The sequence below is a fragment of the Euprymna scolopes genome, chromosome 1, assembly GCF_053919585.1.
Source record: "Euprymna scolopes isolate OS-2025 chromosome 1, ASM5391958v1, whole genome shotgun sequence".
Lineage (NCBI taxonomy): Eukaryota > Metazoa > Mollusca > Cephalopoda > Sepiida > Sepiolidae > Euprymna > Euprymna scolopes.
The window spans coordinates 182,311,356-182,838,852 of NC_136482.1; the positions used below are offsets into that span (position 1 = coordinate 182,311,356).

General features: G+C 33.7%; 5 protein-coding genes and 1 pseudogene across 6 annotated transcripts; 3 read left to right on the forward strand and 3 right to left on the reverse strand.

Moving 5' to 3' along the window:
- Positions 1 to 10,453: 10,453 nt before the first annotated feature.
- Positions 10,454 to 18,761, forward strand: LOC145277937 (protein O-mannosyl-transferase 2-like). The gene has a single exon (XM_080130017.1). It carries the CDS (start codon positions 10,902 to 10,904, stop codon positions 13,506 to 13,508), a length of 2,607 nt encoding a protein of 868 aa, XP_079986143.1. The 5' UTR covers positions 10,454 to 10,901; the 3' UTR covers positions 13,509 to 18,761.
- A 17,936-nt stretch (positions 18,762 to 36,697) lies between these two features.
- Positions 36,698 to 83,640, reverse strand: LOC145277950 (uncharacterized). Its single transcript, XM_080130051.1, has 11 exons — positions 83,505 to 83,640; positions 78,899 to 79,202; positions 73,085 to 73,277; positions 70,425 to 70,882; positions 67,022 to 67,263; positions 63,259 to 63,449; positions 57,524 to 57,700; positions 54,946 to 55,114; positions 50,020 to 50,159; positions 46,232 to 46,652; positions 36,698 to 36,988 (listed from the first exon to the last, which is right to left on the reverse strand). Exons 2-11 carry the CDS (start codon positions 79,162 to 79,164, stop codon positions 36,837 to 36,839), a joined length of 2,409 nt encoding a protein of 802 aa, XP_079986177.1. The 5' UTR covers positions 79,165 to 79,202; positions 83,505 to 83,640; the 3' UTR covers positions 36,698 to 36,836.
- Positions 44,010 to 486,201, forward strand: LOC145277953 (5-taurinomethyluridine-[tRNA] synthase subunit MTO1, mitochondrial-like). 2 transcript variants are annotated; one of them, XM_080130076.1, is made up of 17 exons: positions 44,010 to 44,148; positions 92,079 to 92,387; positions 95,844 to 95,939; positions 99,151 to 99,206; positions 105,122 to 105,293; positions 108,687 to 108,863; positions 111,551 to 111,663; positions 135,309 to 135,421; positions 412,205 to 412,278; positions 418,029 to 418,145; positions 456,112 to 456,242; positions 461,092 to 461,296; positions 465,514 to 465,676; positions 471,463 to 471,581; positions 476,650 to 476,746; positions 481,883 to 481,937; positions 485,924 to 486,201. In XM_080130076.1, the coding sequence occupies exons 2-17, from the start codon at positions 92,165 to 92,167 to the stop codon at positions 486,050 to 486,052; spliced, it is 2,040 nt and encodes a 679-aa protein (XP_079986202.1). In that variant the 5' UTR covers positions 44,010 to 44,148; positions 92,079 to 92,164; the 3' UTR covers positions 486,053 to 486,201. The 2 variants fall into 2 exon arrangements, with proteins under 2 accessions (XP_079986202.1, XP_079986192.1); XM_080130066.1 differs by lacking the exon at positions 44,010 to 44,148 and adding an exon at positions 86,696 to 86,824.
- LOC145277961 (sphingosine 1-phosphate receptor 1-like) lies at positions 218,369 to 219,764 on the reverse strand. The gene has a single exon (XM_080130090.1). It carries the CDS (start codon positions 219,624 to 219,626, stop codon positions 218,508 to 218,510), a length of 1,119 nt encoding a protein of 372 aa, XP_079986216.1. The 5' UTR covers positions 219,627 to 219,764; the 3' UTR covers positions 218,369 to 218,507.
- Positions 477,220 to 477,336, forward strand: LOC145285174 (5S ribosomal RNA; annotated as a pseudogene).
- A 12,515-nt stretch (positions 486,202 to 498,716) lies between the features above and the next one.
- On the reverse strand, positions 498,717 to 511,536 carry LOC145277979 (uncharacterized). The gene is made up of 4 exons (XM_080130119.1): positions 511,341 to 511,536; positions 502,741 to 502,931; positions 501,055 to 501,153; positions 498,717 to 498,889 (listed from the first exon to the last, which is right to left on the reverse strand). Exons 1-4 carry the CDS (start codon positions 511,408 to 511,410, stop codon positions 498,839 to 498,841), a joined length of 411 nt encoding a protein of 136 aa, XP_079986245.1. The 5' UTR covers positions 511,411 to 511,536; the 3' UTR covers positions 498,717 to 498,838.
- Between the last annotated feature and the right edge of the window lie 15,961 nt (positions 511,537 to 527,497).

Here is a 527,497-nt window from a genome sequence, read left to right on the forward strand (position 1 = left end):
GTTCGAATTGAGTTGTCACCCCTTATTTATTAAACATGGTGGATCAAAACATAATGCCTCGCCTCGTCGTAAAATTTTATTTTCTCATTTAAAATAAGGGAATTTTATGATCAATTTATGTGATTTTTGGAATACAGCATCTTCGTTCCATGATGAGTATATATATATATCATGAAGTTGTTTTGTTTTTGTGTTTTTTTTAATATTTTACTGTATTTTTGTTTTGAAAATAAGTTTATTTCTGAATAAGCACCAACATTTTTTCTTCAATGAATAATAATACAAGGTAATCTTTATTAAACGGCAATAATTTGGTTTGGTTTGATCATTTTCATTGATGACACTTGTCAACAACGAATTATTTATTAATTTTTATTCATTGCGGACTATTATTTTCATCTTTTCTGTTCTTCAAAGATGAGAATAATAGTCCGCATTGAATAAAACAATTAATAAATAATACTCGTCTCAATAATGAATTCCAATTAAAATAACAAATTTGTTGTCTGCGTTTTTTTAGCTGATTTAGGATGAATCTGATGTGCTGAATCCAAAAACCAAATTGGTTTTGTTCAATCAGGTGAAGTTTTTGAGCAATGGCGACATGTCGTTTTTTACGTTTGTGTTCACATGTGTGAAGCATTTCAAAAGTTGGTGGGAGTCAAATGCTATGTTTGAATAATTGTTTTGATTGGAAATGATTATTTTAATAACCAGAAGTATTCAGGTCTGTTCAGTTTTGGGTGATTATGTCGAAAATGGATCATTGAAGTAATAAAACCTCGAAATCTTCCAAAATTTTATGCTCAGCATACACAAAGAAGGACTGGCCTGTGCTGGAGGAATTGGCCCCTTGCAAAGAAAGGAACATCATCAACAACCCTCTAGTTGACAGAGACAGATTACTCTTCCAACCGCTACACACCAAGCTTGGCTTAATCAAGCAGTTCATGAAGGCTCTGAACAACGACGGTGACTGCTTCATTTACTTGTGCTAAGCTTTTTCAGGATTGACCATGGAGAAGTTGAAAGCTGGCATCTATGATGATCTTCAGACTCGGCAGCTCATCAGAGATCCAAAGTTTGAAAATTCAATGAATGAAGTGGAACTGGAAGTGCGAAAGGCACTTGTTTTGACAGTGAAGAACTTTCTTGGCAACAATAAAGCCAAAAACTACGCAGAACTTGTCAACAATATACTGACGGATTTCAGAAACCTGGGCTGCAACATTAGCATCAAGATGCACTACCTATTTTCACTTATGAACCGGTTTCCTGAGAACTTGGGTTCAATGAGTGACAAGCAGGAGGCGAGATTCCATCAGGACCTGAAAGAGATAGAGACCAGGTATCTGGGTCGCTGGGATGCAGTTATGGTGGCTGACTATTGTTGGAATCTGAAGAGAGACGTCCCTGCTGCTGAGTATTCCAGAAGTTTGAAGAAATGGAAATTCAAGAACTGAAATTTGAACAATGGTGAAGCAACATGCAATTTACATGTACTGACCTTTATCAATGCTCATCATTCAGTTTACTGTAATCGATCTTTCTCTCAGATAATTAATATATGTTGTTGGCAAAACATTTTTTCTCTTAAAAACATATTTAGGATCATATGTGTTGAGAGAAATCAGCTGATAATGCCACAAAAATGTAATTGATTTTGTCACAAGATTTGATTTTTTTTTTTTTTTTTTTCAAATCAACTTAGCACATGAACCTGACCTGATGGAGAGAAAGTCATGCCATTTCCTGATTCAACAAAAATACCCGAAATCAGTTGTAGAAATCCAGACAACATTCAAAAAATAAAAAAACTATGCCCAGTATTATTCCAATCTATGCGGCCATTTCAATATTCATTAGTTAAACATTGCTAATATCCTAATGTATAGTCGTCTTTCATTCATAGTGAAAAGGGTAACTGTTTTTAATGTAGGAGGATTAACAAGTTCCAAGGGTGCATCGTTTTTTATTCATTTTTTCTTTTTTTGCAAGCTGGGTGTGTGGAGAACATTGCTCCTAAACAACTATATTTTTATTTAAACTTTTAGTTAAAAAAAAAAAACATTAAAAGATTGTATTGTGGCAAGTTTAATAGTACATGTAAAACGGCGAAATGAATAAACAGGAAAAATATAATCCCTATCTTCATAAACAAGTTGAGAAAGAGGTTAGCTAAGAAAAAACGTTAACTCAAGCTTATAATTTTCTACTTAAAGCAGAGGGGCATGAGTTTGATGGTAAAAATCACAGTTTAGTCGCCTGAACATGATGCGATGAAAAGTTGTGTACAAGTAATAATGTTGAAATTCGTAATTGCCAAAGGCACTTCTGCTATTGCATTTTGGGAGTTGTATTGAATGTTTTCTTTTTCCCCTTTTTTATTCAAATGTGATTTTCATCAGATGCACCAAATTTAAAGGCGCAAGAAAATTAGTTTCCATCTTTTGATGTCATGTTGACTGGACATGTTTGAATCGTCTCCAATTCAAGGGATCCTTTTCCACATTATTCTGGCAAAAAGCATATCAGAGACTCATGTTTTCTGTGGCTGAATCCCCAATGTGGGGAGCTTGGATTAATTCCCAAGTTTCCAGTTTTGACATCGATGTGAAAGATGCAAATTATGCATTTCTATCAAGGGAACTTTCCCACTTTATTCTGGCAGAAAACATATCAGAGATTCATGTTTTCTGTGACTGAATTCCCAATGTGGGGAGCTTGAATTAATTCCCAGTTGAGAACTTGCATAAGAAATTACTGATTCAGCACAATTTCTGACATGAACTATATGGAACTTTCTACTTTGTATCGAAGTGTAATTCACTATTCCAAATTTTTGATTTGCCTCCGTCAAGAAGGATGGTTTACTTGGAGAGGTATCTACTAGCCCATCGGCATGCAAAAGCACATCGCTTATGCAAACACAAACAGAATCGAAAAATCTATTCAAGGTAAGTGTTAGTGTTTGTGAATTTCATGACCTTTAGGATCTATCTCCTGTGTGAATTTTCTTCACAAAGAGATTTATTATATTCAACACAACTTCAAAAGTGGAAACTAATTTTCTTGCGCCTTAAATGTTTGAATAACAAAGGAAAAAAAGAAAACGTTCAATACAATTCCCAAAATATAATAGCAAAAGTGCCTTCGACAATTGCGAATTTCAACAATAAATATTGTTTTATCTTGTTTTTATTATTATTATCATTATTGTTAAATACTAGCAGCTGCACACTCAACGCTGAGTTGAACACAAAATCGAGTAGTACACTCAACATGGTCTTACCATCAACACTTACCCTGTGAACTCGGAGTATGGGAAATTCCCATATGCACAAAACAAAATCACTGAAAAAACAAAAATACCCTAAGGGTAAGGATAAGTAAACGTTGGATAAAATGATGGTTAAAATTATTACGAACTTACCAGGACTCGAACCTGGAATTTTTGGATCTGTAGTCAGACGTGTTATCCATCGCAGCACAAGTCCTGTCCATATACCAAAAGATGTTATCGCGACTGTATATAGACAGTGCTAAATTCTGTTGGTACATAACTTTTGCGACAATTGCACGAAACGGCCCAAAACCCCTTATTTCTGGCTTTTTGTGTGACTCGGTGTTGTTTGCTACGAACCATACATAAATAAGGACAATTTAGGGACTCACACCTTTCAGGAAATAAAAGAATTTTTCAATTTGGTGTATCCGTTCGAAAATTTTATTGGTATATATATACACACATAAATGAATAAACATTTAGAATTTTATTAATAGTATATAGATTAGTAAATGAGGAACCATTTCTATTTAGTATTACGTTTGTAGGCTTAAGAAGAACACACTTAAAATGTGTACTTTTGATGAAATAATCACTAACTTCCATTTGTATGGAGACTTCATTATTTTTTTCTAGCGATTATTTCAGCATATGTATACATTTTAATCGTGTTCTTAAAATTAAATAGAAATATTTCCTCATTTACTAATATTTAACAAAAAACAAAACAAACAAGATAAAACAATATTTATTGTATGTACACAATTTTTCATCAGATTATGTTTAAGCCACTAAATTGCGGATTTAGTGAATTTGACTTATTATTATTCTTTAGTTAGCCACTTTCTCAGTTTGTTTATAAAGATGGCAAGTATTTTCCTGCCTAGTTTTCATTTCGCCATGAAACTAGCTACTTTATAACTTGGCCATTTTAATGTTGTTGTTGTTATTTATTATTCTTTATTCAATTATTATATATTTATATTTCTATATACTAAAACATGGTTATAGACAAACTAAGTTATTTCAGAACCATTTAAATAATTTAGGGGATTAAAATAGGAATTAAATAAAGTTATTTTTATTTTTTTTATCAGTAATCTTTCAAATTTCAGAAACTATAAAGATGAAAATTAAACTGTTGAAGGGTTAACAACAAAATTTCATCCAAAGAAGGCCGGCAAAATCTTCGAAATTGTCGTCTGCCAATTTGCAAATGTCACATGACTCAAATCAACCAATAAAATGATGACACAGAAGCACTCCAATATGAACAAAAACATCGTTTGGTCATTATTTTAAAAGGAAATTCAATTAATTTTTGAAACCGTTAAAGAAACAGTTTTACAAAATTTATTTTATCCTAATCTTTTTATGATATAAGAACCATTTTAATAAGGCAATTTAATAAGAAGATCTTATAATAAGGACATTTTAAAAATAAATTCTGGGAAATTATAAAAGCTGGTGCTCTGTCGGTTTGTTTAATCAATATATTAATGAGATAATTAATTCAATTTTTCATTTATAGATTACTTAAAACTTTAAAGAATCAATATACAAGAGTCGTTCTAAAAGTAAAGCCTTCGATTTTTTAAAACTCAAAATGTTGAAGAACTATGAAGACAGAAGTGATACCATTAAAATCAGCGACCTTTTGTGCTCCAAAATTTGATTTGAAATCAAATTATCAAAAATGTTTTTGATGTTCAAAAATAAGCATTATTCTGTAATTTAACTAAAATTTGTTTTGTTGTGACTTTAAATTCAATTCCCACAAGTATTCGAACTTGACAATCATTGCATAATCTCTATAATCGAGTGGCATCTAGCCTTGAAATGGAGATCATTTTCTTAGTAAAAATAAATGTTTCTTGTCCAGCATTCAATCTAATTAAAAATGAAAAAATACTGATAAATTTTTATGATGCACGTACTTATCACAAAACAAAAATCTCATATTTCTAAAATCACATAAATTGATCAAGTAGATTTTTTAATTAAGAAAATCAAATTTTATGAGTAAATAAAAAGGGACTGTCTCTGTCGACATCTTGAAAAATAATAAAGAAGAGCAGATAATCCTACAATAATTACAAACTCGCGAGATCAACCTTGTAATGCTAATGCTTTCACATTAATTGCTTCAAATGGTTTTAAAAAATTTATATTAGGTCCACTTCCACAATTTTCTTTAAAATGATGACTTTTCGACTGTCCTGAATAAAAAAATCTCATTTGAATTTTTCAGAGACAAGTAATTTTCGAGATATAAAGACTTGTATTATGTACTGTAATTCACTGGCCGCCATGTTTGCATGCACGTGTGATAAACAAATTTAGGTAAATTTTTACATTGTCCAACTCACCATTCACATTCGAAAGCCGTTCTTAACATGGGAAGGTTGGGGATGTCTATTCCGAAAACCGTTCTTAACGTGGGGAGGTTGGAGTGTTTATTCAGCAATTTCAATGATAAAAAAATACTTGATCAATAGGTATCTCCACAGCGTTGTGTAAAACGCAAGCATTGTACACATTAATAGCAACATCATCATTTTGTATGTTTGTGTTGTTTTCTATGGATGGGCATTAGCGCTATAATGGTTAATGGAAGTAAGTTTTTGTGGGGGTTGCTATGGATAAAAAACAATAAAGACTTACCTTTTGTAAATCAAATAGATTTTTATTAACGAACTATACAGACGAGAGATAATAAAATTAATTTGAACTTTTGATAGGGTATGCATAAAGGTCCACTCTGCAAAATCTCCAGCTACGATAGGGTGGCATAAATATCTAGGCCACAAAATCTCCAGCTACAGTATAGCTGAAAACGTCTTTTCAATTATTAAATCATTTCTCTCTGATAGGTTCATGAGATTAGTGGTTGATGGGCAAAAATCTGAAGCTCACAGAATTAATGCTGGAGTCCCTCAGGGATCCATCCTGGGTCCAACTCTCTTCCTGATCTACATCAATGATCTCCCAAATTAAACCCTAAGATCATTCCTAGACATTTATGCTGACGACACTACCATCTATGGTAACACTTCAAAGGCCGTAAACAACCAAGTTCTCTCTGATTCTCTCTCCTCTGATCTTGAACATGTGGTGCAACAGGGAAAGAGGTGGCTGGTTACTTTTAATGCATCTAAAACCAAGCTCCTATCTTTACATCATCAATGCTCTGATCCCCGTCTGGCATCAATTGAAATGAATGGCTCTCGTCTTGAGGAGGCTCCATGTTTTGACAAATTTCTGAGCTTAACCTTTACTCCTGATCTGAGATGGAACATGCACATCAAATCCGTTGCCAGGGCTGCTGAGAAAATGGTGGGATCGTTCTACCAGTCCAGTAGATATCTCACTGCTGGTGCAATTCTTTACATGTATAAGAGCCAAGTGCATCCAAGGATGAAGTACTGTTGCCACATCTGGGCAGGAGCTGCTAAAAGCAGCTTATCCTGCCTCGACTGAGTTCAAAATAGACTTTGTAGCTTAGTGGGATGTCCTTTCCTCTTTTTTCTCTTCCCTGGAACCGCTTTCCCAGAGAAGAGATATCGTGAGCCTGTCTCTGTTTTATCGTTATTTTCATGGCAAGTGCTCATCTGAGCTCCAATCTATGCCCCCCCCTGGCCTGACTTTCACTCGTCTAGTTGAAACCACTATCAATAATTTTCCCCACTCTTTATCTGTGCCTAAACCTAAATGTAGATTCCATGAACAAGGTTTCTTTCTTAGAACTGCACGCCTGTGGAATTTTGTTCCGTTTTCCTGCTTTCCAACTGACTACAATATGGTTGTCTTCAAGTCCAATGTGAACAAATTCTGAATGAGCCATCCCCTTAAGTAATCCAATTTACCAAATTTCCACTACTAATGATGACTGATGTGTTCCCTTTGATCACTGTATGCTCATTAACCCTTACCCTCGAGTGACCTCCGGGCCTTGATAAGTGGTGACTCCGTTGTAAAAAAAAAAAACATCTTCTGTTGACACGTATGTATCTAAAGATAATGTTGCTTACAGGCCTCCATACTTTTTTGGAAAAAGGTGCAAAAAAAAAAAGATCACCCTCTATCAATTTAAATAATAAAATCAAAACGAATTTTTTTAGTCTGGTTTTGGATTTGCCATTTTTATTATCTCAAGAGTCATATATTCTATGATATGAATATATTGTTTTTGATTATTGGAAACCTGTTATGAAAAAAAAATCATTATTTAAACTTTTTATCATCACATAATATTTGAATTTAATATCATTTAAAGCTTTTTAAAAATAATTATTTTTTAGAATTCTGTTTTTTTTGTTGTTGTTGTTGTTGTAATTCAAATAATTATATTACCGAGAAAAAAAATATCAAGAAAAAACTTTTTGTTTTTTTTAACATAAAAATATTGATTTTATGTTCAATTGTAAATAAAATTGACAAGTTTATTTACAACTTTAAGGTAAGTGAAATAAATAACGGGATTATATATATATATATATATATATATATATATATATATATATATATATATATATATATATATATATATATATATATATATATAATTTTTTTTTAATTACTTGATCTTTTCAGCTTTAAAAAATGTTGAAATTTTTATCGACCTACATTTATTTTGTTTAGTTTTCGTAACATCAAATAGGGGGGGGGGTAGAACACCTAAAAAATATTCCTCCAACATATTTAACAAAACCTACTTTTATTATGCAAGTTTATTTAATAATGAATAAATATCGAAAAATGCAGGCAAATATGACGATTATCTGAGTTTTGCTAGATTATTAAAAGCGAAATATTTTTTTGCCGCGAGAGGTCCCATGTGCTAACAATCTCTCGTTAACTCATTTTTAATTTTTTAAATTTTTACTTCAAAATTCTAAAATCAATCATTCAGAGAAAAAGTAATCACTAAATAAATTTATTAATCAATTTTATTGAAAACTCCGCTATCGTTTATCAAGAATCTTTTTAATTTCATTTTTTGTTGGTTGCTTTTCGTAGGGAGATATAGTTTTAACCCCCACCCTCTCTAAATTATATTTTAAAAAAAATATTAAAATTTGGGTGTGTATTACTGTACACATAGATTCGAAAAAGTAGTTAAAAAACAAATATATAACAAATAAATGTTATCAAAGGCAAGATAAGTTGGGTTACCCGATAAGTTACTTTTCTACCAAACTGGATATAATTCTCGTGGTTTTATTCAATTTAACATGTTTATTCAGCTCGAAAAACATGCAGTGTTTACCGATGTATTGGAAAATTCAAAATGGCGGCCGACTCTCTCTTAAACACGGTAAGTTCGGGAAAAGGTGTTATAAATAATAAACTAGACAAAATACTGTTAGAAATTCGCTCAATATATATTACCGTGACATAGGTTGACATATATTCGGTGTTTTTATTTTATAGTATTTTGTCTAGTTTATTATTTATAACACATTTTCCTGAACTTACCGTGTTTAAGAGAGAGTCGGCCGCCATTTTGAATTGTCCAATACATCGGTAAACACTGTATGTTTTTCGAGCTGAATAAACATGTTACATTGAATAAAAACACAAAAAATATATCCAGTTTGGTAGGAAAGTAACTTATCTTGCCTTTGATAATATTTATTTGTTATATATTTGGTTTTTTTTTTTGACAACTTTTTCGAATCTATGTGTACAGTAATACAAACCCTAAAATTTATTATTTTCTTTTTAAAACCAAATCTCCCTCAGTAATTTCTTTAATTTTCTATTTTTTAGCGATTATAAAGACTCTTAAGATGTGATATACCGGACATTATTTCTCGTTCTCACGTAACACTCGACATGTTTTTTTGTTTGTTTTCTGTGTTTTTTTTTTCTTTACCGAATAAACGATTCCAAATAAATTAAACAACACACAACATAGTCGGCGAAGTAGAAAAATCGATTTTACCCTTTTATAACAACAGTAAATAAGTAAATTCTTTTTATATTAGTATAAAAAAATATGCGGTCTCGTTTTTGAACATAATAAACGCTTTAAAATAAGTGAAACCACTAAGAACTTAGCCAGTTAGGTAGAAAACGGACACTTAGAAAATCGATTTTATTTAAAAAAAAAAAAAAATTAAACAAGTAAAATTTTTTTTTTTAAATATTATGGGGGGGGGGCTATAGTCTATTTAAAAAAAAAAACAATATCTCCTTCAAGAACGATCATAAAATGTGTTTTCAATCGATATTTATTCAATAAGGGACCAGTTTTCCTACCTAGCGAAAGGGGACGAGTTTTCCCAAGACGAGTTTTCCCGAGACGAGTTTTTCGCTTTTAATTTATTAGTTAATTTTTGCAAAATTTGGCAGGACGACAATAAATGTGGATAATTGATAGAATTATAATTTTAAATAACGCATGAGTGCATTTGATATGAGAGAAAACGAAAACATAACAACAAAAAACTATCATAATTAAAAAACCAAAACAAAAAAGTAACGCTCCCAGTTTTTAATTTTTTTGTTTTGTTTTTTATTATTGTTTTTATGACTCCAAAAAACATCGTTAAAATAAGAGCCAAAAAAATTGTAATTAACTTTGTATGAACATAATAAACGCTTTAAAATAAGTGAAACCACTAAGAACTTAGCCAATTAGGTAGAAAACGGACAATCGATTTTATTTAAAAAAAAAAAAAAAAAAAAAAACATTAAACAAATAAAAATATTTTTTAAAAAATATTATGGGGGGAGGGGCTATAGTCTATTTTAAAAAGCAATATCTCCTTCAAGAAGGATCATAAAATGTGTTTTCAATCGATATTTATTCAATAAGGGACCAGTTTTCCTACCTAGCGAAAGGGGACGAGTTTTCCCGAGACGAGTTTTCCTAAATTCGTACTGTGTCTATAGCTTAAAAAACGTCACTATATAGGAACGTTGTTTTAAAGCGTCGATAATGTTAACACGATTTTTGTCTCGCATTTTCATTATTTTTTTTATTTTTGTATGCTGTAGAAAGTTTTTTTTAAAAATAATAGCAGTTTATTTGAAGCTTCTTCTTTTAAATGGTAAAAAGTTAAGATGATAATATTAAATCAAATTACACTTATATCGTGTTGTTACATATAGGGGGGTTAAAACTGTGGTGCGCGTTGGAGGTACCTACGGATGATGATATCAAATTAAATTACAGTTTGAGTTACACCGTGTTTGTTACATATGGGCGGGGATATGGCCCTTGGAGGTACCTATTGATCAATTTACGTGATTTTTAGAATATGATATATTCGTTCTATGACAAGTACGTACATCATAAAGATTTTTCTATATTTTTTTTTTTTTTTAATCAAATGTAATTTTAAATAAGCACCGAATAAAGGAAAGAAAAGAAAAGGAAAACAAGAAAACAATAAATAAAATAAAACAAAAACAAACATAAAAACAATAAAACTCTCAAACAAATCCAAGGGAGATAATTCACTGCGAACTCTTTAACTTTATGAAAGAACTTAGTTACATTGACGATAGGCGACGCCTTCTTCGTCGTCGTTGGTCGAATTAACTATGACTATTTAACTTTAAAGCTGCGAGTTTTAACGCTTCATTTGTTTATTACAATATACTAATGACGGTACGTAAGACAGGCCGGCATAGACTTTCTGTTGCTTGTACGGCTTCTTCCACCGACGAACTGGCGGAAGGGGGGTCAGCAACAACAAGGGACAACATCGGAGTCAGGATGGCAGCTGCGGAGGATGTGACTGACGAAGATAAGAAAATGAAAGCAGAAAAAAACTCTAGTCAAAATGAACTGTTGTCTCGTCGAGTCAGGGAATGCGTAATGGATTTAAACGAGGAAGAAAAGGGGAAAATTGAAGTGGAGGGCGCCGAGGACGATAACGCTCCATTCTGCGACCATGTAGCCCATCTTACCGCGGACAGGTGCTCGCGCTCGCCTGAAAAACAATTGAAAACGCAAAGAAACGACGAAGAATCGGAAATGGCTACAATATCAACAAGGACCATCACAGGCACAACAGAAATGTCTCCCCGGAAAGAACTCGTAAATATTGATAATTTAACTCCGTCACAAACAGCTGGGAACATAGTTTTGGAATCTCAACCGAAAGTAAAAAAAATCGCTATCATCTCCTTTAGCTCCAGACTGTTTATAGCATGTCTGTGTTTATTAACATTGCTTTCATTGACAAGCAGACTTTATAAAATCGAGCAACCTAGCCACGTGTGTTGGGACGAGACGCATTTTGGTAAAATGGGAAACTGGTACATTCAAAGAGTTTTCTTTTTTGATGTTCACCCACCCCTTGGAAAAATGCTTATTGCAATGTCCGGTGTCTTAACAGGTTACGATGGCAACTTTCCTTTCTCGAAACCGGGTGACGAATTCGAAGCAGACACCAACTACGTTGGCATGAGGATCTTCTGTGCCATTCTCGGTTCGTTAATTGTCCCAATCAGTTTTCTCATCGTCTGGGAATTAACTCATTCCATTGTAGCTTCTCTGTTGGCCGGTATGATAATCCTCTCCGACACGGGAACACTTACTTTGTCACGACACATCCTTTTGGATCCCATATTGTTATTCTTTATTATGATGTCGACATATTGTATTCTTAAGTTTGTATCGCTGCGAGAGAAACCGTTCACGTTTCGATGGTGGTTTTGGCTTGCCTCTACCGGGATTTTTCTTGCTTTTTCCATCGGTGTTAAATTTGTGGGTCTTTTTGTTATTTTACTTGCGGGTTACACAACTGCAAAAGATTTGTGGGACCTTCTTGGTGAAATGTCGATGTCGATCGCCGTGTTTGTGTGCCACTTTGTGGCCCGTGCATTATGTCTGATATGTTTACCTGCTGTCATATACATGTTAATCTTTCATATCCATTTCAAGATCTTAAACAAAAGCGGAAACGGCGACGGTTTTTTCAGTTCAGCCTTTCAATCTCAACTCGTTGGCAACAAACTTTACAACGTGAGCATGCCGGAGAATGTGGCTTATGGCAGTACGATCTCTTTGAAACAGCGGCGAGCTGGCGGAGCCTATTTGCACTCCCATCATCACCTGTATCCGGAAGAACACCCTCCTCGGCAGCAACAGGTTACCACATACAGCCATAAAGACGAGAATAACCTATGGAAAATCAAATACCCGGACAGGGAAACGTCTTTCACGGGGACCCCTCAGATTCTGAAAAGTGGGGATTTGATTCGATTGGAACATACAATGACGCAAAGAAATTTGCACAGTCATCGTGAAATAGCCCCTATTACGCAGAAGCATTACCAGGTGACAGGTTATGGTCAAAATGGAGTCGGTGATGGTAATGATATGTGGATTGTTGAAGTTGTCAGTGCTACAGATAGGACCCCTGTGCAGACTGTACGCAGCAAATTAAGGTTTATTCATTACTACATGCGCTGTGCCCTTCAATCCCATGATAAAAGATTACCTAAGTGGGGTTGGGAACAGCTGGAGGTTACTTGCAACCCGAACACCAAAGATCCGAAAACATTATGGAGCGTGGAGGAAGTCTGGGATTCAAGATTGCCGAATGTGAGCTTTGAAGTGTATTCACCAAACTTTTTGGAAAAATTTCTTGAAAGCCACGTTGTGATGACGCAAGGCAATAGCGGCCTGAAGCCAAGCGAGGGTGAATTAACTTCAAAACCTTGGCAATGGCCTATCGATTTCAGAGGACAGATTTTCTCCGGTAAAGATCATCGTATCTACCTGTTGGGTAATCCTATTATTTTCTGGTCTAATCTTGTTATCGTTGCCCTCTTCATTGCCATCTATGTGACTTATGCTGTGCGTCACCAGCGGAAGAGTATCCATCACGAGCAACTAGCAGCTTTCAATACAAGAACTTTTAATGCTTGTTGGTGGTTGCTGCTTGGTTGGGCTTTGCATTACCTCCCCTTTTGGGGCATGACCCGCGTCCTCTACTTTCATCATTACTTTCCAGCTTTTCTCTACAACGCCATGTTTACGGGAGTCATGTTGGATTTCTTGATCACGCACACCACCCTGAGTTTGCCGGAACACCTGCGTAGTAGTTACTTTCATTGGTGCATGGGAATTTTTTCATCTGGAATTTTCTTCAGTTTTTATTTATTTTCACCACTCAGTTATGGAATGTCGGGACCAGAAGCAGCCAATGAAGCAAGTAAAATGCACAAGTTAAAATGGCTCAACAGCTGGGAGTTTTAATAATCATAAATGAAATACTCAGTTCCTCTATATTAAAAAAAAGAAGGAAAGAAAAATCGTTATGGTGTACGTACCCATGATGAAACGAAAATATCATGTTCCAAAAATTATGTAAATTGATCAAGTAGTTTTATTTTTAAATAAAATCAAATTTTATAAGTAACAGAAGAGTAGCTGCCTTGTCCACCATTTTGAAAACAATCTAAAAAAATAAATCAGAAGTAGATAACTCGGTAATTCAAACGTGAGATTTGTATTGTAATGCTTACGAATTCCCATTAATTGCTTGAAATGATTTTGTTTGTAAAAATAAAACCACTTGATCAGTTTATGTGATTTTTAGAATATATTTTCGTTTCATCACAGGTATGTACATCATACAGATTTTTTTTTTTTTTTTTTTTTTCAAATAAATTGGGGAAATTCTGGACTAGAACCAAATACTCATTTCCCATTTGTATTATTTGGACTACCGTTCTCATCTTGAGTGTTATTTTCACAACGTTTCTGTTGATGTAACCTCTCATCTTCTTCAGGTGTCTCTTGTGAAACTCTGGAATCTACATGGAATTTCGAACAGCACCCTTTATTTAATCCATGGGTGTAGTATGCTTTCATTCTGTGCAGATTCCTGGGTTCGGCAGAGATGTCTGAAGAAGATCAGAGGTTACATCGGTTGATACATTGTTAAAATAAAACTCAAGATGAAAGCAGTTGTGTGAATGATACAAATTAAACTTGCATTTAAAAAATTAAGAATCATTTCTCATGTTAGTAAACGCTGTTATTATGTATTACCTCCCCTTTTCGGATTGAAAAATGTATTATATTAAAGTTATTAAATATGTTAAAATAGGACTTTTTAAAATACGGTCTCAACTAATTCACTTACGTTGTAGGTTTACTATGAATGGATGTGTGCGAGGGGACGTGTATTAGTGGCAATGAAATAATTAAGAATTTGGAGCAGACGTATATGATCCCCCCCCCTCTTACCCTTGCACTTTCTCTAAAATGTTATTCACTTTTTGGGAAAAATTCTTTTTTAAATTATTATCAAGTCAAGCACTAAATATTATATGTATATATATATATATATATATATATATATATATATAAACAAAAAGAAAACCAAGAAAAAAAGTAACTATTCGATTTTAGGAAGGGGGTTCAGTTTTCTATGTAATTTTAATTTACAATGTAATTGTTCGACTTTTAGTTAAATAATTTTGTTTACAAACGCCTTTTTTGAATTTCGAGGAGAGGAAATCATTTTATATCACCAAATCCAAATACATAGCAAAATGAGCAACACTCTCAATAAAGAATTGACCACTAATTTAAAACGAAAATTTGTATAATTTGAGAATTTGGTGTTTTATCAATCTAGTACTGAAGGTTTTTTTTTTTTTTTTTAAGGTAAATTTTTACTAAATGCAATTCAACACTCATCTTTAAAATCATGACTTTTATGTTTTCGTGTATGCTGAAAACGAATATCACAGTCAAATTTAGGTTAGACAAGTAATTTTGAGGATATTAAGACATTTTTTCCAATGTATTAACTAAACAAATTTCAGTGGGCATCACCATTCTTAACATGGGCAAAGGTGTTTTGTAACACGCATGCGTATTAGTGCTTGTTCAGTTGGGGAAAAACATGGTTACCAGTGAAAACATGAAAGATTACATTGGATAATAATGGTCTTAATATCCAGAAAACTACTTGTCCGCTCCAAATTTAAATGCGATATTCGTTTTCAGCATACTCGAAAACCTATAAGGTTGTCAATTTAACGATGAATGTTGGGTTGCAGTTAAAGTAAAAAATACAAAAATGAAATAAACAAATAAAATACAAAAATTTTAGAAGGCGAACACAATCTTTGGAAATAGGAGTTCCATGGCGAATAGTTTCATTCTTATATAGTTAACTGACCCCCTTCAATACCTGCCTCACACTTGAAAATTGAGAAAAAGGAAATATTTTTTAAATTAATAAAATTATATAGATGAGGAAATTTTTTTTTTTTTTTTTTAAATACTGGCTTTATTAAAGTTAAATTTGATTTTTTTTTTTCATAAGATTTACTTCCGGTTTGTCGGGACCATTCTGCTTCATGTTAAATGCCATAAAAAAGTCACTTCTGATTAATATTTGCCAGTTATAAAAAATATTCTGTTGTTATGAAAAACATCCAAATTCGTTTGCATACTTTAAAACTTAAAAACAAATTTTGAAATAATCTTATAACCATTTTGAATATTTAGAAATCCGGATTGGTTATTTAGAATTATCTTGGTCCGTATTTTCACAACTGTTCGGATGATGTAGCCTGAAGTAGGTTGTTTACATCGGTTAAAATGTGAAAATAACCAATATGAGAATAGTAGTGCGAATTAATAATTCAAATAATATTAATCTTATTACGTTTGCAATCTTGAATGTATATTATTATTTATTAACTTGTTACAGTGTTAGAAGCTTTGACCATGTTGAAAAACTATGAATTTATACATTATATATATATATATATATATATATATATATATATATATATATATATATATATTAGTGTTGGGACGATCAATCAGATTCAGGAATCACAAAAATCAGAAATATTGAGGGGGAAAAAATTGTGCCTATTTTCTAATGCTAAAAGTGATTCCGCTAATTATATTTTTTTTATTTTTTTATTTTGTTTAAAACAAAATCTTCCACTACGGGTTGCAATGAAAAAAATGAATAAATATTTATTGATTTTAAACTACCAGTAAAACTAAAATCTGTGGATCCCACTCTCACATAAGTTTATCTTTTGTTTGAGAAAACATGCACATTTAACATGTTTTTATGATGATCATGAAAAATAACAACTTAATAGTTAAATATTTAGAGATTTCTAAAGAATCGGAATCGATAATTTAGTATAAAATTGGTAATTGTATCGGAATCAGGGAAAAATATTAGAATCGTCCCATCTTTAATATATATATATATATATATATATATGAGAGTAAGTTATGAAAATATGCGTGCCGATTAAGTTATATGTAATTTTTTACGGTTCATCCCGTAAGAAATTGTCAGGCTAAAATGCATTTTAGAAAAGTAATTTTAGCCAAAGATGAAATGTGGAAGATGCTGTATAGCTTAATTGCCACATATTTTTTCATAACTTACTACCTAGCTCTAGTGACGTATTGAACACTATTACAGTAAATACTGAAAATCGAAATATAAGTATATCACCTTATAAAATTATGTGAATACATGAAATAATAATTATATACATATGAATAGCATTCCAAAAGTAATGCCTCCTATTTTTATTCTGCCCAAATGGATCAACAGGATTGTAAATGACATTATTATAATGACTGAACTTATACATTCATAACCTGAAAGTTTCATTTCTCTGTTGTGGATATTGACAGTGTGAAATTCTAAAAAAGCAACCCCTGTCATGGACGTGCATCAGAAGCAGAGATGTGTCATTTAATTCCTGGCAAAAGTGCATTAAGAATGGTGGTGACTATTTAGAATGGTGGTGACTATGTAGAAAAATGAATCTGGAGCACAAAAGATTGCTTGTTTTAATGGTACCATTCTCATCTTCATAGCTCTTCAACTTTTTGAGTTTAAAAAAAATATGAGGCTTTACATTTGGAATGACCCTTGTATATGTATATATGTATGCACATATATATATAATATATATATATATATATATATATTTATATATACAGTGACATATATATATATATATATATATATATATATATATATATATATATACAATTACTTATGAGTTGTTTAATGGAACTAAACAGTATTGCATTAATAATAATAATAAAAAAAATGAAAAATCCCATCCCTTCCCTATTTCAAGAATTATTTTAAAAAATAATAACAAAGCAATATTCGTTGATATTTTATTAAAAATTAATTATTAATTAAATATTAAAATATTGTTGCAAATAATCTTTTTCATTATCAAATAAAATTATTTTATTCAATTTTTCTTGACCTATAAGAGACTGTATGTAGGGTGTGTTTTTAAATATTTTAAGATATTTTCATTCATCATTATTTTCAATTAATGAGTAAAAAATAATATCCTTTTCAACCAGATTCTAATTTAGAAAATTATTTTTTCCATATAAAATATAATTTTTCGAAATTTGGTTTCTTTCATCTAGTCATTTTTTTGTTGCTTTAATTTTGACGAAAACACGAATGGACCATATTTAAAGATGTGTCCTTTTAAAATGTGTGCATCTGTGCAGAACTGACAGACAAAGCCTCTTATAAAGATGTTTGTTCGCATCTAAAATAAGATGCATCTTTTTAATCAGCACGGTTAACTATGGAAACGATATTTCAAACAGATTGACAAAAAAACTATTTCTTTAACTGAAGTGTGACAGTTTGACAAAAATGTTATTCTAAACTTAAGTATGTCAAACAGATAAAAGTGCTATTTCAAACTTAAACGTAATAGACTGATGGACATGTTATTTCAAACTTAAGCATGATAGACTGACAAAAATGTTATTTCTAATTTAAGCGTGACAAACAAATGAAAATGTTATTTGAGACTTAAGCGTGACAGACTGACAAGAATGTTATTTTAAACTTAAGCATGACAGACTGACGAAAATGCGATTTCAAACTTTAAGTTTGATAAACTGATGAAGAAAGCTTAAAGATAGAAAAATGGCTAAATTATTTTTTTCAATAAATGATTCCATTTACTGATGACTGTATTACAATTTTCCCTCATGTTTATGCTTCCAGTATTATCTCATGTATAAATTTTCTATGTCGAGTAATTAATGCATAATAACATGATATGACCAATGCTTTAATATTCATATTATCAAGAAAAAAAAAAAAAAAAGGCCATGCAGAAATCATTGTATTTTTACTTATTCTATTTTTGACATCCACATCAAAAGATCTCATCTCTTGAGTCTCCATTTGAACCATTTTCAATATTTTTTTTTTTCTTTAGGAGATTCATTTAATATTAAACAGGTTACAAAGAAACCCTTAAAAAAAAAAAAGAAAAAAAAAAAAACTGTGCTGGCAACAGGTTTTGATTAAAACATAAATGACATTTAAAAAACAACATATTTTCATAAAAAGCTTTGACATAATTTACAAAAAAAAAAAATTTATTGATATTATATTGATTATTTTCCCTTATTATATTTGCTTGAAAAATAAACTGACTATATTAAAATTCATTTTTATTATTTAGTTTGGTGGATTTGAGTTTTTATTCATAGCAATTGCATTGTTCATTCTCTTTCTCTCATGCATACATATCTATCTATCTATCTATCTATCATATATATATATATATATATATATATATATATATATATATATATACACACACACACACACACACAGGTGTTCCAAAATATATATATATATATATATATATATATATATATATACACACACAGGTGTTCCAAAATATATATATATATATATATATACACACAGGTGTTCCAAAAGTCATGGGTACATTATGACATTGAATATCTCAAGAACTATTAAGAATATAAAAATGCATCTGGTATATTCAGAAAGTTTATAATCTCAAGTTTTTCATGAAATGTTCAAAAATGTTCAATGTGAGCACTATCGGTCACACAACACACATCAAGCCGATAGTCCAATTCTTGCCAAACGCGTCCCAGCATTGCGTTGTCAATGGTTACAACAGCTTCTGTTATTTGGGTCTTCAGATCATCCATGTCTCTTGGAATGTGAGGCACATAAACTAGTCCTTCCACACATCCTCACAAAAAAAAACATTACACAGTGTGAGAATTTTTTGCAAAATGCACATTGAAAAAGTGTCCATGATTCAGTCTTTGTAAATTCAAGGACACAAAACGCATTTTCTGGTTGAATGAATGTCATTATTGGATCTGAAAAGAAATGGAACAAATCAATAGGAAAATTACAAAAAACTTAATGCATTTAGCTTTAAAATGGCAACACTTTCATCTTAATGCCATTCATAGTTAAGCAGATGTGAGAACTTGAAATGTGCCCAAGACTTTGGAACACCCTGTGTGTGTGTGTGTGTGTGTATGTGTGTATATATATATATATATATATATATATATATATATATATTAACACACACACACTGCTCCACGTATTTCTAAAGAGATTTTTATTGAACTCATTTTAATGTGTACAAAATCTGTGGAGTTTAGTTTGTGATCTTATGTACTGTCAGGTTGACTTGGTTTCAATGGAGAGTCAGTTGGCCGCAACTTTAGCGGATATTTTCGTCGGATACAATGAATCCGTTTTGTTTAATTATATAATAAAACCCACTGCATATTTCAGATATGTTGATGACAGTTTTGCTGTTTTTCCATTGCAAAGTGAAGCGTTGATATTTTTTGCTAGGTTGAATTCTTTGCATGGAGCTCTAAAGTTCACTATGGAAAGTGACAAGGACAATTTGCTTCCCTTCTTGGATGTTCTTGTCGAACGTTCAGGGGGGGGGGCTTTCTCACTACAATTTATAGGAAGCCGACATTTACTGACCTATATGTGAACTGGTTGTCTTTTGTACTAAAATCACGTAAGGTCGACTTAATTAATACTTTGGTACATAGAGCCCTGTGTGTGTGTGTGTGTGTGTGTGCATTATATACATATATATACATATATATATATATATATATAATGCAAATGTACGCTTTTGCATATATTTTCTACTCTATATGTTTACCAATTTTTTTTTTTGGTTCCCTGACAAAAGGAGGGTGGACCTGTAAATTCACCCTTATCCATTTTTCTGTCTGCACTTTTCTCAATAACTATGCCTTAGAATTTTTTGAAATTTTGCACAAACATTAAACGTGATATGAGTAAAAAAAATAACAGAACGGATTTTCCAGGAAAAACTCTGGTTGTACCCCTAGGAGTGCCTTTTGGGTTAAAATGGCTAAAATGGACACTTTTGTGCTTATTAAAAAAATTGATGCCTTGGATTTTGATAAAACTTTCTGAAAAGTTGTAACTAACTGATTTCTATATAATTTTGTTTGTTTATACTTCACGATAACTCCAGGGGCTTTTTACGGCTAATAAAAACACTGCATTTTTGGGACTAGTTCACCATAATTCTCCAAAGTTTCCTGTATATGTCTATTTAGCAGTTTTGCATGGTGCTGAACTCTAATTTAAATATGTTAAGGTCTTGGAGACTTTTGGGGCTAAATGGGGGAAGAGGGGGGGAGCAAATGATGGACTTAGTCATTTCATTTTTTTGCATGATGCAGAATTCAAATTTACATATGTTAACGCCTAAAACTGCACTGTTTGTTCATTTTCACTAGGATTTGACATTTCCTGGGGACTTTTGGGGCTAAATGAAGTAGGGGTGAACAAATGCTGTCAATAATTTTCCCCACTCTTTATCTGTGCCTAAATCAAAACGTAGATTCGGTGAACAAAGCTTCTTTCTTAGAACTGCATGCCTGTGGAACTCTGCTGCTTGCCTGTTTCCTTCCCGACTTCAATTTGGATGTCTTCAAGTCCAACATAAACAAATTCCTGATGAACTGCCCCCTTAAGTAATGCCACTTTATCAAATCTCCAATAATAACTATCACTACGATACTATCCCATTGATTACTGTACACACAATAACCCTTATCCCTAAGTGGCTTCTGGGCCTTGATAAGTGGTGACCTCCATGTAAAAAAAGAAAAAAAATGCTGAACTTAGCCATATTTTTTAATGCCTCATTCACTGTGCACTTACTTTGGACCATGCATACTTCACTTGTTTTGTTTTTGTTTTTGTTTTTTAAATCAGAAGCTTGATGTTTAAGATATAACAATAGAGCATATATAAAAAATTATATCCAACAATTTTTCTAGATTCTAAAGTCCAAGATCTTCATCTTGCCAAACACTTTTTTCAAAACAAAACTTATTATTACTAACAGGGATGCTCGGCGTAGCCCGGTCATAAAATACGCTTAAATATGATATTTTAATTCATGCAGATTTTGTATATATTATTATAGAGTCAATTTTCTATTTATTATTATATATTATAAAGTTTTGGCTTTGATTTGAAAAACTCACAAGTGTCAGTTTCAACATCTGTCTGCATTACAAAAGCTGTTTCTTCCAAATGATTTTGTAAGCTACAAAACAAATGGTAGCCTGAGGGAGAAAGATCAGGAGAATAGAGTGGATGAGGAATTTTCTCCCAATCAAGTTCTTCAATCTTTTGTGAGGTGATTCTTGCTGTGTTGGGTCATACATTGTCCTGATAAAACATCAGCCCTTTTCGATTCACTAGAGCAACGTCTCCCCCCCCCCTCAAAGCTTGGTTCAAATGCTCTAATTGCTGGCAGTAGATTTGAGTATAAATTGTTGCATTAGATGGTAACAATTCAAAGTGGAATATTTCTAACCAGTTCGGCTGCTGAGTTTCCTCAAAGCCAAAACATATAGCTCTTCAGCATTAGTCATTACTGTTTGAGCTCTCATCACAAACTATGGACACAAAATAAGGAGTTCAGTTTTTTATTGTATTTTGCATTTTCATAATAAATTCTATCCATTTCACATAACTGGTGCCACTCAGGCCGTCTGAAGATACTAGCTTCCTGATCTCAAATACCCCAAACATTGATGTTAATTATTTTTTTTTCTCTTTGCAAAACTCAATCATGTTCTGCAAAGCCACAAACAAAAAATAACAATTTCCCATTACAAAACAACCAAATTAAACCCCATGAATAAATATTTGGAGATAAAAAGAACTTAAAGAAAGCATAAAAACTTTTCCCCAAAAAATTCAGTATTAAATAATCTAAAAAGGGTTGATATTCTATGAAACAAAACAACCAAACCAAACATTTCACATAAATGTTAGATTCACGCATCAAATATGGCTGCAATTTTTCGTTAAAATATTTTGCTTATTTTTGCAATACATCATTAACGACTATAGATAATTTTAAAGCAAAAAAAAAAAACAACAAAAAAAAAAACAATATTTAGAATTGATGAGCATTAACATTTTCGTTTTAAAGTTTTCGACTGAGATTAATTGCTCAACATTTAACTTTTATGTGCACAAGATACTTTTTTTTATTTCCCTCCATAAAAGTTGAATTCACCATTGGACAGTGATGTCTACTTTAGGAGGAAATATTTGTCACTGATTTGTAAAATTCTAAAATCTTTATTACTTTATTATTATGGATGTGTGTGTGGGTAGGTGTGGGCTAAAAAAAATCTCACATTCCAGTTGGGTTAGATTTTTTTGAACCAGAAAAAATGAGTTTGCAAAGCTAGTTAATTCTTTTTTTTTTTTTTTTTTTTTTTTTTTAGTAATTGTTGCAATATTTTTGATATAAGAGGAGACTTATACATATTAGCTACCCACCAAAAACTCTTTGTCTCCAGGACTTGTACAGAAAAGCTACCCATTGGAAACTTTTCTGAAATTAAACATGGCTTTCAATACAAGAATAATAATAAAAAGATAAAATCCAGAATTGGTCTCATTTCCTCACTATACCTCTCTTTCCCTCTCCAGTTTGGTGCTACTGGATCAGGCTGTCTAAAGATATTGGCTTCCTGACCTAAGATGCACCAAACTTTATTGTTATTGTTTTTTTTTTTCCTTTTCCCTTTGTAAAACTCAATCCTCGAAGTCAAAAACAGAAAACAACAATTTTTCTCTAGAAAACAACTGAACTAAACATCATAAATAAATATTTGATGATAAGAACTTGAAGTATAAAATCTTTTTTACAAATTTACTGGATTCAGTATTAAATCTAAAAAGGATTGATATGCCATAAAGCCAAATCTAGAGCCTTGACAAGCAGTTATTCTCAAGTAAAAAAATTTTTTTTAAATCCCTCTCCAGCTATGGGCTAAATAAATAGTATTACTAGTGATGCTATTTCCATTTATTTATAATGAACTGTTCGAATCTTGAAATTTGTAATTAGCTCTGACTCCTAACCCGTTTCGCATAAATATTAGTTTCACTTTGACTGTAAACAGAGAGAAGGAGTGACAGAGCAAGAGTAACAGAAACCATATAAAAACGAGCGATGGATCAAGCAACATAGAATGAGAGAGGGTGAAAATGATAAACAGAGAAATAATATGTGTTACTTGTTAAGCTAATCGCAAATTATTTTTATTAAACAATTATAACAGAATTGCTTTCAAACATAACTTAATGCTAAAACTAAGGAATATTTTATTATATATTTTTGGTGATTAAAATATTTATATAAAAAAATAAACCATATGGAAACAAACATTGATTGGTCCTGGATATGACCTTAAACTATATCCGATGGTGAGGCCCCAGCTTGCGGGCTTTGGGGAGTGTGGAGCCACCCTTTAATTGCCATTGCTCCCAGGTCCACTCTGACTCGGACTGGTAGTACCTGTTAGGGTCCCAACTATGGGTTAAATAGAAACTGACTTTAAAAAAAAAAAACATACTCTATTAAAAAATTGTCTTTCAAAATCACTGGATTTTGCATTAAATAACCTGAAAAGGGTTGATATGCCGTAAAACAAAAACAATCAACCAACAAACGTTGATTAACTCAGGTTTAGTTTTATAATAAAGTGTGTTTTTCATCTAAAAAGGATTATTTTTTTTCACATTTGACAAATAGAAAATAACCTTATGAAAAAGTTTGTAAATTATAGGCTTTATTTTAATCTACATTAGTGGGACCTATGGAAATTCCATGGCGGCATCTTTCATCTGTAATATATTGCTGCTGTGCATTCTGTGGATGTCCAGCGTGAATGGAGACCCCACAATATTATTGTAACCCTTTTGTCAAAACTGTAAAAGTGTTTATTTAATAATCTGGTTAATGTAATGTCAGAATATTTCTGGTTATTACGGTTTATCTCCAATATCCTTATAGGAGTCTGTGACATATTTCCATTGTATGGACATCCAGAATGAAAGGAAACCCCACAATATCATTATACCATCTTTAAACAGAACAGATACTACCCTTGGATCCTAGCCAGAAGACCAAGAAGGTATATTTTAGTTTCACGTACGGCACAAAAGCAACATCATTCTTTTTATTTCATTTTTTGTTTTTTACATTGCATCTTCAATGATTGGGAGATCCTATTTATTAAAAATGAGGATAGAAGGTGATAACATACTACAAACATTAAATTATCATATCTATATACTAATTTAATATTCATAGTATGTTATCACCATCTATCCTCCTTTTTAATAAATAGGATCTCCTGATCGAATAATTTATAATTCGGAAAGCGTGATATACATACGTACATATGTAATTAATATTAATAATAATATTGATATATAGATAATATTCTGCTAGTTCGTTTCTTAGCTAGTCCGTACGCTTTGAAAAAGTCCAAACTGCTTCAAAAAAGGCCAAATTTACAAAATCTGGCAACCCTGGACAAGAATATGACCATGATCTCCATTTTATGTCGAATACTTTTGAATATCATTAAAATATATGATCATTGTTGTAATGGTGTGAGAAAGAAACTTGTAGTAATTTCGACGTGCAGAGGTTTTTCACTGAAGAAAGAAGTCAGCAAAACATTGTTAAAAAAGGGAACATTTGAAAGAAACAGAGCAACAAAAAAAAAAGAATATTGTCTGCCAAGAAGTGCTTGACTGAAGAAGTAAATTAAAAATTGTTTCTCACAATGTGATTTTATTATTTGCATTGAACTATGTAGCACAATATTACTTTCTGAGTATTTATTAGTACTCATTAATTTATCTCATTTTATCTCAGTTTTATATTTAAAATACAATGGACACTTTAAAATACAATGGACATATATTTGCTGTGCGTTATTGTTTTTTTTGTCCCCAAAACCTCATTTTTTGCTAAAAAAATTTCACTTTATCAAATCATATTTGTTAATTCAATATAGTTCTTATTCCGTGGAATTTCCACGGGTCCCGCTAGTTTTTAAAATTATAGGAAAATATGCTTGTGCCTAGCTACACAGCTGAGATTCAAAACATGAACGGCCAGTCACATATGAATGCAAGCAAGCAGTCAAAGTATCTAATTCTCTGCACCAACAGACATCACCACTGATAGTAGAAAGAATTCAAGTGTTATACATCTAGTCCTTCTGTTTACATATTTTTATTACATTTGTTAGAAAACACGAGAAATCTAGTCTTTACATAAGATTATTATTTTACGCTAATGGGAAGATTTCCTCTACTAAACAAGTCAACCTATAGAAAGAGGCATATATATATATATATATATATGATGAGAAATATGGAAATAGTATTCCGACAAAATAGAGAAATAAAAAGGGACAAACCGTATTATGTGTTCATCAATGTTTCGTCTTTATTTCCAGAGGAAGTTTCAAAATAAAGACGAAATGTTGATGAACACATAGTATGGTTTGTTCCTTTTTATTTCTCTCTCTCTCTCTCTCTCTCTCTCTATATATATATATATATATATATATATCAAAAAGATCAAAGAAACGGGCAGGTGGAATTATTAAAATTTCCTTAAGGCCTTATCATCTGACCCTCTAAGAGGAAACGTCAGAATGATAAATTAAAAGCTAAGAATCGAATGAGGAAAGAGGGAAATTGGTTTCAGTTGGAAAACCAGTGAGAGAAAGAAAAAAAAAAAAAAAAAAAAAAAGAATTCTCACTGTTCAGGTGGTTTTAAATCAGTAAATATTTCCAACTGATGTTTCAAAATCTTTTGTCTACACAGGCTAGGTCGAGAGTTATTAATGACTAACGCCTCAATGATATTCACTAGTTTAGTCATTAATAACTCTCGACCTAGCCTGTGTAGACAAAAGATTTTGAAACATTAGTTGGAAATATTTACTGATTTAAAACCACCTGAACAGTGAGAATAGTACCCATGCTAGTATATCTATAAAAGTGAAAGTATGTGTGTCTGTGTACATTTCCCTACACAATATCTCTGTCAATTTTCAGTCTACAGACTCGAAATTTGATATACAGGGTACTGAGATTTGGGAAAATCTTTGTAATCGGTTTTTGGCCAGAAATTTGGCTGTTAAGAGGTCAAAGTTCAACGATTTCACCTTTGAGAACTCTACCAAACTCCTCCGCCAATTTTGGGTCTAAATACTTGAAATTTTAGATATAGGTTCCTTGGACATGGATGTAACTTAATAACTTGATTTGAGCCCAAAACAATAAATGTTAAGGGGTCATAATAGGGGCCAAAGTTTTAATAAATTGGACCTCTGCGGTCTCTACCAAATTACTCAGACAATTTCTGGTCTAAACATTTGAAATTTTACATAAAGGGTATTCAGAGATAGGGCAAGCTTTTTAATCGGTTTGTGTCGAAAATTTGAGGTACTAATATATAAATCTATGTATGTATGTTTGCATATCTGCCTAAAACTTTTGACACAGGCGACGGATTTTCACAACATCAGTATCGTTTTGAAGCTCGACCCTTCAGACGACAAATACCGAAAAATTGGCTAAAAAAATTAATAACTTCACCCTCAACTAGGCACTTTTGTACAACGAGGGGTCGCTTTTTTCGCCGATATTTTCAAAAGTCATCTCTTTTCGATTGTCTAGCTTTAATTTAAACCTTCATCACTTCCGGTTTGACGGTGGTCATAACAGCAAAGACATCACATTTTTTCCCCATTCTTTCCCTCCTTCACAGTACGGGTTCGAGCCTGCCTTCTTACTACCACTTTTTTTTTTTTTTTTTTTTTTTTTTTTTTTGCTCAACACACACCTCCAAACACCCAGGCAACGCCGGGCTGAAATGCTAGTAGATATAATGTTTTTTCCATTTAAATTGCAGAAATCTCTTTTAATAATTTTCCATCTAATATTTATAGTTTATTATTAGTTCATGAAACTGTACAAGGGCCCGACAATATTTTTTGGACACTTTAGTATTCGACTTTCCGATAGAAAAGCATAAACATATAAAGACAATACCTGTAATAAAAATGGAAGAAAATCGATTAGGTAAGGTAAAATATTTAATGTTCATCATTTTTTACAAAACACACGTGACATTATTCTTTGGACAACATTGAAAAACTGTTAATAGTCTGTAATATCACCTTTCTTCTCAATAACTTTTATCAATATCTCTTCATAATGATCAAACATATGCATAATAACATCTCTACGTGTTTCTATTAGTTGTTTTTTGGCATCTAGTATTCGTTCCCATAGTTCAGCCTCTTTCGTTATTCCGGGTCCATCATAGACAAGTTGCGCAAGCATTTCCCAAACATTTTCCATTAAATTTAGACTTGGGCTTTTTACAGGCCATTCCAAAGTAGTCATATTCACTTTAGCCATCCATTCTTTCATGAGTTTTGACACATGGATGCTGCAATTGTCTTGCATCTCTCTTCTTATCCTTGGTAGGGCTTTCTCGTCCAGCAACTGTTTGTAGCTTTCGCTGCTCTGTCATCCTTTCAGCCACTCCAACGATATATTTCCATTAGCAAAGATCATATCCCAAACCATAACTCCTCCTCCTCCTCCTCCTCCTCCTCCTCCTCCCATCTGTCGTTTGTTCAGTACAACAAGCTCACCCCTTCTCGACCAAGTACACCATCCATCGTGCCCATCAAACTTGAAACGCTTCTCATCGGTAAATATAACCTTCTTAAAGTCAACATGCTTTGTTAACTACCTTTCCGCACACTCCAGTCTTGCTCCTTTGTGTTTCTTTGTTAGTGTAATTTTTTTCTTAGCCTTTGCATACTTCCAACCAATCCTATGCAGCGTTCTTTTATTGTTCGGACGTTTAGATCCAATTCACATTTCTCCTTCACTTTTGTTGCTGTAACTTTTTCTCTAGACGTCAAAAGCCGTGTCACAATCCTCTTTATTCTCCTTTCAGACTTCTTGCCAATTGATCTTTTCCGTTCTCTCTTCTTTTTCTGCTCAGAGTTTGTCTTCAGAATGTATTTGACCATTGATTTCGACAGCTTCAAATCCATGGCGTTCCTTCTGATGCTGAGGCCATCTTCCCACTTCTTTCATGCCAAACAAACGACTTCTTTTGAATGCATTTTATTCATTAAACTTAATTGTTTTGCCATTAGAATAGAGCAGATAATTGATTCTAATGATGACAACTAAGTGTACAAGCAGAAAATTTGCATACAGCAACATATACATGAACGTAGCTCTTAATAAAATAGGATTTTTTTGTCATGTCCGAAAAATATTATTGCACAAGTTTTTGCAAAAATTACAAAAAACTAAAATTATCAAAGCCAAACTAAAAAAATTATTACACTAGTAGTGTATTTTCACTCCTCAACTACATACTTACAATATCAAAAGTTTTATTACTAGTAACCACCTTGAAGTACTTTTTTCAAAGTGTCCAAAAAATATTGTCAAGCCCCTGTAGTAGCACAAATTAATAGATTTTTTTCTTTATTGTTTCTATAATATAGCTCTATTTTATTGCTATTGAGCACAGTATTAACAAACACTGCAAACTGCATTTTAATTTTGATAAATTTGAAGAATTCCATTTTATTATGATTATTAGTAGTAGTTCTCACACGGGTTATCATCAGAGATTATTCACTGACTACAACGAATGGTGTTCCCTGGAGTCTGGATGACAACAAGTTTCTCCAGATTTCCAGTACTCTCCTCCTCTTTTCACAACCTTTGCAAATAAATTTGCATTATTTCAACAGTCGTTTGCAATTGATTTCTCACTGGCAATGACCCTTGGTCTTCAATGGAATTTGGGTCATAATAAGCCTCCCCAAGGTCCCAATCCTCTTCGCACTCATCCAGCAGAGGTCTGGTTAGTACTCTCTCTCCTTGGTCTTTCCATCCTCCTTGACCTGTCTTGATTATTTGGTGTGGTGTCAGTTGATGCCAACGCTAGAATTTTTTTTTATTATTATTATTACTATTATTATTATTACTATTATTATTATTATTATTATTATTATCATCATCATCATTATTATTATTATTATTATTATTATTATTACTATTATTATCATTATTATTATTACTATTATTATCATTATTATTATTATTATCATTATTATTATTATTATTATTATCATTATTATTATTATTATTATTATAACATATGTATACACATTCTAAAAACATCAATGAAAAAAGTATTTGAGAAAATTGACTGAATATTTATTTTCAGTTATTGACAGTTTTATTTTATATACTGATGTTGTAAAAACAATGTGCCTTATGTTATAAGTGAAATAAAAGTAAAATAAAAATTATTGTTCATGTCTTAATTTTTTAAATAGAAAATTGCTGTAAATGTTGTTAAAAAAATGCATGAAAAACATTATTCAACATGACCTGTTAATTGCATGACACCAAACATCAAGCCTAATATATGAGAATACTAGCAGGCTGCCTGGTCATAAAATATCCTTAATCCGTTATAATCTGAACTATGATGTAGATAATTAAAGAATATTTATTGCTAATTTTAGTTAGTTTACTATGATTTTAAGACTTTTTCACTATAATATCTTTCATTATGGAGTTAAATAGTTAAACTACCACTGAGAATTTTTGCATTTCATAAACTTACCTTGATTATTATCCATAGTGCATAAAAAAAGTGTGTTTATGACAACAAACGAAATCCTCCACTCTCTGAGACAGATGGGGGCAGGCTGAATGTAAGCAATAGACAGTTGCAATCTGGAGGTATCTGGCATCTACCCAGATACTGAACTAATACGTACAAAGTGTGTTTGAATCAACTCCCACTTTATTTATGCCATTATATTCATTTATTTACGACTGAACGAATTAGTTCAACCAGGTCATAAAGAGTTAAATATGATATTTTAATTCATACAGATTTTGTATTTATTATTATAGAGCTAATTCTTTGTTGATTAGTATATTGTACCCGATATATAGTGATTTCATCAGTTAAAAAAAAAATGGTTTGGGTGCCATCAGCTAGAATTAAAACCTACTGTTTGAGTTATCGACAGATGAGAAAGATTATAAATTAAGCAACTTCAAGCTATGATTATATATTTGCACATGTGCATAAGTAATACATTTTATCAGCTTATTACTCTTGCTAAGGTTAACTTTTAATTTTAATTTTGACCCTTTAGTAGCTATTTTTACTGGCTTAAAACCAAATCGAAATTGTTCCACATGTCCGAATTCCTTATATATCAAGTTTCAAGTCTGTAGACCAAAAATTGAGTTTGATAGAGACAGTTACACATGCACACAGACAAGGTCACACACACACACATATATATATAATTTTTTAATTTTTTATTGAGCCCATAATAAATTTACATTACTGTTTCCATTGGATTTTCACCCCAGGAGATGAGGTAGAGTACCAATTTCATCGGAATTTATATCGAGCACTTTTATCGGGTTTTTTTTTTACCTTATTTCCCTTGAAAAGAAATATATATATATATATATATATATATATATATGTGTACGCTACAACTGTTTAATCCTAAATGCTACGCAATTATGCTCAATGTAGAAAATATGCATAAATAAATTGAGCGTAATAATTAAATGAAATTACTTATTTAATACGAAACCATAAAAATAATTAATGACCATTGGTTTTTCAAAGGAATAGAGAAATTAGTTAACAATCATGAATTTGATTGAGATTGTCGGACTGACTTCCTCATCTTGGTTGTTATCGTCACAACGTTTCGGCCGTTTTGCCCTCCAGCCTTCATCAGGTGTTTTTTATCGAACTGGGAAACAGTTTGTTAGGAGTCTCGAACCCAACCCTTTATTATTATTACGGGGGTACCGTGTTCGGACTCCAGCTAGGCTCTGGGACATAGTTGCTGATTCTCTGTTTTGAATGTTACTTAGTGACATATGGCCGAGTAGTCCTAGACGTTGTATCAAAGTTTACAGTTACCCAAAGGTGCCGAGTTCAATCCTGAACGAAGGCAGTAAAAAGTAAGTCAGTCCGACAATCTCAATCAATGAAAACACTTCATCTCAAAAATACAGAAATTAATTAAATTAACTAACTAATTAAATTAGTTAACAATCATGAAGTTGCTCGCATATCTATTACTGAGTATAGTTAGAAGTTCATTTTAATAGTTTTTAAATAGGAAAAGTAGTTTTTTTAATATCAAAATCAGTGCCGCAAAAAAAAATCAACTTCATAGATATATACACAATATTTGTGTGCCATAATGAGTAGTTCTAAACAAATTAAAGACGATGTTATTGCTAAAGTTCTGTCACTTTCAGTAAGCATAAAATATGGAGGAAATGGTGACTGAAAGAAATTAACAAAGATAATAACAACATAAGTAAAGTTTGCAAAATTTAACTTTACAGAACATCTTTATCTTTATTGTTTTTATTAAATCGTAAGACAGGTTCGGATAAGCTGGTTGTAATTGGTTTGGGCACATCAGGAAGATCCAATATGAAGGTCCACTTTTCTCAGATTGCCAGCGTGAGAACGGTTTACTGAGAGGGTATCAGAAGATGGTGGTCCAGCTGAAAGGTGATGGATGCAGGAACAATTGTAGATTGCATGCTCCATGGTCTCCTCCTCCACGCCACACTTCATATAGATGGTATTGACTGCCTGGGTTGATTTTGGTAGGCCAGTACTTTGATTCATGCACACCATCACCTGCTTTTTTTCTGCTTAGCTCTGTCTCTGCCAGACAGTTAAGCTTCTCCCCTTGGTCACCGTAGACGCATTTGATTCTATCGTGAGATGGCAGGTGATCTCTAGTCATTTATCTTATTGCCGGTTTGGCCAATTCATAATGGTAGTTGATCTCATCCTGGTCTGTAGTGAACCCCTCTTTGGCTTGAACATCAGCTTACTCATTACCGATGATGCTGTAATGGGCAGGATACCAAATGAAGGTTACTCAGATGTTGGAGAAGAGTCAGAGGATTTGCTGCTCGTTATTGTGGATTGAATTGGACAGGTGTAAGGTCTGGAGGTGTTGTAGAACTGATAGGCTGTTGCTGATCACTCTAGCTTTTTGAAGATGCTCCTTCAGCAAGGATAATATTGAGGGCCTTCTTGAGTGTCTTGATCTCTACTTGAAAGGAGGAACACCATCTTCCGATTGGTATGGCGAAAAAGCAGTGAACCTGATTGCATTAACGCTCATTGCTGACCCATCTGTGTAGATAGCAAGGTCGTAGGTATTCCAGCTCTTCTCCAGGGCCCACTTCATGTCTTTGCTGTTGGTAGATATCTAGAATTTCTTACTTATCTGAATTATCTCCCTTTGATTTGTTCTCATCTAACATTAGTGAAAAGTATCTCTTATACAAGAACATGTAATCCTGTTCTATTCACATGCACAATTTAAAATGAGATCTTAGCATCTTTCTGATACATCTTTCAAAGCAAAGAAATCTTCATCCGCATCTTCCTAGGCCCATGCCTTCCCAAACTCTAGCAGATGTTGACTCTGAGTTATGTCTGATAGCAGTAGCATAGACTCTCAGAAGCAAACATTACAAAGTAACATTAATTATTGTTTCCTTATTAAAAAAAAAAATAGCATTCTTTACAAGACACCGTTGTACAAAGTATACAAAATTATCTTTTGCTAAACATACTTGATACTTAATAAGGTATGTTGGGAGAAAATTGGAGACAATCCAGAGTCAAGCATGAATAGGTTAACACATACTTTTTTTTTTATCATTATTTTTAACAGAATTATCTCCCCTGTTGATGCTCTTTTGGGTCTTTAGTTCTCTCTCACTGCAAAAACTGTGACACCAGGATTGGAAAGTGGGATGGGCACTCTAACCTGCAAAAAGTGCCTGGGCAGCCCCGTCAGCATTCGCCGGTGAGGGCACTTCAAGCAATTAGTAATAAACTAACCCCTTCTTAAAGAGAGAAGGCAAAACCTGAGAGGGTGGACCTCCTAGAACTGCACAGAACTTTACATGATTTACAGGATTTTTCATGTTTTGCCTAAGTTGTGGTAAATGAAGTTGAATGTTAATTAAAATTTCATTTGTTCTTATCTGTGGTAATTATAAGGAAAATAACATTTCAAAATATAAATTTCATCAGTTAAAAGTTTGGTCTATACACATATAGCCCCATGCGTTACTCTCAGTTTAGCTTGAAAATTGAATAATGAAAAATTATATAGTATCCAACAGGTTAGGTCGATTTCTGCTAAACCTTAAACTTCACACTTCTGGTTCAATTTTGTTTGACTCACACACAGAAATAGTTGATGGTGGTAGTAGTTATAGTAATCAACAAACTTTAGCATCTATGACAAATACAAGAATGAGGAAATGCAATTGTATTTGTGTTCGCCAATTTTAAATATATATATATATATTATTCAATTTAGGTAAACAAAGTTATCATAAGTCACTACAAGAAATTTACTGTTTCAATCTTAAAAGACATTGTCCAGCAACAAGAGACTTCTTGTCTTATCTTTCATTAAATGACTGACTTCGAATAAGACCAGAGGTCTCTTGTCGCTCGAGGATGGTTTTTAAGATTGAAACAGTACATTTTTTGTAGTGACTTATGGTAATTTTGTTTACCTAAATTGAATAAAATAATATCTTGCTCTTTTTAATTAAGCACTATCAACAAATTCATTGAAATTCAATGGTTTTTACTTTTGGATATTTTTTAACCTGGAATAAAAATAAAAATAAAAGAAATTATATATGATGAAAATCATGGAAATAATATTTTAATTTGATAAAAAAAAAATGAAAAAAGAAAAAACAAAATTATATATACATTAACGTCGTCTTTATTTCAAAACTTTCTTCAGATAATTGCCTAGAACAAATAGCATACAAGTACAATATTTTAAAATATTTGGTGTGTTTGTGATGTGAAAGTTTTTTGTTTTTTTTTCAAACGAAACAGTCATTAGAATTTAAAAAATCTGATGCAATTATGACATAAAAATAATTATTTTGCTCTTTCTTTCAAACAAAAACCATTAAAATTCATGATGCATGGTGCGTTTATGAAATAAGTTTAGCGATCTAATGTGAACCGGTTTGCCAACATTAGTATGCCGTATATTATTGATTTGTGATACAATAGATAAACGAAACCAATAATCTAGATATATTAATGGTTACCAGCCTTTGACAGACTATGGATACCCACGAAGAGTTGCCTGTGTGTGAAATTTTTGTGGCAGGAGGTGCGCAATCTCCAACCACATCTCTCATGAGTCAACATTATTAAATACCAGTGGCAAGTGAAGTGTATGTACAGGACAAACTGGAAACAAATGTCAAGATAAGCGGAGAGCACATACAGCGCCTAGAATTCCCAAATGGTCACTCATCTGGTACTAACCAGGCTCAACGTTGCTTAACTTTGGTGATCTGATGAGAACCGGGGTGTCAACGCAATATATGCCGGTGATAAAACTGATCACAAACTAGTGCTTTGTCACAGAGGTGTTTTATCTCATCCATCCCATTGCTCACAATAATAACTGGGATTAAAATGAATATTTGCTTACTTAACTTTTTTTTTTAATGTTATCCTTTTTTTAAATTTTGTTTGCAATCTGTACATATGTCTACATGAGAGAATATTCATGTTCATTTAATTTTCAACAACAAACAACATCTTTATGTTAACTTGAAACTAAAGTTTAATCAATTTTTCCCCTCAATTTGAAATTATAAACAATAACCAAAATCTACCAATTGGGTGATTGTAGTGGGAAGGGAGGATATATCATGCATCCGCTTGAATTTAATGAAAATGACTTTGACTTGTACCCAGCCAAAAGCTGTGATTGCATTAGAAAATTGAACAGATTGCTATAGAACACATTGGTACGAAAACAATATAATTGTATTAATGCAGAATATAAATCGAATAACGGGATTATGAATCAGGACTATACCCACAGTGTTCGAGACAACTAGAAAAAAAATCTCAACCAGCGATTTCCATGACAAATAACATCCCACCTGGGAGTCCATACTTCAAACTCCTTGGCTTAACATTCACAGACAACATGAAATGGAACAAATACATTGCCAAGTCTGCTGCAAAGAAGGTGGGTTCCCTCTACCGTGTTAGAAAATTACTCACACTAGAGAGTATCCTATATCTTTATAAGGCCACAATTTGCCCATACATAGACTATTGTTGCCACATCTGGACTCATGCATCTACCACTAGTTTTTCATTTTTAAACAAAGTCCAAAAATGAGTCTTGAATCTAATCCACAGGAGTAGCATGCTCTCATTCCATCAGCCATGACCAGGAAGAAGGTTAAGCAATTCACAACTGTATTCTTAGTATTGCCCACAATGAGGATTGAACCTTTATCCTCCAGAGGAGTATCACTTAGGTTTGAATTTCACTTAATACTTTATCCGTTACGCCATGAGCCCTTGCGGTCGATTTTAGTATTTAGCACTCCACGTTCCCTCATTTACCACTCCAGTTGTGTTTGCTACCTATTAAGGTCCTGAAAAAGATTACATTGGCCGAAACGTTGTTTGAAAAGCACTGAAGATGAGAACAGTAATCCAAATAATATAGATTATCAATCCTTATCTCAAAAATTCAAAAACATAACATTAGAATTGTTATTATCATTTAATAATTAGAACACATTACCATGGAACGGCTTCCCTGCAGATTGTAATATAATCATCTACAAATCCAATTTCAACAAATACTTATCAAAAAACGTCCCATAAGTATTCAAACTTAGTTCATTCCATTGACAATTTTAGTACTCTCATAGTGTTCTTCATCTTTCAGCCGGAAATGATTCCATGTTATTAATATTAATCCATAAGTGGCCCTAAGCTTTTATAAGTATTGACTCAGTAGTATAAAAAAGTATTACAAATACCTGGAATACTTGAGCAGGAGTAAGATATTGTTATGATTGCTGACTAAAAGTTAGCATATTAAGTTAGAGAGCTGCTCTAGTTGTTACAAAACGTAATTGAATGATTTTTACAGAAAGGTAAGTCTACTAAACTTACACACACAAAGAAAGAGGCATAATTCGTGCATATAAAAGCAACCATATAAATGCCAATGGACATATCAAATGATGATTGTTCTGTGTGATGATATTAACAGTGAAAATAAACACATTTCAACAAGACATTATGAAATTGTTTTTTTAAATAACAGAAAAAAAAAAGTTTTAAGTTTTCCTCCATTTTATAATGATAACATCTGTGTCAGATTTTTTCCCATAATGCAATTTTACTGTTTACAGTAAATTGAATGAATTTCTAATTCCTTTTCTTGCAAATACATTTTATCACATTGTTTGCAAACAAATGTCAATATTTGTGTCTCGGTTTGAGGAGCATGTGTTCGGCTTGCAAGTTCAGTTTCAAATACTTGAGATTTTCCTACAGTGAAAAAGAAAAAAAATTGAATTAGTAATTATGTATGTTAGTCGTATACAGAAAAAAAAATGATATATATTTTAGATGGCCAGTGATATTACTATTTAAATAATTTTTCTGAATAAATAGCTTTATTTTAATTAAACAAACTATTTTTATTTTCTAAGTGCAAATTCAGCATGAACACGGTATTTGAGATGATTTTTCTCTAATTATTATCTTTAAAGTGAATTTTACGTTTTGACTTGCCATTCTTCTCATCTTTTTTAATCACCTTTCTTCCTTTTTGTTTTGGAATATTGTGTTCGTTTTTTTTTGTATTAATATTAGATCATCTGTAAAGAATATCCAAATAACCCAAAGATAATATTTTTCATATTTGGTTGCGAAACACATGTAAGATGGTAAAGAAAAAAGTACATGCATTCATTAAAATAAAGAATTTTACAAAAATTGTGGGGGAATATGGGCAAAGAACACCGGTTAAGATATACACCAGAGACTTACTTCCCTTACTTACTTACTTACTTACTTACTTACTTACTTACTTACTTACTTACTTATTAAATACCTACAGACACTAGTGTTTCATCCTTTCAGGAATTTGATAAGTGGATAGTCCTTAATTTACTTACACACACACACACACACACACACACACACACCGATATTTTGACAAGGGAAGGTACGTTTTTACTCCTCATGGGAACTATGCCCACTTGAGACAAAGTAGAACTCTAACCACTTCTAAAGTGAGTACCGATTTATTGTTGTTCTATATTGAGATGTTCTTTTATTCTTTATGCTTGTCAATTTGTAATAAATGTGTGTTTATATACTTGTAAACTATTTGTGTTCATTAAGTATTTTTAGTTTCAGTGACTCAATCAACTATGAGATGCCTAATACTTACAACAAAATATACAAAAAATATAATAGTACACTGGTTTCTTCTTTTACTTTTTGGAACAACCATATATATATATATATATATATATATATATATATATATATATATATATATATATATATATATATAATTATGACAGCCCCTTTAAGAAACTTGTTTCGTATCGTTGAGCACTTTCAATTAAATTAAGTCGGTCAGTTTAGCTCTTATGCATAGATCATCGTATAATGATTAGATCACTGTTCTGACGTAAAGAACATTTAAAATAAAAATGTTTAAATTCAACGTTATTTTACGCAGTTAATGGTAGCCGAATGGATACGGTCTTTGCTAATCAAGCCAGAGATGGCTCATGTTGCTCAGTTCGAATCTGTCGACTGGTGTTAATTGTGACACCCTGCACTGAAGATTCTCGAAAGGATAAAACACTAGTGTCTGTAGGTATTTAATAATTATTATAGTAAAAAAATTATATATAATTAAAATTAAAATCTAATAAAAATTATAAAGATGAATATTATCTTTATATTAGAATCCAGATAATAGAAATCTCGGTATACTATATAGAACCATTAAAAGACAAGAAAAATTGACGATGAAAATAAAAATTGAATAAATAGTAATATTTATTAATTCAAACAATGTATTTTCAAAGATAGGTGCTTTTCATTTAGTAAAAATAATGTATCACTAGTTAGCATAAATTTGAAAATATTAAAAAAAAAAAAAGACATTTTTGTGAACTGAAAGGTATTTTCAATAGACTTAAATAAAACAAAACAGTGAAAATAAAAAATAACAATCAATTATCATTAAATTAATCAATGTATATATATATATATATATATATATATATATATATACATATGTATATATATATGTATATATATACATATGTATATATATACATATCTATATATATATACATATGTATATATATATATACATATCTATATATATATATACATATGTATATATATACATATGTATATATATACATATCTATATATATATATATATACATATGTATATATATATACATATGTATATATATACATATATACATATGTATATATATATACATATGTATATATATACATATGTGTATATATATACATATCTATATATATATACATATGTATATATATATATACATATCTATATATATATATATACATATGTATATATATATACATATGTATATATATACATATGTGTATATATATACATATCTATATATATACATATGTATACATATATATATACATATGTATATATATACATATATATATACATATGTATATATATACATATATATATACATATATATATACATATGTATATATATACATATATACATATACATATACATATATATATACATATATATATATACATATACATATATATATACATATATATATACATATATATATATATATATATATATATATATATATATATATATATATATATAAAATAAAAATTACAATTAAATTTACCAAAATGATCCAAGATGGTAAAACTAAAGTATATTATAAATATTAAAGAATTAATATTTATAAAGTAATCTCAACCAGATGTAATAGCTTGATAAAACCAAATAGGAGATAGAGCTTATAATAAGAGCAAACAGTTAATAAAACATGTTTAAAAAAAACACTTTGAAAAAGAGTTAAAAACATATTTAATCTGAAAAGGAAACACTTGATAAGTGGATAGTCCTTAATCCGCGGAGTTTCGAAGAAATACTTTTCTTCTCATCAGAGGGTAGGAATTAGCAAAATGCGGGATCGGATTTTGTATACAAACGTATTTGATGAAACTACAAGTAAGTTTAACATCTTACTGATAACAAAAAGTGAATCAGAGGGAATATGGTGAAGAAAAAGGTGATTACACGTGAATGGATAGTCTGGTGAAAGGTAAATAATCCAATGACGGTAAAATCCAAAGATATAACTCCAAAAAAGTTAATTGAGTTTCCATTTGCACAAGTAAAATCCAAGGAAATCACGTAATTGGAAGATGGTCCCAAATAATCCAAAAGGCCGAAATCCATGGAATAATTCACCAATATGTACAAGATTATAAGACATTAATTGGGGAAGGGAGAAAGGTCACATTATTTTTGTTCGAGAATGAATGTGTCTTAATTGCTTAATAGTCTTATTTACTGGTGAGTCATCACTTATCAAAATCAAAAGTTACTCAAGGTTAAAAGTTAATGAAATCGATAGATTCTCAGTTGAATGATAAATAATATTATGAGAGGATTGAAACTGATTAATGAAATGAACAAGATTTGATTACTTATGGAAACGATTTGTTGGCATTAGATTTGAAAACGACCATGTTGTAATCTATGGAGAAACAGTCCAATGGTAATGTGTTCCATAAGTTTTGCTTATGGAAATTCTGCCAGATGCTAAGCACGTGGAGAAATGAAGGAAACATTTTTTCCATTGTAGTAACAAGGAGGAGTTCTTGTTGTAAATGTCTTACAGAAAGTAAGCAGACATTGGAGCTCAGTTGGGCATCTTCTGTTGAAATAATGACAGAGCAGAAGGAGACTAGCAACGTTTCTTCTGTGAGAAAAGAGTTTTAAGAAAAATTAGATTTCAAAGTGGTTTTTGTACTCTGTCAAGGCTAGAAAAAGTGCTCTGATCAGAATCTCCCCAAATGTGTCAACCATACTCTTGTGCCCACGCGCGTAACCCACTACCAGACCGCCGACCCCCAACATCGTGTGTCGTGGATTTTTCGTTCAACTATTCTTCTTATGGCCGGATCATCATTTTCTCGCTGGCGACTGTCGATGGGAATACACGTGGGTCCACAAAGTAAAAGAATAAAGTAAAACAAACAAGAAAAACACAAACACCAATGTTTCACATAAATTTGACGGTTGGACTTGTGAGTGTGTGTGTGTTCTCCCCGTTCTATCGATGTTATGTTCGTCTGTCAGTTGCAATTCGTCTCTATCTCTGTTTCATAGTCAACTCTAAAAACTGTTCAACCATTGTCGCTATCAGCTTCCATCCGCCGCAAATGGCATCTAGTTGTCAACTGCCTTCTCTGCGTCGGTATCTGAAGTTCCCCCACCCCAACTACCGGAAGCTGTCCTTCCCTGTGTTATCTGTTCTGTAGGTTTCTATTGTCATTGTCAAATCTAAAAGGCTCGATCTAAAAATAGGCCCATTTCAGGTCCACTTTATAGTATCACACTATCATCTAAGGATGGATTGGATTCTTACATATGATCAGGAGACTGATCTAGCCATTTTTCCAGAAACCTAAATCTGGACCATTTGTAAAACGTTGAATATCGAATGCAGCATCAAGTCATGGGAACATGTTTACCGGAAACAACAGTTGGAAATAAGTCGTACACCATCCACTATGACTATACGATCCTTACACCTATGCACTTAGGAAACGGAACCATAAAACCTGACAGTGATATGGGACAGGGAGAAAGAAGCAACCTTTGTAGAAGTTAGTGTTCCCAATGATGCTGGATTAAACAGAGCTGAAAAGGAAAAGATAACGAAATACCAAGGTCTTATGTATGACATGAAAAGAAATTGGAATCTTAGGAAGATCTCTATCATTCCAGTTATTATAGGAGTTACTGGACTCATGCAAAAAATTTTCAAAAACTATCTTGCAAATATACCCGGCAAATCAAGTGCAAGACAGATTCACGCAATCACATATAAAGAGACAGTCAGAATTTTAAAAAGACCTCTCGATTGGAATATGTTTACCAGAAAGAACAGAAATGTCAGACACCATCCACTATTAATATGCAATTCATACAAACGGAACTATTAAACCTGACATAGTGATATGGGATAAGAAGGAGAAAGAAGCAACCTTAGTAGAAGTTAGTGTCCCTAATGATACTGGATTAAACAAAGCTGAGAGGGAAAAATAACAAAATACCAAGGTCTTATATACGACATAAAAAGAAACTGGAATCTTAGGAAGATCTCCATCATTCCAATTATTATAGAAACAATCAAACTCCTGAAAAATAATTTCAAAAATTACCTAGCAAATATACCCAGTGAACCAAGAGAGATACAAACAACTGCACATTAAAGGAACGGTTAGAATCTTGAAAAGATCCCTCGGTTTTAATGTATAAGATAGCAAGTAAATATCTGGCATCCAGTAGGTTTCCTCATCTAGAACAAAATAAGAAAATTGAAAAAAAAAAAGTGTTGGCATTCATTTCTCCAATTTTATTTTTAGAATCGAGTACTCATAGGACGGATCAGATGTAGGTTGCCAACACCCATAGTGAAAATAGAGCAACATCACTGACTAAATTTCAATACAACATGCCAAGCCCACAGTCTATGTATGTGACCACTGTCATCACTTAAGACTTAATGGTGGCTTATAAGAACGTTGATGTCCCCTCAACATAAATACCCTTAGTTAATCTGACAAGCTGCAAAATCCCACTCCTTTACTGTTGAGGTCCCTTAGATATCAGAAAACCTTCTCCCTCTTTCCTGCTAGACTTTGGAATTCCCTTCCTCTTTCCTGCTTTCCCAACTGTACTAAAATGTATAAGTTAAAGACATCTCGCTGCTCAACTCTCTACTTAAAGTATCACAATCGTTTCTTACGATTTTACTTGTTACAATGAATTGAGTAAAAAAAAACAAAACAAAAATGAATAAATAAATAAAAAAGAAAGACGATCAGTAAGAGGATTAGGTTCAGAATAGATTCTGGATGCCTGATTTTGCAGCGAGCGTGAACTTTACTCTTGGAGATGTGAGATCATCCACTCCCTCCAAAAATCTCTCCTTGTCAGACGCTTTCATTGGTTCAGCCATGCCCTTCGCCAACATTTGCCAGTGATGAACGATGGCTATGCATGGACGTTTGGAGCACACTTTGTCATACAAAGATAGTTCCAAAAAAAAAAAAAAGCCTCATATGTGTTTTTAACTCAGAGAGTTGAAGAGATGACCAACTTTTTCTGCTTCAGAATTTATTTTTCTACATAGTCACCACCAGGAATTCAATGATGCATCTCTGCTTCTGATGCATGTCCACGACAGGAGTTGCTTTCTTAGAGCCCCACACCGTCAATATCTGCAACAGAGCGATGAAATTTTCAGGTCATGAATGAATAAGTTCGGTCATCATCACAATGCAATTTGCAATCTCCTTTGATCCATTTGGGTGGAATAAAAATAGGCATTACTTTTGGAACGCCCCTCGTAACTTATTTGTAATATCTAGTAACAGAATGATGTTAAATGCTAACAAGCGATTCTGTTTGATGGTAGGAAGATGTCTAACAAGCAATAAACTAAGTGACCTTGTTTTTTTCTTAATGGGAAGCATAAAATATGTTACAAAAGTAGTGAATGTAGGAATGCATGTATGACATGTTTTTAGGTCAAAGAAATTAATGACAGCCATTTTGTTTTTATGCACCATCATAAAATTTAATTACATTTTTTATTAATTATCCAACAAACCAAACAATGGTCAAGAAACAAATATAAAACAAATGTTTCCAAAGTCAAGATAAGTTACTCTTCTACCTACCCGGGTAAATTTTTGGTGTTTAACTTATTTTAAAGCGTTTATCAAGTTTGAAACGCAAGCAGTGCTGGAGCGCTTAAGTTAAAATAATAACAAAGATGGCAGAAATGAGGTCGTCATGTTTGGAGTCTCAAGAATCGACCAAAACCTGAAAATAAATACTGGTAGAAATCTACCAAATAAATATCCCCATGATATTTATTGGGTGGATTTCTATCAGTATTTTGTTTTTTATTTTTCAGTTTGAGCGATTACCTAGACTCTAAAGATGGCAGCCTTATCTCCGCCATCTTGTTGCCCATTTAACTTAAGTGCTCTGTCCTACTCGCATTTCAAACTTAATAAACGTTTTAAAATAAGTTAAAACACCAAAAATATTATCCAGGTAGGTAGAAGAATAACTTATCTTGCCTTTGGTAACATTTATTTGTTAGATATTTGTTTCTTGACGTTTTTTTTTTCATGAAAAAGACCTTCAAAAACTACCTGGCAAATATACCCGCTGAACCAAGTGCAAAAGAGATTCAAACAATTGCACTCAAAAAAAGGGAAGGTGACGGTTGTCTTATGGTTAACGACACAAACTGATGACCTGGATGTTCCAAGTTCGATTCCAGTTCATTCCACAAAAATCACTTTCACTTAGGATGTTTGCAACCTTCTTGTGGTTCCTTCTGTAAGTACCTTATGTCTTTCATGAAATAATTCTAACTAGAAAAATTATCAGGGAAACCAATGCCAATAATAGAATCTTTAGATTCATATGATATGATGATGACTTAAAGGGACGATTAGAATCTTTAAACATTTCTAAGTTGGAATGCACGAGATAATGGGTGAATGTCAGGCATCCAGTAGGATGCCCCATCCCCAGCTAGAACAAAATGATAAGAAAATTGAAAATAAAAGTGAGAAAAACACATAGGGTAAGAACATAACATGAAACCGCAGCAAAGTGCTATGACTCATCTCTACATACAGATTAGTGTTGGGACGATTAATCAGAATCGGAATTGGGAATTGAAAAAATCGGAACTTTTGTGGATATCAGAATCGAAAGATTTGTGCCTATGACGAAATCCCTGGCGACACCAGATGATCTTGCTTTTCAAATAGAGGAAGAGAAGATGGGAGAGGAAAAACAGATGTTTATGAGATTCCTGTCCACAGGAAAGAGTAAATATTTCAATGAGAGAATAAATAGTGAATATTTCGATGGGAAATAAATAAATATGATAATGAGATTCTAGAGTTGGCAGAAAAAGCAATACAGGGTCGTTTTCTGGTTTAGGTTAGAACAACAATTTAAATTATTAAAGAAACAATTTTTTGTTGAAAGGTACAATGACTTGGGTTCAAAAGGTCTCTTTTGGTGTCTGGGAGGTATTGTCGTTGGGTTCATCTGTTGTATTTTAACTGCCAGATCACCAGCCAGTGATAAGTTAGTTGGACAGATAGATAAATAAATTGAACATAGGGAGAGATATGGTCATGAAAGACGAAGAAGAGAGTAAAGAAAGAGAAAATGAAAATAATAAAATAATGAGTTCACGAGATAAAGAAAAGAATAAGATAAAGAAAAAGAAAGAATAACTCCCAAAAGGCAGAGGGAGGAATTTCTGATTTGATAAAAACGATTGACTTTTTGGAGTTAGGGTCTTTAGTCCAGAGTCGCTTTTGACTGACTAGCATCGAGACGTACACATCGCTCTCACCCCGCCAAGGAAGGGGGGGGGGGCGAAACCTCATAAGAGCTAAGTTGAAAAGCTCTTGTTTTTGGCTGGGAAATTGATTAGTGGAACTTAAGTATGCAACCTACATCATGAAGCTTGAATCAAAGAACTCGACTAAACAAGTGTAAAACGATTTATGAATAATTATTTTGTTTCGTTATATAAAAATGTCCCAGAGTTTTTCCTTGTTCTCGATTGCCGGCCTGAAATGAAGATACAGTTTGTTTCAGAGATCCCTTGACGCCAGATGATGAAAGAGACAGACTGGATCCAGCACAAAGCCAGAGTGACGGCCGAAATCGACAATGTTGCCACATGGACTTAGGGTCATGCACATTTTGCGTGCCCTGAGCAGCAGAAGATATTTTCCAGTGACCAGTGAGAGTCTGATCACCCTTAAGGGGTCCACCACTAGACAAGTAAGAATGTAGTCCCGCTGGGTTGCATCTATGGTCCTGTGAGCTGGGAGCGACGAACACGGCCAGAAGTACATCACAAGTATGCTCCCATGAACCAGGATAGCGACGGATGCGGTCCGGCCCTCGGACGAGAAGAAGAGAGAAGGTATATTATATGCCTATTTTCTGGTGCCAAAAATGATTTCTTTTATTATCTTTTTTTATTTATTTTCTTCGAAACAAAAGCTTCCCACTGCTGGTAGAAATGATAAAGTAATCAATATTTATTGATTTTAAACTACCAGTAAAACTAAAGTGTATATATCACCCCCTTCACACACACACACACACACACACACACACACACACACACACACACACACACAAGTGTGTTTTTATGTTTGAGAAAATATATGAGACATTTAACATGTGTTTTTACAGTAATCGGGAAAAATAACTTTACAATTTAATATATAGAGATTTATGAAGAATCGGAATCAGTAATTGTATCGGCATTGGGAATTTAGTAGGGAATCGGTAATTGTATCAGAATCGGGAAAAGTATTGGAATCGTCCCATCGCTAATACAGACAAATAAATACTTCTTCCATAAATATTATTTTCTTACCTCTTATTCCCCATGAATTATCATTGTGCAATTTCCCCTGCTGTTTCAAGGATATGTAAGTTCTTATGCTAGACTCTTTGGACATTCTTCCGCTTATTGGATCTCTATCTTTTGCAACAAGCTTTTTCCCATGAATTGAATTTGCTGTTTTTGAACGAAATAAAGTAGAATTGTTTTTTGTAGCTGTTGAGCATGAATTGTTTCTGAGACTGGCAGCTGTGGAAACTCGTTCATTCCTTGTTTTTGGAGGGGTTTTCTCAATAGCGTTTGTATTAAAATTTTTCTCTGCATTTTTGGAAAGCAATAGATTTTCGTTTTCGGTGTATCTTTCCTTACTCTCTTCAGATTTCTTCACATGAAGATCTTTGTCTCTGTTTTGAATTGCATCCACATTCCAAAGTGAAACAGGCTTCAAATTTTTCTGCAAAATAATTCAGTCAGAATTATAAATATCCTTAAAAAATACACCAGTCAAGACAAGAATGTGATAAAAACAACACTGTAAGCAGATGCTAAAAGGAAAAATATTTTGTCTACTATTATGGTATACAATCAATTTTAAGTAGCAACTAATTTACTGTTTATTGTAAACAAATATAATTGTTTATCTGATAGATGAAAAAGATAGATTTATGGTGAAATGTTTTTTTAATTCATGTCATATTAGATAATTATTGAAAAAATGTCTCTATTGTAACAGTCTTCCTACATGAAATAAATATTTTGCAAAGAAACTAAAGCTAAAAATAATTCATTATTATAAAATACATGGTTGAAAAAAAAATTGGCTAGACCAAATCAAATATCGATTTGTCAGGTACAATACTATCACTGTTTAATGTAATTTTATGTGTTAGAATAGATATCCAATTTATATAGAAGTAAAATACAGCTGGACCATTACAAGACATTAATATAAAGATGAGAGAAACAATTATTAAAAATCTTATTCCAATCAAAATTATCAGACAAAACATTCAGCCAATTTTATTACGTTTTTTTTTCTTTCAAATTTTCAATATTTTATCTATATAGAAAAATTATTATAAATGAATTTAATGACTCTAGTCAGTTGACTCATCTTCTCTCCAAATCAATTATATGAAGGTGGTTTCAAAAGTAAGGCCTTCTATTTTTTAACTCAAAACCTAAAACGTTGAAGAGCTACAAAGACAGGAGTGGTACCATTAAAACAAGTGACCTTTTGTGCTCCAGAATTAATTTTCCTACATAGTCACGACCATTGTCAATATACTTTTGCCAGTCTCTTTTGACGCCTCGGTTATAAAAAGTTGGAGAGTGCTTTGTCACTCACATTTCATCGACTGATGTTCCTTTCTTTAAGTTCATGTTCACATTTGCAGATTTTCAATATTTCTGTAAATTTTGGAAATCTAATTTATAAAAATCACTGTGTCTGCCTGTCGGCCTTCATATTTTCAAACTCTGTCTCTTCTGAAACTGAAAGTTGCAGAGCGGCACTAGGAACCTCAAATGATTGGATTTTTTTATAAACCGTTCTTTTATGGGTCTTTAGTCGGTTAAAATAGTTTTTAAGGGTCAAAATTAGAAAAAATCGTTGTACATTTTGTACATTCAACTTAATTTATTTTTAATTTTTAATGAGTTCATATGTGTGTCACATTGGTACAGTGGTAACGTCACTATCTTTGAATGTTACAGTTTCGGTTTCGATTCTAACTAATAGCACCCAAATACTTTCTTTTTTACTTTTGAAGTCATGACTCTATAATAATATTTACGAAATGTGGACAAATTAAAATATCATATTTAAGCATATTTTATGCCCGGGCAAAACCGGGCACCTTACCCCTGCTAGTCTAATTTACAAAACTCACTATGTCTGTCTGTCTGTCTGTCTCCATATTTTCAAACTCTATCTCCCACGAAACTAAAAGTTGCAGAGCGGCACTAGGGGCCTCAAATGGTTGCATTTTTTATGGATCATTCTTTTCTGAGTCTTTAGCCGGTTAAAATAGTTTTTAAGGAATCAAAAAAGAGGGTCGAAATTGAAAAAAATCGTTACACATTTTGTACATTCATCTTAGTTTATTTTTAATCAGTTCACATGCATGTCACGTTGGTACAGTGGTAACGTCACCAGCTTTGAATGCTACAGTTTTGCTTTTGGTTTCAATTCTTACTGATGACACCCAAATATTTTTTTTTACTTTTGAAATCACGACTCTATAATAATATATACAAAATCTGGACAGATTAAAATATCCTATTTAAGTGTGTTTTATGCCCAGGCAAAACCGTGCCCCTCCCCGCTAGAATAGCTATATAAATAGAAAATGATGCGTCTGATGGGTAACAAAGTGAAGTGAGGGGACGAAGACATGAATAACATACATAAAGCAGGGGGGTCGGTAGTACCACAGGTAGAGGGGGTAATTCTTCCTATAGAGTTGATAACTGTTGTTCTAGTAAATTATGGGTGCATGTGTGACACCATCAACTCTCTGAACGTTAAGGTCCACATCTACATCTACTTTCTAGACTGTTCATTAGTTGGTTGATCAATCCTACAAGACACAATCTGTCTCTAACTATATCAAAATCCTCACATGTGTCCAACTAGACACTGTCCTGAACCAAACACTGACCTCAATTGTAACTGTCAGAAAGACTGTCGCAAAATTCATGGACACACCAAAAAAACTGCCCACACACTAACTCTAAATATATCTCCGGTCCTTTTGTTCCCATTCAACACCACAACTTAATTTGTCTACCCTTCCTCTCCATTGTTCTACCGATAAACTTATTTCTTCTTCTTTTTTTTGTTATACTTTTTCCTCTTTCCTCCCCCCCCCCTTAATACTTGGAGGGGAGAAAGCAATGTTGATAGTATAACATTTATACCAGTTTAATAGGATGAAACTTTTAAAATGAAGCTCTTGGAATATTAGTAAAAGTTATCAAGACTTACAGCACAATCACATTTACACACCAGTTCTCATCAGATTTTCAAAATTAAGCAATGATGAGACTGGCCCGTACTAGATGGGTGACTATTTGGGAAGGGTAGGCGCTGTATGCATGGTGCCGAATTGTAGAAAGTTCCGAGTCTGGGAGGGCTTTAAAATCATAAGGGAAGACACCCCTAAATCAAGATGGAAAGCAACGGGAAACTACTATCTTTACTTGCCTTCCCGAGATTATCATGGCTCTACAATTTGGAGAACTGTGGTCACCGACACTGTTAAAACAGCAGGGCCGCCACATGCATTATGTTATGGCTGATGTAATCGTCAACCTTCTTTAGGTGCATTAGAACTCTGGAATCTTTACGTTGAATTCATAAATCGATAGTAATAGTTTCTTCCCTTGCACAGCTAGGCTTTAGAATTCCCTTCCTGATACCTGTTTCCCTGACTATACTGATATGCAGAATTTTAAATGTAACATAAACCAACGTCTTCTTAATCTTCCCTAAGCATAGTCCCAAATAGTAGCCCTTACGTTCAAATGGCGATATGACTTGTTTGTGGGTGACTGTGAGTTAGAAAAAAAGAAAAAAGAGATACAGAATTTTAAACAGGACCCTTTATTTAAACCACAAGGGTCGATTGTTCTCGTTCTGTCAGCTATGATCAGGTAAAATATGTTGATCATTATTCATACCAAGAAAAGGAAAATTGAGATGAATTCACTTGTTTTTAGAACCCAAAACCAAATTCTTAACACAAGAGTCATGTATTCTATATTTCCTAAATCAACTGATTTTATTTATTTTGTTATATATTTAAGGGTTTGCTTACCTCATGACTTGGATTCAATTCGTATTTTTCATTCATGGAGAGCGACAACCTTAGGGTGTGATTCTGTTTCTCCAACAACTCAATACGAACAATGTTCGCTTGGATCTGCAATTCCATGTCATGAATCAGATCGCCATTGCCTAAAAAATAGAGAAAAAATAAGTTGAAAGTGTAATCTGCTCCATGGTCGGATCCTCCCCTAGCTGCTGGTACACGGCATAAGCCCCTTTAGTGAGTCTCAATGGGATAACCATAGCTGGGTCTTTAATCTTGCACAACCGGCAAACGCGCTCAGCCTTTTCCAGCCATTCGACCACCGAGGGACCAGTGGGGGAGCCATCGAATTCCGGAATTAATCTGATGTCAAATTTCTCCATACCAAAGCCGAGATAGCTTGTAATCAGAGTTTTTTTTTTCTGTCTGTTTCGATTTACTCAAAAACCGCACACACCTCGTCTTCTCATGTATCGTTCTCTTCTTCCTCTTCTACTTCTTGCTCTTTTTCTTCTTTTTTCTTCTCAGTCGTCAGAAGCGTCGTCTTTGTCTTGACTACGTTTTTCCTTCTGCCTTCTTGCTCACAGTGACCCGTTTTTATGCTAAGCTGAACTCTCGTGTGTGCGAGAGAACACGAGATTTTGCGTGATTACTTGGCAATATTAACCGGCCGCCGCCATCTTGCCATTTTTCTTTGGACGTGCCCGCTTTGCAGAGTGCACACCTCGAGCGTTTGTCAGGTAAGCCCGTCTGTTCGCAATTTATTACACAGAAAGAAATGCTTTAAAAATAATACGCCTCAGGGCTCTACAAACAAATTTATCTTTAGTTGACCTTTGACAACTAAATATTTTCGTTTACTAGCCAAATAGAAAAGTTACTAGCCAAACCCACATGATTTTTAGAATATGACATTTTCCTTCTGTGACGAGTATGTGCATCATAACGATTTTTCTACGTTTTTTTTTTTTAATAAGTGTAATTCTAAATATACAACAAATTTTATGTTCATACTTGAAGGTATAAACATTCTAATTTCTTCAGATATTTTTTAAACAACCTTCATTAAAAAAAAGAGTACATTGTTCCGTTAAACTTTTATTGTTTAAATAATTTCACCTTGTTCGTTTTATTAAAAAAAAAAAAGTTGAAAAGATATTTTTCACTTAGTTGTTAGCTTTTGTCAGTGAAAGAAATACAATCGCCAAAAGATAAGTGTTTCATTATTTCTAGTCACCACTTCGAAAAATCACTTTCAAATGCGACTGTTTCACTCGCAATATAGAGCCCTGCGCATAAATTTTGGTGGACACAGGTGAGCTATTTTCTACTTTCTACAATTTTATTTTGATATTTGGGTTTAGTTTGATTGCTTTGTTTTACAGCATATCAAGCCTTTTCAAGTTATTTGCAATTTGCCATCTTCTCTGATCAATTCGGACGGAATAAAAATAGGAGGCATTACTTTAGGAACCCCCCCCCCCCGTAATTGAATCATGATAATAAATAGCCGAGTCCAATAATTTTGAAAGAAAAAAAAGGTTTTATGATTCAAGTTATTTATATATTTAAATATTTATTCATTGTGTTTGTTTTGGTTGTTTTGTGCAAGAAAATTGTTTTTGGATTTGCAGAACATGATTGAGTTTTGCAAAGAAGGAAAAAAACAATAACATCAACGTTGGTGAATCTGTATTGCCTAAAAAATAGAGAAAATTAAGTTGAAGAAATGCTTAAAAATAATATGCATGAATTTTTGGTGGACACGGGTGACACATTTTCTACTTTCTAGAAATTTGTTTTGATATTTGAGTTTGGTTTGATTGCTTTGTCTTACGGCATATCAACCCTTTTCAGGTTATTTAATGCCGCATCCAGTAATTTTGGTAAAAAAAAAAAAAAAAAGTTTTATATTTAAAGTTGTTTATATCTCTAAATATTTATTCATTGTGTTTGGTTTGGTTTGGTTGTTTTGTAGAGGAAAATTGCTGATTTTGTTTATGGATTTGCAGAACATGATTGAGTTTTACAAAGAAGGAAAAACAAAAAAATAATATCAACATTGATGAAACTCCATTGCCTAAAAAATAGAGAAAATGCTTACGAATAATACACATGAATCTTCAATGGACACAGATGACACATTTTCTACTTTCTAGAATTTTTTTCATAATTTAAAACTCTTTGGATCAATTAAGTGCTTATAGCGACACAGAGAACTGGAGGCTTACTTTAAGACGTCTAAATAAAAAGTATGAAATAACAAACTATCGTTTTTATAGTTTTACAGGAAAATCACGTGTACCTTATGATCCTCACTTGTCGCTCAAAATCCACAGACGCTATTGTAATGTAGTGTCTAGCTCTGCCATCAAATGACCAGGCCTGGACACATATGCATATTGATGTGAGCGTGTCGTCATGGAATGAAATGCACATCTATGCATCATGATCGAAAGGAAGAAGAAAAGAAAAAAGACGCATGTCGATTTGGAAGTTTATGCTTGATAAGCATGCACGTCTCCTCCTACTCTTTCAAAAGCGAGCCGGCTGACCTGTAAGTTCTAGAGATAATTACGGCAACAGGTAGTTGTGTCTAAAGCTAGGCAGTGACTGCTTGTAGCACACTATCCTGCCTTGACAGAGTTACAAAACTGGCTTCGAAACCAAGTAGGTGAAGCCCTTTTTTCTTCCCTACAACCTCTTTTCCACAGAAGAAACATTGTAAGTTTGTCTCTACTCTATCGTTATTCTCATGGGAAGTGCTCGTCTGAGCTTCAATCATGGTCCCCCTCTTGTCAAACTTTCACAAAATACACTCGCCTAGCTACAACCACTATCAACAATTTTCTCCACTCTCCATCTGTGCCTAAATCTAAATCTAAAAGCTTCTTTCCTAGAACTGTCCGCTTGTAGAACTCTGTTCTGCTGGCCTGCTTTCCGACTGACTACAATATAGTCACCTTCAAGTCCAATGTAAACAAGTTCTTATTGAGCCAGCCCCTAAATAATCAAATTATATCCGATTTCTACCACAAACGATTATTACGTTGTTGTCTCAGTGACCACCGTACACTCATTAACCTCTATCCTTGAGTGATTTTCTGACCTTGATAAGTGATAGCTTCCCTGTAAAATTGATTTTTTTGCTAAACTTATGGTATCGTGTTGAAAATACTTCTTGGAGACTTATGTGGGAAACGACAGAAAATAAATAACTTTTTTCTTTCACCTAAAAAGTTTGTGTCAAAGTTTTATTTTCTTGCCGAAGTCTCTAATTACAATGTTTGGTCAATTTTTAAAGTAATAAAAACGTTACATTATAAAAGTAATAACGTTACATTTTAAAATAATAATGACAACGTTACATTTTTAAATTACAATGTTACATTTTAAAAGTAATACCAGCGTTATATTATAAAATTAATGACAGTGTTACATTTTAAAAGTAGTTACATTTTAATAGTAATAACAACGTTATACTATAAAGGACCTGAATACAGTTGACTTTGCTTCATTATTTAATTTATTTTGTTAATGTTTTTAGTTTTATACTAAAAATATCATAAAATGAATTGCTATTTTTTAGTCCCCTAACAAAAGGAGAGTGGACCTGTAAATTCACTCTTATCCGTTCGTCTGTCTGCACTTATCTCAATAAGTACGCCTTGGAATTTTTTAAAATTTGGCACAAACATTAAACATGATATGAGTAAAAAAATAACAGAACCGATTTTCCGGGAAAATCTGGTTGCCATTCTAGGGGTACCTTTCGGGTTAAAATGGATTAAATTGACACTTTTATGCTTATTAGAAAAAAAAAATGATGCCTTGGATTTTATAAAAATTTCTGAAAAGTTGTAACTAACAGATTTCTATATAATTTTGTTTGTCTATACTTCACGATAACTCTTGGGTGTGCCCCAGGGGCTCTTTTAGAGCTAATAAAAATACTCCATTTTTGGGACTATTTTACCATATTTGTCCAAAAATGTTTGTGTATGTCTGTTTAGCAGTTTTGCATGGTGCTGAACTCAAATTTAAATATGTTAAAACCTTGGGGATTTTTGGGGATAAATGGGGGGGGGGTGCAAATGATAGACTTAGTCATTTTTTTTTTTTTTTTTTGCATGGTGCAGAACTCAAATTTACATATATTAAGGCCTAAAACTGCACTGTTTGTTCATTTTCACCAGAATTTGGCGTCCCATGGGGACTTTTGGGGCTAAATGGGGGGATGGTGAATGCTGAACTTAGTCATTTTTTTATGCCTCGTTCACTGTGCACTCACGGGGGACCATGCATGCTTCACTTGTTGTTAATGTTTTTAGTTTTATACTAAAAGCATTATAAAATGAATTGCTATTTTTTTTACTCTTATTCACCCCAAATAAAATATGTCACCAGTTGCGAATGAGAAGACACTATTTAGGATCATGTCTGAAGGGAGATATTTGCATTATATTTAAATTCCAACATGTTAGTGCAATCATAAAAGCAGGAAACAGAAAGGAAATTCCAAAGTTTATCAGTTTAGGAGAAGAAGTTTTTAAAGTAGAAAGCTTTCTAGCATCTAGTGACCACTACATTGAAGGGGTGGGATTTTGCTGTTTGTCGGGTTAGTCAGAGGATTTTACATTGAGGAGGCACAAGTGTTATGAGTTTGTCAGAGCACATGGCATTAAAGTACTTGTAAAACACTCACAGAAGATGCAACACTGCAGCAATGAAACAGGGGTTGGAGCTTGACTGGTAGAGTAGGACCTACTAGATTTGAATTCCTTTTTTAGATCCTGTCAAATAGGGAGAGATTAGTTGTAGGTGCATCAGCCCAGATGTGGTGACAATATTCCATGCATGGCTGAATGGTGGTTTTGTTACATAAAAACGTCATGAAAAAAAAAAAAGAATTATCGAAAACCGATTACTTACACAATGTTTCGTCAAGAACTTGTCCATTCAAATCTGGATATTGGATAAGTAAAGTTTCATTTTCTTTAAGTTTATTTAATTCTTCAGCTTGATTGCTATTTCGAGTTTTCAGTTCTTCCATTAAATTTTCCATTTCTTTTTTTTCGACAGAAAAGAATTTCATCTTTTTCTAAAAATAGAAAACAGCAAATCTAATTAAGTTTATATATAAAAAAAACAAAACAGAAATTCATATGTAAGAACATTTACAACGACCTCTTTAGTTTTCCTAACGTTACATCATAAATATTCTGACGTTTTTTATGGACATTTACTCAAAGATTATCATTTTCTTTAGGAAATGCATGCATAATGGATGCTTACACAGACTATGCAATTAGCCAGCCAAATTAAAATCCTTTCAAATCTATGATATTATGTTTAAAGCCCGTAGTAAGGACAGAATGCAAGAATTATTATTAGCACTAAAAATAGTTTTACATTGTTTTTGTTAAATGTCTCTAGATGAGGAATACATCTAGTCTGGTGGAGTATCCAGCTTTGTGCGTTTACTTGAGATAATATAATTTGAAAAAGGTGCACCATTCCTTGCAAAAACCAGTGTGGATCAGCCATAATGAGATCTTATTTTGGCCACAAATACTCTGTGACTTGGGATATTTACTCAGGGTTTATTTGTAGGGAAAAATATTCTCAGGCCATGTTGTCCTGCCAAATCCCTGTAGAGAGAAACCTTAGACACTCCAGGATAGTGTCTAGTAGGCATTCAAGTTCTCTCCTGTTTAGTAGGTATTCATTTATATGAATATTTTAGTATATGGCTGTATGTATACAGTGAGTCTGTACACTGGCAAAGCACAGTATTTTTTTTTCTGTCATTTTTTTGATGGAGTTTGTGAATTAGTAGATAAAATCAAATCAAATTTATTGTCAGAAAAGTAGCAAATGCAACAAACCATATAGAAGGATAGGTACAAGTTCATATATATATATATATATATATATATATATATATATATATATATATATATATATATTCTTCAGAATCAACTGGTGTGGAAACCTATGATGTTTTACAAGATATTACTGGCAGTAATATTCTATAAGTACTATACCACCTAAATAAGAATTGTTCGATATACAAGATAGAGCAAATAAATCAAATTTTAGTCATTTAATGAATTTAAAAATTTATGACGTGAAATGTTTGAATTTCAAATCAAAAGATTTTTATTATTCTATGTAAGACAAAGAATACATTTGAAATATTCTACTCCTTATCCTATAGAATTTCGATGTCTACCATCTCTTCAGAGGATAAAATATTAGCAAATAGTTATAATGGTTTACACCTTATTTGCTAAAGTCAGTGAGACATGGAAAATCACAATTAAAAGTTGTTTAAGTATTTAAATGTCATAGGGTAAGGGAAGTTAATGAAACAAAAACGATAAAATCCACTATACAAAACCAAACACTACAAACTAGTGATTGAAGATACAAATAGTTTAAAGAATAAAAACCTTCTACAAAATAAGTGGATGCAACATGAATACTATTAAACAACCCGAAAAGGGTTGCTATGCCATAAAACAAAACAACGAAACCAAAAAAAATAATGTTTATAAATACAGGCAGCCTCTTGCCGATCTTCACTTTAGAATGCATGGAAGATTTACATCAAAGCCGTTTCTAAAGTCAGTGTTATTTTTTACAAAGTTTCAATTGATATAACCTCCGACCTTCTTCAGTTGTCTCTTGTTGAACTTGAAAATATGCACGGAATTTTGAACGAAACCTTTTATTTAATCCACGTGGATAGCATGCTCTCTTTCCGTCAACCATGTCTAAGTAAAAATCCTAAGTAATTCGCAATTGTATTTTGAGTATTACAATCATTGAAGATTAAACTCCAGAAGAGTGTAGCTTACAACTGAATTTTACCAAGTGTCTTATCCACTATACCACGGGTCCACAAGGTTGTAAAGTTACACTCTTCTGGAGATTGAAAGTTCTAGCCTTAGTGTGGACAACATTCAAAATACAATTGTGAAATACGTAAGACTTCTACCAAGTCATGGCTGACTGAACGAGAGCATGCTACCCCTGTGGATTTATTATAAAGGATTCTGTTTGAAATTCCATGCAGATTCCCAAGTTTGACAGAAAGATTTTCAAGTTCAACAAAAAGATTCCTGAATTCGATATCTGAAGAAGCTTGGATCTGACATCAACTGAAACGTGAAAATAACGTTCAGGATGAGAACACCAATCCGAATCATCCGATACATCTCACGGGTCCTGGATATGACCTTAAACTACATCTGATGGTGAAGCCCAGCTTGTGGGCTTTGGAGAGTGTGGAGCCACCTCTTAATTGCCATTGCTCCCAGGTTCACTCTGGTCCCAACTATGGGTTAAATAGAAACTGACTTGAAAATAAAAACAAATACACTCTATGAAAAAATTTTTTCTTCAAAATCACTGGATTCAGCATTAAATAACCTGAAAAGGGTTGATATGCCGTAAAACAAAATCAACCGACCAACCAACCAACTAACCAACCAATACATCTTACCTCATCCTCTGCGATTTGTTCTTGTAACTCTCGTTGTGTTTTCTCCAGGTTTTCAATTTGATCCTGGTTTTCATCAAGCGCATCTTGCAGTTCAGCCAATTGATTTTGCAAATCTGTGTTTTCATCATTTAATTTCTCGACATGATCCAACGTGGACTGTTGCTTGAGCTGAATCGACTGGAAGAAACAACACAATAAAAACGATGTAGAAATCAAAGAAGAAATAAATAAATGATTGATCGCCCCTCCCCCACCTCTAAGTGTTGAAAAGTAAAAAAAAAGGAGGGAGGAAGGAGTATAACAAAAGAAGAAGAAACAGGTTTATCAGTAGAACAAAGGCATAGGAAGTTGTTCACTAATACAAAAGAAAGCTGAGGTGGGATTGTTAATCAAGCTGTGGCAGTAAAGGGAACAATAGGACCTGAGATATATTTAGAGTTAGTTTAAGGCCACTTTAAGGAGTGACAATGAGGTTAATGACAGTGATGGTTGATGACAGTTTCCAGTTGGACACATAGAACACAGGTCGTAGCTAAGAGCAGAAGGGAAATGAATTAATGAACTGACTGACAAACATAGCCTCAAGAATAGACAACTACTAAGATACGGACCTTAACATGTAGAGGGTCGATGGTGTTACACACACATCCAGAGTGCAAGTAATATTTACATAATGTGTTGGAGTTTATGTTTTTGTATGTTTTTTTTTTCAATTTTACTTTTATACTTGTGAACATGTGTGCGTCCCACTCGACAGCTGCTAAGGTGAGTGACGATGGCACAGTCAGAAGAGAAGATGAAAGAGAAAAAGATCCCAGAAATAATGTTGGGGTTGACAATGTTGTTTAACGGTGCAACACATGGTCTTATAAACTAAATTCTTTTTCTAAAATTTGAATTTGTAGTACTTATACCTTTTACAAAAAAATCATGATAAGTTTTCTTTTAGAAGTATAGAAGCTTGTGTAAAATCTTTTATGTAATTTGGAGTTAGAATCTGGAGTGACTCTGGCAAAAGAACTATTTTATTGGAAAAAATGTTGCAATAAAAAATCCATAAGAAGGTATACAGCACAGAGATATGCATTAAATAAAACGTACAGGAAATATTTGTTGCAAAACTGATCGTATTCTTGCAGCTTTTTTAAAAGACCAACTATTGATAAACTGTGCCTATTTAATGCAAGAGAGTCCTATGCTCAGTCCATCAAGTCCGAAGTAGAAGAACAGAGGCTTCGTTTCAATGAGTCTTGGCGATTAACAAACAAGGTTCTGAACAGATGTGCATCTTCTATCCCGACCATCATCAACTGGTCTAAGATGATTTCTTCAGCATCTGACAAAACCAAACTCTTTCCAAGAACTTTGCATCAAACTCAACTCTATGCAATCAGGGCCACGTACCTCTCAAATTTCTTCCCAAGATCAAAAATAATCTGAGTGACATCCACATATCTGCTTGTGATATTAACACACTCATCAAGAACCTTGATGCCATCAAGGCAACTTGGTCCTGACAATTTTCCAGTCATAGAACTCAAAAAGCTGCACCCAGAAATAGCACCCATTTTTACAAAGCCACTTAAACGATGCCTAAAAAAGAAATGCTTCCTAACACCTTGTAAAACCTCATTAGTCTACCCAGTATTTAAAAATACTGGAGATTGGTCTTCTGCATCTCAGTACAGACTAATTAATCTTCTATGTGTCATGAGTAGGGCTATGACAACAGCATATTCTTTTCCTTGTTTTGATTCTCGAGTGTATATCCGTTGATATCTTGCATGTTTTTATATAGAGTGATGTGGTTCTTGGTTGATTAAGTGTGTCTAACTGTGTCGGATATATACTCGAGAGTCAAAACAACGGAAAGAATATGCTGTTGTCATAGCTCTAGTCATAAGTAAGTAGCTTCAGCTATGTTAAATAAAGAAATTGTCAGCTACCTTAGCAAAAACAACCTATTCAATGATAAGCAATATGGCTTCCGTCCTAGTTAAAGTACTAACTCTAATTTCACATAGGATTAGTGAATCTATGAATAAGCTTTCCTTTCTAGATCAATAGTCAATATCTTTTTTTCTTGTATCTAAACTCCACCTGTATGTCAAGCTTTTTACGATACTGAAAAATTTCCATTTAAAGAATCCTTATATACTTCTTTGATCTCCTTTTATTTATATATATATATATATATATATATATATATATAAGTTAAGACGATAAGGCGTAAAGTACATTAGAACTTTATTACATTATCAAGTAAATAGAGGAATAAGGGAGAAAACCTCTGTAGGCCATGGCATTTCGAAGCTGAATACTTCTCATCAGAAGAGGAGAAAAAGCTGACATTATACAAAAGTAAAGGCAAAAAGACAACACCGACTTTGAAAACATTCAGACTAGAAATGGAAAAATTTTTGAGATTAGAATTGGAAAAAATTATTTAATAGGGGGCAATATGATGGGATAAAAAGAGAGAAGGGACAGAAAAAGACAATAAATGCTAAAAGAATGCAGAAAACAATATATAAAAAAAATGGAATACTAAAAGAGAATTTTTTTTTAAAATTTATCAAAATATTTTTTTTTTAATTTTAAATCTTTAAAAAAAATTTTTTAAACTTCAGAAAAATTCCCCCCCAAAAAACAAAAAAAACTTACAATAAATTTGTGATAAAAACACTTAAATTATAAAACAGAAATAAGGAAGAACAAACTAAGTACAAAGAATTAGCAGGAGAGTAAGAGCTATAGCTTTGATACATACGTATTCAAAAGACTTTCTTGCATAGTGTACCAACGTCGACTGTTTCTTTTTATCTCAATAAATATACAATAATGGTGATAAGTTTTGCGGTTGACTATATTGCAAGAAATTCTCTTTTTACATTATATCTGCCATTCCTATTTACTTGCCTCTCCACGAGGGCAAAGTTAGACACAAGATCGGTTTTTAATACACAAAAAATCTACCTCCCCACCGAGGAACATTCTAGATTGCTACAAAAATAAAAAAAATTGCTTCAGTCTTGAAGGATTTCTTCTTCATTGATTACGGACAAAACAGATACTATATTTTGATCCCAGCTCGTTTTGTCAGTTTAGCCATATTTGCTTGGGTCTACATTATATGTCTTGGTGAAGATGGTTTGCCACATTGTTTTCTTTTCACAAGAATCTATATATTAATACAGTTGTCCCTTTAACATACGTATGTGTGTCATGGGTTCCAGATTATAAATTATTTGATCGGGAGTTCCTATTTATTAAAAAGGAGGATAGAAGGTGATAACTAGGGCTATGACAAGAGAATATTCGTATCATTGTTTTGACTCTCGAGTATATATCCAACACAGTTAGACACAGTTAATCAATCAAGAAACACATCACTCTATCGAAAAACATATAAGATTTTAACAGTCAAAATAATCAAAAGATATTCTTTTGTCATAGTCCTTATGATAACATACTACGAACATTAAATTATTATATAGAGATGCTAAGTTAATGTTCGAAATATTTTATCACCTGCTATCCTCCTTTTTAATAAATACGATCTCCTGATCACCGAAAACACGATGTAAAAAAAAAAAATTTTTTTTAAATTAAATAAAAAAAAAGTGATGTTTTTAGGTCGTACATGAAACTAAAATATGTTATCACCTGCTATCCTCCTTTTTAATAAATACGATCTCCTGATCACCGAAAACACGATGTAAAAAAAAAAAATTTTTTTTAAATTAAATAAAAAAAAAGTGATGTTTTTAGGTCGTACATGAAACTAAAATATGTTATCACCTGCTATCCTCCTTTTTAATAAATACGATCTCCTGATCACCGAAAACACGATGTAAAAAAAAAAAATTTTTTTTAAATTAAATAAAAAAAAAGTGATGTTTTTAGGTCGTACATGAAACTAAAATATGTTATCACCTGCTATCCTCCTTTTTAATAAATACGATCTCCTGATCACCGAAAACACGATGTAAAAAAAAAAAAAAATATTTTTTAAATTAAATAAAAAAAAAGTGATGTTTTTAGGTCGTACATGAAACTAAAATATGTTATCACCTGCTATCCTCCTTTTTAATAAATAGGATCTCCCGATCACCGAAAACGCAATGTAAAAAAAAAATTAAATAAAGAAATAATGAGGCTTTTGGGCCGTACATGAAACTAAAATATGTCTTCTTGGTCTTCTGGCTAGGATTCAAGGGTAGTAGTCTCAACATTATGGGGTTTCTGTTCGTGTCAGGCACCCGTACAATTGAAATATGTCACAGACTCCTCTAAGGATATTAGAGATAAACCGTAATAACCAGATATTTTCTGACACTACATTAACCAAGTTAATTAAATAAATACTTTTACAGTTTTAACAAAAGAGCTACAATAATATCACAGGGTCTCCATTCACGCTGAACGTCCACAGAATGCCCTGCAGCAATATATTAAATAGGAAAGATGTCACTGTGGAATTTCCACAGGTTCCACTAGTCTAAATATTAATACTGTAGTACTTTAAACGTACATACGTGTGTCACTGTTTGCAGATTATAAATTATTTGGTGGGGAGATCGTATTTATTAAAACGTAGGATAGAAGATGATAATATACTACAAACATTAAATTAGTATAAAGATATGCTAATTAAATTTTTCATTAAATAGATGTGCACAGTAAAAAATATTTTTGCAAAAATTCCCGTTGCATCCCCAGGGGCTCAAAAGAGGTTAAAAATGCCCCCAAATGGCCAAAAATGACACGTTTTGCCTCATTACTTTTGATCCATCCATTAGATTTTTCTGAAACTTGGCCAAAATGTGAAGACCATTGCTCTTAATATAAATCCAGTATGGGGGACCCTGATAAAATTCTGGTTCAGGTCTCCGGGGACTTTGAGTGCTAAAAATGCCCGTTTTTGTGGCTCTTTTTTCATTGTTCTCAACAAAAACTTTATATGTCTGACTATACAGTGGTTTTTCACGATGGTCAACTCAAATATACATGTGTTAAGGCCTAAAACTGCACCGTTATCCATTTAAACTGGGATTCGGCGTCCCCAGTGGCTCAAAAGAGGTAAAAAAATGACCCAAAATGGCCAAAAATGATACTTTTGCCCCATAGCATTTGATCCATCCATTAAATTTTCCTAAAACTTGGCCAAAATGTGGAGGCCATTGTTCTTAATATAAATTCAGTATGGGTGACCTTGGAAAAATTCTGGTTCGCATCCCTCTGGGACTTTTAGGGCTAAAAAAACATGCCTTTGTGGCTCTTTTTTCATATTACTCAAAAACTTAATATGTATGTTTATATAGTGATTTTCTATGGTGCTGAATTCAAATATACATGTCTTAAGGCATGAAACTGCACCGTTTGTCCATTTTCACTGGGATTCGGCATTCCCAAGAGCTCAAAAGGGGTCACAAATGCCCCAAAACATTCCAAAAAAATGACACTTTTTACCCCATAACTTTTGTCTCATCCATTAAACTTTTCTGAAACATCGACGAAAATGTGAAGGCAACGTTGGCCCTTCACACTTCTCACATTCATCATTTCTTCATTATTTTTTGTGGCATCATCATATGCAGAACCAGAGAGGGACCACGCACGTGCGGCTTGTTACATATGAAAGATGCCGCTGTGGAATTTCCACAGGTCCTGCTAGTAATAATAATTCTCCTTCCTAGAACAACATTTGATCTTTTATTCGCGAAAGGACTTACCTCAAAATGTTTTACCATACTTTTGTTTTTTGCTCGTTCTTGGTTTAATTCTTTGTTCCGTTCCAAAACCTTTGCCTCAAAATCTTCCACCTGAATTTTCAGGGTTTCGATCTGTGTTTTTAACTGTTCCACTTGTGATGCCACTTTTATTTCGGCCGTTAACTTTTCTCTTAGCTCTTGAATCTCCATTTCTGTAAACCAACAATACATAGAATCTTGTAAAACTGAAGCTTTTATTTTTTTACAAGGGCGTCACCACTTATCAAGGCCCGGAGGCCACTTGAGGATAAGACTTAATGAATGTAAGGTGGTAGTGTAGTAATCATTAATGGTGTAGATTAGGTAGAATTTGGTTATTTAAGAGGACGGTTCAACAAGAACTTGTTTATATTAGACTTGAAGACTATCATACTGTAGTCTACTGGGAAGCAGACCAATGGAACTGTGTTCCACAGGTGAGTAGTTCTAAGAAAGAAACTGTGCTGCAGAGCAAATATTTCTATTAGAAATAAATCTGTTTCAAAACACTAAAGTTTCAAATAAACCAGTATATTTTTGTATTATTTGGATTAATCGGACGAATGTTATCATCTTGAATATTATTTACACGTTTCGGTCGGTGTAACCTCCGACCTTCTTCAGGTGTATAAGTTTCCATGTTTGATATTGGGAAATGAGGTGGGTTAGTTCTACATTTTCCTTTACCAAAAATGGTCACTTATACGCCTGAAGAAGCTCGACCAAAATGTTGTGCAAATAACACCTAAGATGAGAACATTAGTCCGATTAATCGAAATAATACAAACAATAATCCCTCATCTCAAAAATTCAAAACTGTAAACGAGTTAAGTGTGAACAGAATTTTGTCTGTTTTTGTATGAGCATTAACAAAAGTTTAAGACCATTCTGCTAGAATCAGGTTGTTTTCATTTTTGAAAGTTATTGCACCATATGTTTTTTTTTTGTCTTTATGGATATAGCTCCAGACAAGGCATATGGCCACTTGATGTAAGGAGCTAAACAAAAAAATTCTACTTCAAGGTCAAAAACCAGCTTACGATAAGTGTTAGATAAAATAGATTCTGACCCCCAAAAACAGCAATTCTTTCCTCTTTGTCAGAAACATCGCTCCTGGAATGTGAGGACTAAAGGACAAAATAAGGAAAGCAAGAGTTTTGCATGATTTTATGATATGTCATTGCAGCAACTTTTATCGGCACATAATTTAGAGTCAATGCTTTTTATCATTATTAAATTAGATTCTATTGCAATGCTGATGTGCATTAAGTAAATTTTTGTAAAAACATCTTCAAAAAAGACAAATTCATAAAGATACGAAGTTAAAATCTACAAAAACTCAATATATACCAAAGAAACAGAGCTTTATGCTAAAACTGGAAGAAGTGTTACCGATATCATTACCCACAACATGGCAATGAAAAAGTGGGCATACACAAAGTTTTAATATGAATAATGCAAATGGGGGACATAATAAAATTTTGCACCAAAATATGTTAAAATGTATACCCAAAAAACTTCTAACTTCTAACTGTAAAACTTCTAACTTCTAATTGTAAAACTTCTAATTGTAAAACTTCTAACTGTAAAACTTCTAATTGTAAAACTTCTAACTGTAAAACTTCTAACTGGAAAACTTCTAACTGGAAAACTTCTAACTGGAAAACTTCTAACTGGAAAACTCGTAGAAACAAACAACATACTTAGTTTAACTTAGTTTAACTGCTGTTCAAACAAAAGTTCTTTAGATTTATTGTAAATTGCCGCATAAATATAATAAACTAAGCATAATATATGGCATCATCGTGTTGACACACCATTTCTCACGAGATCACCAAAGTTAAGCAATGATAAGCCTGGCCAGTACCACATGGGTGACCATTTGGTAACGCTAAGCTATATAATATACAATGCAGGATGTAGAAATTTCCAGGTTGGTATCTGGGTAGGCATGTTTAATTCACTGGGAGAGATGCACCCTTGTTCTTCATTGAGACATGCACTAGAAGAAGGAAAACTCTGATGTCAAACCTGAGGTTTACTGTCTGCTCTGTCTTGCGGCAGTCATTGCACAGACAAAGATAAGCAGTTGTACGAAAAGCCTTCATATAAACAAATCATCTGTGTGGATTTCCAAACAATTTAGTTGTTGTGGTGGACCTCATATGCCGAAATCAATGGGAGTATCATCATAGTAAATTAAAAGCACTATTAGAATCATCTCTTGAAAATAAATTACGTTGGTGCATTTGTTTGAATTTAATTTATGATGTTTGGAATTGGTGTTGACGAATCGGAATCAATGAAAATACTTTTGTTTAGAAACGATCGTACACCAAAATATTGTAGATGTTGAATTCATGGAACTGATATAAATAATATATCATAAATTTATTGAGTTCAATTTAATATATATATATATATATATATATATATATATATATATATATATATATATTTAAATTCTGTTTTTCTTTTTTTGTTGCAGACCATCTACTAGTTGGCCAGTTGTGTACAAATCCCAAGAGCGATAGGAGCTTTCTATCATGTTTGAAAGTGACGCAATGTTCAATGAGCGAGATCGGAGATGCAAAGCTTTATAACTAATGCTCTCTACCGATCCAAGTTATGACAGCAGGATCATTGCTAGCACTCTCAAAATGCATTGAGGGATTGCCACAAAGGGTGATGAAAACAAAGTTTTCGGCTATGGTTATAGTCTTTGGTGTGGTTTCAAGTGCAGGCCACATCATGCCACCTCACATCTTCAAAGTCAGCTTGAAAATCAACCCTAAAATATACCTGGATATGCTGAAGAGTATGGTGATCTCCTGGTGCAATCAGGTGACTGCTAGCAAACCTTAACTGTGGTAGCAGGATTCGGCACTGGCTTACAAATCCAAAGAGACCCAGGCTTGTCTTCAAAAAGAGTGTTACGACTTTGTACTCTTCTCTCACTGGTCCAGCTCCTCTCCGGACAGGAATCTGTTGGATTACTTTGGTCATACATTGAGAACATCACCAACATGACCTCCCACAACACCGAAGCCAGCCTGATCACCGCCATCCACCGAACTCCCACCAGTATTTATGGAAAAGTGATGCTCTCAGTTCCATACCTGTATTGTGGTGGTGATTGAGGCTGAAGGTGGCTACATTGAATAGATGTCAGTTCTACTACATAATCAAGTTACCTGAATTGATTTTTTCAATAAAAGTTTTAAAATAAAGAGTTGTTTTCTTTGAGGCGAAACTTTTATTGTTTCACTCTGTACATAAATCTTTTCAGCTAGCGATTTTGGCCACATATTGGCTTATCTTATTAGAAAACAAAAATTTTGTCCTTGACATAGCATCTAATATTTAGTACTTGAGCAAGACATTTTTATATGGATGACAATAAAGTTATGATATTCAAAATGTCTATCCCTTGACATGAATTGTGTTATTTATTAATCAAGCATATTTTCTCATATTATTATTTTTCCTTTTTTTTTTTTTTAATGAAAATCGCTCCAGAGAAGGCATGAAGCCACTTAATCTAATAATTAAAAAAAAATACTATTTTGTAACCAAAAACCAGCCAGCAATAAATCTGAAAACTGACAAGATATATTCCGATGCAGAAAACAGCAATTCTTTCCCTTCTGTCAGAAACATCACTTCTGGAATGTAAGAAGTAAAGGACAAGAAAAGCTAGAGTTACAAGTCAACACGAGATGTATTTTCTTGTTTTATAACTTACCATTACTTTTATTGATATTTTTAACTTTCTTCATCTCATCTTGGCTCCGATTAAATTTCTCCCGAAGATTTTTCAACTGAGATTCTAGATTCTCTTTTTCTTTGTTGATTTCATTCATTGAAATTTGGTGGGAATTTATTGCATCTTCAAGTTTATTCTTCGATTGCTTTTGAAAGGTCTCTTGTGTTTCTCTTTCCAGAAGGATCCGTTTCTCAAGTGTTTTCTTGTCACTTTCTAACTCACTAAAATTATTGAAATAGATAAGCGTAAAAAATTATTAAAATAAATCAACATAAAAAATGTTACAATAAACATTAAAAAATAATGAAATAAATAAACATTAAAAAAATATTAAAATAAATAAGCACAAAAATTATTAAAATAAATTAACTTAAAAATATTAAAACAAAAAACACAAAAAATTATTAAATTGAATAAACATAAAAAATGATTAAAATAAATAAACATAAAAAATTATTAAACTGAATAAATATTAAAAATTATTAAAATAAATAATCATAAAAATATCAAAATAAATAAATCTTAAAAATATTGAAATAAATATTTTTTTTAATTAATAAACATTAAAAAATAATAAAATATATAATAATCAAAAATTATTAAAATAAGTAAACATAAAAAATTATTAAAATGAATAAATATAAAAATTATTCAAATAAATAAACATGAAGGATTATCAAATAAATAAACATAAAAATAATAACAAGAAAAATTGTAATAATTTCGATTTTTCCCTGGTCACCAGAGTTGCAATCTATTGAAACTGTAGTGACCGAGAAAAATAAAAAATATTATTTAAAAAAGGATTTAAAAAAAAAGGACTGCAAATATGAATATTTAAGTTTAGTGCATTTAATTTAAATAATTTTGCTTTAAGACTTACAAGTTATTTGTACAGATGAAGCCAGAATATGTAGTTTGTCTGTGGCATATGATGTGAAGCCATTATAACCAATGCCTAAAGCTTCTAATTATAAATGTATAGATTATTGAAAATTATCCGCAGGTGACTTTGTAGTTTGGTTTTGTGGATATTTAGCACTGATGAGTGCCTTTGTTGAAATACAAATAACAACTTATATAAAGCAAACCATATATATATATATATATATATATATATATATATATATATATATATATATATATATATATATAATTCTTCGTTCATTCAAAGTCGATAAAACCATATTTCTACATTACCAATTTAATTGAAATTTTCAGAAAATCTATCTGTAAAGTCAAGGAATTTTTGCATGTATTTAAAATAATTTAACATTGCGAACTATAAAAATATTAATTAAAATAAAAATATTTTTCGTAGGTCGTTTCTGCGAGACTGCCCGGTTTTATTTCCGGTAACTACCGTTTCAACGACTCTCGAATTACAAGATAAGTAAAAAAAAAAAAGCTACTCATGCAGAGAGTGATCCGTGCTGAAATGATAACGTTATTATTTATGTCACAAAGTTTAAAGGTTTTTAATATAGATCCACAGAATATTGTGATAAGTATTTCAGTGTGAACAGGTATGGTATAATAAATTATGGGGTTTATCTATTTTATTTTTACTTTCACCATATTTTGCTTTGGTTTTGATATCCCCAAATTCGAAGCTATCTCTTTACAACCCTTCCTTTTCATAACCTATCATACTTTCATAAATCAGAGTCCATTTTCTGTAGGCTGTTTTTGAACCCAGTCAACGACGGGTACTTTTGCTAGTATATATATATATATATATATATATATATATATATATATATATATATATATATATATATATACTGTGTCAATCGCTTTATTGCAGATTAGTAAATTATCAATATTTCACTAAATATACCTCACAACAAAATGAAAATTATATTATCAAACGACTCCTTTAAGGTTAGTTATTTTCAAAAATTTTATTCAAATTCATGAGATATTCACGAAGTTATGACATTTTATTCTTTATTGAAGAATTTCCACTGTCCATCGCTTTATTGCTTGTCCCTTAAAATGTTGTTTTAGGGCAAAAATACAATGTCTTATCTTGCGAACTTTACTTTTTATTATATTTTTCTGTCAAAGAATAATAAACAAAAACATATCCTAGGTATAAGCGCCATATAAATTAATTATTTATTGACATACCCACCATTTTTTTAAATAACTTAAAACAACCTTTTGTCCCCTGAGGAAGTCAATTCTTTGATCTTAAAAAGAGTTATGGCTCTAGCAATATCAACTATGTTCCTCCTCAAGGCATCCTTTGAAGTAAATTGCTCTCCCCCCTCATAAACTCCTCTTTTTAATATTGACCAGAGATATCCAATGGGGTTAAGGTCTGAAGAACACAGTGGTCAGGTCATGAGAGTTTCCCAAACGAATTCCATAGATTCAAGGAAGGATGCAGTCACCCCAAGCAGAATGGGATGGTATATTGTCATGTACAAAAATCATCTGAAAGCGACATGACAATGGTAGGTCATCTAGCCATGTCGACAAATGATTATCCAAAAAGGCCGTGTATGCATTGTTGGTAAGCTTTACACCCTCTGGCGCTTGGAATGGTCCAACCAACTTATCCCCAATGATTCCCGGCCAAAACACGATGCCTCCACCTCCTTGTTGGCGATGAACTCTGTAACGGGTTGGAGTTCTGTTCATGTTTCAAACTTTGGTCCATCTATCCGGACCGTCAAGAGTAGCATGGGTCTCATCCCTAAATAGGACCTGTTGGAAATCCATTTTCATGTAATTCTGTGTCCAAGCCATTCGTTTTTCCCTATGTTGGTTGCTCAATGGAGGCATTGGAAGAGGTTTGATGTTACTTACAATCTAATTCAACACATTGTATCGGGCATGCCTGGATCTTGGAGCAATTTCAACTTTTGCAAAAACGAAAGCGCTGTTTGTGTTTTGGTTGACTTCTCTATGAATTTTCCGAATATCACGATCTAAAAGGTTTCTCCTGATGCCCTTATTTTTATCGATTTGGTGTTCAGGTTGTTCAAGAATGTAACCAAGCTTTTTGGATCACATTCCAGCTCCGTGGCTAAATTTTTGATGGACAATCCTTCTACCAGTCCAGCAACTAACTTTGCTTTTCGATAACCTTTAATCGCCTGATTTTTTGGGCATTGTAAGAGATCTGCAATAAAGCGACAGACAGTAAAATTTCTTTTATAATAAATAAAATGGCATAAGTTCGTGAATTTGAATAAAATTTTGGGAAAACCTAAATGACTAAACTTAAAGCAAACCTTTGATGGTACAATTTTCATTCTTTTTGTGACATATATTTAGGGAAATATTGATATTTTACTAATCTACAATAAAGCTTAATAATACTTAATTTTATAAATATAGAGATTTAAATTGGATTAAATTTTTTACTGACCAGCATTTCTTTTCTAATGATTCAACCGAAGCTTTCAATGGCTTGAATGTGTTTTCAAAATATCTTATGATGACAGCAAGGTCCTTATTTTGTTCATCCGTCCATTTCATCACTTCATTTGTTGTCATCCATTCCGAATTTTCATATGTTGACATATAGCGGCAAAGACGACTCGGCAGATTTAGCTCTTGGCATAATTGCATCACAAATTTCCACGTTTGGCGTAAACTTTCTTGCGCCACAGAACATGCCTCACAAGGTAAAAAGGACGTTTCAACAGTTTGCGTTGATTTAATGTATTCATCACGGGACATTAACGTCTTGATGCTGCCATCTGGTGAGAGGCAAAACGTATTAGATTTTGTTTTTTCAGCTGAAGACGGACTTTGAGAATTACAATGGCAAATCTTACATTCTTTTTCTTCCTGTTCAAAAATTAATTGCTCTTTGTTCTTCAGCTGAAAGAAAAAAGATGAAAACAAATTTAAAAAACAGGTCACGTCGGCATCTTCCAGCAGTTTATAGTAAGCTGTCAGAAAAGTAGCTAGAAAAAAGTTGCCATGATCAGTCAATCAGCAGACAATATTTTCATTAATAGGGAAAAATCACTGATAATATTCTTGAAAAAGAAAATTGCTTTTAATATAGTTGTTTCCATGAATAAAAAAATTGTTTTCATTGTTACAAAAAAAAACTCCCAAAAAACTATTTTATTAAAACTTTTCCTGCAAAAAAAACAAAAAACTTAGGTACTTTCTATGAAAAAAAAAAAAATTTGTATCATCATTCTTAGTTTATGCTTAATTTTTTTTTCTGAACTCAAACTCTTAAGCCTAAACCCGAAATTTATACTTGAAAACTTGAAGTCAAGGTCAATCAAAAACACTCCTCCCTCCTAAATTTAAAATGTAAAATGACATCACATTCTATAGAAAAACCGTCAACAAGGACACATTTGTCCATTATAAATCAGCTCTCTCTCTCAGCCCAAATTCTGGATAACAAAAAAAAAAAAAAAACTAAAATACATGTATTTGTAACAAATGTATGATAAGGAAAAATTAATGCTAACTCAGCATCCATTACAAATGACTTCAGGAAAACCAAGAAATGAATATGTCAAACTTTGTTCAACATCTGCTTTTTGAAGTTTCTGACCCACATAGCTAGCTCAGTTGAGCTGGCTTTTTCCAACAAGCTCATCACGTCCTGAACACTAGCTGATCAGGCACAGTGATACAAGCCTGCTTCTATTGCACTCATAACAGAAGCAGCTTTGGATTACCATGCCTGGTTAGCCAATGTTCAGGACGTGGTGTAGTGTTGGAAAGAGCTGGCTTAACCGATCTAGAGTGAATGTTGCAACTATGACCATGACGAAAAAGTTTTCTGCATAGAAGTGTTATGTATACAACTAGTACACCCTGAGCATTCATTTATCTAAAGTTTATCTAAAGAATATAGAAAACAGATAATAGCATTTGCATCATGAAAAACTGATAGAAGCCAGTTTTGAACTCCTGTGTCATCACTGCCAAAGACTAACTTACTACTACCAAAGACTACTTAACTCCAACTATTTCAAACATGCCCTATCACATGATCACATGATATTACTTAGCCAATCAAAGCCTTCAGTATCTCAGATCTTCTTTTCTATCTAACACTTGTTTGACTTCCTTTGTCAAACAGACGCTTGCTAAAGTATACTTATTTTAATCATAGATATGAGTTTGTCAGTTCCTGAAAACACATCGAAACAAGTCAAAAACAAGATTCAGTTGTATTATTTGGATTATTTAGACTACTAGTCTCATCTTGAGTGTAATTTGCACAACGTTTCGGTCGATGTAACCTTCGACCTTCTTCAGGTGCATCTTATTGAACTCAGGTCTGATGGTATAGTGGATAAAGTACTTGGTAAAAATTCAGTTGTAAGTTACATCCTTCTGGAGGTTTGAAGGTTCAATCTTAAGTGTGGGCGACACTCAAAAATACAATTGCAAATTACTTAGGACTTCTATCGAGTCATGCCCGATGGAACAAAAACAAAATCCCACCCCTACAGAGTAGAGATCCCCAGATGACAGAAAGCCTTCTGCTCTAACAGTTTCTTTCCCAGAACTGCTAGACTTTGGAATTCCCTTTCAGGTTGTTGTTTCCCCAACTGTACTGACATGCAGAAGTTCAAGTGTAATGTAAACAAATATCTTGCTGCTCAACTCTTTACATAGTATTCCTGCAATCATGTTCCAGATAGTAGCCCCCTACATCAAAGTGGCACTGTGCTTTGTTTGGGGTGAAAATGCAATAAAAAAAAATGCTACATGATGTATTAAATAAAGAGTTCCATTGAAAATTCCATACAGATTTCTGAGTTTGGCAGAAAGATTTCTGAATTCAAGAAGATACACTTAAAGAAGGTCGGAGATTAAATCAACCAAAAATGTAAAAATAACACTCAAGATAAAACAATAGACCGAATAATCCAAATAATATGAATTACCAATCTCAATCTAAAAAAATTCAGAAACACAAGATTCCATATTTTACTATATTTAAAAAATCAATTTTTTTGTTTGTTTTTTTTTTTTGTTTTTTTAATCGTCTCTTTTAGGAATTATTGTACAAAAAAAATTATTTTCTCAGTAGATTCTTACCTCAGTCACCAGTTGGTTAGCACAAGACTTAAGAATTTTCTGCAAGTTCCAGCCTTGTCTAACAACCAATCCTACAGAATTTCTGCCAGCGCCATTTACAGAAATATCCAAAGGCAGTGGCGTATTTGGTATCTTCATGTTTGTAATAATGGGAATAGTGAATTGGCCAGAAGCATGAAGAAGGTAAACCATCCTGCAAAAAATAGCACAAGCAAAAACCAACATCAAATTTTATAAAAAAAATTTTTTTTTATTTTTATTTATTATTTTGATACTGTACACTCTTTAACATTTATCCTCGAGTTGCCTCTAGGCGTTGATAAGTGGGGACTCCTATGTAAAAAAAGAATATAAAAAAAATAGACTTGTTAGGAAAGTGTAAATTAAAAAAAAAATGTTTGTTTTACTCTTTTTTTACACCAAACAACACATATTGCTACTTGATGTAAGTGACTACTATTTGGGATATTATCTTATAGGAAACTGTAGAGAGTAGTTGAGCAACAAGATGTCTGTTAACATTACATTTAAACTTCTGAAGATTAGTACAGTAATCAAAGCAGAAAATCAGGAGAAAATTTCTAAGTCTGTCAATCTGATAGAAAAATTATTAGAGTAGGAAGCCTTCTGGCATCTATGGATCTCAATAGTGAATGGATGGGATTTTGCTGTTTGTCAGGTTCGAAAGTATATATATATATATATATATATATATATATATATATATATTTTTTTTTTTTTTTTAACTTCAATTTTCACTCCAAACAAGGCACAGTGCCACTTTGAAGTAGGGGGTTACTATCGGGGACATAAGTTGTAGAGAGACTATAAAAGGAGATGAGCAGCAAGATGTCTGTTCACATTACACTTGAACTTCTGCATGTCAGTACAGTTGGGAAAGCAGACTCCTGGAAGGGAGTTCCAAAGTCTAAGCAGTTCTGGGAAGAAACTATTAGAGTAGAAGGCTTTCCTACACCTAGGGATCTCTACTGTGTAGGGATGGAATTTAGCTGCTTATCAAGTTTCTCAGGGGTATTTACGTCAAGGGGGTACAAGTGCTTGTAGTTCATCAGAGCATTCACCATTAAAATACTTGTAGAACAGGCAGAGGGATGCAACATTTTGTCGGTGGGACAGAGGCTGAGGTTAGATGACAGTTCAGGACATATCAGGTTGGCGACTCTCTTTTGAACCCTGTCCAGGAGTGAGAGACTAGTAGCAGATGCACCAGCCCAAGTGTGAAAATAATATTTTATACATGGGTGAATGGTGGCTTTGTAGAGGTACAGGATACTTTCAGGAGTAAGTAGCTTTCTAGCACGGTAGAGAGAAGCTATTTTCTTTGCAGCAGCCTTGGCAATGCTCTCAATGTATCTGTTCCAACTCATGTTCCCTGTGAGTGTTAGGCCGAGGAATTTAAAAGAAGTACTTTCGGAGGAAGCACAAGTGCTATGAGTTCCTCAGAGCACGCTTATTTAAAGTACTTGTAAAACAAGCACAGGAATGCAACATTGTAGCGATGGGACAGATTTTGGAGCATGGTCAATAGTGCGGGACCTATTAAATTATATTTCTAATTTAAAGAAAACGATGGTGAGTTGGAACAGAACGAACTGATAAAGTTGAATCTTTCAGTGGCAGTCAGCATTTCTCATGAAAATCTGTCTTAAAAGAAAACCTGTTTCCAATGATTGACAGATAAAGATGATATTTAATCTTAGGTCAAGCGGCTGACCTATCCAGCACATGTGTGAAATTATTGTTTTGAGTATAAACGACTAGCAGAAAGACTCAACGTTGCCCAGGATTGAATGATGATCAACGAATATTTCACCTTCCCATATTTTATCTTCATCGAAATTGGTGAAACCGTCCATTTTTCAATCAAATTGATTAATTGCCTGCTCTAGTTGGGGACCCATCGTGGTGCATCAAGAGGAAGCTTCATATGCCTCCCTACACTAACTGTGGGTTTTATAAAATTATTTCTTTTATACATAATGGCGTGAATTAAAGTTTAAAATTCAAAAGTCAAGTATCATACTTCAATTGTGCTCTAACAGAAAAATTCATTTTGAATACACCCCTGTCATATCAAAGTACCTACTGCTGATTTTATATGCTGGGACTTTCTGCTTGTGCGGCAATGAAACTTTTCAAACCCATATGTGATATGAGGCTGCATAAGCCATTAACTTTAGTCAAAATCGCCTGCTCTTTCTTTCATCAGATTTTTTTGATTATCGATACTTATCAAAGACATTCCGATACAGAACCTATCTAAGAACACTGCCAGGCACATAAAGTACATTTGTATGAAATTTAAAAAAAAAAAACAAAAAAAACAGACCAGCCGTTTAGGAGTCGATAGGGAACTCTCTCTCTCTCTCTCTCTCTCTCTCTCTCTCTCTCTCTCTCTCTCCTTCTCGTTTAAAATGCACCTCATTTATTTTTTAACAAAAACAAGATAAATAAGCAAAGGTCCGATCGGTGAAAGTTCTTGTGAAGTCATTATGATTAGAATGTTAGATGAAAGTCCTTTGTGGAATTGATAAGATTAAAAGGCAAAATCTTGTGTAAAAATAATGTCCTTATTTTAAGGTTGGTGTTTTAACTGGCGAAGTTTGCATTATTCAAAAGTCCCATGAGGAAAGTAATTTGTTGTTATTAATTAGAAAATGTGCGGAATGGGTGCATGCATGCATAAGTGTGATTTTTCAGTGACCTTGTGGCGTGTGTAATTATGGTTTTGACGGCTTTGACAGTGACGATGTTATGAAAACGAAAGGCATGTTCTCATGTGATGTCAAAGTGAGAAGAAGGGAAGAAAGAATGTTTGATGCGTTTTATACATTTTGGAGCGGCTCCAAAACAAGATTGCTACTGCTGATATTTTGGTTTTTGGAAAAGCGTTAAAAAGACAATCTTCTAAATTTTCTCATTGGTCGCTTGTGTCACGTGATACTGTCGTCAACTACGTCTGACAGAAATATGTTCATTTTACTTTTGTTGTTGTGAGAAAAAGTGTGTGAGCGTAAAATTATGCCGTTGTTAGAAGAACTTATTTTTGTGCAAAATGCACGGGGAAATTGAAATGAATAAACGTTCGTTTATTTGCGCGCGAGCGTGTGTCTGTGTGTAACTGCACAAACTACTGTTTTATAAGCTTTTTTTTCATTTCATGCCAGATCGTTTCTTTTGGAGCTTGAAACGATTTTTTTTGGTGGGAAAATATTTTCAATTCATATGATCGTGTGAAAACTTCTTGCTTTTTAGAGTGATGAAGAAAGTGAATCGCAACAAAGCAGAGAAAGAAAAAGGGTAGCAATTAAAGCCATTTGCTTTTTAGTATTCGTCTGAAGCATATTTTGATGTCACACTGCCATAAAAGAAGTGAACAGGAAAGGAGAAGAAAGAGTAAACTGAAAGAACAAAAAAGGAAAGAAGTAGCGTATTATGCTCTTTCGTCTCGCACATCAATTTCTAATCTACCAAAAATTTCCCTACTTTGTTTGTGAAAAGGTAATTTGATCAACTCAATAATTTGCAGCACTTGTAAGTACTGAATACAAAAATGCAATGAAATAACAGATTGTTTGAGGGCTGATAAGCCGTTTGTTTGTTTTTTTGTTTTTTTTTACATAGGCGTCACCACTTATTAAGGCCGATAGGCCACTCAAGGATAAGGGTTAAAGAGTGTACAGTAGTCAAAAGGACAATATAGTAATCAATAGTAATGGAAGTTCGGTAAATTTGTTAACTTAAGTGGAACGGCTCATCAGAAACTTGTTCACGTTGGACTTGAAGACAACCATATTATAGACAGCTGGAAAGCAGGAAAACGGAAAACAATTCCACAGGCGTGCAGTTCTAAGAAAGAAGCTTTGATCATGGAATCTACGTTTAGGTTTAGGCACAGATAAAGAGTGGGGGGAATTATTGATAGTGTTTTCAGCTAGTCGAGTGTTTCTTGTGAAAGTTTGGCGAGGGGGGACCATAGATTGAAGCTCAGTCGAACACTTTCCATGAAAATAATGATAAAGCTGAGACAAATTCGCAACATCTCTTCTGTGAGATAGCGGTTGCAGCGAAGAGAAAAGGACATCTCCCACCAGGCCACGAAGTCTATTTTAAATCCTATCAAGGCAAGACAAGTCTTTTCTAGCAGCTCCTGCCCATATGTGTATTCAAGAAATGTAAGACAATCGATTAAGGATGAGAATTCCAATGTGGAGAAAGTGTATTTGAAAGTTGAAACTACTGAGTTTACCCAGAAACTTTGTTAACTTGGTGTTACGATTGGAGCACAAAGAAAAGATAGCAAATCTATTGAGGTTGTCAAAGTTTACCTTAATGGTACTATTGGAGCACACAGTGGAGCAGGTACTACTGTGATTGTAAGTGCTAGAAATGGATGAAGGAAGTTTGGGGAACATCTATCACTACAAACAAGCAGAGTGTTATCATTGTTGACAATGGAAGAGTCTACCAGGCGTGTGATGTAAGAAATAAGAGTAAGCCGAACGAACAAAGAAAAGAGGGAGATTATTTTGCTCATCTGGCTCACATATCACATTCTAATTCACCACAAATGAAAATAAAGTCTTTGGGTCAATCTTGACCATAGTTGGCTATTTTACTTATTTATTTATCTATTTATTTTTTTTTTATCTGACTTTCTACCGAGACAATTTTGTGAGGGATTGTAATTTTTTTTTACATGGCTTTTTCCATTGACCACTTTTCACTGGTTACTATACAACATGACTTTTCTTTTCCTAGCCAACATTGCAACATTTTCTTTCAGCTATGGTCTTAACAGTTTCTGCTTAACAATGATATATGCACCAATCCATAATGCAGTTGATGACTTGCAGTGCTCAAGTGCACTGCAATTCATCAAAGATACATGTGCAATGCATAGAATAATGCACATTTGTCAGAGAAATCAACAACAGTGCATTAGTTGTGATATGCATGAGTATGGAGGAAAAACACCATCATCGGTTTAACATCAGTTTTACATGCTGGCATGTGTTGGATGGCTTTTAGTAATTAATTCTCATATTAACGTATCTCTGGCCAAGTCTTTATTTACCCTTCTTTCTCTAAAAGCCATCCTTATGTTTTCCTTGGCCTATCCTTACCAACTATGCTACCTGAACTGTTCTACAGCTGCTGATCAAAGGACTCTTCATCATCATCATCATCATCATCATCATCATCATCATCATCATCATCTCAATTCTTCTTTTCCCCTCCAAATTCTCCTTCTCTCCCCCTCTTAATTCTTCTTTTTCTTTCTCCTCCTTTTTCTCTCTTCCTCCCAATTCTTTTTCTCTCTTCCTCCCAATTCTTCTTCTCTCCCCCCCTTCTCCTAATTCTTCTTCTTCTTCTTCTTCTTCTTCTTCTTCTCTCTCTTTTTCTCTCTCTCTCTTTTCTCCACCTTCATAATTCTTCTTCCCCTCTCATTCTTTTTCTCCTTTCCCTCCCTCCTTTTTCCCACCTCCCTCTTCTTCTTCTTCTTCTTCTTCTTCTTCTTTTTAACATCTGTTGCACGTTACTATCATATTATGAACTGCTTTTAAAAATTGATTTCCAAATTAACTCTGGCCAGTCCTTGATTTATCCTTCTGTCTCTCAAGTCCAGCTTTATTATTTCCTCCCATTTTAGAAATAATTAGGAACGATAAAAAAAAAAAAAAGATCATAACGTTATATGACAAAAAAAAAAAAAGTGTGGGGGGGGCACATAAAAAGAGGGTTAACACAATCAAAAAAATTTTTTTTTTAAAAGCCACTTTTAGTTTTTACCTGTCAATTACGAGTTCGTAAAGCGCCACATGAGCCACTTGCTTGGCATCTTCATCTTGGCTGGAATCTGTGCACGTAACATATTCTGTATACTGCGTGAGTAGTTGGTCAATGTTTACATCGCCTGCAAGTTTGTCTGGGTATTTCCATGATGGACAACTTAGTGGTCCAAGATGAGATACGTATTCAGAAATAACTGATTGCAGGTCATGGACATCTTCCAACAAAGCTTCCATACAAGGCAATGATCCCAAAAGATAGGCCATGAAGACATTAAGGATGGGAGGAAAAAGAGTTCATAAATCTAGAAGAAATAGAAAGAAAATGGAGAACATCTGAAGAAATTAAAATAAAAAGTTTTTGTTTTAGAATATTTTAGATAAGGATTGATAATTTGTATTATTTGTATTATTTTTATTATTTTTTCATTTGTATTATTTTTTTAAATTATTTTTATCATCTATTATTTTATTATTTGTATTATTTGTATTATTTTTATTTTTTAAAATCATTTTTATTATTTGTATTATTTTTATTTTTTTAAATTATTTTTATCATCTATTATTTTATTATTTGTATTATTTTATTATTTGTATTATTTTTATTATTTTTATCATTTTTATTATTTGTATTATTTGTATTATTTGTATTATTTTTATTCTTATTATCTTTATTATTTTTATTATTTTATCATCTATTATTTTTATTATTTTTAATATTTGTATTATTTTTATTATTTTTATTATTTGTACTATTTTTATTTTATTATTATTTGTATTATTTGTATTATTTTTATTATTTTATCATCTATTATTTTTATCATTTTTAATATTTGTATTATTTTTATTATTTTATTATTTGTACTATTTTTATTTTATTATTATTTGTATTATTTGTATTATTTTATTTTATCTTTATTATTTTTATTATTATTATTATTATTTTATTATTTTTACTATTTTTATTATTTTTATTATATTTATTATTTTATTATCTTTATTATTTTTATTATTTGTATTATTTTTATTATATGTATTTCTTTATTATTTTTATTATTTCTATTTTTTAAATTATTCTCATCTAAGGAGAGTAGAAAGTGAACATTGCGTTTACTTTCGGCAGCCCTGTAACTTTTGCTTCTTTTATTTTGTCCTTTAGTCCTCACATTCCATGATGTTTCTGACAAAGAGGGAAGAATTGCTGGGTTTTTTTTTTTGCGTTGGAATATATCCACTTAACGCTTATTAACTAATTTTTTACATTGAAGTAGTTTTTTTTTTTTTGTTTTTTTGTTTTTTTTTTGTTTGTTTTTTAGATCCTTACATGAAGTGGCTTTTTACATGAAAAAATTTGGTTTTTATTTTCACAATGTTTCAGCTAATGTAATCTCTTGAATTCTTTCAAGTGTGTCCTTTTGAACTTGGGAATCTTTATGTCGAACTCGGAAACTTATACAGAATCATGGCACTGTGGTGTGACGATTAAAGGAGTTGATTAACAATTATTTCTAAGTGATAATTCTGAAGGTTGAACGTTCAATCTTCACTACAGGTAATAATAATTATTAGGTTGATTAAGACATTCTTGCAGAATTTTTAATTTTGATTTCAAATGATGTATTTTCAAATAAGTTTTCGTTATAATACCTTTATTTTATATACCATTCTAAAGAGTGTTTTTCGTTCTATGTAATCGTTTTAATTATAATCATTTTAAAACAATGTCATCTTTTGAAAACATTGAATACAAGACGGAAAAGAAAAAGCAAATTCGCACAATTTTCTTATTTCAATTCAAGTTAGGTCGAAAAGCTGCTGAAAAAAACTTGTGATATCAATGAAGTGTTTGAGCCAGCAACCACTACTGAACACACAGCACAATGGTGGTTTAAGAAATGTCGTGGCGGTGACGAGAGTCTTGAAGATGATGAGCATAGTAGTCAGCCATCAGATGTTGACAACGATTAATTAAGAACCTTGGTCCAAGCCAATCCACACACACCTGTTCAAGAACTTGCTTCTGAATTAGACGTAATATATACAATGATTTTCAACCACTTGAGAGATTGGAAAAACAAAAAACTTGATAAATAGGTGCCTCACGAATTGAACGAAAACCAAAAGAAATGGCATTATGAAGTGTCATCTTCTCTTCTTTTACGCAACATTTCTTGACTGGGTTGTGACTTGCGATGAAAAGTGGGTTCTTTACGACAACCGGTGATTTTTTTTTATTTTTTTTTTATTACATTTTCACCCCAAACAAGACACATTGCCACTTTGGTGTAGGGGGCTACTATCAGAGGCAATAGCTACTGGGGCACTATGTTGGGATTTGGGCAGCAAGATGTCGGATCACGTTACACTTGAACTTCTGCATGTCAGTACAGTTAGGGAAGCAGGAACCTGGAATGGAATTCCAGAGTCTAGCGGTTCTGGGGAACAAATTACTGGAGTAGAAAGATCTTTTACATCTAGGGATCTCTACTGTGTGGGGGTGGGATTTAGCTGCCTTTCGGGTTTGTTGAGGGTGTCTACGTCGTGAGGGCACAAGTGTCTGCAGTTCGTCAGAGCATTCACCATTAAAATACTTGTAGAACAGGCAGAGGGATGCAATGTTTCGTCGATGCTCAGTTCAGTGGTTAGTCACCGACAAAGCTCCACAACATTTCCCAAAGTCAGAGTTGCACCAAAAGAAGGTCATGCTGACTGCTTGCTCGTCTGCGACCGGTCTCATCCATTATAGTTTTTTTTAATGCAGACGAAACCATTATGGCGAAGAAGTACTGTCAACAAATGGATGAAATGCATCAGAAACTTCAACAACACCCAGCATTAGTAAACAGAAAAGGCTCAATTCTCCTCCACAACAATGCCCGACTGCACGTTGCTAAACTGATTCTGCAGAACTTGAAGGAATTGGGCTATGAAACTCTGCCTCATCCATCATACTCTCCAGACCTCTCATCCACTGACTACCACTTTTTCAAGCATCTCAACAACTTTCTGCATGATAAATGCTTAAAATTTTTTACCAATATCAAAAACGCCTTCAGCGACTTCATCCCCACCAGAACGCAGGATTTTTACATTATATTACATGAATACATTATATTACATAAATACATTATATTACATAAATACATTATATTACATGAATACATTATATTACATAAATACATTATATTACATGAATACATTATATTACATAAATACATTATATTACATAAATACATTATATTACATAAATACATTATATTATATGAACACACTTGTTTTGCGTTGGCAAAACAAGTGTGTTGCTTTTGATGGTGCTTATTTTGATCAATAAATTTGTGTTTGAGTCGATATATATGTTCATCTGAATTTAAAAGTTAAAAACTACAAGAACTTTCTTGTCAGCCTGATGTATAATAAAACATCCCCATATTAACAGTTCTATCTGATCATGGTTAACGAAACAAGAAAAATCTAATTTAAAGTAAATAAATGGTTCAGTTGAAATAACTGTGTTAGTTTCTGAATTCAACTATTAGATTCAAAAGTTCAAAAATCGGCATCTGAAGAAGGTCAGAGGTTACAGCAGCCCAAAAACGTTGTTAAAATAGCGACCAAGATGAAAATAGTAATTTTCATAATACAATTTAGGAGTTATTCAATTAATTCAACGCTTCTTTCCTCTTTCACCTTTGGTGCATTTGTTTTCTTCTTCTTCTTCTTCTTCTTCTTCTTCTTCTTCTTCTTCTGATGATGATGATGATGATGATGATGATGGCAGAATTGAGCTACTGCTAGTATGTTGGAAAGGGAACAACTGTAATTACTGTGATGATGACGACTGTCATTATTGATGTGGTGGCCGGCCACCACATCACCCCCCCACCGCCTCTCTAGCCCCCCGCCTCCAATGTAAACGGAAGTTTGGTGAAAAATTAAACGGTTCTTCTGCTCGGTGTATGTCCACGTGTTACTTACGGAAAGACGGTAAATTAAACTGCAGAAGAACCTGTTAAAAACTATACAAGTTCTATAATTGAATGCCCCCTCAAAAAAAAAAAAAAAAGAAAAGAAAAAGGAACGAAAAACAAAAATGTTTTTGTAAACCGCTCGTGAAATATTTTTTTATAGATCAGTTAAAAAGCATCAAAAACAACGTAACACAGAAAAATGAACCACATTTTTTTGGTTTTTGAAAACTTTCTTGTTATTTCAAATGTCCGCCAAAAATTCCTCCGCGATGTGACAAGTCACTTTACTACGCGCGTGCGCGCGGACGCATCATGTAAAAATAGCGTAAACGAAGGCGGTGTCGGTGTGATGGAACAAAATAGTGCGACGGTCCATAGGTTAATACCATGCAAACGGTAAATTTGCGACAGGTTTGAATATCAGATTCGTTGTCAGCGACCCCGAAAAACCCTACAAAAACAAATTTTATTAGTCGGTGTTCTGATGTAGTTAAAGTAAACATTTACCGCAATTTTTGAACTACAAATCGAATAATCGCATAGAATTTACGTCTTTTAAATACAGAATTTAAAGATATAAACTAAGAACGTGCGATCACAATTAAAAGTGCTTCAATTTAATAAACAAATAAAACTTACAACAATTGGGTGTATGATGAGGTGGTGTTGGTGTGGCGAGGTTTATAAAATTCCTAATAAATAAACTGGATTCATTTCTTTCTTTACGGTACAAAAAATGTTCCAGGCGCCGATGGCCATTTCATAATTTATGTGTACCTTGGATACGCTTAGCAACCAATCGTGGATCTCAACGGAAGGATGTGTGTGAATGCGTGCACGTGCCAAAAGACGTAAATAATCGTTACCATAGAGGTGAGATGGGTAGGGGAAGAAGAATAAATACAACCGGCAGATTAATTAAATAAGTAAAAAGAAAATAATTTAAACAACTATTATTTTTTACTTTTGTAGACTAAATGCAAGAAAAACAAGGCGGACTTGGACGAGAATCACCTCCGCTCGGCGCTGTATATTAGTGTCCAATCAATAATAATCCGCTGAAAAAATTGCAAAGAAATTGAAAAACAAAAACAAAAAAACAAAAAACAAAAAAAACGAAAGCCGTTCTTAACATGAGGAGGTTGGGGGGGGTGTATTCCGAAAGCCATTCGGAGCGAGGGCGTGATTCTCGTTCAGGTCCGCAAAAAAAAAAATAAAATAAAATAAAAAATAAAAAATAAAAATTAAAAATGAAAAATAATTTAAACAACTTTTACATAAATTTATTTTGAACATAGAAATTTTGGGTCTGTTTTACTATACACGTAGATACGAAAAAGTTATCAAAAACAAATATATAACAAATAAATGTTATCAAAGGCAAGATAAGTTACTTTTCTACCTAACTAGATAAGTTTTTAGTGCTTATATTCAATGCAAAATGTTTATTCGATTTGAAACTCATACAGTGTTCATCGGTATATTTGAAAAAGACAAACGGCGGCGTGCTCACAGTTGAATACGTTAAGTTTGGGGAAATGAGTTTAAACTAAAAAACTTTACAAAATATTGTTAGAAACCCACTCAGTATATGTTACCGTGACAGGCTGATATATATTGTGTGAATTTCTAACAGTATTTTGTATAATTTTTTAGTTTGAACCCATTTTCACAAACTTAACGTATTCAACGGGGGAGACAACTCAAATCGAAGTTGTGAGGGAAAAATCAGCCTTATGTTCAATACAACTGAGTTCCGTAAATGTTCTGTAACGAGCAAACTTTTCTGTATTTTTTTTTCTATTTTAAACTTTTGATTGTCGCCACAAGTACCAATTTGAATAAGCATTATTTTTTTTTTAACTGAACTGAGTTAGTTGAGCATGGGGCACGGTATTTAGTAGATTTAGTCCTGAAATGAAATTGTACATTGGTTTTGAAGTTTATGAATTGTGAACCATAATTAATGGTTCTTACTCGTTATTGTAACGAAATTCGAAAATTGAAATATTGAATTTCAAGTGAAACTAATGGTATCGATTGAATTGTCATGTCACAGTAATGAACATATCCAAAAATTACAAAAAACGAAAAAGTAGAAAATTAGTTACTAATGAAAATAGTTTTCGAAGATCATTAGCGACCCCCTCGCCTCCTCTTCCCCAATGTAAACAGAAAACAGTAAAATCTCCTAAAAATATTAAATGCTATTCTAGTCGGTAAATGTTTGCTCGTTACTTACGGGGGGAAAACAGTTAATTAAACTGCAGAAGCACATGTTAAGCTACACAAGTTCTATAATTGAATACCCCCAAAAAAGAACGAGAAACATCACCTGTTAAACTACACAAGTTCTATAATTGAATCCCCCTCCTCCCAAAAAAGAAAGAAAAACATAAAAATGTTTGGTGCTTATGTTTTTTTGTAAACTGCTCGTGAAAACTTTGGTTTTTAGGTCAATTAAAATGCATTATAAACTACGTAAGACAAAACAAACAAACAAAAAAATGAACCATATATATATTTTAGTAACTTTCTTATTTCAAATGGCCGCTTAAAAAATCCTGCGCGATGTGATGAGTCACTTCATTACGCCCGTTCATGTAAGAAAAGTACTACTGAAGGCGGTGAAATGGCGCAAAATAGTCCCAAAGTCCAAGGGTTAATACCATGCAAACAGTAAATTTGCAACGGGTTTGATTATCAGATTCGTTGTCAGCGACCTCGAATACCCCTAAAAAAAACAAATTAGAGTGGTCGGTGTTCTATTGTACCTATTTACTATGCCTCCCCACGGGACAGAGTTAGACACCAGGGTCGTTTTTTAACGTGGAGAAAAGGTACAAAAATAAAAATTGTCTCAGTCGTGAAGGATTTCTCCTCCACCGAAAGAGAACAAGAAATGGAAGTGCAGCATCTGAAGAACAGATGGTATTTATTTGCTCCCCCGCCGAGCAAATTAGGCACAAGGCCGATTTTTAATGTGAGGAGTGAAGGGGAAATGGGGACCAACTCCCTGGGGAGTAGGGGAGCTGGATAGTGACAATTGGTATGAAGGGTTGCCCCTACATTGACCAAGGTCTTATATGTGGGGTTGCCCCCACATATGGTCTTTGCTTGCAGTATCTGCCGGAACAGATACTACACTTTGATCTTGTACCGAAGGCCAAGGAGCGTAAGGTAATATTTACCGTGTTTTCATTAATAATTAATGTTTTTTACTTTACCATTTTTCGTAATATTTGGATATTTTCATTACTGCGACATGACAATTCAGCAGATATCATTAGTTTCACTTGAAATTCAATATTTGAAGTTTCGAACTTCGCTACAATAACGAAAGAACCAAGAATCAGGAACTTGGCTTTTTAGCCAAAGATCAAAGTGTAGTATCTTATCTTCAGATTGCTGCAATGCTGCAGTGCTGCACTGCTGCTGCACTGCTGCAGTGCTGCACTTCCATTTCTTGTTCTCAGTCAGTGGAGGAGAAATCCTTCACGACTGAGACAATTTTTATTTTTGTTCCTTTTCTCCACATTAAAAAACGACCCTGGTGTCTAACTCTGCCCCGTGGGGAGGCATAGTAAATAGGAACTGTTCTTCCTGCTGTAGTTGCTGCACTTCCATTTCTTGTTCTCTTTCGGTGTAGGATCAGTCCTTCACGACTGAGACAATTTTTTTTATTTTTGTACCTTTTCTCCACGTTAAAAAACGACCCTGGTGTCTAACTCTGTCCTGTGGGGAGGCATAGTAAATAGGTACAATAACGAAAGAACGAAATTAATCACAGTATTTTATTTTAACCTGGAACGATTATTTCAAGGCGATTATTTTGATCCTTCACCGCTTGATCTTGTAAATAACGCATGCCATGCGAAGAAAATGTGCTTTGCTAGACGTTGCTGCTTATTAGTTGTAAATATGCGTTAAAACACCCCCGTGGCTTATATAACCAACAGGTATGTTTTTGAAGACCAATAGTTTTCGAATTAATATTAAACCTTCTTTATTAACAAACATTTTCAAAATTAAATTCCAAATTAAAAGTTGTTTTAATAACATTTTCTTGTTGTTTACATTTTATTGAATTCTGAATTTGATCGTTTTATTTTCATTGAATAATTTTTTGTTTAAATATAATATTAATAATAATGATAAACAATTTCTATCAGCTTATTTTATTTATTTGTTTACATAAAATACCTGGAAAGTGTTAACATTATTGAATGTTTTTTGGCGTTTAGCTGTTCATGTTTCATGTTTGGTAATTGATTGTTTAATCGGTCATATACGGTCGCTTATCATTTATGAATTTTAAACAAGTTTACTTAAAAGCATGTTTTAGTAAAATCAATCAATAAATAAAATCTCATAAAATAGTATAAAAGAGAGTTTTATTTTACATTAACATCCGCCGTTGACCCTAGTTCTCTTATTGAGATACTACTTTTTTAGGCGATTACGTATGCCCACACACTGAGGGTTAACCTCAGTAACTTAAAAAATAAAATTGCACAAAAACGTATTTAGCTGTTAGGTTAAAAAAAAAGGTACTAGTGCACTTATTGATCCTTGCTGAAATAATAACGTTATTATTTTAAAAGCCATTCTTAACATGGGGAGGGGAGGGTGTTTTGTACCTATTCTGTACTTTAACCTTACAATTGAATAAAAAAAAAAAACATAAAACTTTAATTAAACTTGGAAATACGATTTTAAAAATAGCGCGGATCAGTAAGTGCACTAGCACCAAAAAAAAAAAAAAAAAAAAAAAAAAAAAAATGGGGGAGGCTGTTCATCAAAATGCACGCAAATTTCTCCAGTATTATTATTTTTTATTTATTTATTTTTTTTAAATTTTTTATTTATTTATTTATAAAATTTTTTATTTATTTATTTTTATTTATTTATTTAGTTATTTTTTAATGGTAAATTTTTACTTACTTTCCACCTTAATAATCACCTTTAAAAGGACGACTTTTATAAGTTTTCGGATATGCTGAAAACGAATTTAAATTTTCTGCAAACAAATGGCTTTCCGGATATTAAGCAATGTAATTCCTTATGTTATGAGTGGTGGCGCACTGGTGGCCATTGTTGTACATGCAAACGTGCGCATGTTTTAGCGCGCTTATGCATACAACATACGATTTTTTTTTAAATAAAAAAAAATGAAAATTATAGAAATAAAAAAACTGGTCTTTATTTGCACTTTTAAATAAAATTATTTATAAAATGAATTTTTTGTTTTAAATAAAATTTTAACAAATAAAACTCTGAACTTTTGTAGCTGGCATTTCCTCATAAACTCACAAAAGAAAAAGATAGCAAAATGTGTTTTATAGAAAAAAAAAGAATCTTAATAATAAACAAGCCGCATGTGTGGTCCCCCTGTTGTGCTGCATGTGAGATGATGCCACGAAAAATAGTGAAGAAATGATGAATGTTAGAAGTGTGAAGAGCCAACGTTGCCTTCACATTTTTGCCAAGTTTCAGAAAACTCTAATGGATAGGGCAAAAGTTATGGGGTAAAAAGTGTCATTTTTTTTTTTTTTTTTTTTTTTGCAATTTTGGGCATTTGTGACTCCATTTGAGCTCCTGGGAACGCAGAATACCAGTGAAAATGGAAAAACGGTACAGTTTCACGCCTTAAGACATGTATATTTGAATTCAGCACCATAGAAAACCACTATATAGAGATAAATATCAAGTTTTTGAGTAATGTGAAAAAAGAGCTCCAAAAAGGCATGTTTTTTAGCCCTAAAAGTCTCAGAGAGATGCAAACCAGAATTTTGACAGGGTCATCCTTACTGAATTAATATTAAGAACAATGGCCTCCACATTTTGGCAAAATTTTAGGAAAATCTAATGGATTGATCAAATGCTATGGTGCAAAAAGTGTCATTTTTAGCCATTTTGGGGCATTTTTTTACCTCTTTTGAGCCACTGGATACGCAGAATCTCAATGTAAATGGAAAACAGTACAGTTTCAGGCCTTAACACATGGATATTTGAGTTGACCACCGTGAAAAAACACTATATAGTCAGATATATCAATATGAAAAAAGAGAAAAAAAAAAAAAAGGCGTTTTTAGCACTATAAGTCCCGAGAACGCGAACCAGAATTTTGCCAGGGTTACCCATACTGGATTTCTATTAAGAACAATGGGCTCCATATTTTGGCCAAATTTCAGAAAAATTTTATGGATGGATCAAAAGTTATGGGGCAAAACGTGTAATTTTTGGCCATTTTGGGGCATTTTTGACTACTTTTGAGTCCCTGGGGATGCAACGAGAATTTTTGCAAAAAAGATTTAATGAAATACAATTTGTGGCAAAATTTCAGGAAAAACTAACAGAAGCACGGACACCACTGAAAACATAGGTCTCTTTCCGATAAATTGGGGGATCAATAAGAAAACAGTGCTAGTCATGCAGAGGTGAGAAAAAAAAAACAGAAGGGACTATTCTGAGTCCTCACCACTTCTGGAAACAGGCTTGCAGAAAGTCTCAGGAGACTTTACTTGCTTATAACCAGCCATTCTAAGAAAGCCATTGGAAGGTGGCGTGATGAGTCTTTACTAGCTTGAATTAAAGTTTGACAATTGACCTAAAAAAAAAAAGGTCGAAAATGGCCAGCGATAGCTTCCACCAATAAAATTTTATTATATTTTTAAAAAACAAAAATATTGGATGAATTTATATAATTTTTGATGGTCTGCCTTAAAAAACTAACAGGTAAGTACAGTTTTGGACTGTTTTCTTTATTTTCTTTTTACGAGCAGGGGTTAATCTGAAAAATCACTTATCCTGAAAACTTGGCAAAAAGAAGAAGAAAAAACAAATCAAAGGTTAAAAAAAATATATATTTAGAATTTACAGTGGGGAATCAGTTTTGCATATAAATTTAATATAAAATGATCCTTATTTCCTGCCCATTTTAGATTTTAGGGCATTTAACCTCACCCCCACCCTGCTAAATTTTTCAGTGTGCTTGCACGTAATTGTTTAAAAAGATAGTTTCATTTTTTATTTTTTGTGGAGTTATGGAATTCAGCATTTTGACTATTTTTGTCTGATTTTTAAACGGCGACAGGAGAAAATCATAATTTTTTTGTCTGAATTTTGTAGATTTATTTTTTTTCTTAATTTTTTTTTTTTTTTTTTCAAATATTAATGTGTGCAGATTATTTTGCAAATAAATATTAATTTGGTTTCTTGTAACCGCTGTATTTCTTGGTTCATACAGAGAATGTTCTTCTTTTGGGGGGTGGCGTTTCCACTTACTTAGGGTTAGTGGTAGGTTTAAGAGAAAGTATCATATCATATCATCTTCATGTAGCGCATGTATTCAACCGCACTGAACAGGTTTAATTTTCATTCATCATCACACTGTGTGTACATGCCTGATAGACTTTTCTCTTGATCAACAGTGGTAATGTTCTGCTGGTTAGTAATGACAGAATGAATTTATTCCATTCACTCCTCGAAGCGGCCTGATCTAACCTAGCAACTAGTCAAGTTCTAGCAAAAAAAAGAAGCTTACTCTGATTATTTTTATTATTTATTTTGAGATGAGTAATTTATTTATTGCAAACTATCATCCTCATCTTTTAGTTGTTGTTTCACAATGTTTTGGTCAACTATTCCTCTGGCCTTTCTCAGTTGGTAAATTACGATGGGATAGGGATGCAAAGTCTCTTAACTGTATCCTCAGTAATTACTGCCTTATATAGTTATTGTCGTCTCACCATGTCTTTTGGCCAACTAAGCCTCTGGACGGTTTTGGATAGGATTGAAACCGCTATCTTCAGACAATGTTCACTTGAAACCATAGAGATTCAATGCCTCTATCCAATAAATAAATATACTTATTCAGATTGTTCTTCGGTCCTGGATATGACCTTAAACTATATCCGATGGTGAGGCCCCAGCTTGCAGACCTTAGGGAGTGTGGAGCCACCCTTTAATTGCCATTGCTCCCAGGTCCACTCTGACCTGGAGTGGTAGTACCTGTTAGGGTCCCAACTATGGGTTAAATAGAATACGACTTAAAAAACAAATACACTATATTAAAAAATCGTTCTTCAAAATCACCAGATTCGGCATTAAATAACCTGAAAAGGGTTGATATGCCGTAAAACAAAGCAACCAACCAATCAGATTGTTCTTCACGCAAACCCCCTCATCTGTAACTTGTAGATGTTAGAAGTTGATGTCTGAGGGTAATTCGTCTTGCTTCATGGTATTAATTTTTAAAACTAGTAGCGACTGTACTTGATGAGAAATACTGATTGTGTATTCTCATCTCAGCTAATGTGATTGGAATCTCCCAGCCTTGATATTTTCCCAACTAAAGTTAGACAATAGGTGAAGGACAGGTGAAGCGCTCTTAAGCTTTGGTAGGCGATCACTTAGAGATTAGAGCTCTGGCCCTCATCACCCACTGTGTAGGCATTAGGAAGGGCATTTACCTTTTAAAAATTTTGCCTCAAATAAGAAAATTACTTTGAAAACGAACTAGTAGTATTTAATTAGTTTATGGATTGATGAAATATTTTGACTTAAAAATGTTATTTTAGATGAGGATTAATATTTGGATTATTCATGGACTACTGTTCTCATCTTAAATGTTATTTTCACAAGATTTTGGTCAATGGTGTATTTTGTCAAATTGGTGAATCTTTATGACTGGGTGTAAATCCTAAGTAATTCACAACTGTATTTTAAGTGTAACTTGCACTGAAGATTGAACCGTCAACCTCCAGAAGAGTGTAATTTTCACAACTGAATTTTACCAAGTATTTTATCTGTAACGCTATGGATCCTTGTGTATGTAAGGACCCATAATAGAAAAAGTATGAATTACTTGGTCATGGTTGATGGAACAAGAGCATGCTGCCCCAATGGATTAAATAAAAAGCTTTGTTAGAAATTCTGTGCACGTTTCTGAGTCTGACAAGATTGAGCTGAAGTACGTTAAAGATTACATAAACCAAAATGTAAAAATAAAACTCAAGATAAGAACAGTAGGCCGAATAATCCAAGTAATATGAATTAAAAGTGTTACTTTTGTAAATTTTTGGTTTTAATTTATCGAATTAACTTAATCATCATAATTTAAAAAAAAAAAAAAATGTTATTTGAACAATGAAGTTGTGTATCTGATCTATTTGATTTGTTTTTCTGATTTTGATATTTTTTGTGTTTCAGAAGGCCACGATATTGTAGTCAGCTGGGAAGCAGGCCAGCAGAACAGTATTCCACAGGTGGACAGTTCTAGAAAAGAAGCTTTGAGGATGTTTTGTAAAAGAATTGTCAGCTTCCAAACTTATTCGTTAGCCAACCGTTTTTTGAGCTCTTCATCATCATCATCATCATCATCATCATCATCATCATCATCATCTTGTGCTTATGATGTTATTGTAGTCGGAGGAGGGCATGCAGGAACGGAAGCTGCTCATGCCTCTGCTCGTATGGGAGTCAATACACTTCTTATTACCCACAAAATAAACACGATCGGTAAGTTGATTTGGTTTTTTTTAATTTCTTTTCCTTGAGTTCCTATTTTTTTGTGCAAGGGACGCAACTCTTGCGATATTTTTTTTAAGTCTATCCTTTTTTGGTTTAACAAGAAATATTTGCCAGCAGTGCCGTCTTCTATCAGTAGAAAAATGTATGGGACATTATTCATAATTGCATAAATTAAATAACAATTCAAGTAAATAAATCGATACTTCGACTGATTTAAAAAAAGAGAACTTGTTGCTGTTTTGGTGATTTTTGTATGTGCAAAATAAGAAATATACCTTCATTAAGGGATCTCCATAGTAATGCATTGAGATACAAATTTAATTTGTTCCATGATCGCCGACGTATTTTTTTTAAAAATCGTATCTTAGTGCATTCGTACCTCAAGGTCCTACTGTATCTATTGCAATTGCAATTGCCAATGTTTTTTTTTTGTCAGAGAGTCACCACTTATCAAGGCCCAAAGGCCACTTGAGGATAAGGGTTAATGAGTGTAATCTGGTAGTGTAGTAATCTTTGATGGTGTAAGTTGGGTAGAATTTGATTATTTACGGAGACGATTCGAAAAGAACTTGTTTACATTGAACTTGAAGGCTATGATATTGTAATCGGCTGGGAAGCAGGTCGACAGTTCTAGGAAAGGAGCTTTGTACATGGAATCTGCATTTAGATTTAGGCACAGATAGAGAGTGGGGGAAATTGTGGAAAGTGGTTGTAGCTAGTTGAGTGTTTTTTTGTGAAAGTTTAGCAAAGTGGAGGGGGGCATAGATTGGTTGATTGTTCTTACAACTAAGAAAGAAACACAGACAAAAATATGGCAACGACAAAAAAGGGAAGTGACAAGTGTATTGATAATGTACAAGAATAATAGGGAAGGTGTTATTTACTTCCTTCTCATCACAGGGAGATGTGACACAAGGTCAAGAAGGTGAGGGGAATCAAACCAGCACCCTAAAGAAGGACCACTCTGGCCTATTAAAATTGCTTTGGCATCCCTATCGGAATACCACAGTACGGGTGCTTCACATAATGAGCAATAAACTTACTCCACCCGAAAAATGGAAGATAAGGCATAGGAGGGTGGACCTCCTGCACAGGACATCAGCCATTCCTCAGTCAACAGGAAAGATGTCATTTCAAAAATGGCTAATACTCTATTGGTTTTGGAGCCGAGGTAATTCCACAGTTGAGAAGTGGATGGTAAAAAAAAAGGTTGGAAAACACAAGAATGGAACACTATGAAACTAGATTGCAGGATTGTGTCACTGGAAGCTGGATCGAAGGCAAGGCAGGATGACATCATGCAGAGATTGATACAGATGTCCCAGAGGAATAGAGAGATGCCTCAGGTAGATCTATTTTGTATAGCCACTGCCAACGGCCGGGTGTGCAAAAGGATGTTGCCAGATGCAGGAGGTTATTGGTGGAAGAAGCAAGATGAGACTGCCAGAAACTAGAAATGCAAGTGGATGCTGCCAAGAGCTGAAGGTCCAGAAAGGAATCAGCAGGATTTTTTTTTTTTTTTTTTTTTACTTGGAAGTCAACACTTATCAAGGCCTGAAGGCCACTCGAGGATAAGGGTTAATGAATGTAAGTTGATAGTGTAGTAATCGTTAATGGTGTAAATTGGGTAGGATCAACAAGAACTTGTTTACATTGGATTTGAAGTGGTAAGGAATACAGTTTAAACACTTGCAGTTTGTTGAAAAATTTTCAATGAAAAGGGGAGTTGGTCAAATTTTTGTACTTTATGAAAAGTTGTTCTAAAATGGGAGATTCGATTGCTGCTCCTGCTCCTGGGCTTGACAACTGTTCATATTTGGACACTGTGGAAATTCCTGAAACTCCCCCCACTTTCTAGATTGGTAAAAAATCAGCTGACTACATTTCTGAGATGTCACAGATTAAATGACATGATAGTTAATTCTTGACTCACAGAATTATGGTTTACATTAACTGAACTGTTCACTGACTGCATTCACTTAAAGATGAGTCAGTTCTTAAAATTTTGTGTGTTGATTCAGTGTGTATGTGTAGGAGGAAATATGTTGAAAAGTTTTATTCAAGAGTTCTATGAGATAAGCAGAAAGTTATCCACCAGTTTTTTCAAGTTGAAACAGAATGGAAATTATCAGTAATCAATAAGTTTGTGAGTCTGGCTTAAAAAACATAACATGCAGTCGCAGCCGAGATTGAACTCACTACATGAGTTTGTAGTGTAATTCAAATCTTGTCCGTAGCTGAATATTTGATGCTTCGCCAGGGTTATCAAGGGTATTTTTTATTGTGACGTCATCACTAGATGGGTTGCCTATCATGGCTTAAGAGAGGCCTATCTACCCTCGAGAGAAGGATAGACCACACCAGTTTCCCAATCTGGTATTTTACCTCACGGTACATACAGTGCCTCGCCTTCCCAAATGGTGACCCATCTGGTACTGGCCAGGCTCGATCTTGCTTAACTTTGGTGATCTGGTGAGAACTGGTGTGTTAACGTGACTGCCTTTTGTAATTTTTGTTGGATTTGTAAACATGGCACTGCAATAAGACCCTTTCCTTGGATAATTGATCATATCAATCATGTAACAGAGCACAGATGTGTGTATAACAGCAGCAATAGTTGTATGCAAATGACTGAGCCGTGTGCGAGATATACCGGTGAGGAAGAAGGAAAGAAAAAGATTATATATAAAATAGAAAAACGTGGTCAAGGAGGACAGAAAGAGACGTGTTACACACGTGGCCAAGAGCGACAGGAAGATACACATCCTAAACACGATCGGACAAAGACAGAGTACTACATGTTTGACACGGCAGAATCTTGTTGAGCACATTGGAGTACGAGAAGACTTTTGAACAAGAAACAAGGCATGTAAATTGTTCGAATTAAGAGGTTTACTTGTATCAAAGCTTTACGTTGCGAGTGATTTTTCCAAGTGGCAACTAGAAAGAATAAGATGCTTATCTTTTGGCAATTGTGTTTTTTTTTTTCACCAACCAATCTTCCAAAGCTTATTACTGAATGGAAAAATGTTATTTCAACTTTTATTTGTTTTTTAATAAACGAGCAAAGTCAAATTATTTAAACAATAAAAGGTTTAATACAAAAATATTAACTTTTTTTTTTTTTTTTTTTACGAAGGCTGTTTTAAAAATATCTGAAGGAATCTTTACATAAAGTTCAGTGCATATTTAGAATTATATTTATTAAAAAAAATACAAAATAATCTTCATGATATATGTACTCGTCATGGAACAAAGATGTGATATTCCAAAAATCTTGTGGGTTTGGCTGGTAACTTTTCTATTTGACTAGTAAACAAAAATCTTAGGTCATTTAAAGGTAAATTTGTCCGTAGAGCCCTGTATATATAGGAAAAATGCTTTTAGGGGAAACAAATGTTCATTGAATCAGCTTTAGTCTTATATATATTTTTTTTTTTGCAGGTGCAATGTCATGCAACCCATCTTTTGGTGGTATTGGCAAAGGTCATCTCATGAAAGAAGTTGATGCTTTGGATGGACTTTGTGGACGAGCTTGTGGTTGGTTCTCTTTGAAACTTGTTCTTTCTTTTAAATAAAATCAGTTGAATATCAGTATTATAAGCATTTAATTTTTTATCAAAAAGAAGAAAAGAGAAAAAAATGAAGTTCTTTCAGAGCATCATTACTTTTTGACTAAGATTTCTGTCATCTTAATTGTAAGATTTTTTGGTGCAATTACACTATGACAAGGAAATTCAGAAAACGAAAAGAAGCGATTAAAAAAAAAACCAATGTTATTCATTAACTTTCTGTGTCGATTTCAACTAAAAGCAATGATGTCTACTTAATTGGCATGTCAGAAGTATTTAAATGTTATCGCATTATTTAAAAAAAACACGAGTTTTTGATCTTTATTTTAAAAAAAACAGTCACCATATTGCTTTTGGAAAACATGACATAATAACAAGGGAAGTAACTGAGTTATGCTAAAAAACAAGGCAAAACGTACAATGAAAAAATTGGCTATAGTTACACACTATTTATCTCCCTTTGGAATTCTTCAAGTGCGCAGTCGTGAAATATGAGAGCTTTCTTATGTTAAGAATAAGTAGTTTTGTAAACTGGCCTAATCATTGACTCACTGTCTTTAGGTTTTGGTTTCAATCTCGGCTCGAATATATTTTTTTTTTTTTTACTTACAAAAAGTGAACTGTTTAAAAAAAAAACATAATACTTGCAGTTTCTTTCCGTTTTTTACTTCATTTTTTAAAGGTACTTAACATTACGTTTAATACCTACAGTATTTGTGTTTATAATAAATAAGAAATCTGCATTAATTAAAATATAATATTTATGCATATTTTACAACTGGGCAACGCATGCTGGAAGGCCTGCTAGTATATATATAATTCAAAGATTGCAAATAGCAAATAAATCGGTTTTCCAGAGTAAAAATTTCCAGCAAAAACATGATTTGTTACATACATTTCGAGAAAGACCTTTATTAAATGGATCAGCCGAAAACATAAAAAAAACAATGAGAAATTGTCTTAAAACGATGGTGAAATGATAGAGAAAAGATTTCCCAAATCAGACGATTAAACCACCACCCCTCCCCCAAAAGTTCAAGTTTTATGAAAAAGAGCACCTAATTTATCGGGAAAGTAATGATTTCTTATTTTTCAGTTTTTCATTTTTCTGTATAAATAAGCCTTCTGTTTTCAGTAAAACCCTTCTCTACTACTGATTAAGGTTAGTTCTATGGGAGATAGGTTGGTTTTTAGAGATGAGTTTGTATTGTTGTTTTAACTATATGCTTATCCACTATTTCTATATATTAACTATTCTATCATGTCTGAAATTTCATCTCAGGTATTAAACTTTCCTTTATATAACATATATATACCAAGTTAAAGGTATTCAAGAGGGAAAACCCATGACTTAAAACGAGGTTATTAAGAGTGCTCAATAGAAAAGAGCAAAACACAATATTTTTATTTATATAGACAAATATTACATAGTCATTACACTGAACATGCTAATGTTTTGGACAATTGGTTAGCAAGAACCAAAAGTCCTCATCAGGTGATGTAATAGAGCTAATGTACCAATGTTAGGAGAACCAGATGCCTTCATTGGTACATTATAATAGTTATGTAATTATAATAATTATTATAATAATTCATTGCCACATTATAATAATTATATAAATTATAATAATTATAATTGTCCAAAATATTAGCATGTTCAGTGTAGCAACTATGTAATATTTGTCTCTCTCTCTCTCTCTCTCTCTCTCTCTATATATATATATATATATATATATATATATATATATATATATATATATATATATATATATATGAGTATTCTTTTTCATATTCCTATAAACTTTTATTTTTTCAAAAATCTCTTTTCTCTACCGTTTTCAAAAATTGCACTAACCAGCAAAAATAAATTTTTATCTATAGATTCCTTTTGCTAACGTTTTTTCCTCTGAGAAGAGCCTATCTTTGAAACTCCATGGAATAAGGTGTTTTTTCACATTTATCTTCTATTCCTTGTTTTGAATAAAATATTGCAAATTTAATTTTACAATATCATGATGTCTTTTACTTATATATACTAGCATGGGTTCCCGGTGTTGCAAGGTGTGTTGAGCACATAAAAAAAAGTGTTAGTAGGGTTAGTAGGTAGCAGGCTCGAACCAGTGACGCGAAGGCAGAAAAAAAAGTGAAAGAAAACCTGACATGTTACCGCTATGCTATGATGCGACAGGAAGTGAAAAGCATTCAAATTAAGCGATGTCAATCAAAAAGTTGACTTGTACAAATAAGTTAAGAATCATGCAGGCGCAGAAATGAATGTTGGCTGAAGGCCAGTTAAGCTTTCCGCTTTCTGTCGTTTTATTTATTTGTTTCCACCACGATGTTGGGGAAAATCAGCTCCCTACAGAAAGGGGGACCTCTCCAAATGTATAGCAGTTGTCTGTTATGAAGGGTTTCCCCGACATTGATCAAAGCTAATTGCCTTTCTGGATGTCCTGGCCAAGAAGGTTGGCGAACGTGTTCTCTTGGATTAGTTTCGTTTTATTTATACAAAAAAGACAAAGAAACACGTGAAAGGATGGAATAGAGGGATTTTTTAAAAGTCGATCAAAGTAAATGTAGAGATGACATCCGTTCGCAAATCGAAGATATTATAATCTTGGAAGTATAAGGAAATTTTTAAATAAATGTAACCTTGTTGAGAAGCCCGGCGAAAAAAGCCTTTCTTGCGACATACAAAAACGTGGCCATTTTGCATTTTATATATATAGATGTATGAGGAGGATGTTGTAGTTTGCTTGAAGGAATAATTACAATATCGAAAGATTTAAATGATTTTCAATTATAAAGTATTTATTTCCCAACATAATGTGTTGTACCAGGATGGTAATGTCATGTTATGTTCTGAAATTTTCGATGTATACCTCATCTTGAGGAGGAAGAAAAAAAAATATGTGCAATCACTCAGGTGTGTTTATGCCGGAAACCAGAAATAGCAGTTATGCAGTCAGACATATTTGCATGCTTGTCATATTATTTCTTATTTGCGTTAGTTATTGTTGAATATTATTACAACATTTAGCATAAATAATTATGCTGTGTTACACTTATAATTGCTTCACTTATAATTATTTCATATTTATAAACATGTGTATACACATTGTTTTTCCTTTTGTATTGTTATATATATATACATGTATATATATTTTTTTTCTTACTAGATGAAACTGGCATCCAGTATAGAATGCTTAATACAAAGAAAGGACCGGCAGTCTGGGTAAATTTCTACTTTTAAGATTATTATTTAAATCTTTGAATTGTTTTACACTCAAATCTTATTCCCTGTCAAAAATTATGATCAGATAGATGTGCTCATAACCCCCCCCCCTCCCCTCCACCTTCTTCCAGCCTTTGGGTTAGAGATGGCAAAAATGACTCAATGACTCGCATGCCAGTTTTATTCATCTCATACAGATACTCTTGCACACTAGCAACAACCAGGTGAACAGAAACCGATTGCTACTCATCTCTATACATGCATTAAACAGAACAAGGTAAACTAACACACAAGAACAAAGTAAACTAACACACAAGAACAAGGTAAACTAACACACAAGAACAAAGTAAACTAACACACAAGAACAAAGTAAACTAACACACAAGAACAAGGTAAACTAACACACTAGAACAAGGTAAACTAACACACAAGAACAAGGTAAACTAACACACAAGAACAAGATAAACTAACACACAAGAACAAGATAAACTAACACACAAGAACAAGATAAACTAACACACAAGAACAAGATAAACTAACACACAAGAACAAGGTAAACTAACATACAAGAACAAAGTAAACTAACACACAAGAACAAAGTAAACTAACACACAAGAACAAGGTAAACTAACACACAAGAACAAGATAAACTAACACACAAGAACAAGATAAACTAACACACAAGAACAAGATAAACTAACACACAAGAACAAGATAAACTAACACACAAGAACAAGATAAACTAACACACAAGAACAAGATAAACTAACACACAAGAACAAAGTAAACTAACACACAAGAACAAGGTAAACTAACACACAAGAACAAAGTAAACTAACACACAAGAACGAGGTAGACAAACACACAAGAACGAGGTAGACTAACACACAAGAACGAGGTAGACTAACACACAAGAACGAGGTAGACTAACACACAAGAACGAGGTAGACTAACACACAAGAACGAGGTAGACTAACACACAAGAACGAGGTAGACTAACACACAAGAACGAGGTAGACTAACACACAAGAACGAGGTAGACTAACACACAAGAACGAGGTAGACTAACACACAAGAACGAGGTAGACTAACACACAAGAACGAGGTAGACTAACACACAAGAACGAGGTAGACTAACACACAGGAACAAGGTAGACTAACACAAAAGAACAAAATAAACTAACACACAAGAACAAGGTAGACTAACACACAAGAACAAAGTAAACTAACACACAGGAACAAGGTAAACACACATACACAGTGCCATACTGCTAAATACTCGCATATGTATATTACTTACACATGCATATTCACATCATGGACATACACAACTTTTTTCACCAAATATAAATATATAAATAACTGAAAATCCCTTTTCTATTCTTGTCTCTTTGATAAAAATGTTTAGTTACAAAATTTTTCATTTACAAAACTCTGTTTACATTTTAGTTAACACTTACTACCTGGTAACCCTTCTATTCTCTTAATGTTTTATTTATTTCCATTTTGATATGCATGCATACCTGTGTGTGTGTGTGTGTGTGTGTGTGTGTGTGTATATATATATATATATATACATACATATATATATATATATATATATATATATATATAAAGAGCAAACAATTAATAAAACATGTTAAAAACACCTTGAAAAAGATTTAAAAACATATTTAATCTGAAAAGGAAACACTTGATAAGTATATAGTCCTTAATCCACGTAGTTTCGAAGAAATACTTTTCTTCTCATCAGAGGGTAGGAATTAACAAAATGCAGGATCGGATTTTGCATACAAAAGTATTTGATGAAACAGCAAGTAAGTCAAAGATCTTACTTGATAACAAAAAGTGAAGCAGAGGGAATATGGTGAAGAAAAAGGTAGTTACACATGAATAATAGTCTGGTGAAAGGTAAATTATCCAATGACGGTAATTCAAAATATAAATCCAAGAAAGTTAATTGAATTTCCATTCGCACAAATAAAATCCAAGGAAATCACGTAATTGGAAGATGGCCCAAAATAATCGAAAAGGCCGAAATCCATGGAATAAATATGTACAAGGAAAAGGGGAAAATTCCAATAATATTAATAAAAGAAAAATAAGATATGCATTTGACACGGCTGCCGAGACATAATGTAATTAAGAAAGATCAGGGAAGAGAAAAAAAATCAAATGGTGATAGAATTAAATATAAAATAGAAAAGCAAATATCAAAATGACCCAGACAAAATGATGTTAAAAGGCGCAAAAAATATAGGGCAAAAAAAATAGGTCAACTGAAATGTACAGGTTATTACTTAAGAAAATGTCAGCAAGAGTTGTTAAAAGACACTAAATGGAAAAAATAAATAAATGAAATATAAAATAAAAAATACAAAATTTTTTTAAGGTGATAGGATGACCGGTATCTGCAAATTCCGGATAAAGCAAGTATGTAAGTAAATGCATATAGTAAAATATAAGTAAATATACATACAGGATATGAATGTGTGGGTAGATTGATATATTAGATAGATAGGAATATTTAAAGACTAAAACGGATATATATATATATATATATATATATATATATATATATATATATATATATATATATCCTCTCCATTTTGTTCCTTCACTAAAACAATAAATTTTATACCCAAATTACATTAAATGTTGTTGTGGTTTTTGGCTATCATCATAGCTATATCATAGATGCTATCATCCAAAATAGCCTCTACCAAGGCCAGGGACCTCACCAAAGATGTATGTTAACCATTCGACCTTGATGTGTTGTTCTGGAATATTTTTTATTTATTATAAAAACATACTTTTTAAAATTATTCTAAACATTTGATTTGCTAAACACTATTTCTTTATCCATATATTAATAAAGTAATATCATTTTTTGCTACCTCTGTATCTACAGTTTTAGTAGGAAAGTATCTCACACACTTCCTAAATAAATCTTTTACATTCACTGATTATAACATTTCCTAAAGCTTGTTTCATGAAACTATGTTTACATTTCATCCCCATTTACAAATTATTACATTTATTCTGAATAAACTGCTTCTATCAAATATATGCCCCCACAAAGAAGGTAACAAAGAGTTTCACTCTCCTACAATTAAGTTCTCCCACACCACTCAAATTCACCAAGTTATTTCCTTAATAGGTATAATTACTATTAAGTCACCATTTATTATTTCATTTTTTAACTAATACTATTTCCTACATACTAGACTAGATCTCTAAAATAAATAAGAAATGTTCCTAAAATTTGTTTATATTCTACCTGGTATCCTGAATGCATTTGAGGGATATAAAGGAATATCAGAATGGTTTCGTTTGATCAGTCTGACTATTTATATTACTTTTAATTATTCTTCAGAATGATGGATTAAATTACAAAACAACTCCAAGCATAACAAAAAACATTTTTTAAAACAAAACAAAAACCCAAGAATAATTCATCATAACTTATCTGCCCCACATAATAAACACTCATACTTTTGATATATTGACATTAACATATTTCATAAGTGTTTTTAGTTCAGATTTTATATATTGTCATTGTTTCCTCCTGTGTCTTAAAACACGCTCTGCAACATACAAATATCTGTGCATGATGTCGCCAAACTAATCATGAACCTTGATTCCAGTAAAGCAACTGGCCCTGACACCATTCCAATTATAGTGTTGAAAAAGCTTCAACCAGAACTTGCTCTCATGCTTACAAAACTGTTTAAGCATTGTCTTAAGAAGAATTGCTTCTCCACACCTTGGAAAACTTCATTAGTATGCCCTGTCTTTAAGAACTCTGGTGATAAGTCATTTCCCTCTCAGTACAGGCTAATAAGTCTCCTGTGCGTCATGAGTAAGTTGCTGGAATCCATATTAAATAGAGAAGTAGTCAACCACCTCAGCAGAAATAACTTTCTTAGTGACATGCAATATGGTTTCCATTCTGCTAGATCTACAGCAGATGTGCTAACAGTTGTATCTCTTAGGATTAGCGAATCTCTCGATGGAGGCTTCCTTTTTAAGGCAATTGCTCTTGACATATCAAAGGCCTTTGATAGGGTATGGCATAAAGGCCTACTTCACAAGATTTCCAGCTATGGTATAGCTGAAAATGTCTTCTCAATTATTAAATCATTTCTCTCTGATAGGCTCATAAGAGTAGTGGTTGATGGGCAGAAATCGGAAGCTCACAGTATTAATGCTGGAATCCCTCAGAGGTGCATCCTGGGCCCAACTCTTTTCCTGATCTACATCAATGCTCTCCCAAAACACATACTTGGATCATTTGTTGACATTTATGCTGATGACACAGAATGTATGGCAGCACATCAAAGGCGTAAATGACAAAGTTCTCTCTGATTCTTTCTCCTCTGATCTTGAGTGCATGGTACAGTGGGGAAAGAGGTGGCTGGTTACTTTTAATGCATCTAAAACTAAGCTTCTATCTTTACATCATCAATGCTCTGATCCCCATCTGGCATCAATTGAAATGGATGGCGCTCGTCTTTGGGAGGGCTCATGTTTTGACAAGCTTCTGGGTTTGACCTTTACTCCTGATTTGAAATGGAACACGTACATCAAATCTGTTGCCAAGGTCGCTGGAAAAATGGTGGGATCCTTCTACCGTTCTAGTAGATATCTCACTCCTGTTACAATTCTCTATCTATATAAAAGCCAAATACGTCCAAGGATGGAGTACTGTTGCCACATCTAGACAGGATAAGCTGCTAGAAGCAGCTTATCCTGTCTTGACATAGTACAAAATAGATTTCGTAGCTTAGTGGGGAATGCCCTTTTCTCTTCCCTGCAACCTCTTTCCCACAGAAGAGACGTTGCGAGCCTGTCTTTGTTTTATCATTATTTCCATGGCAAGTGCTTGTCTGAGCTCCAATCTCTGCCCCCCCCTCGCCAAACTTTTGTGAAAAACACCCATCTAGCTGAAACCACTGTCAATAATTTTCCCCACTCTTTGACTGTGCCTAAATTAAAACGTAGATTCCATGAACAAAGTTTCTTTCTTAGAACTGCACGCATGTGGAACTCTCTTCCGTTTGCCTGTTTCCCAGCTGACTACAACTTGGTTGTCTTCAAGTCCAACATAAACAAATTCTTAATGAACTGCCCCCTTAAGTAATCCAATTTACCAAATTTCCATTACTAACAATTGCTATAATATTATTCCTATTATCTACTTTTTAATGTCTGAGAAAATGCAATTTTACCCAGTTTTCTGTAAAAATTACTTTTAACTATAAATAACTTTCTACTCAATGATTTTTCATAATTTTTGGATATTTTACTATTTTCGACATGAGAATTAAGTATGTAATATTACTTTTGCGTAAAATGACCAAATTAAAAAAAAAATCGATCTGTCGACTGTATCTTAACAAGTAGCAAAATATATTTTTTACCTAATAGTAATAGTAACATATGGGCACGATAATATTCAGCACATCCAAACATTCCCATAAGAGGCTCTGTCTGGCAGTCAGTTAATCCAACAGTCAATCACACACTAGTGTGAAATGTCATTTTTATTTTTCAATTGAATGGTTTATTTTTATTTTCTGTCTATTAGACAATTATTATACATTTAAATAAATAAATGATGTTCAATTTTTCTTGTCTGTTGCCATTTTGTTTGTGCCGCTCACCAAGATCAGATCACCATCAACTAATCCTCTCCATGTCTTAAGCAGACTATGACATGGCCTTGGAGCATGAACATCACTCAAAAACATGCTTTGAATCATTTCAGATGACTGATGGTGGGTGACGTGGCCACACACCAGTACAAACATTGTTTTGCAACATCTTAGCTGGTATAGCCATGTCACCTGCTACATAAATATTTAAAATCCGTTAACCATAACTAATGTGGAATATTCTATTTCTCTTTTCAGGGCCCCAGGGCTCAGATTGATCGTTCCTTATACAAAGTATATATTCAAAAAGAACTTCTTAATCTCCCTTATTTGACAATAATTGAATCTCCCGTGGAAGATCTGTTATTAAAAGAAGCCACAGAGCCTGACCACAAGTTAATGCAACAAGAGTGTTATGGCGTAATTCTGGGTAAGATCTTTGTTTTCTTTTTTTCATATTTCAAGCTTCTTTAATAATATCCTATGTATGACATTAAACTACAAACAATATTGGTTGGTTGTTTTTGTTTTACGGCATATCAACCTTTTTCAGGTTATTTAATGCCGAATCTAGTTATTTTGAGGAACGATTTTTAATGGAGTATATTTTTTTTTTAAGTCAGATTCTATTTAACCCATAGTTGGGACCCTAACAGGTACTACCACTCCGGGTCAGAGTTGTCCTGGGAGCAGTGGCAATTAAAGGGTGGCTCCACACTCCCCAAGGCCCGCAAGGTGGGGCCTCACCATCGGATATAGTTTTAGGTCATATCCAGGACCGCAATATTGGGGCCCTAATTTGGGAACTTTCCATCTAACATTTATCGTTGACAAGTTTTTGACCTTGAATTAGTCATTTTTTTTTTTTAGCTCCTTACATCAAGTGGCTTCATAAAATAATGTCGAGTCACCCCTTAGTATTGTTCTCAGGTATACTCTGACCTGGAGAAGTGTTAGTACCTGTCAGGCTCTTAGTTGAATTTGTGAGGCCACAAATTTGCCAACTGTAACACCATACAAAGGGCTAAACCCTCCTGAAAATAGGACCACCTGTAGCCCATGGATTGTGATCCATGATGCCTAAGGATAGGATGTTGGTGACTGAGTCTTCTATTTTGGCTCTTACTTTAAGTAAACATGAGATAAAAGAGGTCAATCCAATCAGTCGGTTGGTCACGTCATGCTTAATATCTATAAGTTTATCCACAACCATATTATTCTCATTTTTCCTTTTTATTTTATCCCCAAATAGATGCTAGACTGTACAACAACACTACAGCTTTATTTTAAAACTTTTATTGTGTGACCCAACCAGCCACAAAGGTCGGAGATTGCTCCAGAGGTGGGGTTAAGGAGAGTTGAATTAGAGCTATATTCGAATATTGCCCCATCAGGGGACTAATGAGAGATGAATTAGAGCTTTTTTTTTTTAGGTGGCAATTCCGGGGAATTGCCAGGTGACCCTGCTGATTAGAAAGAGAAACGGCTTGGTCGCTGATGTGAAATACATTTTCCTTAGAGTGGTGATCCTGGGGGTCAAAGCCGAGAGTCAACCGGTCTGTGAGAAATCGTTGATGGGAAATTTTGTTATTAATGGAAAGTTACCTAATTGGTGTGTATGGGTGAGGTGTTTAATTATCCAACCAAGGCAAACTAGATTATGACGTGCTGGACAAGGATTGGTTGGATGAGAAACCCAGGTCTGCTCAGACTTACACCACCCTTCCATTTTATAAAGGACTGCAGAGCAAAGGAAAATCAGTTTAGAGAGAGTTTTTGTCGAGTTTGTGAGTTGAGAGCCCGTGTTGTTGTCCACTGCCCGACATGAAAACACCCGTTCACTGACTGATCGATAAACGAGGAAAATTGGTTGTTAAAAACAAGAAAAAGTTGAGTGACTATCAAGTACAGCCTGAAAGAAGAAAAACAATGTATTTCTCTACCAACTAGGCTGAGAACAATTGATAAATAAGTCAGGTATGAGATTAGTCTAATGGATACCATAATGGACTCTGGCATTGGTTATACAGAAATATTTACTGTGAAAAATACACAGTTAAGTACAAAGCCTCAAAGGGAGTGGAGTGGTGAGAATTATCATTCAAACTTACAATCTAATTTATCTAAAGATGAATTATATTCTTATATTCTTATAATAAAGAATGAATTATATTCCATTATATTCTTAATGAAGTAATATTTGGTTTTGATTTAAAAATTCAGTAAGAAAATGGAATTGTTGTTAGAGGTTAAGCTGTATGGGAAATTATTATGCTATCAACCGAGCTCCAAGGACTATCCCATTCATTCATTTTTAAGACTTTTCCAACACCTCTATATAGATGGCTGGGAAGAATGCCATTATCTAGATGAATTATGAATTTGCTGTAAAAAAACAAAACAAAATAAATGAAGAGAAAAATAATATGCAACCCAGAGCAAATAATGAAGTTGTTCTTTTTAAGTGTTTTCATTCTGTAGACGAAGCAGCTAGCTATATATATATATATATATATATATATATATTTTTTTTTAAATCTCTACAATGTATATTACTGCTGCTACTATCGAGAGATCTCATTGATCCAACTACATATAATGTGATTACTTCTTGCAACAAGATTATAAGGTCAAAGAATCTAGTGGGCTCAAAAATTTCCCATGTAATGTTACAAATGATTTATTAGTGTAGTAACATTACAGCAAAAATAGTTTTCAAATCTTGTTAAATCTATTGTAATCATTTGTTCAAAAACATGGCACCAGTTCTTCTTAGATAACCTAAGTTATGCAACGTTGAGCCTTGTCAGTACCAGATAGGTAACCATTTGGGATGCCTTGGCACTGTACATATTCAGGTAAGCAGGTATATATAATATGTCAGGGAGAAATCTAAATGCAAATTCCATGAACAAAACTTCTTTCCTAGAGTTGCCTGCCTGTGGAACTCTGTTCCGCCGGGCTACTTTCTGGTCGACTACAACATGGCTGTCTTCAAGTTCAAAGTAAACAATTTCTTGTTGAGCCGTCCACTTACATAATCAAATTATACCCAATTTTCACCACTAATGGCTACTATGCTGTTGTACTGGTGACCACCGTTCACTCTTTAACCCTTATCTTCGAGTGGCTTTTGAGCCTTGATAAATGGTGATTGTAAAAAAAAAAAAAAAAAAAAAATGAATGCTTGCACAGTTCTAGGGCACTTTTGGGCAAGATGTAGCATGTGTTATCCTCCCTCTGATATTCTGCAATGTTACCATATAAGGTGTAGATGGAGTTCCTCAGCCATAATGAAAATAATACATCTAGCTCGGCACGCCCTACAGAAGAGACGTCATGAGCTTGTCTCTGGTTTATTGCTATTCTCATGATAAGTGCTTGTCTGAACTCCAATCTATGGTCACCCCTTGCCAAACTTTCACAAAATATACTCAACTAGCTAAACCACTATATATGATTTTCCCCACCAAATTTACATCATTAAGGATTACTTCACTACCACCTTACATTCATTAACCTTTACCCTCGAGTTGACTTCAGGCCTTGATAAGTGGTAACTCTCAAGTAAAAAAAAAAAAGGAAAGTGTGACTTTGTTGGAAAACCAAATCGAATAAAGGGAGCTCATTGGCCCTGTATGACAATCTTCTAGTGATAGTATCACAAAACGAAACACCCACTTCTAATTTGTAATTTGAACTAGCACGGAAGTAGTAAGGCTTAGAAAACTGTCATGCTGGGAGATAGTGAAACATTATGTTCAGAAAAGTATTAATCTATAATTTATGATTCTAATGTCTTGAATGTTTTCATTTTTTACAGACAATGGCCAGAAAGTATTTGGAAAATCAGTTGTTCTCACAACTGGCACTTTTCTACGTGGTTGCATCACAATTGGTTTAGAATCCCGTCCTGCTGGCCGAGTTGGAGACGAACCAGCCATTGGCTTGGCCAAGTCTTTAGAAAATGCTGGTTTTAAAATGGGCAGATTAAAAACAGGTAAAAGCCCCAAAAAAATTATTTTAAATGTTTGTGTTAAGGTATCTGTTTGAGAACAGGTTCATAATACTGATACATCCGTAGACATTTTAATAATTGAAAGTGAATCTGACTCTAAAATTAGTAGAAGCATACAAAAACCATTGAGCACTATGACAAACATTCTGGGGGAAATAGAGCTGACTCAATTCAAGTTATAGGCATATAAAATGATTCATTTTGTAGAGTCCAACTCTCGTTTTCTGCAATAAAATTGGTTGAAATTTTCCTGTCCTGAATAATGATGGTGTTTTCAGCGAAATTTCCTTTTAAGGATAATGTTTTCTAAAAGTAATGTTTTCTGAGAATAGTGCAATATATTCTGAGGATATAAATAATTATCCTACTTATGGAATTATATTTGACCACTTTATTCAGCATTAAATAATCCATAGATGGTTGATATGCCGTAAAATAATACAATTACTACGCTGCTGCTACTACTACTACTACTAATAATAATAATAATGCACGCATTTGCTTCAAACCTATTGATAAGAATTACACTAAACTTGGTATAAAAAGTACTTGGGATTTTCAGTGTAAACAAAATATTTATGATACCTATGGATGTAAAAACCTCTCCATGTAAACTAGATTAATTGGCTAGTTATTTTTATGTAAATATTTATATTTAAATATAGATATGAATGATTCTGAAAAAAATAAATGTATGCATGTGTATATGATTATATATATCTATAAAGATGAAAAAGAAAATGCCTATGACTTTAGATGTTAATTTTCTTTTATAAAAAATTTAAGAAATCTTATAAACATATTTATTTTCTCTTATTTTTAGAGCAATAAACTTGTTATTTTAGCTTATTTTCTGAACTGAGAGAATTTTTTTTCAAGGTAAATAACTCTGTCATTGACTACTGTCGGTGCTATCTAAACATTTGAGGTGATAGTTGGCAAAAATAAATAAAATGTTGATAAAATAAATGATGGCATAATGATAAAGAGCATTTTTGGGGAGGAGCCAAAAGTAGCATTATACCCGACTTTCCTTGTACTCAAATGAAGACTAGTATAGTTTTAACATGTGCTATTATAAACATGGTGACTTCAGAGCATTTTCATTGATTGAGATTGTCGGACTGACTTCCTCATCTTGGTTGTTATCGTCACAACGTTTCGGCCGTTTTGCCCTCCATATGGCCGAGTGGTCCTAGACGTTGTATCAAAGTTTACAGTTACCCAAAGGTGCTGAGTTTAATCCTGAACAAAGGCAGTGAAAAAGTAACATTCAAAACAGAGAATCAGCAACTATGTCCCAGAGCCTAGCTGGAGTCCGAACATGGTACCCCTGTAATAATAATAATGGGTTGGGTTCGAGACTCCTAACAAACGGTTCCCCAGTTCAATACAAAACACCTGATGAAGGCCGGAGGGCAAAACGGCCGAAACGTGACGATAACAACCAAGATGAGGAAGTCAGTCCGACAATCTCAATCAATGAAAACACCTCATCTCAAAAATACAGACAATTACTTCATAGCATTTTATCAATCAGATTTAATCGTAGCTTTGTATCAAAATCTTAGATTCCTTGACTAGAGATTGAACTCATAATATCTACACAGAATTTACTTTACAATAACTCTTAACCAACGTCTTTAACCACTAGGCTATTTTCCCAGTATTACAAGGAAGTTAATGTATAGTTATTATTTACCTTTACTCATATTGCATGTTCTATGCTTATATAGTAATTAAATAATTGCTGTTAATCCTAGTCATTTCTAAATTTGGGATTATCTGCCCCTTTTCTTTCTAATTATTGGTTCCTCTCTATACTTCGCCTGTGTAAAGAGATCACTGTAGCCTAACATATGTATTGAATCTTTGAGTTATCTGCCCTTTAGGTATTATTTATTTTAACCTCATTCCACAGATTATTGGTGACTCCCATAGAATACTAGATCTGAAATATGCGTGCTTGTATAGTTTAATCAAGACATTAAAAAATGAAAATATCGAAAAAGAAAAAAAAAGTTTAAATTGTATGTATCCGTTATGGAATGAAGTTCTCCGGAAAAAAAATTCACTCAATTTCATCAAGTAGTTTTTTTTTTTTTTTTTTTTACAGCGAAAAAACAATTTGTTATGATACCGAGCAGAAGGTTCGATTTTTAGGAAGAAAAGCTAGTATTAAAGATGGAGAGGGAGTGTCGGCGCTTTAACTGGAGTTATCACCCTGTAACGTTTCCAAACTCCAATCAAAAATTAAGAACAAATCCAAGATGTCTGCCTTTAATGTGCTCTCATAAAAACGTGTTTTTTTCACTGTAAAAAAAAACTACTCGATCAAATTAAGTGCAATTTTTTTCGGAGATCTTCAGTTCAAAACGGATACGTACAATATAACCTTTTTTCGATATTTTCATTTTTTAATGTCTTGATTAAACTGTACAAGTACGGAAATATGAATATAATAATATACTAATAATAACTGAGATATGTCAATAACATGTCAAGAGGACTAATGCCTCATCTCAGAAATATTGTCAAACATTTTCATGTCCGTTAAATACTAATTTTTTAAAAAATTCATTCATAATTTTTATGTAACATTAAAAAGAAAAGATGTTAGTAATTTTCTTACTTTAGAATTAACTTTTTTGTAACTTACATTATCACAGGTACACCTCCACGTTTGGATGGTCGAACAATTGATTATAATAAAACTACCGTCCAGTTGGGAGATAACCCACCAAAACCATTTTCTTTCCTCAATGAAAAGGTTTGGCTTAAGGTAAGTGAATTTGAAAAATTTATCTATTTCGGATGAAATAATACAGTCGAAATAAATTAGGCACAAGGTCATTCAAAAGTGTGGGGAGGGGTCTCTATGGTCATCTTTGTCACTTTACGTAAGATTTGTCTATGCTCTTCCTAGCCAGAATCTTCAATCACCATAATACCACATTCACTCCAAGGATCATTCTACTTAAAATTTCCAAATCGATTTTTTTTCTTTTTTTTTTTAAGGTAATTTTGATTATTCTTCAAGTTTTTATTTTATTAAAAGATCTTAATCATCGTATTCGGTTTGACATCTGTTTTACATGTATTGGACAACTTTTAAAAATTGACTTCCAAACTAATTTCATTTATATATACACACTAAACAATGCTTCAAGCAAACTATATTAACCTGTTAAATAATAGTTTTTAAATGTACCCTCACAAGGGTTGGCTAAATATTCAAATTAACCCTCTGTGAATACTTAGAACCAATATTGCTTTCTGTAACATTATAAATATGCAAAAATTAAATGACCAATGTTTTTCAGCGCCATGTTCATTCTTTGAAAATAATATTTCAAGTGTTGGTTGTATCAAATCACACAATTTATAGAAGGATATACAAGCAGTACATGTAGACATGAAAATGTGGGATGATTAGAATATAATTATTGGAAAAGCTTAAGAGGAAAACATATTTTGAAAAATAAAAAACATTTTAATATAATAATTGCAAGAGGCATGCATGATTATAAATTTTGTAAATTCCTCAAGATTAATACATAACATGGAAATGTGTCAAAAAAGACAAACTGGGAGCACAAAACGGGGTGGGATTGGGGTAAGACACTGTTTTAGTAGTAGCCGTGTTTGCAGTTATAAGCAAAAAGAATCAGAAGAAAAGTTTGTCAGAAATTGAAGATGATTAAAAAAAAAAAAAAAATTGATCGCAGTCAAAGAGAAACTGATGATAAGAAAAGAGTATCCTCTCTGAAAAAATTTATTCATTTAAAAAAATTTACATTTATCGAAACAAATTTGGCACAAGGCAATTCAAAAGTGTGGGGACCTCCTTGTCATCACTGTACCTAAGATTTGTTTATGCTCTTCCTCACTAGAATCCTCAATCACCATAATACCACATTCATTCCAACAGTCATCCTACTTAAAATTTCCAAATCGATTTTTTTTTTCTCTTTTTTTTTTTTCAAGGTAAATAACTTTGATTATTCTTCAAGTTTTTATTTTAGTAAAAGATCTTAATCATCATATTCGGTTTGATATCTGTTTTACATGTACTGGACAACTTTTAAAGAATTGACTTCCAAACTAACTTATATCTATCCAGAATTTCATTTATACCTCTTTCTTTCAAATTCCATCTTCATCCAATGTTGTCCTTGTCCTTCCCCGATAAACTGAACCTGCTACCTAAGCTGTTCTACATCTACTAGCCCAAGAACTCTTATAATCCATTCTTTTAATGTGGCCATAGCATCAAAATCTCTTGTTCTAATGCTCTGATGAGCAAGCCCCTTTTCTCTCCAAACTCTTCAATAAATGCCTCACTGAGTCTTGCTTCCTTGATAGCTGGAAAATTGCTTCCATGTTACCATTATTAAAAAGTTTTGGCAAAAGAACTGACTTGCTCAATTGTCTCATCAGTTCTCCTCCTTTCCTTTGTTAAAATTTTTTAGTTGCTAATCAATCAGACACTGGTCCACCACCTCATAAATATTAAATTCTTTCTGACTAACAGCATGGATTTAGACAAGCCTGTTCTACTGCAAATATCTTAACCATCATATCTGAATGTATTTATCATGCATTTGATAAGGCAGGAAAAGCTAGGGCTATAGCCCTTAATATATCCAAAGATTTTGACATGGTCTGGTTTCTCATAAAAATTAAATCATATGGTATTTCTGGATGAATACTTAACACAATCAGATCCTTCCCAGGCAAAAGAAAAATGTAGGTCATAAATCTAAACAACATGATATTAACGCTGGTGTGCCTCAGGGGTTGATCCGTGGGCCTCTATTATTTCTGATATTCATAAATGACCTCCCTGATAAAATTATGTTTGAGATGAGTATATTTGCTGATGACACCACACTCTATAATAGATATGAAGAAAAAAATGTATACATATCCGAGGCAATGGGAGAATCCTTAGAAAACGACCGTCAGTCTGTAATGGAATGAGGCCATAAATGAATGGTAACATCGAATGCTACTAAGACTAAACTCCTTTCCTTTAACAATTATAAAAAAACCTTCTCAACCACCGATTACTATGGCAAATAACACCCTACCTGAGAGTGCAATTTTCAAACTCCTTGGCTTACATTCACAGGGTCCTGGATATGACCTAAAACTATATCCGATGCTGAGGCCCCATCTTGCGGGCTTTGGGGAGTGTGGAGCCACCCTTTAATTGCCATTGCTCCCAGGTCCACTCTGATCCGGAGTGGTAGTACCTGTTAGGGTTCCAACTATGGGTTAAATAGAATCTGACTTAAAAGAAAAATATACTCCATTAAAAATCGTTCCTCAAAATAACTAGATTCAGCATTAAATAACCTGAAAAAGGTTCATATGCCATAAAACAAAAACAACCAACCAACCAACTACATTCACAGGCAACATGAATTGGAACAAATATATTGAGGACACTGCTGGAAAGGTGGACTTTCTTCACCATGCTAGAAAATCATTCACCTGAGAGTATCCTATACCTTCGTAAAGCCACCGTTTGCCCATGTGTACCTATCACTAGTCTCTCACTTTTAGACAGGGTCCAAAAAAGAGTCTCAAGTCTAATAGGTTCCACACTATCAGCCAAGCTCTAACCTCTGTTCCATCGTTACAATGCTGCATCTCTGTGCCTGTTTTACAAGTACTTTAATGGAATGTGCTCTAATGAACTCATAACACTTGTTCCCCCTCAACGTATATACTCTCAACTAACCTGACAAGTGCCTAAATCTCATTCCTTCACTATTGAAGTCTCTAGATGCTGGAAAGCCTTCTACTCTAATAGTTTCTTCCCATGGTCTGCTACATTTTGGAATTCCTTTCCTGTTTTCTGCTTCCCTGACTACTAACACAAAAAAGTACTTATCTCCAAGAAAAGGTATAATCCGAATGCGATGAGTGATCCACAGAAATAAAATATTCAAAAGAAGTCATCGCCCACTTTAGAGCTTTCCAGAATTTTAATAGTTCTTTGATATTCGTGCTAACATGTCCGTTCCTTGATTTGCGGTAAGCATAATTCTTTGAGGTGTTGGCCATTTTTTACTGTGTCAATAAATATATACAGGCATGTTGGCCTTTTATCTTGTGCAATTATCTCCAAGTTGAGTTAATTAGGGTGCGTGGTGAATTTAACAATTTCTTCACCACAGCATAGTTATTTTTTTAATATTTTCTGCTTCATGTGTTTTATTTGCATGCCAATTTTATTTCAAATTACCTCCCTCCTTCACTCTTTATGAAATAGGAAGAACGAATATGAAGAGGGTAAGGGGATAAAGAAATGTGTGATGTGATGAGGGATATGGAGGGTCTGTTTGTCTATACCATTTCCGTTAGTAACGTGTGCATGCTATGAATTCGTTGCTTCCTGAGTGCTATGAATTCGTCGTCGAATAGTGCCACTTTGATGTAAAGGGCTACTATCTGGGATACAATTGCGGGGATACTATGTAGGAAGTTAAGCAGCAAGATCTCTGTTTACATTATACTTGAACTTCTTCATGTCAGTACAGTTGGGGAAGCAGGGACCTTGAAGGGTATGCCAAAGTCTAGCAGTTCTTGGGAAGAAACTATTACAGTAGAAGGGTTTCTGACATCTGGAGACTTCTACTGTGTATGGGTGGGATTTTGTTGCTTTTCGGGTTTGTAGAGGGTATTTACGTCAAGGGGGTACAAGGGCTTGTAATTCATCAGAGCATATACCATTAAAATATTTGTAAAACAGGCAGAGGGATGCAATATTTTGTTGATGGGAGAGAAGCTGAAGCCTAGCTGACAATTCAGGACATCAGGTTGGCAACTCTCTTTTGAATCCTTAATGAGAGACTAGTAGCAGATACATCAGCTCAAATGTGACAACCACTCTAAACATGAGCGAATGGTGGCCTTGTAGAAGTACAGGATACTTTCAGGTGTAAATAACTTTCTAGCATGATAGAGAGAGCCCACGTTCTTTGCAGGAACTGCGGCAATGTCCTCAAGGTATCTGATCCCAATTAATCAGCAATCAAATAAATACCATTGTACTTAGTTCGCTGCACCTTATCATAACAAAGATCCATACATATTTTCAGCCAGATTGACCTAATAGTTTCCAAGATAAAGTGGAATGGGCAGACTGAGAGAAATATAATATAGATTATTATTATTATTATTATTAGGAATTCTCATGCAGGCCATCACCTGGAATCACTCACTAACAATAACCTGTGGTGTTCTATGGAGTCTGAGTGACAAGTCGCCACCTCTCTCTCGATAATCAGCGCAGACAAATTCACTTTTACCATGAATTCAATGGTGCATCTCTGCTTTTGACGCATGTCCATGACAAGAGCTGCTTTCTTAGCATCTCACACCATCAATATCTGTAACAGAGAGATGAAGCTTTCAGGTCATGAATGCATAAGTTCAGTCATCATAACCATGTAATTTTCAATCCTCATCTGATCCATTCAGGTGGAATAAAAAATAGGAGGCCTTATTTTTGAAACATTCCTTCTTAGTATTGTGCATATATGTTTATTTTTAATGTGTGCAGATTCAGCAGTTGTAGACTCTTTGTGGCTTGCGGTATGCCTGGAACATCTGTTTTGGTCTAGGTTTTCCCATGAGTTGGAATGCAAACCGTACTGTTTAAAACATTTCCTCTGCCATAATAGGATCCTTTTTTCCTTTGGACAGCTCACCATGAAGGAGCTGTTTTGGGAGAACTTTTTATAAACTTGAACTATATAATAATACTTTTAATAGTGGATTCATCTTATTTATTTATTTTTTTAAAATCTACATTTGACTCTTGAATCAAACTATTATAGATTGCCATAAAAAAATGGAAAACTGGATTTTTATGGGCATCTTTGTTTTATCTCTGTACACATAATAGAGGGGAAAAATGTCATCATTCTAACTAGCTAACCAATAGGAAACCAAAGAGGCCATACCTATGCAAATATTTCGCACTCACCATTAAAAATTAATACTGCAGCATCTTCTCCATCTAATATATGCATATTTTATCTCCATTCTAAAACAATATATATTTTGCCCTCCTTGCCTCACTCTCAGCTACGTAATCCCACATGGGTAGTAGCAAATATTTTCCCCTTTTTACTTTTACTCCTCCCACAAACCCCGAAATCACCAGTTCTTTTATTCATAGTCATACTTACCTACAAGACACTGACTAACTATTCCATTTACTAAATTCTTTAATTTACGTTGTGCAAAAACTGCAAAATAACGTCCGCTCTCATTTACTTCATAGTTTAGCAGAATGATAGAATGGACAGCAACTAATAATTAGACAAATATCTTAATGTTAGAACCAGTTGTTCTTTGATTAACAGATTACTATTTCTGAACACGGCCAAAATGACTTTCAGTAGTGATTTTGCATGTTAGCCAAAATAAAATCTATTCCATACATATAGTTTACTTTTTTTTCAATGCAAGACAGACCTTCACATTATTCATCAGAAAATAAGATACTGAATTTCTAACACAAAATAGTACGGAAGACCAGAAATGCAGCATTTGATGCCTTTTCTCTATACATATTGTGCATTGCTATTGTTTTTTTATCATTGTCGGCCATGTTTTCATGTTATTTTATTTACACTAAAGGTATTTTTTTTTTTTTTTACATGAAAAAAAATGTTCACACAATCACAAAAAATACAATAAAATTGATAGATTATCATTTACAATAGTTAACGTTTATTGTTTCGGGGAAATGTGTGCGTATTGTGTTTGTTTACGTTTGTTTTTTCCTTTCCTATAATAAAATAAATGTTTGCTCGCACTCAAAATACGATAAAATAAATTATCGTTTATATCCATTTCACCACACTGCTTCGGTGGTAAATGTAGCATTCATACTCTTGTTTACAATATACAAATTTTAATCTATGGAAGACCAACAGTGTACAAAATTAACCATTTATCATTAGAATCTTCATATTTTTCTATTCCAATAACATACAACATATAATATTTCTACTAAGAATACATTTATGAACTTTTTTTTTATTATTTCGTTTATATTTTACTAAACATCCATAAATATATTTGTTTTATAGAAGTTACATTTTTGAGGCAGATTTCATAGATTAAAATTTGTCTACTGTCACTACCACAATGCAGTGTAAATCTGAACTTTTACAGCTTTGGCAATATTTTCCATGTACTCACGTGTATTTTGTTGATTCAAATTTTTTTTTTCTTTCATAATTATCTTTTATTAATAGTAATTTTTAAAAAAAGATTTGCATGCGATTATAACCACTTCTAACCAATTAAAAAAGACATTATTTTCTAGTTTTCAAAAATAAAATTATGCAGTTAATCCATAACATTTTAGTGATTTAACCTGATGCTGCTGTCATCATATTTTCGGTTGCTTATGCCTTTGATTTTCCTTAACTTTGTAAATTGTTCAGTTCTTTCAACTAAACAATTTACAAAATTACCACATCTTCATTCATTTTTTATTACTAAACACAAAAAAAACAGTTCCTTTTTTTTTTTTTTTTTTTTTTTTTGCATAGGCGTCACCACTTATCAAGGCCGATAGGCCACTCAAGGATAAGGGTTAAAGAGTGTACAGTAGCCAAAAGGACAATATAGTAATCGATAGTAATGGAAGTTCGGTAAATTTGTTAACTTAAGTGGAACGGCTCATCAGAAACTTGTTCACGTTGGACTTGAAGACAACCATATTATAGACAGCTGGAAAGCAGGAAAACGGAAGACAATTCCACAGGCATGCAGTTCTAAGAAAGAAGCTATGATCATGGAATCTATGTTTAGGTTTAGGCACAGATAAAGAGTGGGGGGAATTATTGATAATGTTTTCAGCTAGTCTAGTGTTTCTTGTGAAAGTTTGGCGAGGGGGGACCATAGATTGAAGCTCAGTCGAACACTTTCCATGAAAATAACGATAAAGCAGAGACAAACTCGCAACATCTCTTCTGTGAGATAGAGGTTGCAGCAAAGAGAAAAGGACATCTCCCACCAGGCCACAAAGTCTATTTTGAACCCTATCAAGGCAGGACAAGTCCTTTCTAGCAGCTCCTGCCCATATGTGGCAACAGTATTCCATCCTTGGACGTATCTGGCTCTTATATAGATAGAGAATTGCATCAGCAGTGAGATATCTACTGAATCGATATAAGGATCTGACCATTTTTCCAGCGGCCTTGGCAACAGATTTGATGTACGTGTTCCATTTAAGATCAGGAGTAAACGTCAAGCTCAGAAGCCTGTCAAAACTTGAGGCCTCCCCAAGACGAGAGCCGTTCATTTTAATTGATGCCAGATGGGGATCAGAACGTTGATGATGTAAAGATAGAAGCTTGGTTTTAGATGCATTAAAAGTAACCAGCCACTCCTTTCCCCATTGTACAACGTGATCAAGATCAGAGGAGAGAGAATCGGAGAGAACTTGGTCATTTACTGTCTTACATGTGCTACCATAGATGGTAGTGTCGTCAGCAAAAATGTCTACGAATGATGTAAGGATGTGATTTGGAAGATCATTAATGTAGATCAGGAAAAGAGTTGGGTCCAGGATGGACCCCTGAGGGACTCCAGCATTTATACTGTGAGCTTCTGATTTTTGCCCATCAACTACTACTCTTATGAACCTATCAGAGAGAAATGATTTAATAATTGAGAAGACATTTCCAGCTATACCATAGCTGGAGATCTTGTGAAGTAAACCTTTATGCCATACCCTATCAAAGGCCTTTGATATGTCAAGAGCAATTGCCCTAAAAAGGTTACCTCTGTCGAGAGATTTGCTAATCCTATGAGATATAACTGTAAGCACATCTGATGTAGATCTAGCAGAACGGAAACCATATTGTGTGTCACTAAGAAGGTTATTTTTGATGAGATGGTTGATTACTTTAACACAGATTCCAGCAACTTACTCAAGATGCACAGGAGACTTATTGGCCTGTACTGAGAGGGGGATGAATGATCACCTGAATTCTTAAATACAGGGCATACTGATGAGATTTTCCAGGGTGATGGGAAGCAATTCTCCTTAAGGCAACGTTTAAACAGTTTTGTAAGTATGGGTGCTAGTTCTGGTTGAAGTTTTTTGAGTACTATAATTGGAATACCGTCAGGGCCGGTTGCTTTACTGGAATCAAGGTTTTTGATTAGCTTGGCAACATCACATACAGATATTTGTATATCACATAGTGTGTTTTCTGATACAGGAAGAAATATTGGAGGTTGGCGGCCTTGGTCGCAAAGGGTAGAATTGGCTGCAAAGTTCTTGGCAAAGAGTTTGGCTTTGTCTGATGCTGACGAGATTATTTGCCAAAACTGGTAGGAACCAAGCCGCTGCTCAGCTACTTTGGACTTGACGGACTGAGCATACAACTCTCTTGCATTCTTTATTACTTTCTTACAATGGTTGCTGGCAGTCCTGAAAGCGGCTTTAGTTTAAGAAAAGGGAATTGTTTTTTTGTGATAAACGGATACAGATTTTTAAGACTATTCGGTATTTTCACATGACAGTTTACTAAATACCATAGCGTTATTATGATTATTATTAGTCATACTAGGAGTGTTAGTACTATTATTTTACATCAGGTGACCTTAAATGAGCAATGCACACCATAGATGATGGTGGCCACCAATGGCTGACAGTGCTCGACATTTGAAGACAAGTGATATGTCTGCCAATGCCTACCTCTGTCAAGAAGTGACAGTAACCAAAGTCGATTTCATGTCCGTCAGTGACAGTATATACCAGTGCCTTACAGTTGAAGACAGACGATTTCAGTTAGGCGCATTCCAATTGAGGTTGACACTGATTATAGCCGCCAGTTGACTCCACTTGCAAAGGCAGCTCTTGCCCACCAGCGAATGCCAGAACCCACAACCACCACTAATCACCAGTAACCACCACATTTTCCAGGGCCGACAATGTCCCCCACTAACAATTGTAGTTTAATTTGTTTTTTTGGGGCGGATTTTTATTAAATCTGTGCTAGTTTTGTGTCGTACTTCTACCGGGCAACACCAGTAGACAGGTTCTGCTAATGTCTTTATTTAACAATTTCATTGTTTGCTTGAACATGATATTGCTTTGTGCTGAAGATTATTAAAAATAAATATACACAATACAATGAGAAACGTTCCAAAAGTAATGACTCCTATTTTTTATTGTACCAGAATGGATCAGAGGGGATTGCAAATTGCATTGTTATGATGCTTGAACTTATGTATTCATAACCTGAAAGTTTCATCTCTGTAGCAGATATTGACGGTGTGAGATTCTAAGGAAGCAACCCCTGTTATGGATGTTCATCAGAGCAAAGGTGTATCATTGAATTCTTGGCAAAAGTGCATTGAGAGTAGTGGTGACTATGTAGAAAAATAAATTCTGAAACACATTTTAATGATACCATTCCTGTCTTTGTAACTTTTCAACTTTTTTAATCAAATAAAAACTAGGAGGCTTTACTTTTGTAACTACCCTCGTATTTGTTCATACTGAATTTGTAGACCATGATTATATAATATTGATTATGTCATTAATTTTTTATTCTACTGCGTTATATACAGGGTGACCACAAAGTCTGACTACATTATGTAGCCAGACTTTGTGGGCACCGTGTAGATTATGTAGCCAGACTTTGTGGGCACCGTGTAGATTATGTAGCCAGACTTTATGGGCACCCTGTATATATATATATAAAATTATTACTATGATAATTTTTTTAATACCTATGGACATTAATGTTTCATCCTTTCGGGAATCTATCAATGCAGGGAGTTATGATTACAGCTAGTTGGGAGATTCGAACCTGGCCACAAAACCATCTGACTCTATTAGCAAGGAACAAACCACACGGCCAACGTGCCCATAAAGTCTGGCTACATAATCTACATGGTGCCCACAAAGTCGTGCTACATAATGTAGTCAGACTTTGTGGACACCCTGTATATATATAGCAAGTTACATAAATATATGGCAATTAATTTTTTGTGCTTCATCCTTATAGGGAATCGTTAAGCTGAAATGTGTAGCTTAATTGCCATATATTTTCATAACTTACTACTTACTTACATATATAGCACTGTTGTAAGTAAAAACTGAAAATCGGCACATGTGTTTGTATATCCGCTAAAACCTTTTTTCATCCACATCGTACAAACACAAACATGGCATCATTAGAAAGAGCGATCTCTTGGACACATAATATCAAAAAATTGAAAAAAATCCTCAATTATTTCGTGTAGGAATGTCATTTTGTTTGAAGAGAGGAGGGAATCAGATAAAAATCTTGCTTTTGACGCAGTTTGCAAACCGCCACATGTGTGAACCATTGTTACGTTTTTTTCGTTTTAAATGGCTAAATTTGCCCTGTTATAACATTTGTGTTCTCGTGATCTCATCAATAACCCATTCACTAACTAACTTAAGTTATACAAGTTTGCACCCAGCAGGCAGCATTTTTTTCTTTCTTTTTTTTTTTTGCTTACAAAATTTTGCTGATGGCACCCAAGTGTAATTTTTTTTGTTTTATGACGCCCACCTCCCCATTGTCACAATTTTTTTTTAAAATTAAAATATTATATTTAAGCAGATACTATGACCGCACCCCCACACTAATAATCTATAATATAAAAGTGAAAATGTGTGTGTGTTTGTGTGTGTATGTCCGGCAATGGTTTTTTTCGGGGGGGGGGGGCTTGGGGGCGGTTACTCTTTCTTAGGACCTTTTATATGCTACCTATATTATAATATCTAAGATTTACGAAATGAGCTCATGTGTATCTTTAATTTCGGCAACTTTTACACAGTATTTTCAATGCGGGGGGAAAAAACCCCGTCATATCAGACAATTGCTATTCATTTGGAGCTGTTTTCCCCAACATCTTGGTGGGGAAAAAAACAAATACGTAGAAACTGGCTTGCAGCGCGAAAGTTAAGTTGCATTAAATTCACGCACTTGTTATTTAACTTTTTAATTGTTAAATTAAAACGGTTTTCACTTCCTCTCCCATTGTGGCGAGCGGGTAAGATGACAGATTTTTTTTCCTTTTCGAGTCACGGCTTCAGGGTTCGAGCCTACCTTCCTACCAAAACTTGTTTTTCTTTTACACCTCCAAATACCCGGGCAACACTAGACACTCCCCGCTAGTCTATAATATAAATCTCACCTGTCTGTTAGTGTGTGTGTAAATGTATGTATTGTTAAAACTTTCGTCAGCTGCATCAGATAGGGTTAAAACTGGTACCATCTGAAAGAGTGATCCCTTGGATGCATAATATGTAAAAATTAGAAAAAAATATTAATTTTGTGGTGGTCAACTGGACCATTTTTGCAACGCCATTTTTGCAAGTCACGCATATGTAGCAAACTGAAAGTATGTTTAAAAAAGTTGTTTTGAAGGGTCATGACGTCATAAGTCGTCGTGGTCCGATAGGCAAAAGTGTTTGCCAGAAACGGTTTTCCCTTCTTTCGCATTTCAGGTTCGAGCCTGCCTACCACAGCTAATTTTTTTTTTCTGCAATCACCTGGCTACTCGCTTCTATTTTGATTCGTTTATTTTTATTTTAGGGGGGGGGCCAGCACAAAAAAGTGGGGAAGTTGTCACCTACTCCTTTTTTTTTTATTGATTGGGGGGAGGGGAGCGATTCCGTTCTTTTGTGGAGGTTGCCCAATATCCTTAGTATAGCAGCTGTGTCTAAACTGAACTTCATGTCCACTCGGGCAATGCGAGGTATCCATGCTAGTATACATACAACAAACATTTCATATTACTAATAATTGTTTACAATATTTTGTTTTGAATGAAATGAAATTGATCAGCAATATTAAAATTAAACGAGGACAGTACAAAATGGTATGGATAAATTTGATATTTTTTAGACATTAACAAAAAAACCTGTCATATCTTGGCAAATAATTGATGTATTCTAAAATTTCAAACTGCATCTCTTAGAGAATCTCTCTCTTTTTTTTTACTGATGTTTGCCCCAAACAAGGCATATTGCCACTTAGAGGGCTACTATTTGAGGCCATGTTAAAGGGAGATAAGTGAGATGTCGGTTTACATAACATTTAAAATTCTGCAGTCTGTACAGTCAGGGATGCCGGTAGGAAGGAGGCAATTCCAAAATCTAGCTATCACAGGAAAGAGTCTATTAGAGTAGAAGGCTTTCTGATACACACGAAGAGCAAACAAACAGACTATATAAGGTAAGACGATCTGGTTCTATATAAACATTAATGTTGGACAAGAACAATCGAACATAATGGTTTATCATGAACAATTAATTATTTCTTAAATACAATATTCACAAGCTTATTAGAACTTTGTCAGCTCCACACACACATATACGCACAACGAACACTTTCAACATTATACATGTACCTGAACACACGCTCTTTTGTTGTCAACATTATACATGTACCTGAACACACGCTCTTTTGTTCTTTTTCCATTTGTATGTAAATAAATGTATTCTTTGTATATTTTGTAACTCTGTGTTCTGGTTATATTCATTTAAGGTCAGGGTTTTGAATACGTTTATATCTTCTACAGATTGGTAACCTCGATCTCAACTATTGGTGACCCTGACGTGATCTCAACAGGTGCATCGATGGGCCGCAAATGTGATGAGTTCATCCACTAAAATACTTGTAAAACATGCACATGGATGTAACATTGCGGTGATGAGACAGGGGCTAGAGCTTAGTTGACAATGGGTTACCTATTAGATCGGAAACTTGCTGAATATAGCTCATTTGAAGAAGACACTCTAGCTTTGATAGAACATAAACCTGGCCTTCACGGTGTGCTCCAAAAGATTCCTGACTGCCTGTTTAATTTTGGTGATCAGTTCATTATTGGTGTTTTGGATCGTATTGTTAATTTTTTTCTCAATTAAGCAAGTTGGAGGGTGGTCTGTTGTTGGGACTGGCGAAGTTGTGTAAGCTCTTGTATTGGTTTTCTGGAGGTGTGACCTACAGCTGAATCCTGTGTTTACACTTCTGCACTTCTGCAGTCATTCTTTCTACGTGCTACTAGGGATTCCCCTGCATCTAAGTTTCACTAGACTATACTTTAGAAATGCATGGTTTTCTAATCACATAAACGAGGACAGTACAGTATTTTTTTTTTTTTTTAATTTTCAGCATTTATTAAATAAATTAAGAATTTTATAAGGAGATCATTTTTGAAATTTGACTTGATGATTTTAAAAATTACAAATTAAAATGATTTTAATGATTTTAAAATTTTATGAAAAGTTGAAAGTGGATCTCGGGTTTACTTTAAGTGGTCTTGTAACTCTCCCTTCCTTTTTTTTGTCCTTTAATACCATGAGCAATGTTTCTGACAAAGGGGGAAAATTGCAATTTTCTGGGTTGGAATCTATTCATATAACAATGGATAGCTTTTTGAAGTGGTATTTTTTTTTAAGCTCATTACATGAAGTGGCTTCATGCCTTGTCTGAAGTGATTTCTATAAAAAAAGAAAAAAGAATGAAAGTTTGGTGAAATTTAAGTTAATACACATATGCAGTGTCAAAAAATTGATTATCATTGTTTTTCTATGAAATTTCAAGTAAAAAATATAAAAAATAAAGTGGTTCCAGAATGTTGCTGAAATGATCCCTGGATTTTCAACACCCCTTCCCTAACCCAATCATAGAGTTCAAAGGTCGATTATGATGTAATGTTCTTTTTTCTGTTTTTATAAGTAGTGTTGAGACAATTAATCGGAATCGGAGCTTTTTGGGGCATTGGAATCGGAAAAATTTGAGTCTATTTTCTGATGTCAAAATCGATTCCTTAAATTATCTTTTTTATTTGATTTTGGTTTAAGAAACATCTTTCACTGCTTGTAGTAATAATAAAATAATAAATATTTATTGATTTTAAACTACCAGTAAGACTCAAATCTCTTGATCACCCCCCTCAGAAATGTGTGCTTTAGGTTTGATGAAATATAGGCACATATAAGATGTGTTTTTACAGTAATTGGGACAAAATAACACTTTTATAGTTAAATATTTAGAGATTTACAAAGAATCAGAATCAGAGTCGGGAATTTAGTATGGAATCGGGGAAAAATATTGGAATCGTCCCATCACTAATTATAAGAGGATTGAAAATGATGTTTGGAATTTACTATTGGTATTATGTGGATGCTTCGGACTAGTGTTTTCATCTTTATTTCCACAATGTTTCAACTGATGTAATCTCTGACCTTCTTCAGGTGTATCTTGTCGAACTCAAGAATCTTAGTTGAAGTTGGAAATTTGCATTGAATTTCAAATGGAATCTTTTATTTAATCCACGGGGGAGGTGGAGGTACCATGCTCTCGTTTCATCAGTCATTACTGGGTAGAAATAAGTAATTCACAATTGTATTTTGAGTGTCGCTTGAACTCAGGATTGAACCTTCAACTTCCAGAAGAGTGTAACTTACAACTGAATTTTATCAGGTACTTTATCCACTACACCATGGATCCAGAATGAGAGCATACTACTCCCATGGGTTGAATGAAAGGTTTTGTTCGACAATATACACCTGAAGAAGGTCGGAGGTTACATTGACTGGAACATTGTGAAAATAAAATGAGAACAGTAGTCCGATGAATCCAAATAATATGAATAATCAATCCTCATCTCAAAAATTCAGAAAGAGAATGAACTATGATTACTGATGAAGACGGTTCAAGAAAAGTATTTTTTGACATTTGAAGATGACTGTTGTAGTTGGTATGGAAGCTGTCTCATGCTAATGTTTTCTTGCAAAGAATCTTTTCATGGAAATTCTGCCTGGTGCTAGACACATTGAGGAAGAAAGGAAATTTCTTTTCTATTGTGACAGAAGAGGACAAGTTCTTGCTGTGAATGTCAAACAGATTGAAACTCCTTTCATAGAAATAATGAGATAGTAGAGAAAGATTGAGTTTGATAAATGGGATAATTTTGGTCACACGCGCCAAACCTCCATTATAATAAGATTTTAACTCCTTTATTAATTTATTATTTCATGAACAAGTAAGCTTTCTTCTTAGAATTGTTTGAAAACTCTTCAAGCATGACGACTTATCTGTCTACCAGCCGTTTCACAAATAACAAAGATTGTGCCTGTATTTTGGTAAGCCAAACATCTAAGCTGCAAATCATATTCACAGATTTCGTTTTGGTTTTTCTTTTCTCATCAATATTGCTTTGTTCTTAGCAGCCAATCAGAAAATATATTAACCAAGAATCCAGCCAGAATTCATTATTGCGTTTTTGCCTCGAGTGAAACATGGCTTATAAAAGCCAGAGATTACAAAACTAATTTTCTCCACTTTTTATTTAGTTTTTAGATTATGATGATGATGATGATATTAATAATACGAATGATACTACTACTACTAACTGTTTGAAAAACAACATTTGTGTGATCAATATGCTATTTAGCAGTAGTATAATTTTAAGCCTTCTATGACACATTTAGAAATCCATGGTTACTTCATGCAAAATTTAGTACAATTTTTCCTAATAGGTTTGTAGCCTCTAAGTATTAATATTAGTAATAGTACTTATTAGGAATCCTCACACAGGTCATCATTAGAGATTACTCACTAGCAACAACCAGTGGTGTTCCCTGGAATCTGAGCTCAACTTTTTTGATAATCTTTGCTAATAGTTTTGTATTATTGCAACAGCTGCTTGCCATTAATTTCTTGCTGGCAATGACCATTAGCCTTTAGTGGAATTTGGGTGGCAATAAGCCTCCCAAAGGTCTCAGTCCTTTATGCAATCTATCCAGTGGAGGTCTGGTTAGTGCTTTTTCTCCTGGGTCTTTCCATCCTCTTTAAGAGGTTCTAGATATGACCTTAAACTATATCTGATGGTGAGACCCCAGTTTTCGGGCTTTGGGGAGTGTAAAGCCACTCCTTAATTGTCATTGCTCCTAGGTCCACTCTGACCCGGAGTGGTGGTACCTGTTAGGGTCCCAACTATGGGTTAAATAGAAACTGACTTGAAATAAAAATATATTCTATTAAAAACTTTTTCTTCAAAATCACTGGATTGGGAAGGGTTGATATGCCGTAAAACAAAAACAATCAACCAACAATCCATCCTCTTTGAACCAGCTTGACTATTTGGTGTGGTGCTAGTCGATGCGGACACAACAGTTTTTTAGAGGGGGGATAGTTAATTTACAATGTTGAGGTTTCGGTTTTCTTGGTTCCATGTGTTCCTTTACCTTTTTGTTTAACTTTTGTTGCAGTTTCCGTACGGTTGGTTGGCGTTTGTTGCTCATGTGGATCAGTTTCCTCATTTGAAGATTTTCCTGAAGATTTAAGCTATTTTTAGCATTACTGTCTATTGTATAGTCGCCACAACATATGGTAATGCTAAAAAGCAGCTGAAATCTTAAAGAAAACTCACTATTATGTCAAGTGCTCGTCTGAGCTCCAATCTCTGGTCCACCCTCGCCAATCTTTCACGAAAAACACTCGTCTAGCTGAAACCACTGTCAATAATTTTCCCCATTCTTTATCTGTGCCTAAATCGAAACATAGATTCCATGAACAAAGCTTCTTTCTTAGAAGTGCACGCCTGTGGAACTCTCTTCCGTTTGCCTGTTTCCCACCTCACTACAACTTGGATGTTTTCAAGTCCAACATAAACAAATTTCTGATAAACCGCCCCCTTAAGTAAGACACTTTATCAAATCTCCATTACTAACGATTACTATGATATTATCCCATTGATTACTGTACCCGCAATAACCCTTATCCTCGAGTGGCTTCCGGGCCTTGATAAGTGGTGACTAACATGTGTAAAAAAAAAAAAAAAAAAAAAAACTATTATTATTATTATCATTCACTATAAGTTCTGACACAATTATCAATGATTCCTCACTGACAATAATCAGTGATCTTCCCTGGAGGCTGAGTGACAAGTCTCCCTACATTTTCAGTACTCGCCACCTGTTTTGATAACCATTGCAATATTATTATTATTATTTACTCACTAGGACTCTTCACTCATGTCGTTACCAGTGATTGCTCACTAACAAATGGAGTTCCCTGGAGTCTTAATGACAAGACGTCTGCCTAGATTTTCACTAGCCTCTGTTTTTATTTTTTGTTTTGCTCACGACCTTAGTATACATACTGCCGCACATTTTTGTACAATAGTACATAAGATGTTTTATACTGCAGCTTGGCTCTACTACAACCAATAACTCCTGAAGGCCCATATCTATAATTTAGACATCGATTTATTATGACTCACAAAATGATATCAGTCATTTTGTTTGAACACCTAACTAGATAAATAATTTTAAGAAGATGTCCAATTTAATGACAGACAGGGGCCGATACGCAAACAAACCGTAGAGAGGAAGACCCCGAAACAGTGCATATTCTCTCCTGATGACCCGATATTATCTGTAAGAAGAAATACCCCCCAAAACATGACTATATAAAGTTTACGAGAAAGCACCTCCTCAAAAAACTAAGATATGCAATGAAATACTCCCCACAAAAAAAACACCATCCTATAAAAACTTAGATGAGGAAAGTCCTAGAAAGGCGCGTTTTCTCTCTTGAAATTAACTTTATCCGAAATGGATTACTTCACAAGTGAAAACAGCTGATAAACATCATTATATACACGCCCATAAGGTAAGCTGTTTCTTTCAAAACACATCTTGTGTTGTTCGCTTGCTTCATGGTGAGTTTCTGCTACTGTTCCGAAATGATATCAGTCATTTTCTTTGAACACCTAACTAGATAAGTAGTTTTAAGAGGATGTCAAATTTAATGAAAGACAGGATCATATGTGTCATGCTTAAATGATTATTAAAAGTGAAAGTTATAGCAAGAACGTTTACAACAAGAATAAATACAGAACTGCATGACTTAGATGAATAGTGGATAAACAACATTGATTCAGTAACAAGACTGTGATATTATGGACTGCCGCTGCCCTTACACAGTTAAGACTCAAAAGAATGTTAAGGAAATGATTTAAAAAAAGGAAAAAAGACAAGGAAGAAAGATAATGGGAAACAATCTATTGAACTCCCTAGATCAGATGGCACCTTGGCCATTGGGGGTCACTGATCAGTTTCTGAGTAGTTTGATAACAATGGACAAAGAAGAGATGGATTTAATCAGTTTTAGTGACCAGTTGAGAGTAACTAAAGTTTGGACATGTAGGATTTCCTATTGAAAGTAGATATATTGAGGAGTCAGAGCAAATGAGAGTCAGTGAAAATTTGACAGGAGATTGGGGTAGACTCAAGGAGTGAGATGAGATAGAGCACTCTAGTCAAGTAAGCAAACAGGAGCCATACAATGGCTTAAGTTATATTTGAAAAAATGAAACTTATTTAAATGTGAACACTAGCAGTGGGGCCTCAGGGGCACCTACATATCTGCCCATTACCAACAAGTCAATGTTTATTTTTTATATGAGTCTTTTTTAATTGTTATGAATACAGCTTGTAAATTATGTGTACTCTGATCACCAACATAAGAGATAACATGGCTAGAACAAAAAGATGTAAAGAAAACCACTGCGCAAACGTTGGGTCTGACCGGCGTAAAGGATGCATATAATATCTGTGAATAGAATTTCTTTTTGTTTTTATGAGAAAAATCTAAAACATTTTTTAAATTCTTCAATACTAGCAATGGGTGCCTGGCGTTGCCTGGGTGTTTGGAGGTGTATGCTGAGCAAAAAAACCCCCAAAAAACGGTAATATTTTTAAACTTTGACCCCTATTATGACCCCTTAATATTTATTGTTTTGGGCTCAAATCAAGTTATTAAGTTAAATCCATGTCCAAGGAACCAATATCTAAAATGTCAAGTGTTTAGACCCAAAATTGTCGGAGGAGTTTGGTAGAGTTCTCAAAGGTCAAATCGTTGAAATTTGACGCCTTAACAGCAAAATTTCTGGTCGAAATCCGATCACATCGATTTTCCCAAATCTCAGTACCCTGTATATCAAATTTCGAGTCTGTAGACTAAAAATTGACAGAGTTATTGCATAGGGAAATGTATACAGACACACACACACACACAGACATGTTCACTTTTATAGATATATAGATTAAATTAAATAAATAAAACTTATAAGGTGATACTATGGAATTCTCTCGTAAAAAATGTTGGGAAGTAACCTCCTTCCACCCCCCAAATGGAAAAATCATAACAAAAAGAGGAAATAAGTTGATCAGCAGGACAAAGGGATAAAAGGTTAGAAAGACAATGGAGTAGCTGGTTCACTAATGCACAGAAAGGCATTCAAAAATAAGATACTTAATCAGGATGTGGCAGTAACTGAGACAAAGCACCATAGAGGTCAATATAATCGGAGTTAGTTTATAGTTTTAGGTGTGAGAGTGAGTTTTGCAAAAATTTAGGACAGTTTACAGTTTGCAACAGTTGAAGACTGTTTCCAATTAGCGACAGTTGAAAGTAGGTTGTGAGTTGGACCAGATCAAAACAGCTTTAGGAGGCCAAGATGAGCTGATATCAACTGCCGAAAAAGAGGCCTCAGAAGATCACTTATATGTGAAAGTTAGTGTTTAGAGGATCATTTTCCCGCGATGGTATCATGCACATATGGACGGAGAGGCCAACTAATATCTACAGGGTGTGTCAGAGTTTGTGTTTTTTTGTGTTTTGAGTTGTTTTGTTTTTTATGCTTGTTAGCCACTGTGCACCCCTCAACAGCCACCAATGTGAGAGACGATGACATGGCCAGAAGAAAAGATGAAAGAGAACATAAATAGCATTGGGGGGTATATAACACTCAAAATAACAACAGGATAATAAAAAAAAATCTATATATAAATAAAGCAGTAGATGTATGTGTGTCTGTCTGTGTGTAAATATTTTTCTAACAACCAAAGAATATTGTCTGATGAGTTATTTATTAAATCAGATTGAGTTTTTATTTTTTGAATCTGTGTCTTTTCTTAGGAACCATATTTTTACAAACCTGAATTAAATAGCTAATCTATCTATCTATCTATCTATCTATCTATCTTTATATAAAAGGAACTTTGTCTGTGTGTGTGTGTGTGCGTGTGTGTGAGTTCGTTCCATATGTGTTCCAAAACATCTGGGCCGATTTTTTTTTTAAAAATTTCACACAAATGTACTTTATATGCTTGACAGTGTTCTTAGATAGGTTTTGTATCAGAATGTCATTGATAAGTATTGATAATCAAAAAAATCTGATGAAAGCCGGAACAGGCTATTTTGGCTTAAGTTAACGCCTTATACAGCCTAACAGCATAAGTGTATTTGAGAAGTTTTATTATTGTACAAGCAGAATGGCCCAGCATATAAAATCAACAGTAAGTTCTTTGATGACAAAGGCACGTTAAAAATTAATGTTTCTGTCTAGAGCACGATTGAACCATGATACTTGATAATTGCATTTTAAACTTTAATTCAAGCCATTTTATAAAAATGCTTTTATGATATCAACAATAGATTCTCTACAGTGCAATGTAAACTACAATGTATTGTGGACTAAGTAACTGCGAGGAGGGTTGAAAAATGGGCGATTTTACCGATTTTGATGAAAATAAAATCTGAGAGAGTGAAACATTTGTTGATCCTCATTGATTCCTGGGCAACGTCGGGTCTCCCTGCTAGTAATATATAAAAATTAACAAATTAATCTCTTTTACATTTTAACTAATGAGGAAAATATGATTTAGTTTTTGAATAATTTAGTGTGAGAACTGTTTTCAGAATTAATTATGTTTGAACATTGAGATCCTTTGTATATATCATTAATAATCTATATAAATAAAACAGTAGATGTATGTCTGTGCGTCTGTGAAAATATTTAACCGATAAACTCTTAAACTACTAGTCACATAACACTGAAATTAACAAGAAATAGTAATCATACACCAATGATGGTTTATGATGAGTAAAATCTTTGTTTGGATTAATGAATAACGCATACAGACACATATCGGCAAGTTGAAATGCAAATTGTTCATTTCAACTTGCCAACATATTTTTATTTATTTATGCGCATGCCCAAATTCAATCCATTTCTTCAAGTTGTTTAAATCTTTCTTACCTATCTCTCGATATCTACATCGGCAGGAAACGTGGCTGGAGTGCTACATGTCTCGGTTTCAATTCTAGATGATGGCACCCAAGTCATTTTTTTTTTTTAACTTTTGAAATCAGTACTATATATTAGGTACAATATAATATTCAATGAAGAATTGGCTCTGTAGCAATAAATATGAAATCTGCAAGAATTAAAACTTATTTAAAGCCAGGCGCCTCTTACTAGTAAGTAAATAAAAAAAAACAACATGTTTTTTAATTATTTATCCATTTATTTATTGTGGACTATTATCCCCATCTTCTAGTTGTTTCACAACGTTTTGGCCAACTATTCCTCTGGCCTTCATCACGTGATTAACCGCGACAGGATAGGTACATTTTTTTTTAATCAGTCGTATAAGACTAGATTATTTCTAAATGCCATTAATCATCCAAGTTTTATTTTTTTTACCAATAGTTTATTATCTTAGACGTGCTTATTAGTAGCATTAATACAATTTTGCTTCTACCCATTCCTCATGACTCGTTCAGCGTACTAAGAGTGCTTCACATCAAATGTACTAATACAATTCTGCCAAATAGTGTTGGAGGTGGTTATTATTATTATTTACTCACTAGGAGTACTCACACAGGCCATCATCAAAGATTTCTCTTTCAGAACAACTTGTGGATTTCTTTGGAATCTGAGTGACAAGAAGTTTCCCTAAATTTTCAGTAATCTCCACCTCTTTCGATAACTTTTGCAGATGAAATTGTGTTATCGCAACCGCCGCTTACAATTGATTTCTCGTTGGCAGCGACCATTGGTCTTCACTGGAATTTGGACGGCAATAAGCCTCCTGAAAGTCCCAGTCCTCTTTGCATTTAGCCAGCAGAGGTCTTGCTAGTGCTTTTTCTCCTTAGTCTTTCCATCCTCCGTGACCCTCGCTTATTTGATGTGGCGCCAGTTTATGATGACACACAAACACACACCAAAATGGAGTGTGTGAAAGGTAGGCGCACAGGGCAGGGACAGGGGGGGGGGTAACTTAAATTTTTTCATGTGATGTTCCTTTGTGTTTTACACCTGTAGCAGTTTCTACCCGTTACTCGTGTGTGTTAGTTTCTGCATTCAAGGTTTTTCTTTAATATTTCAGACGGTTTCATTATTGTTATCCATTTTATCCTCTTAGTCATCCCTCTGATTCTAATTTCTCCTATTCTTTTTTCAATGCTTTTCGGTATTGTTCCTAGTGCTTCTACAATTAATGGTGTTATTTTGACTTTCGTCATCTTCCATATCCCGTTGAGCTTTTTGACCAATCCGTCTATTTGCTCCGCTTCTCTGTCTCCTTGATCTGTTGTCTGCTGAAACTGACTTTTCCTTCTTGTTAACTAATTATTATTATTATCTTACGTGTGTTTATTATTAGTTAATATTAATAGTTATATAATTTTGCCCCTACCCCTTCTTAATAAAACATCAAGGATGTTTCATGTCAAATTTAATACAAGTCTTCCCAATAGTGTTGGAGCCTATAAGTGATCATTATTGTTATTATTTTTATTAGTAGAAGTCGTGGTGATGGTGGTAGTAGTGACATTAGAAGTATAATAATTTTTACCTTCTCATCACATACTTTACATACCAAGGGCTCTTTATGTTAAACTTGGTGCAATTCTATGAAATAGGTTTGGAATTTATAAGTTGCCAACACGTATGTGACTTGCTCAATAATAATATAGTTTCTATGATTAAATTATGAGTCGTCATTTCTATTTTTTTTTTGTTTTCTTTTTTTTCTTTTTTCTTTTTTACATGATAGTCACCACTTATCAAGGCCCGGAAGCCACTCGGCGATAAGGGTTATTGTGTGTACAGTAATCAATGGGATGCTATCATAGTAATCATTAATAATGGAGATTTGATAATGTGTCTTACTTAAGGGGGCGGTTTATCAGGAATTTGTTTATTCCTGATAAACCGCTTGACTCATATTTGGGTGTCATAGTTATTGTGGGTTTCAATATTATTGTTTTAGACTTAATTGAATCAACATATTTGATCCACATCTTTTTAAGATATAAAGTTTATGAATGAAAATACGAAAATAATCATTCTTTTCATGAGTTACTTTTGGCTTAGAACATTTTTATTTACACCTGATAATTGTAACTATACAATATGAACGTAATACAAGGGGTTAACATTTTTCTATATGAAATGTATATTTAGAATTTAATTGCTATATATAAATCAAAATAATTATCAAATTGATCTGTATGTTTTTTTTTTCTATTCCAGGCTGAAGATCAGCGGCCATGTCATATCACGTATACAAATGAGAAAGTTGCTAAAATCGCTATGGATACTCTGCATTTGAACAGGCATGTCAGGGAAGAAATAACAGGTCCAAGGTTGGTGTTGCATTTTTTATTTTGTTTTAGCATGAAAAAAGAGAAATTGACAAAAAAAAAAAAAAATGTTTATAACAAATCTCAAACTGTAGAAAATATTTTATGTAAATTCATTTTCAGTAAAATGCTAGATAATATGACAATATGGCAACAGTTATAAGAGCTTTGTTATTGAGAGCTTTGAAGGTTAAGATTCAAAACTACTCCTGTATGAGTGAATCTGGATAGTTGATTAACAATTTCCAAAATGTGTTTAAAACTCACTGGATAAAGATGGGTTGTTTGTTGTTGTTGTCGTCTGGATACCAACTCAGTGGATTCAAACGCAGTTATTGAAGATCCCATATAGCACCCTCATTTATTTGGTGCTGTGACCAGGATAGAATATAAAAATAAATAAAAATAAAAATAGAACCAGCAAGACAACTAGAATTCTTTTTTAGGAAATTTGAATATATCAATTTGTAAAACATTTACGTAAAGTAACTTGAAAACAAAAACGATTTTCATCCTATTGTGTATGCAATGAAAATTTAGTATTTAAAATAAATCCATTGCGTACAAAAGTGAAATTACACATCACTCAATAATAAATAAACAACTTTTATGCAAAATTCAACAGATTCTCCTTCTAGGGTGATACAGTGATACTAATGTCCATGAAGGGCTTCTCGCATCAGTTAGATTCTGCGAGAAGTCTTCGCATACTTCCCAGATTGTAATATCTCACATTTGCAAACGGACATTGTCTCTATCTTTGTTTTGATCGAGTTAAACAAAATTCCCACCGTACCGTCGTCTCCAGTGTTTGTTTGTCTTTTTCATAGTAATAAAGCGAAACTTATTGGAACGCAACCATCTGGCCTCCAGGCCGGGTAGTATCTGTTCTGTAATTGGCCTTTGGTCAATGTAGTGGAAATCCTTCATACTGAGACAATTACTATTTATTTGGACACTACCATAGTGCCTCCTTTTTGGGGGAATTAAAAACGTTAAACATTAAAAACGACCTTGTGTGTAATTTGCTTTCGTGAGAGGTTTAAAAGCAATGCTATTTCTCCAAGTCATCTTTTGATTGACTGCAGTAAGATATCACGTTTTCTTTCACTTATTTTTCTGCCTTCACATCACGGGTTCGAACCTGCCTGCCTGCTACCACCTTTTGTTTTTACACCTCCAAACACCCGGGCAACGCCGGGCACCCAGGCTAATATAATATAAATAGTACAATACCAAATATACTACATTTGTCTGATGCTCAATTATATATCTAGAAGTGTAAGCCATGTTTAGTTTCAGAACAGTTTCCGATGGTTCCTTGTTCTACACAAGTCCTGGGAGTGACTGGTTCGCAGTAGACAGAACAGTTTTTGATGGTTCGTTGTTCTACACAAGTCCTGGGAGTAACTGGTTCGCAGTAGACAGAACAGTTTCCGATGGTTCATTGTTCTACACAAGTCCTGGGAGGTGACTGGTTCGCAGTAGACAGTTCACAAGTTGGAATCCACAGAGCAAAAGATTCTCTCTGTGTTGAGACGAAGAAAACATATGCAAAATTGTTACAGAAAGGTTTAATATTTATGGAGCAATTCTGGTTTTTGATTGGTTGGTAGCAGAACGTGAATTAATTCGATTCGTCAGTTCCTAGTAGCATCGTTTATAAATAGAATCTCCCGACTGTGCAGGATTATACCCCATTATGAAATATTGCAACAATATATGTATATGTGTATGTATATGGTTGTATATGCGCAAGTATATATATGTTGTATGTATATGCCAGTATGTATATATGTGTAAGCGTTACTATTAGACTCGTTAAAATACTGATTAATATTATTTTTATTATATATATATATATATATATATATATAACTACTTAATTTACTCACATAAAATTAATATACGAAAGTATAGATTTATGCGTAAACTTTAAGTATTTACTTCAAAAGTGCTCAATACGTAGGTAGAGCTAGTTAGTAATTTATAAAATATATATATATATATATATATATATATATATATAAAGCTGAATGTCTGTGTGTGTGTGTCTGGTCATGAATAGGTTCCTATATGGTTGACTATTTTAAAAAACTGATTACATATAATGATAGAAGATGTATCGAGACACAGGAATGGGTATGTTTGATCTGGCAGAACGGTGGTTCATTAAAATTCTGGGGTCTGCGTTCGCGCCTGGTCCACAAAGTATGGAAATAAGAAATTTAAAAACTAAAAAAAAAACGTTTACAAGTGTTTTTGATATAGATGTCCATAAGAATACTTTGATAATGTTTTAACTTAAATAGGGATGGTATAATAAAATTGTGGGGTCTGCGTTCGCGCATGACCTCCATAGAATGGAAATAGACACAAACTTTAATAAAGACTTTTCATATCTATCTGCGTAAGTATACTTTGATAATTATGTTTCAGTTTGAAGAAATATGGTATAATAAAATTATTGGGTGTTCGTTCACACCTGACCTCCATAGAAGGGAAATATGCCACAAAGTTTAACAAGGTTTTTTAATATAGATCCACAGAATATCGTGATAAGTGTTTCAGTGTGAACAGGTATGGTATAATAAATTCTGGGGTTTATCTATTTTATTTTTACTTTCATCATATTTTGCTTTGGTTTTGATACCCCCAAATTCGAAGCTATCTCTTTACAACCCTTCCTTTTCATAACCTATCATACTTTCATAAATCAGAGTCCATTTTCTGTAGGCTGGTTCTGAACCCAGTGAACGACGGGTACTTTTGCTTGTATATATATATACAATATAAAAATATATATATATATATATATACTAGCATGGCTACCCAACGTTGCTTGGGTTGACATGAAGTTCTGTTTGAAACACACCTGTATACTAATCATTTTCATCATGGGCAACGTGGATAACCCCACAACAAAAATAAAAGAACGGATGAAAACATGTACATGTAATCGCCCAAAAAAAGTATGTGATACCCTCTCCACCAGATATTTCGGCAGAAGGGCTACAAAGAGAAGAAACTATTTTCCAGTTATTGAGCACTGAAAAGACCCCCCTGCAAAGAAAAGATAATTAAAAATAAATCATTACAACTTTTGTTTCAATAAAAATAGCAGATTGCAAAAAAAAAAGAAGAAAAAAAAAAGATCTACCAAAAATTAATTCCAAAAATAATTAAATGACATTTTTCGTCATTTTATATTTCTAATGTAATCCTTCCCTCCCCATCCCCCCAAAAAAATTGAATTTGTCATATTTTGGGGTTCGTTCTGTTTATAAAATTGTTAGGTGAAAGTACAGAATGGTTTCATAAAAATTAAATTTATCGTTATTTTATGTTTCAAATGTAATTCCTGCCCTCCCCCACCACAAAATAAGTAAAAGCTTTTGTATTTGTCATGTTTTTTCCCCCCTCCCTTGATTGCCAAACTTGAAAAAATGTTAGAGATGACATGTCTGGTTGAACGCTTTGTGGCCAAAAAGCAGGTGCTCATTTTACGTTAAATTTATATAGAAAAGTTATCCCTCACGCTAAAATGTTATGTTTTTTTTCAAAATTTCTTCTTTCATATTATTTATAAAGGCTGCTGAAACGTATTAGGCCACAAAAAAACAGGTCTTAATTTTTTGGTCAATGTCAAGTTTCTTTCCAACTCCCCCAAAAATTTTAAAATGATGACTTTTAACGGTTTTCCGTGGTGCTGAAAACGAATATTACGTTTAAATTTATATACGAAAGTGATCCCCCACTTTTTGAAAAAGTAATCTCTATATAAATAAAATGAACTCATTTTTTCCCGTCTGATTTTGACATTAATAGGATTAAAAATCAAGCTATTTCATGCAAATATAATATGCACAAACGGCAGAACAATATCTGAGGTGTGTTATAGGCTTATTATTTCTCAAATTCCTCGATAATCTTAGATTTCTATACTTTTTCTGCTGAGAAGTCACGGCCAAAATCGGTTAAGATCAATGGAAGTGGTAAAATATTTTCTCTCTAATAAATTCCTCCTCCCCCTGCCACCACTTAACACCGTTTGGGGATCGTTCACAAGGAACAGTTGAGAAGAGAACACTGGTTTGGCTTCGTAGTTCTTTCATGTGAAGTTATTTAAAATCACTAAACTAAGCTGCAGTGCTCTGTGGCGTAGTGGTTAGCGTGCTGGACAATTCACATTATATTTTCACGTTCGCGCCGACCTACCGTAGTGGTTTTTTTTTTTTGTTTTTTCCTAAACAACTGGAATGGACTTTTCTTGGTGGCCGAACTGTTAATGTTGCAGATGTTTTTTTTTTTTGTTTTTTTTCACACTTTATTTTCCTACTTTTACTCATGACTCCGGGTTTGATCCTTCCTACTTACCTACCATAACATTTTTTAAAACTCCCCCCCCCCGTCCCGGAAACAAACACTCGGGCAATGCCGGGTACCCCCGCTAGTTTTTCATATTATGAAAACTACTTATCTGCCCTAAATTTAAATGTGATATTCATTTTCAGCACCATCGAAAACCATGAAAAGTTGCCATTTTCAAGTTTTTTGAGGAGTTGGAAAGAAACTTGACATTGAACATTTTTTTTCTAGGGGTTAAACGATGCTGGGTCACGTTGTAAAAATTTAGCATTTTTAATTTAAGATATTAAATAAATTATAGCGAAAATCTGTTTCGCAGGCAGTTTCATTCAATAATTACAAGAAACCCTCTCTACCACCCATAGCAATGGCCAACGACTCTTTATCTGAGAGTCCATCTTTCAAACTCCTTGGCCTAACGTTCACAGGAAACATGAGTTGGAACAATTACATTGAAGGCATTGCCAGGGCCGCTGCAAGAAAGGTAGGCTCTCTCTACCGTGCTAGAAAACTACTAACACCCGAAAGTATCCTGTACCTCTATAAGGCCACCATTCGCCCATGTATGGAGTATTGCTGCCACATCTGGGCTGGTGCATCTGCTACTAGTCTCTCGCTCCTTGACAAGGTTCAAAAGAGAGTCGCAAACCTGATAGGCCCTGAACTGGCATCTAAGCTTCAGCCTCTGTCCCATCGACGAAATGTTGCATCCCTCTGCCTTTTCTACAAGTATTTTAGTGCTGAATGCTCTGACGAACTGCAATCACTTGTGCCCCCACGACGCGAGCACCCTCGACAAACCCGACAGGCTACTAGATCCCACCCCCACACTGTAGAGATCCCTAGATGTAAAAGATCTTTTTACTCCAATAGTTTCTTCCCCAGAACCGCAAGACTCTGGAATTCCATTCCAGGTCCCTGCTTCCCCAACAGTACTGACGTGCAGAAGTTCAAGTGTAACGTGAACCGACACCTTGCTGCCCAAATCCCTACATAGTACCCCAGTAGTTGTTTCCCCTGATAGTAGCCCCCTACACCAAAGTGGCAATTTGCCTTGTTTGGAGTGAAAATGTAATAAAAAAAAAAAAATTAAAAAAAAAAATTAAACACACTTGCTATGGTATAATTATTATAATAAATCCTGGGCAAGACTTATTAAATTTTATAAACAAAAAGAGCAGAGGATGATGGATTTTGTTCACATGTGTCTCTGACTAACTCTGCCCTCGTGAGGAGGCAAGTAAATGAGGACATTAGTTTTAATTATTTTTCTCTAACAAATAAAAAGGTTACTTAAAAATTAAGAATAAGCGAAAAAAAATTTCCTCCAAAATAAAAATAATAATTCAGCTTAGAATTATATTTCGAAATGAAAACAAATATTTAATAACGTGTTCCATTTCAATTAAACTGTCACAGTTATTTCCCCTTTTGGTTTTCTGGTTTTTGGTTTGAAAATAAAACGGTTTCAGATTTCAGATAAAATCAATTAAATCGAATATAACTTGAAATTTAAATAAACTAAATAATTAATTTTTTTTTAATTAGTACAGTTGAAACAAAGCTATTATGTCGAATAAGTAATGTCATTGAAGTAATTATTTAAATAGATTTAATTTAATGTGATATGTAAATGACCGTAACTCAATAATGTAAATGTGGTTTGAAGAATGCTATATATTGAAATAGCGTATACAATATAATGTCTTCTTTGACAGAAGTATCCTAATATGGGCATTAATATTTCTTGACCAGGAGAGATGTACACACATTTGGCCTTTATATTTCTTTGGTCATTGGAAGTTGTACACACACACACACACACAACTACTTTAGAGGTGAGGGTCCACAATAACACCTTAACTTTAATCGTAATTCACGTTAGCTTTTATTTATTTTTTTGAGTTGAATCATATTGTGTCTAATGAATTCACTTCATAAATTCACGTTCTTATTAAAGTGAAAGCCAAAAAAAAAAGTCAGAACTTTAGACAATTCTCCACACAAATTTTGCATAACTCTGTTTTTTTCCTTCTCCACTTGCACATGTCACTCTTTCAAAAATAGATAAATAGATAAATAATAAAAAATAAGAATGTTACTTGTTATCGTGTCAAAAGAAGGAAAAAATCATGCTCACGTGATTACATGTCTTTTAAAAACATTTACATAACCTTTTTATTTTTATTTATATATCTGTCTAAGCTTTTTTGTCAGTGTACTAGAAGGAATTCAGTTGAGTACAACCCTTTCTGCATTTTACATTACAATAGTACAACCCTGAATCCGACAGCGCAATACTACACCATTCAGTACTGTAAAACTGAAACGAAGCTGTTCTGCTTGAAAAGGGCGCCATTTTCTTCTTATTCATATTTATATCGATTCTTTGCTTTAAAAAACTAAAGTAATTACGTGTTTACTATTTTAATATCCCATTTTGCTGTTTCGGATTATTTTACTAAAGTAAGTAAACTTCATTATTTTTCAAAACTGTTTTTGTTTCTTTGTTTTTCGATGTTTTGTCGATATTATTTAGTACGAGTGTTTAGCAGAAAAGCCAACAAATGACTACCCGAAAAAAATATATATACAAGAAATAAATGTTACCATAGTCAATAAAAGTTCAGTTCATGTTTTTTTTTGTTTTGAAATAGTTTTTAATGCTCTTTACTTGAAATAATTTCAGCGAACCGAAATTAAAACGAAATTTGAGGTGATAACTACTTAAATGAATTTTTATATAAACTACACATGCCATAATCGAATATTCCTCAAGCACAAAATAACGGAAAACATTAAAATATGTTTATAAATATTCCTTACGTTGACGGAACTCTCTTAAATTGTTAACATAGAATGCTCAGGTGCCCCTCCTTCAAATTGAAAACGGGGCTCTCCATTTCAAAGTCACTGCCATTTCAATTTTTTTTTTTAAACCGGTTCGTGAATTAAACAAAAAAATTTTTTTTACAAACTACTTAAAAATACAAACCAATGAACTTTTCTACCATAAAAGTAACTTTTATTGACTATAGTAACATTTATTTCTTGTATATTTATATTATATATATAACACTTTCTCTTTGTAAGGAAATATCATTTTGTTGGTCACTCTTGGCTACGAATGGAAACAAAGTTGATATAAAAAATATATTTTCGCGAAAATTATCTTTACTTTCATCATATTTTCCTTAGGGTAAAATTTTTGAGCATCAAAACCTATCTTTTTACAACCCCCTCCTTTTCATAACCTATCATACTTTCATCAATCACAGTCCATTTTCTGTAGGCTGTTTTTGAACCCAGTCAACGACGGGTACTTCTGCTAGTGTATATATATATATATATGTATGGGTGTATAATGTATATATGTATATTTCTGTGTGTGTAATACATACATATGTTAATGTATATGTCTTTGTGCTGCCTTATATGCTCATGTATATTGGTCTCTCTCTCTCTCTCTCTCTATATATATATATATATATATATATATATATATGTGTGTGTGTGTTTGAGCGTGTATGTATGCATATGTGGATCGGTGCATGTGTGTATGCATGTTTGTGTATGTATCTTATATGTACAAGAATAAAAAAGCATTGGAAATGCAAAAGGATATAGGGATGGTATGCCAAAAAGTATACAAACAAGATAGCTATGAATGGCTAGGCACATGGAAATAGAATTGCATCCAAAGTATAGCCCTATAGCTTTTCTCCAATCTTCATCCCGTGCCATCATTACGGTTGTAAAAAGCTATAGGGCTATACTTTGGATGCAATTCTATTTCCATGTGCCTAGCCATTCATAGCTATCTTGTTTGTATACTTTTTGGCATACCATCCCTATATCCTTTTGCATTTCCAATGCTTTTTTATTCTTGTTAATTAGTATTTTTACTTACAGTCTTATTTTTAAACTTACATTCATGATAGTATTGTCTTTTTTAGGAGGTGGCTCATTGCCGCCTCCATTAGTAGCAGGTCACTTCCTGCTGGGTTTTAGGTCTTTGGGTTTTGGGCCTTAGGAGTGCCTCTTGGTCCTCCATCGGTTCTATATTACATAGAGAGTGCTACCGCCTCTCTGATAAAACAGTTAGAGTATTATAAAGTTCTAAAATGTTCATACCTTCACAATTAAATTTTTCTTGGTTCATTCTTTGGCGTTTTGGCAAAGATTTGGCAGTTTTTTATATTTATATTTATAATAGTTTGTGCATGAGGCAGCTTTTTTCCCCTTGGGATCCCTGTTATACCGTGCTTTTGAGTCAGCACGTGAGGCAGCCTTCTTTTTTTCTGGTTCTTTGTTATAAAGAGCACGTGAGGCAGCTTTTTTTCCCTCGGAATCCCTGTTATACCGTGCTTTTGAGTCAGCACGTGAGGCAGCCTTCTTTTTTTCTGGTTCTTTCTTATAAAGAGCACGTGAGGCAGCCTTCTTTTTTTCTGGTTCTTTGTTATAAAGAGCACGTGAGGCAGCTTTTTTCTCCTCAGAATCCCTGTTATACCATGCTTTTGAGTCAGCACATGAGGCAGCCTTCTTTGCCTCAGGATTTGCATGACACTTAATTTTTATTATTTCAGCATTTTTCTGATAGTATTCTTTTTGCTCAGATAATACCTTGACTTTGTTTTTTTCATAGTCTATATTTCTCTGAGCTTTTTTACTACGTGCTGACTTTGGCATTTTTTATTAAATGTAAACATATAACACTTATGTGTATCTTACTATAATATCACTTATCTTATAGCAAGACAACTCTCGTAGAATTGAGATACTGCCCCGTCACCAATAGTTAAAGTGTGGAACGGTATATACACCAATAGTGTAGTTGTTATCTTTATATGAAGTCCTAATCAGTGACAGTGTGAGGTTACTTGGTTAATTTATTGTAGTTTATTTTAGAAAACTTACTTGTTTTTATTAGTAGATTGTGTATAGTAGCCACAATATCTAGTTATTTTTGTGGCTAGGGCTTGGATTTTGATTCTTTTTGGTCAGCTTCCAGTGAGTTCTTAGAAGATGACTTTCTTGCAGTTTCTTTTGCGGTTAATTTAACTTATTTCCTTTGGCGTTTGGTGAGTTCTTAGAAGAACCGGTCTGATCTACTTTTCTTAGCGAGCGAAGAGACTCAGCTGCATTTAACAATGGTTGCTATAGTGTATTTTTACGCATGCATGAGAATTTCAAGTTTCCTCCTTATTTTTCAATAGTTTGACAGTAGTCATGTATCTTTCTGCCAAGAGCGACAGACGTCAGTGTTAGCCGTGATCGTCTAGAGGTTAGGACCCCACGTTGTGGCCGTGCTAACCTAGGTTCGAATCCTGGTCACAGCATTGACATTTTGTACATATTTTACAGTCCAAAATCTGAAGAATTATTTGTTTTTATAACATTGTTTTTTGACGTCGTACTTGCTGATAGGTTACTTTTATAACAATTTTGATCAACTGAGATAAAGATTTTGTGGTTTCATTAACGCTGGTAGGTTACTGTTTAAAGAAAAAACCTTAACGTTCACCTCAAATATTCAGCGTCCAAGAAATATAGGCCACTGGCAAACTGGAACGTCTGTGAGCATCCGGTGTATTATTTGGAGCTGTCCCTTTTGAGAGAAGTTCCGTGTTCGAAGTGGTCTGTCTACATTGGGTATATAGTGTTTAAAACTTGTTATTACACGTAATCTTATTTAATTATGGAGTTAGCTAAAAAGCGATGGGTCACTGCACTTCTCCGTGTAAAGAGCAGTCGATTGATGCTTGAACTGTTGTCAGAGACCGTTCGTACACCGAGATACATCGTCTCAAAAGAAAGAAGAAAGAAGAAGAAAGAAGAACAATTGGCCATTTTTGTACCCTTTTTTTTTTTTGCTCTCTTTTGATATTTTAACCGACGTTCTGACACTCGCTGGATTCGTAAGACGCTTCTCTGTAAGAATATGTGCTTTTTGAAACTTATAAGTTGATTTTAGTTGAGATTTGGATAGTTTTGTTTTGTAGGCGTATATAGGCGTGTACAGGCCATCCCTATATAGAGAGTGCTATCGCCTCTCTGATATATGGAATGCATATACAATGCATATATGTACGTTGCATATATCTGTATAATATGAATATATGGCGCACATGTGGATGGCATATGGAGATGTATGCATATATATCTGTATATGTATGCACACAAATGTTTATGTAGGCTTTACTATTGATCTGTGGTTAAAATATTATCATTTTTATCATTATTATTATTATAACCATTATTATAAATATGGTCATTTTCATTAATACGCACAGGGATGTATCTATTCTGATTCTACATTTAACCTTTTCTGTTCTTGTCAGTGGAGAAGAAATCCATCATGACCAAGACTATTTTTATTTTTTATTTTTGTTCCTATCCAGAGTAACTTTTTTAGGGAGCTGGATTTTCGCCACATTAAAAACCGACCTAACTCTGCCCTCGTGGGGAGACAAGTAAATAGAAACAATAACATCATTAGCAATATCATTATTATAACTATCACCAATGTTATTATTACTTTACTATTATTTTTGCTTCATTATTCTATTATTATTAGGAAAACTATTAATGATATCAATTTTACTGCTCAACTTATTTGTTTTACTTTCTAATCATTTATTAAACATATCAAAATCAACTGTGTCTTTTTTTTTTTTTTTTTTTGGACAATTGAAATGAACACTAATGCGTTGCAAAAGCTTTTTAAAATAAAAAAATTTAAAAAAAAATACATTCTTCTTCCACAAACATTAAAAATAATTCATGTGAACTTTTTTGAACATTGTTTCCAGAAATGAACGCTGCCCAAAATACAAATTTTCAGTTTTTTCAACGTCTTCATTTTAATTTCAATACTTTTTTGTGAACAAGAGTAGAGGCCTGCTTGAAATATAAAAAATAAAATATTAAATACAAAAAAAGCAACATCCTTTTCATGCTTCAAAAAACGCTCATAACCTTGAAATCAATATATATATATATATATATAAATATATATATTCAAAAAAATTCAATATGGCTTAATGGAAAAATATAAAGATAACTACAGCTTCTCTTCCAATTTTCGGATTTTTACAATGTCAAATCACATCTCAATTCCTTTTGACGGATTGATTGTTGTTATTTCTTCTGATGAGTTAAGGGCATAATAGATTCACTGATTGATATAATAATTAAGTGATTGATTTTGCACTACGAAACAGATACTGTCAAGAATTATATAAATCAACTGAATTAAAGGAATAAATTATAAGATGGTCAACATCATGAATTTTGGAATATAACTTTTTGTCATTTATTCTCTATATTGCTCTAATTACATTGAGCTTCTTATATAAGGATTGATATATAATAAGTAAATATATTTCTACAGAAATATATATATATATATATATATATATATAAAATATGGTAAAAAATAAAAGATGTAATATATATATATATATATATATATATATATATATATTTCTGTAGAAATATATTTACTTATTATATAGCAATCCTTATATAAGAAGCTCAATGATTTCAATATATATATACATATATATTGAAATCAATATAGAAAAAGGACAAATTTATACCTACATATATACATATATGTAGGTGATTGTGTTAATTGATTACTTTTTTTTGGAAATACTTGTATGGTTTGAGAGGGCCGAGGTCTGTGTGTTGAATCATTGTATTTATTTTTTGTTGTTGTTGTTAATGGGAAATTAGTCTATTAATATAGATTGTCCAGGTAAATTGAAGTGGCTTGCTAGTGGGGTGGAGGATTTTTGTCTGATTGTTGTTGTATGATTGTTTAAGCGGATTCGGAAAGGTGTCAGAGTTTCTCCAATATACCCTCCATTGTTGCAAATGGAGCAATATATTAGAACTGGGGTTGTTTTAAATGAATGTTAGTTTTGGGTATGTTGAACAGGGGTGTGATATTTTTCTGTGTGCATATAAGACATCACAGTTTATTACATCTGTAATTACTGTGTTGTGTGTCGTGTGCATGTGTTTTCATGAGCGGGTGAGAATGGTTGAAAAATTGGGGAGTTGTTTGCTTGCGTTAATAAGTGGAAGGTTAAATATGGGGTTATTTTTTAAGTTGTTGTAATTTTTTTTTTTAAGGTGTGTTGTGATTTTGTGCATGTGTTAGCCATGGTGGAAAACCATGGGGATACGTTTATTAATGTTGTTTTTGTTTATATTAGAGGAGACGTAATCTATCAATTTTATTAGGTTTTTTTTTATAGTTTGTTTAATATATTTAAGGGGGTATTGATTATTAATGAATTCTTGTATAAGCCTCGTGATATGATGTATGTAGTCTAGGAGATCCTAGCAGATGCGTTTTATTGGTATGCATGAACTGTAAATAATAGATTATTTTAGGTTTAACAGGAGGTTGCTGTAGAAATTGAGGAACGTATGATTGTCGGTGAGTTTAGTATAGAGGGACATAGATATTTTATTGTTATGGGATATGACAGTAACATCTAAGAATGGAATGGAGTTGTATGAGTGTTCCATATATATACAAGGGGCGTGCAATAAGTAATGCCCTTGACCCACTTCCAGTTGTCTGATCTAGCTGAAATTTTGCATGCGCAATGATTTATATCTCTATGGGTTATGTGGCAAATTACAGCTCTGAACTAATTGTGATTTCTGTTTTACAGGTGTTTGAACTGAGTCAGGTGTGAAATGGAGCCTGTTGAATGTCGAGCAGTGATCCGGTTTTTGTATTTGAAAGGATGCACACCACAGGAGACTTTTGATGAAATGAAAGAAACTTATGGTGATAATGCCCCATCATATGACCTTGTAAAACGCTGGCATCGTGAATTCAAACATGGCCGGAAGTCTGTGGAAACAGCCCCCAGACCTAGTTGCTCCCTTCTGCCATTGATGAGGCATCTGTCCGTCAAGTTAAGGCTGCCATTATGGAAGATCGGCGCATTACTATTCGTCAAATAGCCCAAGATGTTAAGATTAGTACAAAATCTGTGGAAACTATCATTCATGACCATTTGCATATGCATAAGGTGTCTGCCAGATGGATTCCCAGGTTGCTCACACCATTCCAGAAGCGAGAACGTGTCGAATGTTCGAAGATGAATTTGGAGATGTGCCAAGAAGATGAGTCAAAGTTTTTCAAAAGACTGATTACACAGGATAAAAACTGGGTCCATCACTATGATCCAGAGACCAAAGCCCAGTCAATGCAGTGGAAGCACTTGGACTCACCACCTCCAAAGTAGGCAAGGGTCTTCTGAAACCAGGACAGAGTAGTGATGACAGATTTCCTGGCAAAGAGTACCACGATTACAGGAGCCTATTATGCATCACTTTTGAGGAAATTAAGGGAAGCTATCAAAATCAAGAGGCGACAAGATCAGCAAAGATACCCTCCTCCTGCAGGACAACGCTCTGGTCCACAACTTGCATGTCGCCAGATCAGAAGCACGGGCGTGTGGTTATGAAATCCTCCCCCATTCTCCCTACTCTCCTGACCTTGCACCCTCTGACTTTTACCTCTTCCCAGCCATGAAGTTGTTTTTGAAAGGAAAGCGTTTCCCAGATGATGCAGCCTTGATTTCTGAAGTCATGCCGTGGGTGGAGGGCCAACCTGGGGTGTTCTACAAAAACGGTCTCCAGAGCTGCATCAAAGGATGGGAGAAATGCATAACTCTGGGTGGTTCCTATGTAGAGAAAGACTAATAACTGTGCCAAGTTTTGTTGCTCTACTGATATGGGAAGTGGGTCAGGGGCATTACTTATTGCACACCCCTCGTATATTGATAGATATATAAAAAAATATATAATATTGATATAGTTTTTACTTTAAAATGTAATTAACTAATTTTATTCGGACAATTTGTATATTAGCATATATAAAGCAGGGGAAAAAAAGTAGTAATTACATCTAAACTAGTGTATACCTTCCGGGAAAAATAATCAAAATATTTATATTTCACCAAAGTTCAAATTCGCTACTTTCTAGATATATTATTAAAATAGTCACATAAAATCATAGAAATACATCAGTAATTTAATTTTTCATATATAAATTATCATTTCTGATGACCTAAATAAAAAATAAGCAGCCACTCTTGACTTTTTTTAATTAAAGAATGGTGAATTTCTTTTTGGATTAATTTCAAATGGTGGGGAAAGTTTGAGTAGATTGCCTGACTTGCTATTATCTTTCCTACTTCCATCAGCATTTGAACTACTTTCTTCTTAAGAGAAAAATGTATCTTATGCGCTAAAGTTTGCATGATAGGGTTGCAGTACATATATTTAATTATATATATATACACACACACACACACATATGTATTTAATTATATATATATATATATATATATATATATATATATATATGAATGGCTACATGTCTGCCTGTCTCCATATTTTCAAACTCTATCTCCTCCGAAACTAAAAGTCTCAGAGTGGCACTAGGGCCCTCAAATGGTTGGGGTTTTTTACTGACCGTTCCCTTATGGGTCTTTAGCCAGTTAAACTTTTTTAATGGGTCAAAATTGAAAAAATCTTTAAACATTTTGTACGTTCATTTTAGTTTATTTTTACTTACTTCATATGTGTGTCACGTTTGTACATTGGTAATGTCACCAGCTTTGAATGCCACAGTTTCGGTTTCGATTCTAGCTGATGGCACATAAATACTTTTGGTTTTTACTTTTGAAATTACGACTCTGTACAAATCTGGACAAATCAAAATATAATATTTAAGCGTATTTTACGCCCTGGCAAAACCCCCGCTCGCTAGTGTAATATATATATATATATATATATATATATATATATATATATATATATATATATATATATTTAAAGTGATTGTTGTGTAGTTCCAACGAGAGATAAAAATGTATATTTAAAAGCGTGTAGCCATCAACAATTGTGGGTTTTTTTAAAGGTTTTCATCATATTTTTATTTTAAAATATTTTTATAACGCGTTTCGAGCTTAGGGTGTGCTCTCTTCAGATGTTTTCGTAAAAAGTTTTTCTTTAAAATGGGAGTTTCAAAAGTTATTTTTACCTCCGCTGATACTAAATGTGTTTTTCAGAGTGATGTGTGGTCTCAGACATTCTGTCTCCAACCGTAAGTGTTCAAAGTGTCCAGTCAAAGTTAGGTTCAAAGAGGGCGCTTTTTGTCCATTTGGTGAAGGTTTTTATGTTTTTTTTAGGGTTTTTTTTTAAAGGCTTTCTTTCCCCATGTATAGCACACTCACACACAATCACACACGCATACATATACATACATGTACATGCACACGCACGCAGGCACACACCCATACACACACGCACATACATAGAAATATACGTAGGGGCATACATATATACATACCCATATATATATATATTAGTGTTGGGATGATTAATCAGAATCGGGAATCTGAAAAATCGGAATGTAGCATTTATATATATATATATATATATATATATATATATATATATATATATATATGTAATGCTACCTGGCATTTTATGGAGCGATAAACAACAACAAAAAAAAACGGGTTTAAAAGTGTATCATATCTACCTTTCCTCATCCCTATACCACTATCCGCCTCCCTCTATCCCATCCAACCCATTCTTCTCTCTTTTTTTAATGTATTCAAAATAATAATAAAAATGTAAGAAATTCACCTGAGCATTCAGGTGTATTTGTTTTAATGTATTCCCTGGCAATTCCAAATTTCTTGTCTTTCTCCTCCCCCTATTGAAACAAATATAAATATAAACAGGAGAAAAAAATATATAATGAAAATTATTTGCTTTTATGCATTCCAGGAAAAGGCCGAGTTTCTCCTATTTAATCTAATAACATCCATATTTGTTTTAATGTAATACCGGGCAACACAGTTTTTATAATCTCTTCCTCCTTAATAGTATAATGAAACTTATATTTGTTTCAATTTATTCCCACTTATATTTGTTTCAATTTATTCCCAAAGCCAAATATTTTTGTCTTGCCATTCTCATTATTACCATCACTACTCCTGGGCAACACTAAGTTTTTTATTTAGTGTACAACAAGATAATGAAATACATTAATATTATCTCAGGCAACACATTTCTTTTCTACTTCTTTCCCTTTCTCTGACAATAATTTGAATAAAAATAATGTTGCTGATGACAATAGTCCTAAGAAAAACGGTAATTCCTGGTGTTTTTTAAAACTTTTCTCAAATTCTTGAGGAATGATCATGATTTGACAATTGTGTTCCAAATTCCATGATAAGATTAAAAACTTATTCTAAATGTCAACTTCCTGATGAATGCTGCTGCTCCAGTATATCCCCAAAAGTGAATACCTATATAATTATAAAACCCTGTGGACCCTCCGACCACCCGTTGCTTGCATCTTGTCTATTAAAAACACTGTTGTCATGGAAACCGGCTTGTATTCAATAAAATTCACATTCTTTTCCACAGTCCAACCATATTGAGTATAAATAAACTTCAGTCGTTGCTTAACTTGTAGACATAGTTTCAATCATGAAACTATGTTTTGTTATGTTTAGTTTCGGTTTCGATTCTAGTTGATGGCACTCAAATCATTTTTTTTTTTTTACTTTTGAAATCATGACTATATATTGGATATAAGATAAAATAGTTGACTCCATAATAATAAACACTAAATAAAAATGTCATATTTAAACATATTTTATGACTGGGCAACGCCAAGCGCCCTTGCTATTATTTTTTTTAATTAAATATCAAGACCGATTAAGAATATACCAACTTTTTCGGTGTGTCTTGTGTGTGTGATTTTTTGTTTTTGTTTTTTAAACTTTTAGGTAAACATACATGCAGATAATTTTATAATAATCTTCTCTCTCTCTCTCTCTCTCTCTCTCTCTATATATATATATATATATATATATATATATATATATATATATATATATATATATATATATATATATATATATCAAACAATTAGGCCTACTATTCAATTTGAACAAGGGGAGCTGGTCCCCCCCCCCCCCTCCCACCAACATCTCGGTAAAATAAAAATAAAAACGGCATTCCCGCAGTAAATGAAATACTATCCCGAAGTCAAACTTGACCTCATTAAGTCATTAAAACGTGCACCTGCAAAATCTAAGTAAAGTTAAATAAATTCAAACATGTTTCCGTTAGCATCCCTCGGTGGCCCAATTGTTAAAACCGTCGCACTCTTATTCACACTTTAATTTCCAACTTTGTCTTTGTCTCAAGGGTTCGGGTTCGATCCTCATACTTACCTACCAAAACGTTTTTTATTTTGACCCCCCCCCCCTCCCGGAGTTTCCACACACACCTCCAAACACCCGGGCAATGCCGGGTACCCCTCGCTAGTTAGTAGATAATAATAGAAGATGAGTATACAAATAAATACACATTGCTCTTTGTTATAGAGTATAGAATTTTAATAAAAAGTTGCATTTATTTTTTATTAATATAAGGTCCAACTTGTATGCTTCTAAAACCACATGCATTCTCTCTCTCTCTCTCTCTCTCTCTCTCTCTCTCTCTCTCTCTCTCTCTCTCTCTCTCTCTCTCTCTCTCATTCTCATACACAATCCAAAGACCTGTTTTCTCACATAATTATTGAGTCTCTTCTACAGGAAATACTCCCCCGAGCCATCTCATTTATATGTCTATATTTATTAATGCATAGGCAATGAAACTATGTAGCTTTATTTAGTTTTCCACAAAGAAAATGAGAAACAAATACTTTATGTTTCACTGATAATTATCCTCGGCATCAGAAAATGGTTTCTTTGAGTGCAAAAAGGATGCAGGAAAAGAAAATCCAGGCCACCAAATTGTTATTAATGACAGTTCTTATTAGTTTCTTTGATCTTCCTCTGTGTGTGTGTGTGTGTACATCAAATGTTGCAAAAGAAGAAAGAAAAAAATTTTTTCACACATTTTATTTACTCTATCCTGCTATTAAATCTCTTGTGTGAAAACAAGAAAAACTGATAACAAAATTCAAGAACGAATCTTGATCAGTAGTCATTACATATACACTAGCTTTTCTGATTCTGTGTTACCCAGGAGTTCCAAGTTGAGGGCTTAGAGATAAATAACTCCAAATATATTAATAGTCCATATTATTTAGAATCTTTGGACTACTGTTCTCATCTTGAGTACTATTTTCACAACGTTTCGGCTGATGTAACCTCCAACTTCAGGTGTATCGTGTTGAACTCGGGAATCTTTCTGTCAAATTCGGAAAATTTTGAACAGAACCCATTATATAATCCATGGAGGTAGCATGCTCTTGTCCCATCAGCCATGACTGGATAGAAGTCCTAAGTAATTCACAATTGTATTTTGAGTGTCGCCTACACTAGAAATTGAAAATTCAATCTGTAGAGGACTTACAACTGAATTTTACCAAATACTTTACCCCACTGGTGAGCCATGTAATCAGTTGAAACTGCTATTTTTATTGTGATATCAGCATTCTCCAGCAAAGGCTAAAAGGGACCTCTTCTCAAAGAGGTAAGACTGAAGACACCAGCCTGGCTTTTTAAGAGTCTCAGTTTTAAGAGTGATCAGGAACTATATAAGGTCGAGGACAGGGGTGGGAGTTTGGGGGCGGTGTCAGCTTCCTAAAGTCTTTACATATCCACATATATGTTAGGAAAATGATAGATATATATATAAGTTAAAGTGACAAGGATGACCATATACTCCTCCACCCCCCCATCCCCAACACTTTTGGAATGGCTTAGTGCCTAATTTATTTTTGTATTTTTCATAAACAAATAAATTTTTCCACGTATATGTTAAACTATAGTATCTCTCTTTATTGTTTCCTTTATTTATTTTATTTAAGGAGTAGACTTTTTTGCCAGCCAGCCTTATAACCTGTTCCTTCCCTGTTAGGCTTTGGAAGGGTTTACCTTTTTAGCTATCCAAAATTTGATGAGATTATTTTTACAGTTTTGAATAATTTTAGGTACTTCTTTTTTTGCTTTATTTTAAATTTATATACAAAACTAATAACCCACACTAAATTCTGAAATAATGGTGGTGGTGGTGGTGGTGGGGGGGGTTCAACACATAATCGCCTAAAAAGAAAAAAAAGAATCTTATTTTGGGAGGGAGTAGGATTTAACTGAAGGTCTTTATCTACAATAGTTTAAGTATAACATTTTCAAATATTCTTTAAAGTTCTCTAGTATGCTTGAAAAAAATATGAAAATGATAGAATGTATTGCCAATATTCCTTAGCGCAAGTATTTTTATCTAAAAATATTTTAACTAGCATGGGTGCCCGGTGTTCCCCGGGTGTTTGGAGGTGTGTTGAGGAAAAAAAAAAAAAGTGGTAGTAGGAAGGTAGGCTCGAACCCGTACTGCGAAGGAGGAAATGGACGTGAAAAAAATGTGATGTCTTTGCTGTTACGACCACTGTCAAACCGGAAGTAACATAGGTTTAAATTAAGACTAGACAATCGAAAAGAGTGGATGACTTTCGAAAATATCGGCGAAAAAAGCGACCCCTCCCTGTAGAAAAGTGTCCAGTTGAGGGTGAAGAAATTAATATTTTTAGCCAATTTTTCGATATTTTTCGTCTGAAGGGTCGAGCTTCAAAACGATACTGATCTTGTGAAAATCCGTCGTAGCTGTCAAAAGTTTCAGGTAAACATGCAAACATACATAGATTTATATATTTGTAGCTAAAATTTTCGACTCAAACCGATTAAAAAGCTTGCCTTATTTCTGAATACCCTTTATGTAAAATTTCAAATGTTTAGACCAGAAATTGTCTGAGTAATTTGGTAGAGACCGCAGAGGTCAAATTTTTTAAAACTTTGACCCCTATTATGACCCCTTAACATTTATTGTTTTGGGATCAAATCAAGTTATTAAGTTAGATCCATGTCCAAAGAACATATATCTAAAATTTCAAGTGTTTATACCAAAAATTTCGGAGGAGTTTGGTAGAGTTCTCAAAAGTCAAATCGTTGAACTTTGACCCCTGAACAGCCAAATTTCTGGCCGAAAACCAATTTCAAAGATTTTCCCAAATCTAACTACCCTGTATATCAAATTTCGAGTCTGTAGACTGAAAATTGACAGAGTTATTGTGTAGGGAAATGTACACAGGCAAACAGACAGACAGACACTTTCACTTTTATAGATATATAGATTTCCTCTAAAAACATAAAAAACCCTATGATTTCAACTTCATAGGAAACATCTTTACATCATTACTGTTAAGAAAACAATACAAAACTAGAAATAAAAAAAATAAATAAATAAATGTTTAGGAGGCAACCTCTTTAATATAGTAATTTTTACTTTCTATAGCATTAATAAAGAATATTTTCCATTCAGCCTTTTTTGGGGCCAATTTTCCTGAAAATTTTGACTTATTTTTATAGTCTGGCAACCCTTTATTACTTCTCTTGTTTAATGTCCAAAACAATATGGCCAACCATTTCTCGCATATCATGAAAATGTGTTTTTATGTAATAATGCAGTAATATTTAACTAATTCTGACATAACAGCTAAATAGATAATTGAATAGATAAAATTGCTTTTAGTTGAAATTGATATAAAATATAAGTAGATTCTATTGGTTTGTAATGAAAATTCGTTTTTTTTTTGTTTTTTTTACTTTTGATTTTTGCTCTAATAATGAAGAAGCATCTGATTTTTTTAATAAAAATACATCTAGCACATCTTCTACTGAATCATTTTCATAGTTTTTTTTTTAATTTATAATAATTTCGCCATCACATGTAAGTACGTAATGTTTTCACCTGAAATGCGTTTGTTTAAAAGATCACCAATGTAAACAAGCAACAGTTATTTATTTATTTTGTTCTGCAGCCACAAAACGTTTTATTTGCAGAAGTTTGCTTTATTTATTTTCGATTATTATTCTTAGATGTTTTTAATGCAATCTGTTTGTTGGGGAGAGGAGGAGTGAAAACGAAGACCAGACGAGACTCCAGTCTACTCTTCGCATTGTTCAGTGAACACAAACAATATTAGATTTCGTATCAAAATAATAAGAAAAGTAAATGTAGCTTCTCCATTCACCAGAAAATGTTTGCTCTAGGTGTGGATTTCTGTGTAAAGTAGCCCCGCCCCATAGTAATATCAATATTTCCTTATGGCCACCCAGAAAGTTTGTTATTCTAAGTGTTATCTTGTAAACCAATTCAAACAGAAAACGAATACAGTTGACAAAAAACTTTCAGTTTACTAATGAAACCTAACAGCTTCTTTCCTTCAATAATTACAAGAAACCTTCTCAACCACTAATAGCTGAAAGTACTTCCTTCAAACTCCTCGGCTTAACGTTTACAGGGAACATGAGTTGGAAGAGATACATTGAGGGAATTGTCAGGGCTGCTGCAAAGAAGGTGGGCTCTCTCTATCGTGCTAGAAAGTTACTTACGCCTGAAAGTATCCTGTACCTCTACAAGGCCACCATTCGCCCATGTATGGAGTATTGTTGTCACATTTGAGTTAGTGCATCTGCTACTAGTCTCTCACTCCTGAATGGAGTTCAAAAGAGAGTCATCAACCTAATAGGCCCTGAACTGTCAGCTAGGCTTCAACCTCTGTCCCATCAACGAAATGTTGGATCCTTCTGCCTGCTTTACAAGTATTTTAATGGTAGGTGCTCTGACGAACTACAAGCCCTTGTGCCTCCTTAACGTAAATATACCTGACAAATCTTTCAAACAGCAAAATCCCACCCTTACACAGTAGAAATCCCCAGCTACTAGAAAGCCTTCTACTCTAATAGTTTCTTCCCCAGAACTTCTAGACTTTGGAATTCCCTTCCGGGTTCCTGCTTCCCTGACTGTACAGACATGCAGAAGTTCAAATGTAATGTAAATAAACATCTTGCTTCTTAATTCTCTACATAGTATCCATGCAATTTATGTCCCAAATAGTATCCCATCATGCCTTGTTTGGGGTGAAAATGCAATTGCAAACAAAAATGCAAAATACAAAGTCAACAGTTATTGGTTTGTTCATTTGAATATGAGGGATGGGTGCTGATTTGCCTAATATATACAGTATCAGACTACGGAATTGATTATGTCAAATTCAACCCTATTGGATCTATGGTGTTATCCACTTGAAAACGTATTGACACTCAGCTGTGGGTAATGGGTAGTGCCTGATTGAGCTTCAGTAGTTTGTGTTTTTCTTTTAAAACATTCACAACAAAAACTCCTTACTACAAAAACTCCTTACTACAAAAAAACAAAACAAAACAAACTTTCCTTTCGTCCTCCATGTGGTTATGTGCGGAATTTCAATGGACAGAGCTCTTTTCCAAAGGCTTCCTATTTGTGGAACACATTTCTGCAGAACTGCTTTCCTGCTGAGCACAACTTGGTTGCTTTTAACTCTAATGTCAACAAATTTTTGTCACAGACCGTCCAATGAGCTATCAAAACAGTCGATATCATTGATTAGTCTTAGTACTCCCACAATGTTCCTCATCTTTTGGTTGCCAAGCTCATTAACCTTTATCCTTTTTTTTTTTTTTTTTTTTTACTCGTTTTCACTCAAAACAAGGCGTATTGCTTCTTGATCGTAAGGGGCTGATATTTGGGTTCATGTGAGGAGTTGAGTAACGAGATGTTTGTTCACATTACATTTTATCTTTTGCATGTCAGTACAGCCAGGAAAGTAGGAAACACAGAGGGAATTCCAAAGTCTAGCAGTTTGAGGGAAGAAACTATTAGAAGGCTTTCCCACATTTAGCTACCACAGCAGTAAAGGGGTGGGATTTTGCTGCTTGTTGAGTTGGTCAGAATATGTACGTCGAAGGGGAACAAGTGCTGTTCGTTCATCAGTGCACATTCCATTAAAATATTTATGAAACAGACACACAGATGTGACATGGCAGCGATGGGACAGAAGTTGGAACTTATTAGATTTCGGACTCTTTTATTGGACCCTGTCTAAGATGGAGAGATTAGTTGTAGAAGCACGTGGGAACAATATTCAATGGTGGCTTTGTAGAGGTATATAGGATACTCTCGGGTGTGAGTAATTTTTTTAGCATCAAGTGGCTTTTGGCCTTGATGTAAAAATAAAACAATAAAAAAGATAACCATAAAAATGATTTTGAGTTTTCTTTTCTTTTTGTCTTTTTTTTTTACAATAGATACTATTTAAAAAATTAAGAGTTAAAAAAAATAATTGAAATCTACGTATGCAAGTTTACCAGTTTGTCAGCAACTTAACGAATAGATTTGAATTTCACATTTTTTTTATGGTAATGCAAAATAAAATTGAATTTTTTTTGTTGTTTTTTGAGGTTCACATTTCACCAGATCGTCAGACGTCTGAAAGATTTTAAATTAACAATCGTCTTGGGTTCTTCAATTTTTTTTTTTTGGGGGGGGGGGGGGCAATGCAAACAAAAATGAAAATATAAATCCTTTTTTTTTTTTTTTTTTTTTTTACTGTTATTATATATCGTATATGTATTAGGTTGAGAAGAAGAATATTACTGAATACAACATTTGCTAACATTTACCCCATGAATGAATATTTGAAGATATTAGGAATTTATCGTTATTTTCATGGTAAGTGCTTATCTAAGCTCCAATCTATGATTCCCCTTTGCTAAACATTCATGAGAAACACTACTCTAGTTGAAAGCACTATCAATAATTTCCCCCACTCTTTATCTGTGCCTAAACCTAAACGTAGATTCCATGAACAAAGTTTCTTTCTAAGAACTGCACACCTGTAGAACTCTCTTCCGTTTACCTGCTTTCCAGCTGATTTACAATATGGTCGTCTTCAAGTCCAACATAAACAAGTTCTTGATGAGCCGTTTCCCTCAAGTAATTCCATTTACCAAATTTACACTTTTAACAATTACTATGATATTGTTCCTTTGATTACTGTACACTTTTGGACCCTTATCCTCGAGTGGTCTCTGGGCCTTGATAAGTCATGATTCCCTTGTAAAAAAAAAAAAAAAAAAAAAAATTATATATAAAACCTTTAACCAAAATAACCAGATTTAACATAATATAAAGAAAGGGTTGATATATGATTAAAAAAAAAAAAAAGAAACTAACTTATTATGCAAGTGCAGAATTCTTTTGCAATTTTCTTCTGTTTATTTTCTGGACAAAATTACTTCCTTTGGCACCAACATAAAGATTTTGGCAGTTTCCATGGGTGAAGGGAGGATAGGAATTGATTTTGGCTCATCTATCCTTAAGGTGAGTTATTGATAGGAAGCTGTCTTTTTTGCATAACGTCATTCTTACGGTGTAACAAGCATAAAATCGTGTTGCATATGATACACTGCGGTGCCATTTATAGAAAACACAGATTTGTTGTCTGCCAAAGCCACTTCTAAATAATGACGTGCGACATAGAATTCTTGGCAGAAATACTAATCCTTTTTCAGACAGCTTATGGACATTCTGAGAGTCAGGCTTCAAGATTTTCTTTTTTGTTATATCAAATTTCTCTTTTTCTTTTTTTTTTTTTTTTTTAAGTATCGGTCAAATTTAATAATTCTTTCACCTTTTTTTTTGGGGGGGGTACCAATTATAGACTTTCTGGTACTTTTACATCTATGTTACTATGCTGAAATAATAACGTTATTATTTACGAAGCCATACTTTACATGGGAAGGGGAGTATGTTTTGTAACTATCACCTAAAAATTTCATAAACAAAAATACCATAAAAATTAAATTTAAATATAATTAAATTTTAAATACTTTAGCAAGGTAACATACATAACTAAGCACCAAATTTCCTTAGATGAAGCAGTTATTGATTCTATCTCCAATGTTAGGATATCTAAGACTGTTATCATACAACGTATGCTATAACAGTATTTATTGAACAAGCTGTAATAAAAGAAACAACAAAATTATGACTACAATAATAAAAGGTCCTGGATATGACCTTAAACTATATCCGATGGTGAGGCGCCAGCTTGCGGGCTTTGGGGAGTGTGGAGCCACCCTTTAATTGCTATTGCTCCCAGGTCCACCCTGAAAAAAAATATTCTCTTAAATATATTTTTCTTCAAAATCACTGGATTCGGCATTAAATGACCTGAAATGGGTTGATATGCCATAAAACAAAAACAACCAACAATAATAAAAAAAAAAAACCCTAAAAGAACTGATATTCAATAAAATGGTTAAAGATTTAATGCTAGTGAGAAGAAGCCGCTCTCCTTTGACACCTTTCCAACCACCAATATCTATGACAAATAACAGCCTACCTGAGAATTTCTTCCTTCAAACTCCTCAGCTTCATGGGCAATATAGATTGGAACAAATACATTGAGGACATTGCAAAGGCTGCTGCAAAGAAGCTGGGTTCCCTCTATTGAGCTAGAAGACTTGTTGCAATATTTTGGACTTGTAATGGGGTAGTTATTTAATTGCCGCCCACATCGGCAATATTTGGCACAAGGCCTGGAAAGTGGAAACCCCACAGGCTCCCCTAAAAGAGGGGCACTCCTGCAATTTTAAAAATTGCCTGAGTAACCCCGCCGGCATTCCCCGGTCAGGGTGCCTCAGGCAGCAAGCAATAAACTTGCCCCACCGGAAAGCCCGGTGACAAGGCCTGGGAGAGTGGACCTCCTAGGTATTACCCAGGCAATGTACCTCAGTCCAACAGGTGCTGGGCCGGTTCCTGGCCCCTCACCTGTTGGGCTGAGTGTCAAGTGACGAATCCTTGACTTGTACTACCCTGTCTCCCTGCAGCTGAAGCCGCTAGGAGACATCCCATCAAAATGGACTTTAATGGGGTATGATCCCACACAATCTGACGATTCTATTTATAAATGATGCTGCTAGGAACTGACGAATCAAATTAATTCACGTTCTGCTACCAACCAATCAGAAACCAGAATTGCTTTATAAATATTAAACCTTTTCTGGAGCAATTTCACATGCTTTTTTTTTTTCCTCCCCTGTCTCGACACAGTAAGAATATTTTGCTCTGTGGAACTGTCTACTGCAAACAAGTCACCTCTCAAGACTTGTTTAAAACAATGAACCATCTGAAACTTTTATGAAACTAAACATGGTTTACACTTCTAGAAGACTACTTACACCTGAGAGTATTCTGTACCTCTACAAGGCCATCATTCGCTTATGCATGGAGTATTGTTGCCACATCAGGGCTGGTGCATCTACGATTAGCTTCTCCCTCTTGGATAGGGTCTGAAAAAGAGTTTTTAATCTAATAGGTCCCACTTTGTCAATTAAGCTCCAACCCCTGTACCATCACCACATTGTTGCATCTCTGTGCCTGTTTTATAAATATTTTAATTGAATGTGCTCTGATGAACTTGTTGCACTTGTACCCCCTTCGATGTACATATCCCCGACAAATCCACTTAGCAACAAAATCTCACCCCTTCACTGTAGGAGTTCCAAAATGCCAGAAAGCTTTCTAATAGTTTTTTCCCTCGAACCGCTAAACTTTGGAATCTCTTACCTGCTACCTGCTTCCCTGACTGTGCTGAGATACAGAAGTTTAAATGTAATGTAAACCAACATCTTAATCTTTCCTAGGTATGGTCCCAATCAAATAGTAGCCCCTTATGTCCAAGTGGCAATATGCCTTGTAAGGTGTGAACGTAAGTAAAAAAAAAAAAAATTAATATTTTTGAATAATTTTGAAGCCACAGAAAAAATACAATGATAAAAGTTTGCTGGCACAATTTCATAAGAAATACGAAGTTCTATTTTTTTTTTTTTTTTTACACGGTGGTCACCGCTTATCAAGGCCCGGAAGCCACTCAGGGATAAGGTTTATTGCAGTACAGTACGTTAGTGTAGAGATTTAATGAAGTGTTTACTTAAGAGGGCGGTTCATTAGGAATTTGTTAACCTTGGACTTGAAGACATCCAAGTTGTAGTCAGGTGGGAAGCATGCAGATAGAACAGAGTTCCACAGGCGTGCAGTTCTAAGAAAGAAGCTTTGTTCATGGAATCCACGTTTTGATTTAGGCACAGATAAAGAGTGGGGGAAATTTTTCACAGTGGATTCAGCTAGATGGGTGTTTTTTGTGAAAGATTGGCGGGGGGGGGGGAATCAGAGATTGGAGTTCAGACGAGCACCTGCCATGGAAATAACGATAAAACAAGGATAGGCTCGCAACGTCTCTTCTGTGGGAGAGAGGTTGCAGGGTAGAGAAAAGGGCATCCCCCACTAAGCCATGAAGTCTATTTTGTACTCAAGGCAGGATAGGCTGTTTTTAGCAACTCCTGCCCAGATATGGCAGCAGTATTCCATCCTTGGATGTACTTGGCTAGATAGAGAATTGCATCAGTAGTGAGATATCTTCTGGAGCGGTAGAAGGCTCCCACCATCTTTCCAGCAACCTTGGCAACAGACTTGATGTACGTGTTCCATTTCAGATCAGGAGTAAAGGACAAACCCAGAAGCTTGTCTATGTGTGTATGTTGTTGAATCACATTCACTCTAGGTGGGCTTGACTGTCTTACTCCGAAGGAGGAAGTGTCATAATAATATTAAATTCACAGGCGGTTCTCGAGTCACCTAAAATGTGTGTATGATGACATAAAATAGAAAGATTTGGTAAATCTAATTTATAAAACTCACTATGTCTGTCTGTCTGTTTCCATATTTTCAAACTATCTCTTCTGAAATTAAAAGTCACAGAGCAGCGCTAAGGGCCTCAAAAGATTGGATTTTCTTCGAACTGTTTTATTTGTCTTTAGCGTGTCACGTTGGTACAGTGGTAACGTCAGCAGCTTTGAATGCTACAGTTTTACTTTCGGTTTCGATTCAAGCTGATGGCACCCAAATACTTTTTTTTTTTACTTTTGAAATCATGACTCTTTACTAATGTATACAAAATCTGGACAAATTAAAATATCATATTTAAGCGTATTTTATAACTGGGCAAAGCCATCCCCCCCTCCCTCGCTAGTTTATAAATATACTGAACTTTTATATAGAAATAAATGTATTTTTATTTGATCGTATAAAAGTTAGCAAGTATAACGTGTGCCTTTTCTAGCCCCCATGATGAAACCATTTCAAATGGTGAAACCAAGTAGCAAGAGAGACAGCTACATCAGGCTTACTCTAAAGTTTGAAAATACGGAGACAGACAGACAGACATAGTGAGTTTTATAAATTAGATTTGTTTGTATAAAATTAACTCCTAAAATAATTCAACAATCATTATGAATTTTGGAACACATCTGCATTAATGTGGTCTATATTTAATTTAGTTTCATGCAATAAAATGGGGTGGCACAGGAGAACGTTGAAATTTTAACAGTAGATGTTAATAAATATTCACCAAATTTCGATTTCTTTGTAATATTTCAAAAGATTTCAGGGGGAGGGGGCATGATATGGACACAACCCACCCACCCTCGACCCCCATTTTAAAAGTTTAATATTTCAGATTTGCGTTGAATTTGATCCATAGGCACAAAATTAAGCAAGATTCCTTTAATTTTAATTTCTTCCTGAGACTCCTTCAGCCATAAAATTAAGACATTTTCTGTGATGTAATGGATTGTAATCAAAATTGGAATAAGGATTCTGTACATAAGGTTTAGTATCATTATATCTTGATTTAAATCTTTGCAAGGAAATATAAAAGTGCTGCAAAATTGTTCTAATGGATGGGGGGGGGTACCCGTTCTTGGATGAGTATTCTTCTAGTTTATATATAGTAGTGATGGGATGGTTGCAATATTTTTCTCGATTCCAATACAATTACCAATTTCATATTAAATTACCGATTCCAATACAATTATCGATTCCGATTCTTTATAAATCTCTAAATATTTAACTACAAAGTTGCTATTTCTTTCACAGATTTCTGTTAAAACACATGTTAAATGTGCGTATATTTTCTCAAATGTGTGTGGTGGGGTGATCTATAGATTTCAGTTTTACTAATAGCTTAAAATCAATAAATATTGATTATTTTTATTATTATTACCAGTAATGGCAGAGTTTGTTTTAAACAAAATCAAATTATAAAAGAAAATATGCACAAATTTTTCTGATTCTGAACCCCCCCCCCCTCAGTTCTGATTTTTCCGATTCCGGATTCCAATTGATCGTCCCAACACTAATATATATATATATATATGTATATATATATATATATATATATATATATATATATATATATATATGTATAAGGAATGAAAAAATATACCAGCGGTGGTTGACGTTATGTTTAAAGAAAAAATAGAAAAAAACCGAATGAAATTATTAAAAAATCAACGTTTCGTCCTTGTTTCAGAGGACATCTTCAGGATAATTGAAATAAAAATGTGAGAAAAGAAAAAGTCATAGATCGTGCGAAAAAAGACAGTTTTTAAATCCAACCCATGTCGGACACATATTCGTCCTTTCCCGACATGGGTTGGATTTAAAAACTGTCTTTTTTCGCACGATCTATGACTTTTTCTTTTCTCACATTTTTATTTCAATTATCCTGAAGATGTCCTCTGAAACAAGGACGAAACGTTGATTTTTTAATAATTTCATTCGGTTTTTTCTATTTTTTCTTTAAACATACATATATATATATATATATATATATATATATATATATATATATATACACACTTTATATTAGTTTTTATGTAAGCAGTAATATGTTGCTACATAGTCATGAGTATATTTCGGTCAGCTACTTACTAGTAACTAGAGACCTCGTCAGGCGATACAGCTTATATGGAAGCAAAGTTGGTTGTTAAAGACAGCAGAGAGCTTCCGCTTTTTTATTTTTTTTTAATCTTTTTAGTGTGTGGATCATCAGAAAAATTGAAAAAATAAAAATGTCTGATCAAACGGAAGCTCTCTGCTGTCTTTAACAACGTTTGTTTAAATGAAAGAATGCTGCTTAAATACACACTATTTATGTGCAAATATATTTATCCAAATATATTTCACCTTTTATTTATACCAATCCTTTAATTTATCAAGCCCAATGTAATTACAGAGCATATAACAAATAAATAACAAAAGTCTATATTCCAAATTTCAAGATGTTGACCATTTTACCATTTATTCCTTTAAGTACTAAGATATGCACAATTCTTGACATTATATATATATATATATATATATATATATATATATATATAATCTCCATATATAATAAAATAGGAAATATTATTACCTTTCGGATAAAAACGTTATAACTTTGCAAACACAAACGCCATGTATAAATTCAATATAGTCAGACTACTACTCTGTTAAGTTTTGTGCGTATTATCATTCATTATCAACTGTTATCATACAATCTTATATTATTTTCAAGAAGAATCATATTAAAAAAATAAGTCATATTAATTGGTGGTAGCACGATTTTTACTTATTAATTATTTACTCCTTTTCCTCTCCCCAACATAACCGGGAACTTTTCTAGATTGGACGATGTTATTAACACAAGCATAGTCCATGTTCAGTTCTTATTCGTACACAGTCAGCATTATTTCTTTCATTTGCAAATGTTAAAATAAGGACTGCTTCCTGCACACCTTACAGACAATTTCATTGGTTGTTTGCATACGTTCATCAGAATAGAGGCATATCGGAATAAGATATTTTCAAACGTTCAACAACAACTTTCACAAAATATGATGACGTCAGACATCAAAACAACACATCTTTGCTTGTTTTCTTTTTTTAAACTACCACGATTTTCTCATACATCCTCTAAGACAAACAACGACTCTTCACCAAAAGCGTACATAATGGTTACTTCATCTATTTGTACGCTTTCTATCTATAAGTACATTTTGTTGACATTAGTAGAGAGAGAGAGAGAGAGAGAGAGAGAGAGAGAGAGAGCTTTCTTTTTTGTTTTTCCTGCTTATTATTTTCTCTGTTATGGTTGACTACTGGCTTACTCTCGTCTGCAAAAAAAAAAAAAAAAAAAAAAAAAGCTACAAACATTGATTTAAGAATGAAAACACTGAAATCTACATCAATAACAAAACACTAAAATACTAAACTTCTTCTTTTGAACATCCTTGTTGCACTTCTTTTTTATTTCTGAACTGAAATTTGAAGCGAAATAAATACATTAGTGAACAAAATATGTGAAACTAAAATATTTCATTTCGTTTCGTTTTTGAATATTTTCACATTTAAGTGTTTTCATTATTGCTTCTGCAGTGATTCATTCTTAGTAAGCAAAAACTCAACCTTGCCTTTCATTTTTGTTTCCAGGACTTCATTTCTTAACGATCACTTCATAAAATTAAAACAAAAACTTGAGTCTAAAAACACAAGAATCATAGCTTTAGGCTTGCTTAATATACTCATTAGTTTTTATTATAGAGTAAAAGATTTGAAAATACATTCACGTTTAGACGAGTTTTATAAATCCCTCAGCAATTTCTTGTAGAATTGAAACAGAAAATGACCATCCTTCATAATAGTAGTTTCTTGTTGAAGACCTTATTCTGTGATGTCAGCAGGTTACGTGACTCATGTGAGGCCTTTTCTATTTACACAGGCCACGGCTGTACTCGCATATTGAGCACTATTGAAGTAAATATCGAAAATCCATACATAAAAATATATCTCCTTATAATTTTTTATGTGGATACATGAAATAATAATAATATATATAGATAATAGCAGGCTTCCTGACGTTGCCCGGTTTTAAAATATGTTTACATATGACATTTTAATTCATGCTGATTTCGTATTTATTATTATAGAGTTATTGTAGTGTACCCAATATATAATAGTGATTTCAAAAGTTAAAAATAAATAAATAAAAATATGACTTGGGTGCCATCAGCTAGAATTGAAACCAAAACATATAGCTCTCCAACATTATTTGTTACGATCTGAGCTAAGTCTATATGCATATAAAAACCTAAAAAATAGCGTTGTCAAAGGTATAAATGTATATTTGTGCATGCATAGAAGTAACACGCTAACTCAACTTCAATCTGCCAAGTTCCAATTTTTTTTTCAATTTTGACCATTTAGCAGCTACTTTTACTGGCTAAAATGCACGGGTTCAAATCCTGTACATATCAAGTTTCAAGTCTGTAGCTCAAAAATTGGCAGAATAGTTTGATAGAGCTCATTCTGCCCACAGACAGACAAAGTCACTCAGGCCTTCCGGCATTGGCCGGTCATAAAATGTGTTTAAATATGGAATTTTAACATCCAGATTTTTAATTTATTATTATAGAGTTATTTCTGTATTGATTATTATAATGTATAGTAATGATCAGAAAAGTTTAAAAAAAAAAAAAAAAAAAAATGACTTGGGTGCGATCAGCTTAAATCAAAACGAAAACATTTAGTGCCTCAGCCTTATTCATTATTGTCTAAGCCAATAAGAGATGAATAAGAAAACAGAAATGAAGCCATTTACTATATAAATGTATATTTGCATATGCGTAGACATAACACGTTTAGTCAACTTATGGCTACCAATTTCAATTTTAAAAAAGATTTTGACCCTTTAGCAGCTATTTTTGCCAGCTGAAAAACAAATCAAATTTGTTCCACAGTTCCAAATCACCTATATATCAAGTATCAAGCCTGTAGACCAAAAATTGACAGAATAGTTAGGTAAAATCAATTCTGCATGCAGACAAAGGTCACCGATATCTATACATATATATATATATATATATATATATATATTTTTACATGGAGGTCACCACTTATCAAGGCCTGGAGGCCACTCAGGGATAAGGGTTATTGCGTGTACAGTAATCAATTAGATAGTATTGTAGTAATCATTAGTATTGGAGATTTGATAGAGTATCTTACTTTGGGGGGGCGGTTTGTAAGGAATTTGTTTATGTTGGACTTGAAGACATCCAAGTTGTAGTCAGGTGGGAAACAGGCAAACGGAAGAGAGTTTCACAGTCGTGCACTTCTGAGAAAGAAGCTCTGCTCATGGAATCTACGTTTGGATTTAGGCACAGATAAAGAGTGGGGAAAATTATTGACAGTGATTTCAGCCAGACGGGTGTTTCTCATGAAAGATTGGCGAGGGGGGGAGCTCAGACGAGCACTTGCCATGGAAATAACGATAAAACAAAGACAGGCTCGCAACGTCTCTTCTGTGGGAGAGAGGCTGCAGGAAAACGAAAAGGGCATCCCCCACTAAGCTACAAAGTCTATTTTGTACTCTGTCAAGGCAGGATAGGCTGTTTTTAGCAGCTCCTGATGTGGCAGCAATACTCCATCCTTGGACGTATTTGGCTTTTATACAGATATAGAATTGCATCAGTAGTGAGATATCTTCTGGAGTGGTAGAAGGATCCCACCATTTTCCCAGCGTCCTTGGCAACAGATCTGATGTACATGTTCCATTTCAGATCAGGAGTAAAGGTCAAACCCAGAGGCTTGTCAAAACATGGAGCCTCCCCAAGACGAGAGCCATCCATTTCAATTGATGCCAGATGGGGATCAGAGCGTTGATGATGTTAAGATAGAAGCTTGGTTTTGGATGCATTAAAAGTGACCAGCCATCTCTTCTCCCACCCCCCCACTGTACCACACGCTTAAGATCAGAGGAGAGAGAATTAGAGAGAACTTTGTCATTTATGGCTTTTGATGTGTTGCCATAGATGGTTATGTCATCAGCATAGATGTCGACGAATAATTTAACTATGTGTTTTGGGAGATCATTGATGTAGATCAGGAAGAGAGTTGGGCCAGGATGGACCCCTGAGGGACTCCAGCATTAATAATGTTTTTTTCTGATTTTTGCCCATCAACCACTACTCTTATGAGCCTATCAGAGAGAAATGATTTAATGATCGAAAAAACATTTCCAGTGATACCGTAGCTGGAAATCTTGTGAAGTAGGCCCTTATGCCATACCTTATCGAAAGCCTTTGATATGTCAAGAGCAATTGCTTTAGAAAGGAAGCCTTTGTCAAGAGATTCACTAATCCTATGAGATTAGCACATCTGCTGTAGATCTTGCGGAGCGCAAACCATATTGCATGTCACTAAGAAGGTTGTTTCTGCTGAGATGGTTGACTACTTCTTTATTTAATATGGATTCCAACAACTTACTCATGACACACAGGAGACTTATTGGTCTGTACTGAGAGGGAGATGACTTTTCACCTGAATTCTTAAATACAGGGCATACTGATGAGGTTTTTCAGGGTGTTGGAAAGTACTTCTCCTTAAGGCAAAGCTTAAAGAGTTTTGTAAGTATGGGGACAAGTTTTGGTTGGAGCTTTTTCAGCACTATAACTGAAATGCCATCAGGGCCAGTTGCTTTACTGGAGTCAAGGTTCTTGATTAGCTTGGCAACCTCACGCACAGATATTTGTATGTTGCATAGCGTGTTGTCTGTTATAGGAGGAAATACTGGAAGTTGATGGCTTTCATCGCATAGGGTAGAATTAGCTGCAATTTCGTTTTTATCTTAACTGATACAATGGAGTGGTCGGAGGATCCAAGATTAGATAGAATGGAACATGAACAAAGCTCAGGGCAAGTTGTGAGGAAAAGGTCTAGAAGGCTTGCATACTGACCGGTAGTATCGGGCACATGGGTGGATTCGTGAACAATCTGGGTGAGGTCATAGGCAGTGGCAAAATCATGACAGAACCTCCTCTCATCATCTGTCTTATTTGAGTGGGTCAGCCATTCCACATTATGGACATTGAAGTCATCGCAAATGTGAATGTTAGCTGAAGGATGAGCAGACAGGATGTGGTCAATTTTCTCAGATATGCTCTTAAGGATAGTAACTCCGCTGTTGTGGGGGCGATAGGGGGCAAATATAAATGCAGTGGTGTAAGCTAGTGCAACCCGGCAGCACATATAAGGTAAATTAGGGTCTTCTCTGGAGATATCCCTACCACATGGAAAGCCATCTTTAATGTAGGCACATATTCTATGCCCATGGCAATCTTGGGGTTCAGATTAAGATGTTAAGTTAAAGTATCCTTTAATTATGAATTCGTCTAAGGAAGTGGTTGGCCAGTTTCACTTAGAAAGAAAATGTCCGGTTTTGTCTCATGTAATTGTGTTTCAACCTCTGGAAGGTTGGAACGTAGACCCCTGATGTTGGAGATCTGGTAGTAGGGGGTCTACGTTGGAGGATGGGGTTCTAGGTTTATTCATGTTTTTTTTTTGGAAATTTGTCATGTTGAGGTTTTGGGATTTGTGGAGCAGGTCGATAGACTTGGTTGGAGCAGGACAGAGAGGGAAAGCAAGAGAGAAAAAGACAATTTTTTTTGTAAGATTTAAGGTAAAGCCGTAACAATTACCCACTAGTATAGTATCGAGAGGCCCTACCAGAAACTACTGTATGGTTCAAAATCCATTCACCAAATAGCAATACAGCAGCCCCGGTATTTTGCACCAGCTGATAGGACAGCTTCCTTAGTGGTTAATCCAAGGTTTGGGTCCCTGACTATCAGGCGAATAATGTCAGCCCAGATGAAACGTTTACCTCCAGAAAAATCATCAGAAAATGTACTGATTTCATACTTATAAGTTCTTATTCATTTTTTTATTTTTGAAGTGTGTCTTACACATGTTTTGCAAGACCACTTAACAATATATATTTGCGTGCATATATATAGCAAAAATAGTAATTAGTAAAAACCTAAAGAAGTTGCTCAATACTGTTGCAGAGCAAATATATATATTTTTTTTATTTTATTACCGTTTTATCTGTTTAGTTACACACGTTTCTGTTACCGAATCGTATTAGTGATCCAGCAACTTTGTCAGACTTGAATAGAAGTGGTTATTATGATTTGGAAAGATGGTATAGGAAGAAGACGAAACGGAAAAAATGGGGGGGGGACCTCAGTTTTGATCTGATAACATTTCAGTTTTAAGATTTAATAAGTAAAATAATATTATTTTATTACCGTTTTATCTGTTTAGTTACACATGTTTCTGTTACTGAATCGTATTAGCGATCCATTAACTATGTCAGACTTGAACAGAAGTAGTTATGATTTGGGAAGACGATGGAAAGAAAAAAAAATATATATATATAAATGGTAGCTTCCTTCAGTCTTAGCAGAATATGGATACCCACTGAAACGGTGCTTGCACATGGAATTTTTATGACAGGAGTTGCGCAATCCACAACCACACCTCTTCTGAGTCAGCATTGTTAAATATCAGTGGTAAGTGGAGGTTCAGGATGACTGGAAACAATGCTGAGATAAGCGGAGAGCACATACAGTACCCAAATGGTCTCTCATTTAACTTCGGTGATCTGACGAGAACCGGTGTGTCAACGCGATTATGCAGTATGTATGTATGTATATATATATATATATATATATATATACTTCAGAATAATTTATTTACCGAACTCATTATATGAACAAAGAAGAAACCAGGGAAGGATGACTACTTCTGAGTGTTACCTTGTGCCGTGAATTACTCAAAATACAGATTGGATCTCATTACCTCACTGCTACTAAAGACCTTCACTTCGAATTTTACCGTGCAATTTGGATGTGAAATTCAATATCCTTTTCATTAACTTCCCTTACTCTATGATATTTAAATGCTTAAAAAACTTTTAATTGTGATTTTCCATGTCTTACTGGTTTTAGCAAATAAGGTGTAAACCATTATAATTCTTTGTTAATATTTTCTCCTCTGAAGAGATGGTAGACATCGAAATCCTATAGGATAAGGAGATATAATATTTCAAATGTATTCTTTGTCTTACATTTAATAATAAATTTTTTTGGATTTGAAATTTAGCCATTTCACGTCATAAATTTTAAATTTATTGAATTACTAAAATTTTATATATATATATATATATATATATATATATATATATAAAATTTTATATATATACACACACATTCTCTAGTTACTAAACACTAGAAGACCGAAACATGCTCATGACTGTGTAGCAACAAATCACTGCTTATGTAAAGACAAATTGAAAATGTAACTAGCTCTACTTCCGTTTTGAGCATTATTGTATTAACCTCGTTATATTTCATTGGTTACCCTACTTTTGAAAAATAGCAATTTCAAACTATACACACACACACACACACACACACACACACACACACACACACACCTTGGTCTTTATTATAGAGTGAAAGATTAGATTAACATGGAAACTTACTAAGTAGCAGATAATTGAAAACATTTTTTCATTAAACGTTTGAATGAAATTATTGCTTAAAATGAGAGATGCCCAAAGAGTCATAATAAGTGTGTGTGTGTCTGGTCTTTTCACCCATATGTGAACGATTCACGTATATAGTTTACATAAGAATACATCAGTGTATACTAACCTCACCTGTGTTGAACAATTGGCAAACTAATTTAGGTAGAACTTTTCTTCTTTTTTTTTTTTTTTTTCTTCTATCAAGGGAATCGGTTGTGCTATAAATAGACAGGGAAACAAAAAAGAAAAAATAATTGAAAGAAAATCTAAAAACATAAAAACAACAACAACAAAAAATCAGTAACAATTCTGGAACAAGAAGAGGAGAATGTTGGTGTTTGTCTTCTGCTTGAAAAGCTCTCTTCACCCCTTTATGGCATTGATGGTATTTTTGGGGGGCTTTTCGGTAGTTGGCACAGTGGTTGGCTGGGTTCATAAATTCCCGGCAGTAGCATTACATGTGCCAGTTCAGGTAGCTTGGCCGTTACTTTGTGAGCAAAACTGGTAATTAGATGTTTACTATTTTCTGAGAATAGATGTTCATATTTAGCATAATGGATATCAAAACAGGCTATGGAATTGGCAAGGTGAGTTTCAAATCCCATCAGATCGACTGTGCTAACTTATACATGGTGCCTTCAATAAGTTTCTAGACTTTTTTAGTATAAGCACTTTTATTGATAATACACACATGAAACTCTAGTCCCCTTTGAAGTAATCTCCTCCGGCTGCAATGCACTTGTACCATTCCAACAACTTGTAGAAGGCCCTATAGAAGTCCTCTTGCGTGAGCATGTCAATGACACTCATCACTGCCTCTTCAGTCTCTTCAATTGTCTCATAACAACAGCCTCCAAGGTTTTCCTTGAGCTTCGGGAATAATCAAAAATCACAGAGAGCAAGGTCAGGACTATTAGGAGGATGAGGAACTGTCTTGATGCCCATCTTGGTCAAATAGTCTTTGACAAGGATGGAGTTGTGAACTGGTACATTCACACAAATCTTTCATATCTTCAATCCCTTGTGAATAATTGTGTGTACAGTCCCCACACTGACATCAAACTGTGCACTTATTGTCTCTATAGATACACGACCGTCCTTATCCATGAAATTCTTTATTTGGCCAATCAACTCTGGTGTTCTGACTTCCTTACTCCTCCTACAGCTCTCATCATCCCTCATAGAGTCTGCCTTCCTTGAATTATTTATGCCACTCAAAAACTGATGCTCGATTCATGCAAGATGGTCCAAAAGCAGTCTGAAGCATTCCATACGTTTTTATGGCATTTTTTTTTTTTCAAATTTAAAACAGAATTTTATTGCATATCATTCTTCTAAAATGTCCTCACATCCAGACTGCAGTTTTGAAATTCACCAGCTTTGACAATCAGGCTTTAGTAGAGTGTATTCTAATTCCTGTTGTAGCTATTCATTTAAACCCCATCTCATAAAATGTATATCAATAACATACTGAATCTTGAAAAGTCTACACTAATTTTAAATTCTTATACAAAAAAAGTCTGGAACTTATTGAAGGTACCTCACATGTATATTAGCAAAGGTATGAACCCCTATCTCTAAACTATGAATAAAAAAAATTCCTTCTTCAATGAATCTCTGGTGTGACAAGATCAGGCCGTCTGAAGATACCGGCTTACTGACCTTAAATGCACCAAACATGTTATTGCTTTTTTTCTTTCCCTTTGCAAAACTCAATCATGTTCTGCATATCCAAAAACAACATATTTCTTCTACAGAACATGCAAACATCACAAACACCATGAATAAATATTTAAAGATATAAAAAAAATGATTAGGCATAAAAGTTCTTTGCCAAAAGTATTTGAGTCATCATTAAAAAAACTCATTCGAAAAGGGTTGATATACCATAAAACAAAACAACCAAACCAAACACCATGAATAAATATTTGAAGATATAAAAATCTTGAAGCATAAATTTTTTTTTCCAAAATTACTGGATTCGGTATTAAAAACTCCAAATGATTGGTATGCCGTAAAACAAAACAACCAAACCAAACACCATGAATAAATATTTGAAGATATAAAAATCTTGAAGCATAAATTTTTTTTTCCAAAATTACTGGATTCGGTATTAAAAACTCCAAATGATTGGTATGCCGTAAAACAAAACAACCAAACCAAACTTCAATGAATTGTTGAAGTATTCTGTATTTGGCGGTATTTCTAAAATGAAGTATTGTTGTTATATAAATTATTGTTGTTCTCATAAAGGTTGCGGAGTCAGAAGATATAATGTCCGACTCTTACAATTCCAAAAATTCTAATCCGACTCCTAGAATTTTATGTCTTCACACTCCAACTCCTTATCTTAAAATCTTCCAATATTCAGACTGCTGTTGATTTATTAGGGATTAAAAACTTTGGGTTTGTATTACAATCCACAGAGGTATGAAAAAAATGGTCAAAAATGAAAAAATATGACAAATTTTATCAAATTACTCTTCTACCTACCTGGAAAAGTTTTTAGTGGTTTTACTCTAGAATGTTTAATCGGTTTTAAAAGCATACAATGTTTATCGACAGGTGCGGACAAGACAAATGAATCTTGATTCATTCACAAATTTTCAGGCATTGAACTCTCTGGCTTTCTTAAGATGCCTTTTTTTTTAAAGAGATATTTTAGAGTGAATTCTATTTGGGGGTTGTGAGTTCAATTCCTTGTGAAAGAACTTAAGAAGAAATTAACTTGAATGATAATATTCAAAGCTTCACGGAAAGAAAACCCTTCAATAAAGTTCAGAAGTCCTGGAAGAATCGTTGTTTGTCATCAGTAAATAGACACAAGTGTTTTAATTCTGATTCCTATATTCCCAAAAAGATCTGATTTTTCCAATTCCCAATTAATTGTCCCAACACTAGTTTGTACCTTTTTCCAATACTGTAGCAGATCCGATCGTATTTGAAACTCGCCTTGATCCCATAGTTCGTTTCACCAAACATTGCACCCCCCTTCTCTTTTTGATGTAGAGAAATTAAAAAAATTTTCTACGTTTTATTCTTATTCATCCCAAACAACGTATATTGCCACTTAGATATAAGGGACTATTATTTGGGACCATGTCTCATGTCTAGGGGAAGTTGAGCACTAAGATGTCTGTTCACATTACATTTAAACCTCTGCATGTTTTTAATCTGACTTATATGTCAGATTAAAAAAAAATATTTTGCTATATTATCATATTTCGCAAGCAACAAAATTATCTTGAATATATCATATCCTTCAGCTAGAACTGAATTTAAGGTCTTGACCTAGATCACAGCATCCTCCAATGTCACCTTTGTATCTATGAGGTTAAGTCGAATTTAGCGTTTCAGGTGTCTCCATTAAATCATTTTCTACTTCTGCCTAAATTTAGGCTCAATGTTACAATTATTGAGGCCCTGTCGGTGGGGCATTAGAATATGCCGACTGCCCCCCTGCAGAGGGTAAAAGTCTCTCAATGGGGGTCCTGGATATGACCTTAAACTATATCCAGTGGTGAGGCTCCAGCTTGTGGGCTTTGGGGAGTGTGGAGCCACCCTTTAATTACCATTGCTCCCAGGTCCACTCTGACCTGGAGTGGTAGTACCTGTTAGGGTCCCAACTATGGGTTGAATAGAAACCGACATGAAAACAACAAATATATTCTATTTAAAAAAATTTTTCTCCAAAATCTTTAGATTCGGCATTAAATAACCCAAAAAGGGTTGATATGCCATAAAACAAAAATAACCAACCAACCAACAATTATTGAAGGTGATATTTTTCATCCTCATCAAGTAAATTCCAAAATATGTTTAAGCTATATCTTACTCCCCTCACCCAAAATGGTTATCTGCCATTACTATGCTATCTATTCAAGAAATGGGTGATCATTAATAATTGATAGTCAAGAAGTTGGTGATCATTCTGTTAAATCTTCTATATATATATATATATATATATATTTATTATCTATATATATAAAAGCCAAACGTCTGTGTGTATGTATGTTTGTTTGTAACGCTAAAACTTTTGAAAGACGGAACCAAACTTGACAAATTTGGTATCATATCGAAGCCCCATCACCCGGATGACAAATATCGAAATTTCACGTCAAACGGACCACTAGAAGTTGGTCAACTGATCAGTTATCTTCGAGGGGGGCCCCAAAAAAACCTGTCATTATCTATATATATAAAAGACAAATGTTTGTTTGTAACGCTAAAACTTGAGATGAAAGATTCCTCTCCCCTAAGAATAAAACATATGTTCAATATCTGCTTTTGTTTTTTCATTGTTTATACGGTCCCGAGCAACGCCGGGTAGCCCTGCTAGTCTATATATATAAAAGCCAAACGTCTGTGTGTATGTATGTATGTTTGTTTGTAACGCTAAAACTTTTGAAAGACGGAACCAAACTTGACAAATTTGGTATCAAATCGAAGCCCTATCACCCGGATGACAAATATCGAAATTTCACGTCAAACGGACCACTAGAAGTTGGTCAACTGATCAGTTATCTTCGAGGGGGGCCCCCAAAAAACCTGTCATTATCTATATATATAAAAGACAAATGTTTGTTTGTAACGCTAAAACTTGAGATGAAAGATTCCTCTCCCCTAAGAATAAAACATATGTTCAATATCTGCTTTTGTTTTTTCATTGTTTATACAGTCCCGAGCAACGCCGGGTAGCCCTGCTAGTCTATAATATAAATCTCACTTGTCTGTTTAAATGTATGTTTGTATGTCTGCCTAAAACTTTTGGCAGAGGTGAAGGATTTTCATGAGATCAGTATCATTTTGAAATTTGGCATCTCAGACAACAAATATCGAAAAAGTGGCTCAAAACATTAATTCTTTCACCTTCAACTGGGCAGTTTTCTACAAGGAGGGGTCGATTTTTTGCAAGTCATTGTATCGGTTGGATTGACTTTTCCTAATTTTAACGTTCCGAACTTCTGTCCGCGTCATTGAGTAGCGGTAAGACGTCATATTTTTTACACCTTCTTTTCCACCTTCGCGTCACGGGTTCGAGCCTGTCTGCCTACTATCATTTTTATTTTTTTTTACTCAACAAACACCTCTAAACACTCGGGCAACGCCGGGCACCCAGGCTAGTTTATATATGAACGTGAACCTTCAGTCCAAAATCTAAATTATATTGTTGTTGTTGTTGTTGTTTTTAATTAACATTTTGTAAATATTTTTCCTAGGTTTTTTACATCTAATCACTTAAAAAAATAATACAATGACATTTTTTACAGGGAAAAAAAAAACTCTTAATTTTAGTTAATTTTATATGGGTGTGTAATGTGAGTCTTAAAGACATGCTTAGATCTGATGACCTCAGAGGAAGATGAAATCTTAACAGTATAGGGAGATGTGTACAGTACAGGAGACTTTGATGGTATGGCCACATGGAAAGAATAGCTAAGAGTTCTTGGATTAGTAGATGTAGAACAGTTGTAACAGGGTCAGTTGAGAAGGGAAGGCCAAGGAAAACATTAGAGGAAGTGATAAGGATGGATTTGAGAGATAGCAGGATAAATAAAGACCTGGCCAGAGATAGGTTAGTGTGGAAGTCAATTTCTAAAAGAAAAAGACATTAAGCTGAATATGTAATGTGGCTGTTACATTTGAACCGTGTCCATTACATTTCAAACCCCTCTCGGAACCCCACGCTGTCCAGTACCTAAAAAGTGAACAAACAAAAAAAAATAAATAAATTCGACTGTTTTTTTATTTTATTTTTTTATTTTTTTTAACAAAAGTCATTTATTACTGTTACTTTCCAAATTATGCCTGGTTCTTTTTTTTTTTTTACTGTTCATTTTGTTTGCCATGACATTAACAAAACCCTGCTGTCTCAACACCAGCTTAAAAGTCTCTCGCCACTACCACAGGGCCACATGTCTATCTCATCCGGTGAGCACTTTGCTTTTCTCTGACCACGTGCTGTCCTTTTTTTCTTTTTCTTGTGATGCAAGCTCATGCACACCTGCTAATTTGCATATGTGCTTTAACGGCTGCTGATAATGATTTCCACATGTGCTCATACACACTCTGTTACAAATAGTTAACACTAATTTTTGGTATTTTGTGAGTTTCTGGCAGTTTCAGAAGGTGGTTCAATCACAATGAATAAATAAATGGCTAGCAAACATCATTTTTGTTATGCCGTCTTCGAAAACATTGCCAGTGTGATTAAATGCCTTGATGCTGCTAATAAACAAATAATAATAGTTAAAAATTCATACAGACCACTGTGCAACATGTAGGCAAAAAAAAAACCCAACTTTTTTTGAAATGGCCATTGTATCTTATTATATACTGATAGGTCCCGTGATGTAACAAGATTTCTTGTTACCTTATATGCAAATGAGATGCTTGCTTGAATAAAAATGGATGCTCATTTAGAGAGGGGGGGGTGAATTTGGAGTTGTGAGCTTTGACAGCAGTGTGGCGAATTTAACCACAAAAAAAATTGTTAGTTGAAAGTACAGAATAATTAATAATTTAGTCTTTAGCCACAGTCAATGAAATAACTTCCAGACAAAAACTGTCTTCTATTTATCAAAGACAATTAAGAAATATTTTTTTTAAAACACTTTCTCTGCAGTAAGAAGTAAGTTTTCCATTACTTTTTTTTTTTAATGGAAATCGCTCAAGACAAAGAATGAAGCCATTGGATGTAGGCGCTAACAAAAACGAAAGATGATTATTGTAAAAACAGATACTACAGTTTGTTCTTAGTCAGTTGTGTTTGTATAAGTTATTATCGGACTCTTCTTGGAAGACTTAAAGGGACTTGTTTGGAGATTACTTTCTAGTAGGGGATGGGAAGGTGGCGGCATTACTGTCTGGCAAGAAGATCAGAAGCAACACAGATTGTGTGTGGTGCGTGCGCGCATATATAGATGTACAGGGAAAGGCAGGTGGACGATTCGGATAACTAGAATGGACTAATAAAAATGAATTAGAAGACAACTCTGCCATGTAATGCTTGTGGCAAAACTCGCATCTGATATATTGGCTCTCGCTGAACAAGCACAAAATCAATTCTTTCACAATGTTTGCTTTCCATGTTCTGCAATTTTCATGCGAGAATACTAAAGAAATATTCTCGACTAAAGAAAAAAGTAATCAAAATACGACATTTTAGTAGACTTATTTCTCACCAGGATGTGTGTGGTTGGCCTACTGAATACTGCCATGAACTGTGGAATAAGATTAGCAGAGATCTATTTTGTGTAACACTAAAGAGAGGCCACATCAGACCTGTAGGGTTGATGTGACGTTTCTTTTAGTTGAAAGTAATTTTTTGTTCCCGGACGATGATCGGGTTGAAAGAATAAAAATTATTATTAATTTTTATTTGTGAATAAATTCTGAGCTAAGTCTGTTGTTGAAATAGCGGCTGCAAGAGTACCTTTGTAGCGAAAAGTTGAATCAAATTCTAGACTTCAAAAGCGAAAAAGAATGCATAAAATATGTTAACCAAAATACACAGGCGTTTGATCTCCAATGGCCGAAATCATAGTGTACAATAGCCGGAGGGGTGGGGATTTCACACCCGCAATTGGCAAAACTATGAGCCAAAAGTTGACCTGGGAATTTGACAAGTTGAAAAGTTGGGTTGTTTTTGAAACACACGCAGTGACTCGGCATTGTGTTTAGCACAAAGAAGAAAAAAAAAAATGAATTGTCCGAAATTTCAAAACAATAAAATAACGTATCGAGAATTGTCATTTGGTGAATCAGGTCGAACGAAAAAAGGGAATTTATGAAATGTTTTTGCTCGGATGGGAAATGTCCGATAAGTTCAAAGCGACAAATGCATTCTTGGTCTTTTGACGTAAACAAAATGTCTGATATAATAAAATGGCCGACGGCCAGAACTGAATTCAAAGATAAACTAAAATCCCTTTGAATTATCAAAGCGAAAGGTGAGATCAATAGATAATTTTAAAACAAATAAAATCGCGTGATTTGCTTTAAGTAAAAGGAAAAATAATTTTCCTGGATAGGGGGAAATTCCATTAGTAAGCCAGGGAGGAGTTAATTAATACAACGTGTAAGTTGGGCGTTAATTAAGGGAGGAGTCAATCCAATTTTGGAAATGGACCAATGAAAAAGGGCCCTGTCGAAGTATAATCAACCAATGAGAAAAGGCCCCGTCGAATTATAATCAAGCAATTTGATTGGTCGATGACGAACATGGGTGCCGTCATCATTCCATAATTGTATTATAAAAGAAATGAAAAATCAGAGATTAAGTCAGTAAGAAGAACCGAGTGAAGTGAAGAGTAGTAAGAGTCGAAGAGAGATAAGTCTCGGCAGAATCACCTCTCTCTCTCTCCCCCTCGCTTGTTGCCTGATAACTCAACGTTTATAACGTGTAGATTACTTAATGAGAATTACGCAAAGTCCGCAATACCGACCAGGTATTTCAACAACAGAAGCTCAGTTGTAAAACTAACTGCTTGCTTGAATTAATTGTCAACTCTATGTATATGCTGTAAATACTTCTTTTATGAATTTCCGAAATATATATTATATTAACTAACCTCCGGAGTTTTGTTGCTGATGTGCATTGATCCGTATATATGTACATTCTTTATTTGCCATTTGTGACACCGTATCCGTCAACGAACACCCAGGATAACTAGACGATCCACGGTAGAACATGCCTTGAGGACCGAACATCCGAGAAGAATCCCCAACGCCTTAACGAAGAACTCACTGGGTGACGCGACGTACTAACGGTTGGCAGACCTGGTTGCCCAGTCGACATATCATAACTGTACCGACCAGGGTGCAGATCATAACTGGGCTGCGATCAGGGGTCGAGGACGTGTAAAGCACACGTCCATAGGTCACATTTGTTTTAGTTATGATTTTTTTTTTTTTTATCAATTAGGTTCCAAGGACCCCCAGAAAATAAGCAAAATGAAAGAGACGAATTCGGGTCTACACCGGTTGACTTTCGAGGTATATGGTGCCTGTAAATAAACAGATAATAAAATTTGAGTTATTTGGTCTTTCATCACATTTCGTCGATTTTTAATATAAGGAAAGATTTATTTTTTTCCGGGGTCCTTAAAGCCTAATGGATCCATTTCTTTTGTTACAGATTTTTAGGGCATCTCCTTTTACAAAAATATTTTCACAGTTTAATCCTTAAAAAAAAAGATTGTATCATTATTTTCATGGCAGGTGCTCGTCATAGCTATGATCCCTCCATGCTAAACTGTCCCAAAAATCACTTGTCTAGCTACAACCGGTATCAACAATTTTCCGCACTCTCTATCTGTGGATGAATCTAAATGCAAGTTTCATAAACAAAACTTCTTTTCTAGAACTGCCTGACTATAGAATTCTGTTTTGCTAGTCTGCTTTCCAGCTGACTATGACATGGTAGCTTTCAAGTCCAATGTAAACAAATTCTTGTTAAGCCATCCCCTTAAATAGTCAATCTTTACCTAATTTCCGTCACTATATATGCATTAACCCTTGTGTGGCTTTTGGGTCTTGATAAATGGTGACTCCCCTGTAAAAAAAAAACATCTACACTATATAACAGATAAAATGCTATTTAATAATCAGTTCAAATTGACAATTTTCTAGAGGTTGAAGGTTCAAATACGATTATAAATTATTTATTATGACTTTTAACCGGTCATGGCATAATCACGGTAACACATCAGTTTTTGTTGGATCAACCAAGTTAAGCAACGTTAAGCCTAGTCAGTAACAGATGGATACCAATTTGAGAATACCAGGCGCTGTATGTAAGAGGATTTCAATACCTAAAAACCTTACATTGTCATCTCCCCAGACCAGGATATACATAAGACTGGGGATCCGTTGAGAATTTAATATTCACATGACACTTCTACTTTTGGAGAAAGCCGGTTCAACCTAGCTACTGGCGTACATTTTTTTTTTTTTTTCTTTACAAAGGAGTCACCATTTATCAAGGCCCAGAAGCCAGTCGAGGATAAGGGTTAATAAGTGTACAGTTGTCAGTAGATAATGTTTTAGTAATTGTTAGTAGTGTAAATTTGGTAAATTGGATTACTTAAGGGGAATGGCTCATCAAGAACTTGTTTGCATTGGACTTGAAGACGACCATGTTATAGTCAGCCGGAAAGCAGGCAAATGGAAGAGAGAACAAGAATAAGCTACTTAATGGTTCAGTTAAAAATTCCTTAAAGATTCCTGAGTTTGACGCTATGCATATGAAGAAATTCTGAGGTTACATTGACCAAAATGTTGTGAGAATGGCACTCAATATGAGAACAGTCCTCCAAATAATACAAATCTGCACTACTCATATAATTGTTACTCATATAGCTGTTAAACTGCTGGGAGGTGATGGTAGCTCAGTGGTTAATGATGCGGGTTGACAACCTGAGTGTCCCAAGTTCTAATCCAGTTTGTTCCACAAAAATTACTTTCACTTAGGATGCTGGCAACCTTCACATGAACTCTCCCGTAAGTACCTGATGTCTTTTTTAGAAATAATTCTGACTAGAAAAATATCAGAGAAACGAATGCCAAAAATAGACTTTTCAGATTCATACGATTCCTAAATTGGATACAACGCACCTGAAAAAAGTCGGAGATTACAACAACTGGAACGTTGTGAGAATAACATCCAAGATGAGAACGACAGGCTGAATACAGTCAAAGAAGCAGGAAACAGGCAAGGAATTCCAAAGTCTAGCAGTCCAAGAGAAGAAAATATCAGAGTAGGAAGTTTTCTGGCATCTGGAGATCTCAACAGTGAAGGGGTTGGATTTTGCTGCTTGTCGGGTTATTATTACAAATTATTTGATATATAATTTTTTTTATTTTTACTTTTTTTTTTTTTTATTAATTCCGGATTTAAAATATCCATCATCAGAGAAAGTGGTTCAAAAAAAAAAAAAAATTTTTAACACTTTATATCTGTTGCATTGGTAACGGACAATGCCGGAAAATAAAATATTGGAACCGGGCAAATATATGACTCGATTATAGAAAAGGTTGTGAATTTTATTAATGATTCCATGGATGGCACCCTGTACGCTATTTAACTGAAGACTTTGAAAATATACTTCATCTTTCGGTATGTAAATCTAGTGCCTAGGTGTATCTAATGCAGTTGCCAGATGTTAATGGGTTGGAATCAAATTTGATAAATGAGAATATGAACCATGTGAGGAATATTTAATTCTGGATTGAGATTGCTAAAAGAATTTCAAATCGAAGATCAAAATAAAAAGACAATTTAAATTCCGATCAAGGAATGAAGGGCGATGTAAATATAAACAGAAGTAAAAACAAATACACAGATAGACAGCCACACACCACCACCCCTACTGACTCAAACTCTCTCGCCTATTAGATTATCATTTTGTAAAATAAATAAACTTTGTTGATTTAACAATTTAACAAGTTGTTGTTGGTTACAAAAACCACGGTCGCCAGAGTGTATACATTTTGTAAAAAGTGCGTCTATAAAAATATATAGACAAAATATAACATATCTTAAACGTAGTTTCAAAGACATTTTGTTTTTTTTTTGTTCTTTTTTTTAATTTCAAATATTATGTTTTTATTTTTTAAACCATGTCCCTTTATGTCAAGTAGTGATTTGTTTTTGTTCCTAATAAGCATCAAACCAGTCTACTCTTGTTCGGTGCCTACGATTGGATATCCGTTACATAACAAATGTGATTTACCTCAACGAATGAAAAATGAAAATTTCTACATTTCAAGAATCGTCTATTTTTCCTTGTGTTGCTCCATTTGTTTGCAATTAATCTATTTTTCTCCAAGAAAAATTAGTCCATAATTACCTACCTTATTCCTCTTCATGACTGGTTATAGCTGATTTCATTCTTGGAAAATTAAATCAATTATTTGAATTAAGCAAAACGACCTTTCTATAAATTGTCTGTGTCTTGGTAATTGTCCAGATAAATTTGTAGTAAAATATTCCACCATAGAAAAACTAAATGATATTCAGCATTGTCTGGGAATGAAAGTTGTCTTTGTGTATATATTATGTCATTATTTCTTTGTCACAACTTCGTCGTTTGAACACTCTGGATTGTCTAATGCCTGCACCCAAATTGTGCATCTATTAGTTACTAGCCTGGTGCCCGGCGTTGCCCAAGTGTTTGGAGGTGTGTGTTGAGCCCCTCAAAAATGTACTAGTAGGCAGGCAGGCTTGAACCCGTACCACGAAGGAGGAAAAGAACATGGAAAAAAACATGATGTCTTTGCCGTTGCATCCATTGCCAAACCGGAAGTGGTGAAGGTTAAAATTAAGGCTAGTCAAATGAAAAGAGGGGATGACTCCTCCTTGTAGAAAAGTGCTCAGTTGAGGGTGAAGGAATTAATGTTTTTAGCCAATTTTTCGATATTTGTCGTCTGAAGGGCCAGCTTCAAAACGATACTGATCTCATGAAAATTCGTTGCCTCTAGCGAAAGTTTTAGGCAGACATACACACATACATAATACATTTAAACAGACAGGTGAGATTTATATTATAGATTGTTATCTTTGTTTCTAGTGGGGGTACCTGGCGTTGCCCGGGTGTTTGGAGGTGTGTGTGGTGTTAAATAAAAAAGAAACCGGGGGGGGGAGGGGGTTAGATCGAACCCGAAGCCCTGAAGCGAAGTTTGAAAATAAAATCGGCCAGCCAGAATGAGTTACTGAAAGATGTTTGAATTTATTTAAGTAAGAACCAAATTGACAGGTGCACGCATGGAATTCGTCAAGCGTTACGACGACGACGTCAATGACCAGGTTTGTTTGTTATAAGCGAGATAAAAAAAGAAAACAATGTTAAAACTTAAGCGGTGTGTGTGTGTGTGGGGGGGGTAATCAAAACATCGAAAAAAACCCCAAAAAAATAACGTAAGGCAAACGAACGATGAAAACAGAAAAACGAACACGTGAAAAATGGCTTAAATAAGCCTGTTTCGATATTAAAATTTAAAATATCGGTGGGTACCCGGGTGTTTTTGAGTGTGTGGTCGGGGGTAGATAAGCAAAGTAAAAAAAAAAAACAGAAAAACGAACGTTACGTGAAAAATGGCTTAAATAACACTGGTTCAATATTTAAATTTAAAAAATCGAAAAAAAAAAAAGACATCTCACACCACGATTCGAACCCAAAACATTTAGATAATGAACCAACGTGTTAAACAACTGAGCTAACACAACGTACATGAAATTTAGTCAGTTTTTGAACTATTTAAAGTAAATCAGGTCATGACGTCATCTGACGCATGCGTAGAACCGGTCGTCATCACGAGAAGACCTTTTTTGTTGACCCCCCTCTGTCGAAAATTGCCAATTTCAGGGTGAAAAAATGAACGTTTTTGGCCAATTTTTCGATATTTTTCAAGTGAAGGATGGAGCTTCAATATGATACCGAGTTTGTGAATTTTTGTTCTGTCTGTCGAAAGTTTTTAGCAGACACACAAACACACATACATACATACAAACATACATACACACATTTTTGCTTTTATATATATAGACTAGCGAGGGGTACCCAGCGTTGCCCGGGTGTTTTTCGGGGTATGTGAAAAAAACCCGAAAATGTGAAAAAAAAAACAGGTGCCCATGAAAAAAAAGAAGCCTTCACAACACGCAGTTGGAAAATAGTAAAGTGTTAAAAAAAAACAGGTGCGCGTTTTTGATTGACGTGACGGCAATAGGTATTCAGCAGTAAGCATTTTGTGCGGGACAGTTTTGAATGAGGTGAATAAATCGGTTTGTTTGTTTTTAAAAACCCGCTCCCTGTTTATTAGGAGGAGCGAAATGAAAGCTACAGTCTGATATGATGAAGTCGACATTGAACAAACGTTACTTAGCTCTCTTGAGACAACTGGCTTTCGGCCTGTGATTAGAGTCGAGTTTCGCTTTTTTTTAATACCGAAAACCAAATGTAACGCGTGCCGATGCGGGAAATGTCGAATAATTAACGTTTGAAAGTCAATAAAATTAAACAGACAGGCGAGCTCCGTGGATAACTCTGAGATATTACAATTTATAGATGGTATAAAACGTTTTAAGAAGTTGTGAACCGAGCAAGCGCTTCTCTGAAAGAAGCCTTTTGTGGACATCGAGGAAAAGCATACATACATGCATACATACATTTTCGCTTTTATATATAGAGATTGTTATCTTATATATAGAGATTGTTATCTTTGTTTCTCCCACTATATATATATATATATTTCTTTTCTTTTTTTTTTAAACTTTTATGCGTTCATTTTTTTTGCAGACTGTTATTCTCATCTTCATAGTTGTTGTCATTTTTACCAAGTTTCGGCCAACTCATTCTCTGGCCTTCTTCAGGTGATTAACTTTGATGGGATAGGAATAGTGAGTTTTGTAACTTATCCCCAGTAATTACTGCCTTCCATAGTTGTTATTATCTCACCACATTTTTGCCAACTAATCCTCTGGCCTTCTTGGGTAGGATTGAAATCTGTGCCACAGTGGATAGAGGTGTTGAGTCTCTGTGGTTTCAGGAGAGCATTGTCTGAAGATACCAAACAGCATTTTATTTTTTTATAAATGCATGCTGTTATTATTCTCTGAAGTATGGACTTTTTGTTGCATCTCATTTTCGCTTTTTATCAAAATATCATCCAAATATGTGATTGTATATTCCACTTCAATTCAAAAGAAAGACGATTAAGTTTTAAAATTCCTTTATTGTCTAGTATTTCAAACGTTCTTCACTAACTTTAACCTGAAGATAAACTTCAGATAAATCCAATTTTGAAAACACTCTACCACTATTTAATTTAGTGAATATATTTTCTGAAGATGATATATATATTTTCTTTCAAACAGTCATTAAACCCAGTTGAAAAGTCGGTGCATACTGTGATCTCTTGGTTTTTCTTTTTTATGTATATTGGGTAACGCCCAATCCAAGTAATCGACTTTTGAAATCATGCCATTTTTCTAATCTTTATAATTTCTTTTTTATTGGGTCTAGTATCAAAAATGGTACTTTTCTTTTGGACTTAAAAGCTGGTTTAACATTTTCTTTTAATTCAAAGTAAGCTTCTATTTTTGTACACAGACCGAATCCTGAAAAAATGTGAGGGATTTCACTTTTTAAATCTGTAATGAATTTTTCTGTTTGCTTCGTCTTATTTTATCAAAATTGTTAATTTTATTACACAAAGAATTAATTGATTATTTCCATAAATTGTACAATACAATCTAGTTTCAACCAAAAAGATTTTATGAATGAGGAAGTATATATACAGAGCTCTACATTGCGAGTGAAACAGTCGCATTTGCGAGTGATTTTTCAAAGAAATAATGAAACATCCTTTGGCAATGGTATTTCTTTCCAAAGCTCATTAATGAGTGAAAAATATCTTATCAACTTTTTTTTTAATAAAGCGAACAAAGTTAAACAATTTCAACAATAAAAGTTTAATAGAGCAATATACTCTCTTTTTTAATGACGGCTGTTTTAAAAAAAATCTGAAGAAATTAGAATGTTTATACCTTCAAGTATCAACATAAAATTTCTAGTATATTTAGAATTACACTAACTAAAAAAATACAGAAAAAACTTTATTATGTACATAATCGTCACAGAACGAAGATGTCATATTCCAAAAATCATGTGGATTTGGCTAGTAACTTTTCTATTTGGCTAGTATACGAAAATATTTTGTTGTCAAAGGTCAACTAAAGATAAATTTGTCCATAGAGCCCTGATATACTTTCAATATTTTTCCCATGAATGAAATGTTACGATTTAATTCTCCTTTGAACTTTAACTTTGTACCTGATAATCTTTTTCGTGTTTGTTAACCGTTTTTTCCAAATTTTGTTACAGAAAGAATTGCTTTATAATTTCCATAAATTGTACAATACAATCTAGTCTAAACCAAAAAGATTTTGTGAATGCGGAAGTATATATTTTTTTGTGTTCGTTAACTGTGGATAACCTGTTCTTTTTTTTTTCCACGTTTCTTTATTACTGATATATCATTTCGTGAATCGAGTAAGAATCCTACAGTCTGCCCATTTATTTTTATTAATACTTTCTGCCTTTACCCTCTTTCATTACGTTATTAGGCAAAACTATGTTCACCTTTGATTGAGACTTTCTTGTTTCTGTTTCAACAGACAATGCAAACTGTTATGGCCTATTTTATCCTTAAAGAAACAGTCTTTTTTATATGCATTCCACCACATGGATTGCATATAATATTTTTTTCTTCATTTGGATTTGACTTTTGTCTTACAGTCCCTATCCATGATTTGCTTTTCTCTTCAATTTGATTATAATTTTTTAATGTTTATTAAATGCTGGTATTTCTCCATTACCTTTTGTAGCATAACATTTTGGTCCTGTTCCATCTTACTAAGAATTTTTTTTTAATTTCTTTATCCTTCAGTGCTGTTAAATGTTAGGCAAAAAGTAAACATTTGAAAATGTCACTCAATAATCCCATTAAATTAAATGCCTCACATTGTGCGTTCACCATACCAGCATGCGTGACAAAATCAAATGCACTCATATTCATTACATCAAAAAGTTGAAGAGCTATGAAGACAGAAGTGGTACCATTAAAACGAGCAACCTTTTGTGCTCCAAAATTTATGCTTCCACATGTCACTACCATTCTTAATGCAGTTTTGCTAGGAATTCAGTGACGCATCTCTGCTTCTGACATATGTTCACGACGGGTTGCTTTCTTAAAGTCTCACACTGTCAATATCTGCAACAGAGAGATGAAACTTTCATGTCATGAATGCATAAGTTGCAATCTCCTTTAATCCATTCGGATAGAATAAAAAATAGGAGGCATTACTTTTGGAACACGCCCTCATATATCACTTATGCTTGCTCTAATGTCTTAATGTAGAAAAATTGATTTTATTATATAGATTCGTGTTACTTTTTAAGTAGTTATTTAGTTTTATTTTTTCTGTGAACCACATATTCATACTATTGAAATAAAAATTTTTCCAAATTTGTATTCAGATATAAATGTTAATGACACAAAGTTTAATTTAGATAGCTCGATAGTGCCATACTAGAGCTATAAATACTTTTATATTATTCTGCTTCATTAAGGTTTAGTTTTTTTTCTGTTTTTTTATTTCAAAGGAGTCACCACTTATTAAGGCCCGGAGGCCACTCAGGGATAAGGGTTAATGAGTGTACAGTAGTCAATGGGACAATATCATAGTAGTCGTTAGTAGTAGAAATTTGGTAAATTGGATTACTTAAGGAGATGGCTCATCAAGAACTTGTTTACATTGGACTTCAAGTTTAATGTAAACAAATCCATATTGTAGTCAGTTGGAAAGCAGGAAAACGGAACAAAGCTAGGAAAGAAGCTTTGTTCATGGAATCTACATTTAGGTTTAGGAACAGATAAAGAGTGGGGGAAATTATTGATAGTGGTTTCAACTAGATGAGTGTTTTTCATGAAAGTTTGGCGAGGGGGGGCCATAGATTGGAGCTGAGACGAGCACTTGCCATGAAAATAATGATAAAGCAGAGATAGGCTTGCAACGTCTCTTCTGTAGAAAAGAGGTTGCAGGGAAGTTTTATTTTATATACAAGCGTAAATTGTTTCATTTACTGATATTTTTATGTATAGAGGCATATATGTTTTAATGGTATAAGAATAATAATAAAAAAAAACATGCATAGAATTGTGTAATAAATAAAACTGAACTTTTTTTTTTAGATGAACGTCTGTTCTTAGTGATTGCAGTATGTTATAAATATATATTAGAATAAAAAATATGCAAAAATGATTAAGCCACAACAGAAGCATTATCTGACGATTGTATCTGTAGGTTGAGATGTAGCTTTAAGAATTATATAAATATTGACGTAAATAATGATGTATCTGCAGGCGATTTAAAAGTTATTTAATTATGTTGGTGTGAGCCCTTTTCCTGTGTTGTCTGATGATAATGGCAGTTTGCTGTTTACTGTAATTATTAGTCCGCCTGCTTGACTCAACCAACAAAAAAGAAGCTAATTAAGAACAAAAATGAAGGGTTTTTTGTTTTTTTTGTTTTTATTGATCAATTGACTTTGCATTGATCCAAGTTTGAGTTGATGACCTTGCTGTTTGAAAACTTGGATCAAGAGAAAATTAATGATGGATGAATTAAACATGTTGATTAAATGTTTGAATATGAATTGAAAAAAATGAAACTAATTCAAAATGAGCTCAACATATCTGCCAATTATTCCCTCTTCCTGCTAAAAATTGGACTGTTTTTATGGCATTCCGAAGTTCGTTTGTTTTCTGAAAAAGCTGATGTCGATATATTTTGTTTTCATGAATATTTTAAGTCTCTAGAAGAACTCTTTATTATATAAAAATGTATAATATAAATATCGACTACATATTACATTTTTTTTTTGTGAAATTTGTCTTTCCTCCTATACAGAGTTGCGGAGTCCGATGGTAAAAGTCCGACTCCGACTCCTAGAATTACTAGGATGCCGACTCCGACTCCTTTAATATCTTCAACTCCGATTCCCGACTCCTTGACCCTATGTGAAAATCTATTTTGCAGATCCATATGCCAGCCTCCCACATCGATTCAGCATGCATTTTATAATTACTTTTCATGTATATCATTTTCGACGTTTAACATTCACTTGCATGATAAATATACTCACATATAAACTCAACCAGCTTTATAGAATAAGTTTAGATAACAAAGGGATAAAAAGTTTACAATTAAATTTTATTATGCTATCAGTTCAAAATAGAATACAATATTTAAGGATAGGGAAACCTCTTTAGGCTATGGCATTTCGAAGCAAAACGCTTTTCATCAGAAGAGGGGGATAAAGACATTATACAGAGAATAATATTTTAAAAGATAATATTGCCTTTATGGAATGAGGATCAAAGGTAAAACAGGAAAAAGCCATAAAGGGCTATAGTAGCATAGATTGATTATTATTGAAATGTCATATACATATATATACATATATATATATCATCATCGGCGGTCACTCGTGTCCGAGTAAGACTGTCCTCCGTTGTGGCTTCTGTGGGTCCTCAGGTGAGCATAGAGCCCAATCCTAGACCCAATTTGTCTTGTGCAATTTGGGCAGATAAAGGTAGTGGTGGTGGGGTGGGGTTGGGTGTGTCTGGTTAATAATCTGTCCTTTCTGTGCTTGCGCCTATCCTCAGCAGCTTTATTTAGGTCACTACTATAAAGCGCAGCACCTTTGTGGACAGCGCTCCTCCATGCCAACCTGCTCCCAGCCACGTCCTCCCATGTCTTAAGGTCCATGTGAAACCGCTTTAGATTTGCTTTGATGTTGTCCTTATACCTCATCTTTTGGCCACCCTGGGCACGCTTTCCCTCAACAAGCTGAGAGTAGAAAATCTGTTTTGGGAGGCGGAGATCCGGCATTCGGACAACATGACCAGTCCATCTGAGCTGGCGTTGAGCAACAGTAGCGGTGATAGTGGGAATGTCAGCCTCACTCAGGACGCTGGTGTTGGTGCGTCGGTCCTTCCAACTAATTCTGAGGATTTTTCGGAGGCATCTTTGGTGGTACGTCTCCAGGGTTTTTACGTGCCTCCTGTATGTGGTCCAGGTCTCCGATCCATAGAGAAGAGTGGGCAGCAAGACAGCTTTATATACCATGATTTTGGTCTTTGCCAGAAGGTCACGGTTCTCAAATACTCTCTTCCTTAGCCTTGAGAAAGCCCCACTGGCACAGCTGAGACGGTGTTGTATTTCATCATCTATGTTGGCTTTTGATGATAGGATGCTGCCTAGGTATGGGAAGTGGTCCACATTTTCCAGTCTAGCGTTGTCAATGGAGATGTTTGGGGGTGAGACTGGAGTACTGTTTGGTGGTGATTGATGGAGGATTTGGGTTTTTTTTATATTAATTGTTAGTCCTAGCTGTTTGTACGCCCTCGTGAAGGCAACCAGTGTACACTGTAGGTCCCCTTCTGAGAGGGCTACAAGGGCGTTATCGTCTGCATACTGTAGCTCCATAATGGATATGGTGTTCGTTCGACCTTTGGCCCTAAATCTGTTGATGTTAAAAAGTCGGCCGTCGGTTCTGTACATAATCCGAACTCCATGGGGAAGATGTTTGTCCGTAAGATGGAGGATAGCAGTAATGAAGATGGAGAACAGGGTTGGGGCAATGACACATCCCTGTTTCACTCCCGTGTCAACCCTGAAGGGCTCTGTTTCATCTCCACTACTACTGAGGACTGTAGCTGACATATTGTCATGCAGCAGTCTCAGTACCCGAATGTACCTCTCTGGGCATCCAAACCTTGCAAGAACCAGCCAAAGGGCTTGACGGTTCACAGAGTCAAAGGCTTTAGTAAGGTCTATAAAAGCCATGTATAATGGTAAATTTTGCTCCCTGCACTTTTCTTGGAGTTGACGAGCAGTGAAGATCATGTCCATCGTGCCTCTATTTGGTCGAAAGCCACTTTGGGACTCGGGAAGGATGGTTTCTGCAAGGGGTGTAAGCCTGTTGGCCAAAACCCGAGCTAGGGCTTTCCCTGTGGTAGAGAGGAGAGAAATGCCCCGGTAGTTCCCACAGTTTGCCTTGTCTCCCTTCTTAAAGATGGAGACAACTAGGGCATCTCTAAGTTGTGCAGGGATTTTCTCTTGTTCCCATATTTTGAGCAGCAGGGCATGGATGTGTCTGAGAAGATCAGGCCCGCCTTTCTTCAGGATTTCTGCTGGGATGCCGTCAGAACCAGCCGCCTTATTGTTTTTCATCTTCCTAATTGCATCCCGCACCTCTTCCAGACTGGGTGGTTCTCCCATGCTCTCAATTATGGGCTGTTGGGGGAGTTTTTCAAGGGCCTCCATCTCTGGAGTGGTGTCCCTGTTCAGAAGATCCTTGTAATGCTCTTTCCATCTATTTGTTATTTCTCCCTTTCCTTTCAGCAGCGTGAGCCCATCCTTAGACCGAAGGGGGGTCAGAGAACGGTAGCTGGGGCCGTATACCACTTTTGTGGCTTCAAAGAATCTTCTGGTGTCCCCAGAGTCAGCAAACTGCTGGATCTCCTGAGCCTTCTTCATCCACCAGATGTTCTTCAGCTTCCTGACTGTCGATTGGACAGCCGCTTTAGCCTTGGCATGGGCAGCTCTTTTAACCTTGCAATTGATGTTATTCTGCCAGGTGATAAAAGTTTGCCTCTTGGTGTCTATAAGCTGTTGGATTTCGGTATCGTTTTCATCGTACCAATCCTGATGTTTCCGCTTTTTCTGCCCTAGGATGCTTATACTGGAGTCCATGATGGCAGAAGACAGCTTGTCCCAGTGCTCTTCAGCGTCATGCGGATACTGCTTGGGCAGGTCCGCACTAAGAGCCGCCTGGAGGTGTTGTTGGTAGGTGATATCGCCCAGCTGCTCGATGTTGAGCTTTGGTCGGCTCTGTCTTTTTTGCATCCTTTGCTTCCGCATTAAATGGATAGACATGATGGAGCGAATAAGACGGTGGTCGGTCCAACAATTGTCTGTACTGGTCATTGCCCTGGTGTTCAGCACATCACAGCGGTCTTTGGCACGGACAATGACATAGTCAATGAGGTGCCTGATTTTACTTCGAGGGTGCATCCATGATGTTTTGAATGCGTTTTTTTGTCGGAAAAGTGTGTTCGTGATGATCAGGTTATGTTCTGAGCACTTTGTCAGTAGGAGTGTACCATTTGAGTTAATGTTCCCAACTCCTTCTCTTCCAAGCGTTCCTCTCCAGTGCTGATGGTCTCGTCCCACTCTAGCATTGAAATCCCCAAGTAGGATAATCTTGTCCCCCTTGGGGGCCCCAGATAAAATGGTGTCAAGGTCAGCATAAAAGGTCTCCTTTATTTCATCATGTGCATCAAGTGTTGGAGCATACGCACTAATCACAGTGGCCATTTGGCTGCCCGCAAGCATCAGGCGCATGGTCATTAGCCGTTCGTTGATGCCAACAGGGGGCTCATTGAGGTGGCGGATGAGGCTGTTCTTTATAGCAAAGCCCACGCCATGGATACGCGGCTCTTCTGCAGGCCTTCCTTTCCAAAAGAAGGTGTACCCGCCTTTCTCCTCCCTCAGCTGCCCGTCGTCAGCCAGTCGGGTTTCAGAGAGCGCAGCTATGTCAATCTGGAACCTCCTTAGCTCTCTTGAGATAATGGCAGTTCTTCTTTCGGGTCGATAACTTGTTTTGTTGTCCATGAGGGTCCTCACATTCCAGGTTCCAAAATATAGGCATAAATTTTCTTTCTTTTTCCGACCGCGTGGTGGTGATCCCTCTGGATGCGGTAGTCCAGACGGGTTTTTTTGAGGCAGGCTATTTTTAGGGGTACCTTTTCTAACCCCCCTCCCCTACTGGGGTGAGCAGAGTGGATCCTAAACAGGGCTGCTCAGTCATGGATGCAACTGCCGAAAAACTCTTTCTGCCTCGGTCCGTGAGGTTAGCGACTGAATCTGGCACCCACCGCCTATGTGCCAGGTTGCAGCTAGGAGCTGCCAGATTACACTGTCCTGCTCCCGTCACCACTTCCTGGTCGCCACAGGACTTTTTCTATCCGGGAATTAAGGGAGAGCTCTCTCTGCCTCAGTCCGGGAGCTTAATGACTAAGACTGTCACAAGACTTTTCCATCCATGATGTAGAGTAGGATGTGTTCCCTTTCGGGAGAACGCCTGCGCGTGATGTCTTTTAACGTGGGGAGACTGATGCGCCTGCAGCCACCACACGGCCCCTTGGCAGAGGAGGGCCTGATACCAATGGCATGGAGAACCACGACGACTGGAGACTCTCTTCTGTTGCAGCCTTCATCCGCCTTCAGTGCCGTTGTGTCATTATTGTCATCATCCGCCGCATCAGCCGTTGAGGTCTTTTGGATCACTCTTTGTCTGGAACCTCCCCTTCAACCTTACCGCCATGGGTGGCCCTACCAGGAGCCTAGGCTCCGGACGGCATCGCTCTCAGGTTCATCGGAACACACAAGGTTCTCCACCACGACAAGGTGGCGATCCAGGGAGAACATACATATATATATATATATACATACATATATACACATATAAATATACATATATACATATACATATACATACATATATACACATATAAATACACACATATATATACACATACATATATATACATATACATACACATATATACATACATATACATATATATATGCATATACATATATATATATACATATATATATGCATATACATATATACATATATATGCATATACATATATATATATATATATATATACTCATGAACAAAAAAAATGGGCCAGGAAAGAAATTTACAATTTATTGCTCAAAAAGCTGCATTACACAAAATGCAATTAAATAATAAACGAAAATGAGTAAAAAATATAAAGAGCAAGATATTTACTTTAATAAAAACTTAGTATGGAATGGAATTGCCCTTAGATCTTTTTAAAAGATCAATTCTTTTTATCATGCTCTCAACCAACTTGGAGCACTGTGAAGAGGAGATGTTATTCCATTCTCTTTGTACTGCTTCCCATAATTTTTCTTTGTTGGAAAAAGTTTTTCTAACTAATGCACGAGATATTATAGCCCAAATATTTTCCATTGGGTTTAAATCTGGGCTTTGGCCAGGCCAAAACATCACATCAATTGAATTATCAGTAAGCCACTTCTTTGTGACTTTTGCTGTGTGTGCAGGGGCATTATCATGTTGAAAAATAATGTAATTGTTCATTTCTAACTTCTGGATGCTTGGTAATAGACCTCTTTCTAATATTTGAGTGTATTCTTTGGCATTAATTGACGCATCACATCTGATAATTTCCCCAACTCCTGCAGCAGAAAAGGTCCCCCATACCATTATTCCTCCGTTTCCATGTTTTACTGTGGTTTTTATGCAATTCGGTGAAAATCTTTCTCCGGATCTTCAGATGCAACGTTCAGGGGCATCACTGGCAAGGCAAAATCTTGATTCGTCCGACCAGAAAACATTTCTAAACCAATCTGCATCTTTCGTACCATAACATGATGCAAATGTCTTTCTGTCGCTGATGTTCTTCTTAGTTAACAAAGGTTTTTTTGCACATCTTTTTGATGAAAATACCATTTCCTTCATCCTTCTGGATATTGTCACTCTAGAAAGAGAATTTCCTTTTGCTGTTTCGAATTGTTTGCTATGGTCAACATAAGTTTTTTGCGATCCTTCAAAACGGTCATTTTAAGCCTGTTATCGTCCTTCATTGTGGATGCTCTGGGGCGACCAGAACCAACTTTCCTGCTCACTGTGCCTTCAATTTCGAACCTTTGCCCAATTCTCTTCACAGCTGAAAGAGATGTTGCCACCTTTTTTTCTTTCAAAATGTCGAAAATCTGCTTGTAAGTCAAATTTGCCTGTCGTAATCCTGCAATTCGGTTTTTAATTTTTTCGTCAAGATGTCGTCTTACTTTTCTTGGACTCATCTTTAATACTAATAATCTGAAAAATACTAAATAACAGCTAATTATTAGCAAACAAGCGATAAAAATTTTTTAAATTGTTTTCTTTCCAATTTCAATCATGGCCCATTTTTTTTGTTCCAATTTTAATCATGGCCCATTTTTTTTGTTCACGAGTGTATATATATATATATAATACACAATGGTATTATTTATGCTCATGATCATTTACCAACCTATCAGCATATTCAAATCTATAATAGCAGAGTTGCACTTCAAGCTATATATTTTCTTTTTCCTTTGTACCCTCTCCTGAAAAAACTCATATGTTATTGCATTTGTCCATTCTCATAAATCTTCTATCACAATATTAGGAAAAAAATCAATCTATAAAAATGTCTTATTTGTAAACATAAAAAATAGGCTTTATTTATAATTATAGAATTGAAAGTTGCAAATAAGAATTTAATAATTTACTCTCAAAAACAAGATGGCTTCAGTGAGCTTCTCTTTCATTGCAGCCCTTTGGTCTGTCCTGATTAGCCTTAGCGCTGAAAACAAACGTTCAACACTCACTTGTATTGGAGGAAGTGCTGCTGCCAACATTGCAGATTCTTTCACTATCGCAGGGTACTGCTTTATAGCTTCATGAACATTTAACTTAGACTTTCTATCTAGTTGTTCTACTTGCTGTAATGCAGCATAAAAGTCTAGCTTGAAATTTGCTAAGGCTTTATTCACTGAAGATAGTGTTTTAGCTGTTTCCTGTAGCTTACGCCGCTTTGACCTTGCTTTATGATCTTCTTGATCCAAAAGCTTTTCAAAATCCTCTTCATCGCAGGTTCCCTCTGAGTCTATGGTTGAAATAGTGCCTGGATCTTCAGTAGATGCCTTTGAATGTAAGCCCGAAATTCTCACAGCAAGATCACAAAGTGCCGATTTCGCTTTATCTTTCTGAGTGTCAGATAACAACACTCTATTCATTGGGTCTACATATACTCCAGCCAATAGGATTTTATTATGAAGCAGTTGTATTTCTCTTTGACGCATTGACTCGCACATTATTCCTGCTCGCAAACCACCATGCCTGGATAAGGAATGTTTTAACATTTTCCATTCTTTCAAGAACATTCCTGGAGTGAGGTCCTCTTCTTGAAGCTTTTTTGTCACTTGAAAAGGAAGCTTAAGAAGGTCTTCCAGTTCTTCAAGTTGAATCCATTGTGCTTCTGAAAAACTGACATCTGGGTTTGCCATATCGATAAGAATAGGCTTCAATTCAACAAGCCGTTTTACCATGTTGTAAGTACTACCCCAGCGAGTTACTTGGTCTAATATGGCTCCTTTTCCAGCTCTTCCTTTAAGAATGTCATCAATCTTCGTTCTTGCTGAAATAGCAACTCTTCTGACTTTTGCTATTAGATAACTGGAATGATACTCTTTAAGAGCATCGTTTACTGCAAGTTGGTGTGTATGAACACAGCAACGCTGGTGTTCAATTTCTGAAATGCAGGCTGCTACATCACCAAATGCATCCAATGAATTTGGTGCCTCCTCAAACCCTTCAAAGAAATTAAGAATCCTCTTGCTTTTCTGTTAAGTCATCCCAGTCAATTGGTTGTTCTTCCTGAATTTCTGCTGCACATTCTTCTGTAACACTAGAATCTTCTCTTTCATTCAGTTTTTTTTACCATACTCAGCATGTTAGACGCATTATCTGTGGCAATGCATAATACATGGTCTTTCTGAATGCCAAAGTCTTGCAACACTTCTTTTACCAATTGCTTTAAGAAGTTACTGGAATGTTGGGCTTCAGTGTCTTTAATGGCCAAGGTTTTAGTCATATTTTTCCCTTAATCCACATACCTAACATAAACAGCAAAATAATTAACACGATGGTGTGTGCATGCATCCATTTTCAAGTATACACACTTATTGCTTAGTTTTCTCTTTAGCTGTTCTTTTTGACTCTCATATTCACCAATTATTAATTTCTTTATGGAATCTCTGTTTAGAGCCACTCCTAATTTTCGTGCCACTTCACCAATCAGTGCTAACACTTCAGGCCGAGAAAAGAATCTCAAGGGAATGCTGGTGAGAACAATAATCTTAACGATGTTCCTTTTGAATTCAGCTGGAGTCATTGAGATTATCACTTTATCACTAACAAAAAAACTTGTAAGAGATGCTGTGGTAGGGTTCTTTTCAGTAATCAAAGTTTTAGATTTTGATGTGGTTGGTGTATTAGATGAGCCGTTGTCTTTCTGTTGAACAAGTTTAAAGATGCTAGGATGGCAGCGCTCCAAATGTCTTTTTAAGTTAGAAGCACGAGTAGGAGCATGGTCTTTGATAGTACCACCACCAGAAGCACTAATTTCAACACCACAAGTTGTTTCTTCATCGTCTCGGGTTGTTATGCACTGACATACATAATGCTTGAAATCACTGGTTAAGTTAAAATGGTCGAATACGGCAGATTTACGTTTTGAAGCCATCTTGTGGGTGCATCAAGTTTTGTAACTAATTTTCAAAATTATATATTTCTGTAAATCTGTCAAATAAAAAAGATGTTTGATTCAAAATGTAAAAATTGTTTGCTTTATTTCAGTAATCAATTTCTGTAAACCTATAAAAACGTAAATAAATACATATGTAGGGTTTTTTAGATTCTTCCACATACCAGTATTAGGGTAGGTTGATTTTAAATCAACTTGCCTAGACTCGGGAAAGTTGTATATTTGGCTCATTCCATGGAAAGTGGTCCAAAATTAAAGAATTTTGAATCCGATATTTTCTCACATTGTAATGTTTTTCTAAACGACAACACCCTAAACTACAAAAAAATAAAATATTTAAATTCTGATCTTTTATGTTGACTGCGCTGAGGCTATAAACATCAGCTATTTATTGAAGTCAGAAAATTTTCAGGCATTCATTTTTACTAATAAATAACATAGAATTATGTTTAACTAGCGAGGGTACCCAGCGCTTCCCGGGTGTTTAGAGGTGGGGGGGAGTAAATCAAAACAAAATGGAAAATAAAGAATATGCGAACGTAATAACCCTGTTTAAATATAACTTTTATTAAATCGGAAAAACAAACAAAACAAAAAAAACAGCGAACATGATGCAGAATAAAGAATAAGAGAACGGAAATGTTTAAATGTTAAAACTTATTTGTAAGAAAAACAAAACAAAAACAAAAATCTAGCATATTTCTATTAACGAAAAATGTGATAAACTACCGAAAATGAAGGAAAAGAAAAATCACTGGGATACACTGTTTCAGCGATAATCAGCTATTTTTGTTTAGATTAGTTAATCATATACAATGTTGTCACATGGTGGCAACACAAATTGATTTATACCCATTTTATTTTGGATAAGATTGTAATTCTGGATCGATCCTGGACTAATCAAATTGCCAAATTCCATTCAGGAACTGGATAACTTTCGGATTACAATCTGATTGTTATCCACAGTGATCTCACTCAAAGACAGACTTTTCATTGATCATGTGTGACGTCACAACCAAAGCAAAAAAAACTGTCCAGACAAGATTTGCAGTGATCCGATAAACCAAAATATCTTGATGAAGTAGAAGCATTGCAGGACAGTACAAAATATGATATATCTAAAAAAATAAGAACAAGACATTATAAAAACTGCTAAATTGTACAACTGGTAAAACCAAACAGGAAAACCATTTAAAAAAAAATTGGGGGGGGGGACTTAAGGAGTCGGAGTCGGATAAAAAATTCCGACTCCAACTCCGACTCCTAGTACATTTAGAAATCCGACTCCGACTCCAGCTAAAACCTCCGACTCCGACTCCGCAACCCTGCTCCTATATATATATATATATATATATATATATATATATATATATATATATTATTTAAAGAAATTATTCACATTGACACATTGGTTCCTGCTGGATCATCAAAGTTAAGCAACATTGAACCTGGTCTGTACTAAATCGGTGACCATTTGGGACTTCTAGGTGCTATATGTGTTCTCTGCTTATCTCGGCATTGTTTCCAGTTGTCCTAGACTTCTCCTTTCCACTGGACTCAAACAGTGCCGATTCAGGAGAGGTGTGGTTGGAAATTGCACAAGCCTTGCCTCACAATTACATGTGCTACTGCCCCTACAGGGGGTATCCTTTGTCTTTCGAGACTGAATGAAGGCATCAATTATGTAAATAACTTATTCAAAACTTACTTTAAAATTCTCCTCAAGTTATTTAAATGAACTTTATTCTCAACTGGCATGGATACCCAGCGTTGCCCGGGTGTGGAGAGGTGGTATAGTAAGGCTATTGAGAAACCTACCTCGTATAAAAATAAAAATAGTAGCGAGTATCCATGTGAGCACAAAAAAAATATATATATTAGCTGCAGTAGCCAGGCTTGAACCTGTAATGCGAAAAAGAAGGAGAAAGTGAAAAAAGCAAATGCCTTAATCATCTGGCCATGGCACATTTGTGACGTCATGGCCTTTTAAATAACGTCTTTAATATGTACGTTGAGATCGGTAGGCGCATGAATTTGCAAAAATATTGATGCTAAAAACTGACCCTTCCTTACAAAATACGGGCCAGTTGACAGTCAAAGAACTTATTTTTTGGGCCAATTTTTTTATATTTGTTGTCCGAGAGATTGCTCTTTCTAACGATACTAATTTTGTCATGGTCCGACATGCCTGTGGAATTTTTTTTGCGAAACATACAAACGTACACACACAAACACATTTTGCCTTTATATATTAGACTAGTGGAGGTACCTGGCGTTGTCCCGGTGTGGAGAGGTGGTGTAGTAAGGAATCAATACAACCAAAAATAAAAAAAAAAAAGAGACGCTGAGTGGAGAGAGGTGTGAAAAAAAAAAAAAAGTTTAAGCGAACGGTAAAATAATTCAGTTTTTGTTTTAAAAGGGCAGAATCCTCAAAATAAGAAGAGAGAAAAAAAGGAGTAGGTAGGCTTGCACCTGTAACGTGAAGGAGGAAAAGATGAAAAAAACAAACTACTTAATCCCCGCGGCCACCATGACATACAACTTCCATGTCATTCAAATTAAGGCTAGTCATTGCAAGCATGTATGATGCAAAAATGGTGGCGAAAAAGTGACCCCTCTTTGTACAAAACTGCCTAGTTGAGTGAGGGTGAAGGAATGAATGTTTGGGGCCAATTTTTCGATATTTGTCGTCTGAAGATATTGGTTTCCTGAGACGCAATGCATCTAACATTGATGCGTTTTGTTTTTCTACTTCCTTTTGCAAAATTAATTATGTTCTGCAAAACCAAAAACAAAAACAACAACCCACCTTTTCCCTCTTTTCAGCCCCCCTTTCTTTTTTATTTCCCCCACTCCCTGCCTGGTTTCCTAACTTGAAATGTACCAAACATTAATACTGTAACCCTTTTCCCTTTCCCATTGCAAAACTCATTCATGTTCTGCAGAGCAGGTGACAAAAACGATAAAATCCACTATAAAACAACCAAACCAAACACTACAAACTATCGATTGAAGGTACAAAGAGCTTGAAGAATAAAAAAAATTCTACAAATAACTGGATTCAACATGAATACTATTTCCAAAATAACTGGATTCGCCATTAAATAACGCAAAAAGAGGTTGATATGCTGTAAAACAAAACAACCAAACCAATGTGTTGGAAAAAATATCAATTCATTTTATTTCAAAGGCAGTATAAAAATAAGCGTACTGAATTTTGAGGTGCTGATTTCAGATATGTTATTCTTTTCAACATATTATTTATGTTTAAAATATATGAGTTAATGAATCCCGCTGATTCACAAAAAATTATACAAGCATGAAAACAGACACACACATGCACACACTACTACTGCTTTATTTATATAGATTATGTTTTTCTCTTTTAATCTAATATATAAAATTATCCTGTGAGATTTGTAAAGTTAGACCTAAATAGCATTTAATCTAGCATATCAAACTTTGATTCTGTCTTGATAATTATAGGATGCTGATTTAGGCATGTATGTTCCAAACCAATTTTTGGTGGATTAATACTTTGACAGGCAGATGATGATATGTCAGCCTGTTTTTGTTTCTTGTTAAATTAACTAATAGGCGGAAGTTGGAGGTGCTAGTCCTTGCTCAGTTATAAAATATGCTTAAATAGTTTTTAATTCATGCAGATTTTGTATTTATTATTACAGAGCTAATTCTCTATTGAATATTATATACAAATAGTATGGATTTCGAAAGATTAAAAAAATGACTATATATACAGTACTGATTTTTTAAAATTTAAAAATGACTTGGGTGCCATCAGCTAGAATCGAAACCAAAACATTTAGTGCTTCAGCGAACTTGACAGATAAGAAAGATTTAAAATTAAACTACTTCAAGTTATGAATGAGTTTGTGCATACGGAAAATTAGAAATAGAAAAATGTTGGCAAGTTGAAATGAACATTTTGCATTTCAACTTGCCGGCATATTTCTGTATGCATTATTCATCCATCCAAACAAAGATTTTACTCGTTATAAACCATCCTTGGTGTATCATTACTATTTCCTGTTAATTTCAGTGTTATGTTATCAGTAGTTTAAGAGTTTATTAGTTAAATATTTACACACACATACATACATACATACATACATACATACATACATGCATGCATGCATACATCTACTGTTTTATTTATATAGTTTATGTCTTCTCAGTAATATTCCCCTCTTTTACTCTAATATATAAAGTTATCATGTGAGATTTTTAAACGTTAGACCTAAATAGCATTTAAACCGACATACCAAACTTTGATTCTGACTTGATAATTTTCAGGTGCTATTGTTGTACGATTTTATTGGCACTATAATAATGTACTTTGTTGGAGTTTATTTATAAAATAATGTAGTCCTGCCCTGGTTATATGGAAACATTTTTCAGTTATGACTGAAAAAAAAAAAAAAATTAGCAGGGGGATAAACTCATATTTTAATAGAATAGTAAAATATAAAAAGAATTGTCTCCCTTTACTACTAGAATGTTATTTCTTTTTCTATATAAGTTTAAAAATGTGCAACCAAATAAAAATTCCAAACTAAAGTAACTTTGTTGCATCTTGAGCAATGCCAGGTAGGTAAAGCTGGTATTGTATGAAGGGCATTCGAAAAGTAATACCTCCTATTCTTTTATTCTGCCCAAATAAATCAGAGGGGGATTGCATATTGCATGATTAAACTTATGCACTCATAACCTGAAAGTTTCATTTCTCTGTTGCAGGTGTTGATCGTGTGACACTCTAAGAAAGCAACCCTTGTCATGGATGTGCATCAGAAGAAGAGATGCGCTATTGAGCTCCTTTATGTATAAAAGATCGAACTGATCAACATTCACCGGCGCCTGTTGACCGCTTACAGAGTCAATGCAGTTGATGATATCACAGTTATGAGATGAATGCCAATTTCAGAAAGTCGACAGAGATGTGATGGACGAAACACCCTCTGAATTTTTATGATTAAGGAATCGTTCATCGCTGGCAAAAGTGCATTGAGAATGGTGGTGACTATGTAGAAAAATAAATTCTTGAACACAGAAGGTCACTCGTTTTAACCCTTTATGACCTGAATTATGATGTAGATTATTAAAAAATATTGTTAATTTTAGTTAGTTTAAAGGGAAATGATACTTTGATTGTCTTCAAATTTGAAAATTTATGAAGTTCAATAGTTAAACTACCACTGAGAACTTTTTACATTTCATAAACTTACCTTATTATCCATAGTGCTTGAAAAAAGCGTGTTTATGACAACAAATGAAATCCTCCACTCTCTGAGACAGATGGCGGCATGCCTAAATTGATGATAGCACAGTTATGAGATGAATGCCAATTTCAGAAAGTCAACACCCTCTGAATTTTTATGATTAAGGAATTGTTCATTACTGGCAAAAGTGCATTGAGTTTCCATTTATGAGTCTTGTTAATGTCGAAATTGGTCTTATTGGGGAACCCAATATGACCATGGAAACATTACAAACTTTTAAAAAATTGGCAGAAGGAGTAGATACTGAGGTTAGCATTAAATATGGTGCAGATCAAACAATACATAGAACACCATTAATTATTACCTCTAATTATGACTCTGATCAGCATGCACAATATGTAGAACGCCAAGTATTTAAGTCTAGGTGCATCTACCCAGATACTGAACTAATACGTACAAGGTGTGCTTGAATCAATTCCTACTTTATTTATGCGGTTATATTTATTTATTTACAACTGAATGAATCAGTTTAATCAGGTCATAAAGGGTTAATGATACTACTCTTATCTTCTATAGTTCTTAAATTTTTCTATTTAATTAAAAAATAGGGTCCCTTAAATATCTGACTAGTTATTTTCTGTAGCAATTCACATTCAAGTAACTTCTAATTTAATTTCAAGCAATTGCGTTCAATTAATGTAATAAACAAATAATACTGTCAATAACTCAATGAAACTTCACAAAAATTTGATTAAATCAAAAAGGAAAAGGACCAGCATGCAACAGTTATTTAAAAAAAATATTATTTCAAACCATTTTGATTTCGTTGTTAAAAGATAAAAAATGGACCTGAGGTTCATTCCAAAAGTAAAGTCTCCTATCTTTTTTTTTTTTTTCAACTCAAAAAGTGGAAAAACTATGAAGACGGGAGTGGTACCCTTAAAATGAACCTCCTTTTGTGCTCCAGAATTTATTTTTCCACATAGTCACCACATTCTCAATGCATTTTTGCTAGGAATTCAATGACACATCTATGCTTCTGACACACGTTCATGACAGGGATTGCTTTCTTAAGAGTCTCACACCATCAATATCTGCAACAGAGAGATGAAACTTTCAGATCGAGAATGTATAAGTTTAGTCATCATAACAATGCAATATACAATCCTTTCTGATTCATTTGGGCGGATTAAAAAATAGGAGGCATTACTTTTGGAACGCCCCCCGTATTTATAAGACTTAAATTTTTACATTTTCTTAAGCCGTCATATAGATTTTATTGCAAAAGCAATTTTTTTATTCCTTCAATGAATTATAATTCCAAAAATGTAAATATTTTTTCACAAGAAAAGGCAAAAAGATTAATAAGTGAAAGAAAAATGGAAGTAGAAAGATTCTCAAGCAACTTAGCTGCGGCTAGTTTGATATGCAGACGCATCCTTTATAGAAAATTAAAGAAAAAGAATGAGTACACAATGTAGTGTCTGATTGGCTAAATGAAAATGTCCACAACCAATGGAATTGCTCACGGCAAGTTTGAAAACCATTTTTTGTTTCAGAAGAAAAGAAAAATAAATATTGTTCCAAAAAAACATGGAAGTCGTCTATCAGAGATGCTTTGAATTGTAAAAGCCAAGATGAAGATGAAGAATAGGTTTTCTGTTGAGTAGTCTATCTATACAAATGTAGTAGTCTATCTGTACAAATGTCAGATTGTAAAAGTTTGCAGACAGAGAGAAAATTCCTTTTCATGCTGGACACAAAAAAAAAAATCATGTGTGGGAATACGGAAAAATTCATTATTTTTATGGAGCAAATCTGGTTTCTGATTGGTTGATAGGAGAACGTGGTTCAATTTGATTGGTCCGTTCCTATTGTCAGTGTCTATAATATCTGTAATCATACCTCATTATATAAAAAATATTGCAACATCTGTTATTTTTAATTAAGAAATTAATCTAATAATCTGCATAGAGATTGTCTCTTGAGAAATCTCTTTTTAAAGAGAAAGGATTATAAAATTGCATCAATCATTTTGTCATTGCTTGAAACTAAACTATATACATTGAAAAAGCGTTTAATTTATTAAATGAATTTTCTGTTAAATCCTCATCATTTGCAAGAAAATCGCTCAAAGCTGAGAGTGTTAAAACATATTTAACAGGATTATTATACAAATACATGCTAAAAGGTGACGTTTTCTTCAGCAGCAGAGAATAGCATTTCCAATTAAAAAAAAATGATATATGAAGAAGAATAAAAATTTAAGAGGCCTAAACTATAAACGGAAAAAAGTGAAACCTGTTTTCACATTTCATTCTCTAAAAAACAAAAAAAAAAATTTTGAATTTAAAGTAATGTTTTATCCATAGCAACCTTTATGAAAAATTGGAGAATTAATTAATCTTATATTTAGAGTTTATTAAAATTTATTTATTTATTAGAAGACTGCCTGGCGTTGCCCGGTCGTAAAATATGTATGGATATTATATTTTAATCTTTACACAAACTGAGACATGTGCATGCGAGTATTGAGTTTTTTCTAAACAGTTTACTTCTTGTAAGTAAAAAAAAAAATGCTCGGGCTGAGATCGAAACAAAAAACCTATAGACAGTGAGTCAAGTATAACAACCATTATTACACGATCTTTAAAAAGTGTTTTCAGATCTACTTATTTTTAAGTTTATGAATCTGTCATGTGAATAATTTATGTATGCGCATTCGTGGAACAGTTAGCAAACAAGCAAAAATCCGACAACCCCTCAGCAGCTGTTTTTTCCAGATGAAAATTGATTAAAAAGTTTTCCACATGTCTGAATATCCTATATACTACATTTCAAGTCTGTAGATCAAAAATCCGTTGAGTATATAGGTTGAGAAGTGTCCTCACACATGCGCATTCTCACTTTTATAGATATAGTAGAAGATATACCTGGTGTTGCCCGGTCATAATGCAGAATTTTTATTTATTAGAAACAGAAATATTGTAGGTATTAAACGTAACGTTAAATTCCTTTAAAAATAAAACAAAAACAAAAGAAACTGAAACATGTGCATGCGAGTATTATGTTTTTTTCTAAACAGTTCAATTCACCTGTAAGTAAAAAAAATTATAGTCAAGCTGAGATCAAAACTAAAGACCGTGAGTCAAGTACGATAACCATTACACCAGCTTGACATGCCTTTCAAAGAGTGTTTTCAAACCAACTCATACTTAACATAAGGAAGCTGCCATATTTTGTGACCACGCATGCACAGTCGTGAAACAGTTGTAAGCAGATAAAAATCCGGTCGCCTCCCACATACCAATTTTTAAATTTTGACCCCTTTGCGGCCCTTCCCCCCTCCCCCAGATGAAAACGGATTAAAAAGTTTTCCACATGTCTGAATATCCTATATACCAAACTTCAAGTCTGTAGATGAAAAATTTGTTGAGTATATAGGTTGAGAAGTGTCATCACACTCACACACACACACAGACATTCTCACTTTTATAGATATATAGATAGAGTAAAATTATTAAATATTTTTATATTTAAAAACAAGTGCAGAGTGTTAAAATATTTTTTGAGAACTAAACTATTCTCACATGTTTACATTATAAAAATATTATACAAACAGGCTGCACATCATTTCATTCCTGTAATTAAAAAAATGTTATGTTTTGAATGAAATTGCATCGAATATCCATTTGTATAGTCAATGTTCTATCATTTCTAGATCTTTTTTTTATAATGGTCTTACCACATATCAAGGCCTGGAGGACACTCAAGGATAAGGGTTAATGTGTGTATTGTAGTCATGGGGACAGTAGCGTAGTAATCGTTTGTGGTGGAAATTTGGTATAATTTGATTATTCAGGAGGATAGTTCAATAAGAACTTGTTTCTGTTGAATTTGAAGATGACAGTATTGTAGTCAGCTGGAAAGCAGACCAGCAGAATAGAGTTCCACAGGCTGGCAGTTCTCATGGAATTCATGTTTAAGTTTAGGCACCAATAGAGAGTGGGGGAAATTATTAATAGTGGTTTTAGCTAGACGAGTGTTTTTTTGTGAAAGATTGGCAAGGGGAAACCATAGATTGGAGTTTAGTCAAACACTTGCCATGAAAATAACAATAGAGTAAAGACAGGCTTGCAACGTCTCTTTTGTGGGAAAAAGCCTGCAAAAACGACAAAAGGGCATCGCCTACTAGATTACGAAGTCTGTTTTGGCATGATAGGGTGCTCTAAGCACCTTCTGCCCAGATGTGGCAATAGTACTCGATGCTAGGATGTACTTGGCTCTTATACAGATAGAGAATTGCATCAGCACGGTTCCAACTCAAATTTCAGGAATTCTTTTGGATCATTTTTGTGAAGGGTTTAAACCATTTTTGATCAGAATTCCTTGGTTTTCTTTCCCAAAATAAAAGTATTTCCCATAAAAATAAAACAATAACAAATAGATTCATTTGTAAACGGCTCATGCACAATGCAGAATGCGCATCAATCCCCAACTTTGGAAAACCGATTCAGTGGAATGACCAATCCAACGAGTAAATGAGTTTGCTGCATAAATCATTCCGATATTGATTTCAACGTGATTTATAGACGCCCAGCAACAATCTGTGTAATCTGAAATATCGAATTAATATTTTATGAATGGCATAAATCATTTATGCATGCGTCACTGCTAGTGTGATATTCCTTTGTTCAGAAACAATTGATACACTCTGAAATGGTTCCTGCAAGACGAAAGAGTTTATAGTGAAGCAAGGTTTGTACAATCCTCAACCCGACTTCTGTTTAAGTTTAGTAACAGGGAGAAATTTAGTAGTACCAAAAGTGTTGCTGGGAGTGGGTGGGGAACAGAGAATCACTATTGTTACTTTGGAGATTTCCATCTCCACAACTATTTGCTCTACCAAGGCTTTTCTTTTTTCTTTTCTTTCTGTCTTTCATACGATGATAAATCAACTAAGTATCGTGGTCACCGTTTGATGCATTGTTAGGAATTAATAGGGATTAATCAGCACAATACTACATTTCCTCGAGAAGTTTTCTTGGAAACTACTGTGCGGATCTGGATGAAATTTTGTATGGATCTTTGTTGAGAGATGCTGATCTTCACAGACTGGAGGTTTTTGATAATTTCTGCCTGCGTCAACATCATGAGTGTTCCCTGGCAACACCTCCAGTCGAATACGGTGGTCCAAGTGTGGTGCCACATCACCTCTCTCCATTGGGCTTTTCTAATGAGATGCTTTCGCTGGGCTGAACACATCCTCTGCTGTCAACAAGGCGATCTTATTATAAGCTATCGATCCGGTTCCTCTTCAGAACTGGAAAAAGTGATGTCACAGCCAGCTTAAGACATGGCTCAGAATGGTTAAGCAAGATACTGAACCGATTCTGGGTCGGGTTAGGGTTAGCTGTTGGACGTCATCACCTTTCAAATACACTAAGACAGTTAAACAAATGTCGCTAAGGTAAAAAAATATCCTGTTAAGTATCTAGGCCGTGTTTTCCAAGAAATTATTTTGACAAAAACGTACGACTTGCATCAAAATGTAAGAAATAACAAAATAATTATCAAATGTGCCATAAGATCATCTGAATGAAAATTATGGATTTAACATTTTCTTTAATGCCTTGGTCGTGTGTACTGATAAATAATTTTGACAAAAGCGAGCACTTGTACGAATGGTAAAATAATTATCAAATGTACTAAAATCTGATTTGAATTGAATTGATATATCTGACACAGAACAAATTTGATAAATAGTCAAAAAGTACATACAATAGAACCCCGGGATACGGTGGTCCTAGGATACGTTTTTGTTTGTTTTTTTTCCAGGTTACAATGTGGAATACAATGTTTTTCCGGCCCCTGGTTACGGTATTTGCCCCACCTTACAGTGTTATTTATAATGTTATTTTCTAGAACTGTCAATAGTATCGATGTTGGCAATGAATCACTCGGCTTGGTCAGTTTTCGTGCAAGATGTGGTGAATTGGAAGGAGTCAGCTTAACCAATCCAGGGTGAATGCCATTTCAAAACAAGACTTTAACCTAAATGATATATATACAATAAATACTACTTTATATATAGAGAAGTGAATGTCTATCATTGACGTTAGAGAACAAAAATACTTTCCTCTTAATCTATATTATATTTCTCTTTATCTGTCTGCTTGTCCATTTCACTTTTCTCAGAAACTATTGGGTCGATCTAGCTAAAATTTTGTTAAGGTGTATGTCATGATAAGATAACTGAATTAAGTAATATGCAATCTGTTCGATGTTGAGTTAGCTATTAATAGCGATTAGTCACCATAATAACACATTTACTCTACAAGTTTTCTCGGAAACTACTGGGCCGATCTGAATGAAATACAGAGCTTTATTATGATAAGGTACAGAGAACTAAGTATTATGGGATTTGTTTGATACACAATTATGGATTAATAAGGATTATTATTTAAATTTCACTTTTTCTCAAAAACAACGAATCTGATCTGTCTGGAATTTTGTGTGGATCTTTTTCATAATAAAGTGCAGCGAACTAAGTATTGTGATATCTCTTCAACTCACAGTTAAGGATTAATAGGGTATTAGTGTTTAATGCAAAAATGAGAACAAATTAAATCATATTCAACCATCAACTTTGCATAAAACACCCATTCTAAGCCAATGGCCTATAACTTTTGCCCGTTTTTAACGGTCTGAAAGAAGTCTACTTATAAAAGGACATTTTTTTTTAGGTTTATGGATTTTTGACATGAGAATATTTTTTAAAATTTTCTTTCTTTCTGTCTTTCATAACATTTTATCAACAGCACCTTTTCACACATTAACTTTTAAACATTTATAATTTTTTCTTCACTGACATTCATGCTTATAACAATACTAGAAGATGTTGCCCGGCATTAAATGTGTTGTTAAATTCCTTAAAAAGAAAAACGGAAAGAAACTGAGACATTGGCATGCAAATATTATGTTTTTTCTAAACAGTTCATTTTTAGTAGGTAATAAAACAAAATACTCGAGCTGAGATTGAAATCAAAGCCTAAAGACAGTGAGTCAAGTACGATAACCATTCAGCCAGCTTGACATGTTCTTTTAAAAAGTGTTTTCAAAGCTACTCATGGGGTATGTTTTTCATAAGCAAAATTGTACCAACCTCAAAAACCTCTCAAAAATAGAAAAAAATCTTTAAAAACACACTTCTTACTTGTTTTGTTAGGTTTGTTAATGTTGAAAATTAAAAAATTAAAATTTTCATAAAATTGATAATAAATTAAAACATTTCCAGAAAAATTGAGTATAATTTTCATTCTTCTTTGTAAAAAAACATGCCGAAATTTACAGTTTTTATCCAAATCGAGTGATTTTTTTTTTTTTTTTGCATAAATTGCAAAATATCGTCAAAAGGGCTAAAGCTCGTATATTAAAGTATATACTTTTTTTAAATCCTTGATTTATGCGCTATCTGATGCAATAAACAGATTTATGTGAAGTTTAGCAGTTTGAAGAATAATTTATCCTGAAATATTTTATGGTTACAAGAAAAATTTTAAGATATTAAAAGATTTCCCCAATTCTTTTTGCAATTATGTATCTTCAAATAGAAAGCATGTGATTTAGAAATAGAGACAATAGTTTTCAAGGATGGTGGTGATGGTGCCGGACAACAAGTTGTGTGGAAATCAAAAAACATGATTGATGCTAAAGAGAATTTGTTTCAGTGGGGGATCACACCACTAAAGTTACTAAAAAGATACCAAAATCGATCAACAGTTACTTTGTGGAAAAATCGCACTCCCAACTCATGTAGAACATTGTGTCCTCTTTTTCTTGTAAGAGAAAAAAGAGGCAGATAAAGACCTTCTCAGTGCTGCCATCACCACAACTGATAAGAGTTGTGCTGAGAGTCTGTGTGCACAATTTGGCAATAAGGCATATAATGTAAAGATAAGAATTCGTAACACCATGAAAAATTTAAAGTTTAAGAAGCACGTGTCAGAAGTAAGTGGTGCAGATTGTATTCTTTGTATCAGTAAACAGACAGACTGGGCAAATCCTGAATTTAATTTCTGATTGATTCCCAATCAATAGATGTGCTGAGGATACTCTGAAGTTGTGAGAAAGTCTAGTTGATGATGATAGTCTGGTTTCTTCTAAAAGTGGTGACTTTAACACCAGGCATGGTGTTGCAGCAAAACCAATTTCTGTATCAGACCAGAAAAGTATTACCAAAACGCATGCCTTCATCAATAGCACTACATGGTTTCTCAAAGTTAGTTATCGTTGCCACATAGACTACCAACAATGGATTAAGAAGTCAGGGCCATTAGGTAACCCAATCTGTGCTTCCAGAAAAAGAGTCCTTGACAAAATTCACAAAGGAACTGGTCTCTATCTTGATGGGTGTAATACTTCTGGCGGAAAAGGTGGGGCATCAAGAAATGTCTCTCAAGGAAGACGGTTTTTTTTCTGATGAGGTTAATGAAACACAGGGATAATTTGTTGCTTTGGCATCGCTAGTTGTCAACAATTCTTTGTGTTGTATCCTCATCAAGACAAGTTAATCTTGATAAGATGAAAATTCTTTGTACAATTAAGAATGTGTGATCATTTTAAAAGGGTGAAGCTGAATCATACTCTACGGACAAATTTATCTTTAGTTGACCTTTGACAACTAAATATTTTCGTTTACTAGCCAAATAGAAAAGTTACTAGCCAAACCCACATGATTTTTAGAATATGACATCTTCGTTCTGTGACGAGTACGTACATCATAAAGATGTTTTTGTATTTTTTTAATAAGTGTAATTCTAAATATACACCGAATTTTATGTTGATACTTGAACGTATAAACATTTGAATTTCCTCAGATGTTTTTTAAACAGCCTTTGTTAAATAAAAAAAAGTATATTGTTTTATTAAACCTTTTATTGTTTAAATAATTTGACTTTGCTAGTTTTATTAAAAAAAAAAGTTGAAAAGATATTTTTCACTCAGTCGTGAGCTTTGCAAGAGTGTCGGTGAAAGAAATACAATCGCCAAAAGATAAGCGTTTCATTATTTCTAGTCGCCACTTTGAAAAATCACTCGAAAATGCGATTGATTCACTCGCAATGTAGAGCCCTGCTCTTCATGGAATATGTCAACATTCAGTCAAGTTGATGGCTATGAATTATCGCTGTGGATTAGTAAACTTGTCAGATGAATGTTTGGAGTCCAACAATAAAGACATCCATAATTATTTGCAATTTCTTTCAAGAAAAACATCATCTATTGAACAGTTAACTGATGTTATGTGTAGACTGCTTTAATGTTCTAATCCTGGTGTTGTGAAGCAGTCCAATCAATTGCATCCTAATAATTATTGCACTGAATGTCGTGCAAATGATCACATTATTAGATCTCATTCAAGGCTTTTCAACCTATCAAAGAAATTTTGTTTCTCTTGTTGAAGATATCTTACTTGATTGATATGTTGTAATATATATATATATATACTATTTCTCTATTCCATTAATAGACTTACAACAAGCGCTGAACAACTGCCAGCGGATCATTTTTCACTAAGATATGGCCAAATATGTAATTTACACTTTTTGGGGGCAAAATCTTGAATTTAGGTTTTTTTGGCCCTAAAACCACCAAAATGTGACATTTCTGAATTTTTTTTTTTTTCTGTATTCGTTTTGCTTAAAAAAAGCCCTCAACTACTATCTGAGGATTTCTCATTGTCTCTATTTCTATAAATCGATGATCTGGGCCCACAGTGCTATTTATTCTTAACATAACGAATCTGTCATGTGAACAATTCATACATGCGCATTCGTGATACAGTTGACACAGATGAAAATCCGATGACCCCCCCACGCACACACACATACCAATTTTTTAATTTTGAGCCCTTTTTTCTGAATAAACACCAATTAAAAAGTTTTCTACATATCTGAATACCATATATACCAAATTTCAAGTCTGTTCGTTGAGTATATTGGTTGAGAAGTGTCCTCTCTCTCTCTCTCCCTCTCTCTCTCTCTCTCTCTCTCTCTCTCTCTCTTACACACACACACACACACACATTCTCACTTTTATAGATATATAGATTTTGACTTGAAATCTTTCGTTTTTGAGTTTAACTGATTATTGGACATTGCCTACATTGGTGAGAGTCCATGAAAAAAATTTCTCAGAGGTTTCTAAATATTTAAACAAATGTTGGTGTCGCTTATTGTAATCCTTCTCTTCATCTTAGTATTGATATTTCTAATGATTTCTTGATAATCTTTATCTTTGTACGCAGTGTGTCACCTAATAAAAAATTGATATCATCAAACATGGCTAAATGAATCAAATTTAAAATATCAAATGTTATATTTCTTTTTGCAAGGACTCGTGGCATAATAGATAAAGTACTTGGTAAAATCCAACTGAAAAGTTAGATGCTTCTGGAGGTTGAAGGTTCAAAATAAAATTGCAAATTATTTAGGACTTCTATCTACTTCTTCTAGCTGATCGAATGAGAGTATGCTAAATAAAGGGTTCTATTTAAAAATCTGTGCAGATTCCCGAGTTTAACAGAAAGATTCCCGAGTTTAACAGAAAGATTCCCGAGTTCAACAGAAAGATTTGCGAGTTCAACAGAAAGATTTGCGAGTTCAACAGAAAGATCTGTGAGTTTAACAGAAAGATTTCTGAGTTTAACAAGATACACCTGAAGATGGTCAGAAGTTAAATCGATCTAAATGCTGTGAAAATAACATTCAAAATGAGAAAAGTAGTCTGAAAAATCCAGATAATATGACAAGATGTTATATATGATCCAATGTGAAAAGATCAATCCAAAGTTACAACCTTTTGAATGTAAAACATGGCATGATTGAAACCAAACTAATACATGGAGATTTATTAAGTTGTTTATTAATTTTATATATTATAATATTACGTTGTTTATTAATATTATATATTATAATATTAAGTTGTTTATTAATATCATATATTATAATATTAAGTTGTTTCATAATTTGCAGTTGAAGTCCATAACTTTGAAACAAGGGGAGGCATTTGAAGTACAAATGAGCGATGAGCACTGTGAATTAGGGGCTAGGTTTATAGGAGCATCATAAGTGGAGAGTGGGCAGCAAAGATGTTTATTAACATTACATTTAAATTTCTGTGTTTTGGCATAACCAATAAAGCAGGGAGTGAATTCTAAAGACTAGAAGTTTGAAGAAAGAAGCCATTGGAGTCGAAAGTGTTCAGGCATCTTGGCATCTCTGCATTGAAGGAGACTGATTTAGCTGTCAGGTTGATGGAGAATAAGTGCAACAAGTTAACTGGAGTACATTCCATTGTAGTACTTGTAAGACTAGAATAGTGATGCAGCATAGGACAAGGGATGAAGCCTATTAGATTATAGACTCTTTTTTGGACTCTGTAATTGGAAGAAACTGGTGGTTGGTGTATCCCAGATGTGACAACCATACTCCATGCATGGATGAATATAAGATATAAGATACTGGTAAATATGAAACGTTTTCTAGCATGGTAGATTGATTAATAATTCCAAAATCAAATTTTTATGTTAAATTAGCAAACTGATGCAATGAATATGAATACATCATATATATATATATATATATATATATATATATATATATATATATATATATCTTGTTGAACCCGGGAACGTTTTTGTCAAATTACTTAGGGTCTCTATCCAGTCATGGCTGATGAAACGAGAGTATGCTACCCCTGTGAAGTAAATAAAAGGTTTTGTTCAAAATTCCATCTAAATTCCTGAGTTTGACAAGAAGCACCTGAAGGTCAGAGGTTACATCAACCGTTACGCTGTAAAAATGAAACTCAAGATGAGAACAGTAGTCTGAAGAATCGAAATAATACAAATAACCAATCCTCATTTCAAAAATTCAGAAACGAATTTGCTGGCGCAGTTTTTTTTATGCTTTTTACAAAACACAATTTTTCAATAGTTTTTCTCTTTATTTATTATTATTTTTTTTTTTTTACATATTTCATGAAATCTTTATTTACAGAGCAAGAACCAAACCAGTTTAGTAGACGTGAAAACCTTACCTATGAGAGAAAGAAAGTGTTGTAGAAGCAGAAAATATTAATTTTTTTTTTTTAGTGGACAATTTACATTAATTACAGGAATGACCATGAGATTTAATTACACAGTGAAAAGATTAAGTCATCTTCAGTTGTCGTGGAAATTATAAACATTTTGGGAGTACTTTGAACGGGACACCATGTTCAATCTACACAAGTAGACCAATGTAATTGCACTGTCCATGTACATTGAATAAAATGCGTGGCTCATAGTTCCAACACGTGTGATCAATTTCAGCATACACCTGAAGATGACTCAAGGATATAATGGCCGAAACGGGGTAATTACAAACAAAATGAGAACACCGGTCTGACTATGAATAATGCAGATAACAATTCCTCATCTAAAAAAATGTCAGCAGAGAAATTCCCCATCTTGACGTGTGAATCTATGATAAACTGTTGTGTGTTTGGTATATTTACAATTAGTTGGAGATTTATATTTCAGTTAATTGTTTCCAAACATCTTTAGAAGACATTTAGTCCGACTGTTGGTTTGTAATGCTTGGGTGTTAAATAACACTTTCGTCACAAAATGTACAGATTGGATGGACGCATCTCATTAGATGTATCCAAACTCCACTATAAGAGATTCTGTTCGTCTGTCTGTCACGTTTAATTATGAAATAGCATTTTGTCATAGAATGTACAGATTTACTGAAGATATCTCATTAGATGCATCCAAGCATCACTAAGAGATTCTGTCTGTCCGTCTGTTTCTCTTAATTGTTAAATAGCATTTTTTGTCACAAAATGTACAGATTTTATGGACGCATCTCATTAGATACATCCAAGCATCACTATAAAAGATTCTGTCCATCCGTCCATCATGCTTACGTTTGAAATAGCATTTTTCTCACAAAATGCACAGATATTCAAACATCTCTAAAAGATGCTCTCTTTTTGGTTGAATTTGTCCGTTTGTAAATCTGCCACATTTAAGTTTGAAATAGTATTTTCATTGCTAAATATGCAAATTGCACGGATTCATCTTAAGCACATCTTTTTTGTTGTTGTTGTTTCTTTTTTTTTATAGATGATACACCTGACAAAACCTGAAGAATATATTGGTCAAAACATAACACGAACATGAACGAGTTGTTGTTGTTGTCCAGTTGTGTAAACACAATTAGAGTATTATTACTTATATTTTTCAAATTAAATATAAGGGTTAAACTCTATATTCAAACTCTCCTGGTATAGATTCCAAAGTCTGTTGATTAATAACAGTGCCAGGTAACGGAGAATCCTCACGCATATGATCATCCATGTAGCCCATGTGAGCCGCTTCGATATCCGACATATCCTGATGTTCAACCTGGGCTTGTTGGTATTGCGACATCAAACATGCAATTGTTTCGAGATCATATTTCTGAAATTTGCCGCAAGTTAGGTATCTGATGAATATGTTAAGGTTTCGATCAAGACACGTGTAAAGGATCGGCTCGATGGCAGACTGTGTCCAAGCAATGAAGCTGAAAGCCTGGTAGACTTTGGGAGATATCTGGAATCTCATATCTATGAGAATTAAGACGAACAATGGATACCAGCAGGCGGCAAAGCTTATAGAGACAATAATGAATAGTTTCGCTCGGTGCAGAGAGTCATCCACCATCGCCCGTACGCTGCTCTCTGAGACCTTTGGAGCATTTGCAAAACAGATTGATGACCGAACTAGCATGGACACTCTATTTGGCTGGTTGGTTTGTATCTCTTTGTAGAGTCTGGAAATGTAATGAGCAATGGCTATCATTGCCATGGTTACGATTGCAATCCACATTGTGTATGCAACATAACTCTCTACCTGTCCGAGAATGAATGAGCAATTGCCAATGTCCGGGTGGAAACCAAAGTATCCCCCAATTAGAGTGGGTCCAAGATGTAATATCAAGCTTCCAATGTACACCATAACAATACCAAACAGGACACAGCAGAGGGTCCCCTTTGAATCGCCCCCGATATTAGTTTCCCCAAAGGTGTACGCCTCGCAGCAAACCATGGCGACCATGTTGAATGTGTAGACAGTCATTATGACAATATAGGTTGCCCCTTGAATATCACAGTTATCAGGCTGTTGTTGGTTGAGTAAGTTGTTAGCAAAAAGGATACAAAAGATGGAACGGAATACATTAAGCAGGCAGGCATGAACAAGAAAAGCGCTGGTCATTCGTCGCATTGCTTTTCGCAGTATGATACAAATCATGACCAAAGAATTGAAAAATAATCCGACGCCGGCAATAAAGTAGAGATAATAGGCTTCGGCATGGCGAGTTGTATTTTCTCCTGCCATTTTTCTTTTTGGATAGAAATCTAAAACTCAAAAACAAAATATTCGTTTAGAACTGGAATTGATGGATTATATTTTAGTCAAACGATTTTTATTTTTTGTTTTCAAGGAAACATTTGGTGTTTTAATGCTTGTATTGATTCATAGACATTTTTTTGTCTTCCTTTTTATAAAAATGATTGATTGAATGGCATTTTTTTATAAAGATAATACTTAAAAATTAGATCTAATATTAATTGAAAATGTGTCACTTTTTTCAATTGGTAACAATATTGTTAATTTGCATTGAAATTTATTTAAAAGAAATTGTAGTCATATATTTTTTATCATAAAAATTATAGGTTTATATTTTTTTATGAAATTGTTTTTATTTTAAATTAAAGTAGTATTTCTTTTTGTGTTGTGTTTGTTCATTAAAAATAATGGATAATTTTTATTGTTATAAAAATATCTGAGGATTTTTTTTTTTTTTTTGAAAATAAAAATATTTTGTTTCTTAACAATTTCTATCCGTTTTTTAAATCAATTTAGAAATTAAAGAAAAATTTGACAGATGAATTTGGAAATGGAATTAGTGTGAAAAGAGGAGAAAAAATGCCTTCTAAATCTTTTTTTTTTTTTTTTTTTTTTAATTATGTGGAGAGTTTTTTTTTTTTTGCTGTTATTTAATTATTTATTTTATTTATTAATTTTAAACATTCTTTTGTTTCTTTATTCTCGTTTCTCTCCTTTAGTTGATTCTCTGTAACTAATTATGAATAATCAGCCAGGAGACATATGCGTGATACTTGGAGCCATTTTGAATGACTGTGAGCCTTTATTCATGACGCGGAACACATATCTGAAAATATATAAAAAAAGAAAAAAATTGCTTCAGTGAACACGTTCTAATAGTTTTCTTTGAAAGTAACTGTAATTTTGCAAAAATACACAATAAAACACCAAGGCACAAAAAATACAATTTTCCAAATTCCTTGCAATTCATTTGCATGAAGCTTGCAAAGAATGTTTTTTGTTGTTGTTATAAATGGGAGTGTTCGCATATCATAACTAATAATCTCTTGCAGAAGAGTATTCCTGAAGATGAATATGTGTGTAGCACATAAATGACAGAAACGTAATGTAAGAAATGAGGATACTCACAATTGACTTGACATAGGCATTTTATTTACAAGGATGCAATGCATAGAATGATACAAATTATATCTGTTACTCTTAGTCTGATACTGAGACAGAATTAATATATCTTCGTCTTCATTTTTTCAGTTTCAAAGTCATCTTTCTGTTAATGCCTGCTAATGTCTATCTCGTCTCGTTCTTGTATCTCCACACAAGAACTCACATAAAGGGAGGAGATAACTCCGCCTGAAACAGAAAATGTGTTAGCTCCCCTTGATCGTTTCTATCATCCTAATAATCTTAAATAAAACTGAAAAAAATGTCTATGGATACGGGAGCAGAATATGGAATCAGCTATAATTTCATTTCTGCACTAATACTGTTAGGAAACTGTATGGCACAATCACGTGACACACCGGTTCTCATCATATCAAGGAAGTTAAGCTATCATGAGCCTGGCCAGTACCAAATGGGTAACCATTTAGGAAGGTTAGGCACTGTATGTTCCATGCCGAGTTGTAGAAATTTCCAGGTTCATATCTGGGAGCGCATTTAATTGACTAGGGATGAGGCATAATTGCTTAACTTCGGTGATCTGGTGAGAACCGGCGTGTCAACGTGATTGTATCATGCACTCCTGAATAAACTTGCCTGGCAGGTAAGCAACAAGGCGGTACTCCACATAATGTTGTACCAGCAACCTGCTGCAAGATACCTTTCTGAACCTGCACATGAAGCTTCCTGAACCTGCAGCAAATAGTGACATCTGAAATGTGGGTGCGACACGAAGTTGCGCCTTGTGAATCACCTAAAACACTTTGTAGCTGGATCTGGAACTGGCTCAATTCTAATGAACAGAAATGTATACTTGTATCTGAATTCTACCAATGACATCGACTGTTAGGAAACGCATGAACCTGCCTCTTCTCTCCAACTACAAGTGAAGAGCAACTAGTCTTCAGTTAATTGCATACAATGTAGTATTTACAGTAGACATTGTGTTTCAACGTTAAATAACCCAAAAGTTTTTAAAGCAGACAAACCAAAACATGTCAACACACTCACTTATTTTCATCATTTATTAAAAACTAGTAGAGTTACCCGGCATTGCCCGGGTTTGATAGGGGATAACACCACATGCAATAATATAGTAAGCACTACACTTTTATATTTGCTATGTTCTGAATTTTATAAAAAAATCTGTCCACTGGTAGATTTATTTTCAAGGGTGGGGGCAAATTAAAATCATCCAAATCTCATTACACTCTCTATAATGTCTACTATGTATGTTCCATATTTCATAAAAATCTGAATCCATGCATTTAATTTCAGAGAAAAGGGGGTGGGGCATCCTATTCTCCTTTGCTTTCCTAAAAAGTAAATCCAACATCGAAGCCTATTAGACTTCGTTTTGTGTCTGTATTCAAAATGTCATTAAAAATTGTGGTAGTTTTTCTTCCTAGCTATGTATAGATGATTATCTTAATGATATATAATTCCCTATCTGTGGAACACGTTCCCACAAGGTTGCTTCCTTGCAGATTACAACGTCATTTTCTATCTAACAAACAGACTAAGAGAAATATAATATAGATATATTTCTCTAAGTCTGTCTGTCTGTCCATTTCACTTTTTCTCAGAAAATACTGAGACAATCTGGCTGAAATTTTGTACAGGCTTTTTATGATAAGGTGCAGTGAACGAAGTATTATGGTATATCTTCAACGCACAGTTAGGAATTAATATGGATTAGTCACAACAATACCGCATTTACTCTAAAAGTTTTCTCGGAAACTACTGGACCAATATGCTTGAAATTTTGTATGGACCTTTGCTATATGCAGTGAAATAAGTATTGTGGTATTCGTTCGATGCACAGGTAGGGATTAATAGGGATCAGTATTTAATGCACAAATAAGAACAAATTAAACAACATTCAACATAAAGCATTCATTCTAACAACTTTCGCCCGTTTTTGATGAGCTACAAAGTCAATAAATATTTGTCATAAACCATAAGTAATCAATTTTTTTGTCATTCCATTCTCCATTTTCAATCTTCTCAAAATATTGTTCATCATTCAAATGACAATCTATTTCATTAATTCTTATCCCCGTAAGGGTTGATAGTGACAACTCAATTTGTAAACAAAATAAATAAGGTATGTGATTATTTTCCAGAAATAAGATGCTCTGCTCTTAAGTTTGGTTTTGATGGAGAGTGGGCGAGAGAGAGAGAAAGGAGGAAGGGCAGAATTAAAAAGCATAAAAATTTAATGGCATGCGACTTCCTCTGAATATAAAATTTTCAACCAAATAAAAAAAATAAAAGAATCGTTTTTAGCATCGGAAAATTAGCACATTTTCTTCCAATTCCAAGATTCCCAGGAGTTTCGATTTTTCCAATTCTGATTAATTGTCCAAACATGTATATCTTGGTCGGGGGGGGGGGGGAGAAGATAATGTTATGACTTTTGCAGTTTTTGCAGGAAGATGTTAAGGTTTTTCTACATACAGCACCTGGTATTGCCAAATGGTCCCTCATCTGGTATTGACTATGCTCAATACTGCTTAACTTCAATAATCTAACGAGATTTAACATGATTACGCTGTATGAGATAATCTATAATACAAATCTCACCTATCTGTTTAAATGTATGTATGTATGTATGTATGTCTTGCAAAAACTTTCGACAGAGGCGACGGATTTTCACGAGATCAGTATCATTTTGAAGCTCGACCCTTCGGACAACAAATATCAAAGAATTCGCCAAAAACATTAATTCCTTCACCCTCAACTGGGCACTTTTCTACAGGGGGGGGTCGCTTTTTTCGCTAATATTTTCGAAAGTCATCCCCTTTTTTTCAATTGACTAGCCATAATTTAAACCTATGTTACTTCTGGTTTAGCGATGGGTGCAACAGCTAACGCGTCATATGTTTTTTTCACTTTCTTTTCCTATGTGATACGGGTTCGAGCCTGCCTACCTAATACCACTTTTTTTCTATTTTTTTTTTTTTTTGCTCAACCAACACCTTTACACACACCTCCACTTTCTTTTCCACCTTCGCGTCACGGGTTTGAGCCTGCCTGCCTGCCTACCTACTACAACTTTTTTAATTGTTTTTTTTTTTTTTTTTTGCTCAACACACACCTACAAACACCCGGGCAACGCCGGGAACCCAGGCTAGTATTGTATAAACTAGAATTCAAAATTTGTTAAATGCGTAATAATAGCAAATAACCTTTCTATTATTTTGTGTATTGAAATCATTCATGTTAACTTCCTGGAGAAAATGTGGAGAAGACAGGGACAACGGTTTCCTGGATCAATATGTTCAAGCCAGTCTTTTCTGAAAATAGCTCAGGTCATATTGATGAGATGCAATCATTGAAAACATCTGTTTGTGCCCCACCCTCAGACCACTGCCCCACTTCCCCCACTCGGTCACCATTCATCCATCCTATCCTATATGTCCACTAATTGTGACACACACAAGAGATCAGACATCCCCTACTTATAATAAAATGTCCCCCACCCCCCTTCATTTTAATCTTCTTTTTCTATCATTTGAAAATTAAAGATGGCAGTAACATTTTTTTTTTTTTTACTCTTTCTCTATTTTTGTTGTTGAATAAAAATCACAATCAGTTCTAATAGCAAATTCATATGAATCAACATGGTACGATTTAATGCAGTTCTGAATTTTTGAGTTGAGGTATGAATGCTTGTGTTATGTTGATTAATTGGACTATTATTCTCATCTTGAGTGTTATTAGCACAACGTTTCGATCGCTGCAAACTACAACCTTCTTGGGGTGTTTAAAACGTGCTTCTTTTTCTCTACTAAGCAAAAGAGGGTTGGCTCTGCATTACAAGAATGGGTTTGACGGTTGGTCTATAGATCATAAAGAAGGTCCAATCTTCAGGAGTCACTAAGATATGTTTTAATGGCTTTCCTATGACTCAATTTTTCAGGATATCTATACTAATTGTTAATATTAGTGAAAAATTATTTTACGAAACAGAGGATCGATACCCATGCATATTTTTCTACCGTGACACGCATATAAAACTGATTAAAAGTTAAAAATAAACTAAGATGAATGTACAAAATGTATGATGATTTTTTAAATTTTAACTCATTTTTGATCACTTAAAAACTATTTTAACCAGCAAAAGACCCATAACAGAACAATCCGTAAAAAATCCAATCATTTGGGGCTCCTAGCACCGCGCTATGACTTTTAGTTTTGGAGGAGATAGAGTTTGAAAATATGGAGACAGTCAGACAGGCATCTAGCCGTTTATATATAAAAGCCAAGTATGTCCAAGGATGGAATACTGTTGCCATATCTGGGCAAGAGCTGCTAAAAACAGCCTATCCTGCCTTGACAGAGACAAAATAGACTTCATGGCTTAGTGGGGGATGCCCTTTTCTCTACCCTGCAACCTCTCTCCCACAGAAGAGACGTTGCGAGCCTATCCTTGTTTTATCGTTATTTCCATGGCAGGTGCTCGTCTGAACTCCAATCTCTGGTCCCCCCCCTCGCCAATCTTTCACGAAAAACACCCGTCTAGCTGAATCCACTGTGGAAAATTTCCCCCACTCTTTATCTGTGCCTAAATCAAAACGCGGATTCCATGAACAAAGCTTCTTTCTTAGAACTGCACGCCTGTGGAACTCTGTTCCGTCTGCCTGCTTCCCACCGGACTACAACTTGGATGTCTTCAAGTCCAACGTTAACAAATTCCTAATGAACCGCCCCCTTAATTAAACACTTCATCAAATCTCCACACTAACGTAATGTACTTGCAATAACCCTTATCCCTGAGTGGCTTCCGGGCCTTGATAAGTGGTGATCACTGTGTAAAAACAATATATATATATATATATATATATATATATATATAACTACTTCATTTACTCACATAAAATTAATATACGAAAGTATAGATTTATGCGTAAACTTTAAGTATTTACTTCAAAAGTGCTCAATATGTAGGTAGAGCTAGTTAGTAGTAATGTATAAAATATATATGGCGATTAAGCTACACTGAATATTCGGCATTTCATCCACTCTAGGATTCCTCAGGCTTATGCGCGAATTCTGTGGTTGTTTATCGTTTTTATATGGTCCTTTTCTATTGAGGATTTAGTTAGCCAATCAGCTTTCTAGTATCCACCGCGCCCCTTCCTATCAGTCAATGGGCATGCATTTTATCGGACAAAGGATTTGTTTTAAAACTAGGTTAGAGTTGTTTTTTGTTTTTTTTGTTAATTTATATATAAATATATATATGTGTACATATATATACATATATGTGTGATCGTTTATGTATATTCATGTTTATTTAATTTATTTATTTGTTTATTTTCTATTGTTTTTGTTAGTTTTAAAACTATTTTGTATCGCTATCCTAGAGTAATATATATATATATATATATATATATATATATATATATATATATATATAAGCAATTCAGTTTAAACTCTTAAAATTAGAAATTACAATTTATTATTCAACAAGGAATGCAAAAACTATATTCTATTCATTTGGATTATTTCATGTGCATCTCTACATCTGACCAATCAGCTATTTCTTTCAATTGTACCATATTTTTCTATTTTACTTCGTCGAGCCTGGACTTCATTTGGAACATCCTTTAACACATATATTTCTGCATTATTATCAACTTTCATACAAATATGACTTTCATAATAATGTACCGTATTTAAAAGGGAATGGAATTTAAATTTCCGTTCCATTTTTTACAACAACTGTAAAGCAGAGCATTCTATGCAAATTTTACCTAACTTAGTGTAATTAATGTTATTTTTATTTAAGTAAAAATGATATTTAGGCTTGGATATAAATTCCTAAACTCCTTTCACACTAAATAATTTAGGTGACTGAAATAGGAATCTAATCGAATCTTTAATTTCCTGAATAGTAAAAAGATGATCCACAATGGTCGATTTGCTGCTAATTTAGGTACGGGCAAAAATAAACGAATTTATTTGTAGGTTTCCGACAATTTTTTGATTGTATTTGAAAGATTAAGGACTAAACTTAATTTCCCAAAGGAAAAAATATTTGTACACGTGAAAAAAAAAAAATGTTATGAAAAATGTTTTCACCACGAGCTTACAAATTCAGCTAAATTTTGATATTGAATTAAATAAAAAAAGAAAACACCTTGTTTGTGCTAAAAATAGCATCGGTAGTGCGAGAAATTCATTTTGTTTCGAGTTATATCGAATCCATTGATACGGACTTTCGTAATGTTCCTGTAAAAATTATTTTTATTTTTTTATTGTTACAAATTACGATTCTTTATTTATATATAAAAAGCAAAAATAAACACATTCTGTGTACATTAAGCGAGACTACCACGACCTGTAGTGGTGAGAGACCAAAAGTTCCTTTTAGTGATGTCACGTGATGGCAGACGGTGATATGTCCCCAAATAAAAAAAAATAGCCATCGGTACAAAGAAAACCACCTATTTATTAAAGAAAAATTAAGCATAACGTTATAATTAAAAAGAAATATATAAAAACACGCATGGGTACAGTAAACATATTATACCAAAATATGGAAGCCATCGGTTCAGTGGTTATTTAGACTACTAATAACGAACGAACCAAGAATTACATTTTTATATATATAGAGATTAATTTATAAATGAGCTCTCACTTATCAAGGCCAAAAGCCACTTAAATATTGGAATAAGACAGTGGTATGAATCAGACATGCTGTGGCTGGTCCCTTCCAATACACCAGCTTAGAATGGAATCTAGAAGGATGCATGGTGTTGCCTTTTTTGTAAAGATTACGATTAGTTGTTTTTAATTCGTTTTCGGCACTGTTAAAATAAATTGTTTTCTGTTCAAGAATAATGCTGTCTACTTTTTTATCTATGGATCAGAGGGACATTCTGTCCGTTTTGAATATGCAGTCAAATGATTCATTGAAAAGGTTATAGATACCCAATTACCCCTCGTCCATTTTTCCCATTATATATTTTTTGTCTAACACTTCTGGCAGAGAATGAATTAATCGATTTAGTCAACATAATCAAACACTTGTGTAAAAAAAATAAAATGAAAGAAAAACTAAAATGAATTATTTGTAATTTGTGCGGTTGGCTTTCAAACAAATATGCAGTAGTGCTAGTTTATTTAGTTAAGGAAGCTATTGATTTGTTTTTAAAGTTAGAAAAAAGGAAAATAAGTAAATAAAAAGTATTTAATTTTCTTTTTCCTATGACATTTTTGTATTTGTTTTGTTTTGTTTTTTGTAAACGTTTTTTTACTGTGATTCACCACAAACAAGGCACAGTGTCATTTGGACGGGAGGGGCACCGATTTGGGAACAAATCTACAGAATCACTGTGTAGGGAGTTGAGCAGCAAGATATCTGTTCACCTCGATGTATGACCAAATGAAATAGTTCAGTGGGTCCAGATCAAGGGAGGAGGGGGGCGAGTAAGAGAAGGGTACAAATTCGTAGTATCTCCTTCCGAAGCCAAGCCTGAGTCTCTTTGGACTTGTGGGCTGGTGCTGAATCTTGCTGCCACACCCAGGGTCTACTAGCAGCCACCTGTTTGCACCACACTCTTCAGCACATCCAGGTACACCTTGCTGTTGACTTTCAAGCCGACTTCAAAGATGTGAGGTGACATGATGTGGGCCTCACTTGAAACCACACAAAATACCATAACTGTGTCTGGAAACTTTGTTTTTATCACCCTGGGCACGTCCCTGTTATTTGTGGCAATCCAGCAATGCATTTTGAGGATGCTGGCAATGGTCCTGTTGTCATAACTTGGATCAGTAGAAAGCATGAATTGTATTGTACAGTGACGCATCTCTGATCTTGCTTGTTGAATATTGTGTCACTTTCAGACATGATAGAAGGCTCCTATCACTCTTGGAATTTGTACACAACTGGTCAACTAGTAGATGATCTGTAACCAAAAAAAAAAAAAAAAGAAAACTGGTTTTCATCAGTTGGAAATGGAATCATGTCGTCTTTTCTATGGCGACAATTTTATCATTCTACCCTGGATATATATATATATATATATATATATATATATATATATATATATATATATAATTTAAAATGGAGGCAGAGAGACCTAGAAGCTCGATGTTTCACGGGCTATCTTAAGGGGGACGGTCAATAATGAGAGGGTTGAATGTTTAGGGCTATATATACTAATAGTAATGTAAATTTAACATTTATATACATATATACAGTTTATGATGGTTGTAAAAAAATTATATAAAAGAAATTAAGAAGGGAGTATTCAAGTTTATTCTGTATCTAAATTGTTTTCATTGATAACAATTTTAAAAGAAAATAAAGTCATATGGGCATGATTACAAAATCCGAAAATTGCAATTTTTTTTTTTTTTTCATTTTGTTGCACCATCTTTTAATTTTTCTTCCTTTTATTGTTTCATTTTATATATATATATGTATATATATATATATATTATTTTATTATAAGTGTATGTACATGAAATAGTAATTGTAGATTGATATATAGATGTTACCGGAAGTGTTAAGCGTTTATATTAAACGGAGTCAATCAAAAAAATGACTTGCAGAAATGTTGTTGCTTTTAAACCTCTACAGTTTTAATACAAGGAACATTCCAAAAGTAATGCCTCCTATTTTTTATTCTGCCTGAATTGATCAGAGAGGATTACAAATTGCATTGTTATGATGACTGACCTGGAAGTTTCATCTCTCTCTTGCAGATATTAACGGTGTCAAAGCAAACCCAGTCATAGATGTGCATCAGAAACAGAAATCTGTCATTGAATTCCTCCATGTAAAAAAAAAAAAAAAAAACCGATCAACATTCACCGGCGGCTGTTGAACGTTTATGAAGCTGATGCAGTTGATATCAGCACAGTTTTGAGATCAGTTCATCGATTTCAGTGTGGCGGCAGAGATGAGAGTGACAAAGTGCACTCTGAACTTTTATGACTAAGGCATTATTCATCACTGGCAAAAGTGCATTGAGAATGATGGTGACTATGTAGAAAATAAATTCTACAGAACGAAAGGTTTCTCGATTTCAATGGTACCATTCCCATCTCCATAGCTCTTCAACGTTTTAGCTTTTGAGATAACAAATAGGAGACCTTACTTTAGAACGACCCTCATAACATATGATCGTAATTGAATATCAGGGTTGTGAATTCAGAGGTTTGGAAAGGATTTTGAGATGAAGTAAGAATTTTAGAAGTCACAGTCAATTTTTTTAATCTCCTGGCATGCTGAAAATATTTGGAAACTTGAAAATAAGCAGTTGGGTATTGTGACATTTTAAGAGTTGGAGTCAAAATTGGATTTTATATTTTCCAACTTTACAGTTATGCTTAATATCTTAGAACTTAGATGCAACTACATCTAAAAATGCTATTTTAAATTGATTGGTTAGTTTGGATGGTTTGTGTTGTGGCCGAAGGAAAAGGTCATAAAGAAAAACTCAAACAGTGGGTTTAGGTAGAAAAGAATATATTGCACAAAAAAGTGAATACAAAGAAAAGGTTCCAACTGTTAGTTGTCTGACGTTTTTGAATTTTTGAGATGAGGATTGCTGATTCGTATTATCTGGATTCATCAGACTACTGTTCTCATCTTCGGTGTTATTTTCACAGCGTTTCAGTCAATGTAACCTCCGACCTTGTTCAGGTGTATCTTGTTGAATTCGGGAATGTTTCTGTCGGATTTGGGAATTTGGATGGAATTTTAAATGGAACCCTTTATTTACTTCATGGGGGTAGCATGCTCTTGTTCTGTCAGCCATGACTGGATAGAGTTTCTAAGTAATTTGAAATTGTATTTTTGGCCACTTGAACCTTCAACCTTCAGGAGAATATCACTTTTACAATTGATTTTTTTCCAAATACTCTAACCACTGCGCCATGGGTCCTTGTCAGTTGTCTGTAGTCTCATATTGCAATAATTCCTCACAAGAATATTAAACTTGGGGTTTTTATAATGATTAGAAGCGTCCATTATAAGTAAACGAGTAAGTCTCTATAATAGTTTAGTTGGTTGTTTTTAATGATATATGATCCTGTTAAATCATTTAAGGTCATGAAAGGTTATTTCTCATAGATTCTTACATGTGTGCTATTTGCAGTAGTATCAAGTTGTATGGGTTTCTTTCTTTTAACATATAGTGGAAGGGATATTTGGGAGGTAAGTAGTTTTGTGTCATACAAACTTTGAAGTCCTATAACTCTCAGGAAATTGAATATACATGAACTTTGTTAAACAGAACCTTCACATTCTTTATTTGCTAATATTTTGTCTGGTTTGTTGATCTTTAAAGGCCATGAGTGTTGAACAATGATGGGTGACTGACATGCTATATGTGTTGGAGCTGCTTCTGCCTTCAGGAGATATATATCAGTTAACGGCCTTGTGCCTAATTTGCTCAGTGGGGAAGCAAATGAATACAAGTTAACTGAAATAGGACCAATTTGTATTTTGTTGAATATTGAAGGAGTTGAATGAGTATGACGTAAGTTATTTCAAATTGAAGCATGACAGACTGGCAAAAATGCTGTTTCAAGCATAAGCACGAACAACCTGGTCTCTGATTAAATGTATTTAAATATAAAATGCAAGGAAAATGTTATTTCAAGTTTAACAAATTGACAGACTGAGCCTCTTTTCGAGCTGTGTGGATGCATCTGTAAAGCCAGTCATAAATGGATGTCCTTGCACAAGGATAGCCTCATTTATCAAAAGGTTTTAAAAGGGAATTCTCCCAAGCATGAAATTAGCCTAGGCATTCAGGCATATAGATCAACATTGTTGCAGCTAATTATAGCTTTACTCACTACTATAGGTTAAGCGGCTATATATATATATATCATTAACGATGTAAGTAACAAAAGGTTGAATAACGAGAACATATATCTTTACGATGTGCCCGTTCAGGCGGCAATGAAAATACTATTTCAAACTGAAAATGGAAAGGCTGATCGACCCTTTTGGACACATCTAAAAATAAAATCTGTTCAGTGACTTTTTTTAAAATTCGCCATTTATCAAAACTCAAAAGTTAATCCAAGATAAGGGTTAGTCCGCAAGAACCCATGGCACAGTGGTTAGAGTACTTTGGAAAATTCAATTGTAAAAGTGACCTTCTTCTGAAGGTTGAAGGTTCGATTCTCAGTGTGGGTAACCAAAAAATACAATTGTGAATTACTTAGGACTTCTATCCAGTCATGGCTGATGGAACAAGAGCATGCTACCTCCATGGATTGAATAAAGGGTTTTGTTTGAAATTCCGTGCAGATTCCTGAGTTCGACAGAAACATTCCTGAGTATGGCTAGATACATCTGAAGAAGGTCGATGATTATATCGACCGAAACGTTGTGAAAATGATACTCAAGGTGAGAACAGTAGTCTGAAGAATCCAAATAATATGAATAATCAATCTTCATCTCAAAAATTCAAAACCATAAGGATCAACGGCAGGTGGATGCTGAAACAATATTGTAAGGATTGGCGACAACTGATCGAGACTGGGAAAAACTTGATTATTTAAAAGGACGGCTCAATAAGAATTTGGTAACATTGAACTTGAAAACAGCCGTTCACCTGGGAAACAGCCAGGCAGTATTGTGTTTCACAGATGTGTAGTTTTTGGAAAGAAACTTTGCTCATGGAAGTTTCGTTTAGTTTTAGGTAGAGAAAGAGAAAGCTAGATGAGTTTTTGCTGTGAATGTTTTACGGGAAGATTGGAGCTCACTCGAGCACCTACCATGAAAATAATAAAGTAGAGAAAGACTAACAAAGATTTTTCTGCGAAAAAGAGGCTGTAAAAACGAGGACATCTACCACTAGATTTCTAAGTCGATTTTGTATTCTGTTACTGTAGTAAAGAATGCCATGCGTAGTACCTCTCCACCTCCATCTTAAGACATATTTGACATGTTACTCATACACGAGGATTGCATCAGGAGTAAGATATCTTCTGGAGCAGTAGAATGATTCAACCCTTTTTCAAGTGACCCTAGCAACAGATTTCATGCAGGTCTTCCACTTCAGGTCTGGAATGAAAGTCAGTCCCAGAAGCTTATCAAAGCAGGGAGTTTCCTCAAGGAGAAAGTAATTCACTTTAACTGGGTCAAAGTGAGGATCAGAGCATTGGTGGTGCAAGGAGAGATGCTTTTAGATGTTGAAAAAGTCATTTCAAATGTGACAGACAGACAGAAGCTATTTTATATAGATGCTCAGGTAATTTAAAAATAAACTTCACTCAATCTAAATGCTTAATGATGAAACCAAAATATTACAGATTGACAGACAAAACCTGTTATTGAAATGCGTGATCACATGTAAAAGTAAAATGGCCTTTTCCCTACAGACTACAACATGGTCGTCTTTGAATTCAATCAATCTTTTCCAGTTATCATTTTCTATCTTTTAATCGTATCTAACTGATAATTTCGTTAATCCTCATCCTTGAGAAGTTTTTTGCCTTGGTAAATATTGACTTATTAGTATATAAGAAAAATAAAATGGCAAAAAATTCTTTTTATCTAGCCTTTATATGAATAAATCCACCATTTTAGTTCCAACTTTGAATTCCTCATCTGCCTTAAAAGTTAAAAAGTACATTTTGGTCCTCGACAAAAAGAGGGTAGACCTGTAAATTCACCCTTGTCCGTTCGCACTTTTCTCGATAACTATGCCTTGGAATTTTTGGAAATTTTGCACAAACATTAAACATGATACGAGTAAAAAAGTAACAGAACGGATTTTCCGGGAAAACTCTGGTTGCCCTATTAGGGGTGCCTTTCGGATTAAAATGGCTAAAATTGACACTTTTATGCTTATTAAAAATAATTGATGCCTTGGATTTTTATAAAACTTTCTGAAAAGTTATAACTAACTGATTTCTATATAATTTTGTTTGTTTATATTTCGCGTTAACTCTTGGGTGTGCCCCAGGAGCTCTTTTAGGGCTAATAAAAACGCGCCATTTTTGGGACTATTTTACCATATTAGTCCAAATTTTCTGTGTATATCTATTTAGCAGTTTTGCATGGTGCTGAACTCAAATTGAAATATATTAAGGCCTCGGGGACTTTTGAAGCTAAATGGGGAGGGACGCAAATGATGGACTTAGTCATTTCTTTTTTCGCATGGTGTAGAATGCAAATTTACATATGTTAAGGCCTAAAACTGCACCGTTTGTTTATTTTCACCAGGATTTGATGTCCCCTGGGGACTTTGGAAGGGGGGGGGGCAAATGCTGAACTTAGTCATTTTTTTTATCCCTCGTTGACTGTGCACTCACGGGGGACCATGCATGCTTCACTTGCTTTATAACAATTGAGAAGAAGCACTCAGACTTTGCAGATGGTAATGGAACAGAAATAGATGCACTACAGAATGAAAAGCTTTATTTGGATAGAAGAGTTTGAGTGACACCTAGGGGTCATGGTTGACCTCAGTAAAACGTAAGTCGGTAAAATCACATGATTACTGGGGTGAGAAAGATTCTCCTTGATCAATTGCACACAATGGAGTTAGGTATAATGAGACAAGTTATCTATCTATTCGTTTCTCTCTCTTTCTCACGTACGTGAATAATTCGTATCTCTGATAAATAAACCTTCTGGTAATGTGTAGACACAGCAACTTTTTTTTTTACAAAGAAGTCACCACTTATCAAAACCCGGAGGCCACTCGAGGATAAGGGTTGATGAGTGTACGGTAGTCAATGAGAAAATGACGCAGTAAGAAAAAAGCTGCCATGTTTATAGAATACGTCTGACAAGTCTTGCAAATGATGTTTATGATAATAATTTCATGCAGATTGAAGAAATAACAAAATTCCAACTTTTCATGAAACTGCCTGACAATTTCAAAATGATTCAACCGAGTGTTAAGCTTCTGTTGATAGCCAATTCTTGGAGATGTAAAATATTTAATTTACCATGCGCATTGAACTGTTATTCACAGCTAATTGATGGTTTTGGATGGAAATGTTAAAAATATGGATTTTGTCGTTCAATATGAAAAAATCTCTTATTTTTATAGTGAAGCAAACTAATGAACAATTACCTTTATCTTTGCTATTATATAAAAGGTGTTTGAGTGTCTGTGAGTTCGTTCCCTATAGACTCCGTAACGATTGCACCGATTCTTATGAAATTTCACACAAATGTACTCTATGTATCTGGCAGTGTTCTTAGATTTTGTATGGAAATGTCTTCAATAAGTATTGATAATCGATAATCCGATGAAAAAAAGGAACAGGTAATTTTGACTAACGTAAACACTGTATACAGTCTAACTCACAAATGGATTTGAGAAGTTTTATTACCACATAAGCAGACAGGCCCAGCATATAAAATCAATAGTAGGTTCTTTGGTATGACAGTGGTGCGTTTGAAGTGAATGTTTCTGTTTAAAGCACAATTTAAACCATGATACTTGACTTTTTCATTTTAGACTCTAATTCAAGCTGTTATATATATAACAAATTTATGAAATCCACAGCAGGTTCTCTACAGTGCAATGTAAGCTACAATGTATTGTGAACCAAGTCACTGCGGGGCAGCATGTAAAGCTTCCTCCTGGTGCACCATGATGGATCCCCAACTAGAGCAGGCAATCAATCGATTTGCTTGAAAAATGGGCGATTTCACTGATTTTAATTACAATAAAAATGTTGCAACATTGGCAATATTTGTTCTGAACAAGAGAGGAAAAAAAAGAAACTAACAAAAAAAAATTGGAATTAATGTATGTAAATAAAACAGATGTATGTATGTATGTGTATCTGAGTGAAAATATTTACCTGATAATATCTTAAACTACAGGTGAGATAACACTGAAATTTACAGGAAATAGTAATCATTAGAGCTATGATTAACCAATAACAAACATAAATAACTATTGCAGGGAGGTGTTGATCTTCACCTACATACAGCACCTGGTATTCCCAAATGGTCACCCATCTAGTATTTGCCAGGCCCAACGGAACTTAACTTGGGTGATCTAATGTGATTATACTAACCAACAACAAACATAGATAACTATTTATTTATATCTATCGACCAGAAAGCTCGTGTTCAAAGGAGATAATTTCCAACAACAGAGATATCATATGATATTATGCTTCCATAATTTGATACCATTTCTTTGACAATGTTTGTTCCATTTAAGATTCATCTGCAGAGTTCTATCTTGAAAAGCAGGGTTTTTACCGTATATTTTTTTTCAGTTTCTAAAAGTAAAAAATTTCAGGATAACATTACGAAAAGGTCATTATTGATGTGTGCAGTGATGGGGATCGCCATAGCATTACCAAATGAGATTAAAAATTAGAGAACCATTCAGGCACCTCTATCTGCGATTCTTCAGAAATATGTTACAGTCGGTAATTTTTATGAGAATTTATTTCATCTGGATTATCTAAAATTCATTCTGTCATTATATCGATAACGCATATCTCTTTGCTAAACTAGAGTATACGTGTGTACGTACGCACATATTACGTGTGTATGTATACGTGTGTATGTACGCACATATAATGTGTGTACGTATACATGTGTGCGTACGCACATATTACGTGTGTACGTATACGTGTGTACGTACGCACGTATACGTGTGTACGTACGCACGTATACCAGTATTAAGCTTTACTCATGTATCAATCATTTTTTAAGTAAATGTATATGTAATATGTAATATATTATTTTATATACATGAAATAGTAATTATATATTTATGTGATACTAGCCTGGGTGCCTGGCGTTGCCCGAGTGTTTAGAGGTGTGTGTTGAGCAAAAAAAAAAAAAAAAAAAAAAGATGGTAGTAGGCAGGCAGGCTCGAACCCATATCGCGAAGGAGGAAAAGAACATGAAAAAAAAAGTGACGTCTTTGCTGTTTCGACCATCGCCAAATCTGAAGTGGCAAAGGTTTAGATGACTTTCGAAAATATTGGTGAAAAAAGCGACCCCCTCTCCTTGTAGAAAAGTGCTTAGTTGAGGGTGAAGGCATTAATGTTTTTAGCCAGTGCTGTTTACATTGGAATCCAAAATTTAAAGGTCCTGGATATGACCTTAAATTATATCCAGTGGTGAGGCCCCAGCTTGCGGGCTTTGGGGAGTGTGGAGCCACCCTTTAATTGCCATCGCTTCCAGGTCCACTCTGACCCGGAATGGTAGTACCTGTTAGGGTCCCAACTATGGGTTAAATAGAAACCGACTTACAAGAAATATATTCTATTAAAAAAAAATTTTTCGAAATCTTTGGATTCGACATTAAATAACCTGAAAAAGGTTGATATGCCGTAAAACAAAAACAACCAACCAACCAACCAACCAACCAAAATTTAAAGGTTGAAGACCAAAAAATTGCAGAATTTATTTTTATTAAATATATTTATTAAAAAATTCTGCACTTGTCTGATCTTTAACTGTTAAATATTGAATTCCAATATCACAATGCTTATGTAAGCAGGGGTTGTCTACTATTTTCGGTATATATCAGAAGTCAATTCCTCTGACTTCTTATAAGCATAAAAGTAAAAATTCTTCCGATTTCCTGTGCAGATAACTTAGGGAAAGATGCTGAGTTGGATGAAATAGATAAATTATTAAAAACGAACAAAACAAGCATATTTTCTGAAAACATGCACCAAGAATTGGCCAAAATCAATGCCAAAACAGATTTGTGCACACAACTTTTGGATAGAAATTCACAATCCTCAATAAAGTCGAGAAAAAAAATATGAATAAAGAAAATATGAAAATCAACTTCTCAAAATTGATTATTCAGTTATTAATTCCGAAACCAAACCAAATGAAGATGGATGAAATGTTTTTTTACAAGGTAGTCATCGCTTATCAAGGCCCGAAGGCCACTCAAGGATAACGGTTAAAGAATGTAAGGTGGTAGTTTAGTAATCGTCAACGGTGTAGATTGGGTAGAATTTGGGTTATTTAAAGGGACAATTCAACAAGAACTTGTTTATATTGGACTTTAAGGCTACCATATTATATTCAGCCAAGAAGCAAGCCAATGGAACAAACAATGTTCCACATACAGGCAGTTCTAGGAAAGAGTTCTTTGACAATGGTTCTTCCATTTAGGATTCATCTGCAGAGTTCTATCTTGAAAAGCAGGATTTTTTACTGTATATTTTTGGTGGCTTTTTCAGTTTCTAAATGTAAAAGATTTCAGAATAACATTACGAAAAGGCCATTATTGATGTGTGCAGTAATGGGGATCACTATAGCATTACCAAATGAGATTAAAAATTAGAGAAGACGGCAACTAGTAATGGATGCATCAGCCCAGATGTAACAACAATACTTCACACATAGGCGAATTGGTGCTTTGTAGAGATATATATTAAAAGAATTCCCAAGATTGGACAAACCATGTAACTGCAGTAATCGGTTTACTTTTAAATTATAAAAAACATCCATACTTTCAATGATTTATCTAAACAGTCAAAAAAAATTAAAGATTAAAAATATATATACATGATATTTTACAAATTTTGTTAGTTTTGGTTTATTTTATTGAAAGAAAAAGCAAGGCTAACAGTTCGACATCCTCCTCTTCTTTTCTCTGCAGATTGATCAAATTAAAAACAAATTCATCAATCTTGAGGATTCATTTATCAAATGTCCCTTTTGTTTCTTCAATTTTGTGTTTTTTTCAATTGATTTTAGTTTCCACGTTCAGATGATGATTTTCATAAAATGCATGGAACTGTAAAATTGTAATTTAGAAAGAAAAATAATTTTTAACAAAAATAATAAAAAAGTGAACTTTTATTCATTAAATCTATGCATTTAGCGATGAAAAGGCAACTTCATATTTCTTAAACATCTTAGATTGATCGACTGAATCTCTTTTAGAGATGTTATGTACATCTAAAATTGCTATTTCAAACAATATTGATTTCAGTTATGTATGAGAAATATTTATATATATCTCTACTATTATATAAAAGTCACTGTGTGTGTGTGTGTGTGTTCCTTCCTTATAGGGCCAACCGTTTCGGAACCTATCTTTTGCAAATTTCACACAAAGCTAACTTATATGTCTGGCAGTGTTCTTAGATATGTTTTGTACAGAAATTCATTCGATGAGTATCGAAAAGCGAAAAAATGCGATCTTAAAAATAGATTTTCTCTCTTATAGATAAAAATAATAATTTTTACAGGGGAATATTTTACGTTACACCGGCCAAGGAAGATAATAAAATCTCAGCAAATCATTTCTTCTTTAAAAAAACTAAAAGAAAAAACAGATTTATCATAATCTGGAGATATAACTTGGTGGTAGAGCATTCGACTACCAATCAAATGATCCCGTGTTCAAGCCTGGGTGTACCTCACCATTTTAATTTAATTTTTTATTTTTTAAGTTCAGTTTACTGTAAATTTTAAATGGCACCTCTTCTATTGTCGTAAATTTTACGATAATAGAAGAGTTGCCATTTAAAATTGACACCAATCATGCCTTCATTTACATATTTTAAAACTAAACATTAATCAGAAGTGACTTTTTTCAGCCAAATGTCAGCTGACATGATATTGTAAACAAACACAGACGGAATTTGAAGAACAACATTATCATTATTATTTTTTAATTAAAAAATTTTTTTTGCGAATTAGTCCAAAGAGCAAATTATTCCTCATAATATATAATAATCAATAGAGGATCACTTTTATAATAATGCATATGCAATCTGCATAAATTAAAATATCATATTTAAGCATTCAACCGGGCAACGCCGAGCTGCCAGCTAGTATATATATATATCTATATATATATATATATATATGTGTGTGTGTGTGTGTGTGTGTTGGGGAGATTAATTGTAATTGAGAATCGAAAAAATCAGAATTTTGGGGGTTATCAGAATCATAAAAACTTGTGCCGATTTTCTAATGTCCAAAACGATTCTTTTTATTGTTTTTATTTCTTTGTTTTTGTTTAAAACTTAATTTTCCATGGCTCATATTAACAATGAAATAATAGATATTTATTGACTTGTAAATATCAGTAAAATTAAAATCTATGAGTCACACCCACAAATGTATTTTTACATTTATAAAAATATATGCACATATGTACATGGGTTTTGCGGTAATCCAACCTCTCTCCTACAAAAAGCAACTCCATATTTAGAAAGTTAAAAAAGAATCCGCATCAGTAATTATATCGGAATCGGGAATTTAGAACGGTATCCCTAACTGTATGAGGACCAGGAAAAATATAGGAATTGTCTTGATGTCACTAATATATATCCCTATATATATAAAATGAACTCATTTTTCCCCTCTGATTTTGAGCTTAATAGGGTTAAAAATCAAGACATTTCATGCAAATGTAATAGCACAAGCTGCAGCACAATATCTGAGATGTGTTATAGGCCTATTACCTGTCCACTTCCTCGATAATCGTAGATTCCTATATTTTTTTCTGCTGAGAGTTCACTGCCAAAATCGGTTAAAATCAATGTGGTAAAATCTTTTCTCTCTAATAAATTCCTCCTTCCCCTGCCACCACTTAACACAGTTGCGGGATCGTTCACAAGAGACAGTTACAAAGGAACACTGGTATGGGTTTTCTTTACTTCGTAGTTGCTTAAAAAAACTGGAATGAAATTTTAATGAATCGAAGGGTTATTTATGCCACTTTTTTTTTGTTTTGTTTTTCGTGGTGTTCTTTTGTTTTTGTTTTTCCGAACACGTCCATCATTTTTTCCCCCTGATTTATACTTTTTGTTTTTCCGATTTCTTTTTTTAAAGAAGTTTTACGTTTGTTTACTGTTTTTTTTGTTTTGTTTTGGTTTTGCCGATCTTTTAAAGAAGTTTAACATCGTTTTTTTTTTTTTTATGTTTAAACAGGGTTATTACTTCGCTTATTCTTTACTTTACCCCCCCCCCTTACACACACCCACCTCCAAACAACCGGGCAACGCCGGGTACCCCCGCTAGTCACATATAATTACTAGTAGAATGTCCGCCCTAGGATAGGTGTAAGGAATATGTATAACATTGTTTTTAATTGTTTTTTTTTCTTCTTTATGGAGACGGGGTGTAGTTAGGGTTAGGACAGTCCTAAATGGCAAAGTTTACAAAAAATATATAATATGCCTAAATGATTTACCATGTTACTTAGAATATATATCCCGTAATTCATAATGAGAATTGGTTCATTGGTTTAGGAGTGAATCCAATATTTAAAGCCTTTCATCCCTTTCCCCCTAACCGGCCTTTCTCTACACTTTCTTCTAATCTACCATCTCTTTCTTTCTTTCTCTATTATGTTTTTCATTCTTTTTCAAATAGCAGTAGGACATTGAATAAAAGAATGAACATTTAAAATCTGTAAAAGACCTGGGCCGATGATGATGCTTCTCTAAAAAAAAAAAAAAAAAAAAAAAAATTGCACCAGAAACATGTATGCACATTTGTAGCCAATAATGTTTGTATAATTGTATAAATAAATAACCATGCTATAATTCGCTCTGCTTGTCATTAAGCACATTTTGATAAACACCAGAGTTTCATTGGATTTATATCTAAGAAGCTACAGCAATACAATCATAAAGTTATAAAATATATACGGCGATTAAGTTACACTGAATATTCCGCGTTTCATCCACTCTAGGATTCTTCAGGCTTATAGATAAGCCTGAAGAATCCTAGAGTGGATGAAACGTGGAATATTCGGTGTAGCTTAATCGCCATATATATTACTAATTAGCTCTACCTACATATTGAGCACTGTTGAAGTAAATACTTAAAGTTTACACAAATTTATACTTTCGTATATTAATTTATGTGAGTAAATGGAGTAGTTATATATATAAAGATCAAACATGGAAAATTTTGTGTAGCTTAATTAGCATATATATTCAAAACGTATTACCTAGCCTTACTCACGTATTGAATACCGTTTAAGTAAATACTGAAATTAAATATATAAAGTTGTATATCAATACGTGAAATTAGAGAGAGAGAGAGAGACTCTACTATGAAATATTATTTTAAACTTAATAAAATAGGATTGAAAACTCAAGCCTGATGGATTGACTAACAAAGAAAGTCTCTCAACAAAAAAGCATACCTAAAACATATCGGCTTCATGTCCATTTTGATGGAAAGATCAATAAACGACCAATCGAAATCCAGATGAGCGATGACAAGTATCCGCCATTAATCTCTTCAGCTGCCGAGACACAATTCATCAGTTGTGGTTTCAAAAGATTTGCATCTATTGGAAAACTATAAGCACAGACAAGTGTAGCATTTATAACGAGACGAGACGAAAAGCCACCAGTGCGTGGAAAAATCACTTTACATCAAAACAAATCACAACTTATACAATCCTGATACATTTGAAATATAAGATTAAAATATAAGATTGCTCTTTCATGAAATGGATTGGAGTATATTTTTTGCCCAAATATTCTTTTAAATATTATATATATGTGTGTGTGTGTGTATGTGTGTGTGTGCGCGTGCGTGCGTGCGTATTTATGTGTGTGTGTGTGCGTATTTATGAGGTGGCTTCAATAAGTTTCCAGACTTCTTTTGTACAGGCATTTAAAATTGTCATAGACTCTTGAAAATTCAGTACATTATTGCTGTACATTTTATGAGATGACTGGCCGATTTTTATGATTTGAGGTTCAAATGAACAGCTACAGCTGGACTTGGAATACACCTTAATACAGCCTGATTGTCACAGCTCGTAAATTTCAAAAATGCAATCTGAACGTGAAGACACTTTAGAAGAATGATATGCAATAAAATGTTACAGAAATGTATGGAATGCTTCAGACTACTTTTGGACCATCTTGCATGAATCAAGCTTCGGTTTTTGAATGGCAGAAAAGATTCAAGGAAGACAAGGGTCTATGAGGGATGATAAGAGGTGTGGGAGGAGTAAGAAAGTCAGAATACTAGATTTGAATGGCCAAATAATAAATTTCATGGATAAGGACTGTTGTGTGTCTATGGAGACAATTAGTGTGCAGTTTGATGTCAGTGTGGGAACTGTACACACAATTATTCATGAGGACCTGAAGATGCAGAAGATTTGCACGAAGTTTGTTCGAAGAGTGCTCAGAGAAGATCAAAAAGAAAGACGTTGTTATTACAGCAGGGAGATGCCCGAGCTGATTAATTCAGATCCAGACCTTGCTCTTCTGACTTTTGGTTATTCCCTAAACTCAAGGAAAATCTTAGAGGCTGTCGTTAAGAGGCAATTGAGGAGATGAAATAAGCTGTGATAAGGCTCACATGCTCACACAGGAAGACTTCTATGGGGTCTTCAATAAGTCGTTGGAACGGTACAAGTGCATTGCAGCCGGAGGAGATTACTTCAAAGGGAGACTAGAGTTTCATGTGTGTACTATCAATAAAAATGACCATATGAAAATGTCTGGAAACTTATTTAAGGTACCTTGTATATAGTTGTGGCAGTTTTTCAACCTTTAAAACTATATTATAAACATTTAATACCAAGTCCTTCTTTGGAAAAGTATTTTTTTGTTAGTGAACTAATCTCTTGCAATCACTGTATTAGTTTGCCCCCAAAATTCATGCTAGTCCTAATACTATGTTAGGGATCATCAGTTGTTTACCACAAAAAAGTGTTTCGGGATTTAAAAACAAAACATTATATTAAATCGTGGCTTCCTGGCAGTGATAATCAAGCACTACTTCCCTTAAGAAAACAAGAACTAAAGCATTCTGGATATCGGATCTACTTTTCTTTTCTTTTTCTTTTTTTTTCTTTTTTTTTCTTTTCTTTTTTTTTTTCTTTTTTTTTTTTTTTTTTTGCTCCAGATTAATTTTGTTAACCTATTCATGTTATTTTTAAAAAATTAATGTCTTCCTTACCTGTGTCATTCGTCTTTGCACCAAAAAAAAAGAAAGTGTTATTTATTGCTGTATTTTTATAGGATTCAAATGAATGCATTATACTATATTTGCTTTCTCGCTCTCCTTCATCAATTGAAATGGTTTTTCAGTGTTAACAATGGAAAAAGTCTCGTCTATTACTAACTTTGCATGATGAAATTGAAGTGCATATTCATTTATATACCACTCAATACACATTGGTCTTTATTATAGGATGCCTGGGAAAAAAGTGAAGAACATAAGAACATCCTGTTTCCAGCCCTGAACCCCAATATTACTATTTTTATTTAGAATATAATGTGATTGCTCTCCAGATAAGAACTTTTGTGAACTTTCTCCAATATTCATTACATAAAAGCAACATCACCTGATGATGCCTCTAGTTGGTTATAATTAGTTGACTGAAACATATTCATAAGTGTGTAGCAATACTTAAATGCCTATGTAAAAATAAATAAAAAGTATATCTTGCTCTACCTTGGTATTGAGAACTCTTGTATAAACCTTTTTAAATTTATTGGATGTTTTACCTCTGAATTATATTATCCTGGAATAATATTTATATATATATATATATATATATATATATATATATATATATATATATATATATATATATTTAAAAGTTACAAATAAAATATAATGAAAAATATTTGTTGTTTATAAATGGCCGGTGTGAACGTAGACTTCCAGATATTATTGTTGTTTTGTTTGAGGGTAGGAAAAAATGGTTCAAAATATTTCATAGAGAGTAACTTTTGCTTAATCCTCAGTGAGTTCTGAAGTTTTATAGTTATCAGTCTCCACATTTTCAGTGTTTTTGTTCACCATGTTATCATAATTACGATGAGGATCTCTGTTATTTTCGTCAGAATTGGAAACATTTTCAAATTTTCACCATTACATAATTTGCGTCTTTTTCACTAGAATTATTCAAGGATTTCACTTTTATTTTGATATTGTGTTGTTCACTTACAATAATAAACCCTTTAATATTTGTATGGCTGTTAGAATTATTATTAAATACCTTTGGATAATATTACTGTTATGGTGTAAGTTGATCTACCTATTTTAGGAATTAATGGACTTACCCAACTAAGCATTGTGGCAGTTATGGTCACAGAATCGGATGCATACTTTCTGTAAATAACTTTTGTTAATTATCCTATATATATATATATATATATATATATATATATATATATATATATATATATATATATATATAATTATCTATCTTATATATAATAATCATCCTAGCTTCTTTCTTAGAATTGAACGCCTGTGGAACTCTCTTCCATTTGCCTGTTTCCCAGCTGACTACAACTTAGTTGTCTTCAAGTCCAACATAAACAAATTTTTGATGAACCGCCTCCTTAAGTAATCCAATTTACCAAATTTCCATTACCAATGATTACTACGATATTATCCTATTGTACACTCAATAACCCTTATCCTCGAGTGGCCTCCGGGCCTTGATAAATGGTGGTTCCTATGTAAAAAAAAAAAAAAAAAAAAAAAAGAAGGTACAACCATAACTGCAGTGAGGATCTCCATTATCTTTGGTTATAATTGCAAACATTTTCAAATTTTCACCAACTATGGGCAAATAACTCCACTGCCTTGTGGATGCTTTGGAAAAGGCAACAACTAAGGGAGTAAAACCTGACAAAAATCTAGTTTGGAGTCCCGATAAGTGGACGGTGGAGCACTGCAACACCTTTCCGGCAATTCCTGCAGCTGTGCTGGCTGCAATCATATTGGTTTGCCTTTATGCCAGATTGGTCTGCAATGCCGAGAGTGGAACCTTGGTAACTGGCCAAACCTATGTCTCCTTATCACTCGCCCAGGCCTGCATCTGGAGAGCCAACTCCAGCTTAGAAGTGTATAGCCACATCAGATGCTGCAGTCCACCAGACTAGATACAGAACGCCATTGTCTCACGAGACAGAAGGTTTTCATCATCATCATCATGTTATCCTCCCTTAGTCTTCATATAGAGACATAAAAGTGGTGCAAAGAAAATTATTTTTTGAACATTGTTTTAACGAAATAAGAATTTGTACGATGTATAGTCAGAACAACATTAATCAAATAAATAAAAGGGCCACATATGGAAATCTATAGAACTATAGAGCTCGTTTTTAAAATTTGAAATCGTGTGTAATTTGCCATCGTGTGGAGCTAAATATGGACGCAGTATTTGTTCCCTTCAAAATCATTAAACAAGTAGACAATTGATTAGTAAATAAAAACCAAGTTGAAAATAAAGTTTCATTTATATGAAATTCCGGTGTTTGTCCAGAATAGCCAACAAAACAAAAAAGCCTTGACTTTTTATTTATTTTTATTTATTTTTTTTTTTTGCAAACTGTTATCCTCATCTTCATAGTTGTTGTTTCACCACGTTTCGACCAACTAAGCCTCTGGCCTTCTTCAGGTTATTAACTGCGACAGGATAGGAATGTTGAGTCTTATAACTCATTATGTTTTCTGAATCTTTTAAATGAGGGTTGTTTATTCATATTATTTGGATTCATCAGACTACTGTTCTCATCTTGAGTGTCATTTTCATAACGTTTCAATCGATATAACCTCCGACCTTCTTCAGGTGTATCTTGTCAAACTCGGGGAAAGTTTATGTCGAACTTGGGAATTTGGACAGAATTTCGAATGGAACCCTTTATTTACTTTACAGAAATAGCATGCTTTTGGTCCATCAGCCATGACTGGATAGAGGTCCTAAGTAATTCCCAACTGTATTTTTCGGTCAGCCACACTGAGAATTGAACCTTTAACCTTTAGGAGTATATCACTTTTACAATTAATTTTTTCCAAGTACTATAACCACTGCACCATGGGTTCTTGTGGACCCTTGTAACTTATACCCCATAAATTCCTGCCTTCCATAATTGTTGTCCCATCGCATTTTGGCCAACTAATTCTCTGGCTTGCTTTGGGTAGGATTGAAACTACTATCTTCAGACAATACTCACCTGGAATGGTAGAGACTCAACGTCTCTATTCACTGTACCACAGGCTATGGTTCCAGGTAAGTATTGTCTGAAGATAGTTTAATTTGTGTGAAATGTTGGTGTTTGTCCAAGCAAACTAGCAAACCAGATAGGAGTGGGGAAAAAAAATAATATACAACAAATATATGTTACCAAAGGCAAGCTAAGTTACTCTTCTACCTACAATTTCTATAAACACATCCAATAATTGTCACCAATTGTGCGAAGATGTAATTTTTTACCAGTATTGTTTAATTGTCGATTTTTGAGTGATTATCGAGGCTCCACTATGACTTTAATGAAACCACCACTGTTATATGTTCTAACCCAATAGACTATATAAGACCTTTATTTTAAAGTTAAAAACACTTTGAAATAAGTTAAAACACAACCTATCAAAAAGCAGGTAGAAAATCACCGAAATTTTTAATGTGTTTACATTTCAAAATAAAATTCGAAATGATGTGTGCTTTATTATTTTAGTAAATAAATGTAATCTCATTTGATATCAAGTGAATTTTTAGTGAAGAATTTTTTTTTTTTTTGTACTTATGTATAATATTAACTGGCTGAAATAATAACGTTATTATTTAGAAACCCATTTATAACATGGGTAAGGGGGCTTTGTTAACTATTCTGCATTTTCATCTAACAATTTAATAAATATATTGTAAAACTTGAATCTAACATGAAAATGATACCTAAAAAGAAATGTAGTCCATATTCTGCATAAGTACCGTTATTTTTTCGGTAATTTACAAAAGGAAAAATAAAGTAGAAAAGAATTTACATGAAATATTCATGTTTAGTAACACAGATGAAGTAAAATAATCTGTTTTTTTATTTATTTATTTGTGGACTGTTATCCTCATCTTCATAGTTGTTGTTTGACCACGTTTCGGCCTACTATTCCTCTGGCCTTCTTCAAGAATAGTTGACTGAAACGTGATGAAGCAACAACAACAACAACAACGAAGATAAGTCCGCCAATTAATAAATTGTTTGTTGCCCAAATAATATGAATAATCTTAATTTGTAAATCAAAAGTAGGGTTTGTATTACTGTACACATAGATTCAAAAAAGTTGTCAAAAAACAAATATATAATAAATAAATGTTATCAAAGGCAAGATAAGTTACTTTTCTACCTAACTGGATAATTTTCTAGTGTTTTTATTTAATGTAACATGTTTATTCAGCTCGAAAAACATACAGTGTTTACCGATATATTGGAAATTAAACATGTCGCCCGACTCTCTCTTTGACACAGTAAGTTTGGAACAAGGAGTTAAAAACAAAAAACAAGACAAAATACTGTTTAAAACCCACCGAATATATGTCAACCTATGTCACGGTAACATATATTGAGGCAGTTTCTAACAGTATTTTGTCTAGTTTTTTATTTTTAACTCCTTTTTCCAAACTTACCGTGTCAAAGAGAGAGTCGGGCGCCATTTTTAATTTTCCAATACATCGGTAAACACTTCTGTTTTTTTGAGCTGAATAAACATGATACATTAAATAAAAACACTAGAAAATTATCCAGTTAGGTAGAACAGTAACTTATCTTGCCTTTGATAACATTTATTTGTTATATATTTGTTTTGTTTTTTTTTACTTTTTCGAATCTACGTGTACAGTAATACAAACCCTAAAAGTATGTAATAAATTGTCTGTTTTCCGCACGTCATAACATTTTTGCTTTCTAAAACAGAAATTTGTTTGTACTTTCTATTAATCCAACATATGTTATCAATAAATGGCATCTCGTCTCTGTATTCTTTTTTAAAAAAATGGGTTTTTTTTTTGCATTTTCACCCCAAACAAGGCACAGTGTCACTTTGAAGTAGGATGCTACTATCGAGGACATAAATTGCAGGCATATTATGTAGGGAGATGAGCAGTAAGATGTCTGTTCACATTACACTTGAACTTCTGCATGTCAGTACAGTTGGGAAAGCAGAACCCCAGAAGGGAGTTCCAAAGTCTAGCAGTTCCGGTGAATAAACTATTGGAGTAGAAGGCTTTCTTACACCTAAGGATCTCTACTGTGTAAGGGGTGGGATTTAGCTGCTTATTGGGTTTGTCGGGAGTATTTACGTCGAGGGGGTACAAGTGCTTGTAGTTCATCAGAGCATTCACCATTAAAATACTTGTAGAACAGGCAGAGGGATGCAACATTTCGTCGATGGGACGAAAAGTGAAGAGTATTTTCAAAAAAGTCATAGCATGCATTATGAATAAATATTAGAACGAGATTAACTTCATCCTTATATTTATTTAAGCATTGTAAAAAAAAAATTATTAAATAGGGAAAGAATATCAAAATCAAGATGGCTACCAGAATTTAGGTTAAAAGAAAAAAAATTTATTAAATAGGGAAAGAATATCAAAATCAAGATGGCTACCAGAATTTAGGTTAAAAAAAAGAAAATTATTAAATAGGGAAAGAATATCAAAATCAAGATGGCTACCAGAATTTAGGTTAAAAAAAAAATTATTAAATAGGGAAAGAATATCAAAATCAAGATGGCTACCAGAATTTAGGTTAAAAAAAAAAAATTATTAAATAGGGAAAGAATATCAAAATCAAGATGGCTACCAGAATTTAGGTTAAAAAAAAAATTAAAAGAGAAAGAATCTGAATGATTTTGTGAACGCAGCGGTCACTTCAATAATTACAAACGAAGTAATTATATTTTTTTAGAGGGTATACAACTAGATTATAGATAGAAATAAAAACAATGAATTTTAATGCATATCCACATCTGAGCAGGAGCTGCCTTGATAGAGTTCAAAACTGGCTTTGAGACCTACTAGGCGATGCCCTTTTCTCTTCCCTGCAACCTCTTTCTCACGGAGGAGGCGTTGCAAGCCTGTTTCACCATTTTCATGGCACGTGCTCGACTGAACTCCACTCTATGGTCCTCCTTTTACCAAACTTTCACAAGAAACACTCGATTAGCTACAACCACTATATATAATTTCCCTCACTCTCTACCTGTGCCTAAATCTAAATGCAGATACCATGAACAAAGCTTTCTCAGAACTGCCTGCCTGTGGAACACTGTTCCGCTGGCCTGCTTCCCAGTTGAATACAACATGGTAGCCTTCAAATCCAATGTAAACAAGTTTTTGTTCAGCTGTCCTCATAAATAATCAAATTCTAGCAATTTACACCATTAATGATTACTACATTACCATCTTACATTCATTAACCCTTATCCTTGAGTGGCCTTCGAGCCTTGATAAATGGTGACTTCCAAGTAAAAAAAAAAACCAGTGTAGTGAGAAATATTTCTTACTAAATATTAGAACACAGTGTTTAGTGTAACAGGAAGAGTAGATTCGACTATAGGGGTGAGTTCTACTTCTACTAAATTTGATAAAAGAAAATCAAATATTGATCAAGATAAAATATAACAAGTAAATAAATCGATCAAAAGTAATTTTTTTCTTTCGGGCAGCATGGACCAACATATGTCCTATCTGACTTACTAATGAGTGGGGAGAAAACTGATATTACTTTATATATATGAAGAGAAAAGGATATACTTCCATCCTACAAGTAATTATTTTTAAACTAAAAAATTTTATGCTTATGAACGGCTCAACTAACTTATATTTCTAGTGTATAATATGAAATATAAATTTAAATCGGTGATGCTTAGATGGACGTTCATATATGTACTAGATAGAAAACCAGGAAAAGTAAAAGGCTGACCAGAAAAAGGAGGAGAGTGAAAAAAAAAACGAATAAGCGACAATGACTAAAAGAGACACTTGGAAGCTGGTTTACTGTTATTAAAATAGATATGTGTTCGAGAGAGCTGAAAAAACCCTACATGATTATAGATAATTATTAGGTTCTGTAACTAAAAAAACTATTTTTATAAATAAATGCTTTGAGGCAGTTATATATATATATATATATGACTACTTCATTTAATCACATAAATTAATATACAAAAATATAATTTTATGCATAAATTTTCAGTATTTGTGCTCAGTACATAGGTAGAGCTGGGTAGTAAGTTATGAAAATATATATGTCAATTAAGCTATACAGAATATTCCGTGTTTTATTCTCGTTAGAATTCGTCAGGTTAACTTACTATATATATATATATTAGGTTGGTGTGAAAATTATGTTTTTTTTTACGTTCAACTATATATATATATATTTATAAACAATATCATTTTTGCACCAACCTAATATATATATATATATATATATATATATATATATATATATATGGGTGCATGTGAATATATGTCTGTGTGGAACAATCTCTACCAAAACATTCAGTCAATTTTTGGTCTACATACTTTAAACTTGATATATAAGGGAATTTGGACTTGTGGAACAAATTCGATTTGGTTTTTAGTTGGTAAAACTAGCAAAGGAGTCAAAATTGAAAAATAAAAAATGGCATGTTGACTAAACTTGTTACTTTATACATTTATACCTTTTAATAACGTTATTAACGTTTTAATATGTGTATGGACTTAGCTCAAATGATAACAAATAATTTTAGAGAATTATATGTTTTAGTTTCGATTCTACCAAAGTCATATTTTTATTTATTTTTAGTTTTTTAGTTTTGAAATCACTCTTATAAATTGGGTACAATGTAATAAGCAATAGAGAATCAGTTCTGTAATTATATACATGAAATCTGCATGAATTAAAATATTTTTAATCGTATTTTACGATCAGCTTATATATATATATATATATATATATATATATATATATATATATATATATATATATATATATATATATATATGGTGGATTCTCTCATCGAATATGATGAATGAGGGTTCAGTATGCAATCTTCAGCAGCTCCTAAGCTCTGTGACACCACATGTATAATTGCAATCCTGTAAACGTCCACCACACTCCTCCACAGATGGTGAACCTGCATATACTCGTCGGTCAAAGATTCCTTCTCGAGTGAACAGATAACCCTGATTTGCTGTGTGCTTTGAAACCACAGTGGCATACATATTCATTTTTAGGTGGATTTTTCTTGCTTTTGCCTTCATATTTGCACGAAGGGTGTCCCTATGACAAAGGCGGTTATGTTCAAATATATGTGTGTGTGAACTCGAAATAATTTCATTAATAGATGATAATAGAATGTGCTTAACTTAACACTAATAATAAATTTCAAATTAGTATGTTTTTAAAAAGCAACTTATATAAAGCTGAATGTCTGTATGTGTGTGTGTGGTCACGAATAGGCTCCTATATGGTTGACTATTTTAAAAAACTGATTACATATAATGATAGAAGATGTATCGAAACACAGGAATGGGTATGTTTGATCTGGCAGAACAGTGGTTCATAAAAATTGTGGTGTCTGCATTCGCGCCTGGTCCACAAAGTATGAAAATAAAAAATTTAAAAATTAAAAAAAAACGTTTACAAGTGTTTTTGATATAGATGTACATAATAATACTTTGATAAGTATGTTTTAACTTAAATAGGGATGGTATAATAAAATTGTGGGGTCTGCGTTCGTGCCTGGCCTCCATAGAATGGAAATAGGCACAAACTTTAATAAAGACTTTTCATATCTATCTGTGTAAGTATACTTTGATAATTATGTTTCAGTTTGAAGAAATATGGTAAAATAAAATTATGGGGTGTTCGTTCGTGCCTGACCTCTATAGAATGGAAATATGTCACAAAGTTTAACAGGTTTTTTATATAGGTCCACAGAATATTGTGATTAGTGGTTCAGTGTGAATAGGTATGGTATAATAGATCATGGGGTTTATCTATTTTATTTTTACTTTCATCATATTTTTCTTTGGTTTTGATACCCCCAAATTCGAAGCTATCTCTTTACAATCCTTCCTTTTCATAACCTATCATACTTTCATAAATCAGAGTCCATTTTCTGTAGGCTGTTTTTGAACCCAGTCAACGACGGGTACTTTTGCTAGTATATATAGATGTTATTTGATTTTGTTTTTGCAATACGTTTTGAATGAATTCAATTATTTACAAAAGTACATTTTTACCTAAATGTGAGTTGGGAATAATTTTCCCTTTAACCAATTTGGTGCCCCCACATGGGGAGCGATATATATATATTATTTTTAAAATATAATTATCCACTGACACGTGTTTTGTCGTCTTTGACTCATCAGAGTGGCTAAATCTAGCGAGATTCAAAATTTATACATATATATATATATATATATATATATAATTTTTTTTATGTAAATATAGTCATATCTTGCTACGATGTGAAGACCGTTTCGATCATTATTGATCTCATCAGGCAAGAAAACATTTAAAATTTAAGAACTTTTTTAATTTTAGAGGAGAAAAATATTTTGCCAGTCTAGCGTGTAGCATGGTTGTGACCTAATTGATCTTATGAATTTAAATTTGAACCTCGTTGTTTGTTTGTTTACGAACAGGCGATTTGAGCACTATAAAAGTGGTGGTGGGTGTCTATTTAAATAGACATTCCGACGAGTTATTTACGGGCATCGATTCCACGGTCGTGTGGGAGAACTGCCGACTGTCAACACGACGGTTCTAGGTTCAATCCTTGGCTTGGGAGAGATGCTAGTTTAGCGGCACTGATGAGTTGTGATACAACGAAACAGGACTGTATGTTGATGACTACAAATATATATAAGTGTAGTATCTGTTCTTCAGATGCTGCACTTCCATATCTTGTTCTCTTTCGGTGGAGGAGAAATCCTTCACGACTGAGACAATTTTTATTTTTGTACCTTTTCTCCACGTTAAAAAACGACCCTGGTGTCTAACTCTGTCCCGTGGGGAGGCATAGTAAATAGGTACAAATATATATATATATATACATATATATATATATACAACTGTTTCGGGATTTTTTTTAAAGTACACATTTTAAATTACGTTGCTGAATACAAACAAAATAATGATCAAAACATATTTTTGTTTACAGGTATGTTAACATTAATTCAAATGCGCTTCATCATAACAATATAATAATGAAAAATAATGTTTGGAAATGGACCTCACAACCCAAAATATTACAGAAATGCTTCCATAATTTACGTTTCTCTTTTTGATTATAAAATAAATCTAAACTCACTTTTCTCCAAGAGTTTTTTGTTTTTTTTTCAACATTTTTTTCTTTTCAACATTTTTGTTCACTTATTATTTGGATCCTATCTTAAACAGATGGGGTGGGAGTGGGGGGGCTAATTTTATCCCTTTGGATATTGGCTGCCATTTCTCTTCCCTTCTTCTTCTTATGGGTTTCCTATGTTCTGTGAATCGATTTGGTCAAGGAAGCCAAGGATAAGGTGGGCTAAATGGCCGGGGAGTGGGATTTAGTCACGTAGATTCTCCTCTTTAATCACCTAATTATTCATGCAACCGTATTTCTTTACTAATACTACTATTATTACTATTACTACTAATGTTAGTTTCAGTAGTATATGAAAAGCATTCAAGGTTTTACTGTTTTTCTAATTACACCTTGCTCTCCACATTTTCATTGTGTTATGTACTCTTCATTGAGGGCGATCGTTGTTGCTCAATTCTCACGGCTACATTTATGCTGTTCTTCTCTTTCTGTAGCTAGAACATCTTCATGCGAGAACGCAATAACAACCATTTCATTTTTTAAATACTTTATTAACTTAAATTGATCCATTCTGCTTTAACTATGAGTTGTTTCTGTTTTCAGAGAGGGATAGGGACATAATCATCCTTAAGACCTTATCCAATAGAACTTTAAATTGTTGTTTTCTTATTAACATCCAAGCAGCAACGGATTTCTCACTTCAAATCCTTCTTTATCACGTGATTAAAACCAACCAATCAGAGTTGCACTCGTGTATGAAGGGGAAGGAATGTGATTTTAGAGTTGGAAGGAGGACTAATATGTTTTTAGAGTTAAATATGATTAACAAAGTTGAATCTGAGGTCAAACTTTGTTAATCATATTTAACTCTAAAAACATATTAGTCCTCCTTCCAACTCTAAAATCACATTCCTCCCCCTTCGAACTTTAAAAGCACATTACCTCCCCTCCCAACCCTAACAGCATATTACTTCCCTCTTCCGACCATAAAAGCATATTACCTCCTTGCTTCCAACTCTAGGAAAGAAACTTTGCTCATGGAAGTTCAGCTTAGTGGCCAAAGGGAGAAAAAGAAACTATTGACAGTGGTTGTTGCTAGACATTTTTTTGTGTGTGAATGTTTTAAAGGGAGAGAAGGACCATAAATTGAAACTCAGTTGCGTACCTGATATGAAAATAACGATAGAGTAGAGAAAGACTAACACCATCCACTAGATTTCGAAGTCAGTTTTGTACTCTGTCAAAGCAGGAAATGGTGCTCTGGGCAGCATCTCTCCAGTTGTTGTTGTTTTACCACGTTCCAACCAACTCAGCCTCTGGCCTTCTTCAGGTGATTAACTGCGACAGGATAGGAATGTTGAGTCTTTTAACTTATTACGTTTCTGAATTTTTGAAATGGCGATTGGTTATTCGTATTATTTGGATTCATCAGACAACTGTTCTCATCTTGAGTGTAATTTTTACAATGTTTTGGTCGATGTAACCTCCAACCTTCTTTAGGTACATCTTGTTGAATTTGGGAATGTTTCTGCCGAACTCGGGAATTTGGACAGAATTTCAAACGGAACACCTTATTTACTTCATGGAGTTAGTATACTCTTGTTCCGTCAGCCATGACTGGATAGAGGTCCTAAGTAATTTACAATTGTATTTTTCATTTGCCCACACTGAGAACTGAACCTTCAGGATTATATCACATTTACAATTAATTTTTCCAAATATTCTATCCACTGCGCCACAGGTCTTTGCGGACGCTTCTAACTTATCCTCAATAATAACTTGGAACCATAGAGACTCTTAGAACGTATTCGTCAAAACTTTAATAATCAGAATTTAGGAACTTTAGAGTTGCTATTTTTACTTCTGTCTGTGATTGTTGTCATGACAGTTTGGCGTGTGTGTGTGTGTGTGTGTGTGTGTGTGTGTGTGTGTGCGTGCGTGCGTGCGTGCGCGCCTGGTTACCGGCTGATAATTTCACTTTGCCTTCAGAATTAATCGTTAACATCAATTGTTATCAGAGTGGATAGAAATTAGGAAAATACAATAATGTAATCTCAGCATGACCACAAAGTAATGACAAATTACGTTATCTATTGAATGTAGAATTAAATTATTTCAGCAATTCTAAAGTCTCCATCTTTGTCTGCCTGTCTAGTGAGAAAGAGAAAGACCATGGATACCAACTGAAAGAGTGTCTAAACATTGTGGAGTTGACAGTGAAGCAAAGGTTGCAGAAACCTGAACTGCACTTGTCCTGATCCGGAATTTTTTTTTTTTTTTTTTCACTCCAAATAAGGCATATTACCACTTTGAACTAATTGAGGCTACTACTTGGGATCGTATCTAAGAGAAGACTTTGCGTTGTTGAGCAGCAAGGTGTTTGTTCACATTACATTTAAACTTCTGCAGGTTAGTACAGTCAGGTAAGTAGGAGAAAGAGAGGAAACTCCAAAATCTAGCAGTGCGAGAGTAACAAAGTATAAGGCTTTTCAACATCTAGGGACCGAAACAGTGAAGAGGTTGGATTTTGCTGCTTGTCAGGTTGGTAAGGAGTATGCATGTTGAGGATCACAACTGCTATGAGTTCATCAGAGCATGTGCCATTAAAGTGGCAAAACAAACAGAGATACAACACTGCAACGATTGGACAGAAGTTGGAGCTTGGCTGATACTGTGGGCTTATTAGATTTGGGACTCTTTTTTGGATCTTGTCTAAGAGGAAAATACTAGCGATAGATGCACCAGTCCAGATATGTTAAGAATACTCCATGCATAAGCAAATAGTGGCTTTGTAAAAATATAGGATATTTTCTGGTATAAGTAAATTTTTACCACAGTAGAGGGAGCCCACTGTCTTTGCAGCAGTCTTGGCAATGTCCTCATTGTATTTGTTCAAGTTCATACTACCTGTGAATGTTAAACCGAGTAGTTTGAAGGATACCTGTCAAGGCAGGAAATGGTAGGGTGTTATTTGTCATGCAACAAGAGAAGAAGCTATTATGAGGCAAGCATGTTATGTTATTATTTCAGAGTTTTCCTTCTTCTAAATTAGTTGTCTAATGAAGGTTTGAAAGTCGTTGACATAGCTTCATGTAAAACAGGTTCATACCTTTAAAATGAAAGTTGTTGTATTCTGCCAAAGCTGCGTGTTTATAAAAGGGGTTACATGAGAATCCTTCGGGCCAAGATCACAGTGTAGTATCTGCTCTGATGCTACACTTCACCTTTTCTGTACTCGGTCAGTGGAGGAGAAATCCTTCATGATTGAGACAATTTTAATTTTTGTTCCTGTCTAGAGTGTCCCTTTTTTATGGGGGGAGGCTGTATTTTTCCCCACATTAAAAACCGACTTTGTGTCTAACTCTGCCCTCGTGGAGAGACAAGAATTTTTTTTTTTTCACAAGCAGTCCCTTCCTGCAAGTGTAAGAGTTCATCCTAAACCACTCCAAAGTTAGTAAAAACGCCCCGGGGGTTAGCTGTGAAACATGGTTATACACCATCGACGTTAACGTCTGACCTAGCTTCGATCCACAGGTCTTCGTCGTTAGTCCAAAGATTGGCTGCCCATCACTATGTTGGTTATTGTGACCATCATGCCTGGTCTGCATTCACGTGGAACGTTGTGGGGCTAACTCAACCCATCCCGAGTGAATGCCGCCTCAAGTCAAGTCAATAGTATTAAAGAAAGTTCCTACTTTTACAGTCACCTTTTTAAAAACTTACTTTCACGTTTAAACAGTTCTTTTGATGGGATCAGCTGAAAAAAGCTGGGTTTTTTTTTCTTAATCTTGTTAATTTAAATTTTTAAGTTAGAAAAATTACAAATATTTATTTTTTGAAAAAATAAATATAAAAAAATTGTCTGCGTATTAATTTATACGTTGAATGTAATATAATAAGATTTTGCAAAGGTATGAACCCTCTCTCCCATCTGCTCATTTGTAAATTGAATGGTAGAATTATTGTTCTTTTAGCATTTTGCTTACAAAAGTAAAACATTTGCTTACAAAAATGGTTCCTAGCATTGAATGATTGTTAAAGTTCATGTTGAATAAAATAGCCCAACTCATTATTATAAATTATTTCAATGGGGAAAAAAAAAAAAAAAATTTGAATCATTTAAAATGATGCTAAACATTTGGGTATCTTTAAGTAGGTTTAACTCTACGGTGTGAATGCGGTATTGTGGTGCAAAATGCCGACTAAAAGTAATCTCAAAGTTCTGTAGACAATTACAAAGACCTTCATCCTCTCCCAACCCACCCCGCCCCCTAATTTCGTAGGGCTTTATGCCTAAATTTATTGTTTATGTTGTTGATTCTTTATTGCTGTAATGGAAATATTGCCATAATATTGTATTAATTTCATGCGCAATAAATTAAATATATAAGATCAGAGTGTAGTATCTGTTCTGATGCTATACTCAAGTTAATTTGTCATTAGTCGATGTGGGGGAAGCCCTTCTATACTAAGGCAATTTTTATTTTTGCCTACGTCTAGAGCACCCCTTTTTGGGGAGCTGGTTTTGCCTCTCATTAAAAACGACCTTGTGTCACGTTTTGCTTCTGTGATGAGCAAATAAATACCAATAGAAAAAATAGGTCTTAAATATCAATATCAGAGCAAGAAAAAAAAATAACTCAACTTAAGTATATCAAATTTACAAGAAAGTTCTTGCGGTTTTTAACTTTTAAATTCAGATGAACATATTTCAGTTCAAACAAAAATTTATTGATCGAAATAAGCACCATCAGAATCGACACACTTTTGCCAATGCAAAACAAGTATGTTTATGTCAGTAACGTAAAAATCTTATATTGCATTGAAGTCGCTGAAGGTGTTTTTGATATCGCTTAGATTTTTTAAGAATTTTTCATGCAGAAAGTTGTCGAGATGCTTGAAAAAATAGTAGTCAGTAGGTGAGAGGTCTGGAGAGTATGGCGGATGAGGCAGAAATTTGTAGCCCAATTTGTTCAACTTTTGCAGGGTCGGTTTAACAACATGTGGTCCGGCATTGTTGTGGAGGAGAATTGGGCCTTTTCTGTTGACTAATGTTGGGTGTTGTTGAAGTTTCTGAAGCATTTCATCCATTTGTTGACAGTATTTGACCACCGTAATGGTTTCGCCTGCATTCAAAAACTATAATGGATGAGATCGGTCGCAGACCACCAAATAGTCAGCATGACCTTCTTTTGGTGCAACTCTGGCTTTGGGAAGTGTCGTGGAGCTTCATCGGCATTTTACCGCTGAGCTTTGCTGGTTGTGATAAAGAATCCACTTTTCATCACAAGTCACAATCCAGCTGAAAAGCGGATCATTCTTATTGCGTAAAAGAAGAGAAGATGACACTTCATAACAGCGTTTCTTTTGATTGTCGTGAGGCATCCATATATCAAGTTATTTTTGGACACAAAATGTGGCTTGATCCAAGAAACCTGATCACGTACTAAAATGTTATACGTTTTCTACAACATATCGTTGCAAGACCATGATTCAACCAAAATGCTGTATGGTTGTTTTCCATAGATATATGTAATTGTACAACATCGATTTTTGGCAATTGCTTAACATGTATCCTGACATGATGAGCTTACTGGAAAAGTGTTCCTGTGGTCCTCGGAGGTCAAGCGACAATTTAAAAGATCTCAGATTAGGATCAAGACATTTCTCAAGAATACTGACCTTTTGAGATTGGAGCTTGTGGCTTCCATAGATGAGTGAACATTATGATACAATTGATGGATGATGGAAATCTAGTCGTTTAAGATTTGGGAACCTGAAATTTGATAAGAACGATCCCTAACTTATGACTAGGGCTATGACAAGAGAATATTCTTTTCATTGTTTTGACTCTCGAGTTTATATCCGACACAGACGCAGTTAATCAATTGAGAACCACATCACTCTATCTAAAAACATATACGATATTAACTGATATACACTAGAGAGTCAAAATAATGAAAAGAATATTCTCTTGTCATAACCCTACTTATGACCAGAGTCTTAAGGGCATCATATTTATTTATTTTTTTAGGTCAACTCTACTGCAATAAAAAAGTCCTACATCATTTCATAGCCTTAGATGGGATAAAGTCGAAGGCAATAGTTCCTTTTTTTTTTGTCTTTCTTAGTTGTGAACCGTTAAACTGTGATTTCCCTTATCTTGGTGTAGACTACCTGACTAAAATAAGTTTTCCCTTCGAGGTAAGTACATCTCATTTGTAAATTAGTGAATCATAAATTGTTAGATTTTGTTGTATTTTTTTTATAAAAGTGACTTTGTTTCTTTGTTTTCTTTTTTTTAAAAAAGATAACTGTACATCAATTTAACAATATTTTGATAATGAGTATCTTAAGCAACCTACTGACGTAAATAGTCTGCTTTCCTTGCTTAGAAGAAATGTCAAAAAGAGATATTGTTTTAACATATGGTAATCAGAAAGTCTTATGACAATATGAACCTGGCAATTTACCATTTATTAGTCATGCCCTTTCTGACTGGCAAATGAAAATAGATTCTCTACACACACACACACACACACACACACACACACACACACACACACACACACACATTCTCTCATCAGCAGATAATTTAAAGTAAATAAAAATGTATCTCTCTCGTTCAGTATAAGCCATAGTAGTAGTACTATCATTGTTTTTTAAAAACTACTATTTTTCTCCAAAGTTTACAACCCAATGAGATTGTGTGTGGGTAATATATATATATATATAGTAATTTATAAAAATATATATGACAATTAAGCTACACAGAATATTATGCGTTTCATCCATGCTAGAATTCGTCGGGCTTATGCGACGAGTTGTGGTTGTCTTGTTTTTATATATGCACCTTCTATTGAGTTTTTAGTTAGCCAACCAGAGTCCTAGTTTCTACCGCTCCCTTCCTAATCAGCCAATGGGCAGGCACTTATAGGACAAAGGCCCAGTTGACATTGGGTTCACTTCTTTAGCGGGAAGCATAGGTATCTAGTGATTTGACCTATTTTAAACCTAAGTGTAGTTAAATGTTTGTTTTTGTTTTTATTTATTATTATGTTAGTTTATATATATATATATATATATATATGATAATCTATGTATATGTATGTTTATTTTATTTATTTTCTATTTTTGTTAATTTTAAAATTATTCTGTCTTGCTATCCTAGAGTAAAGTTTATCCTGTGTACACAGTTGTTCGCTATTTCTCTCTTACAGTTTAATAGATATTGGGGTTCTTTAAAGTATAGGATAGCAAATTTTTCATGGAGGCATAATCTACATGGATCGTCTAGGTCTCTACATGTGTTTGCTTGTCTTCTATTTTCCATTTGACTACTGGCAAACGTCCGCTTTCTTTGAGTCCCCAGTATTTGTTTGCTAGTGTTGTTTTCATTCGATGTTTTTTTATTTTTTTAATGTACTTTTGTTGTCATAATATCGGGTTTTGAAATCTAAGGAAGTCATACCTACATAATACTTCTTGTTATTCAGGTTTTCTTTTGCAAATATTGTGGCCTGGTAAACTATGCTTTTGGTTAAACATTTTTTTTGAAGTGGGCAACGTGTGCGAGATCTACAGTTGCATTTATCTTGTTCGTTATTAGTATTTTATTTTTATTTCTACTATGGTTGTCGTTGTCCGGAGTTGGTTTATTATTATTATTATTATTATTATTATTATTATTATTATTATTATTTCTACGAGTTACATATGTGTTCTTTGTGTTAGTTTTATTTTTGTCATGATGTCCACTTTTTTATTGTTTATTTTGTTGTTGTTTTCATTACTTTTATTTAATATTTTATGATTTGCTTTGATTATCATCTCTAAATTTTTGCAGCAGCTGTATGATAACTTTAGGTTATTTTATTAAAAATTTTGTGTAAGGGATTTGTTATGGGGAAGTGCTTCTTGATGAGCTCTTGAAATTTTTTGCTAAATTTTGTTTTTAACATTTGATTGTATGGCGCCGTATACCAGATTATATTTCTTTTTCTTCTATTCGTAATTTTATTATAGTTATTGGTGTTTTGTTGCTTATATTTGATATCAATATTTTTGTATCCACTATTTTTTAGGGCTGTTTCATAGATACTGATTGACCTGTTAAATACATTTTCATCGCTTGAGTTATTGCTGAGTCTGAGTATACGGCGCCATACAATCAAATGTTAAAAACAAAACTCTACCTATGTATTGAGTACTGTTGAAGTAAATACTTAAAGTTTATGCATAAAAATAATATTCCGTATATTAATTTATGTGATTAAATAAAGTAGTCACACACACACACACACACATATATATATATATATATATATATATATATATATATATATACATACATATGATGATGGCAGCAAATTCGCTTTCAAACATTGCCATCACTCGATATATCACAAAAAAAAAACAGAAGATATATAGAAACACAAAAACATTCAGTGATGGGCTGCACGAATGTGGCTTTTAAGTCCTGCTAAACTCTTGCATTCCTTGGCACACATTGTACAGACATGAGTAATCTGGTGGCTCAGCAGCCCAACTCTGCTCAGACATATTCTTCCGCACACCTCACACTCCAGACCAATTTGACGCCCCCTCCCATCCACGGCTCCTTTCACCCTTTCCGGATATCGCGTTTTAGCTGCTCATACTGGGTTCGATCCGCTTCAAACTTGCCCACACCTCCCTGCAAGGTCCTTCTCCACCCTCTGCAATCCAAAGCAAGACTCTCCCAAGTTCTTTCATCAATCTCACATTCTTTTAATGTGAATCTTAAATAATCCTTGAATCTCAATTTAGGCTTTTGAGCCATATGTCTTCCCTCGGCGAGCTCGCCATAAAGGAGTTGTTTGGGAAGTCAACTGTCTAACATCCTCACCACATGTCCACTCCATCTCAGTCTATGCTTGATAACACGAGCCTCAATGCTAAGGCATTGGGTCTGTTCAAGCACCTCCATATCACTGACATACATCTGCCAACCCACATCTAAGATTCGCCGTAGGCACATCTGGTAAAACCGCTTGAGACGTATTAAATGCTCCCTGTATGTTGTCCAAGTTTCACAACCATAGAGAAGAGTAGAGCATAAACCTTAATCTTAGTTGGCAGCAAGATCCCATGACATCTCTACAAATGCTTGTCCAATTTTCCAAAAGCATCACTTGCCCTGCTGATCCGTAACGATAACTCATCATCCAGGGCATCGGACATACTTGATGTGCTACCCAAGTATACAAACTTAGTGACAACTGCTATCCTTGACCCACAAATATAAACTGATGGCTCATAGTATGGCATGCCTGGAGCAGGTTGATACATTAAGTTTTTTTCAGATTGATGGTCAGGCCCAATGCACTGCAGGCAACCGCAAAGACGTCCATAAGATGCTGCATATCAGTCACCGTATGAACCACCAGATCATGTCATCCGCATAGAGCAAGTCACAAATTGTGTTGGTGAGTACCTTTGTACTTGCATTGAAGCGCCTAATGTTCAACAACCCCCCCAGTAGTTCGGTAACGAATATAGACACCATCAGAGCACCCCCCCCCCCCAAATGCCATCCGAAAGACCATGGTCTAATACAACGCAAAGAGTGTGGATGCTGGAATGTCTCCCTCGTGACACCATTTTCTACTGAGATAGGATCAGCCAGCTTTCGCCCAACGTTGATCACAGCCTTCATATCATTGTGGAAGAGCTTTAAGATGGTTACAAACAAAGCATCCCTATTGACTGTATCAAAGGCCTTAGTTAAATCGATGAACACCTGATACAGTCCCTTTTGCTGTTCTATACATTTCTCCTGTAGTTCCCTGACTGTAAAAATCATATCCACTGTCCCTCGACATCTTTTGAAACCACGCTGCGACTCAGGCAAAATATCGTCAGTAATGTGCTTCAGCATTCTGTCTAGCATGATCCTACACAGTACCTTACTGACTACTGACAGCAAAAAGATGCCCCAATAATTTCCACATTCATCTCTGCTACCCTTCCCCTTGTAAGGCACTACCATCAATGCATCCCGCCAATCTTGCGGAATACACTCATCCCGCCAAGCAGTCTGCAACAAGTCCGCTAAGCATTGCATCATCTTGGGTCCAGAACATTTAAAGATCTCTGCATGCAAACGATTCAGGTCAGGAGACTTTCCATTGTTCAGCTTATGGACAGCTGCTTCAACCTCCTGACCGGATTGCTAGGAATCGATCTAACAAACTCCTGATCAACGTAAGAAGGTCTGTTCAGGAGGTTATTGAAATGCTCCCTCCATCTATGAAGAATGTCTGTAGGGTCTCAAAGAAGATCCCCACCATCCCTCGAGCGCAGAGGAGTGATAGGTTATCTGGATGGTCCGTAAACTGCATGCAGTAGGCTGTATAAGACCTTGGTGTTGTTCGAATCCGAGGCGAGCTGTATTTCCTCAGCTTTCTGCCTCCACCATTCATCCTGCATGTTAGGTGATCTCCTCTGCACCTCATGCTTGATTGCCTTAAACTTATCCCTCAATCGATCTTGCTCACCATCTGTCAAACCACGGAATTTCAGTATCATTCTCATTGAACCAATCCTGATGCTTACGCTCACAATAACCTAATACTCTCTCACATACCTCATAGACAGATTCCTTAAAAGCAGCCCAAGTGTTTTCACAATCAATCTCTTCCATCTCCTTAACTGGTTTCTCCCTCACAATATTGTCCCTAAGACGGGCAACATTAAGTCGCTTTGGGATAGCTACACTAGCTCCCCTCATCTTGGGCTTCACAATACACTTAATCTTTGCACGAACCAACCGATGGTCGGTCCAGCACTCTGCATCCCACATGACACGAACACTGCAGATATCCCTCATCTCACGTTTTCTGACTAACACATAGTCTATCAAGTGCCATTGTTTGGAACCAGGATGCATCCAGGTCGTCTTGTATTTGTCCTTCTGCTGAAACACGGTGTTACCAATTTTAAAACCCATCTCTGAACAAAACTGCAACAACATCAGACCATTGCTATTAAACTTGCCCACTCCATGTTTACCCAGCACATCCCAGGTTTCAAAATCTCTTCCCACCATAGCATTAAAATCTAATGAAGATCTTATCAGCAGAGGGAATGCATCTAACTACACTGCACAAAGCAAGGTAGAAAGCAACCTTTTCATCTTCTGTTGCATCCATAGTGTGTGCATAGACACTCAAAAAAGTTGTATAACGACCATTTACCAGAGGTAACCTCATAGTCATGATCTGGTCACTCACACCACAGGGAAGTTTTTCCAGGCTAGAAAGAATTGGTGCCTTTATAGCAAAAGCCACGCCTGATTCCCTCTTACATGCATCCGCTCTACCACTCCAGAAAATGGTGTAGGCTCCAGCCAACTCAGAAAACTGTCCCTCATCAGCCAGCCTGGTCTCAGACAGAGCAACTATGTCCATGTCATAATGTTGAAGTTCCTTAGATACAAGAGCAGATCTACGTTCTGGGCACGTTATTGCTGACGGCAAGTCAAGCAGCGTCCACACATTCCAACAGCACATTGATCATTATCATATATTTCCTCGCAGTATCATGATGACGACCGGGTCCAGGCTGTGGAGCCCCGAAACACCTGCAGGGGCAGGCCCTGGAAATTTCAGTTACCTTATTGCCATTTACGTTCATAACCATATTTTCCAACTACATTGAATGTTTTGTCATTTTAGGCTACTGCCAGCCTTATTGCTATCAAGATACATGAGATGGTAAAAAGCGTATCTAATTTATATCGAGCAATGCCTGTGCATGAGGATTGTTATAGTGGGGAAAGACTTTGCACCGAGACAATCCCACTCTCTAAACAACTGCCACATTGATCCAAAAAGAAGAGCAAGTCAACATCATTGGATGCAGCAGTCATCACAGGTTTTATATCAGAGTTTTCCTTCTTCTAGAGAGGTTGCCTACATAATACATACATACATACATAGGGAGGTTTCATACATACATACATATATATATATACACATACATATATATATATGCATATGCATATATATATACATGTATATATATTCATATACATATATATATGCATACATATGCATATATATACATATATATACATACGTATGCATATATATATATATATATATATACGTATGCATATATATATATATATATATATATATATATATATATATATATGCATACTTATATATATTATTTTTTTTAGATGGTTTAGAAAATGGCGGACAAGATAGCCGCTCTTCGATTGCTCATAAAATTTTATTTTCTTATTCAAAATTAAACCTGTCACCGCAGGTTTTATATCTTCTCCTAGGGAGGTTGCCTTCACCACAGCTTACAAAGCCCTCTCCACCCACCATGCCATTTGTTCCATGACTGGAACTTAGGTTGCTGGGCACCAGAACATATTCCACATGCCGGTGGGTCATATATGCCGCAGCTTACAGGGCCTAAGCTCCTCTGGAAATTACAATTGTCAGGGTTACCTCACCCTTAGCCTTTGGTTAAATAGCCTTGGCCCATAAGGCAGTGGAGGTCCAGTTATATGGTGCAGAACATTCGCCGTTCATCAGAGCCCTGTCTGCGTGTCAGTTTTTACAACGTGCCCGTGGGGTTGATTTATCTGAGAGAAGCACAGAAAGATGCTAAGACATCTGTGTGCTTTTAACACACGTCCACACCAGACCTTGACCACCATATATATATATATATATATATATATATACACTGCGTGTCAAATTATTAACGAGATAACAGTTTTTTACCAGTTTCAGAAACTTACCAGTAGTTTTGTATCAAAAGCTTCTGAAACGTTGGCAATGCTGAGCTGTGCATACTGTGAAATTTTCATACTGTTTCGCGCAATGTAAACAACTTGCCATCGTAATTACTGAATCTACGGTATTTGAGGCGTGTCAAATTATTAACAAGGCAGTTTGTTTCAGCAATAAAATGGGTTGTAAAGGTGGTTTGAGTGGTTTTAAAAAGAGTACTATTACAGAGCAGCTAGCAAAATGTAAAACTACCATCAAAATATCGACAATGATGGGAAGGTACCATCAAACTGTGAAGAACTTTGTCAAAAGTGCATAAGAGAGCTGATAAAGGTAAATCTAGAGTTGTTTAACGCTGTTCTCTACTTCAAATTAAACGTGAAATTGTTAAAATCCTGGGCAGACAAGTTGAGAAGTCTTTGATCAAGCTGGATTGAAGAATGTCTCAAAAAGTCCTTAATGTCGCCTTCTGAAAGAAGTGGTAAAGTCTGTTAAGCCTATGATAAAGCCTCCATTAAAGCAATCACATACAAAACCAATCGAAATGGGCAGAGGACAACATAAAAATGGATTTTTCCAAAGTTTTGTTCACGGATGAAGTGCGTGTCACTCTTGATGGCGCAGATGGCTGGAGCAAGGGAGGGTCCTAGATGGACGACATCGTCATCAGTATTTAAGGCACCAACAAGGTGGTGGTGGGATAATGATTTGGGCTGGGATTATCGGAGGTACTTTAGTTGGCACATAGAAAGTCCCAGAAGGTGTAAAGATGACGTCAAATGCTTGCATAGCTTTTCTGAAGGAGCACTTTGAACCATGGCTGAAGAAGTAAAGGTTGACGTTCAGGAGAACCATTATTTTTAGGCAGAATAATGCTTCTTTTGCATGCAGCAAACAATATCAAAGAGTATTTGCAACAACTGGGGATCTTTGGGCAACAGAAGATGGAGTGGCCTGCGAATTCACCAGATTTGAACCCAATTGAGAACCTTTGGAGTATCATGAAGCTACGCCTCTATGCAAGTGGACATCAATTTAAGGGCAAAGATGAGTTGTGGGATGCTCTCCAAGAGGTATCGCGAGAAATAACTGTTGACAAAACCACAAATTTGACTAATTCTGTGGACCAACGTCTTTCACAAGTCATTCATAAAAAAGGATCGCATATCCCCTATTAATGATGACAACGTAGAAATTGCTATTTAGTTATTGTGTTCTAAGCATTTTTCCTAGTTCATTTAATGTTTGAAAATTATTTCAATAAACGAGTTATGTGTATATTTTGTTTGTTTCTCAACCTCGTTAATAACTTGACACACTGAAATCAACAGATATTCCTATCTTCTTCCATAGTTTCGTTAATACTGCTTTAAATACTTTTATTTTCTGACTGGAGTAGCTGAACAGTATTGTAAGCACTTTCTCAAAGTTTCATGGTTTTTTATTCACTCGTTCCTTAAATATTTAAGAACATGTAAACTCCTTAATAATTTGATACGCAGTATATATATATATATAGGCAGCGCTTTTTCTCTATAACATATTTCATTAAATAAAATAGACGTTTTTTGTCTTTTCTATTTTCGAATAGTTTTAATATTTTTGCAAACATTACAGGATGCTATTAATTGTAACCAATGGAAAAAAGGAAAAATAATTAACCAATGAAGAGAAACAAGGATTGGAAAGTACTCGGACTTATCATAAATATGGTGATTGCATCAGCCAGTTTCCGCCAGAAGTGAAGACTCTTATTCGGAAGTTGGAAAGGATCGAAAATAGAATTAATAGACAAAAGCGTTTATTTTATGAAAGGGAAAGAAAAGAAATTAAGACTGCAAAGTAAAATTTACCAGTAAAGTTATTATTCGACAGAATACTCCATAAAAATTTTTCCAAAAATCCATATTCTGCAGAGTTTTAAATAATGCTATTCTTGCTGTTCTTCTCTTCGGAGGGAAGAAATAAATTAGCAAATTATTATTATAGCCGAGCTAAAATTAGCAAATTATTATTATAGCCGAGCTAAAATAAGCAAATTATTATTATAGCCGAGCTAAAATTAGCAAATTATTATTATAGCCGAGCTAAAATTAGCAAATTATTATTATAGCCGAGCTAAAATTAGAAAATTATTATTATAGCCGAGCTAAAATTAGAAAATTATTATTATAGCCGAGCTAAAATTAGAAAATTATTATTATAGCCGAGCTAAAATTAGCAAATTATTATTATAGCCGAGCTAAAATTAGAAAATTATTATTATAGCCGAGCTAAAATTAGAAAATTATTATTATAGCCGAGCTAAAATTAGCAAATTATTATTATAGCCGAGCTAAAATTAGAAAATTATTATTATAGCCGAGCTAAAATTAGAAAATTATTATTATAGCCGAGCTAAAATTAGAAAATTATTATTATAGCCGAGCTAAAATAAGCAAATTATTATTATAGCCGAGCTAAAATTAGAAAATTATTATTATAGCCGAGCTAAAATTAGAAAATTATTATTATAGCCGAGCTAAAATTAGCAAATTATTATTATAGCCGAGCTAAAATAAGCAAATTATTATTATAGCCGAGCTAAAATTAGAAAATTATTATTATAGCCGAGCTAAAATTAGAAAATTATTATTATAGCCGAGCTAAAATTAGCAAATTATTATTATAGCCGAGCTAAAATTAGCAAATTATTATTATAGCCGAGCTAAAATTAGAAAATTATTATTATAGCCGAGCTAAAATTAGCAAATTATTATTATAGCCGAGCTAAAATTAGAAAATTATTATTATAGCCGAGCTAAAATAAGCAAATTATTATTATAGCCGAGCTAAAATTAGAAAATTATTATTATAGCCGAGCTAAAATTAGAAAATTATTATTATAGCCGAGCTAAAATTAGAAAATTATTATTATAGCCGAGCTAAGATTAGAAAATTATTATTATAGCCGAGGTAAAATTAGCAAATTATTATTATAGCCAAGCTAAAATAAGCAAATTATTATTATAGCCGAGCTAAAATTAGAAAATTATTATTATAGCCGAGCTAAAATTAGCAAATTATTATTATAGCCGAGCTAAAATTAGCAAATTATTATTATAGCCGAGCTGAAATTAGCAAATTATTATTATAGCCGAGCTAAAATTAGAAAATTATTATTATAGCCGAGCTAAAATTAGAAAATTATTATTATAGCCGAGCTAAAATTAGCAAATTATTATTATAGCCGAGCTGAAATTAGAAAATTATTATTATAGCCGAGCTAAAATTAACAAATTATTATTATAGCCGAGCTGAAATTAACAAATTATTATTATAGCCGAGCTAAAATTAGCAAATTATTATTATAGCCGAGCTAAAATTAACAAATTATTATTATAGCCGAGCTAAAATTAGAAAATTATTATTATAGCCGAGCTAAAATTAGCAAATTATTATTATAGCCGAGCTGAAATTAGCAAATTATTATTATAGCCGAGCTAAAATTAACAAATTATTATTATAGCCGAGCTAAAATTAGAAAATTATTATTATAGCCGAGGTAAAATTAGCAAATTATTATTATAGCCAAGCTAAAATAAGCAAATTATTATTATAGCCGAGCTAAAATTAGCAAATTATTATTATAGCCAAGCTAAAATTAGCAAATTATTATTATAGCCGAGCTAAAATTAGAAAATTATTATTATAGCCGAGCTAAAATTAGCAAATTATTATTATAGCCAAGCTAAAATTAGCAAATTATTATTATAGCCGAGCTAAAATTAGAAAATTATTATTATAGCCGAGCTAAAATTAGCAAATTATTATTATAGCCAAGCTAAAATTTGCTGATTATGGGATTAAACTAAACAGAACTGTATGATGTTAGTTATAAATTACAAAAAAGTGTGCATGTCAGTTGTCAACCCTGGTGCTACCAGATCAGGCTGTCTACTGACTTCCTGAGATTAAACGCACCTACATAGATGTCTTTGTTTTTTTATTCCCTTTTGCAAAACTTAGTCATGTTCTGCGAAAACAAAAACAAAAACAACATTCTCCTCCCCCTCCCCTCCCTCGTTTTCTTTTTCCTTCACCTCCTCACCTTTTTTTTTTTTTTTTTTTTTTTTTTTTTTTTTTTGCCTAGTTGGTAGGGCGATAGAACATACCAACTGCCCCCCTGCAGAGGGTAAAAATCCTTCAATGGGACCACCAGTTGACCGTTGGTGGCAACCCGTAATGCATTAAGAACGGGATCCTGGTGGTTGAGTGGAACATGCCTAGGAAATAATAACATGATACTACAACACACCACTTTGGCCCTTACTAGGCTAGACGGGAGGTTGGATAGGCCCGATCCAATCAATCGGTTGGTCATGACAAGCACTAATTCAGACAATCCAAACAAAAACACACTAACACTCAACATAAACAATAAACTGAATTAATAAGCGATGGCTGAAGGGTCAATCAAGCTGGGAAAAAGGTAACCATCAGGAATAATAAAAATACAGGGAAATCCCATACTTGGGTGGGCATAACCATATATTGTGAATGCTTGGAAACCTCCCCATGTTTGAGTATACCAGCTATGTAGCCCTGGAGAACCGAGGCGAATGGGATTTACCCCCTCATAGTTCTTCCCCATAAGGGGCTCCGAGGAGGGTGGGGAGCATGGCTGATGAATTTTTCAAAAATTATTATGAATACCAAAAAATCCAAGAGACCACACACAGAAATTGACTCTGACAGCGACAATGAAGATACAAACTTTCCAAGATTCATCGTGCTAGAAGCAACGTCTAATATACCGTTAACTAAAATGTCACCCTTCATTATCCAAAAGGTAATATCAAGCAAAATAACACCTAAAAATGTCAAAAAATTAAGGAATGGTACCATATTGGTAGAAGTACTAAATAAAAAACAGGCCAAAACTCTACTTCAACTACAAAAATTGCATGAAACAAACATCAAAGCTTATCCACACCAAACACTAAACTACTCCAAAGGAGTCATAAAAAACCAGGAAATCTCCGTCTGCACAACAGAAGAAATCAAAACAGAACTAAAAAACCAAGGGGTCACAGATGTAAAAAGAATCACATTTAAAAAAAAAGGAGAGGTAATATATACAAACACTTATATATTAACATTCAATTATCCTCAAATACCAGAGACCATCAATATAGGTTATGAAAGAACGAAAATAGAACAATACATCCCAAAACCTTTACAATGCTACAACTGCCAAAAGTTTGGACATAATAAAGACCAATGTCTAAGATTCTTCACATGTGGAAACTGCAGTGAAAAAAACCCAGACCACGATGAAGAAGACTGTCCAAATAAAACCAAATGCACAAACTGTCAAGAAGAGCACCACTCTCACTCAAAACAGTGCAAAATATATAATCAAGAGAAGGAAATAATAACAATCAAATATCAAAAAAATATAACCTTCCAAGAAGCCCGCAAAGAAGTCACAAATCGCACCAAAAACTCATATGCCACAATAACCCAACAAGCAAACAAAATGTACAACTACAATGAACTAAACCTTGCTCCAGAAATTGCAAACCTAGCAAAAGAACTAAAGAACATACTTGAAGAATTAAAATCTTTTTTATCAGAACTGAAAATAAACTCCAACAGCCAAATAAAAGTCAGAAACGAACAACCCAGTATAAAAGAAAACGAAACAAAGGAAATCAGAAAAACTTCCATCAATATTGAGGAATCAATCCCTAAAGAAATGAAACCTCCTCAATTATCAAAACGTGAAAGATCCAAGTCACAAACAAGGACAAAAACAGATGTTAAAAATAAACACACAACAACAGAAAAAATGGAAATAGAACAGAACAACAAAAAAACTACCCCCCAAAAACAAAATGACAAACAAAAAACAGAATTAGTATTAATTGAAAATGAAAATAAATTTGAACTAGTTGAAACTGATAGCCAAAAAAGACAGTCAAGACAAAGTAAATCTAAAAGTCCCAGACCAAAACCCAAAAAAAGCCTCTCACCAGAAACAAGAAACAGACCATCCACTTCCAAAAGAAACACCCAAACTAACATCGAAACTATGGACGTAGACATAAACACCAACAGTCCAAAACCAAAAGAAAATATAAACCATGACTAACAAAATCCTACAGTGGAACATAAGAGGATTAAAAATTAATATCGAAGAAATGCAAATACTTATCAAATCCTTATGTCCTGCAATAATTTGCCTACAGGAAACACACTTAAAAGAAAATGACAAAATTAACATAAAACACTACTCAATATACAACCACATAAACAAATTATCATGCAAAGCCACCGGTGGATCATCAATACTGATAAACGAAAACATTCCACACAGCAAAGTGAACTTAAAAACAAATATGCAAGCTGTTGCAATAACTGCAACACTACACAAAACAATAACCCTATGCTCACTCTATATACCACCAAATGAAACAATAAACGAAACTGAATTAAACAATATAATCAAACAACTACCTAAACCTTTTCTACTGTTGGGAGACTTCAATAGTCATAATATATGGTGGGGCAGTAAAAAAAACAACAAAAGAGGCCAAACCATAGAAAAAATAATTAACCAAAACGATCTATGCCTACTCAACAACAAAGAGAATACATATATGCACCCACCAACGGGAACCCTATCAGCAATCGATATAACACTATGTGACCCAACTATATACATGGATTATAGCTGGAGAACACATAAGGATGCATGCGGAAGTGACCACTTCCCAATCATAATAGAAAACGAGAATCCCAAGCCAGAAGACAAAACACCCCGCTGGAATTTACAAAAGGCAAATTGGGAAAATTTCCAAAATACATGTCAATACAGATTAATACCTGAAGCGAATCCTGACTTAGAACACATCACATATTTCAGCAACACCCTACTCACAATAGCCGAGGAGAACATACCAAAAAGTTCCACTACTACAAAATATAACAAACCCTGGTACAATAAAGAATGCAAAGAAGCTATAAGAGCCAGACGTGCAAACCTAAGGAAATTTAAAAACAGTCCAACGAAAGAAAATTTGGACACCTATAAAAACAGCAAAGCCAAAGCACGGAAAACTATCAAAGAATCAAAACGGAACTCGTGGAAAGATTATGTAACAAAAATTAATCAAAACACAAAACCCAAAAAAGTATGGGAGATGGTCAGAAAAATAGCAGGAAAAAATACAAAGAACCCTATTAAACACCTTATATGCGACAACACAAAGATTACCGACAAACAAAATATCGCAAATAAATTAGCAGAACAATTCTCAATGAACTCATCATCAAAAAACCAAAATAAAAAATTCCAAGCTATAAAGAAAAATGAAGAAAAAATAAAAATAAACTTCAAATCAAAAAATGAAGAAAACTACAATCAATTATTCAACAGTGCAGAACTAGAGGAGGCAATAAACAAATCTCCCGATACAGCAGTCGGCCCCGACGAGATCCATTATCAATTCCTCAAAAAACTACCAAAACCATCACTGGACTACTTATTACAAATTTACAATGAGATATGGATAACTAACAACATTCCAAAAAACTGGAAGCAGGCAACAGTAATCCCAATACCCAAACCAAAAAAAGACCATACAAACCCAACAAACTACCGACCCATTGCACTAACTAGTTGTTTGTGTAAAACTTTTGAAAGAATGATTAACGAAAGATTAAATTGGTACTTGGAAAGCAAAAATCTAATTACAGAAAGCCAGTCGGGTTTCAGGAAAAATAGAAGCCCCACCGATCACTTAATAAAACTGGAAACACGCATAAGAGAAGCATTTGCAAAAAAAGAACATCTAATAGCAATCTTTTTTGACATGCAAAAGGCGTATGACACCGCTTGGAAATACGGAATCCAAAAAGACCTGTATGAACTAGGACTTAGGGGTAGAATGCCAGAAATTATCAGAAATTTCTTAACAAATAGAAACTTCCAAGTACGGATGGACAACACTTATTCAGTCCAAAAAGATCAAGAAATGGGGGTCCCCCAAGGCAGTATCCTGTCTGTCACCCTCTTCAACATTAAAATAAACAATATCATAAAAAACATAGACCCAGGAATTGAAAATGCCCTATACGTGGACGACCTACTTATATACTACCAATCTAAATATATACAAACAGCCGAACGCAAACTACAACTCTGTCTGAATAAAATAAACAAATGGGCCATAGAAAATGGATTTACATTCTCAGAGGAAAAAACTAAATGCATCCACTTTTGCAAATTACGAAAATTCCACCACGACCCCAACCTGAAACTGGATAACAAGAACATCCCACTTACCGACCAACATAAATATTTAGGTATTATATTTGATAAAAAATTGAACTTTATACCGCATATAAAATATTTAAAAGCAAAATGCCAAAAGACAATGCAATTGATCAAAGTCCTAGCACACACCGATTGGGGTGCAGACAAAGTCACATTATTAAAATTATACCAAACTCTAATCAGATCTAAAATGGACTATGGATGCTTCATCTATGGAGCAGCAAGGAAGTCCTACATAAAAGAACTAAATACAATCCACCATCAAGGATTAAGATTAGCCTTGGGAGCATTTAGAACCTCTCCAGTAGAAAGCCTCTATATAGAGGCCCACGAGCCTCCACTGATTCTAAGACGACAGAAGTTAGCGCTACAATATTACCTAAAGCTGGTATCAAGTCCAACAAATCCTGCATATCAATGTACCCTTCACCCACAATACACACATCTCTTCAACAAGAAAGAAGATATCAAGCCCTACAGCCTCCGGATAAAAAACCTTCTCACAGAAGCCCAAATGGACATTACAAAAATACATAAATATAACAAATCAAAAACTCCACCCTGGATGATCAAACAACCACACATAATATTAAAATTAAATAAATATCCCAAAACGAAAACCCACCCATCAACCTTCCATGAAGAACTACTTATCATCCAGAATACATACAAAGAATATACACAAATTTACACTGACGGATCAAAAGATGGAGATAAAGTAGGATGCGCAGCCATCCACAAAAAAATAAAACTAAAGAAAAGGCTCCCAAACGAATCTTCTATTTTCAGCGCAGAAGCAACAGCCATAGATTTGGCACTGAATATAATAACCAATGATGACCATCAAAAATATATCATATTTACTGACTCACTTTCAATACTCATATCTCTAAAAGAAAAAAAAATGACAAACCCACTTATTACAAAATTGCTAAACAAAATAGATGCCATAACCATGAAAAAAAACATTATCTTTTGCTGGATACCAAGCCATATCGGCATATACATGAATGAACAAGCAGATAAGGCAGCAAAGGAAACTCTGCAACAAAACCACATAAGTGGAAAAATCCCCTATACAGACCTAAAGACTAAAATAAACACATTTTTGAAGAGAAAATGGCAAGAAAACTGGAGCTCATGCACCAAAAACAAACTATTCCAAATAACACCAAATATTGGAACGAGAGACACCAAAAAGTTAACAAGAAAGGAAGAGGTAGTAATGACCAGACTGCGAATAGGTCACACTCACATCACCCACTCACATCTACTAAAAGGGGAGGAGACACCAAACTGTATAACGTGTCAAGAACCCTACACAATACACCATATACTGACAAACTGCATTGACCTTGAACAAATCCGAACAAAGTATTACCAAGAAAAAAATCTGAAAACAATATTAAACAAGATTGATCCCCAAAAAATTATCAATTTTCTGAAAGAAACTAAAATATACTCAAAAATATAAGGAAAGACCCCCCCCCCCCACAAAAAAAAAAAAAAAAAAACCTTAAGAAGAACAAACCAATATTTAACACAACATAACGAACCTTTCGGCATTAAATGACCCCAAAGTGGTTGATATGCCGTAAAACAAAACAAACAAACAAACAAACAAACAGTTGTCAACTTCTCCATGATTAATCCTGGAAAAGCCTGGCACAAGTAAATGAATCAGTCACCATCCTTGTCCAAAGCCTTGGTGAACTGCTTGATTAAGCCGAGCTTGATATGCAGCAGTGGGAAGAGTATTCTGTCTCTATGCACGAGAAGGTTGTTGAGGATGTTCCTTTCTTTACAAGGGACTAATTTCTCCTGTACAGGCCAGTCTTCATTCGTGTATGCTGAGCACTAATTTTTGCAAGATTTTGAGATTTTATGACTTCAAATTGATCCCATTATCGACATAATCACCCACAACTATCAATCCTGAATATTTTTCCTCATTAAAAGAATCGGTTCCAATCAAAACAATTATTCAACATGACATTTTACTCCGACCAACTTCTAAAATGTTCCACACATACATAAATGTGAACAAAAACGTAAAAACTCAACATGTAGCCATAGCTCAAAAACTTGACCTGATTAAGCAAAACCAACGTGATTTTGAGATTCAGTGCATCAAATTTGTCCTAAATTAGCTGAAAAAAAAAACGTAGGCAACAAATTTGTTGTTGACCAGTGTAGTTGTATTAACATTATAATTGATTATAATTTTGACCAGAATTGATATGTTCTGTACATCATGATGTCCAAAAAGCAGTTTTTGTTTCAAATAGCCCTCAAATTAATATTAACCTTTCGTGTAGTTCTCAGTTACAATTTGTCTTTACTACATCAAGACAAATCCTGTCGTGCCAAACGATTGAAACTTATTTATAGACTAGCCTGAGTGCCCGGCGTTGCCCGGATGTTTGGAGGTGTGTGTTGAGCGCAAAAAAAAAAAGTGGCAATAGGCAGGCAAGCAGGCTTGAATCTGTACCACGAAGGAGGAAAAGAATGGGTAAAAAAAAAAGTGACGTCTTTGCCGTTGCATCCATCGCCAAACTGGAAGTGGCAAAGGTTTAAATTAAGGCTAGACTACCCTTTTTTTTTTATCCTATTAAGCTTTAACATCCCCTTTCCCCATATCGCCTATTTTAAGTCTAAAATCTCACTTAATATCACCCCCGCACTTCAAGTAAGCGATTTAATATTTTATTTTTATAAATAAAAAAAAAATGTCTGTCACTTTTTCATTTAAGAACCAGATGCTTTGAATAGCAGATAAACTTTATTTCTGTCGCCTGATGAGGAACTTTTGTTTTTTTTAATAAACCAACTGCTCCAAAACATTGTCATGTTCAGTGTAGCGACTATGTAATATTTGTCTATATAAATAAAAATATTATATTTTGTTCTTTTCTATTGAGCACTCTTAATAACCTCGTTTTAAGTCATGGGTTTTATCTCCAGAATACACCTTTATATATATATATCTCGAAATCCCATGGTATAAGAAGTTCTCACTTACTCTACGCCCCTAATTGAATAAATGAATAAATCTACATATATTAATATTTTTCTTTGTTGATTTCTGTGTTCGCTCCAAAACAATTTGTTGAGCTTTGTATTCTCCTGATAAGTCTCCTCTTAAACAATTGATTTTATTCTTTTTCCTTTATCTCACCCAATTTAATTAATTTACAAGATATGTGCTAAAAAGACATTTCCTCTGAAGAGGTAAGCCTTACATTGAAAACCCACGGATAAAGGAAAGAACTTAAAATGTTGTGTATTCCTTCATCAAATAATAATATTTTTTGTTTTTAAAATTCTATATTTTACTACAAAAATCAAAATATAAAACTTACAGTTTTTACTTTGCTCTACCTTGTATATTGAGCTATTTTATTTGGCTGGGATTGTCTAATATAGAAATATTTCCACCCAACAATATTTTGTAAGACTGTGAACTACAAGATTAATTAATCTGTGATTTAATGCATCTTATTGTTCGGATATATATATATATACAGCTTTTGAGATTTGAAAAAAAATCACTCGACCGCCGGTCGAGTGTGAGGGAAAATTTACTCTCCCCAAAATATTTTTACTCGTCCGACTTTGTCTTTGTTTCAGTCAATAATAGTAAATAATTTTACAACAATTCAAGAAATTACCGTGTGTATAATCTAACAAGAAAATATTTAACTCTTGTAAATCAACTATTTTATTACTACAAACATTTCAGTAAATATTCAACAAAACGTTAAAATACAACACCAGTTTCTTTACATAGCATCATTCATATTATTGTTCCATAGAAATAAGAATCATTTCTTCGGATGCTTGACGGAACGATGCATTTTTTCCTCTTTCAAATGTTCGTCTTTACTTTTGTAAGCATGAAGTGTATGTAGTTGTAACGTCGAAGAATTTTTTTTCCAAATGAATTTCAAAATCAGAAAGCTAAATGAAGGTGACATTTTGACTACATGCTGAATGTGTAAATTTGACCTCTTGTTGACCTTTAGTGTGACCACTCTTTTTTCAATACATATTCCAACGGTCTCACAGCTAGAGATGAAAGAATTCGCAAATGATGAGACATAGGTCATTCTAAGTCACCGCATATTTGAGGGTCATAAAATAAATGAGTTTTTCCCCTGTTTCTTTATTCAAAGAAATTTTATTGACTGGGCGAGTGATTTACAAATTTTAATCACCCCAAGTAATTTTCAATCCACTGTGGCGGCCGGTCATGTAAAGTCTCAAAGGCTATATATAATATATATATATACTCCTATAATTTTTTTTGTGTATTGATATCATTTAAAAAGGAAATACAACTTTGTTATATATATAGGTCGTGGATTGCATTCCTTTGCAAAAGATCTATCTAATTTGCATATTCTTTTAAACATTCATTTTAATTAATTCCCTATTAGTTTTTTTTCGTTTTCTTATGAGATGATCATCTTTAGTTAACTATTACGTGTAATTATATTCTATGCAGATATTCTACATGATTAATACTTGCATAATATTTGTGTAAAACGGTTGTAGTAAACACAAACCTCTTTCTATATATATTTATGTATGCATATATATATATTTGTTTAAAAAATTTTGCCTACCAAACTCCTTTATCAGTTTTTGGCCTACAGACATGAAACTTTATATATAGGATATATGAACCCATGCAAAATTTTATATTTGGGTTTTAGCTGGGGAAAATCGGTGCAAAAGTGTGAAAATTAAGAAAATTAAATTTGCCAGACGGCATTATGAATATGCATGTGTGACATAATAGCTATTGGTTTATGTTTTAATTTTAGCCTTGCAGCAAATATGTTTTCATAGCTCAGGCATTAATGTCAAATGAAAAAGTAAATTGTAAGCTAAACGTTTTGGTTTCGATTCTCAGTGGTGGCACACAAGTCATTTGTTTTTCTTAACTTTTTAGATCATTACTATATATTGGGTTCAGTATAATCTAATAATGAATATGGAATCTGCATTAATCAAAATATCATATTTAAACGTATTTTATAATCAGACAATGCCAGACGGCCTGCTAGTATATATATATATATTAGTGTTGGGACGATTGATCGAAATCGGAAAAATCGGAAGATTTGGGGGTATCAGAATCGGTATCGGAATCAGAAAAATTGATGCCTATTTTCTGATGCCAAAACGATTCTTTTAATTGTCTTTTTTTTTTATTTGATTTTGTTTAAACTCAAATCTTCCATTGCTGGTAATAATGATAAAATAATAAATATTTATTGATTTTAAAATATCAGTAATGCTAAAATCGATAGATCATCCTCCACAAGTGTATTTTGATGTTTGAGGAAAATATCTGCATTTTTAACACGTTTTTTACAAAAATCAGAAAAAAATAACAATTTTATAGTTAAATAATTAGAGATTTATAAAGAATCCGAATCGGTAATTGTATCGGAATCAGGATTTTAGCACGGAATCTGTAATTGTATTGGAATCAGTAAAAATATTGGAATCGTCCTATCACTAATATATATATATATATATATATATATATATATATATATATATATATATATAAACTACTTCATTTAATCACATAAATTAATATACAAAAGCATAAGTATTTACTTCAACAGTGCTCAATATGTAGGTAGTAAGTTATAAAATATGTATGGCGATTAAGCTACACAGAATATTCCGCTTTTCATCCATGCTAGGATTCATCAGGCTTATATAAGGACCTCAACAGTGAAGGTGTGTGATTTTGTAGCTAAGCAAATTTATCAGGGATATGTACGTCGAAGGGTGAATAAGTGCAATAAGTTCATCAGAGCACATTCCATTAAAGTACTTGTAAAACAGGCACAGGAATGCAACATTGCGGTGATGGGGAGGAGCTGGAGCTTCTTCCCAATTATTATAGAATCAATTCATCTATTGGTTATTATATATTACGAGGAATAATTTGCCTGGTGGGCTAATTCGCAAAAAAAAAAAAAAATAATAATGTTATTCATCAAATTCCGTCTGTGTTTGTTTACAATATTATGTCAGCTGATATTTGGGCTTGATGATCTTAAACATAGTCTTTATTCCCCTTTCTTCTTCTTTATAAGAGAAAAAACTATTTTTAAGATCAGATTTTTTCGATTATTGATACTTATCGGGTGAATTTCTGTACAAAACATATCTAAGAACACTGCCAGGCATATAAATTAGCTTTGTGTGAAATTTGAAAAAGATAGTCTCAGCCGTTTCGGAACCTATGAGGAAGGAACTCACACACACACACACACACACACACACAGTGACTTTCATATAAGAGCAGAAATTAAAGATGGCCATCGTTGAACTCTTATAATATCTGTCGAGTTATTCTGCGTAATTGTTTTGACTTTCTCGCCTCAAATTATAATCTAGGTTTTATAACTGGAAGCCATTGTTCATTCCATTTCATCTCCTGATTTAATGAAATTAGCAATTACCGGTCTCATCATTATCTTATAATTAATGCTGATGTTAAAATGCAAATAGCTATAATTACTCATGCATTTTCATATTATTCTCACAGCTGTTCTTTTTATTATTATTATTATTATTATTATTATTATTATTATTATTATTATTATTATTATTATTTTCTTTTTGGGTGCTTATTCAGATTGGCACTTATGGTGGCAATTAAAAGTAAAGAGAATATAGAAAAGTCTGTATTATGTACGTACCAGTCACTCCAAAAATCATATAATTTGATTAAGTAATTTTTTGTATTAAAAAATTCAAGTTTTACGACTAAGCGAGTCATAGTGTTTTCATCTGTCATCATTAAATCTGATTTTTTTTCTTTTTTTTTTAACGTAGAAGTCACTACTTATCAAGGCCTGGGGGCCACTTAAGGATAATGATTAATGAGTGTACAGTAGTCAATGAGATAATATCGTAGTAATCGTTAGTAGTGAAAATTTAGTAAATTGGGTTACTTAAGGGATGGCTCATCAAGAATTTGTTTACGTTGAACTTGAAGACAACTAAATTGTAGTCAGCTGGAAAGCAGGCAAACAGAAATAAAAAAGGGGACATAAATCGAAGGTGATTGTTGAAAACTCAGCCTTATGTTCAATACAGCTTAGTAGTAAAAATCTTAAGTTTGGAGTTTCTTAGTTTTAAATAAAAACTACTTGATCGATTTAGATGATTTTTGGAATATGACATCTTCGTTTTATAATGAGTACGTACATCATACAGACTTTTCTGTATTTTCTTTACTTTTAATTGCCGCCATAAGTGCCAATTTGAATAAATACCGGGTTTTTTTTTTCATTCCCATTAATAACAATAATTAAATGTTCCTTCAACGATTTTAAAAGAATTTGTAAATCAAAAAATTGTATATACAACGTGACTACCCCCACCCCCAAATACCATCCATGGAATCGTTTATAAAAGTCACAATCTATTCTACAATTCAACCATATTTGATATAAATAAGTTTCAGTCGTCTATGTCTAATGTGTAGCAGGGAAGCACTACTGTCATAGGAAAAGTAAAGCGCCGCCTTCCCTCCGCTAGTCTGTGGGAGACCCTTGGGCATGGTCAAGAACCCACTTATCACCAAAGTGTTCCTGCATATAATTGATCAGCAATAAAAACAAAGACTGTTGGATATTCTTCACTGAAACTTGGTGGACAAGTTAGGCATAGATTTGAGTTTATTTATACTAAATATGCTTGGATTGCAGAAAGGTTTATGAATTTTATTTACGATTCTGTGGGTAACATTTTTTTTAATTGGTGAGGTTCACCAGATGCTTCCAACACATTTTTCAGAATCATTTTATTTTTTAATGATTATTAATTTAATCAGATAAAAAAATTTGATGGTTGATCAGTAATTTTACTGCATATCAACCCATTTTGCGTTTATTGAATTATCGCCTTTTCTAATGATGTCACAATTTCTCTATTTTATCTCATTCTAAATATGTGTTGATATTATTTTCTGAACAGTTTATAATATTGTTACTGTCATTTATAGAATTTAGTACAACTGTCGATTTTATTATTTATTCTTGTCTGGTGATATTGTCTTCTGAATGTTTGATAATAATGTTGTTGTCACTTATTGAATTCTTGTTTGCTCATATCAAACTTAACAATTCTTTATACAAATATTTCCATCTTCAACCTGTTTCTTTTTGGTTGAAATTCTGCTTTTTCTTCAGCTATTTTTTATTTTTGTTTCGAAATCTCTTCACATCAATCCGCATTTCTTCTTCAAACTTTACAAAACTTTTTCTTTTCTTTTCGTATCGATTTCTTCCCTTCATCCACAATGCTTAATGTGCCATTATTAAATCAAACAACATGGTTTGATTTTAACTCAAAATCCAATACATTTAGTTGCCACAGAGTCTAAGAATTTCTTTTGATATCATTTACTGCCCAGACAAGAATACTTGTGTTAAAAAAAGTATTCCTTTAAAATAACTTGTTTTACTGCAAAAAAAAAAAAATAATAATTAGATGTTGCCTCAAAGATTAAAAAAGAATTTGTGAATCAAAAAATTGTATTTACAACGTGACTACACTCCGCCCCCCCCCCACAAAAAAAATAGGACACCACTCATAAAATCGTTTATAAAAGTCACAATCTGTTCTGCAATTCAACCATATTTGATACAAATGAACTTCGGTCTATGTCTGACTTGTCCACCAAATTTCACCTATAAATATCCAACAGTCTTTATTTTATCATGCAAAACTGTCAGTAACTGATACTTTAATTTCTTTGCATTGCCTTGATTTGGGCTGTGCTGACCCTTCTTCAGTTCAGAAATAGCCTAGGGATTTTTTTTTTTTTTTGATAGCCTCTTTAAATTGCTTCATTCAGTTTTTCATTCATTTGAGTTCATTACTTTTTTATTTACTTCATTTTTCATTCGTTCATTTTCCTTCATATTCTTTATACATGTTTCTTCATTTGTTTTTATGCATTTTTTAGCAGTTACCTTTCATTTTTCACAAAAAACACTCGTCTAGCTGAAGCCACTGTCAGTAAGTTTCCCCACTCTTTATCTGTGCCTAAATCACAGTGTAGATTCCATGAGCAAAGCTTCTTTCTTAGAAGTGCACGCCTGTGGAACTCTCTTCCGTTTGCCTGTTGTCCACCTGACTATATGTTGAATGTCTTCAAGTCCAACATAAACAAATTCCTGATGAATCGCCCCCCTTAAGTAAGACACTTTATCAAATCTTCAATATTAACGATTACTACGATACTATCCCATTGATGACTGTACATGCAATAACCCTTATTCTCGAGTGGTTTCCGGGCCTTGATAAGTGGTGACCTCCATTTAAAAAAAAAAAATACTTATGGACAGCTCAAATGACTTAGAATTATTTTCGTCATCTCTCCTAAACAGCTGCTGAATTGAATAATACTAAACTAGCTGTGACAAGTGGGGTATAGGTTTAGAAAATGCATTTAAATAAATTGTGCAAAGACGATCCTCTTACATGTGTTACAAAAGTAGAATGCACAAAAACGGAAGTTTTAGAATAAGCTACCAAATAAAGAACAGAAAATATATAGTGCAAAAAATAACAAGTGAAAAAAACTAGAAAAAAGACATTGAGGATATGATTATATGCCATTGGTTTTCTTTGCTTAGGATTATAAAACTGGGGTAGTATTTTGGATAGCTTGAAAAACGCACACAATTATAACATACTAGCTGTACATACCTGGCATTGCCAGGTAAAAAACATATTGCCGGGTGAAGGGTTTAGTTACATACTATTTAAGATACACAAAATATCCTAAGTTGTTATAATTTTCCTGAAAGTTGACCATATTTTAAATTTTTGGAAACATAGAACAGTCATCTTCATCTATAAAATTCAAAAAAGGAAATAAAATCTCATACCTTAAAAGCAAATAACTCATAGGTTAAATGAAAACTTATTTCTATTTTTAAATGCAACTGATGTTGGTTATGCTAATAATCCATAATATAAAACAGAAAATGTGTGTGTGTATGTTAGTATGTGCACATTTTTTGTATGTCCGGCAAAGGCTTTTTTCTCGGGGGGGGGGGTCACTAATTCTTACAACTTTTTATATACTTCCTAGATTATAATATCTATGATTTGCGAAAGGAGGTTGTCTCTACCTTTTATCTGAGCGACTTTTATTTTATAAAATTCATGCTATCCCATTGTCTCGCGTGTTTGTTTGTGGTTTTCATATAAAAAGCGACACTAACGACTGCCAAGGCAGTTTTCTGGCTTTGTGCTGGGGACGTCCAGAAAACAATAAGCTTTGATCAATACAGGGAAAACCCCTCATATCAGATAATTGCTACTCATTTGGACACTCCCCTTTTTATGGGGAGCTGGTTTTCCCTAACATTTTGGGGAAACAAACAAATACGCAGAAAATGTAAAGCTTAATTGGCTCTGCGTAATTTAATTTCTCTATTGCATGATGTTTGACCTAGAAAACCAGACGTTTGTTTTTAAGCGTTTAATTTCAACCATTCTCACTTGTCTGCCGTCTTAGCGTCGCAGTAAGATGTCAGGTTTTCTTTTCCACCTTCGCCTCAAGGCTTTGAGTTCAAGCCTACCTGCCTACCAAAACTTTTTTTTTTCTTTTACACCTCCAAACACCTGGGTAACACCGTGCACCCCCGCTAGTCTATAATATAAATCTCATTTGTCTGTTTAAATGAATGAATGTATGTATGTATGTATATCTGCTTAAGACTTTCGACAGAGGCGACAGATTTTCACGAGATCAGTATCGTTTTGAAGCTCGACCCTTTGGACAACAAATCTTAAAAAATTGGCTAAAAACATTAATTCTTTCACTGTCAACTGGGCACTTTTCTAGAAGGAAGGGTCGCTTTTTTTTGACGATATTTTCAAAAGTCATCCCCTCTTTTTGATTGACTAGCCTTAATTTAAACCTTCATCACTTCTGGTTTGGCGATGGGCACAACGGCAAAGACGTCGCATTTTTGGGGGGGTGTCACATTCTTTTTCTCTTTCGCGGTACGGGTTTGAGCCTGCCTGCCTACTAACAATTTTTTTTTTTTTTTGCTTAACACACACCTCCAAACACCCGGGCAACGCCGGGCACCCAGGCTAGTTCAAAATAAATTAAATAAATCACCTTTATATAATATTTCTAAATAGAATATTTAAAACAATTCTATTATTAATTTCCATTAAAAACTTAGAGCTAATTATTAAAACAGACTTTCTTTAATGTAATATGCAAATAAGATAACTTCTTGAATGTTGATTCCTTTCGAATATATATAGTATATATATATAGAAATCATACCGGAACAAAAGTCCGTTTTCAGTATTAAAATCTATTTGTGAAACAGTGTATAATTTTGTATATATTAACCAAATTATGAACAAAGAAACAAATAGGAATAGGACTTTATTATAATAAAGTATATAAAATTCACTTTATAATTTTGTCTGTGCATGTGTGAGGAATATATTATTTTTTGTGTTGCATTAACGTTGTATCAAAAAAACATCACAGATATTGAAAAGAAGATAAGGAAACTGGTTAACCTCAAAGATTTAGGTTACAGTTTGTTGTTGCACATCATTAATGCTAACAAAATTTTAAAGGACGGTAAAAAAAAACATCAGAACACAAGGGAAGTAACTCAGAGGAATTAATTATAGACAAGAATTACAATATTCCATGACAATTCAGAAAATGCACAAGTTGTGAAATAAGAGTTTGTAAATGCACGACCATGCAAAGTTCGAGTCTCAACGGTGATGACGTGCAATTTAGAGATATTAACTAAGTCGTCCAGCTCCTTGTTGGTGGACTCAGTCAGAAATATAATCTAATTGTCTAAGGGTTTTAAAAGGCATGTTCAAAACAAAACAACACATGTTAGCATGCTTTTAAAGTCAAGCCAATAGGTGACAGTCTTGTTTTTAAATTGCTCATCATGTAAGGAAAGAGAGTACAATATCTTGCCTTTGGAGTTAAAAACCAAACATCTGCAAGGGAGATAACTCTGAACCAACAAAACTTTCCATAAAAAAAATGTTTGTTTTGAACTATCTAAATACGTTTTTTGTTGTTAAATTATTACAATTATTAAGAAACACCGAGAATGAATTTATGACCTTATTTTTAATTCTTTTATTGTAATTAATCTGAACTGTTATTTGAATGTTAGACTTTAACCATTGGAAGATTATCAGATATGTTTGAAGTAACTTGTTATAAATTCTTTCTTTGTTCACACATTAAGTCAGCAAATTAATCTTGTTGGAAAATAATGATTGAACGTTTCTTTGATGCAGAAATAAATCAAACAATTACAAAAGGTTTTCTTTTCTTTCTTTCTTTTTTTTTTTTTTTTTAATGGAGAACGTTTCCGTGGGACGGAATGTCTTCATTTTAAGAGAGAAAGACATCAATGAATGGAAATATGATAAGTGAGCAAGGCAAACTGAAATATTAACAAAGAATTGGGTTTTCTGGATGAATCAAATGAATACAAAAATGAAACCATATTTACTAAATGCGTTAAGAGATCTACAATGCCTGAACAAACTTTGAAAGAACAAAATAAATATTTCAGATTTTTCCATGATCAACTATCCTAAAGAGCATTAAACATTGTAATGATAAAAAAGATACAGAATAAATATGTTGACCAACCGGTTCTCATCAGATCACTGAAGTTAAGCAACGATGAGCCTGGCCAGTACCAGTGGAAGTACTTCCACTGTCAGGAGCAGTAAGGTGCCTCCTTCTCTCAGCCAGTAATAGACCCTTAAGCCAGATCGAGTACCCACTTAGCCCCTCCCCCTATCCCTGATCAGGGTACGTGAAACATGAAGTCACGGCAGGCAAGCGATGGATGAACTGTTTAGCAACCTGACAATTTCTTCCGGAATTGGTCAACTCTTTGTTGTGTTAGGCAAATGATACTGATTGAAGTTCAATAATTAAGATTACCCACTCTGTTATGCACTGCCCTTATAGCAAATAATTGCAACCTACTATAGGTATTTTACTGCAGAGAACATCATGGTGAAACGATCCGAATGCAGAAGAGACTGATGAGTCATGATTAGAGGAAAAAAATGCTTGCATTTTTGATTCAATAAAATAATATCAAATAGCATATTGTAAAAGTGAAACGTCTCTGTCAGAGAAGAATGGGAGAAAATTCTCTGTGCGAGCTAAAAATAGTTTTATGATGTTTTTTTTTTTTTTTTAATATATATTACTACATGACAAATCATTTCCATTTAAAATCCGTTTAGTATTATGCATGTAAAATTGAAAAAAAAAGAATATGCTTCGTTTTTTTTTAGATAAACACAATGTCAGGTAAAATTTGGTTGCCATTTTATTTTGCTTAATCACATTATGTTGGCACATTTAAAAGCTTTGCTCAATTTATATCCCCACCCCCATCCCCACTTACAAAGAGTAGAAAATTATATTTTAAGACTATACTTTGATAAAATGACTATTCTACAATTTTATAACAATACTATTTTATACTTAAAATTACTATATGTTTCTAAAGCAGGGCAAGAGAACTAGCAGTTAACCACTTTCACAAGATATTTTTTTTCCTTTTTCTGCAAGGTAGTCACCACTTATCAAGGCCAAAAGGCCATTCGAGGATAAAGGGTAAGGCGTTAGTTTAGTAACCATTAATGATGTATATTGGGTAGAATTTAGATTGTTTAAAGGGACTGCTCAACAAGAACTTGTTTGCATTTGACTTGAAGACTACCATATTGTAAACGGTTGGGAAGCAGGCCAGTGGAACAGTGTTCCACATGCGGGCTGTTCTAGGAAAGAAACTTTGTTCATGGAATCTGTGTTTAGATTAAGACACAGATAGACAGTGTGGAAAATTGTTGATAGTGGTTGTAGCTAGTCGGGTGCTTTTTGTGAAAATTTGGTAAGGGGGGGCATAGATTAGAACTCAGACGAGTACTTGACATGAAAATAACGATAGAGCAGAGACAGGCTTGCAACATCTCTTTTGTGGGAAAGAGGTTGTAGAAGTGTTAAAATGTTGCATCAATTTAAATCTACAATTATACACCCTCAAATATATAAACCTTTTTTGCTGTCTTGCAATTCTATTTTTAATTAAATTCAATTCGAAATCTCAGATATGTGTTTTGTATATTTATTTGCGGACTGTTATCCTTATCTTCATAGTTGCTGTTGTTTCATCACGTTTCAGCCAACTCATCCTCTGGCCTTCTTCAGGTGATTGTTTACCGCAACGGGATAGGAATGCTGAGTCTCTTAACCGTATTCTCAGTAACTACTGCCTTCCATAGTTGTTGTCTCAGCACGTTTTTGGCCAACTAATCCTATGGCCTTCTTTGGGTACGATTGAAACCGTTATCTTCAGAAAATGCTCACCTGAAACTGTAGAGATTCATTTTCTGAAGATAGCAGTTTCAATCCTACCCAAAGAAGGCCAGAGGATTAGTTGGCCAAAAACGTGGTGAGACAACAATAAAAAAAGGAATATAAATATAAAGGAAGGCAGTAATTACTGTGGATACAGTTAAGAGACTTAGCATTCCTATCTCATCGCAGTTAACCACCTGAAGAAGGTCAGAAGAATAGTTGGTCGAAACGTGGTGAAACAACAACCACAACTTTGATTGAGATTGTCGGACTGACTTCCTCATCTTGGTTGTTATAGTCACAACGTTTCGGCCGTTTTGCCCTCCAGCCTTCATCAGGTGTTTTGTATCGAACTGGGGAACCGTTTGTTAGGAGTCTCGAACCCAACCCTTTATTATTATTACAGGGGTACCGTGTTCGGACTCTAGCTAGGCTCTGGGACATAGTTGCTGATTCTCTGTTTTGAATGTTACTTTTCACTGCCTTCGTTCAGGATTGAACTCCGCACCTTTGGGTAACTGTAAACTTATACAAGTAAAAATACAGACAATTACAACGACCACAACTATATCACAATTAAATAAATGTACAAATTACTCATCTCAATGGATTCCAATAAAAAAATAATAATAGTCTTTTGTTATTGAAATATTTCTGAGCCCAATTCTATTGAAATGGCAAATAAAGCAAATATATACGAATGAGGCGAATGGACACCTAAGCAAATTCACATTCCGAGAGATACTAAATACATTGATTTCAGATTTAAGGAATCCAATCCCAGAATGTGGAGTCCGGCAGTCTGGTGACGATTCCATTGAGTTTCGTTGCAGCCGATCTTATCTTGCATTACAATGTTCATTGCGGAATCAATTAATCCATAAAAGAAAGTTCAGATAATCCAGAGCTGAAAGGGTGCAGCTACAATTGAATCGTTTCATGGCCGGAATTCCCATTCAGTGACAAGCTCCTCTCCATTCATTCTCTCTTTCTTCTCTTAAACCCATCTCAATTACTCCCCCTCTCTTTATCTCTGCAAGATCGCCTCTTCCCCCCTCCCTTCTCCTCCTCCTTCTTGTGCCAAGTGTTCATGAGAAGTAAATTGCCCCAATACGTTTATGCTTCCTGTTATTGAAATTAGTACTTTGCCTTTTTTAAGTGCTTATAAAAGAGGAGCATTGGATTAGTTAAGTTCTTGAAGAAGCACCGAGTAGGATTCCGTATTCAATTTTAGCCTATTTATGCATGACCTTTTGGATGTTACAAATTTACTCCAGGCATACCTTTTTTTTGTTATCATGAAAGGTTCCCAACTTTATTTTTTTATGAAAATCATGTTATAATTTTTTTTTTTTTGTTTTGTTTTGCATTTTAGATATCATATCAGAGAATTAAAAAGATAATAATTAATAATTAATGCCAATTTTGAGTTCAAAGAATTAAATGTGATTCGTTTTTAATAAGCTTTGACATATACGATTAGTTTTTTTTTTTTATAAATGATTATTTTAATAGAAATGGCAGGCAACTTAAATTTATAAGAAAACTAACTGGAAAACCATGACCTTAGATGGAGTCCCCTATGTGATTAAAAATCACGCAAAAGTTGAAACTCCTAAAATATTTCAAATCAAAAATGAAATTATAATTGTTATGAATCGAAATATCCAATTTAATTTCAATAAATAATTATTTTTATTTATTGAAAGAGATTCTGCACTTGTTTGATCTTTAAACCATTAAATTTTTAAAATTTTGTATTCCAATATCAACAGTGCTTACTATAAACAGTGAACTTTCTATTACTTAACACATACGCACTTGACAGGAAGACGTGCCAAGCCTTACCCTCACCATGGCACGTAAAAAAATTTTGATAAAGATTCTGTTATAAGTTGAAATATCACATTTAATTTTAATAAAAAAAAATATGTTTATTTATTGAAGGAGATTCTGCACTTATTTGAATTTAAACCGTCAAATTTTTTAATTTTGTAAAAATTTAACAGCTATGGATATAACTGTGTGAAAATAAAGCCTACGTGATTGAATTTTGGTTTTAAAAAAAAATGATAATTTTATCATTAAAGGATCAAAAACTTTATTCATCTTTTTAGAATCAAAATAATTTCAAATCATAAGGAAATGGATTTTGTGTAGATGGACAGGTTATATAATTCCTTCTGAGTCTCCATGATAAGTATAATCAAAGTTATCACCAAAAATATCACTTTCACTTTGTCTGTGACCTTGATCCACTTCACTAAAGGAACTTGCTTCCTGTTGGGATCTCTGGCGCTCCGTCTGCTCACAGGGAGTCGATTGTGTAGCGGAACAGCAAATACAGAACCATACAGCGAAACATGCAAAGAGTCATGCTCGCCAAATCATCCCTACCCCTCCCCGGCACCTCCTTCATGTGCCCGATCTATGACCATACCTGTGGGTCCAGGATTAGACTTTAAATAGCATCAGACTCACAAGAAGAAGATTGTCATCATTGGATAATGATGGACAACCAAGAAAAAGATGAAAAAGAAAACCATGACCTTTTACTTAGATATCCCAAAATAAAAGTTCTAAGTTAAACTCTGGCTGATATTTTGACCATTTTGGTCAAGCTATGTGGACGTTAACTGTCCAAAAAAACAAACAAACAAACATAATGATAAACCAAGAAACATAACCTTTTTGGTGGAGGTAACAAATGAAAATTGGCTGGTCTGGATCAAAGATTGATATGTGAACTTACATGCTATTTAGGTCCAGCTTATAAGATCCATAAGATGTTGGATAAGTAGATATATTTTTTAGTAAATTACTAGCAAATCTACCCAACATTGGTTGGTATATTGAATATGTTGAACATGCAGGTTATGAATTTTTTCATTTTACAGATTAAATAGTGCAACTAATGTTTTTCTCACAATTCGTTCAGAAAAATGGTTCCCAACAGTAAATGACTGTAAAGATTAATATGTTGTTAAACCAAATAACTCTATACTAAATTAGATATTGCAACAGAAATACTCGTCCGAAGACGGGTATAAACACTAAGATTTTGAGCTACACATTTTTATATGGAGAGATATACAAGTGATACATGTGTACTTTGCTTGGTATTTCAACAGTTTACAAACCATACTATTTTTGAAATTGGATTTTTTAATTAAATTCAAATTTTGTGGTATCTTTTGTTTATTAAATTGTTAGATGAAGGTACAGAATAGTTAACAAAGACTAACATGGCAGTGTTTCAATCTGTAGTTATTAAAAACTAAAATCTTCTTGGCAAAAAGTCTGTCCTTTTAGATATTCATATTGGAGTGTGTGTGTGTAGAGAGAGATATAATGATAAAGATGACAAAGAAGAAAAATCACTGATAAGGTAAGGAGTTCTAACGAGTATAAACTCTCACTGACATAAGTGGGTATTTCAACTAGTTTAGAAATAAGAATTTTAGACTTCTGCAGCTGGTTTAAGTGTTGGTTTAAAGTCATAAACAGCTTGCATTGAAAATTAAATTTAAAAAAAAATTTCTTCCATTTATTTTATTTTTTATAGTCTTGATTAGAAATCTAACCAAATAAACCTGGTTTAACCAAGAGGAGATAACTTATTTAGGAATGTGTTTAATTTTATTTGATTTTAACACCGCAATTAATTTTATATTTTTTCACTTACAGTGAAGATTAATGACTAGCATTAAGAATGAAGCTCAGTTGAAAAATATTTAATAAATTTTTCTTTTAATCTTTCTAATCTAAGATACTATTGAAAATGATTAATTCTCATGAATGTCAGTGATTGAATAGATGCAATAGCTACAGGATTAAAAAGATTAAAATTGTTTGCAAATCTAATTTGAAATCTCTGCAAATATCAATAGGTTCGTATTACTTTTTCTTGTGTATTTTTTTAAACTAAAATTAATCTTTTTATCACATAATTGCGTTTTTCTTTTTTAATTTTATCAAACTTATTTCTTTACAGTATTCTACATGATATTCTCTCAATTTTTTTTAAAACTAGCCAAACACTATCCTGTGGACGGTGTTAGATTATTAATTAAAAAAAAAATGAAATGATTTATAAAATCAAAAAAGAAAGTAGCTATCTCCATATTAATTCAATTATGTCACCTCTTCTCGCATGATTGTATGTGACGTTTATTTTTTTTTTTTACATGACTATTTTTTGTCTCTTTTCACTCCAAACAAGGCATATTGCCACTTGGACATAAGGGGCTACTATGTAGGATCGTGTGGGGAGTTGAGCAGGAAAATATCTTTTTCACATTAAATTTAAACTTCTTCAGGTTAGTACAGCCAGAGAAACAGGAAACGGAGGAAATTCCAAAAGTCTAGCAACCCAAGGGAAGAAACTATTATAGTAGAAGGGTTTCTGGCATCTAGGTATCGCAATAATGAAGGGGTGAGATTTTGCTGCTTGTCGGGTTAGTCAGAAGCATGTACGTCAAAGGGACACAAGTGCAATCATTCATCAGAGCATATTCCATTAAGGTACTTGTAAAACAGGTACAGTCATGCAACATTTCGATGATAGGATAGAGCTTAGATGATAGTGTAGGACCTGTTCGATTTGAGACTTTTTTTTTTAACCCTGTCTAAGAGTAAGAGACTAGTGATAGAGCCACCAACACAGATGTGGCAACAGTACTCCATGCATGGGCGAATTGTGACTTAGGATGCTCTCTGGTGTAATTTTAATATCTAATTATTTTTACTAGTTAATAAAAGCTTAGAACATAATTTTGCGGAAACATATGATTGCTTTAAAATGAATAATATTTTGTTGCAAAGTATAATTATTCCCGGGCAATGCCAGAGTGGGACAGCTAGGATATATCATTTTTAAACAATGTCGCCACAAGATACAAATAATAGTATAGTATCAAATTGTTTATATTTGAAAAATGGAGCGTTGGATCTCCTCCTCCTCTCTCTCTCTCTCTCTCTCTCTCTCTCTCTCTCTCTCTCTCTCTCTCTCTCTCATATCTGTATACTTCTAGTCTCCCTCTTTATTTCTCATAGCGTCCTTCTACTTTTTCTCTCTTTCATCTCTATTCTCCCTCTTTCCCAATCTCTCTGACAGTATCAATCTACAGAGGTGTTTTTCACGGATCAACTTGTTATGAAAACAATTTTCTTACAAAATGACATTTAACAACATTATAAGATAATGAACATATCTACTTTAGTGATAATGCATGCACATACTATTTAAGTTAGAAAATCAAATGTCAAAAAGAATCGATACGAAATGAAGTCATTATTTTTTACTTTGGTAAAAGTGAAATTTGAATACCAAATTATATCCAGAACTAATATTATTCTATTTTCAAAACGTATCGATGAGAGAAACGCATCGGTTTTTCAGTTAAAAAAAAAAAAAAATGAGGTTTGGATAGAAAATCGTGAAGCTGAAGAACGGAGAAAATATTATTTTTTGATCGAATCTAAAGGGTTCCTTACTAACTTGACTCCATGAAAATATTCCCAGGTAATTTCACAATGTGCTCATTTAATTGCAAGTTTACCTTTTCAACATCAGATTAACTCCGCCAGTAACCCAGCCTTACTTTTGATTGCAAACCTTAAAAGCGACATACTGTATAATTAAATATAAATTTTCAATAAATAAAAACCAAAGAGGTGTTCTGTTGTATTTTTCGAAAATGTCACTGATAAAACTAAAAAAAAAAAAAAAAATTGAAATCAACAACAATATTATATTCTCAAAATGGATCGATTAGAGGAACGCCTCAGTTTTTCAGTTGGAAAAAAAAATGAGGAACAGATGGAAAATTATGAAGATGTATGATCAAAACATTTATTTCTGGTTAAATTTTCAAGGTTTTCTTATTAACTCGACCCCACGTTATAATTTAAGGAGAGTAGGAAGTGGATCTTAAATTTACTTTCAGCAGTCGCATAACTCTTGCTTTCCTAATTTTGTCCTTTAGTCCTCACATTCCAGGAGCGATGTTTCTGACAAAGAGGAAAGAATTGCTACTTTCTGGACCAGAATCTATTTCATCTAATACTTATTGTTGGCAAGTTTTTGAACTTTTTATTTTTTTTAAGCTCCTTACATCAAGTGGCTTCATGCCTTGTCTTGAACGATTTTCATTAAAAAAAAAAAAATTCTTGAAAATCCTCGGCCAAGGGGAAGGGGGGGGTCTTCATTTTTTTTTTTTCCTCCACGTAAGTAAAAATTTAAAAGAAATTGTTATCTTGGGGGGGGGGAAAGAAAGAGGTGAATAAATATTAAAGTTACAAGTTATAGGTGGTAATAACTGCGTTTCAAATTTTCAAGTTTTTTCTATACGATAATGCTGAATGTGATTCTCAATTATTTGTATTCAGCCTCTTGGAGAGGTTAAATACAAAGTCAGGTGTGGTTTTGAAAATAAATGCCTGAGCAAATCCATCGGCATTCCCCGGTAGTGGTACTGCAGACGGTTAGCAATAAAGTAACTCTTTCTCAAAGAAAAGATAAAAGCTGTGAGAATGAACCTCCTGAGACAGAATAGAACCATACAATCAGTTTGACAGCAACAAAGTCATTGTCGAACTGATTATCAAAAAACACGCCTACTTCAGTTGTATGTAATGTATGGGATGCACGTTGACGACTAATAAATATTCAGTGTTTAATGTAAGTTAAATAATTAGCTGTAAATCTTTGGAGATCATTTGTAATTAATATGCGTTAATGATATTGCCGAAACAACTCTTTTTATGGGCAGCTAAAAGAAAGAAAAGAGCAAATGAGGAGGCCAGAAAAAACGATATAAGGATCTTTTAAAAGCAAACTCGAAGTGTGGCATCAAAACTGGCACATGGGAAACCCAGGCCAAGAACAGGTAAACCTGGAGGAAGACCATTGCTGAAGGCACAGCTACCTTCAAAGTCAGCCGATGTGTGGATCTCAAGAAGAACACCGTTGCGCCAATTGTCCAAATTGAAATGGAACTACCTACCCTCACTGCAAAAGGCAGTTCAAGGCCAGGATCGGTCTAGTTGGACACTTCTGCATGCATCAAAACTCAGAACATGACCACCATTCTCACCGCCTAGGAGTTGCCAAAAGAATGGTATAAAATATGAAAGATTATTACTATGATGTGCATCTGTAGTGTTTACAACTAGTTAAATGAAAATGATGTATTTTATTAAGTAAATTATCTGGTGTAATGGGTTATGGTGGCAGTACATCTTAATTAAAGGATAAAAACTCCACCACCTTTCTCTTAATATCTCTTAGATATTGATCCAGACTAAATAGTGAAATCAATGAATATGATTGAAATATATATTTCTTTTTTCAGACCAATGTTTGATGAAAATGAATTATGAAACCCATTTTTTAATTTTAATGTAGTTAGAAAACTATTCCAGTCAGCGGTGCAGGAGAAAAATCTCACTCTACTTTATATATCAATATATGGATATCATTATGCTCTCTGAATTAGTTTGTGTGTTTTAAACTCACTTTCCAAACTAATATTGGAGACGAGGCTGCTAATCTCATCTAATATGTAAAAGGCAAAATGTGTGTGCTTGCCAAAACCTTTCGACACGCGCAATGGATCTTGACAAGATCAATATCGTTTTGAAGCTCGATGTTACAGACAACAAATATCGAAAAATTGGCCAAAAATATTAATTCCTTCACCCTTAACTGGACAGTTTTCTACAAGGAGGGATCGTTTTTTTTTGTTTTTTTTTGTCAATATTTTCGCAAGTCATTGTCTCCTTTCGATTGACCACCCTTAATTCTAACGCTCCGGTTGCGCAATGGACACATCAGCTAAGACGTTAATTTTTTTTTCACTTTCTTTTCCTCCTGCACGTTACAGATTCGAGCCTGCCTGCCTACTACCACTTTTTTGTTTTTTTTAAACACCTCTCTCCACCCAGGCTGCCTACTGGTGTTTTTATTTAAACCCCCACACCCTCCTCTCCACACCCGGGCATCCCTGCTACTTTTTTAACACCTCTCTCCACCCAGGGAATTCCCCACCTTTGGGCTCCTTATTACACCACCTCTTCACACTCGGGCAACGCCGGATACCCCCGCTAGTTATACATAAATATTCAAATTAATTTTATTTTAATTAATGTTCATAATATTGGCGTGCAAGAAAATGATCTGATTTTCAACTAAAATAGCGAATGCAACTTATGCTTTGAGGCAAATTACGATATTCTCTTTCGGATGTGAATTAGAATTCCATGCACCGAATGACTACAAGAAACACCTTCTGGCTGTAGAGTTTATATAAAATATAAATGGAGTTCTACGTCCAGAATTGCTACAAAGTATTTTAGTTAATATTAATCAGTCTCTGCAACATTGGTTGGTTTGTTTTGTTTTATGGCATATCAACCCTTTTCAGATTATTTGATATCACATCCAGTAATCTTGTAAAAAAAGTTTTTATGCTTCGAGTTTTTTTTTATTTTTGGCTTCAGATATTTATTGATAGAGTTTGGTTTGTTTGTTTTGTTGTATGGAATATTAATCCTTTTCAGGTTATTTGATGCTGAACCCAATAATTTGGGGGGGGGGGGTTATGTTTGAATTTTTTTATATCTTCGAATATTTATTTATGGTGTTTAGTTTGGTTGTTTTGTATATGAATATTGTTTTTGGCTTTGCAGAACATGATTTAGTTTTGCCAAGGAATAGGTAAAAAAAAACCCAATAATATCAATGTTTGGTGCATTTAAGTCAGAAAACCAATATCTTTAGGCGCCAGATAGTTTATTGCAGGCTGTAAATAGAGTAATCTATATATCAATATGATAGCACGTGTGTTCTTTTGTGTATCACGCTTACATCCGGGTTGTTTAATTATTATCTTCTATTTCTTGTCATAAATAATTTTATCAAGAATTCTTCATACGTTTTGGTTTTGGTTCCGACTATAGCTGATGGCACTTAAATCATCTACTTTTTTTATAAATAATTTTATCAAGAATTCTTCATAAGTTTTGGTTTCGGTTTCGATTATGGTTGAAGGAACTCAAGTAATATATATATATATATATATATATATATAGCTTAATGTAAAAGGAAAAGAGAAAGATCAATTCCACAAAAGGAGACTTATCCGGATAATGCCAAGCTCAACAATAATTATTGGAGTTTATACAATAGGACAACAAGAGTATGAAATGAAGACACAAAACTATATATTGGTAGATATAGAGTGGATCATTTATTGAATAATGGAATACAGGCAAAATTTGGGGGATAGAAGGGACTCTTTATGCCAGGGCATTTCGAAGCCTATTGCTTCTCATCAGAATAGTAGAGAAGGTGCTAGGTAGCATGGGGGACATGCGGCGTCTAGCGTAAGGTTCATTAGAGATGAAAAAGCTTAAGAGGAATTATAGAATGTTGGGGGAAGCTTTATTGAATTCTAAATAAATAAGGAGAAGCTTATTATATATAGTATGATATATAAGAATATATATGGTCTTTCAAAATGCCCTGGCATAAAGAGTCCCTTCTATCCCCCAAATTTTGCCTGTATTCCATTATTCAATAAATGATCCATTCTATATCTACCAATATATAGTTTTGTGTCTTCATTTCATACTCTTGTTGTCCTATTATATATATATATATATATATATATATATATATATATATATATATATATAAGTTGTTATTTCGGTTTTGATTCAAGCTAATGCATCCAAGTCATATGGATATATTTTTTTATTTTTGAAATCGCAACTTTATAATATATAAAAATCGATAGAGCATTAACTCTATAATAATATGTACGAAATCTGCAAGAATTAAAATATTTTAGCGTATTTTACAACCAGGCTTTACTGGGCGTTCGTGCTAGCTTAGATAAATACTTTTGCAGTTTTAACAAAAAAACCTACAATAATATCAGAGCGTCTTTATTTACACTGAATATCTACAGAATGCCAACATCAATATATTACATAAGAATGAGTCCCCTGTGGAATTTCCACAGGTCCCGCTAGTTATTATTTGAATCTCGTTTTTGTTTTGTTTTTCAGCAAAGGTATTAATGTGTTGTATAGTAGTACATATTAAGGAGATGATGGGGACATATATAACAATGATGAGGGAGAGAAGATATTTATATATATTACAGTTCTGGGATGCTTGGGACTTCATATATATACTGACTGGAGATGTATACAAGTTCTTAACACAGAGGATGGGGAGATGCATAATCCTCGAAGGGTTACACAAGAGTTCTTTACAAGATAATGATAACAACAATTGCCTTTTCTGTTGTAAGTGAATGACGACACGAAACAACATGTACAAAACATGATGATGACTTCTTTATTTGTCGGATCGACCAGTCGAATGACGTCAGGAATTCACTTGTATCTACATCATTAATCTTCTACCCCTTCGCCTCTAAGGGGACCCTCCTCTGACCATGTCAACTCTTGGTTGATCAACTCTCTCCGACCGATTGACTAGCTGACTGACAAACCCATAGAACTATATGGAAAATTGTCCTTTGTCTATGACGTAAGAAGTGTGCTTTTCAAATGTGACTAATTTCACGTGGCTATGCATATGTTTGTCCAAAACACACTTCTGCAAACAAAAGAATCCTCTCCTAACCTATTTTTTAGCCTAACCTATTTTTTTAGCAATATATTTTTAATTTGTCATTGTTCAGTCTTTTACTTTTAATATTCAGATTTCTAAAGAATTAAGAATAGGCTTAATTTCTCACATTCCATTTCTTAACTTTGCCTACAGGGTTCGATTCTTGGCTTATCCTAATCTCATTTTCACTTATCTAATATTCTTCTTATTTACATGGAAAGGGGACATTAATACCAACTATCGGGACCTGTGGAATTTTCACAGGTCCCGATAGTTGGTATTAATGCAGAATCGGCAAAGTGAGTTAAAATATTATCAGATTTTATTTATTTTTTTAATTTGTTTTTATTTGTTTATATATTTTTAAATTGAAAAAAAAAATTATTTTAATATTTTTATATCTGTTAAACTTATCTATGAGCACATGTTTCTGGTTGTCAGCCATCATCAACATGGCTAGACTTTATTTGACAAAGATCGAACCCATAACTGCAGATTTTATGTTCGCTTGATCCGATATCCTATCCGTGTAAATAGTTTAATAATCCAAGTTTTGTTTATTTTTACAGGCTATGTTCTTTCTGTGACAATTTTTTCCTTGTTTCCGTTTCTTTGTTTCACTGAAAATTCAAAAAAATTCCAAAAACAGCAGAATTCTACTGTGTTCCGTGGCGTGTTTCTAAAGTAATAGATTTTTTTCAGACTGCCTCTGCAGATATATTTTTGTTCATCAAGTTTTGTAGTTCGCGATTGGCTATAATAATCAAGTAATACCATCTAAAACGATTGTTTATAGTCGTGCTTAAGCTTTAGGCTTTCAGTGTATCTTTCAACATCTCCTCCAGGCTGATATACCCGTCCATATTTATTATGTAGATCAGTTAATCATATTCTTGTGTGGAGATCGTGTAGTTAGGCAAGATATTAAGTGGCCAAGTCTGTTACTAAATTAAATTCAAACAAAGAAGGTGCTATACCTTTCCATATTTATGGCTTACATCAGCCAATCATATTCTTGTGTGGAGAAACCCGGATGAACTCATAATCATTACATCAGTTTATTTAACAATTTACCTGACTGGAAGTAAACAATATTTTGATGCTTACCGTGTATCTAAACAAGATATTAAATGGCCAAGGGGCAACCAACCCTGTTACTTAAAGCTAAATTGACTAAACCAAAATAGTCATTTATATATTTTTTTATAACTTGCAATGTTCATTATATACACGAAGAAATGATTTTTACCACAGTGAATAATGTGTGTGTGTGTGTGTGTAAAAGTACCCAACTTTATGATGTCTTTTCTTTTTTTTTTTCTCTTTTTTCTTTCTTTTTTTTTTTACTGGTGTTCATCTCTAACAAAGTATATCGCCACTTGGACATAAGGGCTACTATTTGGGATCATGCCTAAGAAAGATTAACAAGATTTTTTTTTTTAGTTACAGTTAAATTTCTGCATATCATACACTCAGGGAGGCAGATAGCAGGAAAGGAATTCCCAAGTCTAGCTGTTCGAGGGAAGAGTAGAAAGCTTTCTGGCATTTAGGCACCTCAACAGTGAAGGAGTGTGATTTTGTTGCTAGCAAATTTTTTAAATGTGAAATTGCCTTTTAATTGGTATAACGTTTCAATAAATTCTATGACTTCTTCAGATATATAAAAGCTGATACAATTTTGAAGTTAAATCAGAGAGAACATATTACAAAAAAAAAAATAAATTGAATTGAGAAATGTTAAAATGACTCCATAATGATGTCATTCTGCACAATGCTCTGGAGGTGCACTACAACTCATCAAAAAGTGTATGTATATGGTGCATAAGATAATGTGCATTCGTCAGAGAAATGAACAATGTATTGAACGTGATATATGTTTGGCAGAAAAACATTTTTCGGGTTAACGCCTGTTTTACATGCTGGCATATGTTGGATGACTTTTAGAAACTGACTTCCAAATTAACCTATCTCTGGCAAGGTCTTTATTTATTCTTCTTTCTCTTAAATCCATGAGAAAAGTGTTGCTATCATTAAGCATGTTGGAAATTATTTTTACCCTCTTACATTATAATAATGGCATTCTGTGCAGTTAAGTTTATTTTTATCAAAAGAAATGGAGTCATTGTGTACAGTTAACTTTATTTTTATCAAAAGAAATGAGTCATTGTGTACAGTTAACTTTTATCCAGAAATGGAGTCTTTTATATATTTCTTATACCTTGCAATGTTCATTATATACACAAAGAAATGGCTTTTACCAGAGCGAATAATGTGTGCGTTTGTGTAAAAGTACCCAATTTTATGATATCAATGATAGCAGCAAAATATTTTTAAATGTGAAGTTGGCTTCTTTTAATAGCTATAACATTTCGATAAAATCTATGACTTCTTCAGACATATAAACACCAATAACTGGTGCTACCAGATAAGGCTGTCTAAAGATATTGGCTTCCTGGAATGAAATGCATCTGACATTGATGTTTTTTGTTTTTTACTTCCTTTTGAAAAACTTACTTATGTTCTGCCCCACTTTCAGACTGGTTTTCTAAAATGTACCAAATATTAATACTGTAATACTTTTCCCTCTCCCACTGCAAAACTCATTCATGTTCTGCAGGGCAGGGAACAAAAGTGATAAAATCCACTCTAAAACAACCAAACCAAACACTACAAACTAGCAATTGAAGATACAAAGAATAAACCCCTTCTATAAAATAACTGGATGCAACATGAATACTATTTCCAAAATAACTGGATTCGGCATTAAATAACCCAAAAATGGTTGATATGCCATACAACCAAACTAAAAACCAATACAATTCTGAAATTAAATTAGAGAGAATCTATTACAAAACACTGATCATAAATTGAATAGAGAAGTGTTAAAATGACTTAATCATGATAATAATGCAATCATTCTGTACAGTGCTCTGGAGGTGCACTAGAACCCATCAAAAATGCATGTAATGTCACCTTAATGAACGGTTGTTCGTAATAGCTAGTGCTCCCCCATGCTGCTATACCCGTCCGTATTTATGGCTTACATCAGCTAATCATCTTCGGGTGTGGAGACCGTGTGGCTAGGCAAGATATTAAGTGGCCAAGCCTGTTACTTCGGGTTAAATTCATCAAACCAAAAATAATTTTTTTTTAATCCTTTAAAAATAATTACAGCAAATGAAATATGCATTAAGTGCGCTTGAAAGTCAAATCACAACGTAATATTAGAAAGATAAACAAATATTTTACTCGTTTGAAATTTATAACATAAATATATTTCGGAGCTATACTCCATCCTCAGTATGTTGGTTTCTTTCTTTCTTTTTTTCTTCCTTGCCATGTTGTAAAGTTTATAAAAAGAAAACAACACACTGAGGATGGAGTATAGCTCCGATATATATTTATGTTATAAATTTCAAACAAGTAAAATATTTGTTTATTTTTCTAATATTACGTTGTGATTTGGCTTTCAAGCGCACTTGATGCATATTTTATTTTATTCAAATTTAATCAACGTTTCTATATAGAACTCACACCTTTGACATAATTACAGCATATTTATTTTAAACTAGCGGGGGTACCTGGCGTTGCCCGAGTGTTTGTTTCCGGGACGGGGGGGGGGGTTAAAAAATGTTATGGTAGGTAAGTAGGAAGGATCAAACCCGGAGTCATGAGTAAAAGTAGGAAAATAAAGTGTGAAAAAAACAAAAAAAAAAACATCTGCAACGTTAACAGTTCGGCCACCAAGAAAAGTCCATTCCAGTTGTTTAGGAAAAAAAAAAAAAAAAAAAAACGACTACGGTAGGTCGGCGCGAACGTGAAAATATAATGTGAATTGTCCAGCACGCTAACCACTACGCCACAGAGCACTGCAGCTTAGTTTAGTGATTTTAAATAACTTCACATGAAAGAACTACGAAGCCAAACCGGTGTTCTCTTCTCAACTGTTCCTTGTGAACGATCCCCAAACGGTGTTAAGTGGTGGCAGGGGGAGGAGGAATTTATTAGAGAGAAAATATTTTACCACTTCCATTGATCTTAACCGATTTTGGCCGTGACTTCTCAGCACAAAAAGTATAGAAATCTAAGATTATCGAGGAATTTGAGAAATAATAAGCCTATAACACACCTCAGATATTGTTCTGCCGTTTGTGCATATTATATTTGCATGAAATATCTTGATTTTTAATCCTATTAAGGTCAAAATCCGACGGGAAAAAATGAGTTCATTTTATTTATATAGAGATAACAGTGAAATCCTGGAAAGAAAAATGACAGAACTTCTTTTCACTTACACCGTAATTCACAACAATAAATCTCAGCTTGGATGTTTTCATTCAACTGTCAAAAACTCAACTCTCTGTTCTCCCCAATTTGTCCTTCTTAAAGTAGTTATTCCACTCATATTCAAATTAATGCAACAGCGCATGTTCTTTAGTTCTTTTTCTTTATCCAATTTTTGCACCTGACAGGCCAAACAAACTGCTTCTTATGTGAGTAGTATCTTCTCTTACAAACAGAAATGGGGATTTTAATTTAAAGCAAGATAAAGAATATTTAAGATTTAGATTATTTCAATTATTCTTATCTTGAATATTGTTCTCACAACGTTTTAGTCAATATAATCTCCAAGCTTTCTTTTAATTTTTCACATTAACTCTGTTTCCCTATCATATGCTTGGATCTTTAGTGATTTTCATATTTTTGCACAAAATAAAGATGTGTGTGTGTCAGCACTAACCCTACTCGGGTTTAACCGGCTTCCTCCGAAGGAGGAAGTTTCATGGGAGTATGCAATTCATAAGTGGTCCCTAGTCACATGTATATCCCTGTCAAGGGAGATGACGATGGAAGGTTTTTGCAACTCTTGCAGGGAGGTGTCATGATCCTCCTACATACAGCGCCTGGAATTCCCAAATTGGTCATCCATTTTAGTAATGATCAGGCTCAACGTGGCTTAACTTCAGTGATCTGATGGGAACCGGTGTGTAAACATGATTATGCCGCATGTACAAAATAAAGATGAAACTCATAGAATTAATATAGCAGTGAATAATGTAGTATATAATGAAATAATTTTGTGTGCAGTATTCACAATCTTCTTCGTGTCATTTTGGTGTAGTTTGTGCTGTATGAATAGCAATGTCTTTATTGCTATAAACAACTGTCAAGCAAAAACCATCATACGGATTGTGATTAACAAGCAAAATATGTATTCCTAGTTATCACATTTTCTCCAGTGGTTGTTGTAATTAAATGCCTTAAAAATTGATATAAACCTGATTTTGTGCAGCCTGTAGTGTCCCGTGACAGACAAAAAGAATAAAGAAGAAAAAAAAAGGCTACTGCTTCTATTTATATATGCTGGTGATCTTTTGAAGTAACAAGATGTCTCATCACCTCATATGCAAATGAGATGCTGCTAATTTGAATTGATGGCCTGTTTTTCAGAGACTAAGTTGATTTGGAGTTTAGAATAGTGAGCTTTGAGAGCAGAGTGTCAATTTTAACCCCAGAAATTGTTAGTTGAAAGTGCAGAATAGTTACCAATCCATTTGTAACAGTTGATTATTTAACCACAGGCAACCATCTATTTTTTTTTTTTTTTACATGTTTCATACATTTTTTTTTTCCAAATGTGATTTTCATATTTGTTTGATGTTTTTTAAGAAGTAAAATTGTTTAAAACGAATGGCTTAATCTTTCCCCATTTGAATATATTACGACATTGATCCGTTCATCCAATGAGAATATGAAGCCAAACCAGAAAATTAATGTTCCAACATGTCTGTGGTGCAGCTTAAAAATGATAATTATTCAGCTTGTTTGCAAAATGACTTGTTTTGACATTCAACTGGGTGTGAAAGATAGGGGTTAGGGTTAGATTTTGTAAGATTAAAAAAAAGATCTTGAATATTTTTTTCTCTTTTCACATGACTTTTGTCTTCATCTTGATGTCATTTGCTCAATGTAGAAGAGTTCAATCTCTAATGAATAAACTTGAGAAAAAAATTAACATTTTTCTATGGAAATCGCTCCAGACAATGCGTGAAGCCACTTAATGTAAGAAGCTTAAAAAAGATTAGCCAACGATAAATGTTAGATAGATAGCGTCCTACCCCCAAAACAGCAGCCCCTCCCCCTTTGCCAGAAACATACTATGAATAATATTATCCTAATATTCACATATATTTTATTGGTCATCTTTTTTATGGTAATCGCTCTGGGAAAAGCATGAAGCCATTTGATGTAATGAACTAAAAAAAAAATTTTTTAATATTATTTCAAGGTCAAAAACTAGCCAACAATAAATGTTAGGTGGGTATATTCCGATCCAGGAAATAGCAATTCTTCCTCCTTTGTCAGAAGTATTATTCATGGAATATGAAAACTAAAGGAAAAAATAAAGGAAGTGAGAATTACGAGGCTATCAAGAGTAAAGCCGAAGTTGACTTTCTACTTTCCTCAAATTAAATAAAAGATTCAGACGGCTGGAAAGTACAATGGTCAAAACGTTATGACAAGTTACCATCTTTCTTTAAATGTTATAGCAACAAACATTTTTAATTGACTACTTAAATTACATCTGTCAAGCCGAATACACATTATTATTTTAAACATGTCATAATTTATGAAAATACTAGCTGTCCCTACCCGAGGTTGCCGAGTAGTGTATTTATTTGCAATTTTTTTGGCTTTTCGTTTTTTGAAAACTATGCTGTTTTTCTTAATTTTTTTATTTTGTTCTTTTTCACAATATTTCTCTTGTTCCAATCAAAAGGAAGTAATTCTGTGGGGACAATTACATCCCTTTTATTTATTTATTTTTTAAAAGATGGTAACTATTTGGAAATACTTTCTACCCGGACAAAGTATATTCTGGAAGGAATTTAATTGAATTACATCTTATTATTAGCTACATATGATGCAGCAATACTTTAAAAAAAAAAAAAAAAAAGATGAATCCAAAGCAAACATCGTTTTTGTAGAAAGAAAGCTATCAATGACAAAGAAACAGAGAGACTAACTTTAGTTTATATATTTGATAAAAGATAATTTCTTGTTTTGTTAGATGAAGTTATATGCCTTGGGAAAATCTTCATTTTCATATTCTTTTCTTCAATGGTCTTATTTAAATGTTTGAAGGTAATTACGGGAATCAATATTAAGAATACTATATGAGGTTGTATCAGAAAATTTTCAAACAAAAACAAAACTGTTGTATTAGACGCACTCATATCTAAGGTCTTTAACTGAATAATTTGTTGGTGTCATTTCTTCTAGTTTTGCAGTGGCAAGTGTGTAGATTTAGTTTTTGTTTCATTATTAAGACATGAATTCGATATCGAAGGTAAGTGCATGTTCAAATTTTGATTTCCTTCTAAAAGTAGAGTCAAAAGTCTAAACAGTAAAGAACAAATTAGTAGATTTGAAAATGTTGACTTTGCATTAAAGCAAAAGTTCTGATAAAAATAGAAATTGTATTTATTTCTCAGTGCATCAATAACACTCAGATTGAGCTGGTTCCTCCCATAGAGCACACAGCATCCCAAATAAACACAGACCATGTACGATGGCCCACAGCAGCTAAGATAGTTATGGACAGCTAGTCCCAAAACCAATGGCAAGCATCATAAACATATGGACCAGAGGTAGGTTCAACGTTGGCTTTGATAGTGTGTAACTATGTCTTCAGCTAGACTCCTGGGCATCTTTACAAACTTTGAAGTAGTTCTCGATCTATTGCTCCATGGATAAACTCTCCTGTGTTGCGTTGCACAGTGTGACCAAACCAACAAAGTCTCCTCTTTAAAAGTGCTTGATTAAGGATGATGATTCAGCATTACGCCCAGACTAAGAGATAACCTACAACCACCACCACCACTGGGGATCCCAAATTAGGGGTTAACCACTGAGTGTAGTTTTGAAGACCATGTAAATTAATTTAGAGATTCATTACTATTTTCTTATGTTTGTATATACATTTGATTCGTTGTAGTTTTGTTCGTTTTAGTCTTCTAACATTTTAGGGGAACTCGTTCTAATGGCCGGTTTGTTAAAATAGAAACCAAATGGACTCGATTTCCTGTGTAAATATTTCTTGACAAACGTTGTGAAAGCGCTTTTATTTATTTGTTTATTATTTGTATGGAAGGATTTCTATGGAAATATCTCTATTACTTAACCTTTCCAATGAAGTTTTTATTCGCCATTTGAATGTTGAAATCGATTCTCTGGAAAACTGCTTTTATTAAAGCAAAACAAAAATGTTCACAAGAAAATGTTCTTAGCATCCGTGTGTGTGTGTGTGTGTGTGTGTGTGTGTGTGTGTGAGTGTGTGTGTGTGTGTATCAAGAACCCTTCTTAGTTTTGATGACCGTTTAATGGGTGCCATTAGCTATGTAGAATCAAAATTGTATCAGATCTATTGTATTTCAGTTCAAAACCTCTTGCTATTTCACTCATAGCAACTTGTGTAAATGATGTACAATGAGCTATTGGGTTTTGACATTTAATAACCTATAATGGGTTCATATGTTGTACCTATTTACTATGCCTCCCCACGGGACAGAGTTAGACACCAGGGTCGTTGTAAAACAGTCAACCCAAACTATTATTATTTTTTTTTTTTGCTTTTGTTTTGTTTTGTTTGTCCCCCCCCCCCGCCATCTAACAAAAGGAAGGTGAACCTGTAGATTCACCCTTGTCTGTTTGTCCGTTTGCACTTTTCTCAATAACTACACCTTGTATTTTTTTAAAATTTTGCACAAACATTAAACATGATATGAGTAAGAAGGTAATAGGACGGACTTTCCGGAAAAAACTGTGGTTTCCCCCTAGGGGTGCCTTTCGGGTTAAAATGGCTAACATTGACGCTTTTGTGGTTATTAAAAAAAAATTGATGCCTTGGATTTTTATCAAACTTTCTGAAAAGTTCTAACTAACTGATTTCTATATAATTTTGTTTGTTTATACTTTGGGCTAACTCTTGGGTGTGCACCAGGAGCTCTTTTAGGGCTAATAAAAACACTCCATTTTTGGGACTATTTTACCATATTTGTCCAAAATTTTCTGTGTATGTCTATTTAGCAGTTTTGCATGGTGCTGAACTCAAATTTGAATATGTTAAGGCCTTGGGGACTTTTGGGGTTAAATGGGAGGGGGGCAAATGCTGAACTTAGTCATTTTTTTATGCCTCGTCCACTGTGCACTCGTGTGGGGACCATGCATGCTTCACTTGTTTTTTTCAGGAATCGCTTTTACCCAACTTTTTAAAATTTTAAATTTAGTTTGGGGCTTTTTTTCTTTTTATCCTTATAATAATTTTTTTTAACCAATGCCAGTTTTTGAAAATGAATATCTTTTTCTCAAACAATTTTTATTATGTTGAAACAAATACTTATTTAATTATACTTGAATGCTTACTTGACATTGTCCGTCTATTAAATATATTGGAGATGACTACTTCAGATCACTGTTCTCATATTGACTGTTATTTTCACAATGTTTCCGTCGATCTAACCTTCGACCTTCTTCTGGTGTGTTCCTCCTATATGCTAGTTTGTTTAAACATTATCAGTCACTCTAGTCTACATATGAATTCAATATGGCAACCACTGAGTAAATAAGTGAAATAAAAGTTAAAAAAAAAAAAAAAATCTAAGTGCAATATCGTTTATAAAAACATTTACGTCACATTCCATGCGAGCGATTTACTGAATAAAAAAAATAAACATGCAAATAATTTCATTTGATTTCAATATGCAAAACATTTCAATATATACAGGAAATCGAAAAAAAAATACACCTGAATAAGGTTGGGGGTTACATCGTGTGAAACATTGTGAAACTTAATGTGAGAACAGTAGTCTGAAGAATCCAAATAATACAAAAAAAATCAATCATCATTTCAAAAGAGCCGGAGGTTAAATCGGCTGAAACGTTGTGAAAATAACACTCACAGATGAGAAGAATAGTTTGAAGAATTCAAATAATCCAAATAACTAATCCTCATCTCAAATATTTAGAAATGAATAATACAACTTTTGAAATGTATTTTATTCTCTCTTCAGCTTTTAAACCATTGTTCTTCCAGCGATTTCTTTAGAAAAGTAAACATTAAAAAAAAAAAAAAAGAAATAGTCCTCAACATAAAATAATGAATAAAAGTTGATATGCCATTAAACAAAAGAACTCAACCCAGCGTTGCCCAGGAAAATTGAGAACTGCAACCCCCAGAAGTAAATTGACCTGAAAAACTCTTTTCAAACAAAATTCTAAACTTTTATCAATAGTATTAAAAAAAAATATCCATAAATAGAACCGTGTGTCATAGTAAAATGAAAGCAATAATTGAATAAAAAACATACAAACAAATAGTGAATTAATGAGATGCTCTTTTGCAAAGCAATATGCAAATTAGTTCATTTTACTATACGAATCACATACTCATGGTCAGTATATTAAACAGCTGTTATTCTTTTATTGTGAATATGAATTTGACATTTAAATCTCACTGTAAGTGTGATAAATGGTTCAACCTTATAAATTATTATAATAAAGAAATACTTTAAATAATTTTGTTTGGAGACCAATTATTGACAACTGATGTATGGACAGACAGACATATTTGCTTCATATATATATATATATATCTGCACACAATGAAGAACGCAAGAGGAAGTATAACATTAGAAAAGACAGAGCAGTCAACACCTCTGCTGCCACAGGTGTCCAACATGTGGGAAATACTTCAGAGCTCGAATAAGTCTAACACTCCATCTTCGGACTCACAGAAGAATTGCAGAATGGTCATCTTCGCAAGCGATGAATGAACATATATATATATATATATATATATATATATATATATATATATATATATATATATATATATATTACAAATAGCATATACGTAAATCACGATATATCCAAACAGTCAGCAAGGTGGACGAGGGGTAAGGGTTTGGACTTCTTGCTAGATTCAGTCACTCTGATGAGTCGTAGACGACAAAACACGTGTTGGTGGATAATTGTATTTTTAAAATTATATATATGCGGGGTATCCATGTGGGGGTACCAAATTGGTTAAAGGAAAAATTATTCCCAACTCGCATTTAGGTAAAAATGCACTTTCGTAAATAATTGAATTCATTCAAGACGTATCGTAAAAAACAAAAACAAATAATATATAGGTGTTAGTCTAGCGACACTGATGAGTTGTGAAACAACGAAACAGGTCTGTATGTCGATGACTAAAATATATTTTATATATATATATATATATATATATATATATATATATATATATATATAAATTACAGGTTTTATATTTAAATTTCTTTCAGAAAAATTTTCAAAACAAAAATTAAAAAATAATTTTATAAAATCAACAATGGGTTCTCTACAGTGCAATGTACTGGGGACTAAGTCACTGTGGGAAGGCATGTAAAGCTTCCACCTGGGACACCGTAGTGGGTCCGCAACTAGAGCAAGGAAGCAATCAATCGATTTGATTAAAAAAAAAAAAATGGTCGATTTCACTGATTTCGATGACAATAAAAGTATTGGAAGTGTGTAACATTGGTTGATCCTCATTTAATCCCGGGTAACGTCGGGTCTCCCTGCTAGTATTATATAAGATCAATCGCTCAGAATTTGTACATCTATGACGATATGCTATTTTCATAAGTTATCTCAAGAACAGAGCAATAAACATTCATAAAATTTTGATACTAGAAATTTCCAGCTGAATTTATTATTGTCTCCTTGTTTTTAACAAATATCCGCATTAATGTACACAATTTCCTTCAACACGTACCGTTGAAGTCGTTTGTGCACCAGAGAGCACCTTATATCTCTACAAAGCCACAATTCGTCCATGCATGAATTTTTGTTGCCGCATCTACCTTCTTAGACAGGGTCCAAAAAAAAAAAAAAAAAAAAAAAAAAGAAGTCTCCAATCTAATAGGCTCCACACTATCAATGACGCCTTATCTGATTGCTACAATGTTGCATCCTTGTGTTTGTTTTACAAGTATTTTAATGCAATGTGCTATGTATGCCCCCTTCACCAACATGCCCCTGACTAACCTGTCAAACAACAAAATCCCACCCCTTCACCATTGAGGTCCATAGATACTGGATAGTATTAATCTAACAGTTTCTCCCTTCAAACTGTTAGACTTTGGAATTCCTTTCCTGTTCCCTGCTTCTCGAACTGTATGTGGTCCTGGATATGACCTTAAACTGTATCCGATGGTGAGGCCCCAGCTTTGTGGAGTATGGAGCCACCCCTTAATTGCCATTGCTCCCAGATCTACTCTGACCCGGAGTAGTAGTACCTGTTAGGGTCCCAATTATGTGTTAAATAGAAACCGACTTAAAAAAAAAAAAATATTCTATTAAAAATTTTTATTCAAAAATCATTGGATTCGGCATTAAATAACCTGAAAAGGGTTGATATCCCGTAAAACAAAAACAACCAACCAACTGTACGTACATGCAGAAGTTTAAATGTAATGTAAACAAGCATCTCACTGCTTATGTCCCTTATCGTCCCTCTGAAAACATGGTCCCAAGTGGTAATATGCTTTGTTTAGGATGAATAAGAGTAAAAAAAGAAACTACCAGTTTAAATATCAGTTCTAATTTAAAGAAACTGTTAAAAGTAATCCAAACTATTGTGCCTAATCATTTTTTTAATACATGCACCGCCTTGTGCCACATTTTGTTTTGATTTTGAACTATATAAATACTATGAATGTAATAAATTGTTACAACGTGAAATGAAGATGTTATTTTCTGGTCACACATTCTAATATAGTTTTGCTCTTTAAGATTTTTTTCCTACAAATGTGAAAATGAAAATTATTTATTAATCATTCTGGTTTAGAGCAATCACTGAAAATTGTAGAAACGGTTAACGGGGTGGGGTGGGGTGGGGGTTAAAATGATGTATAAGAACATTAACCAATAAAATAAAAGCAAATGGAATTTGTCGTCTGATAATGGACGCTGTCATGTTCGTTTCACATTTTCCTGGTTACTTTTGAAATTATTTATGACAAGCAGCTAAAATATAAAAACAAAAATTACATGAGAAAATGGCCCAAAGAAAGAAAAATGCAATTTCCATCATTAATCAAGTTGAATTAGGAAAAACTTTTAAACAGCATTTTAATTAAATAAAATTTTCTGTCTTCACTAATTTTGCTAAAACAAGTGATTTTTTTTTTAAATTAAATTTTAAATGTTTTAATACAATCTGAAATAATTTATCTGATCAGCTGATAAATTTTATTATATTTGTTTGTATATCATTTGAAATGACAAGTGATAAACTTAAAATCACATTTAGTCCTATTTTATGTTTTTAATAGCATTGAGGAATAGTAATCTGTTTAATATGTTAATCCATTAGGTCCCATTCGCCTATAAATAGGACACGAAATGTATGTAAAAGTCTATAAGATAACTAGCAGGGAGACCCGACGTTACCCGGGATTGAGTGATGATCAACGAATGTTTAACACTCATATTTTTATTGTCATTGAAATCTGTGAAATCACCCATTTTTCAATCAAATCAATTGATTGGCTGCTCTAGTTGGGGACCCATTGCAGTGCACTTAGTCTACAATACATTGTAGTCTACATTGCACTGTAGAGAAGCTACTCTTGATTTTATAGAATTATACTTTACATATAATAGCTTGAATTAAAGTTTAAAAAGGAAAAGTCAAGTATCATGCCTCTATTGTGTTCCAAACAGACTCTTCAAAGTCAAATATAAACAGGTAAAATTATAGAAGAATAAAAAGCGAATCAAATGAGGTATAGGTTATTTAAGCAGTTACATTCAATTTAGCTTAAATTTTCGATTTTTGAAAAAATGACAAGTACGGACTTTCTTTTTGGTAGCACTCTATAATTTTTAAAATGGAAATATCTAGCCGTAATTATTTTTAAAATTCTTTACAATAATTATTTGAAACGAAATTGTGTTTTTGCTTTTTTTTTTATCATTATTTATTTAATTAAAGTTCATAATATTTATAAATATAAATATTTCAAATTTTATTTAATATTTTAATAAAATTTCTTATTCTTTACTAAAATAATAACTTGTCCCAATGCTTTTGCAAATTCATGATCTTAATATAATTTTCATGCTCGCATTTTTCAATATATGTAATACTTACTTAAAAGTTGTGTTATTCCTACCCCCAAAATACAGGACGGTTTAAAAGTTTTTATATCCCTATTCAAAAATTTAAGATAGTTTAAAAGATTTGTAACCATTACCCCAAAATACAGGACGGTTTAAAAGATTTGTTTTCCCTGCCCCAAAATGCAGGACGGTTTGAAAGATTTGTTTTCCCTGCCCCAAAAATGCAGGGCGGTTTAAAAGATTTGTTTTCCCTGCCCCAAAATGCAGGGCGGTTTGAAAGATTTGTTTTCCCTACTTAAAAATAGGGGATTGTCCAAAGGTTTTTCTACCCCTACCAAATCATATAGGGTTGTTTGAAAGTCTTTTTACCCCTACCAAAAAGTAACAGCTTTTGTAAAACATCCCAGAGGTCATAGGGCTTAGAAATAATAATATTTTCAGACAATCATATAGTAAAAAAATGTGCATCTATGAATATTTCACTTGTAGAGTTTTTTTTTTTTTTTTTTGACAAAGGAGTCACCACTTATCAAGGCCCGGAGGCCACTCGAAGATAAGGGTTAATTAGTGTACAGTAGTCAATGGGAAAATATCGTAGTAATCATTAGTAGTGGAAATTTGGTAAATTAGATTACTTAAGGGGAACAGCACTTCTAAAACTTGTTCACATTGGACTTGAAGACAGCCATATCGTAATCAGTTGAAAAGCAGGAAAATGGAACAGAGTTCCACAGGCGTGCAGTTCCAAGAAAGAAGTTTTGTTCATGGAGTCTATGTTTAGATTTAGGCACAAATAAAGAATGGGGGAAATTATTGATAATGGTTTCAATTAGACGAGTGTTTTTCATGAAAGTCAGGCCAGGGAGGAGCATAGATTGGAGCTCAGACGAGTAGCTGTACATGTAATTGTGAGGCAAGGGTTGCGCAAACCCCAACCATACCTCTCCTGAATTGGCACTTCTGGAGTCCAGTGGCAAGGAGATGTGCTAGAGAACTGGAAACAATGCAGCTGGAATTCCCAAGTGGTCACCAATTTTAGTACTAGCCAAGCTCAACGTTGCTTAACTTCAGAAATCTTCTGAGAACCGGTGTGTCAACATGATTATGCCAACAAATCAACGTGATTATGCAGTAAAATTAATAGAGCCCCCCCCCCATTCACACACACTTTTTTCTTACCTTTTTCATCAAGTTGCACAAAAATCTTGCAATAGATTTCTGGTTTCTTTTACGATCATATATCAAGGTTTTAGCATTTTCGATTATCTTTATCAACAAATCTCTAAATTAATAAAATTGTGTAACCATGTTTCACGCCTCCATGTGACTTGCACATTATTATTTTTAATTTACAAAAAGGCCTCTTTTAAGTCTCAAGAGTCATTGCATATCTCCCTGCATGGAAAGTCTATAGTGAAGCAAGGGTTGCACAATCCCCAACCACACTTCTCCTGAACTGGTATTGCTTGGGTTCAGTCTCAAGAATAAGTCCATGATAACTGGTAATAATACTGGGATAATCAGAAAAAGACTAATGTTATTTCGGAGTTTTCTTTTTTCTAGACTAGTTGCACAACCAAGGCTTGAGAGTCTTGTCTATTCTACTATTTAACTGGAGAGATAATATACGGAATATACTTTTTCTTTAGAGACGCAGTAACTCTGACAGAATTTGAATCCGAGCAAACAGGCTGTGCCTATAACCACAACACGTCATCATTTCCAAATTTATTATTGATAGTCTTTTATCATCTCCTAGTAAAAGTTGATCTACATGAAGCCGTTCTCCCGAATGACAAACAGAATGTTTATTGTTTTCTTATTGTTCTTAATGTGATAATATAGTAATTTAGATTAACAAACTCTTGGTCATTAAACAACATCGTTTTTGAATTTCGTACACGCATTGCACATAATCACGATCGCATACATCGTATAACTAAATAAGAACTTAACAGTAAAAGATAGTTGCGTACACAACATGATTAACTCCGTTTGATAAAGATTTCACAAATCAAATCGAAAGTAATCGCAAATGCGTGTTATTCTTTGTAAAGACAATTATTCAATTGATGTACTGAATACACGCACATCCGGGTTCTCCCTTCTTACATAAATACGATTGGCTGATTAAACCATGAATACCGACTGGTAGAGCCACCTTGGACAGACGTCAAAAGGTACACTATGCAAAGGAATACCAACTTCGACTACAAACACTCATTCAGTATGACGGCTCACCTGATTATTATCCAAAACGGTAGCAAAGCCCACTAAGCTACTTAAAACGAATATGTCCCTTTGGGACATATCACATATATCCTGTCGGACATATCACATATTAAAGCATCTACATTGAAGCTCAGGCCTAATTTGTATCAGATCAGTGCAAAAGTTTTTTGTCAATTTAAAATTCCATCTTGAAAATGAAAAATTCCTTTTATTTATTTTTTTTTATATCTTTATTCATCACAATAACGGCCTTTACTCTTTATAACTTGTTTCCATCTATCAGCAAGCTTATAAATGCCTCACTTGTAAAATTCTTTGATGTGAGATAGGAATCTAACTCTTGTTCGATCTTCTCTCATTATGTTGACCTAATATCATCTAAATGTTTTTTAAGCTTCTAAGACTGACCTTCATTCCTGATCTGAAATGGAACGCCTACATCAAATCTGTTGTCAAGATCGCTGGAAAAATGGTTGGATCACTCTACCGCTCCAGCAGGTATCTCATTGCCGATGCAATCCTCTATATCTATATAAGAGCCAGGTATACCCTAAAATGGAGTACTGTTATCACATCTGGGCAGAAGCTGCTCGGTGCGCCTAATAAGGCCTTTATAGAGTTCAAAACCAGCTTCAAAACCTAGCAGGTGATGCTCTTTTCTCTTCCCTGCAACTTCTTTCCCACCGAAGAGACGTTGCAAATTTCTCTCTGCTATATCGTTATTTTCATGACGTGCTCGACGGAACTCCAATTTATGTATTGTGCTTGGTGATACATATTAATTTTTTTATTATTTATAACGCATTTGATTAATCATATGTTAAGTTTTTCTAAATTTTTAGCAAAACGTAAATTTCATCTTTATTTTGTAAATCTTTTTAGAAATATTTTTGCATTGCAAACCAAGTAAATCTATAAATTGATTACCGAAGACAGAAATTCGATAAAACAATAAGATTTGTAGACTAAAAAGGATTAACACAATTCCATTTCTATGCTTTACTAATCGGGGGCGCCCGACCTTGATCGGTCGTAAAATGCGCTTAAATATATTTTAGTTCATGCACACTTCATATTTACTATTACAGAGCAAATTCTCTATTGAATATCATATACATTGAACTCATTTCAAAAGATTAAAAAATAATGACTTGGGTGCCATCAGCTAGAATCGAAACCAAAACATTTAGTGCTCCAGCTGTGTTCCCTACCATTTGAGCTATCAACAGATAGACAAGAACATTTATAATTAAGCCACTTAAAGCTATGAATGAATTTGCGCATGTTCAAAAGTAATAGAAATATGTTGGCAAGTTGAAATGAACAGTTTGTATTTCAACTTGCCAACATATTTCTGCATGCGTTATTGATCCATGGAAACAAATCTGTTACACTTTATAAATCATCCTTGGTGTATGATTACTATTTCCTATTAATTTCAGTGTTACGTGACCCATAGTTTAAGAGTTTATTTGTTAAATATTTGCACACATATGTACATGTTTTATTTATATATAGATTATTCCCATAATTTTTCCAAATATTTAGTAGATATTTTTACCAATAGATATGATGTATATTTTTGGAATATCAAAGCTGTTGCATCATGGGAGATCATGCTAAAAAAAAAAAAGGTAATATGAAAGAAGAAGAATGTAACGGAAAAATGTCTGTTTTAGTTGTGATCTGTGCCGGATTAATATAGTGATGGATGTCGTTGTCACCACAAGCCCATGTCCGATAAAAATAAATCCTGTGTCATTCTATTTTGATGATTTTAAGTCTTTGTCAAGATTTGAATCACTTTTCAAGATTACCCAAACCAGGAGTCTCCAAACTATGGCCCACAGACCAAATGCGGCCCACCTAAGTCTTTAATCAGCTCTGCAGAGCTCTTATGGAAAACGTAAAAAATATTAATGAAAAATTGAAAAAATGGAAATGTGTGAAAATAGTGTTGTGGAGTTGTTGTTTTTTTGTTCCAAAAATGATTTAAAAAATGAGGTTTTGGAGAACGAGTTTCATTAAAAAGTAAAACTAATAAGCAAAACAGTATAGGTATATATTTTTTTTTTAATTGGGCCCGCATAGCTTTAAAAATTCAGCAATGTGGCCCCATGTTTGATAACTTTGGAGACCTCTGCTCAAAACTAACATTGCATCTCTCATTGCTCCAACAAAAGATATCTTGGAATTGCAATTTTATCATCTGCTGAGGATTTTACGATTTGTTTTACTTAATGTCCTCTTCAGCATGTTAGACACAAGGTCAGATGTGGGTTTGATGAAAGTATTTTGGAATAAACTGGATTCGAACTTGGCACACCCAGGTTTTCAATCTGTGTAGTTAACCACTTAGCCAACGTTACCTCCAAAGCTTGTACTATTTATGCACAACAGCTGCTGCTGATACTCTGTTGAGGCAATTTCATCTCATCGTTTGGAGCAATGTCTGATTCCTATCATCATTATTCAAGCAACTTTGGCCAACAATCTTCTGGCCTGTTTTGAAATGTGATTCGTGGTGCAGTGGATAGAGGCGTTTCTACTGTTCCAGGTGAGCATTGTCTGAAAATAGCGGTTTCAAGCCTACCCAAAGCAGGCCAAATGATCAATTGGCCAAAACGTGGTGAGACAACAACAATTATCAAAGTTACTAAGGATACAGTCAAGAGACTCAGCATTCCTATCCCATTGCGGTTAACCACCTGACGAAAGCCAGAGGAATAGTTGGCTGAAACATAGTGAGACAACAACTATAAAGATAAAGATAACAGTACACAAATAAATAAAAGAAACTTTGTGTGTTTGTGTATCTGTGTGTGAGTTTGTTCCCTATGAATTCAAAAATGGCTGGGTCGATTTGCATTAAATTTCACATGAAGGTATTTTATGTGCCTGGCAGTGTTCTTAGATAAGTTTTGTGTTGGAATGTCTTCAGTAAGTATCGACAATTGAAATAATCTGATGAAAGAAGGAACAGGCAATTTTGACACCTTAGACAGCCTAACATCAAAAGTGCATTTGAAAAGTTTTATTACCACACAAACCGAAAGGCCTAACATATAAAATCAACAGCAGGTTCTTTGCTATGATAGGGATGTGTCCGAAATGAATGTTTCTGTTTAAAACACAATTGAACCATGATACTTGACCTTGTCATTTTAAACTTAAATTCAAGCCATTATCACCGCACAAGCAGAAAGGCCAGGCATATAAAATTAACAGTAGGTTTTTTGATATGACAAAGTCGCATTCAAAATGAATGTTTCTGTTTAGAGCACAATTGAAGCATGATACTTGACTTTTGAATTTTAAACTTTAATGCAAGCCATTATATATAAAAAATAATTTTATAAAATCAACAATAGGTTCTCTACAGTGCAATGTAGACTTCAATATATTGTGAACAGTCACTGTGAGAGATATGTGAAGTTTCGTCTAGGTGCATCGCGATGGGTCTCCAATTAAAGCAGGCAATCAACTGATTTGATTGAAAAACGGGCTACTTCATCGATTTCGATGACAATAAAAATATAGGAGTGTGAAACATTCGTTATTCATACTTCAATCCTGAGCAACGCCCAGTCACCCTGCTAATTGGCAATAAATTGTAGATAAGGATTTTCAACATGTATACCGATAGCATATTCCTTTACAACTATGAAATTTGAGCGGTAAACTAAACAATTTTTGGTAGAAATCGCTCCAGGCAAGTCATAAAGACACTTCCTCCCCATTTAGTTCTTGCAGTCCTCACATTCCATGGACGATGTTTCTGACAAAGGGGTAATAATTGCTATTTTCTAGGTCGGCTGTTTTGAGTGGGTGGTATGTGGGGATTTTTAATCCTCTCGTAATGTTCATCATCATTCAATTGTTAATATATCTATTTATTCTCAAGTGGGTTTTGCCTTGATAGATGATAACTCATTAGTTAAAAAAAACAAAAAAAAACAAGAGCTTCTTCGTTATTAGAGCGAAATTTGAATATGGAATTATTAATTTTCAAGTAAAACCAATGATATCTAATTAATTGTTATGTCGCAGTAATGAACATATCCAAAAATTACGAAAAAACAATAAGGTAGAAACTTAACTATTAATTAAAATATTTTTCAAAGACAACGAAAATTGAATTTTGCTAAATTGACCTAAGATTTTCAAATTTTTCAGAAAATAATTACCTCCCTCGTTACGATTCTCACTCTCCTGATTTTTTATTTAAGCAAAACTCAATTTTCGCTAATTTTCTTCGAAAACTATTTTCATTAGAAATTAATTTTCTACCTTATCGTTTTTCGTTATTTTTTGATGTGTTCATGATTGCAACACTGCAATTAAGTAGATCTTGGTTTTACTTGAAATTCAATATTTCAATTTTTGAATTTCGTTCTAATAACGAAGTACCTCCCCCCTCCCACACACACACAAAAAATAATAATGAGTTTAGATGCACATGAAGAAGGTCGGAGGTTACATCGACAGAAATGCTATGAGTATAGCAACCAAAATGAGAATAGTACCCCGAATAATACAAATCAACAATCGAAAGATAAGTTGTTTTTTGTTTTTTAAATGAATAATAAAAAACAAAAAACAAATAGCAACTCGTCAAAATAACTGACTTAGTTTTTCTATGGTGCACTTAAAGTTCAAACTCCTATGTTTTCCATTCTCCTGTTGTGTAATGTAAGACAAGCTCGAAAATTGCAGTTTTCCCGTTTCTATTTTTGATTTAATGTGGAAGAAAGAAAAAAGAAGAAAATCTCTTTGGTGTTTTTTTTTTTTTTTTTTTTGGAGGGGGGGGGGGGTCTTGTAAAAGTAGCGGCAGAATGCACGAAAAAGATGAGTTCCGTGTTTTTCGGAAAAGCCCTCAGTTTTACGCTGGCGTTTTTCTTCTTTTTTTTTTGTACTTAATTGTATCATCAGTAGTTTTCAAGAGAGCCTGATGTGTATGGGCTGAACTGGGGGGGGGGGGGTCGGACGTTAAATATAATGAACATTTTCAACAACAACCTACGCACAAAACCGAAAACACGCGCTCTTTCTCAACTCTAACAATAATAGTAATAATCGCACCGGCACGAGTTGAAAAGAAGAAGAAAAACAAAAGTTTTCGGCATTATTTTATCGACATGGCAAGCGTTTTAAGGACAACAAATTTCCAAGGTTGTTAAAAAAATGATTAGGTATTTGTTTCGGAAACCGAGATTAAAAAGTCAGCGCTTTAGAGGAGAAAGCACTCTGACCCCGCAAAAGATGCCTGTGCAGGCAGCACTTAGCAGCCCCGTTGGCATTTCCCGGCAAAGGCGCCTCAGGCTATTAGCAAAAACTAACCCCCTCTCAAAGAGAGAAAACAAAGCGTGGGGAGAGTGAACCTAACCTCCTAGAACTGCACAGGAACAGCATTATACCGCAATCAACGGGGAACAGGTCATTATAGAAATAGTCTAATCTCTGTTGATTTAGGAGCCAGGGACCCCCCCCCCCTGCTCACACTAATTTGTTTTTGGTACTGTAAAAGTCCAAGTTTTAATGTGCACTTTTTTTTATTTTTAGTTTCATTTTTTAAGAGTAAAGGATATTTTATAAGTTTTAAAAAGGGAAAGTGAAACTGATTAAAATCCCATGAAGTAAATAATAATTGGGGCTATGACAACAGCATATTATTTTCATTGTTTTGTCTCTCGAGTGTGTATCCGTTGATATCTTATACGCTTTTTTATAGAGTGATATGCGGTTCTCGGTTGATTAACTGTGTCGGATATATACTCAGGAGTTAAAACAATGAAAATAATATGCTGTTGTCATAGCCCTAGTAACAATACAACAACGGAATATATACAGGGTGTTCCAAAAGTCTTGGGCACATTTTGACATTGAATATCTTAAGAACTATTAAGATATTGGATCTAAAAGAAATGAAAAATATCAAAAGCCTTACAAAAAACTTAATGCATTTAGCTTTAAAATGGTACCACTTTCATCTTTCTACTATTCAGAGTTATGAAGATATGAGGACTTGAAATGTGCCCAAGACTTTTGGAACACCCTGTAGTTCTAAAGCAAAAAAAAAAAAAAAAAAGTGCGATTATTATTATTTATTTATTTATTTATTTATTCACGAGTCTCCTCAGATTTCTAGTACCCTTTCGATAACCTTTGCAGGCAACTAGCTTTGCGTTGATGCAATAGCCGTTTACCATTGATTTCTCGCTGACCACAACCATTGACCTTCACGGGCATTTAGGTGGCAATAAGCCTTCCCAATGTCCAAATCCTCTCCGTACTCATCCAGTGGAGGTCTGTTTAGTGCTTTCCCTCCTCGGTCCTTCCATCCTCATTAACCCTTCACGACTATTTTGTGTTGTGATAGATATTAATAATATCTAACTAAAAATTAAACTAAACTTAATTTTACTTTGTACTTTGGTACAGCTAATTAATAATATTATATTATTAATTAGTCATACTAGTGTATCTATTCGGCGTTGCCCGGGTCCTTTTACTTTCGTTTTTGTTTTACCCCCCTCCTTTTTTTAAAAACCAAAATAGAAATTTGGAAGTTAGAATTAATTATTATGGTATCAGTTGGTCGTTGAATTATTTATTGATCTGCACTAAATTGTTACAAAAACTATCATTTTTTTATGGTTAAGTATTCGTTATTATTTTAAAGTTTGTATGAATAACTTTATATTCAACTGTGTAAATGCTTCCAAACATCTTTCAACTTTCAAAGGGCCATGAAGTAATTAATCCCTTGCAGACTATTAATCAAAGATTAAAATGGCGGACTTGTTTACGAAGAAACAAAAATGCATTCTGGCGGATTTAATTTCGCAATTAAATTATTTTTAATGGGATTTGTTTTCTTTAACCTTCGTTTTAATACTTCATATCTTTGCATTTTTTATATTTCAATAAATAATCGATTAATAGGAGAAAAAAAGAAGTATGTAAGTCCTATAAAGACGAGAAACCCAGACACACGAAAAGTGGTCATACATTTAAGTAGATATGATAACAAATACATAATTTTACTTGGGGGGGGTCACCTCTTATCAAGGCCCAGAAGCCACCCTAGTATAAGGGTTAGATACCATGATCAGCATTCAGCAATGACGGAATTTGGGTAAGGCTAGATCATTAAAAGGACGGCTCAGCAGAAAATAAATAAAAACACAAACGTCCATCCTCAGAAAACATTTAACAGAATGGCGCTAAATTTACTAATGTTTGCGTAACTCCCCGCGAGGACAAAATTAAACACACAGTTGGTTTTTAATGTGGGGAAAATTTAGCTCCCGCAACAAAAACAAAAATTACCTCGGTCTAGGAGGATTTCTTCTTTGCTGAACGAAGACAGAAACGATGGAGTGTGATATCAGAACAGATACTACACTTTGTTCTGCGCCTAAAAATGTAAGTCTGTGCATTTTTTTTTTTTTTTTTTGATAATTTTGAACAAGTGCTTAAAAAAGAGTGTGCACGTGCACGCGTACGTACATTTTTTTTCAGTCGATGGTATTGACGGTACAGGATTATTATTTCCTCGCTTGGATTAATGGATTTTTAATCATTGCGCAATCACAACAATGCTCGCAACATTACCCAAGTACGTGTGCGTGCGTAAACACACACACACACACACACACACACACACACACACACACGGGAGTGAGTGGGGTGTTCACACAGAGAAAAAAATATATTATGAATAAAAAGTACCTGTTGACTTTGTTGAAAAGAAAAGTCTAATCCACTAACGTTATCGTTAGCATTAATATCTAATATCACATTTAAATAGCATTTGCGGTTGGAGGCCAGGGGGGGGGGGGTACTTGCGCAGTTTTTACGGGTCGTGCTGGAATAAATGCGTTATTATTTAGAAAGCCGTTCTTAACCGGAGAGGGATGAGGAGAGGGCTTTTAACTATTTTGTATTTTCACTCAACAGTTTAATAGACAAAAGATAATGTAAAAAAAAAAAAAAAATGAATTTAACTTGAAAATCCTATTTAAAAAAATAAAAAATAGCATGGCCCATAAACCGCACAAGTACTTTTTTCTTCTAATGTATGACAGCAAGTATCTTTACTTACCGTTTATTTTTGTTTTTGTTTCTTTTTTAATAGTATTCCTTTTTTTTTTTCTTTTTGTTTGTTTTTTGTTTTTTTTTTCTCCCCTCTTGTGAATCGTCAGTTGTTAAAACCAGGACGGGTCACTGTAGTGTCCACTGTCTCATTGAATCCTGATTCTCTATGCGTAGTAGTTGTACTTAACTATAATATTGGTTTGGTGTTAATATGTAATGCCAATTATTGTTAGTGTTTCTAGTCCAGTATCGTACAAACTTGAACGTTTGTTTTTTTCCTATATTTGCATGCATTCAATCTCCAGACATGTGCTGCCTGTTGTCCTCTGCCGATTATTAATGAATGCATCCGTGCTATAACTGCTACCGCAACTTACTGATTATTTAAACTGGTGCCTTAGCTGTACTGGTAGCAATGTTAGTATTGTTGGTCTTTCCTTATATGAAATGTTTACGCCTTCACTCTTTCGGCTTTTTTTCCCCTCTCTCAGCACCCAATAAATCCATAAGTTAACTTAAAAAAAAAAAATTATTATTCAAATATCCGGTACTTGTGCAGTTTACCGCCCTTTTTATATATTTCTTTTTTTTTTTTAGATAGAATTTTAAACTTAAATTCAATTATTATAGTATCTTGTTTCTATTTACTTGCCTCCCCACGAGAGCAGAGTTAGACTCAAGGTCGGTTTTTAATTTGGGGAAAATCCAACTCCCCTCCAAAAAAAGGGAACACTAGATAGGAACAATAAATAAATATTGTCTCAGTCATAAAAGATTTCTCTTCCACTGACCGAGGACAGAAAAGGTGAATTGTAGCATCAGAACAGATACTACGCTATGATCTTGGCTTGAAGGCCATCCTGTTTATTCAGTTGTTAGGTAAAAGTACAGAATAGTTAATATGCACCCCCCATCCCCATGTTAAGAATGTCTTTCTAAATAATCACTAGGGTTATGACAACAGCATATTCTTTTCTTTATTTTGATTTTCCGGTATATATCTATTGATATCTTATATGTTTTTAAGTAGAGTGATATGATGTGGTTTTCAGTTGATTAATAGTGTCTAACTGTGTCGGATATATACTCGAGAGTCAAAAGAATATGCTGTTGTTAGAGCCCTAATGATAACATTATTATTTCAGCACGGTCCGTAAACTGCACAAGTACCTAATATTCATTCGAATCTTCTCATCTTCAATATAAATATTTACGACCAAGTAAATATGCATAACATAACGCTTAAAATTCCCTTGAAATAAAACTGCAAAATTATTTTACGATTAATGGATGATGCGACCCCACACCAGTATATTATATTAACAATTATTTTTATACCTACAGAGTTTCATGCTTTCGCAATCATCAGTGCAGGAAGTGATAATTACTGCCGGTTAAGGGATTCGAACCCAACAACAAAGTCACCTTTGACTCCATTTACTAGGACGTTACCCCTGGGGCAGCATCAATTAACATGAGAATTAAGGGAAATTAAACAAAGGTGAGCATAAAAGTTAAGTAGTCATAGAGTATTCTAGCGAACGTTGCATTACCGCTAGTTGACTGTCTTTTTGTTTTATTTCCCCAGACAGGGTTCAACTTTAATAATCTTAAGGGGGCTTATAGTTATAAATATTAATAATTATTTGTATACCTACGAACACTAGTGTGTCATGCTTTAGCAATCATCAGTGCACGAAGTGATTAATTATTATTATTGGTCGAGATATTTAAAATCTTCAGATTACTATCTATTAGACATAAATTTTTCAAAATCTAAAATGCTTGGGGGAGGTGCATTTTTACAACTATACAACGAAGAAATGTTACCAAAGGCAAGATAAATTAATCGTCTACCTACTTGAATAAGTTGTTTTTATTTTGTGATTTAACTTATTTTAATGTGTTTATTTATTTTGAAACAAAAGTAGTGTCAACTCTGAATCAGAATGAAAAATATGTTGGTTTCGTTACAGCCGTTTACACTGTTAATAATTGCTTAAAAATTGAAAATTAAACAAAATACTGGTAGAACACTACATTTCCGCATGATTGGTGGCATTTATTGAATGTATTTCTACCATTATTTTGTTTAATTTTTGATTTTTAAACGATTATCAAGAGTCTAAATGGCTGTAAGGAAACCGCCATTTTTCTTTTCCATTGTAACTCAACAGACTTGTCACTATTTTTGTATTTTATTAATGATGCGTTTGTAAGCTGTTTTTTTTTTTTTTTACAAGTGTGTCACCACCTATCAAATCCCAAAAGCCACTCAAGGATAAGGGTTAATAAGTGGCAGGAGGTCAGTGAGACAACATTGTAATGATGGATAGTGGTTGAAATTGGGTAGAATTTGATCATTTAAAAGGACGGCTCAACAAGAACTTGTTTATATTGGACTTGAAAACAATCATATTGTAGTTATCTGGAAAGCAGCAATGCGGTATAAAGTTCTACAGGCGGATAGCCCTAGAACAAAACCTTTATTCATGGAATTTGCATTTAATTTTAGGCACAGATGTAGAGTAGAGGAAATTGTTCGCAGTGGTTTGTAAAGTGATTTGTTAGATGAGTGTTGTAAATGTTTTGCAGGGGAAAACCATAGATTGAAGCTCAGTCGAGCACGTTCTATGAAAATAATGATAGAGCAGGAATAGATTTGCAACATGCAAAAGTTTGAATGACACCTAAGGGTCAGAGTTGACTCCAGAATGGAAATCGACAAAGTCATGTGACTTAACAAGAGAGATTTTCTGTCTCTTTTTTTGACTACTCTTCAAACAAAGATGTATCCAGGGTAGTGTCCAACACTGTAGCTAGTTCTAACGAGACAAGTTATTAATCTATTTATCCTTTCTCTCTCTCTGCCTCTGGGGATTTTTATCCTCATACTCCCAAAATCAACAGAGATTAGACCATTCCTGTAATGATCCGGTCCCTGTTGATTTTGTGGTGGGGGTTTAGTTTTGTACAGTTCTAGAAGGGCCACCCTCCCAGGCCTTCTCTCTTTGAGAAGGGGTTAGTTTATTGCTAATTGCTTGAGGCACCCTTACTGGGAAATGCCGACAGGGCTGCCCAGGCACTTTTTGCAGGTCAGAGTATCCTTCCTCTGGTGCTCTGAATTCTCAATCCTATTTTCTGACCCTGGTGTCTAAGTTCTTGCAGTGGAAGAGAACTAATTCTCCTCTTTCTCCCACATGGATGCAAGTAGCCCATCTCTTTTTTTTTTTCTGTGACTGTTATTTACAATAAACGTTTTTATAAATTAACATCAGCGTCCAAAATGATTCTATCAGCAGACAATCTAGAATCTTGATGTCTGATGGATGTATAATGGTTTGTACATATGTAGTGCAAGGACAACGCTAACAATTAATTTACATATAGTTAAATTGACAAATGAAAAAGATGGATAAAAACATGGATGTTATGAATGGGTCACCAGTTAGTAAGTGCTAATTCAACAATGGGAATTTTGGAATAAAATCGAGAAAACATGAATTAACAAACAAAATATATTTATATCAACAATTTTACAGAAATGTAAAATATACTTTAAAAGATAAAACTTTAGTGAGAAGTTTTAAAGTTCTTGAATAAGAAGTAGACAAAAGCATCAAAAACCTTATTTCAAAGTTCGGTTGTGTATGTGTGTGTGTGCGCGTGCGAGTTTAATTTCGGAGTGGTTCAGTTCACTGGAGATATTGCAGCAGGCTTAAAGGAATTTGAGTGTGGGGCATTCCAGTCTTCGGGGATGGACTCTGTTGATGCGGTGAGTTGAGGTGCATTATACATATCGCCTGAAAGAACTCTGATTTCAGTTCACTGTTTTATTAGGAATTTTGGTGAAAGTGCACTTCGGTATCACCCGAAGAGGGTCAATGTGCACTGGTTGTCCAACCTGCAAAGGGTGTTTATTCCGAAAGCCGTTCTTAACATGGGGAGGTTGGGGGTGTTTATTCCGAAAGGCATTTTCTTATTTTCACCTCCCCGCCCGCCCTGTAATCAGCTTCTTAAAGGGTGGGCCCCAGTGCACTTCCACCAAAGCTTTTGTTTGCTTCGGCTTGTTATTGTTACTTTTGGAGTTTGGAACAGTTTTCATTGGTTGTAAATTTGAGTTAACACATTCCTGTGAAAACTTACTTGCGTTTGAAAGAAAAACGAAAAGCGAACTCAAACAAAGAAAAAGAAAAAGGTTAGCAATTCAAGCCCTTCACTTTTTAGCATTCATCCAAATCGCATCTTGGTGTAAAAATCCAGTGCCCAACTGTCATGAAAGAAGTGAAAAGGAAAGGAGAAGAACAAAAAAAAAAAAACAAAGGAGAAGCTTATATAAGTTCAGTAACTTTCCTATGCTCATTTGTCTTGCACACCAATTGTACCGTGGCCGTTACTTTTTAACTGTGTTGTTACAGTTCAAACCTCCTGGACCCACACGCTGTCCAGCACCGTTACAAAGGAACAAATGAATAAAAAAAAAAAAAAAAAAGGAAAGAAACAAAAAATCCGACTCAGCATTTTTTTTTTTTAAGTGTAAATGAACTGCATTTATTCATGGTTTTTCCAAAACAACGTATTTTATTATTTCTCCAAAATCTCTTTGCATACACATGTGATTTTTAAAAAATCCCTGTCGCCAACACCCAGTGCTTTCTCACCCCCGACTTTCACACATCCATCTTTCCCGGTGCACACTTTGCTTATCTCTTGAGCACGTGGTGTATTTTTTCTCTCCTTGTGATGCTAATTTGCTTACATGCTTTAATAGCTGCTGCTAACATTTTTACTTCGGCTGCTGCTGCTATTTTCAGACATGCTCGCTTCCTTTGCTCAACCATGTGCTCTCCTTTTTTTCTTTTTCTTTCTTTCTTCTTCCCGTGACGTCCGGGTGTGCACACTTGCTTAATTTGCATATGTGCTAAGACGGTGGCTGCTGCTGCTAATATTTTCGCTAGTCAGCTGTCCTACGGCTGCTGATGATGATTTTCTCACGTGCGTCATACGCGCTATGTTGCAAATGCAAAACAATTTTGTGTTGATATTTTACGTGAGTCTTTTTAACCTAAAAACAAGTAACAATTAATCTCAATGTTTTCCGTGACGCAATGAAAGAAATAAAAGTAACATGCTAAATGACAACAGTAAGAAGTAAACAGTTGCATTTATATGCAATTGGTATAATAAACTAGCAGGCATACTCGGCGTTGCCTGGGAACCCACAAAAAAGCAAAAAACGAATAGAAGAAATGAAGTTGCGTTTGGACGCATCTGCTATACTTAGGATATTGATCACTTTTTGATTTCAGTGCTTATTCAGATTGGCACTTATGGCGGCAATTAAAAGTAAAGAAAATACAGAAAAGTCTGCATGATATACGTACCAGTCACAGAACGAAAATGAAATATTCCAAAAATCAGTTAATTTGATCAAGTAGTTTTGTTTTTTGTTTGCGTTTTTTTTTTTTTCAAGAAAATCAAATTTTACGACTAAGCAAGTCGTAGTGTTTTCATCCACCATGATTAAATCCAATGAAATAAAATGGGAGACAACTTAAATTGAAGTTAAGAGGTGAAAACTCAGCCTTACATTCAATGCAGTTTAGTAGTAAAATTACTAAAAATCACAAATTTTGATTTTCTTAGTTTTAAATAAAATACTTGATCGATTGACGTAATTTTTGGAATATGAAATCTTTGTTCTGTAACAAGTACATACATCATGCAGACTTTTGTGTATATTCTTTACTTTTAATTGCCGCCATAAGTGCCATTCTGAAAAAGCACTTCGATTACTTATACACCACTTCCATCCTGAGCAACGCCGAGAAAAGTTTCATTTAAATTTTGCATTCACATTTGCTAGCTTCTGTTTCAAAAGGAATTTTTTTGCATATGGATCCGCTATTCGTAGTTGATAATCGATCAAAAGTATAATACAAAAAAGTATTGACCCTGACCAACTGATATTACATTATAGTCATTACATTAAGATTTTTGTTCCTTAGAAACGCTGGTTGAGTTTAGGTATTATATACGTTTGAAGCCAAAACAACACATTATTACAAAATAAACATACATTTATTTTGTTTGAAATTATATTGAAATTCATAAATATATTTCGAAGATACACTTCATCATCAGTATGTCTTTCTTTCTTTTTTTTTTTTTTGTCATGTTGTTGTTGGAGCAGAGAATCAGCAAGTAGAAGTAACGTATATAATACATATTTTATTTTATTCAAACTCAACCAGCGCTTCTAAGGAACAAAAATGTTAACGTGAATCCCGCGTGAATAACGCACCGTTCCGAGATTTCAAAAACTACCGTAAAAACAACAAACGGACTTCTACTTGCTGATTCTCTGCTCCAACAACAATATGGCAACAAAAAAAAAAAAAAAGAAAGACATACTGAAGATGAAGGTTTGCTTTGAAATATATTTATAAATTTCAATATAAATTTCAAACAAAATGAATGTCTGTTTATTTTGTAATAATGCGTTGTTTTGGCTTCAAACGTATATAATACGTATTTTATTTTATTCAAACTTAATACATGTTTGTACATATAAGATGCCTTAAATAAGTTTCCAGACTTTTTTTGTACGGGCATTCAAAATTGTCGTTAACTCTTGAAAATTCAGCATGTTATTGCTATACATCTTATGAGATGGCTGACCAATTTTTATTTCATGTTCAAATGAACAGCTACAGCAGGAATTGGAATACACCCTACTAAAGTCTAATTGTCACAGCTGGTGAATTTCAAAAATGCAATCTGGACACGAGGACATGTTAGGAGAAGAATATGCAATAACATTCTGTTTTAAACTTGAAAAAAATGCCACATAAACATATGGAATGCTTTAGACTGCTTTTGGACCATCTTGCATGAATCAAACATTAGTTTTTGAGTGGTATAAGAGATTCAAGGAAGACAAGGAGTCAGTGAGGGATGATGAGAGATGTTGGAGGAGAGCAGGGAGAACACCAGAGTTGGTTTGCCAAATAAAGAATTTCATGGATAAGGACCGTTGTGTGTCTATAGAGACAATAAGTGCACAGTTTGATGTGGGAACTGTACACAATTATTCGCGAGGAACTGAAGATGCAGAAGATTTGCGTGAAGTTTGTTCCAAGGATGCTCAGAGATCAGAAAGAAAGACGTTGTCATGAACAGTTCCTCACCCTCCCTATAGTCCAAACCTTGCTCCCTGTGACTTTTGGTGATTTCCTAAGCTCAAGGAAAACCTTAGAATCTGTCATTATGAGACAATTTGAGGAGATGAAAGCGGCTGTGACAAGGATCATTGACACGCTCATACAAGAGGAGTTTAATGGGTCCTTTTAGAAGTTGTTGGAACAATACAAATGCATTGCAGTCGGAGGAGATTACTTCGAAGAGGACTAAAGTTTCATGTGTGTACTATCATTAAAAGTGTGCATACAAAAAAAGGCTGGAAACTTATTGAAGGCATCTGCCACATTATCACCATTTTACAAAAAAAAATGAAATCATCTGAGCAACAAAGAACAGCAGGAATTGGAATACACCCTACTAAAGTCTAATTGTCACAGCTGATGAATTTCAAAAATGCAATCTGGACATGAGGGCATGTTAGAAGAAGAATATACAATAAAATTCTGTTTTAAACTTGTAAAAAATGCCACATAAACATATGGAATGCTTTAGACTGCTTTTGGACCATCTTGCATGAATCAAGCATTAGTTTTTGAGTGGTATAATTGATTGATGATAACTCTGATGTCACAAACGTAAAATAAAAAAAACTTTATCCATTTGAATTCCCAAATCAAATGTCACATCGATTCTGAGCAGCCTCACCCACTGGACGTGTCCTATGTCATTGACAGCGCCGAGCTGCCGTGGGACAGGGAGAGACGGATAGTGTTTCTCGCAATCCTGGTCATAGCCAGAATGTTGATATGGATGTCGAAACGGCATAAAAAGCATGGATTTATCAAGATCTGATCCCCTTTTTAAGGATCAGATATGATAGGAAAAGATTATATCCTATGGTCTGAAGAAGATGGGGTTCTCCTGAACCTATTTTTCGTCTGCTAAAATTTTAATCACGTGATTACGGTATAGTGACAATAAAATAAACCATTCATTCAAGTGCCGCTTGTTATGGATTTAGCTGAATACGATATTAAAAATCACTTTATTGGCACTTATGTTACCGGGCTGATGGATGTCTTGTAATTATTCTGTACTTTCACCTTACAATTTAATAAACAAAAAAGATATCGTACAACTTTAAATGTTTTTTTGTTTTTTTTGAGGGGGTTGACTTAGCGAGATAAAAGACCGTTTGAATAAATTCACAATGATTTAAATTTATAATTATAAAAACAATCATTTTATTTTCAGTTGCGTGCACTTATGTTACCGAACTAGCGGGTGTTTTGTAACTATTCTGTACTTTCACCTAACAATTTAATAAACAAAAAGATATTGTAAAACTTGAATTTAATTTGAAAATACTATTTAAAAAATAGCACGGTAACATAAGTGCATCAGCACCACTTCATTTTACTTTTTTTTTTTTCTTACTGTAAAAATCTACCGAAATCCCATCATACTGCACAGGTACCTTTCTATATATTCTATATATTTCTAATATATATATATATATATTTATATATATATATATATTTAACTGGCTTTTCAAACTCACTTTGTTATCATTCAAACAATCCCACTCGAGCTCAATGGGTGACCCAAGAGGTCACATTTTTTTTTTTCTTGTGGATAAATGAATACAAATTGGAGTTCTTCTGTTTTATCGTGTATGTAGACGAAATAATGAATTTAGATTTGTTAATAACAGAACCTATTGAAGAAAAATGTAAAAGCTGACGGTGATGATTAGTGAGGTTAATTCGTTCTTTTTTATATCAACAATGGATTGCACTAAAAAAGCAACAGAAGAACAAATGTATTCATTTACAACATTTAATTTTATTCTACTGCAAAGATTTCGATCATATATATGTGTGTGTGTATGTGTGTGTAATATAAAGCTGAACGTCTGTGTGTGTGTGTGTGTGTGTGTGTGTGTGTGTGTGTGTGTGTGTGTGTGTGTGTGTGTGTGTGTGTGTGTGTAATATAAAGCTGAACGTCTGTGTGTGTGTGGTCACGAATAGGCTCCTATATGGTTGACTATTTTAAAAAACTGATTACATATAATGATAGAAGATGTATCGAGGATCAGGAATGGGTATGTTTGATCTGGCCGAACGGTGGTTCATAAAACTTGTGGGGTCTGCGTTCGCGCCTGACTTCCAAAGTATGGAAATAAAAAATTAAAAAAAAAAAGTTTACAAGGGTTTTTGATATAGATGTACATAAGAATACTTTGATAAGTATGTTTGAACTTAAATAGGGATGGTATAATAAAATTGTGGGGTCTGCGTTCGCACCTGGCCTCCATAGAATGGAAATAGGCACAAACTTTAATAAAGACTTTTCATATCTATCTGCGTAAGTATACTTTGATAATTATGTTTCAGTTTGAAGAAATATGGTATAATAAAATTATGGGGTGTTCGTTCGCGCCTGACCGCATAGAATGGAAATATGTCACAAAGTTTAACAAGGTTTTTTAATATAGATAAACAAAATATTGTGATAAGTGTTTCAGTGTGAACAGATATGGTATAATAAATTATGGAGGTTATCTATTTTATTTTTACTTTCATCATATTTTGCTTTGGTTTTGATACCCCAAAATTCGAAGCTATCTCTTTACAACCCTTCCTTTTCATAACCTATCATACTTTTATAAATCAGAGTCCATTTTCTGTAGGCTGTTTTTGAACCCAGTCAACGACGGGTACTTTTGCTAGTATATATATATATATATATATATATATATATATATATATATATATATATATATATATATATATATATATTAGTGGTGGGACGATTCCCAAATTTTTCCTGATTCCAATCCAATTACCAATTCCATTCTAAATTTCCGATTCTGATTCGATTCCCGATTCTGATTCTTTCAATATTTAATTAGAGACTTTTTTTTTGTCAATTTTCAAATTATTAAATAAACCCCCGAGTAATTTCCGGGTATACTTTTTCTCAAATGTTTTCCTTGTAATGTATTGCAAATTGAAAGACAACAAAAGGTTTATTTTGATTTTAAACAACGCCAAATTGTATCAGTTCGCCGTTAGTATACAACATGCTACTTGAAATTTTTCATACACAGTTGAAAATAGTCAATGGTAGTAAAATGAGAAAACGATGTAAGAACAAAATATTAACCCCCCCATTCCATTGTTACGAACGAATTTCTAAATAATAATGTTACTATTTGGAAAATCATTTTTAACATGGAGAGGGCATTGGGCTTCGTTAACTATTATGTGCCTTCCTTCTATGAAAGTTTAAATTTTATTTTAATTATATAAATTTGTTGGGTTATTAAATTGATTTGCTTTGCTGTAAAAAACAAAAGAAAAACAAAAACGAGATGCAAATAATAATAATAATAACAACTAGAGGGACATGTGAAAATTCCACAGAGCACTCATTCATATGTATTATATTGATGCTAATTGGTGTAAATAGAAATGTTCTGATATTATTGTAACTCTTGTTAAAACTGCAAAAGTATTTATCTAAGCAGCAAGGACGCCCGGCGTAGCCAGGTTGTAAAGTACACTTAAATATGATATTTTAATTCTTGCAGATTTCGTATATATTATTATAGAGTTAATGTTCTATCGATTTTTAGGGTTTGTATTACTGTACACATAGATTCGAAAAAGTTGTCAAAAAACAAATATAGAACAAATAAATGTTATCAAAGGCAAGATAAGTTACTTTTCTACCTAACTGGATATAATTCACGTGTTTTTATTCAGTGTAACATGTTTATTCAGCTCGAAAAACATGCAATGTTTACCGATGTATTGGAAAATTCAAAATGGCAGCCGACTGTCTCTCGGAGAGGGTACGTTTGGGAAAAGGTATTATAAATAATAAACTAGACAAAATACTGTTAGAAATTCGCTCAATATATGTTACCGTGACATAAGTTGACATGTATTCGGTTGTTTTCTAACAGTATTTTGTCTAGTTTATCATTTATAATACCTTTTCCCAAACGTACCCTCTCCGAGAGACAGTCGGCTGCCATTTTGAATTTTCCAATACATCGGTAAACATTGCATGTTTTTCGAGCTGAATAAACATGTTACACTGAATAAAAACACGTGAATTATATCCAGTTAGGTAGAAAAGTAACTTATCTTGCCTTTGATAACATTTATTTGTTCTATATTTGTTTTTTGACAACTTTTTCGAATATATGTGTACAGTAATACAAACCCGATTTTTATATATTATAAAGTTGTGATTTCAAAAAAAAAATATATATATATCCATATGACTTGGGTGCATCAGCTTGAGTTCCTTCAGATATAACCGAAACAAAAATTCATGAAGAATTCTTGATAAAATTATTTATTAAAAAAAAAAAAAAAAATAGATCACTAGAGTTCCATCAACTATAATCGAAATCGAAACCAAAACTTATGAAGAATTCTTGGTAAAATTATTTATAAGAAAATAAATGACTTGAGTGCTATCAGCTATAATCGAAACCAAAACCAAAAATTATGAAGAATTCTTAGTAGAATTATTTATTATAAGAAATGGAAATCCATAATTAAACAATAATCACTCAGATAACACACAAGCTAACGTATTAATATATAGTATTGTTAAAAGCCATAAAAAAACACGCTCTTTTCCTACTACTAACCCTAAGTACGGATGGCAATACGAAAAATATAGCAATTACATGTGATTTTATGATTTTGATGATCGGCCTTAGAATTAGTGGTAAAAATTACTTAACTGCTTAAAAAGTTATAATGTATCGAAATGGGATACGATTACCTTATATTTATATGCACAACTGAATCCCCATTCTAAATTCTAAAATAACGTTTCAGTGTGCTCACACATAATCGCCCAAAAAGTAGAATCTCATGTTTAGGGTATTTTAAATGTAAATGAAAGTTTTTTTTAAGTTAACAAAGGTTTGCCTTTCCAAAGTTTTGATAAACTTGTGAGATTTTCATCTATATTTTCACTTGTGCCAAAACCATACAAAATATAAGGAAACATGAACTATTTCCAAGGATATGGTGATCATACAAAGCCGGTGCCCAGAAAACTTGTACCCGGAAAACTCGTCCCTTTTTGCTAGGTAGGAAAACTGGCCCCTTATTGAATAAATATCGATTGGAAACACATTTTATGACCGATCTTGAAGAAGATATTGTTTTTAAAGGCGAGTACGCACCCCCATAATATATATAAAAAAATATTTTTAACTCTTGTTTAAAAAAAAAACTTAATCACGGAGTGAAGACACAAAAATCGAAACCATATGAAATTAAACATTTTTTTTTTTTAGTTTTAACACTTTTTATGTTATTATTATGAAACAAAAATAAAAGAAAACACGTATTATCAAAGAAAGCAATTATTTCATTTGGAAGAATTAATTCAGTTTAAACAATTCTTGTGTTATTACGAAACAACAAAAAAGAAAACTCACTTTTTTTTCGAACAAATAAATAATTTAAATGAAACATTTTTTTTAATTAAAGCAACTTTGAAGGTCAACAACAAATAAATAATTTAAGTGAAACATTTTTTTGAATTAAAGCAACTTTGAAGGGTCAACAACAAATTAATAATTTAAACGTTGGCTTTGTATTACTATACACATAGATTCGAAAAAGTTGTCAAAAAACAAACATATAATAAATAAATGTTATCAAAGGCAAGATAAGTTACTTTTCTACCTAACCGGATCATTTTTAGTGTTTTCATTTAATGTAACATGTTTAATCAGTTCGAAAAACATACAGTGTTTACCGATGTATTTGAAAATTACAAATAGCGTCAAACTCTCTGTCGAACACGTTAAGTTTGAGAAAAGGAATTAAAAAAAAAAAAAAAAAAAAACTGTGCAAAATACTGTTAGAAACTCGCTCAATATATGTTACCGTGACATAAGCTGGCATATATTCGGAGGGTTTTTAACAGTATATCAAGGTCTCATGTAAGATATGAAAAGAAACTGGAATCGTAGGGAGATATTAATCATACCAGTTATTATAGGTGCCACAGGGCTTATGAAGAAGAACCTGAAGTCCTACCTTACTAATATTCCTGGTGAACCAAGTGCAAAAGAGATCCAGACAATTGCACTTAAGGGAGGGAACATCGAGGATACTAAAAAGAGCTCTCGGTTGGTTTCAATAAAAAGCAGGGTAATGTTGGCAGCTGGTTTAGCTGCTCCATATAATCGTCAAAGAGAGAAAATGAAAAAACAAATTAAAAATCAAAATCCTGAACAAAAATCGCCGATTCTTGCAGCTATCTATCTGAAGAAAAAAAAAAAAAAAAAAAAAAAAACGAAAATTATTTATATATTCATCCACATGTCATCTTTATTCTAAGTTTTCCTTAAATAGAAAATCAATCATTTTGAGGAAGTTTTGGAATAAAGATGAAACGTTGATTAATATATCAACAATTTTCGTTTTTTTATCTATTTATTATTTTTTTTTCAGTTTTCATCACACACACACACACACACACACACACAAACACACACACACAAACACACACACACACACACACAAATAAATTATGTAGGCAAAATTTAATCACGGCAAAATTTTTTGCCTAACTCCATAGGCATTCTTAGATCCAAGAATATTGTAATATCCAATAAATATCTCGAGAGCAAAAAGAAATTAATTTGGATTCCAACCAGACCAATAACAATGCCACGTAAATCTTATATATGTGTGTGTGTGTGTGTGTGTGTGTGTGTGTGTGTGTGAGAGAGAGAGAGAGAGAGAAAGTTGCTTTAGGGAAGGAAAATGTGAAATAAAAAGGAAAATTTTAACATATCCGTAATCTTTTTTCACTTTCTATAATATTGTCTCTCAAAGAAGAAATTAAATATCCGTTGCTTCATTCATTCAGAGGATGTTTTTGAGGATTTTTGTGTTTGCTCGTGTTTGTTTGATTTTCCAATTTTTAATTCTAATTTTTTGACTGAATCTTGATTTTTTTTGTTTTGTTTTGTTTTTTTTTGTTTTTTTGTAAATCTTATTGAAATATTTTAATTTAAAATCAAATATTTTTACGCGTTTGACAATTTTTTTTTCTTTTCCAATAGCCTTAATTTCCTTTTCTTCGACTTTTTATTACATCCAAAATGAAATCAAATACACGATGGACACTGGATACACTGTATCAGTTAAAGCTTTGCTAACCAACTGACCCAACCTTTTTATGGCTCCAGACAAGGTATGAAGCCACTTGATGTAAGGAGCTGAAAAGAACGAAAGATTAATTATTATTATTATTTTTTTTTTTATCTTTTACTTGGGAGTCACCACTTATCAAGGCTCGAAGACCTTCGAGGATAAGGGGCTAATGAATATAAGGTGATAGTATAGTAATCTTTAATGGTATAAATTGGGTAGAATTTGGTTATTTATGAGGAGAGCGCAATAAGAATTAATATCATTATTATTATTGCAAAGGCAAGACGTGCTAATTAACCTTAGTCTTCAAAAGATCAAAGACTATAGATAGAAGGATAGCAGTCTGCATGAAAAGTGTTCCTCAGGCTTTCAGTTCTTGGAAAGAAACTACTGGAATAGGAAGCTGTATTATAACAAGGTATCAAAGCAGCGAATCGCTGAAAACCATTAGACCAACAAATCAAACGAGCTGAAACAAAGGAAGCAGGGAGTAAATCGGACAATTCTGAAAAACACATGCAATAATAGTATTTATAGAAGAGATTGATTGCCGTGATATTAATTTAAAAATAGGTTACAACATAAAAACAATCCTCCACTCGATAATAAAGAGCAACATGTATTTATTTGTATAGATATATCCGTCCTGTCACACAAAAATTAGCAAGTAAAAAAACTGTCGGATGAATCCATTTTAAGTATTTAGGGGAATTGAAAAAGCAATCAACACCCAACATTTCTATCTCTACTTATATATAAAAGGCACTTTGTATGTGCGTGTGTTCATTCCCTAAGGACTCTGAAACGGCTGAGCCTATTTTAAAATTTTTTTGCATAAATGTACTTTATGTGTCTGGGAGTGTTTTTAGATAAGTTTTATATAGGAATGCTTCTAAGTATCAATAATGGAAAAAAAATCCAATTAAAGAAAGAACAGTCCGATTTTGAACAACTTAATATCACAAGTACACTTGAGAAGTGTTATCACCATGTAAGCAGAAGAGCCCGGCATATAAAATCAACAGTAGGTTCTTTGATAAGATTGGGGCACATTCGAAATGAATGTTTCTCTTTAGAGCACAATTGAACAATGGTACTTGACTTTTGCATTTTAAACTTTAATTCAAGCCATTATATAAAAATAATCATAAAATCCACACTAGATTCTCTACAATTCTATCTAGACTGCAATGTATTGTGAACTTAGTTCCTGTGGGGAGACATGCCAAGCTTCATTCCAATACATTGGGGTGGGTCCCTAACTATAGCAGACAATTGATTTGATAGAAAAATGGATGATTTCAATGACAATAAAAGTATTGGAAGTGTAGAACATTTGTTGATCTTCATTCAGTTTCGGGCAACGTCGGGTTTCCTTGCTAGTTTAATCTATTTGTATAATGAGATTTTTTTTTTTTACTTACGCTTATTTATTTATTTATTTATTCTAATCTGAGTTTTCTTTCCAGTTACTTTTTTGTTTGTTTTATTTTCTTAGTTTTGGAAGTTGTTAAAAACTGTAGAGAGATTTATTTGTTGGAAAGCAGCAGCCGTAACTACTGGCTACTGGTTTATCAAACAACGTTAAGAAATTACATTATATATATATATATATATATATATATATATATATATATATATATATACTGACCGAACGGGTTACTAGTTGTCAAGTGTATTAATAAAATTAGTATCTGTAGGTAAAAAATATTTATTAATATTTGCCGGGTGTTTGGAGGTGTGTGTTGAGAAAAAAAAAAAATGTGGTAGTAGGCAGGCAGGCAGGCAGGCTCGAATCAGTAACGTGAAGGCAGAAAAGAACGTGAAAGAAAATCTGACGTCTTATCGCTACTCCATGATGCAACTGGAAGTGTAAAATGTTCAAATTTAATGTAGTCAAGATGACTTGCAGAAATAGTGTTGCTTTTAAACCTCCCACAAAAGTATGGTCGTTTTTAATGTGGGGGAAATCATCTCCCCTCAAAAAGGGGCCACTCTGGCAATATCCAAATAAATAGTAATTGTCTCAGTATGAAGGGTTTCCCCTACATTGACCAAGGACCAATTACAGAACAGATACTACCCGGACAAAGGCCAGGTGTTGCCATTTGCATGTCACTGAGGAGGTTACTTTTGCTGAGGTGGTTGACTGCTTCTCTATTTAATTCCAGCAACTTACTCATGATGCACAGGAGATTGATTGGTCTGTATTTAGAGGGAGATGATCGATCACCTAAATTTCTGATGAGATTTTCCAAGCCATTGGGAAGCAATTCTCTTTAAGACAATGCTTCAACAGCTTTCTAAGTATGGGAGTTAATTCTGGTTGAAGCTTTTTGAGCACTATAATAGGAATGCCGTCAGGGCCAGTTGCTTTGCTGGAATCAAGGTTTTTGATTTGCTTGTCAACATCATGCACAGATATTTGTATGTCGCATAATGTGTTTTCAGACACAGGAGGAAATATGCGAGGGGGGAGTTGGCAGTCCTGATCGCATAGGGTCATTTTCTACACTGATAATTGCGAAAAAATGAAACAATAATTTATGTCTGTATAAAAATAATTATTAACACACACACACACATATATATTCTGTGTAAAGTTTGTGGAAGAGAACCCAGCAAAATGCTCAATTATAAAGAGAATATCAAACTAACAGTGTATTATTCTGTACTCACTAGGAGTTCTCACACACAGGCCATCATCAGGGATTACTCACTGACAACGATCAACGGTGTTCCTTGGAGTCTGGGTGACAGCCAGTACTTTTTTACGTCTTTCAATACTCTTTGCAAATGATTTTGCGTTAGTGCAGCAATCATTTACCATTAAAGTCTCACTTGCAATGACCATTAGTCTTCACTGGAATTTTGGTGGCAATAATCCTCCCTGAGGTTCCAGCCTCCTTCACACTCATTCAATGGAGTGTTATGGTTAGTGCTTTCACTCCTCGGTCTTTCCATCCTTTTTAATCCGTGACTATTTGGTGTGTTGCCAATCAATGCTGGTACAGCAAATTATTTTTTTTGGATGGAGGAATTAGTCAACCTTCAATTTTGCAGTTTATTATTATTATTATTATTATTATTATTATTTTAAAATATATGACATAATCACGTTGACACACTGATTCCTGCTAGATCACTGGTTAAGCAATGTTGAACCTGATCAGTACTAAATGGGTGACCATTTGCGACTTCCAGGTGCTGTATGTGATCTCCGCTTATCTTGGCATTGTTTCCAGTCATCCTGGACTTCTCCTTACCACTGGACTCAAACAGTGCTGATTCAGGAAAAGTGGGGTTGGGGATTATGCAACCCTTGTCACACAATGACACATGCAGTTAACTCTACAGGAGGTGTCCTTTGTCTTTTGAGACTGAACGGAGGCATCGATATCGATTATTTTATAATAAATTATTATTATTATGTTTTTATTTTATATGTTAGTGACTGGATTGTGTCTATATTTTGTTATTAGGGATTTTCCACTGGAGAGCCATGAATTTAACAGTTGTCTTGTTTTTAAATCTCTGAAAACAGCTATTTGGTAAACGGCTGATGATCCCCGTCTTCTATTTAATAATTTAAGTTAAGGTCATTTGTTTTTTGTTTGTTTTTATTTTTGCAATATATTTTTTGGATTCACTATTATATAAGTAAATTCCCTTTTGTAATTGTGTATTTTCTAGTGGTAAGTAGGGTTAAAAGAAAAACTTTCAACATACATTTGGCACCTGAAGATGCCCATACAAGGGTCGAAATAAATTTATAAGATTGGACTAGGTTTGTGTTGGATTTTTTCTTTTAACCTTTATCTATGCTCTGCTCTGCATTCAGCACTCACGCTTGAGATTTCCTATAGTGACTACATGCTCTCTCTCTCTCATCTCATCTATAATATGAATCTCACCGGTCCGTTTAAATGTATGTATGTATGTTTGTATGGTTGCCTAAAACTTTCGACAGAGGCAACGGAGTTTCACAAGATCAGTATCATTTTCAAGATCAACCCTTTGGACAACAAATATCGAAAAATTGGCTAAAAACATTAATTCCTTCACCCTCAACTAGGCACATTTCTACAGGGAGGGGTCACTTTTTTTATTTTCGAAAGTCATCCCTTCTTTTCGATTGTCTAGCCTTAATTTAAACCTACATCAATTCCGGTTTGGCGATGGGTGCAACAGCAAAAACGTCACTTTTTTTTTTTCACATCCTTTTTCTCCTTCGTGGTGCAGGTTCAAGCCTGCCTACTAACATTTTAAAAAAAAAATTTTTTATTTTTCTCAACACACATCTCCAAACACCCGGGCAACGCCGAGCACCCAGGCTAGTATTTAATATTCCATCCAGTAGTTCTCAAAAATCTAGAAACCTCAAACATTTTTTGTTGATTGAATTTTTTAAGAACCTGTTCAAATTGATAAAGATATGTAGAAATTGTCCCCTGTCCATATTGATGAATTCACACATTCAGCTTGGTTACATCTTTTTTCAAGAACAGATTAGAATTGCAGACATTGTAACTGTCCCTGTCATTCCATAAATCAATACTTAATCGATTATTTGAAAGAACCTTGGAAGAAATCTCTTGCAGCTGAAACAATATTCCAAACTATTAGCTATGTATGTCTTCATTTTATTTGCCTCTTGGACATTTATGTGCCAAACTTTATGAAGAGAAGCAACGTTCATAGACTTCAGGATAAGTGTACAAATCCAATAAATTTTCCCTTTTTTGCAGAGGATATTGAGCCAAATCAAACTCGACTTTATTAGATTTTGTAAGGCTTGCTTAGTGGCATTGTCATTGGCTTATATTATTATAACTGTACTTTTTTTTATTGCTTTTATCTGGTAAACACTCAAGTGCTCGCTGTACAAGAATGAAGAAATGCTGGCATTTCATGGATCTTTTGTTGTCTTCATTTGATTCGCCTGTGAACGAGTATTCTTAATTTAAGACTCCTCACAGCTGAGAATATCTTCCAAACTAACGTCTTTAGCCAAAACGTTGGTATTATATTTTCAGTTCACTATAAACTAGTTGAATTCCCAAATGGTCACCGATTTTAATACTGACCAGGCCCAACATTGCTTAACTTTGGTGATATAATTTGATATACGGCATAATCATGTTGACACGCGGGTTCTTGTCAGATCACAGAAGTTAAACAACATTGAGTCTGGTCATTACTAAAATGGGTGACCAATTTGGGAATTCCAGACGCTGTATGTAGGAGGACGTCGACACCTCCCTGCAGGAGTTGCAAAAACCTAATGTCATCATCTCCACTAACGGGAATATACATGTGATTGGGGACTGCTTGTAAATTTCATATTCCCATGTAGCTTCCTCCTTTGGAGGAAGCCAGTTAATCCCGTTTTGTTTTTTACTGAAATGAAAGGAATGAAAAAAAAAAATGGAAGAAATGTAAAAAAAAATGGAAGAAATATAATGGAAGAAATGTAAAAAAAAAAATGGAAGAAATGTAAAAAAATGGAAGAAATGTAAAAAAAATGGAAGAAATATAAAAAAATGGAAGAAATGTAAAAAAAATGGAAGAAATATAATGGAAGAAATGTAAAAAAATGGAAGAAATGTAAAAAAAATGGAAGAAATGTAAAAAAATGGAAGAAATGTAAAAAAATGGAAGAAATGTAAAAAAATGGAAGAAATGTAAAAAAAATGGAGGAAATGTAAAAAAAATAGAAGAAATATAAAAAAATGGAAGAAATGTAAAAAAAAAAAAAATGGAAGAAATGTAAAAAAAAAAAAAATGCAAGTTGGAATCTTGAAAGTGTCTTTTTGTTTTATTTCTTTACTAGTAGGCCACCCGGCGCTGCCTGATTGTAAAATATGTTTAACTATATTCATATTTCATATTTATCATTATAGAGCCAACCCTCTACTGATAATTATATTGTACCCAATATATAGTAGTGGATGCTTGATATTACCCGATCATAAAATATGGTTAATATGATGCTTTAATTTATACAGATTTCATATTTATTATTACAGAGCACATTCTCTATTGATTATTATGATGAATTCAGTATATAGTAATTATTTCAAAAGTAAAAAAAATGATTGGAGTGCCGTCAACTAGAATAGAAAACAAAACATATAACTCTCCAGTGTTATTTGTTAATATACAAACTAAGTCCATATGCATATAAAAACTTTAAAAATTAACATAATTAAACATATGAATGTATATTTGCGCATGAATTTAGTCGTCAAATTCTAATTTTTTTTTGTTTGAATTTTGACCCCTTAGCAGCTTTTTTTGTCAATTAAAAACCAAATCGAATTTGTTCCACAGGTCCAAATCCCCTACATATATAAAGTTTCAAGTCTGTAAACCAAAAATTGACATAGGAGTTTAGGAGAGACCGTTCCGCATGCAGACTGGTATGTCAATGTGATTATACAGTTATAGCAGATCCGCAGTAGATCTAGCCCAGTTGTAAAATAGGTATAGCTATTATATTTTAATTAATGCAGAATTCTTATTTATTATAAACAGAAATACCGTAGTTATTAAACGTAACGTTAAATTCCTTTTAAAAAATGAAGTAAAAAAAAAAAAATAATGGAAAGAAACTGAGACGTGCATGCGAGTATTATGTTTTTCTAAACAGTCCACTTCTTATAAGTAACAAAATAATACTCAAGCTGAGATTGAAACCAAAAACCTAAAGACAGTGAGTAAGCGCGATAACCATTAGACCAGCTTGACATGATCTTTAAAAAGTGTTTTCAAACCAACTTATACTTAATATAATGTGAACGATTCGTGCATGCACAGTCATGAAGCAGTTGAGAAATAGCTAAAAATGTGATCACCCCCTCCCACTTACCAATTTTTCAATTTTGATCCCGTTAGCAGTTATTTTTCCAGATAAAAACCGATTAAAAAGTATTCTGCATGTCTGAATACCCTATATACCAAATTTCAAGTCTTTAGATAAAATATTCGTTGAATATATGTTGAGAAATGTCCTCATACACACTCTCACTTTTATTAGTGGCCTGGCAAGGCCACAGAGAAGACAACTAATCAAAATTAATCTTAAAGCAACAAAACTGAAGCTATGCTGCCAAGACACTGTCTATACAAATGTACGCAAATTTGGGCATATTTTATTGATTTGAAAATATAGGTTCTTTTTTTTTACCAATTGTCATAAAATTTTAACTATAAAATAGTATTATAATCTTCAAAAAGCCTGCATATTATCGTGTAGTTTCTTCCTATAAAACCAAAGATATAAGCATTTCAATATTCAATTTCGCTACGAGTATAAATCTCTCTCTCTCTCTCTACTCTACAGTAGTGTTTGAATATATGATTAAGTGTTAGTTTTACTTATTTAGAACTGCTTTAAAGCTTCACTGCTCACTCATTTTGCAACCAAATTTCAAACAACTTTTACAATAATTTTTTTTACCTTCTTAGCTATATTTTTTTTTTAAATTTCAGCTTTCGTTCATTAAAATAAAAGTTATAATAAAATTACTGGTGTTCAAAAGTCCTCAGAATTAGTAAGGAACGTGAGAGACGGTTTCTTCTGATTGGCAGTTGGTTACCATAACAACTTTTTGTCATTGACACCGTCATAAATCATAGAAGGAATACCGCTCGCATGCCATCTTATTTGGGTTATATAGAGAGAGTTAACAAAAGTGATGCTCTTTGTTGTGCTAGGGCTGATAATATTTCTCTTACGACGTCGCCCGTTAATTCTGTTTCTCTTTTTTTGTCCCTTCTTTCTTATTTACGTCTTTTATTTGATTTTTTATTTAGTCAATTTAAGAAATCGGTAATAATATTTTTATGGATTGTTGACAATGTGTATGATATTGAACACAAAAAAGAAAATATTATTTCAAAGCAAAGCCTGGAAAAATCATGGATTACATAGAAAAATGCGAATATGAAAAGTAATATGGTTAAGATTAAGATTAGAAAAATAAGAGGGCTAGTTGTGTTAACTGTGAAAGAAAAAGAAATTCTAGTTAAAAATATAATAAATTTATAAGTTAAAATATTACAGCATTAAGAATTACGTTCAATTGAATTAAAAAAAAAAATTTCATACTGCAATATTTTAAGTTATAAATTTATTATATTTTTTTACCAGATTATCTTTTTTTTCTTTTCCAGTTTTAACAACTAGTTCTTCTACTTTTCCAAATTTAATCTTAACCATATTACTTTTCATGCTCGCATTTTTCTATGTAATAATATATGATAAATATTTGGAGTCAAGTCTCCTATGGCTGTTATTTTAGATCATTTGAGACGATAGCAGCAAATCTAGACGGGAGGTTTTTAGGAAATATCAGATATTTTGTAATTCATAAGCAAAACTAGGAAAACAAATGACTATGTCTGAAACATTTTATGGCTGTAAAAAAAGTGCAGAAAATAGGCTCTGGTTGATCCCCTTAATGTGCGACCTTAAGGGCAAATGTCACATAGCCCACTACACAATTCAGGTCATTACCTTTCCAACGAGCTTTCATTTGTTAAATTCGGATAAATAGTCGCTAAGATTTGGAACTTGTAAAATTACCAAAAAATGGTATATGTGTGTGTGTGTGTGTGTGTGTGTGTGTATGAAGAAACTTTTTGATCTATGAAAATTCAGGTATCAATTATTTATATATATATATATATATATATATATATATATATATGATAATTGATACCTGAATTTTCATAGATCAAAAAATTTCTTTTTGTCTTCTACAGCTGCATGTGTTTCCTCTGTATTTCAGTAAATTTGCAGTAAAAGGTATTTTTTTAATTGAACAGTTATTTTGTGGGGTTTTTTTTTTTTTTTACGGATTAACGACTATGCTTTCTGTACTTAAAAAATTTTTTTTACAAAGGATTCACCTCTTATCAAGGCCCGGAGGCCACTCACGGATAGGGGTTGATGAATGTACAGTAGTTATTGGGACAGTAGCATAGTAACCGTTAGTATTGGAAATTTGGTAAATTGGATTACGTAAGAGGACGGCTTATCAAAAACTTGTTGCCGTTGGACTTGAAGATGATCATATTGTAGTCAGCTGGAAAGCAGGCAAACGAAACAGAGTTCCACAGGCGGGTTTCTCTTTTTCTTCCATCTTCGTGACTTCGGGTCAATATGAAGAGAAAAGTATTATCCTCATAATATTCTTTAACGATAATATTTTCAAATGTCCAGGTTAGCGGGAATGCGTGACATGCATATAATGAATTAGTTATGATTGTTTTCTGGAGAAAAATAATTCATGTACTTTTACGTTTCTGAATTTTTTAGATGAGGATTGATTATTCGTATTATTTGGATTCTTTGGACTACTGTTCTCATCTTGAGTGTCATTTTAACCTCTGACCTTCTTCAGTTGTATCTTGTCGAACTTGGGGACGTTTTTTGTTGAACTCTGGAATTTAGACGGAATTTTGAACGGAACTCTTTATTTACTTCACGGGGGTAGCATGTTCTCGTTCCGTCAGCCATGACTGGTTAGAGGACCTCAGTAATTTGCAATTGTATTTTTTGGCCGCCCACTCTGAGGATTCACATACTTTTATTCTTTACAATGTTTAAAAAGTTTTAGGGAAATGTTTTCGCCTTTTGTTAAGTGTTAATTATAAAAATATGTGGTTTATTACTTTTGTTTGTACCGTTGAAAAAAACAACGTTGTTGTGTTGGTGCCTGCCAAAAAAAAAAAATGCAAGAAACCAATGCTGTAAATGTAAAAATAACTTAAAAATTCTATTATCATTTTTTTCTTTGAATCAGTAAACAAAGAATGCTTTTGTAATCACCAAAACAGTTTGGATTTTATTTTAGAGGATTCTGTTTAAAAAAAAAAAAAAATCATTTTTTTGGCACAGATTTATATTGAAAAAGGTTAGAATTTCTTTGATGAAAGAGAAACGTGAAAACAGTTCAGTTTAAATCCATTTTAGACCGGAAAACTGCCTCTGAATATTTACTTAATGATTGGACGAGGGTAGTCTTTTCGAAATTCAAGCAAAATGTTGAAAATATTTGTTTTGGTTGTTTAGTTTTATAGTACGAGGGTCGACCCAAAAGTAAGGCCTCCTATTTTTTGACTTGAAAACTAAAATGTTGAAGAGTGACCTTTTGTGCTCCAGAATTTATTTTTCTACATAGTCACCACCATTCTCAATGCACTTTTGCCAACCTCTTTTGATGCCTTGATCAAAGCACACTTTCTTACTCCCGTTTCTGTAGCCACACTGAAATCGACAAACCAATCTCTTAACAGTGCTAACATCAACTGCATCAGCTTCATAAACATTCAACGGACGCTGTTGAATGCTGATCGGTTCAATTTTTTCTACATGGAGGAATTTAATGGTGTACTACTACTTCTGATGCCAATCCATGACAGGGCTTGCTTTCTTAGTCTTGCACCATCAATATCTGTAAAAGAGAGATGAAATTTTCAGGTCGCGAATACTCAAGTTCAGTCATGATCACATTGCAATTTGCAATCCGTTCTGATCTATTCAAGTGGAATAAAAAAAAAAATAGGAGGTATTACTTTTGGAACCTCCCTTGTATATCAACCTTTTCAAGTTAATTTTTATTATTATAATTTTTTTTTTTTATATTAACCCCAAACAACGCAAAATGCCACTGAGACATAAGAGGGTTACTGTGAATTAAGGACCATATCTACAGGAATACTCTACTTAGGGAGTTGAGCAGCGAGATGTCTATTCATCTTGCACTTAAATTTCTGTGTATTAGGACAGTCGTAGAAGCGGGATACAGAGAGAGAATTCCAAAATCTAGAAGTTCATGGGAAGAAACTTTAAGAGTAGAAGGCTGTCCCTCATCGAACTTTATGAAAATCCAGTCATTTTGGTAAAAGATTTTATGCTTCAAATTCATCATAATACTTTCAAATATTTATTCTAGTTCTATTTAATACCGAGCAAAAGGTAGTCATGTTTCGATTTTTAGGAAGAAAAGCTAGTATTAAAGGTGGGAAGGGAGTGTCGGCACTTTAAACTAAGTTATCTCCCCGTGGCATGTTAAAAAAATTCAAAGATGGCTACCTTCATTATGCTCTCATAAAAACGTGCTTTTCCGCTGTAAAAATAAAAAAAACAAAACTACTCGATCAAATTAAGTGAAATTTTTTTTGGAGATCTTCAGTCCAAAATTGATATGTACAATATAACCTTTTTTTCAATATTTTCATTTTTTTAATGTGTTGATTAAACTGTACAAGTACCGTTTTTGTAATTAAAAAAAATTTCCAAATTAAAAGTCAACCTAATGTCTAACTACCCTAGGAACACTATAACAAATAGTTCTATTTGGTTTGGTTATTTAATTAATTTTATAACAAACTAGCAGATCGTCTGACATTGCCCAGTTATAAAATAGGTTTTAATTCATGCAATTTTAATTCATGCAAATTTAATATTTATTATTATAGAGTTAATAACCTATTGCTTACTATATTGTACCCAATATATAGTAGTGATTTCAAAAGTTTTTTTAAAAAATTATTACTTGGGTGCCATCAACTAGAATCAAAACCAAAACGCCGAATATTCAGTGTAGCTTAATCGCCATATATATTTTATAAATTACTAACTAGCTCTACCTACGTATTGAGCACTTGTGAACTAAATACTTAAAGTTTACACATAAATCTATACTTTCGTATATTAATTTTATGTGAGTAAATGAAGTAGTTATATATATATATATATATATAAGAGAGATTATGGCATTTTGCTAGTTCTTATGCTTCAAGTTCTTAGCATCTTCAAATATTTATAGATTGATTTGCTTTTTAGCTTATATTTTTCAGTTACTGAAAGATTTAATTTATAAAAGTGTAAGCCATGTAGAAGTGTAAGCCATGTTTAGTTTCATAAAAGTTTCAGATGGTTCGTTGTTTTAAACAAGTCTTGAGAGGTGACTGGTTTGCAGTAGACAGAACAGTTTCTGATGGTTCGTTGTTTTAAACAAGTTTTGAGAGGTGACTTGTTTGCAGTAGACAGTTCCACAGAGCAAAATATTCTTACCGTATCGAGACGGGAAGAAAAAAAAAACATGTGAAATTGCTCCAGAAAAGGTTTAATATTTATGAAGCAATTCTGGTTTCTGATTGGTTGGTAACAGAACTTGAATTAATTCGATTCGTCAGTTCATAGCAGCATCGTTTATTAATAGAATCGTCCGACTGTGTGGGATCATACCCCAACCCCATCACTCTCCATAGTGATGGGATGTCTCCTAGCGGCTCCGGCTGCAGGGAGACAGGGTAGTACCAGTCAAGGATTCGTCACTTGACACTCAGCCCAACAGGTGAGGGGCCGGGAACCGGCCCAGCATCTGTTGGACTGAGGTACACGCCTGGGTAATACCTAGGAGGTTCACCCTCCCAGGCCTTGCCACCAGGCTTTCCGGTGGGGCAAGTTTATTGCTTGCTGCCTGAGGCGCCCCGACCGGGGAATGGCGACGGGGTTACTCAGGCAATTTTTAAAATTGCAGGAGTGCCCCTCCTTTAGGGGAGCCTGCGGGGTTCCCACTTTCCGGCCTTGTGCCACATTTTGCTGAGGTGGGCAGCAAATAAATATCTACCCCATTACTTCGTCTGATGGGGATGTGTCTCCTAGCGACTTTGGCTGCAGGGAGACACGGTAGTACATGTCAAGGATTCGTCACTTGACACTCAGCCCAACAGGTGAGGGGCCGGGAACCGGCCCAGCACCTGTTGGACTGAGGTACGCCGCCTGGGTAATACCTAGGAGGTCCACCCTCCCAGGCCTTGCCACCGGGCTTTCCAGTGGAGCAAGTTTATTGCTTGTTGCCTGAGGCGCCCCGACCGGGGAATGCCGACGAGGTTACTCAGGCAATTTTTAAAATTGCAGGATGCCCCTCGTTTAGGGGAGCCTGCGGGGTTCCCACTTTCCGGCCTTGTGCCACATTTTGCCAATGTGAGCGGCAATTAAATAACTACCCCATTACAAGTCCAAAATATTGCAACAAACAGAACAATGACAGGTACTTTCATTCAGGTCAGAATGGACCTGAGAGTAATGCCACCAGACGTAGTTGAAGATTATAAAGCCTCAATAGCCCTTTGCTTTGGTTGTGATCTTTTATGGCATATCAACCCTTTTTAAATAATTTCATGTAAAATTCAATAATTTTGGTAAAAACTTTTTTGTGGTACAAATTCTTAAATATCTTAAAATATTTATACTTTAATTTGTTTTGCAGACATGTGTTTAGTAAATAAATATTCTGCAAACCGTATTTTCTATTTAACCCATAGCTAGAATCCTGACAGATACTCTGCCACTCATCTCGGTCAGAGTGGACTTGGGAGTAATTGTAATTTAGAAATGACCCCCACCCCCACCCCACGGTACCCAAAGCTCCCAAATTGGAGCCTTATCACCAGATGTACTTTAAGGTCATACCTAGGACGAGAGATGAGAAAGTAAAGAGAAGGAGAAAGAGATTGGAGAGAGAGTACAGAATGGAAGAGAAAGAGAGAGAGAAAGATATATAGATAGGTACTATTACTTCAGGTCATAATAATACGGCACAATCACGTTGACACACCGGTTCTTGCCAGATCACCGAAGTTAAGCAACGTTGAGCCTGGCGGACCAGATAGGTGACTATCTGAGAAGGCGAGGCGCTGTATGTACCATGAGGTAAAATTCCAGGTTGAGAAACTGGCACAGTTTATCCTTCTCGCGAGGGTAGATGGGACTCTCTTAAGCCGTGGTAGGCACCCCATTTAGTGATGGCGTCACGATAAAAAATACCCTTGATAGCCCTGGCGAAACATCAAGTATTCAGCTACCGACAAGATTTGAATTACACTACAAACTCATGTAGTGAGTTCAATCTCGGCTGTGGCCACGCTGGCATGGCACTTCAGATCAGAGTGCATATGGAAATAATGTTAATTAAGGAGTGATTCTAACTACTGTTGAGAATCAGTTTTAGAATTTGCCATAATATTTGGTTCTTTTTCAGATGTGTTTATATTCAGAACAATTGCTGGAAATTTTTAATTTTGTGAAAAGTAGCCAATCGTGTTTTTCTTATTTTTGTTATTTTATTCTTTTATTTTTTTACTCACAATAAATTCTTAACACTCGTTTGTCAGCCAAATTTCCAAATAAGCTTCATTCTATTTCAGTTGTGTTTCTAAGAATTTAAATCCAACCCACGAATCATGTCTACAAGAGTAGCCTTGCACAAAGGCTGTGGGAGTTTTCCCCTCAGTCCCCCAAAGCCACCAGAGTTTAGGCCATAGGTGGCTTGTTATCCATGGGCTGAGGTGTATGGTCTCATACAGTTCTACAACGTTCACCTAAAATAAAGATAAAATAATAAATATTTTCCTTTTTTAGAGACATTCTTTGGTCCCTTTCCTTTTGAAAAAGAGATGTTATCTTGAAATATTAAGACCTCCACCATCCTTGTTATATTAAACACTAAGTTCATATTTACTGATTTGTATTGTGATTATCTTGAAAAGTAAATGGATATACGAAGCTAAATACAATAACAAAACAAATAAGACCGTCTTTCATTAGTCCATTTTTGTTCATACGTCACGACAATACAACAGCCAGTTCCCTGCATTGCTATAGCCTTCTTATATACTTGCATAAATATTTATTGATTTTAAACTACCAGTAAAACAAAAATCTGTAGATCATCGCCACATTTTAGTATTTGTACGTTTGGAAAATATATGCATTTTTCATACGAATTTTGCAGTAATCCTACCTCCCCTCCAAAAATATTGTAATCGTCCCATCACTAGTGTACATATATCGGCCATTGTCACGTTTATTTCCATTAGTTAAACATCATTATGAATATTGTTTCTATTACTGAGGGCTAAAAACCGTTAAATACCAATTTATGAATCTGTCCTCTTCCAGGAACAAACTTTGATCTGTCTGTGAAAGAATTTGGCATGAGGAGTAACGTCGGACAGCTAGCAGGCATTTATCTACGGAAATCAGACTTTTATAATTATGTATGAGTGAAAATAAACTGTAACTTATATCTGTATTTACTAAACGTTAGCCTAGTGTAATAACATTCAACTCACAGTGACAATAGGGGTATAATCACAGAATATAACTTACATTTAAATATGATTTATATTCTAAAACAGATATCCATAAATGTGCTAGATAGAAAAAAAGTATTGAAAAAAAATGTTGGTGGAAAATAAAATGAAGAGAAAAAAGATGCGTAAAGAAATCAGTTAATAAAAAAATAAGTGTAAGCCAAATCCCACCCCTACACAGTGGAGATCCTTAGATGTAGGAGAGCTTTCTACTCCAGTAGTTTTTTCCCCAGAACCGCTAGACTTTGGAATTCCATTCTGACTCCCTGCTTCCCTAACTGTACTGACATACAGAAGTTCAAGTGTAACATGAACCGACATCTTACTGCCCAACTCCCTACATAGTACCCCAGTAGCTTATGTCCCTGATAGTAGCCCCCTACACCAAAGTGGCAATGTGCCTTGTTTTGGGAATAAGTTCATATGGAGTATAGAAAGTGAACCTTTGGCTTACTTTTAGCAGCCTCATAACTCTCGCTTCCCTTATTTTTGTCCGTTAGTCCTCACATTCCTTGAGCAATGTTTCTTATGAAAGGGGAAAGAATTGCTGTTTTCTGGGTCAGAATCTATCCACATAACACTTATCATTATCTAATTTTTTCCCTTGAGGTCCTTACATCAAATGGCTTCATACCTTGTCTGGAATGATTTCTATATAGATAAATATAGGACGACTGACTATGGTTGTCTGCCTACTCGACATAAATAGGATTTATTTCTCATCACATTGGGTAACAGTTGGAATTAGCCTCATTGGTTGGCACAATCAGGATTGGATTTAAAGATGACTTTTGTTAGAACAGTTATCTCTATACTGATGATTTGATAAGGACGAAATGCATACATATGTAGATAACAAATTTATTATTAAACTAATAGGACCTGTGGAAATTCCACAAGGAATTCTTTCATATGTAATATATTGAAGTTGGCATTCTGTAGATGTTCAGCATAAATGGAGATGCTCTGATATTATTGTAGCTCTTTTGTTAAAACTGCAAAAATATTTATCTAAGCTAACAGGGATGCCTGGCATAGCCCGGTCATAAAGTATGCTTAAATATGATATTTTAATTCTTGCAGATTTTGTGTATATTATTATAGAATTAATGTTCTATCGATTTTTTATATATTATAAAGTTGCAATTTCAAAAATAAAAAAATATATCCATATGATTTGGGTGCCTCAGCTTGAATCGAAACCAAAACTAACAATTATGAAAAAAAAAAATATATATATATATATATATATTGATAACTTGAGTTCCTTCAGCTATAATCGAAACCAAAAACCAAAACGTATGAAGAATTCTTGATAAAATTATTTCTAAAAAATAGATTACTAAAGTGCTATCAGCTATAATCAAAACCGAAACCAAAACTTATGAAGAATTCTTGGTAAAATTATTTATTACAAGAAATGGAAGTCCATAACAATTAAACGACTCGGATGTAAGTGTGACACAGAAAATAAATAAATAACACACACGCTATCCTATAAATATATAGATAATTATAATTATTTCATTCAATTTAGGTAAACAAAATTACCATAAGTCACTACAATAAATTTACTGTTTCAATTTAAAAAGACATAGTCAAGTGACAATAAACCTCCATTCTTACTCGAGGCCAGTCATTTAAAAATGTTAAACATCTTAAACACTTAATAGTTGCATTTACAACATCCACTTACTGCAAGCGTGCCTGCAAAGTAGTTACCAGAGCGCACAGCAAAGTCCTGCACAAAGTGCAGGTATCTTTGCTATATCTTTAATAAAAATGTGTTTGTGATACTAAACAAATGTTAACCATCGTGATTCTTTGCCTTCGGGCCATGAGCAAAATATAGTATCTGTTCTTCAGTTGCTAGACTTCAATTTCTTGTTCTCTCTCAGTGGAGGAGAAATCCTTCACGACTGAGATAATTTTTAACTTTTGTTTCTTTTCTCCACGTTAAAAAAAGACCCTGGTGTTTAACTCTGTTTCGTGGGGAGGCATTGTAAACAGGAACAATATAAGTGTCAACTTTGATATAACCTATTTGCTTTAAAGTTTATAGTTGGATTTGAGTTATTTTAGAAGGTAGTTAAAAAATTTTTTAAACACCTTAGCAATTGTTGCTCTTACAATATACACTTACTGCAAGGATGCCCGCAAAGTGAGTACCCGCGCGTAGAGCAGAGTCCCGTGCGAAGCGCGGGTATCTTTACTAGTAATAGATATATATGTGTATGTGTGTGTGCATCTTTATATTTAATGATTTCTTCATTTTTACAAATTCTTTTAACATACAAATGATTTGTAAATATGTTTACTTTATGGAAGTGCCTTACTGAAAATATTTTAGTCATGTATAATTTTAAATTAGCATTATATATATATATATATATATATATATATATATATATATATATATATATATATATATATATATATATATATATATATATACACCACACACACACACATATCATAAGTTAAAATATTTATCATTTAGAAGAAATTAACACAGAGGGTGGAGTTATGTTTAGAAGACCAATTATAATTCGTGGAAATTCTATAGAAGTCATTGTTTTAATACTGTTTGGTTTCTTATCCGACCCTGGAAATTTGCTAGGCAAGCCAAAAAAAAAAAAAAAAAAAAAAGTAAAAAATAAACCTACACAAATAGAGCAGGATATTGTTGCCTACTCATGTATTCTGTAAAACTCAGTGCACTATTCACCTGCTTCTCCAGACATGTTGGCGATACTGCTCAATTAGTTGATTCCCTACCCCCAAGGAAATTGCCATGATCTACTCTTCAGCCTGCCAAAAATGAAAGAAAGTTCATTGACCAGGACAAAAAAAAAAAAATGACTGATTAAACAGTTATTTAAATCTGATTATAATCTGGTTCAAGTCTCAAAACTTACAACATTGTAATTTAAGGAAAATAGGAAGTGAATCTTGGGTTTACTTTTACAGCCTCATAACTCTCGATTCCCTTATTTTATTCATTAGTTCTCACATTCCAGGAACGATATTTCTGATCAAGAAGGAAGAATCGCTGTTTTCTGAGTCAGAATCTATTACCACTCATACTTGGCAAGTTTTTTTTTTTACTTTGAAGTATTTTTTTTTAGTTCCTGACATCAAGTGGTTTCATGCCTTGTCTGAAGCAATTTCCATTTTAAAAATAAAATGAGTGATGACTGAAACTAACATCGTTTTGATGAAACTTTTATTTTCTCATACGCTTGTAAAATATTGGACTGGTGTTCTCATTTCAATATTACATTACATAATGAATTACAAATGGTTTTAAACGTAATGATGAGAACATCGTAATAAAATATGATTTAAATCTGATTATAAAAACAAGGAGCTGGGAATAAAAGTCTGATTTTAATGTTTCCATTTGAATCCAGAAGAAGCCAGCAGAAGAAGGAACAAAAAGACAAGCAGTGCTTGAAAGAAACAGCTGAAAAAGACTAATATATGTCGTTGTTACTGCTGGTTTAGTATTATTAGACTGGGCTAGTATCGAGGAGAGCCAGAGGAACATATAAATTTATAGGTTACTAGCAGGAGGGTGTCTGAACTTGCCGGTCATAAAATATGCTTGAATATTAATAAAAAAAATTAATTCATGCATTTTTTGAATATATTATTACAGAGACAATTCTCTATTGAATATCATATGTATATATAATATTGATTTCCCCCCCCCCAAAAAAAAATGTCTTGGGTGCCATCAGCTAGAATTGAAACCAAAATATTTAGTGCTCCATTCCTTCATTTAGTGCTACAGCTGCGTTTGCTACCGTTTGTGCTAATCTGACATATTGATAAGAAAGATATAAAATTAAACCAATTCTAGTAATAATTGAATTTGCGCATGCGTAAAACTAATAGAAATATGTCGGCAAGTTGAAATGAACATTTTGCATTTCAACTTGTACTGTTATTCATCCATCCAAATATTTTGCTCATTATAAATCATTCTTGGTGTATGCTTACTATTTCTTGTTAATTTCAGTGTTATCTGACCAGTAGTTGAAGAGTTATCGTACACACAGCTATTGTTTTATTTATATAGGTTAGAGGATTCCATAGCCAAAAAGACCTCTGATTTCCGTGAACAAATGCTTTTAGAGATGGCAACTGACATAATACATCGATTCTTGTGACTGAAACTAAATCAAGAAGACAGCTGGATGAAATTGATGCTGCACTAGAGATGAAGATAATACAATATGGCTGGATGAATCAATTTATATAGACATAAGTGTTTAAAGTTACAACATGGCAATATTTTTTTTTGTGTGTGTGTGTGTATTCCCATCAGTAGCAACTATATTTAATAGTGAGTTAAATGTAAAAAAAAAAAAAAAAATGAAATCATAACCTGTTTGGCTTATTCAGGTAGCCGTGGGGGAACGAAGCTCCATACCAACCCCTGCAGACTAGCTTTGTGTCTTGCATCAGTTTTATCACTAAACTGTCTATTTCAAAGCCCCCCCCCCCCCCCCCCACTTTTACAGTTTTCTATCCCTCAGTCAATTTTTAATCTGTAAATGTATGAAGTATATTTATTTTTAATCCCACCAGAAATGAGTTTTTGGCTAATTGAAACTTGATATTTGATTCCTGTAATCCAGTTTTGTTAGAGCCCCTTAGGATTCAAATTACTCGTTAATACTAAAAAGCCACCCAGGAAACTCTGTTCTTTTGTGTTTGGTGTGCGTCATTAATAATTACCTTCATTGCTTCCGAGACTTCTTTTTTTCTTCTTTTTTCTTTTTCTTTTCTTTTTCTGTTTTCTTTTTCTTTTCTTTTTTTTTTCTTTTTCTTTTCTTTTCTTACCCTTTTTTAATTTTTCTTTACTTTCTTATTTTTCCCCCTTGGCATTTGACCAAAGAAAAGTAAATAGACTGCATTTTCATGTTTAATAATTTCTTCATTTTTCATGCAATTTGCAAATTTCTTTTAGAATACTCATGATTTACAAATACAGTCTTATTTATAGAAATACTTTGCTGAAAATGTTTTAGCGGTATGTAGTTTTTAAATTCACACAATATTTGAATACATCAAAATATTTATTGTTTAGAAGAAATTAACATGGGGTTCAATTACGGTCATAAGAAAAATATTTATTCTTGATAATTGTATAGAATAGTCATTTTTATTATTCAAGACCATTTGGTGTCTCAAAAGAAAAAAAGGAAGAAAAGAAAACATAAGAGAAATCTTGATGCGAAACGTTTGCCAACTCGTACTCAACTGCAGTGCAACGCCAATAAAGACGCTAGCAATAATGTTGACACAGACTCGACTGGAAACGCCTATATGAACTTGTGCAAGAACACTGATACAGACTCAACCAGTAACACCAATATACGAACTTAATAAACTCAATTCGGACAACTATTAGGTTGGTGCAAAAATAATATCGTTTTTGACGTTCAACTATAATATATATATATATATATATATATATATGTATAAGGAATGAAAAAATGTACCAGCGGTGGTTGACGTTATGTTTAAAGAAAAAATAGAAAAAACCGAATGAAATTATTAAAAAATCAACGTTTCGTCCTTGTCTCAGAGGACATCTTCAGGATAATTGAAATAAAAATGTGATAAAAGAAAAAGTCTATGACTTTTTCGCACGATCTATGACTTTTTCTTTTATCACATTTTTATTTCAATTATCCTGAAGATGTCCTCTGAGACAAGGACGAAACGTTGATTTTTTAATAATTTCATTCGGTTTTTTCTATTTTTTCTTTAAACACACATATATATATATATATATATATATATATATATATATATATATATATATATATATATATTATAGTTGAACGTCAAAAATTGTTACACCAATACCAGCTCAAATGACAAACTAAGAACGACCTATGGAGTCACTTACGAATGACTCAAGTGTCATCCTTGTATTGCTGCTGGGACGAGCGCATCCTTGTACTACAAGGGGTGTCCAGTGAGAGCACGTACACACAGTTTTAGAGTGCTTCCACGCATGTCCATCACATTTTGTTTATCATATGATACGTCAAATTTGCTGAGTAAGCAAAAGAAAAAAAAAAATGGAGGAAAAAATAAGCATGCCCAAAGAGACCAGCATGTTATGTTTTCATCTACGAGCGATCAATAGACCAAATAAAACAAAGTCTTTCTACATACATTCGCATGTTTACATGTGCTAGTCTTTATGGCCTCATATGACAGTTTCTTTTCAACACATTTCATGAGTGGTTGCGATCGTCTGTTTAATAAGACAAATAAAACTTTATACTTTGTTCACTAAATGTTTTTCAAGGTTTTATCGGGGAGAATGAACTTAGGAGAGCGAGACTAATGAATAATGCTTTACTTTTTAAACTTATTTTTTATCTAACAAAATAAGTGACGCACAAAAAGACATTTGTAACATTCAGCTTAGATTATTTCTACATTATTGGACATAAAATACAAAGATAAATTTTTATTGAAAATAAAAATTTAAAAGATCTTGAATTGGAAAAGCTATGTTCAATTGTAATATATATATACGCCTATAATTTTTTTGTGTGTGTTTGTATTGATATGCATATTAAAACCCTTGTTTCTATTTATTTAAAATGAAAATACAACTTTGTTATATATGGGTCGTTGAATTGCATTTACCTGCAAAAGATCTAGCTAAGTTGCATGTTATTTTAAACATGCATTTTAATTAATTCCCTATTAGTTTTTCGGTTTTCTTATGGGATGATCATTTTTAGTTAAGTATTACGTGTAATTATATTCATGCAGATATTCTACATGATTTATACTTGTGTAATATTTGCGTAAAAAGCTTATAGTAAACACAAACCTCTTTCTATATATATATTTAAGTATGCGTATATATTTTTGTATAAAAAAATTTTGCCTACCAAACTCCTCCGTGAATTTTTGGTCTACAGACAAGAAACTTCACATATAGGGTATTCAAATGTATGCAAAACTTTATATTTAGGAAAATCGGTGCAAAAGTGTGAAAAGTTTAAAAAATGGAATTTGCTAGGTGAAGGTCGAACAACGGCATTATGAATATGCATGTGTGACGTAATAGCTATTGATTCATGTTTTAATTTTTTAGCTTTGCAGTGAACATGTCTTCATAGTACAGTCATTAACGTCAAAGGAAAAAGTAAATCATAAGCTAAACGTTTTGGTTTCGATTCTCAGTGGTAGCGCACAAGTCATTTTTTAAAAACTTTTTAAATCATCACTATATATTGGGTCCAATATAATATGATAATAAACATGAAATCTGCATTAATCAAAATATCATATTTAAGTGTATTTTACGACTGGGCAATGCCAGGCGGTCTGCTAGTATATATATATATATATATATATATATATATATATATATATATATATATATATATATATATGTAAAAGTGAGGATTTGTGTGTGTGTGCGGATAATTCTAACCTATATACTCAATGAATTTTTGATCAGCAGATTTGAAATTTGGTATATAGAGTATTCAGACATCTGGAAAACTTTTTAATTGGTTTTCATCCGGATAAAAGGTCTGCTAAGGCGATCAAAATTGTAAAATTGGTACATGGGGACTCATTGGATTTTTATCTGTTTGCTGTTTCACGAATGCTCATGCGTGAATTGTCCATATGACAGATTCCTTATATATTAAAAAGAAAAGTTTAAAACACTTTTTAAAGAACGTGTCAAACTGGTCTAATAGTTATCGTACTAGACTCACAGTCTGTAGGTTTTAGTCTTGATCTCAGCTCGAGTTTCTTTCTTTTTTTTTTCACTTACAAAAAGTGAATTCTGTAAAAAAAACATAGTATGTGCATGCACATGTCTTAGTTTCTGTATGAATTAAAATATAATATTTATGCAAATTTTATGATTGGGAAATACCGAGTGACTTGTATATATATATATATATATATATATATATATATATATATACTAGCAAAAGTACCTGTCGTTGACTGGGTTCAAAAACAGCCTACAGAAAATGGACTCTGATTTATGAAAGTATGATAGGTTATGAAAAAGAAGGGTTGCAAAGAGATAGCTTCGAATTTGGGGGTATTAAAACCAAAGCAAAATATGATGAAAGTAAAAATAAAATAGATAAACCCCATAATTTATTATACCATACCTGTTCACACTGAAACACTTATCACAATATTCTGTGGATCTATATTCAAAAACCTTGTTAAACTTTCTGACATATTTCCATTCTATGGAGGTCAGGTGCGATCGAACACTTCATAATTTTATTATACCATATTTCTTCAAACTGAAACATAGTTATCAAAGTATACAGATAGATATGAAAAGTCTTTATTAAAGTTTGTGCCTATTTCCATTCTATAGAGGCCAGGTGCGAACGCAGACCCCACAATTTTATTATACCATCCCTATTTAAGTTAAAACATACTTATCAAAGTATTCTTATGTACATCTATATCAAAAACACTTGTAAACTTTTTTTTATTTTATTTTTTATTTCCATACTTTGTGGACCAGGTGCGAACGCAGACCCCACAATTTTAATGAACTACCATTCTGCCAGATCAAAGATACCCATTTCTGTGTCTCGATACATCTTCGATCATTATATGTGATCAGTTTTTTAAAATAGTCAACCATATAGGAGCCTATTCGTAACCAGACACACACACAAACACACACATGCAGACATTATATATATATATATATATATATATATATATATATATATATATATATAATCATCAGAGCAAAATTGATGCAGGCTGAAAAATCCAGAGAGGCAAACATAAACAGAGGCTGATAAAGGAGACCAATTTCGTTAGATTTGAACCCTACAATATATAAGTATTGTTGGGTTCAAATCCTACAATATATAAGTATTGTTGGGTTCAAATCATACAATATATAAGTATTGTTGGGTTCAAATCAAACAAAGGGGGTTTATTATTGGCCTCCTTTATCGGATTCTCTTTAGCCTCTGATTATGCCTGGATTTTTGGATGGTACCAATTTTGCTCTGATCTCATAACTATATATATATATATATATATATATATATATATATATATATATATATATATATATATAGGAGAAAGAAATTTAAAACTGTAAGTTGAACTTTACAATCAAAATTTATTGTTCGAATGAATACGCCAAAAACCAATTTACAAAGTCCTTATTCTGCAGAGTTTCAAAAAATGCTATTCTTATTATTCTTCTCATCAGAGGACATAAAGAAATCAGCAAATTATATTTGTAACAATGCTAGAATTTGCTAGTTAAGGCATTAAGTGAAACCGCAATTTATTGTAGTTATAAGTTGCCAAATAAAAAAATGAAAAAATATTGGACATGTAAAAAACTAATATAAAAACAAACTGCGCATAATATTTTGGCTTGAATGCAAAATAGTTCTTTAGATGGAATGTATTCCGAAATAAGTCCAGCGTGACGATGCATATAATCCGATTGGAAAGTTTACAAAACAGCTGAAATAATGAAATTGTTTAAATATGTGTATATATATATATATATATATATATATATATATATATATATATATATATATATATATATATATATCATTTAAAATTAACCAATACCGAAAGAATTTTATTTGGGCTTCGAATAATATTATTTTGAATATTTAGTGATGATTTACTTGTAGGGGGAAGTACTCTTATGCCAGTTTGTCATAAGAAATCCCTGTACAGAGAAACTTTAGACACTCAAGGACAGTATCTAGTAGACATTCAAGTTCTGTCCAGTAGGCATTCAAGTTCTCTCCACATTGACCGAAGTATATATGTGAATGTGTGTGTGAAAAGAATTGACCAGTTAACTGAATTATAATGCATCTTACTTGTAGTCTCTTGGTTTTACTGGATTCCAAAATAAGAATTCATCTAGTCTGGTTGAGTATCACTAAGAGAAGGTGTACCATTCCTCATATAAGTCAGTGTATAGCTGTGTTGAGGGCATCTTATTTGGGCTTAGAATAAGATGTCAATTTTAATATATTTGGTCAGCTTTACTTGTAGGATAAAATATCCTCATGTCAAGTTCTGACTAACACTTCTAAAGAGCGACCAAAGACGAGGATGGTGTCTTGTAGGTAATTTAAATTCTATCATTCCTTCAGATAAGGGGTTGTCTTTGTGCCGATAATTTGGCTTTGGTGACCATTTTTTGTTTTATATTTGTTATTTTGGCTAAAAACCGTAAATGACTTCTTAAGAATAATGTCAGACCTTTTTTCTTTTTTTTTTTTACTTACATTCACCCCTAACAAGGCATATCATCACTTGGACATAAGCGGCAACTATTTGTAACCATGCCTAGGAAAGGTTAACAAGATGTTGATTTACGTTACATTTAAACTTCTGCATATCAGTACAGTCAGGGAAGCAGGAAGGGAATTCTAAAGTCTAGTTGTTCAGGGGAAGAAACTTATTAGAGTAGAAAACTTTCTGGCATTTAGGGACCTCAACAGTGAAGGGGTGTGATTTTGTTGCTAAGCGGGGTTGTCAAGGGCACAAGGGCAACAGGGTTTGGAGCTTAGTTGAGAAAGTGGGACCTATTAGATTGAAGACTCTTTTTTTAACCCTGTCCAAGAGGGAAAGACTAGTGGTAGATGTACCAGCCCAGATGTGACAACAATACTCCATGCATGAGTGAATGATGGCCTTGTAGAGGTACGGGATACTCTCAGGTGTGAGTAGTCGTTTAACATGATAGAGGGAACTCACCTTTGCAGCAGCCTTCGCAATGTCCTCAGTATATTTGTTCCAGTTCATATTGCCCATGAATGTTAAGCCGAGGAGTTTGAAGGAAGAATTCTCAGATAGGGTGTTATATGTCATGGACATCAGTGGTTGGAGAGGCTTTTTGTAATTGTTAAAGGAGAGCAGCTTAGTCTTACTAGCATTAAATGTTACCATCTATTTACGGACTGTTTGATCAGTAAGAGTAAAGAAAGCCAACATTTGTTAATCTCAGTGTTCTTGGTTTTGTATACGTGTTAGTAACAAATGACCATCTTATAAAAATGGGAGGCTGTTATCGTTGAAGTTATGGACTCCTAACAAAATAAACACTCATAGACAAGATGAAGAGACGGAGGGAGAAAAAAAAAGAGGAGGGAAGGCCAAGAACTCAGCAGAGCATCAGGAATCATAATTGTCTGCACTTTTATTTTATTTTATGAATTTCTGTGTTGCCTGGAAAAATGCCTGTGTTTTCTTAACTTTGGAAATGTGTGAACAGCAGAAAGTAAAATAATTTCAGCTAACCCCATTTCCATTTCCTAATTCCCCCACTTTCCGAAATATTTTGAAAATTTATAAAGTCACTATGTAGGATTGGTCAGGGGTGGGGGGTAAAGAATTCTCATACATTTGGCTAGATTTAAATCAGTATTAAAAATTTAACTGTTATATACTAGCAGATAGACCTGGTCAGGGGTGGTGGGTAAAGAATTCTCATACATTTGGCTAGATTTAAATCAGTATTAAAAATTTAACTCTTATATACTAGCAGATAGACCTGATATAGTGTAATTGGTAGAATCAATTGGAATTTCATTATTTTTTGGCAAAGAACATAAAGTGATAATTTTCGAAAATGACTGGCTAGTCAGAATCAAATACTGATTTGGCAGATATATTGCTATTTAGGTCTAACTAAATCTTAAAACCAAATAATATTCTATTATGTCATTTTTGTGATTAAAAATATTGTAAAAAACATTTCCCAAAAATAAAACATGTATGTTATTTCGGCTAGATCAAGCTCAAATCTAGCCGGATCTAGTGTCTTAGTTAACACTGTATTACCATTAGAAAAAGTTTGAATGCCACTTCCGGTCATGGTAGCAACTTCTGTTTACTGAATTGTTTACAATACATCATTTCCGACCCGTACTGTATTTTGGCATTCTTAACTTCCGGCATAGCATTACCGGAAGCGGTGACAAAGCAAATCAGTTCGTTCACTTTTATTGTTCTTCAGTATTTCTATTGTGAAGCAATATAAGAAAAGGACATTATTGAAAAATATACAATAAAAATTAACAAAAATTATACAAATAAAAATAACACAATTAATCTTTATTTGCACTTTTAATAACAAAATTTTCTTTAAGTTTTTATTTAATCTGAAATTTTATAAGAAATATGTTTTATGAAATTATAAAAAACTCTTTTTTTAATTTTTTAATAAAAGTTTCTTATTTGAATTTATATAATAAATATATGTTTACGAAAGTATAAAAATTAAATTATTGAGATCAAAATAGCAAAATTTCAAACATCAGAAAGAAACCGTATCCAATGCATATTTCTAAAATAGTTTTAAAAGATTTTAAAATGTGTTTTCAATAACAAAAAAAAACTAATTTCAATAATTCTTAATTAAAATAACCCTGAAAAAAACTTTTCATTGATTATTAAATAGAACAAGAAAGATAAAAAAAAAGATGTAATAAAAAGCAGAGATATAGGCGTGAGAGAAAAAAGTGAAGGGACTGATTTGCCTTGTCACCGCTTCTGGTAGTGCTACTACGGAAGATAGGAAGTACGTTAGCTGACTACAACCAATAACACATGCAATAGATCTGCCTAATTTTTATTAATATTTAAATATTTTTCAGTCCTTGCCCAGAATTACCCCTATATTAAAAACAAAAATAAAGAAAAATGTGTATGATACACATACCTGTGTTACGAAACAAAAAGATAATATTCCAAAAATTACGTAAATTGATCAAGTAGTTTCATTTTTATAAAGAAAATCATTTTTTAAGAAGTTTATGGGAATTTGTGGGCATTACAACATAAATCATGCAAGTTTGAATTATTGAGTTATCTCCCTTTTGTTTTATTTTATTTTGGTTTGTTTTTTTCTAGATTATTTTCAAAATGGCGGACAAGACAGCCACCCTTTTCCTGCTCATAAAATTTGATTTTCTTATTTAAAAATAAAACTATTTCGTCAATTTATATGATTTTTAGAAGATGATATTTTTGTTTAGTCATGGGTACATACATCATAAAGATTTTTCTTTATTTCTAATATTGGGGTAATTCTGGACAAGAACCTATTTTTCTGATTTAACTGTTTTATCGTGAGGTGCGTTAGGATCAATATAACATAAAATATCTTACCGCATGGTGTCCAGCCTTCACATGGGTATGTTTGCAGCACATGATGAAAGAATGGAACGATCATGAACAAATAAGAAAATCACTCGCTGGTACATAACGATATACGTTTATTATGGAGACACACACATGTAACAACAATTCAAACATAGTACATGAAAGGTTAGAAGCCCAAGTATAACTGGAACAAAACGGGAATGATGTTCATTTCGCCATTTTGAAAGTCACTCTGTTTTTACTTCCACTGTCTCTATTTCCGGTTATTGATCTCACTAGAAATTGCGAGAATTTAAAGTCTAGGATTACGGACAAGAGGAGGCAACTTTACCCAAAGAAGTAAAGTTACTCCTCTTGCATTATACTTTTGTATCGTCATAACATTAACATTTTGAAGTTCTTCACACAACTTTTACGAACAGTTGTCCTCGTACAAATCTTATTGGCATATACCTTCTTTTTTTTTTTTTTCAAAATAATTTAGGGAACATTAAAATTTGGTAGCAGAACAGTTTTGATCGACAGAGCTCTCATTGCTGATAAGATTATATATGCAACTGTCTATGTGTGCCCGCACTATAACTCCAGCAGCATGGACCTGGTGCTACCAGATCAGGCTGTTTGAAAATACTGGCTTCTTCACCTAAAATACACCAAACCTTGATGTTATTAGTTTTTTTTTTCTTTGCCTTTGCAAAACTCTATCATGTTCGACAGAAAGATTCCTGAGTTCAACAAGATACATCTGTAGATGGTTGGAGTTTAGAACTGCACGCCTGTGGAACTGTTCCGTCTGCCTGCTTCCCACCGGACTACAACTTGGATGTCTTCAAGTCCAATGTTAACAAATTTCTAATGAACCGCCCCCTTAAGTAAACACTTCATCAAATCTCACACTAACATAATGTACTTGCAATAACCCTTATCCCTGAGTGGCTTCCGGGCCTTGATAAGTGGTGATCACTGTGTAAAAAAAAAAAAAATCATCCGAAACGTTGTGAGAATGACACTTAAGATGAGAAAAGTTTTCTGAATTATCAAAATAATGCAAATTAGTTCTGAAGTTTAGCTCCGATGCCAGCATATACACTATCCTCTGTAATGGCTGTCATCAAATATGCATAGGAGAAACGCAATGCGAATTAAGAAAAAGACTCGCCAAACACAAAGGAGATATAAGAAATGGCAGTCCCCTAAATACAGTTTTTTCCCACATACATTACAGCAGAATCACTCTTTCCTTTTCACAAAAACAAAAATGATTAAATTTGCTCCTAGTAAAACCAGATGGAGACTCCTCGAATCAGTTCTTATTCTAGATTCTAACATCATAAAATAGAAAAATGGTTTCTATAATTTATCTTCCATCATCAGCAAATTAATAATCAAGCAACAAAACATAAATTTAGAACCTTATAAATTGTTGACCCATACTTTTTCAGTCGCTTTTTCCCCTGTACATAAAGAAATAATTAAAAAGAAAATAAATAACTAAAAATAAATGTATATATAAAAATAAATGTATATATAAAAATAAATGCATGTATAAAAATAACATACTATTTCCACACACTATAAATGATCCCCTTTAACGAAAGGTAACACCAAAATCTTTTCAGCTCATCATGGTTTCATCCAGAAGAAGTCCTCTGAAAATGGGGACAAAACGTGGATATTTTTCTAATACTATAGGTTTTTCTTTTCTTTTTCCCATATATATATATATATATATATATATATATATATATATATATATATATATATATATATATATATAGTCTTGGAAGTTTTTTAACCTTTAAAACTATATGAAAAAAACATTATTTAATTTTTATATTTTTTATCATTCGTTAGAAAACTATTTAATCACCTACAATCGCTGTATTAACTTGCTTTCTCGAATTCACAATAGTCCTAATGTTATTTCAGGGATCACCAGTTGTTTACCATGAAACACTGTTTCAGGGATTTTAAAACAAAACGATTTATTAAATCGTAGCTCCCCAGCAATGTTGATCAAACACTACCTCCCTTAATCATAGAAACAATTTTTTTTTATTTTTATATATATAGGGAGCGGAAAAAAGGGAAGAAATTAATCGCTAATAAAAAAATAACAAATTTTTTTAAAAATTCAACAATCTTACATTTATAAGTGATAAAAATCGTACATAAAATTGGCAAGGGTCCGGTGGTCCCATGGTAACATGCCAGACTACTTATCGAGCCGTTGTAGGTTCGATCCTTGTCAATAAAAGTCTAGCTATACTGATGAAGATTAAACTCTGAAACATGCATGTATATAGATAACTTACTTTTAAGCACGTAGTAATTATTAATTAATAATGAATATATATATATATATATATATATATATATATATATATATATATATAAAACTCTCCAAAGGGATGCATGAACAATATCCACTATTTATTTTTTTTACATTTGATTTACATCGCAAGAACTCTCATCCATTCTTTCAATGTGACCATACTAATGAAGTCTCCTGTTTTGCACACATTTCTATACTGTTCAGATTTAATATTCCCAAGTCTATCTTTATGACTTATACTACACATCCATTGTATCATTCTCATTTCACTTTTTCTATATGCAACACATGTCCTCAACCAGGACTCACTTGCATATGTCATTACATTGCGTACACATACTTGATAGATTTTTTTCCCTTTGGTTGACATTAGTAACGCTCTGTTGGTTAGTAATGGCAGAAGTTTCCTGAACTTATTCCATCCACTCCAAATTCTTGCAATCACACTAGCATTTGTCTGCAGAATAAATAGAATGTTAATCAATGAAAGAAATTATATTTACGAGACAAACGTTGTATTTTTGTCCATTAACCTCAAGGCTTAAGCAGAGACCAATATTATCAACTTTATGGAACCATTAATCTACATATTCTAGAACATCAAGATAAATAACGGCTTATTATTCTCTGTGAGTTATTCTTGATTTTACTTTTTTCAGTAAGTTATGGTAATGAGTTCTTTAAAAGAAGGAGTTGACTGGTTCACTGGTTTCATGTCTGGTTCTATTTTTTCTTCTTTTTTTTTCATCTCTTTTTGCCGTGTATCAAGCGGTTCGGCATTATGCATATCGGAGCAGAAATACCTATTTGTGATTGGTTAATTGTCCGTAACACAGTGTAATGACCTACAGCAAGTAATGCTAACATCTCAGCTATGTTTAGTTACATACACTTGCATGATGTGATCCTTAGTTACAATTTTGCAGAAATTACATCCCCCCACCTCATGATTGTAATCTATATATCTATAAAAGTGAAAGTGTCTGTGTGTGTGTGTGTCTGTGTGTATACATTTCCCTACGCAATAACTCTTTCAATTTTAAGTCTATAGACTCGAAATTTGATATACAGGGTACTGAGATTTGAGAAAATCGGTGTGATCGGTTTTCGGCCAGAAATTTGGGTATTAAGGGGTCAAAGTTCAACGATTCGACCTTTGAGAACTCTACCAAACTCCTCCGACAATTTTCGGTCTAAACCCTTGAAATTTTAGATATAGGTTCATTGGACATGGATCTAACTTAATAACTTAATTTGAGCCCAAAACAATAAATTTTAAGGGGTCATAATAGATCAAAGTAAAAAAAAAAATGGACCATTTTTTTTTTTTGTTTTGCTCAACATACATCTCCAAATACCCGGGCAACGCCAGGCACCCATGCTAGTATATATATAAAAGTGAATGTGCCTCTGTGCGTGTGTGTGTGTGTGTGTGTGTGTGTGTACATTTTCCAACGCAATAACTCTGTCAATTTTCAGTCTACAGACTCTAAATTTGATATACAGAGTACTGAGATTTGGGAAAATCTTTGTAATCTGTTTTCGGCCAGAAATTTGGCTGTTAAGGGATCAAAGTTCAACGATTTGAGCTTTGAGAACTCTACGAAACTCCTCCGACAATTTTGGGTCTAAAAACATTACACTTTAAATTTTAGATATAGTTTCCTTGGACATGGATCTAACTTAATAACTTGATTTGAGCCCCAAACAAGAACTGTTAAGAAATCATAATAGGGGTTAAAAAATTGACCTCTTTTTTTTTTTTTTTTTTTGCTCTACATACACCTCCAAACACCCGGGCAACACCGGGCTGAAATGCTAGTGTTGTATATTTACATACAAAATATGTCAGGTTGGTACAAAAGTTTTTGCCAACTTATAGAAGAAATAATACAGCATAATCATGTTGATACACCAGTTCCTGCCAGATGACCAAAGTTAAGCAACAATGAGCCCAGCTAATACTAGATGGGTGACCATTTGGGAATACTAGGCGCTGTATAGAGTAGCAGGACAGCATTACTGTCAAAGGAAAAGTAAGGCGCTTCCTTCCCTCTGTGGGAGACCCCTGGGCAAGGTCGAGTATCCTCTTCACCCCCCCCCCCGGTCAGGGTAACATGAGGGGCCATGGAAAGCAGGTTATTGATGTAATACGCAAGCAATCAGGAATAATTCTGTTCATGGTTTTGTATCTTATTATGCTGGGCAGAAAATCCCTTTGGTTACAATGGTTAGAACAAATGCTCAGTATGGGCACTGCTCGGACAGAAAGAAAATGCAACCTACTGTCTGTACAACTGCAAAACAAAAAAAGCTGTGGTAATACATCAAACACTTTCGAGAAAACAGTATGAATTGGAGTTGTGAATAATGAGCAACAATGAATTCATGAATGCCTTGAGGGAGAAAGATAGATGGAGAGTCATAGCCGTCAATGCCTGCACCAGACAAGACACCACTTGAATTTATGAATAGAAGAGGCATTTTAAGCGATTGTAATTTATTTTAATGCATATTATTATTACTTAAACATGCCACCATGATTAATTTATTAATGTTTTCTTTCAAATTAGTAAAGCATCATTCATATTTTTCTGCTATATTCTTACTCATGTTGACCTGAAAAACGGCCTTTACTCAACAGAAAGGGAGTCATCTTCCATCATGATAATGCTCATCCTAGCACAGCACTACTGACCAAAGATCTCTAAAAAGAATTTGATTGGGAAATCTTGTCCCATCCTGCTTATTCTTTTGACCTAGCTCCCTCGGACTATCACTTATATTGAGAATTACAAAACCATTTAGATGGCCTCAGGTTAACATCACAACAGAAAATTAAACATGAGTCAAATTCATAAATCACATCAAAACCTAAAGAATTTTACAAACGAGGCATTTAAGCTCGTTGACAGATCAAATCAAGTTAGTGAGAGAGCAAAGGTCGTTATTGTTATGCATAAAGATTTTAAAAATACAGATTTTTTTTATTTTCAAGATGAAATTTTTTAATTGACAAAATTTTTTCTACCGACCTAATAAATTGCATGTGTTAACGGCTGAAATCAGGGTGAAATAAATATAAATTCAAACAGTTGTGGTCCTGGATATGACCTTAAACTATATCCGATGGTGAGGCCCCAGCTTGCAGGCCTTAGGGAGTGTGGAGCCACCCTTTAATTGCCATTGTTCCCAGGTCCACTCTGACCCGGAGTGGTAGTACCTTTTAGGGTCCCAACTATGGGTTAAATAGAATATGACCAAAAAAACAAATATACTATATTAAAAAATCATTCTTCAAAATCACCAGATTCGGCATTAAATAACCTGAAAAGGGTTGATATGCCATAAAACAAAACAACCAAACCAAATCAAACAGTTGCTTTATTATGTCAGTTATTTTCCAGTGATGTGTTGTAACTTGTAAGTTAATTTTCAGTGTGAGTCAGACTCCCTCCCTTTATTGTACATAAATAACTACATCACTCAATTACTGAATGCAGTATAAATGATTGGTTGTAATAAGTATGTGCATATAATATTAAGAATCTATATATTAATACAATAGTGTGTGTGTGTGCTATTTTGTGTACTACGTTTACATCTTTTTTTCCTTCCGAGTGACTGTCGTTTAATTGTTATGTACTTCCATTTCTTGTAATAAATAATTTTACCAAGAATTCTTCATAAGTTTTGGTTTCGGTTTCAATTCAAGCTGATGCAACCAAGTCATATGGATATTTTTTTTTATTTTTGAAATCACGACTTTAATCAATAGAAAATTGACTCTATAATAATATACACGAAATCTGCATGAATTGAAATATCATATTTAAGCGTATTTTATGACCAGGCTATGCCGGGCGTCCTTGCTAGCTTAGAAAATTACTTTTGCAGCTTTAACAAAAAAAGCTACAATAATATCAGAGCATCTCCATTTATGTTGAACATCCACAGAATGCCAACATCAATATATTACATATGAAAGAGTCCGCTGTGGAATTTCCACATGTCTCACTAGTATTAATTATTGGGGGACACTTTGGTGATTGTCTCATAACAAGGAGATGAGGGGTTCAGACTCGTTTAATTTTTTTAAAAGGTTTTATTTCTGTTTTTAGGTCATAAGGTAACAAATACCACTGGAGAGCTAAATGTTTTAGTTTCGATTCTAGTTGATGGTACCCAAGTCATATTTTTTTAACTTTTGAAATTACTACTATATATTGGGTACAATATAATAATCAATAGAAAATTGGCTCTATAATAATAAATATGTACAAAACGTACACTGAACAATACAAAAAATCTATATAAATAAAACAGTAGATGTATGAGTGTGTGTCTGTACGTGTGTAAACATTTAACCGATAAACACTTAACCTACTGGTTACATAACACTGAAATTAACAGGAAATACTAATCATACACAAAGGATTGTTTATAACGAATAAAATCTTTGGATGGACGAATAACGCGTTCAGAAATGTATCGGCAAGTTGAAATGCAAACTGTTTATTTCAACTTGCCGACATATTTTGACTACTTTCTGTGCATGCCAAAATTCATTTCATTCCTTCGTTTAATATTAAATCTTTCATACCTATCTCTTGGTAGCTACATCGATGGGAGACATGGCCGAAGCGCTAAATGTTTTGGCTTTGATTCTAGCGGATGGCACCCAAGTCATTTTAAAAAATTTTTAAATCAGTACTATATATTAGGTTATGTACAGCATAATTATGTTTACACACCGGTTCCCGTCAGATCACTGAAGTTAAGCAACGTTGAGCCTGGCTAGTTCTAGATGGGTGACCATTTGGGAATTTTAGGCGCTGTATGTGCTTTCTGTTTATCTCGGCATTGTTTCCAGTCGTCGTGACCCTCCACTTGCCACTGGTATTCAACAATGTCAGTTCAGAATAGTTGTGGTTGGAGATTGTGCAACTCTTGCCACAAAAATTTTACGCGCAGGCACCCTTACAGTGGGTATCCATAGTCTGTTAAGACTGAAGGAAGCCTTTCTCATATATTAGGTACAATTTCATATTCAATAGAGAATTGGCTTTGTATTAATAAATACGAAATTTGCATTAAAATATATTAAAGTGTATATTACAACTCAGTAAGGCCGGGTGCCCTACACCCCACCCGCACTTAGTTCTGAATTTCTTTTAGATTAGATCTGATTGTTTATATTGTATTGATCGGATTGTGGAACGAGGTCAATATAATTGACAGGGATATAAGATGGAGAGTCAGGCGACTCAAAAGGGTAGCACATATGCTAACAAAAGCAAAATTAATAAGCAGACCAAGCCTAGAGTTTAGTAGCATTTGGGAGCCTCTCATTGTACGAAAAACAAAAATTGTACACCTTTAAAATTTCGGCGATGGAAGGGAGATAAACCTCTGGATCTTGATTAGAGTTGCCCCCCCCCCTTTGTCAACCATTTTTCCTTTTTTTGTTTTTTCATACATATGAAACTACAGCTATAAAACAGAGACTAACTTCAAGAATATGAAAATATCTACAGAGCCAATAACTTTTCTCCTTTCTTTTCCAAACAACAGCCAACATGTCTGAAGATGATTGAAGGCCAAACCGTCTAAAACGTTGCACAAATAACACTCGAGATGAAAACAATAGTCTGATTAATACAAGTAATATATATATATATATATATATATATATATATATATATATATATAAAACAAAAACAATGTTTACGTTAATTCTGGCTTGTATGCTGAACATTGTATGGGTGAATGAAAACAAAACTAATCCAGGACAGTTATATGTCTATATAATTCAGAGAATATAAAAGCGAAAACGTTAAGAAATGTCATAAATAGAAAATAATTTATTGCTTAGTTTTATGTTTAAAAACTAAGGTTAAGTTAAACTTGTACCACCTAGTAGCAAAATCATACCTCTTCACTATAGAAGTCCCTAGACGCTGAATGATTTCCTACTTTAATAGCTTCTTTCTTTGGACTGCCTGGTTTTGGAATTCCCTCTCTGCTCCTTGTTTTTTTTTTGTTTTTTTTTTACCATGCCCACATGTAGAAATTTAAATGTAATGTGAACGAGCATCTTGCTGGCCAACTCCATAACAAGGTTGTCCTCCCCTATAAATCTGGCACCTATCACAGTAACCCCTTATGCTTCAGTGGTCTTGATGTTTAAAAAAAAAATGCTGTGTTTTAATATTAAATAGGGGGGGGGGAGACAACCCAAAGTGACTTGTTTGAATCTTTCCAAGGTGACTTTACCTGTAATGTGTGTGTGTGTGTGTGTGTGTGTGTGTGTGTTTTAGGCTAATGAGCTTCCGAGCCGCTATTGGCCGACAACAAGTGCATGCCAAAGAAGATGCACTAATTACATTCTCAAATGTACGTTCCACTGGTTGAACAACCAGCCGAGTAAAAACGGAGATTCTAATTTTAACAAGACAACAACATTTTAACTTTGTTATGCATTTCGAGAATGGACATTTGTTATGTACTTAAGCAGCAAGTTCTTTGTCGACCAAAAATTCCTCATCTTTAGAAATTTGTCCTCATATGTTTTTTCATTAACTCACTTCAAGGAAATATAACTTCTACGATAAAGTTCTCTTTAAACAGCAGAGATATTCAAAGAAACATTATAGACATAGGCATCCATTCAGTCTCGAGATATAATGGACCCCCCCCTTCCTTTTCTATAAGGTTGTCTCTGTGAGGGAGAGTCGAGTGTGAAGCAATGGTTGCATAATCATCAACCATACCTTTCTTGAATTGGCATTGCATGATTTTAATGGTTGGAAGAACTCCAAGACAACTGAAAGCAAATGCCAAGATAAGCAGAGATCTCTCCCACATACAGCACCTGGTATTCCTAAATGGTCACACATTTTAGTACTGACGAGGCTTAACATTATCATCATGCAACAACAGGTTGGTGTTGTTGTCTGAGCCGTTATTTATTTCTCTTCCACGGCAGGATGATGTGACGCAAAAGTCAGAAAGTGGGATTTGAAAAGTCATTACCCTAGAGAAAGAACACTCTGGCCTGCAAAATTAAAAAAAATGCCTGGGCAGCCCTGTCGGCATTCCCTTAGGTAATTAGTAATAAACTAACCCCTTCTCAAAGACAAAGACGGGGGGGGGACCTTCTAGAACTGCACAGGACCAAAGCCTTACCTCAGCCAACAGAGGAAAAAGCCAGCAATGGCATATACTTGGTTGGATTTGATGTCAAGGAATCTCCGCCTCCATCTCTTGGCTGCAATGTCTGAGCCGATATAATGCGAAACCTGAAAGCAGTAATGAAGTCAGTGCATCACTGAAGACCACTCCTAATGCATCAACAAATGTATGTTACGATTTTCACATCAGGAGTTATCAGTGATTTCTTTTTGCTGATAAAATATAAACCAATGGGTTTTTTTTCTCTCTATAGTATGTGTGACAGCAAGTTTTTACACATTTTCCAGTATTCTCCGTTTTGTTTCATTATTATTGTAACTCCGTTGGTGTTCTTACACTAGCCGTTTATCAGTGATTTTTTTTTGTGTGTGTGATGGTAGTTGGAATATGAGTGGCACTCGGCCTTCTCAAAATTCTAATACTTTCCATACTATTCCACTTATGAACTGAACTTTTCATCCTCTCTAACCTTCCGCAGCTACTTTTCACCGTGATATTGATTGATGTTGGTATCATTGTGTTTCTGTCAAAAGTGATCAAGATAAATGTCACAAAGAAAATAAGCAAACTTCTCTTTATATTTTACTAACAGTATCTTCTTTCGTTTTTTAATGAAAGTTGTTCCAGACAAGGCATGAAGCCACTTGATGTAAGGAACTAAAAAAAATACTACCAAAAACTTGCCAACCATAAATATTAGATGAAATAGATTCTGGCCCCAGAAAACAGTAATTCTTCCCTTTTTGTCAGAAACATCGGGTCTGGAATATGAGGACTAAAGGACAAAATAAGGGAAGTGAGGGTTACACAGATGCTGAAAGTTAACCCAAGCTCCACTTTCTACTCTTTTTAAATTATACCATGGGATTAAGTTAGTAAGAAACCCTTGAGACTCAAACCAGAAATAAATGGCTCATCACATTTTCTCCGTTCTTCTCTTTTACATTTTTGCAAGTTTCTATCCCGTTTTATTTTTTTTTGGGGGGGGGGGGTCGATCAGTTTTGAAAATATAATGTTGTTGTTATTTTTTATTTATTTTTATTATCCACTGTATTTTCAAAAAATGAAAAACACGTCTAACTTACAAAGATTCAAATTTCCCAACTACCAGCGTTGCTCGGGAATCTTTTGCGTTGAAAATTTTTGCTAAGTTAAATAAGTATTTATATTCAAATAATAGTAAATGTTACAAATTACACTGTTTATAAAGTAAGCGCATATTTCACAAATTGGTATAACGACTAATACACCTCCCAAATCCCTCCCCCTCCGGCCATCATTATTGAAAAGGTTTTTAAACATTTGTCAATTGTGACGCAATATTAAAGAGCAGTTGTTTTTATTGTCTTTGCACTTGTTTTGAAAAAAATGGAAAGTGATTTTTCTAGAAACATTATTTTGTCAGCGTTTCACTAGGTGTATCAGAATTTGGGGGGAATTTTTGACACCCCTAACACGAAATTGCAAATAAAATATTAAAAAACTCGTAATTTCTCTTTCAAAAGTATGTTGCTTATTTCTTTATGGAATATACTTCCAAAATAAACTATTAAAGTTGTTTAAAATATAATAGAAATATTATTTTTTATTTTTTAAAAAACAGTGTTTATAAAGTGCCGGCGTGGCGGCGTGCCTTCATGCTTAATGAAATCAATTGAATTTTACGAGTTAATTTGTTTTCAATTTTTAAACTTTAAAAATCTATCAAAATTTTTTCTATTGGTTAAATTTTTACGATATGTTCAGGGTTTATGGGAAATTTTATGCTCTTTCCAATAAACCGAATATAATATTTTAGAGAAACGTTTTTTTTTAAATTCACTTTCTCACATTTTGAAATGTCAAATTTTAATAATTAATTTATGTACTAAAGTTTTATATATCACAAATTAAAGATAAAAGATCAATAAATAATATATTGTAAATTAAAACAAAAGAAAGAAGTGCTTTTTGGAAATTTACCTGTAAAGTCCAAAGTGTAAAACCTTTTTAAAAAAAAAAACACGTTGATTTTTTTTTTTTTTAATTGGAAGCCTATGTTCTGCTTATATTGTCCAGTAAGTAATGGACGGCAACGACAATTTTTCTATTTCATTCAATGTTTTCTTTTTTTAGATATTTAAAAAAAAAACTTTCACTTGACAAAAAAGAATGAAAATATAATAAATCAAAAATTTATGTATTTCTTTGAGAAAAAAAAAATTCCTCGAGTGTCTTTTTTTTTAAGGCAAAATATTATGAGTAAAATTTTACTATTTTTAACCTATGGGAACACATATTTCTTCATGGATAAGGCTAGACGACTAACATGAACGTGTAGTTTTTACTTCCTTTTGTCCATCCGTAGTTCAAAACAACAAAAAAAAAACTACTTCCGGTTTTCGATAAAAACATAAAATTCTTGCGTCATGGCACCTTTTTCAAATAGGTGTTTAAAAAATTCTTTTATTTAAAAATAAATGGATTTTAAAATATAAATATGAATAAATTCTTAACAATGAAGAATAGAACTACACATTGATTAGTAATTTTTATAGGTAAGTGATTTTTTTTTATTTATATTGATTTTGTATAATTAACGTAAGTTAAATTTCGTTTATTTTCTTCAAATCTTTTTTTAAAGAAAACCGATTTAAAAAAAAAACAAATATTGCATAATGTTCTATTAAACTTTTTATTTTTTTAAAATTTGGTCTTTGCTCCTTTAATTGAAAAAAGAAATTAGGGTTTGAATTACATTTTTCAAGTAGTTGTAAGCTTGGAAAGATAGGAGGTCGAATTATTCAATATTTTTTCACGCATTCGTAAGGTTGGTTTCTGCACACCTAGCATTTCACGTGTATTGATTTTCATTAAATAATTTAGGTGACCAAAATAGGAAAAGTATACAAAAGGAAACCCTAAATGTTTGAATGTGCTCCTGTTGTATCAACTGAATTAACTTATATTAAAAATAAACACAACATTAGAAATGCGGATAGATTGTTAAAGATATTTAGACTAATAAAGAGAAAATATGATTAAAATGACATGATGCGTTAATCTATCTATATATCTATAAAAGTGAGAAGTGTGAGGATACTTCTCAACCTATATACTCAACGAATTTTTTATCTACAGACTTGAAATTTGGCATATAGCGTATTCAGACATGTGGAAAAAATTTTTAATTGGTTTTTATCCGGAAAAAAGGCTGCTAAGGAGTCAAAATTAAAAAATTGGTAGTTGGGGGCGGGGGCATTGGATTTTTATCTGTTTGTCAACTGTTTCACGAATACGCATGCGCAGCTGTGAAATATGACAGCTTCTTTATGTTAAGAATAGGTAGGTTTGAAAACACTTTGCAAAGATGGTGTCAAGGGGGTATAATGGTTATCTTACTCGACTCACTTTCTTTAGCTTTTAGTTTTAATCTCGGCTCGAGTTTTTTTTTACTTACAAGAAGTGAACTGTTTAGAAAAAACATAATACTTGCATGCACATGTCTCAGTTTCTGTATTTATGCATATTTTACGACCGATACGATAAAACAAAAGAATATTTTACGACCAGGCAACGCCAGATAGCCTGCTAGTATTATATATAAATAAAAGTAAATCTATGTGTGTGTGTGTGTAAATATTTAACCAATAAGCGACCAAAGTATCAAAAGAGGCTGGCAAAAGTGAATTGAAAATGTTGGTGACTATGTAGAAAAATAAATTCTGGAGATCAAAAGGTCGCCTGTTTTAATGGTACCACTCTCATCTTCATAACTTTTCAACTTCTTTAGTTAAAAGAAAAATAGGAGGCTTTACTTTTGAACTCACTCTTGTATGATAAAATGCGCTCCAGACGCCCATGCATAGTTCATCGCTGGCAAAAGTGCATTGAGAATGGTGTTGACTATGTAGGAAAAAATTTTGGAGCACAAAAAACACTAATTTTAATGGTACCACTCCCGTCTTCATAGATCCAGAACGCACTTTGTCACTCACATCTCTGTTGCCACTCTAAAATCGACAAACTCATCTCCTAACTGTACTGACATCAACTGCATCAGCTTCGTAAACATTCCACAGGCGCCGGTGAATGTTGATCGGTTCAATTTTTTTCTGCATGGAGAAATTCAATGAAGCATTGTGCATCAGGTGCATATCCCTAATAGGGGTTGCTTTCTTAGACTCTCTGTAACAATGCAATTTGGCGGAATAAAAAAATAGGAGACGTTCCTTTTGGAATACCACTCGTATATTATGTTTCTTTTGACGGTTGAAGGTTCACTCCTCATTGTGGGTGATACTAAAAATGCAATTGCTAATTACTTAAGATGTCTACCTAGTCACAAGCGTATACTACTTCTGTGGATTAAATAAAAGGTTCCATTCAAAATTATGTGCAGATTCACGCGTTTGAAAGATTTCAGGGTTTGCCTAGCTACACCCGCAGGAGGTCGGAAATAACATGAATCAAAATGTTGTGGGAATAACATTCAAGATGAGAATAATAGTCCGAATAATCCAAATAATACAAAAAATGTTGGTTTTTTTTTTGGGGGGGGGGGGTTACAAAGGCATCACCACTTATCAAGGCCAAGAGGCCACTGGAGGATAAGGGTTAAAGAGTGTAGGCAATTGGACAATAAAGTAATCGTTAGTAATGAAAGTTCGGTAAATTTGTTAACTTAAGTGGAACGGGTCATCAAAAACTTGTTCACATTAGACTTGAAGACAACCATATTGTAGTCAGCTGGAAAGCAGGAAAACAGAAGACAATTCCACAGGCGTGCAGTTCTCAGAAAGAAGCTTTGTTCATGGAATTTACGTTTAGGTTTATGCACAGATAAAGAGTGGGGGAAATTATTGATAGTGTTTACAGCTAGACGGGTGTTTCTTGTGAAAGTTTGGCGAAGGCGAGCACTTGCCATGAAAATAACGATAAAGCAGAGACAAACTCGCAACATCTCTTCTGTGAGAAAGAAGTTGCAAGGAAGAGAAAAGGACATCTCCTACGAGGCTACAAAGTCTATTTTGAACTCTATCAAGGCAGGATAAGTCCTTTCTAGCAGCTCCTGCCCATATGTGGCAACAGTACTCCATCCTTGGACGTACCTGGCTCTTATATAAATAGAGAATTGCATCAGCAGTGAGATATCTACTGGATCGCTAGAAGGATCCCACCATTTTTCCGACGGCCTTGGCAACAGATTTAATGTATGTGTTCCATTTCAGATCAGGAGTAAAGGTAAAAAAAACTGTAAAAATAAAATTTTAATTAATGGTGTAAGTTTAATTGTTTGTTTTAATAAAAAAAAATCTTCATTTTATAATGTTACTAGCGGGGGTACCCGGCGTTGCTCGGGAGTTTAGAGGTTGTGTATTGGGGGGGGGGATAAATAAAAAAAAAAAAAAGAATAAGCGAAGTAATAACCCTGCTTAAATATTATTAAAAAAAACGAACGTGATGCAAACGAACGATGTTAAAATTTCTTAAAATCAGAAAAACAAAAACTAAAATAGAAAACGCAAACGTGATGGAAAAAAAGAAAAAAAAAACGAACGTGATGCAAAACGAACGATGTTAAAACTTCTTTAAAAAATCTGAAAAAAAAAAAGAAAAAAACAGCGAACGTGAAAAATAGCATAAATAACCGTTTCAGATGGTGGGAGGGAGGGGGGGGTAAATGGCAACTAAAAGTAATAATCTTGTTTACATAGTAAAAAAAAGCAGCGAAAAAAGTTTTGGAAAGTAGATAGGCTCGAACCCAAAGCCTTTAATAATAAGTTAATAGTCTGACAACATACCATGATGCAACGGAGCAAGGGACTTTAGAAAGAGTCGAAAATAAGGATTTAAAAACGAAGGTGGTTTTCTATGTCAAATTTCACGTCATAGCAGCAGCAGGAGCAGAAAAAACGAATTCACAGTGCAAATTAAATAAAAGATTTTTACGGCGTTGTTTCATAAGTGTTAGATATTATGATCTTGGTAGCATATAAAAAGTTATAAGAATGGGCAAGCAAGCTGAGAAGCAGCTGGAAAAAAGCCTTTGCCAGACATACAGAAAAAATGCACACACACACATTTTCGCTTTTATGTATAGAGAGTAGAATAGATAGAAGATAAATAAATCTGAAGTTGAACACAGAGAAATGTAGGAAATTATTTTTCATAATTCTGCAAACGATTGGTTCTGTTTAGATCACAAATAAGAAATATCTCTTTTAATTGTCTCCCTTTATTTGATTTTCGTTTAAAGCTAAATATTCCACTGCTGATAGTAATGATAAAATAATAAATGTCTATTGATTTTCAACTACCGGTAAAACCAAAATCAATAGGTCATCCTCCCCCCCCCCCAAAAAAAAAATGTATTATGTTGGAAAAAATATCTTCGCATTTAACATGTGTTTTTACGGTAATCGTGAAAAATAACAACTTCACGGTTAAATATTTAGAGATGTATAAAGAATCTGAATCAGTAATTGAGTACAGAATCAGTAATTGTATCAGGAAAAATATTAGAATCGTCACATGAAGGATAAGGGTTAAAGGGTGTAGGCAATTGGACAATAAAGTAATCGTTAGTAATGGAAGTTCGGTAAATTTGTTAACTTAAGTGGAAAAGTTCATCACAAACTTGTTCACGTTGGACTTGAAGACAACCATATTATAGACAGCTGGAAAGCAGGAAAACGGAAGACAATTCCACAGGCGTTCAGTTCTAAGAAACGTTTAGGTTTAGGCACAGATAAAGAGTGGAGGGGGGGGATTATTGATAGTGTTTTCAGCTAGACAAGTGTTTCTTGTGAAAGTTTGGCGAGGGGGACCATAGATTGAAGCTTAATCAAACACTTTCCATGAAAATAACGATAAAGCAGAGACAAACTCGCAACATCTCTTCTGTGAGATAGAGGTTGCAGCAAAGAGAAAAGGACATCTCTCACCAGGCCACGAAGTCTATTTTGAACACTATCAAGGCAGGACAAGTCCTTTCTAGCAGCTCCTGCCTAGATGTGGCAACAGTATTCCATCCTTGGATGTATCTGGCTCTTATATAGATAGAGAATTAAATCAGCAGTGAGATATCTACTGGATCGATAGAAGGATCCGACCATTTTTCCAGAAACCTTGGCAACAGATTTGATGTACGTATTCCATTTAAGATCAGGAGTAAGATCAGGAGTAAAGGTCAGACCCAGAAGCTTGTTAAAACATGGAGCCTCCTCAAGATGAGAGACATTCATTTTAATTGATACCAGATGGGGATCAGAACGGTGATGATGTAAAGATAGAAGCTTGGTTTTAGATGCATTAAAAGTAACCAGCCACTCCTTTCCCCATTGTACAACGTGATCAAGATCAGAGGAGAGAGAATCGGAAAGAACTTGGGCGTTTACTGTCTTAGACGTGCTACCATAGATGGTAGTATCATTAGCAAAAATGTCTACAAATGATGTAAGGATGTGATTTGGAAGATCATTAATGTAGATCAGGAAAAGAGTTGGGCCCAGGATGAACCCCTGAGGGACTCCAGCATTAATACTGTAAGCTTCTGATTTTTGCCCATCAACTACTACTCTTATGAACCTATCAGAAAGAAATGATTTAATAATTGAGAAGACATTTCCAGCTATACCATAGCTGGAGATCTTGTGAAGTAAACCTTTATGCCATACCCTATCAAAGGCCTTTGATATGTTAAGGGTAATTGCCCTAGAAAGGTTGCCGCTGTCGAGAGATTTGCTAATCCTATGAGATATAACTGTAAGCACATCTGCTGTATATCTAGCAGAACGGAAACCATATTGAGTGTCACTAAGAAGGTTATTTTTGCTAAGATGGTTGATTACACAGATTCCAGCAACTTACTCATGACGCACAGGAGACTTATTGGCCTGTACTGAGAGGGAGGGATGAAGAATCACCTGAATTCTTAAATACAGGGCATACTGATGAGATTTTCCAGGGTGATGGGAAGCAATTCTCCTTAAGACAACGTCTAAACAGTTTTGTAAGTATGGGCGCTAGTTCTGGTGTGTGTGTGTTATTGTAATCGAAGCCAAAAATAGTTTCATGGGAGAAGCCATAGCAGGATTTTAATAGTTTATTGGCAATCACTTACACAAGGCACCATGTTGTTTTCCAAGATCATATCGGTGTTTATGTGTCTACTGAATGACACTAGATGAGATGTATCCAGCAAAAGATCTAATGTATCACCTGAAAGGCAGTCCATGATGATTTTAGAAGTGATTATATGGATGCAGACAACAATTTGGAACCGCTGTTGTAGAAGTCATAACTGACAGCTTTTGTATAATTCCTCATTTCTATATTTAAACATTTTTGCTAAACCCTCTTTGAATTTTTTTTTTCTTTTTCTCGCTCCTGAAAAAAATAAATGCCAGAAAATTGGCACCTTCCTGGATCTGTCTCTGGGAAGTCCAATAAAAACCACTAAACATATCATGGAATAACACGACTTCTGCAATTCTATCATTTTGCTGCTTCTCTATTTGGCATCTTAACATTGTGTTCTTAGCATCCTCCCGCCCAAAACAATCAATGAATCGCTTTACTAAAACCAGAAAAATCAGCAAAACTGTGTAAGAGATATTCTCATGATTATCTCCCCTCCCACTCCTTTTAGTCTTTTTTTTTTTTTTTTAAACTCTCTATCAGTAATCTTGGCATAAGCTCCATTCTTTGGTTACTCTAACTTTTTTTTTTTAATGGTTTTCACTGTTGAACTGCGTGTTAACAATGGACATTATTCATTTTCCAATATGTACGATGAATATTTGAGATAACTTGATATTGTCTATTGATTTCCTCTGCTACGCCTTTTCTACCGAACTATTATTGCATCAACACGCGAGATAAAAGGAGAGAAGAAAAAAAGAAAAAGAAAAACGAGTGTGACAACTTGTATGAATCACTTTTATTTATTGTGAATCAATCTTGTGGCATTTATCACATCCGGGTTTGCAAATAAATCACCAGAAATGAATCCCAAGATAAGCGTCTTTCTTTTACATATGTTACCATTTATGTAGTAATCATTTATTATCTAAAGATAAATACAAAGTTATTACTTGGTAATAAAGTTCGAATAATTGTTCTTGTGTGTCCACCCTATGGATAACAATAAACTCTTCCACTTATTATAAAGACTAAGAGAATATGTCTCTCTGTGTTAAGAAAAGTTATGCACAGGTCATACGCATCTGGCAGTCGGGCTGACGTATACCCACACTTTTTATTTGGTTGTGTTTGCTTTTCTGTTCAATATATTTTGTTTCCACTAATTCCCAAGTTGTGTCTTTCTTTTTGGATCCTTAAGGGCACCACAACACAAAGCTATTGAGGTTTTCAAGAAGTATTTTTGCCTTGATTGGAGCACAGGTGAAACATGTGCTCGTGTGATTGCAAGAGTTAGGAATAAATGGAATAAGGTCATGGAATTTCTGTCATTACCAATCAGCAGAGTGTTACCACTGTCGATCAAAGAAAGAGTCTATCAGGCATTTGTATGCAGTGTGATGATGTATGGCAGTGAAATCTTGCCAGTGAGGGTTGGAAGCATGTCTTGTATATAAAATAAATAAAAACAATTAAATAACTATAAATTAAAAAAAAATAGAGCAAGTGTTGTGGTGTGTCCACCCTATGGATAATAATGAATTCTTCAACTTACTTTAAAGAGCAGGTGAATATGTTTCTCTGTGTTAACACACAAGTTATGCACACTTGGCAGTCGGACTGACGTATACCCACACTCTTTATTTGTTGTATTTATTTTTCTGTTCAATATATTTTGTTTCCACTAATTAACAAGTTGTATATTTTTTTGACCTCTACAGGATCACAGCAATAATCCAATTCAATAGTGCTCAATATTAAAAATTGTGATTAATAGAGCAAGTATATTTGTAAGTTGTTTGATTTCGATTGATGTAAATGTGCTGTACTGCATGTTTTGTAGGTGCATATGAATGGCAGATTTGCAGGTGATAGATGTTTGGCCAAAGAACGAGAAGGGGGCGAGGCACAGAAAACTGAAAGTATCACTGGTTTGAGTCTAATCACCGAGGAGATATTTTCTTTGTTTGAGGACATCATGCTGGGACTAACTTGCTTAGGAATTCAAATTATTTTATTAGATAGGCTTCGCATAAACCCCTATGAATAGAGACTGTCTGAGTATTATTTCTGGTCAATCTCTGAGTGGTCGAATTGTGATCGCTAACAAAGGCCCAGAATCAATTAGGGATGAAGCGATTGATTTCCTCTGCTATGCCTTTCTATCAAACGATTATTGAATTGAGGCCACGAAATAAAGGGAGAGAAGAATAAAAACAAAAAATAAAAGAATGAATCAAGTTTATTATTTATTGTGAATTAATCTTGTAGCATTTATCACATGCAGGTTTACAAATAAATCATTTATCACATGCAGGTTTACAAATAAATCATTTATCACATGCAGGTTTACAAATAAATCATCAGAAATGAATCACAAGATAAGTGTTTCTCTTGTATGACTATTTATGAAGTCATTGCAAATATATAAAAATGAATTCAAAGTTACTTGGTAATAAAGTTTATATATTTTGATTCAATAATGCCTAATACTAAAAATTGTGATTCACAGAGCAAATATATTTATAAGTTTTTGGGCTTACACTGACAGTGCCAATATTTCAACTTATCAGTTTTCTCAAATTGACTTTTTTTCTGAAGTCTTGATGGAGAGGGATTCTTGTAATAAAAAATGATGCAAAGAGAGATGGCAAGGACGAAATGACTATGATAGAAAAAAGAAATTTATCCAACTGTGAATATTAAATGTAGTTGTCCTAAGCAAAAATTGGCAGCATCAATCAAGTCAAAGAACCTTTGAATTGTAAAGTATGACAGGTAAAAAATTGGTAGTATTAATACAGTCAGAATCAGCAGAGTGTAGTTCCTCCTCATGTCAAGACAAAAAGTTATTACTAAAAAATCCAAACAGATTTAAGAATAACTATCGTACAGAAAAAGAAGTATCCATTTGCAAATGTTAAATGTAATTGCACCAAGCAAAAACTGGTAGCATCAATCCAGTCAGAGAAGATTTGAATCATAAAGAATTTCAGGTCAAAAATGGTAATATTAATCCAGTTAGAACCAGCAGAACCTAATTCCGTCTTATATCAAGATGAAAAGTTATAACTGAAGAATTCAAAGAGATTCAATATATTTTATAAAGCGGTTTTGGTATCTGATTTGCTCATTCTTATCACCTACGGTTGTAAATCAAATCTTTGTGGTCATGCCCTATTATTATTGCAACAGTTTCATTGGAGTAATATTTTCATCTAAGGCAGAAACTAGTTAATGTTGATATTAAGGTTCAAATACTTTCTGGTCTCAACTCTCTATATAGTCTCTCTATCACTTTCTTTTTCCCTTTCCCTCTCCTCCATTTTCCTCCCCCCCCTCTCTCTCTCTACCCAACTCTCTCTTTTTCCTCCGACCTACTCATTACTTTCGAGCTGGAAATACAGACGCATACAAAATATAATAATTTTATCAAGGAATGAGTTTGCATTTTCTTTCCAAACTAGTACACTGAAAAACCACCCCTGTCACCAACAGAACCTAACTCGGTTGACACCCCTCCCCCTGAGAATGAATAATGTTTTTTAAATTTTAGATATTATTTTTTTTTTTTTTTAATTACATTTTCACCCCAAACAAGGCAAATTGCCACTTTGGTGTAGGGGGCTACTATCAGGGGCAACAACTACTGGGGTACTATGTAGGGATTTGGGCAGCAAGGTGTCGGTTCACGTTACACTTGAACTTCTGCACGTCAGTACTGTTGGGGAAGCAGGGACCTGGAATGGAATTCCAGAGTCTAGCGGTTCTGGAGAAGAAACTATTGGAGTAAAAAGATCTTTTACATCTTGGGATCTCTACAGTGTGGGGGTGGGATTTAGCAGCCTGTCGGGTTTGTCGAGGGTGCACACATCGTGGGGGCACAAGTGATTGCAGTTCGTCAGAGCATTCACCACTAAAATACTTGTAGAAAAGGCAGAGGGATGCAACATTTCGTCGATGGGACAGAGGCTGAAGCTTAGATGCCAGTTCAGGGCCTATCAGGTTTGCGACTCTTTTGAACCTTGTCAAGGAGCGAGAGACTAGAAGCAGATGCACCAGCCCAGATGTGGCAGCAATACTCCATACATGGGCGAATGGTGGCCTTATAGAGGTACAGGATACTTTCGGGTGTTAGTAGTTTTCTAGCACGGTAGAGAGAGCCCACCTTTCTTGCAGCGGCCCTGGCAATGCCTTCAATGTAATTGTTCCAACTCATGTTTCCTGTGAACGTTAGGCCAAGGAGTTTGAAAGATGGACTCTCAGATAAAGAGTCGTTGGCCATTGCTATGGGTGGTAGAGAGGGTTTCTTGTAATTATTGAATGAAACTAGTTTAGTCTTGGCAGCATTGAACGCGACCAACCACTTTTGTCCCCATTCCACTACAGATTGGAGGTCTTCCTCTAGTGTTTCTGCCATTTCTTTAGAAATGTGTTCATTCGTCTTCCTGCCATAGAGTGTAGTGTCATCAGCATATATACCCATCTCAGAGGCAATGTTGTCGGGGAGGTCATTCATAAATATCAGGAACAATAGAGGTCCAAGGATAGAACCCTGGGGCACCCCCGCATTTATATCATATTGTTTAGATGTACGACCGTCAAGGACAACCTGGATTTTTCTCTTATCTAAGAAGGATTTAATTATGTTAAGTATTCTACCAGTGATACCGTATGATCTGATTTTACTGAGGAGACCCTCATGCCATACCCTGTCAAAAGCCTTAGATATATCTAGAGCTACCGCTCTGCCTTCCCCCGCTTTGTCCAGTGAATGGTATATACGTTCAGAGATCACAGTGAGGATGTCTGCTGTGGAACAGGCTTGTCTAAATCCATATTGTTTGTCAGTCAGTAGTTTAGCATCTGTAAGATGATGGACTAGAGCATGGTTAATTATGGTCTCAAATATTTTGGCAAAAAGTGGGAGGAGGCTAATGGGGCGATAATTTGATGGGTCTGTCCTTTCGCCAGAATTTTTGAATACTGGTACAACAGAAGCAGTTTTCCAACAGACCGGAAAGCAAGCTTCATTAAGGCATTTGTTGTAGAGTTTGGAGAGAACTGAAGCTACTTCGGCTGAGCACTTTTTTAATAGCACAGCTGGGATAAGATCGGGTCCACATGCTTTTGAGGTATCAAGGTTTTTTATGATAGCATGCACCTGAGCAGGGGTGGTTTTCAGATCGTCTAGTGTGGCGTCTGTCCGCATAGGAAAGTCAGGTAGGGGGTGGTTGGAAGGGTCCAGTGTGGAGTTTGAGGCAAACCGACTGGCAAGCATGTTAGCCTTGTCGGTTGCCGAGGAGACAACCTCGTGATTGTTGGTTAGTGGGGGAATTGTTGATTGCCCATTATTTACTACACTGTTGTAGATTTTCCAGAAGTCTCGAGTTCCTAGTTTTTGTGCTTCGATGCGCTTTTTAGTGGTTTCCGTAAATTCTCTCTTAGCTGTCGCTATTTCTTTCTTAACGTTATTTCTAGCTTCTATATACTTCAGTCTGTTTGAACTGGACATGTCGGTTAAACCTACGGTATGCATGCTGCTTTTGAGCAATGGCAGTTGCACAAGTCGACGTAAACCATTGGGGAGAGTGGGGCTTACTATAAAATTTCCGCATGGGAACATGCGCTTCAATTGCAGTTTTGAACCAGTCAGTGGTCTCGTTTGCACATTGTTCAACAGGGAGAGAGAAAATATTTTTCCATGGAGCATCTCTAATTAGTTCCCTGATGGCTTCCCAGTCAGCCTTATTATAATATCTCGTTGTTTTGAGCACTGGCTCTTCAGTTTTGGGTCTAGAGTTTAGGGCGATTTCAACCATTATCACTGTATGATCAGCATTCCCAAGTGGGCTGTGGGCCTTCGTTATGCAGTCATCGGGAACTGTGGTCAAAAACAGATCTAGAAGTGATGCGTGTTGTTCTTCCTGGTCAGGGAAACGGGTTGGAAACGTAACAATTTGTGATAGGGAGTGAGATATAGCGAAGCTATGCGTTGTGCTGCCCGCTGCATCTGTGTGAGTAGAGAATCCAAGCCAGTTTTTGTGGTGGACATTAAAGTCACCAAACACATGTATTTGTGCGCTAGTGTCGAGGGTCAGTGCCGTGTCTATGCTGTCAGATACTTTGTTTATTATGGAGCAGTCCTGAGTTGAGGGAGAGCGGTAGAGAAAATAATAGTAGCTAATATTGTGTTGCATGTTTAGTCTAAAGCACATAAAGGCTTGATCATCTGTTTGTAGGTTTGTTTCTCTAGTCAAGGGAAGGGTATTACGAATGTAAACTCCAAGTCCGTGCATATGTCTGTCAGAGTCCTTACGGCAGAGTGGGAGATATCCAGGCATGTTAAAGTGTGTAGAGGGAATGGAGGAGTGTAGGTTAGTCTCACTTAGTGCTAAGATATCCGGGGTATTTGTTAAGAGAAATGCTTCAACATCAGCTAAGTTAGTTCTAAGCCCACGGATATTTGTAAATGAGAGCCTCAAGGGAGGAGGCAAGTTGATTTTGTTTGTCCCTAATCCTGGTTTAAGCTTATTTTTAGATTGTACTGTCGTCATATTTTTTTTTTAAGAGTTTCGGTAAGGAGGAGCTAAACAAGAGGTTATGCGGAGCTTCAGACATGCATCACAAGTAGACCATCAGCTGACCTTTCTCCAATTAGGATTGTGGCCTCAGGAAAGCCCACCGGGGATGAGTGCAGGGTCCCTTTCCATGCGCGTCATGGCACTACAAACAACCCGATATTATTCAACTGTTGATGGAGCAGCCGCTCTAAGCGCTACCAAAAAGTTAGGGCTCCTGTACTACCAGTCGGGAACAGCAGCCAGGAACTGTCAATCCGGTACCCTCAACCCTTTAGAAGAAGGTCAACCCAATCTAATCGCTCAGTCATATCTTATACTCCAGCACTCCCAAATGTTCAGTTTTAGGGGTGGGGCGTGCTGGGAATGGGAAAGAACGGCGTTCATTGCCCTAGCCAGGAAACAAGATCTACCGCTGGGTGTTTCTGTCGAATCACTGAGATAGTGTCTCTGCGCTTGACTAATAGGCAAAGAAGGAGTATGGAAGCCGGGCGATAGACAGAGCCTATCTACTCCTTAAGCAATTTAGGTTTGCAAACCGGTGAATTTGTTTGAGTCACCAGCTCTAGGAAGGTTGTCATCCAAGACTGAAGAGGCCTCTCTCCCCTTTGGTTTAGTTTCAGAGTTTTCCTTCTCTTAGACGGATGATCTGGGAAGACCTACTGGGTCCGTCAGCCCCGAGAGGGTTTTCTCCGCGCCTAGGTTCTAATCCAGGTATTTCTGCGACCCCGCGTGGTTAGTGTTACTGGGTTAGTTTGTGGGGGATTATATCTCTACTGATTAGTTATACTCCTCAAAGTGATTTAGGGACATGCTATTTACTTGTTAATGGATAAAGGGGGTGGGTGAAGTTCATGCAGTGTAAGCGTCTATGATTGTAAGAGGGCTTGTTAGGGAGGAGATAATGTGATTTTAGTCTTACCCCTTTTTTTTTTATTATTTTATTTATGTTAGCTTAGGTCTAGGATAATGTTACAGTATGAGTAGGTATTAAGAATTGAGCTACGAGTTGTGCCCGAGCTAGCGATTCCACTACAGATGCGGGGCAATGTGGGAGTTTAGTGGCGGATAGGTTGGAAGGAGTAGATTGTTAGCGTTCAAGAGAAGAGGGGTTATTTATTTACAGATAGATTTCCATTAGGATTTGAGTTACAGGTAAGGCTTAGTTTGAAGAAGGGAGGAACTTTTTTTTTTTTTTTGTATGCAGGTAAGACAAACGCAATCGTCTTGGAGGTAAAATGTATAAGATTTCGTAGCTAGCTATTAGGTTTTTTTTCTCCCAGTTATAGGAACAGCTAGTTCGTTGGGATTTGGAATTTTAGTCATTAAGGTCAGGCGCAGAGTGTTGCATCTACTCAGAAAATTAGCCCTAGTATCACAGCTGGGATTATGTATATTGCAGTTACAAATATAGTGACAGTTAAATTTTGAGCCACGTGCAGTGGTTTGGTATGGTATGGGTATCATGGAGGACACTTTAATACAAGCAAGCGTACGGTGATTGCATATATTAAGTATACTACTTAAATAAAGTTCTTCTGTCTTCTATTGTATAAAGAAAGGTATTCCTAGCTCTGTTCTGTATTTTTGTATAGACTATTCGTTTCTGAGTAAGTTCTATTCACAAAACGGCTCGCATGGAACTAAAATGTTAAAGACCATTTCTACGCATATGTAATTAGAATGCATTAAATAAATAAATTTAAAGAGAAGGTATAAACAGTTGGTTAAGGCTAAAAGAGGAAAAAAAAATAAAAACAATAAAAAATAATAGAAACAGCTCGCATGGAAGCAAAGAGTTAAAGACAATATATGCGCATATAGTTAAAATACATTAGTCAAATTTTAAAAAAAGCAGTTGCCATTTTGGTAATATTAGGATTTGTTAAATTCAAAACTTATCTTTGTTTGCCCATTTTCAAAATTGTCGCGTCTGTCAGCGAGCGTAACCATGTTCTTAGTGTGAACGGTAGGTGGGGGCTTCACTTCCTTTCCCCGGATTTTGTATCTATTTATAGTGCGCACATGTGTATGGTAATTTTACTTATTCAAGGCTGATCTTGAATATACCAACTTTGTAGGTGTTTGTTTTGTATTTTTTTTTTTTTTACTTTCAGCTGGATCCCCACACAGGCAACTGTTCTTTATATTATAGACTAGTCTGGGTGCTTGGTGTTGCCCGGGTTTTTGGAGGTGTGTGTTGAGCACAAAAAAAAAGTTGTAATAGACAGCCAGGCTCGAACCTGTGACACAAAGGCAGAAAAGAAAGTGGAGGTGTATGTAAGGGTGTTGGTTGAGCAAAAAAAAAAAAGGAAAATTGCGAGCGCAAAAAAAAAAATTAGGAGTAGTAAGCAGGCTCGAACCTGTAACGCAAAGGAGGAAAAGAATGTAAAAAAAAAAAAAACTGTCTTACCAATGAGCTTACCGTGGTTGTGACGTCACAGTGGGTCGAAATAAGGCCTTTTGTGGGACATCGTTTACATGAACTTTGAATGACTTGTAGAAAATATCCGTGAAAAAACTGATCCTGTAGAAAAGTACCCAGTTCAGGGTGAAGGAATTAATGTTTTTGGCCAATTTTTTTGATATTTTTCGTCCGAAGGGTCGAGCTTCAAAATGATACCGATCTCATGAAAATCCGTCACCTCTGTCGAAAATTTTTGTGAGGCATACAAACATACATACATACATACTTTTAAACAGACGGGTGAGATTTATATTATAGATTAGACAGCCTGTCACAAATAACTTCAAACATAATCTAACTCCACTGGCTAGTTTGAACCAAATAACACCCATTAACAATGCTAATTATTCTTCCATGTGCACTAACTGCACATTATTACCATAATTATAAACTATCAGATGTGCCCAGCTTTTCTCAGGGATAGTTAGGATAATAAAATCTCAATAAACAAAACCAACTTTGGATTATAGTTAAAATATACTATTATTGCATGTCATGAAAGAAAAATTGGAGAAATGGCAATCTAGTCAGTTTTTATTGCGGTGAGGGGGGGGGGCAACTTGGTGACAATTTTTGAATGGATCAATCATTAAACGCATCAGAATTCTACTAATTAGTGGACCCCAGGGTAATGAGCCTGACCTTTTTATCCGCTGGTCCATCTCGCCGACAGTTAGGATATATCGCGATTTATTTAGATGTTATTTGTTTTTGTTTTTGCGATACGTTTTGAATGAATTCAATTTACGAAAGTTCATTTTTACCTAAATGCGAGTTGGGAATAATTTTCCCTTTAACCAATTTGGTACCCCCACATGGGGAGTGGTGTATATATATATATATATTATTTTTAAGATATAATTATCCACTGACATGTGTTTTGTCGTCTACAACTCATCAGAGTGGCTGAATCTAGCGAGATTCGAAATCGGGACCCCAGGGTAATGAGCCTGACCTCTTTACCCGCTGGTCCATCTAAAATTATTAAAATTATTCCCAACTCGCATATAGGTAAAAATGCACTTTCGTAAATTGAATTCATTCAAAACGTATCGCAAAAACAAAAACAAATATATATATATATATATATATATATATATATATGTATATATATATATATATATATATATAGGATTACTTTATGTAATCACATAAATTAATATGCGAAAATATAATTTTATGCGAAAATTTTCAGTATTTACTTAAACAGTGCTCAATGCATAGGTAGAACTAGGTAGTAAGTTATGAAAATATATATGGCAATTAAGCTACAATAAAAATATATATGGCAATTATGCTTAATACCATGTATATTTTCATAACTTACTATATATATATATATATATATATATATATATAGTCATCCACATACAGTACTGTTTCGCTGTTTCACAGCTCATCAGTGCGGCTAGACAGGCAACTACCTCAAGCCAGGACCGAAACCCGACCGTTTATACGGCAGTCAAGGCTTCTAACCATTACGCTATTGGCGGCTGCTTGAACGAGTAGTGAGTTTAACGATGTTTTGATATCGTCCGAAATACCTCCGCTCGATTTGTTTACACAAAGAGCGTCGCTTATATGCTAATGGTAATTGGTTTTTCACTTCTCAATATGCTCAACTCAAGGTGAGGAGCACTATAGTCATCCACATACAGTACTGTTTCGCTGTTTCACAGCTCATCAGTGCGGCTAGACAGGCAACTACCTCAAGCCAGGACCGAAACCCGACCGTTTATACGGCAGTCAAGGCTTCTAACCATTACGCTATTGGCGGCTGCTTGAACGAGTAGTGAGTTTAACGATTACTTCATTTACTCACATAAGATTAATATACGAAAGTATATATTTATGCGTAAACTTTAAGTATTTACTTCAAAAGTGCTCAATACGTCGGTAGAGCTAGTTAGTATATATAAACTAACAATAAAAAAAAAAACACTAACCTAGTTTTAAAACAGATCCTTTGTCCGATAAAATTCATGCCCATTGGCTGATAGGAAGGGGCGCGGTGGATACTAGAAAGCTGATTGACTAACTAAATCCTCAATAGAAGAGGACCATATAAATACGATAAACAACCACAGAATTCACGCATAAGCCTGAGGAGTCCTAGAGAGGATGAAACGCCGAATATTCAGTGTAGCTTAATCGCCATATATATTTTATAAATTACTATATATAGTTAAGGTTGTAGATTCTGTGATAGAAGCGTTTATTAAATTTTAAAATGAATACGTTGAAATAAATCAGATAAATATTGTTTATCTTTCATAATATTGAGTTGTGATTTGGTTTTCAAATGTATCTAATACATACGTATTTATTTTCAAACTTTAATCAATGCTTCCATGACGGTACCTACAACCTTAATTGAATATAGCGAAGCCAACGTTCTTCCAGCATTTCAAAAAAACACTGCAGAGGAACAACACACTTTCATTTAATAAATGATTTTCTTCTCTAACTGGTAAGAAAGAAAAAGAAAAAAAGAAAGATGTACAAAATTCTGAAGATTAAGTTTTACTTTGAAATATATTAATTTTAAAAAGGTAAATATTGTTTATTCTTCATAATATTGCGTTGTGATTTGGCTTTCAAATGTATCTACGACATATGTAATCATTATATATATATATATATATATATATATATATATATATATATATAAAATCAAGGTTATATCATTCAAATTTAATCATTATTTTGAAGCAAAAATTATCACGAAAGACTAGACGTTTTAGCCTGCTAAAAGCAGGCAAAAGTTATAGACCGTTGACTAAGAATGAGTGTTTTATGCAAAACGATGGTTAAATATGATGTCTTGCATTAAATACTAATCCCTATTAATTCCTAACTCTATATCGAATACATACCATAATACTTAGTTCGCTGCACCTTATCATAACAAAAGTCCATACAAAATTTTAACCAGATTGGCCCAGTTGTTTCGGGAAAAAAGTGAAACAAACAGACAGATAGACAGATTGAGGGAAATATAATATAGATTTTTAAACATGGTTAATAGTATAGTAGTTAGGACTATAATGTAAATTATCACTATGTCAGTTTTTTTACCATATTAATGATAGACATTATCATGAATACTAGTGCAGCAATTTTCATTAGGTACTAGCGGGAGGGAGGGTTGCGTTCTACCTTGCCAGTTGTAAAATATGTTTACATATATTTTGATTGATACAAATTTGAGAGCGGATTTTCAATTGAATATTATATATAGTACTGATTTCAAAAGTTTATATTGTAGATATTTATATATAGTACTGATTTCAAAGGTTTTAAAAAAAAATGTCTTGGGTCCCATCAGCTAGAATTGAAACCAAAACATTCGGCGCTTCAACCACATTCCTTACCGTTTGAGCTAATGCAACAGATAGATAAGATTTAAAAATTAAACCAAGTTTAACTATAATTGAATTTTCACAATTTTTTTTTACACAGAGATCACCACTTATCAAGGCCCGGAAGCCACTCAAGGATAAGGGTTATTGCAAGTACATTACGTTAGTGAGGAGATTTGATGAAGTGTTTACTTAAGGGGGCGGTTCATTAGGAATTTGTTAACATTAGACTTGAAGACATCCAAGTTGTAGTCCGGAGGGAAGCAGGCAGACGGAACAGAGTTCCACAGGCGTGCAGTTCTAAGAAAGAAGCTTTGTTCATGAAATCCGCGTTTTGATTTAGGCACAGATATAGAGTGGGGGAAATTTTTGACAGTGGATTCAGCTAGACGGGTGTTTTTCGTGAAAGATTGGCGAGGGGGGACCAGGGATTGGAGTTCAGACGAGCACCTGCCATGAAAATAACGATAAAACAAGGATAGGCTTGCAACATCTCTTCTGTGGGAGAGGGGTTGCAGGGTAGAGAAAAGGGCATCCCCCACTAAACCACGAAGTCTATTTTGTACTCTGTCAAGGCATGATAGGCTGTTTTTGGCAGCTCCTGTCCAGATATGGCAACAGTATTCCATCCTTGGCCGTACTTGGCTTTTATATAAATAGATAGATATTAAAACTAATAGAAATATGTCGGCAAGTTGAAATGAACATTTTGCATTTCAACTTGCCGACATATTTCTGTACGCATTATTCATCCATCCAAACAAAGATTTTACTTGTTATAAACCATTCTTTGTGTATGATTACTATTTCCTAGTTATTTCAGTGTTATGTGACCAGTAGTTTAACAGTTTATTGGTGATCAGTAATATAAGAGTTTATCTGTGAAACACGCACATATATACATCTACTGTTTTATTTATATAAAAGATTCCTTACTTTCTTTAGGTTCTTTTCATGATGTTATTTTTTTTAATGTCTTCAAAAGATTTTTTTATGGAAATCGCTAGAGACAAGGCATGAACCACTTGATGTAAGAAGCTAAAAAAAATACAACTTCAAGGTCAAAAACTTGCCAATGATAAGTGTTAGATGGAACAGATTCTGAACCAGAAAAGAGCAATTCTTCAATCTTTTATGGAATTTGAAGACTATAAAGCAAAGTAAGGGAAGCGAGGGATACGTAGCTGCTAAAAGTAAACCCAAGATCCACTTTCTACTCTACTTTACTATAGTGAATAAACATACTTATATCAAACAATATTACATTACAAAAACTTATATTCGAAACACTAAATCACATTGTAACATAATACTTGTCAACCATAATCATTCATTCTCTGATATAAATTATGAGAATATACTTCTTCATAAACTATTTCTGAAAGTGAATTTTTTAATTAACATCAGTAATAATCATAGCAAATTTCGGTAAAAAAAAAAAAACAACAACAAATATTTGTAGGTCTTGAAACAGTCTGTTTTCTATGTCTAAATAAGAAATGAACTATTTTAAAATTCCCTGATATGTCTAAATAATTAAATAATTGACAAGAAAGTAGCATTAATGGTGGCATCCTGATCTTCTGCATAAACTTCGAGGTTATGGTATTGGTGGTTAAATTCTCCACATTGTTAGGTCTTTTCTTTCTTATCAAAGCTTGCGAGTAACTCTTGATATAGTATCTTCATTTTCTTTTCTTGTTAATGTTGTTCCTCGAGACTCTATTCTAGGTCCAACACTGTTTCTTCTCTATATAAATGACCTTCCAATGAATATTATTCAGAAGATAAACATTTATACTAATGAGTTTCTGTTCTAATATTGTTTCTGCCCATCTTTCTCAAATCAGATGAAAGTTGCAGTTTATCTATAAGTTGATTTGGATTGGCGTAAGAAATGGTTTGTTCGTATAATCCTGTTAAGACTCAACTATTGTGCTTCGATCGCAGGTGTGTCCCTTTCCTTCCTGAGATTCTTATGGATGACTCTGCTCTCTAAAACTTTTTGGTCCTCCTTTTTCTTGAGTGTTTCTGGAGTTCATCTATTAAATCCATTGCTATTTCTGCTTTTCATTAAATCAGTTCTCTCCATCGTTCTAAACACTTTCTCACACCCGAAGTTATTCTCTATCTCTACAAATCTACTGTCATATTTTGGCTGATGAATCTGTGTTCCACTTGAAGGTTCTTGCAGAAATGTATTTGTAATTTGATTGACCCCCACACTTTCTTCTTCACTGCAACCCCCTCTCTCTCTCTCTCTCTCTCTCACACACACACAAACGTGATGTTGCTAGTCTCAGTCTTTTCTACAAATACTATTATGGCATGTGTTTCTCAGAATTGTTTGATCTATTCCCTGCTTCCTTTGTTTCAGCTCGTTTGACTCTTTGGCTAAAGGTTTCCATCAATTGTGTTAATAGCTTCTTTCCAAAGACTACAAGGTTGTGGAACTCTCTTCCTGCTCACTGTTTTCCTTCTACCTATAGCCTTAGTGTTTTCAAGACTGAGGTCAATAGTCATCTACTGTCTTTGCAATAATCATTTTTCGTTCTTGTTAGCGCCTTACATCAAGTGGCTTCATGCCTTGTCTCAAGCGAATTTCCATAAAAAAAAAAAACTGGCCGGTCTTTCAACCGTTAAATTTTTAAATTTTTAATATCGAGTGCTTTTCAAACAGTAGATTTCCCTATTATTATTGACAAAACGTTTAACATTGTTACCGGACATTTAAACATCATTCAGAAACTTATTTCTGAAAAGTTATAAATAACTGATTTCTATATAATTTTGTTTGTCTATACTTCACCATAACTCTTGGGTGTGCCCCAGGGGCTCTTTTAGGGCTAATAAAAACACTCCATTTTTAAAGACTATTTTACCATATTTGTCCAAAATTTTTCTGTGTATGTCTATTTAGCAGTTTTGCATGGTGCTGAACTCAAATTTAAATATGTTAAGGCCTTGGGGACTTTTGGGGCTAAATGCAAGGGGGTGCAAATGATGGACTTAGTAATTTTTTTTTTTGCATGGTGCAGAAGTCAAATTTACATATGTTAAGGCCTAAAACTGCACCGTTTGTTCAGTTTCATCAGGATTTGAAGTCCTCTGAGGACTTTTGGGGCTAAATGGGGGGGGGGGCTGAACTTAGTCATTTTTTATGCCTCGTTCACTGTGCACTCACAGGGGACCATGCATGCTTCACTTGTTTTTACTCTTATTTTCCGCAAACAGTGAACATTGCAACTAGGGTCTAAGTGGCTCCTATTTGGGCCATATCTTTAGTGACACTATGTAAGGAATTGAGCAACAAGATGTCTGTTCACATTACATTTAAATTTCTGTATGTCAGTACAGTCAGGTAAACAGGAGACCGAAGGGGAATTCCAAAGTCTAGCAGTCTGAGGAAATAAACTTTTAGAATAGAAGGCTTTTAAGGACCTCAACAGTGAATGGGGTGGGATTTTGCTGCTTTTCAGGTTAATCAGGATGTATTTACATCGAGGAAGCACAAGTGCTATGAGTTCATCAGAGCACATTCCATTAAAATACTTTTAAAACAGGCACATTGACACAACATTGTGGCGATGGGACAGGAGTTGGAGTTTGATTGATAGTGTGAGAACTATTAGGTTGGAGACTTTTTTGGACCCTGTCTAAGAGGGAGGGATGTGGTTGATGCACTATCCCAGATCCTGCAACATGTATGGGGGACTGTCAGGTACAAGTAATTATCTAGTGCAGTACAAGGATCTCACCATCTTTGCAGCAGTCTTAGCAATGTCCTCAATGTATTTGTTCCAATTCATGCTTCCTGTAAATTTTAAGCTGAGGAGTCTGAATTATGATCTCTCAGGTAGAGTGTTATTAGTCATGGCAATTGGTGGTTGAGAAGGTTTCTTGTAATTGTTCAAGGAAAGAAGCTTACTCTTAGCAGCATTAAATGCTAACATCCATTTACATCCTTATTTTATGTATGTATTAACCTCATTTTAATTATTTAATTTATTTATATTCACCGTTTTTTCCATTTTATATATATATATATATATATATATATATATATATATATAAAACCTCGTGTGTGTTTGCAGAATGGTCGTTATGAAACTACTTTGTCAATTTTTAGACTTAAAACTTGATATATAGGCGATTCGGATGTGTGGAACAAATTTGATTTGGTTTTTAGCGGGCAAAAATAGCTGCTAAGGGGTCACAATCAAGAAATTGGAACTTTTTTCAATCAACCCCTTTTTAAATGCAACTCTTCCACCACTTTTTAAATGAAATTCCCAATTCTTTTTTTAATGCATCCCCCCACCTCTTTTTAAATTAATTGTATTATACACAAATTAAGCAAGATTCCCTGAATGTTAATTTTTTGAAATTTTAAGCTTGAAGTTGTAAATTTTAGACATTTACTATGTAATGGATTTTGATCAAAATTGGAATAAGGATTATAGACATAAGGTTTATTATCATTATAAATTATATATTAATTTTAACCTTTGTAAGGGACATAAAAATGTATGCGAAACTATTCTTTTTGAAGAATCAGTTTTATCTATCTTGGGACAGGTATTTTTCTAGTGTGTGTGTATATATATAATATATATATATATATATATATGTATATGTGTGTGTGCTCTTTGCATAAAACTAACCTAAATATATCTCACATTTGGCCTTCACAGCTATATTTCAAAATTCATAATGATGGACTAATAAATATAAGAGTAAATTCTGTACATACAAATATATAAACATGTGCACATATCTAACTTTATATATATATATATATACATATATATATATATATATATATATATATATATATATATATATATATCCACTGACACGTGTTTCATCATCTACGATTCATCAAAGTGACTGAATCTAGCGAGATTCGAAAATATATATGGCAATTTTAAGCTACACATAATATTCCACGTTTCATTCTCATGACAATTTGGGCATAAGCCTGACAAATTCTCACAAGAATGAAACGCGGAATATTCTGTGTAGCTTAATTGCCATATATATTTTCATAACTTACTACCTAGATCTACCTATGTATTGAGCAATGTTGAAGTAAATACTGAAAATCTATGCATAAAATTATATCTTCGTATATGAATTTATGTGACTAAATGAAGTAGTCATATATATACGTTTTATTTTTATTATCGTATCTTTCTGTTAAGTTATATTATTGTTTCAGCTACTCGGCCGTTTTTTTGGCCGTCTGTAGCTTCCTCAGACTTTTACAGCCTGTAGCTGAAACAATAATGTAACTTAACAGAAAGATACGGTAATAAAAAATAAAACGCATATTTGCTCTACAACAGTATTGAGCACTTTCTTTAGTTTTTATTAATTACCATTTCCACTACATATATATATATATATATATATATATATATATATAGTGCCTTGTGGCTGATATGTTTGCCCTGTGAGTTTTTAATATGTGTGTTTTAACCAAAGAAACCTTCTTCCTATTTTAACCGAAACTATTGGCAGAGTTTGCCACAGTTTCTTCACTCATCATTTTTGCCCCAAAGATAAACTTGGCAAAAGTTCTAGCAACAGGAACCAAATAATGATGTGTGGAGTCATAAAAAAATGGCCGTTATGATCTTCTATTTGTTTGCATAAACAGCTGTTATCGCAGCAACTCATAATTCCCTTTGGTTTCGGAAACGAATTGGATGTATTTTGTTTTAAAAAAGCTACTTGTTTATGTCACCTAAATAAGGAAAATAATTTTAGAATGAAAACAGATTCAGTCGTCATTGGTCAAAAACTAATATTAACAATGTTTACATCATAAGGTTATGATCTATATAAAGGTCACTAAGTTCCAGCTAACAAACCAAATTGGGTGGGCGATATGTTTTTTTTTTTTGTTGTACTTTTTTACCGAGCCAGTGAATTAAAAACAAACATGAAAGAACTCGTTAACTGGGTTTGTACATAATCTGAAAACTATTATTATGTTTCCGATTTTTGCCAAAATACAATGCGGATGTTTTTAAATAAGCAAATATTTATTTGTTTAAAAATCAAAATTTTCGGCGATCATAGCGTCATCATTGGGATAAGGACAAATCTTTCTTTTTTCTCTTTTTCTTTCTTAATGGCAATATGAAGAGAAAAATACTTTCTACGTGTTGTTTTTCAACGGTGATATTTTTAAATGTCCATGTGTCATAGCTTATTCCACCAAAGAACATGAGCCCTCAGTATGCTCATTTCTTCTGGTGCCAAATTATTATTATTATAATTTATTTTTGTACATTGTCACCACCATTCTCAATGGACTTTTGCCAGCCTCTTTTCATGACTCGGTCATAAAGGTCTGGGTGTGCTTTGTCACTCATATTTATGTCACCACTCTGAAATCAACTAACCCATCTCCAACTGTGCTGACATCGACTGCATCAGCTTCGTATATATATATATGTATATATATATATATATATGTAACTCTAGGTTCGTTCGTAATTAATAGTCTAAATAACTAAATAAATGATTGCTTCGACATTTTGATATAATATGTTTACTGTACCCATGCGTGTTTTTATATATCTCTTTTTAATTATAACATTATACTTAATTTTTCTATAATAAATAGCTGGTTTTCTTTGTACCGATAGGCCATTTTTTTTTATTTATGGACAATTATTTATCACCGTTTGCCGTCACGTGACTAGTGTTTCCAATTTAGCGGTTTTCCCCGCTAGATCTGGAGATTTCGTTTGCAATCTAGCGGGGAAAATCTGAGGATATGTCGCACCTACACACCCGCAATTTTAGATTAAAAAATAAAGAAAAGCGCTTGAAAATACTTTAAAACATAAAATAAACTCATTCATGTAAGTAAAAAAAGTAGCATTTTATTGCCTTTGGTAACAATTTTTTATTGATTATTTGTTTTGTTTTTCACTTTTTTTTCGCCTAACCATTCTTAAATCTCGCTATAAAATCGATTTTTCCAAGTACATCTTAGGGGGGGGGGCATTCCAACTTCCGTAGTTTAGTTTAAAATACGATCTAAGCAATCCCCCTTAGTCAAAAATTCTAAAAAGCAAGAAACAACAACAGCAAAAAAAAAACTTGTACCAAACACAGTAGAATTTAATTATCTACCAATCTAAATACTTTTAACATGCTAAAAACAAAGTTTTTTTTTTTTTTTGTTTTTTGTTTTCTAATTTCCAAATATGTTGTTCAAAGTGGATTTTACACACTGAATAAAAAAAAAATAACAAACAAATGTCCGCTTATCGCTTAAGGAGTAAGAAGGCTTAATTTCTCAAAAGTTGTAAACAAATGACTAGGTGTATCAGAATTTTTGTTTGAATTTTTTACACCCCTAACACGAAACTGCGAATAAAATATAAAAAAAACTCGTAATTTCTCTTTTAAAAGTGGGTTGTTTATTTTCTTTATGGATTATACTTCCAAAATAAACTATTAAAGTTGTATAAAAAGTAATAGAAACGTTATTTTTTTTTTATTTTTTAAACAACAGTAATGAAATTAATTGAATTTTACGAGCTCAGTATTTTCAATTTTTAAACTTTAAAAATCTACCGAGATTTTTCTATTGATTCAATTTTTACGATATTTTCAGGGTCAATGTGAAATTTTATGCTCTTTCCAATAAACCGAATATAATATTTTAGACAAACGTTAAGATAAAAGATCAATAAATAATATATTCAAATTCAAAACAAAAAAAAAGTAGTGTTTTTTAGAAATTTACTTGTAAACTCCGAAGTTTAAAACCTTTTTTTTTTTAAACACGTTGTTTGTTTTTTGGGTTTTTTTTTTTTGCTTTTTTAATGAAACCTTGGTCCTTGCTCCTTTAATTGAAAAAAAAAATTAGGGTTTGAATTACATTTTTCGAGTAGTTATAAGCTTGGAAAGACAGGGGCCGAATTAATTCACGCCTCCCATTTTGAAATGTCTATTAAAAAGTTAATAATTAATTTATTCACCAAAGTTAATAATTAATTTACTCACCAAAGTGTTATACATCACAAATTGAAGATAAAAGATCAATAAATAATATATTCAAATTTAAAACAAAAAAGTAGTGTTTTTTAGAAATTTACCTGTAAAGTCCGAAGTTTAAAATCTTTTTTTTAACCACATTGTTTGTTTTTTTGTTTTTTGTTTTTTTAAAGGAAACCTTGGTCCTTGCTCCTTTAATTGAAAAAAAAATTAGGGCTTGAATTAAATTTTTCGAGGAGTTATAAGCTTGGAAAACGGGGTGGAATTATTCAATATTTTTCACGAAATTTCTGACACACCTAACAAATGACTTATCTACCACTAACCCTAAGTTCGAGTTGCACTCCCAAATTTAGAGTTAGTGATAGTCATAGATTTTTTATACAATTTTCCAAGAGTGAAGTCCCCAATGGTTAAACGACATGCAACCAGTTAATTGTTGGAAAGACAACTTTTAATAAAAGAAATGAAATAAAAATAACTTAAACACAGTTTCAGCACATATAAAAGATACTTGAATTTTACTGCATTTGGTATCAGGTATTTTTGTTATTGTTTACAATTTCTTGAATATTAATTATTTTACACAAATGATTGTGTTGTTCCTACTTACTTGACCCCCCCCGAGCCGTCATTCATGATTTTACTTATTTTTACTAATTTTTAGACGTTTATTTTATTTTATTTAATTGTCAGCATGAACCAACTTTTTAAGATGCTACATATGCTAACACTTCAGCGAAATTTATTGTGTTTATTCTTTAGCAAACATTAATAACAGAAAGTTTTCCACTTTATTTATTTTTTTTTGCATAATTAATGATGGAAGTATGTTTTCTGTTTTTCTTAACATCTGTTGAAAAAAATAATTTGTACAGTCTCTTGAAAAAAAAATCAAACTTTTCTCTACTTTCACCTAACTATTTACAATGTTCATATAAAGCATGCATCTGTTCTTTTTATAATAAAAATTCCGTTTTCAAAAAGAAACGTTTACTGCCAAATTTCTTTAAAAGTGCAAGTTTTCCTGAAAAAAAAACAAAAAAACTTTCACCTAACAATTTATGGTAAAAAATTAATTTTTTTTTTTTTTGGGGGGGGGGGAAACAACTTTTATTGATAAAAAAATTGCAAAAAATAATACAAGTAAATAAACGAACAAAATGCTATTTTTCTTGAGGAATGTGTTCTATTTTAACAAACTGAGCCACAGCAACGCGTGGCCGGGTACAGCTAGTATATATATACACTTGTGCCCGATATTATTCATACCCCACCTTGAAAATTGAGTTTATTATGTGTAACTTTGTAAGAATTTATTGTTTACATCCATATTGATACATATTCTTAATAAACCTCTTCTGATCATTTTCGTCATTTTAAAATCTCGGGATACTTGTAATAAAAGAAATATACAGCTATTTTTAAAATTTGCAATGTTCAAAAATAATCATACCCCCTTATTTTTTCAGTATTAATCGAATTTTTGACTGTTTGTTTCCTGTTTGATTCTTATTTTGAATGCTTTTATACAACCTTTGATTAATTTCATTTCGTTTTTTGCATTTTTCAGAAATTAAAATGATATCAACTGAAAACCAATAAAAGAATAAAAATTATTAGAATGGGGAAGAAAAAAGAGCTTAGTAATGATCTTAGGACTAAAATTGCGAATTCACATAAGGATGGTTTAGGTTACAAGTCAATTTCCAAGAAATTTGAGGTCCCTACAGCAACAGTACAGAGCATCATCAAAAAATTCCAGAGCCACCACACAACAAACAACTTGATTGGTAGAGGAAGGAAAAGGAAACTGTCTGCTAGAGCCACCAGGAATATTGTAAGAAGTGTTAATGCAAATCCAACCACCACTACTAAGGACATTTTAGAAAATCTGGAGTCTTCTGGCATAAAAATATTAAGGCAAACATTGCAAAGGACTCTGCATGAAAATGGTCTGAAAGGAAGAAGACCAAGAAGGACTCCATTGCACACCGGAAAACACCTTGCAGCACGTCTAAAGTTTGCTAGGACCCATGTGAATTCTCCAGAGTCCGTTTTCTCAAGTATTTTGTGGACTGACGAAACAAAAATTGAATTGTTTGGCCATATGGATGCTTCTTACGTTTGGAGGAAGAAAGGAGAAGCTTACAACCCAAAGAACACCATACCCACGGTGAAACATGGTGGTGGTAGCCTAATGTTTTGGGGCTCCTTTTTGGCTAGTGGTCCAGGTAGCTTGGTCAAGATAGATGGAACCATGAAGAAGGAGCAATATTTGGAGATACTCCAGAAAAACATTAGACAGGATGCGGAGAATCTCCATTTAGGACCAAACTGGGTCCTTCAACAGGATAATGATCCAAAACATACTGCCAAAATAGTCAAGAAATGGTTTGAGGATAATCAAATTAATGTTTTGGAATGGCCTTGCCAGAGTCCCGACCTGAACCCTATCGAAAACCTCTGGCACATATTGAAAACTGAGGTTAAAAAGCGGAAACCTAGAAATGTGAGGGGTTTGGAGAACTACTGCATTGAAGGATGGTCAAAAATCAGTGTTGATGCTTGTAAAAACCTTGTTGATAAATATCCAAAACGATTACATGCAGTTATTAAGAATAAAGGGCATGCTATTGACTATTAGTAAGAGAGGTATGAATAATTTTGAACTAGTGTCATTATTGTTTTTCTTTGTATAATGTTTCAAACTTGCATAATTTATTTATTTGTTGAGTTTAAATTAAATGCTTATGCTTGATTTATTGTCTGAAATCCCTTTAATATTGTCTACCTTCTGGTTTGAGCAATATTCTTATAGAAATCTCAAAGATCCGAGGGGTATGAATAATATCGGGCACAAGTGTATATATGACTTAAGGACTTAATTTAGTCTCTATGTAATTTTTTCCCCCGTTCATTTTTTGTTTTTTTTCTTCCCCCCCCCCCCGCCATATTCATGTGTTTTTTTTTAATCGTATTTTCTTCGATTTAGCTCTGTTGAGCAAAGAACGAAACCTGGTTAGCTAACCTTTATTTTCATTTTTTTATTTTTTAAATCATAATGTTGATTGGTCTGTATTTAGCCTTTATATAAATTCTGACCCCCCCCCCCTGTAAAATTTTCAAATGTATATATATGTATGTATCATAAGATAGAATATGGTTGTAGAGCTGTTAAGAGTACTCATACCAGCTTTCAGTTTGCTCACTTCTGGTGCTAGATTATTATTAAAAAAAATTTTTTAGCAGCCAAAGTTGTTACATTGTAGTAGTTATAGCAGCAGCAGCAGCAGCAGCATTCGATCTAATTCAATTAAATGGTGGTGTGAGCCTAAAGATGAATAAAGTGGTGATCGAAAACATATGCTGAAATTCAAGACCACAAAAGAATGCTTGACTAATGTTACCGAACATATAAACGATGTTAAGGTCCCAAAACGCTCTCTGTCTGACAAAAATGTCACTTCTTTTATTGGACTCTTCTGGCCTGCCAAAACTGCCTACTTTTTATTTTTATTTACTCTTATTCGCTGTAAACAACTCACACTGGAACATAGGGGATTATTATTCGGGAACATGTCTACAGGGACATTCTAAGTAGGGGGTTGAGTTGTCAGATGTTCGCATTACATGTAAATGTCAGTATAGTTAATATATCCTGTACAATCATGTTGACACACCAGATCACCGAAGTTAAGCAATGATGAGTCTAGTCAGTACCAGATGAGTGACCATTTGGGAAGGCTAGGTGCTGTATGTTCCACGTTAAGTCGTAGAAATTTTCAGGTTGGTATCTAGGGGTGCATTTAACTCAGTGGGGCAGATACACCCTTGAATCAAGATGGAAAGTAACGGGAAACTACTTGTCTTCCCGATATTACCATGGCTCTATTTGGAGTGTTGTGGTCACCGATGCTGTTAAAACAGCAGGGCTGCTGTGTGAATAGTTAGGGAAGCAGGAAACAGGAGGGGCATTCCAAAGCCTAACAGTTAATTTGCATAATAATGTGCATTTGATTGTCACCTCGATCTCAGATGGTTACAGGTTAACTTGCGCTTACAACCATTGTTTCTTTGCCATGCACAATTATTTTACTCAATAGTTTTTTTTCGTTTTTTTTTTAACAATTTGTCTTGAAAATAATTGAATCAACTATTTTCCAGAGCTGTCATCTTTGAAATTGCCATCCACAATCGAATTAATTTTCTAATGGTGACAAAAAGATCATTTATAAAGAAAAGAAAAAATGTTAATGCTGTCATTTCTCTGTTCATAGCCATTTATTTTGACAGAGAAAAAAACAATGGCTCGCAATTTAAGAAAATGCAACAAAATAACATTGCAAATAAACTTTGCACATTTTTTACGCTTTCATAGAAAATTTTATTCAATGATGTCAAATGCATCAACGGACATTTTGAGATATAATTAAACAGGATACTGGTCTGATGTTTCTGAATTTTTGAGGTGAGGATTGATTATTCGTATTATTGGATTCATCAGACTACTGTTCTCATCTTGAGTGTGATTTTCACAATGTTTCACAAGGACCCGTGGTGCAGTGGTTAGAGTATTTAGAAAATCAATTGTAAAAAGTGATATTCTCCTGAAGGTTCAAGGTTCAATCCTCAGTGTGGGCGACCGAAAAATATAATTGCAAATTACTTAGGACCTCTATCCACTCATGGCTGATGGAACAAGAACACGCTACCACTGTGAAGTAAATAAAGGATTCCACTCGAAATTCCGTCCAAATTCCTGAGTTCGACAGAAACATTCAACAAGATACACGTGAAGAAGGTCGGAAGTTATATTGATCGAAACGATGTGAAAAATTACACTCAAGATGAGAACAGTAGACCGATGAATCCAAATAATACGAAGGATACAGTTCTATTTGGATACTTCAGACTACTAATCTCAACCTGTGTGCTATAGTAATAAATAAGATCATCATTACAAATATATATAGCAATCCATAGTAAGATTGTATGTTATATATGAGTCTTATTAAAAGAGACTCTTAGAGTCTTAGAGAGAGTTTGTTGTTAAGTCTTATTAAAAGTGATGCTTAGAGAGAGATGTTGAAAGAGAGATTTTTCGTGTTATAAAGAATGTTGTTGTTTCTGTTATGAAGAGATTCATATTTATATTAAAAATGTTCATACTTAGAAGTGTAGATATGAGATGTAGAGTTCACATTGTAGATATGAGATGTGTATGTCAAGACATTTTATAACACAGATATATAGACATATAATAACAATTTTCACTTTACCTTTTGGTAGAATTACAACACAAAGACGACGTTTATAAAAACACATGATGGGTTTATTTCTTCTCACGACCGGCCGTGGTTGTCTGAGTCAAGAATTCAAAGCTTCACATATTAAGTTTCAAAAGTAACCGTCTCGCTTCTAGACGTTCGAATCCCAAACTCCAGACTATCGTCTGTCGTCCTCAAACTCCCTCTCTGTTTCTCCTCCTTAACTCTAAAGTTTTCTAACTATATCTAGAACTTCCCATTTTCCATGACGTCATACACATGTTAAAACATGTCTTCTTTCATGTGTTCTGGACATGCGTGTCCAAAACTTTTTCCTTTGTTTACAAAAGGAATTTTAACCTATATTCCCAGTAACCTATATTTCCAATATGTTAAAAACATGTTTATTAAATTATCTTGTAGTTGCATTCTTTCAATTGAATTTTCATAACAAAATTGACAATGCACATTCTTTTCTTGAAACTATTTTATCTCTAAACTAAACAATGGTTTGTTTTATATTCCATTTTCTAATTCTCTCTCGTAATCTATTTCTAAACCTAATTTACGAGGTTCGAATTTCGTCTATTCTATTTCATTTTCATTTTAACTAAATCTCTCTATTTTTATACTTACATGAAAAGGGGACAGCCCTTATGTAACATGTACATCTAAAAACAAGAATTTGTTAAAGGCTTCCAAAATTCATACTAGAATTGTTTGTGAGAATCCATGATGTACTACGTAAAATTCAGTTCTAAGCGAAACTCTTCTGTAGGTTGAAGATGATACTAAGAATACAACTGCGAAATAATTAAGACTTCTACCCAGTTATGGCTGACAGAACAAGAGCATGTTACCCCGTGGATTAAATAAAGGATTCTGTTAAAAATTCTATGTAGATGCTCCGAGTTCAACAGAAAGATTCCTGAGCTCGACAAGATACACCTAAAGAAGGTCGGGTGTTATCGACCGAAACATTGTGAAAATAATACACAAGATGAGAACAGTAGTCCAAAGAATTCAAATAATATGAATAATTACTCCTTATCTCAAAAGTTAGAAACAAGCTACACAGTTCTTTTGCTAATATGAGAGACGTGTGCCTCCTAGGCTATTACACCCGGAACTATGACATTTGGTTAGATGAGTGATGAGTTAAATACTATATCTATTGAAACAGTTACAAAATACATATTGTGATCAATAATAAATGTTACATGGTAATAATACTTACCATCAGAGTTTGTTTTTAATTAAATGTCACTCATTTTGTACAAAGATAACGACAGTAGCATTGATATTAAAATAAGACAATAGTTCCCAAAGTTTCAGATTCTTAAACATTTTTAGAAATACAGCGTAATTTTCGTTACAAATAAACACCAAATCCCACTGGTGAGATATTTCCATTTTTCAAAGTTCAGCTCAGATAATCTAGTTGAATTGGCTGTCATTCTTAAGAGCAGGTTCAAAACCCTAAAGGATCAAAGTATTGAACGATTTATAAATTTAGGGAAGAGGTTAGTATGTATATAATTAAAACATGAAAATACATGGATATTTTTATATTCATTGCAGATATTGTCCCTCACTTGAATCAAAAATTATCAGATTTGGACCAAAACAGCATTTGATATGGCTTGAACCGGAAGGTAAGTTCAATGCAAAGTTTTATTCATTACATCTATTTAAATATGAGATAAGTTGCAAACTATATTTAGGCTCTAAATCATGAGTACTTGGAAATTATTTAAGAATGATTTATCAGGTTGACAAGAAAGTTCTTGCGCGGTTTTAACTTTTAAATTCAGATGAACATATTTCGGCTCGAACAAAAATTTATTGATTGAAATAAGCACCATCAGAATTAACATACTTTTTCCCCATGCAAAACAGGTGTATTTATGTCAGTAATGTAAAAATCTTGCGTTCTAGTGGCGATGAAGTCGCTGGAGGTGTTTTTGATATCGCTTAGGTTTTTTTAAGCATTTCTCACACAGAAAGTTGTTAAGATGCTTGAAAAAGTGGTAGTCGGTAGGTGAGAGGTTTGGAGAGTATAATGGATGAGGCAGAGTTTCATAGCTCAATTCGTTCAATTTCTGCAGAGTCAGTTTAGCAACGTGCAGTCGGGCATTGTCATGGAGGAGAATTGGGCTTTTTCTCTTAACTAATACTGGGTGTTGTTGTTGAATTTCTATTACATTTCATCCATTTGTTGATAGTACTTGTTCGCCGTAATGGTTTCGCCTGCATTCAAAAAACTGTAATGAATGAGATCAGTCACAGACCACCAAATAGTCAGCATGTAATGTACTTGCAATAACCCTTATCCCTGAGTGGCTTCCGGGCCTTGATAAGTGGTGATCACTGTGTAAAAAAAAAAAAAAAAAAAAAAAGCATGAACTTTTGGTGCAGCTCTGGTTTTGGGAAGTGTCGTGAAGTTTCATCGCCGGTTGTCGTAAAGAACCCACTTTTCATTGTTGAGAAACGTGTCGTTCTTGTTGCGTAAAAGAGAAGATGACACTTCATAATGGTGTTTCTTTTTATTGTCGTTCAATTCGTGAGGCAATCATTTATCAAGTTTTTTGTTTTTCCAATCTCTCTCAAGTGGTTGGAAATCTTGAACAGTTATGCATGGATTGGCTTCAACTAAGGTTCTTAATTGTCAACATCTGATGGTCGACCATTATGCTCATCGCCGCCATGTAATTTCTTAAAACATTATTGTGCTGTGTGTTCACTAGTGGTTCCTGGGCCAAACACTTCATTTATATCGTCTGCTGTTTTAGCAGCTTTTGGCCAAGCTTGAATTGAAATAAGAAAATTGTGTGAATGTGCTTTTTTTCATTTTGCATTCAACGTTCTGTAAAGAAGACACAATTCTTTTAAAACGATTGTAATTTAAACAATTAGATAGAGCGAAAAACGCTCTTTAAAATGATATACAAAGTAAAGATATTATAACGAAAACTTATTTGAAAATACATCATTTGAAATCAAAATTAAAAATCACGCAAGAACTGTCTTCTCAACCTAATACCAATTAGTCATATTTACTTTTATAAAATGTTACTTTCTTTGCAAACACAGAACCATTATTATTATTTGCGTAACAGAACGCCGACCTGTGTATGGCAGCTGTATGCAAATGACCAAGCTGTGTGTGAGGTGATGTCACAGCAAGGAAGAAGGAAAAGATTATAAAAAGAACATGTATGCAGACCGATATTCATATAAGAGTCATCAAGTCATGCGTGGCTGAAGAAGGAAGAATAAAGGTCTTTTATTAAAACCTGAAACAGCGAGTTGAATTTCTTTCCTCTTTCTTTCTTGTGTTTCTTGTGATGGAGTCTACAACGTGTTTCCTTCCATATCAACGACATTACATTTGGACATTGTTTATCTATCTTCTCGATTCACTCCTACTTGGCCAACAGATCAGGCTGTCTGAAGATATTGGCTTCCTGACCTAAAATGCACAAAACATTGATGTTATTGTTTTTTTCTTTCCTTTCCCTTTGCAAAACTCAATCATGTTGTGCAAAGTTAAACATGAAACAATTTTCCTCTACAAAACAACAAAACCAAACACCATGAATAAATATTTGGATATATAAAGAATTTGAAACATACAACCCTTTTACAAAATTATTCGATTTAGCATTAAACAACCAAAAAAAAGGGTTGATATGCTGTAAGGGAGGGGCTCGTACCCTTTGCCTCGCAAATCCGGCCGTCGAGTGAATTTTGTTTGGCCTGCCACCTTACTCATGGCACGATATAAATATTTTTTTTGTAAAATATATTGTAATTGTTTCATTCTATTGTTTAATATTCCTATAGTAAAAATAAGTGATATCGTTTAAATACAATCATATTATTTTTATATTTGTTTTCTTCGAATGCAAAGAAAATATATTTACAGGTTTATTAACATTATTGCCTGCCATGACAATGTAATCGAAGCTGTTTGGCAATCATCCTATAATCAGCAAAGCCTTCTGGCCCTCACGTTCCAAAAGGTTGCTTACCCCTACTGTAAAACAAAACAATCAAATCAATTCAACCCTTAAAAAAATAAATCATTGCATACAGCATTTATACTATTAATATGACATCCAAGATTAAATTCTGTTAAACATTTCTCTGCTTAAATAGAAAAGGCGCTTTGTCTATATATGTATGTGCGTGAGTTCGGTTCTTATGGACTCTGAAACGGCTAAGCTAATTTTTTTGAAATTTCACACAAATGTACTTTATGTGTCTGAGAGTGTTCTTAGATAGGTTTTGTATCAGAATGGGGCACATTCGAAATGTGAAGCACAATTGAACCATGATACTTGACTTTTGAAGTTTAACCTTTTAGACTTGATTTATCGAGTTATAGTTATGAAATGAAAATTTTATTTATCAAGATAAAAGCAATCAATTCATTAGTTTGTTTCCTTACTTATCATCTCATTCCATACACAAACCGTTTCATTATATTAAAGAACTAGCAAGGAGGCCCAACTTTACCCCGGATTGAATGATGATCAACAAATGTTTCACACTCCCATATTTTTATTGTCATCGGAATCGAAGAAATCTCTCATTTAAAAATCAAATCAATTTATTACCTGCTCTTGTTGAGAACTCCTCGCAGTGCATCAGGAGGAAGCTTCACATGCCTCTCACAGTGTCAGTCCGCAATACATTGTAGTCTACATTGCACCGTAGAGAATGTAGTGTTGACTTCATAAAATTATTTTTTATATATAACGGCTTGCATTAACAAATTTTTGAAGGCGCCCACGTCATATAAAAAAATCTACTGCTGATTTTCTATGCCGGGCCTTTCTGCTTGTGTGGTAATAAAACTTTTCAAATGCACTTGTGATGTTAGGCTGTATAAGGTGTTAACCTTGGTCAAAATCGCTTGTTTCTTCTTTCATCGGATTATTTTGATTATTGATTATCATGAAAGATATTCTGATACAAAACCTATCTAAGAATATTGCCAGATGCATGAAGTATATTTGTATAAAATTTCATAAAAATCGGCCTGGCCATTGCGGTGTTTATATGCAACAAACTTACGCATGCATGCACACACACAAAGCTCCTTTTATATAATAGCAGAGATAGAGATAATTTATTTTTTCTCCAAAGAAAAATCATTTTTTTGTTGGCATTACAAATTCATGAAACTAAAAACGATTAGAGTTAAGAATCATTTTGACATTGGAAAATAGACACTATATTTTCAGAATCTAATACGATCTAGATACTGCAAAAAATTCTGATTTTTTTTTCCGATTCTGATTAATCGTCCTAACACTAACAGGATATTCATCTGCTAAACATAATAATCTACAATAATATATATATATATATATATATATATATAGTCATCCACATACAATACTCTTTCACAACTCATCAGTGCGGCTAGACAAGCAACTACCTCAAGCCAGGATCAAAACCCGATTGCCCAAATGACAGTCTGAGCTTCTAACCATTGCGCTATACAGCTGCTGCTATGTGGGCAGTGAATTAACAATGCTTTGACATTGTCCAAATACCTTAGCTCAATTTGTTTACACAAAGAGCATCGCTTCATAGGCTAATGGTAATTTGTACATCACTTTTCAAATGCTCAACCTAAGATAGGGAACATTATAGTCATCCACATACAGTACTGTTTTGCTGTTTCACAGCTCATCAGTATGGCTAGACAAGCAGCTACCTCAAGCCAGGATCGAAACACGATTGCCCAAATGCAAGTCAGAGTTTCTAACCGTTGCACTATACGGCTGCTGCTATATATATATATATATATATATATATATATATAGTCATCCACATACAATACTCTTTCACAACTCATCAGTGCGGCTAGACAAGCAACTACCTCAAGCCAGGATCAAAACCCGATTGCCCAAATGACAGTCTGAGCTTCTAACCATTGCGCTATACAGCTGCTGCTATATATATATATAAAATTTTGTTTTCTTTCATTTTTAATATATATAGTCTTTGATATGACAGTGGGTTGTTCAAAATGTTTTTGTTTGAAGCACGGTTGAACTATGATATTGGATGTTTTCATTTAAAAATGTTTTCATTTGCCTCTCCAACCGCCTATATCCATGACAAATAGCACCCTACCTGCGAATTCTACCTTCAAACTCCTTGGCCTAACATTTGCAGGCAATATGAACTGGAACAAATACATAGAGGACATTGCAAAGGCTGCTGCAAAGAAGGTGGGTTCCCTCTATCGAGCTAGAAAACTACTCATGAGAATATCTTGTACCTTTACAAGGCCACCATTCACTCATGCATGGGGTATTGTTGCCACATCTGGGCTGGTGCATCTACCACTAGTCTCTCCCTCTTAGATAAAGTCCAAAAAAGAGTTGTCAATATAATTGGTCCCGCTTTATCAACTAAGCTTCAACCCCTGTCTCATCGTCGCAATGTTGCATCACTATGCCTGTTTTACAAATATTTTAATGGAATGTGTTCTGATGAACTTGTTTCACTTGTACCTCCTCGACGTACATATCCCTGACAAACCCACTTAGCAATAAGATCTCACCCCTTCATTGTTGTTGTCCTTAAATGCCAGAAAGCTTTCTATTCTAATAGTTTCTTCCCTCAAACAGCTAGACTTTGGAATTCCCTTCTTGTTGCCTGCTTCCCTGGCTGTACTGATATGCATAAGTTTAAATGTAACGTAAACAAATATCTTGTTAATCTTTCCTAGACATGGCCCCAAATAGTAGCCCCTTACGTCCAAGTGGCGATCTGCTTTGTAAGGGGTGAACATGAGTTAAAAAAAAAAACAACTTAAATTCAACCCATGATCACCACACAAGCAGAAAAGCTAAGTATATAAACTTAACAGTAGGTTTTCTGATATGACAGGGGCATATTCGAAATGAATGTTTCTGTTTAGAGCACAGTTGAACCATGATACTCAACTTTTGCTTTTTAAACTTTAATTCAAGCCATTATATTTAAAAATAAGTTTATAAAATCAACAGTAGGTTCTCTACAGTGCAATGTAGACAATAATGTATTGTGGACTAAGTTTCTGCGGGGAAGTAATTGGTCTGTTTGATTGAAAAATGGGCGATTTTACCGATTTCTATGATAATAAAATATGGGAGTGTGATTCTCATTCAATCCCGAACAACGTCGATTATCCTTGTTAGTATATATATAATTTTGTTTTCTTTTATTTTTAATATATATACAATATTTTATTTTTAAGCTGTAGAAAAAAAAAACGACGTGGACTCTATTTGGAAACTTTGCCAAATAATTTTATAAAATTGTTTTTATTATATAAAAAAATAATTTTTTTTCTGTTTTTTATTTTATTTTATTTTTATTTTTTTGTGTGTGCTTGTAGGATTTAACAATGATGTTGTTTACCCAAGTGGCATTTCCTGTACAATGCCTGAAGTTCATCAAGTTGAACTGATAAGATGCATCCGTGGATTGGAGAAATGTGAATTGGTTCAAGCAGGTGAGTTGTTGACTCATGCAATGCATCTTAACAAAAAGTACTTTGATAAGAAATTTAAATTCTTTATATTATATATATATATATATATATATATATATATGTACTACCACAATTACCCAGCATCGCCTCGAGTCATAATTTCTGTAAATTATGCAGATGATTACAAAAAAAAATAAATAAATTCTTTCAGTTCTGAATTTTTGAGATGAGGATTATTATTTGGATTCATCGGACTACTGTTCTCATTTTGAGTGTCATTTTCACAAACGTTTTGGTTGATGTAAATTTCGACCTTCTTCAGGTGTATCTTGTCGAATTCGGGGATGTTTCTGCCGAACTTGTGAATTTGGACAGAATTTCGAATTTTTTTTACTTCACGAGGATAGCATGCTCTCGTTCCGTCAGCCTTGACTGGATAGAAGTTCTAAATAAATTGTATGAAAACGACACTCAAAATGAGGACAGTTGGCCAATGAATCCTAATAATATGAATAAATTCTTTCACTTTTTATATAATTACTAACACAACTGTGTTAACTTAATTGTGAAGTTATTCCTATGAACTCTAAAAAGCAAATGGCTCTAATTGCTTATACACTTTCTTTCTTCATTTCATTAGAATTCGCTTTTCTTCATCACTCTTCAAAACAAGGAAATTTTTATGGAAATGTGTTAGCTCAAAATATTTTCAACCAATGGAAATCGTTCCAAACCCCCAAAAATAGCACATCTATGTGAAAGTAGTAAGTTAGAAACTCCTATAAAACAAACAGTCGAAATCTAGAGACAGAGAGAATTCTTAAACCGGCTGTACCTTGAAAAGAACTCTAAACCATCCTTAGTCAATGTAAGAGAAATCCTTCTATACTAAAGCAACTTTTATTTTTGCCTACTTCCAGAGTGTCCCTTTTGGGGAAGCTGGTTTTCCTTCACATTAGAAACGACCTTGTGTCACATTTTGCTTTTGCGGAGAAACAAATAAATACCAGTAGCCCTTTCAGCCTTTAGTTGGAGAAGGCAGAAAGGGCTCAATAACTCGCGTACAAGCCTTCTTCATCTCGCATTCACATTTCTACACACAAGCAAGAGTTAGGTGAACAGAAAAGAATTACTACCCACTAACACACTATTAAGGACAAGGTAAACCAACACACATACACAATGTCATGTTATCACATAATCACACACATATATTCACACTATGAACATTTTCATTATTGAAAGTAACTTTTATATTCTTATCTCTTGTATAAAAATGTTTTGTTATAAAATTTAGTTTGTCTTCATTTTTCATTTACAAAACTTTGTTAATGTTTCAGTTAGCACTTGCTACCTGGTGACCCTTCTCTTAATTTAATTTATGTGCATGTGAACCCTTATATATACTAGCAGGACCCGTTAAGCGGCGTTGCCCGGTGGAAGTATGCCCCACCCTCATAAAAAGTTTAAGTACGACTGTTGGTTGTTGTTGGTAATGCCCAACACCCAATCCCCAAACCTTAACCTCCTTAATTCTGTTAAGATAACTTTTGGAATAGATACTCACAACATCCTTATGATAAGAACGGGTTTTATGAATGGACACCCCCAACCTACCCCTGTTAAGAACGGATGTCGGAATAGACACCCCAATTTGGGGGGCGGAGGGTGTCAAAATTTCTGCCCAAAATTTAATCTTGATAATCGTTGTCATGGTCCCCACGTGCAAATGCTATGAACCAACCGTGTGTGCAGTTTCGTGCTGAAATAATAATGTTATTATTTTGAAAGCCATTTTGAACATTAGAGGAGGGTGTTTTGTAAGTAATCCGTGTTTGTAAGATATTCGTGTTGACCTTTAAGATTCCCTTTTAGTTATAGGGTGTGCGGCGATCAAGAAAAAAAACTGTAAAAAAAAAAGAAAGAAAGAAAAGAGAACGTCGGGGACTACAATGCTCGAAAACTTCTATTAAATATTAGTCTTTTTATAACGCAAATAGTTTTTTAATAATTTCACAACTGTATTTTCTGTAAAAAAAAAAACTTTATGCTTAATCACCTTGATTTAACCCAACGGGATTTTTTATTCTGATAGTCAAAAATAAAGTTATGTTGATTAATATTCGAAAAGCTACCTATTTGCATACAATGATAATGTTTGTTTTTTTTGTTTTTTTTTGTGTGTGTAAAAGTTCACAAATAACGTAGGTAATCGATAATGATTTTTTTTTTATTCGAAAAACTACTTATATGCGGACAATGTCAATGTGATCATGGTTCTCGTGACTCTTTTGCCTCCCAATTTTTCGTCTGGTAAAATTTTAATCACGTGATTACGGTGTAACGACAATAAAAGAAACCATTTAATCAAGTGCCGCTTGTTATGGATTTAGCTGAATACGATATTAAAAATCACTTTTTTTGGTATTTATGCACTTATGTTACTGGGCTAGCGTGTGTTTTGTAACCGTTCTCTACTTTCAACTAACAATTTAATAAACGAAAAAGATGTCATAAAACTGTTAATTTATATAATCACTTTATTATATATATATATGGGGGGGGGAGTTACGGCATATCAACCTTTTTCAGGTTATTTAATGCCGAATCTAGTTATTTTGAGGAACGATTTTTAATGGAGTATATTTTTCTTTTAAGTCAGATTCTATTTAACCCATAGTTGGGACCCTAACAGGTACTACCACTCCGGGTCAGAGTGGACCTGGGAGCAATGGCAATTAAAGGGTGGCTCCACACTCCCCAAGGCCCACAAGGTGGGGCCTCACCATCGGATATAGTTTTAGGTCATATCCAGGACTGGGGTGGGGGGCGTGACTTAGCGTGTGTGCACATATGTTACCGAACTGGCTGGTGTATTGTAACTACTTTGTACTTTCACCTGACAATTTAATTAAAAAAAATGCAAAACTTGAATTTAACTTGAAAATACTATTTTCAAAAATAGAATGGTAACATAAGTGCATAAGCACCACTTTATTTTACATATTTCATGTCCAAAGTACCGTTTGAATAAATTCAGGGAGATTGAGTGTTGTGTAATGAAGATCCAAGAAGGTAAAAAATAGAATAAATGGACGCAGTGTTGAATGGGGTCGTAAGAGGACTGGAGTAAGTGCGGGTGAAAATCTACCTACTTCCTTTATAGGTTACGACGATGATGAACATGGCGCTCACCGGAATGAATGTAAAGTTTTTAATATTACATATTAATGTGTATGTAATAGTTAAATAAGGTAATGGCCAATGGCGTAAACAAAATAAATTTTTATATGTCATCTGTTGTTGTCAACCTACGGTAATTTCGTCCAGAGGAGAAAAATTTCGCCTCTTTTATCTTTCAACATATATATATATATATATATATATAGGTTGATTAGAAAGTTTTGCAAAATTTAAAATTTTAATTTCAAATAAGTTTTCATTAGAATACCTTTACTTTATATATCATTTTAAAGAGCGTTTTTCGCTCTATCTAATCATTTAAATCACAATCGTTTTAAAACAATTATGTATTCTTTTCAGAATGGTGAATACAAGATGGAAAAAAAAGCAAATTCGCACATTTTTCTTATTTCAATTCAAACTAGGCCAAAAAACTGAGCTTGCGATATCAACGAAGTGTTGCTCAGAAACCACTACTGAATGCACAGCACAATGGCGGTTTCAGAAATTTTGTGGTGGCAATGAGAGTCTTGAAGATGATGAGTGTTAGTGGTTGGCCATATTGATAACGATCAATTAAGAGCCTTAGTCGACAATTCATGCACAACTGTTCGAGAACTTGCTTTTGAATTAGACATAATGTATACAATAATCTCTAACCACTTGTAAGAGATCGGAAAGACAAAAACTTCATAAATCGGTGCCTCACAAACTGAATGATAACCAAAACAAACACTGTTATGAAGAGTAATCTTCCCTTCTTTCATGCAACAAGAACGACCTATTTCTCAAGTGCATTGTGACTTGCGATGAAAAGTGGGTTTTTTACAGCAACCAGCGATGCTCAGCTCTGTGTTTAGATGCTGACGAAGCTCCACAACACCTCCTGAAGCCAGAATTGCACCAAAAGATCATGCTGACTGTTTGCTGGTCTGCAACTGAGCTCATTCATTACAGTTTTTTGAATGCAAGCAAAACCATTACGGCGAAAAAGTGCTGTTAACAAATCGATGAAATGCATCAGAAACTTCGACAACAACACACAGAAAAGGCCCAATTCTCCTCCATGACGATGTCCGACTGCACGTTGCTAAACCGACTTTGCAGAAGTTGAAGGAATTGGACTACGAAACTCTGCCTCATCTGTCACACTTTCCAGACCTCTAACCTAGCGACTAACATTTTTTCAAGCATTTCAACAACTTTCTGTGTGAGAAATGCTTCAAAAACCTAAGCGATATCAAAAACGCCTTCAGCGACTTAACCGTCACCAGAACACAAGATTTTTACGTTACTGACATAAATAGACTTGTTTTGCATTGGCAAACGTGTGTTAATTTTGATGGAATTCAAATTTAAAACGTGTGTTAATTTTGATGGAATTCAAATTTCAATCAATAAATTATATCAAAATTATGATATTATTAAATACATGAACCAGACTATCATTACTTTTAGTTTAGGATCCATTTTTTAGGCATTTACGTTTATAATTTAGCTAGTGTGTGAAAGTGATCATTAGACCCCGTTTTTAAATTGTCTTCTTTTTTTTCTTTTTTTTTTTTTTAAATTCCCCGTCCCATCCCCAACTAGGTAACAGACAGCTTGATTTGCCAGGGAAGCAGATTCCCTTTCAAAGTTTTTCGGTAATAAAGCGTTCAAGCCTGCATCACCCTTTTAACTGGCAAATCGGTGTATCTGCCACAGTTTAGTAATAGGGTGGGGGTCTTTTTTACTAACTTCATTTTCTTTTCATACCCATAATCCCCATTGCATATTGTATATAAAATATGGGTTTTAAGTAGATGAGTCATGTTATGATGCTTTTATGGTGATTTATGAAAGACTAGCAGGGGGGGGTACCCGGTGTTGCCTGAGTGTGGAGAGGTGGTGTAGTAAGGAACTCGGGGGGGGGGTAAAAAATAAATTGATAGTACTGGGGAAGGAGGCGAAACAACAGTAGGCAGTTTGGCTGGACAGAGAGAGAAAAAAAGTGGGAGTAGATAGGTAGGCTCGAACCTGTAACGTGAAGGAGGAAAAGAAAGTGAAAAAAAAAACGTAATGTCGTCAATTGATCAGAAAAATGCATGGGAAACATTGACTTCATATTATTTGAATTCTTCAGACTATTGTTCTCATCTTGTGTGTACTTTGCACAATGTTTTGGTCAGTGTAACCCCCGACCTTCTTCAGGTGTATCCTATTGAACTCGAGAATCTTTGTGTTCGACAAGATACACCTGAAGAAGGTCGGAGATTATATCGACTGAAATGTTGTGAAAATAACATTCAAGATGAGAATAGTAGTCCAAAGAATCCAAATAATACAAATAATCATTCCTCATCTCAAAAATTCAGAACCGTAAACACTGACTTTATATAAGATTAGCAGGGGTACCCGGCGTTGCTCGGAGTTATATAAATGTAAATAGAAGTGAAATTATGTGTAACATCTTTATATTAAAATTTCTCTCTCTCTCTCTCTCTCTCTCTCTCTCTCTCTCTCTCTCTCTCTCTCTCTCTCTCAAGCCGTATCTTTATGTTTCTCTCTTTCCCTCTCCTCTTCTTACTGTTTTTATCCGTAGAACTTTTAGTATCTTTTGCCTAACTCATTCCTCTCTCTTATTTTATTCTGCTTAAAAAATTTAATTTAGATATAGGAGTTACCTTTTGCAAATATGACCTGCATTCTCAAATTTCAAGTCAGTGTCCCTAATGATGCTGACTTAAATAGAGTTGATAAGGAGATAAGGAAATACCAAGGTCTGATTTATGACATGAAAAGAAACCGGAATCTTAGGAAGATCTCCATTATTCCAGTAATTATAAGAACAACTGGACTCATAAAAACTAATTTCAAAAGCCACCTGGCGAATATACCCGGTGAACCAAGTGCAAGAGAGATGTGAAAATTGCACTTTAAGGGACGGTTAGCGCCTTTAAAAGATCTCTTAAGTTGGAGTGTCTGAAATAGTGGATGAATGTCTAGCATCCAGGAAGGTGCCCCATCCTCAGCAAAAATAAAATATGAAAATTCAAAAAGAAAAAAAGTGGGGGGATGGGGATAATACTGGATATTTTAATAAGTGCAAGAGTTAACACTGAAAAGTACTTGAAAAAAATCAAAAGTATCGACTGCTATAATGAAAACTTTGTGGAACTAAAATTTACAAAAGTGAAAATATGTGCTTTAATTATAATTTTGTGTAAGGCCCACACTTTCCCGATCTTCTCCATTAGTGGGGCAGATTGCTGGAACAATCTTTCACTTGGTGATACAAGCACCAAAATTGAAATTTGCAGCCATCTTGAATTTTCTGATGGCTAACGTTCTTTTCTTAAAATGTATGTTCTGAACGTCATTCGTGCCAATGTTGGTGCTTGTATCACTAACTGAAAGATTCTTATGGAATATTGAGCTAATCTGCCCCACTCTATTAGAGGATGCTTAAATGTTTATAATCTCTATAATGTACAGCGGAAAAACACTAAAGAATTCTTTTTTTTTTTTTTTTACATGGAGTTCACCATTTATCAAGGCCCAAGGGCCACTCGGGGATAAGTGTTATTGTGTGTACAGTAATCAATGGGATAGTGTAGTAATAGTATTGGAGAATTGATAAAGTGTCATTACTTAAGGGGACGGTTCATCAGGAATTTGTTTGTGTTGGACTTGGAGACATCCAGGTTGAAGTCGGGAGGGAAACAAGCAAGCGGAACAGAGTTCCACAGGCGTGCAGTTCTAAGAAAGAAGCTTTGTTCATGGAATCTACGTTTTGATTTAGGCACAGATAAGGAGTGGGGGAAATTATTGACGTTGGTTTCAGCTAGTCGGGTGTTTTTTGAAAAAGATTGGCGAGGGGGGACCAGATAATGGAGCTCAGACGAGCACCTGCCATGGAAATAACGATAGAACAAAGATAGGTTCCCTACGTCTATTCTGTGGGAAAGAGGTTGCAGGGAAGAGAAGAGGGCATCCCCCACCAAGCCACGAAGTCTATTTTGTACTCTGTCAAGGCAGGATAGGCTGTTTTTAGCAGCTCCTGCCCAGATGTGGCAGCAGTACTCCATCCTTGGACGTACTTGGCTTTTATATAGATAGAGAATTGCATCATTAGTGAGATATCTTCTGGAGCGGTAGAAGGATCCCACCATTTTCCCAGCGACCTTGGCCACAGACTTGATATATGTGTTCCATTTCAGATCAGGAGTAAAGGTCAAACCCAAAAGCTTATCAAAACATGGGGCCTCCCCTAGACGAGAGCCATCCATTTCAATTGATGCCAGATGGGGATCAGAGCGTTTATGATGTAGAGGTAGGAGCTTTGTCTTAGATGCATTAAAGGTAACTAGCCACCTCTTCCTCCACTGTACCACGCGCTCAAGATCAGAGGAGAGAGAATCAGAGAGAACATCATCATTTACGGCCTTTGATGTGTTTTTTTTTTTTTTTTGTTTTTTTTTATTACATTTTCACCCCAAACAAGGCACATTGCCACTTTGGTGTAGGGGGCTACTATCAGGGGAAACATCTACTGGGGTACTATGTAGGGATTAGGGCAGCGAGATGTTGGTTCACGTTGCACTTGAACTTATGCATGTCAGTACAGTTGGGGAAGCAGTGACCTGGAATGGAATTCCAAAGTCTAGCAGTTCTGGGGAAGAAACTACTGGAGTAGAAAGATCTTTTACATCTAGGGATCTCTACAGTGTGGGGGTGGGATTTTGCAGCTTGTTGGGTCTGTTGAGGGTGTTCACCTCGTGGGGGCACAAGTGCTTGCAGTTCTTCAGAGCATTCACCATTATAATACTTGTAGAACAGGCAGAGGGATGCAACGTTTCGACGATGGGACAGAGGTTGAAGTTTAGATGCCAGTTTAGGGCCTATCAGATTTGCGACTCTCTTTTGAACCCTGTCAAGGAGCGAGAGACTAGTAGCCGATGCACCGGCCCAAATATGACAGCAATACTCCATACATGGGCGAATAGTGGCCTTATAGAGGTACAGGATACTTTCGGGTGTTAGAAGTTTTCTAGCACGGTAGAGAGAGCCCACCTTCCTTGCAGCGGCCCTGGCAATGCCCTCGATGTAATTGTTCCAACTCATGTTTCCTGTGAACGTTAGGCCAAGGAGCTTGAGAGACGTACTCTCAGATAAAGAGTCGTTGGCCATTGCTATAGGTAGTAGAGAAGGTTTCTTGTAATTATTGAATGAAACCAGTTTTGTCTTGGTGGCATTGAACGTTACCATCCATTTTTGTCCCCATTCCACTACTGATTGGAGGTCTTCCTCTAGTGTTTCTGCCATTACTTTAGATATATGTTCATTTGTTTTCCTGTCGTGCCTGCTATAGAGTGTGGTGTCATCAGCATATATACCCATCTCAGAGGCAATTTTGTTGGGGAGGTCATTTATGAATATCAGGAACAGCAGAGGTCCAAGGATAGATCCCTGGGGCACTCCCGCATTTATATCATATTGTTTAGATGTACGACCGTCGAGGACAACCTGGATTTTTCTCTTATCTAAGAAGGATTTAATTATGTTAAGTATTCTACCAGTGATACCGTAAGATCTAATCTTCCTGAGGAGACCCTCATGCCATACCCTGTCAAAAGCCTTAGATATATCTAGAGCTACCGCTCTGCCCTCTCCCACTTTGTCCAGTGAATGGTATATGCGTTCAGAGATTACAGTGAGGATGTCTGCCATGGAACGGGCTTGTCTAAATCCATATTGATGATCGGTCAGAAGTTTAGCATCTGTAAGGTGCTGGACTAGAGCATGGTAAATTAAGGTCTCAAATATTTTGGCAAAAAGTGGGAGGAGGCTAATAGGGCGATAATTTAATGGGTCAGTTCTTTCGCCAGAATTCTTGAATACTGGTACCACAGAAGCAGTTTTCCAACAGCTCGGAAAGCAAGATTCATTAAGGCATTTGTTGTAGAGTTTGGAGAGAACTGGAGCTACTTCGGCTAAGCACTTTTTTAATAGCACAGCTGGGATGAGGTCGGGTCCACATGCTTTGGAAGTGTCAAAGTTTTTTATGATAGCATGCACCTGAGCAGGGGTGATTATCAGATCGTCTAGCGTGGCGTCTGTCCACATAGGAAATTGAGGTAGGGGGTGGTTTAGAGGGTCCAGTGTGGAGTTTGAGGCAAACCGACTGGCAAGCATGTTAGCCTTCTCGGTTGCTGAGCAAAGAACCTCGTGATTGTCGGTTAGTGGGGGAATTGTTGATTGCCCATTATTTACTACACTGTTGTAGATTTTCCAGAAGTCACGAGTTCCTAGTTTTTGTGCTTCGATGCGTTTTTTAGTGGTTTCCGTAAATTCCCTCTTAGCTGTCGCTATTTCTTTCTTAACGTTACTTCTAGCTTCTATGTACTTCTGTCTGTTTGAACTGGACTTATGTCGGTTAAACCTGCGGAATGCACGCTGCCTTTGAGCAATGGCAGTTGCGCAAGTCGAAGTAAACCATTGGGGAGAGTGGGGCTTGCTATAGAATTTCCGCATGGGAACATGCGCTTCGATTGCAGTTTTGAACCATTCAGTGGTCTCGGTTGCACACTGTTCAGCAGGAAGAGAAAAAATATTTCCCCATGGGGCGTCTCTGATAAGATCTCTGATAGTTTCCCAGTCAGCCTTTTTATAATATCTCGTTGTTTTGAGCACTGGCTCTTCAGTTTTGGGTCTAGAGTTTAGGGCGATTTCAACCATTATCACCGCATGATCAGCGTTCCCAAGTGGGCTGTCGGCTTTCGTTACACAATCATCAGGAACTGTGGTCAAAAACAGATCTAATAATGATGCGTGTTGTTCTTCCTGATCAGGGAAGCGGGTTGGAAAAGTAACAATTTGCGATAGGGAGTGAGATACAGAGAAGCTATGAGTTGCGCTGCCTGCTGCATCTGTGTAAGTAGAGAATCCAAGCCACTTTTTGTGATGGACATTAAAGTCGCCAAATACATGTACTTGGGCGCTAGTGTCAAAGGAGAGTGCTGTGTCTATGCTGTCAGATACTTTGTTTATTATGGTGCAGTCTTGGGTCGAGGGAGAGCGGTAGAGAAAGTAAAAGTAGCTAATGTTGTGTTGCATGATTAGTCTAAAGCACATAAAGGCTTGATCATCCGTTTCTAGGTTTGTTTCTCTAGTCAAGGGAAGGGTATTACGAATGTAAACTCCAAGTCCGTGCATATGTCTGTCAGAGTCCTTACGGCAGAGTGGGAGATATCCAGGCATGTTAAAGTGTTTAGAGGGAATGGAGGAGTGTAGGTTAGTCTCACTTAGTGCTAAGATATCCAGAGTATTTGTTAGGAGAAATGCTTCAACATCAGCTAAATTAGTTCTAAGCCCACGGATATTTGTGAATGCAAGCCTCAAGGGAGGAGGCAAGTTGGATTTGTTTGACCCTAAGCCTGGTTTAAGCTTATTTTTAGATTGTACTGTCATCATGTTTTTTAACGAGTTTCAGTTGGATCAGGGGAAGCCGAACAGGAGGTTATGCAGAATATCACACATGCATCACAAGTAGACCATCAGCTGACCCTCCATCAACTAGGACTGTGGCTTCAGGAAAGCCCACCGGGGATGAGTGCAGGGTCCCTTTCCATGCGCGCCATGGCACTGCAAACATCCTGATATTATTCAAGTTGATGGAGCAGCCGCTCTAAGCGCTACCAAAGAGTTAGGGCTCCTGTACTACCAGTCGGAAACAGCAGCCAGTAACTGTCAATCCGGTACCCTCAACTCATCAGAGGAAGATCAACCCAATCTAACTGCTCAGGCATATGTGGTACTCAAGCATTCTCAAGTGCCCAGCTTTAGGGGTGGAGTGTGTCGGGAGTGGGGAAACGGCGTTCATTGCCCTAGACAAGAAACAAGATCTACCAATGGGTGTTTCTGTCGAATCACTGTGATAGTATCTCTGCGCCTGGCTAATAGGCAAAGAAGGAGTATGGAAGCCGGGCGATAGGCAGGACCTATCTACTCCTTAAGCAATTTAGGTTTGCAAACCGGTAATTTGTTTGAGTCACCTGATCTAGGAAGGTTGTCATCCAAGACTGAAGAGGCCTCCCTCCTCTTTGGTTTAGTTTCAGAGTTTTCCTTCTCCTAGACGGATGATCTGGAAAGATCTACTGGGTCCGTCACCACTGAGAGGGTTTGCTCCGCGCCTGGGTTCTAATCCAGGTATTTCTGCGACCCCGCGTAGTTAGTTAATGTTATTGGGTTAGTTTGTAGAGGTTATATCTGCTAAATAGTTACACTCCTCAAAGTGGATTAGAGACATTGTTATTTCATTGTTACTGGATAAAGGGGTTGAGTAGAGCTCATGAAGTGTAAGCAACTATGATTGTAAGGAGGCTTGTTAGGAGATAATGTGGTTTGAGGCTTTCTCTTTTGTATATATATATTTTTTATTATTTTTTTCCTTTTATTTTTTTTTTATTCATGTGAGCTTGGGTCTAGTATAATATTAGAGTGTAAGTAGGTGTTAAGAATTGAACTACGAGTTGTGCCCAAACTATATTTTAGATGATAGCAGGGCATGAGATGCGAGTGCAATATAGTACGGGTAAAACAGTAAGTTTTGAGTCATGTGTAATTTGGTAAATAGATATATGGGCTGGTTTTAGTAGGTAACCTGGTTAAAAAAGGGCATTACTATGCTTCCATTTTCATTGTTACTGGGAGAGGGTATAGGTACAAATTCGTGCAATGGAAGCAGCTAAATTTGCTACAGTATTGGATTGAGAGAGACGAGTTAATGTATGGTTAGATATAGTTTTGTAAGTTCAGGAATGGATGATTAGATATGGTTTAGTAGGTTTAGGATTAGGATAAAGTGTTAGGGTATGATTTACTGGCTATTAGAAATTCTGATTTGGTGCCCAAACCGAATATTTAGTAAGACTGAAAGATAAGATATGCTCAGTATAGATACAAGAGAACATTTGATATGGAGTACAGTTATACCTGATAGATATAGGTTATTGCATAGATATAGGTTGTTGCATGTTGCCATAGATAGTCGTGTCATTAGCATAGATGTCAATGAAAGATTTTAGTATGTGTTTTGGGAGATCATTGATGTAGATCAGGAAGAGAATTGGGCCCAGTATGGACCCCTGAGGGACTCCAGCATTAATACTGTGGGCCTCTGATTTCTGCCCATCAACCACTACTCTTATGAGTCTATCAGAGAGAAATGATTTAATGATAGAGAAAACATTTCCAGTTATACCATAGCTGGAAATCTTGTGTACTAGGCCTTTATGCCAAACCTTATCGAAGGCCTTGGATATGTCAAGAGCAATTGCCCTAGAAATGAAGCCTTTGTCGAGAGATTTGTTAATCCTATGAGATATAACCATTAGCACATCTGCTGTAGATCTGCAGTAAAGAATTGGCTAAGTCAGCTTCAAATCCAGTTATATCTATTACTTTCCTTTACATTTTAATATCATTAGGAAACGTATGAATGACCCTCCAAAGATATGACTAAAATAGCAACGTGTGTTCAATGAATCGTTTCCTATATGTATTATTTTGGCATTAAATAACTGTAAAAGAGTTGATATGCCGTTAAACAGACAATCAAAATGTCATGTATCTATCTATCTACTATTATAAAAATTATATTTGTGTGTGTGCATGTCTGTGTGTTTATTCCTTATAGATTTTTAAACGGCTGGGACAATTTTTTTTAATTTCACATGAAGGTACTTGATGTGTCTGGGAGTGTTCGGACATAGGTTTTCTATGGGAATACATCGAATAAGTATCAAAAATTGATAATCGAAAAAATCTGATTAATGAAGGACATCCAATTTTGACTAAAGTTAACACTTTTCTGCAACCTAACATAGCAAGTGCATCTGGAAAGTTTTATCACCACACAAGCAGAAAGGCACAGCCTATAAAATCAACTGTAGATTCTTTTATAAGACAGGGGCGCATTCAAAATGAACATTTCTTTTAAGAGCACAATTGAACCATGATACTTGACTTTTGTACATTTAACTTTAATTCAAATGATTGTGTAAAAATAATTTCATAAAATCAACAGTTGATTCTTTGATAAGACAGGGGGTGTCAGAGCACAACTGAACTATGATACTTGACTTTTGAATTTTAAACTTTAGGTGAATCCATTATTTACAGATACTTTTATAAAATCAACAATAGATTCTCTACAGTGCAATGTAAACTACAATGTATTGTGGACTGTCACTACCGGGAGGAATGTGAAGTTTCCTCCAGATACACTGTGATGAGTCCCCAACTAGAGTAGGCAAGCAATCGATTTGATTGAACAGTGAGTGATTTCACCGATTTCAGTGACAATAAAAAGTATGAGAGGGTGGAACACTTGTTGATCCTCATTCAATCCCAGACAACGTCAAGTCTCCCTGCTAATGGTTTACATGCAGTTATATCACTTCTTATGCGTACAAATAGATTTTATTTAATTGATATAACGTTTCAGTATAATATGTAACTTCTTCAGAAGAAGCTGGTATTAACTTGAAGAAAAATATCTGGTAAAAATGACTATGCTAAAAATAAGAAACTGAGGCAAAGGAATAGGAAATAAAAGGAGAAATATTTTACCTCATATTATGATATACAATTAATATTAAGAAATAAATCATTTCATATTTTACTTGAAAATGGTTAATGACATAGCTGAAAGCACCAACAAAAATGAAAATAAGACCATTAAAACATCATTTGGGAATTTCTTATTAAATTGGCGTGTATGTTTGAATCTGTGTTCTATAAATGTAAATATTTCTTCTCTACTATTATGTGAGTTTGTTCTCTATGGACTCAGAAACGGCTGGGCCGATTTTTATGAAATTTAACACGAAGGTACTTTATGTGCCTGGCAGTGTCCTTAGATAGATATTATGTTGGAATATCTTCGATAAGTATCGATAATCGAAATAATCCAATGAAAGAAGGAACAGACGATTTTGACCAAAGTTAACACCTTACACAGCCTAACATCACAAGTGTATTTGAGAAGTTTTATTACCACATAAGCCAAAAGGCCTGACATATAAAATCAACAGCAGGTTCTTTGATATGACAGGGGCATGTTCAAAATGAATGTTCCTGTTTAAAGCACAATTGAAGCATGATACTTGACTTTTTCATTTTAAACTTAGATTTGAGCCATTATCTCCGCACAAGCAGAAAGGCCAGGCATATAAAATCAACAGTAGGTTCTTATATGTAACAGGGGCGTGTTCCAAATGAATGTTTCTCTTTAGAACACAATTGAAGCATGATATTTGATTTTTGAAACTTTAATTCAAATCATTATATATAAAAAATCTTTTTTATAAAATCAACAATCGGTTCTCTGCACTGCAATGTAGACTACAATGTATTTTGGACTAAGTCACTGTGGGGAGGCATGTGAAGCTTCCTCCTGGTGCATCGTGATCGGTACTCAACGAGAGCAGGCATTCAATTGATTTGATTAAAAAATGGGTAATTTCACCGATTTCGATGGCAATAAAAATATGGGAGTGTGAGACATTCATTCATCATCATTCAATCCCGAGCAACGTCGGGTTTCCCTGCTAGTCTTTTATATTTATATGAATTTGTGTGTCAATGTGATTATGCCATATAATCTTGGAACGGAAGAAGGACATTAAAGTAAAAGTAAACTCAATGGTATGACGTTTATGAAGGTTGCCAACATCCATAGGGACTTTTATTTGACCGGTTTGATTCTGTTGCTGTCATTGGCTTCCCTGATTCTTTCTGGTGTCCGATACTTGCAGAAAGTATCATGTGAAGGTTGCCAACATCAATAGGGAAAGTAGTGCTATGAAACTGGCTGGATTCGAACTTGGTACACATCAGGTTCAAATATCCATGTACATGTCATTATCCATTTTAGTAACATCCCCTTCCATGGAAGACATTGATAAATGATAATTATAGTGTAGGGGCTCAACAATAAATCTATATGTTTTTCGGGGTTTTTTTTACATGGGGTCACCATTATCAAGGCATGAAGGCCACTCAGGGATAAGGGTTATTGCGTAAACAGTAATCAATGAGATAGTATTGTAGTAATCATTAGTATTGGGGGTTTTGATAGAGTGTCTTACTTAAGGGGGCGGTTTGTCAGGAGTTTGTTTATGTTGGACTTGAAGACGTCCAAGTTGTAGTCAGGTGGGAAACAGGCAAGCGGCAGAGAGTTCCACTGGCGTGCAGTTCTAAGAAAGAAGCTTTGCTCATGGAATCTACGTTTGGATTTAGGCACAGATAAAGAGTGGGGAAAATTATTGACAGTAGTTTCAGCCAGATGGGTGTTTCTCGTGAAAGATTGATGAGGGGGGACGAGTGATTGGAGCCCAGACGAGCACCTGCCATGGAAATAACGATAAAACAAGGACAGGCTCGCAACGTCTCTTTTGTCGGAGAGAGGTTGCAGGGAAAAGAAAAGGGCATCCCCCACTAAGCCACGAAGTCTATTTTATACTCTGTCAAGGCAGGATAGGCTGTTTTTAGCAGCTCCTGCCCAGATGTGGCAACATTACTCCATCCTGGGACGTACTTGGCTTTTATACTGATAGAGAATTGCATCAGTAGTGAGATATCTTCATGAGCGGTAGAAGGATCCCACCATTTTCCCAGCGTCCCTGGCAACAGATTTGATGTACGTGTTCCATTTCAGATCAGGAGTAAAGCTGTATGTCTATAAAAGTGAGAATGTGTGTGAGAACAATACTCAACCTATATACTCAACGAATTTTTGATCTACAGATTTGAAATTTGATATATAAAGTATTCAGACATATGGAAAACTTTTTAATCGGTTTTCATCCGGAAAAAAGGGGTCAAAATTGAAAACCTGATACACGGAATTCATCGGATTTTTATCTGTTTGTTAACTGTTTCGCGAATGCACATGCATGAATCATTCACATGACTGCTTCCTTATGTTAAGAATAAGTAGGTTTGAAAACACTTTTTAAAGATTGTATCAAGCTGACATAATGGTTATTGTACTTGATTCACTGTTTTCAGGTTTTGGTTTCGATCTCAGCTCGAGTATTTCTTTTTTTGCTTACAATAAGTGAACTGTTTAGAAAAAAACATAATACTCAAATGCACGTTTTAGTTTCTGTATGAATTGAAATATAATATTTATGTGTATTTTATGATCGGGCTGCACGGGCGGCCTGCTAATATATATATATATATATATATATATATATATATATATATTAGTGTTGAGATGATTAATCGGAATCAGGAATCAGAAAAATCGAAGCTTTTTTGGGGTATCGGAATTGGTATTGGAAAAATTTGAGCCTATTTTCCAATATCAAAATCGATTCCTTAAATTATCTTTTTTATTTGATTTTGGTTTAAGAAACAGCTTCCACTGCTTGTAGTAATAATAAAATAATAAATATTTATTGATTTAAACTTCAAGTCAGAATAAAATCTCTAGATCATCCCCTCGCAAGTATGTTTTTACGTTTGAGATAATATAAGCACATTTAAGATGTGTTTTTACGGCAATCAGGACAAAATAACACTTTTCTAGTTAATTATTTAGAGATTTATAAAGAATCGGAATCGGAATCTGGAATTTAGTACGGAAGCGGTAATTGTATCGGAATCAGGAAAAATATTGGAATCGTCCCATCACTAATATATATATTTGTATAACAAGGTTTATAAAGAGTATTGAAGCAGGAATAGAATTTCTGACGACTTTGTAATTATTTGCTCAAACAAGAACAGATTCAAACGTGAGTATTTGAATGTTGTTTTTGTGCTGAACAGTTTGGAGTTTATCACTTTTCATCCTGAAGATCAAAAGATCAAGCTGAATATTTTGAATTATTGTGTCTAATCCAAGAAAACAAACTATCTAAAATGTCTGGAAAGTCGTCATCCCTAAATCCTCATTAATTTCGCTTTGGATCATCTTCTTTTGTTTGATTTTTTTTATTTTTTTATTTTTTTTATTTTATTTATTTATTTTTTTGTTTGTTGTCTGTCTGTCTATCTAAGCCAGAACGTTTTATGAAGTACAAGACACAGAAAACACATGTTCAATTATCTGTAAAGATCCGATTCCACAGAGAATTTGTGCCAATTCTAAAATAAATAAAAAAAGAGAGAGAGAGACAAATGAAGCAGAGGGAGAACAAAAAAGCAACAACAATAAAGAAAGATAAAAACAACCTAAAAGGAGAAAAAAAAACAAAAAAAACATTTTTTTGACTCATAATTTATTCATTGGAAGACCATCTGCCAAAGCAAGAACTAAACCAAACAATGAGCTTGCAACTTGTTGCTTAATTTTTTTTCTTTTTCTATTTTACTTTTTCCTTGTATCAAATGCTAGCAGAAGTACCCGGTGTTGTCTGGTTGACAAATTTATACAATTAAATATTGTAGTAATTAGTACCAATCGATTTGGCATAACCGTTGGAGTGTTTGCTCATGGACTGGGAGATTAGGGGTTCAATCCTCAGTTGAGTCATATCAAAAAAACAATGGTAGTGTTAATTTCCTTAAGGGACAAGGAACATAAACTCTCCAAATAATAAGCTTTAGAAAACTTATTTTTCACCAGCTACAACATATTCACATTGGCACACCGTAGATTCCCATTAGATCACCAAAGTTAAGCAACATTGATCCTGGTCAGTACTAACATGAGTGACCATTTGGGAATTCCGAATGCTGTATGTGCTCTCCGCTTATCTCGAAATTGTTTCCAGTGATCCTGGGCCTCTCCTTGCCACTGGACTTAAGCAGTGGCAATTCAGGAGAGGTGTGGTTGGAGAATGAGCAACACGTGCCTCACAATTACACATGCAGCTACCCTTACAGGGGGTATCCATTGTCTCTTCAGACTGAACGAAGGTATCGATATCAAGACTTCAGGAATTCTCAATTAGAAAACGATTAAATTTATGCCTGACTTTAGTTGAAAGGTTTTCCTTTTTTAAAAAAATAACTGTTCCAGAGTTACTGCTTCTCCAAGGAAACCCATGTACCATCTTTGATTCTGGATATTTTTAAAAAGAAAAATAAATAATTTGGATTCATCAGACTACTGTTCTCATCTTGAGTGTTATTTTCACAACGTTTCAGTCGATGTAACTTCCGATCTTCTTCATAAATAATGAGGTTGTTTGTATTACTTGGATCCCTGCGGACATGTTGTTAAAATTAGAGTTATCGAACAAAACAAATCCAACGGACTGACAAGGTAGGACAATGCGTTTTTTAAATGCGGTTCTATTAGGAATTTTGCCAGAGACTGTACTGGTTCCAGTCCTAGAAATATTAACACTGTTGTGGATTCAGACCATGTACACCTCTCATTAGTTATTTCACTTGTCTCGAGTTGATATTCAATATGGCGTCCAGTTTATCCAACGTCATAAGTGAACTAACACCCGTGACATAATACTTGATAAAACTCAGTTATGTGCAAAATGAATGACTGATCCTCAAAATGTATAAACATTTTGACCGCTTTCTTCAATTAAAAATTCACCTAAATTTAGGAAATCAACCAATTTTAATCAAAATTTTTAGTATTTATTAATTAACAAACACAGAATATAATGAATCCATTTTTTTTTTAAATTTTAGTGAAAATATATTATTTTGTGTAAACAAAAAACACCTTTGCTAAAGTTATAGTTTAAAGTACTAAAAAATGCATAGATTTATTTTTGTTTTTTGTTTTTTATAAAAATAAAGCATCGTAGATGTTACTAATGAAAAAGAATTCTTTTTAATATTTCATTATGACAAAAAAAACTCTAAAGCTTGTATTAATGAAATCAATATAACTTGAAAGAATTAATTTCTCGAACTAACACTCATTAAATTAAGCATTGTTTATTCAATATTTTCACAAACAAATAATATAATTGCAAAAAATATGTAATTTTAATGATAACAATTCTTTTATTGAGATTGTCGGACTGACTTCCTCATCTTGGTTGTTATAGTCACAACGTTTCGGCCGTTTTGCCCTCCGGCCTTCATCAGGTGTTTTGTATCGAACTGGGGAACCGTTTGTAAGGAGTCTCTAACCCAGCCCTTTATTATTATTACGGGGGTACCGTGTTCAGACTCCAGCTAGGTTCTGGAACAGTTACTGATTCTCTGTTTTGAATGTTACTTTTCACTGCCTTCGTTCAGGATTGAACTCCGCACCTTTGGGAAACTGTAAACTTTGATACAACGTCTAGGACCACTCGGCCATATGTCACTAGGACAAATCTTAGTTGGTTTTTGTTAATCTTAAACCTATGTTGTTATTCAAGGTTTTCTCTCTCTATCAATGGTGTCCAAATTGCATTCAGCTCTACGCTTGGTTTGCTCAGTAGGTTGTCATGTCCGAGCATGTGAGCTGTTTCTTTAAGTTTTCTCACTTTCCAGTGGGTCTCTCTGTTTATTATTTTTACTTCATCCCATAGAGTGGAAGAACGCCGAAAAGCAGTAACTAAAGGGGAGACGGAAAGTATAGCCAACCATGTCTGGATGGAGAGGGTACCCCCGTAATAGTAATAAAGAGTTGGATTCGACTCCTAACAAACGGTTCCCCAGTTCGATACAAAACACCTGATGAAGGCCGGAGGGCAAAACGGCCGAAACGTTGTGACTATAACAACCAAGATGAGGAAGTCAGTCCAACAATCTCAATAAATGAAAACACCTCATCTCAAAAATACAGACACTTACGATAACAATTCTCATGAAAATTTCAAAAGTAATATAATATAATATTTTCCTTGTAGATATAAACATGTAAACATAAGCATAAGAATTTTTATTAATTTATTTATTTATTTTTTTTTTTTTGTAATTTTGTAAATAAAAAAAGATTTTAAATTGAGATCCAGGATCACTAAGAAAATAATAATTTAAACAATGGGATTATTTCTATTAATGATTAATTTGGAGATTTATGGATGCACAACATTGTAAAAAAGACAGACAGGATTTGCATTCTGCCTACCATATACTATTTGATTATCTATAAATAATTGTTTAAATGAATAAATTGTCAGTATAATCAGTGATTTTAATTGACCTTTTTCGCACTAAAAATGCACTTTCATTTTTATTTGGAAAGGATTAATTTAATCTATCAATACAACGAGTTATCGAGTTATCATGTAAAAAAAAATATATAAATAAAATAAAATTGACGCCGTAGGCAAAAAATTATTTCAGATTTTAAGGGAAAACATTGATAACCAGATTTCATCAAAATTTTCAGAATATTACTGAATTTGAGAATTTTATTTTAACCAATAATGCTGAAGGCTATTGTTAAAAAATACCTTTAAATTTAAAAATAATATCAAGTTAAATATCAATCTTTATATTAGCTTGACAAGAAGGTTCTTGCGGAATTTTTAATTTTGAAGACCCTTTAGTTTATGTATCCTTTTAAAGAGCACTTTTCGCTCTATCTAGTTGTTTAAATGGCAGTCTTTTAAAACAATTATTTTTTCTTTTCAGAACGTTTAATACAAGCTAGGAAAAAGCAAATTGGCACAATTTTCTTATTTCAATTCAAAAAATCTGCTGAAACAGATCGTGATATCAGTGAACGTTTGGCCCAGGAACCACTATTGAATGCACAGCACAATGGTGGTTTAAGAAATTTTGTGGCGGTGATGAGAGTCTTGAAGATGATAAGCATAGTCGTTGACCATTAGATGTTGACAACGATCAATTAAAAGTCTTGGTTGAAGCTGATCCATGCACAGCTGTTTGATAACTTGCTTCTGAATTAGATATAATGTATACAACGATTTCCAACCACTTGAGAGAGATTGGAAAGAAAAAGAAATTGATAAATGGGTGCCTCATGAATTAAACAATGACCAAAAGAAACGCCATTATGAAGTGTCATCTTCCCTTCTTTTACACAACAAGAATGACCCGTTTCTCGACCGGTTTGTGACTTGCGATGAAAAGTGGGTTCTTTATGACAACCGGCGACACTCAGCTCAGTGGTTAGCCGTCGACGAAGCTCCACAACACTTGCTGAAGCCAGCATTGCACCAAAAGAAGGTCATTCATGCTAACTGTTTGATGGTCTACGACCGGTCTCATCCATTACAGTTTTTTGAACGCAGGCAAAACCAATACGACGGCGAAGTACTGTCAACAAATCGATGAAATGCAAGAACATCCAGCATTAATCAACAAAAAAGATCCAATTTCTTTTTCACGACAACGCCTGACCACATGTTGCTAAACCGACCTTGCAGAAGTTGAACGAATTAGGCTACGAAACTCTGCCTCATCCGCCATACTCTCTCACCTACCGACTACCACTTTTTCAAGCATCTCAACAACTTTCTGCGTGAGAAATGCTTCAAAAACCTAAGCAATATCCCAAACTCCTTCAGTAACTTCATTGCCACCAGAACGGAAGACTTTTTTACGTTACTGGCAAATGTGTTGATTCTTATGGTACTTATTTCGATCAATAAATTTTTGTTTGAACTGAGATATGTTCATCTGAATTTAAAAGTTAAAAATTGCAAGAGCTTTCTTGTCAACCTGATATTTTAATGGAATGTGCTCTGATGAGCCCATAGCATATCTTGTCAACCTAATAGATAAAATAAAATCTTCATTGTATCCATCGAAAAATATTCTAATTAACTCCTTTTTATTACAACAAAATCAATGAATATTTTTCATGATCTCCAAAAATACAGAAATTAAAGTATGTTTCAATTTCTCCATAAATTTAAAAATAATATTGAATTTTTTGGCAGTTTGAGCTTCCATGGAAATTCTGTCCATCACCTTATTTTGATCCAGCGAATGCCAGTTTCTGTTATCACGCTCACGTTTTGGCAATAATAATTAAGTATTTTTTTTTAGTAAAAACAAGGTTTTTAATTCAATATCTTAAGACTTTTACTACTTATCTAACTAATACAATATAACTCTGGGGTACGGTTTTTTCAGGTTACGATGTGGAATACAATGTTTTATCTGGCCTCTGGTTACGGTATTTGCCTCGCCTTACGGTGTTATTTATAATATATTATATACACGTGCATTATATACTATACTGTATTTTGTTACTAACTTTTAATGCCGTATCCGGGGTTCTACTTCAAGTATTTGCCTCGCCTTACGGTGTTATTTATAATATATTATATACACGTGTATTATATACAGTACTGTATTTTGTTACTAACTTTTAATGCCGTATCCGGGGTTCTACTTCAAGTGATTTTTACACTTAATTTATTTAACTTTTAAATTTAGCTGAATGTCTGAGTTTTCATAGCTGCTGCGAAAAGAATTTCATTATTTTTTTATTATAACATTTTTTTCACATGTAAAAATACATTTAGAGATTAACTTTAGACTGTTGATAATGAATGAAAAGAGAAAAATATGAAAGACTATACTGAAACTGAACTTTAGGTATCTCCATGGCGATGTGTAAAACTTCATATGTACATATTAATAGTGACGTCATCATTTTGTGTGTTTGTGTCAATTTTTATGGATGGACATTCGCACTATAATTGTTTTTTTTTTTTTGTTTTTGTTTTTTTGCTATGGATAAAAAACAATACAAGACTTGTATTTTGTAAAACAAACAGATTTTTATTAACGAAGTACACAAACGACAGTTAATAAAATAAAATTAATTTTAACGTCTTCTGTTAATACTTATGTATCTAAAGATAATGTTGCTTACTTGCCTCCGTGTGTTTTTGAAAAAAGGTGCAAAACATAACGATCACTTTCTATCAATTTAAATAATAAAATCAAAACGAATTTTTTTAGGCTGATTTTGGATTAACTTTAGACTGATCCTAATGAATGAAAAAGAGAAAAATAAGAAACACTATTTATACTGAAACTGAACTTTAAAAAAGAAAAGAACACTGGACTGTATTCAATATAAATTAAAAAGCAAAAACAAAAACTATGTATGCAAGAGACAATCAAGTGACTGCAAAAACTGAATTAGGAATAAATAAACAATTATTAAACAAATTAAAATCGATAAATAATTTTTAAAATAAAAACGATTTAAACTCAAGGAAACAATTTAAATAAAAAGTTACTAGTGCAGAAATATATATTTTAAATCAAACTGTTGATAAATTTAGTTAAAAATGGGTTTTTAAAAAATGTTATGATTACTTCCGCACAGCCCGTATTCTGCATAGATGCCAAAAACTGATTAACTAATGAATCTTTGGTTCTTATTAATTCGATTTAAAAAAAAAAATAGAGAAATAAAGACAAATTTTTATAATGTATATATTCATTATGGAACAAGGATGTTATATTCCAAAAACTACATAAATTGATGAAGTTTTGTTTTTTAATAAGAAAATCAAATGTTATAATGAGCAGGACAAAAAAGCCGAGAGCTGCCATGATTTTTTAGAATATGTAAAAATTCAAGGGCGGACAACTCAATTCGGTTACCGAGATTTTGTTTGTATTCAAAATAAAACTTTTTACTTTGCTAAAAATCGTAAAATTGGATTTTTTTTTTTTACAAAACAATCACTTGATCAATTTACGTAATTTTTGGAATATGACATATTCGTTCCATGACAAGTATGTACAGCATAAAGATTTTTTTGTATTTTTTAAACATTAAATCGAATTCTAAATAAGAGCCAAATTTTGTAAGTGTTATAAAATTTGTTGATACAAAAAATTCGAAATATTTTGGAATAAATATATAAAGTTTTAATTTACGTTTTTTTTTGTGTGTGTGTGGCAATATATTTGTTTGACTTATATTTTTGAACGCGGATAAGTATTAGTTTTTAAAAATATTACCATAAAAAAAAACTTCCCCACAAAAATAATAAACTTTAAGCATTGTTTTTATACAAAAAATTTAATTTAATTTTAAAAATTTAAAGGAAAGAAATGAACAAGTTAAAACACTTACAATTGAGATTAAACGTTTATTGGATTCCGACGCTAAATACTAAAGGTCTCTACAAAATATGTGAATAATACTGCGAAAAGTTTTATCTATATAGTAATACAATAGCGTGTGTTATTTTGTGTGTCCCACTTACATCTTTTTTTCTTCCGAGTAACTGTCATTTAATTGTTATGATCTTCGATTTCTTGTAATAAATAATTACGCTAAGAATTCTCCATAAGTTTTAGTTTTGGTTTCAATTGTAAGGGTGTCCTTGCTAGCTTAGATAAATACTTTTGCAGTTTTAATAAAAGAGCTACAAGACATCTCCATTTATGCTTGAATGCCAATATCAATATATTGCATATGAAAGAGTCCGCTATGGAATTTCCACAGGTCCAACTAGTTTATTATTGTGAACAGATTGGGAAAAAATTTCCTGGAAAAATTATTTGTTTCATTATCATCATCAATGGCCCTGCTGTTTAACAATGCAGGCGGTTATCTATAGCCTAAAACAGCTCAACTTTTGACAATAATCTCGTCCAATCGATGAAATTGTTCATCAAAGTAGTGCATCTTGGTCGACCTTGGTTGATCTATTTGTTTAACAGGTTTAAAAGCAAAAAAAAAAAAAAAAAAAAAAAAATTAAAATTAATTTTCAGCTTTCTGACTAAAAATTCACTTTTTTTTTTTTTTTTTTTTTAGATCCTTCTCAGAAAATATATAGTTAAAAATTAAATAATTCAATATTGTTTGCTGAAAAAAAAGAAAAAAAATCTAATTAAAAAATTATTTGAAAGCTGGTGATTTTTTTAAACTTAAAATTAAAATCACATGTGAATTAGGAATTAAATACAATTAACAAATATAAAACCTCGATAGTATTTTCTATAATTGCATGCGCCCAAATGTAAAATAACTTTTTATCTTTCAGAAAATAAAATACAGTCATTTTGGACTAGTTTTATGAATCCTTTGGTAATTTCTTTGAAATTGAGACAGAAAATAACTACCCTTCGTAATAGTCATTAACTGTAGGTTCATAACTATAGGACTTTATCTGTGACGTTAGCAGTTCACATGATTTTTAGTGAAAAGGCCTACTATTATGAAAGCCACGGTCCATATTAGCATTTCTGTTGAGTGCATGTTGGCAAGAGTCCTCCTGGTTTTTCTTTCTTTTTTGTTTTTTTGTTTTTCTTGACACATTTGCAACATTGATAAAAATTTATTAAATTTACTTGTACCTGTGCAATGCTGTGTAACGCAGCTAGTTTCTATTTTTATTTTTTTCGAACTGAGATTTTATAAAAGATTTACAATTTGGAGACTATTTTATATTTCCAGGTGAATAAGTTATTTGTTTGGTTTATTTTTATTTAATCTATTCAACCTGTTCATAAAGTTGCAATGGATTTATTCCGCCATCTTCTCTACCCAGGAAACAGGAAATTTTGTCAGTCATGACAGATATTCATTTTCTGGCAACCTTTAATATATTAACTCTAATCGCATTAACCTTGTATTTACATAAGCAATTTGGACATGTTTTATCTATTACCCAACAAACTTGGAAAATCTGAAAATGATGGTAAAAATTCTTATCCTAATTTTTAACTCTCGGAATTTGATCGCTACAAGCAAGTCCTGCTTCGGAAGAAATTTGATTACTGTTGCCTGAATAAACAAAAAAAAATTCTGCTACGATAAAAATTGTGTGAAAATAAGTCTTACATAACTGAAGTTATGAGTTTTGATCAACATTTGCTCATCTTTTAAGAAATTTTTACTTTGTGGTATTTACCTATTGTTTGTATGGTGTTTGTCACTTAATCAATACCGGAAGTGGGATTGCGCAACCTTTGCTTCATTATAAATCTCCCATGGTGCAGACGGAAGAAATAATAAATCTAAGATAAAATAAATTGTTTCATGTGTGTGTGGGGGGGGGATGGGGTGTTTATGCTTCATCATTGAAAACTGCTTTATAAAAAAAAGAGGCAGCTATGACCTGTTTAGGACAATCTGAAGATATACCGAGAGAGAGAGAGAGAGAGAGAGAGAGAGAGAGAGAGAGAGATGGGGGGAGAGACTCTTATCTCTATCAACATATGATGCTGTTATCTTATGAGGTATTCAAAAATTTGTTAATGTTTAACACATGAACACCAATTATTAATCATCTTAAAAGTTTATTTAAAAAAAAAATTATTTTTACTCTTATTCATCCCAAACAAAACACAGTGTCACTTGGTGATAAAGAGGCTACTATTTGGGACCATATATACACGAATACTATGTAGGGAGTTGAAGAGCAAGATGTTTGTTTAAAAATGTCCACCAACAGTTAGAAATGACGTTTCTGAATTTTTGAGATGAGGATTGGTAATTGAGTGTGATTGTGAAGAAGGTCGGAGGTTATATCGACCAAAACGTTGTGAAAATCACACTCAAGATGAGAACAGTGGTCTGATGATTATAATACAACAGTTAGAAATGCTATTATTTCAAATGTTTCTATTTTTATTATTACTGTTCATATTCACCCCAAGCAAGGCACATTGCCATTGATGTGTAAGGTACTACTGTTAATTAAGGACCATACATACAGGGGCATTCAAAGTAGGGAGTTGAGAAGCAAGATGTCTGTTCATATTACACTTGAATTTCTGCATGTCAGTACAGTCAGAGAAGCAGGGAACCAGGAGGAAATTCCAAAGTCTAGCAGTTTGAGGGAAGAAACTACTAGGGTAGAAGGCTTTCCGGCATCTAAAGATCTCTGCAGCATAGACGTGGGATTTTGCTGCTTGTCTGGTTAATTGGAGGTATGTATGTCGAGGGGGGCACAAGTTCATCAGAAGAAAATAAGAATGATTTTTCAAGCAATCATATTACGAATGCAGCCACAAGAGATGTCATGGTTGCTGACATCGATTGATAAATCAACAAACATGGAGACAAATAAACTTTTTGCTCATCCTCAGATTAAATTTGTTCATTCAAAAGTTTTTAATTTTTTAGATGATTGTTTATATTACTTGTCTTGATCCAATTATTGTTCTCATCTTGAGTGTTATTTGTGCAACATTTTGGTAGGATTGTCCTTCATTATTGTTATTTAGAAAAGAAAAAGAAAAATTACTAGTTCCGTGAATATTTTCGTATTCTGTGAGTTAGTATCTATTTTATGGTTTTAGTTTCGAATTTGTGAAAAAATTGGTTGGCAAAGGGGTAGCAACTCTAATAAAAATCGATAGGAGATTATCTCCCTTTCATCGTCAAATTTTTAAGGGTGTACAATATTTGTTTTGTCTATAATTAGAAGCTCTGAAATGCTATAAAAATCTAGGCTTGGTCTGCTTAGTAATTTTAATTTTTTTAACATATGTGCTGCCTCCTTGAATCGCCTGACTCTCCACCTTGCATCCCTTGTTCATTCTATTTGGTACTAAAGATGCTATTCTCTGAAATATTACCACCTCCTTTTGAGGCACGATAAAGGGGTTACCCTCCTCGCCTCCTTCGTTATGTGGGAAAGGGGAGACCATTGCTGATCACCTGAGGCACCTGGACAGTGATGAAGTTAATAACAACACTGAGATGTTTGTTCACATTATATTTAAATTTTTGCATGTTAGTACAGTCATGGAAGCAGAGGGGAGAGGAATTCTAAAGTCGAGCAGTTTGAGGCAAGAAACGTTTCGGCATCTAGGGATCTCTACAGTTGTAAGGTGATTGTTACACTCAAACCATGTTTGTTACAGTTCACACCTTCCTCAGACCCCCACGCCGTTTAGTACCATCGAAAAGAAACAAACAAACAAAAATAAATAAATCCGACTCTGCTTTTCTTTCTTTTTTTTAACACAAGTCGTTTATTACCGTCTTTTGTTCTCCCCCATTTAAACACCAGTCTCTCTGCGGGGCCACATGTCCATCTCCCCTGTGGTTGTATTCAAGTCCAACGTAAGCAAGTTCTTGATGAGCCGTTCCACTTAAGTTAACAAATTTACTGAATTTCCATTACTAATGATTACTATATAGTCCAATTGACTACTGTACAGTCTTTAACCCTTATCCTTGAGTGGCCTCTGGGCCTTGATAAGTGGTGATACCTATGTAAAAAAAAAATGTTATGCTATGTTATCTTAGAATGCTGCTGCTGCTATATCTTTTATCCTCCTCCCACCATTTTACTTTCTCCTATTCCACAACTCACATTAATTCACCATTCCCCTATCTCCCTCCATCAATCACATTCCATCTTCTCCATCCTTCCACCCACCATTTAAAACATTCAATATGCAAACAAATAACCAAGCAAAATTATCAGAGTGTTAGCATTATACGGATGCAAAACCTCTGAAGGGTCACTTCACAAACATTGACAAATGTGACTGGTCTGCCATAATAGTTGATGGAAATAAGTTAATATTTTATGGATATAGCTCTCTTACTTCGCCCGCTTTTGTAGCTATAGCAAAAAGCTGTTACTCCTATTTTTAACCTTGGCATGTCTTGTTACCATTGTTTCACAATGATTGAGAAAAAAAATTAAATAAGATTAGTAAATTCTTAAAGTACTATGTTGTAATTTAATTATTTAATGATAGCGAAAAGCTGTTATTCCTATTGTCAACCTCGACATGTCCCATTCATTTATTCATATTCATAGAATCTCTACACTTCAAGTGTCCGTCCAGCCTGTCTACATTCTGCTTATGCCAATTCAGCTGGACTGCTGCCAACTAAATATTTCTATAAGAAAGAGCCAAAATTCTTGCAGTACTTTATCTCTGAAAAGGGTTTCTCAAAGCCAAATCCTCTTTGAGTTGACCAGCTACCCTTTAAGTGAGTGGGAAGGAAGGAGGAAGTGGTCATCTATGTTTTGCCACTTTGTGTTATTTGCCAGCAGACCAGAATTGAGACTGATTATATTGTCAACCTTTGACCATTGAGTGCGTCAAAACTGGTACTATGGGTGGAGAAGGTAAAACAATAAAAAGAAAGAAAGAGTAAGAAGGAAGTCAGAGGAGAAGTTATTATTTATTTGTAAACTCTTTTTACATACAAAAAAAAATTATATATATATATATTTACAAGGGAATCACCACTTATCAAGGCCCAGAAGCCACTCGAGGATAAGGGTACAGTGTTCAAAAGGACAATATCATCGTCATCGTTAGAAGTGTAAATTTGGTAAATTGGATTACTTAAGGGGAACGGCTCATCAAGAACTTGTTTACATTGGACTTGAAGACGGCCATATTGTAGTCAGCTGGAAAGCAGGTAAACGGAAGAAAGTTCCACAGGTGTGCAGTTCTTAGAAAGAAGCTTTGCTCATGGAATCTACGTTTTGGTTTAGGCACAGATAAAGAGTGGGGGAAATTATTGATGGTGTTTACAGCCAAACAAATGTTTCTCGTGAATGTTTAGCGAGGGGGGGGGGGCAAAGATTGCAGCTCAGACGAGCACTTGCCATGAAAATAACGATAAAACAGAGGCAGATTTGCAACATCTCTTCTGTGAGAAAGAGGTTGCAGGGAAGAGAAAAGGGCATCCCCCACTTCAAATGTTTGCTTATATACTAACTAGCAAGGAGACCTGACGTTGCTTGGAATGAAATGAGGATCAACAAATGTTCCCCTACTTCCAAATACTTTTATTGTTATCAAAATCAATAAAATCGCCCATTTGTCACAACCATATCAATTGATTACCTGTTGTAGCCTGGAACCCACTATGGTCCACTGAGAAGTTTCACATGCCACTCTGCAGTGACCTAATCCACAATTTATTGTAATCTACATTGCACTTTAGAGAAACTATTGTTGATTTTATGAAATTATTTTTTATAATGACTTATGAATTAAAATTTAAAGTGCAAAAATCAAGTATTATGGTTTAATTGTGCTCTAAACTGAAACATTCATTTTGAACGCACTCCTGTCTTATCAAAAAACCGACTGTAAATTTTATGCGGCAAATTTTTCTGCTTGTGCAGTGATAAAACTTCTTAAATGCACTTATATGTTAGGCTGTATAAAACTGTTAACTTTGATCAAAATAGGACTTTTCCTTCTTTAATGTGATTTCTTCAGTTATCGCTTTTCGATACTTATCAGGAGTATTCAGATACAAAATCTATCTAAGAACACTTTCAGGCACATAAAGTACATGTTTGTAAAATTTCATAAAAATCGATCCAGCCATTTTGGAATCCATAGGGAACAAACTCACGCACAAAATGCTTTTCATATATAAGTAGAGAACACTAACAAGCACATAAGGTACATTTCAGAAAAATAGACCCAGCCGTTTTGGAGTCCATAGGAAACGTTCTCTCACTCTGTCTCTCTCTCTCTCTCTCTCTCTCTCTCTCTCTCTCTCTCTCTCTCTGTCACACACACATACACAAAGTACCTTCTATATATATATAAGTAGAAATATTATTTACATTCTTTTATACAGTACTATTATGTGTGAAAAAAGACAAAAGGAAAAAAAATTAATCACATGATAAATGATCAAAAACGAGAGTTTTACCAGCTTTGTTTTGATCAACAGACGTCTTTAGAAAACATGAGGATTTTAAATTCCCTGAAATAACGGCAAAAACATAGGAAAAAGAAGACACAATAACGGGATGTTTTATGTAACTATTTGAAAAATAAGGTACTATAAGAAGACTGACTGGGAAGCCTTCAGAGATGCCCTATGGGGAAATATCTTTTCTCTTCCTGCAGAACAGCGTGCAAATGAGACCACTGAATGGTTCAAAATAGCAATTGAAGCACATGTTCCCACACGAAAGTTCTATAGCAAACCCCACTCTCCCCAATGGTTTACTTCTACTTGCACATCTGCCATTGCTCAAAGGCAGCATACATACTGCAGGTTTATCCGACATACGTCCAGTACAAAGAGACTAAAGAATATAGAAGCTAGAAGTAATTGTTAGAAAGAAGTAGCAACAAACTACCAAAAGACGCATTGAAGCGCAGAAATTAGGAGCTCATGATTCCTAGAAAATCTACAACCGTGTAAAGTAAAGTAAATATTGGGCAATCAGCAATTCCCCCTTTATCCAACAATCATGAAATTGTTTGCACGACAACTGAGATCGGTTTGCCTCAAACTCTACTTTAGAGTCAGTAAGCCACTCTCTCTCTGATTTCCCTTTCCAGACAGAAACCACACTAGATCATCCGAAAACCACCCTTTCTCAAGTATGTGATATCATAAAAAACCTAGACACTTCAAAAGCATGTGGACCCGATCTCATCTCGGCTATACTATTAAAAAAATACTCTGTTGAGGTTGCTCCAGTTTTCTCCAAACTTTATAACAAATGCCTGAACGAATCTTGCTTTCCTGACTGCTGGAAAATTGCTTCTTTGGTACCAGTTTATAAGAATTCTGGCAAAAGAACTGACCCATTAAATTATAGCCCCATTAACCTCCTCCATCTTTTCATCAAAATATTTGAGTCCATAATTAATCAAGCTCTAGTCTACTACTTTATATGGGTTCAGGTAAGCCCATTCTACAGCAGATATCCTAACTGTAATCTCTGAACGTATATACCATGCACTGGATAAAACAGGGGAAAGTAGGGAAGTAGTCCTAGATATATAGAAGGTTTTTGACAGGGTATGGCACGATGATCTTCTAATGAAAATCAGATCATATGATATTACTGAACGAATACTTAACATAATTAAATCCTTTTTAAATAAGAGAAGAATCCAGATTGTCTTCAATGGTTGTATGCCAAAACAATATGATATAAATGTGGGTGCACCTCATGAGTGGATCTTTGGACCTTTATTATTTTTGATATTCATAAATGACCTCCCTGATAAAATTGTCTCTGAGATGAGTAAATTTACTGATGACACCATGCTCTATAACCGGCACAAGGGGAAAACGAATGAACACATATCCAAGGCAATGGTGAAAACCCTAGAGGAAGACTTCCAGTAGTGGAATGGGGACAAAAATGGATGGTAACATTCAGTGCTGTCAAGACTGAGCTTCTTTTCTTCAATAATTACAAGAAACCTTCTCTGCCACCAATAGCTAATGCTAATGATAGATTACCTGAAAGTACATTGTTTAAACTGCTCAGCTTAACGTTCACAAGGAACATGAGTTGGAACAGATACATTGGGGGCATTGCCGCAGTTCCTGCAAAGAAGGTGGGCTCTCTCTATCGTGCTAGAAAGTTACTCACGCCTGAAAGTATCCTGTACCTCTACAAGGCCACCATTCACCCATATATGGAGTACTGTTGTCACATTTGGGCTGGTGCATCTGCTACTTGTCTTTCACTCTTGGACAGGGTTCAAAAGAGAGTCACCCACCTAATAAGTCCTGAACTGTCAGCTAGGCTTCAGCCTCTGTCCCTTTGCCTGTTTTACAAATATTTTCATTGTAGATGCTCTGACGAACTACAAGCCCTTGTGCCCCCACGACATAAATACTCTCAACAAACCTGACAAGCAGCAAAATCCCACCCCTACACAGTGGGCATCCCTAGGTGTAAGAAAGCCTTTTACTCTAATAGCTTCTTCCCCAGAACTGCAAGACTTTGGAATTCCCTTCCGGGTTCATGCTTCCCTTACTGTACTGACATGCAGAAGTTCAAGTGTAATTTAAACAGACATCTTGCTGCTCAACTCCCTACATAGTATTCCTGCAATTTACATCCCAGATAGTAGCCCCCTACATGAAAGTGGCACTGTGCCTTGTGTGAGGTGAAAATGCAATAAAAAAAATTATGCAGCGGGTGCAATAAAGACGTTAAAATGCGGAAGGTGCACAGAAGAAAATTTAAAAAAGAATAGAAAAAAAAACAAAGAACATGGATGAAATGCAGTAAAAAGAATAGTACTTTAACCGGGATCGGAGTTTTTAATGCAGTGGTGAGGCATATTACATTGTTTGAGTGAAGTTTTTGCTTGGTGTTTGCTCAAGGAATAAGAGCCAAGTCTACTGTTGACAGGTTAAAAAAGGTTAATATGCCACAGCGACAAACGTTAAGATTTAGACGATGGAAAAGGAAGGAAAGAAAAAGCAGAAAAAGAAAAGGAAAGAAAGAAGTGTGAACTGTGTTAAATGCTTGTAGAGGTCATGAAAGATAACGATTGATAAAAGAATTTTTTTTTTTTCATAAAGAAAACCTTTCAATTATTCTGCGCTATAAACGCCAAGTACTGAAACCGAGATTATAGTTTTTTTTTATGCAGTGACGAGGTATATTGTATTGTTTACATGCAGTTTTGTCAGATGATTGTTTAAGGAATAAGATCTGAGTTTAAGGATGACAGTTTTATGTTCACTTATTATGTATTGGGTGACTTTGAGTGGATCCGAGATGAATAGTAGCTGTTCAAAAGGTTAAATTTGACAACGGAAGTAGGGGGTGTGTCACATGATGATTTGCAGATGGGAGCTTTGCAGAAAGTAGATTAGAAGCAAATCGAGCAGATGGATAAAATGAGGTCTTAAAACGTTAGTTGGTGTTATATAAAATCGTTTCCAAGTTGTTTAATTGAATGTATTTAACAATGATCCAGACAAACCACTCTAAAAAAAAAAATCATCACCAATTGTTCTGTTATGAGCAGATAAGATGAGCTAACCAATAATCTGTAAGAGTCTTCAAATTCTCATCCCTTAATCGCTTTATCTTATGGCATCATCATCATCATCATCATCAACAACATATATAATACCCCTATACACTGAATATCTTCGTTTTCGTTATACCCAAATATTTTAATGTTCTCTTATATACTAATATCAGGGTTATTCCAATAATAAAGCCTCTTATTTTTTTTTTTATTTTTTTATTTTTTTTTTTTTTCCATAAAAAAGTTGAAGAACTACAAATACGGGAGTGGTACCGTTAAAACAAACAACCTTTTATGCTCCAGAATTTATTTTTCTACATAGGCACCAGCATTCTGCTGCCATGAATTTAATGATGCGTCTCTGCTTCTGACGTATGTCCATGATGTGGGTTGCTTCCTTAGAGTCTCACACCATCAATATCTGCAACAGTGAGATAAAACTTTTAGGTCATGAATGCATAAGTTCAGTCATCATAAGAATGCAACTTACAGTCTCCTCAACTTTCCTTTCAGCTTCATCTATAACTAGCAGGACCTGTGTACTTTGATAACATAGGGGCGTATTTGAAGTGAATGTTTCTGTTTAGAGCACAATTGAACCATGATACTTGACTTTTGCATTTTAAACTTTAAATGAAGCCATTGTTTACAGATAATTTTATAAAATCAACAGTAGATTCTCTACTGTGCAATGTAGACTACAATGTATTTTGGACCGAGTCACTGCAGGGAAGTACGTGAAGGCCCCTCTCGGTACACTATTGTGAAGGGTCACTAATGAGTAGGCAATCAATCAATTTGATTACAAAATGGGCGATTTCACAGATTTTGATACCAATAAAAAGACGAGAGGTGGAACATTAGATAATCCTCATTCAATCCCAGACAACGTTGGGTCTCCCTGCTAATTATGGTCCTGGTTATGACCTTAAACTATATCCAGTGGTGAGGCCCCAGCTTGTGGGCTTTGGGGAGTGTGGAGCCACCCTTTAATTACCATTGCTCCCAGGTCCACTCTGACCTAGAGTGGTAGTACCTGTTAGGGTTCCAACTATGGATTAAATAGAAACCGACTTGAAAACAACAAATATATTCTATTAAAAATTTTTTCTTCAAAATCTTTGGATTCGGCATTAAATAACCCGAAAAGGGTTGATATGCCATAAAACAAAAACAACCAACCAACCCTGCTAATTATAACTAACTAGACTTTTTAGCCCATTGAAAATGGGCTAAAAAGTCTAGTTTTTAGCCCATTAAAAATAGGCAAAATTAATAACCAGTTGACTTAAAATCAGTGCTTTATACCAAATTGATAGTTTAATATGCTTTAATTTGTGTTCATTTTTACATTGAGTACTAATTGTTATTAATCGCTGTAAACCTTTAACTGTATACTGAACGGATACCATAATAGCTAGTTTGCTGCACCTTATCATAACAAAGGTTTATACAAAATTTCAGCCAAATTGATTCAGTAGTTTCTGAGAAAAAGTGGAACGAACAGCCAGACAAAGAGAAATATAATATAGATTATTTTTTGGTCCCCCGGCAAAAGGAGGGTAGATTCACCCTTGTCCGTTTGTCTGTTTGCACTTTTCTCAATTAACTACATCTTGGAATTTTTTAAAATTTTACACAAACATTAAACATGATATGAGTAAAAAAGTAACAGAACGGATTTTCCAGGAAAACTCCAGTAGCCCCCCTAGGGGTGCCTTTCGGGTTAAAATGGCTAAATTTACACTTTTGTGCTTATTATTGATACCTTGCATTTTTATAAAACTTTCTGAAAAGTTGTAACTGACTGATTTCTATATAATTTTGTTTGTCTATACTTTGCGATAACTCTTGAGTATGCCCCAGGGGCTCTTTTTGGGCTAATAAAAACATTCCATTTTTGGGACTATTTTACCATATTTGTCTAAAATTTGCTGTGTATATCTATTTAGAAGTTTTGCATGGTTCAGAACTCAAATATGTTAAGGCCTTGGGGACTTTTGGGGCTAAATGGGGAGAGGGGTAAATGATGGACTTAATTTTCTTTTTTTGCATGGTGCAGAACTCAAATTTACATATGTTTATACCTCGTTCACTGTGCACTCATGGGGGACCATGCATGCTTCACTTGTTTAAAACATAAATCAATCCCAAAACTAAAGAATGCTTTAACATGCATTTTGTGTGATTATAATATATAGGATAATGAGAAGCAAAAGTTGATTATTCGGTTTTAGTATAATAAAAGATATACTTTACTAACATCTATATATATAAAAGCGAAAATGTTTGTATGTATGCTAAAAACTTTCGACAGACGCAACGAAAATTCACAAACTTGGTATCACATCGAAGCTCCATCCTTTGCTCGAAAAATATCGAAAAATTGGCCAAAAACGTTAACTTTTTCACCCCGAAATCGACAATTTTCGACAGGTGGGGAGGGGGGTCAACAAAAACGGCCCTCTCGACCGATTCTACGCATGCATCAGATGACGTCATGACCTGATTTACTTTAAATAGTTGAAAAACTGAACAAATTTCATGTACGTCGTGTTAGGTCAGTTGATTAGCGCGTTGTTTTGAGTTTGAATCGTGGTGGGAGGTGTCTTTTTTTTTTCAATCTTTTTAAATTTAAATATTGAACCCTGTATTATTTAACCCATTTTTCACGTAACGTTCGTTTTTCTGTTTTTTCTTTTTTTACTTCGCTTATCCACCACCGACCACACACCCAAAAACATCCGGGTACCCACCGATTTTTTTAAATTTTAATATCGAAACAGGCTTATTTACGCCATTTTTCACGTGTTCGTTTTTCTTGTTTTCATCGTTCGTTTGCCTTACGTTAGTTTTTTTTGTGTTTTTTTTTCCCGCTTAAGTGTTAACGTTGTTTTCTTTTTTTATTTCGCTTATAACAAACAAACCTGGTTATTGACGTCTTCGTAACGCTCGACGACTTCCGGGCGCGCACCTGTCAATTTCGTTCTTACTTAAATAAATTCAAACATCTTTCACTAACTGATTCTGCCTGGCCGATTTTATTTTCAAACTTCGCCTCAGGGCTTCAGGTTCGATCCTTCCCCTCCCCTCCGGATTCTTTTTTATTTAACACCACACACACCTACAAACACCCGGGCAACGCCGGGTACCCCCGCTAGTCTATATATATATAAAAGGCAAAATGTGTGTGTGTATGTATGTACACTTTTTTTGTATGTCTGCAAAAGGCTTTTTTCCAGGGGCTACTCTCTCAGCTCTCTCATTCTTAAAACTTTTTATATCATGTCTAAATCATAATATCTACGAGTTAACAATGGGGGTCGCCTGGCTGTTTAATTTGCCCGACTTTGAAAAGCTAAATATTCCTGATTTTTGGATCGCCGGGTGTTGCTTTCGTTTTTCGGTATAAAAGCTAAATATTCCTGATTTTTGGATCGCCAGGTGTTGCTTTCGTTTTTCGGTATAAAATACTTTCGTTGCTTTCGTTTTTCGGTATTTTATACCGAAAAACGAAAGCAACACCCGGCGATCCAAAAATCAGGAATATTTAGCTTTTCAAAGTCGGGCAAATTAAACAGACAGGCGACCCCCATTGTTAACTCGTAGATATTATGCAAAACTCGATTCTAATAGCCACCTCCCTGGCCCACAGCCGGTGGTCTCCAGAAAGCGATGTAAACGTTTCGTCAATGTCGCCTTTTCACCATCATATCAGACAGTTGCTTCCATTTCGAGACACTCCCCTAATAAACGGGGGAGCTGCTTTTCCTTCCCTAAAGTTCAGTAAAAACTGTTCTGCACAAAATCTTAACTGTTGAACAGTCATTGTTTACATCATGTTTCAAGGTCAAACATCACACGACTTAACTTCCTCGCACCTGTCAATTTCACTTTATAAACGTTAACTTAACACGCTTATCAATTCCTCTCCCTTCGTGGCCGAGATGGTTAGGTGTCTGTTTTTTTTCCTTTTCGTTTCCACCTTCACGTCAAGGCTTCGGGGTTCAAGTCTACCTTCCTACTAAAACTTTTTTTCTTTTACACCTCCAAGCACTCCGCTCCCCAACAACACACCTCCAAACACCCGGGCAACGCCGGGTACTCCCCACTAGTCAATAATAAATCAGTTTTTTCAATAAATCCATTAAAAGTATTTATGACATTTTTTATGATATTCAGGTTGATCTTGTTTTCTTACAGGTTATGGAGTCGAATATGATTATATGGATCCCCGTCAATTAAAGGCATCCTTGGAGACTCTTCGCATTGGAAACCTGTTTTTTGCTGGCCAAATTAATGGAACAACCGGTTATGAAGAAGCAGCTGCACAAGTAATTCAACTTCCTTGTTTTGTTCCATAGAAATAACGAAATCGACATTCGATTACATTGCAGCTCTGCGTGGGAATTTCAAATCACAAGGAATTAATTTTAGGCATTTTAAAATGGAAAAAGTGCATTTATATATGTGTCTGTGTGTTCTGGCTCCGACTCACCATAAATGCACATATTTTCATAAAAGAATAGAACACTTTAGGTGGTTGATAATGCAAATATGTAAGCATTGTAGATTTCTCTTACGTTGCGGCAGTGGCTGATGGTACAAGGATAAGTGTTCTCTACTGCTGTCAAGTTTTGAATCTCAGTTTGAAGCACCCACCTGTTTTTAGCCACACTGAAGAGCCACATATTCATACCTCTATATGATACATAAAAAAAATATCACAATCTTACTTTCGTCATTTGTCACTCTATTATATTTTTTACACACACACATTGAAATATATAAAGCTTGGTAAATGAAGTAAAAGGTGACTGTGTGGCTGGATTCGAATCTCCCGACCAGTAGAAATCGTCAGATACTACACTGATGATTGCGAAAGCATGAAAGACTAGTATCTGTAGGTATAAAAAATAATTATTATTTATAATTACATACTGAAAATAGATACATAAACTAATAATATATATTTATACGAGATATATATATATATTATTAGTTCATGTATCTATTACCAGTATTTACTTCAACAGTGCTCAATACGTAAGTAGAGCTAGGTGTCTATATATATATATATATATATATATATATATATATATATATATATAGTCATCCACATACAGTACTGTTTCGCAGCTCATCAGTGCAGCTAGGACAGGTAACTACCTCAAGCCAGGATTGAAACCCGACCTGTATAACAGTCAAGGCTCTTAACCACTACACTATCGGCGGCTGCTGTGTGAGTTATGAGTTTAACGATGTTTTGACATCGTCCGAATTATCTAAGCTCGATTTGTTTACACAAAGAGCATCGCTTATACACTAATGGTAATTCGTGTATCACTTCTCAATATGCTCAACTATATTATTATTATTATTATTATTATTATTATTGTTATTATTATTATTATTCCATGTGACCACATAAAATGTTATAAAAAGATATAAAATCTTATGTATCGATTGTCAACAGTGCTCAATATGTGAGTAGAGCTAGATAGTAAGTTCTGAAAATATATGGCAATTAAGCTACGCATAATCTTCTACATTCATCCTGATAAATAAAGAATCATTGGGTTTTATATATATATATATATATATATATATATATATATATATATATATATATATATATGATGATGAAAATAATGGAAATAGAACTGCGTCACACTGTGCACGTGAAACATTTTCAAATATTTTGTACTGGTATATTTTTTGGTTTCTTAATCTCATTCACCCAGAGGAAGTCTCGAAATAAAGACGAAACGTTGGTGAACACATAATACGGTTTGTTCCTTTTTTATTTTCTCTCTCTCTCTCTCTCTATATATATATATTATTCAGTTTAGGTAAACAAAGTTATCACTGCTCTTTACATTGAGCGCTATCTACAACCTTGTCGAAATTCAATAGTGTTTTACTTTTGGATATTTCTAACCTGGAAAAAATTAAGAGAGAGAAATGAATGAGAGAGATTAAATAGACATAGCTTGAATATCTAATAATACTAAATATATACATACCTTGTGTCTTTCCAAAATTCCAACAAACTTGAGGCAGACTTTGAAATAAATATTTCTGAAAGCGGGTTTGTTATCATGAACTTTTTTGTCCTTATTTTTTTTAAGGTTTCAAACTAATTTTAGTCAACTTCTGTCTGAATTGTAAACATCGTGTTCCAATTCAACTTTTTAAAATTGGCGTTCAAATTTAGTTTTTTTTCTTTCATTTGTACTTTGCTAGGTGTGTCAGAAACTGACCTTACCAACGTGTGAAAAATATTGAATAATTCGACCCCCTGTCTTTCCAAGCTTATAACTACTCGAAAAATGTAATTCAAACCCTAATTTTTTTTTTTTCAATTAAAGGAGCAAGGACCAAGCTTTCATTTAAAAAAAACAAAACAAAAAAAAAACGTGTTTAAAAAAAAAAAAGTTTTAAACTTCGGACTTTACAGGTAAATTTCTAAAAAAACACTTTTTTTTGTTTTAAATTTGAATATATTATTTATTAATCTTTTATCTTCAATTTGTGATATATAAAACTTTGGTGCGTAAATTAGTTATTTGCTTTTTAATAGACATTTCAAAATGGGGAGGGGTGAATTAAAAAAAAAAACGTTTGTCTAAAATATTATATTCGGTTTATTGGAAAGAGCATCAAATTTCACATTGACCCTGAAAATATCGTAAAAATTGAATCAATAGAAAAATTTTGATAGATTTTTTTAAGTTTAAAAATTGAAAAATATTTAACTCGTAAAATTCAATTGACGTAAAAAAAAAATGTTTTTTAAAAAATAATATTTCTATTGCTTTTTATACAACTTTAATAATTTATTTTGGAATTATATTCCATAACGAAAATAAACAACCCACTTTTAAAAGAGAAATTACGAATTTTTTTTTTTTTTTTAAATTTTATTCACAGTTTCGTGTTAGGGGTGTCAAAATTCCCCAAATATTCTGATACACCTAGTGCTTTGCCTTATTTGATTGAACTGCTAGCTATAAATAATAATAATAAAAAAAAAACAACACTTTTAATCATTTTAAACCATGCTAAAAACATCTGAAGGAACCTGGACTTTTCGTACAAGTCATCTTTCTTTCACTCATATCCATTCATGTCAACAGTAAAAATAAGGACACAAATGCTCATTAAAGATATTTCAGTTGATTCGTTTGATCTTATTCATTTGATATAAATAAGTTTTATTGAGTAAAGCGCGGAAGGTAATCCAAGGAGGGAAGCAGATATTACGGGGATGGGGGGGGGTAGAAGTTGTATGTTGTGATTGAGTAGGTGGGGAGTGGAGGAGGTCATTGGTGGAAATGATGCAGCCGCATGAATGAGGAGTGGGTGGAAGGGCAAGGAAAGATGAAAAGAAAAAATAAAGTTCAAAATAAAATAACAAAAACATGACAGAGTTTGTTTCCAATTTAAGAGTTCCATTTCAAGTACATTCTAACTAAAAACGAGGTTTCACATTAAATTATAAATAATAAAAACAAAAACGTTTAATCATTTTAAACCAGGATATAAAAAAAAAAACATCCAAAGGAATCTGGATTTTTCGTATAAGTCATCTTTCCCTCCTTCATATGTATTCATTTATGATGATGTTTATCTGTAACTACTCGGCGTTGCCCGGTATTAAATGTAACGTTTAATTTCTTTAAAAAAAAAAAAAATGAAGTTTAAAAAACGGAAATAAACTGAGACATGTGCATACGAGTATTATGTTTTTTTCTAAACGGTTCACTTCTTGTAAGTAAAAAATAAAAATACTCGAGCTGAGATCGAAACCAAAACCTAAAGACAGTGAATCAAGTGCGATAACCATTAAGTCAGCTTGCCAGGATCTTTAAAAAGTATTTTCAAACTACTTATTCTTAACATAAGGACGCTGTCATGTGAATGATTCGAGCATGTGCAGTCGTGAAACTGTTCACAAACAGATAAAAATCCGATGACCCTCCCCAAGTACCAATTTTTAAATTTTGACCCCTTAGCAGCCTTTTGAAACCGATTAAAAAGTTTTCCACGTGTCTGAGTACCCTATATACCAAATTTCAAGTCTGTAGATAAAAATTTGTTGAGGATATAGGTTGAGAGTTGCCCTCACATACACGCTTTCACTTTTATAGATATATAGATTGTGAAGCTGACATTTTGTTTCTTCAATTTGGATTTGCAACTTGTGCATGTTTTTTTTTTTTTAGAATTTATTCTTTATGATATTTGAAGAAAATGAAAATGAATCTAAAACGTAAAACTTATTGTCTGTCTCCCTTCATTTTTTCAAAGTGCATCTAGTTGGAGATACAAGGTTGCAGAGTGGTGCAAGACAGGTCAAATTAATGCATTTTTTATGGACCATTGCTTTATATAAATAAAAATGGCCTTGTCTATTTGTGTCATGCACAGATAGACATTTATACGTTAAAGTCGATTTTAGGGTTTAGAATGCTTTTAGGGCACAACCTAATAAAATAATTCAATACAAGCTTCTGAAATGACGAACGCAACAACTTCATAAAATGTAACTCAGAACAGGTTTATTAAGGAGAATGTGATATGTTCCTGGTCAAAAGCTGGACTCCGGCTACCTGGTGCTATCGCGGTAGTTATTCCCAGTGGAATCGTCGATACCGGTAGAAATAACACTAACGTGGAGAGAGAAAAGAAAAAGGAGGTCCGTTCTGTTTGGTGTCTCTCTCAGTAAGGGTGAGTTGTTGTTCTTCAAACCGGATGCTGGCCGATTTCCTTAGGGAATAAGAAGGATCAACACGCCGTACCCCTGATTGGTTAGTATGTGGCCAAATAGCACAAAGGAGAGGCATTGATTCGAGGAAGAAAAAAGTTCCATTTGTTTCTGCTACACAATTCATTTTTAGCTATTTCTTATCCCTCTGACAATAGCTCAAATGGTAACAACTAAGGCTGGAGAGCTAAATGTTTTGATTTCGATTCTAGCTGATGGCATCCAAATCATTTTTTTTTTTTTTAAACTTTTGAAATCGCTATCATATATTGGGTACAATATAATAATCAATAGAGTATTGGTTCTATAATAATTAGTGCAAAATCTGCATAAATTAAATTATCATATTTAAACCTATTTTACAACGCTGAGTTGCCTTCTTGTTTTTTATCATATGACTTTTAAATTTATAGGGTATTATTGCTGGAATCAATGCTGCATCCAAAGTTCAAGATAAACCTCCTCTGATTATTGACCGTTCCGAAGGCTACATTGGCGTCATGATTGATGATTTGACGACGCTTGGAACCAATGAACCATATCGTATGTTCACAAGCAGGGCAGAATTCCGCCTGTTTCTTCGACCTGACAATGCAGACATGCGTCTCACTGAAAAAGGTCAGTGTTTGCGTTTATTTTTCTTCTTTTTCTTTACAAGCATGCCATGATCTTTTAAAAACATGTGTTATTATTTAGTAGTTCAATTTTATATGATCGAACTCCAATAGTCATAAACAGTTCTACATTTCAATTGCAAAAGTTTATTCACTCCCCAACAAAGGAGGAATTGCACCTAGTACTTCATTCCCATTCGTTTGTCCGCACTTTTTTTTTTACTCATGTTCACCCCTTAAAAAACATATCGCCACTTGGACGTAAGGGGCTACTATTTAGAGCCATGTCTAGGAAAGATTAACAAGATGTTTGTTTATGTTACATTTAAACTTCTGCATATCAGTACAACCAAGGAGGCAGGCTGCAGGAAAGGAAATTCCAAAGTCTAGCTGTTTGAGGGAAGAAACTATTAGAATAGAAAGCTTTCTGGCATTTAGGGACAACAACAGTGAAAGGGTGAGATCTTATTGTTAAGTGGGTTTGTTGGGGGTACAAGTGAAACAAGTTCATCAGAACACATTCCATTAAAATATTTGTAAAACAGGCATAGTGATGCAACATTGTGACGATGAGACAGGGGCTGGAGCTTAGTAGAAAATGGGACCAATTAGATTGACAACTCTTTTTTGGACTTTATCTAAGAGGGAGAAACTAGTGGTAGATGCACCAGCTAAGATGTGGCAACAATACTGCATGCATGGCTGAATGGTGGCCTTGTAAAGGTACAGGATACTCTTTTCTCAATAACCACTCCTTGGATTGTTTTAAATTTTGCACAAACATTAGTCATGGTGAAAGTAAATTTTTGCCAGAACAGATTTTCCGAGATAACTCTGGCTGCCCCCTTAGGAGCCATTATATGGTTAAAATTGTCCCCAAATTGTTCATTTGTTTGCATTTTTCTCAATAACCACTCCTTGAATTTTTTTGAGATTTTGCACAAACATTAGTCATGGTGAAAGTAAATTTTTACCAGAACGGATTTTCTGGGATAACTCTGGTTGTCCCTCTAGGGGGCATTATAGGGGTAAAGGGCTAGATAGCAGTTCAACAATATGTCTCTATAAATACGTTATTGCATGATGAGAATGGGCCATATTGTTACATACGAAAAACGACAGCAGCACAAAAGACATGGTACTTGTACACGTTAATCAAGACATTAAAAAATGAAAATATCGAAAAAAGGTTATATTGTACGTATCCGTTATGGACTAAAGATCTCAAAAAAAAAAAAAGTTCACTTAATTTCATCAAGTGTTTTTTTTTTGTTTTTTTTACAGCAAAAAAAACAATTGTTATGATACCGAGCAAAAGGTTCGATTTTTAGGAAGAAACGCTAGTATTAAAGATGGGGAGGGAGTGTTGGCGCTTTAAATTGAGTTATCTCCCCGTGGCATGTTCAAAAAATTCAAAGATGTCTACCTCCAACATGCTGTCATAAAAACATGTTTTTCCACTGTAAAAAAAACAAAAAAACTATTCAATCAAATTAAGTGAATTTTTTTTTTGGAGATCTTCAGTCCAAAACAGGCACGTACAATATAACCTTTTTTTTTTTTCAATATTTTCATTTTTTAATGTCTTGATTAAACTGTACAAGTGCGAAAGACTTTTTATGTTTTAAGTATTTTAGTGAATCCGTTCATTGTTTTAGCAAAATCTGGTTTGGCATTTAAATATGACAGCAAAACTAAATTGGATGTTTTATTTAATGAATATAAATTAATATTTGTTTTGTCTTGTTTTGTTTAGTTAATCCATTGGGATGCTTGTGTGTGTTAGTGCACCTATTTGGACGTTTTAGTGCTTTATTAAACCTATTTTGATATTTACGTGTTTAACTGAACATAAATGGATATTTTTGCTGTTTCAATGAACCTATATTTATAAATTAACCAGCAAGGTGACCCGACTTTGCCCGCGGTTGAATGATGATCAACAAATGTTTATCACTCTCGTATTTTTATTGTCATCGAAATCGGTGAAATCACCCATTTTACAATCAAATTACATTGTAACATGGAAGCTCACATGCCTCCTCACAGTGACTTAGTCCACAATACATTGTAGTTCACATTGCACTGTAGAGAACCTGCTGTTGATTTTATAAAATTATTTTATATATAATGACTTGAATTAAAGTTTAAAATGCAAAAGTCAAGTATCATAATTCAATTTTGCATCTATAATTCATTTTAAACGCGCCTCTGTCATATCAAAATACCTACTGTTGATTTTATATGCCAGGCCTTTCTGCTTGTGTGGTTATGAAACTTCTCAAATACACTTGTGGTATAAGGCTGTGTAAAGTTTTAACTTTGGTCAAAATCATCTGTTCCTTCTTTCATCAGGTTATTTTGATTATCGATACTTATCAAAGACATTCCGACACAAAATCTAAAAACACTGCCAGGCAGATAAAGTACCTTCTTGTGGAATTTCATGAAAATCGACCCAGCCGTTTTCGATCCATAGAGAACAACCTCATACACGAATAAAGACGCAACAGCATTAAGCGGTAGCAGCAGGGACAGCCTTTCTTTTTTTTTTTTTTTTTACACGGTGGTCACCACTTATCAAGGCCCAGAAGCCACTCAGGGATAAGGGTTATTGCAAGTACAGCACGTTAGTGTGGGGATAGCCTGAATTGAACGAGAACATGGTACCCCTGTAACAATAAATGGTTGGGTTCGAAATTCCAATAAAACAGTTCCCGAGTTCGAGATACACCTGAGGAAGGCTGAAGGATGATACGCCGAAACGTAGTGAAAAAAAAACACCGAAGATGAGGAAGTGAGTCCGAAAAACTAAATCCATAATGTTTCAATGATGTTTGCATGCTTTTGGTGTTTTATTATTTTATCTTATCCAGTTTGGTATTATAGAGAAAGAAAGTCTAATTGCAGTTTTGTTATGAAGTATGCTGTATTCATCTTGGATCTTTAACTTTCTATCAATAATTTCAAAGAATAATAAAAAGCTGTTAGTCTGGACATTTTTGACAAAATGGTGGATTGAACCAAATAGTCTTACATTTTTTTTTATATCTATTCTCAGAATCTATTTGTTTGTCATGATCTATTTTACATTTTATATTTTGTCAAAAGGTTTACTGTATTCATTGTTTGTATTATCCATTTCATGAATATTATTGTTCATTTAATGCTTGTTATCTTATGGGTTATTGTATTCCGTTTATGTCCAATCATATTATTGTTGTTACTACTAGAGAGAGAGAGAGTGAGAGTGAGTATGTTACTGTAGAAGTTAATGTTTTCATTGAAACCATAATTTTGCAGTGCAGTATTGTAATATTCATAGTTCTCATCGAATATTTGTCTATTTATTTCTTTAATGTTAACAATACAAAAAATAAATATTACTATAAAAGCATTTTTTTTTTTTACTTGGGAGTCACTCATCACTTATCAAAGCTCCAAGGCCACTCGAGGATAAGGGTTAGTGGATGTAAGGTGGTAGTGTAGTAATTGTTAAGGTTGTAAATTGGGTAGAATTTGATTATTTATGGGGACGGCTCAACAAGAATTTGTTTACATTGGATTTGAAGACTTCTATGTTTTATTCAACCGGGAAGCAGGACAATAGAATAGTGTTCCATAGGCAGGCAGTTCTAAGAAAGAAGCTTCGTTCATGGAATTTGTGTTAAGATTTAGGCACAGATAGAGAGTGGGGAAATCGTATATAGTGGTTGTAGCTAGTCGAGTGTTTTTATGAAAGTTTGGCAAAGGGAGACCAGAGATTGCAGCTCAGTCAAGCACTTGCCATGAAAATAACAATAGAGCAAAGACAGACTTGAAACGTCTCTTCTGTGGGAAAGAGGTTGGAGGGAAGAGAAAAGGGCATCACCTACAAAGCCAGTTTTAATCTCTATCAAGGCTGAATAGTGCATGCCGATCAGCTCTTGCTCAAATGCTATTATGTTTGAAGCAATGGAAATAGTGATTTCTATGCGCAATTTTTTTTTTTTTTTACGAAGCACATAGGTTTCTAAATAGTGTATGCTGTCTTTTAAGACAACATGGCTAGTACATTTAATACCAAGAAAAAAAATTTACATTCATATTTAAATAATATTATTATTGAGATGTTCTAAAGTGTGTGACTGGTAGTCCAAAATTTGAGGCAGGTAACCTTTTTTTTGTTTCATGGTTTATCATTGTCTAATTCCTAAGAATTCATGTGCTTGTAATTTCCAGGCTTTCATCAGGGTTGTGTCAGTCGTTATAGACATGAAAAAACTCAAAAGATGCAGGCAGATCTGAAAGAAAATCTTCAATGGCTGAAGACAGTTTCCAAAAAATCACATGAATGGCAATCCAAACTGAATCTTGAATATTTGTTTAATCCACATAAAAGAAGGTTTGTTTTGTTTTTGATTTCTATTTATTAAACAAATTATTACCTATGGCAAAAAATGTGTTCTATTCTGTAATTTTAAAGATTATTGTCATATTATAATATTAAATGATATTAAAATCCCCAGGTGCATGTTATTTACACACTCTGGTATTAATATGCTATAGTATTTACGTGTAATATATATATATTTTATATATATAAAATATATACATTGCATTATAGAATATATATAATATATATTTTATATATCTATTATGATAAAGTTGTATTCCTGTATGTTTGTTTGTTCACAATTTGATTAATATGCTATAGTATTTACGTGTAATATATATATATTTTATATATATAAAATATATACATTGCATTATAGAATATATATAATATAATATATATTTTATATATCTATCATGATAAAGTTGTATTCCTGTATGTTTGTTTGTTCACAATTTGATTAATATGTACAAAAGGTACACAGATTAGTTTTCATTTACACGCTTTCATTCCAGCATGATTTCTACACATACTGAAAGGAAATCTACATTCAAGAAGTAACCTCGTTTGCATATTACATTGAATAAAATCAATTTTGATAATTATTTCAATGTTATTAATTGCTTATTGCAGTAGAATTTTTAATTGTTCTGTTTAGAAATAATTTAAATTGATTTATTTAAATGATTTTTAATTCATTTTATTTTTGAATTAATTTAGTTTAAATCATTGTTATCTGATACCAGTTGTCTTTAAGAATGGAAGTAAGTTTATTTACTTAAGTTGTGAGAGTTATTTCCCCTTTGTGCTATGAGAGTTATTTCTCGTTTAATTTTCATAGAAGGAAATGGATGTGCATTATGCTTCTATAAATCCAACATGTGGGTCCATTTTCAGGAAAATCGTTAGAAGTTAAGATATTCGGTGTATCTTAAATAGTATGTGACTAAACTCTCCAGGTGTATACAGCTTTTAGTCATCCACATACAGTACTGTTTCGTTGTTGCACAACTCATCAGTGTGGCTAGACAGGCAACTGCCTCAAGCCAGGATCGAAACCCGACCGCTCAAATGACAGTCAAGGCTTCTCACCATTACCCTATATGGCTGCAGCTGTGTGGGTAATGAATAAACGATGCTTTTGACATCATCCAAATGCCTCCACTGGATTCGTTTTATATATATATATATATATATATATATATATATATATATATATATATATTACTTACTATAATAATTATTAAATACCTACAGACACTAGTGTTTCATCTTTTCGGGAATCATCAGTGTCACGATTAACATCGGTCAATAGATTTGAACCCGGCAGCAAAAGTCATCTCTGGCTTCATTAGCAAGGACCTAATCCATTCGGCCATTGTTAACCATGAGAAATGATTTGACCGACTTTTATTTCAGCTGAAAGTGCTCAATGATAAGAAACGAGTTTCTTAAAGGGGCTGACATAATTATTTACTATAATAATTATTAACTACCTACATACATTAGTGTTTCATCCTTTCAGGAATGGGACGATTCCAATATTTTCCCGATTCTGATACATTTACCTATTCTGTTCTAAGTTCCAGATTCCGATACAGTTATCAATTCCGATTCTTTTTAAATTTCTAACTATAGAATTTTTTTATTGTATGTCAGATTAGCATAAAAACCTATGTAATGTGTTCATATATTTTTGCAAACATAAAAAATACACCTTTGAGGTGATTTATAGATTTTTGTTTTAATGATAATTTAAAATCAATAAATATTTATCATTTCATTATAAATTTATTTTTTAAACAAAAACAAACACAAAGGTAATGAAAAGGGTCATTTCTTTGCATCAGAAAATGTGTACAAATTTTTCCAATCCCTATTCCGATACCCCAAAAAGTTTTGATTTTTCAATTCACAAATCCAACTAATCCTCCCATATATATATATATATATATATATATATATATATATATATATATATATATATATATGGTTCAACATCTGAAACATATGTAACCAAACAGATAAAACGGTAATAAAAAAATAAAACACATATTTGCTCTGCAATAGTATTGAGCACTCTCTTCAGGTTTTTACTAATTACCAGTTTTACCAAATACATATATATATATATATATATATATATATATATATATATATATATATATATATATATATATATATTCTTCATATATATTAACAATTTGAAGTTATTTTGGAGTGGAATTTGAAACTCATATTCTATAATTATAAAAAATATTAAATATATCAACTTATATGTTTAATAATAAACAGATCCACCCGATCTACATATATATATAATAAATTTTTACTGAACCCATTATATAAACAAAGGAAATTGCTCCAAGGAAATGCGTACATCGGACCATTACATTGTGATGTGAATTACTCAAAATACAGTTTGGGTCCTGTTACAACACTGCTATCAAAGATATTCACTTCGGATTTGGATGTGAATTTTATATCCTTTTCATTAACTTCCCTTACTCTATGACATTTAAATACTTAAACAACTTTTAATTGTGATTTTCCATGTCTCACTGACTTTCTCAAATAAGGTGTAAACCATTATAACTATTTGCTAATATTTTCTCCTCTGAAGAGATGGTAGACATCGAAATCCTATAGGATAAGGAGTTAACATATTTCAAATGTATTCTTTGTCTTACATGGAATAATAAAAATCTTTTGATTTGAAATTTAACCATTTCACGTCATAAATTTTTAAATTCATTGAATGGCTAAAATTTTATATATATCTCTCTCTTTCTCTCTCTCTCTCTCTCTCTCTCTCTCTCTCTCTATATATATATATATATATATATATATATATATATATATATATACTAGTGGAGGTACCCGGCGTTGCCCGTTTTTTTTTTTTTGGAGGTGTGTTTGTAAGGGGGGAGGGTAAAGTTAAGGATAACCCTGTTTAAATATTAAAATAAAAAGGATGTTAAAATTCTTTAAGAAAGTCGGCAAAATCAAAACAAACAAACAAAAACAGCGAACAAACGTAAAACTTCTTGAAAAAAGAAATCGGAAAAACAGAAAGCATAAATTAGGGGGAAAAATGATGGACAACAAAACAAAAACCAAAAACACAGCGAAAAGCGAAAAAATGGCATAAATAACCCTTCGATTCGGTTAACTCCATGGTGCGTTTCACCCAGTCCATGCCATTTTTTTTTAATCAACTACAAAACGAAATAAAGGGGAAAAAATGGCATAAACAACCCTTTGATTCGGTTAATTCCATGGTGCGTTTCACCCAGTAGAATTAAGATTCCATTCCAGTTTTTTTAAGCAACTATGAAGTAAAGAAAACGCAAACCAGTGGTCCTTAGTAACGTCTCTTGTGGACGATCCTGCAACAGTGTTAAGTGGTGGCGGGCGAAGGAGGAATTTATTAGAGAGAAAAGACTTTACCACTTCCATTGATCTTTTGGCCGTGAACTTTCATCAGATAGAATATAGGAATCTACGATTATCGAGGGATAGATAGGTAATAGGCCTATAACACAACTCAGATATTGTGCTACAGTTTGTGCATATTACATTTGCATGAAATGTCTTGATTTTTAATCCTATTAAGGTCAAAATCAGAGGGTAAAAAATGAGTTCATTTTATATATACAGGGATAATAGAAAGTCTACTGTTTAAAACATTGTTGATATTGAATACAAAATTTAAAAATTTAACTGCTTAAAGCCAAACAAGTGCAGAATCTCTTTCAATAAATAAAAATATTTATTTATTAAAATTAAATTTGATGCTTCGATTCATAAAAGAATCTTCATCAGGAAAATCCATTTTTTTTTTTACATACCATGGTGATGGTAATGCTTGGCATATTTCTTGAGATCTGGAAAAGTTTAGTGAATTCTTGAATTGTCTTCCCTACTGTTTTACACTCTTCAAACCGAAACTCTAAAATTTCTCCTGTAACAGTTGGTCCTGGATATGACCTTAAACTATATCCAGTGGTGAGGCCCCAACTTGCGGGCTTTGGGGAGTGTGGAGCCACCCTTTAATTGCCATTGGTCTCAGGTCCGCTCTGACCCAGCGTGGGAGTACCTGTTAGGGTCCCAACTATGGGTTAAATAGAAACCGACTTGAAAGCAACAAATATATTCTATTAAGAAACTCTTTCTTCAAAATCTTTGGATTCGGCATTAAATAACCTGAAAAGGGTTGATATGCCGTAAAACAAAAACAAGCAAACCAAACCTGTAAGATTAGTGCAAAACTGCCTCAATTTCTTTACTTTAATTTACTTAAATTGGGTCAAACTCATTAGCACTGAAATTCATATGGAGACATAAAGAGTTTTTGTATCACCCTCCTCATTTTCTGTGGCTCAACATAACAGTGCAGAAGCAGAATCAGCCGAATGCCAATCCATTGAACTGGTCGGATCAATGGATCCACATTCCTCTGTTCTGATCTTAAATTCACTTGATTACCCTGAGATGCCATAAAATTTGCCTTTTTTTTTTTAACTTGGGAATCACCACTAAGTTTCAAAGCTGGTTTTGAACTCTATTAAGGCTGGACAGGGCACACCAAGCAGATGCTGCACAGATGTGACAATAGTACTCCATTTAAGGGCTACCTGGCTCTTATACAGATAGAGGATTGCATCAGCAGTGAGATACCTACTGGAGTGATAGAATGATTCAATCATTTTTCCAGCGATCCTGGCAACAGATTCTGTAAATCTGGCCTGCAGTGCAGATTCAAAGAAGTTTCAAAGCATTTGTTGAAATTAGTAAAAGAGATTGGCTTAACTGGTTGATTTGACTTTTCGTTCAAAGGCCAGAAAAGAGCATTGAGGGATTCAAATTAATTGATTCAGCACCAGATTTGGATCTGCAAAGCCTCTTTCTCTTCTACAGATAATTTTTAAAATGGAAATTGCTCCAGACAAGCTATGAAGCCACTTGATATAAGGAGCTCAAAAAAATACTTCAAGGTTAAAAATTAGCCAAAAATAACTGTTAGATGAATAGATCCTGACCCAGAAAACAGCAATTCTTTCTCCTTTGTCAGAAACATCGCTCAGAGAATGTGAGAACTTAAGGACAAAATAAGGGAAGCAAGAGTTGGGAGTCTACTTCCTAAGCTATTTAAATCTTATTTAAAATCAATACGAAAAATATATAAATGTTTATATCTTTTCTATATTTATTTTCTATTTGTTGACGTGTAGGAATACAAAAAGTCTTTTGAAAAAAGCAAATGGAACCAAAAAAACTAAAACTATAATTATAAGTTACCCCCCCCCCAAATGTAGTACCAGCATCAACTGGTACTACACCAAATAGTTGAGAAGAATTGAAGAAGATGGAAAGATTGAGAACAGAAAGCACTTACCAGACTTCCACTGGCTGTGCAACGAGGACTAGGATCGTGGAGGAGCTTATTGCCACTCAAATTCAAGTGATGACCAATGGTCATTGCTTGTGAGAAATCAGTGGCAAGCGGCTGTTGTGATAATGCAAATTCATTTGCAAAGGTTATTGAAATAGGTGGAGAGTACTGGTAAGCTAGGGAGACTTGTTGTCGCTCAGACTCCAGGGAACACCCAAATAGGCAATCTCTGATGATGACCTGTGTGAGAACTCCTAGGGAGTACAAATAATAATACTTTTATTAATTTAAAATTGCATTATTTTTTGTTTCCAGATTCTGTTTTAAATAACAATTATAACTTGAATGTGTAAAAGTATAAAATATCCATTTTCTTTCGTGTGTGCGTGCATTGATGCAGTGCCTTCCACATGATCTGTGACCCCCATGTTGATGCGGCAAAACTGGTGCTAGCATTTCCTGATGAATTCCAACATTTACTCGGAAAAACAACACTTCTAGAAAGACTTTCCATCGAAGGTAACTAAAACCCTTACAAATTTCGTTTGAATAAAATAATGGATGGTGGCGGGAGGGAGCTCTCTTTTCTGCGGGAGGGATGGGGGGGGGCTCTCTTTTCTGTGATTTATTCCTGGAGTGGTTTTAATTGAATCCTTTAAAATGCTAACATGAATGGACCTAATTAAGATTGGAAATAGGGGTTATATAACTGCTCTTGAAGAAATAAGAAAATTCTAAAAGGTTAATGTAGTTTGCTTGAAGCATTGTTTAATGTGTATATGAAAGAAATTTTAATTTATAAGAGGCAGATATGTAACGGATAGAAACAAACTAAAACTAATTAATATATAATAGTGGAACAGATTATGCAGTTTCACGTTTATTCATTCGATACATATATATAATTATAAACAGGGAGGTCGCTATAAAAGCGGAAATTTGTCAAACAACGATTTATTTTTACAAAGAATAATTTTTACAAAGTTTTTCAAAGACAAATGTTATATTATACTCATAAATACTCAAAATGTCGTCTGCGCACTTCACTGCAACGTTTTAACCTAGAAAACCAACAAAAGAACCAATAAGAAAATAGCAATCACGCATTTGATTAATGATCTAAGCTGACCTTCAAATTTCCCACTTTTCTAGCCACCTTAAAAATTGGATTTAAATTTAACAAGATCTCCAATGGAATTGGCTCTGATAAATTCGTAGCCTTGGTGCCCTTTCAATGTAACTAACCCGACAAGCAGCAAAATCGTACACCTTCAATGTAAGGTCTGCCAATGTCAAGAAACCCTTCTACTGTAAAATTTTCTTTCCTTGAACTGATAGATTTTGGAATTTCTTCTCTGTATCTTGCTTATCTGATTATACTAACATGCAGGTTTAAACAGACATCTCGCTGCTGAACTCCCTACTTAGAGTGAACCTGTAAGCATGACCTTTAATTCACATTAGCCCCTTAGGTCTCAGTAGCAGTTTGCCTTGTTTGGAGGTTAATATGAAAAAAGAAAAAAAAATAATGAAAAAAATGGATATGTAGGGCAATTGATAAAGGCATAGAGTATCAATTTGCTCTAAATGACTCATCTAAAGGTTAAAGGTTCAATCCTCACTATAGGCGCTACTAAGAATAAAATAAAATTTGCTTACTTAACAAACTTACTTACTGATCATGGCTGATGGAATTAGGACAATCTACCGCTATGGATTAAATAAATATTGTTTGAAATTCCATAAAGATTCAGTTTGAAAAGCTATGCCTTAATGTGATCAAAAGGTCACATCAACCATAATTTTGTGAGGAGATAAGAATTGATATGATTATTACTTTAGTTCTTTTCCCTCTGTTTTCGTTTTGTTGTGACTGATTATGTTGACAGTTAACACACGATATGTTCCTATAAAATCATCAAAAGTTAAGCAACCTTAAGCCTGGTCAGTACTTAGATGGGGTACCATTCTGAAAATACCATGTGCTGTATGTAAAATCCAAACACACTTGCCTTGCAAGCCAAGGACCAGCTAACAATCTATAACTACAAACAGTAGTAAACTGTTCATTGTGATCTGCACAGACCTGACACTGACTGGCGATAATAGGGTAAATACAGATTTTGGATTCAGACACTGTGTAAAAAATGTTTTTTTCTTTTTTTTTCTTACGTTGTTAAACATTAGAGATTAATAACACTGTGCAACACTCAAACAAATAATAATAAATGGGAGAGTTTATTGTTATCCATAAGGTGGGCACCACATCACAGGCAAACAGATGATCAATTGTCTCGTGATTTTATTAATATAAATAATATTTAAATATTAACTCATGAACAACATAATCAATAGTTAGTGGAAACAAAATATATTGAATAAAAAAGATACATCTCGATATTTAATGGAAACAAAATATATTGAATAAAAAAGATATATCTTGGTATTTAGTGGAAACAAAATATATTGAATAAAAAAGTAAATGCAACAACTAATTGTAATTATACATCAGTTCGACTGCCAGTTGTGCATGATTTGTGCATGATGGTTTTTATAATAAGTGAAACATTTTATTGTTATCTGTAAGGTGGACACACCACAACAATTAGAAAACAATTTTCAGATTAAATTAAGATTCAAAATTAACAGTCAAGTATTGTGGTTCATTTGTGTTGCTAAAACCAATGAAAATAATTTTATCACGCGCCTCTGGTGTTAAAAAAATCACCTTCCAGAGACATGCTATTGTGTTTTTTATTCAGTTTGAACATTCTGCAGAGATAATAGGTTTTTCAACTTTCATTTGTATTGGACATGTTTTTAAATGTTTTCATTCTCTATTAAACAATACATATTGAAATGAAAGTTGGTGTTAGTGAAATTCTCTCAATAACACTGTGCAACACTTAAAAACGTTCAGAATATCTGTGGCCATTTTTAGTATTTCTGGCCTTTGTTTTGTTGAATTGGGTACAGTTTTTGCAAAATTGTCACTTTTGAGAATTTCGTGGAGAATCTTAGTGATGTGAGTGATGAACATAGCGAAAGATTTCATCAGGATATTTCAGCGATGGAGAAACGTTTTTAAGGAGAATGGAAAGCTAGTGTATCGGCAGACTACTGCTGAAAGGGAGGATGACACTGAACAAGAGGATTAATAGGACAAATAATTCTTTAAATAACAATTCTGTGTTTTTATTCATAAGCAATAATAATTTTTTTTTTTTTTTACTTAGGAGTGATCACTTATCAAGGCCCGAAGGCCACACGAGGATAAGGGTCATAAGTGTACAGTAGTCAATGGGATAATATTGTAGTAATCGTTAGTAATAGAAATTTGGTAAATTGGATTACTTAGGGGGGCGGTTAATCAAGAATTTGTTTATGTTAGACTTGAAGACAATCAAGTTGTAGTCAGCTGGGAAGCAGGCAAATGGAAGAGAATTCCACAGGCATGCAGTTCTAAGAAAGAAGCTTTGTTCATGGAATCTACGTTTTGATTTAGGCACAAATAAAGAGTGGGGAAAATTATTGACAGTGGTTTTAACGAGATGGGTGTTTTTTATGAAAGATTGGTGAGGTGGGACCAGAGATTGGAGTTCAGATGAACACTTGCCATGGAAATAACAATAAAACAAAGACAGGCTTGCAATGTCTCTTCTGTAGGAAAGAGGTAGCAGGGAAGAGAAAAGGGCATCTCCCACTAAGCTACGAAAGCTATTTTGAACTCTGTCAAGGCAGGATAAGCTGCTTCTAACAGCTCCTGGCCAGATGTGGCAACAGTACTCCATCCTTGGATGTACTTGGCTTTTTTATAGATAGAGAATTGCCTCAGGAGTGAGATATCTACTCGAGCAGTAGAAGGATTCCACCATTTTTCCAGCAACCTTGGCAACAGATTTGATGTACATGTTCCATTTCAGATCAGGAGTAAAGCTCAAGCCCAGAAGCTTGTCAAAACATGGAGCTTCCCCAAGACGAGAGCCATTCATTTCAATTGATGCCAGACGGGGGTCGCAGCGTTGATGATGTAAAGATAGAAGCTTGGTTTAAGATGCATTAAAAGTAACCAGCCGCCTCTTCCCCCATTGTACTGCGTGCTCAAGATCAGAGGAGAGAGAATTAGAGAGAACTTGGTCATTTATGGCCTTTGATGTGTTGCCATAGATGGTCATGTCATCATCATAAATGTCAATGAATTATAATAATAATAGAGATAAACCATAATAAATATGGTTTATCTCTACAATTATATAAATGCAACTTTGTGTGTGTCCGTGTGTGTGTGTTCGTTCCTTATAGACTCTGAAACAGCTGAACAGATTTTCTTTAAAATTTACAGAACTTTAGTATATAAGTCTGTGAGTGATCTTAGTGATAATTACTGATAATCGATAATCAAAACCGTTATTTTAATTTATCTATCATCAGTAAAGCCATTTTTTCTATGTCGTTGCTTAGCAACAATGATAGAACAATGGGCTGTGAAAATTCTACTGTGGGTAAATTGATAGAATTGGGTTTGTTTTTTTTGTTTTTTTTGCATGATGTGATCTGTAAGTTCAAACTCCGCACATAAATTTCTTAATTTTTTTTATTAACTGCAAAGAATTTTATAAAACTTGAAAATTTATGTTTTTGGTTTTGTTTTTTGCATGACGTGGTCTGTAGGTTCAAACTCTGCATGTAAATTTCTTAATGTTTTTTTTTTTTTCATGAACCGGAAAGAAGTTTATATAAAATAATTTTATAAAAGAAACAGTATATTCTCTATGTAGAATAACATATATTTTCGACTAAGTTACTGCATGGAGGCATGTAAAGCTCCCTTCCGGGCGATTTCATGGATTTTGATGACAATAAAAATATAGGAGTGTGAAATATTCGTTGATCATCATTCAATCCAGGGCAATGTCGGATCTCCCTGCTAGTACATAAAAACGGTGCCTGATCTAGAAAAATAAAGGTCAGGATATTCTCCTTACACCGAAGGAGGTCTTATGTGGCGTGTACTTTTTTTTTAACATGAAATTTGTTGCACAGTGTTATTAGACATAGGAACATGAAATTTGTTGCACAGTGTTATTAGACATAGGAACATGAAATTTGTTGCACAGTGTTATTAGACATAAGAACATGAAATTTGTTGCACAGTGTTATTAAACATAGGAACATGAAATTTGTTGCACAGTGTTATTAGACCATGAACATGAAATTTGTTGAACAGTATATAATACAAACAGTTTAAATGGTGAGTTTTAATTTTTTTCAAATTTCATGAATTTAATTTTAAACATGGAATCTCTATAATTTCTTTATTTGAATATACATCTTTAACCTGAAAACTAAAAACTAAAGGTTTTTGTTAAGATTAATTTTTTCCCCATTTTTAACATATGATTTTAAAATACAACTTTTCCCAATCATGACATATAATTATAGGATACATTTTTTAAAACATTTTAAACATTTTATTGCATACATTTTTTTTTAATTATAGAACACAATTATTTAATTTTATCAATGAAATTATGGTTGCATATTGGTAAGTTTTTGACAGACTTTTGTTTTTTGTTTTTTTAAATAGTAAAATATTCCAGAGATTTGGAAGAACAGTTGATAGATATCAATGAAGTACGACAAGATGAAATGCTTGAACTTCCAGAGGATCTTGATTATTACAGGTAATCAAAAGTATTTTTATTTATTATTTCATTATTTTATTAATTACTAGTCAGACCTGTGGAAATAGCACTAAAAGCACTCTAAAGTAATCTATAATATAAATCTCACCTGTCTGTATGTATGTATGTATGTATGTATGTATGTATGTAAACCGTGGTGAAGGCAACCTTTCTAGGAGAAGCAAATCTCTGATTTAAAAAAGCCATAAAGCGGAAGACCAGTACCCGCATTAAGCTGGTCTGCAGTTTAATTTGTTGCTGGCTATCTTGTTCTTGCTTGTTGCTGGATCTCAACATTTTGAACCAAGAGAGAGACTTAGCTGTCGTACAAAGCTAAGACTCTGTAACATCATCTTTGTATAGATACTCCCTCAGGCATTTGGGCTCATGGATTTTAAATGTCTGAGGGAGTGGCACTCGTCTGACAAGACGTTGCAATCATCATGTATGTATGTATGTATGTATGTTTGTATGTATACAACATAATCATGTTGACACACCAGTTCTCATCAGATCACTGAAGTTAAGCAACATTGAGCCTGGTTAGTACCAGATGGGTGACCATTTGGGAATTCTAGGTGCTGTATGTGCTTTCCGCTTATCTCAGCATTGTTTCCAGTCATCCTGAACCTCCATTTGCCACTCAATGTCGACTCAGGAGAGGTGTGGTTAGAGATTGCACAACTCTTGCCACAAAAATTTTTCATGCGCAGGCACCATTACAGTGGGTATTCATAGTCTGTCAAGACTGAAGGAAGCTTTTTTTTATGTTTGCCTAAAACTTTCGACAGAGGTGATGGATTTTCACGAGATCAGTATCATTTTGAAGCTCGACCCTTCAGACAACAAATATCGAAAAAATGGCCAAAAACATTAATTCCTTCACCCTCAACTGGGCACTTTTCTACAGGGAGGGGGTTGCTTTTTTTGCCGATATTTTCAAAAGTCATCCCCTCTTTTCAAGTGACTAGCCTTAATTTAAACATTCATCACTTCTGGTTTGGCGATGGGCGCAACAGCAAAGACGTCACGTTTTTTTTTTACGTTCTTTTCCTCCTTCGTGGTATGGGTTTGAGCCTGCCTACCTACTACCACAATTTTTTGTTTTGGGGGGGGGTAACATTCGGGCAAAGCCGGACACCCAGGCTAGTAGAATATATATTCTAGTTCTTAATAGGATGTACTGAGAGAAAATGATGGCATAATGGCAAGAGTGTTCATTAATGTGTGAAATTCTTTCTTATTCCACGTCTTTTCCTCCTTTGCGACGGAGTCTACAATGTGTTTGGTGCCGAGTGTCTACATGTTAAAACATGTTTTTCAATACTTGGTATTCATCAAATGTAAGTGGAGTAATCATTGAAATTAAACTTTTTTTTTTTTTTTTTTACGAGGAAGTCACCACTTATCAAGGCCCGGAGGCCACTCGGAGATAAGGGTTATTGCATGTACAATAATCAATGGGATAATGTCGTAGTAATCGCTAGTAATGTACATTGAAGTCACCACAGATGTGAATGTTAGCCGAAGGTTGAGCAGACAGGATGTGGTCAATTTTCTCAGATATGCTCTTGAGGATAGTAACTCCGCTGTTGTGGGGGCGATAGAGGGCAAATATAAATGCGGTGGTGTAAGCAAGTGCAACCCGGCAGCACATATAAGGTAAATTAGGGTCTTCTCTGGAGATATCCCTACCACATGGAAAGCCATCTTTAATGTAGGCACATATTCCATGCCCATGGCGATCTTGGGGGTTAGATTTAGATGTTAAGTTAGAGTATCCATTAATTATGAACTCATCTAGGGAAGTGGTCGGCCCTATTCCAGTTTCACTTAGGAACAGTAGCTAATTAAAGAGGGGGGGGGGCCTTCAAGCAACCCTAAATTATGACTACCTCTGTTACTGTTACTTATTTTTAAGGCATCGCTTGACGTGCTAGAAAATGAATGTGAAAAAGACTGTCATAGTAATTGACAGTGTACGCATTCTTAGTGCTGATATGGGACGTAGAAAACGTACATAAATATAAAATACTTTCAGAATGATTAATCAGTCTTATTGTTTTGTTCAATCATAATTTTTTGCTAATGATAATATTTTTTTAGAAATAATAGAAAAAAAAGTATCTTTCTTTTTCCATGAAAAATAATTGCCTTTGTTAAATAATTTGAATGTATAAAAATGTACATGTCTCTTCTTTTATTCATAAAAATTGTGAACATTTAAATCTTTTTTAAAACAATAAATATTTTCTTTCTTCGTTGCAATTAAATGGGTATCAAAACTGCATTGAAATAAGAACACAAAGAGGAGGTTTAGACGGTTGTGATGACAAGAGGACAGAATTCCATTTTGGATCAATTCATTTGAAAGTTAGAACTGTTAATTGTTTTCAGTTGTACTTTTGCATGGCATTGCAAACTTTGGCGAGCATTGAAGTTAATAAAGACTGTGATACGTCCCATGAAAGGGATATATTCGTACGAAATAGCCGTTTTGAATAATAATCAGATGATAATAATCCTTACTGCATGAGTGTTCATGGTCGAAGCTGGTATTCCTTTGCATGGTGTACCTTTTGACGTCTGTTCAAGGTGGTTCTACCAGTCTGTATTTATATGGAACCTGGATGTACTTGTGTTCATTACATCAATTGAATTGTATTTTCAAAGAATAACATACATTTGCGAGTGCTTTCAATTTGATTCACGAAATCTTCATCAAACAGTGTTGAACGTGTTGTGTACACAACTATTTTTTTTACTGTTTGGTTCCTATTTAATTATAAGATATTGCGCAATCGTGATTATGTGCAATGTGGGTACAAAATTCAAAATTATGCTGTTTAACGACTAAGAGTTTCTTAATTTAAATTAATAAACTAGACAATTTAAAATAGTGTTACTAGTTTGGGCTAAAATTTGGAGGAAGGTGTTTTATATTAAGAAGAACAATAGCAAAACAAATTTTCTCATGAAACCAGGTAATCAGTTATGCAGTCAAGGTCAGAAGGAGTTGAAGTTGGACTTGTGAAAGTGCTTAAAAAAAAGTTGATTTTTTTTTTTTTAATTTTTGAAGAAACAACAGATACTGTGGATATTGAAAGGCATTAAAATAGGATTTTGGAATCAACTATTTTGAAATTATAAGAGTTGGAGTCAGAATTTTTCGAATCCTAGGAGTTGTAGTTGGACCTTATAACTCTGGTGTTAGCAAAAAGCTTATTTCACTTGCTCGGATTTATAACTTCTGACATGAACGTCAAACCGATATTTAAATGACTACTAGAGAACCTTCTAAAGTAAACAAGAAATAAATCAAGGGACATAACTTAGTTTGCCAGTAGCAACTTACAAAGCAAGCAATATTCTTCTGAGAAGTCAGTTATGCTTTCCAACTCCATAAGCCTAGGTGACAGTGGTGAAATGAGTACTGACACGGACTGATGACCTGGCTTATCCCAAGCTCAAAATTCAGTTTGTTCCACAAAAATCACTTTCACTTTGGATGTGGGCAACTTTCTCGTGGTCCTTTCTGTAAGTACCCAATGTCTTTCTAGAAAGAATTCCGACCAGAAATATATTGAGGAAACTAATGCCAACAATAGAATCTTTGCATTCATACGACGACGACGACGACGAGGAGGAGGAGGAGGAGGAGGAGGAGGAGGAGGAGTTTTTATATTCTATTTTTTCCATTCTTCTAGCATGAACTTCAAACCGATATTTAAATGATTATACAGAACTTTCTATTCTAAACAGTCAATAATTCAAGGGGCCTAACTTAGTTTGCCACTGACAACTTACCAAACTTTCACAAGAAACACTCGTCTAGCTGTAAACACTATCAATAATTCCCCCCACTCTTTATCTGTGCCTAAACCTAAACGTAGATTCCATGAACAAAGCTTTTTTCTTAGAACTGCACGCCTGTGGAATTGTCTTCCGTTTTCCTGCTTTCCGGCTGACTACAATATGGTTGTCTTCAAGTCTAACGTAAATAAGTTCTTGATGAGCCGTTCCATATAAGTTATCAACTTTACCAAATTTTCATTACTAATGATTACTATAATGTCCAATTTCTACTGTACACTCTTTAACCCTTATCCTTGAGTGGCCTCTTGGCCTTGATAATGTGGTGATGGCTATGTAAAAAAAAAAAAAAAAAAAAAAGTCAATTATCAAAGAAGAACAAGAAAAATGTCTTAATTTATTTAAATTTTACATTAAAATAAAAGATGGTGATCTTTTCTAAAAAAAAGTAATTGTTTGCTACCAAACTCCATAATATATGTTTAAGTTTAACTTTATATGCATAAAATTTATTTATAGTTACAAAAAAATATGGACAATGTTGTTAGCAGCATAAGTGCTGAACAAAAATTTTTTTTGTGTGTGTGAAAATTCTTACTAATAAGTTGCCAAACGAAAACTTTGTGTTTTTTTTTGTTTTTTTTGTTGTTTCTTTTTGTACAGAAAATAATAGTCAATTGTTTTTACTGAAAATACTGTCGGAAGAGCCTCATTGTTGTGGAATGAATCAGTCAAAGACAACAACGAGGCTCTTCCGGCACCGAAAGAAGACTTCTCATCATGCTCTAAACTTTCCCGGAAAGAGTGAGTAACACTCAACCGGACCTGAACGAAGTTTGCTAAAACTGAATGTGGGGTTATGTAACGGACACTCAGTGTCCCTGCGGCATTGATGTGCAAACTATTGCACACATCCACACAGACTGCGAGGAATGCTCCGATGTGGACCTGACGGATGACTCGGACATGATAAACCTTGAGATGGCGTGAAACTCTATGATGATGATCGAAAACACTAACAAACAGTTAAAAATTGAGGAAAAATGCAATTATAATCAAAAACATTCATCATATGGTAATTTTAATGGAAAAGTATTTTGTAGTATACGGATCCTGGTGAAATAAAAACATTATTTAGAAAACCATTCTTAACATGGACAGGAGTGGGGGGGGGCTTTTTAACTATTCTGTACCTTTTTGTATTATTTAATTGATTTTCTTGTCTTCAATTGATTCTATGTAGCCACAGAGTTATAGACTTTTTTCATGCTTGGAGAATGAATACAAACAAACTTGACGTTTTTTAATTTTTACTTTTTCTAGCATGAATATTGCCAATGAAGCCAAAAATAAACTCGCAGATGCCCGGCCAAGAACTGTGAGTAGTTTTTTTTTAAGGGGGGGGGGGGAGTGTCTTCATTAGAAGAGTAAAATTTGAAAGCAGAAATATTGAATTTCAAGTAAAGCCAATATTATCTACTTAATTGTCATGTTGCAGTAATGAACAGATCTAAAAATTACAAAAAACAATAAGATAGAAAATTAATTGGTTATTTTTTACCGACCATTAAGCTTCTTTTTTTTTTTTAATTTTCACAATTCCAGAACTTATTTTAAAAAATTTTTACAATTCCAGTAATTTTTTAGAATTTTTACAATTCTAGTAATTTTAAAAAAAATTTACAATTCTAGTACTTTTTTTAAATTTTTACAATTCTAGTAATTTTTTTAATTTTTACAATTCTAGTAATTTTTTTTAATTTTTATAATTCTAGTAATTTTTTAAAATTTTTACAATTTTAGTAATTTTTTTAATTTTTACAATTCTAGTAATTTTTTTAAATTTTTACAATTCTAGTAATTTTTTTTAATTTTTACAATTCTAGTAATTTTTTTAAATTTTTACAATTCTAGTACTTTTTTAAAATTTTTACAATTCTAGTAATTTTTTTTAATTTTTACAATTCTAGTAATTTTTAAAAAATTTTACAATTCTAGTAATTTTTAAAAAATTTTACAATTCTAGTAATTTTTTTTTGATTTTTACAATTCTAGTATCTTTTTTTAATTTTTATACTTCCAGTACTTTTTTCCAAATTTTTACAATCCAGTACTTTTAAAATGTTTTTTTTTACAAATCCAGTACTTTTAAAAAAAATTTTTTATAATTCCAGTACTTATTTGAAATTTTTTTATAATTCCAGTATTTTTATTTTTCAATTTTACAATTTCATTACTTTTTTTTTATTTTTACAATTCCAGTATTTTTAAAAAAAATCTTTATAACTCCAGTAATTTTTTTTTATGGAAATATCGTTCCAGATGCCACTTTATGTAGGGAGCTAAAAAAAAAACAAAAAAAGAAACACTTCATGGTTAAAACCAATACTAAGTGTTATACAGTTAGATTCTGACACCCCCCCCCAAAAAAAAACAACAATTCTTTTCCCTTTGTCAGAAATATCTCTAATGGAATGTGAGGACTAAAGCAAAAAATAAGGAAAGCAAGAGTTACAAGATTGCTGAAAGTAAACCTATGGTCCGTTTTCTTTCTTTTTCTGTTTTACAAGGGAGTCACCACTTAAGACCCGAAGGCCATTCAAGGATAAGGGTTAATGAATATAAGGTGGTAGTTTAGTAATCGCTGATGGTGTAGATTGGGTAGAATTTGTATTATTTAAGGAAACGGCTCAACAAGAACTTGTTTACATTGGACTTGAAAGCTTCCATATTGTAATCGACTGGGAAGCAAATTGCGCAAAACAGACTACAAGTGATATAATTATCATTGTTTATTATTATTTATTGGGGGGGGGGCTGGATTTTCCTTACATTAAACAGACTTTTTATCACACCTAGCCCTCGTGGATAGGTGTTAAATAGAAATGTGTCCTATAATAGTTGAGATAATATTTTATATGTTTTATATATTTTATATGTTTTATATATTTTATATGTTTCATATGTTTTATATGTTTTATATGTTTTATGTGTTTCATATGTTTTATATATTTCATATGTTTTATATATTTTATATGTTTTATATATTTCATATGTTTTATATATTTCATATGTTTTATATATTTTATATGTTTTATATATTTCATATGTTTTATATATTTCATATGTTTTATATATTTCATATGTTTTATATATTTCATATGTTTTATATATTTCATATGTTTTATATATTTCATATGTTTTATATATTTTATATATTTCATATGTTTTATATATTTCATATGTTTTATATATTTCATATGTTTTATATATTTTATATGTTTTATGTGTTTCATATGTTTTATATATTTCATATGTTTAATATATTTTATATGTTTTATATATTTCATATGTTTTATATATTTAATATATTTTATATATTTCATATGTTTTATATATTTTATATGTTTTATATATTTCATGTTTTATATATTTCATATGTTTTATATATTTTATATGTTTTATATATTTCATATGTTTTATATATTTTATATGTTTTATATATTTCATATGTTTTATATATTTTATATGTTTTATATATTTTATATGTTTTATATATTTTATATGTTTTATATATTTTATATGTTTTATATATTTTATATGTTTCATATGTTTCATATGTTTTATATGTTTTATGTGTTTCATATGTTTTATATATTTCATATGTTTTATATATTTCATATGTTTTATATATTTTATATGTTTTATATATTTCATATGTTTTATATATTTCATATGTTTTATATATTTCATATGTTTTATATATTTTATATGTTTTATATATTTCATATGTTTTATATATTTCATGTTTTATATATTTCATATGTTTTATATATTTCATATGTTTTATATATTTCATATGTTTTATATATTTTATATATTTCATATGTTTTATATATTTCATATGTTTTATATATTTTATATGTTTTATATATTTCATGTTTTATATATTTCATATGTTTTATATATTTTATGTTTTATATATTTCATATGTTTTATATATTTTATATGTTTTATATATTTCATATGTTTCATATATTTCATATGTTTTATATATTTTATATGTTTTATATATTTTATGTTTTATATATTTCATATGTTTTATATATTTTATATGTTTTATATATTTTATATGTTTCATATGTTTCATATGTTTTATATGTTTTATATGTTTTATGTGTTTCATATGTTTTATATATTTCATATGTTTTATATATTTTATATGTTTTATATATTTCATATGTTTTATATATTTCATATGTTTTATATATTTCATATGTTTTATATATTTTATATGTTTTATATATTTCATGTTTTATATATTTCATATGTTTTATATATTTTATATGTTTTATATATTTCATATGTTTTATATATTTTATATGTTTTATATATTTCATATGTTTTATATATTTCATATGTTTTATATATTTCATATGTTTTATATATTTTATATGTTTTATATATTTCATATGTTTTATATATTTCATATGTTTTATATATTTCATATGTTTTATATATTTCATATGTTTTATATGTTTTATATGTTTTATATGTTTTATATATTTTATATGTTTTATATATTTCATATGTTTTATATATTTCATATGTTTTATATATTTTATATGTTCTATATATTTCATATGTTTTATATGTTTTATGTGATTTATGTGTTTCATATGTTTTATATATTTTATATGTTTTATATGTTTCATATGTTTTATATATTTTATATATTTCATGTTTTATATATTTCATATGTTTTATATATTTTATATATTTCATATGTTTTATATGTTTTATATGTTTCATATGTTTCATATGTTTTATATATTTTATATGTTTTATATATTTTATATATTTCATATGTTTTATATGTTTCATATGTTTTATATATTTTATATATTTCATATGTTTTATATGTTTTATGTGATTTATGTGTTTCATATGTTTTATATATTTTATATGTTTCATATATTTTATATATTTCATATGTTTCAATGTTTCATATTATTATTGGTCTGTACTAAAAGGAAGATGACGAAATACCTGAATTCTTAAATACAGGGCATATTGGTGAGGTTTTCAAGGGTGTTGAGAAGCACCACTTAAATAGCTTTGTAATTATGGGAAGTAGTTCTGGTTGAAACTTTTTCAGCACTATAATTGGAATGCCGTCAGAGCCAGTTGCTTTACTAGAATCAAAGTTTTTAATTAGCTTGGCAACATCACGCACAGATATTTGTATGTCACTTAGCATGTTTTTTATACAATGCAAAGACACATTTGATAATCTTATCAACCTCTGTAAAGATTATGACAACATTTGATCTGGATGGTTCTTTTTATTTATGTTTTCTTCAGATTGCTGCTGCCAGTCGAATTCCTGGAGTGACTCCTGCTGCTTTGGTTGCCTTATTGAATTTTGTGAAGAAAAACAAGCAAAAAACAAAAAAATACAATTTCAACGCATCACAGGATCCTATTGTTTGACCCTTAATGAAACTTTAGGAAATATTTTTTAAATGAAAAAACATAGAAACACTTGAGATTTCACACAAACAAATCTAGTGAAACAAGGTGAAAAGTGGAAGCGAGTAAGACGTTTTTAAAATTAAATAAATAAAGTAAATTAAAAAGAACTGCATCTTTTTTTTTCTTTTTCTTTCAACCCAGTATGTAGCGTATTTACACCTTGTAATTAACTTATAAATGTATGTATATATATATATATATATATATATATATATATATATATATATATATTAGGGATGGGGCCAATCCAGTATTTTTACCGATTCCAATACAATTACCAATTCAGTATTAAATTCGCGATTCTGATTCTTTCTAAATCTCTACATATTTAACTATAAAGTTGTTATTTTTCACGATCACCATAAAAAACACATGCTAAATTTGCAAATATTTTCTTAAGCATTAGGATAGACTTGTGAAGGATTATCTATCGATATTAGTTTTACTGATAGGTTAAAATCAACAGATATTCACTATTTTAATATTACTATAAGCAGTAGAATATTTTTCTTTAAAGAAAATCAAATAAAAAAGCCAATTAAAAGAATCGTTGTTGGCATTGGAAAATATGCACAAATTTTTCTGATTCTAATACCGATTCTGATACCCCAAAAATTTCCAATTTTTTCGATTCCGATTCCAATTCCGATAAATCGACCCAACACTAATATATATATATATACACTAGCTGTACCCTGCCACGCGTTGCTGTGGCTCAAATTGGCGCAATGGAAAAAGTTCCAAAATGAGAACAAGCATGTTTCTTATAGGTTTAAATTTCCATTTTGCATGGGTACACAGTTTTTGTTGTTCCATTTTCTTAGCTGATATAGAGATTTTCCGGTTTGGTAACTCTTGAATATGTAACATAAATTGTCCATGTGAAAAAACAGTCAGTGTGTAACTGTAAGGCCCACAATTGTAAAGATTGTTCCCTGTGCTTTGTTGATGGTTATTGCAAATGACAATAAAATTGGAAAGTGCAATTTGCTAAAGTGTAATGATGTATCCGGTGGAATCATAGGAATGCATGGAATGAAGATATATTCATCTGTGAAAGGTCCTGTTAAGATTGCTGTTTCTATGATATTGTTTGTTATTTTTGTTTTTACTGCAAGCTATGTGCCATTGCAAAGCTTGGATTGGTTTATATTTCACAACATGATAATTAGTACACCAAATTTCAGTTACAATACATGCGGTGGCATCCCTGGCAAATATAACTGTTGGATAATTAACCACTTTATCTGCTTTCACAACAGTGTCGATGGATTTGTATTTGACTAACTCACTTGGAATTTTACATTTAATTATAGCGTTAAGTTCATGGGCATCTTTGTATTGACCTGCAAGAATAGCTCATTCACTCAGTCAAATGGAATTCTTATATTTTGAATATCTGCAAAAACCTTTTAAACTAACTATTCTTTTGATGAAATAAAATTACAGAAATTACAGAAGTTAAAAGTCAAAGAATTTTGCCCTTAACTCTGATCAGCTGGCACTTTTTCGTACCCAATTTCCCACAAGTGATGCAAAAGTTTTTGTGCGGATCGAACAGTCTGCAACTGTATATGCATATTTTGAGTTAAGTTTAATGTCTTCACATGGAACAAAAAAGTAGAGTATTTGAGGCAAGCATTTATTTCATCTGCTGGTGTTGATTGAAGAATAACAGGTAACATTTGTCTGAAATCTCCTGCAAGCAATATTACTGCATTCCCAAATGGTCTGACATTGCCACGCAAATCTTGCAAGGATCGACCAAGAGCCTCAAGTGATTTTTTGCGTACCATTGTGCATTTATCCTAAACAATAAGTTTGCATTTCTGCAATATTTTTCCCCATATTGGATGTTTTGGAGATGTCGAAGATGAGATTTTTGAAAAGTTGAATGTTTTAAAGTAGAATAAATAATTCTTCTACTTGGCAGCAATGTCGCAGGTATTCCTCATGCAGCAAGGGCTAAGGCTATGTCATTTTGTTACCAAATGGCTGCCAAAATCAATTTAATTAGAAAGGTTTTACCAGTTACTTCTGGTGCTGTTCAAGGTAGCAGTAATTTCCAAATAACTTCTATTCTCACAGTCAGTAAATTAGGTGACTAAAATAGGATTTATCCATGTTTTGATAATGCCTTATTCACTGTAATTAATTTAGGAGACTAAAATAGGATGAGGGATTAGAGATGGACAGATAGAAAGGAAGATATATAGATAGAAAAGAGACAGTGAGAGGAAAATAGAGAAAGAGAAGGAGATAGAGAGATAAAGGGATTGATAGATAAACAGAGAGAGAGGTGGAGTGTTAGAAACAGAGAGGGATGAAACAGAGGAAAGGAGAGAGATAGAGGGAGTTAGAGAGAGAAAGGGGCTCAAAGAGAGATGGAGAGAGGGAAAGGGAGAGATGGATAGAGAGAGATGTTGAGAGAGGGGGAGAGAAACAGAAGGTGAACTACACTTCACCGTTTTTTTCCTCGTTCAGTAGAGAAGAAATCTTTCGAGACTGAGGCAATTTTAATGTCTTGTTATTATCCAGAGTACCCCTTTTTTTTTGGGGGGGGGGCTAGATTTTCCTCACATTAGAAACCGACCGGGTTATCTGTACTTTCACTTAACAAATTAATAAAAGAAAAACATATTGTAAAATTTGAATTTAACAGGAAAATACTATTTTAAAAATAGCACGGTAACATAAGTGCATAAGTGCCACTTTAGGTACTCCTTGGGCGTTGAGTTCCATGGCGACCAGCATAATTATTTAATGGTCGCTCCCTTAGCCCCCCCCCTCCCAGTCAAGGCTAATGCATGCGCATGTAACATTTTTTTTATTCACTGACGTTGGCTTAGTAACTAAACGATTTATTGATAATTTCGTAACCCTTAAACGCATGCCGGAAGATTTAAATTGGTTCATTATTGTTGTAATGAAAAAAAAAAAGTTTCATTCAACACAAAACCAAAAACACATATTAATGATAAATGATTTATTATTCTATTCATTGAAATTTACTAATTTTTTAATTAAAAATTAAAAACAAAGTTAATAAAAAAATAGTTGCTTATGTGCGCATAAATAACTTGGTTTTTTTTTAGATTAGGTCCACCTTATAATCACCCCCCTCCCCAACCTCTTCATATAAAGAACAGCTTCCGGAATAAACACCACTTTTGGAGGGGGGGGCTATTTGCAAAATTTAACTGATATTTGTTGTCAGCATACCCACCCGAAAATACTATTAAAAAAAAAAAGGAGGGGTTCAGTGCCCGTGGCAGAGAAGTAGATTTATTTATCAATAAAAGTTGCGGAGAAGTAAATTTATTTATCAATAAAAGTCGTCATTTAAAAAAGAAAATTGTGGAGGTGGACCTAAATGTTTTGTTTTCGCACTATTCAACAATTTGTTCATCTGCGCATGTAAATTAAAAAATATTTGTAAAAGTGAGAAGTTATTAGTAAATGATTTAGTTTTTTTTTTTTAATTTATTTATTTATTTTTTTTTTTTACATTAGATCCACCTCCACAAATGTTAAGAACGGCTTTCAGAATAAACACCCCCAACCTCTCCATGTTAACAACGGATTTGGGAATAAACACCATTGGGGGGAGTATTTAAAAAAAAAGTCGATAAAAGTCGTCATTTAAAAAGAAATTTAAAATCAAATGTTTGTAAAAAGTGAGAAATTATTAATAAATGTTTAGTAACATTTTTCGGTGCTAATGCAGAGAGTGATCTGCGCTATTTTTTAAATCGTGTTTTTTTTTTTTTTAATCAATTGCAAGGTTAAAGTACAGAATAGGTACAAAACACGCCCCCATGTTAAGAATGGCTTTTTAAATAATAACGTTATTATTTCAGCATGGATCACTCTCTGCATGCATGAGTACCCATTTTTCTTTTAATATTCATAAAAAGTAAAACTTTTTTCAAAATGAATAAATAAATAAATAAATGTTTGTAAATGTGACAGATAATAGTTTAGTTACGGCAACGTCAGTAAATAAAATATGTTACGCGCGGGGTGAGGTGGGAGACTAAGGGAGCGACTATTATTTTTTTCTACTGGTCGCCATGGAACTCAACACCCAAGGAGTACCAAAATTTAATTTTTTTGTCAAATAAATAAATTTCAAGCAATTTTTGCAATAAATAATAGATAGCAACTTCGTTAATTTTACGACTCGCCCCAGCATATTATAAACACCCTAACTTCCCCATGTTAAGAACGGCTTTTGAGGTTTATGGAAGGGCGTTTTTTTTGTTTTTTTTAACATGGAGGGGTTAGGGTGTTTATAATACGTTGAGGCATGTCGTAAAAATGAAACAGTTTAGAAAAAGTTAAAACAAACCTTTTTTATGTAAACAATGCCGTGAAAATAAACTAAACAATTAAAACGTAATGTTTCATGAGTGAAGCCTTAACATAAATAAAATTTAAAAAACATAAGTACATAAATGAATTTAAAGTTTTAAAATATGGGATTATTATTATTTGTGTGTGTGTGTGTGTGTGTGTGTGTGTGTGTGTGTGTGTGTGTGTGCTAATGCAGAGAGTGATCCGCGCTATTTTTTAAAAATCATTTTCCACGTTTAAAGTTTTATGATATGTTTTTATTCAATTGTAAGGTTAAAGTACAGAATAGGTACAAAACACCCTCCCTTCCCCATGTTAAGAATGGCTTTTTAAATAATAACATTATTATTTCAGCACGGATCACTCTCTGCATGAGTAAGTTTTTTTTTTTTTTTTTTTACTTATCGAGTTAACAGAAAATGAAATCTTTCGTCAATTGGTGGATGTGAAATGAATCGAACCGGAAGTTCAGTTTTATCAACAGAACAGATTCGCAGTAAAAAAAATATATTAATTTTATTTAATATTTTAATTTTAATAAATCGCGAGGTAAATTTATTTCAATAACATAAAAACATACCTCGACTCTAAAGATGGGTTGTCTGAAAATTTCAAATAAATTGGTAACTTAGAAATAGGGTTTTATTTGTTTAGAACGAACCAACTTTACATTTTTATATATATAGATATATTCTATCTCTCTCTCTCTCTCTCTCTCTTTCTATATATATATATATATATATATATATATATATATATATATATATATATATATATGCTAGCAAAAGTACCTGTCGTTGACTGGCTTCAAAAACAGCCTACAGAAAATGGACTCTGATTTATGAAAGTATTATAAGTTATGAAAAGGAAGGGTTGTAAAGAGATAGCTTCGAATTTGGGGGTATCAAAACCAAAGCAAAATATGATGAAAGTAAAAATAAAATAGATAAACCCCATAATTTATTATACCATACCTGTTCACACTGAAACACTTATCACAATATTCTGCGGATCTATATTAAAAAACCTTGTTAAACTTTGTGACATATTTCCATTCTATGGAGGTCAGGTGTGAACACACCATAATTTTATTATACCATATTTCTTCAAACTGAAACATAATTATCAAAGTATACTTACACAGATAGCTATGAAAAGTCTTTATTAAAGTTTGTGCCTATTTCCATTCTATAGAGGCCAGGCGCGAACGCAGACCCCACAATTTTATTATACCATCCCTATTTAAATTAAAACGTACTTATCAAAATATTACTATGTACATCTATATCAAAAACACTTGTAAACGTTTTTTTGTTAATTTTTAAATTTTTTATTTCCATACTTTGTGGACCAGGCGCATGCACAGATCCCACAATTTTAATGAATCATCATTATGCCAGATCAAACATACTCATTCCTGTGTCTTGATACATCTTGTATCACTATATGTGATCAGTTTTCTATAATAGTCAACCATATAGGAGCCTATTCGTGACCAGACACACACGCAGACGTTCAGCTTTATATATATATATATATATATATATATATATATATATATATATATATATATATATATATATATTGTTACGACGTATCTCAATCCTACTGGGGACGGTAGAGATGGGTGACGTAACGAAAATATAAAAAAAAATATAAAGTTTCCCAGATTCCTTGATAATACGTTGTTATGAGAATGGGACAACCGTCCCAAAGACAACAATAAAATAAATGTACTGGACAACGAAATCACATAAGAAATAACAAGGACAAATATCGTCAAAAAATTAACAAACTTTTATTTATATCAAAATAAAATTCAATTCAATTCAAGAAAATTAAATATGCCTAACTAAATGAAATGATTTAATGAATCAAATTCTACCGAGAGAAAAATATTAACAGTCAATGTTCACATAAAACAAGAAATCGTCTGCTCAATTAGATACAGGTTCTAGGGTGAGAGAGAGATGTTGGAGAAATGAAAGTTTTGATTGAAAAACTCACTTAATGTCCTTGGAAATGCGACCTTTCTTTCGTCTCCTTTTTTTTTATATATATATTTCTTTCATGTAAATTGTTTATGTTTGATTACGCGCGCGCAGGTTAATTTTCATATTTTTGTCCTTCGGATGATTTATGTTTCATTACGCGCGTGCGTGTTAATTGCTCCAAATATTCGTTTCCGAAGCTCATCGAAGTCCTTGATTTATAGTAAAAGTTTCACTACTTTGATTCCTTCCTTCATTCATTCTTTTATTCGGTCAATATTCTAACTTTGACCGCTGATCAACGGAAGACGTCGTTGATATTTACCTCTGCGATGCCGCTACCACGTCGTCGCCGGCTTTGCCAACCCGACCTTCGCTGACTTACTCTTATCGCTTTGAAGCGCGAGGCTCCACTGCCTGTTGACAACTGTTTTCAGGCCCCTCTCTCTCTATACGATCTCTCTCTCTCTCTCTCTACACAGTTTCTCTCTATATATACAGTTTATTTCTCTCTATCTTTCTTTTCTCTTTCCTGTCTCTCCCTTCTCCTCCTGTTCGCAGGCCTCCTCCTCCTCTTTTTTTCTGTTTTGTTTACAAAATGTGACCGAGCAGATGTGAATTTGATCCTCTTGGCGCCAAAATGATACAGTGAATAAAATATGCTGAAAATATATCTCCTCTCGGCTAAAAATCAATAAAATAATTTATTATACATTTTAATAAATGTATCACAATATATATATATATATGTATGTGTGTGTGTGTGTGTGTGTGTGTGTGTGTGTTAATTTCTTTTGGAGAAGATAATCATGAAGAAATAAACAGATGTTACTTTTTATAACTTTGTCATTTTTAAAAACAAAAACAAGAAGGAACTTATTACTAACAATAAGAATCAAAGTACTAAATTCGTAAGCGATAAATTATCATATTTCAAACAGGATCTCATGGCATACTGGATAACACACTCAACTTTAGTTGCAGTGAATGAGGTTTTGAATCCTGTCTTAGTCAGCCACACTGATGAACCACAGTAATGGCCAAAATATGTCTATATAACTGTTTCATCTATAATACATATATTTATTTATTTATTTATAGTTATTTTTTTTTAAATATTAAAATTTTATTCATAAAAATTTAATTTTTCAAAACAAAGAATACAATTGAACAAAGAATACAATTGAGAGTACTTTCCTTAACCCATGGATTTTTAATGTAGACACATCTCCGAGGAAAAGTCATTAGCCAAATATTGGAACTGATTTGAAATAATTTTGCTATTCAGCAAATACAAAGAAAATATATTTAAGATTAAATCTTTTTAAAGGACATAGAGAAAGAAAATAAAGGTTGAAACAAAGAAAGTATATGAAATTATGGTATCTGAGTATAGTGATAATCCTTGAATAGAGTTGGATGATGTTGTTAGAATCCAAGTGAGTTGAAGAAATCCATTCCAGAAGGTATCACACTCCTGATGCAATTCTCTACTTGTACAAAAGCCATGTGTGTGTGTGTGTGTGTGTATGTTTGTATGTCTCACAAAAACTTCCGACAGACACGTTGAAACGTGACTGAACCAGTATTGTTTTGAAGCTTGATGTCTTGGACGACAAATATCGAAAAACCCTCAACTTGGCCGTTTTTTTACAAGGAGGAGTTGGTTTTTGCGTCAACATTTTTGCAAAGTCATCATCGTGGTTAGACTGGCTATGTTTAATTTGAACGCTCTGCACTTCCAGTCACGCCATGGAGACATCGGCTAATATGTCACGGTTTTTTAAAACTTTTTTCTCCTTCGCGTTGCAGGTTAGAGCCTTCTTGCCTACCATAATTTTTTTTTTAAAACCTCTCTCCACCCGGGTTGCCTACTGTTGTTTTGATTCTCATTCCTTCTTACTACACCTCCAATGCACATCCGGGCAATGCCAGGCGCCCCTGCTACAACCACTTTTTTTTAACCCCCCCCCCTCCCCGGGGGGGTCCTTACTACACCACCTATACACACCAGGGCACCTCCTTTGTGTTACAGGTTCGAGCTTGCCTGCCTGCTACCACTTTTTTTTTTTCAACAACACCGCTTTCCATCTGGGCTGCCTACTGTTGTTTTGATCCCCCTTCCACTACTACCATTTTTTTTTTGGGGGGGGGGTCCTTACTACACCACCTACACACACCCGGGCAACGCCGGGCACCCCTGCTAGTATGTGTTAAAATGGAGTACTGTTACCACATCTGGTGAGGATTTTCTCAGGAAATCCTATCCTGCCTTGACAAAGTTCAAAACCGGTTTCGAAATCTGGTAGGTGATGCCCTTTTCTCTTCCCTGCAACCTCTTTCCTACAGAAGAGACATTGCGAGCATGTCCCTGTTCTATCATTGTTTTCATAGCCAGTGCTCATCTGAGCTCCAATCTATGGTTCTCCCTTGCTAAACTTTCACAAAAAACACTTGTCTAGCTACAACCACTATCAACAATTTTTCCCACTCTCTATCTATGTCTAAATGTAAATGCAGATTCCATGAACAAAGCTTCTTTCCTAGAACTGCCTGCCTGTGGAACTCTGTTCCTCTGGTTTTCTTTCCAGCTGACTACAACATGGTAGTCTTCCCATCCAAAGTAAACAAATAAAAATATATAAAGCCATCGTATGATCAACGATTGAGCTGATTTTCATAACTATCTCTTGAGACGGAGGCATCGATCAATATATATATATATATATATATATATATATATATATATATATATATATATATATACAGGGTTGCCCACTTAAAAATAGACCAGAAAATGTAGTAGAGAGGAGGAATATTCTTTTATTGTTTAAATTACCTGTAATGTTATTTAAATTACTTGTAATGTTATAAAATATGCTGGAAGTGCTCCCCATTGACATCTATGGATTTCTGGGCACGTTTAACGTTTGCAGATACTGCCTATAGATCTTTTGTGGTGATTCTCCTGATAGCGTTGGTAATGTTCTCCTTTAGTTGGTTTAGATTGTGAGGATTATTTGCATAATTTTTTTTGTTTTAAAGGCCCCCCTCCCCCCAAGATAGAAATAACATGAAGTCCGGAAAATGTGATGACCATAACCGTTTGCTTATTGTTCTCTCTTCCGTAAACATGTCATGAACTCGTGTCAGTGATCTGTGAGACGTGTGGCATGTAGCGTCATCTTGTTGGAAAAGAATTGCATTTCGTATTGTTGTATCATTTGGTCGTTAAGAGAAATGTTAGAGTGATCAAGCTACTTTTAAGTGGGCCACTTAATATGAAAAAAAAAATCGATTACAGAAAGATTTAAGAGAAGTGGGCCACCCTGTATATATTTCAAATAAAAAAATTTTATTCAAAATATAAATTTTAACAGCACAAACTTCTAGTGAATAGCTATCAATACTTAAAATTTTCCAACTGCTTTTCATTACAAATAAACTCATTATGTTTGTTGAAAAATTTCTTTTATTGTTCATTTGAGCAAACAATTGTTTTGGCCCATACTAAAAAGTTCACTACATATTTGATTTTAATTTTGCTTAGCACAAGCCATCGTTAATGCTAAGATATCCACAAAAAAACGAAAACAGACAAAAATAAAAAGTTTATTTTCACTAACAGTTTAGATGCAACCTGTCCCTTCCGTTTTTATTATGACTCATAACACCAAATTATATAATTATTATTATTATAATGCAATATTATATAATCATTATTATAATGCAATATTATATAATTATTATTATAATGCCATATTATATAATTATTATAATAATGCCATATTATATAATTATTATAATGCCATATTATATAATTATTATTATAATGCCATATTATATAATTATTATTATAATGCCATATTATATAACTATTATTATAATGCCATATTATAAAATTATTATTATAATGCCATATTATATAATTATTATTATAACGCCATATAATATAATTATTATTATAATGCCATATAATATAATTATTAGTATTATAATGCAATATTATATAATCATTATTATAATGCAATATTATATAATTATTATTATAATGCCATATTATAAAATTATTATAATAAATCCATATTATATAATTATTATTATGATGCCATATTATATAAGTATTATTATAACACCATATTATATAATTATTATTATAATGCCATATTATAAAATTATTATTATAATGCCATATTATAAAATTATTATTATTATAATGCCATATTATATAAGTATTATTATAATGCTCTATTGTATAATTGTTATTATAATGCCATATTATATAATTATTATAATGTCATATTATATAATTATTATTATAACATCATATTATATAATTATTATCATAACGCCATATTATATAATTATTATCATAATTCCGTATTATATAATTATTATAACTCCTTATTATATAATAATAATTATACTACCATATTATATAATTATTATTATAATGCAATATTATATATTATTATAAAGCCATATTATATAATTATTAGAAAGCCTTATTATATAATAATTATCATAAAGCCTTGTTATATAATAATTATTATAATACCATATTATATAATTATTTTTAGTATAATGCCATATTATATAAGTATTATCATAACACCATATCATATAATAATTATTATGACGCCATATTATATAATTATTAGTATAACGCCAAATTATATAATTATTATTATAATGCCATATCATATAATTATTATTATAACGCGAAACAACAAAGACATAAATATATGTGATACTTAAAAAGTAATGTATGATTAGCAATTAAATTTTTACGGAATAAATATTTATCCCAGCACAGATAATTAATTCTCTGGAGAAAATTAATGACACTGAAAACCTGTAAACACTTGTCAATTCAACCGGGTGGATCTCCTTAATTGAAGAAGATATCCCTATCATAAACAACCAGGGACATAACAGCTTTTCTAGAAACGTCTACGTGGCGTGGACAAGCAAAATTATATAATTGGGTCACAATAGTAAGTACATGGCAACCGTTTTTTATACTTAAAATATCTATTTATATTCATTTATATTCATTTTTATATTTATTTATTTTTATTTTTATTTATATTCATTTATATTCAGCTTTATATTTATTTTTATTTATTTTTATATTTATTTATTTTTATATTTATTTATATTCATTTTTATATTTATATTTATTTATATTTATTTATTTTTATTTTTATCTATTTTTATTTATATTCATTTATATTTAGTTTTATATTTATTTTTATTTTTATTTATATGCATTTTTATATTTATATTTATTTATTTTTACATTTATTTATATTCATTTTTATTTTTATATTTATTTATATTTATTTATTTTTATTTATATTCATTTATATTCAGTTTTATATTTATATTTATTTATTTTTATTTTTATTTATATTCATTTTTATATTTAGTTATATTTATATTTATTTATATTTATATTTATTTATATTTATATATTTTTATTTGATATTTATATTTATTTATATTTATATATTTTTATTTATATTTATTTATATTTATTTATATTTATATTTATTTATATTTATATTTATATATTTTTATTTATATTTATATTTATATTTATTTATATTTATATATTTTTATTTATATTTATTTATATTTATTTTTATTTATATTTATTTATATTTATATTTATACTTAAATGTTCAAACAAATAAAAAAGGATTTTTTAAATTCTGTGGCTGCAAAAGAGTAAAAATGTGTTTATTAATATTTTTATTGGTCAATTCTGATGCATGTACTTCTTAGTTGCTTCATTAATGATTATTTGCTGCAACTAAAGTAGGGAGATTGGCATCTTTTGAAGGTAATTTTCATTGATCATTTAACAGATTGAAATTTTTAGATTCCTTTTCAAAGGGAACCAACTTCAAAATTATATACAAAATAATTGCTTTTGCGCATTCTTTTTAATTGATTAGAATGTTAATGACAATTGTTTTTCAATAATTTTATATACAATGATCTGTAAAAACCAACTAATTGAATTCCTGAAGGCAGATAGTTGAACATTTTAACCTTTTCTCTCAGGCTGGAATATTGACCGATTCTTATAGTCTAGAAACGAATTGAATTTTGTTCTTTTAGAAGTTTTACAGTATCCCAAAATGAAAGACTTTACCTTCAATGTTCATTATTAATGCTGATAAAGTGTTGTTTTAGTGTTGAAATATTTGTGTAGTGTTTTTAGTAGAGCAAAAATTTTAAAAAAAAAGAAAAAAAAGGTGGTTGCTGATAATGATTTTATTATATTTTACATTTTCTATGAATATGAAGAGATTGTTCTATGATTCTTGGCATGGTGCCAATATCCATTTTACTGCATAAAGCATCATTGATGTAAGGATGTCTTGGATTAGACACGTTTGTAGAACCTTTTACAACGGGCATCTCCAGAAGTCACCTCCTGAAAAAGAAAAGAAAAAGATGACACGTATAACTTGTTTTTTTGTTGTTGTTTTTTTCAGTTGTACAGCATATCAAACTTTTAATGCTGAAATATAATAATGTTTTGGAAACGATTCATTGAACAGTCATTGCTATTTAACCCGTAGCTGGAGAGGGTTAGTGTTCATATATTTCTCAATGATATAGAACTGATCATAAAGTTGATCAAGGGAAGTCAAAATGCTCTCCTTCTTGTTTTGTGTTGAAGAAAATCCTAAAAGAGACAATGGACAGCCCCTGTAAGGGTAACTGCACATGTAACTGTAAGGCAAGGGTTGAACAATCCCCAACCGCACCTCTCCTGAATCGGCATTGCTTGTGTCCAGTGACAAGGAGAAGTGCTAGACAACTGGAAACAATGCTGAAATAAGAAGAGAGGGCTGACCAGCCTTAACATTACTTAAACTTCTCAGTACACATTATTTTTAACGTGAATAAAATTATTGCATTTTCTTATATGGAATAAACGTACTCCATCATGATTATTGTGATGATGGCAGCCATGTCAGAATATGAAAAGAACAGCAAGAGAAAGAAAGACTGCTATGTGGACACAACTGTAACAATATTAAGAAACAGAAGAGGAAGAGATTCAGATTGTCAAAGAAAATATTCCAAAAGTTACGTCATTTGATCAAGTTTTTTTTTAATTTCATCAATTTATTCAAGAAAATCAAATTTTACTCTGTGTTCACGGGGAGGAAAAAAATAGCAGCAATTGTAGAATCAAGGGCAGCCAATCAGTTTTTATTTTAATTTTTTTTTTTTGGATAATATCAGAGAGACAACCGAAATTATATTTAAAACCAAACAACAATTTATTAACATAATATGTATTTTTTATTATTTTTTATTTTTCAGGAAATAAAATTTTCAAATTATGAAAGAATTTTTTAGAAGAGCCATTTCATTTTAAGTTAAAAACTAAATTTGAAGAATATTAAAATGGCTTCTACCTTCACTTATTTGTAAAAAAAACAGCAAATTTGTTTTTTGAAAAAAAAAACTGCTTGATCAATTTTTGTGACTTTTGGAATATAAAATCTTCATTTCAGTGACAAGTAGGTACATGATAAAAGTTTTTCTTCATTTTTGTTTATCGCTATAAAGTGCCGATCTGAATAGGTACTGCATACTGATAAAAAATTATGGGATTCATAGACAGAGAGATCAAAGAAAAGTTTCTTAAAAACAAAACTAAGATTTTTTTTCGTATAAATTTATTAATTTTGATTAAACTCCAAACGGAATATTACCATAGATATTGATAATTGATCATTTAAAAAAAAATTTTTTATAATATGTAATTTTTTAAATTTTTATATAACTAATAGATCATTTTTTATTTCATTCTTTTTATAACTAATAGATTATTTTTGTAATCCTGAGACATCTCTTAATTTGCTCATAATGTCAATGATTGTCAACTCCCCTCCCTCTAAGCATCAACAGGTGAGAAGATTCGTTCTTCATTCTCTGACAAAAAAGGCTTATCACAGGTGTCAATAGAGATCTCTGAATATCTCTAGCAGAAGCCCAACTCATTTGGGGTTCACCTTATCCGTATCACAGGAAAATAACAAAAAATATTCATATTTGGAGTAGTATGCTGAAGACTGACCTAGTTATCTCCCTTGATTTCAATTTTTTTCATGATGATTGAACATTTGTGTGGGGGTGTAAAACTATTAGAGATTTGTCAGTGTTAGTCAGGTTTTTAATACCATGAAGATTACAACAGTTTTGTCCCCTGAACCATATGTAAAAAGTTGCGTCCCTTGTCTGGGTTTGTGATGATGTATGTTTAAGCTGTTTAGTAACTCCCCTTTGTTTAGTTATCTCCCCTTTGATTGTTTATATAAACAAGTGTTTACATGTAATCGTTCTCTTTGTACCTGATCATATAAATTGAAGCAGATGTGTCTCTCTTTGTGTTTGTGCGTAAAACTAAAACATGATATGTGTTAATTGATTTATCTTTTTGTCAACTGTCGATATGACTTCTAATATGAATTTTATTTGAAACAAACAAGGTATTTTTTTTTATTTAATTCACAATTAACAATCAAAGGTTATTAATCAACTAATTAATTAATCTACAATAACAAATCAAAGATGACTTACCATGACCATCTCATCATTGACCACTTTTCTTGCAACATTGGCCTTGAATAAGCCATCTTGTTCCTCTTGAAGGGTATCACCAATCAAGTTATAAACAGCCTGGAAAAGGAACATGGAATCATCAGAAATGTATAAATTTGATGCATAAATCTTTCAAATTCACTCCTTTTTAAGTAATGGCTATATCCAGTTAGACCAGATTGAGCACTGACATGAGTATTTTCATGACAGTTTTCTGAACCTTACTATTTCCATGCTAGCTTGTGACAAATTGAAAACAGTTCCCTCACTCACTATCTGTGCCTAAATCTAAATGCAGATTCGATGAACGAAGTTTCTTTCCCAGAACTGTCCGCCTTAGGAACACTGTTCTGCTGGTCTGCTTCTCGGTTGAATACAACATGGTAGCCTTCAAATCCAATGTAAACAAGGTTTTTATTAAACCGCCCCAATAAATAATCACATTCTACCCAATTTGCACCATTAACGATTACTACACTACCCCCTTACATTCATTAACCTGAATACTCGAGTGGCCTTCAGGCCTTGATAAGCGGTGACTCTCAAGTAAATTGTAACAGCGCACGAATATGCACATGGCATCTACATGCAAATACCGAGCCGTGTGTGCAAAATTACGTCACGGTAAGGAAAAAGAAAGACAATAAAAGGAAGAGATATGACGGTCGAGATGACAGGTGTCAGAGAAGACATTCAGCACATTCGAGAGCACGTTAGAGTTGTGGTTGATGTCACGGACGTAACAAGAAGTCACACGTGGCGGGAGAATGAAGAAATAAATGTCGTCGTTACAAGAAAGAAAGCAGTAAAGTTATTACTTGTCCTATGTTCCTTGCGACATACTCTGCATAAAATGTGTGGGTCCCATGTGTAAACGTATGTACAACGTTGTCTCTTTTAAAGGTAACAACGTATTAAAAAACGTCCCTGCAAATGCGTTTAAGATCCACTAAACATCCATTCTTTTGAAAACTTGAATAAATACTGCAAATTTCATTAACCATATGTGAAGAGTTGCGTCCCTTGTTTGGGTTTGTGATGACATGTATTTAAGCTATTGAGTAAGTCAGTGTTATCTCCCCTTTGTTTATATAAACGAGTGTTTACATGTAGTCATTCTCTTCATGTCTGGTCATGTAGATAAAAGCAGACGTGTCTCTATTCTCCGTGTCTGTGTGTAAAACTAAAACATGTTACGTGTTAAAATTCACCAAACATCCATTCTTTTGAAAACTTGAATAAATACTGCAAATTTCATTAACTGATTTGAGTGATTAAACTCTAGGTTTGTTTAGAGCAGTTTCCTTGTAGAAGCCCTGAATGAGAAATTTGAGACATTTTCTTTTTTTTTTTAATGGAAATTGCTCAAAGCAAGGCATGAAGCCATTTAATGTAAGAATCTGGAAAAAAAAATACAACTTCTTAGGTCAAAACACAACTTATATAATAAGAGCTATATATCGATAGATTCCAACCCAAAATACAGCAATTCTTCTCCTGTTGTCAGAAACATCATTTAAGGATAAAATAAGGGAAGCTGCCAAAAGTAGGCCTAAGGTCCTCTTTCTACTTTCCTATAATCTATAATCGTAAGACCCTAGTTATGACACTGGTTGGACCCAATTGCTGGAAGTCAGCATACAAAATTAAATTAAAGCAACTCACGGAGAATGGGGCTCCAAAATGGACTTGTTTGACAGGAATGCCAAAGTCGGCTTTTTGTTCTTCGTTCCATCCAGTTTTCTTAGCTGCAAATTTAATCATCACACCTTTGCTGTTAATGGAAATTTCCTGGGTTATTTCATTGTCTGGATTCAGAAACGACTGGCCATACTCCCTTTCTTTTTCACTAATCTCTGAAAAAAAAAAAAAAAAAAAAAAATGAACATATGATCTATATATCTATAAAAGTGAGAATGTGTGTGTTCGTGTGTGAGGACAATTCTCAAGCTATAAACTCAACAAATTTTTGATCTACAGATTTGAAATTTGGTATATAGAGTATTCAGACATGTGGAAAACTTTCTAATTGGTTTTCATCCAGAAAAAAGGGCAGCTAAGAGGTAAAAATTGAAAAATTGGTACGTGGGGTGTGGTCATCAGATTTTTATCTGTTTGTAAACTGTTTCACATGCTTGAATGGTTTACAGGCCAGATTCCTTATGTTAAGAATAAGTAGGTTTGAAAACACTTTTTAAAGATCGTGTCAAGCTGGCCTAATGATTACCGTAATTGACTCACTGTCTTTAAGTTTTGGTTTCAATCTCAGCTTTAGTATTTTTTTTACTTACAAGAAGTGAACTGTTTAGAAAAAGACATAATACTTGCATGCACATGTCTCAGTTTCTGTATAAATTAAAATATAATATTTATGTGTATTTTATGGCCTGCTAATTGTTATTATGACAAAAATATTTTAAAAAACAAAAACTGTTGCGCATTAATGACAAAAACGTGGTGGACAAGTCAGGCATAGTTAGGGTTTATCTGTACTAAATATAGTTGTATTTTAAAAAGGATTAAGAATTTTATTGGTGATTCCTTGAGCGGCCTTTTCTGGCCACAGTTAAGTTAGCAACGGTAAAAATTATGAAATATGCCTTTTTGGCACATGATATTTACCTCCTTTTGCATGTCGGGAAGATGTGACGCAAGGTGGAGAAAGTGGGAGTGAAAAACCAGCACCCTAAAATAACACTTTAGCCTACAAAAAAATCCTGGTCAGCCCTATCATCATTTCCTGGTAGTAATGATTCAGACAATTAGGAATAAACTAACCCTGTTTCACAGAGTGAGAGGGTAAAGCCCGGGAGAATCAATCACCTAGAACTACACAGGATAATACCACAATGGCTTAGACCAGGGGTCGGCAACTCATTCAACCATCCACTGGGTTGGATCGTGTTATAATGAGGAGTCAGGAGCGAGACAAAGGCATTAATGAAAACTCAAGGAAAATATGTATGTAGATCACTGTTGACGTAAATATTTAAAATCATAATAAAAATAAACGTCGGGAAATCAGAAAAACAAAAGGAAATCTAAAATAAAAACAAAAATTAGTTTCCTCAAGAAACATCAAAACACTTGAAAGTGAAAAAAAAAAAAAAAAATTACCCAAAGCAAAATGGATGAAATTATGATGTGTATGTTTGAAACTGTTATTGAAAACATAAAAACATGGCCGGTTGAAAAATTCCAGCAAAATATTCACATGCACATGATGCCTCAGTTTCTATATAAAGGTGTATATATAGGGTAGGTAGCAGGAGTAAGCAATGTGGGGGGGGGGTCGCCATTGAAGAAAGGAAATAGAAAGCTGACTGAGATAACGTTATCCCCTCCTAATATCTGTTGCCAATCAGTCAAATTGATTCTCAGTTTTTTTTTTTTTATTTATTTGTTAATTTTTTACACAGAAATGGGTGTGATTGGGTTTTGATCGTGTTTTGCAGTCATAGTATTCAAATTCTGCTGGGAGGAAAATAGCAGCAAGCATTTTGTTGAATATGAAAGCCATGTCTCACATGTTAAAAATAGTTATTGGTAATCAGACTCGCGGGCTGATCATAATATATCCGTAGGCCATATCCAGCCCATGGGTCATAGATTGCTGACTCTTAGCTTAGACTCTGGTGATTACCGCAGTAAGGCACATCTGTTTTTGAAAACCGATTCTTTAAATGATTACTGTGAGATTAAAGTCAGAGGTGCTATATATTTTCTAGAAAAAAACAAAAACAAAATGGCTCTTATGCATTACTGTCATTGAACAACTTTTTTGTTTCCATTTTGAAAATCTCAAAACAGGGGAAGACAATTCAAGTAGACCGTATCCAACAACGACAATACAATAGCACAAAATAAAAGATTAATTATCTGAATATTTATTTAATTAAATTAAAATTAACATTCTAACAACTTAAACTAAAACTTAAATTATCTGAACATTTATTGAATTAAAATAAAATTAAGAAAATTCTGATAACAAAATAAAAGTTATTCTTTTAGAAAATATAAAATTTCGTAACAAAGTGAAAATTCTGAAATGAATGAAAGTTATCTTTATACAAACATGCGTGACTTTTAAAATTTATAAATAGTTTTGAACATCCAATATAAATATAAATGATAAATCAGTATCTCTGCAGAGAAGGTACTATAGAAGGGAAATGTTGTGCATTTCTCCTAATAATTACTTAAATAAACACAAGGTCAAACGACATTGCTTTTAACAAAACAAAAATAAAGGGTTTATTTTAAAAAGGTGAGATTGTATCTCAAACTGGAGAGAAAGAAAGAAAGTGTAAATGTCTGTTTGAAGGTATCGTCTGCCATCAGATGCAGTCATCAACAAGTAGCAGTGGGAGGGGTGAGTGAGAGAGGTCTGTATAGGTCGCTTGCTGGCGTCTCTCTGGCAATCGCAGTTGAGATCCCAAAGGGCTAAAAAATAGTCCTTAAGGGGACAACTCAAATCAATGCGCCCTGCCAACCGATTGATCAGTGTGGCCGAATCACTTTGGCACCGGGCATTGATCCGCTTATAGTAAATAGTTTGTTAACTGCTATATCACCATGCTGAAATAATAACGTTATTATTTAGATACCCATTCTTACCATGCGTGACAGTTTTTTTTTTTTTTTGCTTGTTTGTTTTGAGAAAACAATTAGAATAAAATTAGGAAAATTCGGCACCAGTGTATTACTAGGACAACTTCTGAAATTGAATTGTCTTCCCCTGTTCTGAGATCTTCAAAATGAAAACAAAAAAGTTGTTCCCTGGCACTAATGGACAAGTACCTCCTCGCCTCCTCAAAAAAAAAAAAAAAAAAAAGAATTAATTAAAAAATATATGCGTATGGGCATGGCTCAGAGGCTAAGGAATGAAGGTGGAGAGTAGTCAGTTTTGGTTTTGATTCTCGATGATGGCGCCAAAGTTATCAGTTTCATTAAATCTCTGCAAGCAAATTTCGATTCTGCTTTTTGCTAATTCCTACCCTCTGATGAGAAGGAAAGTATTTCTTTTGAAACTCCGTGGATTAAGGATGATCCACTTGATTTGTGTTTCCTTTTTGAAAATTAAATATGTTTTTAACTTTTGTTAAAGTGCTTTTTTAACATGTTTTAGTAATTCGGTATTTATGCAGAGAGTGATCCGTGCTGAAATAATAACATTATTTAAAAAGCCATTCTTAACATGGGGAGGGGAGGGTGTTTTGTACCTATTCTGTACTTTAACCTTACAATTGAATAAAAAACGTATCATTAACTTTAATTAAACTTGGGAATACGATTTAAAAAAAAATAGCGCGGATCGGATCACTCTCTACATTAGCACCCTTTTTTTTTCTTCTTCTATGGACTTTGTTTTTATTTTATTTTTTTAATCCACCCTATTCTCTATCTTCTTTTTATTTTGTTTCCGTCCCCCCCTGCCTCCCCCAACATTGTGGACTGACCCATTAAAGGGAGTGTATCATAATATTAAGCCAACTATTTATTCTAGTGTCAAAATTACAAAATTAGACATCCTTACTTATGTAGTCGCTTTAATATATTTTTCTAATCTGCCTCCAAAATTCCTTGAAATTTTTATACTATTTAATTAATAAGCATTTTAAAGCAAGTGACTTCTTTAAGAAAAAAAAAAAGAAGAATTCAAAATTAATTCTAAAACAAGTTGTGTGAACGTTGCTCTTCTGCAATAAAGATCAGAATGGTTATATAAAATCTTTCAAGCCATCAAAGGATTAAAAAGAGATTTTAACAACGGATGCTTGAACAAATCTAGGATAGTTAAACCTCACCCATCATGAAGCTGTTGAGGGTCTGCTTGTGCATGTATTGGTAAGTAAACTTTAAATCTATGTTTGTATATTTATGAATACTTATGCAGAGAAGGTACCGTGATATTTTGTTTTATAGTATTTTTAAGTTATCTCCTGTTGATTAAATTGTTAGGTGAAAGTACAGAATAATTACAAAGCATCGCCCCCTTCCAATGTTAATAAGTTTCTCAATAATAACGGTTTTTTTTTTTCAGCACGGTACCTTCTCTGCATAAGTACCGATACATTTGTTGGTGAGCGAAGTTGTTATACCAGATAGCCTAGATTAGGATGTTTTTTTTTTTTTTTTTTTTCATTACTTACACTAGTTTAATTGAAAATGAAAAATGAGATTCTACTTAAAAAAAAATATGTAAAGCGTTTTAAAACATCGGTAAAATAAATGTATTATAACCGTGGCCCATTTAGTACAATAGTAAGAGTGTTTTCGATAATGGGCTGGGAGCCGATATCGTGTACTGTTTCGACAATTTCCGGGACTAACTTCTTTTGATGCTTGTAAAGAAGAGCTTATTTATTTTTTATAATTGCTTCATGGTTCGATTGGCGTCTTAAATTATCTCTTGCAACGTATGCTTATTTTTGCTTAGTCAGTACTAGTTATCCCCCCCCTCTAGATAATTGACTCCATCTCCATAAGCGTTGAGGATCAAGTGTAAGTGAAAAAAGTCCTCCCCCTCACGTCTCATTGTAGTAGCTATTGAGAAGGGGTTGCTATACTACATACACTATGCTTATTCATACAAAAAGAATTGAAATTCTACATTTAGTAGATTCGTATGAGTAAAGCCCCTTGAAAAACTTGGTTAAAAATAAAATAAATATTTATGACATTCGAGTGAGGAATCAGTAACTATTTTGGAGACTAATAATTTGCGATGGATTGAAATAACATATTCGTTTTTAACAGCTTAAAATAAATTGGGGAAACGCTGGTTTGGAAACAAACGTTAAGAGTATCATAAAATCAAGCATATATATGTTTTTATTTTTGTTAGCGATACTTTCTTGGATGAATTCAAGTATTTATACGAAAGTGCATTTTTACCTAAATGCGTGGTGGGAATAATTCTCCCTTTGACCAACCTGGTACCCCCTAAATGGGGAGCGGCATATATATTATTTTAAAAATATCAGAGTATATATATATATATATATATATGTGTGTGTGTCACACATATATATATATATATATATATATATATATATATGTGTGTGTCACACATATATATATATATATATATGTGTGTGTCACACATATATATATATATATATATATATATATATATATGTGTGTGTCACACATATATATATATATATATATGTGTGTGTCACACATATATATATATATATATATATGTGTGTGTCACACATATATATATATATATATATATATATATATGTGTGTCACACATATATATATATATATATATATGTGTGTCACACATATATATATATATATATATGTGTGTCACACATATATATATATATATATATATGTGTGTCACACATATATATATATATATATATATATATGTGTGTGTCACACATATATATATATATATATATGTGTGTCACACATATATATATATATATATATATATATGTGTGTCACACATATATATATATATATATATATGTGTGTGTCACACATATATATATATATATATATATATATATATATATGTGTGTGTCACACATATATATATATATATATATATATATGTGTGTGTCACACATATATATATATATATATATATATATATATGTGTGTGTCACACACATATATATATATATATATATATATATGTGTGTGTCACACATATATATATATATATATATATATATGTGTGTGTCACACATATATATATATATATATATATATATATATGTGTGTCACACATATATATATATATATATATATATATACTCTGATATTTTTAAAATAATATATATGCCGCTCCCCATTTAGGGGGTACCAGGTTGGTCAAAGGGAGAATTATTCCCACACATAATGTGTGTGTGTAAATGTTTACTTTAACTAGAACAGAAATCGACCAATAAAATTTGGTTTTATATAGATTTTAGGGTCGCTAACAACGAATCTGATATTCGAACCCGTCGCAAATTTACCATTTGCATGGTATTAACCCCTGAGCCCTCGCACTATTTTCTGCCATCTCACCGCCTTCGTTTATGCTATTTTTACATGATGCGTTTGCACGTGCACGCGCGTAGTAAAGTGACTTGTCACAATCGCAGAAGAATTTTTAGCAGACATTTGAAATAACAAAATATATATATTAGAATAGCAAAATTTTAAAATGATAAAGATGTGAATCATATTCGGATGTTATAAAATAAATAAGTCGATTAAAAAAAAATTTTTTTTTAAATCACGAAATGTAATAAAACACAAGAAAAAAAAGTGAACCATATTCGGATGTTATAAAATATATAAGTCGATTTAAAAAAAAAAAAAAATGTCACGAAATGTAATAAAACACGAAGCGACGAAGCAAGCGCTTTTCGTCAGATGGGCTTTTCAAGGATATACGTTTCAAAGAAAGAAAAGAAACTTGTTTTTCTTTTTTTTTTCTTTTTTTTTGTTTTGTAGAACCGTTGTAATAGTAGCTATATATATATATATATATATATATATATATATATATATATATATATATATAACTACTTCATTTACTCACAGAAAATTAATATACGAAAGTATAAATTTATGCGTAAACTTTATTTACTTCAAAAGTGCTCAATACGTAGGTAGAGCTAGTTAGTAGCGGAATATTCAGTGTAGCTTAATCGCCATATTTTATAACTATATATATATATATATATATATATATATATATATATATATATATATATATATATCCAACGATCGCAACAAGCCAAGAAAAGTTACCTCCCATGAACGTTCTGAATATTTTTCCCATCACTTAAAGGCATTTTTCTCTACCAAATAGTAAATATTAACTTTATTTTATATTATTTTAAGATCAAGTTTGCTTAGACTGATAGCATAAATATAGGATATGAAAGATTTTATTATGCATTTAATTTTTAACGTTTAGTATCCATCTGTCCATAACTCGGATGAAACGATGCTGGAGAGATAAATAACGACTAAGGCTAGAGCCCTAAACTTCCTGGTTTCAATTCTAGCAGATGGTACTCAAGTCATATTTTTTATTTTTTAATACCTTTTGAAATCATTACTATATGAAATTGAATAACAATCAATAGAGAATTGACTCTATGATAATAAGAAATCTTCATAAATTAAAATATAATATTTATGCATATTTGCAACTGGGCAATGCCGAGCGGCTTGCTAGTTCAAAAATAAGGATTACGATTAGCATAAAAAGAGGGTTAAAAATTAAGGCTTCATACCTGTTGAGTATCCTGCTATCTGTCCCCACCCCTGCATGTATTTGTAGAAAATTTCCAAACTATTATACCTATCCTGATTCAATTTGAAATTGACCCACTATGATTTGAGACTATTTAGTCTGTCTGTCTGTTCCACTTTTTCTTGAAAACTACTGACCCAATCTGGCTGAAATTAAGTAAATAATAGAGATTGGTATTTAATGCAAAATTTGGCACAAATTCAACCATCAATTCAATGGGCTATAACTTTTGCCGTTTTAACTAGGCTATTGATCGTTTTCGGTCTTGTTATGTCGTTCTTCATTTTCTAACTGATCTACAGATCTCACTAATCCTTATCCACGAGTGACTTTTTATCCTGGATAAGTGGTGACTGATCAGTAAAAAAGAAATTCTACTTTTAACAAATAATTACTAATTGTTTATCTGGAAGTATTACATTCCAGGCACCTGATTAAAGTTTATCTTGTATTAGATTTTGCAGTCATTATTTAAATTATAAAAATATTGAGTCATAGAAATAAATATTTACAAAGCTACAAAAAAAAAGCCACATTTTTTTTCCAAATTGAAATTTTGCAATGAAATGATGATCGCAAAAGTTATAGACCATTGAAATGAGTGCTTTATGCCACACTTGTAGAATAAATATGGTGTTGTGGTGACTAATCCCTATTAATCCCTATTGTGCATCAAATAGATACCATAATACTTAGTTCGCTGCATCTTATCATAAAAGTTCATACAAAATTTCAGTCTGATTGGCTCAGTAGTTTCCAAAAAAAAGTAGAACAAAAAGAAATATAATATAGACAGTTGACAGGCTATTTGGGCATCATTAAATTAATAGATAAAAAAAATCTAACTTATTTTTACAGAAAGTTGTCACTAAATGAGACTTCCTATTCGATATTAGCCGAAAGACTTTTGCAGATTTTTAAAAGGTAAAAATTGGCTTTTGCTTTTTAAAAAGTTGAAAAAAAAAAATATATATATATAACAACTTACTGAGTTTGTTGGCAAATTCTTGACCGTTTTCAATTCTATCAAGTTTCCATTTTCCATTAAGAGCAGCCATATTTGTCTTGTTCTTGCCGGCGGTGGACAAAGTGGTTACAATGAGATGCTGCAGGAGGTTCCTTTGAGCAATCTGTAGGTCTGGCAAATTCTGCTTGGAGACCCATCATTTTATAGTCATAATCAGGGTCTAGATTGCTATCTCAGTCCCTCTCCTACACACACACACACACACACATGCACTTGACCCCTATTGTTTTTGTTTCCTTTTCCTTTTTTTTCTCGAATGCACACACACATATACATACATACAATTATGTGTTATCTTCATACTTTCTCTATTTCCTTTTTTTCTTTCTCCTTCTTGAAACTCCTCCTTAAATTTTCATGACATCATAGTTGATCTTGTCCTCATGAGAGAACCAATCAGCATCAAGGATAAGTTCTCTTGATAGAGCTCCTCAGAAAATAGACCAATCATAAAAGTTGCTTGAAAATTAGGGGAGCTTCTTATCAGAAATTTTAAACAAAAATAATATAAAAAATAAAAATAGATAATCAAGTCTAGACGATTATATTATAAATTATTAATTTTTATATATTTTTTAAAATTAATACTTTGCCAAATTTTAAATAATTTGTAACTAAGAAAACGTGAATTGAGACATTTTCTTTTAATATTATCATTTTCTTTTCTTTTTTTTTTGTATTTTGTAGAAAATTTTTTATTTGTTATCACTAAATACAGATAAGTTTTATGATGTTCGTATGAACTTTTATCGTTTGCTTTAATCCCCCCCCCATCTTTTACATACATTCAATTATATCCACAAGGGGTTGCTTAGGTCTGTTGGGCCTAACTTTAAAATAGCAATTTTTTTGTGTGTGTGCGTGGGTGAATGTGTCACGTTTAAGTATGAATTACTATTTTTCTGACAATGCATCTCTATTAAAATGGAACTTATAAAAATATGCATTAAACTTCACAACATTTAGATAGGTTTGAGGTTTAGAAGACTGACAATGCAATAGAAACTTATGCACATCAGGCAAATTGAGCGAATGCATGGAGGAGAAACGAGATGGTAATAGACAGAGACAATATTTAAGATAATACTTTTTTGTTTTCCTTTCCAATAAATCATGTGTTATATGGTATTCCAAGTTTTTATATTTCGAAGGTAATATCTCCTTTTCAAAAGAATTCCCTATCAAATGTGTGCTAATGTATTAATGTGTATTTTAGCAACAAATTAATAAAAAAAATGAACTGATTAAAATTGCAGTTACTTCCCTTGTATTACAAAAAAAAACCCTGATTTTTAGATCTTGAATCTCAAAAAAATGTATGAACAATGATTTATCTGCTTTTCAAGTTGGAAAAAATACAAAAAGAAATGGAACTAAAATGCTCTCCTGCACAAATGTTCATATATATATATATATATATATATATATATATGTGTGTGTGTGTGATTTTGTGTATGGAACGCTCTCTAGCAAACTACTTTGTCAATTTTTGCTGTACAGACTTGAAACTTGCTATATGAGGTAGTTGGACCTGTGGAAAAAATTCGATTTGGGTTTTATCTGGTAAAAGTATCTGCTAAGGGGTCAAAATTTAAAAAAATAGAACTTGGCAAGTGTAAGTCGACTAAACAAGCGCAAATATCCATTCATGTGTTAAACTACATTAATTAAGTTTCGATATGCATATGGACTTAGTTCAGAATGAATAATACTGAGGAGCTATACATTTTGATTTTGTTTTTAGCTGATGGTACCTAAGTCATGTTTTTGTTTTCACTTTTTAAATCACTACTATATATTGGGTACAATATAATAATCAAAGAACTGGCTGTATAGTAATAAATATGAAATTTGCATAAATAAAAATATATGTAAGCATATTTTATGACCGGGCAACGCCGAATGGTCTGCTAGTATATGAATGAAAGATTTTGAGCAAACATACTTATTCTACATAGAAATGTAGAATAATAGTGATTATTTCAATGATATCGTTGTTGAGGTTGGTCATAAGTTGAAAGCCATGATTTTTATTCGTTTTCAAGTTGGTATGGATTTTCAAATAAGCTGACATATGATGGAATTCGGTTCTTTCCTTAGAAGAAAACTGAATTTTGTTTGTAATGATAAAAAGATTTGAGCTTTCAGACATGTATGATGATGGCATCTGTGAAAAAGTAATATCATCTTATAGCCGAGAAAAAGAATTGGTATCTTATTTCAGCAAGCAGGCAGTAGAAACAAGCTGAAGGTCATTAATATTTTGTGAACTGATAAATCTGATTTTTTTATTAGATGACTCATACAATCTTTGATTCAGCAAGGACTTATGTATGATATGAAACGAAATTGGAAATTAAAAGACGTTTCAATTATACCAGTCATCATAGGAGCAACTGGGCTTATGAAAAAGAACTTTAAAAATTACATAGCAAACATACCCGGTGAACCAAGTGCAAGTGAAATACAAACGATTGCACTGAAAGGGACGACTAGAATCCTGAAAAGATCTCTTGGTTGGACTCACTAAAATAGGGGTAAATGTCAGACATCTGGTTGGATGTCCCATCCCCAAGAAGAAAAAGTTTAAGAAAAATGAAAAAAAAAAGAGAGAATGATTTTTAATTCGTTCTGTGTTCCCAGATGGACACTTGAAGCATTAAGGATCTGATATTTCATGATTTATGAGGGGCGTGCAATAAGTAATGCCCCTGACCCACTTCCAGTTGTCTGATTTAGCTGAAATTTTGCATGTGCAAGGATTTCTATCTCTACAGATTATGTGGCAAATTACAGCTCTGAACTAATTGTAGTTTCTGTTTTACAGGTGTTTGAACTGAGCCAGGTGTGAAAAGGAGCCTGTTAATGTCGAGCAGTGATCCAGTTTTTGTATTTGAAAGGATGCACACCACAGGAGTGAATTCAAACATGGTCGGAAGTCTGTGGAAACAGCTCCCAGACCTGGTCGCCCTCCCCCCCAAATTCTGCCATTGATGTTGATTTGAGGCTGCCATTTTGGAAGATCGGCACATTACTATTTGTCAAATAGCCCAAGATGTCAAGATTAGTACAGGGTCTGTGGAAACTATCATTCATGACCATTTCCATAAGCATAAGGTGTCTGCCAGATGGATTCCCAAGTTGCTCACACCATTCCAGAAGCAAGAACGTGTCAAGTGCTCGAGGATGAATTTGGAGATGTGCTAAGAAGATGAGTCAAAGTTTTTCAAAAGACTGATTACACAAGATGAAACCTGAGTCCATCACTATGATCCAGAGACCAAAGCCCAGTCAATGCTGTGGAAGCACTTGGACTCACCACCTCCAAAGAAGGCAAGGGTGCAGCCCTCCGCTGGCAAGGTCATGCTTACAATCTTCTTGGGCCAGGACGGAGTAGTGATGACAGATTTCCTGGCAAAGAGTACCACAATTACAGGAGCCTATTATGCTTCACTTTTGAGGAAATTAAGGGAAGCTATCAAAATCAAGAGGTGGGGCAAGATCAGCAAAGGTACCCTCCTCCTGCAGGACAACGCTCCAGTCCACAAATCGCATGTCGCCAGATAAGAAGCACGGGCGTGTGGTTATGAAATTTTTCCTCATCCTCCCTACTCTTCTGATCTTGCACCCTCTAACTTTCACCTCTTCCCAGCCATGAAGTTGTTTTTGAAAGGAAAGCGTTTTCCAGATGATGAAGCATTGATTTCTGAAGTCAAGTTCGTGGTACAAAAACGATCTCCAGAGCTGCATCAAACGATGGGAGAAATGCATAACTCTGGGTGATTCCTATGTAGAGAAAGACTAATAACTGTCAAGTTTCGTTGCTCTACTGCTATGGGAAATGGGTCAGAGGCATTACTCATTGCATGCCTCTTGTAGTTTTAGGGGGGGGGGTAATTTTTTTTTTTTTTTTTTTTTTTAATACATTTAGAGTATTGTATAAGGAGCGAGATATCTTCTGGAGTAATAGAATGATCCAATTCATCAATTATATCACAGACAGGAAATCACTAGTATGACATGATGAATGAGCATTTTGGATTTTTTTTTTTTTTTTTTTTTTTTTTTTAGTTTTGGAATAGCTGATTGAGACATGAATGAGGGGCTATATATGCTGCAGAGTTTGCTTCATCCCAACTGGTTTTACTTACCATTTTTATTAAAATTGTTACGTGTTTGTTCAGGGATATGGACGAGTAACAAATTAAAAAAAAAAAAACTAATAAAAGTTGAAGTTAAAATAAAGAAATTTTTATGTTAACATAAAACAAAACATACAAATAATATTCACAAGTAAATACACTTTTTTTAATACTACTGCTACTAGCTTTTAAAGTTTATATAATGTTGATGGTGAAAGGGAGATAAGGAATATCAACTTCACTTAAATGTTTTATGTATGTATAAATCTAATAAGGTTGGTTGTTTTTTTTTGTTTTACGGCATATTAACCCTTTTCGGGTTATTTAATGCCGAATCCAAAGATTTTGAAGGAAAATTTTTTTAATAGAATATATTTGTTGTTTTCACGTCGGTTTCTATTTAACCCATAGTTGGGACCCTAACAGGTACTACCACTTCGGGTCAGAGTGGATCTGGGAGCAATGGCAATTAAAGGGTGGCTCCACACTCCCCAAAGCCCACAAGCTGGGGCCTCACCACTGGATATAGTTTAAGGTCATATCCAGGACCCCCATTGAGGGACTTTTACCCTCTGCAGGGGGGGAGGGCAGTCGGCATATTCTAATGCCCCACCGACAGGGCCGAAATCTAATAAGGATATTAAAATATAGTTCTTTGGTGAAAAAATACATGATCTTTGTATTTACCAAAAATTCAAGTTTCTTCAAATGATATGGTGGTTGGCTTTGAAGAAGTTTCTTTCAGCTGGGTTTTTTTATTCTAGAAACATTACCAGAGTTCTTATCAGCAATTTAACTAACGCAGCTGCTAGTGCAGCATCCTTGAATGTCTACCCAATTAACATTAATATTACTAGTGTATTACAATCCTTGGCCAGAGAGAGAATATCTTGGTTGTCTACCCCATGGAGGACATCTCTGGACACTTCAACGATGTCGAGGTTGTCATCGGCTACATCAGTTGGTGGTGGTTTCTCTTTGTGTTCTCGCTCATTACTAGCAGGACTGCTGTGTTGGAACTGAATGCCTGTAGAAAATAAGTGACAAGATATTTTTCTTTTAAATAAAAATAGAATTTTATTTGTGAAAGGGTTAGGATTTGAGGACTATAAAAATGCAGCTATGGAAATGGTCTATGTAGTAAAATAAATAACGTTGGCAATATTCAAGGGATTTCAAGAATTTTCAATTATGCATATTTATTTCTGAATATAGTGTCACACAAGATGGAAGATGTGTGAATTTCACAAATATTTTTGAGAAAATATCTCTTCATCATATTTGGAAAATTCCTGCATCTACCATCTTGTGTGACACACTATGTTCAGATATAAATATGCACAATTATTGAAATGCCTTCAATATTGTCATCATTATTCATTTTACTACATAGACCGTTTCCATAACTGCATTGTTAAAACCCCCAAATACAACCTTTTCGCACAATGCTTCAAGCGAACTACAAAATCCTCCTAGACTTTATTTATTGATTTATTTATTTAAGAGCATTTTAATTCAAGACCTGGCCTGGACAAAGTCGAGATTCCAATTTTTTGCATCCGCTACAGTTGGAGTCCAAGCTTCAACTTCTACATCCATCACCAACCGTGATCAGATCCAAACTGATTTACAATTCTTTCCTCTTTGAAACAAGAGGGGAAATAATGATACAGAGAAGGAGGGAGAGATATGAATTATAATTTTAAAAACTTGATTGCGCTGAGATTTTATCAAGGTTGGATATGCATTGACGTTTCAAGATGAAAATAGTCAACTTGCTTTTACGTATCTTCTCTTGAGGACAAGAAAATATGGATAGAAGACTTTTACATGTGGGGAGCTTTGAGCTCCCCATGAAGGGCTCTTTATCATTGTGCCATGCTAGGTTTTGTTCTTTATCATAATCCACAAAAGAATTATTATTATTATTATTATTATTATTATTATAAAGCACATAAGTTAGACAATCTTCTCCTCCTCCTCCATTAAATAGGTCAATGGTTGATACTAATCCAAGCAAGATAAAAAATCAATTTGTAATCCTGCCATTTTTTGCAGGCATCATTCTAATTAAATGACTGACGATAATGTTAGCAACATTTTTATGATGTCTGTAATATTTGCTTGAGAAATCATGACTTGTATAATTCTGTAATAAATTTAAAAATAGTTTGAAAAAGTGGATTAAATGTTAGCCAAATTGCCTTCTAGGAAGATCTTCTTTCAAGTGATATTCATCTTTTTTTGGAACAAAATTCTGATAAGAACCAACTTATATGAAGTACTTGTGTGTGTGTGTGTGTGTGTGTGTGTGTGTGTGTGTACATATAATCTCACATTAACTTCTAACTCAGAAACTTGTAATATATGGATTTGTCTTACGAATTTTTTTTTACGTGAAGTTTTGATGTCTGCTTGCATCACTGTAAAAAGATTAAGCCGGCGGTTGGTCTGTCATGTTCAGATCTGAAATGGGCTTCTTTTTTTTTTTTTTTTTTTTTTTTTTTTTTTTTTTTATTGATGCTTAAGTTTGAAATGGCATTTTCATTGGTCTGTGTTATGATTGGTCTGTGTTATGACTGGCTATATGTATTAAGACTTTTAATTTTCGGGCCATTTGTTGTAGGCATCTACAACAACGAGAAAAGATTGTCCATTCGTGGGTCCTGCAAAAGGTAAGTGGAGCATGACCAAAGGAAATTTGTATACGGCGATGAAGAAAGTGTAGAGTTGTGATGTGATTTGGCTACTAGTTAGCATTTAGTGCGAGATCGTCTACCTGTTTATTTATATTTAACCAATAAACGTAACCACATACTACGGCCTTCATGTGGCTGATGCCTTGATGTCCAAAATGGAATTGTTTAAGGATCCTGTTTTGCAAGGATGAAGGAATGATGACCCATTCAGCAAAAGAATTACCACATCAACCTTAGATAGGGAAGATTTCCATTGGAAAAATGGTGGAATACTGTTGGTCACTTGGTACAGTGATAGGTGATCACTTCCCGCAGTAGATGGTCAGAAGGTGTTACTTCTTTAATCATGTAGGAAGTAACTGTCAACTCCCTTACTGTTGCTATAAGGTCTGCTATGCTTAAGTTTGAAAGGTCAAATCTTTTGAACTTTAACACCAATTTTGACCCCTTAACATTTGTTTTGGGCTCAAAAAAAGTTTGATCCATGTCCAACTAACCTATATCTAAAATTTAAAGTGTTTAGACCCAAAATTGGCAGAGGAGTTTGTTAGTTTTCACAGATCAAATCGTTGAACTTTGACCCCTTGACAGCCAAATTTCTGACCGAAAACCGATTAAAAACATTTTCCCAAACCCTTTATGTCAAATCTCGAGTCTGTAGACTGAAAATTGACAGAATAGTTTGGTAGGGAAATGTGTGTGCGCACACACACATTTCCCTACCAAACTATCTGTGTGTGTGTGTGCGCGTGCGTGCGTGCGCGCGCACACACACACACACACACACACACACACACACACACACACAGATAATTTCACTTTTGCAGATACATAGATAATTACTCAAGTAAAGTGTGCATAAATTACAATCAATTCCAACAATGTCTTCTAGGAGTAAAATTTTCCAAGAGTAATTTTTTCCAATAGTAATGTTACTGGTGGAGTGCTTTTTTGGACTACTCGGTTTTCCTATTCTTGAGTAATGTGACATTTCCTTCTGAGAGGAATATTTTCCAAGAGTAATTCAATCTATTCTAATGGCAATGTGTCCTGAGGGCAATGTATTTTAAAAATATGAAAGAACTAGCAAGCCGCCTGGTGTTTTCATCCTCCTATGAATGAATATCGTATTTTAATTAATACAGAATAATTATTTATTATAAACAGAAATACCGTATATATTAAACATAATGTTAAATTCCTTTCAAACAAAGTGAAGTAAAATAAAAATAAAAAATATTGGGAAGAAACTCTGCTCCATGCATACTTCTGGTCAGCGAAAAGAAAAATACTCAAAAAAAATTAATCTAGCCAATGGGAAGCATGTGCGCCTAAAACAAGATATGAACAGTCAGCTTGTTGTTTGAGCCAGTGGGGAGATATAAACAGGCAAGGTTTTGTGAACCAGGGAAGAAAAGAAAGGAGCCAAAAGGAAACAAGAGACCCAGCATCAAGCGAGAAGAAAAATCTGCTTTTGCAGTTAAAACCAACAACACTCTTCTGCTAATGACTGCTACAATACTACTGAAAACCCCGAAGAGAAAATATCCACCCTAAAAGGAGGTATAAGTATACTTATAAATAGGCATATTTCAATTCCTTCCTTTTGCTTTGGTTCAAAGCACACTACTCCCGATGCATGAAACCCAAAGGTCCCAGTTCTCTATATACTCATCCAGTGGAGGTCGTATTAGTGCTTTCTCTCCTTGGTCTTTCCATCCTCCTTGGGCCCTTAACTATTTGGCGTGTGCCAGTTGATGCTGACACATTTTTTTTTTTTTTTTTTTTTTTGAAGGGGTGGAAGGGGATAACTTACAATTATTGTTTCACTTTTTTTGTTTCCCTATGGTGTTCTGTCTTTTTTTTTTTTTTTTTTTTTTTTCTGTTGCAGTTTCTATATGGTCAGTTTTCTTTTGTAGCTTATGTCTCCGCATTCAAGAGTTTTCGTTAATATTTCAGCTATTTTTTATAATTGTTATCATTGTATCTTTTCAGCCATCCCCATGATTCCAATTTCCCTCATTCTTTTTTTTTTTTAAGTTCTTTGGGATTGTCCCTACTGCTCCTACAATCGGTGGTGTTATCTTGACTTTATTGATCTTCCATATCCCTTTCAGTTCTCTGGCCAGTTCAGTATATTTGCTTTGTTACTGTCACCTTGATATTCATTGATCTACTGAAACAGTAAAATCTACGATCTGGCAGAACTTTTCCTTCTTGTTACCTATAATGACATCTGGTCTCCTTGCTTGAATGGGTTTATCTGTTGGTACGTTCATGTCCCATAGGATTTTATGCTTCCCATTTTCAAGTACTACCGGTTTATGCTTGTACCATTTTTCTGTGCATTCAAGATGCATTTGTTTACATAGTTCCCAGTGTACTGCATTCCCTAGCTGGTCATGTCTATTCTTATATTCTTGTGGGGCTAGTTTGCTGCACTCACTTATGTGGTTTATCGTTTCGTCTCTTTGTCCACAAAGTGTGCATTTGCTGTTTTCTTGTCTTGTCAATCTTTGCTTTGATATAGTTGGTTTTAATCACATTATCTTGTGCAGCTGTAAACCAGTTTCTCAGTTTAGGTGTCCTTTTCATAGCCTTGTCAGTGTTTTCGTAAGTATCATCTTTTTCATTTTTATTTTTTTACAAGGGAGTCACCATTTATCAAGACCCAGAAGCCATTCGAGGATAAGGGTTAATGAGTGTACAGTAGTCATTGGAAAAATGTTGCAGTAACCATTAGTAGTGGAAATTGGATTACGTAAAGAGATAACTCATGAAGCGTTAGTGTAACTGTTTTTCTTCCCATTTTTTTCCTTCTCATCTGATCCTCTGCCTCGCTTCTCTGTCTTGTTCATTTTTACAGTGTCCATTGTTGCAATGATTAGCCTCTCTGTGTTCTGCATTATGTATTTTATGTCATTTACAGTTTTCTATACAAACTAGTCCACTTCCTCCGTCTTTCCTTTTCACATTGAGTCCGCCAACATAATCTTTTGGGTTATTATTATAGTAAGAGTAATAATATTAATGATAATCATAATTATTTTTCTTTTTTCCTTTATTTCTTCAAGAAGAAAAAAATCGAATAGTAAGTCTTTCATATAAAAAGAGGAGCCATTGTCTAATACATTTATTTAGAAAAACAAAAAATCAAGGAGAAAAAAAGATTGGAAAAATATTTGAAAATAAATGCTGTGAACTGATTAGATGATTTGAATCTACTTCAACCAATCAGATTGAAAGTAAGAATTGATAAAACGCGCAATTTAGAAAAACGTGGTTCTGATAAAAAAAAATCAGTTTGGAGGATGATAGAATCTCATTATCTATTGAAGACGTGTCAAGTAGATAGTTGGCAATTTTTTTTTTCAGTATTTTTCCACAATTTAAAACAAAAGAAAAATGAAAAACGAAGATGTTCTTCAATCTTTTATAGTGTATTTTTTTTTTACATAGTTATTATTATTACTATTATAATTCTTACTATTATTATCGTTATTACTAACGAAAGGATGTATTTATTTCTGGATTAATCTAAAGTTTCCAAATATATTAGTATCATAGAATGCAATCTAATATTCAACTGAACGCTTAACTTTGACGAATAGTTTTCACACAGACAATTTTTTAGGTTTGAAATTGAAACATTCTTTCTTTTATCAGTGAATTTTATGAGACTTTTCGTTCAACCCTACTCTTCTGTTTCCCATTTTGCTTTCCTCATTTTCATAGTACGTGTGTGTAGCTATTCACTGCTCTCCCCAGGTCGGTTTTTAATGTGGGGTAAGGAAAAAAAACAAAAAAAAAACTGTATCAGTCGTGAAGGATTTCTCCTCCACTGAGAACAAAAAATTGAAGTGTGGCATCATAACAGATGGTATTTATTTGCTTCCTCACGAAAGCAAATTAGACACAAGGTCGTTTTTTAATGTAGGGGGAAAAACCCGCTCTCCCAAAAAAGGGAGGTTACTCTGGCAATATCCAAATAAATAGTAATTGTCTCGGTATGAAGGGTTTCCCCTACATTGACCAGGGACCAATTACTTAAGTGAAACATCAGAACAAATACTACACTTTGATCTTGGCCCGAAGATCAAAAAGCCTTGTTATAGTGTGTGTGTGTGTGTGTGTGTGTGTGTGTGTGTGTGTGTGTGTGTGTTGGTGCAATGGATGCCAATCCAAACTATTGAATTGAATAAAACTAGTTCAAATCCTATTGGTTATTCTGCATTTTCATACACAATGTGTATTTGTATATAAATAAATATAGATTTATACCATCATCACACAAACATTAGTAAGTTAAAAAAAAAACCCCAAAAGCCGCCTTTTTCTAGCTGCTGGGTGAAACAATTTCAAAGGGAAAGTAAATAGTAAGATACACCCCACCCCCACCTGTGTGAAATGAATTTGGGCAAAAAATCCTTCACTCTAAATAAAAAAATATTTAGGTCATCAGAAATGACAATTTATTTATGAAAAATTAAATTATTGATTTAAAAAAATTTGCTGATCTATGGTTTTATATGAATACTAGCAAGCCGGCCAACATTGCCCGATCGTAAAATACACATATTAATTAATACAGATTTGGGCAGCAAGATGTCGGTTCACGTTGCACTTGAACTTCTGCACGTCAGTACAGTTGGGGAAGCAGGGACCTGGAATGGAATTCCAAAGTCTAGCGGTTCTGGGGAAGAAACTACTGGAGTAGAAAGATCTTTTACATCTAGGGATCTCTACAGTGTGGGAGTATGATTTAGCAGCCTGTCGGGTTTGTCGAGGGTGTTCACGTCGTGGGGGCACAAGTGCTTGCAGTTCATCAGAGCATTCACCATTAAAATACTTGTAGAACAGGCAGAGGAATGCAACGTTTCATTGATGGGACAGAGGCTGAAGCTTAGATGCCAGTTCAGGGCCTATCAAATTTGCGACTCTCTCTTGATCCTTGTCAAGGAGCGAGAGACTAGTAGCATATGCACCAGCTCAAATATGACAGCAATACTCCATACATGGGTGAATGGTGGCCTTGTAGAGGTACAGGATACTTTCGGGTGTTAGTAGTTTTCTAGCATGGTAGAGAGAACCCACCTTCCTTGCAGCGGCCTTGGCAATGCCTTCAATGTAATTGTTCCAACTCATGTTTCCTGTGAACGTTAGGCCAAGGAGTTTGAAAGATGTACTCTCAGATAAAGAGTCGTTGGCCATTGCTATAGGTGGTAGAGAAGGTTTCTTGTAATTATTGAATGAAACTAGTTTAGTCTTGGCGGCATTGAACGTGACCATCCATTTTTGTCCCCATTCCACTACAGAGGTTATCCTCTAGTGTTTCTGACATTTCTTTAGATATGTGTTCATTTGTTTTCCTGTTGTGCTTGAACGTTAATACGCTTTATTTGTCTCTATGTAAATACGTAAATAAACTTCTCTTTCAGTATTCAAACCACGGTGTATATTTATTTATTCCTTTTACGGAATACTGTATCTTTGATTGTCCGTATAATCGGCCACCTTAGGACATATCAAATTTGGCGACAAAGATACGAGCTCAGTAAAAAAAAAAAAAAAAAAAAAAAAAAATTAGCACGTGATGAGCGCGAAATATATATATATATATATATATATATATATATATATATATATATATAAAATTTTCAGAGTTTATATCCGATTAAGGAAATACTTCTTAGAAAGCGAAAAACGAGTATTCATGCAAGTAGAAAGAATTTTTATATTCTTATTGTCGTTTTTCTTTGAACTTTCTGAAAAGTTGACGTCATATCGTCTCGTTTTGAAAAGCGATTCGGAGATGTTTTATTTTTGGTTAATACGATAAAATGAATTGTACTGTGGAAATTGTTTTTCTGTCATAAAGAAATTCTTAAAAGAAGTTTATGTGCATTTGAAAAAGACAAAGGCTCTCTGAAAATTTGTAAGCTATTGATATTTTGTATGGTGAATTTCTCTCTCTCTCTCTCTCTCTCTCTCTCTCTCTCTCTCTCTCTCTCTCTCTCTCTCTCTCTCTCTCTCTCCGAACATTTCTCAAGTGCTGACAATTTTTTTTTTTTTTTTCGTGACGAGATCTTATGTTTTGGAACAAAATTTTGTATACATTGACTTTGCATTTGTGCGTTAAAAGAAAAATGTCTTCCGAACAAATAACAGTTGATGAAAACGTTAACTGAGAGCTTGATCGCTCAGCAAAAAGCTCAAATTGAGTTTCAAAAACGAATGTTGATTCAGCAAGAACGTTTTGAATCGCTCGTCATTCAGCAAACTAAAGAATCGTCTATTATGTGAAACAGTTGTCACAAAAATCTAAAGATGGCGCATCTAGATTTTTGTCGGCAGAGGGTATAGCCAACTCTCTAGCAGCGTTCAAATACGACCCAGATCGAAGTGATGTGTTCTCTGCCTATTATCGTAGGTTCGAGGCGATTTTTACAAAAAGATATGAGAAATGGTCGGACGAAGAAAGAATCCTACTCCTACTTCAGAAATTGGGTACGGAGGGGGGACACAAAATTTACGGATTTGATTTTACCAAAGAAACGCGAAGATATTTCTTTTTTGGAAACTGTTCGAATTTTGTACTCTATATTTGGTGAAAGAGACCGCCCTTTTCATACAAGGTATAAGTGCTTGAAAATGCAAAAAGAAGAAACTGATGATATTGTCACATATGCGGGTAGTCAACGCTCAGTGTGAACTATTTAAATTAAAAGATTTGCCAGTTGACATGTTTAAGTGTTATATATTTGTTCAGGGACTGACAGCAATGAAGGACAAAGAATTAAGGTCAAGGATTTTATTGATTATAGAGCAAGATTCAGAAATTCAGAAATTAACTTGCAAAAAGTGGCAGAAGAATATCAGAAATTGATAAATGTGAGAAAGGATACCACTAGGATAGAGGGAAAAACTACATCCCGCGTCCTAATGGTAAAACAAAAAAACATTTCCCAAGAACAAAGGAAAAAAATTCTGAATATTGGAGCTGTGAGTTCGCACTTAAGAAATAATTGCCCTTTTAAAGACCAACCTTGTGCCAAATGGGGTTTAGTCCGACACCGAGCCTCCCAAAACAAAATAAACAAAGACAAAAATTTAAGTCTAAAGTAAATGTGGTGTTGTCAAAAGAAGTGAGACAAGGAAGTAAAAGAAAATTTGTCAATAGCAAAATGAATGGTCACATAGCGAAACTACTTTTGGATACAGGGAGTGATATTTCAATTATCGACGAAGTGACCTGGAAAAGAATTGGGTGTCCAAAACTGGAAAAAAAAACATTTAAAATTTCTAAAGGAGTATCCGGCAAGAGAGTAAAATTCATGGGGAGAATTTAATTGCAGTGTATCCTTTGGATCGAAAACTTTTTCTACAAAAGTGTCAGTTGTTCCAGGTATAAATTCTTGCCTCTTTGGAATTGATGGGATCGTTTTTGTTTTGTTTTTTTATTTTTTTTATTTATGGAAGCTACCCATAAATTCATTTTGTAACAGTGTGAGTGTAGCTGAAAAGAAAAATTCCAAAACAAAATGAGGATTCCCTTACATTCTTAAAAAGTGAATTCCCCAGGGTTTTTTCTGAGGGATTAGGTATGTGTACTAAGACTGAAGTGAATTTTGAACTAAAGCAAAAGGTGAAACTTGTTTCTAAGCCAAAAAGAAACGTGCCTTTTTCTCCAAAACAAGATATTGAAATTGAACTGCAGAGACTACAGGAAAATAGTGGTAAAAAAAGTTGACTATTCTGAGTGGGCAAGTCCCACTGTATATGTTAAAAAGAAAAAGGGGATTCGGGTATGTGCCGATTTTTCTACAGGCCTCAATGACTGTCTTATGGATCATAGTTATCCACTCCCATCCCCCCGAAGACATTTTTACAAAGCTGAATGGAGGGAAAATTTTCTCCCAAATTGATTTATCTGAGGCTTACCTTCAGTGAAGAATGTTCAAAGTATTTGTGTATCAATACCCATTTAGGACTCTTCAGACTCAAAAGGCTCCCTTTCGGTTTGAAAGTAGTTCCAGCGTTATTTCAGCAAATAATGGACACAATGCTTACCGATGTAGGTTTTGCAATCACATATTTGGATGATTTTCTTGTAAAGAGTAGAAATATACAGGAACATAAGGAGGATATCAGAACAGTTTTCCGAAGAATTGAGGAATTTGGTTTCAAATTGAGTGCCGAAAAATGTGAATTTTTTTTTTTTTAAACAGATAAAATATCTGGGTCAGATCATTGATAACCAAGGTAGAAGACCGGATCCTCAGAACAGAAGTCATTGAGAGGATGCCAGCACCTAGCACTGTTGCCCAGTTACAATCTTTTTTTATGTTTAGTACAATATTATGCTATCTATATCCCAAAAATGCATAAATTGAGAGCACCATTGAACGAATTATTAAAAAAAGGACAAAAGTGGATTTGGTCAAAGGAGTGCCAAAGTGCATTTGAAGAGATTAAGAAATGCCTGCTATCTGATTTAGCACTGGCACACTTCGATCCACAGAAGGAATTGATTGTGGCATCAGATGCAAGTGATTATGGTATAGGAGCAGTACTTCTCCATAGACTAGAAGACGGGTCATGCTTCCAGATCACTTTCGCTTCTCAAATTGAAAAAGAAAGTTTGGCAATAATTTATGCAATTTAAAAATTGCGTAGATTTATTCATGGCAGGATTTTTATGTTGCAGACTGACCACGAGCCTTTGTTGACTATTTTTGGATCTAAAAAAGGCATACCCACTCACACTGCAAACAGACTTCCACGATGGAACCTAATTCTGTTGAATTATAATTTTAAAATGGAGTACATTTCATCCAAAAATATCGGACATGCAGATGGATTATCCAGACTGATTCAAATGTGTGCAGAACCTTTACAGAACACAGTGATAGCTGCATTGAGAGAGGAAAAAGAACTGAACTGCTGTTATTCGATACCAGTGACTCTAGATTACATCTATAAGGCAGCAGAAACAGATGAATTCATTGTAAGGACGAAAAACCAGGTGCAGCTAAATGACAAGTCAAAGAAAGACTATAAAATTTCGCCATTTTCGATTTGCTCACAGACTTTATTGTATGCAGACAGTCGTCATACCGACTACACTACAAAAGAGAATGCTAAAAGAATTGCATAGCAGTCATCCAGGCATGTCCAGAATGAAGGCCTTGATGCACGGATATACATATTGGCCTAATATGGACTGGGACATCAAAAAAATAGTAAGAGAGTGTCGAGGGTGTCAGCTAGCAGCAAA

Coding starts and splice junctions, on each gene's coding strand:
- LOC145277937 (XM_080130017.1), top strand. CDS start 10,902: ATGACGGTACGTAAGACAGGCCGGCATAGACTTTCTGTTGCTTGTACG.
- LOC145277950 (XM_080130051.1), bottom strand. CDS start 79,164: ATGGCCTATCTTTTGGGATCATTGCCTTGTATGGAAGCTTTGTTGGAA. Junction 63,450..67,021: donor AAATATCAATAAAAGTAATG/GTAAGTTATAAA, acceptor GTTGGTTTACAG/AAATGGAGATTCAAGAGCTA. Junction 50,160..54,945: donor AGTTCTTGACGAAACATTGT/GTAAGTAATCGG, acceptor TCTATTTTTTAG/GCAATGGCGATCTGATTCAT.
- LOC145277953 (XM_080130076.1), top strand. CDS start 92,165: ATGTTTTGTAAAAGAATTGTCAGCTTCCAAACTTATTCGTTAGCCAAC. Junction 95,940..99,150: donor ACTTTGTGGACGAGCTTGTG/GTTGGTTCTCTT, acceptor TTTTCTTACTAG/ATGAAACTGGCATCCAGTAT. Junction 111,664..135,308: donor ATGAAAAGGTTTGGCTTAAG/GTAAGTGAATTT, acceptor TTTCTATTCCAG/GCTGAAGATCAGCGGCCATG.
- LOC145277961 (XM_080130090.1), bottom strand. CDS start 219,626: ATGGCAGGAGAAAATACAACTCGCCATGCCGAAGCCTATTATCTCTAC.
- LOC145277979 (XM_080130119.1), bottom strand. CDS start 511,410: ATGGCTGCTCTTAATGGAAAATGGAAACTTGATAGAATTGAAAACGGT. Junction 502,932..511,340: donor AGAATTTGCCAACAAACTCA/GTAAGTTGTTAT, acceptor TTTTTTTTTCAG/AGATTAGTGAAAAAGAAAGG. Junction 501,154..502,740: donor ATTTTGGAGCCCCATTCTCC/GTGAGTTGCTTT, acceptor TTCCTTTTCCAG/GCTGTTTATAACTTGATTGG.